Here is a 571,398-nt window from a genome sequence, read left to right as displayed (position 1 = left end):
CGCTCATAACTCCTTAAATATTGACATTTCGGGGTTTTTAGCATCGTTTTGATTGCAGATATTTAAAGAGGAAAAATAGCTATTTTAAAACGCTCATAACTCTTAAATATTGACATTTCGGGGTTTTTAGCATCGTTTTGATTGCAGTTTCTTCTATAGCCTGCTTTAGAACGTTTCATAACTCCTTAAATATTGACATTTCGGGGTTTTTTAGCATCGTTTTGATTGCATATTTAAAGAGTAAAAATAGCCTATTTTAAAACGCTCATAACTCCTTAAATATTGACATTTCGGGTTTTTAGCATCGTTTTGATTGCAGTTTCTTATACCTGCTTTAGAACGCTCATAACTCCTTAAATATGACATTCATTTCGGGGTTTTTAGCATCGTTTTGATTGCAGATATTTAAAGAGGAAAAATAGCCTATTTTAAAACGCTCATAACTCCTTAAATATTGACATTTCGGGGTTTTTAGCATCGTTTTGATTGCAGTTTCTTTATCCCTGCTTTAGAAGTTCATAACTCCTTAAATATTGACATTTCGGGTTTTTAGCATCGTTTTGATTGCAGATATTTAAAAGAGGAAAATAGCCTATTTTAAAACGCTCATAACTCCTTAAATATTGACATTTCGGGTTTTTAGCATCGTTTTGATTGCAGATCTTTAAAGAGGAAATAGCCTATTTTTAAAACGCTCATAACTCCTTAAATATTGACATTTCGGGGTTTTTAGCATCGTTTTGATTGCAGATATTTAAAGAGGAAAATAGCCTATTTTAAAACGCTCATAACTCCTTAAATATTGACATTTCGGGTTTTTAGCATCTTTTGATTGCAGTTTCTTTATAGCCTGCTTTAGAACGTTCATAACTCCTTAAATATTGACATTTCGGGGTTTTTAGCATCGTTTTGATTGCAGCTATTTAAAGAGGAAAAATAGCCTATTTTAAAACGCTCATAACTCCTTACATATTGACATTTCGGGGTTTTTAGCATCGTTTTGATTGCAGTTTCTTTATAGCCTGCTTTAGAACGCTCATAACTCCTTAAATATTGACATTTCGGAGTAGTTTTAGCATCGTTTTGATTGCAGATATTTAAAGAGAAAAATAGCCTATTTTAAAACGCTCATAACGCCTTAAATATTGACATTTCGGGGTTTTTTAGCATCGTTTGATTGCAGTTTCTTTATAGCTGCTTTAGAACGCTCATAACTCCTTAATATTGACATTTCGGGAGTTTTTAGCATCGTTTTGATTGCAGATATTTAAAGAGGAAAAATAGCCTATTTTAAAACGCTCATACTCCTTAATATTGACTTTCGGGGTTTTTAAGCATCGTTTTGAGTTGCAGATAGTAAGAGGAAAAATAGCCTATTTTAAAACGCTCATAACTCCTTAAATATTGACATTGCGGGGTTTTTAGCATCGTTTTGATTGCAGATATTTAAGAGGAAAAACTAGCCATTTAAAACGCTCATAACTCCTTAAATATTGACATTTCGGGGTTTTAGCATCGTTTTGATTGCAGATATTTAAAGAGGAAAAATAGCCTAGTTTAAAACGCTCATAACTCCTTAAATATTGACATTTCGGGGTTTTTAGCATCGTTTTGATTGCAATTCTTTAATAGCCTGCTTTAGAACGCTCATAACTCTTAATATTGACATTTCGGGTTTTTAGCATCGTTTGATTGCAGATATTAAAGAGGAAAATAGCCTATTTTAAAACGCTCATAACTCCTTAAATATTGACATTTCGGGGTTTTAGCATCGTTTGATTGCAGTTTGTCTATTAGACCTGCTTTAGAACGCTCATAACTCCTTAATATGACATTTCGGGTTTTTAGCATCGTTTTGATTGCAGATATTTAAAGAGGAAAAATAGCCTATTTTAAAACGCTCATAACTCCTTAAATATTGACATTCGGGGTTTTTAGCATCGTTTTGATTGCAGATATTTAAAGAGGGAAAAATAGCCTATTTAAACGCTCATAACTCCTTAAATATTGACATTTCGGGGTTTTAGCATCGTTTTGATTGCAGATATTTAAAGAGGAAAATAGCCTATTTAGAACGCTCATAACTCCTTAAATATTGACATTTCGGGGTTTTTAGCATCGTTTTGATTGCAGATATTTAAAGAGGAAAAATAGCCTATTTAAAACGCTCATAACTCCTTAAATATTGACATTTCGGGGTTTTTAGCATCGTTTTGATTGCAGATATTTAAAGAGGAAAATAGCCTATTTTAAAACGCTCATAACTCCTTAAATATTGACATTTCGGGGTTTTTAGCATCGTTTTGATTGCAGATATTTAAAGAGGAAAAATAGCCTATTTTAAAACGCTCATAACTCCTAAATATTGACATTTCGGGGTTTTTTTAGCATCGTTTTGATTGCAGATATTTAAAGAGGAAAAATAGCCTATTTTAAAACGCTCATAACTCCTTAAATATTGACATTTCGGGGTTTTTTAGCATCGTTTGATTGCAGATATTTAAAGAGGAAAACTAGCCTATTTTAAAACGCTCATACTCCTTAAATATTGACATTTCGGGGTTTTTAGCATCGTTTTGATTGCAGTTTCTTTATAGCCTGCTTTAGAACGTTCATAACTCCTAAATATTGACATTTCGGGGTTTTTAGCATCTGTTTTGATTGCAGATATTTAAAGAGGAAAAATAGCCCTATTTTAAAACGCTCATAACTCCTTAAATATTGACATTTCGGGGTTTTTAGCATCGTTTTGATTGCAGTTTCTTTATAGCTGCTTTAGAACGCTCATAACTCCTTAAATATTGACATTTCGGAGTTTTTAGCATCGTTTTGATTGCAGATATTTAAGAGGAAAAATAGCCTATTTTAAAACGCTCATATCTCCTTAAATATTGACATTTCGGGGTTTTTAGCATCGTTTTGATTGCAGATATTTAAAGAGGAAAAATAGCCTATTTTAAAACGCTCATAACTCCTTAAATATTGACATTTCGGGGTTTTTAGCATCGGTTTTGATTGCAGATATTTAAAGAGGAAAAATAGCCTATTTTTAAAAACGCTCATACTCCTTAAATATTGACATTTCGGGGTTTTAGCATCGTTTTGATTGCAGTTTCTTTATAGCCTGCTTTAGAACGCTCATAACTCCTTAAATATGACATTTCGGAGTTTTTAGCATCGTTTTGATTGCAGATATTTAAAGAGGAAAAATAGCCTATTTTAAAACGCTCATATCTCCTTAAATATTGACATTTCGGGGTTTTTAGCATCGTTTGATTGCAGATATTTAAAGAGGAAAAATAGCCTATTTTAACAACGCTCATAACTCCTTAATATTGACATTTCGGGGTTTTTAGCATCGTTTTGATTGCAGATATTTAAAGAGGAAAAATAGCCTATTTTAAAACGCTCATAACTCCTTAAATATTGACATTTCGGGGTTTTTAGCATCGTTTTGATTGCAGATATTTAAAGAGGAAAAATAGCCTATTTTAAAACGCTCATAACTCCTTAATATTGACATTTCGGGGTTTTTAGCATCGTTTTGATTGCAGTTTCTTTATAGCCTGCTTTAGAACGCTCATAACTCCTTAAATATTGACATTTCGGGGTGTTTAGCATCGTTTTGATTGCAGATATTTAAAGAGGAAAAATAGCCTATTTTAAAACGCTCATAACTCCTTAAATATTGACATTTCGGGGTTTTTAGCATCGTTTTGATTGCAGATATTTAAAGAGGAAAAATAGCCTATTTAAAACGCTCATAACTCCTTAAATATTGACATTTCGGGGTTTTTAGCATCGTTTTGATTGCAGATATTTAAAGAGGAAAATAGCCTATTTTGAAACGCTCATAACTCCTTAAATATTGACATTTCGGGGTTTTTAGCATCGTTTTGATTGCAGATATTTAAAGAGGAAAAATAGCCTATTTTAAAACGCTCATAACTCCTTAAATATTGACATTTCGGGGTTTTTAGCATCGTTTTGATTGCAGATATTTAAAGAGGAAAAATAGCCTATTTTAAACGCTCATAACTCCTTAAATATTGACATTTCGGGGTTTTAGCATCGTTTTGATTGCAGATATTTAAAGAGGGAAAAATAGCCTATTTTAAAACGCTCATAACTCCTTAAATATTGACATTTCGGGGTTTTTAGCATCGTTTTGATTGCAGATATTTAAAGAGGAAAATAGCCTATTTTGAAACGCTCATAACTCCTTAAATATTGACATTTCGGGGTTTTTAGCATCGTTTTGATTGCAGATATTTAAAGAGGAAAAATAGCCTATTTTAAAACGCTCATAACTCCTTAAATATTGACATTTCGGGGTTTTTAGCATCGTTTTGATTGCAGATATTTAAAGAGGAAAAATAGCCTATTTTAAAACGCTCATAACTCCTTAAATATTGACATTTCGGGGTTTTTAGCATCGTTTTGATTGCAGATATTTAAAGAGGAAAAATAGCCTATTTTGAAACGCTCATAACTCCTTAAATATTGACATTTCGGGGTTTTTAGCATCGTTTTGATTGCAGATATTTAAAGAGGAAAAATAGCCTATTTTAAAACGCTCATAACTCCTTAAATATTGACATTTCGGGGTTTTTAGCATCGTTTTGATTGCAGTTTCTTTATAGCCTGCTTTAGAACGCTCATAACTCCTTAAATATTGACATTTCGGGGTTTTTAGCATCGTTTTGATTGCAGATATTTAAAGAGGAAAAATAGCCTATTTTAAAACGCTCATAACTCCTTAATATTGACATTTCGGGGTTTTTAGCATCGTTTTGATTGCAGATATTTAAAGAGGAAAAATAGCCTATTTTAAAACGCTCATAACTCCTTAAATATTGACATTTCGGGGTTTTTAGCATCGTTTTGATTGCAGATATTTAAAGAGGAAAATAGCCTATTTTGAAACGCTCATAACTCCTTAAATATTGACATTTCGGGGTTTTTAGCATCGTTTTGATTGCAGATATTTAAAGAGGAAAAATAGCCTATTTTAAAACGCTCATAACTCCTTAAATATTGACATTTCGGGGTTTTTAGCATCGTTTTGATTGCAGATATTTAAAGAGGAAAAATAGCCTATTTTAAAACGCTCATAACTCCTTAAATATTGACATTTCGGGGTTTTTAGCATCGTTTTGATTGCAGATATTTAAAGAGGAAAATAGCCTATTTTAAAACGCTCATAACTCCTTAAATATTGACATTTCGGGGTTTTTAGCATCGTTTTGATTGCAGATATTTAAAGAGGAAAAATAGCCTATTTTAAAACGCTCATAACTCCTTAAATATTGACATTTCGGGGTTTTTAGCATCGTTTTGATTGCAGATATTTAAAGAGGAAAAATAGCCTATTTTAAAACGCTCATAACTCCTTAAATATTGACATTTCGGGGTTTTTAGCATCGTTTTGATTGCAGTTTCTTTATAGCCTGCTTTAGAACGTTCATAACTCCTTAAATATTGACATTTCGGGGTTTTTAGCATCGTTTTGATTGCAGATATTTAAAGAGGAAAAATAGCCTATTTTAAAACGCTCATAACTCCTTAAATATTGACATTTCGGGGTTTTTAGCATCGTTTTGATTGCAGTTTCTTTATAGCCTGCTTTAGAACGCTCATAACTCCTTAAATATTGACATTTCGGAGTTTTTAGCATCGTTTTGATTGCAGATATTTAAAGAGGAAAAATAGCCTATTTTAAAACGCTCATATCTCCTTAAATATTGACATTTCGGGGTTTTTAGCATCGTTTTGATTGCAGATATTTAAAGAGGAAAAATAGCCTATTTTAAAACGCTCATAACTCCTTAAATATTGACATTTCGGGGTTTTTAGCATCGTTTTGATTGCAGATATTTAAAGAGGAAAAATAGCCTATTTTAAAACGCTCATAACTCCTTAAATATTGACATTTCGGGGTTTTTAGCATCGTTTTGATTGCAGATATTTAAAGAGGAAAAATAGCCTATTTTAAAACGCTCATAACTCCTTAAATATTGACATTTCGGGGTTTTTAGCATCGTTTTGATTGCAGTTTCTTTATAGCCTGCTTTAGAACGCTCATAACTCCTTAAATATTGACATTTCGAGGTTTTTAGCATCGTTTTGATTGCAGATATTTAAAGAGGAAAAATAGCCTATTTTAAAACGCTCATAACTCCTTAAATATTGACATTTCGGGGTTTTTAGCATCGTTTTGATTGCAGATATTTAAAGAGGAAAAATAGCCTATTTTAAAACGCTCATAACTCCTTAAATATTGACATTTCGGGGTTTTTAGCATCGTTTTGATTGCAGATATTTAAAGAGGAAAATAGCCTATTTTGAAACGCTCATAACTCCTTAAATATTGACATTTCGGGGTTTTTAGCATCGTTTTGATTGCAGTTTCTTTATAGCCTGCTTTAGAACGCTCATAACTCCTTAAATATTGACATTTCGGGGTTTTTAGCATCGTTTTGATTGCAGATATTTAAAGAGGAAAAATAGCCTATTTTAAAACGCTCATAACTCCTTAAATATTGACATTTCGGGGTTTTTAGCATCGTTTTGATTGCAGTTTCTTTATAGCCTGCTTTAGAACGCTCATAACTCCTTAAATATTGACATTTCGGGGTTTTTAACATCGTTTTGATTGCAGATATTTAAAGAGGAAAAATAGCCTATTTTAAAACGCTCATAACTCCTTAAATATTGACATTTCGGGGTTTTTAGCATCGTTTTGATTGCAGTTTCTTTATAGCCTGCTTTAGAACGCTCATAACTCCTTAAATATTGACATTTCGGGGTTTTTAGCATCGTTTTGATTGCAGATATTTAAAGAGGAAAAATAGCCTATTTTAAAACGCTCATAACTCCTTAAATATTGACATTTCGGGGTTTTTAGCATCGTTTTGATTGCAGTTTCTTTATAGCCTGCTTTAGAACGCTCATAACTCCTTAAATATTGACATTTCGGGGTTTTTAGCATCGTTTTGATTGCAGATATTTAAAGAGGAAAAATAGCCTATTTTAAAACGCTCATAACTCCTTAAATATTGACATTTCGGGGTTTTTAGCATCGTTTTGATTGCAGTTTCTTTATAGCCTGCTTTAGAACGCTCATAACTCCTTAAATATTGACATTTCGGGGTTTTTAGCATCGTTTTGATTGCAGATATTTAAAGAGGAAAAATAGCCTATTTTAAAACGCTCATAACTCCTTAAATATTGACATTTCGGGGTTTTTAGCATCGTTTTGATTGCAGATATTTAAAGAGGAAAAATAGCCTATTTTAAAACGCTCATAACTCCTTAAATATTGACATTTCGGGGTTTTTAGCATCGTTTTGATTGCAGTTTCTTTATAGCCTGCTTTAGAACGCTCATAACTCCTTAAATATTGACATTTCGGGGTTTTTAGCATCGTTTTGATTGCAGATATTTAAAGAGGAAAAATAGCCTATTTTAAAACGCTCATAACTCCTTAAATATTGACATTTCGGGGTTTTTAGCATCGTTTTGATTGCAGATATTTAAAGAGGAAAAATAGCCTATTTTAAAACGCTCATAACTCCTTAAATATTGACATTTCGGGGTTTTTAGCATCGTTTTGATTGCAGATATTTAAAGAGGAAAAATAGCCTATTTTAAAACGCTCATAACTCCTTAAATATTGACATTTCGGGGTTTTTAGCATCGTTTTGATTGCAGATATTTGAAGAGGAAAAATAGCCTATTTTAAAACGCTCATAACTCCTTAAATATTGACATTTCGGGGTTTTTAGCATCGTTTTGATTGCAGATATTTAAAGAGGAAAAATAGCCTATTTTAAAACGCTCATAACTCCTTAAATATTGACATTTCGGGGTTTTTAGCATCGTTTTGATTGCAGTTTCTTTATAGCCTGCTTTAGAACGCTCATAACTCCTTAAATATTGACATTTCGGGGTTTTTAGCATCGTTTTGATTGCAGATATTTAAAGAGGAAAAATAGCCTATTTTAAAACGCTCATAACTCCTTAAATATTGACATTTCGGGGTTTTTAGCATCGTTTTGATTGCAGATATTTAAAGAGGAAAAATAGCCTATTTTAAAACGCTCATAACTCCTTAAATATTGACATTTCGGGGTTTTTAGCATCGTTTTGATTGCAGATATTTAAAGAGGAAAAATAGCCTATTTTAAAACGCTCATAACTCCTTAAATATTGACATTTCGGGGTTTTTAGCATCGTTTTGATTGCAGATATTTAAAGAGGAAAAATAGCCTATTTTAAAACGCTCATAACTCCTTAAATATTGACATTTCGGGGTTTTTAGCATCGTTTTGATTGCAGATATTTAAAGAGGAAAAATAGCCTATTTTAAAACGCTCATAACTCCTTAAATATTGACATTTCGGGGTTTTTAGCATCGTTTTGATTGCAGATATTTAAAGAGGAAAAATAGCCTATTTTAAAACGCTCATAACTCCTTAAATATTGACATTTCGGGGTTTTTAGCATCGTTTTGATTGCAGATATTTAAAGAGGAAAAATAGCCCATTTTAAAACGCTCATAAATCCTTAAATATTGACATTTCGGGGTTTTTAGCATCGTTTTGATTGCAGATATTTAAAGAGGAAAAATAGCCTATTTTAAAACGCTCATAACTCCTTAAATATTGACATTTCGGGGTTTTTAGCATCGTTTTGATTGCAGATATTTAAAGAGGAAAAATAGCCTATTTTAAAACGCTCATAACTCCTTAAATATTGACATTTCGGGGTTTTTAGCATCGTTTTGATTGCAGATATTTAAAGAGGAAAAATAGCCTATTTTAAAACGCTCATAACTCCTTAAATATTGACATTTCGGGGTTTTTAGCATCGTTTTGATTGCAGATATTTAAAGAGGAAAAATAGCCTATTTTAAAACGCTCATAACTCCTTAAATATTGACATTTCGGGGTTTTTAGCATCGTTTTGATTGCAGATATTTAAAGAGGAAAAATAGCCTATTTTAAAACGCTCATAACTCCTTAAATATTGACATTTCGGGGTTTTTAGCATCGTTTTGATTGCAGATATTTAAAGAGGAAAAATAGCCCATTTTAAAACGCTCATAACTCCTTAAATATTGACATTTCGGGGTTTTTAGCATCGTTTTGATTGCAGTTTCTTTATAGCCTGCTTTAGAACGCTCATAACTCCTTAAATATTGACATTTCGGGGTTTTTAGCATCGTTTTGATTGCAGATATTTAAAGAGTAAAAATAGCCTATTTTAAAACGCTCATAACTCCTTAAATATTGACATTTCGGGGTTTTTAGCATCGTTTTGATTGCAGATATTTAAAGAGGAAAAATAGCCTATTTTAAAACGCTCATAACTCCTTAAATATTGACATTTCGGGGTTTTTAGCATCGTTTTGATTGCAGATATTTAAAGAGGAAAAATAGCCTATTTTAAAACGCTCATAACTCCTTAAATATTGACATTTCGGGGTTTTTAGCATCGTTTTGATTGCAGATATTTAAAGAGTAAAAATAGCCTATTTTAAAACGCTCATAACTCCTTAAATATTGACATTTCGGGGTTTTTAGCATCGTTTTGATTGCAGATATTTAAAGAGGAAAAATAGCCTATTTTAAAACGCTCATAACTCCTTAAATATTGACATTTCGGGGTTTTTAGCATCGTTTTGATTGCAGTTTCTTTATAGCCTGCTTTAGAACGTTCATAACTCCTTAAATATTGACATTTCGGGGTTTTTAGCATCGTTTTGATTGCAGATATTTAAAGAGGAAAAATAGCCTATTTTAAAACGCTCATAACTCCTTAAATATTGACATTTCGGGGTTTTTAGCATCGTTTTGATTGCAGATATTTAAAGAGGAAAAATAGCCTATTTTAAAACGCTCATAACTCCTTAAATATTGACATTTCGGGGTTTTTAGCATCGTTTTGATTGCAGTTTCTTTATAGCCTGCTTTAGAACGCTCATAACTCCTTAAATATTGACATTTCGGGGTTTTTAGCATCGTTTTGATTGCAGATATTTAAAGAGGAAAAATAGCCTATTTTAAAACGCTCATAACTCCTTAAATATTGACATTTCGGGGTTTTTAGCATCGTTTTGATTGCAGATATTTAAAGAGGAAAAATAGCCTATTTTAAAACGCTCATAACTCCTTAAATATTGACATTTCGGGGTTTTTAGCATCGTTTTGATTGCAGATATTTAAAGAGGAAAAATAGCCTATTTTAAAACGCTCATAACTCCTTAAATATTGACATTTCGGGGTTTTTAGCATCGTTTTGATTGCAGATATTTAAAGAGGAAAAATAGCCTATTTTAAAACGCTCATAACTCCTTAAATATTGACATTTCGGGGTTTTTAGCATCGTTTTGATTGCAGATATTTAAAGAGGAAAAATAGCCTATTTTAAAACGCTCATAACTCCTTAAATATTGACATTTCGGGGTTTTTAGCATCGTTTTGATTGCAGATATTTAAAGAGGAAAAATAGCCTATTTTAAAACGCTCATAACTCCTTAAATATTGACATTTCGGGGTTTTTAGCATCGTTTTGATTGCAGATATTTAAAGAGGAAAAATAGCCTATTTTAAAACGCTCATAACTCCTTAAATATTGACATTTCGGGGTTTTTAGCATCGTTTTGATTGCAGATATTTAAAGAGTAAAAATAGCCTATTTTAAAACGCTCATAACTCCTTAAATATTGACATTTCGGGGTTTTTAGCATCGTTTTGATTGCAGATATTTAAAGAGGAAAAATAGCCTATTTTAAAACGCTCATAACTCCTTAAATATTGACATTTCGGGGTTTTTAGCATCGTTTTGATTGCAGATATTTAAAGAGGAAAAATAGCCTATTTTAAAACGCTCATAACTCCTTAAATATTGACATTTCGGGGTTTTTAGCATCGTTTTGATTGCAGTTTCTTTATAGCCTGCTTTAGAACGTTCATAACTCCTTAAATATTGACATTTCGGGGTTTTTAGCATCGTTTTGATTGCAGATATTTAAAGAGGAAAAATAGCCTATTTTAAAACGCTCATAACTCCTTAAATATTGACATTTCGGGGTTTTTAGCATCGTTTTGATTGCAGATATTTAAAGTGGAAAAATAGCCTATTTTAAAACGCTCATAACTCCTTAAATATTGACATTTCGGGGTTTTTAGCATCGTTTTGATTGCAGATATTTAAAGAGGAAAAATAGCCTATTTTAAAACGCTCATAACTCCTTAAATATTGACATTTCGGGGTTTTTAGCATCGTTTTGATTGCAGATATTTAAAGAGGAAAAATAGCCTATTTTAAAACGCTCATAACTCCTTAAATATTGACATTTCGGGGTTTTTAGCATCGTTTTGATTGCAGATATTTAAAGAGGAAAAATAGCCTATTTTAAAACGCTCATAACTCCTTAAATATTGACATTTCGGGGTTTTTAGCATCGTTTTGATTGCAGATATTTAAAGAGGAAAAATAGCCTATTTTAAAACGCTCATAACTCCTTAAATATTGACATTTCGGGGTTTTTAGCATCGTTTTGATTGCAGATATTTAAAGAGGAAAAATAGCCTATTTTAAAACGCTCATAACTCCTTAAATATTGACATTTCGGGGTTTTTAGCATCGTTTTGATTGCAGATATTTAAAGAGGAAAAATAGCCTATTTTAAAACGCTCATAACTCCTTAAATATTGACATTTCGGGGTTTTTAGCATCGTTTTGATTGCAGATATTTAAAGAGGAAAAATAGCCTATTTTAAAACGCTCATAACTCCTTAAATATTGACATTTCGGGGTTTTTAGCATCGTTTTGATTGCAGTTTCTTTATAGCCTGCTTTAGAACGCTCATAACTCCTTAAATATTGACATTTCGGGGTTTTTAGCATCGTTTTGATTGCAGATATTTAAAGAGGAAAAATAGCCTATTTTAAAACGCTCATAACTCCTTAAATATTGACATTTCGGGGTTTTTAGCATCGTTTTGATTGCAGATATTTAAAGAGGAAAAATAGCCTATTTTAAAACGCTCATAACTCCTTAAATATTGACATTTCGGGGTTTTTAGCATCGTTTTGATTGCAGATATTTAAAGAGGAAAAATAGCCTATTTTAAAACGCTCATAACTCCTTAAATATTGACATTTCGGGGTTTTTAGCATCGTTTTGATTGCAGATATTTAAAGAGGAAAAATAGCCTATTTTAAAACGCTCATAACTCCTTAAATATTGACATTTCGGGGTTTTTAGCATCGTTTTGATTGCAGTTTCTTTATAGCCTGCTTTAGAACGCTCATAACTCCTTAAATATTGACATTTCGGGGTTTTTAGCATCGTTTTGATTGCAGATATTTAAAGAGGAAAAATAGCCTATTTTAAAACGCTCATAACTCCTTAAATATTGACATTTCGGGGTTTTTAGCATCGTTTTGATTGCAGATATTTAAAGAGGAAAAATAGCCTATTTTAAAACGCTCATAACTCCTTAAATATTGACATTTCGGGGTTTTTAGCATCGTTTTGATTGCAGATATTTAAAGAGGAAAAATAGCCTATTTTAAAACGCTCATAACTCCTTAAATATTGACATTTCGGGGTTTTTAGCATCGTTTTGATTGCAGATATTTAAAGAGGAAAAATAGCCTATTTTAAAACGCTCATAACTCCTTAAATATTGACATTTCGGGGTTTTTAGCATCGTTTTGATTGCAGTTTCTTTATAGCCTGCTTTAGAACGCTCATAACTCCTTAAATATTGACATTTCGGGGTTTTTAGCATCGTTTTGATTGCAGATATTTAAAGAGGAAAAATAGCCTATTTTAAAACGCTCATAACTCCTTAAATATTGACATTTCGGGGTTTTTAGCATCGTTTTGATTGCAGTTTCTTTATAGCCTGCTTTAGAACGCTCATAACTCCTTAAATATTGACATTTCGGGGTTTTTAGCATCGTTTTGATTGCAGATATTTAAAGAGGAAAAATAGCCTATTTTAAAACGCTCATAACTCCTTAAATATTGACATTTCGGGGTTTTTAGCATCGTTTTGATTGCAGATATTTAAAGAGGAAAAATAGCCTATTTTAAAACGCTCATAACTCCTTAAATATTGACATTTCGGGGTTTTTAGCATCGTTTTGATTGCAGATATTTAAAGAGGAAAAATAGCCTATTTTAAAACGCTCATAACTCCTTAAATATTGACATTTCGGGGTTTTTAGCATCGTTTTGATTGCAGTTTCTTTATAGCCTGCTTTAGAACGCTCATAACTCCTTAAATATTGACATTTCGGGGTTTTTAGCATCGTTTTGATTGCAGATATTTAAAGAGGAAAAATAGCCTATTTTAAAACGCTCATAACTCCTTAAATATTGACATTTCGGGGTTTTTAGCATCGTTTTGATTGCAGATATTTAAAGAGGAAAAATAGCCTATTTTAAAACGCTCATAACTCCTTAAATATTGACATTTCGGGGTTTTTAGCATCGTTTTAATTGCAGTTTCTTTATATCCTGCTTTAGAACGCTCATAGCTCCTTAAATATTGACATTTCGGGGTTTTTAGCATCGTTTTGATTGCAGATATTTAAAGAGGAAAAATAGCCTATTTTAAAACGCTCATAACTCCTTAAATATTGACATTTCGGGGTTTTTAGCATCGTTTTGATTGCAGATATTTAAAGAGGAAAAATAGCCTATTTTAAAACGCTCATAACTCCTTAAATATTGACATTTCGGGGTTTTTAGCATCGTTTTGATTGCAGATATTTAAAGAGGAAAAATAGCCTATTTTAAAACGCTCATAACTCCTTAAATATTGACATTTCGGGGTTTTTAGCGTCGTTTTGATTGCAGTTTCTTTATAGCCTGCTTTAGAACGCTCATAACTCCTTAAATATTGACATTTCGGGGTTTTTAGCATCGTTTTGATTGCAGATATTTAAAAAGGAAAAATAGCCTATTTTAAAACGCTCATAACTCCTTAAATATTGACATTTCGGGGTTTTTAGCATCGTTTTGATTGCAGATATTTAAAGAGGAAAAATAGCCTATTTTAAAACGCTCATAACTCCTTAAATATTGACATTTCGGGGTTTTTAGCATCGTTTTGATTGCAGTTTCTTTATATCCTGCTTTAGAACGCTCATAGCTCCTTAAATATTGACATTTCGGGGTTTTTAGCATCGTTTTGATTGCAGATATTTAAAGAGGAAAAATAGCCTATTTTAAAACGCTCATAACTCCTTAAATATTGACATTTCGGGGCTTTTAGCATCGTTTTGATTGCAGTTTCTTTATAGCCTGCTTTAGAACGCTCATAACTCCTTAAATATTGACATTTCGGGGTTTTTAGCATCGTTTTGATTGCAGATATTTAAAGAGGAAAAATAGCCTATTTTAAAACGCTCATAACTCCTTAAATATTGACATTTCGGGGCTTTTAGCATCGTTTTGATTGCAGTTTCTTTATAGTCTGCTTTAGAACGCTCATAACTCCTTAAATATTGACATTTCGGGGTTTTTAGCATCGTTTTGATTGCAGATATTTAAAGAGGAAAAATAGCCTATTTTAAAACGCTCATAACTCCTTAAATATTGACATTTCGGGGTTTTTAGCATCGTTTTGATTGCAGATATTTAAAGAGGAAAAATAGCCTATTTTAAAACGCTCATAACTCCTTAAATATTGACATTTCGGGGCTTTTAGTATCGTTTTGATTGCAGTTTCTTTATAGCCTGCTTTAGAACGCTCATAACTCCTTAAATATTGACATTTCGGGGTTTTTAGCATCGTTTTGATTGCAGATATTTAAAGAGGAAAAATAGCCTATTTTAAAACGCTCATAACTCCTTAAATATTGACATTTCGGGGCTTTTAGCATCGTTTTGATTGCAGTTTCTTTATAGCCTGCTTTAGAACGCTCATAACTCCTTAAATATTGACATTTCGGGGTTTTTAGCATCGTTTTGATTGCAGATATTTAAAGAGGAAAAATAGCCTATTTTAAAACGCTCATAACTCCTTAAATATTGACATTTCGGGGTTTTTAGCATCGTTTTGATTGCCGATATTTAAAGAGAAAAAATAGCCTATTTTAAAACGCTCATAACTCCTTAAATATTGACATTTCGGGGTTTTTAGCATCGTTTTGATTGCAGATATACACGATCTTCTCAGCAGAGCTTGGGTTAATATAAATATTGTGATTTGTGTAATTTGAAGACAATCGGACACTTACATCACATTGTATAAGATTTATAATTATTCAAAATTTTTAACCTTTGTGGGGGTGACACTTGATGACCTGACCAAGAGCTGACGCAAATATTAGGATTTGTAAAGTTCGAGCAAAATCGGATTATTGCTTCTCTTTCTGTCAAAAAATATTTTTTGAAAATTTCGACCTTTTGTGGCGGAGGTACCAGTAGGATTGGACCGATACATTCCATCTTAACACTAGAACTTGGGTTGATAAAAGTATTGGGATGCTTAAATTTGAAGACAATCGACCTCATGTTATAAGAGTTGTAATTATTCAAAATTTTGACCCTTTGTGGGGGAGGTACTTGATGGAGTGAACCGATTTTTCGCACCTGACCTAGCACTGATGCAAATATTAGGATTTGCAAAGTTGGAGAAAAATCGGTTTATCGTTTCTCTATCTGTGCAGAAAATATATATATTTTTTTTTGAAAATTTCTATCTTTTGTTGGGAGGTACCAGAAGGAGTGGACCGATATATTCCATCTTAACTCCAGACCTTGGGATGATAAAAATATTGGGATGTGTGGAATTTGAAGACAACCGGACTCTTACATCACGTTTTATAAGTGTGGCAATTATTCAAAATTTTGACCCTTTGCGGGGGGAGGTACTTGATGAAGTGGACCGATATTGTCCATTTTTGCACCAGACCTAGCACGGATGAAAATATTCAGATTCGCAAAGTTGGAGCAAAATCGGATCATCCTTTCTCTTTCTGTGCAATATATTCGTTTCTTTGAAAATTTTGACATTTTATGTGGGAGGTACCAGAATGAGTGGATCGATATTGCATATCTTCGAAGTCGATCAAAGTTTGACAATAATATTAACAAGTACCAAGTTTGGATCAAATCGGATACTCCCTTGGAGAGTTATTGTGCGCAGCAGCCAGCCAGGCAGACGAACGGACGCTAGATCGACTCCAAATGTTCTGAAACGGATTTCCAAAGAGATCTAGGGTCTAAAACCGTAATTTCGACTAGGCACGTTTTGACCGTATCAAATAATATGTACCCTCTGTAGCCATGTGGCTGAGGGTATAAAAAATGTCAACAAATTGTATAGATTGGGTAAAAACATGATTCATGTTGGTCCAATGCTTTGTATAGTCTCTTAAGAAGGCTTAACTTCGATTAGAAATATTATTTACTTCTTAGTCATATTTTCCATTTAATTTCTCCAATATTTTTATAATTTGAAAATTTATTACGTGTAGCGTTTCTACATGATTGACAAAGAAACATTTTTTCCAAAAAGGCAATTATTCCAAGGAATCCTAATTTGAAATCTGAAAAAATTTATTTAGGTTACTTTGCGATCTCCTATAATTTACTGTTTTTTGCTGTATTTCTTTTTTTTCTCAGTACTATTTCCAAAATCTAATGCAAGAAAAAATCTTTTAATGTATTAAAGCCTTTAATTTAGAGAATTTCGAATTAGTACAGTGACAAATATTATACTCATATGCATTTTCCACCGAATTTATTTCTCATTCAATTCTAAAATCACAATATGCATTCGATTTTTATGACATATAGAATTTTTTTATTATATCCCCTATTTGTACATACTATCAATTCGTATTTTATCGATAATACTCTTTAAATTTCAGCTATTTTAACGGCTATTTATTTGTCTCTTGAATTGATTGGAGAATCATTTCATGTGAATCTCCCTTAATACTTCCCCTTTATTCTGTTACAAAAATTAAATGTCGATAACTAATCTCATATAACTGCATTGCCGACCTCTTGTGTTCACAATTCATTGTGAGTACTGCCCACCATGTTATCAATTCATGGTGATTACTACACAACACTTATTGTTAACAAGAAGAAGAATTTGTAAACAAACGATTTCACAGACCAACATCTTTGATAAAATGTAAGTTTTTCTTCGAAATATTGGAAATAAATGGTAAACTATTGTATCTACCCCTTTATTTTATTCTCAGGGCCGATTACTGGGTATCAAATGAACGGAAATACTGTGATTTCTGTAAATGTTGGATAAGTGACAATAAGGCGGTAAGTTGTGTTGATCAGCTGGGCAGGGAAAACCATCTAAGAACTCTTCAAGGGCTGTCCCCTAAACGTTTACATATTCTGCCAATTTAATAATGAAATAGGGCTCCTAACTTTGTTTGCTATGCTTTTTCTTTAGTTTTAATCGTTATTCTTTTTCCTTTTTTCCAGAGCATTTCTTTCCATGAAAATGGCAAGCGACATAAAATGAATGTGGCCAAGCGGATTACGGACATTAGCCGTAACAGCGAAAAGGCCGAACAGGAAAAACGAAAAATGGATTTAGAGATACGGAAAATGGAAGAGGCCGCCATGAAATCCTATGCCATGGACATACACAGTCGGGGTGATATGACAGCCAAATCCATTAATGCCGTTATGACAGCCGGCATTGGACCATCAACATCTGGTGGTGGTGGAGGTGATATGACACAGCCACCACCTCCCAGTAAGTATCGCCAACAAGATCCCCTTCGCCTTGCTGGTCCTGAAGACGAGGATGATCTTCCTCGTGTATCGGTGGCCAAAAAACCCGATCCAGCTGCTGTACCAAATGCATCCCTTTGGGTTGAGGGTAAAACCGATGAGGGTTATTCCTACTACTGGAATGTAAAAACCAATGAAAGTGTTTGGGTAGCACCCAAGGAAGGTTATCTCTCGTGGGAGGAATATCAACGTATCAATGATTTGGCCGTACAGCAGCAAGAGTTAAAACAAGCCGAAGAGGCCAAAAAGTTTCGTGAAAATGTCAATGAAGAGGTGGCACGTTATAATCGTGAACGGCTGAAAGTTTTTCAGAGTCACACAACGGCGGCTGAGAAAAAGGCCGAGGAGGAAGTTCGAGAGACCTTTAAGACGGAGGAAGAGGCCAAGGCCCCCGTCATGGGTGAATGGCAGACGGTGGAAACAAAGTATATCAAAATATTTTGTTAGATATTAAATTTTTAATGTTATGTTATTTTACAGACCCCCACCCGTGCCCATTAATTTGGAACTACCTCAAGTAAATAACTACTATGTTGCCCCAGTTGTTTCCGACATCCCCGCCGAGCCCCCTGTAAAACGCTTTAAAGAAAAAACCATAACAAGATTAGATCCTGAAGTTGCCAGCGGCACATCGACTTCATTCAAAAAACGCAAATTTGCTGCCAAGGGAAATGCCAGAAAACGTTTGGACGATGACTAAGCCTATAGCCCGTAGAATAATTTATAAGGTAATTTTTGTAAATTTATTATTCACAAAAAACCATTGTTTTATGGCTTAAGTAGGGGAAATTAACTATACGATTTTTATGATTTGACAATAAAGTTTATATGGATTATATGAAGAACCAAAATTGAAGTCCTCTAGTGTGTGCCCTGACTAATTCTTCTACTTCAAATTGTCCAAAAGTGCTTCACCGAAATGACGGTTTTAAACCCTAGACGCTTTTGGGCCAAATCCGTTTTAGGACATTTGGAGTCGATATAAGGATGTCGTCTGTCTGTCTGGATGATATACATGATAACTCTCGAAGGGAGTATCCGATTTAATCCAAACTTGCTACATCGTAATATTATTGTCAATCTTAGATCGAGTTCGGAGATGGACAATATTGGTCCACCAGAAGGAGCATCCCCAAAATTTTCAACATTTTCACAAAAATATCGTATAAAACAAGTAATGATCCTCCGAATTTGTATAAACTTTTCAAATCCAAATATGTGGATCAATGCCATGTCAGTTCCGAAAATCGACAATATTGGCCCACACCATCATGTAATTCCTCACAAAGTGGTGAACATTTTAATAATTATAATTTTCTTTTAAAATGTGATGTAAGTGTGGGATTGTCTACAAACACAAACATCACACCAAGGTCTGGTGTGAAATGACAGCTTTCGATCCACATCTGCTACTTCCCCACAAAGGGGTTAACATTTCGAATAACCATGAAGCTCATAAAACGCGAAATGAGCATGCGATTATTTTCAAACTCGGCACGTTAAAATATTTCTATCAATACAAGTTTAGGTGTGAACATGGAATATGTCGGACTACTACTTCTGTTACCACCTCACGAAGGGGTTGTACTTTTAAATAATTATATCTTTTAGAAAATGCGAAATAAGCATCCGATTCTCTTCAAACTTTCACACATCACAATAATGCTACTGACACAAGATCTTGTGTGAAGATGGAATAAGTCGGACCACTTCAACAAGTACCTCCCCCACAAAGGTCCAAAATTTTGAGTAATTTTAACTTTCAAAAAAATTTGAAATAAGCATCCGATTCTCTATAAATTTCACCTATTCCAAAATTTATGTCAACACACGATCTGACGTGAAGATGGAATATATCGGACTACTCCTTCTGATACCTTTCCCACAAACGGATCAAAAATTTGAATAACCAAAACGCTCATAAAATGCGAAATTAGCAGCCGATTATTTTCAAACTCGACACTTTTCTATATTTCTATCAACACAAGATCTTGTGGGAAAATGGTAGATTCCGGTCCACTCTTTCTGGTACCTCCCCCCACAAAGCGGTCAACATTTGAAATAACCATGATACTCAAAAATCCGAAATAAGCATCCGATTCTCTTCAAATTGTACACATCCCAATATTTCCACTAACACAAGATCTGGTGCGAAGATGGAATATGTCGGAACATTTTTTTCTGGTAACTCCCCCACGAGTTCAAATTTTTTTTGAATAACTACAACTCTCAAAAAATGTGAAATAAGCAGCCGATTATTTTCAAACTCGGCACGTCTCAATATTTCTTTCAACACAAGATCTGGTGTGAAAATGATAGATTCCGGGACTACTCCTTCTGGCACGTCCCCACAAAGCGGTCAACATTTTAAATAACAATGATACTCAAAAAGCCGAAATAAGCATTCGATTATCTTCAAATTTTACATATCCCAATATTTTTACTAACACAAGATCTGGTGCGAAGATGGAATATGTCGGAAAATTTTTTCTGGTAACTCCCACACAACGAGTTCAAATTTTTTAAATAACTACAACTCCCAAAAAATGCAAAATTAGCATTCGATTCTCTCCGAATTTCACACATCTCACTATTGCTACTAAAACAAGATCTGGTGTGAAGATGATAGATTCCAATCCACTTCTTCTGGTACCTCCTCTCAAAGGGTTTTACATTTTCGAATAATTATAATTTTCATGAAATTTGAAAAAAAGTGTCCCATTCTCTCTCTTCAATTTTCACTCAATCCATTATTTCTATCAACACAAGATCTGGTGTGAAGAAGGAATATGTCGGACCACTCCTTCTGGTAACTCCCCCTACGGGTCAACATTTTGGAAAATGCGAAATTAAATTCACCCCTTCCGGTACCTCCACCACAAAATGCCAAATAAATTGAATTAAACGAAAATTGTCCTTTTTAAGAATTCCTCTTCGAAAGGGTTTTGGAATATATTTTTATCTTCTTCCCTGTATATCGATACAGGGTGAGATGAAAAAACTGCAACCAACTTCAGACTGCTATCATTTCGAAGTTACTGGTCCAGAAGAAAAGTTATTCGTGATGGAATTCAAGCGTGATAGTGTGATTTCTTTATATTTGGCTGGAAAACCACAAGTGGCTATCGCTAGAGCACTCCAGCATTTAAATGTGAATAAATCTTTTGTGTCTCGTACCATCGCTCGTTACCGTGATACTGGTAGCTTAGCAAGGAAGTGGACGGAATAATACAGCAACATCAGCAGAAATAGTTCGCAAACTAAAGAAGCCACGTGATCGAAACCCGCGTCGCAGTGGCCGAAAAATGACTCGTTGGCTGAACATATCGCAATATTCCATTCGGCAAATACTGAAAAATGAGCTCGGGGTGGTTCTAATTATTTCTTTAAACATAAGTCCCTTATGAGTACATACGAACGCGAATAACCTAACATTTATATGTCGTGATGGATTTTAGTCGCCCAACGGTCTTTTAACATTTTTTTTTGATATTTAAATTTGATTCATGGTTTTACTAGGTTCATTGTTTTAATTCCAGCTTCTCAAAGTTACTACTTTATATCTCTTTATAACTTTATAATGCTTTTCCAAATGCTTAAGGTTACAACTTATTCGCCTTAGCTTGACGTATTTTAATTTTTCTGGGGCATTGTTCCACATTACCAGTTATAAAACTTGACCTCTTCCTCTCGAAAACATCGCAAATACAAGTCCACAAATTAAATTAAAAAAAAAACCCATCCATCGTGTAGAAGAATTCACATCAAAGAAAAGACATCAATCCATTTGAGAATAAACACACGAAACAACTCCCACACAGTCTACTCTCTGTAGCCGTTTTCTTTCTTGGTTTTCTCTTCAATTCACTATTTTATTTACTACACTGGCCTGTCCTGGCCTGGCCATTGAGAAGATGTGTTTTTTTTTTTTACTGTGCCAAGATTCTTTTGTGTGACGTGTGTCGTCCACTATGAGCAGAGACTTTGAGGAGGGGATGTGGCGAGTGGGGTTGGTTTTTTTTTTCTTCTAACGAAAAACATGAATGAATGTGGGTGATGTATGGTCATGAAAAAAAAAGGGAGCTGCCATATATTTTCTGAGGAACGAGGAAATCTACTTGGCTAAGACAACTTAGGATAAAAAATTGAATATTGATGTATGTGTGAAATTTGAAGAGAATCGGACTCTTCTTTCATATTTTTATACCCTTCACCATAGTATAGAGGGTATATTTAGTTTGTCATTCCGAAATATATATATATATATATATATATATATATATATATATATATATATATATATATATATATATATATATATATATATATATATATATATATATATATATATATATATATATATATATATATATATATATATATATATATATGTCCAGAGACAGTTTCGGGGACAGCAAAATAATTAGAATTTGAATGGATTTTATAATAGTACTTTCTTCAATATACAGGTCTAACTCGATTTCGATTCAACATTTTTAATTGCTAGGCTTGTGGGGCCCTTGATATATCTTGTGACATATTTGGGAACATTATATACGTTGTGGTAATTTTGAACCATTGTCCTTCAAACATTCACAACGTATAAGATCAAATGGGTTGCCACCAAATTGTTAAATTTATGTAGCATTGCGTCATTTTATTATCGGCGTTGATAGAAAACGAATCAGGCGCTGAGAAAATTAGACAAACAGCTGACAAACTGAACTAGTCTGGTTCTAGTTCACATCGTTCCTTTCTCGGAAATGAATTGAACTCGTTTGTTTTATCAAAACACAACACAACATTTTACAAACATTTATAAAATAAATTCAATTAAAACTAGTCCGCAGGTGTTGAAGCAAAATAAAATACCCTACAATGGCATTACCCAGGAAGCTGGTGAAATAATGATAACCTTTCCTTCCGTTATCACGCTGGTTTTAATCATGGCTTCAATGGAACCGAATCTACAAATTTTGCATTGAAACGTTGGATTGAATATGGCAAAAGAGCTTCAATATGTCACTGCCGCAAGGACATGGTGAAAATCTCAATGGAAACGTTTGTGAAACGTTTTCAGCCGATAATTGGTTGAGAGGTGTTGACTACGGTTGTCATCCAGAGTACCCGGACAAAATTTGTCCAGCGCCACCACCCACCATTAATGAATATACATATTTGAAGAGAAAATCCTCCGAATGTTCAGAAAGTTCACAGCAAAAACGTGGTTGTTCCCTAGCTTTGCGGGATGATGCGACAATTTCAAATACTTTGGAAATGGAAAACTCACTCGACGATGGTGGTATGCACTCGGAACACCATTTATTGAAAAAAGTCCCTACCTTAAAGCTGCATAAAATCAATGTAGATTCCAATGATTCACCACAAAGTACTGGTGGTGGTGGTGTTATATAAAAGTCCATTGACTATAATGCTACTGTGGCTGTACAAATTCAACTTATATGGAATGCGTTGCCATGTCCGACAGTTGGAAAAAATCTTCTCACTAATGGTTTTATAAAAAATACCAAACGTATGCGTTTTCAAACTAAAACCATACTCTTGAGTCTTTATTATACCCTTCACCACACTGTGGTACAGGGTATTATGTCTTTGTGCATATGTTTGTAACAGGCAAAAATAATCGAGATAGACCCATGGTTCCTTTTGAGAATATGCATAGAATCACTTTCTGAGTCGATTTATGCATGTCCGTCCGTCTGTCTGTCCATGTTAAATTGTAAACAAAGTACAGGTCGCATTTATGATCCGAATTGGATGAAATTTGGCATAAGTCACTTATTTGGCCCAAGGACGAACCCTATTGAAATTGGGAAAAATCGGTTCAGATTTAGATATAGCTCCCATATATATATTTAACCGATTTAATGTAAACGGTCCCTATATATCTTTCGATTTGCACGAAATTTGGTACAGCCTAATCATTTAGGTCTAGAATGATGTCTGCCAAGTTTCGTGAAAATCGGTCCAGATTTAGATATAGCTCCCATATAGTTTCGTCCGATTTCATGTAAATGGTGTACCAAAATCCCTATATATACTTCGATTTGCACGAAATTTGGCATAACGTACTGAAGTGAGCCTAGAGTGGTGTCTGCCAAGTTTTGAGAAAATCGGTTCAGATTTAGATATACCTCCCATATATAGTTTCGTCCGATTTCATGTAAATGGTGCCCCAAAGTCCCTATATATCTTTCGATTTGCACGAAATTTGGCACAACGTACTGAATTGAGCCTAGAGTGATGTCTGCCAAGTTTTGAGAAAATCGGTTCAGATTTAGCTATACCTCCCATATATAGTTTCGTCCGATTTCATGTAAATGGTGCCCCAAAGTCCCTATATATCTTTCGATTTGCACGAAATTTGGCATATCGTTCTGAATTAAGCCTAGAGTGATGTCTGCCAAGTTTCGAGAAAATCGGTCCAGATTTAGAGATAGCTTCCATATATAGTTTCGTCCGATTTCATGTAAATGGTGCCCCAAAGTCCCTATATATCATTCGATTTGCACAAAATTTGGCATAACGTACTGAATTGAGCCTAGAGTGATGTCTGCCTTGTTTCATGAAAATCGGTCCAGATTTAGATATAGTTCCCTTTTATTATATATTGATTTTAAGTAATTGATGCACCAAGGAACCAATAGGCTGATAGGAACAAAACGTTCTGAAATTAGTATAACCTAACCTGTGACAAATTTGTTTGAAATCGCTTAATATTTGGATAGAGCTTCCATATATATATTTTCGACCGATTTCAAGTAAATTGACATCAAATTTTGCACAACGTACAAAATTGAGCATAGAATTACGTAGTTGCGTTTTGTAGAAGTACAGACATAGCCCAACGGATGACCTATTTATATTTGTTTGAAGTCGATTTACATACTTTATGGATAGATCTAGGTAGAGTCACATTTAGATAAATATCACATATTTTATTTCATCCAATTTCATGTTAATAGTCCTGTTTAATATACCCATAGTGGTGAAGGGTATCATAAAGTCGGACCCGTCCGACTTTACTACTTTCCTTACTGGTTTTTTGTTATATATTTGTGTGAATTAATTAATGTTCTTTAGTTTTTGTATAAATCGGAGAACTTTATTTTGATATATTATTAAAATAAATGTTGAGAAATAATCAAAAAATTTGTTTGCAAATTCACAAGTTTTTCTCTTGTGTATGAATACAGAAAAACATCCCCTATTTATTATACCCTTCACCACACTGTGGTACAGGGTATTATGTCTTTGTGCATATGTTTGTAACAGACAAAAGGAAAGGAGATAGACACATGGTTCCTTTTGAGGATAGGCATGGATCACTTTCTGAGTCGATTTATGCATGTCCGTCCGTCCTTCTGTAGATGTTAAATTGTAAACAAAGTACAGGTCGCATTTATGATCCGATTTGGATGATATTTGGCACAAGTCACTTATTTGGTCCAAAAACAAACCCTATTGAAATTGGGAAAAATCGGTCCAGATTTAGATATAGCTCCCATATATAGTTTCGTCCGATTTCATGTAAATGGTGTACCAAAATCCCTATATATCCTTCGATTTGCACGAAATTTGGCATAACGTACTGAAGTGAGCCTAGAGTGATGTCTGCCAAGTTTTGAGAAAATCGGTCCAGATTTAGATATAGGTCCCATATATAGTTTCGTCCGATTTAAGGTAAATGGTGCACCAAAGTCCCTATATATCATTCCATTTGCACGAAATTTATATATAGTATATAGTAGGCATATAGTACTGAATTAGGTCCAGAATGATGTGTGCTAAGTTTCGTGAAAATCGGTTCAGATTTAGATAAATCTCCCATATATAGTTTCGTCCGATTCTATGTAAATGGGGCACCAAAGTTCCTATATACCTTTCGATTTGCATGAAATTTGGCACAGCGCACTGAATTAAGACTAGAATGATGTACGCTAAGTTTCGTGAAAATCGGTTCAGATTTAGATATAGCTCCAATATATATTTTCGTCCGATTTAAGGTAAATGGGGCACCAAAGTCCCTATATATCTTTCGATTTGCACGAAATTTGGCATAGGCTACTGAATTGGGTCCAGAATGATGTGTGCTAAGTTTCGTGAAAATAGGTTAAGATTTAGATATAGCTCCAATATATATTTTCGTCAGATTTAATGTGAATTGTGCACTAAAGAACCATAGCTAGGCTGATTGGCTACTGAAATTAATATAAATTAATCTCTAGATATAGCATAGCTTCCATAGCTTCATTGATATTACATTTTAAACAGTGAAGCATACCAAATAGCGTGCGTAAAGTTTGCTTCAAGTTAGTCGGTTTACTTGATGTTAGTCGGTTTACTTACAGATAAAGATCGTCATATCTCGACTAGCTGAGTCGATCTAGACATGTGTGGCCGTCCGTCCGTCTGTCCATTATAATTTGTAAACACGATAAAGGCCACAGTTATGGACCAATCTTCACGAAATTTTGCATGTAGGATGGGTTCTTCTGGCCAATGAAGATCCCTATGGTTTTTGGTAAAGATCAGTTGATATTAAGGGGATGAAATGGACCAAACACTTTATTTTTGTCGGTTTTCTGGTCGCTTCACAAAACATTGCGAATTTTTACACGGAGAATGGGATCGGGGCAAAGAATAAACATGCCAGTTTTGATAAAGATCGGTCAATATTTAGCGGGTCAAATAGACCCTGACTTTTGTGTGAAAAATGACAAAATTTGTGTTCTTTTGCGATTAGAGTGGTTGACCTTTAAATTTATACCAATTATATTATCGTATGTACTCGGATGCGGGTGTTACACTTAATTATTAACAGGTGCTTAGGTATTCAAATATTATTTAGTAAACCATTACCACACTGGAGGGCGGAAATATAGGGGTGATCGCTTTGAAATGCTCCATGAGGTTGCAGTTATGGTCAAGGACAACGCCTTTAATTTTCGGTGATGATCAGATAATAATTTTGGGCTGAAGTGGACCAAAAACTTATTTTTTTGTGTTTTTACGAGTCGATTTGTAGGCCACAGGCCGAATAGCACAACACAACCCACGGTGAAGGGAATCTGGACAAGCACTTGGAAGGGCTGTACTGAATATTTGTTTACCTCTAGTCGGCCAAGAGGGTGCAAATATTGCGAAATATTGCTCAAGCTCAGAATATAGAACTACAGGAATTCAAATTTTCGTTGAAGTTGTGTAGGGTATCATATGGTCGGCCCCGTTCGACTATACTGCTCGGCTCACTGGTTTTTAATCTATTTTTTTTTTTACTTATGGCTAAAATATCCTCCGTCACTTCAAAATTTTTATTTCCGCCTCAAAAAAAATCTTCCCAAAAAAATAAAAACACAAAATTATTAAGTTTATGGCAATAAATAAATTAATTATACAACAACAAAAAAAAATATATAAAATGTTTTATTATTATTAATTGGGTACTAATAAACCGATTGGATTATTAGGATTCGAGAAATGCGTTTAAGAATCACTATTGCCGTCACTTAATGCTGACTCAATTAATCGGCTATATCTTCAAGAGTAGATCGGAATAACAAAAAAATATGACACCGAGAATGGGGGGCTTTGGTGCACCTTTTACATAAAATCTGACAAAACTATATATGAGAGCTATATAAAATCTGAATCGATTTTCTCGAAACTTAGCACATATCATTCTGGACCTAATTCACTACCCGGTGCCAAATTTCGTGCAAATCGAAATATATGAAGGGACTTTGATTTTCTTTTCGCGGTCTTCAAAGTCTCTTTATAGTATCCAGATTTTTATTAAGTTGATTGAAATAAGTAGTGAATATATTTTCATTTATAATTTTGTTTTTTAATTTTTTGGTTGAACATTACAACAACATTTTTGACATTTATTTGTCCAACAGCTGGGCCGATGCGGCTATCTTATTAAATATACCTTGGTCAAGTCTTTACGTTTCTATGTCTTTGATGTTTGCAAATGGCAAATCAAAATTAAAAATGTTCCAACTGCTACAAAGGAGGACGAAGAAAAACTTGCCAATAACGAAGGTACTTGAAGTGAAGTCAAAGACATACAATCGTAAAGACTTGACAAGACGCATTTTCCAATATTAGTGTCAAATTTGTGGCTACACATTTTAATGGAAAATGCACTTTTTGATGTTCTCTCACCAAAAAATACTTAACAAAATACATGGCATTGTCACCTCATTCCCTCGCAAAGGTCTGGAGATTTGGGTTAAACGTGAACCCATACCCGGTGAATCACCAAAAATGTTTGGCCGTCATTTTCAAGCTGATGATAAGTTGGCGAAGGTCTCGATGCTTGCAAGGATTACTTCCGTGATGATTTAATTAAGGCTGATTGGGCTCTAATGGTTGAACTGAAGTAACTTTTCCAAATTTTATAAATTGTTTATAAATTTTTAATTTGTTTGCAATATGTTTATTTCCTGCTGATGTGGATGCCTGAAAATTATGATACGTATTCAAATAATGACCCATGAATACCAAAAGAACAATGCTTTCAGGGTATGTCAGGGTATTATAGTTTTGTGCAGCCCCAAGAGTTTGTAACGCCGCGACGTGTTGGTCCTAGACCCACCGTTAAGTATACCGATCGTCATATCTCGACTAGCTGAGTCGATCTAGACATGTGTGGCCGTCCGTCCGTCCGTCCGTCTGTCCATTATAATTTGTAAACACGATAAAGGCCACAGTTATGGACCAATCTTCACGAAATTTTGCATGTAGGATGGGTTCTTCTGGCCAATGAAGATCCCTATGGTTTTTGGTAAAGATCAGTTGATATTAAGGGGATGAAATGGACCAAACACTTTATTTTTGTCGGTTTTCTGGTCGCTTCACAAAACATTGCGAATTTTTACACGGAGAATGGGATCGGGGCAAAGAATAAACATGCCAGTTTTGATAAAGATCGGTCAATATTTAGCGGGTCAAATAGACCCTGACTTTTGTGTGAAAAATGACAAAATTTGTGTTCTATTGCGATTAGAGTGGTTGACCTTTAAATTTATACCAATTATATTATCGTATGTACTCGGATGCGGGAGTTACACTTAATTATTAACAGGTGCTTAGGTATTCAAATATTATTTAGTAAACCATTACCACACTGGAGGGCGGAAATATAGGGGTGATCGCTTTGAAATGCTCCATGAGGTTGCAGTTATGGTCAAGGACAACGCCTTTAATTTTCGGTGATGATCAGATAATAATTTTGGGCTGAAGTGGACCAAAAACTTATTTTTTTGTGTTTTTACGAGTCGATTTGTAGGCCACAGGCCGAATAGCACAACACAACCCACGGTGAAGGGAATCTAGACAAGCACTTAGAAGGGCTGTACTGAATATTTGTTTACCTCTAGTCGGCCAAGAGGGTGCAAATATTGCGAAATATTGCTCAAGCTCAGAATATAGAACTACAGGAATTCAAATTTTCGTTGAAGTTGTGTAGGGTATCATATGGTCGGCCCCGTTCGACTATACTGCTCGGCTCACTTGTTTTTAATCTATTTTTTTTTTTACTTATGGCTAAAATATCCTCCGTCACTTCAAAATTTTTATTTCCGCCTCAAAAAAAATCTTCCCAAAAAAATAAAAACACAAAATTATTAAGTTTATGGCAATAAATAAATTAATTATACAACAACAAAAAAATATAAAAAATGTTTTATTATTATTAATTGGGTACTAAAAAACCGATTGGATTATTAGGATTCGAGAAATGCGTTTAAGAATCACTATTGCCGTCACTTGATGCTGACTCAATTAATCGGCTATATCTTCAAGAGTAGATCGGAATAACAAAAAATATGACACCGAGAATGGGGGCCTTTGGTGCACCTTTTACATAAAATCTGACAAAACTATATATGAGAGCTATATAAAATCTGAATCGATTTTCTCGAAACTTAGCACATATCATTCTGGACCTAATTCACTACCCGGTGCCAAATTTCGTTCAAATCGAAATATATGAAGGGACTTTGATTTTCTTTTCGCGGTCTTCAAAGTCTCTTTATAGTATCCAGAGTTTTATTAAGTTGATTGAAATAAGTAGTGAATATATTTTCATTTATAATTTTGTTTTTTAATTTTTTGGTTCAACATTACAACAACATTTTTGACATTTATAAACCGATTGGATTATTAGGATTCGAGAAATGCGTTTAAGAATCACTATTGCCGTCACTTGATGCTGACTCAATTAATCGGCTATATCTTCAAGAGTAGATCGGAATAACAAAAAATATGACACCGAGAATGGGGGGCTTTGGTGCACCTTTTACATAAAATCTGACAAAACTATATATGAGAGCTATATAAAATCTGAATCGATTTTCTCGAAACTTAGCACATATCATTCTGGACCTAATTCACTACCCGGTGCCAAATTTCGTGCAAATCGAAATATATGAAGGGACTTTGATTTTCTTTTCGCGGTCTTCAAAGTCTCTTTATAGTATCCAGATTTTTATTAAGTTGATTGAAATAAGTAGTGAATATATATTCCCTTCTTACGTTTATAAATTGAAAGGCTTTTTCGCGGTTTTTCACTATTTACATTGTGTTTTCGTTGCATCGGGGGTTCACAATAATCACACAACACCACGTGTGTATACAAAGTTCAATAAGTTGTCGTTTTTAAACGACATTTAATACACATTCATATAAAATTCCATAAGTACCCACCTCAACCACCCAACAGAAATAATATAATCGATTTCATTTCCATTGCTTTCCCTTACTATATACTTCATATAATCCATTGAAAAGCTTATTTCCCCAATTTCAGGATACCAGTCTTATCGGTTCAACCAAATACAAACAGTATCAAATTTAGTACACAGTAGTACGAACCCAACCCACTTAACCCAAACATACACCCCACAGTGATCCTAAATCCAAGTTTCAGGATTCCAACTCTATTGGTTCACCCACGATTCAAATTGTACCAAATTTAGTACATAGTTGTACCAATTTGCAAAACTTCTTACATGCCCAAATCCTACACCCCCACAGTCATCCTTAATACAAGTTTCAGGATTCCAACTTTATCGGTTGACCCACAATTCAAATTGTACTAAATTTAGCACACAGTAGTACGAATTTCCAAAACATCCTACTTAACCAAACCAACACCGCCACAGTGATCCTTAATCCATGTTTCAGGATTCAAACTCTATCGGTTCACCCACAATTCCAATTGTACCACATTTAGTGCACAGTAGTACAAATTTCTAAAACTTCCCACATATCTTAATCTTACACACCCACAGTGATCCTGAATCCAAGTTTCAGGATTCCCTCTATCGGTTCACCCACAATTTAAATTGTACCAAATTAAGTACACATTAGTACAAATTTCTAAAATTTCCTACATATCTCAATCTTACACCTCCTCCTTAGTAGCCAAAAGTATTAATTTCTTAAACCGAATCCTGAACCTAATCCTACACCTCTGCAATGATCCTGACTCCAATTTTCATTGTTCCCGCTTTATCGGTTCACCCAAATCTAAATTGTACCAATTATAGTCCGATTTAGTACTTTTCGTACACATAAGTAAACAATTCCAAAATTACGTACAAATCTCAATCCGACGGTAATGTTAATTTCAAATTTCAGGATTCCAGCTCGATTTGTTCCTCCGAAAAAAATTTGTACCAAATATATTACTTTTCGTACCCATGAGTCACTCTTTCAAAAACAATCTCTTTAAATAGACCCTACATCTCAACCCTAATTCGCATTTCAAATTTTTAGCTCAATTCATTCACATGCTACGAAATTGTACCAAATTTAGAACTTTTCGCATACTTATAGTTCGAATGTCCAAAAAACTCTTTGCTATATATATTTTACACTCCATCAGTGACCCTCATTTAAAATTTAAGAGTTCTACCTTTACCGGTTCGCCAAATACAAATGTTATCTTATTTAGTACTTTTTGTACCATTCTAGTACGAATTTCCGAATTCATTACATATATCATATATAGCATATACCTGTTACTTCGTTAGCGAATGTGGGAATAATTTAAACATATATTAACATATTATGTTATTTTCACAAAATACTGCATATGTCAGAAAAACAAATAAATCTGCACATTAATATCTACCATAAAATGAATTTGAGTACCATTTAGTACTCCGCAACCATCCAACAAAACTTCCTGCATACCCCGATCCTACACCCCCACAATGATTCCAAATTTGAGAATTTCAAATCTATTGGTTCACCCACAATTCAAATTGTACCAAATTTACTACACAATAGTACCAATTTCCAAAATTTCCTACATACCCCAATCCTACACCTCCACAGTGACCCAAAATCCATGTTTCTGATTCCAACTCTATAGGTTCACCCACAATTCAAATTGTACCAAATTTAGTACACAGTAGTACCAATTTCCAAACCTTCCTACATACCCCAATCCTAAACCCCCACGGTGTTCCTAAATCAAAATTTCAGGATTCCAACTCTGTTCTGTTCACCCACCATTCAAATTGTACAAAATGTAGAACACAGTAGTACCAATTTCCAAAACTTCCTACATACTCCAATCCTACACTCCACAGTGATCTTAAATCCAAGTTTCAGGATTCCAGCTATATCGGTTCACCCACAATTCAAATTGTACCAAATTTAGTACACAGTAGTACCAATTTCCAAAACTTTCTACATACCCCAATCCTACACCTCCACAGTGAAACAAAATCCAGGTTTCTGATTCCAAATCTATATGTTCACCCACAATTCAAATTGTACCAAATTTAGAACACAGTAGTACCAACTTCTAAACCTTCCTACATACCCCAATAATACACCTCCACAGTGTTCCTAAATCAAAATTTCAGGATTCCAACTCTATCTGTTCACCCACAAATCAAATTGTACTAAATTTAGTACATAGTAGTACCAATTTCCAAACCTTCCTACATACCCCAATCCTACACCTCAAAATTTCAACATTCCAACTCTATCGCTTCACTCTCAATTTAAATTGTACCAAATTTGGTACACTTAGTACAAAATTCTAAAACTTCTTACATACCCAACCCCACAGTGATCCCAAATTCAAGTTTCAGAATTTCAACTCTATCGGTTCACTCATAATTCAAATTGTACCAAATTTAGTACACATTAATACAAATTTCTAAATCTTTTACATATCTCAAGCTTACACCTCAACAGTGATCCTGACACCAAATTTAATGATTCTAGCTCTATTAGTTCACCTAAAAATCAAATTGTACCAAATATAGTACCATTTAGTGCTCATAAGTATTAATTTCTTTAAGTTATTGTAAATAAGTAAGTATTTTTTGGGTACTGTATTTAGTTATTATAAGTTTTCGGTCGGTTTTATATTACCATGAAGTGAATTAAGAAATGACAAATTAAATGAAATGAGTACACGAAAACGGCTAAAGATGTATTTTATAAAAAAATATATATAAGTACTATAATAATAACATAAGCCAAAATAAATTAATAATGAATATTTTTATTCATAAAAAAACACGTTTTCAATACTTATTAAAGAATAGGCTTTAAATTTAAATTAATCGTCAATAAAAATTTTACAGCATTCATAGAATTAATAAAACATGATAAAAATATTTTGAAATAAAATTATTGTAATTGTGTGTGCGTGTGTGTGAACATATCCCATACATGGGCAAGAGTATTTCATATGCATGAAAAGCTTATATCACTAAAAAAAGTAAGAAAACACTGGGTCCGTGGAATGTTGTGGCGGTGACTGTGTGTTGAAAGTGGGGAAATCTGAAAAACAAGCTGTTAGAAACAGATTATAAATTAATACTAAAACTTGTTACCAAATTGTTTAATTTCCTCGAACGGCAACTTTTTTTCGCTGGTTGTCTATCCATGTTTTTAATTGAGCCGGTGTTCTTTTACATAGGCAGATATTTTTTTCTATAGCTGCTGCACATTGCTTTATGGAAGGCAACTTCTCCAAGGCCAAAATATCTCCAAATGTTTCTTTAACGGAATCAATTTCAGCACTGCTCCACCTCTTGCGTATTGTCCGTCCGAAAGGGGATGCTAAAATATTGAAAATATTGTTATTTGTGTAGTACTAAGTTGGTTAAAATACAGCTAAGTAATCAAAAATATTAAGAATTATAGTTTCTACAATTTTTACTTACTACTACGTCTCTTCGGTTTTACCATATCTGTTTCTGAATCTTCAGAGTTTTCCTCCAAACCTTCATATTGCATACTCCCTTCGTTATCAGAAACTATATTTCTATTAGAATTACTAGTTTCGATACTATTTTGCAAATTGCACCCAGCAGCCGATAATAAAATTTTTGACACGCTTGTAATTTCGGCTACTGGCACCGGTACCCTATATATGCTTTTGTGGATGTCTTTGTGGTGGCCTAAAAAGTTAGCAAGTCTATCAACCGTCGATTCTTGCACGTTCAGCAATGAGGTATATGTTGCTATGTGTTTTCGCAGTTTTGTGCCTCTAAGTGTATCGGGAATCAATGCTCCACACTCTGATGCAAATTTTCTCAGCAAAGGACATGCTCTGCAGTAACTTTTTGCTAAGCTGGACTTACCAGGCGCACTAAATATATATGGATTTGTCTTGGAAATGCCAGCCTTTTCTCTGAATTTAAGAATAATGTTAATGGACTTAATACACAGTGGGTCGAGCAAAACGCTCACGGTTCTTCCTAACTTTCCCCGTAACGTGATTCGAACGAATTGTTTGGCGAAATTAATGGATTGTTTAGAGATATTTTCCAACATGCCAGCTTCTACACAATCAGTTATTTGTTCCTTTTTATTAAAGTTTTCAATTGTTAACCTTTCAATTTCCCCAGCTCTTCGTCGATTGAATACTTGGATAAATATTAATGTAGATTCCAAAAGTTTTTTCCAGGAAATGAAATTGTAGTTTAAGCATAATTCGGCGAAGGAATCAAGCATTATAGTTCTTAAATAATCATACAAAATTTTGATATCGTTTTTACTTGGCAAGTCATTAGTTTTTGTCCTTTTCCGATTTTCGAGATCTTCCAGAGCTTTTTTGTTGATTTGTACGGGTGTTTCCTCTACCCAAAGAGAAATAAAATTGTCTAAGTTACATTTAGAATCTTCATTTTGACATTTAATAAATTCATTTCGTTGTATCCGTGCGCATTTTTTTATTAAAGATGACAAGGATGTGGCAACAGCTGGCGTTGCGAATCCTTTATCAAAGGTCCACTTTGCTGTTTTTCGAAGTGCCTCAATAGCATTATCGAACAAATATGGTTTGAATATATCTTTCAATTCGGATATCTCCGGCACAATTTTCATAAATTCTATTTTAAATCTACCCAAAAGGCGCATGTTTGCTCGGATTTGATCATGGTGGTGACTTTGAGAAAGTTTTTCGGATAATCTGTTACCATATCGGATAATTAATTCGTCGAAACGTATTGCTTTGGTTATGTTATCATTTCGGAGAACAGGAAATATCGTTGTTTTCATTGCAGGACTCGCAACATGGTGTATATATTGAGTTAATTTTCGCCCTTCAATAAAATTTGATCTGGAGTTGTGTTTTTGAACACATTTCCTACTGTGTTGTCGTGATGCAAATTTTGTATAAAATCCTTTACATTTTGGACAGCATATATAGTCGTCGGCTTTTCGGTTTGTTTTTTGTTGTTGTCGTCTAGATACAATTAAAATACCAGTGTTCTGATCACTGCATGTATTGTGTATGAAATCTCCTTGTTTTCGAATGTCTTCAATTAATTTTAAACGTTCTTTGCTCAATTTGGGAAGTGCCATTGCTTGTTTAACTAGATTTTCGTTTTTATGTTTTAAGAATAAATGTCGAGCAATTTTGCACTGCAATGTTTTGCAATACATGCAAAAATGTCTTTTTAGTTTTGATTTTGAAAACGGAACTCTTAACGAATCTATCTGAATTGGAGCGGTGTTAACTTCTACAATGGAACTTGTATTTACTGTTGTATTTTGTAAAGATGAATCCGGTAGGTATTCTGACACAGATTTGTCATTATATGGCATAGAGGAATCAAAACTTTCTGTAGCCAACGTACTTCTATTACCTGATGATTTAATAGCAGTAGAATTTTTTAGTCGTTGGGTTTTAAGCACTGCATTTTTAAAAGAAACAGATTCGCCACTTGATGAAGTTTCATCCCACGTTGACTCTGAAGTGTCCGACAATATATGATCACTTTGTTTGGAATGATTTTCAGATGAAGGAATTTCAATACCAGTCACTTTCGTTATAACAGGCTCCGATTCGTCTAGTAGTGTGTCATTTTTGTTACTTTTAGAGGGATTATAATCTTTCGAGTTCATCGTGCTTTTTTGTAAGACTGTAGAGTTCTTAAGATGCCCTTGTTTTTTTGCCAAACTTACGTCAAAAGCATTTAAAGAACATTCACTACCAGAATTATATATTATTTCGTGATTTCTTACATATGATGAATAATTTGAATCTTCTCCCGATGTTTCGTGATGGTTTTTATTTTGTAGTTCCATTGAATTGTCATTTATAATTTCTGGTTCTGAACTCTTCTGGACATTTGTTGTAGAATTTGGTATACATTTATTTACTTCATATGTAGGCTTTTGGTCTACATGTTTTGAGTGACTTTGTCTTCTTTTCATTCGCTTTAATTCCAGAAGTTTCTTTTTGTCATCTATAGAAAAACTTTTTTTTATTTTTGCTCGTATATAATTTGTTTACATCAGATATTCAAATACTTTAAATGTTTAAGATCGTCAATAACAACAAAAGGGTTATGCGCTAGTATGCAATTAAAAAATTATTTTCAAAGTAGTGTTTTCTTCATAACAAATTTATATTATGAAATGTGGAAAATTATATATAAATTTATAAATGTTTTATCATTTTTCTGTATATTAATGACAATCTCAGACACCTTGTATTTATATTTTTGAAGTAATCATATGTGTATGTAAAACATGTGTAGTGTAAATTAAATTCCAAAACGATAACGTCATGGTACTTCCAAATATAGTAAAATGATTAGTTGTGAATTAAAATTATCATCATTGTGTCGAATATGTCTACGCTAAATAACTGTTTGGGAAGCAATATATGTTTTTGTTCAATAGTGTATATGTCTTATTTTTTAAAAGTAATATACAAAATCCATATATTGATTGACGGACTCACCATAAGATGCAATTAGTTTTGCAGAATAAAAACCACCTCTATATTTCACAACACAATCACTGCCTTGGAGTTGTGTTATAGTTTTTGAGTTAATAACAAAATAATCATCAGTGTCGTAAGCAACCAAGCTAAAAGTTTTTAGGCTGTAAACAATGAAAATGTTAATAAAACTACGCAACAACAGTTACATCATGGGTAGGCATAGATATGGGTTATATAACATATTCCAAGTAAGGTTTTATAATCAGGTGGTTCTTGTTTGATTATTTTATTTAGAATAAGAAGGTAAATAAAAACTACTTCTTTTTCTTTTCAAATATCTCTTATATGTATTAAACAAGAGAAGAACTACACATATTTGGAATCTATATATGAACCAATTTGATCTAAACTTATTGCATATCTATACCAATTCGTGCAAATTTATAACTAAATCGAATATAATTTATTTTAACTGAAAAATTGTGCAGGTTCTTGTAAAAATATATATACTAACTTACCTTTGTAACATTTCATTATTTATGGACGATGACATATTTTGTATAGAATCCCTTACAGTTTCCATCGCTTGTGATGAATAAGTATTCTTTTGTTTTGGCTGTGTTTCTTGCCTTTTGGCTTCGTCTTCTTTTATATTCTTTAAATTAGAAAGTTCTTCCTTGTTGTCTAGGAAATGAAACTGTCAATATAACTTTAAATACACCTCTTACATTAATTTACCGCTTTTTGCTATTATCGTTCCCAGATAGGATCCGCCTTTGTATTTAAAAATATATCCGTCCCCGTCAAATGGTTTGGTTTTTTTTGTGTCTACGACACAAAACTCGCCATAATTATATGACACTAATGAAAACATACTATATAAAAACAAAAAATAAAAATATAATCGAAAAGCGATAATAATGCTGTTAATATTGATGTGAGAACCAAACTAAAATATTTTCAAAAAATTTATGTTTTAGGTTGATTTTCGGCTTCTCCTGATGCTTGAAAACATATTCTTTAAAAATTTTCGCCTTCTGTCGATGCTTGAAAATTTTTTTAAAGAATCCACGTCTTGTGTTGTTTTTTGAAAATTATTTTAAAAAAACCTACGCCTTGTGTTGGTTTTATATATTTTATAATATATTTTTAAAACAATCCATCCTTTGTATTGGTTCTTGAAAAGTAGTTTTAATAAATCCAAGCCTTCTCCTTGTCCTTAAAAAATATTTAATAAATCCATTGACTTGGATTTTTTTTAAGAATATTTGTTCAAGCATCAACAAAATAGATGTTTTTTTTGAGAATATTTGTTCAAGCATCAACAAAAGTCGTGCATTTCTTTAGGAATATTTTTACAAGATTTTTTCACAAATATTTTTACGTATTCCTTGAAAAATCTTCTTAAAAAAATATACGCATCAAACAATATTGAAAAAAATCCTTTTTTTTAATAAAAAAATCAAGCGTGAACTTTTTTTTAAAAATTTAAGAAGCAAAAATATTTTCAAAGACGTGGATTTATTAAATAATATGTTCAAGAGCGTGGATTTATTAAATAATATTTTCAAGGACGTGGATTTATTAAAAATGGTTTTCAAGGGCGTGGATTTATTAAAAACTATTTTCAAGGACGTGGATTTATTAAAAATTATTTTCAAGGACTAACTGAAGGCGAGGGTTTATATAAGAATATTTTTCAAGGCCAACTGAAGGCGAGGATTTATTACACAACATTTGTCGAAGGATTCTTATAAATATTTTTAATTCTTGAAATCTTTAAAAAATTCTAGCATCAAAAAATAGTTTTTAAAAAATTCTTAAAAAATCTACGTTGATGCTTGAAAAATATTTTTTCACAAATATTTTTACGTATTCCTTGAAAAATCTTCTTAAAAAAATATACGTATCAAAAAATATTTAAAAAAATCTTTTTTTAAATAAAACCAGTAAGGAAAGGACGAAAGTCGGACGGGCCTGACTATATGATACCCTACACCACTCTGTGTATATGCAGGAGGTGCTATTGGAACAACATAAACTCAAATAAAAACATAAACTAAAAACAAACTAAACTTAATGCAATTTGGACTAAATTCAGTAGCCTGTGCAAAATGTCGTTGCAATCTGACACACATTGGGTTTTCGTGCACTATATAGATGAAATCGGCCGAAAATAGATATGAGAGCTATATCTAAATCTGAACCGATGTCAACAAAACTTAACATATGTTAAAATATACTCAATTTGGTACGTTGAGCAAAATTTTGTCGCAATTGGATAAATATTGGGGGTGTGGTGCACCATTTAGATGAAATCGGGCGAAAATATATATGGGAGCTATATCCAAATTTGAACCGATTTTAACAACTTTTAACATACGTTATTCAAGGCTCAATCTAGTGGGTTATACAAAATTTCCTCGCAATCGGACAAATTTTTTGGATATTTTGGACCATCCGATAAATATTGGGTATGTGGTGCACCATTTAGTTAAAATCGGCCGAAAATATATATGGGAGCTATATCTAATATGCTTTAATATTATCCGGATGCAATTCAAGTTATTTTTGTAATTTAATAGAAATATTAAATGTGTTTTTGTTTGTTTAAGAATTCTTTTACACACAGATATTTTATCTACAACTTTATGTAAACACAGGCTGTTACTATCAATTGTGTGATCTCTTTGAAATTGAATAGAGCGGGGGATTACTCTCTTGGTTTGTCAGACACATAGCCCATTTAACAGGTCATGTAAGGCCCATTTATAAGGTCAAACAGTAAGACCAGATGATTTCATCAGTGCTGTCAAAATGCGTTCTATTTTAAATTAATCGTTTGAAAGCGTAAACAACGAATTTTACATTACGGGGGTATTTCAATCAAAATGGAAGAAAATATTCGCTTCTTACATGATCTGTTATATGAGCCTTGAGGTCATGTAAGAAGAGAATATTTTGGTCTATATTTTTTCAACTTAGGCGTGGATTTATTAATTTATTTTTTCATCATATACGTGTTTTTTTTAATGTTTTTTCAACGTAGGCGTCTAAAGAGTGAACCATTATGATAATTTTTGATAGTGATAATTGCGGCCCAACAAGAAACCAAAAACAAATTCGGTTGAACAAACTTCCAAAAATACCGAAAATTTGGGGCTACCGCTATATGCAGCTTTACCAAATCGTGGACCCAAAAAAACCTTTTTCAATACCAAACATCCCAGGAGTAGTATATATGTTCTTTCTTTAATCTTGCGAGCGATATCGTGATTTTAACAGACGGAATATATACCTTATGGGGTCTTTGGAGAATATTTGAAGGTGTTGCAAACAGAATGACAAATTTACAAAGTTATACAAATATAATATATATGTCTGTTCCAGAACCTGAAAGAATGTAAAATGTTTTACTACGATAAGAATTTTTCCTTTATGACATCAAAAATAGTAAAACATAGTACATTCTTGCAGTACGGGAAGAGGCCAATAATATAAAATATTTTACTCACCTTGTATAAAGAACAAAATACCAATGGTACGCCGATAGTTGATGCTTGACTTGATTAAATTCAAAGAAAAATTTTCAAAGGTCCGCTAATTTGTCTGCGAAGTTAAAAATCCAATTTTATGGATGTGCCAGACATGTAATCTTTCTAATCTTGTTAGAATTTGTCAGGTTTTCTAGTGAGGATAAATCTCGTCCTATCAAAAAGAAAATTGATTAAATCACAAAAAGCAACGACAAAAATTGTGTATTTTTTTATTTTATGGCTGCTTTAAATGTATGTCTCCTCTTTGTAGGCTTGTAACTTTGCAAATATATATATACATATGCAAAGTTATAAATTGACATAATTTTTACAAAACAATTTGTTTGTTTACCACCAGCCGTCAAAATGTCGTCAACATTTTCAATACAAAATATAATATAAAATATAAAACGTTTACTTACCTTGTAAAAAGAAAAAAAAATGCTAATAGCACAAAATAGAAAGGTACGCCGTTGATGCTTGAATTGTATCGTTGCTGCTTGAATTCAAAATGATTGTTGATGCAGGTCAATTGATTTTATTAACCGGTAGCCATTTACGATTGTGACTACTTTCGACTAATAACCTGTAATCATTTACACATTAAAGCTTCATAATATGAAGCACTGTATCGATTTATCTTGTTGGAATTGTTCAAGTTTTCTAGTGAGGATAAATCACCCCCTCTATCGAAAAGAATATTTACAAAATCACAAAACGCAACGATAAAAATTATGTAAATTTATTTCTTATATTTGCAAAGAAGATATATAAATTAACATTACTTATTATAAAACAATTTGTATATTTACCACCAGTCCAAAAAATTTAATAGTACGTTTACATTGTACCGGATTCCGTAACCAAGTGGGTTTAAATTGTTATATGCCAAATAAATCCCCATAATGTAGGTTAAAACCATGGCATAATTATAGAAGGTAGTTTCATTAAAGATATCGGTATTGGCAGCGCTTTTTAAATTTGGAAATCATCTATCATTTTCAAATAAATTAAAAAATATTACCATAAACTTTTGTGCACGACCAGTGGCATATTTTTAATATATTTGAAACATAATATTGTCTAACAGTTCCGCGTACTTTTTCTTGGATAAACCATTTTAAAATTACAAATACTTATGCTTATTACATATATACATATGTATATTATTATATAATGATCATGAAATTCAAAATTTGTAACAAAAATACTTCTTGCCACTGAGCACATGTTGTGCGTACATTTCGAAGAAGAATATTTCCATTTACATTTTGAAAGCAGAATGTTGTCAAAGTCAAATTTATGAAAAAATTGTATTCGTATGTTGGCAAAGGATTACCTTGTAAGTGCCGATTAATATACAAAATATGAACCGTTTATATGCCTTGTAAAGTCGAATGCCACACTAAAGTGATTTCATGAAACAAATTACACGAAATTATGAGTTCTTAGATCGAGTTCCTCAGCTGAACATTTTTTTTAAATTAATGTAGTGCTGAACTCGATGTAAGGTCGCCTACTTTATCATGAAATTACTTTAGAGGGCATTTACATTGTTCTGGATTTAGAAAATTCAGTGGGTTTTAAAAAAGTTCTAATGTACATTCTGTTTTAGTGTGACAAAAAGAAAAAAATAGCCAATATATTTATTAGCTAAACCATTGCAGCATTTATACCCAACGTGTTTAATGATTAATCGTCATTTAATCATCATTTGGATAGTCATATCGATAATGTCATTTATTAAATCACAAAAAGCAACGACAAAAATTATATTTTGTTTTTCATTTTATGGCTGCAGCGAGGAATTTATGTAAATTTACGCTACAAGCCTACAAAGAAAAAAATGCACATATTTTTTTACAAAACAATTTTTTCGTTTACATCCAATCCATAAGAAATCGTCATTTAAAATCAAACAAGTAAAAACGCCGTTAAGTTCAGCCGAGCCGAACTTATTAACTCGCCACCATGATCTGGACATTAAAAGTACATGTAATCGATCGGTACTTTTATATATATCGTTGGTTGTGCCATGGTAATTTTTTGATAGGACGATTTGACACACGGCGAGAACGAAGTTACAGCCAATTTGCATAAAAAACGGGGCCATAATCCTCAAAATACCGGTACCGCTATATTGGGGCTGTCGTAAATTTTTATATGATATTTTTTGTGGGAAGATTTGCAACCCTATCTAAATTCAAAATACCGAATTACAATCAATTCGATTGAAAGTCAATTCGGGCTATCTTATAAAGTAGATGAACATTTATAATTCTCGCTTCAAAGACTTACCAAAAATCTTCAAACGTTTTTAATTTTGATTTGCCATTTGCAAACATCAAAGACATAGAAACGTAAAGACTTGACAAAATGCATTTTGGAAAAATAGTTTATCGAAACATATGTAGGGGGCTTCTGGCATAACAGAGGCATGTAAATAATAAAAACGCGAATAAGAGGGAAAAGGTGCCCCCTACATATGTTTCGATAAACTATTTTTCCAAAATGCATTTTGTCAAGTCTTTACGTTTCTATGTCTTTGATGTTTGCAAATGGCAAATCAAAATTAAAAACGTTCCAACTGCTACAAAGGAGGAAGAAGAAAAACTTGACAATAACGAAGGTACTTAAAGTGAAGTGACGATTAGGGTGTGGCAGTGAATCAAAGGAGCTTAAGCAAACAAATGAACCCTTCGAAAATGCTTGGGCCATGAAAATACCAGCCTTCAAGCCAGTGGATAATCCAAATGGACTGGTGGAGGAGAGTTAATTTGCCACACTATTCCCGAAATATCGTGAGAGGTATTTGAAACAAGTCTGGCCATTGGTACAACAAGCTGTTGCTGAATATTATCTGAAAGCTGAACTGGATTTAATTGAAGGCAGTATGGTGGTGAAGACAACACGTAAAACCTGGGATCCCTACATTGTCATCAAGGCACGTGATATGATTAAGCTAATGGCTCATAGTGTACCCTTTGAACAGGCCAAACGTGTGCTACTGGACGAGATTGGTAGAAAGAAAAATTCTTCAAAAGACATCAACGTTTAATTGGTCCCAGTGGTGCCACTTCGAAATCCATTGAACTTTTAACTGATTGTTATGTTTTGGTTCAAGGTAACACGGTCTCGACATTGGGTCCCTATAAGGGTCTACAACAGGTTCGTGATATTGTCATCGATACCATGAACAATGTGCATCCCATTTACAACACCAAGGCAATCATGATCAAACGGGAACTTATAAAATATCCAAAATTGGCCAATGAGGATTGGTCGCGTTTCCTGCCCAAATTCTAGAACAAGAATATCAGCAAACGTAAACAAACCAAGGTTAAGAAACAAAAGAAGGAATACACACCATTCCCACCGGCACAACCCGAAAGCAAAATCGATAAACAATTCTTCGGCTTCGGCTGAATATTTCCTTAGCAAAGAACAGAAACAACAACGCAAGCAAGAGGAGGAGAGTAATGCCAAACGATCTGAGGCTGCGAAGAAACAAGAAGAGAAACGTCAAAAATAGTTTATCCCGCCTACAGAAGATTCACCGTCGTCAGCGGCAAAGAAACGTTCCGCCGATGGGCATGATAATAAGTTGGAAGTTAAGGCGCTTAAAGCCAAGTTGGCCAACGCTAATAAGAAAATGAAAAAGGCGTAGTATAATTAAGCTTTTCAAAAGGATTTCTTTGTAATCGTAGTATTTAAGTTTTATACCTTTCTTATTACATGTACTTTAGTGGAAAATAAATAATAGAGATTTTTTACTGTTTGTGTAAAGAATTGTGATTGAGGTGAATTTTATTTGAAGAAGGATAGTAGATAGAAATTGGAAATATTGTAATTTTTGTAAAAATTGGCTTCGTATATGGAATGATTGATTATTTTTATACCCTTCACCACACTGTGGTACAGGGTATTGTCTTTGTGCATATGTTTGTAACAGGCAAAAGGAAACGAGATAGACACATGGTTCCTTTTGAGAATATGCATAGAATCACGTCTAAGTCGATTTATGCATGTCCGTCCGTCTGTCTGTCCATGTTAAATTGTAAACAAAGTACAGGTCGCATTTATTATTCGAATTGTATGAAATTTGGCACAGCTCAGTCATTTGGCCCAAGGACGAACCCTATTGAAATTGGGAAAAATCGGTTCAGATTTAGAAATAGCTCCCATATATGGCACAACGTACTTAATTAAGCCTATGAGGTGTGCGAAATTTCGTGAAAATAGGTTCAGATTTAGATATAGCTCCTATATATATATATATTCGTCCGATTTAAGGTAAATGGTGCACCAAAGTTCCTAAATATCTTTCGATTTGCACGAAATTTGGCACATCGTACTGAATTCAGCCTAGAATGATGTGTGCTATGTTTCGTGAAAAGCGGTTCAGATTTAGATATAGCCCCCATATATATTTTCATCCGTACTGAATTGAGTCTAGATGTGTGCTAAGGAATTGAGTCTAGAATGATGTGTGCTAGTGTGCTAAAAAAATCGGTTCAGATTTAGATAAAGCCCCCACGTATATTTTTGTCCTATTAACACGAAAATTTGTACACCTCATTCTAGGCTTAATTCAGTACATTGTGCCAAATTTCGTGCAAAGTACAGGGCAAAATTATGATCCGATTGATATGCAATTTGGTAAAGCTCATTTATTTGACCCAAGAACTAGGGTTCGTTCGTTGAAATTGGAGAAAATCAGTTCAGATATAACACTCATATACATTTTCGAACGATATGGTATAAATGGTAAACCCAACCAACATCCAAAGTTTGTTCGATTAAAATTTATTTAAATCGGAACTGATTTCAACCGATTTCAACAAAGCTATATTAAATGGTTTGGTATGTATATGACCATTTATATTAGAACAAATTTAAAACATGTGGTTCAATTGTGTAGCTGTGTACATTTTCGTTTCAATCACAAAAAAACTAGGTATCTGGTACACCATTTAGATGAAATCAGTCTAAAATGTATGTAAGAGTTGTATAATACAGGTGTTGGGCAAATCCTCCTTCAAAATTATAGATATTGGTCCACTTTTTGTGGTAAGAGGTATTATGTCTTTTTGCATATGTTTGTAACAAGCAAAAGTTAACAAGATAATGTTTAGTTACTTTTAAGAATATACATAGAATACGTTTGTCTTCTGTCCGTCCTTGTTAAATTGTAAAAAAAGTACAGGTCTAATTTATGATTCGATTGAGATTAAATTTGGTAAAGCTTATTTGTTTGACCCCGGAACTAGGAAATTGGACAAAATCAGTTCCGATCTAGATATACCACTCATACACATTTTTGTCCGATTTGATATAAATGGTAAACCCAACTTCCAAAGCTAGTTCGATTCATTATAGGCTCAATTTTATACGTTGTGAACAATTTCGACTTAATCCGACAAACATTGGGCCTTAGTGCACCATTTAGGAGAAATCGACCGAAGATATATATGGGAGGTATATCAAAATTGGAAACGATTTCAACAAAACTTAACACATGTCATTATATGCTGAATTTGATACGTTGTGCAAAATTTCGTCGCAATCGGGAAAAATTTGCGTTAATTAGTGCATCATTTAGGAGAAATTGGCCGAAAATATATATGGGAGCTATATCAAAATCTAAACCGATTTCAACAAAACTAAACACACGTCATTATAGGCTCAATTTGGTATGTTGTGCAAAAATTCGTAACCGGAGAAAGATTGGGCCTTTAGTGCACCATTTAGGGAAATCGGACGAAAATATATAGGGGAGCTATATTTAAATCTGAACCTATTTCCACCAATTTCAATAGGGTTCGTCCTTGGACCAAATAAATGAGCTGTGCCAAATTTCATCTCATTCAGATCATAAATGCGACCTGCATTTGGTTTACAATAATACATGGACAGAGGGACATGCGTAAATCGACTCATAAAGAGATTCTTATTCGAGTGACTTACGACTAAACAGTTCCGATGTTTTGAAAAATATTTCATTTATTTTTGCTTTGATTCATTGCCTATATATAAGGTCTACCGGGAGGCGAATTCATGCCTTAGTTTTCCTGTGCTGTCAAGCGTTTACATCGCGAAAAATCAACCATAACAAGGTAAAAATACAAAATATCTTTCGGAATATCACAATAGTATTATTGTGCACGTATACTTTTGTTGGAATAAATATATTTTTCGTATATTTATTCTTCGAAAAATTAATTTTGACATTCAATGAAGACTACAGCTGGCCTTACCGGCAAACCATATAAACAAACCTTGACCAATATACATCACATATATCGGCAATCTATGCAATTTCATGTCAAACTTAGGGACTTTGATGTTTATTTACTACTTTTTAACATAATGTAAACATGTATGGCAAAGCTCGTTTGTATTGTTTGATAACGGCGCTAGTTTGTTTGATAACGGCGTTAGCATCGTTTGAGAACGGTGTTAGTGGCCTCGGAAAATTTTCCGAAACACGGCAACTCTGCCCAACATAAAATATTTAATTTTATAAAAAAATTGATATTACCGATGTATATAAAGGTATTTCTTTTACATAAGGAATAATATTAAGCAGATATTCCTAAAAAGCAATCAAACTCAATTTGTATATAAAATGTCCCCAAAAGTTGAATGTCCCCAAAACTTCCGCTAGATCTATAATTTATCGGGGACTGTCCCCAAAAAACTAAAATGTCCCTAAAAATATCATTGTATCGAAAACATGTCCCCAGAACTATCGCTGGACATATATATATATATGTATATATATATATATATATATATATATATATATATATATATATATATATATCAGCCTGTATCTTCCGACTGATAGATTTTTTGATTGATTCATACAATTTTTCTCAAATGTATATTACATCTGCAGGACTTTTGCTATTGAAAATGGGCCATTTAGGTCCACGATATTCGGTATTTTGATGATTTTAGCGACATTATTCCGGAATTGTTTCAAAGTTGATATTTGAAGTTCGAAATGGATACTACAGTCTAAGACAGAAAATTGTCTGTGCAGGTCCATGTATTCGTACAGGCCCCATATAACGCTACCTTCCGATATTCGGTGCTTTTTGTTGATTTTAGCGACATTATTCACCGAATTTGTTTCAATTTTGGTATTGGATTTTCGCAATGGATACTACAGCCTAAGACAGAAAATTGTCTGTGCAGGTCCACGTCTTCGTAAAGCCTCCATATAAAGGTACCTCCCTGCAGGCTCCTTGCAAAAATATTCTTGAAATATTCCATGCCGATAACCTTCAGGGTCCCTAAAAAATCCAAGTTGAAAGATAACCTTGAAGGTCATTGAAAAAAATTCTCAAAATTACTCCTTGAGAAAATATGCTGAAAAAAATCTACTCTGATATCTTTAAGACGTCTTAAAAAATATTCCCCAATATTCGTAAGAATCTATGTTAAAGGTCCGTGAAAAAATATTCCTAGAAAATTCAAGTTTATATCCTTACCATATCGTTGGCTTTGATGGTTCTTGACAAAATATTCCTAAAAAAAGTGTAGAGAGGAGGAGGGAAAGGAGGTTGGTGGGGGTTGAGGAGGAGAAGAGGGGGCAAGAGCAGGAGAAGATGGGCAAGAGCAGGAAAAATGGGGAAGAGCAGAAGAAGAGGTGGTATTGGATTTTCGCAATGGATACTACAGCCTAAGACAGAAAATTGTCTGTGCAGGTCCACGTCTTCGTAAAGCCTCCATATAAAGGTACCTCCCTGCAGGCTCCTTGCAAAAATATTCTTGAAATATTCCATGCCGATAACCTTCAGGGTCCCTAAAAAATCCAAGTTGAAAGATAACCTTGAAGGTCATTGAAAAAAATTCTCAAAATTACTCCTTGAGAAAATATGCTGAAAAAAATCTACTCTGATATCTTTAAGACGTCTTAAAAAATATTCCCCAATATTCGTAAGAATCTATGTTAAAGGTCCGTGAAAAAATATTCCTAGAAAATTCAAGTTTATATCCTTACCATATCGTTGGCTTTGATGGTTCTTGACAAAATATTCCTAAAAAAAGTGTAGAGAGGAGGAGGGGAAGGAGGTTGGTGGGGGTTGAGGAGGAGAAGAGGGGGCAAGAGCAGGAGAAGATGGGCAAGAGCAGGAAAAATGGGGAAGAGCAGAAGAAGAGGTGGAAGAGCAGGAGAAGATGGTTAAGAGCAGGAAAAAATGGCGAAGAGCAGGAGAAGATGGGGAAGAACAGATGTTATTTGAAACGGAGTTGGATGATTATTTCACAAATTATATGAGATATAATTATTCAAAAGTTTGACCCTTTGTGAGGGAGGTGCCAGACAGGGTAGGCCGAATAGTGAAAATATTGGAATGTGTAAAATTTAAAGGTAATCGGATGCACATTTGTAAGTGTTTTGGTTATTCAAAATTTTGACCCTTTATTAGGAAGGTACCAGAAGGACTGGGCCGATATATTCCAACTTCACACCAGGTCTTGTGTTAGTAGAATTATTGGGATGTGCCCAGTTTGGAAATAATCGGGTGCTGATTTCGCGTTCATAGTTATTCAAAATTATGACCATTTATGGGGGAGGTACCAGAAGCGGTGGGTCTATATTTATCAGCTTTACACCAGGTCTTGCGTTAGTAGAAATATTGGGATGTGTCAAGTTTGAAAATAATCGGGTGCTGATTTCGCGTTTTCATAGTTATTCAAAATTTTGACCCTATGTGGGGGACCGAACCGAAGGAGTGGACCGATATATTCCATTTTCACACCTTATTATATGTTGATAGATATATTTGGATTTGTGTAATTAGAAGATAATCGGATTGTTAGCTCGTATTTTATAAGGGTAATAATTATTCAAAATTTCGACCCTTTGTGCGGTGTGGGAGATCAATGATGGGCTGAGTCGATATTGTCCATTTTGGCACCTGACATAGCCCGGAGACAAGTATGATCCGTTCTTGTTGCATACGGAAAATTATTTTCTGTGCAAATGTTGACCTTTTGGTGAGGGAGGGGCCGGCCAGTAAGAGTGTGTCTCCGGATACCAATCCGTTGGACTATTGCGTCTGCTGGAGTATTTTGGAAAGCAAGGTTGGCACTTAAAAATACCAAATTGTCGATCACATCAAGTAAGCGCTTCGCTGGGAATGGGCCAAAATACCGCAGAGCAATATTCGGGCAGTGTGTGACGGTTTCATTGGCCGTTTGAAGGCCATAATTCTAAACTTATTTTAAAATTTGAAGCTATTTCGGACATTTTTGGTTTCATTCAATAAATTTAAAAAAAAAAAAAAAAACAAGTTAAAAAGCAGTAAGTTCGGCCGGGCCGAACTTTTAATACCCTCCATTAATTGCAACGAATTTGGAAATTTTTAAAAAATAAAATCCTTAAAAAATTCTGTTAAAATTTTAAAAATACCGAATATAGCCGTTATATTGGGGTCTATGGAGGAGCTGTGCGAAGACCTGGACCAGCATAGACAATTTTCTGTCACAGGCTGTAGCATCCATTACGAACTTCAAATACCACATCTCAAACAATTTCGGTGGGTATTGTACCTAAAATCGTCAAAATACCGAATATAGGGAGGTACCGTTATATGGGGGCTATATGAAGACGTGGACCTGCACAGACAATTTTCTGTCTTAGGCTGTAGTATCCATTTTGAACTTCAAATACCAAATTTGAAACAATTCCCGTGAACAATGTCGCTAAAATCATCAAAATACCGGATATCGAGAGGTATCGTTAAATGGGAGCTATACGAAAACGTGGAGCTACATGGCCCATTTACGAACTTAACCTGCCTACTGGAAAAATAAACATGTGTGCAAAATTTTAGCCATCTATCTTAATTCATTCGAAAGATAGATGATTACAACAGACAGACGGACAGATAGACAGACAGACAGACGGACATCGCTAAATCGACTTAGAATTTTACGCTGATCAAGAATATATATACTTTGTTGGGTCTGACATGAGTATTTCGAGGAGTTACAAACGGAATGACAAAGTTAATATACCCTCCATAGTATGGTGGAGGGTATAATAAAAATTATGGCGTTTGACTTTGTTGCAGTTTTTTAACTCGCCCTGTATATACCCTCTGTATGTGTAGTCTTGAAGGTCCTCCAAAAATATTCCTTAAAAAATCCACGCCTGTTGGTCTTTAAAAAACTACATCGTCTTTTTACGAATGGATAGATGATATTCGGATATTTACCTAAATATATACTCAGCCTTTATTTTTTGAATATTTCGTAGGAAACTCGCCCTCTGTACCCATATACCCTCTGTGGGTGTAGTCTTGAAGGTCCTCAAAAAATATTTCTTAAAAAATCCACACCTGTTGGTCTTAAAAAAGCCATATATTCTTAAAAAAACTACATCGTCTTTTTACGAATGGACAGATGATATCCGGATATTTACCTACATGTATACCCAGCCTTTATTTTTGGATATTTGGTAAGAAACTCGCCACGTTGTGTGTTATTCTCGATAGTTTATGATGGCACAACAATATTTGCAAAATTATTGGGAAAATCCAACGCCTATGTGTAGGTATGGTAGGTATTTACCCGGGTCAACGATTCGTCTCTATAAATTGGTGCTCCCATTTCAAGCGACGTACATTTTTTGGTCGTTGGCCATCGCGTCGCTACGTTTCGCATTTAAGAATGAACGGCAACAGCACAAATACCTAACATCATACTGCAAACATGTTGCGGCTCGTCGCGTGGGTTCGTTTGCAACGACAACGCTGGTTGTGGCCGAATTCGAGCAGGAAATTAATGTTTATAGAGTTTCCTTTAGAACAGTTTTGTGCAGACAGCAGCGATGGTGATAACGGGATAAACAGAAAATCCAACATTCGTGCGTGGAAGAAAAATCAATTCTCCTGCGGTCGGTCGTGATTTCTATTGTTGTTATTATTATTATTATTGTTGTTGTTATTCTTGTGTTGTGTTTTTTTCTCTTCCTTCCATGTCTATGAATTTTCGGTCAATTCTTAGTTTTTTTAAAAAAAAAGAAAGAAAAGAAAAAAGAAAAATAATTATAAATATTTTTACTTTAATTTGAAAAAAAAAACATCCTGAAAATCCCGAAAAGAGAAAAATTGAAAAAAATATCAAATCAAAAGGACAACAAAAGAAAAGCAAAGAAAAAAAGTCGTTTTACCTATACAGGAATTTCGGTTTGTGTCCCAGAAATCCGAGAAGGAGAAACTTCTCTTTGTTGGCATTATTCGTTTATCCATCCACATCCATTCATTCCATCAGTCGCGTCGGTGGTGCTGGTGGTGGCAGTGCGTGAAACAATCCAATTCCAAAACGTATTTGGCTGGTGGTGGTTCTCCAAAACAAAAAATCCAATAAGAAAAGCAAGCAATTCTTGTGCGACGGAACGAGAGAGAGCGGAGCAATCTCCTGGCGGGGTGGTGTAAAGAGTGTAAACGAGCAAGCCAACCAACAAACATAATCCCCCCACCCCCAAGCCAAAGTTATGCTTCATTCCTCTTCAAGCAATGCCCAAAAATAGTTTCAAATAAAAACCAGCAAAAAAACCCCAACCGAATTTAAATGCGGTTTCGTTGACCGGCTTTTATAATTTCCGGTTAAATATCTTTTTTTTCCATGTAAGTGTGACATTGTTTTATTACATTTTTAGTAATGTTTTTATATTTTTTTATGTTGTAGTTATGTAGTGTTTGAAATAAGTGAGAAACAAAAAGAACGTATCATCGTCTGCTGTTTGTTACCAGTTTTTTTGCTTCTTCGTCTCATCCATTCAAGTTGCAGAATTGGTGTGAAATCAATCAGTTCCGCTTTGCAACTTTTTTCATGTTGTACATACATTGTATGTACAGTGGAACCCTTCTACAATTACTCGGAAGGTTCAAAATTAAGGGATATTAGAAAATATCCATTAATTTTGAACATCCAGAGTGTTGGGATATGCCAGCACGTGATTCATCCAGAACCTTAAAATATGTGCGTCTGAGACCCCATTAAGATATTCTTGATCAGCATAGAATTATAAGTTGATTTAGTTGAAATGGAAAATACACTACTTTATGTAGAGCTATTAAATTTGTCATCAAATTTGTCGACACCTTGCGACTTTAGATATTTCCAACCCTGTGTGGAAAAAATCTAAGCTAAAAAAAAAATAAATAAGTAGATCTTAGATTTTCGCATGTTTTTATCATTTATCAGATTGAACCTACATTTTGTATTTATTGATTGATTTTTATATCCCAGGTCTCTTTGGACCAAATTTAGAGTCTATCTAGCGATGTCGGTCCGTCTGTCTGTCTGATGCGATTTGGTCTAAACATGGTACATCATAATATTATTATCAAACTTATATCGAATTCGGAAATGGACAATGTCGGTCCACTCCTTGCACAACCCCCCCCCCCCCCCCCCCAAAAAAAAAAACGTCGAAATTTAAAAAAAATAAAATTAAAAAGTATCAATCGGTTTTGCCGACAGATGTATACCCTCAGCCAATGTTCGATTACTTAAATATATTTTGACTTCTGTTATGATTATTCAAATTGTTGACCCTCTATGGCGTAGGTTCCGAAGAATCGGCCAATATTGTATTTCGACGTGCCAGGTTAGGACTACATTGGTTACTTTCTTTTCTTTATATGAGATAAGTTAAAAAATATTAAAATGTGCGGGAGTTACAAGAAGTCTTCCATTTGATACCCTCCACCATACATAGGAGGGTATGGTGGAGGGCATGGAGGGTATATATAACTCTGTCCGTCCGTCTATCCGTCTTTTGTAATTACGCTAGAGCCAAAACGAATTAAAATAGAAAGCTAAAATTTTGCGCAGTTCAGTCTTTTGTCTGCCGGCAGGTCAAGTTCGAAGATGGGCTATATCAATAAACGATATCATATAGCCCCGGTATAAGTGAATTGTCTGTAAATCCACAAAAGGAGTTCTTTCTAAATACTTTACCTCATGGAAGAGAATTGTCTATATAGGTCCATCGTATAGCCTCCATACAATGGTACCACCCGATATTCGGTATTTCGATGATTTTAGGGACATTATTCACTAAAATTGTTTAAAATGTCTTATTTGAAGTTCCTAATAGATACTACACATACATACTACCTATGACCAAAAATTGCGTACGCAAGTCCACGTCTTCGTATTGCCCCCATATAATGATACCTCCCGATATTCGATATTTTGATGATTTTTACGAAATTACCAACCGGAATTGTTTCAAATTTCTTAGTTGAAGTTCGTAATGGGCACTATAAAGTATGACAAAAAAGTGTCTGTGTAGGTCCACGTCCTCCCGATATTCGATATTTTGATGATTTTAGCGACATTTCTAACCAGAATTGCTTCCAATTTTGTATTCAAAGTTCTGTAACTGGGTACTACAACCTATAACATACGATGGCGTAAGATACCTCCCGACATTCGGTATAATGATGCTTTTAGCGGTATTATTCACCAGAATTATTTCAAAATTCGTAAACGAAATTCGTATGAAAGAACACGTCTTCGTATAGCCCCCATATAATGATACCTCTCGATATTCGATATTTTGATGATTTTAACGAAATTATCAACCGGAATTGTTTTAAATTTCTTAGTTGAAGTTCGTAATGGGCACTATAAAGTATGACAAAAAAGTGTCTGTGTAGGTCCACGTCTTGCTATCATTTGAAAAACATTTTTCTACGGATTTTTTTGACATTTTTCAAGTTCCTTCAAAATGGTGGAGGGTATTAAAAGTTCGGCCAGGTCAGGCGAATTTAGCTAGTTATTTACTTGTTATTATTTATCTGATTGAAGCCACATTTTATATTTATCAATCGATTTTTATATCCTCATCCATATGGCTAAAAAGAGGTATATATCATTTGATACGGTCAAAACTTGCCTTATCGAAATAACGGTTTAAGACTCTAGCTCTCTTTGGGCCAGATCCGTTTCAGGACATTTGAAATCGATCTAGCGATGTCCGTCCGTCTGTCTGGCTGATGCGCACGATAACTCTCAAAGAGAGTATCCGATTTGGTCCAAACTTGCTACATCGTAATGTTATTAGCGATTGCCTTCAAATTACACACATTCCATTATTTTTACTAACACAAGATCTGATGTGATGGTGGGATATATCGGTCAACTCCTTCTGGTACCTTCCCCATAAAGAGTCAAAATTTTGAATATCCATGAAATTAAGAAAACTCGAAAATAAATTCCGATTCTATTCAGATTTGTCACATCTCAATATTTCCATCAACAAAAGATATGTTATAAATGTGCTAGAGATCAGACCATTCCTTCTGGTACCTCCCCCACAAAGGGTCAAAGTTTTGAATAACCAAAACGATTATTAAATCCAAAATAAGTATCGGGTTCTTTTCATTTTTCACACATCCCATTATTTCTACTCACACAAGATCCGATGTGAAGATGGGATAAATCAGTGTGCTACTTCTGGTACCTCCCCCACAAAGGGTCAACATTTTAAATATTCATGAATCTTATACAACGCGAAATTAACATCCGATTCCATTCAGACTTGGTGCATTTCAATATTTCCATCAACACATGATCTGTTATAAACATGGTAGAGATAGGGTCATTTCTTCTGGTACCTCCCCAACATAGAGTTAAAGGATTTGAAAAATAAAACACTTAAAGAGAAAGAAAGCAAAATAAACATCCAACTCTCTTCAAATTTCACCCATCCAAATATTTTTAGGATCTGTTGTGAAGATGATATATTGCTGCCAACCCCTTCTCGAACATGGAATACTTCGGTCCGCTATATCTCTTACCTCACGCATATTTTTACATTTTCCAAGAATTTGCACATATATCAAAGTATAGGACGTAGTCGATATAGTCCAAATTTGTCACGTTGTCTTAGGTCAGATACGAATAGGCCAACTGCTTCGGTCAACAATTTGAATAATCTGTCGGCTAAATCGTCTGATACTACTTTACTTGTTATTTTTAAACCTTCTTATGATAGCCAATAACTCCATATTGTACCTGTAAGCAAGTGTCCACTGTTAAATGCTCACGCATCACGTGTGTATACACGCACAACTTGTTTGTGGGAGTTTGTACCTGAATCAAACCGCCAACCCAAACAACCGCCCAACAAATTTGCTGATACTGACCATGGTTGCCGTTCTTTAAGGAAATTCAAAATGCTATTAAGGGGTTTAATTTATATGTTGTATTAAATAATACAATTTTAACCAGTAAAGAAGAATCGGGCGGGCCGACTTTATGATACTTTTATGATATGATCTCGTTCTCGTTCTCTCGTTTTCCTAGTTACCCATATAACGTTTTTATGTGGAATTTGTGAGAATAAAATTCTACTGCCTATTATAATAGTTACAATTGAAAGTCAAAAGGAATTAATATATAGAAGGTATATTCTCCTCTGAATCGATTTTTACTAAATTTGCGGAGGCATTCATGTCTGAACTGATATTCATTAAAATCCATCCTATTTGAGTTGGTAATACACTTTTTAGGCTCGATAAACGTTAATTCCGATGAAGATATGTATGGGAGCTATATCCAAAATTTAAATCGGTCAGTGTAAAATTTAGCAGAGGTAAACTTAATATCTGATATATATTGCACTTTTTAGGCACAATAAACGTTAAACTGGATGAAGATATATAAGTGGGAGCTATATCCAAATCTGAACCGATCTCAGTGAAATTTAACAGATGTATTTCTATGCTCTATGTGATTGCTGGTACCAAATATCATTGTTGTAGAGAGAGCATTATGTGGATGATAGGGACTTAAATACAAAGTCGGATGAAAAAGATATATCGGACCTATATCTCAACCGATTTTCACCAAATCTTTAATTCGTTCGTATGTGCCAAAATCTATTCAATTCGGGATTATATTAACCATTTGGTGCACAATAAACTTAAATTCTGATATAGATACATATGGGAGCTATATCCAAATCTGAATCGATATCGGTTAAATTTGGCAAAGGTATTTCTGAGCTGTATTTGATATATTTTCCCTAATAACGTTGTTACGGGGTGCATATTACGTCTGTGGAAGACAAAAATAACTAATCGAATGAACAATATATATGGCAGCTATAGCTATATCTGAACCGATTTTTATCTCCTTTGTCACGCTTGTTTCAAGGCTCGATTTGGTCGGTTCTGCAAGATTCCAAGATTCTAATTTGGACTTATATAACACATTTGGTGCACAATAAAAGGCAAAGATACATATGGGACGGAAATATATATTGGAGATATATCTAAAATTCTGACCGATTATCTCCAATTTCAATAGGGTTCGTCCTTGAGTTAAACAAATGATTTGTGTAGTATCTATTACGAACTTCAAATACTAAATTTGAAACAAATTCGGTAAATAATGTCATTAAAATCATAAAAATACCGAATATCGGGAGGTACGGTTAGATGTTGGTTATACGAAGACGTGGACCTGCACAGAAAATTTTCTGTCATAGGCTGTAGCATCCATTACGAACTTCAAATACCTAATTTGAAACAATTCCGGCTAATAATGCCGCTAAAATCAACAAAGTACCGAATATCGGGATGTACCGTTATATGGGGGCTATACGAAGACGTGAACCTGCACATACAATTTTCTGTCATAGGCTGTGGTATCCATTACGAACTTCAAATACCAAATTTGAAACAATTCCGGTAAATAATGTCGCTAAAATCGTCAAAAAAAAACGTATATCGGAAGGTACGGTTATATAAGGGCTATACGAAGACGTGGACCTGTACAGACAATTTTCTGTCATAGGCTGTAGCATCCATTACGAACTTCAAATACCAAATTTGAAACATTTCCAGTGGATAATGTCGCTAAAATCGCCAAAATACCGAAAAAAGGAGGTACGATTAAATGGGGGCTATACCGAAACGTGGACCTTCATGACCCATTTTCAATACCAAAAGTCCTGCAGACATAATACACATTTGAGTAAAATTTTATTAACCTAATTCGTTTCGTTCGGAAGCTAGAGTGATTTCCACAGGCGGATAGATGGACGGACATTCGGACATCGCTAAATCGACATAGAATTTTCAAGAATATATACTTTGTGGGGTCTAAAATGTAAATTTCAAGGTGTTACAAACAGAATGACAAACTTAATATACCCTCCATACTATGGTGGAGGATATAAAAAATACTCATCAGACATTGCTCAAACTTAGCAAATCCAGTGTTTGTTTAGGTGCGAAAGTGGACAATATTGGTCTAATCCTTCTAGAACCTTGCAAATCATTAATATAGTCCTTAGACTCAAAGGTCAATCTAAAGAAAATATTGAATACTAAATTTTCTCTAATTTGTTTTTATAAATTCACCTCAATATGTGGGAATTTGCCTCAAGCCTCATTTCGAAACAAAATTAATTTTTCTACCAATTTTTTTTTAAAGTGGGGAAAATCCCCAATTTTAGGCAAACAACCATTAATTTGGTAACCTTGTTTTTGCAAGCATACCTAGCATTCGCACTCTTCTTTTTCTCCCAATCTCCAACATTCAAACAATTCATTCAAAATGATACGAAGACTGTGCGTGCGTAAGAAGTTGTAAACAAACGTGTGTGCGTGCAACTTCAGACAAATTTGCCACCCAAGCCCAAATATCCCCCCCCCACACACACACACACCCACACACAAATTCCAACAACTTTGGACAAACAATGAAATTGCTTGGTTCGAATTGAATTTGACACAGAGTTTGAATTGATTTGATTTGTTGTGTTGTTTATTGTTGTTGTTGCTGTTGCTGGCATGACAGTTGTCGAAAAATACCAATTATCGGAGAATCAACTAAACAAATATAATTAAAAGAGGGAAAACAACAAATTTCGAAATGCGTTAACGTTAACTTGCAGGACGACAGGGTGGGGTAGGATAAACTAATCATTTGGTTTGCAGAAGGAAGGAGGAAAAGCTTTAATTGGTTAGGCCGAACATTTTTGGGACATTAAGGGTCTAACAAAAATCTCAATTTGAATTTTTATTATTGGTAGGATTATACCATGGGGGTACAGCTCACGATAGGTAAAAAGACAGTTGTTACGAAAATTAAATAGAACTGATTAATTAAAATTAAAATAAATAGAATAATTAATTAAAATTAAAAATAAAAGTATTTTTTTAACTAAAACACAATATTATCAAAAATATTGTCATAGCTGGTCCATACAAAAAGATTCTCAATAATACCAAATTGTTGTTATGATCAAATCGGCCGTATCAAAATTCCAAACATTTGGCAATTGCGTTATATGTGGGTCTATAAATATATTGAACATTTTCTGAGACCAGCTAATGCTCCTTCAAAGGAACCAAATGTAACATTTCAGCTGATTTGGTTGAAAATTCGGGTCAACACCTTCAAAATACGTTATCTCCCCGTTATACCAAAAAGGTAGCGACTTGTTTAATTGCCGACTGAGGAAGCCATTCTACCAGGATCTTTTTGGTCCTTGAGCTAATATTCTGAAAATTCTGGAAGCGATATTCTTAAAAATGCGACTTAGGTTATGTTGGTCCTTGAAAAAATCAGCATTGGTTCCGGAAAAATATATATTTAGTCTGTTGGTCCTGGAAAATCTATTTCATTTAATTTTGATTTAATATGTGATTGATCCATTACAAAATCTTGCCATATTGATACTTGAACAAACACTCTGAAAAATTCTTCAAGGTATATTGAAAAAATTAACATTGTTTCCTGAAAAATATTTAAAAAAAAACAAAATTGTATGAAAATAATTCCTGACTATTCCTTTAAAAACCACATTGGTCCAAAGTATCTGCGATATTTGAAATTCCCCGATTATTGAAAAACTAGATTTTAAAAAAAATACGTTGGGCATTGCGGGCACTCTTGATTATTGGAAAGATTCACGTTGATTTTTAAACAATATTCCTAAAAAAAACAAGATTATATAGTCCTTGGAACATACTCTTAAAAATCAAAGTTATTTAGACTGTTGGTTCTCGAAAATAGAATAGAAAATATAAAGTATCGTAAAAAATTATTTGATACTTGAAAAAATCTTAAAAATGATGCCCTGATAATTAAAAAAAAATATTCTAAAGAAAAAAATTCACTATTGATCCCTGCAAAATATTCCAACAGGTCCAAGTGATTCTAAAAATTCCAGAGCTCATAAAAAATATTCGAAAAACATTATCCTAAAAAATTGAATATTAAAATTTCAGTCTGATTCCCAATATAAGCCTATATATGTTCACTCTGATCTCCAATATAAGCCTATAGGGTAAGTGTACCAGTAGTCGGCACTTTTAGGATTTTCGCGTTTTTAATCGCTCACCATTCTGAGTGGAACTTTTCAATTATTACAAAGTTAATTTATTCAGATTCGAAATTTTGTATAGTTTTTGCAATAATAAATAAAGTTTTAATAACTTTTTATTAAATTTCATAAATTTGTAGTTTTATTAAAACAATGCCTTTTTGCCAGTAGTCGGCACCACTTGTCAATGGTCGGTATGGCATGTTCCAACAGTCAGCATACCGATTGTTTTGTGAGAATAATTAATAATAATAATAAATTGATTCATTAAAATATAATATTTTTGTTTAGATAAACTGATTCGACGTCTTTATTGTACTTTTCTTAAGAATATGGATTGTTGAGGACCTTCACAGACAAAAATTTAATTTTTATTAGAACAAATCATCTATTCTTTGCGAAATTGTACACAAAGATAGCTGACAATATACTTGAAGTAAACAAAATACATTTAGTTATAATAGTTTCATTTATTTGGGCTTAAACATAAAAAGTGCCGACTACTGGGACATGCCGAACTTAGGCACACTTACCCTATATGTCAATATAAGCCTTGTTTGCCCTTCAAAAAGAAATATTCAATAAAAACTCCACTTTGACGGTCCTTTAAAAAAAAAAATCTATTTATGTCTAGAGATCCTTAGACGATCCTCAACAAAATATTCTAAAACAAGCTAAAAAATATCGGTTCTGCAGTCAGACTAATACTCCCAGCCGCTGTTCGATTATTTAAATATAAATTACAAGAAAATCGAACATTTATATCCAATTTATGGGAAATCATAAATTCCATATTCATCACAGGTTTCTGGTTGAGAGAAATATTTAGATATAGCAAGTTATGACAGATAAAAGTATTGAAAATTGTAACCCTTTGTGTGTGAGGTACCAGAAGAGGTTCGCAGATATACATCATCATCACAACAGATCTTGTATTATCAAGAATGTTTGTATGTGTGAAATTTGAGGAGAGTTTGACGCTTATTTCGCTTTCTTAAAGCGTTTTGTTTTTCAAAATTTTTCAGGTAGCAAAAGAAATGCTCCGATCTCTACTATCTTTATAAGAGATCTTATGTTGTTGGAAATATTGAGATGTAAAAAGTCTCAGAAGTCTCGGAATCGGAATCGCTGAAAATTTCAAATTCAAAATTTGAAGGAGTTGACCGATACATTCCATCTTAACATCAGATCTTGAGTTTAAAAAATATTGGGATGTGTAAAATTTTAAGACAATCGAATTCTTACATCACATTTTATAAGAGTTATAATTATTCAAAATGTTGACCCTTTGTGGGGGAAGCACTTGATGAAATGGAACATTATTATCAATTTTAGCACCTGACCGAGAGCTGAGGCAAATATTAGGATTTGCAAAGTTGTAGCAAAATCGGATGTTCTGTTCTCTTTCTGTGCAGAAAAAAAATATTTTTTTTGAAAATTTCGAACTTGTGTGGGGGAGGTACTAAAAGGAGTGGACCGATATTGACCATCTCCGAAGCGCATCAGCCAGACAGACAGACAGACAGACGGTCAACGCTAGGTCGACTCCAAATGTCCTGAAACGGATTTGGTCCAAACAGACCTAGGGTCTAAAACCGTTATGTCGACTAGACACGTTTTAACCATATCAAATGATAGCCATATGACTGAGGGTATAAAAATTTCGTTCTATATACTACCTTTCTTTTAGTATTTAAAAAAATCCGCATTAACAGTCCTTGAAAAAATAATTTTTAATAAAATACACGTTACTAGTCCTTAAAAAAAATAATTTAAAAAAAAATCCATGTTGATAGTCCTTGAAAAAATATTATTTAAGATCCACGTCCTTGAAAAAATATTTTTGAAAAAAATTCAGCTTGATAGTCCTTGAAATAATATTTAAAAAAAAATCCATGTTAATAGTCCCTTGAAAAATTGTTTTTTTTATAAAAATCTACGTTGATAGTCCTTTGAAAAAAATCCACGCTAATAGTCCTTGAAAAAATAATTTTTAATAAAATACACGTTACTAGTCCTTAAAAAAATAATTTTAAAAAAATCCATGGTGATAGTCCTTGAAAAAATATTTTTAAGATCCAGGTCCTTTCTTTAAAAATCCACTTTGATAGTCCTTTAAAAATATTCTTTAAAAACAATGTTGATAGTCCTTTAAAAATATTCTTTAAAAACAATGTTGATAGTCCTTTAAAAATATTTTTTAAAATCAATGTTGATAGTCCTTGAAATAATATTTAAAAAAAATCCATGTTAATAGTCCTTTGAAAAAAATTATAAAAATCTACGTTAATAGTCCTTTGAAAAAATATTTCTTTAAAAATCCACGTTGATAGTCCTTTGAAAAAATATTTTTAAAAAATCCACGTTGATAGTCCTTCAAAAAATATTTTTAAAAAATCAACGTTGATAGTCCTTCAATTTTTTTTTTTTTAAATCCACGTTGATAGTCCTTCATCAAAAATTTTTTTAAAAAACCCATATTGATAGTCCTTCAAAAAAATATTTTTTTTTTAAATCCACGTTGATATTCCTTCGAAAAAATATTTTTAAAAAACCAACTTTAATAGTCCTTCAAAAAAATATTTTTAAAAAATCCACGTTGATAGTCCTTCAAAAAATATTTTTAAAAAAAAAAAATCCAAAAAAAATTTAAAAAATCCACGTTGATAGTCCTTCAAAAAATATTTAAAAAAGATATAAATATTATTGAAAAATAACGTTTTTTTCCATTGTCCCACGATTTCCCTTGAAAAATAAAGGATACAGAATGTGGTCTTTTAAAATATTATCTAAAAATAAATCAGAGATTTTCGTCCTTGAAAATGTCGCCTTTGAGAAATATTCTTAGAATCCTGGATTAATGTTCCTTTAACAAAAGTATTTAAAAATCAATTTAAAAATATTCTGTAAAAAATCCACGGTTATGATCCTTGAAATTCACAATTGTTTGTCCTCGAAAAATATTCTTAAAAAATGCAGTTTTATTCTGTCGGTCCTTGAAAATATATTTGTATAAAGTCTAAGATTTTAGTTCATTTGCTCTTAGGAAAAACGTTCCCAATGAGTCCATAATTATTGGGCCGTTGGTCCTTAGAAAATATTTTTTAAACAATTCAAAGATTTTTGGTCTGTTGGTCCTTTAAAAAAATTAATCCACCTTGATTGCTCTGTTGGTCTTAAATTCATATATTTTTTCAAAATTCCACATAGACTGCTCTGTTGCTACTTAAGAAAATCTTCCCTCAAAACCAAAAATTATTGATCTATTAGTCCTTAAAAAATCGGTGATTATTGGTCTCTCAGTTTCCTTAAATATTCCAATTTTGTCAGGTTGGTCCTTAAAAATATTATTTACAACAATTTCAATAATTTCTTCTTAGTCCATAAAAATAATACTCTTTAAAAAATCTATGTTGGTTCTCATGGCCCTTGGAAAATATTCTTAAACATTCACGACTAAGATACAGCATTGGTCTCTAAAAAATATTCCTTGAAACCCGTCTTATTTCTTATAAAAACTCTCCAAATATCCACGAGTATTATCTTGCTAGTCCCTTTAAATTATTTTTAAGACCAATTTACAACTATCACTTTGCGATAATTTTTTCAACGTCTATAAATAACCAAGAAAGGACATTTACACCTTGCGTGTAATGTATCCTTTCCACGAAAATACATGTCTCTATATTTATCCTCAACTAATCCAAATCAAAAGAAAAACCAACTTTTCCAGCTGTCTTTGTGGGTAATTCAAGTCTATTTTTATATGCATTTCAAAGAAAGAAGAAACGAATACGAATATCCAACCGTCTGCTCTAAACAAATTACATAAATAAATACCCGCTACATGCCTCAATGAATCAAAGAAAGAAAAAAGCGCAAAACAAAAGCAGCAACAACAATAACAACAACACGAAAAAGTATAATCCTACGATAATATGGATTTTTGACTGGTCAGGTTTTTGCTGTTTATAGGTTTTGTGTGTTTTTTCGATTTTTTTTCGTTCATTCTCCATAATTCTCAATTTGATTTTGTATTTTTGTTTAATCGTGTGTGTCCATATTGCTGCCTGCATGCATACAACAAGTCCTCTGCACAAACATATAAACATACGTACGTACGTTCAGAAATCTGTAGGTATGTGAGTCCGTTTACCGGTCTGTTTTCTTGTTTGTCTATTGTTTGTTTTCACATGTCGAGATTTGAGCAATGAGTATCCACGAAAATCTTCTCCACCACCCTCTCCATACATCAGCCAGCCGGGCCCCTCTTGGCGAAAGGTCTTTAAATGTGAATTGCAATGCCTTCGTCGTTGGCTGGTTGGCTGGCTAGCGTGTTGGCTTGGCTACTTGCCGACTGGCCCATCTTGGCCGGGTCGCCGCCAATTTTTTGTCATCAACATTTTCGCTGTTTGTCCGCAATTATTAACATCCACATAGCCATTAACCAGAATTAATATTTCATCACGATCGATTGTGGGCCATGGAGTGGGGCCTTTATGCAAATAATTTAAATAAAGTATACGCCCGCCCTAGTCCTTGGAAAATAGCACTGACTGTTTGCGTCAGGTGTATACCCTGAGCCAATATTCGTTTTTTTAAGTTTACTTTTGACATGCGTTATGATTTTTCAAACTGCTGACCTTTTATGGGGAGGGTTCCCAGAGAGTGGACCCTGACCTATGTCAGATATTTTTATTACAACATGTCAGTTTTGGACTATATCCACAATTTCCTTCACATTTTTCGAAAATATTGAAATTTGCGTGAGGTACCAGAAAAGTGGACCGAAGTGTTCTACTTCATCTGATACTGATAAATATTTTGGAATGTACCAAATTTAAAGTACATTGAACATTTATTTCCCATTTTATGTCAATTATTGTTATTCACATTTTCAATCTTTTATGGGGGAGGTACCAGAAGGAGTGGACCAATAAATACTATAGTAATATCAAATCTCTTGTTAAGAGAAATATTTCGATATACCAATTTTGGAAAGAATCGCTAATCTGTTTCTCAAGTTATGAAAGATATAAATATTTAAAATGTTGACCCTTTGTGGCCTTTGTGGGGGGCGATACCACAAGGGGTGGGTGGATATTTATCATCTTCACACCAGATCTTCTTTTAATAAAACCATTGCGATGTATGAAATTTGAAGAGAATCGGGGCTTATTTCGCATTTTAGGAGCGTTTGGGTTATTCAAATTATTGACACCTTGTGGGGGAGGTACCAGAAAGAATTGGCCCATATCTATCATCTTCATATCAGTTATTTTATAAAAAAAAATATTGGGATAGACACAATTTCAAGAGAATCGGATGCTTATTTCGCATTTTATGAGAAATGAAATGTTAAGAGAATTCGATGCTCAATTCCCATTTTATAATTGTTTGGGTTATTCAAAATTTTGAGTCTCTGTCGGGGAGGTACCAGAGGGAGTGGACCGATATATCCAACCATTACACCAGATTTTGTGTTAATAAAAATATTGAAACGTGTGAAATTTGATTCTAATCTCACTCTTATTTTTCATTTTATAAGAGTTATAATTATTCCAATTTTTGACAATTGTGGGGGAGGTAATTGATGGAGTTGGTCGATATATTCCATCTTCACACCAGACTTAGTACTGACAAAAATTTTGGAATTTGCAAAGTTTGCACAAAATCGGACGATGCTTTCATGTTCTAAAAGTAAAAATATTTTCTGTGAAAATGTTCGCAGTAGCCAGCCAGATAGACAGACGGAAGGGACACCCCCATCACATCGACTCCAAATGTCCTGAAACGAATTTTGTCCAAAGATACCTAGGGTGTAAAGCCGTTATTTCAATGAGGCACGATTTGATCGTATCAAAAGCCATATGACTGAAGGTATGAAAATACACTGATAGTCCTTGAAAAAATTAATTTAAAATATCCATCTATTCATGGTCTTAATGATCCTTTGGAAAATATTCTTAAAAAATCCGAATTTATGGCCTTGATTATCCTTGAAGAAAAAATTATATAAAAAATCCATGTTTATAGCTACGATAGTCTTTAAAGTTTATAGCTTGAATAAAGTAATTAAAAAAAATCATTTTTATAGCTTAAAAAAATTATTTAAAAAACTCACGATGCTATGAATGGCCCTTTAAAAATTATTCTTAAAAAATCCAAGTTTGTAGCTTTTATGTTTCTGTGAAAAATTAATTTAAAAAAATCCTCGTTTATAGCTTGGATGGTCCTTTGAAAAATATTCTTAAATTCGCGTTTATAGCGTGGATGGTCCTTTGAAAAATATTCTTAAATCCGCGTTTATAGCGTGGATGGTCCTTTGAAAAATATTCTTTCTTGGCTGCTCATTGAAAAAAATTAATTTAAAAAATCCAAGTTTTTAGCTTGGTTGGACCTTGAAAAAAAAATAAAAAAAACGATTAACTCAAAAAATCCACGTTTGTAGCTTGGATGGTCCTTTTAAAAATATTCTTAAAAAATACCCGTTTATAGGTTCTATGGTCCTTGAAAAAAATTATTTAATAAATCTACGTTTTAGCCTTGATGGTCCTTGAAAAATATTTTTAAAAAATCCACATTTATAGCTTGGATGGCCCCTTGAAAAATATACTTAAAAAATCCAAGTTTTATCGATAGTCCTTTGAAAAATTTCCTTAAAAATCTAAGTTTATAGCCTTTATAGTCATTTGAAAGATTAATTAAAAAAATCCACGTTTTTAGCTTGGATGATCCTTTTAAAAATATTCTTAAAAAATCCCCGTTTTTAGCTTCTATGGTCCTTGAAAAAAAAATTATTTAAAAATCCACGTTTTAGCCTTGATGGTCCTTGCAAAAAAATCTTTAAAAAATACACGTTTTAGCCTTGATGGTCCTTGCAAAATATTCTTAAAAAAATCACGTTTATAGCTCGTATGGTCCTTTGAAAAATATTCTTAAAAAATGCACGTTTATAGCATGGATGGTCCTTGAAAAAAAATATTTAAAAAATCCACGTTTATAGCTTGGATGGTCCTTCGAACAATATTCTTAAAAAATCCATGTTTATGGCCTTGATGCCCCTTAAAAAAATAATTTGAAATATCTACGTTTATATCTTGGATGGTCCTTTGGCTGCTCGTTGAAAAAATTAATTTAAAAAATCCAAGTATTTAGGTTGGTTGGTCCTTGAAAAAAATTATTTAAAAATCCACGTTTTTAGCTTGGATGGTCCTTTGAAAAATATTATTAAAAATCCACGTTTATGGCCTTGATGGTCCATTGAAAAATATTCTTAAAAAATCCACGATGGATGGTCCTTGAAAAAATTGTTTAAAAAATTCACGTTTTTAGCTTGGATAGTCCTATGAAAAATATTCTTATAAAACCCATGTTTATAGCATTGATGTTCCTTTGAAAAATATTCTTAACAAATCCACGTTTATAGCCTTGATGGTCTTTGAAAAAAATTGTTAAAAAATCCACGTTTTTAGCTTGGATGGTCCTTGAAAAAAATTGTTTAAAAATCCAAGTTTATAGCATTGATGTTCCTTTGAAAAATATTCTTAAAAAATCCAAGTTTATAGCTTTGATGGTCCTTCGAAAAAAATTTGTATGTATGGTCCTACGAAAAATAGTCTTAAAAAATCCAAGTTTATAGCTTGGATGGTCGTTGAAAAATGAATTTAAAAAGTCTACGTTTATAGTTTGGAATGTCCTTTGAAAATTTTTCTTAAAAAAATCCGATTATTATAGCTGGATGGTTCTGTTAAAATTATTTTGAAAAATCCACTTTTTTAGCTTGGATGGTCCTTTGAAAAATATTTATAGCTTGGATCGTCCTTAAAAAAATTAAAAAAAAAAAATAATAATATAAAATATTTTTAAAATCCAAGTTTTTAGCTTGGATGGTCCTTAAACCAATTAATTTAAAAAATCCCCGTTTATAGCTTGGATTGTCCTTGAAAAAAATAATTCAAATAATCCTCCTTCGTAGCCTTGATGATCCTTGAAAAAATATCGCCCCTCAAAAAATCCAATTGTATTTTCATGTGAATTACATAATTCCCCGAAACATGTTTACGCCAACACGCTTAAGTCTGTTCCGTTGCATCATTTGGGATTTGGAGACAAGGCTAACCTTGAAATCCACGCAAAAGCCTTCAAATTACAAACAACAATAATAAACTGTAAAATAGAATATTTGCATATTTTCGCTGCGGGCCCCCCTAGGGAGAGGCCTTAACGTTCGCTCGCTACACAGGGTTATAGTTTCCACAGAACTGTCGACGTCCGTCCGTACGTCCGTCCATTCGATGTCGTTGCTTCTTGTGTGTTTTGACTTACGTATGTACATACATATGTATGTCCACTTCACGTGTGTACTGTTTTGAATGCGTATGTACAAACAGATGTATGTGATGATACACATACATATGGACACATAGTTGAATATAAATGTAGTTATGTTTGAAATGAAAATCATATAAATTAAGATATTGTGGTGACCAAACATTTATTGCCACACATAGTTTAGGTGACGATAACAATTTGTGAGTTTAAATTGGAAGTGGATCTGAAGTAAAAGAACTAGGAGTTATAGGTCTTTTATATAAAGCCAAAAATTTTGAAAGTCTATTCCAAAGAATAATCCGAGTTATAAAATTGGATTTTTATGAATATTTTCCAAAGGACCATCCCATCTATAAACCTGGATTTTTGAACGATATTTCCCAAAGGATAAATCGTCCTTTAAATGGGATTTTTTTCAAAATACTTTCCAGAGGACTAATAGACCTTTAAACGTTGATTTTTAAGGATATTATCCAAAGGATCCACAAACCTTCAAAAATTACTTGTTAAAGGATATTTTTTTAAAGGACTACTGAACCTTTAAATGTGGATTTTTGAGAATATTTTTCAAAGAATCATCAGATTTTTGAACTTGGATTTTTAATAAATTTTTAGGAACATTTTCCAAAGGATTTTCTAAAGACCTTCAAATGTGGTTTTTTTTAGAATATTTTTCAAAAGATCTTTAGACCTTCAAACGTGGATTTTTTAAGAATCAGCAGACATTTTGGTTCTTTTTTTTGTAAAGACTCCCAAATCTATTATCGTTGATTTATTTTTCGAGAACTTTTCGTAAATTTATAAAACCGAATTTTTAGGGAGAGGAATTTTTTCCAAAGCACAAATTGATTTTATGTTGATTTTTTAGCATGTTTTCCAAAGGATCATCAGACCTTTAAGCGTAGTTTTCTAAAGGATATTTTCTAAAGCACCAATAGATCTTTAATCTTGGATTTTGAAGGATATTTTCCAAAGTACCAATAGACCTTAAAACGTCAATTTTTTAAGAAAAATTTCCAAAGGATTATCTGACCGTCAACTATGGAATTTTAAAGGAAAATTTTCAAAGGACCAATGAACCTTTTAATGTGGATTTTTAAGAATATTTTCTAAAGGATTATCAGACCTCCAAACGTAGATTTTTAAAGAATATTTTCAAAGGCACCCATTGACTTGTTAAGTCGATTTTTTTAAGAATATTTTTCTAAGGGATCAGCTAACCTTCAAACGTGGATTTTTAAAGAATATTTTCAAAGGCACCCATGGACTGGTTAAGTGGATTTTTTAAGAATATTTTCAAAGGCACCCATGGACTTGTTAAGTCGATTTTTTAAGAATATTTTTCTAAGGGATCAGCTAACCTTCAAACGTGGATTTTTAAAGAATATTTTCAAAGGCACCCATGGACTGGTTAAGTGGATTTTTTAAGAATATTTTCAAAGGCACCCATGGACTTGTTAAGTCGATTTTTTTAAGAATATTTTTCTAAGGGATCAGCTAACCTTCAAACGTGGATTTTTAAAGAATATTTTCAAAGGCACCCATGGAACGTGGATTTTTAAAGAATATTTTCAAAGGCACCCATGGAACGTGGATTTTTAAAGAATATTTTCAAAGGCACCCATGGACTGGTTAAGTGGATTTTTTAAGAATATTTTCAAAGGCACCCATGGACTTGTTAAGTCGATTTTTTTAAGAATATTTTTCTAAGGGATCAGCTAACCTTCAAACGTGGATTTTTAAAGAATATTTTCAAAGGCACCCATGGACTGGTTAAGTGGATTTTTAAAGAATATTTTCAAAGGCACCCATGGATTGGTTAAGTGGATTTTTTAAGAATAATTTCCAAGGGATCAGCTGACCTTCAAACGTGGATTTTTAAAGAATATTTTCAAAGGCACCCATGGACTGGTTAAGTGGATTTTTTAAGAATATTTTCAAAGGCACCCATGAACTTGTTAAGTCGATTTTTTTAAGAATATTTTTCTAAGGGATCAGCTAACCTTCAAACGTGGATTTTTAAAGAATATTTTCAAAGGCACCCATGAACTTGTTAAGTCGATTTTTTTAAGAATATTTTTCTAAGGGATCAGCTAACCTTCAAACGTGGATTTTTAAAGAATATTTTCAAAGGCACCCATGGACTGGTTAAGTGGATTTTTTAAGAATATTTTCCAAGGGAAAACGTTTACTTTTAAATAAAAATTTTCAAAGGATAAAGCGGTCTTAAAATCGTCTTATACAGAAAAAAGCCCTTCAATAAATCTTCTCAGATACATATTGCCTTCTAAGGGCCTTATTATATAAGAATCCATCCATAAGGTTTCCAAAACGTGTACCCCTTCTAAAAATCCTTCAAACGTGGATTTTTTCACTGAATTTATGAATCCATCCATAAGGTTTCCAAACCTTGTACCCCTTCTAAAAATCCTTCAAACGTGGATTTTTAAAGAATATTTTCAAAGGCACCCATGGAGTGGTTAAGTGGATTTTTTTAGAATATTTTCCAAGGGATCAGCTGACCTCCAAACGTGGATTGTTTTTTTAAGAATATTTTCTAAGGCACCCATGGGCTTGTTAAATGGATTTTTTTAAGAATATTTTCAAAGGCACCCATGGACTGGTTAAGTGGATTTTTTAAGAATATTTTCCAAGGGAAAACGTTTACTTTAAATAAAATTTTTCACAGGACCAAGTGGCCTAAAAATCTTCTTATACACGCAAAAGTCCTTCAAGAAATCATCTCAGAAACATATTGCCTTCTGAGGTCATTATTATATAAGAAGCCATCCATAAGAGTTCCAAAACTTGTACCCCTTCTAAAAATATTTCATACCCATACCAAGTCCACCACAGACCTTCACTGAATTTATGAAAATTAATTACGCACAACTGTTGCCAAAACCAACAGCAACAGCAACAACAATTATGATTAGCAATTTTCTGATAATTGCAGTGTCAGGTGTATTCACCCCTTAGTAGCCACCCTCTCTTTATCTCCCCCTGCGCTTTCTGTCATGCCAAAAAGGTTTCTATTTAAAATCTGGCAACCATTTCGTTTCGTTCTCCGTCCACATTTGTTGGCAACGTTTTCAAAAATGTCTAATTATACAAATCATCAATGCTGCGGTTGTTGTTATTTTTGTTGTTTCTTTTTTTTTACTAATTTGCAACAGTTGCTGTTGTTGTACTATATTAATTTATGTGGTGTTTTCTGTGTGTGTATATTTGTTTTTTTTTTACATTTTTTTGAGGCAGCAACTGCAAGTATGCAGTTGCCGCTTGCAATTAACGTTGCAACATGGCTGCATATTTTTTTTGTCATTTTTCTACGCCTTATCGTGATTTTCTTTTTCGTCGTGTCCCTTCTTCTATGGGGGGAAATCACGAATGTCAAGTGGTTTTATTGAAGTTTTTTGTGGTACGAAACTTCTTACAGTGGGGAGCATATTTTAAGATTTTGAAGGATCGCCAAAGCTATCAATGTGAATTGTTTAAATTATTTTTTTTTTTGATCCATCAGGACTTTTAATGTGGATTTTTTAGAATTTTTTCTAAAGGATTATCAGACCTCCAAACGTGGATTTTAAAGAATATTTTAAAAGGCACCCATGGACTTGTTAAGTGGATTTTTTTTAAGAATATTTTCAAAGGCACCCATGTTTTTTCAAGAACATCAAGACACTCATCTTGGTTCTCTTTTGATTTTTTCCGAGGACCTACCATCTAGATCAAGATTTTTTTAGATTTAAATGTGGATTTTTCTAAAAATTTGTCCAAAAATAAGTTATGCCAAAAAAAATTGATTTCAAAAAAAGAAAAAAAAAATCAAGGAACATCCTCGACCAAACGTAGGTTTTTGAGAATTTTAGGAATAAATATGCATTATGTAGGAATGTTTTCAACAAAAAAAAAACATTTTTTGAAAATAGTTTATGATGCTTATATAGGAGTTTTAGATATATTTTAAAGACAATCATAAGTTGTGTTTTAATATTTTTTTCCAAATTTTAATTTTTCAGAATATATAGGTCTTCAGCGATTTTTATACGCTCAGCCATATATCTTCAAAGGGAACATATCACTTGATGCGTCCAAAAAGTACCTCATCGAATTAACGGTTTTAGACCAAATCCGTTTCAGGATATTTGGTTTTGGGGAACATTCGATCTATTTTAATTTTGATACATCACATTATTATTATCAAGCTTAGATCTAGTTTGGAGATGGGCAATATCGGTCCACTCCTTCAGGTACCTCCGCCACAAAATATCAAAATTCCATTTTTGCGCAAACTTTGAAAATCCCAAAATTTTTATCACTGCTAAGGTAGGTGCGAAAATGGACAATGTCAATATTCATGGACCGTCAAGGCCAGTATGTTGGATATTTTTATGGACCTTCCAAGGCGTGTTTTTTTTAAAGTGTATTTTCCAAAAGACAATCAATTGGATTTTTTTTAATATTTTTCCAGAGGACCAAAGGCCATAAACGAGGATTTTTTAGGAATATTTTCAAGGTGCAATCAAGGCTATAATCGTGGATTTTTGTATCCTTAAAATGTGCCACATCGAAATAGCAGTTCTAGACCCGTGTCTTTTTGGACCAACTCCGTTTCAGGACATTTGGTGTCGATCTAGCGATGTCCGTCTCATAAGTCTCGAAGGGAGTATCCGATGTGGTCCAAACTTGGTACATCCTAATATTATTATCTAACTTAGATCGAGTTTGGAGATGGGCAATATTGGTCCATTCCTTTTGGTACCTTCCGCGTAAAAGGTTTCAAAAAAATTATATATTTTTCTTGCACAGAAATGGAAAGGATAATCCGTTTTTGCTCCAACTTTGCAAATCCTAATATTTGCGTCAGTGCTAGGTTAGGTGCGAAAATGGACAATATCGGAACACTCCATCAAGAACCTCCTACACAAAGGGTCAAAATTTTGAATAATTACAACCTTTATAAAATGTTATGTAAGAGTCCGATTGTCTTCAAATTTCACACATCCAAGGTCTGGTGCTAAGATGAAATATATCGGTCCACTCCATCAGGTACCTCCCCCACAAAAGGTCGAAATTTTCAAAAATATATTTTTCTTTTCACAGAAAGAGAAAGGATAATCCGATTGTACTCCAACGTTGCAAATCCTAGTATTTGCATCAGTGCTAGGTCAGGTGCGAAAATGGACAATATCGGTAGACTCCATCAAGTAACTCCTCCACAAAGGGCCAAAATAGTGAATAGTTACACCTCCTATATATTGTTATTGTAAATTGTCTTTAAATTTCACACATCCCAATATTTATATTAGCACAAGGTCTGGTGTTAAGATGGAATATATCGGTCCCCTCCTTCTGGTACCTCCTCCACAAAGGGTCGAAATTTTGAATATCCGTGAAGCTCATAAAACGCGAAATTAACAATCGATTCCATTTAATCTTGACACATCTGAATATTTACTATCAACACAGGATCTGTTATAAAGATGGTAGAGATCGGATAATTCCTTCTGGTACCTCCTCCACAAAGAGTAAAAGTTTTGAATAACCAAAACGTTTATAAAATCCGAAATAAGCATCAGATTCTCTCTATATTTCACACATACAAACATTTTTGCTAACACAAGATCTGCTGTGAAGACTCAGAATTTTGAATATCCATGAAGTTCATAAAACTCGAAATTAACATCCGATTCCATTCCAGACTTGGTACATCTCAATATTTCCATCAATATAAGATCTGTTATAAAGATGGAAGAGATTGGATTGCTTAAGAAGGTCTTCCATGGATAGAAGAGCTTCTAGCCATAGAAGATCTGCAGAACGTCTTATATCCATAGAAGAGCTGCAGAAGGTCTTCTATCCATAGAAGAGCTGCAGAAGGTCTTCTATCCATAGAAGAGCTGCAGAAGGTCTTCTATCCATAGAAGAGCTGCAGAAGGTCTTCTATTCATAGAAAAGCTGCAGAAGGTCTTCTATTCATAGAAGAGCTGCAGAAGGTCTTCTATTCATAGAAGAACTGCAGAAGGTCTTATATCCATAGAAGAGCTGCAGAAGGTCTTCTATTCATAGAAGAGCTGCAGAAGGTCTTCTATTAATAGAAAAGCTGCAGAAGGTCTTCTATTCATAGAAGAGCTGCAGAAGGTCTTCTATTCATAGAAGAGCTGCAGAAGGTCTTCTGTCCATGGAAGAACTGCAGAAGGTCTTACATCTATAAGAAGATGGGATATATCGGTCCTCTTCTTCTGTTACTTCCCCCACAAAGACTCTGAATTTTGAATATCCATGATATGATAATATGGAATTTATGATTTCTCATAAAATTAAATATAAATGTTCGGTTGTCTTGTAATTTGGCCGGTACCAATATTTTTCTCTGTATTAAATGAAGTATGAAAATCGATTACTTCGGTCGACTATATCTGGTACCTCTCGCACATTTTGAAATTATTACATATTTCATATAATAAGATGGAGGTAACCAATATAGTCCGAACCTGGCACGTTGCAATATTTATATCATCTTTATTTTGGTCCGATAGAAAATGAACAATATTAGCCCATTCCTTCGGAATATTCTCCATAAAGGGTCAATAATTTGAAAAATCCTACAGAATTCAAAATATATTTTAATAATCGAAAATTGGCTAAGGGTATGCATCTGTCTGCAAAATCGACTGTCACTTGTTTTAGGATTTAGGATAACTTGTTTTAGGATTTAGGATAAAAATCATGAAAACTGGTTTCCAGTAGCCTGGTCAGCCGAAACATTTGTATATTCAAGTGTTTTGCGTGCGATGTCCCCCCACATACCCTCCATAATTCTGTTGTCGCATAGACTAGTACCCACTGCACCAAGTAATCAGCAACGACAACAACGACAACCTCTGGCAACCCGCAATGACGACAACGACGACAAAGTCATCATCAGCCATCCTCAGCTCGCCAACTACTGCAATGTCTGGCCATCACCATCCCCCCAACACCACCACCACTGCCAACTACAACAAAATAACATATTGGCGGCAAAACGACCAATTTTAGTTTCAAGTTGCTGCAGTGCACCATTCGATCGTCCTCCCCTTTGAGTTGTGTCCTGCTCTTTTTTTTTTGGCTGCCTTCTTAATGTATTCTTTATTTGTTGAAGTTGTTGGCGCGTTTTTGTGATTTTGAAGTGTGGTTTTGTGTCTCCTTTTTCTTGTTGTTGTTGTTGTAATTTACTTTTAAAACAAAAAAAGTGACTTTAAATGTTGGAATGACTTGGTGCCATTAACTGGGCTTCATGGGCCAAAAGTGGTGGTTGTTGGTTATGAATGCAATCCTACCATAGACCCCCCTCTTTCTTTATCCGTTTTGTGAGAACAGGCAATGCGTAAAATCTGTTAATTCCTTTCGTCTGCTCAAGAGGCAGCCATAGGTGCAGCAGAGAATAAATAAATAAAATTCTTGACCGCACTCATTAAAAAGGTATTCATTTGTGGCGGGCAATTTTTGGTGAATGAAAAAATATAGAAAAAACCCAAGGCGGGAAAACCTAAATTCCCAGGAAAAATAGTCTAAACATTGAATGCATAAATATTTTGGCATTTAAATTTCCACAAGAGGCCAAAATCGTTTATCCATTGAGAACATGAAAAAATATCTACAAAAACAGATGATGAATTTCTGGGAATCGAACAGAATGAACTCAAAAATATTTTTCTTGAAAAACCCTAATTGTTTTTTTTTTTTTTTTTTGTTAAAGTTAAATTATTAATAAAATACCAATACCCAATTTCGAGTTTTGTTTGTAAAACAAATGACCTTCTTTCATTGCTTACTTCCAATGAATCAGAAACAAATTATTTTCGCCAGACATTCCGAATATTTTTTTGTAGCGAAGTGTAAAAGAAATCGGTATGTAGGTGAAAATCATATTGAACACAGCATGATAGGTCTGTCTGGCCATGCCCAACAATAGTTCCATTTCTCGTAAATGACGTGTCATAATCCATAACATCGGCTTCTGCTACGGCAGACATCACCTGCCATTAAGAGGCGACTGACAGATAATAGACGAATAGACAGCCACCAAACAGCAGAACATTAAAAATCATTAAAATAACAAATCTGTCATTTATAAAAAAAAATATTGAAAATAAGTAATAGAATCCGTGTTGCCATATTGGAATTCCCGAAAGCGGAGAGTGGCCGAATGGCTTTAGAGGAGATCTTCAAAAGATCTACAGATTGATGAGCTTTAGAAGGTCTTCTATCTATAGAAAAGGTTTAGGAAGAGCAGAAGGTCTTCTATCCATAGAAGAGCTTCAAAAGGTCTTCTATCCATAGAAGAGCTGCAGAACGTCTTCTATCCATAGAAGAGCTGCAGAACGTCTTCTATCCATAGAAGAGCTGCAGAAGGTCTTCTATCCATAGAAGAGCTGCAGAACGTCTTCTATCCATAGAAGAGCTGCAGAAGGTCTTCTATGCATAGAAGAGCTGCAGAACGTCTTCTATCCATAGAAGAGCTGCAGAAGGTCTTCTATCCGTAGAAGAGTTGCAGAAGGTCTTCTATCCATAGAAGAGCTGCAGAAGGTCTTCTATCCGTAGAAGGTCTTCTGTCCATGGAAGAGCTGCAGAAGGTCTTACATCTATAGAAGAGCTGCAGAAGGTCTTCTAACTATAGAAGTGCTGCGTATAATAGCTTCATAAGGTCTTCTATCAATAGAAGAGCTGCAGAAGGTCTTCCATCCATAGAAGAGCTGCAGAAGGTCTTCTATCCATAGAAGAGCTTCAGAAAGTCTTCTATCCATAAAAGAGCTGCAGAAGGTCTTCTATCCATAGGAGAGCTTCAGAAGGTCTTCTAGCCATAGAGGAGCTTCAGAAGGTCTTCTAGCCACAGAAGAGCTGCAGAAGGTCTTCTAGCCATAGAAGAGCTTCAGAAGGTCTTCTATCTATAGGAGAGCTTCAGAAGGTCTTCTATCTATAGGAGAGCTTCAGAAGGTCTTCTATCTATAGGAGAGCTTCAGAAGGTCTTCTATCTATAGGAGTGCTTCAGAAGGTCTTCTATCTATAGGAGAGCTTCAGAAGGCCTTCCATCTATAGGAGAGCTTCAGGAGGTCTTCTATCTATATGAGAGCTTCAGAAGGTCTTCTATCCATAGAAGAGCTTGAGAAGGTCTTCTATCCGTAGAAGAGCTTCAGAAGGTCTTCTATCCATAGAAGAGCTTCAAAGGGTCTTCTATCCATAGAAGATCTTCAGAGGGTCTTCTATCCATAGAAGAGCTTCAGAGGGTCTTCTACGGATAGAAGAGCTTTAGGGGGTCTTCTACGGATAGAAGAGCTTTATGAGGTCTTCTACGAATAGAAAAGCTTTAGAAGGTCTTCTACGGATAGAGAGCTTCAGAAGGTCTTCTACGGATAAAAGAGCTTCAGAAGGTCTTCTATCCATAGAAGAGATGCAGAAGGTTTTCTATCCATAGAAGAGCTGCAGAAGGTCTTCTATCCATAGAAGAGCTGCAGAAGGTCTTCTATCCATACAAGAGCTGCAGAAGGTCTTCTATCCATAGAGGAGCTGCAGAAGGTCTTCTATCCATAGAAGAGCTGCAGAAGGTCTTCTATCCATAGAAGAGCTGCAGAAGGTCTTCTATCCATAGAAGAGCTGCAGAAGGTCTTCTATCCATAGAAGAGCTGCAGAAGGTCTTCTATCCATAGAAGAGCTGCAGAAGGTCTTCTATCCATAGAAGAGCTTCCACAGGCCTTCTATCCATAGAAGAGCTTTAGAAGGTCCTCTACCTGGAGAAGAGCTTCAGAAGGCATTCTATCTAGAGAGAGCTTCAGAAGGTCTTCTACGGATATAAGAGCCTCAGAAGGTTTTCTGCAGATAGTAGAGTTTTGGAGGTTTTTCTTAAGATAGATAGAGTTTTAGAAGTTTTTCTTGCGATAAAAGAGCTTAAAAGGCCGTCTGTGTTTAGAAATGCGTGTCGTGTCTTAGGAAGTCCTCTGCTCTACTTTCTTCAGTGTATCTTCAGGAGGTTTTCTATCTCTGAAAGATCTTTAGAATGTCTCCTTCCAAATTTCAGTGGCAGACGGTATTTTGGGTCTGGAGGAGTTACAAATTTTAGAAAGATTTTTGGATTTTGAAGAGCTTTTGATGCTGGTCTCTCTATACAGACCTTTAAAGACATATGTCGATAGAAAAGCTTCTAAGGTTGTTTCCTAAATCGAAATCAAATCCTCTGATGTAGTGCAAGAAGTTCAATCGACATAAATCGATTAAAGTGTGCCCTTGTATCGGCCAATAAATGGTAAATGTTTACTGTAACCCCCCACACCTCCCCCTCCTTTGTACCCCCACAACCATGTTGCATGTCTTTCAACCATAAATAAATTTGTACTCCGTCATGAAATATTGTGTCAATTGGCAATCAAAATATTTTCCATTTTTTACTGTTCCCATTTCCCTTTCTCTCTCTCTCTCTCTCCCTCTCTCTTTCCAAAAAAAGAAACTTTCTTTGCCATTTTCACTTTGCAATTATGCCTGTCTGTGATTTGACATTTGCGTTTATTGCCATTTCTAATCGAATTGCACGCAAGTACACCTCTAGCTGCTGGGACTCTGACTCTGTGGCTCGACATGACTTTTGACACGTTTGTTGCATAGTAATTATTTTTGACATGGCTGTGGGTGTTACGGCGCACGAAATTGTTTATTTTTTTCAAGAGAGAGCGGGAAAATTACATTTTTATAGGAATTTAGAAAAAAGAAAACTATATTTATCCCTAAGCCATCAACTTGAAGTGATTCCGTACCGCAAATGGTATTTGATGAGTAAATCACAATTATGATAATATTGTTTGGAACAACATATATATTTATTGGGGTATTGCAGTGCTTGGTACTTGCGAATTTTTCGAATTTAATTTCAAAAGGAAACATTATATTCCATTATTGCATGTAATTATACCCTCCACCATAGTATGGAGGGTATATTAAGTTTTTCATTCCGTTTGTAACACCTCGAAATATACATTTTAGACCCCACAAAGTATGTATATTCTTGACCAGCATAAAATTCTATGTCGATTTAGCAATGTCCGTCCGTCTGTGGAAATCACTCTAGTTTCCGCACGAAATGAAGTAGGTTGATAAAATTTTACTCAAATGTGTATTACGTCTGCAGAACTTTTGGTATTGAAAATGGGCCATGTAGGTCCACGGCTTCGTATAGCCCCCATATAACGGTACCTCCCGATATTTCGTATTTTGCTGATTTTAGCGACATTATTTACCGGAATTGTTTCAAATTTTGTATTTGAAGTTCGTAATGGATACTACATCCTAAGACAGAAAATGAGCCATGTACGTCGACGTCTTCGTATAGCCCCCATATAACGTACCTCCCGATATGCGGTATTTTGATGATTGTAGCGACATTATACACCGGAATTGTTTCAAATTTGGTATTTGAAGTTCGTAACAGATGCTACAGCAAAAAAAAAAAAAAAAAAAACAGAAAATGGGCCATGTAGGTCCACGTCTTCGTATAGCCCCCATATAACGGTACCCCCCGATATTCGGTATTTTGATGATTTTAGCGACATTATTCGCCGGAATTGTTTCAAATTTGGTATTTGAAGTTCGTAATGGATACTACATCCCAAGACAGAAAATGAGCCATACGTCCACGTCTTCGTATAGTCCCTATATAACGGTACCTCCGATATTTGGTATTTTGATGATTTTGGAGACATTATTTTCCGGAACTATTTCAAATTAAGTATTTGAAGTTCGTAATGAATACTACTGCCTATGACAGAAAATTGTCTGTGCAGGTCCACGTCTTCGTATAGCCCCCATATAACGGTACCTCCCGATATTCGGTATTTTAATGATTTTAGCTACATTATTTACCGGAATTATTTCAAATTTTGTATTTGAAGTTCGTAATGAATATTACAGCCTCAGCCAGAAAATTGTCTGTGCAGGTCCACGTTTTATAACCCTCATGGTACCTCCTTATATTCGGTATTTTGATGATTTTAGCTACATTATAAACAGATTTTTTTTTCAAGTTTCGCATTTGAATATTTTAATAGCTTGTGACAAAAGTTGTCAATGCAGGTCCACGTCGTCGTATAGACCCCAATATACGGCTACATTCGGTATTTTTAAGATTTTAACAGAATTTTTAACGGATTTTATTTTTTTGAAAATTGCAAAATTTGTACCAAATGGTGGAGGGTATCCAAAGTTCGCCCGGCCGAACTTACAGCGTTTTTACCTGTTTTTATTTTACAGAGAACCTGCATAAATTCACACAATGGGAGATCGCTATCGAATTCTCCATGAATGTATAACATTTTTTTTTTGAAAATAAAAACTTATTATCATTTACAAGAGAAGAGATTCCTTTGAACCATTTTTAAAATTCTTTTCAATTTTGCTCATTATTTAGTATTTTATCCAACTTTTTTTGAAAAAAAAAATATGCCTACAAGTTTAATGTACATACATTCGATAAACAAAAATAGAAGAAAAATAATTATAGTCAACAATTGATTTATTGCTTGGATTGACAGCCTTATAAACATTTCACGAAACAAATCAAATGAAAAATGATTGAAAATTATTTTGATTTTTTTAATCTATTATTAAAAATGGTTTTTATACCCTACAACACTATGTGTTGGGGGTATTATAAGTTTGATTGGGCCAAAAATTATGTAACACCACGAAATATTGATTTCCCACATAGGAAAGTATATATGGATCTTCCTATCTCGCCGAGCTGAGTCGATCTAGCTATGTATGTCCGTCCGTCCGTCTGTCCGTCTGTCCATGTTAATTTGTAATCACTCTACAGGTCGCAATTATGGCCCGATCTTCACGAAATTTAGAATGGAGGTGGGGCTAGGGTCAGAATAGAACCCTATTTCTTTTGGAGATGATCGCCAAATGTTTAGGTGTTGAAATGGACCAAATACTGAAAAAATGTCGGATTTTGCAGTAGCTATACAGGTCGCAATTATAGACCAATCGACGCGGAATTTCGCATGTAGCTAGAGTTTAGGGCGGGGAAGAAGCCTACCAATTTGGGTGGTCATCGGATAATATTTAGCGGGTAAAATAGACCATATCTTTTGTGTTGAAAAAATTCAAAATTTTTCATTAAACCGCGAATATTTTAAATCCCGTCGAAACCACAAAGCCATGACAAGGTTACTTCTGACCTTTACATTGATGTTAACATATAAAAAATCGGATATATAGCAAAATATGTGCGATATATATGTCTATCAAAGAAGATATGCTTGAAAGATCTCTTATATGTCGAGAACGGCTGAACTAATTTCGACAGTTCTCATTAATTCAGAATGGCCTCTTGTTAGGAAAGAAAAAACGTATAAAAAATCCCTTAAAAATATGTCTCTAAAGATCAAAATATTGGATTTGTAACATTTTCTCATATTTTTTCAATTTTGTCATATTTTTGGCATATTTTCATTTTGAATTAAACATTTGGTAGTATTTCTATAGCTAACAAAACTAAGTAGTTAGGAAATCAGGATATCATATACAGATCGCATTTTTGGCCCGATCCTTACGAAATTTTGCATGGGGATAAGATGAGCGTCAGAATAGATGCCTACTCTTTTTGGAGATGATCGTTATATATTTAGGGGTTGAAATGGACCAAAAAACTGCAAAATTGTCAGCAGGTCGTAATATCGCCCGATCCTCACGCACATTTGAATGGGGATTACCGCACATTGCAAAAGCCAAGCAGTATCGGATGGCCATCCAAAAATATTCAATGTGTGAAATAGTTTACCAACTTTTGTAGACTAAATACAAAAATGTCCATTCCAGCGAATTTTTGGAGAATTCACAAATGCAGGAAAGACGCACTTCTGACTATTTCGTTAACGCTGATTTCGTTGAAGAATATAGTCAAATGTCTGTATCTCATATAGATGCGTTTCAGTCAAAAACCAATAATAAATGTTAATCTTTTGCCACTTCTGAGAGATTATAGGTCTTTGGGAAATATTGGTTCCAGATCTAGGAAGACCATTTAAGTGCAACATCTACCAATAAATTGGAAATGAGCAAATTAGTTTAAGTTGCTATTATTCGAAAATTAGAGAACGAAACCTGATGGTTTTCTTTTATTATTTGTCAGAATATCTTTTGGAATTCTTTCGAGTATCTTGCCTATATAAACTGTATCGTTTATTATAGTGTTGTAGGGTATTCAACGGTCGGCCCCGCTCGACTGTAGCCTTTGCTTACTTGTTAAATATCGATTGGAATAAATGGGAAAATTTAAAACATGCAGGTGCTAGATGGGAGCAATAAAAATTAAGGGAAAATATAGTTTTACAATTACCATTTTTAATATGCAACTAATTACAATAATTAAATATTTAAATTCTTCAGGGCATTGAAAATTATATTAACAAGTTAAAATGTATTAGTGGGTTTTGCCATCAGATGTATGCCCTCATCCTATGTCAGTTCATTTAAATTATTTTGATTTACATTATGATTATTCAAAAAGTTGACCCTCTCCTCCATGATCTCCTATCATTATCAACTCTGAAATAAACATTAAAACGAGCTCGCTTTGATTTGATTTTTGACTCGATTTGATAAAAAATATTGGGATGTGCAAAATTTAAAGAAATTCGAACATTTTATTTCCAACTTTACAGGATTAATTATTGTAAATTACAAAATGTAACCTCTTGTGGGGGAGGTACGAGAAGGAGTTTCGCAAGTTATGAGAGATATGAGTATTGAAGACTATGACCGTTTGTGGGTGAGGCACCAGAAGGGGTAGGCCAATATCTGTCATCATCTTCAGGCCAGATCGTGTGTTAATAAAAATATTGGAATGTGTGAAATTTGGGGAGAATTTAAAGCTTACTCCGCATTTTATGAACGTTTTGGTTATTCAAAATGGTAACTCCTATGTAAGACAGGTACCTGAAGATGTGGGACCATCTTCCCACCAGATCTTGTGCAAACAAAAATATTGGGATGTGTGAAATTTGAAGAGAATTGGATGACTATTTCGTATTTTATGCAATATATAATTATTCAAAATTTTGACCCGTTGTGGGGGAGGTAGTGGTCGATATCTTGCATTTTATAAGAAATATAAATTTTGACCCGTTGTGGGGGAGGTACCAGAAGGATTAGGCCGATATCATTTTCACGTCAAATAATGTTTTAATAAAAATATTGCAATATGGGAAATTTGAATAGAATCCGAAGCTTATTCTGCATTGAATATTATTATTATAAAAATTTTGACCTCTTTGTGAGGCAGGCACCAGAAAAAGAGGGCCCATATCTACCATCTTTACAACAGATCTTATGCTAGTAAAATTATTAGCAAGTGCGAAATTTGAGAATCGGATGCTTATTTCGGATTTTAAGAGGGGCATAGTTAATCAACATTTTGACCCGTTGTGGGGTAGTTACCCGAATGTTGGCATGTGTGAAATTTTAAGACAATCTGATGCTATTTTCGCATTTTGTGAAAGATATAATTATTCAAAATTTGACCCCTTTGTGGAGGAGGTACATGTTGGTGTGAACTGATATTGTCCATTTTCGTAGCACTGGCAAAAATATTTGGATTTACAAAGATTATACAAAATTGGATGATACTGTCTTGTTCTATGAGGTAAATTATTTTCTACGAAAATTTTGACCTTTTGTGAGGTAGATACCCGAAGTAGTGGACCGACATTGTCCATCTTCGAAGTCAATCAAAGTTTGATAATATTACGGTGTTGCAAGTTTGGATGGAATCGGATACTCCCTTCGAGAGTTATCGTGCGCACCTGCCAGCAGACAGAGAGACAGACGGACGGACGGACATCCCTAAATCGACTGCAAATGTCCTGAAACGGATTTGGTCCAAAGAGACCCAGGGTCTAAAACCAATATTTCTATGAAGCACATTTTGGCCGTATCAAATGATATATACCATTTTAGTCTAAGGGCTTAGAGTATAAACACTAAATTACCCCCCGACTGAACGCAGATCACATTCAATTTTCATAAAATTCTCAAAAAATATTGACTTGCCGGCGAGATTTTAAATCAATCAATATAGGGGTCTGAAATTTATTCTGAGAAATAAAGACGTATTTTATTAACCTATTCGTCAAGTTTGTGTAGCCCATATATTTAGTATAGACCTTTTGTTCACTAAGCGGAAGAAAGGTTTAATTTAGAAACAAGTGACAAAACAGTTAAATTCGGCCTGGTCGAGCTTCGTAACTCTCCACAATTTGGCAAGTAGAAAAACGTGGACCTATATGAACAAAATTGTGCCACATGAGGTTGAATCCATTACAATTTTTATGTTATTCCGTTAGAAAATCTGGCTAAAATCGTCAAAACTCGGAATGTCGAGTGATACCTTTATATTGGGGCCATAGGAAAACTTGGACCTATATGAGGAAAATTGTGACATATGAGGTAGAACCCATTACAAATTTCTAATACCAAATTTCATTGCGCGAGAAAATGTGGCTAAAATCGTCAAAATTCTGAATATCGGGAGGTACAATTATATGGGGGCTATTGGAAAAATTGAATTTATACAGCCAAAGATCCCATTACAAACACTTAATACCGAATTTTAAATTATTTCGTTAGAAAGTGTGGCTAAAATCGTCGAAGTACGGAATATGGAGGTAAAAATTGCTGGCTATACGAAAACGTTGACCGATATGGCTCATCTTCGAACATGACCTGATTGCAGACAAAGGACAAATGTGTGCAAAATTTTAGTTTCCTATCACATGACGTTTTGAGTCTGGCATGATTATAATAGACGGTCGGACGGACATATCTGAATCGATTTAGAATTTTACATTGATCGAGAACATATATACTCTCTTGGGTCTTAAATTGTTATTTCGATGAGCTACAAACGGATGGACAAACTTAATATACCCTCCATACTATGTATATGAAGGGTATAAAAATTGTATTGACCTCATGCTCTCTATAAACAGAAAATCTATGAGTTCACAATGAGTCTATTTCCTAAATTAATTCCTAAACTACAAAATTTTACAACACCTACCCGCCCACATATCCGATCATAAAGTTTACTTTTCCTTCTTAGCCGTTTGCCACAAACTTAGCGGTCGATCTTTGGAAAGTGAAAAACTACAACAGCAAAAACGTCGAGTTATTTATAGCCCACAAATAGACATGAGGAATAGAAAATAAAAACAGGTGTGCCTTCCTTGAGGACCGTAAACGAAAGTAATTAGCGACAAATTCACAAGTTGCTCATTATTTTTGGACAATGGCAGAGGAGCAGCAGTAGCAACAATAACAACAACGGCGGTGTGTGTGAATTGCGTTGACATTCCTTGTTGTATGCAACACACACACGAAATGTTTGTGGCTGGATATTCAGAGGTTGGGCAGTTTCTGACAGCGGGGGGTGTAGAGGGAGGGGAGGTGATGGATTTTAGTTGTTTTTTTTTTTTTGTCGGTGGCAGCAATGAGTAATTATTGTTTTGGTTTTATTTTTAGCTGAAGCATATGTAGTCGTGGTATGAGAAAGAATGACTTGTGGTTGGGGTTGTAACGGGACAGGGAGTGGTTGATTAACAGTGGTTGGAGAACCTTTAGATAAGTTTCTAAAGGACTAATGCACACATATAAAGGAAACAATATTAAGTTCGGCGGGGCGAATTTTGAGTTTCCTCCAACATCTTAAAATAAAATAAAGTGGGCCGAATCGTTATATGGGGGCCATATCAAAGCGGGGACAATTTTTTACAACAAGAATTGTTATTGTTATTGCAATTCTTAAGAATCAAATGCGAAACACCGTAAAAATGTGGCTAGGATCATCGGTTGTTGTTTGGTGGCTTTTTGAAATCTTGAACCTATAGAAGCCATTACGAACTACAAATTCCAATTTTTAGAGAAATCCGTGGAAAATTGTGACTAAAACCGTCAATAAACCGAATATCCGGAGATACTTTTGTGACAAATTTAATATGCCCTCCTTTCCATGGTGGAGTGTATAAAAACTTTTATAGAAAAAAACCTTCCGAAGGTATCCGTATTGTGAGTTTTGGTATAAGGATCACTGTGAGGGCGAAATGTTTAAATAAGGAGCTGGGTTTGAAAATTCGGACTATATAGTACCCGAAAAATACTAAATTTGGCATATCGTGTGCTCCCACTCTAATTTTTCAAATTGGAGTGACTCAGCAGTGCTCCTACACAAAACAAAAGAGTGAGAAAATGAGCAAATCTGAGCTCTGGATAAAATACCTCCTAAATGGTCTTTTATAGACTGCAGAGCTGGTACGAGTCTTACAAAAGGTCTTTGTACAGATCTTCTGTTTAAAAAAAAACGTACTATCTTCTATGGAAAGAGAATGGTCTTTTATGGAGAAGATTTTTCTAAAAAAAAAAGACGTCCTAAGGACCGGCCACCCAAGTGTCTTCAAATCTTATAGAAAGTTCAAAGTGTCTTCTGTATAACGAAAATCTTTGGAGGGATTTTTTATAGAAGGGAGACCATTGGGGAATGTTCAAGACCTCCAAGGGTTTTCTATAGATAGAAGTCCTTCTGAGGCTCTTCTATAAATGGAACACCACCTAGGGGTCTTTCATAGAAGAAAGGTGTGTTGTGTAACCGAAAAAGCTTTAAAGGTTCTTCTGATCCCTCTTAAAATCTTCTTTAGATGGAAGTCTTTCGAACAGTCTTTTACAGAGAAAATCTGCCAAGGTTTATCTATAGATACATCCTCCATATGGCATTCTAGAAATACAAGGCTACTTAGGGTCTTGTAAAGACAAAAATTCACTAAGTGTCTCTTGTACGATGTATAAGATTTCCTAAAGGTCTTGTATTGACAGAAGCTTTTCGAGGGGTATTGTTTAGGCTTCTATGGAGAGAACATCTCCTAAGAGTATTCTATATATTCAGGAACTTCTCACGGTTTGTTGTAAGTATAAGGCATCTCAGAGTCTTTCCTAGAGATTCCTAGAGATTTTCAAAGATAGACATCCTCCTGAGGGTCGTATATAGCTAGAAGTCCTTCTATGGGTCTTTCATGGATGGGAAAACCTCTTTAGACCTTTTCTTCTTTATATACAACCTAGAGATTTTCAAAAATAGAATTCCTCCTGAGGGTCGTGTATAGCTAAAATACCTTCTATGGATCTGTAATGGATGGGTAATCTCTTCAGAGTCTACTAAAGATAGAAAACCTCCTATGAATCACCGAAAGATAGAATACCTCCTCAGGACTTCTTCTGTTACAAGTTTTTCAATGGGCCTTCTTAAGATACAATATCTTCTAGGGTCTACAAGGTTAAAAGACTTTTAAAGACTTTTTAAAAAAATTAAAAGACTTTTTTTAAATACGTATTATATATCTTCCCAAAGTCTGATATTCATAGGAGACCTCTTAGGTATCTTATAACAGAATGCTTCGTCTAAGCCCTCCATTTGACTTTTGGCCCCACTGTCGCACAATTTGCCTATTTCTCCCGAATTGTTGCCCATTTGGCTGACCATTTAATGAAATAGCATTTTCCATGTGCTTGGAAAATAATCATTGAGGTTGGTTGCGAACAAAAATACGCACAGGCATACGCACCCCTTTCCGATATCGGCACCCGCACACACCCACCTCCATGCCGGGTAAAATTTGCTAAAAATTGGCATTGATTCTTGACACGCGAACAAAATTTTTAATTATTTTCAAACAACCACAAGCGAACAGTAACCAAAACCATCAGCATAGCCATCGCATTCGCTTGTATAAACAATAACAACAACAATGTAAGCGAACCGATGAGGAGGTGGAGAAAAAATTACCCATATACCAACAACAACAATTGGGAAAAAATTTGGAATCCAGCGAATTATCAATGAAAACAATTTTTTTTTTTTTTGTGAAACCACAAAATGATAATTTTTCAATGACGGGGGTGATGAATTCTTTTTTTTTTTTTTTGGTCAGAAAAAGCCCGATATTTTTTGCTGTTGTTGTACATTAGCTGATAATGCGAGACAACAAAAACAATGGCATTAGTCGAATTTGTATTTGGCGCAAGCCAAAAACAAATGCGATAAGAAATATCAACAGCCATCGTCTTTTGTTTGAATTAGAATTGTGATGAACATCGCTGCTGCTTATCACCCGCCTAGACCGGCGGCTGGTCGTCATCATGATCTTCTCAAATGTCGTAGCCATACAACATCTTTTGCAAATTTATTATTTTCCTCGAGAGTGGGATTTGATTACTTTTTCTTATCTAAATATTTTGTTTTTCTCATAATTTTTGATCTATGTATACAGCCTCTTTCAACAGAAGAAACAAAACATATATCTTCCAGGCGAAATAGAATTTATGGCGCGTTCCCAAATTTTGGTCTGGCGAAATTTTATGATTCATTATCTCGGTGAGATATTAATTTGCACAAAAAAAATAAATAAAAAATCAAAATTATCTAATGTGAGGAATTATGGTTAGAATTTTCAACCTTGGTAATGAGGTGTCAGATTAATGTTGGGTAAACAGAGGAACATTTATTTCTGCCACTGAAAGCACCAGGTGAATTACCCGATGTAAAAACGTTTGCAAGTCCAAAATAGCCAACACCTCTAACAGGGCTTCTATCTATAGAAAACATTTCCAGATTATCTTCAATAGCATTATTTCAAAGGCCTTCCTTGGAAAAAAAGCCTTTAGAGATCTTCCATAGTTAGAACACTTTTTAAAAAGTCGTCTATGAAAGGAAGGGCTCTTCGAGGTCTTCTATGAAAGAAATTAGAAGGTATCGCTTGGTTTTCGGGGTATATATAACACCAAAATGTTTAACCAAGAAAATCCTCATATTGTTAGCAGTAAAGGGAAAACTTGGCCCCTTTAATTTGGTTACCTTGCACATAAGTTTGGCCGGGCCGAACTTTTAATACCGTCCACCATTTGGAAGGGACTTTAACATTAAAAAATCGTAGAAAAATACCCGTTGAAAAAAATATGTTATATGGGGGCTATACGAAGACGACGACCTGCATAAGTATTTTTTGTCATAGGCTATAGTACCGATTCCGAACTTTAAATACGAAATTTAAAAAGAATTTCCGGAGAATAATGTCGCTAATACCATAAAAATACCCAATAAAGGCAAGTACTGTTATATGTGGGCTATACGAAGTCGTGGACCTGCATTGAGAATTTTCTGCCTTAGGTTATAGTATCAATTACGAACTTCAGATACGAAATTTGAAGCAATTCCGGTAAAAAATACAGGGTAAGAAAAAAACTGCAACAAAGTCAAACGCCATAATTTTTACATATTTTCCTTAAATTTTATTGAATGAAAGCAAAAAATGTAGGAAATAGCATCAAATTAAGAATAAGTTTAGATTTGTTCGAATTGGTCACCTTTGCCACGAATTAAGGACTTCAAGCGGCCAATGAAACCGTCACACGCTGCCCGAATGTTGCTCGGCGGTATTTTGGCCCATTCCCGGCGTAGCGCTTACTTGAGGTGATCGACACTTTGGTATTTTTTAGTGCCAACCTTGCTTTCCAATGATCCTACGGATTGTTACCCGGAGATTTTGGTGATTTTTTTAAATTTTTTTGAATGGAAGCAAAAAATGTCAGAAATAGCATCAAATTTTAGAATAAGTTTAGATTGGTTTGAATTGGTCACCTTTGCCAGGAATTAAGACCTTTAAACGGCCAATGAAACTGTCACACGCTGCCCGAATGTTGCTCGGCCGTATTTTGGCCCATTCCCGGCGAAAAGCTTGCTTGAGGTGATCGACACTTTGGTATTTTTTAGTTCCAACCTTGCTTTCCAAAATACTAAAGACACAATAGTCCTACGGATTGGTATCCGGAGATTTTGGTTATTTTTTTTTTTTTTAAATTTTATTGAATGAAAGCAAAAAAATGTCGGAAATAGCATCAAATTTTAGAATAAGTTAAGATTTGTTTGAATTGATCACCTTTGGGACGAATTATGGCCTTCAAACGGCCAATGAAACCCTCACACGCTGCGCGAAGTTTGCTCGGCGGTATTTTGGCCTATTCCCGGCGAAACGCTTGCTTGAGGTGATCGACTTTTTGGTATTTTTTAGTTCCAATCTTGCTTTCCAAAATACTCAAGACACAATAGTCTAACGGATTGGTATCCGGAGCTTTTGATGGCCATTGTGCGCTGGAAACGAAGCGAGGAACCTGATTTTATAACCATTCATGGGTGGCGCGTGCTGAGTGCGATGGTGCTAAGACCTGTTGGAATGTCCAAGGTCTGCGGCCAAAATGTTTGCGTGCCCAAGGCTTTAATACACCCTCCAGACTATTTTCGCTTTTATATTCGGCATTTATTCTGATCGATTAATACGAGCGGAGAGCGACCATCAGCTGTTATGGCGGCCCACACCATCACCATGGCCGTCGATTGAGTTCTGGTGGCCAACCGAAGGTGCACACTTTCAGCTGACCTCTTTGGCAAGTAAACACGATCATTCTGTTTGTTTACAAACTGCTGGACAACGAATGTTTTGTCATCGGAGAAACTCAAATTCGCAGATCACCATTTTGGCCAAGCGACGCAACTCTTTAGCTTTTTTGAGTCTATTTACTTTCTGTTGCGGTATAAGTTCTTGCACTTTTTGGAATTTCAATGGCTTTACCCCGAGCTCATTTTTCACTATTGGCCGAATGGAATATTGCGATATGTTCAGCTCACGAGCCATTTTTCGTCCACTACGACGCGGGTTTCGGTCATGTCGCTTCTTTACTTTTCGAACCATTTCTGCTTATGTTCCTGTTTTCTTCCGTCCACTTTCTTGACGTTGGGCTATGCTACCAGTATCACGGTAAAGAGCAATGGTACGAGACACAAAAGATTAATTCACATTCAAATGCTGGAGTGCTCTAACGATAGCCAATTGTGGGTTTCCAGCCAAATATAAAGAAATCACACAGCAAGCCTGAATTCCAATACGAATAACTTTTTTTCTGGAAAATTCTCACCAAAATCCGTTTGTTCGCTTGTAAACAATATAATGAGCTGTCACTGGAAAAATTTTAACAGCTGTCGGACGTGTGGCTTATAATTGTCAGCAGTCTGAAGTTGGTTGCAGTTTTTTCATCTCACCCTGTATTACATTTGTTGGAACCAGAGATATTGAGCTTTGACCCCGAAGGATAAAAAATTCTACTTGGCGCAGCGGGTGTTGGACATACCCAGAGGAGAATATCTCAAGCTTCGGCCTAAGGCCGGCTCTTAAAACAGCATCAAAATAAGAAAAATTTTGGATCGCGAAGCCGGACATACCCAGAAGCGAAAATCTAAAGTCCCAGCCGAAACGGTTTACAATTTAGAAAAAATGAACAGAATCGAGCTGTCCGATATTACATATCTCTGGAACCGGGAAAGATAATAGCACATATCGTAGCATTTTGGAAAGGTTATAGTGCCAACTATAATCTGGCATATTGTGACTTTTGGGGGATTTTAGAAAAAGATCGATATTTTAGGTATAGCTCCCGATTTTTTCCCGAATTTTCATTAGCTTTCAAATCATCCGGATCTAACCCGGGTCTTGAACTCGGATTTTTGGTTCATATATCCGACCCTCCAAGAACATACTTTCCCGGAATCAGGGAACAAATAACTACCTCTGGAATAAATGTTTGCACTTTTTCCGAAATCGCTGCAATTTTCCAATTTTTCCGCACTGGATATTGGACAGACTGTGGATTTAAGATCACGATTCTAAGTGGATTCAAGATCACTCGGATTGTAGATCAGTCCCTAAAAAGCGTTTTAGATTCTTTGGCCAACGTTTCTAGGTCTTTTTTATAGCCTTGACCACAAATAAAGGAACCCCAATATTTCGAGATAAACCATTAATAATAATCCTCGTAGCTATTATTATTACTATTTATTGCACAGGTAAATAGAAGGTCTTCTATAGAATAGAAGACCCCGCATTTGTATAGAATACCTCATAGAATCCCTTCTCCTCTCCAATAATTTATGACAACTACAGATGTTTTAGCATAAATGATTCGAAACTAAAATACCATAATTTATCTTTTTTAATTCCCCTCAAGATACTCAAAATATATCTTTAGAAAAATATAAACATTGCTTCTATGTTGTTGTTGTTGTTATGATTCTGGCCGGCATATCTTCTCAAACACGCACGTTCGCACCCAGTTAGTAATTTTTTTTTTAATATATTTTTAGCACTTGGCTTTTTATCTTTATGCAGTAAATACGTCAGATTGTGGACAGACAGACGGACAGACAGATTGTGGCCAAAAGACAAGTAGACACTCGGACGGACGGACAGGCAAACACCACATTATGATCGGAATAAATGTTCATAACTAAGAGCGAATGTGCTAAAAAAACAGTCTGCAGAACAGTTTTTTTATTATATTTTTTTTTGTTCCATTTAAGAATGCCCGGCACTGGGTTTGGTCATCATCCATTGGAATCGAAAACCAAAGTAGACCAAATGGCAAGGAGGCCAAGGAAAAATTGTCTTACTAAACTATTTATGCAGATATGCACAAGGAATGAGGTTTTTGTTCTCAATACCGACTGTGTGATGGGCTACACTATGTAATCCTGGAGACCAATCTCTTTCAATTCAGTCTTAGATGGAAGACCTTCTTTAGGTATTCTATAAATAAAAATACATTTTTGTGGTCTCCGAAAATGGAGGACCTCTTAATGGTATTTATTTGTATGGAAAAATTTTGGAATGTATGAACTTTATACCCCATTGTAGGGTGCTATAAACTGACCTTGATATGAGGGACTGGAAATATTCTTTCCGAGAAAATCACATTTTTCTATTTTTTCTAAACACAGCATGAAATTGAAACTAAAAGTAAGGGTGACGGGAAGAATAATAATTGTTTACCTCACAAACAGCTCACAGCTCTGGCTGGCTGACTGTCTGTTGTGGTCCCGTTCCCATTCCCATTCTTATTGTAGTTGGCAATATGGACATGTAGCATAATTTGCTTCAATGCAATCAAATTAGTTCTGTTAACAATTTTTAATGCGTTAATTATAATTGGATTTATTAAATGTTTCCAAGATGAAATGGTGTGTGCAATTGCTGGAATACAATTGGAGAAGGAGGAGAGGAAAAAATAGCAAAATTTCGCAAAAAAAAAGGGAAAAGATCTTTTGCTAAAATGTCATCTAGTCTTCTACAAAATTTGCAGAATTTTCTTTATTCTTTTAAGGAGATCTTTTTATAAAATATTTTCATTGTTCTTTTCTTTAAAATCCCTTCAAATCATCTTCTTATGAAAGAAACAAAGGGCTTCTTTCCATAGAAATAGAAGTTCATGGAAATGTCTTCATGGAAGCGAAGACCTGTCGATGTAAGTCCTTTGGGAGACCTTCTTAGATGCCGTCTAAGAAAGGAAAAACCCTTAGGGGTTTCAACGGGAAATCAGACGTCTAAATGGTTTTCTATACACAAAAGTCCTCATATATCTTCGAAGAAAATAAGACATTTTAAGTTTATTTTTTGAAGAGCTTTAAAAATGGAACCATCAAGGGCTTCCTATATAAAGAATACGTCCAAAGATCGAAATGGCTATATTTCAATAGAAGAATGACTTCTCTCTCAAAATTGCTCGTACCATCGCTCGATGCCGTGATACTGGTAGCGTAGCCCGACATCAAGAAGATGGACGGAAGAAAACAGCAACATCAGCAGAAATGGTTCGAAAAGTAAAGAAGTGACTTGATCGCAACCCGCGTCGCAGTGGCCGATAAATGGCCCGTGAGCTGAACATATCGCAATATTCCATTCCGCAAATATTGAAAAATGATCTCGGGGTAGAGCCATTGAAATTCCAAAAAGTGCAAGAACTTACACCGCAACAGAAAGAAAATAGACTCAAAAGAGCTAAAGCGTTGCTTCGCTTGGCCGAAAGTGGTGAACTGCCGAATTTAGTTATCTCCAATGAGAAAACATTCGTTGTCCAGCAGTTTGTAAACAAACAAAATGATCGTGTTTTTGTCTTGCCAAAGAGGTCAGCTGAAAATGTGCACCTTCGGCTGATCACCAGAAGAACTCAAGCACCGGTCATGGTGATGGTGTGGGCCGCCATAACAGATAACAAAAATAATAAAATAAATGCTGAATATTATCGCGAAAATATCTTGGACACACAAACATTTTGGCCGCAGACCTTGGACATTCCAACAGGACTCAGCACGCTCTACCTAAGAATGGTTACAAAATGAGGTTCCTCGCTTCATTTCCAGTACACAATGGCCAACAAAATCTCCGGATACCAATCCGTTGGACTTTTGTGTCTGGAGTATTTTGGTAGGGAAGGTTCGCATTAAAAAATACCAAAGTGTCGATCACCTCAAGCAAACACTTCACCGGGAATGGGCCAAAATACCGCAGAGCAAAATTAGGGCAGAGTGTGACAGTTTCATTGGCCGTTTGAAGGCCATAATTCGTCCCAATCCGAACAAATTTAAACTTATTCTAAAATTTGATGCTATTGCCGACCTATTTTGCTTTCATTTAATAGAATTAAAAAAAAAAAAAAAAAACAAGTAAAAAAGCTGTAAGTTCGGCCGGATCGAACTTTGAATACCCCCAACCATTAGGATAGAATTTGTCAATTGTCAAAAACAATACAATTCGTTAAAAATTCCTTTAAAATCTTAAAAATACCTAATGTGGCTGTTATTTTTAGGGTCTGTATACATCTGGACCTGCAAACATTTGTCATAAGCCATTACAATATTCAAATGCGAAACTTTAAAAAAAATCGGTAATAATGTAGCTTAAATTCATCAAAACAACGAATATGGGGGGGTACCGTTATATGGGGGCTATACGAAGACGTGGACCTGCTAAGACAATCTCCTGTCATAGGCTGTAGTACCCATTACGAACTTCAAATACCAAATTTGAAACAATTATGGCGTTTGACTTTGTTGCAGTTTTCTTATCTCACCCTGACGCTTTTTGAGCAATTGAGCTCTATTTTGAGCGATTCTGCTCCCACTCTCTTTTTTCAAAAAGGAGTGACTGGGGAGTGCTACCACACAAAAGAAAAAAGTGAAGAGTGGACTCCGTAAAAAAACTCTTACTCTTTGAGCAATCTTGCTCGCGAGCAAGTTTCGCTCCCAAGTGAAAATGAGTAAATCTGTACTCTTATTTATATTCTATCGAATTGTAGAAAAAGAAATTTGGGTTCGCAAGGCTGTTATGTAGCCGTAATAATACCACCCATATCAAGAGCTTGAAATATTGAATTATAGCTGATTTATTTATAATATCCGATATACCCCATTTAGAACGGCGAATATATTAAAGAACAGTGTTTTGAGTTTTTATATATTTTCTTGTAAAACACTTCAATGGATTTCAGATGGAGTAATTTTAGGTACGAAGTTCCGTGTACCCTCTTTGCTTCAATATATTGCGGTGAGGAGGCCAAACAAATTCTAGCCCCAGAAAATAGATAATTTTTTCCCATGTCTATTCCATTTTAATTCGTTGCAGGAAGAAAATACTTAGCCTCTCCTACCTTTATGAAATTTAATTGTGAGAATTCCTTTACATTCTACAACGTGTATTCAAATGAAAATTTCAAAATGTCAATTAAATTCAATTATAAAATTATTTATTTATAACGACCCTTGTTCGTTTTTCCACCTACGTCATTTCGCCAGTTGGTGAGAATTTTCTTGCAATCGCACACAACGCGTTTCAATCAATGTCCTCACGGCACAATTATGAAATCCTTGAACGGAAATGGCCGACATAGTACATTTTCATAATTTCGTTGTAAATAAAAATATTAATAATTAAAATTAATAACAAAATTGTCACTTATTTTAAATTATTTTTGTAATAAATGTCCCATTGCATATTTTGTTGTGGGAGGAGGGAGGAAGGAGGGGGAAACATTCTCGCTGCTGTTCTTCTGAAATTTTAATGAGCGACACAACATGTCTCGAATGAGCATCGACCGTTGTCGTCGTCGTCATTGCTGCTGGTGGCTGTCGCCGTGCCGTGCCGTCATTTCCTTTCTGCCCACCAACAATGCCAATGAACTTATATAAGCGATGATAAGTGTTTTCATATTTTTTTTGTTATTTCGTTATATTATAAAGAAATTTTGAATATTATATTCAAATTGCATGCTCATTTATTTTGTTTTATTTTTTGCATAGTTGCCCAAGACCAAGGAAATGACAACAACAACAACCACGGACTACATAGTCGTCCCACATAAAGACATACATAAGTATCTGATTAAATATAGCATCACTTATTTACGCCAAATTTAAGGCAACGCTCGTCCGCTGTTGCAATTCGTGTGGCCTGTAATGATGCAGGGTGAGGGATGCGATTGAGATTAAAAATTTTGTTTTTAATTTATATATTTAAAAAACAACTAAGGCGATTGACTTGCTAAATGATCAACGTCCACGAAAAGCGGATTAAACTGGAATTTTGAAAATGGGCTTGAAGGTCAATTTTGGTGTAAAGAAGTCATATAGAATTGGATTTTTGGAAAATCGTATTTCAAGGGTATTAAACGTGTTGAAAGAAAGAACACGGCAGAAGGGGTACTAAATGGGACAAAATGGTACAGCTTTGTTGATTACGAACGATAACAACTAGAACTTAGAAAATTTGGTATGAGAGGGGAAAGTTGATGCCAGCGGGTGAGATATGATGGAAATTTTAGAAATTTGTACCTAAAGGATACGAAAATTTGGCATAAGGGGTGGTATTTGGTATAGGCATGTGGGATATGATAAAATTTTTAGAAATTCGTACCTAAAGGATACGAAAAGTACTGAGAGGTACAAAATGGTACACCATTCTTATTGAGCTAAAACAAGAATTAAAACCTGAAAAATTAGCATGCAATCAATTTTGGTACTAAGTTGTGAAATATTTCAGGATTTTCAAAAATTCGTACCTAAAATGTACGAAAAACAGTAAAAGATACAACATACATTGAACGATATACGGGGGATAAAGCATTACAAATTTGCAAAAAATCGCTCTTGGATTAGTGCATTACGATTGGGCCAAGTTTTTAGAAATTCGTACTTTAAAGATATGAAAATTACTGAAATTTATACAATCGTTATTGACTGATTCGTAAGCCGTAGAGTTTCAAAACATGTAGGTAACTTTGGGTGCGAGGCGGTGTTGCTTTTCCAAAGTGGGAATAAATACTTTTAGTTTCAGCAAGAATATGATATTGGTAAGCGGGTTCGTCGAACAAGGCTTACGCGAAGATATATTGGATAATACATCTAATTTATTTGGATAATGCGGAAAATATATTTAAATTATTTGAATAAAGTGGATTAGTTTTGCTACATTATTGGGTTTACATGGATAATGTGTAAACGTTTTTAGATAATTTGGAAATTTATCCGCATTTGGAGAGCGTGGATAAGTAATTTATAACAGTAGGATATTACAAATATTATTTGGACAAGGTGAATAAGTTTTCTACAGCATTTGGATAACGTGGATAAGTTATTTAGAACATTTGGATAACGTGGATGATTTATTTACAACATTAGGATAACATGGATAAGTTATCTACAACATTCGGATAACGTTTATAAGTTATCTACAACTTTTGGACATCGGCGATAAGTTATGTACAACATTTGGATAAGGTAGATAAGTTATCTACAACATTCAGTAAACGTGGATAAATTATCTTCAACTTTTGGATAACGTGGATAAATTATTAACAACATCTGGATAACGAGGATATATTATTTACAGCATTCGGATAACATGGATAAGTTATCTCTAACATTCGGATAACATGGATAATTTTTCTACAACTTTCGGATAACGAGGATATGTTATGTACAAGATTTGTGTAACATGGATTAGTTAATTACAACATTTAGATAACGTAGATAAGTTATCTACATTTTTCGGTAGCATGAATAAGTAATTAACAACATTTTGATAACGTGGATAAATTATTTACAAAATGAAAAAAATGTGGATAAGTTAAATACAACTTTTGGATAATGTGGATTAATTATCTACGAGATTTGAATAGCATGGATAAGTTATATACAGGATTTGGATAAAGAGGATATGTAATCCACAAGAGTGTGGACAAGATTTGAATAACGTAGATAATTTATCTATAAGATTAAGAAACCGTGGATATTTTATTTACAACATTTTGATAACGTGGATAACGTGGATAAGTTATTTACAACATATGGTTAACTTGGATAAGTTATCTACAAAGTTTGGGTAACGTGGGTAAATTATATGCAACATTCGGATAACGTGGATAAGTTATTCATAACATTTGGATAACGTTGATAAGTTATCTACGACATTTGGATAACGTGGATAATTTATCTTCAAGATTTAGATGCCATGGATAATTTATCTTCAAGATTTAGATGCCGTGGATGAGTTATCAACAACATCTGGATAACTTGGATAATTTATCTACAACATTTTAATAACTTTAAAAAAATGTCTGCATATTTTGGATAATGTGGATATGTTATTTGCAGCACTCGGATAATGTGGATAAGTTATTTGCAACATTTGGATAACATATATATTTACAGGGTGAGATGAAAAAACTGCAACCAACTTCAGACTGCTGTCATTTCTAAACCATTCGTCCGACTTTGTTTACAGGCGTAGAAAAGCATTTTGGTGAGAATTTTCTAGAAAAAAGGGTTATTCGTTATGGAATTCAAGCGTGATAGTGTGATTTTTTTATATTTGACTGGAAAACCACAAGTGGCTATCGTTAGAGCACTCCAGCATTTAAATGTGAATAGATCTTTTGTGGCTCGTATCATGATGATGGACGGAAGAAAAGAGCAACATCAGCAGAAATGGTTCGAAAAGTAAAGAAGCGACTTGATCGAAACCCGAGTCGCAGTGGCCGAAAATGGCTCGTGAGCTGATCATATCGCAACATTCCATTCGGAAAATATTGAAAAATGAGTTCGGGGTAAAGCCATTGAAATTCCGAAAGGTGCAAGAACTTACACCGCAACAGAAAGAAGATAGACTCAAAAGAGCTAAAGAGTTGTTTCGCTTGGCCGAAAGTGGTGAAGAAAACATTCGTTGTCCAGCAGTTTGTAAACAAACAAAATGATCGTGTTTTCTTGCCACAGAGGTCAGCTGAAAATGTGCACCCTCGGTTGGCCACCAGAACTTAAGCGCTGGCCATGGTGATGGTGTGGGCCGCCATAAAAGCCGATGGTCGCTCTCCGCTCGTATTAATCGACCGTGGCATCAGAATAAATGCCGAATATTATCACGAAAATATTCTGGAGGGTGTTTTAAAGACCTTGGACATCCCAACAGGACTCAGCACCATCGCACTCAGCACGCGCCCCCAAGAATGGTTACAAAATGAGGTTGCTCGCTTCATTTCCAGCGCACAATGGCCACCAAAATCTCCGGATACCAATCCGTTGGACTATTGTGTCTGGAGTATTTTGGAAAGCAAGATTGGCACTAAAAAATATCAACGTGTCTATCACCCCAAGCAAGTGCTTCGCCGGAAATGGGCCAAAATACCGCAGAGCAACATTCGGGCAGCGTTTGACGGTTTTATTGGCCGCTTGAAGGCCATAATTCGTGTCAAAGGTTACCAATTCGAACTTATCAAAACTTATTCTAAAATTTGATGCTATTTCCTATTCCATGCTATTCCATTCCTATTTGATGCTATTTCCGTTCTATAAATTTCTACTTCAGGTGGCTTAAATAACCGAGACCAGTTAATCAGAAAATGATGTATTATTTGAAGTAACATTCGTACTGAAAACCTACATTACTTATCTATATAACCATCCTCTCACCCTTTTTATTTATTTTCAAACAATTTTTCATATTTTTTAAAAAAGAATGATCATTGATTTTTTGTTCTGCTTCCATTGCCATTTTTTGGCTGATTGCATGCCGATGATGATGAAAAAGTTGGCAATAGATTTTTACAAGTTTTACAACATTTTTTTTTATTTGAAGGCAACTGCAGACAGCAGTTGCACATGCAATTTTTGTACATAAGTATACAGATAGAGTTAGATGTATATATACATATACATATATACAAATATATATTTTCGGTTTTTATACACATTTGTTTTGTTGTTCTCTTCTATTGATGGTGTTTCCACTTCTTCTGGCTTTTTGTGTTTTAGCTTTTAACGAAAGAAATATCAAAAGATTTATTGTTGGTAGCAATGCAACAAAATGTTGCCAAACATAACTCTTCTTCTTCCAACTCTTCATCATCATCATCTTCGTCGTCTTGTTCCTTTGGCTGTTTCTGGCTGTTTGTTCTTTTGGTTTGACGTTGGCTTTGGCGCTGTTCGAAATTTGTGAAAATTTGTCTTTGGGCCAAAGATGTCATTGGACGTCATGTCGGTCGGTCGGTCGGTCAGTCAGTTCCTCCGACTATTTGCCACATTGTACTTTTTGGCTTGTTGTCGTTTTGCTGCTGTTGTGGCATTTACAAAGAGGCACACTACGCCTGCCAATGTTTTTGTTTGTGGCACAAGCAGTTGCAACTGCTGCCTTTGTTCTTGCTTGTATAATTGCAGTTCATGTTGTTGTTGTTGCTATTGTTGCTCTTTCTATTCATACTACCAATACAACTAAGTACTGCTGCCTCTGTTGGTTGCAGTGATTTTATTTGGGGCCACTTGGCGTCCACATCAAGAATTTGCAGGGCCTTAAAATTTAATTTGATGTCAATTCGCCAGAGTGCCGTGAGAGAGAAAGAGAGAGGGGAGAGAGGGGGACACATTCATTTTTAAGTGAAATTTTTCATTAATTAATCGTGAATGATGTGTTTTAAGAGTGGGGTAATTGTGGCGTTTACATTTCTATGTTGGTCATTCATTTTAGTTCGTCGATGCAGGATTAAGTAATCTTTTGTAAAGACATGAGGTTAAAATGTTGAGAGGGAAAATCTGATTTTGGGTCAACCCAGCGGAGGAAATACATTTTTAGTGTTATCCGAATAAAGTATGTTATCCAGAAAACGTAAATAAGTTATCCATATTATCCAATAATAAACTTTAATATGTTATCCGTATTATCCAAATAACGCAAAATTAATTAGACGATATCCTGTTAACGTAAGTAACGTAGATAAGTTATCCAAACTATTTGGATAACGCGAATTTGTTATCCGCGATATATAAGTAACATATCCACCTTATGAGGATAGCGTAAAGAAATTATCCTCGTTATCCAGATAAAAAAAAATATAAATTATCTTTATGTTATATTATTTATCCATCTATCCAGATGAGGTTTATAATCTCACTTCATTATTCAGTTATCGTGACAAGTTATCCATTTGATCCGGATAAGTTATACGCGTTGCGCAGATAACGTAAATAATTTATCCACATTATCCATATGTTGTAAATAAGTTATCCATATTTTTCAGATAACATAAATAAGTTATTCTCGATATCCAGGTCCGCATAATACACATAACATAATTTAGTTATTCAGATAACGTAAATAATTTATCCATTTTACCCAGATTAGACTAATAAGTTATCCTCCTTGTCTTAATCAATTATCCTTTTTATCCAAATGATGTAGTCCTTATCGAAATGAACTAAATATGTTATCCAAATGATGAAACTGCATTATCCACATTATCTACTTGATCTATATAGAGTGACTGCATTATCCACTTTACCCAAATGAAGTAACTGCATTATCTACGTTGTCCAAGTGAAGTAAATAGGCTATCTACCTTATCCAAATGATGTCTATAGACTATCCACGTTATCCAATTGGAGTAACTGTATTATCCTTGTTATTCAATTGAAGTAAATAAGTTATCCACGTTATCCAAATAAAGTAGATAGGTTATCCACATTATTCAAACGAATTAAATAGGTTATCCACATTATCTAAATGACGAAAATACATTGTCCACGTTATCCAAATAAATTAAATTTGTTATCCACATTATCCAAATGACGCAAATCGGTTATCCATGCTATCCAAATGAAGTAAATGCATTATCTACATTATTTAAATGAACTTAATAGGATATCCAGGTTATCTAAATGCAGTAAATAGGTTATCTACTTTATCCAAGTGACGAAAATGCTTTATCCACGTTATCCAAATTCTGTAAATAGGATACTCACTTTATCCATATGTAGTAAATAGGATATTCACGTTATCCTAATGCAGTAAATTCATTATCTACTTTATCCAAATGAAGAAAAGAGTTTATCCACGTTATCCGAACAAAGAAAATAGGTTATCCACGTGAAGTAAATAAATTATTCACGTTTTTTAAACAAAGAAAATAGGTTATCCACGTTATCCAAATGAAGTAATTAGCTTATCCGCGTTATCCGAATGAAACAAATAGATTATCCGTGTTATCTAAATGAAGTAAATAGGTTATCCACGTTATCCAAATGAAGTAATTAGCTTATCCGCGTTATCCGAATGAAACAAATAGATTATCCGTGTTATCTAAATGAAGTAAATAGGTTATCCACGTTATCCAAATAATGTAGTTAGGTTATCCAGGTTATCCAATCTAACCAAATGAGGTAAATAGATTACCCACGTTATCTTAACAAAGTTAATAAGTTATCCACGTTATCCAAATGAAGTAAATAGGTTATCCACATTATCCAAATGTAGTAAATAGGTTATCCACGTTATCCAAATGTAGTAAATAGATTATCCACGTTATCCAAGTGATATAAATACATTATTCAAGTTATCCAAGTGAATTAAATATGTAATCCACTTTATTTAGGTGAAGTAAATTGGTTACCCACGATATCCAAATGAAGTAAATAGGTTATCCGTATTATCCGAATGATCTAGAAAGCTTATTCACGTTATGCAAATGATGTATCTTGGTTGTCCTCGTTATCCAAAAGTTGGTAATTAGCTTATCCACGTTATGCAAATGCAGTAAATTATCTACGTTATCCAAATGAATGAAATATTTCATCCTTTATCCGTTATCCAAATTAAGTAAATAGGTTATACAGGTTATCAAAAAAAAAAATGGGTTATCTACATTATCCAAATTAGGTAGTAACGTTATACACGTCATTCAAATGCATTAAATATGCTATCCACGTTATCCAAATTATGTAAATCGGTTATTCACGCTATTCAAATGACGAAAATACATTATCCAAATGGGTTCTCCATGCCATTCGAATGGTGCAAATAATTTGAAAAAGCTTATCTACATTATCCAAATAATGTAACTAACTTATCCTCGTTATCCGAAAGAGCTAAATACGCTATCCACATTATCCAAATGGTCTTAAAAGCTTATCCACGTTAATCAAATGTGTGATACTTAGCGTATCCTCTTTATCCGAATTAGCTAAATAAATTATCCGTTTTATACAAATGGACTTAAAAGTTTATCCACGATATCGGAATGTACAGTGATAGCAAATTCTAGTTATCCAAATTAAGCAGGACCAGGATTGAGCATTTTTTTGATGAATATTTTTTCAGAGACCAACTAACCAGCAATTTTGGATTCATTAAAAAATATTTGTTTAAGAATCAACAGACCGCAAAACGAGGCTTTTTAAAGAATATTTTTTCAAGGACCAACAGACGCGGCTTTTTAAAGAAAATATTTTTTAAAGGACCTCGATTATGGAATATCTAAAGAAGATTTTTTTCAAGGACCAATAGACCAAAAGTCTTGGATTTTTTTTTAAAATATTTTTACAAGGACTAGCCCTTGAGGATTTTTTAAAGAACCAATAATCGCTGATTTTTTAAAGATTTTTTTTCACGTACGAGACAACCTATGCTCTTGGATTTTTTAAAGATCTTTTGGTTTTGGTTTAAGGACGAAAAGAAAATAATCGAAGATTTTTACAGAAAATGTTTTCAAGTACCAACAGACCAATAATTTTGTTATTTGTTTGGATTTGTTAAGAAAATTTTTCAAGGATTTGACGAGCAATATTCTTGGATTTATTTTAAGAATATTTTCAAGGACTAGACTTCTTATATTCTTGAAATTTTTTTAAGAATAATTCTGGATTTTTTTAGGATCTTCTTCAAGGACTATTTGGCCTATATTCGTGGATTTTCCAAAGAATATTTTTCAAGGGCTAGAGGTCGTACATTCCTGGAGTTTTTTGGGAATATTTTTGGATTTTTTAAGGATTTTTTTTCAGGGACTATTTGGCCTATATTCGTGGATTTTCCAAAGAATATTTTTCAAGGACTAGACATCTTATATTCTTGGAGTTTTTTTAGGAATATTTTTGGATTTTTAAGGATTTTTTTCTATTTGACCTATATTCGTGGATTTTTCAAAGAATATTTTTTAAGGACCAGAGGTCTTATATTCTTGGAGTTTTTATGCATATTTTTGGATATTTTTAAGGATTTTTAAGGACTATTTGACCTATATTCGTGGATTTTCCAAAGAATATTTTTCAAGAACTAGAGGTCTTATATTCTTGGAGTTTTTATGCATATTTTTGGATTTTTTAATAATTTTTTTCAAGGATTATTTGGCCTATATTCGTGGATTTTTCAAGGACTAGACGTCTTATATTCTTGTAGTTTTTTTGCGAATATTTTTGGATTTTGTAAAGATTTTTTTCAAGGACTATTTGACCTATTTTCGTGGATTTTTCAAGGAATATTTTTTCAAGAACCATCAGAGCAACAAACTAGGATTGTTGATGATATTTTTTTTGGATATTTTTAAGAATATTTCTTCAAGGAATAGTAAGTCAATATTCGTGAATTTTCCAAAGAGTATCAGGAACCATCAGATTATCAAACTTGGATTTTTCAAGGTCTAGAGGACTAATATTCTTGGATATTTTAAGAATATTTGTAATTTTTTTAAAGATCTTTAAAGAATATTTTTTCAGGGACTGTTAGGCCAATGTTCGTGTATTTTCCAAAGAGAATATTTTTTCAAGAACCATCAGAATTACAAACGTGGATTTTCAAAGAATACTTTTTCAAAGATAATATTTTTTAAGAATATTTTGAAGAACTACACTACCTATATTTTTGAATTTTTAAGACTATTTTTGGATTTTGAAACTAGTAGGCCAATATTCAAGGACACTGCAAAAATTCCTTTTTCAAGGTTATCTACGTCAAACGCTGTAATATGGAACAAAAATTTGTCAATGATGATATCCTCCAAAATACCATAAGTTACTCTTTTAATTTTAAAAATATTAAAAAACTATTATTTTTAATGTTTATTAAATCGATTAACTAACTAAAATGTTTCCATTTCTGTCTCTTTCCAGGTTGGTACAAATAATTTTTCACCCAAATTCTTCAATTTGTTACATTCGGACCACAATCACTACTTAATTCCACCCCAACTATCAATGGACCTTAAAGAGTATTGCTGAGCTCTCACTCACTCTCCCCCTCTCTCTTACTCTCTACTCTGAAAAAAAAAACGCCATATCAAAAACCTCAAATCTAAGAAACAAATCAAAAGAATCTCTAGAAACAAAACCCCAAAAACAATGTCAACATCAGCAGTACAAAATTCTGGTGTGGCGTTGGACAATAGTACAAAGCAACAAGCAAGACATCAGCAGCAGCAGGCACAGCAACAACAACAACCACAACAGTCCCAGTCCCAACTATCATCCATATCAATAATGTGGGATTATGACATTGATAATACCCTAAATTCAATTAAAGAGAATTGTCAAACGAAAATTTACAAAACCAAAGAACAGCCGCTGATACCGCCATCGCCATCGCCAACCCCTTCGCCCTCACCGCCGCCACCATTAGCAAGGCAAGAACGTAACGTACAAGAAGAGGTGGCAAAGACCACAACCCAGACCATGGCCGCCCATGCCGTAGATAACACTAGTCGCAATAGTACAATAATTATGAATTCCAATTCTAGTCAAAATTTACAACCGCTAACGGTAAAATGTGATGATGTGATCAAAGCCGTATTACCTCTAACACCGCCAGCCACACCGGTCACCCAAAACACTGCCCGCAAACGTTGGAAGATTCTGGCCAAGGTGTTGCGCAAGGATTCCGAGGAGACGGTTTCGTCGTCGGGCGAAGAATGCGCTGCGGAACAGAATGCCTCGGTGCGACGCTTCAAGTCCTTCGATTTGTTGCGCCAGGATAGCTTTGAAGATCATAGTACCTTAAATTATCTGGGAAAGGCGGAAAATTGGTATAAATACAAGGTGATATTGGACACGGGGAGCAGTGGTACAGCTCAGCAGGAGTATACTGTGAATATCCATCACATGGATCGCCATTTAACGGCCACGGATCTAATGGGTTTCAATAATACGGGCAATATTTGCGTTTGGCCCTCCGAGGAGGCCTTGACGGCTTTTGTGTTGTCCGATCTGGAGTCGTATAATGGAAAATGGATATTGGAATTGGGCGGCGGTTTCACTTGCCTATCCGGACTTATGCTATCGAAATATGCCAAACCCTATGCGGTCCATTTGACCGATGGCAATGAGGTGTCGGTGGAAAATGTCAAGAAGACTGTTTGCCTCAATGAGATGTCATGCTACACCAAATGTTCGGTCCTCAAATGGGAGGAGAGGGGAAGTCGTTCGCCTTCGGAGGCAGGAAAATTTGATGTGATACTCTCAGCCGACTGTCTGTTCTTTGATGAGGCCCGCAGTGCCTTGGTGGACACCATATGGTATTATCTCTCCCAGCATGGTGAGGCCTTGGTTATGGCCCCGAGACGTGGCAAAACCATGTCACTATTCATTGAAGAGTCTGTCAAACATGGTTTTATGGTATCCATAACTCAGCGCTACAATGAGACCATATGGAAGCGTCATTTGGAGCTGATGAACTCGACGCTGTATGATGCTGATCTCCATTATCCGGTGTTGCTGCGCCTGCGCAAACCTCCCATGGAGAGAAATGGCAATGCTGCCAATATGTCACTGGCTGTGCCCATGGATGTGTGCAAAGAGGACGATGATAATGAAGATTCTTAGGTGCTTTAACCTCCCTGCGAATCTAGGCCCGACCAGTTTCCCCTACTCCGACTTGGCAGTCACATGTTATAGCTTTATTTATCCCCCTCTTTGGTAGAAGCTGCAAACCAACACCAAGAAAAAATTTGTTTAATAACTTCAACAATTCCATTTTTATTAATTCCACTCTTAAATATTTTTTTTTTTAATTTATGCGGATGATACTCTGGAGGCATCATCTGAAAATGTGTATTACCTTTTTTACAATCAAAATTAGTTGCTTAGATTTTAATTTTTTTTTCAAATTTTGTTTTCTTTTTTTTAAGTTAGGAAGTATGTGGTGGAGATGTGTGGGGGGTAGGTTGTTTGGAGGGAATGTAAAATTTAGGTATACTGAGCAAAATCAGCTGTTAGAGATATTCTATCCTTAAGAGACCTGTTGAAGGTTTTCTATTTACTCTGAACCTAAACCCAAATAATGGAGGCAAGATCCTCCCTTTTCCTGATTTTTTTTTTGCAAATATTCGGAATTAAAATTCATTGGAACCCGTAGATTTTAGGTATATAGTGTCGGAGGCAATATTTCAGATAACAATGCAAGGATTATTTTGATGGAACATTTTAACCCTCATGCGAGTCATTACATGGGTCTTTTTGGTCCTTTTTACGAGAAATGATTGAAAACTCCCTTTAAACCGGATCGTAGCAGGACAAAATATTCTACAAAATTATTTCTCATACAATTCTACTATAGGCTCTAGAGTATGTCAAAAGTCTAAATCAAACCTAAACGCCAGAAATTCGGAAATATTAAATACCATGTTTTAGGGAGAAAGCCCCACTTTATGTGAGTTTATGCAAAATTCTCCTACAAAACATCATTTTAGAAGAGGGACTTTAAAGAGAAAAATATTCTCCATCCAATTTCACTATAAGTCAAAGAAAAGCAATCTCTATTTCCACGATATAACAAGAAAACATAGGCTTTCTTGTTGCCAAAAGAAAAAAAAACGAATAAAATTTCTATTTTGAAATCCATTTCCCCTCGAAGTGCTATTAAAGTTCCTTTTAGGCCGAAAGTGTCAAAGGGAGTAATATTTTAGACAAAATTTCACTACAGAATAACTAAAGATAAACTATATATCTAGGCTTAATAGATTTTAAGAAAATTACATCCGAAATTTACAAATAAATTTGGCTTAAATTCGAACTCCATACAAGTTTATTGGAAAATTCCCATTTTTTTCTCAAATTTCACTATAAGTCTCCTCCAAAGAAAAGAAATCTCAATTTTTATTGTATATCAAAAAAAAAAAAAAAAAAAAAAAAAAACAAAAACAAAATTAAAGTTGACCCTAGAATGGTTACAAAATGAGGTTCCTCGCTTTATTCCCAACGCACAATGGCCACCAAAATCATACTTTCTTTGACACTTTCGCCCTAAAACAAAATGTTATGTTATTTTCAGGGAGGGGACTTTTGTTGGTGTTGTCTTCCATTACGTAGAAACCTGATAAAGGTTTTCTACCTATAGCAGATCTATTAAAGATATTCTATACTTAGGAGTCCTTTTGAAGGTATTTCATCTATAAGAGACCACTGGCGATTTTCTATCCTGTCAGTGGTCTTCTATATGCCTTATTTGAGATGTCTTACAACTAGACCTTGAAGGTCTTATTTCCACATGAGACGTACTTGTAGAAGACCTGTTAAAGGGCTTCTTTCCACTGGAGACATGTTGAAGATCTTCTATCCATAGGAGGCCTGCTAAAGGTATATCCGACCTGTTGAAGATCTTCTTTTTATAGCAGACTTCTCAGAAGATCCGTGGGAGACCTCCTAAGGTCTTCTAACACAAAGAACACCTTCCATCTCGTAGAAACCTGATAAAGGTTTTCTACCTATAGCAGATCTATTAAAGATCTTCTATCCTTAGGAGTCCTTTTGAAGGTATTTTATCTATGGGAGACCACTGGTGATTTTCTATCCTGTCAGTGGTCTTCTATATGCCTTGTTGGAGATGTATTACAACTAGACTTTGAAGGTGTTCTTTCCACAGGAGACATATTTGTAGAAGACCTGTTAAAGAGCTTCTTTTCATTGGAGATATGTTGAAGATCTTCTATCCATAGGATGTCTGCTAAAGTCGTGCTGAAGATCTTCTTTTTATAGCAGACTTCTTAGAAGATCCATTGGAGACCTGTTAAAGGTCTTCTAACACAAAGGACACCTTCCATCTCATAGAAACCTGATAAAGGTTTTCTATCTATAGTAGATCTATTAAAGATTTTCTATACTTAGGAGTCCTTTTGAAGGTATTTTATCTATAGGAGACCACTGACGATTTTCTATCCTGTCAGTGGTCTTCTATAAACCTTATTGGAGATGTCTTACAACTAGATCTTGATTTGGTTCTTGTCCCCCTCTACCCCCCTCCACTGCCTGTCACCATGATGACCCTAGAAAACCCCCCATGATAAAAGTATAACAGCTTTAGATTCATCTGTATTGAAGACATTTTTTTCCAATAAAAATTTATATTGTTACTTAATATTTAATACTTAATTAATAATTCATTTAAGAACTGTTTTTTTTATTTCATTATATATTTTTCTGATTTCCGAATTATCGTACTCCTAAGCATTCTTGTAAATGTATATAAACCGCGAAACAAAAGAAACATGATAATAAGAAAAGACTAAAACAAATTTATTATTATACTTTAGTTCTATTCAATGATAATTAAATAATACAAACTAAAAACAACTAAATTAAAAATAGAAACAACAATTCGAACCAAACAATCAATCAATATCTTATTAAATTTATCTGAAAAAAAAAATCAACTCAATTAGATGACAGCTAGAAAATCGAAAATTAGTAGAGCAGAGAATAAAAACGCCATAACAAACTTAAGAGACACATTCAGCGGATAAATACGACTACATAGTACATAATTAAATATAAACCACTAAAAATAATTATATATTTAGAAATTTAAATGAAAAAAAAAAAAAAAAAAAAAAAAAAAAAAAAAAAACACAACAGCAACAGCAACAACAACTATTCTAATGACATACTCTTATGTACAATTTACTCAAAATTAAAAAAATAAATAATGAAGCGTACAACTGCAGAAATGTGAATGGGTATTTTTTTTTTAATTTGAAAAGATTTACTTTTTTATATTTCATTGTAGGGTAAGTATAAGAGGGAGGGTTGAGTGAGAGAAGAGCTACTATAGAAGGTCTCACAAAGTTATGGCATCTATTAAAGACATAATTTAGAATTCTCTAATATAGCCTTAAATATCCTTGAAAAAATATTTTTAAATAAATTCACGTTGATGGCCTTAAATATCCTTGAAAAAATATTCTTTAAAAAATCCACGTTGATAGTCTTAAATATCTTTAAAAAATCCATGTTTATAGCCTTAAGTATCTTTGGAAAAATATTCTTTAAAAAATCCACGTTGATATCCTTAAATATCCTTGAAAAAATATTCTTTAAAAAATTCACGTTGATAGCCTGAAATATCCTTGAACAAATATTCTTTAAAAAATTCACGTTGATAGCCTTAAATATCCTTGAAAAAATAAACTTTAAAAATCCACGTTGATAGCCTTAAATATCCTTGAAAAAAATATTATTTAAATTCTTTAAAAAATCCACGTTGATAGCCTTAAATATCCTTGAAAAAATATTAAAAAAAATTCACGTTGATAACCTTAAATATCCTTGAGAAAAAATTGTTTTAAAAAATCCACGTTGATAGCCTTAAATATCCTTGAGAAAAAAATTCTTTAAAAAATCCACGTTGATAGCCTTAAATATCCTTGAGAAAAAAATTCTTTAAAAAATCCACGTTGATAGCCTTAAATATTATTGAAAAAATATTCCTTCAAAAATTCACGTTGATAGCATCAAAAATCCTTAAGAAAATATTCTTTAAAAAATCCACATTGATAGCATCAAAAATCCTTAAGAAAATATTCTTTAAAAAATCCACATTGATAGCATCAAAAATCCTTATGAAAATATTCTTTAAAAAATCCACATTGATAGCCTTAAATATCCTTGAAAAAATATTCTTTAAAAAATCCACGTTGATAGCCTTAAATATCCTTGAAAAAAATATTCTTTAAAAAATCCACGTTGATAGCCTTCAATATCCTTGAAAAAATAAACTTTAAAAATCCACGTTGATGGCCTTAAATATCCTTAAAAAAAATATTATTTAAATTCTTTAAAAAATCCACGTTGATAGCCTTAAATATCCTTGAAAAAATATTATTTAAAAAAATTCACGTTGATAACCTTAAATATCCTTGAAAAAATAAACTTTAAAAATCCACGTTGATGGCCTTAAATATCCTTGAAAAAAAATAGTATTTAAATTCCTTAAAAAATCCACGTTGATAGCTTTAAATATCCTTGAAAGAATATTCTTTAAAAAATCCACGTCGATGGCCTTAAGTAACCTAAAAAAAATAATCTTAAAAAAATCCACGTTGATAGCCTTAAGTAACGTAGAAAAATCAATCTTTAAAAAATCCACGTTGATAGCCTTAAATAACGTAGAAAAATCAATCTTTAAAAAATCCACGTTGATAGCCTTAAATATCCTCGAAAAAATAATCTTTAAAAAATCCACGTTGATAGCCTTAAATATCCTTGAAAAAATATTCTTTAAAAAATCCACGTTTATAGCCTTAAATATCTTTGGAAAAAATATTCTTTAAAACATCCACGTTTATAGCCTTAAATATCTTTGGAAAAATGTTCTTTAAAAAATCCACGTTTATAGCCTTTGAAAAAATATTCTTTAAAGAATCCAAGTTGATAGCTTTAAATATCCTTGAGAAAATATTTCTTAAAAAATCCACGTTGATAGCCTTAAATATCCTTTAATAAATATTCTTTAAAAAATCCACGTTGATAGCCTTAAATATCCTTGAAAAAATATTCTTAAAAAAATTCGCGTTGATAGCCTTAAATATCCTTGAAAAAATATTCCTTCAAAAATTCACGTTGATAGCTTTAAATATCCTTGAAAAAATATTCTTTAAAAAATCCACGTTGATAGCCTTAAATATCCTTGAAAAAATATTCTTTAAAAAATCCACATTGATAGCCTTAAAATTTTTTTAAAAAATCCACCTTGATAGCCTTAAATATCCTTGAAAAAATATTTTTAAATAAATTCTTGTTGATAGCCTAAAATATCCTTGAAAAAAATATTCCTTCAAAAATCCACGTTGATGGCCTAAAATATCCTTGAAAAAATATTCTTTAAAAAATCCACATTGATAGCCTTAAATATTCTTTAAAAAATCCACGTTGATAGCCTTAAATATCCTTGAAAAAATATTTTTAAATAAATTCTTGTTGATAGCCTAAAATATCCTTGAAAAAAAAATTCCTTCAAAAATCCACATTGATGGCCTAAAATATCCTTGAAAAAAATATGCCTTCAAAAATCCGCATTGAATGCCATAAATCCTTGAAATAAAAATTCTTTAGAAAATCCAAGTTGATAGCCTGAAACATGCTTAAAAAATACTCCTTAAAAATCCACGTTGATAGCCTTAAATATCCTTGAAAAAATATTCTTTAAAATATCCACGTTGATAGCCTTAAACATCCTTGAAAAAATATTCTTTAAAAAATCCACATTGATAGCCTTAAATATTCTTTAAAAAATCCACGTTGATAGCCTTAAATATCCTTGAAAAAATATTTTTAAATAAATTCTTGTTGATAGCCTAAAATATCCTTGAAAAAAAAAAATCCTTCAAAAATCCACGTTGATGGCCTAAAATATCCTTGAAAAAAATATGCCTTCAAAAATCCACATTGAATGCCATAAATCCTTGAAATAAAAATTCTTTAGAAAATCCAAGTTGATAGCCTGAAATATGCTTAAAAAATACTCCTTAAAAATCCACGTTGATAGCCTTAAATATCCTTGAAAAAATATTCTTTAAAAAATCCACGTTGATAGCCTTAAATATCCTTGAAAAAATATTCTTTAAAAAATCCACGTTGATTGCCATAAATATCCTTGAAAAAAAAAACTATTTAAAAATCCACGTAGATAGCCTGAAATATTCTTTAACAATTTCACGTGGATAGCCTTAAATATCCTTGAAAAAATATTCTTTAAAAAATCCACGTTGATAGCCTGAAATATCCTTGAAAAACTATTCTTTAAAAAATTCAAGTTGATAGCCTTTAAAATCCTTGAAAAAATATTCTTTAAAAAATCCACGTTGATATAAATATCCTTAAAAAAAACATTTTTTTTTTGCTTGCAAAAGTATTTCTTAAAAAATACAAGTTGATAGCCTTAAATATCCTTGAAAAAAATATTCTTTAAAAAATCCACGTTGATAGCCTTCAATATCCTTGAAAAAATAAACTTTAAAAATCCACGTTGATGGCCTTAAATATCCTTAAAAAAAATATTATTTAAATTCTTTAAAAAATCCACGTTGATAGCCTTAAATATCCTTGAAAAAATATTATTTAAAAAAATTCACGTTGATAACCTTAAATATCCTTGAAAAAATAAACTTTAAAAATCCACGTTGATGGCCTTAAATATCCTTGAAAAAAAATAGTATTTAAATTCCTTAAAAAATCCACGTTGATAGCTTTAAATATCCTTGAAAGAATATTCTTTAAAAAATCCACGTCGATGGCCTTAAGTAACCTAAAAAAAATAATCTTAAAAAAATCCACGTTGATAGCCTTAAGTAACGTAGAAAAATCAATCTTTAAAAAATCCACGTTGATAGCCTTAAATAACGTAGAAAAATCAATCTTTAAAAAATCCACGTTGATAGCCTTAAATATCCTCGAAAAAATAATCTTTAAAAAATCCACGTTGATAGCCTTAAATATCCTTGAAAAAATATTCTTTAAAAAATCCACGTTTATAGCCTTAAATATCTTTGGAAAAAATATTCTTTAAAACATCCACGTTTATAGCCTTAAATATCTTTGGAAAAATGTTCTTTAAAAAATCCACGTTTATAGCCTTTGAAAAAATATTCTTTAAAGAATCCAAGTTGATAGCTTTAAATATCCTTGAGAAAATATTTCTTAAAAAATCCACGTTGATAGCCTTAAATATCCTTTAATAAATATTCTTTAAAAAATCCACGTTGATAGCCTTAAATATCCTTGAAAAAATATTCTTAAAAAAATTCGCGTTGATAGCCTTAAATATCCTTGAAAAAATATTCCTTCAAAAATTCACGTTGATAGCTTTAAATATCCTTGAAAAAATATTCTTTAAAAAATCCACGTTGATAGCCTTAAATATCCTTGAAAAAATATTCTTTAAAAAATCCACATTGATAGCCTTAAAATTTTTTTAAAAAATCCACCTTGATAGCCTTAAATATCCTTGAAAAAATATTTTTAAATAAATTCTTGTTGATAGCCTAAAATATCCTTGAAAAAAATATTCCTTCAAAAATCCACGTTGATGGCCTAAAATATCCTTGAAAAAATATTCTTTAAAAAATCCACATTGATAGCCTTAAATATTCTTTAAAAAATCCACGTTGATAGCCTTAAATATCCTTGAAAAAATATTTTTAAATAAATTCTTGTTGATAGCCTAAAATATCCTTGAAAAAAAAAATTCCTTCAAAAATCCACATTGATGGCCTAAAATATCCTTGAAAAAAATATGCCTTCAAAAATCCGCATTGAATGCCATAAATCCTTGAAATAAAAATTCTTTAGAAAATCCAAGTTGATAGCCTGAAATATGCTTAAAAAATACTCCTTAAAAATCCACGTTGATAGCCTTAAATATCCTTGAAAAAATATTCTTTAAAATATCCACGTTGATAGCCTTAAACATCCTTGAAAAAATATTCTTTAAAAAATCCACATTGATAGCCTTAAATATTCTTTAAAAAATCCACGTTGATAGCCTTAAATATCCTTGAAAAAATATTTTTAAATAAATTCTTGTTGATAGCCTAAAATATCCTTGAAAAAAAAAAATCCTTCAAAAATCCACGTTGATGGCCTAAAATATCCTTGAAAAAAATATGCCTTCAAAAATCCACATTGAATGCCATAAATCCTTGAAATAAAAATTCTTTAGAAAATCCAAGTTGATAGCCTGAAATATGCTTAAAAAATACTCCTTAAAAATCCACGTTGATAGCCTTAAATATCCTTGAAAAAATATTCTTTAAAAAATCCACGTTGATAGCCTTAAATATCCTTGAAAAAATATTCTTTAAAAAATCCACGTTGATTGCCATAAATATCCTTGAAAAAAAAAACTATTTAAAAATCCACGTAGATAGCCTGAAATATTCTTTAACAATTTCACGTGGATAGCCTTAAATATCCTTGAAAAAATATTCTTTAAAAAATCCACGTTGATAGCCTGAAATATCCTTGAAAAACTATTCTTTAAAAAATTCAAGTTGATAGCCTTTAAAATCCTTGAAAAAATATTCTTTAAAAAATCCACGTTGATATAAATATCCTTAAAAAAAACATTTTTTTTTTGCTTGCAAAAGTATTTCTTAAAAAATACAAGTTGATAGCCTTAAGTATCCTTAAAAAAATATTCTTTGTTGATGGACAAAATATCTATAATTTATAGAAAAAATATTCACTTTCCTTGGAAGTCTATAATTGTGTTCGTACACGTCTTTTTTTTTTTTTGAAAAGTGGCATGTGCCACAGTTGCCAACCATTCCGAACACTTGTAAAGCCCTCTTTCCCAAGAACAGTTACTTGTAATTTTGAATTTATTTAAGAACGTTATCAATAAATACATTCCCATCCAAAACACATTCATACCTATATATGTCACTCTAAATATACATGACAAATACCACGTCAATGTATAAATTGTATCCGTTCAGTTTTTTTTATTCAGCGTTTCTCTTTATGCAACATTTTTTTTACATTTCATTTTTCCTCCTTTTTGTTGTCAGCAGGCGAGGCTCGTGCCTGAGAGTGTGTGTGACATTTTCGACATATGTTGTCAAGAACAAATCCCAATTATGTCAGATAATACAATACACTTATACATATCTACATACACACTTACTTATATAAAAAAATTATACTTCAAAGCGATTACGAAAAACAAAGTCCAAGGCGACACACCCTCATCACCCCAAAAAAAAAAAAACAGAACCAAAAATAACAACGAAAAACACTAGAATGAAAACATTCATGCAAACGCTCAGACAATTACATGCAACTGCTCACAAAAGACAAATTGTCCTAATGCAAACCCCCGCTCACACATACACACACATATGAATATGGTATTTTAAGAATTTTTCACATACTGTGACTACATTCATACATACATACAAATATGTATAATACAAGCTCACTTATAAACAAATAAGTGCTTAAGAATAAATCAGCAAGTCACCCACTTAAAGTTATTTTCAGGGCTTCAATATTAGAGTGTCTTGAGAAAATATTCTTAAGAAATCCTTTAAAATATTCTTTAAAAATCCACGTTAATAGCCTTAAAGGTCCTTGAAAATATATTCTTTAAAAAATCCATGTAATTCGCCTTAAATATCCTTAAAAAAATTATTGTAAAAAATCTACTTTAATAACCTTAAAGGTCCTTGAACGATATTCATTGTCAGCCATTGGGTCCTTGAAAAATATTCTTTAAAAATCCACGATTATTGGTCATTGGGTCCTTGAAAAATATTCTTTAAAAATCCACGATTATTGGTCATTGGGTCCTTGAAAAATATTCTTTAAAAAATCCACGTTTATTAGTCATTGGGTCCTTGAAAAGTATTCTTTAAAAAATCCACGCTTGTTGGTCTAAGGGTCCTGGAAATATATTCTTAAAAAAATCCACGAGTATTGGTCTAAGGGTCCTTGAAAAGTATTCTTAAAAAATCCACGATTATTGGTCTAAGGGTCCTTGAAATATATTCTTAAAAAAATCCACGAGTATTGGTCTAAGGGTCCTTGAAAAGTATTCTTAAAAAATCCACGATTATTGGTCATTGGGTCTTTGAAAATGTATTCTTTAAAAAATCCGCTATTATTGGTCATTGGGTCCTTGAAAAATATTCTTTAAAAAATCCACGATTATTGGTCATTGGGTCCTTGAAAAATATTCTTTAAAAAATCCGTGATTATTGGTCATTGGGTCCTTGAAAAATATTCTTTAAAAAATCCATGATTATTGGTCATTGGGTCCTTGAAAAATATTCTTTAAAAAATCCACGATTATTGGTCTGATGGTCTTTGGAAAAATATTCTTTAAAAAATCCACGATTATTGGTCATTGGGTCGTTGAAAAATATTCTTTAAAAAATGCACGATTATTGATCAATGGGTCCTTGAAAAATATTCTTTAAAAAATCCACGATTATTGGTCATTGGGTCCTTGAAAAATATTCTTTAAAAAATCCACGTTTATTGGTCTGATGGTCCTTTGAAAAATATTCTTTAAAAAATCCACGTTTATTGGTCTAAAGGACCTTGAAAAAATATTCTTTAAAAATTAATAGCCTTATAGGTCCTTGAAAACTATTCTTTAAAAACCCAAGATTATTGGTCATTGGGTCCTTGAAAAATATTCTCTAAAAAATCCACGATTATTGGTCATTGGGTCCTTGAAAAATATTTTTATAAAAATCAACATTTATTGGTCAGTTGGTCCTTGACAAATCTTCAAGGACCTTAAACAGGAAGCACCCTATTATCCATAAATTTTCCAATTGGCAAGGAACCAGACACATGCATGAGTGTTTTATTATTTGGGGTGAAAATGTCACTTGTCATGTCAGTTGTAGTTCAATTCGGTTCAGTGTTCGGTAGTCAGAATTAGCATTCTTATTTGATTTGTATGCAGTAAAAGGCAATATGTCACGGTATTGGAAAATAAATAAATCGACACTAAGACTAAGGAAGTCGAATTGTTATTTTATTATTTATATGGGGTTTATATAAATAACTTTTTTGTCATTTTTATATCTCGGGCGGGAGACTACTTACATTTTATTTGCCTCAAATGAATTTCCCATTTCCTTGATTTAAAAAAATGACTACTTCTCCTCATCTTGGGCTGGGGCAATAAAAAATTATTTATTCTCGTGCCAAGTGACCTTTTGGAAGCAACAGCATGCTTTGCGGAATTTTCCCACGAGACAAGCTTGACATTTTCGCTTCGGTTTTACTTGGCGACCCTCCATATCTTTTCATTTTCAAGGTTTTTTTTATAGGAATTATGTTTGTGTGTTGAAACGTTCGTCAAGATTTCTTGGAAATCGTTGCGATTATTCATAAAAATAATAAAATTCCCAATTTGATGCCCTCCTATATCTCAACAATTTTACAAAACCTACAACCGACAACGTTTATTTTTCAATAAATAATATTTTGTTTGGAAATTATTTTCTGCCACACATAAACAATTTGTAAGTTTTGTTGCTACAGGAATATTGCAACAACATTTTGTTTCTGAAATTGTTTTTATTTTTACTTTGCGTATCTTCTGTTCCCAACTATTTGATCTGATTTGATTACTTTTTTTTTGTTCTCAAAAATGTTTCACAAAACCGTTTCGGTTACGTTCTCAATTACCTACCTCTGCGTCCACCTCCAGGCAGATGGATTTTCGTTATAGCCCGACCAACTGATGGATGAATCGCACGGCCCACATCAACGATGAGTTGGTGATGTGTGTTCTTGGCCAATTGTTTATTGTTTTATTCGAAAACGTAATGTAAACACGTAAACTTTACGTAAATAGAGTGGTGGGAAATATAAAATAACAATTTCATGCCAGGCGGACAGCCAGCCAGCGAACCATTCAGCTAGCCTGTTTGTCGGCAAGCGAGCAAGCATTCAGGTATTATTTACGCGTTTTTGACTTTTATTGACTTGTGGCAATACTGCTGCAGTTGTAATTATTTCAAACGGTTCTAATTGGAAATCATAAGAAATTCTCACAGCATCTAATTGGAAATCAAAGAAATTCAAATAAAATAAAATGAAAATAGTCAGGGATGGATTTAAAAAAAAAAACATTGTTTTCAAGGAGCCAGTGTTTTACATTAATGAAAAATTTTCAAGGACAATCAGATCAATAAACGTGGATTTGTTAAAGAATATTTTTTCAAGGACCATCAGACCAATAAACGTGGATTTTTTAAAGAAAATTTTTTAAACGACCATCAGACCAATAAACGTGGATTTTTTAAAGAATATTTTTTGGGAACCCAACAACCAATAATCGTGGATTTTTTAAAGAATATTTTTTGAGAACCCAGCAGCCAATAATCGTGGATTTTTTAAAGAATATTTTTTGAGAACCCAGCAGCCAATAATCGTGGATTTTTTAAACAATATTTTTTGAGAACCCAACAACGTGGGGATTTTTTAAAGAATATTTTTTGAGAACCCAACAACGTGGGGATTTTTTAAAGAATATTTTTCCAAGGACCATCAGACCAATAAACGTGGATTTTTTAAAGAATATTTTTCCAAGGAACATCCCAACAATAAACGTGGATTTTTTAAAGAATATTTTTCCAAGGAACATCCCAACAATAAACGTGAATTTTTTAAAGAATATTTTTCCAAGGACCATCCCAACAATAAACGTGGATTTTTTAAAGAATATTTTTGAAGAACCCTCAGACCAATAAACGTGGATTTTTTAAAGAATATTTTTGAAGAACCCTCAGACCAATAAACGTGGATTTTTTAAAGAATATTTTTGAAGAACCCTCAGACCAATAAACGTGGATTTTTTAAAGAATATTTTTGAAGAACCCTCAGACCAATAAACGTGGATTTTTTAAAGAATATTTTTGAAGAACCCTCAGACCAATAAACGTGGATTTTTTAAAGAATATTTTTGAAGAACCCTCAGACCAATAAACGTGGATTTTTTAAAGAATATTTTTGAAGAACCCTCAGACCAATAAACGTGGATTTTTTAAAGAATATTTTTGAAGAACCCTCAGACCAATAAACGTGGATTTTTTAAAGAATATTTTTGAAGAACCCTCAGACCAATAAACGTGGATTTTTTAAAGAATATTTTTGAAGAACCCTCAGACCAATAAACGTGGATTTTTTAAAGAATATTTTTGAAGAACCCTCAGACCAATAAACGTGGATTTTTTAAAGAATATTTTTGAAGAACCCTCAGACCAATAAACGTGGATTTTTTAAAGAATATTTTTGAAGAACCCTCAGACCAATAAACGTGGATTTTTTAAAGAATATTTTTGAAGAACCCTCAGACCAATAAACGTGGATTTTTTAAAGAATATTTTTGAAGAACCCTCAGACCAATAAACGTGGATTTTTTAAAGAATATTTTTGAAGAACCCTCAGACCAATAAACGTGGATTTTTTAAAGAATATTTTTGAAGAACCCTCAGACCAATAAACGTGGATTTTTTAAAGAATATTTTTGAAGAACCCTCAGACCAATAAACGTGGATTTTTTAAAGAATATTTTTGAAGAACCCTCAGACCAATAAACGTGGATTTTTTAAAGAATATTTTTGAAGAACCCTCAGACCAATAAACGTGGATTTTTTAAAGAATAGTTTTGAAGAACCCTCAGACCAATAAACGTGGATTTTTTAAAGAATAGTTTTGAAGAACCCTCAGACCAATAAACGTGGATTTTTTAAAGAATATTTTTGAAGAACCCTCAGACCAATAAACGTGGATTTTTTAAAGAATATTTTTCTAAGAACCTACAGCGTTTTGTTTTTCAAATCTTGAACGCTATATACTAGAATAAATGGTCTGATCCCCACCATCTTTATAACAAATATTCTGTTGATGGAAATATTGATATGTGCCAAGGCTGAATGAAATCGGATGTTAATTTCGCCTTTTATGAGCTTCATGGGCATTCATAATTTTTGACCCTTTGTAGAGGAGGTACCAGAAGGAGTGGAGCGATAGATTCCATATTTACAGGAGATCTTGTGTCAGTAGAAATAATGGGATATGTGAAATATGAAGAGAACCGGATGCTTATTTCGAATTTTATAATCGTTTTGGTTATTCAAAACTTTGATCCTTTGGGAGGAGGTACCAGAAGAAGTGGTCCGATCTTTACCATTTTTATAACAGATCTTGTGTTGATGGAAATATTGAGATGTACTAAGTCCGAATGGAATCGGATGTTAATTTGGCCTTTTATGAGGATATTCAAAATTTAGACCTTTTGTGGGAGGTGCCAGAAGGAGAGGACCGATATTTCCCATCTTAATACCAGACCTTGGGTTAATATGAATATTGGGATGTGTGAATTTGGAAGGCAATCGGACTCTTATATCACATTTTATAAGAGTTTTAATTATTCAAAATGTTGACCCTTTGTGGGGGAGGTACTTGATGGAGTGGACCGATTTTGTCCGATTTTGCACCTGATCTATCACTGATGCAAATATTAGGATTCGCAAAGTTGCAAAAAATATCGGATTATCATTTCTCTTTCTGTGCAAAAAATATATTTTTTGAAAATTTCGACCTTTTGTGGGGGAGGTACAAGAAGGAGTGGACTGATATTGCCCATCTCCGAACAAAAATATTACGATGTACCAAGTTTGGACTAAATCGGATATCATGCGCACCAGCCAGACAGACAGCCGGACATCGTTAGATCGACCCCAAATATCCTGAAACGGATTTGGTCCAAAGATACCTAGGGTCTAAAACAGGTATTTCGATGAAGCACGTTTTGGCCGTATCAAATGATATATTCCCTCTGAAGCCATATGGCCGAGGGTATAAAAAAATCATCCTTAAGAGACTTTATAATCCTTAAAAATTGCCAGAAGATCAAATATAAATTTTAAATATTCCTCTAAAAAATTTATAAAAAAAATTAAGTAGATCATTAAAACCATATTTTTTAAATGTTTATTCCCCTTTAGTCCTTCGGTTTTTCGAATTCTTCTAACCTTCCCTCTGTATCCCTCCATATCTATAAATGAAATCTTTGATGAGCTTCTACACATTGTTCTTCACCACTTTGCCTGTCCTTTGATGAAATTAATGATAAATTGTTAGTTGTCATTTGGAGAGCTTGTTTTTATTCATTTCAGTTCGGTTCAAATCCTTGCGCTGTGTGAAGAATAAAAATTACTGCTCTCGGCACGCATTAGCACACATACAGACGCACATACATACTAATACTTATACCCACAACGGCTACAGCTTAACAAGTTGAACGAACTAAAGTGTTACCAACAAATAAATTCAAACTAAGAAATGAAAAATGTGTTGGCGTTAATACAGCTGCTGGTGATGATACCTCAACTACGATCCCCGCACAATGGGACGAATTTGGGGAAATTGTGCATCAGAAAAATACTTTAGGGGAAAAAATCTTATAACAAAATGTAAGTGGAATTGACTTTATTTTGAGACATTAAATATTGAAAAAGATTTCCCCACTTTTTTTCTTTTTTCCAATATTTTTACTATCACACAACCCACTGTGCCCATGGCCGTTTAAAAAGATGTCACAAAAGTGTGATTTTTCTTAGCTAAACGTGATAAGAGTTGAACATGTGACATCCTTAATTTCTGTTCCAACTTAATAAATCTCTTTCAGCCAAGTTGCAAAGATGCCAGATAACTGTGTAAAAAGGTTCGTTCAGTTCTTCTTCTTCTTTGAAATAGTTTTTGTTTTGCGTTTCTTGTGTGTCTGAAGAACTCTTAAGCGATTACAATCTTGTCTTGATAATCTTAAAGAAAATTTTACAAGAAATTAAATAAAAGATTTTCAATGTCAGAAGAAATTTTCCATGTCCTTAGAGAGGGGAAAACTAAGTTGAACTCTGAAAATATTTTCTGACAAAAAAAAAAAAAAAAAAAAAAAAATACAAAATATTGTCAACTAAAAAAAATCAATTTTTTGAATTTTGTCAGAGGGGATGGGAATCAAAGCAATTTTTAATTCCATTATCTATTGCCATTCAATCTATTATTATGTTGAAATTTCTCTTGATTTAAATTCAATCTTATCAATTGGTTTATGACCAAAATCCATTGGCATTTCCATTACTCATTCATGTCGGACAACAAAACGCTCAACAACGAAATTGTTGATAAGAAGTAGAGAATTCAGTAGATAATATCAACAAGCATTTTAAAGCATAAAAAAAGTATTTTTGATATTTTCCTCGAAATAGAAGGGGGGAAATCCAAAGCATTCAAAGGGAAAGGCAAAATAAAAAAAATTAAATAAATTTCTTAGTTTTTTAAAATTCGCTCATCTTGAAAAAACTGTTTATAAAATAAAACTTTAACAAGTAAAAAAGTAGTTACGCACACCCTCCACCAGTCGGAAAAAACTTGAAAAATTTCGAAAAATACTTCTCAAATGAGAACCTTTATATGGGAGCTATACGAAGATGTGGTGCTTCATAAGAAATTTTTTGTTATCGGCTGTAATCACGATTCCGAATTTAAAGTACGAATTTTGAAACAATTGATTAATGTCGCTAATATTATTAAAATATCGAATAAAGGGAGGTACCGTTCTATGTGGGCTATACAAAGACGTGAACCTGCATAGACATTTTCGTTCATAGGTTTATTATTAGATTATGAACTTCAAATACGAAATTTTAAACAATTCCGGTGAATAATGTCATTAAAAAAATAGAAAAGAATATCTGGGGTGCTATACTAACTATGGGTGCTATACTAAAACATAGACCTATGTAGGCAATCCTCTTTCAGCGGGTAAAGTACTCACAGGGAACTCCTTGAGTGGATTTTCAGACAGTTCTTTTGAAAAATTTGGCTACAATTATCATAACACCGAATATCGGGAGGAACCGTTGTATATGGGATATACGATATCGTGGGCCTGAATAAACTCCCTTGCGGATTTTAAGACAATTCCATTAAAAATGTGGCTAACATTAATGGGGGGAGTGGGTACCATTGTATGGATGGGGGCTATACGATATTGTGGACCTATGCATGGTGAGATGAAAAAAACGGGAAACAATTTCAGACTGCTGTCAATTCTAAGCCACTCGTCCGACAGCTGTTAAAATTATTCCGGTGATAGCTCATTATATTGTTTACAAGCGTACAAATGCATGTTGGTGAGAATTTTCTAGAAAAAAAGTTATTCGTGATGGAGGAATTCAAGCGTGATTTCTTTATATTTGGCTGGAAAACCACAAATGGCTATCGTTAGAGCACTCCAGTAGTTAAATGTGAATAAATCTTTTGTGCCTCGTACCATCGCTCGTAGCACGACGTCAAGGAAGTGGACGGAAGAAAACAGCAACATCAGCAGAAATGGTTCGAAAAGTAAAGAAGCGACTTGATCGAAACCCGCGTCGCAGTGGCCGAAAAATGGCTCGTGAGCTGAACATATCGCAATATTCCATTCGGCAAATACTGAAAAATGAGCTCGGGGTTAAACCATTGAAATTCCAAAAAGTGCAAGAACTTACACCGCAACAGAAAGAAAATAGACTCAAAAGAGTTAAAGAGTTGCTTCGCTTGGCCGAAAGTGGGGAACTGCCGAAGTTGGATTTCTCCGATGAGAAAACATTCGTTGTCCAGCAGTTTGTAAACTAACAAAATGATCGTGTTTACTTACCAAAGAGGTCAGCTGAATATGTACAACTTCGGTTGGCCATCAGAACTCAAGCGCCCGCCATAGTGATGGTTTGGGACGCCATATTAGCCGATGGTCGTTCTCCGCTAGTATTAATCGATCGTAGCATCAGAAGAAATGCCAAATATTTACGTGAAAATATTCTGGAGGGTGTATTAAAGCCTTGGACACACAAACATTTTGGCCGCAGACCTTGGACATTCCAACAGGACTCAGCACCATCGCACTCAGCACGCGCCACGCAAGAATGGTTACAAAATTAGGTTCTTCGCTTCATTTCCAGCGCACAAAGGCCACCAAAATCTCCGGATACCAATCCTTTGGACTAATGGCCTGGAGTCTTTTGGAAAGCAAAGTTGGCACTGAAAAATACCAAAGTGTCGGTCACCTCAAGCAAGCGCTTCGCCGCGAATGTGCCAAAATACCGCAGAGCAACATTCGGGCAGGGTGTGATGGTTTCATTGGCTGTCTGAAGGCCATAACTCGCGCCAAAGGTGACCAATTCGAACAAATCTAAAATTTGATGCTAATTCCGACATGTTTTGCTTTCATTCAAGTATGGCGTTTGACTTTATTGCAGTTAATACCTCACCCTGTGTGATAAAATCCTATTTTTTCAATAAAATCGGGAAAAATCCAGCAGAATATGAAAGCAGAGCTAAAAAAAGAAGACACTTGTCTCCATTTTTTTTTAAGTTTACTACGCAAAGAAATCTAAATATAGGGGGTAAGTACCCCCCTATTTTTGACATTTTCGGATTATGATTCCCAGGAATCCGTGCAATTTAGGTGTACAGTGTATTCGGCAATATTGCAGATAGAAATACGAGAATTATTTTAGAAGTACGAAAACTCCCTTTATAAGGGATTGTAGAGAGTTAAAATATTCTATTAAATTATGGGCCGATATTTATCACATTTACACCAGATTTTGCTTTAGTAAAAATATTGGGATGTATGAAAATTGATTATATCGCTTTTTATGACAGTTTTATTTTTTCTAAATGTTGACCCATTGTGGGAAGTTGCCACAAGGAGTGGTCTCTTCGCAACAGATCTTAAAATAGTATAAACATTGGGATGTGTGGAAATTGAAAAGATAATTTTTTTTGTATTTTTTTATATACCCTCTGTAGCCATATGGCTGAGGGTAAAAAAATATCCTTTAAAAAAATGTTTATAAGTCCGATGTTCTTTTACAAAAATTCTTTTAAAAATCGTCGATTCAAAAATATTTTTCAAAATCCCAAGTTGAAAACATTTAGAAAAAAAAAAACATTTTATAAAATATCCACGACTACTGGTTCCAGTAAGCATATTTTCTAAAAATCCACAATTATTGTTCATAGGAAATATTTTTTTTCTTTTTTTGAAGTATCACGATTTTGGTCCTTAAAAAAAACTCTTTAAAAATTTCACTATTATTGGTCATTGAAAAAATATTCTTTCAAATAATCCATAATAACTGGTCCTCGAAAAAAATATTCGTTAAAAAATGCAGATTATTTTTGTATCACAAACATTAAAATACTTTACAAAAAATTCTTGAAAATATTTTTAATAATTAGCGATTTTCGCCTCAAAAAAATATTTACAAAAAATTACGACTTTTGACAAATGAATGATATTAATTGATATTTAAATTCATTGCTTCAATTGCTATAAAAAGTAATTTTTTAAAAGTCCACCATCATTGCCTTTAAAAAAATACTTTTCAAAAAAATCAACTAATAAAAAGTCTTTAAGAATATTTGTAGTAAAAAAAATCCAGATTGCTGCCTTGAAAATAGGTAAGAATCATTAAAATTGGCCCATTTGTCCCTGAAGAAAATGTTGGTAAAAAACGTCCACGTTGGTTCAAATAAAATATATTTTTGAGAAATCTCAGACTTGTTGGTCCTAAAGAAAAATTCCTTAAAAAAAATTTTTTTTCTAAAAATCCACAATTATTGTTCATAGGAAATATTTTTTTTTCTTTTTTTTTGAAGTATCACGATTTTGGTCCTTAAAAAAAAACTCTTTAAAAATTTCACTATTATTGGTCATTGAAAAAATATTCTTTCAAATAATCCATAATAACTGGTCCTCGAAAAAAATATTCGTTAAAAAATGCAGATTATTTTTTGTGTATCCCAAACATTAAAATACTTGACAAAAAATTATTGAAAATATTTTTAATAATTAGCGATTTTCGCCTCAAAAAAATATTTACAAAAAATTACGACTTTGATGATTTTTAAATTCACGATTTCTCCTTTTTTTAAATCCAGAATTTTTCCTATGAAAAAAAAAATTTTTGAAAGTCAACTATCATTGCCTTTAAAAAAAAATACGATATCTATATCCCAAAAAAATCAACTACTAACAACTCTTAAAGAATACTTTTAAAAAATCCAGATTGTTGCCTTGAAAAAATAGGTAAGAATCTTTAATATTGGCCCACTGGTACCTGAAAAAAATGTTGTATAAAAAGTCCACGTTGGTTCAAATAAAATATATTTTGAGAAATCTCAGACTTCTTGGTCCTAAAGAAATTTCCTTAAAAAATCCACGATTTTTTTTTGGTTTTTAAAAAATGTTATTTAAAAATTCCACAACCATACGTCAGTTTGTATTGAAAAAGTATTCTTTGAAAATCAAAGATTTTTGGTCCTTACAAAAATATTCCTTAAAAATCTCGGATTTTTAGACTGTTGGTCCGTGAAAAATTTTTAAACATGGTCCTTAAAAAAACTTGTATTTACTCTTAGGGAAATCTACGACCATTGATCAGTAGTGGAATTCGCTAACTCATTTTTTAAGTTACCAACCAAAATCGGTTAAATTAAATAATTTGTCGGTAAATTAGCGGCGAAATGTAAGTAGTCGCCAGGACATACCGATATATACCAATGTTATCAACTTTTACTTATTTTTTGTATCAACATCTTGAGTTTTAAGGCTACCGATTTTTGTTGATATCCCAAAAAATGAGTTAGAGATTCTCACAACTGATGTCCCTTGAATCTTAAAAATCCATGAATATTAGCCTTTTGGTCATCAAAAATATTCTTAAATATTTGAGATTTTTGGACTGTAGATCTTCAAAAAAATATTCTTTAAAAAATCTTGGATTATTGGTCATTTGGTCTTTGGAAAATACTTTTTAAAACCAGTAAAGAAAGCCTTAAAGTCGGGCGGGGCCGACTTTATGATACCCTACACCCCTTTGCATATTTAGTAGAGCTTCACATAACAGTTAAAAATTTTTGTGGGATAATTAAACCATACATGCTGTGATTATAATTATAATTTAAGTTCTTAGGACATAATTTGCCGAAGAATTTATATATTTTCAATTGGGGCTTGTATTGCTATATTGGAGCTATATCCAAATCTGAACCGATCTCGATAAAATTTAGCAAATGTATTTCTGAGCTGTATTTGATATATTTTCCCAAATATTGTTGTTACAGAGTGCATATTACGGCTGCGGAGGACAAAAATAACAAATCAGCCTAATCAGGCCTAATTTGGTTGTATGTGCAAAATTCCATACTATTCGGGCTGATATTACACGTTTGGTGCACAATAAAAGGCAAATCGGACGAAGATATTTATGGGAGCTATATCTATATTTTGACCGATTATCTCCAATTTCAACAGGGTTCGTCCGTGGCCCAAACAAATGAGTTGTGCAAAATTTCATGTGGATAGGGCAATAAATGCAAACTGTACTTTGTTTACAAAAATGCATGGACGGACGGACGGACAAGCATAAATCGACTCAGAATGTGGTTCTATGCATATCATCAAAAGGAACTATGGGTCTATCTCGTTTCCTTTTGCCTGTTACAAACAAATGCACAAAGACATAATACCCTGACCACCTTGTGGTGTAGGGTATAAAATCCATGAATACTGTTGATCCTTAAAAATATTTATACCCTTAAAAGGTAATTTTAAAAATTTTCAAAAAATTCCATGTTAAGGTGGCTGTGAAATCACAAGGCCAACCTCCTCCTTGAAAATCCTTAAACTTTATTAAGCGAAAATATTCATATTTATATGCTTTCCTACTTCCTGCTGTTTGTGCTTGTGTTTGGCTGGTCCCTGTGGGCAATTTAAAAATTTCCACAATTTATTCAAGACATTTAGTTTCCGTATTTTTTCCTTTTGCTTTGCCCCCATCCTTTCTTCCTTTTTTTCCGTTCTACCATCTGATTAAATGTAATAAAGAAAATCTTGACACTGTTTTTAAGCGCATTATCAAGCCAAGCAAGCAAGCAACCCCCACCTACACACCAACCACTTGCCTTCTATCTTTCACAGCCACCCACTTTGGCAAATATTTCCTTCCGCCCTTTTCGTACGTTAGTTAGTTAGTCGGTTAGACTTTTTTTCTTCATCTTCTCCTTCAGATCGGTTCCTTGTTGTTGGCATAAATTATTGTCAGAAGGGTGGTGGTGGTGACGACGACGACGACGACAACGACTGGCGTTTGTCGAGCCTCTCAAACAAATTTATGTTAATGATACTCATCATCGCCCAACAATTGCTGAACTTGCTTGCCTTGTTGGCGAGTAAATGAGTCCGGTGCGAGAGTGTGTGTGTGTGTGACTTTTGCATGAGTGTGTGTTTCATTAACTAAACTCACTGCCGTAAATTTGTTTACTTGCCTGCTGTTCGTTTTTTTTTTTCTCTTTTCTTATTTTTTGTTGTTGGCTTTTTTGTTTACTAACAACAAAGAAGACACGACCAACGTCTTGGCTTGACACATCGAACATGAATGAAAGCAAAATGATAAGCTTTGAACGTGTTTGATTTATGTATCTGCTGGCAACATGTTTGACGTCATGCTTTGGTCTGGTGGAACATGTTGGGCCAACTAACTTTTGGTATGATGTTAATTTTAGTGTGATGTTGCAAAAGGTCTGACGACCGTTTTACACCATTTCATGTTGCAACAAAATATAAAACAAATTAAAAAGCGTCAGTCGGTTTTCCCGACAGATGTATACCTAACGTGACCATACGTCCCGCTTTGGACGGGACAGTCCCGCATTGAGGTTATCTGTCCCGCTGTCCCCAGCGAGAGCAAAAATGTCCCGCTTTCGAAAATACTGGATATTGATATTGATGAAAAATACATGAGTTATTTTTCCCCGTGAACATATAATTTATTTGCATAGTTTTTTTCAAGCAACATTAACATTAAAATTAACTCGAAAGATTTTGTAATGCTAATGCTGGAGTTAATGTCGACGTCGTCGACGGCGTCAAATGTCAAAAAAATTGAATCGTATGAAATTTTATGAGAGCAGTTAATCTTAACGCCGTAAGAAATTCGACGCCGAAAAAGTTCAATCTGTTTCAACTTTTTCGGCGTCGTCGACGCCGTTGACATTAACTCCAGCATAACAAGGGAAATCACCAAATTAAAAATGCTTATAAAAACAGAAAAAGTTTCTGTCACTCTGTCAGTACCCTAAGCATAGACGCTCTAAATTGTTCTGGTATCTTTTCATCGCGGAGTCGGAGAAGGCGAGCAAAGTCAAACAATTTATTTTCAATGTTAGTGATTGTAACATTACAATAATGCCTAAACGCAAGTGTACTTTTAACATTTCTTTGCAAAATAAGTATCCATTTATAAAACAAAGAAGTGGTGAATCAGACGTTACGTGTGAAAAATGTCGTACTGATTTTAGTGTTGGACATGGTGGTGCCAGTGATATTGAGAAGCATTTAAAATCGGAAAAACACAAGCTTTCTGATCAAGCTGCCGCTTCAAGCTCGTCAATGCTTTCTTTTTTAAAAAGAACAAATTTGGCGACTTCCAAAGACTTGGATATAGCTGCAGCGGAGGGTGCGTGGGCGTACCACACAGTGCAAGAAAACCACAGTTTTCGTTCGAATGACTGTGCTTCAAATCTAATACAAACATGTTTTGAGCAAAAATTTAGATGTGCCCGTACAAAATCACAAGCTATAGTTGTAAATGTGCTGGCACCTATGGCGATGGACGAATTGAAAGAACACCTTCACGAAGCCCACTGCTTCCAATCATGGCTCAATAAAATTATTCCCTGTTTTAGTTCGCTATTTTGTACCATACGAAGGCGTGAGAGTCAGGATTTTAGAGTTTCAAAAGCAGCCAGGCGAATCATCTGATATAATTGTGGATTATTTGAAAGAAGTATTATCTTGCAATGATTTGAATAAGAAAATTGTGGCATTTTGTGCAGACAATACAAACTGCAATTTCGGAGGAAAGAATAGAAAAGGGATAAATAATGTTTACGCGAAATTGAACCTATCCGTCGGAAGGCAGCTCATTGGGATTGGGTGTGGAGCCCATATAATTCATAATGCTATCAAAACAGCCGCAGATTGTCTCCCTGTTGACTTCGAATGCATCATTGTGAAAATTTATTCATTCTTCTACATCTACAGCATTCGGGTAGAAGTTCTGAAAGAGTTCTGTGATTCCACCGACACAGAGTATCAGAAACTGTTGGGCTACAGTAAAACAAGGTGGCTTGCGCCGGCATTAAAGGCGCTTGAGAGAATTTTAAAAATGTTTCAGCCTTTGAAAACCTATTTTCTGAGCATAGATAAATGCCCTACTATTTTAAAAACGTTTTTCGAAAATCCCAGCTCTGAATTGTGGTTATATTTTTTGCACGCACAGACAGCGATTTTTCATCAAGCCGTGTTGAAAATCGAGGGACAAAACGTGTCCGCAATAGAGTCTGCGAATGAAATTAATCGTCTCCGAGATAACTTAGAACTTAAAGAGAATTCGATTTTCCTTCCTCATTCCGTCCGCAATCTACTGGTAAAATTACAAAAAACTGACGTTGCTGTTGATGAGCAGAATGTGAAAACTGCGGCAGCGGATTTTTATAAGACAAGTAAAGAATACTTGGAACAGTGGTGCCAGTTCAATGCACAACTAGCAGTATTTGAATGGTCAAATTTGAGAAAAGTCCCTACTTGGGAAGACGTACAGAATGTGACGGATTTGCTGATCACACAAAGATTTCTTAGCAGTAGCCAAGATACGGAGGTGTTCGATGAGTTTTTGCTTATTTCCAGTTACGTCACAGTTGAAAAAATCAAAAGCTGGAACGATGAGAATGTTGCTACTGAAGACCGTTGGGTGGAGCTGTTTAAACACTTCCGTGCTAATAATCTCAACTGCTCAAACTTTCGCACAATTATTGAGTATGTTTTATGTATGCCTGGAAGTAACGCACCTGTCGAAAGAGTTTTTTCCCTAATGAATAAAATATGGACAAGTGAAAAGACGCAGTTAAGTGTGACAGTTTTAAAAGCTATTTTAATTACTAAGACTAACATCAACAAACAATGTAATCAGCTCCATTCCTACTTGAAAACTAGACCCGATATTTTAAAACTAATTTGCTCTGCTGACAAATATAAAACAAATACTTAGACATAAGATTAATTTCATAAATTAGATTTATACGTATTCTCTCCGTTTTTGAATAAAATTTGTTTTTAAATGCATAATTTTTTTTACAAAATTCCGCAGACGTCCCGCTCAGACGAAAAATATAAATGGTCACATTATGTATACCCGCAGCCAATGTTTGATTATTTAAATATAATTTGACTTCTGTTATGATTATTCAAATTGTTGACCCTCCATGGAGTAGGTTTCGAAGGAATGGACCAATATTGTCCATTTCGTATCGGACCTAAAAAAATGTGATATAAATATTGTGACGTGCCAGGTTTGGACTATTATGGTTACTTCCTTGGGGGTTACTTCCGTGGGGCAAGTAGCAAAAGAAATGGTCCGATCTCTACCATCTTTATAACAGATCTTGTGTTGGTGGAAATATGTGCCAAGTCTGAAAGGAATCGAGTGTTAATTTCGCGTTTTATGGATTCCATGGATATTCAAAATTTTGACCCTTTGTGGGGGAGGTACCAGAAGGAAAGGACCGATATATCCCATCTCCACAACAGATCTTGTGTTACCAAAAATGTTTGTATGTGTAAAATATAAAGAGAACCTGATGCTTATTCCGGTTTTTATAAACGTTTTGGTTTTTCAAAACGTTGACCCTTCGTTGGGCAGATAGCAAAAGAAATGGTCCGATATCATCTACCACCTTTATAACAGATCTTGTTTTGATGGAAATATTCAGATGTGTCAAGTCTAAATCAAATCGGATGTTAATTTCGCGTTTTATTAGCTTTATGAATATTCCATATTTCGACCTTTTGTGGGGGGGGGGGGGTTTTGTACCAGAAATTTAAATAAAAAAATTTATAAAAATATTGGGTTGTGTGAAAAGACAATCGGAAACTTACATCGATTTATAAGAGTTAAAATTAAAACAAAAATACAAATTTTTACCCTTTGTGGGGGAGGCACTTGATGGAGTAAACCGATATTATTCATTTTTACACCTGACCTAGAATTGACACAAATATTTGCAAAGTAGGAGCAAAATCGGATTTTTGCTTCTCTTTCTGTGCAGAAAATATTTAATTTAATTTCATTTTTTTTTTTTTTTTTTTTTTGAAAATTTCGAAGATTTTTGGAGGTGGACCGATATTGTCCATTTTCGCACCTGACCTAGCAGTGACGCAAATATTAGGATTTGCAAAGTTGGAGCAAAATCGGATTATCGTTTCTTTTCTGTGCAGAAAATATTTTTTGTTTTTGAAAATTTTGACTTTTTGTGGGGGAGGTACCAGAAAGAGTGGACCGATATACTCCATCTTAACACCAGACCTTAGGCTAATAAAATTATTTAAATGCGTGAAGTTTGAAGACAAATGGACTCTTACATCACATTTTATAAGAGTTGTAATTATTCAAAATTTTAACCCTTTGTGAGGGCGGTACTTGATGGAGTGGACCGATATTATCCATTTTGGCGCCTGACCTAGAAATGACGGAAGTATTGGGATAAAAATATTAGGATGTGAGAAATTTGAAGACAATCGGACTATAAACTCACACTTTATAAGACTTGTAATTGTTCAAAATTTTGCCCCTTTTTGGGGGAGGTACTTGATTGTGCGGACCAATATTATCTATTTTTGCACCTTACCTAGAACTGACTGAAATATTCGGATTATCGTTCCTCTTTCTGTGCAGAAAATATATTTTTGAAAATTTCGACCTTTTGTGGTGTAGGTACCAGAAGGAGTGGACCGATATTGTCCATCTCCGAACTCGATCTAAGTTTGATAATAATATTACGATGTACTAAGTTTGGACCAAATCGGATACTCCCTTCGAAAGTTATCGAGCTCACCAGGCAGACAGACGGACATCGCAAGATCGACTCCAAATGTTCTGAAACGGATTTGGTCCAAAGAGACTACGGTTTAAAACCGTTATTTCGACTAGCCACGTTTTGACCGTATCAAATTATCTAGCAGAGGGTATAAGAATCTAGGATTATTGGTCCTTAAAAAGTATGATTTAAAAAATCGTTATTTGATTTTATTATAAGAAAATTTTTGCCGCTGAAATTTACTTTGATTATCTTTGTGATTTTTAAATTTAAAGTTTTCTTCAAAACTATGTCCCAAAAATTAATAAAATAAATATTATTATTTTTTTTCTTTGCAGACTGAAATTAGTACCTGGAACATTCGACCCTTGCCTTTTGTCCTATAATAAAATATGGAATATTCCCAATAAAATTTAAAATTTGCTTTGTGATTAAACATAACAAATAAAAAAAAAAACTTAAAATCCTTTTAATATTTTGTTTGCTTTATATTGGAAATTGAATGTCGGGTAAGTATTAAAAATACCCACACATAAATTGCCACAATATTTGAAAATAGTAGTTAAAAGTCCTTTAATCAGAGACATATTTAGAACTCTTCATTAAATTATCTGAATTTTGCCTTCAAAACAATTGAATTATTCATTTGACGCATTTCAATTTATATTTCCTCCCAACGACATATACGCCTGAAACTATGCTTTGAAATTTGTTTATTTGAAAATAAAATTTAAAATTGTAATATTGGGGCAACACTGGCATTGACATGGTTTTAGCGCCATCTATTGAATCACATGATCGAAATTGGCGAAAATGTTTTCTGAATTGCAATTTTTTACGATTTTATTACAGTGGAACCATGTTATAATGACCAATTTTTTTTCTATGATTAACAGTAAAGCTCATGCAGATGAGCGATTTTGGGGATTGACAAGCATTATATACAACTGCTGAATGGGTATAAAAGGAAACAAACATACATACAAACACTAAAATGTTGTTCTTTGTCCATTTTACTCAAAGACATCAACTGACGATGTAATCCATGAATTATGAACACTTTCGACAACAAAATATCATTGTCCGCCAGTTGATGTTTAGATCAATATCCCTGGTTGGAGAAAAGGATAAACTGAAAATTTTAATGATAAAATGTGATATAGGATTAAATCGAAGTGAAGGGAAAGATTATATTTCCTCCATAACCAATGAACATGTCACACAGAAGCTAAACTAACTACCATTTTCGCCGTTAAAATTCAATTTTTAAAGTGTTGAACTTCGTTTAACGTAAAAAAAAATTAAATTTTAAAATATAAAAAAATGGGGGGAATTTATGACATTTAAGGAGGTTCCACTGTAATAAACATCAAGATTTTTGCATTTTGAAAAAAAATTCCCACAAATAAGATCATGTGTTTCAATAGATGGCGCTATAATCATGTCTTTGCCAGTGTTACCCAGTCCCAATATAAAACCCTATATTTAGGTGCAAATTTAAAGCATAATTTTAGGCGCAAAATACAATGACGAGCTGATACCAAAGAAAACGTTATGAAAATGGATTTCAACAAGATTATTAATGGCTTTCAAAGTTTTTATGAAATATGACATTGTTTTTTATAATTTATAACAATTATTGTTAAGTGATTTTTAATACTTACTCTAGATAAGCACAACGAAAATAAGAAGACAAATACAAGATTCCATGAAGTTTTATTTATTTTTTAAAAAATAATATTCCTTTTTAATACAAAATTTTGTTATTGTTTATTTAACTATTGTACACTTTTGTGAATAGATTAAATCACATTTTAAAAAAATAGGTCCACTTTAACAATAGTGTGCCTTTTTTCGTACCTTCTGCTTTTTCGGTATTTCGAAGATTTTTCTTAATAAATCAGCTGTAATTTTGTGTTTCGGATCCTTTGTAAGTAGATTTCTATCCAAAAAGTACTCGATATAGGTTTAGCCCCCCATTCAATAGAACTTCCAAATCTAAAGTTGAAAATAAAAAAAAAAAAATCAAAATGAATAATTACTTGAATAGATGATTCAAAAATATATTAAAAAAAAATTCAATTCCGAAATAAGAAATATTTTTAATGAAATCTACTAGAAATCTATTAGAAATATTTTAAAAAGTTCACGATTAGAATTTCGACTATTAAAAATATTTCAAAAAAGTCTATGTATGAGATTTTTTTCAGTTCTATGTTTAAAAAAAAAATTGTAGTTGAAAATATTTTTAAAACAATCTTTAATTAAAAATATATTTTTAGAATCCATATACTTTCAAAATATCTACAATTAGAAATATGTTGAAAAACATAAGGTTTTAAATATTTGCAAGAAAAATACTCCATTAAAAATAGTTTCAAAGAATCGGCACTTAAAATATATTTAAAAAATCCATAATTAAAAATATTTTTGAAATTGTGAACAATTAAAAAAATGTTTTTTTTTTTCAAAATTTTATATATAAAAACATTTTTATTGAAAATATTTTTAAAAAACCCACGTGTAGAACTGTTTAAAAAAATATGCAATAAATTCTAATAATCCAAAATTAGAAATATTTGCAAGTAATCTACTATAAGAAATATTTAAAAAAAACTCTACGATTAGAAATATTTTCAAACAATTCATGATTAAAATATTTTTAAAATAAAAGTCCACGATTAAAAAACTTCTGAAAACGCATAAAAAAAACACAGAAATACACACATATATTTCAAAACATTAAAAATTCAATTTTTTCAAAAAAAAAAAAAATGAACAACTAGAAAAATTTAAAAAAATCATGGAAAAAAATATTGTTTAAGAAATCAAAAAAAAAAAAAAAAAGTTAAAAAACCCTTCATTTAAATTAAAAAAAAAATAATAATATGCGTTTAATATTACTTTCAAAAATTCACGGTAAATACTATTTTCAAGAAATCCACTATAAGAAATATTTAAAAAAACTTACGATTGAAAAACGTCCAAAAACTCCAAAAATGAAAATAATTTTTAAAAATCCGAAAAATTCAAATTCGAACATTTTCAAAAAAAAAAAAAAATCAACGATTAAAAAAACTTAAAAAAAGTCAGGGTGAGAAATGTTGTTTAAAAAATCAATATTGTTTAAAAAAATAGTTAAAAAACCTATTTAAAAATCCTTAATTAAAAAAATAATAAAACGCATTTAATATCATTTTCAAAAATTCATGGTTAAAAGATATCAAAAAACCGCTTATAGTTAAAAAAATAATACCTAAAAATATTTACCCCCCTGGTAAACTTTACCATCGTTCTACACTAATAAACAAACGTTGTTTTTATAAAAACAACAATAAAGGGATTAAGCCTGACCATTTTGCAACAACAAAATACTATGGTATCCCGAACAAACAAGCCAACACTGTTCTATTTTTAAATATACTAATTAAAAATATTATTAAAAATTCAAACTTCAAAAAATACCTCCATTAAATAAATACCTTATTAGCAGTATATAAAAAATATTGGCCCCAATTTTCAACGCTCTTGGCCCCAATCAACTGGCCATCTCAAAATAAAGTGCTCAATATAGGTGTAGCTGCCATTTAATTAAATTTCGAAATTTTAGTGATTTTGAGGACATCTTCACCCAACCGAACTTAACGTCGTTTTTACAAGTTTCAAAACTGATGGGGTTTTGAAAAATAAAAGTTCTACAACTTGTACACTTCCTTTCTTCTGCTTTTTGCAAGTATTCCATGGCATGTTTGTCTAGAAAGAAAAATAAAACAAAGACCTAAAATGGTAAAGACTGGACAAAATGCATTATGGAAAAATAGTTACTGTGAAAAATATATAGGGGCGCTGCTCACAACAGGGACATGTTGGCAGAAAAATCATATTTACAGAGCAATTTTAAGAATAACATTTTCTGTAAACCAAAAATTTGGACTAAAAATTGCATTCATTGACGTTTTCAATTGATTGGAAATTGCATTTGCTGTTAAATTCCTTTAACATTGGTGAGTATGTTGTTATGATATCGTAACAACAGAGGTATTTACACCTGGTGACAATATTTTGACTCTGTCTTGTCCCATCTTTATACTTCTATGTCTTTGAATAAGACCAGTAAAGAAAGACTTAAAGTCGGACGGGGCCGACTTTATGATACCCTACACCACTTTGCTAATTTAGTAGAGCTAAGCATAACAATCAAAAGTTTTTATGGGAGAATTCAATCATACACGCTATGATTATAATTACAATTTAAAATTCAAAGGACTAAATATCGGATAAAAATATATATGGGAGCTATATCCCAATCGGAACAGATCTCGATAAAATTTGGCAAATATATTTATGAGCCGTATTTGATATATTTCCCTGAATATCGTTGTTACGGAGTGCATATTACGGCTGTGGGTAACAAATATAACAAATCGGATGAACAGTATATATGGGAGCTATAGCTATATCTGAACTGATCATTACCAAATTTGGCATACTACCTTCTAGGCTAAATTCGGTCGTATGTGCCAAATTCCATCCCATTTGGGCAAATATTAGACGTTTGGTGCACAATAAATGGTAAATCGGACGAAGTTATATATGGGAGCTATATCCAAATCTGAACCGATCTCCATAAAATTTGGCAAATATATTTCTGAGCTGTATTTGATATATTTCCCCAAATATTGTTGTTAAAGAGTGTATATTACGGCTGCGGAGGACAAATATAACAAATCGGATAAACACTATATATGGGAGCTATAGCTATATCTGAACCGATCTCGATCAAATTTGGCTTACTTATTTTCAGGCCTAATTTGGTTGTATATGCAAAATTCCATACTATTCGGGCTGATATTACACATTTGGTGCACAATAAAAGGCAAATCGGACGAAGATATATATGGGAGCTATATCTAAATTTTTACCGATTATCTCCAATTTCAATTGGGTTCGTTCTTGGGCCAAACAAATGTTGTTTGGAAAATTTCATCTCAACCGGATAATAAATGCGACCTGCATTTTGTTCACAAGAATACATAGACAGACGGACGGACAGACGAACGGACAGACGGACTGACATGCATAAATCAACTCAGAAAGTGATTCTATGGAGATCCTCTAAAGTAACTATGGTTCTATCTCGCTTCCTTCTCCATGTTACAAACAAATGCACAAAGACATAATACCCTTACCACTATGTGGTGTAGTGTATAAAAATTCAAATTTCAAAAAATGCCTCCATTAAATAAAGACCTTATTAGTAGTATATCAAAAATATTGGCCCCAATTTTCAACACTCTTGGCTCCTATCAACTGGCCATGTCAAAATAAAGTGCCCAATATAGGTTTAGCTGCCATTTAATTAAATTTCGAAATTTTAATGATTTTGAGGACATCTTCACCCAACCGAACTTAACGTCGTTTTTACAAGTTTCAAAACTGATGGGGTTTTGAAAAATAAAAGTTCTACAACTTGTGTAGATGGAAAAATAAAAAAATATATTAAAATTATTTAAAATATATAAGTACTTCCACTGCTTTAAATTACTGCAGACCCCTTATTCCTAGGAATAAAAATTATATTTAGAGAGTTTAAACGAGAAACCTCGCGACACCAGGAATGTGCACCACAACCTTAAAAATCCCCAACCCACTAGTATGCTAGATGGATCTTTCGTTGAGAACAAAAATTCACTTTCCACCTTCTAATGCAATGGATCACCTGACGACCTCTAACTGCTCTCGCTCGCTCTCTCCCCTGCGTAGAAACCCATCATTATTTAATTTCTTTTGGTGAAAACGTTTTAAAATCTATTCTAAAATCTAAATGAATTGAAATGAAACTTGGGTTAAAGACAATTAAATTTTATGATAACATCTGGGTTTTATTTGTTTTGTTATTCTGTTTTTTTTTTTTTGTTCACATAAAATTTTTGGGTCAAACTGTTTAAGACGCCAAGATTTGAAGCCAAAAACGAAGAAAGTTCATCGGCATGTTAGGTTTTAGATAAAACACAAAACAAAGATTAATTTCAAAATATTTTTGGTTTTGCATTTGAAAGGAATAGAAGTTTTGAAAAATTAAGCTGTAGAATGAAAATAACAGAACACGAAATACCAATGTTAAAATTAGACAGTAACGAAAGCTTTCACTCAATGTTAATGATGGAGTGAAAGAAACAAGAAAATACTATGACATTGTTATACCCTGATGACAGCAGATGGAAGAATAGTTTTGTAAAAAATAATAATATTTCATAATAATTTGACACGGCTAAAACGTGCCTCATCGAAATAACGATTTTAGACTCTAGGTCTCTTTGGACCAGATCCAAGTATCCGATTTGGTCCACTTGGTACATCGTAATATTATTATCAAACTTAGGTCGGGTTCGGAGATGGGCAATATCGGTCCACTTCTTCTGGCACCTCCCCTACAAAAGATTAAAATTTTTACAAAAAATAAAAACTTTTTGTTGTTGCAAAAAAAAAAAAAAACAATTTATTACATAATACAAGAAAGGATTATCCAATTTGTCAATCCTAATATTAGTATCAGTGCTAGCTAGGTCAGGGGCGAAACAATAACGAAATTTTGAATAATTATAACTCTTATAAAATGTAAAATACTAAAAATGTAAAATACTACTGGTACCTCCCTATGGAAACTCGTACTAAAAGCGTACGAAAAATACTAAAATGTACTTAAAGCAAGTTAAAAAGTATCAGTCGATTCTGCCGACAGACGTATACCCTCAGCCAATGTTCGATTATTTGAATATATTTTGCTATGTAAGTGATGACAGAAAATTGTGACTCTTTGTGGTCGAGGTACCAAAGGGGTTCGCAGATATAAATCATCTTCACAACAGATCTTGTGTTAGCAAAAATGTTTGTCTGTGTGAAATTTAAAGAAAGTTGAATGTTACTTGGCTTGAACCCTATGTGGCAGACAAAAAAGTTTGCCTGTGTGAAATTTAAAGAGAGTTTAATGTTTATTTGGGAGGTACCAGAAGAAATGGCCCAATCTTGTGTTGATATAACATATCTTGTGTTGATGGAAATATTGAGATGTGCCACTTCTGAATGGAATCGGATGTCAATTTCGCGATTTATGGGGGAGGTACCAGAAGTAGAGTACCGATTCATTCCATCTTCACAACATATCTTGTGTTAGTAGAAATAATGGAATTTGTGAAATATAAATAGAACTTTATACATATTTTGGATTTTATAAACGTTTTTGTTATTCAAAACTTTGATCCTTTGTGGGGGAGGTACCAGAAGGAATATTCTGATCTCTACCGCCTTTATAAAAGATCCTGTATTGATAGAATTATCCAGATGTGCCAAGTCTAAATGGAATCGGATGTTAATTTTGCGTTTTATGAGCTGGGTGGATTTTGATCCTTTGTGGGGGAGGTACCAGAAGAAGTCGACCATATATCTCATCTTCATACCAGACCTTAATAAAAATATTGTGATGTGTGTAATTTTAAGAAAATCGGACAATTACATCACATTTTATAAGAGTTATAATTATTCAAAATATTGAGCCCTTTGTGGGGAGGTACTTGATGGAGTGGACAGATATTATGCATTTTCGCACCTGACCTAGCACTGATGCAAATATTAATATTTGCAAAGTTGGAGCACAACCGGATAATCCTTTCTCTTTCTACACTGAAATTATTTTCTTTGAAAATGTTGAAATTTCGTGAGGGAGGTACCAGAAAGAGTGGACCGATGTTGCCCATCTCCGAACTCGATCTAAGTTTGACAATAATATTACCATGTACCAAGTTTGAATCAAATCGAATACTCCCTTTGATAGTTATACTGCGCACCAGCCAGACAGACAGACAGACGGATGGATAGACATCGCTAGAACCACTCCAAATGTCCTGAAACGGATTTGGTCCAAAGAGACCTATATATGACGATATATACAAATGATATATACCCTCTCTAACCATATTGCTGAGGGTATAATTTAATAACATGTGTTGGACAAACGGAATGAGTTAGAATTCTGAAATTTAAATTGAGAGTATCTGATGGAGTGCAGGATAGATAAATGGTTTCAAGTTTCCAAAAACCCACATTCATATCTCAATATCAGATACAAACACGGACCTGAATATAAAGTTTCGGAATTTCAGCTCTATCCCTTTACCCATTGCCAAATTTAGTACTACCTAGTGTTTTTCGTACAATTATGATACACATCTTCAAAACCACTCCCATATCTCAATTCTAAATACCAATAGAGACCTCAAATCAAATTTGAGGATTCCAGCCGTATCCCATCACCCATCACTAAATTTAGTAATATTTAGTACTTTTCGTATGAATATACGACGCATTTCTAAACTACCGCCAAATCTCAAACACACATGCCATCAGTAATTCCAATATCTAATTTCAGAATTTTATCTCCATCCCATCAATCACAGCTGTTAAAATTATTCCAGTGACAGTTTATTATATTGTTTACAGGCGTACAAAAGCATTTTGATGAGTTACCGTGATACTGGTAGCGTAGCCCGACGTCAAGGAAGTGGACGGAAGAAAGCAGTAACATCAGCAAAAATGGTTCGAAAAGTAAAGAAGCTACTTGATCGAAACGCGCGTCGCAGTGTCCGAAAAATGGCTTGTAAGCTGAACATATCGCAATATTCCATTCGGCAAATATTGAAAAATTAGATCGGGGTAAAGCCATTAAAATTACAAAAAATGCAAGAACTTACACCGCAACAGAAAGAAAATAAACTCAAAAGAGCTAAAGAGTTGCTTGGCTCGGCCGAAAGTGGTGAACTGCCGAATTTGGGTTTCTCCGATTAAAAAACATTCGTTGTCCAGCAGTTTGTAAACAAACAAAATGATCGTGTTTACTTGCCAAAGAGGTCAGCTGAAAATGTGTACCTTCGGTTGGCCACCAGAACTCAAGCGCCGGCCATGATGATGGTGTGGGCCGCCATTACAACCAGTCGCTCTCCGCTCGTATTAATCGACCGTGGTATCAGAATAAATGCCGAATATTATCGCGAAAATATCCTGGAGGGTGTATTAAAGCCTTGGGCACATAAACATTTTGGCCGCAGACTTTGGACATTCCACAGGACTCAGCACCATTGCACTCAGCACGCCCCACCCGAGAATGGTTACAAAATGAGGTTCCTCGCTTCATTTATAGCGCACAATGGCCACCAAAATCTCCGGATACCAATCCGTTGGACTATTGTGTCTGGAGTATTTTGGAAAGCAAGGTTGGCACTAAAAAATACCAAAGTGTCAATCACCTCAAGCAAGCGCTTCGCTGGGAATGGGCCAAAATACCGCAGAGCAATATTCGGGCTGCGTGTGACGGTTAAATTGGCCGTTTGAGACCACAATTCGTACCGGTTCTCAGTCAGTCAGTCTTTTATATATAAAGATTTGTTTGCATTTAACTTCTTCCAGTGTAAAGAGTTACCGATCATGCTATCTCACTCAAATGTAATAATTTTCACTCAATGTTAGAGAAAAGCTTTCTCACCTTCTCACTCCGTCTGTAAAACAACAGCTGAAAATAGTTTGACTTGTGTTTTGTGGCAAGAGATAACTTGGCTTGGTTGCAGTAACTTTAACCGGCCAATAACATAGCAGCCTTGGCATTGACTTTGGCTTCTTTCGTTGTTGGCTACAGCTGTTCAGTTCAGCTCTTGTTGGGCCAAGACCAATGCAAACACCAAAGACCAAACATCAGTTGTTGAAGGTTTTCGCTAAGACGAGGTTGTGTTTGACGGGTAAAAGGAAAAACGAAAAATTGTAAACAGTCGTGTGGTAGATGGGATTCTCGCTCTCCCTCCCCAGAAAAAAGTATCTAAAAGAACAAAGAAAATAGAAACAATTTGTAACGCTTGAAAAATCGAAAAGAATTAAAAAGGGAATAAAGAACACATGGTGTGATGGAAAAGAAATAATAAAGGGAAAATTACAAAAATTGGAAATAAAAATTAAAAAATACAACTTTTTTGAAAATCGTGTTCGTTGCTTAAGTCTTTTGTTTTTCTCGATGAACGAAAATTAAATAACAGCGGATGACAAAAGTTCGAAGCTGCAAGCTGTGTTAGTAAACGCTTATATGTTTTGTAAACCCAGCAAATTACTTGATTGATACTAAGATAAATATTGAAAAAAAGTCCATTAACTGGTCCCTACAGCTCTCCATGCCAATCATCATCAGAGGGAATTTAAAAAATTATTTAGTTTCTTTTTTTTTTTTTTTTGAAATTAAAAAAAATAATTAATAAAAACCTATCCTCAACCTAATCACATGCGTGTTTAATGCCATTTTCTATGTGTTTGTGTGCATAATTTAATTTTTATTATTAAATAATTACTTGCAAAAATAAAAGAGAATAAAATCGTGTAAATCTGAAAGAAGAAGTTGAAAAAAAAAAATCATAAAATGAGAGTGAATCCGATGTATGGTCATCACAATAACTGCCACCACAACAACAACAATAGTAGAAGTAATCATAATTGCATTTACAATGCAAAAAATCAGACCTCATCATCATCAGCAACGTCTTGGTCGTCTTCCAGACGAACCCCTTGGTGCGTTTTTATTGCCACATTGTTGTTGGTCTTCATTGCCAACCATCATCAGGTTGGGGCAGACGCATCACCGCCTAATGGTGCTGGTGGCAGCATGAAAGGATTACGCATGCGCTCACCGAAAATTGCCCACATCCATGTTCTGCAGGCAGTAGCCGAAAGTTTACCAAAGAATGAAAATCAGCAGAAGGAGACGGAGGAGGAGAAGAATAATAATAATGACAACAGAACCCCAATGGGTAAATATGGTAAGTGGAATTTAATGTCGTGAAATAATGTCATTAGTATGAGGTGTTTTAGGGACAGATAGTCTGTGAAGGACAGATAAAGTGGAAGGGCCACAAAAAATCTGTGTTTGAGATGATTTAAAATATTTGTGTCGCAATTTTTATACCCTTCCCCATAGCATGGGGGTATATTAAGTTTGTCATTCCGTTTGTAACACCTTTAAATATACATTTTAGACCCCTTGATCAGCATAAAATTCGATGTCGATTTTGCGATGTCCGTCCGTGTGTCCGTCTGTGGAAATCACTCTGGCTTCCGAACGAATTGAAATAGATTGATAAAATTTCACTCAAATGTATGTTATGTCTGTTGGACTTTTGGTATTGAAAATGGGCCATGTAGGTCCACGTTTTGATATAGCCCCCATATAACGGTACCCCCCGATATTCGGTATTTTGATGATTTTAGCGACATTATTCACCGGAATTGTTTCAAATTTGGTATTTGAAGTTCAAAATGGATACTACAGCCTAAGACAGAAAATTGTCTGTGCAGGTCCACGTCTTCGTATAGTCCCCCATATAATGGTACCTCCCGATATTCGGTATTTTGATTCAAATTCAAATTTTCAAATTTCGGAATTGTTTCAAATTTGGTATTTGAAGTTCGTAATGGATACTACAGCCTAAGACAGAAAATTGTTTGTGCATCTCCACGTCTTCGTATAGCCCCCATATAACGGTACCTCCCGATATTCGGTATTTTGATGATTTTAGCGACATTATTCACTGATTTTTATACCCTACACCACAAGGTGGTCAGGGTATTATGTCTTTGTGCATTTGTTTGTAACAAGCAAAAGGAAACGAGATAGACCCATAGTTCCTTTTGATGATCTGCATAGAATTACATTCTGAGTCGATTTATGAATGTCCGTCCGTCTGTCCGTCTGTCCATGTATTTTTGTAAACAAAGTACAGGTCGCATTTATTGCCCGATCCATATGAAATTTTGCACAGATAATTTGTTTGGCCCAAGGACGAAATCTATTAAAATTACAGATAATCGGTCAAAATTTTGATATAGCTCCTATATATATCTTCGTCCGATTTATCTTTTATTGTGCACCAAACGTGTAATATCAGACTGAATTGTATGGAATTTTGCATATACACCCAAATTAGGTCTGAAAATAAGTATGCCAAATTTGATCGAAATCGGTTCAGATATAGCTATAGCTCCCATATATATTGCTCATCCGATTTGTTATTTTTGTCCTCCGCAGCCGTAATATACACTCTACAACAACAATATTTGGGGAAATATATCAAATACAGCTCAGAAATACATTTGCCAAATTTTATCAAGATCGTTTCAGATATAGCTCCCATATATAACTTCGTCCGATTTACCTTTGATTGTGCACCAAACGTCTAATATTTTTCTGAATGGGATGGAATTTGGCACTTACGACTGAATTGAGTCTAGAAGCTAGTATGTCAAATTTGGTGAAGATCGGTTCAGATATAGCTATAGCTTCCATATATATTGTTCATCCGATTTGTTATATTTGTTACCCACAACCGTAATATGCACTCTGTAACAACCATATTCAGGAAATATATCGAATACAGCTCTGAAATATCTTTGCCAAATTTTATCGAGATCAGTTCAGATTTGGATAGTTACCTATGCTGGTCCATGTCGTTGTTTAGACCCTAATGTAACAGCTAAAATCGGTATTTTTAAGATTTTAACAGAATTTTTAACGGTTTTTATTGTTTTTGAGAATTGCCAAATTAGTTCCAAATGGTGGAGGGTATTTAAAGTTCGGCCGGCCGCATTTACAGCTTTTTTATTTGTTTTGTTTTGATTTTTGATTGATTTTGATTGATACAAATAGAAGAACAGCAACTAGGAATTAAAAGGAAATATACCTTTGGACGACCCTATAGTGTTTCAAAATCGGCAGAAATCTTCTAAAAATTTGAAATAAGGCACATGCAGAACCACATAAAAATTTACAAATGTCAAAGAATTTTGAGCCAACCTTCCAAATTTAGTTTTTTCGGACGTTGATGCACCAAATAGAAGTTTAAGGTTGATTGGAACTGCGTTAATATACCTAAATTCTAATTTCTAATGATTATATCCATATTTCTGTTGAAATAAAAAAGCGATAATTTTTTTAAACTACGAATATATTTTTCAATTTTCCAATACACTTTGGACTCAATTGCTAAATATCGTGTATTGCCTGGAAAGGCCTCGAAAATGTGCTAATATAATATATTTTTCAATTTTCCAATACACTTTGGACTCAATTGCTAAATATCGTGTATTGCCTGGAAAGGCCTCGAAAATGTGCTAATCTTTAACTGCATGAATACTTGCTTCCTTAACTAAATTGCGATATTCTGATTTTTAAAAGAATTTCTGTAATCTTGAGTTCTTCTCTCTTTTTTTTGATATTTGAAAATAGCCACAAATTAAAGAAAAATTGGTGGACATATTGAGAACTAAAGCAGTTGGGGATAAATTGAAATAAGTTTAATTTGTTTCTTTTTTATTTAAATTAAAAAATAAAAAAGAATCAAGTGCAAGTTTCCGCAAAAAAAAAAAAAATAAATTTTTACAAGTATTATTAGACCAAGTGCTTGTATATTTTCGGATTTTTTAAATATTTTGTATGGATTAAATATTGTGACATTTTGATATTTAAAAGTGGATTCGAAAGAATAACACACATCTTTGCATGTCCTCCGAATTTAATTTGAAAAATATTTATGGAATAGATACAACTCTTTCAAGATCCCATTCGAAACGTCATATGGAAATAGGCCCTAAAACTCGTTGATTTTTTCTAAATCAATAAAAAACTAATACCAAAATTCTTGGATTTTTAAGCTGACTCGTTTAGGATGATTGACTTTTATTTTCTTTTCCAAGGATAGCAGGGCCAAAGATCTTGTATTTTTTAAAAATTAGTTTTTTATACCTTCCGCTATATGACTAGAGATGCTATATATCATTTACTACCACCAAAGCGTGTCCCATCGAAATAATGGTTTTAGGCCCTAGGTTTCGTTGGACCAAATCCATTTCAGGACATTTGGAGTCGATCTAGCTATGTCCGTCCGTCCATCTGTCCGTCTGGCTAGTGCGCACGATAATTCTCAAAGGGAATATCCGATTTTGTCCAAACTTGGTACATCGTAATATTTTTGTCAAACTTAGATTGAGTTCGGAGATGGACAACTTCGGTCCACTCCTTCTGGTACCTCCCCCACAAAAGGTCGAAATTTTCAAAAAATATATTTTTTGCACAGTGAGAGAAAGGATAATCCGATTTTGCTCCAACTTTGCATATCCTAATATTTGCGTCAGTGCTAGGCCAGGTGTCAAAATTTTGAATAATTACAACTCTCCGATTGTCGTCAAATATCACATATCCCAATATTTATATTAATCCAAGGTCTGGTGTTAAGATGGAATATGTTGTATCACTCCTTCTGGTACGTCCTCCACAAATGGTCGAAATTAAAAAAAAAAATTATATTTTCAGCACAGAAAGAGAAACGATAATCCGATCTTGCTCCAAATTTGCAAATCCTAATATTTGCGTCAGCTCTAGGTCAGGGGTGCAAATGGACTATATCGGTCCACTCTATCAAATAACTCCACCACAAAGGGTCAACATTTTGAATAATCACAACTCTTATAAAATTTGATGTAAGAGTCCGATTGTCTTCATATTTCACACATCCTAACATTTTTATGTACCAAGATCTGGTATTAAGACGGAATATATCGGTCCACTACTTCTGGTACCTCCCCCACAAAAGGTCAAAATTTTGAATATCCATGAAGCTCATAAAACGGGAAATTAACATCCGATTTCATTCAGACTTGGCACATTTGAATATTTCTATCAACACAAGATCTGTTATAAAAACGTTACAGATAGGACCATTCCTTCTGGTACCTCCCCAAAAAGGGTCAAATTTTCAATAACCAAAACAATTATAAAATCTGAAATAAGCATCCGGTTTTCTTCATATTTCGAACATACCATTATTTCTACTAACACAAGATCTACTGTGAAGATTGGATGTATCGGTCTACTCCTTCTGGTATCTCCCCCCAAAGGGTCAAAATTTTGAATATCATTGAAGCTCATTAAACGTGAAATTAACAGCCGATTCCATTCAGACTTTGTACATCTCAATATTTCCATCAACACAAGATCTGTTGTAAAGTTGCTAGAGATTGGATCAACCTTTCCGGTACCTCCCCCACAATGGCTCAAAGTGTCGATTACCAATGAAGCTCATAAAACGCGAAATTAACTTCGGATTCCATTCAGACTTGGCACACTTCAATGTATCTATTAACACAAGATCTGTTATTTAGATGGTAGGTATCGTACCATTCCTTTTAGTACCTCCCCCATAAAGTGTTAAAGTTTTGAATAACTAAAAGGATCATAAATTCCGAAATAAGCATCCGGTTCTCTTCATATTTTACACATCTCATTATTTCTACAAACATAAGATCTGTTGTGAAGATGGTATATATCTTTGAAAATAGCTTTTCAAATCGGTCGAGCTAAATTATGGATACCAAAACGTCCTTATTTTCCGAAAACGAACATTGGAGGCTCTTAATGTGGTAAAAATAAATAAAAATTGTCATGATTGGTATAGTCTCTAAATATTCAGATGAGGATATCGTGCTGAGAATTATGGCAATATTTTGTCTGTAATTATGCAGTTGATATTCTAAGTTGTTTGTTAATGATGATGGACGGTTGGGATACAACAGTAGGACCTAAAATATTAGTTTGAATCGCTTCAGAATAAAATGTATATCCCTAAAATGTATCCTAAATGATGTAGGATATTGTAGAATGTTCAACCCGGGCTATACTAATAGTCATTTATCCATTGATTTGTAACATATCCCAAATGTTTACAAAAAGAAACAAGATGGAGTTCTAAATTTTATGTATCACTAGTGAAGTAGGTATTAGAGTTCAAAAATTGAACTTATTAGCTCCAAAAAAACGATACCTATACCTTGACCCATATGAACCATTTTGAATTTTAATATCTCTCTAAAATATGGCGTACTTTTAGCGAAAATTATTTTTGACGTTTCCCTTCGACAGACCTGGACCTGAACAGACAATTTTCTGTCATAGGCTGTAGTATCCATTACGAACTTTAAACACAAAATTTGAAATAATTCCGGTAAATAATGTCGCTAAAATCATCAAAATACCGAATATCGGGGGTTTCATTATATGGGGCTATACGAACACGTGGACCTACATGGCCCATTTACAATACTAAAAGTCCTGCAGACATAATATACATTTGAGTACAATTTTATCAACTTACTTCATTTCGTTCGGAAGCTAGAGTGATTTCCACAGACGGACTGACATTGATAAATAGACATAGAATTTTATGCTGATCGATTTCAAATATATATACTTTGTGGATGTTACGAACGGAATGACAAACTTAATATACCCTCCATACTATGGTGGAGGGTATAAAAAATAAACATTTCAGTAGATATATGTCAACCCCTTCGTCAGGCTCGTAGATGTATATCTCACCTCAGGATTTACCACCTCTAAATTGGCAGCTTATACTTTATTAGTGCGTTTGATTTTATGCAGCTTTTTCACAATCGTTTTGTCTAATTTCAACTGAATCGGACCTCCGACTACATAAGTTTTGTATTAAAAATTAATAAAACAAAATACTTCTTAACCGGCAAATAAAGTTTCACCACTACAATTTGCAATTGCAAAAAAGCGAAACGTTATTTTTGAAAACATTATTTTTTTGCAAAACTTTGAAAACCATGATTTACATGTTCCTTCAACGCAAAGCCTCCACTCTACTCAGCTATTTAGTAATTGATTTCATATAACATAATATTTTCGAATTTTTAATTAGTTTTGGTATTTTTTTTTCTGCGCCTTTGGTGCGATCATTCACACTTGGCCGGCGTCCTCAGTCAATGTGAAAATGTACAGCTAGCCAGGCATGAATTGATTTCAAATTATAAAGCAATTGAACGCTGGTAATTTCAGTTTTCATTAACATTCGTTTACAATTTACTTGAAGCTTCTGCTGTTTTCAGAATCTTTTTTGAAAACTACTTTCGTCGATTAATGCCTTGGTTTTTGCCAATAAAACGAATGGCTCTAATAAGTTAGTCTTTTTTCGGGTGATTTTCTACACCTTGGCAATAAATGACAAATGACTGCTCGTTCAAAAAAAAAAAAAAAAAAAAACCGTCGATGGTGATGGCGTTGTTGCTGATGATTATGGCTGAAAACTATTTCAACAAAACACAATTCAATAATGGCAAAGAAACCAAAAAAAAAAAAAAGAAATGTTAAGGAGAATGAGTTGAAGCTTTCCACTGCTGTTGATTTGTGGCAGATGATAAAAAATAGTGGCCAAAAATTTCACTTTTTTTCGATTTTTGTGGTTAGAAATAAAGTTTTGTTTTCTGTTTATTTAGAAAGGGTGTTGATTTGTCTTTTTGTGGTTCAAAGTTGAACACTATAGGAGTTAAAACAAATAAATATTTGATTGGAAATATAGCACATCATTCGACTATTTTGAGAAAGGTGATTTAGTAGTACTCTGAAATCGTTAATTTTTTGTTTTTATTGACTTAAAATAGGTTAAATTCAAAATCTAAAATCATAAAATATTAGTTAAATAGAGTCAGAATCAAAAAATAAATACTTCTTTTCTTCATGTGCTCATAAAGAAATTTGATGAAAAATATTTTTGTCTTTGACGTCATCCTTCCAAATTGATGTTTTGCAGGTGATTTTGGCATAAACTCACAAAAAGTTCGGCTTTAAACCTAAAATGTGTTTTTAATTTCTGGTGTTCATGTAAGATTTAGCCTTTCGACGTCTTCTAGGGTCTATAATAGAATCTTATGACAAATAATTTTACAGAATAGTTTGACTTACTACCATCTCGTTTAAAGTTAGTTTTAAACGATTATTTTGGAAAAAATGAATAAAAAATACCTCTTTTGGCCACTCATTCGGGGAATTTTAAACCAATTAATCCTCATATCACAGGGTGAGATAAAAAACTGCAATAAAGTCACACGCCATATTTTTAAATTTTACTAAATGAAAGCAAAAATGTCGGAAAAAGAATCAAATTTTAGAATAAGTTTAGATTTGTTCGAATTGGTCCCCTTTGGCACGAATTATCAAACGGCCAATGAAACCGTCACACGCTGCCCGAATGTTGCTCTGAGGTATTTTGGACCATTCCCGGCGAAGCGCTTCCTTGAAGTGATCGACACTTTGGGTTTTGTTAGTGCCAACTTTGCTTTCCAAACTACTCCAGACACAATAGTCCTACGGATTGGTATCCGGAGATTTTTGTGGCCATTGTGCGCTGGAAATGAAGCTACGAACCTCATTTTGTAACCATTCTTGGATGGCGAGTGCGATTGTGCTGAGTTCTGTTGGAATGTCCGAGGTCTGCGGCCAAAATGTTTGCGTGTCCAAGGCTTTAATACACCCTCCAGAATATTTTCGCGATAATATTCGGCATTTATTCTAATGCCACGGTCACGGATGCCACGGATTAATACGAGCGGAAATCGACCATCGGCTGTTATGGCGGCCCACACCATCACCATGGTCGGCGCGGTTGAGCTCTGGTGGCCAACCGAAGATGCACATTTTCAGCTGACCTCTTTGGCAAGTAAAAACGATCATTACAAACTGCTGGACAACGAATGTTTTCTCATCGGAGAAAACCAAATTTGGCAGTTCATCACTTTCGGCCAAGCGAAGCAACTCTTTAGCTCTTTTGAGTCAATTTTCTTTCTGTAGCGGTGTAAGTTCTTGCACTTTTTGGAATTTCAATGGCTTCACCCAGAGCTCATTTTTCATGATTTGCCGAATCGAATATTACGATAAGTTCATCTCACGAACCATTTTTCAGCCACTTCGACGCGGGTTTCGATCAAGTCGCTGCTTCACTTTTTATAACTTCCACCATTCGCAAAAAACTAAAAAATTTAAAAAAAAATTCGTCGAAAAATACAGCTTAAATTAAAACCTTTAACGCCTATACGACGACGTGTTGTTGGATAAGTTATTTTTTGTCATAAGCTGTAGGAACTATTCTGAACTATAAATACGAAATTTGACGCAATTCGGGTGAATAATGTCGCTAATATCATCAAAATACCGAATAAAGGGGGCTATACTAAGACGTGGATCTGCATAGACAATTTTTCGTCATAGGTTGTAGTACCCTTTACGAATTTCAAATAGGAAATTTGTTGCAATTCCGGTGAATAATATCGTGAAAATCCTGGAAATACCGAATATCTCGGGGGTATATCCAGGGGGTAAAGTACTCAGAGGGAACTCTTTGTGTGGATTTTAAACCAATTCCGTTGAAAATGTTGCTAAAATTATCAAAATAATGATTTTCTCAGGGTAGCGTTACATGGGTGCTAAAACGTAGACCTATACAGACAATTCTCTTTCAGGGTATAAAGTACTCACTAGGAACTCCTTTCGTAGAATTGCAGACAATGACATTGGAATATATGACTAAAATCATCAAAATACCGAATGTCGGGAGTTAAAGTTATATGGGGGTTATATAGAAAATTCTCTTCCAGACGGTAAAGTATTCAGAGGGAATTCCTTGTGTAGAATTTCAGACAATGCCATAGAAAAATGTGACCGTTGTATACGATATCGTGGACCTATATAGACAATTCTCTTTCAGGGGGTAAAGTTCTCAGAGGGAAGTCCTTGTGTAGAATTTCAGACAATTCTATTAAAAATGTGGCTAAAATCATACAAATACCGAATATCAGGGGACACAATTGATATACGATATAGTGGACCCTTATAGAACATTTTTTTTTTCGGGGGTAAAGTACTCACAGAGAACTCCTTGTGTAGAATTTCAAACAATTCTATTGAAAAATATGGCGAAAATCATCCAAATACCGAATATCGGGAGGGGCACAATTGATGGGGGCTATACGATAAAGTGGACCTATATAGAAAATTATTTTTCAGGGGGTAAAGTACTCACAGAGAACTTCTTGTGTAGAATTTCAGACAATTCCATTGAAAATGTGGCTAAAATCATCAAAATGTCGATATCGTGGGCCGATATAGCCCATCTTCGAACTTGACCTGCCGCCTGCAGACAAAAGACAGATCGGTGCCAAATTTTAGCTTCCTATCTTTATTTGTTTTGACTCTAGCGTGATTACAAAAGACGGATGGATGGACATGACTAAATCGTCTTAGAATTTTACGATGATCAAGAATTTATATACCCTGTAGGGTCTAAAATTATTATTTCGATGAATGACGAACTTAATATACCCTCCATACTAAGCATGGTGGAGGGTATAAAAATTGAAAGAGGAGGGAACATAAGTTACCGAAGTTACCTTTCAAAACGTTGATGCAGCTTACTTCTGATTTCAGTTCTATTTTCTTAATCTTTTGGGGTTTTCCGGAAATTATCCTGGTCCTTTGTTGTAAAATGAATTGGATCTCCAATTTACATTTAGGTGAAGATGAAAAATGTAAAATTAGGTGAAGATAATCTCAAAAGGTTTTGGCGAATGATGAAACTTTTTTTCTGTGATAAAGGTAAAATTTCCAAACCACCGTATTCAAAGTTAACACTTAACACTAGAAATATTAGAATTTTAATATTTGGAAAATATTCCATTACCCATAAAAACTTCTTCCTTGATTCTAAACATTTTTCAATATTAGGACTATCGCAGCCTAAAGTCCCATTGTCTTAGTTTCCAAAAGATCGGCGACATTATACACATGCATTCAATTTTTTTATTAATTTAAAATTAAAAAAAAAAATCTAAATAAAATTACAAAATTTCCAAAACAAGAAAACAATAAAGTAAGTAATGAAATTTGAAAACATTATTACAAGAATATAAAATATTTAAAACATTATATCATTTTCCAAAAAAAAAAAAAAAAAAAAAACGCACACCTGGCCCTTTCTTGCCAGTTTGTTTTTGAAAACTTGTCGGTTTTTCTTTTTATTTCTTTGTTTATTTGCCCTATAGCCTAGGGCGGCGCAAGCCACTCTAAAGAGCTTATGACGCATTAAACTTTATGTTTTGGATTTTATGACGCACTTTTTTTTGGTTTGACTTAAGCTAAGTGAAGAGCGTTGTTCAAATAAAACAAGAAAACTAAAATTTAAGTGTATATTCGACCTATGATCTTTCCATAGACTAGTTAGAGTGCATTTTATTTTCTAACTTTCTTTGGATGACAAAATTGAAAACATTTTTTATTAAAAAAATATTTTGTAATATGAATTTTTGTTGGATAAAATATTCCGACCATTAAAAAATTTCAAAGCCAAAAAAAATATTTTTTTGAGTACTGATATAAGGGATAAAGGTTCAAAATTGTATCATTTGGGCAAAAAAAAAAAAAAAAAAAAAACAAAATATAAAATATCAGTCGGTTTTGCCGACAGATGCACCCCCTCAGCCAATATTCGACTATTTAAGGTGGAGAGGTGGTACCAGAGATACCAGATCAAACTGTCACACCTCTACCATCCTTATGACAGATCTTGGGTTGATTCAAAAATTGAATTGTGCCAAATTTAAATGACAATCGCGTTTTATTAGCTCTATGGATATTCGAAATTTTAACCCTTTGGTACCAGAAGGAGTGGACCCATATATCCCATCTTCATAGCAGATCTTGTGTTAGTAGAAATAGTGGGATGTGTGAAGTATGAAGGGAGCTGAATGCTTATTTGGCTTATTTCTGATCGTTTTGGTCATTCAAAACTTTAACCCTTTGTGGTGGAGGTACCAGAAGGAATGGTACGATATATTTCATTTTTTTGCCAGATCTTGTGTTGGTAGAAATATTGAGATGTGCGAACTTTGAAAACATTCGGCCTATTATTTTAAATTTTATAAGAGTCATAATTATTCAAAATGTTGACCCTTTGTGTGGGAGGTACATGATGGGCTGATATTGTCCATTTTCGTAACTGGCACTGATACAAATATTGAGATTTGCAAAATTTGAAGAATATTAGATGATCCCTTTGTGTTTTATATGATAAATTATTTTCTTTGAAAATTTTGACCTTTTGTGGGGGAGGTACCAGAAGGAGTGGACCGATAGTGCCCATCTCTGAATTCGATCTAAGTATGACAATAATATTTCGATGTACCAAGTTTGGATCCAATCATATACACTTTTCGAGAGCCAGACAGACAGACATATGGACGAACGAAAAGTACACGCATAGATCTATTTCAAATGTCCTCAAACGGATTTGGAGCAAAGGGACTCAGGGTCTTTATTTCGTTGGGGCACGTTTTTGGCCGTATCAAATGATATATACTCTCTGTAGCCATATGGCTGAGAGTAGAATTAAATTTATTTCGATTGGAATATACGTTCATAGATGAGTCTACCGACGAGGTAAGGAAAGCGAATCGTGGTACCCGGTTCCAAATTATAAGTTCTTACATATTATCTAAATATTTCTAAATATTTTGACTTGAAGAATATAAGTTGTCTATATTTTGTCAGTCTGCTACCTGGACATTTTTTGAAAGGCTTTTCTGATTACGTCGATAGGTGGGCCCGTATAATCCATTTTTATACCCTCCACCTTACATAGCATGAATGGTATATTAAGTTCGCCATTCCGTTTGTAACTCATCAAAATAATAATTTTACACCTAACAAAGTAAGCGTAAAATTCTAAGACGTCCGGCCGTCCGCCTGGTCGTCTGTTGTAATCACGCTAGAGTCAAAACGAATTGAGATAGAAAGCTAAAATTTTGCGCAGACGAGTCTTTTATTTTTGCAAGCAGGTCAAATTCGAAGATGCGCTATATCTGTCCACGATATATTATGGCTTCCAATATGGAAGCGTACCCCCGATATTCGGTATTTTAATATTTGTAGCTACATTTTCAATGGAATTGTATGGAAATCTACACTAGGAGTTTCTTTTAAGTAATTTGCCCCCTAAAAGAGAATTCTCCATATAGGTCCACGATATCGTACATCTCTCATATAACGATACCTCCCGATATTCGGCATTTTAATGATTGTAGACAGATTATTTAACGAAATTGTCTGAAATTCTACACAAGGAATTCTTTGTGAGTACTTTACTACCTGGAAGAGAATTGTCGATATAGGTCCAAGATATCGTATGGCCACATATAACGGTACCCCTCGATATGCGGTATTTTGATGATTTTAGGCACATTTTTTCAATGGAATTGTCTGAAATTTTATACAAGGAGTTCTCTGTGAGTACTTTAGCCCGTGAAAGAGATTTGTATATATAGGTCCACGATATCGTATATCCCTCATATGAAGGTGCCTCCCGATATTCAGTATTTTGATGATTTTAGTCTGTCGGAAATTCTACACAAGGTGTTCTTTGTGGGTACTTTACGCCCTGAAAGAGAATTTTCTATATAGGTCCACGATATCGAATAGCCCCATACAATGGTTCCCCCTTCCCCCCATATTCGGTATTTTGATAATTTTAGCCACATTTTTCAATAATAGTTTAAAACCACACATGGAGTTCCCTTGAGTACTTTACCCCTGGAAGAGAATTGTCTATATAGATCTACGTTTTGGTATAGCACCCATATAAAACTACCCCAAGATATTCGATATTTCCTGGATTTTCGCGACATTATTCACCGGAATTGGGTCGAATTTCGTATTGTAAATTCTTAATGGGTACTACAACCTATGACGGAAAATTGTCTATTCAGGTCCATGTCTTCGTATAGCCCGCATATAACTGTTTCCATTAATGTGGTATTTTTCGACGAATTTTTTTTTTTATTTTTCAAGATCCTTCAAAATGATGGAGGGTAATAATAGTTAGGCCCGGCCGAATTTAGCTATTTTTTTATCTGTTTGAAATGTCTTGAGTTGCTTCTTTGAGAATTTACAAAAAATTACAAATTTCTCCATATTATTGTGGAACCATAATAACGTAACCTCTCACTAAAGAAATTCTAAAGCAAATCAACATAAATATTGAAAGTCATACCAAAGAGGAAATCCCCATCAAAGAAAAAAAAAAACGTATTCAAACATAGACAACCACCTACCGAACAAGGTTCACGGTTAGGCTCCAATTCAAAACGCAACAAACAAAGAAGAAGAAAGTGGGCTCACATAAAAAAAAAAAACTAACGAACAAATGGAAAAAAATTAAATATTCTTAAGAATGAATAGTGAAAAGCCCTCCAATTATGGTTGGGTAGAATGCATGATTAATGGGCCGCTTTTAACTTTCTATAATTATATTTAAATTAATACGCAGTCGAACAACGGTTGCCACACTTCCCATCTTCAGAAACCAAAAAAATCAAAAAAACAATAACGACTGCCTGTCATTCCATGGCTAAGGCGGCTGCTACTAAGCCTTGCTTACACCAACAAACCTTACTTAATTAAGAAGCTTTGTTTGATTTTTTTCGACTTCTTCTTCTACTAAAGTTTTTGTACAATTTCCACTTCTGTTATTTTTTGAAAAAAAAAAAACAAAAGAAAATTATTATTTTTTTAAGAATATTTTAAATGGAAGTTCCCTTGTCGGACAGACAAATCAAATAAAAATTTGCCGCATTATACAGTGACTGACACAGACAGTTGTCATTGAGCTGGCTATGCTTCCGACTGAGTGTGTGTGTGTGAGTGCCTGTGCCCAGAACAAACAATGGTCGATTAATTTCGGCATTTCACCACTTGTGGGCCACCATCGCCAACAGCCGCCACCACCACCACCACCACTGCTGCATTAGGCAATTGTCCGTAAAAATTTAATATGTAATTGTCTATTGTTCTCGACCACGAAAGCGATCTAATCCAACAAAAAAACGACAACAAAAGCTCGTTGATGTTAGTTGAGAGTGAAAGTTTCAAGTTTTTTTCCCCAGTTGTTTGGACAATTTTTCTGTAGTAGCTTCTTCGGAACAGTGTTTCGAAATCGAGAAAAGAAACATAATTTTTTATTTACTGCATCCTGAGATTAGACCTTGATTAATTACACTGTGCAATAAAATTGGATTTTTTCGAAAATTACAGGAAAAGTCCAGCAGAATATGAGAGTAGAGATAACAAGTAAAAAAGCTGTAAGTTTGACCGGGTCGAACTTTGGGAACGAATTTGGCAATTTTCAAAAAATAAAATCCTTTAAAAATTCTTTTAAAATCCTAAAAATACATAGTATTAGGGTCTATACGATGACGTTGGTCTGCATAGGCAACGTTTGTCATAAGCCATTACAATATGCCATTACAAATGCGAAACATGAAAATTGAATAATGGTGCTAAAATCATCAATATAGGGAGGTACTATTATATGGGGGCTATACCAAAATGTGGACCTGTACAGACACTTTTCTGTCATAGGCTGTAGTATCCACTATGAACTTCAAATACCAAATTTTGAATAATTCCGCTGAATAATGTCGCTAAAATCATCAAAATACAGTATATCGGGAGGTACCTTTATATGAGGGCTATACGAAGACGTGAGCCTGCACATACAATTTTCTGTCATAGGCTGTAGTATCCATTACGAACTTCAAATACCAAATTTGAAATAATTCCTGTGAATAATGTCGCTTAAATCATCAAAATACCGAATATCGGGAGGTACAGTTATATGGGGGCTATACGAAGACGTGGGCTTACATGGGCCATTTTCAATACCAAAAGTCCTGCAGACGTAGCATACATTTGAGCAAAATTTTATCAATCTACTCCAATTCGTTCGAAAGCTAGAGCGATTTCCTCAGACGGACATCGCAAAATCGACATAGAATTTTATGCTGATCAAGAATATATATACTTTGTGGGGTCTAAAATGTATATTTCGAGGGGTTACAAACGGAATGACAAACTTAATATACCCTCCATACTATGTATGGTGCAGGGTATAAAAATAGAAGCACATGTACCGGCCTTTGGAAATTTTACATCGCAAATAGAGGAGGAAAGTTTCGTCCTTTCTGATTGAGGGTTCTTGGAATCTTTGCATTTTAGATATAAAGTGTCTCTGAGTAGAATCAAACCCCAAACAAAACGGCTGAAGCTAGAATATGGAAATTTTGCCCGAGGGTCTGTCTTAGTGCGTTGGGGGGTGGTGAGGCTGGATTTTGGAAATTCATACTAAAACGGTACGACAAGTACTAAAAAATGTATAGTTTTTATATTGGGCAATCGGAATGAACCAGAAATTCAAATTTGGAATGAGAGTCACTGATGGAGATCAGGAAGATGTACCAAATTGTTTTTTTTTTTTGTAAATTCGAACTTTAAGGTTACGAAAAGTTCTAAAATCAAGATTGGAAAGTAAGTTTAATATACGAAGATGTTTTTGGACATCTGTAATAAGCGTTCGAACTGTACTAAAAGGTACCATATTTGGAACACTTAGGTTTAGGGTGAATGGATGAAGCTGGAATTTTGAATTTTTGTATTGAGGTGCCTGTGGTTGTGGGTTTGTGATAAGGAGATGGTTTTGGAATTGTGTACTACAAGTACGAAATAGTACTATATTTGGTACAATTTTGTAATAGATGAACAGATAGTGCTTGACATCTGAAATTTGGTATTAGCTGTTCATGTGTAGTCTGGTCATGTTGAGGAGGTTTCGGAAATGTGTACTATAATTGTACGAAAAGTACTGAATGGTACCAAATTTGGTCTTGGGATACGATAGGACTTGAATCCTCAAGTTTGACATTGAGGTCTCTGTTGGTATCTAGAATTGAGATATGGAACTGGCTTTGGAAATGTATAATATAAATGTACGAAAAGTACAAAGTAAAGTCAATATCAATTTTCAGGATTCCAGCTCTTACCCTTTTTCCCAATATCGAATTTAGTACTATAAATTCGGTATTGGGAAAAGGGTAAGAGCTGGAATCCTGAAAATTGATATTGACGTTTTTAGAAATTGGTTTAGGAAATTTGTACTATAATTGTACGAAAAGTACTAAATGGTACTATATTTAGTATTGAGTGAAGGCATAAAACTGAGATCCTGAAATTTAATAAAGATATCACTGTTGGTGTCTGTGGTTAAGATATGGAGGTAGGTTTGGAAATGTGTACTATAATTGTTCGGAAAGTACTTAATAGTACTAAATTTGGTATTGATCTGGAATCCCAAAATTTTATATTGTCAGAGGTTGAGATCTGGTGGTGTTTTTGCAAGTAATTGTTCGAAAAATTCTAAATGGTACTAATTTTGAATATGAGTACTAAATGTTATTAAGAGTAAGAGATCTCACTGTTGGTGTCTGTGGTTAACAAATAGAGATGTTTTTAGAAATATGTACTATAATTGTTCGAAAGGTACGAAATGGTGCTAAATTTGGTAAAAGAGATAACATTCTGAAATTTGATATTTGGATTACAAATGGTATCTGTGTTTGAGATTTGGTGGCGGTTTGGAAATGCGCCCCATATTTGTACGAAAGGCACTCAATTGGGTATTTGGTGGAAGGGATAGGGCTGGAATCCTCAAATTTGATGTTAAGGTCTACATTGGAATCTAGAATTGAGCTGTGGAGGTGATTTTGGAAATGTGTACGATAATTGTTCGAAAAGTAAAAAAAGATCCTAATTTTGGATCAATGTTGTTGCCGAGGATCGAGAGATGTTGATTGTTTTGGATATGTGCTTTAAATTTTACTAAATTTGGTATTGGGTGAAGGGATAGTGATACAATTCTGAAGTATGATATTGAGGTCACTGTTGGTTTCTAGAGTTTCATAACTTCAAAATGAAAGATTTTGAAGACTTTTATATAGTCCTGACTCTGACCCAATATTTTGTAAAGTATTTCTACATTGAATATAGAGCTTTGAAATTTTATAGATAGATTTGAATTCCCTCAAGAATAATCATTTTCCAAAAATCGTAGATTTTCTCTTTCCACCCACTGTTTGCTTCTGTTTTTTTTTTATATCGCTAGTAGAAAACTTCAAAAAAACTGTGTTTGTTTAGTCCAACCAAGCGCAGCAATCATCATCCTCACTGCCAGTTATTGAAAAAAGATAAACAATAGACCATATCTATTGGACCACAAGGTAACAGCAGCACCAACAACAACGAACAATACGAAGAGGAGCATATCAAAAGATGCGGTATGCCAGTCATTTCTTACAAAAAAGGCAACATAAAAACTGATGCCGGGCAAAAAAATTGCAACAAACCGCAACATTGTGGAACTTGGTGACAGTAAAGACCATTTCTAGAGAGAAGAAGAAGCAAAATGTGTACAGTGCTCATTTTATTCCCCTGAAGGATGATGAGAATAATCATTTTCACTGGGTTTAAAAGGCAGAGGAAAGGGATTTTCCTAAAATGAAATCCAATTTTATATACATATCAAGTTATGATATGTCATAGGAAATAAGCACAGACTGGCACCAAGAGCTGAAAAATATTTTTGAAAGCGCAGTTGCCGGTAATTTTTACTTGTCATGACAAAGGTGTGTTATTTTGCTGTTTGTGTTTTTTTTAGAAACATCTAATTACTCTTTTGCTTACTAGTAATGCATAGTGTATGCAGTTGTCATTACTGGTAATGGTGAATGGGACATATATGACTACCAAATTTTTCCTGGGTCCATAGTTAATTGAGACAATTTTTTTATTTTATTTGGTTTAGGATTGTCCTTATTTTTAGAAGCATTTGCCAGAAGATTTTTTTAGACTTCTTAATCTCCGATACCTTACTAGTAATCCACAAAGACTCCTTTATATAGACTTCTTAGTTGTCTGTCAGTCTGTATGGAAACTCCTAACAAATCCTCTATATCCACTAATTACCAGTTATCTATACCGACTCCATATCAGTCGTCTATAGTTACTCCTTACCAGTCGTCTATACCTACTCCTTACCAGTCGTCTATAGTTACTCCTTACCAGTCGTCTATAGTTACTCCTTACCAGTCGTCTATAGTTACTCCTTACCAGTCGTCTATGGCGACTTTTTACCAGTCGCCTATGGCGACTCCTTACCATTCGTCTATTGCGACTCCTTACCATTCGTCTATTGCGACTCCTTTCCAGTCGTCTATAGCGACTCTTACCAGCCGTCTAAGCGACTCCTTACCACTCGTCTATAGGGATTCCTTACCACTCGTCTATAGCGACTCCTTACCACTCGTCTATAGCGGCTCCTTACCAGTCGTCTATTACGACTCCTTACCAGTCGTTTATAGCGACACCTTACCACTCGTCTATAGCGACCCCTTACCAGTGGTCTATAGCGACTCCTTACCAGTCGTCAATAGCGACCCCTTACCAGTGGTCTATAGCGACTCCTTACCAGTCGTCTATAGCGACTCCTTACCAGTCGTCTATAGCGACTCCTTACCAGTCGTCTATAGCGACTCCTTACCAGTCGTCTATAGGGATTCCTTACCACTCGTCTATAGCGACTCCTTACCACTCGTCTATAGCGGCTCCTTACCAGTCGTCTATTACGACTCCTTACCAGTCGTCTATAGCGACACCTTACCACTCGTCTATAGCGACCCCTTACCAGTGGTCTATAGCGACTCCTTACCAGTCGTCAATAGCGACCCCTTACCAGTGGTCTATAGCGACTCCTTACCAGTCGTCTATAGCGACTCCTTACCAGTCGTCTATACCGACTCCTTACCAGTCGTCTATACCGACTCCTTACAAGTCGTCTATACCGACTCCTTACCAGTCGTCTATAGCGACTCCTTACCAGTCGTCTATACCGACTCCTTACCAGTCGTCTATACCGACTCCTTACAAGTCGTCTATACCGACTCCTTACCAGTCGTCTATACCGACTCCTTACAAGTCGTCTATACCGACTCCTTACCAGTCGTCTATACCGACTCCTTACAAGTCGTCTATACCGACTCCTTACCAGTCGTCTATAGCGACTCCTTACCAGTCGTCTATACCGACTCCTTACCAGTCGTCTATACCGACTCCTTACCAGTGGTCTATAGCGACTCCTTACCAGTCGTCTATAGCGACTCCTTACCAGTCGTCTATACCGACTCCTTACCAGTCGTCTATACCGACTCCTTACAAGTCGTCTATACCGACTCCTTACCAGTCGTCTATAGCGACTCCTTACCAGTGGTCTATAGCGACTCCTTACCAGTCGTCTATAGCGACTCCTTACCAGTCGTCTATACCGACTCCTTACCAGTCGTCTATACCGACTCCTTACAAGTCGTCTATACCGACTCCTTACCAGTGGTCTATAGCGACTCCTTACCAGTCGTCTATAGCGACTCCTTACCAGTCGTCTATAGCGACTCCTTACAAGTCGTCTATACCGACTCCTTACCAGTCGTCTATAGCGACTCCTTACCAGTGGTCTATAGTGACTCCTTACCAGTCGTCTATAGCGACTCCTTACCAGTCGTCTATAGCGACTCCTTACCAGTCGTCTATAGCGACTCCTTACCAGTCGTCTATAGCGACTCCTTACCAGTCGTCTATACCGACTCCTTACAAGTCGTCTATACCGACTCCTTACCAGTGGTCTATAGCGACTCCTTACCAGTCGTCTATAGCGACTCCTTACCAGTCGTCTATAGCGACTCCTTACCAGTCGTCAATAGCGACCCCTTACCAGTGGTCTATAGCGACTCCTTACCAGTCGTCTATAGCGACTCCTTACCAGTCGTCTATAGCGACTCCTTACCAGTCGTCTATACCGACTCCTTACCAGTCGTCTATACCGACTCCTTACAAGTCGTCTATACCGACTCCTTACCAGTCGTCTATAGCGACTCCTTACCAGTCGTCTATACCGACTCCTTACCAGTCGTCTATACCGACTCCTTACAAGTCGTCTATACCGACTCCTTACCAGTCGTCTATACCGACTCCTTACAAGTCGTCTATACCGACTCCTTACCAGTCGTCTATACCGACTCCTTACAAGTCGTCTATACCGACTCCTTACCAGTCGTCTATAGCGACTCCTTACCAGTCGTCTATACCGACTCCTTACCAGTCGTCTATACCGACTCCTTACCAGTGGTCTATAGCGACTCCTTACCAGTCGTCTATAGCGACTCCTTACCAGTCGTCTATACCGACTCCTTACCAGTCGTCTATACCGACTCCTTACAAGTCGTCTATACCGACTCCTTACCAGTCGTCTATAGCGACTCCTTACCAGTGGTCTATAGCGACTCCTTACCAGTCGTCTATAGCGACTCCTTACCAGTCGTCTATACCGACTCCTTACCAGTCGTCTATACCGACTCCTTACAAGTCGTCTATACCGACTCCTTACCAGTGGTCTATAGCGACTCCTTACCAGTCGTCTATAGCGACTCCTTACCAGTCGTCTATAGCGACTCCTTACCAGTCGTCTATAGCGACTCCTTACAAGTCGTCTATACCGACTCCTTACCAGTCGTCTATAGCGACTCCTTACCAGTGGTCTATAGTGACTCCTTACCAGTCGTCTATAGCGACTCCTTACCAGTCGTCTATAGCGACTCCTTACCAGTCGTCTATAGCGACTCCTTACCAGTCGTCTATAGCGACTCCTTACCAGTCGTCTATACCGACTCCTTACCAGTCGTCTATACCGACTCCTTACCAGTCGTCTATACCGACTCCTTACCAGTCGTCTATATCGACTCCTTACCAGTGGTCTATAGCGACTCCTTACCAGTCGTCTATAGCGACTCCTTACCAGTCGTCTATAGCGACTCCTTACCAGTCGTCTATACCGACTCCTTACCAGTCGTCTATACCGACTCCTTACAAGTCGTCTATACCGACTCCTTACCAGTGGTCTATAGCGACTCCTTACCAGTCGTCTATAGCGACTCCTTACCAGTCGTCTATAGCGACTCCTTACCAGTCGTCTATAGCGACTCCTTACCAGTCGTCTATAGCGACTCCTTACCAGTCGTCTATACCGACTCCTTACCAGTCGTCTATACCGACTCCTTACCAGTGGTCTATAGCGACTCCTTACCAGTCGTCTATAGCGACTCCTTACCAGTCGTCTATACCGACTCCTTACCAGTCGTCTATAGCGACTCCTTACCAGTCGTCTATAGCGACTCCTTACAAGTCGTCTATACCGACTCCTTACCAGTCGTCTATATCGACTCCTTACCAGTGGTCTATAGCGACTCCTTACCAGTCGTCTATAGCGACTCCTTACCAGTCGTCTATAGCGACTCCTTACAAGTCGTCTATACCGACTCCTTACCAGTCGTCTATAGCGACTCCTTACCAGTGGTCTATAGCGACTCCTTACCAGTCGTCTATAGCGACTCCTTACCAGTCGTCTATAGCGACTCCTTACCAGTCGTCTATAGCGACTCCTTACCAGTCGTCTATAGCGACTCCTTACCAGTCGTCTATACCGACTCCTTACCAGTCGTCTATACCGACTCCTTACCAGTCGTCTATACCGACTCCTTACCAGTCGTCTATATCGACTCCTTACCAGTGGTCTATAGCGACTCCTTACCAGTCGTCTATAGCGACTCCTTACCAGTCGTCTATACCGACTCCTTACCAGTGGTCTATAGCGACTCCTTACCAGTCGTCTATAGCGACTCCTTACCAGTCGTATATACCGACTCCTTACCAGTCGTCTATACCGACTCCTTACAAGTCGTCTATACCGACTCCTTACCAGTGGTCTATAGCGACTCCTTACCAGTCGTCTATAGCGACTCCTTACGAGTCGTCTATAGCGACTCCTTACCAGTCGTCTATAGCGACTCCTTACAAGTCGTCTATACCGACTCCTTACCAGTCGTCTATAGCGACTCCTTACCAGTGGTCTATAGCGACTCCTTACCAGTCGTCTATAGCGACTCCTTACCAGTCGTCTATAGCGACTCCTTACCAGTCGTCTATACCGACTCCTTACCAGTCGTCTATACCGACTCCTTACCAGTCGTCTATACCGACTCCTTACCAGTCGTCTATATCGACTCCTTACCAGTGGTCTATAGCGACTCCTTACCAGTCGTCTATAGCGACTCCTTACCAGTCGTCTATAGCGACTCCTTACCAGTCGTCTATACCGACTCCTTACCAGTCGTCTATACCGACTCCTTACAAGTCGTCTATACCGACTCCTTACCAGTGGTCTATAGCGACTCCTTACCAGTCGTCTATAGCGACTCCTTACCAGTCGTCTATAGCGACTCCTTACCAGTCGTCTATAGCGACTCCTTACAAGTCGTCTATACCGACTCCTTACCAGTCGTCTATAGCGACTCCTTACCAGTGGTCTATAGCGACTCCTTACCAGTCGTCTATAGCGACTCCTTACCAGTCGTCTATAGCGACTCCTTACCAGTCGTCTATACCGACTCCTTACCAGTCGTCTATACCGACTCCTTACCAGTCGTCTATACCGACTCCTTACCAGTCGTCTATATCGACTCCTTACCAGTGGTCTATAGCGACTCCTTACCAGTCGTCTATAGCGACTCCTTACCAGTCGTCTATAGCGACTCCTTACCAGTCGTCTATAGCGACTCCTTACCAGTCGTCTATAGCGACTCCTTACCAGTCGTCTATAGCGACTCCTTACCAGTCGTCTATACCGACTCCTTACCAGTCGTCTATACCGACTCCTTACAAGTCGTCTATACCGACTCCTTACCAGTGGTCTATAGTGACTCCTTACCAGTCGTCTATAGCGACTCCTTACCAGTCGTCTATAGCGACTCCTTACCAGTCGTCTATAGCGACTCCTTACCAGTCGTCTATAGCGACTCCTTACAAGTCGTCTATACCGACTCCTTACCAGTGGTCTATAGCGACTCCTTACCAGTCGTCTATAGCGACTCCTTACCAGTCGTCTATAGCGACTCCTTACCAGTCGTCTATAGCGACTCCTTACCAGTCGTCTATAGCGACTCCTTACCAGTCGTCTATACCGACTCCTTACCAGTCGTCTATACCGACTCCTTACCAGTGGTCTATAGCGACTCCTTACCAGTCGTCTATACCGACTCCTTACCAGTCGTCTATAGCGACTCCTTACCAGTCGTCTATACCGACTCCTTACAAGTCGTCTATACCGACGCCTTACCAGTGGTCTATAGCGACTCCTTACCAGTCGTCTATAGCGACTCCTTACCAGTCGTCTATAGCGACTCCTTACAAGTCGTCTATACCGACTCCTTACCAGTCGTCTATAGCGACTCCTTACCAGTGGTCTATAGCGACTCCTTACCAGTCGTCTATAGCGACTCCTTACAAGTCGTCTATACCGACTCCTTACCAGTCGTCTATAGCGACTCCTTACCAGTGGTCTATAGCGACTCCTTACCAGTCGTCTATACCGACTCCTTACCAGTCGTCTATATCGACTCCTTACCAGTGGTCTATAGCGACTCCTTACCAGTCGTCTATAGCGACTCCTTACCAGTCGTCTATAGCGACTCCTTACCAGTCGTCTATACCGACTCCTTACCAGTGGTCTATAGCGACTCCTTACCAGTCGTCTATAGCGACTCCTTACCAGTCGTCTATACCGACTCCTTACCAGTCGTCTATACCGACTCCTTACAAGTCGTCTATACCGACTCCTTACCAGTGGTCTATAGCGACTCCTTACCAGTCGTCTATAGCGACTCCTTACCAGTCGTCTATAGCGACTCCTTACAAGTCGTCTATACCGACTCCTTACCAGTCGTCTATAGCGACTCCTTACCAGTGGTCTATAGCGACTCCTTACCAGTCGTCTATAGCGACTCCTTACCAGTCGTCTATAGCGACTCCTTACCAGTCGTCTATAGCGACTCCTTACCAGTCGTCTATAGCGACTCCTTACCAGTCGTCTATAGCGACTCCTTACCAGTCGTCTATACCGACTCCTTACCAGTCGTCTATACCGACTCCTTACCAGTCGTCTATACCGACTCCTTACCAGTCGTCTATATCGACTCCTTACCAGTGGTCTATAGCGACTCCTTACCAGTCGTCTATAGCGACTCCTTACCAGTCGTCTATACCGACTCCTTACCAGTGGTCTATAGCGACTCCTTACCAGTCGTCTATAGCGACTCCTTACCAGTCGTCTATACCGACTCCTTACCAGTCGTCTATACCGACTCCTTACAAGTCGTCTATACCGACTCCTTACCAGTGGTCTATAGCGACTCCTTACCAGTCGTCTATAGCGACTCCTTACCAGTCGTCTATAGCGACTCCTTACCAGTCGTCTATAGCGACTCCTTACAAGTCGTCTATACCGACTCCTTACCAGTCGTCTATAGCGACTCCTTACCAGTGGTCTATAGCGACTCCTTACCAGTCGTCTATAGCGACTCCTTACCAGTCGTCTATAGCGACTCCTTACCAGTCGTCTATACCGACTCCTTACCAGTCGTCTATACCGACTCCTTACCAGTCGTCTATACCGACTCCTTACCAGTCGTCTATATCGACTCCTTACCAGTCGCCTATACCGACTCCTTACCAGTCGCCTATACCGACTCCTTACACGTTGTCTATACCGACCCCTTACCAGTCGTCTATACCGACTCCTTACAAGTCGTCTTTAATGGATCTTCACCGTTCGTCCTTAACGACTCCTTACAAGCCGCTTATACCGACTCCTTACCATTCGTCGCTACGGACTCCTTACAAGTTGTCTTCACCGACTCCTTACCACTCGTCTATACCCACTCCTTACCATTCACCGACTCCTTAGCATTCACCTACATCGACTCCTTTCCAATCGTCTATACCGACTCCTTACGGGTTGTCTATGCTGACTCCTTACCAGTCGTCTATACCGACTCCTTACTAGACGTCTATACCGACTCCTTACTAGTCATCTACACTGACACCTTACCAGACGTCCATACCGACTCCTTACAATTCACCTACACCGTCTCCTTGCCAGTCGTCTATGCCGACTCCTTAAAAGACGTCTATACCGTCTCCTTGCCAGTCGTCTATACCGACTCCTTACTAGACGTCTATACGGACTTCTTACTAGTCATATACACTGACACCTTACCAGTCGTCTATACCGACTCCTTACCATTCACCTACACCGACTCCTTTCCAGTCGCCTATACCGACACCTTAAAAGTCGTCTATACCATCTCCTTGTCAGTCGTCTTTAACGACTCCTTACAAGCCGTCTATACCGACTTCTACCAGTGGTCTTTATCGTATCCTTTCCATTCGTCTATACCGATTCCTTCCCAGTCCTTTACAGCTCGTTTGTAGAGACTCCAAAGTTTTCTCCTCCAAATCAAGCCCATTATAAAACAATCAAACTTTTTTATTAACCACAATTCATTGGAAATTAACTTCGAAATTTATGAAAATTATGCAATCACTTTAATGTTCTGCCCACCCTCCAGCTCTCCTCCTCGGCATAAATTGTTACATTGTAAAGAATTTTGGTATTTTTTTTCGTGTCCTCGACTTGCATGGCTTTTTGTATGAAGTTGTATGGGAGGATGTACTCGTATGCTCCTCAGACAAACGTTCGTTCGCATATCCAGTATGTAGTACATAAATATTGTCTGACCATAGCTGATGACATGAAACTTCTCTGCACAGCAACATCATACATATGTGTGTGGACGCTGGGTAGAAAGAGTGAATAACATATTTGGATGTTTAAGGTAAATTAAAGTTTGTTAAAGTCATTGTCTGGCAATGGAGGTAAAAAAGAAGGTAACATGTTGAATGTGGACACTAGGACGTGGAACTAATTTAAGGGGGGTAAGGGGACAATACAGACGTCCAGTAAGCAGTCGGCAACTGGTTAGCAGTCGCTATAGACGACTGGTAAAGAGTCGATATAGGCGACTGGTAAGGAGTCGCTATAGCCGACTCGTAACGAGTCGGTATAGACGATTGGTAAGGAGTCGGCATACACGACTTGTAAGAAGTCAGTGTAGACGACTGGTAAAGAGTCGATATGCACGGCTGGTAAGAAGTCGGTATACACGACTTGTATAGTCGGTGTAGACGACTGGTAAGGAGTCTCTAAAGACAACAGGTATGGTGGCGAAAAAAAAACGACTGGTCTGGAGTCGAAATGAACATTTGGTAATAAATTTTGAATAGACGACTGCTAAGAAATACAATTATGCGACTGATAAAAAGTCGGAAGATATGACTTTCATTTCTATCTTGCCGAATCGAGCCGATTTAGCCATGTCGCAATCAGGGCCAGATTTTATGAAATTTTTAAGTCTGAAAAACATTTTTGATAAGGATTCAAAATATATGTCTAGTAAGAAGTCTGAGTAGCTGACTGGTAAACAATCGGGAAGACCGCTGGTAAAAACTGAAAACCTGACTTGTAAAGAGTCTGAAAGGATATTTGGTAAGAAATTTAATCAGGTGACCAGTAACGACTTTCATAGACGACCGGTAAGGAGTTCTTAGACAATTGAAAATGATTCCAAATGAAGACTAGAAAGGAGTTTCTATGAACAAACCAGACTTTAGTAACATAATTAGTAACAAGGAGCAAGTGCCATTTCCACCGCACGCCAGTAATGTTTCGCGGCAATTTCAATTGCACAAAATCATGCCTTCCTACAATTCCTACACATGAACACACAGATGTACATATGTGTGTGGAATATATTTTTTTGTGCCTGCAAATTCCTTTTAGAATTCTTGTCACGATTTGTGTTTAAATGTTACGGATGAATTGAAGCCAGAATTAAAATCCCTATGCCAAGGTATGGAAGAGGGAATTGTCTTCTTTCTTTGGTGGGATCCATACATAGTTGTCAATTCAAATTGGCATCACACGAAGGTAAAATGCAGCGCTCCATTCTCGCATGCAGACGTACACACATACATCCATGCATGCGGTAACGATCAATGCTCGTGTCCATTGCCAATTGACTTGAGATGGATATATGGGAATTATTTGGCGCCCAACATGTATGGAGGAGGGCTAAGAACAGTATGCAACTTAAAGGCAAGTCGTGTACACTTAGGCTTGACCTCATTTTGGAGGAAAAGAATTTCGCGGAAAAAAAGTTCTGCTCAGCGTAGAATATTTATTTTCGAAATAATGAAGGATCAGCTGATTACTGCGGCTACTGCTGTTTTGAGAAAAAATTATGAACTATTGTAGCGGGTTTTCTCCTAAAGCAGTAATATTTCCGACAATACTTGGTTTGCGAAAGAAATTAGTTGACTAAGTTGTTGCCTGTCATGTTGTTGTTGTTATTTCATTTTTTTTTCGCTGCAGTCTTTTGCCAGTTACAAGACTGTCTTTTTTGGCTGAAATGTTGGAAATGTTGTCATATTTTAGTCAAACATGTTAAGTAGTTGGTTGCCGGTAGTACGACACAAAACGAAGAAGATGAGGAAGATGTTCTGAGTCACAAGAGTACACACACACACAAATCTTCATGAATATTCATGTCTATGCCTGCGAAATGAAGATAGTAACAGAAAACTAAAATCTGCAATAAAAAACGAGCTAAAAGAAGAAAATGCAAAAAGTCAGCAGTGGTTGGCGGTTATTGCCTACATTTCGGTATCGACGATGGGAACACAGAAGGGTGGACCGGAAAGTGTGGTGGCAGAAATTGCAGGATAAAAGTCAGATTGTCGGTATAAATGACGGGAAAGGAGTAAGGGTAAGGTAAGGAGTCGGTATAGACAACTGGTAAGGAGTCGCCATAGGCGACTGGTAAGGAGTCGCCATAGGCGACTGGTAAGGAGTCGCTATAGACGTCTGGTAAGGAGTCGCTATAGACGACTGGTAGGCAGTCGCTTTCGACGACTGGTAAGGAGTCGCTATAGACTACTGGTAAGGAGTCGCTATAGACGATGGGTAAGCAGTCGGTATAGACGACTGGTAAGGAGTCGCTATAGACGACTGGTAAGGCGTAGCTTTAGACGATGGGTAAGCAGTCGGTATAGGCGACTGGTTAGAAAATTGTAAAGGAGTATATTTTTCTAAAGTACGTTCCAACCTAATACTTGTCCTACACAAAACATGTACATGCCAAATTAAACATCGTTGGTTTTTGACATTTTGGCAACTTCAACTACTATCAGCATCACCACCACCACAAGCCTGTACATCTTTGTTTTACAATTCACAGTCAGTAAAACTTGTCGTGGCATTCTTACAACAACAAAAAAATAGGATTTCTAGCCAAGAAAAAACCAAAAGAACCCCAAGTCAGTGAAGCCGACATTCTTTTGCTAAGCCTTTTTTTATCTGAGCTTTTGTCTTGGGCGCTGATATCAAACAACAATTGCAACAAGAATGTCATTTCACATGTCATTCGAAAATGAATTTGTCGTGGAGGCGCTCGTCCATGTGAGCTGGCGAGCGAGTGAGTATGTGTTGGTGTGCAAATGAGCGAATATTATGACAGTCATTATTCATTTCCTTGCAACGATTTTTTCTTCTTCTCTTCGTTTTTTTTGTTTAGCTTAAGTTTACCTTAAGTCATTAAAAAATGGTGTCATTTGTCTATGCAGCAACAGCAGTTTGACAGTCATATGTCAGTTCATCTGACTGACTGCCAGTCTCCCTCTCTCTCTCTCTCCGACAATTTCAAATGCCATTTTATTATGCATTTTATTTATATTTATGTGTATGTGAAGGCAGCAGGCAGTTGATTAAGGTTCATTATATATCATTTTTATTCTGGTAATCATTACATGATGACAATAATGATGTTCCCAGAGGATAATGATGATAATCATCATCATCATCTGTTGTCGTCGTCATCGTCGTCGTTGTTATTTTTGTGAAAATCGTTGGCATGCATTCTTTGAAAAATTGTGAATGCATGTCAGTGCCACCATCATCAACGTCATCATGCCATGCCATCCATCCGAAGATGGCCATATTTTATGAAATTTTTATTGTTACGCTTAAATAAGCTGTAATATATTTATTTCTTTTTTTTTGTTTCTTCAAAGAAATTTATCTTTGACATATTAACCGCATAAATTACATGAAGAGGAAGAGATGATGGACTGATGGAGGCAGACAGAGATTGAGATGTTGGATATGTTAATAGTTCTTCATAAATTTGAATTTGTAATTGTTATTTTTTTAAGGAAAAAAATAAGAAAACATATTTTATTAACATAAATCGTTACTTTGGTTAATTTATTAGAGCTCCAAACATCACTAATGGGAAATTTGAAAGATTTTTTTCGAGAGGAAGTCAAAACTATAAGAGTTGGCTTATTTAATTTTTTTAGACACAAACATTAGTTTAGTTAGACTATTTTTTAAAGAATTGTGAATTAATTAAATGTAGCTCACAATTACACTTGTGACAAGAATATTTTTTTAATAATATCAGGCAAAATGCAGTAGATAATCAAAGTAGGTCTAAAAAAGAAGACATGTGTATCGGCGTTTTAAAAGTTTTCATCGGAAAGTAACAAAAATAGAGGAGGTAAATTTCCTCCTCTTGCACACATTTGCAAATTTTCAGATAAATATCTCGAAATCCGTGCATTTCTATTTACCATCTATACAAGACTACATACGAGGATCACACAGACCTCGATTCTACATACGAGGATTTTTTGAAAAAAAATCAAGGACCATATAAGCTATAAATGTATATTTAAAAAAAAATCAAGGGCCATCCTAGCTATAAATGTGGACTTTTGAAATATTTCTTTTCAAGGACCATGAGACCAATAAACTTGGATTTTTATTTTTTTTTTTTTTTTCAAAGACCATCCAAGCCATAAATGTATATTTTTTAAATTAATTTTCAAGGCCCATCTAAGCTATAGACGTGAAATTATTAATTCATATTTATTCACGTATTATCCGAGCTACAAACGATTTTTTAAATATTTTTTTTCAAGGACCGTCAGACCAATAAACTTGGATTTTTTAAATATATTTTCTTCAGGGACCGTCTACGCTATAAACCTGGATCTTTAAAATATTTGGATTTTGTTGGAAAATACGTGGATTTTTAAAAAAAAATAATTTTTTTCAAGAACCATCAGACCAATAAACGTGGATTTTTTAAAGAATATTTTTCCAAGGACCATCAGACCAATAAACGTTTTTTTTTTTTAAATAATATTTTTCCAAGGACCATCAGACCAATAAACGTGGATTTTTTATATAATTTTTTTCAAGGACCATCCAAGCTGTAAACGTCCAAGCTATAAACTTGGATTTTTTAAATAATTTTTTTCAAGGACCATCCAAGCTGTAAACGTGGATTTTTTAAAGAATATTTTTCCAAGGACCATCAGACCAATAAAAGTGGATTTTTTAACTAATTTTTTTCAAGGACCATCCAAGCTGTAAACGTGAATTTCTAAAATAATATTTTCCAAGGACAATCCAAGCTATAAACGTGGATTTTTAAATAATTTTTTTCAAGCATCATCCAAGCTATAAACTTGGATTTTTTATATAACTTTTTTCAAAGGACATCCATGCTATAAACTTTTTTAATAATTTTTTTTTTTTCAAGGACCATCCAAGCTATGAACGTGGATTTTTTAACTGATTTTTTTTCAAGGACCTATAAACGTGGGTTTTTTAAATGATTTTTTTCAAGGACCTATAAACTTGGGTTTTTTAAATAATTTATTTAAGGACCATCCAAGCTATAAACTTGGATTTTTTAAATATTTTTTTCCAGGACCATCCAAGCTAAAAACCTGAATTTTTTAAATAATTTTTTCAAGAACCATTCAAGCTATAAACGTGCATATTTTAAATAATTTTTTTCCAAAACCATTCAAGCTATAAACGTGGATTTTTTAAATAATTTTTTTCAAGGACCATTCAAGCTATAAACCTGAATTTTTTAAATAATTTTCTTCAAGGACCGTCAAACTATTAACTTGGATTTTTTAAATAATTTTTTTTTCCAGGACCATCCAAGCTATAAACGTGGATTTTTAAAATACATTTTTTTTTTCAAAACCATCCAGGCTATAAACATGGAATTTTTAAATATATTTTTCCAGGAACATCCAAGCTATAAACGTGGATTTTTTAAATATTTTTTGTTTCAAGAACCATTGAAGCTATAAAATTGGATCTTTCAAGGGTCATGTGAGCTATAGACATGGATTTTCTAAATATTTTTTAAAGACCTTTCATAACAATAAACGTGTTTTTTTAATAATTTTTTTCGAGAAATATCCAATTATTTTAAAACATTTGTTTCAAGGTTCTTCTAAGCTATAAATTATTTTTTTTTAAACGTTTGGTAATATTTTAATATTTTATATTTCTTTCGTAAGGAATATTGGAAAATGTTTACCTTATACCAAAAGATCTTCAAAATCGTTCATTTTGAACTTTACCGAAGGCGATATTTATCAAAACCATTGCACAATGGACCAACATTTGTTCGATATTTTTGTTCGATATTATCTCAACGTCTCCCTATGTAAAACCTAGAAACCAACAATAAATATCAGAATTTCAGCTCTAATACTAAATTTAGTACTTTTCGTACAATAAAATTACAAATTTCCAAAATCACCTCTATCTTTCAATTTCAGATACCAACAGTGACCTCAAATTTCGGGATTTTTGTTCTATCTCTTCTTTTTGAACAATTATAGTAAACATTTCCAAAAACACTTCCATACCTCAATTCCAGATACCAAGAGATACTTAATGTCAAAGTGGAGCCCTATTCCTTCACTTAATGCCGACATTGCTACCATTTAGCACTTTTCGTACAAAATTTCCAAAACCACCTCCATTTCTTAACCACAGACACCAACAGGTACATCTATATCAAATTTTAGCTCTAATCCTTCAATGCCAAATTTAGTACTATTTTATACTTTTGAGTAGAATTTTAGTACACATTTCCAAAACCACCTGCATATCTCAATTCTAGATGCCAACAGAGACCTTAATGTCAAATTCCAAGATTTCAGCTCTATTCCTTCATCCGTAAAAAAATTTAGTACTATTTAGTACTTTTCGTACAATTATACAACACATTTCCAAATCAGCGCCAAATCTAAATATCAAATTTCAGAATTTTAACGCTATCCGTTCAACCAAGATCAAGTTTAGTACCATTTAGTACTTTTCGTAAAATTATAGTACATATTAGCGAAACTACCTCCAGATTACACAAAAAAATTCTAATACCAAATTTCAAATTTTAAGCAATATTTGTTCACACAATACCAAATTGCACCAAATATAGTACTATTTAGCACTTTTCGTGCAAGTGTAAACCACATTTTTATCACAAACCTACCACCAATAGAAACCCCAATACAAAATTTCAAAATTCTGGCTTCTTCCGTTCACCCTAAAACAATTTGGTACCATTAGGTACATTTCGTACTCTAAATATATATTTCCACAGCAATCTCATATATCAAACTTACATTCCAGGCTAATGATTGTCATACCAAGTTTCAAGTTATTAGCTCTACCCGCCCTCTTAATACCAAATTATATCATTTTAGAAGTTTAGTAACCTTAGGGCTCAAATCAAACCCTTTGGTACATCTGTCCTGTATTCCATCTGTGACTCTTATTTAAAATTTCAGAATTCCAGCTCATTCCGTATGTTCAATAAAAAGTATTTAAGGCAAAAAAGTGGATTTATAAATAATTTTTTTAAAGGACCATCAACACTATAAATGTGATTTTTTAAGTATTTTTTTCAAGCTGTTTTAAAGCAATAAACACAGATTTTTTATATAAATAAAAATACAAAGCTTAAACGTAAATTTTTAAATAATTTTTTTCAAGCACCATACAAATGGATGGATTTTGACGTGGACTAAAAACAATTTTTTCCAAAGACCGTCCAAGTTATAAACTTGGATTTTTTTTAATAAACTATTGAAATAAGTTATCGACAAAAATATAAAGCTGTTCTTTTTTATTTTATTTATTTTTTTTTTTTGGACCAAAAGAAAATGTCAGTCAACCATTTACCCATAATCAAGTCCCACAAAATAAATATGTCATGTCAAGATGGGTATCATTCTTCCAGTCAAATTCACACACGCACTCAGTCAGACTTACACACGAACATTGACACATGCAGGTGAATTAAATTGTCCACTTCACTGTCATTACAAATTACTAGACTGAGTAATGGCAGGGTGGGATGTATTACACTGTCAAGTTAGATTTGGTCTTTCCTATTAAGTCATTTCGTTACCACAAGAAAAACAACAACATTAATAGCGGTTAATAATAGTACCAACAACAACTATAATTTTATTCTATAGGTTTGATGCCCTTTAAGCGGTACTTTAATACCACCCACCGGAAGGCATTTGCCTGCTGAATACGTGAGCCATAAAACGAATGTTGTCGTTGGTGTTGTTGTGAGACAAAAATAGGCTGCCTAGGGTCTAATGTAGATGTAGATGGTATGTGACGGTTATAAAATATGCAGACCATTGCGGGCCATGTAATGATGTGATACGGAGTAATAAATGTCGCCGTGGTTCGATTGATTGATTGAAGACAATTCGTTTTTATTGACAATTGAAAAAATGGAATGAAATTGACATTCATTCATGACATGCACGTGTTTTGTGGGTTTTAGATTGAAATTGTAATACAAGTTGATAGCATTGATAGTCCAGTCAAAAGATTCTTAAGAAATTCACATTGAATTTCAAACAAAAGTTTTTAAGAGCCTATCATGGTCCTTAGAAAAATTGATATTTAAAATCCTCGATTATAACCATGATCGTCTTGAAAAATATTAAAAAAAGTTAATAGCTACGATTATTGGTTCACAAATCCATATTCCAAACCTAATGGTTCTTGAAAAACTATTGTCCTTGAAAAAAATTATTTAAAAAATCCATGTTTATAGCTAGGATGGTCCTTAAAAAAAATTATTTAAAAAATCCATGTTTATAGCTAGGATGGTCCTTGAAAAAAATTATTTAAAAAATCCATGTTTATAGCTAGGATGGTCCTTGAAAAAAATTATTTAAAAAATCCATGTTTATAGCTAGGATGGTCCTTGAAAAAATTATTTAAAAAATCCATGTTTATAGCTAGGATGGTCCTTGAAAAAAATTATTTAAAAAATCCATGTTTATAGCTAGGATGGTCCTTGAAAAAAATTATTTAAAAAATCCATGTTTATAGCTAGGATGGTCCTTGAAAAAAATTATTTAAAAAATCCATGTTTATAGCTAGGATGGTCCTTGAAAAAAATTATTTAAAAAATCCATGTTTATAGCTAGGATGGTCCTTGAAAAAAATTATTTAAAAAATCCATGTTTATAGCTAGGATGGTCCTTGAAAAAAATTATTTAAAAAATCCATGTTTATAGCTAGGATGGTCCTTGAAAAAAATTATTTAAAAAATCCATGTTTATAGCTAGGATGGTCCTTGAAAAAAATTATTTAAAAATCCATGTTTATAGCTAGGATGGTCCTTGAAAAAAATTATTTAAAAAATCCATGTTTATAGCTAGGATGGTCCTTGAAAAAATTATTTAAAAAATCCACGTTTATAGCTTGGATGGTCCTTGAAAAAAATTATTTAAAAAATCCACGTTTATAGCTTGGATGGTCCTTGAAAAAAATTATTTAAAAAATCCACGTTTATAGCTTGGATGGTCCTTGAAAAAAATTATTTAAAAAATCCACATTTATAGCTTGGATGGTCCTTGAAAAAAATTATTTAAAAAACCAAATTTACAGTTTGGATGGTCTTTGAAAAAAATTATTTAAAAAATCCACGTTTATAGCTTGGATGGTCCTTGAAAAAAATTATTTAAAAAATCCACGTTTATAGCTTGGATGGTCCTTGAAAAAAATTATTTAAAAAATCCACGTTTATAGCTTGGATGGTCCTTGAAAAAAATTATTTAAAAAATCCACGTTTATAGCTTGGATGGTCCTTGAAAAAAATTATTTAAAAAATCCACGTTTATAGCTTGGATGGTCCTTGAAAAAAATTATTTAAAAAATCCACGTTTATAGCTTGGATGGTCCTTGAAAAAAATTATTTAAAAAATCCACGTTTATAGCTTGGATGGTCCTTGAAAAAAATTATTTAAAAAATCCACGTTTATAGCTTGGATGGTCCTTGAAAAAAATTATTTAAAAAATCCACGTTTATAGCTTGGATGGTCCTTGAAAAAAATTATTTAAAAAATCCACGTTTATAGCTTGGATGGTCCTTGAAAAAAATTATTTAAAAAATCCACGTTTATAGCTTGGATGGTCCTTGAAAAAAATTATTTAAAAAATCCACGTTTATAGCTTGGATGGTCCTTGAAAAAATTATTTAAAAAATCCACGTTTATAGCTTGGATGGTCCTTGAAAAAAATTATTTAAAAAATCCACGTTTATAGCTTGGATGGTCCTTGAAAAAAATTATTTAAAAAATCCACGTTTATAGCTTGGATGGTCCTTGAAAAAAATTATTTAAAAAATCCACGTTTATAGCTTGGATGGTCCTTGAAAAAAATTATTTAAAAAATCCACGTTTATAGCTTGGATGGTCCTTGAAAAAAATTATTTAAAAAATCCACGTTTATAGCTTGGATGGTCCTTGAAAAAAATTATTTAAAAAATCCACGTTTATAGCTTGGATGGTCCTTGAAAAAAATTATTTAAAAAATCCACGTTTATAGCTTGGATGGTCCTTGAAAAAAATTATTTAAAAAATCCACGTTTATAGCTTGGATGGTCCTTGAAAAAAATTATTTAAAAAATCCACGTTTATAGCTTGGATGGTCCTTGAAAAAAATTATTTAAAAAATCCACGTTTATAGCTTGGATGGTCCTTGAAAAAAATTATTTAAAAAATCCACGTTTATAGCTTGGATGGTCCTTGAAAAAAATTATTTAAAAAATCCACGTTTATAGCTTGGATGGTCCTTGAAAAAAATTATTTAAAAAATCCACGTTTATAGCTTGGATGGTCCTTGAAAAAAATTATTTAAAAAATCCACGTTTATAGCTTGGATGGTCCTTGAAAAAAATTATTTAAAAAATCCACGTTTATAGCTTGGATGGTCCTTGAAAAAAATTATTTAAAAAATCCACGTTTATAGCTTGGATGGTCCTTGAAAAAAATTATTTAAAAAATCCACGTTTATAGCTTGGATGGTCCTTGAAAAAAATTATTTAAAAAATCCACGTTTATAGCTTGGATGGTCCTTGAAAAAAATTATTTAAAAAATCCACGTTTATAGCTTGGATGGTCCTTGAAAAAAATTATTTAAAAAATCCACGTTTATAGCTTGGATGGTCCTTGAAAAAAATTATTTAAAAAATCCACGTTTATAGCTTGGATGGTCCTTGAAAAAAATTATTTAAAAAATCCACGTTTATAGCTTGGATGGTCCTTGAAAAAAATTATTTAAAAAATCCACGTTTATAGCTTGGATGGTCCTTGAAAAAAATTATTTAAAAAATCCACGTTTATAGCTTGGATGGTCCTTGAAAAAAATTATTTAAAAAATCCACGTTTATAGCTTGGATGGTCCTTGAAAAAAATTATTTAAAAAATCCACGTTTATAGCTTGGATGGTCCTTGAAAAAAATTATTTAAAAAATCCACGTTTATAGCTTGGATGGTCCTTGAAAAAAATTATTTAAAAAATCCACGTTTATAGCTTGGATGGTCCTTGAAAAAAATTATTTAAAAAATCCACGTTTATAGCTTGGATGGTCCTTGAAAAAAATTATTTAAAAAATCCACGTTTATAGCTTGGATGGTCCTTGAAAAAAATTATTTAAAAAATCCACGTTTATAGCTTGGATGGTCCTTGAAAAAAATTATTTAAAAAATCCACGTTTATAGCTTGGATGGTCCTTGAAAAAAATTATTTAAAAAATCCACGTTTATAGCTTGGATGGTCCTTGAAAAAAATTATTTAAAAAATCCACGTTTATAGCTTGGATGGTCCTTGAAAAAAATTATTTAAAAAATCCACGTTTATAGCTTGGATGGTCCTTGAAAAAAATTATTTAAAAAATCCACGTTTATAGCTTGGATGGTCCTTGAAAAAAATTATTTAAAAAATCCACGTTTATAGCTTGGATGGTCCTTGAAAAAAATTATTTAAAAAATCCACGTTTATAGCTTGGATGGTCCTTGAAAAAAATTATTTAAAAAATCCACGTTTATAGCTTGGATGGTCCTTGAAAAAAATTATTTAAAAAATCCACGTTTATAGCTTGGATGGTCCTTGAAAAAAATTATTTAAAAAATCCACGTTTATAGCTTGGATGGTCCTTGAAAAAAATTATTTAAAAAATCCACGTTTATAGCTTGGATGGTCCTTGAAAAAAATTATTTAAAAAATCCACGTTTATAGCTTGGATGGTCCTTGAAAAAAATTATTTAAAAAATCCACGTTTATAGCTTGGATGGTCCTTGAAAAAAATTATTTAAAAAATCCACGTTTATAGCTTGGATGGTCCTTGAAAAAAATTATTTAAAAAATCCACGTTTATAGCTTGGATGGTCCTTGAAAAAAATTATTTAAAAAATCCACGTTTATAGCTTGGATGGTCCTTGAAAAAAATTATTTAAAAAATCCACGTTTATCGCTTGGATGGTCCTTGAAAAAAATTATTTAAAAAATCCACGTTTATAGCTTGGATGGTCCTTGAAAAAAATTATTTAAAAAATCCACGTTTATAGCTTGGATGGTCCTTGAAAAAAATTATTTAAAAAATCCACGTTTATAGCTTGGATGGTCCTTGAAAAAAATTATTTAAAAAATCCACGTTTATAGCTTGGATGGTCCTTGAAAAAAATTATTTAAAAAATCCACGTTTATAGCTTGGATGGTCCTTGAAAAAAATTATTTAAAAAATCCACGTTTATAGCTTGGATGGTCCTTGAAAAAAATTATTTAAAAAATCCACGTTTATAGCTTGGATGGTCCTTGAAAAAAATTATTTAAAAAATCCACGTTTATAGCTTGGATGGTCCTTGAAAAAAATTATTTAAAAAATCCACGTTTATAGCTGCGATAGTCCTTGAAAAAAATTATTTAAAAAATCCAAGTTTATTGGTCTGATGGTCCTTGAAAAACGTTATTAAAAATTTATGGCTTAGATAGTCCTGGAAAAAAATATTTAAACAATTTTAGATTGTTTTAGATTCCTTGTCTTCCTCCACTGCTTAAACTTAGTCTCCATTTGCCCTCCCCTCCAAGATTGAAAACTTAACCTTTATCCTAAATAAACTTTATTTGTATTTGCCCCCCGAAAAAAGTTTTAATTTACTTTGAGAAAAGGTTAATTCCAAACATTTCAATTCGCCAGCCATTCTTTGCAGCAATAGTTCTATTCAACTAAGGATTTCCTTGATAAGTTTACGGTCCACTTGAACGGAACTCTCATGATATGCTCCACTTGTAAATCTAATACCTATGTGTGTCTCTTTTTCTTGCCGATCTCACACACACACACACACCCATAACCATCTAAATGTGTGAATATTTTAAATGAAAACCTACCATGACCAATCTGGCATTTATTCGCATCCATATCGGCTGCCTCTACCTTGGCATTGGACTCTTTGTTTTGGATGGGGTTTTTCATTTTCTTTTCCTTCTTTTTCTCCTTTTGCTGTTCGAAACGGTTACACCTGTCACTGCCAATGTTCGTTTAGTTGTCCATGTCTACTTTTTTTTGTTGGCTTTGTGGCCCCAACAAATTGAGACATTCTGCCTGTCAGAAGAGCTACCAACAACGCCAAGCAAACGGTTAGGAGCAGCAATGCGTTTGTCTTCCGTTGTTCTGTTACTTCGTCGCCGTTGTCGTCTTCTTCTATCGAACGAAGAAATCTTTGAAACAAGTCGATACAGTTGTTTTTCCATCATCGTCGTCGTCGTCGTCACCATCATCAGAGTTTCCTCACACGTTCGCCACGGTGTGTATGTGATTACAATGATTTTCTGACATAACATTTAGACGGTTTTTTTTTTGTCGTTGTTAAATATAATACAATGGGACTTAAGATATTAAAGGGGGTAAGGTTGAAAAATTGTAGGATCTTAAGAAAATTATTAGGCAAGGGTATATAGCCGTTGATTTTTAAAAACTTAAAAAATTATCGGTATCTTCACTAAAAACCAAATTTAGTAATATTTAGTACTTGTCGTACAATTATAGTACACATTTCCCAAACCACTTCCAAATCTCAAGTCCAGATACCACAAGAGACTCATTATCAAATTTAAGCATTTCAGACCTATTACTTTACCCCATACCAAAGTGAGTGTCATTTAGTACTTTTCGTACAAATATAGGACACATCTCGAAATCGCCGCCAAATCTTAAACACAGATACCCTCAGTAATCCATATATCAAATATCAGAATTTTATCTATACCCCTTAACCCAATACCAAATTTTGTACCATTTAGTACTTTTTCTACAATTTTGGCATACATTTCCAAAATTACCTCCACATGTCCAAGCCGCTCATGAAGAGTGACCCTAATATAAAATTTCAGATTTCAGGCACTATCTGTTCTCCTAATACCAAATTGTACCAAATATAGTACTATTTAGTAATTTTCGTGAACAAGTAGTATCCATTTCCAAAACCAACTTTAATTCTCAATCTTATACACTAACAGTGTACCCCAATGCCAAATTTCAGATTTCAAGCAATATCAGTACCATTTCGTACCTTTCGTACGCTTGTTGAAAGGAATTTCCAACTCCATCTTTTAATCCTAACACTACCCGCCAGTAGTGACCCCAATACCAACATTACAAGTTACCAGCTTCTTTCGTTCCCCTAATACGGATTTGTACTACATTTAGTACCATTTAGTACAGTTCTTACACATAGTAGACATTTCCAAAACCACCTCTTTACATTAACCCAATATCCAAAAATGGATTCTCCTAAGAAATTTAAGGATTTTACCACCATCAGTTCACATAATTTCAGAGGGTGCCAAATGTAGTGCATTTTAGTACTTTTGGTACATGTATTATAAGAATTTCGAAAAATTCTTTAGCCTGGGTATCCTACACAACATCAAAGACTTTCACTCCAAATTTAAGATTTCCAGCTTTATTCCATCCCCAAATATCACAGTCCATACTTTTTAGTACTTTTCGTACTATTAAGTACGTATTTCCAAAATTTAGACTTCCGACTCAATCCTTTACCCCAATAACAAATTTAGTACAATTTAGAACTTTTTAGTACGTGTTTCTTAAATCAACTCCACATCGCAACCCTACACACTAACAGCGATCCTAATGCCAAATGTCAGATTTCAAGCAGTATCCCAAATTTAGTACTATTTTGTACCTTTTTGTACGTATTTCCAAAACTATCTCCACATCTCAATTCTACACACTAATGCCAAATTTTAGATTTCAAGCAGTATCCGTCCACGCAATACCAAATTTAGTACCATTTAGTACATTACGTAAGCTTTTGGAACGCATTTTCAAGCCCAACGCTGTATCTTAACCCTATCCACCAGCAAAGACCCCAATACCAAAATTTTAAATTTCACAATTTTAGATGTATCCCTTCACAAAATACCAAAATGTACGAAATTTAGTGCTTTTTAGTACTAAAGTACACTTCTCGTTCGAATTTTTAAAAAATAACCTAGCCTTATCCTATCCCTACTCTCCCCAACATTGATTCACATACAAAATTTCAAGACCCCAATAATATACACCCAAATTCTAGAACTCCCTCCATGCCTCAATCATATAATATCCTACGGAAATTTTATTTCCAAAATTCAGGATTCCACCGCTATCGGTTCGCCATAATACAAATTGTACCATATTTAGTATCATTTAGTACAGATAAGTACGAGTTTCCACAACTTCCTACATAACCCAATTCTACACTTCGACAGCAATTTTAATTTCAAATTTTAGGTTTCCAGCTCCATCGGTTCGGTCAAAATCAAAATTGTACCAAATTTAGTACCACTTAGTACACTTAAGTAGACATTTTCATAACTACCTACATCTTACAGTCCAGTAGAAATATTTTTTTAGGATTCAAATTCTCCCGGTTCACTTGAAATTTAAATTGTACCAAACAGTACACATACATACAAATTTCAGTATCTACCTACGTCGTACAATCCAATATTTCTTATTTCCAAATTTCAGGCATCTAACTCTACCGGTGCTCCCAAATTTTAAATTGTACCAAATTAAGTACCATTTAGTACATAAAAGTACGAATTTTCAAAACTTCATATACTCCCACAGTAATCCTAATTCAAAATTTCAGGATTCCATTTCTTTCGGTTCGCCTAAGTACAAATTGTATAAAATTTAGTACCATGTAGTACACATAAGTACGAATTTCTGAAACATATCCTACATAGCCTCAAATAACTTCACATCAACAGTAATCTTATTTCCAAATTTCAGGATACCAGCTCTATTGGTTCACCTTAAATCCAAATTGTACTATTTAGTACACACAAGTACAAATTTCCATAACTACAATCCAATAGAAATCTTATTTCCAAATTTGAAGCTTTCATCTCTACCGGTTCTCTCAAGATTTAAATTGTACCAAATTTACTACACAGAAGTACGTATTTCCAAAAGTACCCACATACCTCAGTCCTACACAGCAAAAGTAATCTTATTTACAAAATTCAGGATTCCAACTCTATTCGTTCTCCCAAATTTAAATTGTACCTAATTTAGTACTGATTAGTACACATAAGTACGAATTTCAAAAAAAAAAAAACCGACATAGCTCAGTCCTACTCAATTCCAAATGTCAGCATTCCAGCTGTATTGCTTAACCCAAAATCCAAACTGTATCAAATTTAGTACCATTTAGTACTTTTTGTGCACTTAAGTACAAATTTTGAAAACTACCTCCATATTCCAATTCTACACTCCGCCAGTAATGTTAATTTCCAATTTATTCAACCTATATTCGAATTCCAAATGTCATGTTTTTAGCTCTAATCGTTTATTTGATACGAAATGTTACAAAAAATGTCACATTCGTACACTTTTAGTGCGAGTTTCCAAAAACCCTTTGGTACATCCATCATACACTCCATAATTGACCCCTCATTATAAATTTAAAACTTCTAGCTCTTCGTCAAATTTTAAGGGTACTATATTTAGTACCTTTCAGTACTATTCGTATACCAGAGTATCCCCTTCTAAAAATACCTCCTTACATCGACCCTACTCCTCAACCTTGATTCCCATTCCAAATTTTAAGTTTTTCACATGACAGAAAATGGTACGAAATGTAGTACATTTTAGTACATTTCGTACACTTGTGGTGCAAATTTCCAAAAACCCCTTTGGTCCACCTATCATACATTCCATCAGTGATCCTCATTTTAAATTTAAAGCTTCTAGCTCTTCGTCAACTTAAAAGGGTACCATATTTAGTACCGTTTAGTACTATTTGTATACAAAACTATCCATTTCCAGAATTACCTCCTTACATCGACTCTACTCCTTGCATTCTACCTTGATTCCCATTCCAAATTTCAAGTTTTTAAGTCTAACCGTTCACATGTTACGAAATGGTACCAAATGTAGTACATTTTAGTACTTTTTGTACACTTATAGTACGAATTTCCAAAAACCCTTTGGCACATCCATCATACACTCCATCAGTGATCCTCATTATAAATGTAAGTGTTCTAGCACTTCGTCAAATTTAAAGGGTGCCATATTTAGTACCGTTTAGTACTATTCGTATACAAGAGTACCCACTTCCAAAACTACCTCCTAACATCGACTCTACTCCTCAACCTTGATTCCCATTCCAACGTTTTTAGCTCAAACCGTTCACATGATACGAAATGGTACCAAATATAGTACCTTTTTGTACTTTTCATACACTTATAGTGCGAATTTCATTATAAATTGAAGAGTTCTAGCTCTACTGGTTCGTCAAATCAAAGGGTACCACATTTAGTACCTTTTAATACTTATCCGTATGCATGAGTACCCAAAACTAACTGCTTGCATCGGCCCTACTCCTCAACCCATATTCCTATTCAAAATGTTAAGTTTTTAGCTCTAACCGTTCGCATGATAAAAATTGTACCAAATTTAGTACCATTTAGTACTTATACAAGAATGCCCACTTCTAAATCGACCTCCTTACTACTCCTCAACCTTGATTCCCATTCCGAATATCGAAATTTAGCTGTAATTGTTCCTATGATACATAATGGTACAAAATGTAGTACGCTTGAGTAATTTTTGGAGTACACTTACAGCGCGATTTTCCAAGAATCCTCTGGCACATCCATCGAAGACCCTCATTATTGATTTATGAGTTCTAGCTCTACTGGTTCGTCAAATACAAAGGGTACCATATTTAGTAGTACTTTTTCCAAACCTTATCTGGCACCTATTATTTAGTAAATTTTAGTATTTTTCCAATCCTTATCTGACATCTTCGGACCAAGAGTGGCACTAATTATTTTTCAAGATTTCAAGATTCCAGCTTCAGCCGTTTCGTCTGGACGTTGATGAATTGTTAAATCAGTCAATTGGTTTAGATAAACGAACATTGGCTGAGGCTATACAACTATCGGCGGTACCAACTAATACTTCTTAACTTTTTCTAGACCCATTTGATCCATACCCCCTCTAATATACCTCTACTTGAAGTGTTCTAGGCAAATAGTAAAATAAAATTGTTTTTTCCCCACATAATCGGTAAAGAAAAATGTCGTAAACACTCGTGTAATTGGAAGCGAACTCACACACGGACTCCATACCCATACCAGATGATTGACATGTACAACGTGATTCATATTCACTTTCCATCATTCTTGGCTTGGATGTCAGCTATCCCCATTCACCCATCCATCCATCCATTCAGCCAGCCAGCCAACCATCTGTCCAAAGTCCCCATTCATGTGACGTCCAAACATTTATGGGACGACCATTTATATAATTGTCACTTTGTGTTAAAGAGATGTGCCTCCAAATGTCTATTACATGCGTGTGCAAATGGAGAATGTTGTGTGTGAATGGATAAAAGAGGGGGGAGGGGGTCCCCGGCTTTTAATGATGGGTGACATGACAGAAATAATCACTTTTAATGACGTATTGTAAAGTGTAACTTCAAATGTTTGGGTTTCCATGAACTTGCAGTGGTTACATCACTGCAGTGGGTAGGTAACTGAAACTAATTTTTGTCGGCGTTTTTTATTGTCACCAACAACAACAATAAAAACAACAAAAAGACAACAAAAAATACCAAACCATGTATTATTTATCACCTTAATCTCGCACACGCACCTTCTTTGCAACTCACCTTAGCAATTCGTTTTTTTTTCTTCCTCCTTTTGATGGGTAACTGAATAATAATGTCGGATGCGTGTGAGTGTGTGTGCGTTTGTACGTCAGTGCGTATAACCAGAACTATGTACCGTTTAATACCGCTTTTCATACCAACCGGTCAGCCAAAGGGGCAACTGAAAATTTCCACCAGAAACCAGCCAGCCAACCATCAACCAAAGTAGCGGTGAAAAGCAACGTCTCACTCAAAAGCCGGTCAAAGGAAGTAAGCCAATGTAAACAACAACAAAAACAAGATGTTTTCGACAATGTAGCCGCAGACTGACGTTCGACACACTGACGAGAGTCGTCCAACAATTTATCAACAAACTTTAGATGAGAACTTGTATTCAAATTGATTCAGATATTCATAAACATATCAGGAGGTATTGAGGTTAGTTTTGTACAATTGCTGCAAAGTGTTATGAAGCTGTTGGAGAAACGGGGTTGCCATTTTAAGAACATTGTTCTAAATGGGAAGCCCAAAACAAGGGAGCTTTTTTAAGGTCTTTAGAGAATTTATTAGCAAGGTCCTTCATAGACAAAAAAAACCTTCCAAAGGAATTAAATAAAAGTACGACCTTTGATAAAGTTCTTTGGAGAGAATATCTTTAAAAGGTATTCTATAGAGAGCGGATATTTGAAAGGAATATTGCTATTAAAAAAAGTTGAAAGGAAAAAGAAGACCTTCTCAAGGTATTTTATAGGCAGAAGACATTTTAATAAGTCTTCTATAAATATAACACCGATCAATGGACTTCTGTAGGCACGAGGTCTTCTCTGTATTAATAGAAGAGTAAAGTAATTGACTGATGGACTTACTGACTTAAAGATTCATCAACGGCCAGACGAAACGTCTGAAGCTAGAATCTTGAAAATTTTTAGAAATCCGTACTATAATGGTATACCCTCTACCCTTTATATTTGACGAAGAGATAGAACCCTTCAATTTGGAATGAGTGTCGCTAAGGGAGTGTATGATGGATGTATCAAAGGGTTTTTGAAAATTCGCACTATAAATGTACGAAAAGTACTAAATTGTACTAAATTTGGTAAAATTTCGTATCAAATAAAATTTAGGATGGAAATCAAGGTTGAGGAGTACGGTCGATGTAAAAAGGTAGTTTTGGAAGTGGGTACGAATAAGGACTAAACGGTACTAAATTTAGTACATTTTGAATTTGGAGGAACGGATGGAGCTGAAATACTGAAATTTGAAATTAACATTACTAATGGAGCGAAGGAATGGGATATGGAGGTAGCTTTTGAAATGTGTACTTATGTGTACGAAAAACACTAAATCTAACTAAATTTTGTACAGTCTCGATTTGGGTGAACCGATAGAGCTGGATTGTTTAAATATGGAAATAAGACTACTATGACATTGTAGGACTTAGGCAAGGTACCATTTTAAATTTTGGCGTTGGAAACCTGAAATTTGGAAATAAGATTTCAGTTGGATGTAGGTAGTTATGGAAATTCGTACTTATGTGTACTAAATTTGATACAATTTTTATTTCGGGTGAACCAATGGATCTAGAATCCTGAAATTTGATGTCGGAGTGTAGGATTAGGGTATGTTGGAAGTTTTGGAACTTCGTACCTATGTTTACCAAAACGAACTAAATTTGGTACAATTTGGATTTAGGTGAACCGACAGAGAAATTATTTAAAAAAATCCACGTTTATAGCTAGGATGGTCCTTGAAAAAAAATATTTAAAAAAATCCATGTTTATAGCTTGGATAATCCTTGAAAAAATTATTAAAAAAATCATGTTTATAGCTTGGATGATCCTCGAAAAAAATTATTAAAAAATCCATGTTTATAGCTTGGATTATCCTTGAAAAAAAAAATATTTTATTTAAATTAAATTATTATAACTTCGATGATCCTTAAAAAAATTATTTAAAAAATCCACGTTTATAGCTTCGATGATCCTAGAAAAAATTATTTAAAAAATCCAGGTTTATAGCTTCGATGATCCTAGAAAAAATAATTTAAAAAACCACGTTTATAGCTTGGATGGTCCTTGAAAAAAAAAAAATATTTGAAAAATCCACGTTTATAGCATGAATGGTCCTTAAAAAAAATATTTAAAAAGTCCACGTCTATAGCTTGGATGGTCCTTTGAAAAAATTATTATTAAAAACTCCGCGTTTATAGCTTGGATAGTCCTTGAAACAAATTATAGCTTGGATGGTCCTTGAAAAAAATTATTTAAAAAATCCACGTTTATAGCTTGGATGATCCTTGAAAAAAAAATATTTAAAAAATCCACGTATATAGCTTGGATGGTCTTTGAAAAAAAAATTTTAAAAAGTCCACGTCTATAGCTTGGATGGTCCTTTGAAAAAATTATTATTAAAAACTCCGCGTTTATAGCTTGGATAGTCCTTGAAACAAATTATAGCTTGGATGGTCCTTGAAAAAAATTATTTAAAAAATCCACGTTTATAGCTTGAATGGTCCTTGAAAAAAATTATTATTAAAAAATCCGCGTTTATAGCTTGGATAGTCCTTGAAACAAATTATAGCTTGGATGGTCCTTGAAAAAAATTATTTAAAAAATCTACGTTTATAGCTTGAATGGTCCTTGAAAAAAATTATTTAAAAAATCTACGTTTATAGCTTGAATGGTCCTTGAAAAAAATTATTTAAAAAATCCACGTTTATAGCTTGAATGGTCCTTGAAAAAATTATTATTAAAAAATCCGCGTTTATAGCTTGGATAGTCCTTGAAAAAAAAATATTTAAAAAATCCACGTTTATAGCTTGGATGGTCCTTGAAAAAAATTATTATTAAAAAATCCGCGTTTATAGCTTGGATAGTCCTTGAAAAAAAAAATATTTAAAAAAATCCACGTTTATAGCTTAGATGGTCCTTGAAAAAAAATTATTAAAATACTTCACGTTTATTGCTTGGATGGTCCTTGAAACAAAATTATTCAAAACAACCACGTTTATAGCTTGGATGGTCCTTGAACAAAAAATCATTAAAAAAATCCAGGTTTACAGCTTGGATTGTCCTTGAAAAAAATTATTTAAAAAATCCACGTATATAGCTTGGATGGTCCTTGAAAAAAAATATTTAAAAAATCCACGTATATAGCTTGGATGGTCCTTGAAAAAAATTATTTAAAAAATCCACGTTTATTGGTCTGATGGTCCTTGAAAAAATTGTTATTAAAAAATCCAAATTTATGGCTTGGATGGTCTTTGAAAAAAATTATTTAAAAAAAATCCAAATTTATAGCTTGGATGGTCCTTGAAAAAAAATTATTTAAAAAATCTACGTTTATAGCTTGGATGGTCCTTGAAAAAAAATATTTAAAAAAATCCATGTTTATAGCTTGGATAATCCTTGAAAAAATTATTAAAAAAATCATGTTTATAGCTTGGATGATCCTCGAAAAAAATTATTAAAAAATCCATGTTTATAGCTTGGATTATCCTTGAAAAAAAAAATATTTTATTTAAATTAAATTATTATAACTTCGATGATCCTTAAAAAAATTATTTAAAAAATCCACGTTTATAGCTTCGATGATCCTAGAAAAAATTATTTAAAAAATCCAGGTTTATAGCTTCGATGATCCTAGAAAAAATAATTTAAAAAACCACGTTTATAGCTTGAATGGTCCTTGAAAAAAAAATATTTGAAAAATCCACGTTTATAGCATGAATGGTCCTTAAAAAAAATATTTAAAAAGTCCACGTCTATAGCTTGGATGGTCCTTTGAAAAAATTATTATTAAAAACTCCGCGTTTATAGCTTGGATAGTCCTTGAAACAAATTATAGCTTGGATGGTCCTTGAAAAAAATTATTTAAAAAATCCACGTTTATAGCTTGGATGATCCTTGAAAAAAAAATATTTAAAAAATCCACGTATATAGCTTGGATGGTCCTTGAAAAAAAAATTTTAAAAAGTCCAGGTCTATAGCTTGGATGGTCCTTTGAAAAAATTATTATTAAAAACTCCGCGTTTATAGCTTGGGTAGTCCTTGAAACAAATTATAGCTTGGATGGTCCTTGAAAAAAATTATTTAAAAAATCCACGTTTATAGCTTGAATGGTCCTTGAAAAAAATTATTATTAAAAAATCCGCGTTTATAGCTTGGATAGTCCTTGAAACAAATTATAGCTTGGATGGTCCTTGAAAAAAATTATTTAAAAAATCTACGTTTATAGCTTGAATGGTCCTTGAAAAAAATTATTTAAAAAATCCACGTTTATAGCTTGAATGGTCCTTGAAAAAATTATTATTAAAAAATCCGCGTTTATAGCTTGGATAGTCCTTGAAAAAAAAATATTAAAAAAATCCACGTTTATAGCTTGGATGGTCCTTGAAAAAAATTATTATTAAAAAATCCGCGTTTATAGCTTGGATAGTCCTTGAAAAAAAAAATATTTAAAATATCCACGTTTATAGCTTGGATGGTCTTTGAAGAAAAATTATTTAAAAAATCCACGTTTATAGCTTGGATGATCCTTGAAGAAAAATTATTTAAAAAATCCACGTTTATAGCTTGGACGATCCTTGAAAAAAAAATCATTTAAAAAATCAACGTTTATAGCTTGGATGATCCTTGAAAAAAAAATATTTAAAAAATCCAGGTATATAGCTTGGATGATCCTTGAAAAAAAATTATTTAAAAAATCCACGTTTATAGCTTGGATGGTCCTTGAAAAAAATTATTTAAAAAATCCACGTATATAGCTTGGATGGTCCTTGAAAAAATTTATTTAAAAAATCCACGGTTATAGCTTAGATGGTCCTTGAAAATAATTATTTAAAAAATCCACGTATATAGCTTGGATGGTCCTTGAAAAAAAATATTTAAAAAATCCACGTATATAGCTTGGATGGTCCCTGAAAAAAAATTATTAAAATACTTCACGTTTATTGCTTGGATGGTCCTTGAAACAAAATTATTCAAAACAACCACGTTTATAGCTTGGATGGTCCTTGAAAAAAATTATTTAAAAAATCCACGTATATAGCTTGGATGGTCCTTGAAAAAAAATATTTAAAAAATCCACGTATATAGCTTGGATGGTCCTTGAAAAAAATTATTTAAAAAATCCACGTTTATTGGTCTGATGGTCCTTGAAAAAATTGTTATTAAAAAATCCAAATTTATGGCTTGGATGGTCTTTGAAAAAAATTATTTAAAAAAAATCCAAATTTATAGCTTGGATGGTCCTTGAAAAAAAATTATTTAAAAAATCCACGTTTATAGCTTGGATGGTCCTTGAAAAAAAATATTTAAAAAAATCCATGTTTATAGCTTGGATAATCCTTGAAAAAATTATTAAAAAAATCATGTTTATAGCTTGGATGATCCTCGAAAAAAATTATTAAAAAATCCATGTTTATAGCTTGGATTATCCTTGAAAAAAAAAATATTTTATTTAAATTAAATTATTATAACTTCGATGATCCTTAAAAAAATTATTTAAAAAATCCACGTTTATAGCTTCGATGATCCTAGAAAAAATTATTTAAAAAATCCAGGTTTATAGCTTCGATGATCCTAGAAAAAATTATTTAAAAAATCCAGGTTTATAGCTTCGATGATCCTAGAAAAAATAATTTAAAAAACCACGTTTATAGCTTGGATGGTCCTTGAAAAAAAAATTTTTTTGAAAAATCCACGTTTATAGCATGAATGGTCCTTAAAAAAAATATTTAAAAAGTCCACGTCTATAGCTTGGATGGTCCTTTGAAAAAATTATTATTAAAAACTCCGCGTTTATAGCTTGGATAGTCCTTGAAACAAATTATAGCTTGGATGGTCCTTGAAAAAAATTATTTAAAAAATCCACGTTTATAGCTTGGATGATCCTTGAAAAAAAAATATTTAAAAAATCCACGCATATAGCTTGGATGGTCCTTGAAAAAAAAATTTTAAAAAGTCCACGTCTATAGCTTGGATGGTCCTTTGAAAAAATTATTATTAAAAACTCCGCGTTTATAGCTTGGGTAGTCCTTGAAACAAATTATAGCTTGGATGGTCCTTGAAAAAAATTATTTAAAAAATCCACGTTTATAGCTTGAATGGTCCTTGAAAAAAATTATTATTAAAAAATCCGCGTTTATAGCTTGGATAGTCCTTGAAACAAATTATAGCTTGGATGGTCCTTGAAAAAAATTATTTAAAAAATCTACGTTTATAGCTTGAATGGTCCTTGAAAAAAATTATTTAAAAAATCTACGTTTATAGCTTGAATGGTCCTTGAAAAAAATTATTTAAAAAATCCACGTTTATAGCTTGAATGGTCCTTGAAAAAATTATTATTAAAAAATCCGCGTTTATAGCTTGGATAGTCCTTGAAAAAAAAATATTTAAAAAATCCACGTTTATAGCTTGGATGGTCCTTGAAAAAAATTATTATTAAAAAATCCGCGTTTATAGCTTGGATAGTCCTTGAAAAAAAAAAAATATTTAAAATATCCACGTTTATAGCTTGGATGGTCTTTGAAGAAAAATTATTTAAAAAATCCACGTTTATAGCTTGGATGATCCTTGAAGAAAAATTATTTAATAAATCCACGTTTATAGCTTGGACGATCCTTGAAAAAAAAATTATTTAAAAAATCCACGTTTATAGCTTGGATGGTCCTTGAAAAAAATTATTTAAAAAATCCACGTATATAGCTTGGATGGTCCTTGAAAAAATTTATTTAAAAAATCCACGGTTATAGCTTAGATGGTCCTTGAAAATAATTATTTAAAAAATCCACGTATATAGCTTGGATGGTCCTTGAAAAAATTTATTTAAAAAATCCACGGTTATAGCTTAGATGGTCCTTGAAAATAATTATTTAAAAAATCCACGTTTATAGCTTAGATGGTCCTTGAAAAAAATTATTTAAAAAATCCACGTTTATAGCTTGGATGGTCCTTGAAAAAAATTATTTAAAAAATCCACGTTTATAGCTTGGATGGTCCTTGAAAAAAATTATTTAAAAAATCCACGTTTATAGCTTGGATGGTCCTTGAAAAAAATTATTTAAAAAATCCAGGTTTATAGCTTGGATGGTCCTTGAAAAAAATTATTTAAAAAATCCACGTTTATAGCTTGGATGGTCCTTGAAAAAAATTATTTAAAAAATCCACGTTTATAGCTTGGATGGTCCTTGAAAAAAATTATTTAAAAAATCCACGTTTATAGCTTGGATGGTCCTTGAAAAAAATTATTTAAAAAATCCACGTTTATAGCTTGGATGGTCCTTGAAAAAAATTATTTAAAAAATCCACGTTTATAGCATGGATGATCCATGAAAAAAAATTATTTAAAAAATCCTCGTTTATAGCTTTGATGGTCCTTGAAAATAATTATTTAAAAAGTCCACGTTTATAGCTTGGATGGTCCTTGAAAAAATTTGTTAAAAAAATCCAGGTTTATAGCTTGGATGGTCCTGAAAAAAATTATTTAAAAAATCCACGTTTAAAGCTTGTATGGTCCTTGAAAAAAATTATTTAGAAAATCCACGTTTATAGCTTGGATGGTCCTTGAAAAAAATTATTTAGAAAATCCACGTTTATAACTTGGATGGTCCTTGAAAAAAATGATTTAAAAAATCCACGTTTATAGCTTGGATGGTCCTTGAAAAAAAATTATTAAAAAAAATCCACGTCTAGTGGTCCTTGAAAAAAATTATTAAAAAAAATCCACGTCTAATGGTCCTTGAAAAATATTATTTAAAAAATCCACGTTTATAGCTTGGATGGTCCTTTGAAATAATTATTTAAAAAATCCACGTTTATAGCTTGGATGATCCTTGAAAAAATTATTTAAAAAATCCACGTTTATAGCTTGGATGGTCCTTAAAAAAAATTATTTAAAAAATCCACGTTTATAGCTTGGATGGTCCTTGAAAAAAAATTATTTAAAAAAATCCACGTTTATAGCTTGGATGGTCCTTGAAAAAAATTATTTAAAAACTCCACGTTAATAGCTTGGATGGTCCTTGAAAAAAAATTATTAAAAAAATCCACGTCTAATGGTCCTTGAAAAAAATTATTTAAAAAATCCATTAGTATAGCTTGGATGGTCTTTGGAAAAAATTATTTAAAAAATCCAAATTTATATCTTGGATGATCCTTGAAAAAAAAAAAAATATTTAAAAAATCCAAATTTTTAGCTTGGATGGTCCTTGAAAACAAAATATTTAAAAAAAAACACGTTTATAGCTTGGATGATCCTTGGAAAAAATAATTTAAAAAATCCACGTTTTTAGCCTAGATGATCCTTGAAAAAAAAATTATTTAAAAAATCCACGTTTTTAGCCTAGATGATCCTTGAAAAAAAAAATATTTAAAAAATCCACGTTTTTAGCCTAGATGATCCTTGAAAAAAAATTATTTAAAAAATCCACGTTTATAGCTTGGATGATCCTTGAAGAAATATTATTTAAAAAATCCAGGTTTATAGCTTGGATGGGACTTGAAGAAAATTATTTTAAAAATCCACGTTTATAGCTTGGATAGTGCTTGAAAAAAATTATTTAAAAAATCCAAGTTTATAGCTTGGATGGTTCTTGAAAAAAAATTATTTAAAAAATCCACGTTTATAGCTTGTATGGTCTTTGAAAAAAAAATATTAAAAAAAATACGTTTATAGCTTGTATGGTCTTTGAAAAAAAGTATTTACAAAATCCACGTTTATAGCTTGGATGGTCCTTCAAAAAAATATTTAAAAAATCCACGTTTATAGCTTGGATGGTCCTTGAAAAAAATATTTTAAAAATACACGTTAATTGGTCTAATGGTCCTTGAAAAAAAAATATTTAAAAAATCCAAGTTTGTTGGTCTGATGGTCCTTGAAAAAAAATTATTTAAAAAATCCAAGTTTATAGCTTGGATGATTCTTGAAAACAATTATTTAAAAATCCAGGTTTTTAGCTTGGATGGTTCTTAAAAAAAAATATTTAAAAAATCCACGTTTATAGCTTGTATGATCCTTGAAAAAATTATTTAAAATATTAAAGGTAATAGGTTAGATGGTCTTTGCAAAAAAAAAATTTTAAAAAGTCTATTAAAATGACCTTGATGCTTCTTAAATCTTTTTCTTTAATCCGTACTTATAGCTGGGATGGTCTTGAAACAAATAATTAAAAAATCCACGTTTATAGCTTGGATGGTCTCTAAAAAATTATTTAAAAAATTCAATTTTATATCCTGGATATTCTTTGCAAGATCCTCCATTTAGGGATCCATTACTATTATAATAATAATTATCATGTCTACTTGGCAACCCTAGTTCTTGTAACATCTCAACGCAATTAGTTCACATTATCACACATAAATAAATAGCTGTGTGTTAATAAACAGCTAAGCAGAGAACAACAACAATAACAAACACAACAATAACAGTTAAAAAATCATGTTTATTAACTAGCCTGGAAATTAAAATTGGCATTCAACGTTGGCATTGTTGTAGTTGTTACGGTGTTGCAAGTATTCTTTGTTGTTGTTGTTCAGACATTCGTTCAAAGGTTGTTTGGTTAATCTTTTGCTGTTCTTGTTTTGTTTTTTTATGGCAAATTCCGTTTTCCATAAATCTCTGTAAGTTTTTCCCGGTTTTGCATACATATTTACATAGCAACAGTGTAGTAGATATGTATGTTGGTGTGATTGTAGAAAATTTTGAAAAATTAGGTTTTTATGTTCTATCGACCGATTGATAATCATTAACATATCGTCCAACACAACAAGTTTGCCACCACGCCACACCATGCCATGCCAGCCAAGCTTTCTTGTTGAACACCAGAATTTCTTGTTCTGGGATGGGAAAAATGGAGAAAAAAAGAAAAACAACCAACAAAAAGGAAAACTTAACATGTTTCCTTTTTCCATCGTCATCTTCTCATTTGTTTATTTGTTTTTTTTTTTCGTTTTTTTCGAGAGAGATATTCTTGTTGATTTATTGTCCATTGCCTTAAACGTATGTGCGGGGGCTAGTGTGTGGGATTTCAACAGGATGTTGTCTTTAAAGGCACAGTGATTTAAGAATATTTTTTCTAGGACAATAAGGATAACAAATATGACATTTTCACGAACATTTTTTTAATTGTAGAGTTTGTGTGGTTTGTAGAGTTTTTTCGAAATTTTCTCAAGGCAGTCAGGCCCATAAATTTGGGATTAAAATGATTATTTAAACTATTTGCTTGGATTTTCAAGGACAAGGGCTTCCAAGGTTAGTTTCTTCAAGCACAACCAGGGATATAAATCTTGGCTTTTTGAGAATAGTTTTAATGTGGATTATGGACGGATATTTACTGAGGGATCATCAAAGATCACCGTCAAGGTTGTCAATGGGGTATTTTTATAAATATGTTATTGGATCTATCTCAGAGCCCCAAACATTGACATTTTATTACAAAATTGTCATGGACTAACAGAATATTTTTTTCAAATGACAGTCAGGTGTTCGAATTGGATATTTAATATATTTTATATTTAAAGCTATTAACGTGATTGTTAAAAAAACCATCAACCAGTCAAGCTATTAACTTGGATTTTTTGAAAAATATATTAAAAATATATTCATTTTTAATTTTTATTTATTTTTTTTTTTTGAACCTGAACTGACTAGAAGGGTTTTCAACGACCATCAAATTATGAGTTTTTTTTTTAACATTTAAGGTTTTAGATCGGAGTTTTTATTATTATTCTTCAGGTATGTTCTAAGCTATAAAAACAGATTTGTTTAGAACAATTTGTTAAATTTTATATTTAACTGACAAGTGTCCGCTACTTGATCAGCGAAAAGTCAACCTTAAAATATTGGATTATTTCCAACAGTTCGTGTTAAGCCTTTTTAGTACTCAAAATGTAAAATTTTTTAGATATATAGTACTCATTAATAGTACTCATTTTTAGACCTTCAAGTTTTTATATATTATTCAAGTTTTTTTCTTTTTCGGAGATAAAAATAAGACACTAAAAGTTTTCAAAGTCTTTAATTTTAAAGTTCACCGAGGAAGATATTGAAAAAACCATTGTAATATGAACCCACATCCAATTTTTCGGTCGAAAAAATTTCCAAACGTCTCAATATGTAAACCCAAGACAATGTCCTCAATATCGGTTCCATCCTCCGCCAATACCATATTTAGTTACATTAGTAGGCATATCCAAAAAAAATCTACATCTTTCAATCCTAGACTCCAGTGATCCAAACTAATACCATTCAGTACTTTTCGAACAATTATGGAACGCACATTCAAAACCACATCCTTATGTCCATCCAAGACACAAACAGTGACCTCGATACCAAATTTCAGAAATCCATTTCTATCCCAACAGGCAATGACACATTTTGTGGCATTTTGCACTTTTCGTACGTTCATAGTACGCATTTTTTTACAACAATCTCCTTCTCTTAACTGCAGACAACAACGGCGACATCTATATTAAATTTGAGGACTCGGTTTTATCCCTTCACCTAATACCAAGTTTAGTAGCATTTAGTTCGTTTTATATTTTTAACGTGCGCATTTTTAAAACAATTTCCATACCCCAACCTCAGATACCTACAGTTCTCCAAAGATAATCTTTCAGAATTTTATTTCTATCCCTTCAACCAAACCCACATTTAGTACTATCTAATAATTTTCGCACAATTATAGTACTCAATTCCAAATACACCTTCATATCTTAATCCCAGATACCAACAGAGACCTCAATATCAAATTTCAGGACTCCAGCACTTTGCCTTCAGCAAAATATTCAATTTAGTACTACTTAATACTTTTCGAACGATTATTGCACACAGTTCCAAAATACCTTCATATCTTAACCACAGACAACAACAATGACATCTATGTCAAATTTCAGAATTTCACTTATCTTCGTTCACCCAATACCAAATTTAGTACTATTTAGTACTTTTCGTGCAATTATGTACTAACATTTCCAAAACAGCGTACGTATCTCAATCCCAAATACCAATAAATTAAGATCAAATTTCAGGATTTCAGCCTTATTCCTTTACCCAATACTAACTTTAGTACCATTTAGAACACATGAACAGTGACCCTATACCTACATTTCAAACTGCAAGCAATATCTGTTCACCCAATGCCAAATTGTACCAAATGCTGTACCATTTAGTACTTTTCGTGCACCTGTAGTACACATTTCCAAAACCTCTTTTATTAAAATCCCAGCTTCATCCGTTCACCCTAAACCAAACTACTCCACTTTTAGTACTATTTGGCACAGTTCGCACACTTAGTACACATTTTCAAGGGACCTTCACATATGGAACTTACTTTCCATAATTGATTCTCACACGAAATCTCAAGTTTTTAACTCTATCCGTTCACACAATATCAAATTGTACCATTTCAGAACTTTCCGTAACCCTAAAGTTTGAATTTCCCAAAACCCTTTGGTATATTCATCCCACACTTCTTCAGTGACCCTTCTTGCAAATTTCCGAATTCTAGTTCACCCCGTTTGCCTAATAAAATAAAAAAAGTATTAAATTTTAGTACTTTTCGTACGCTTTTAGTACGAAATTTTCAAACGCCCAGCCCTGTTACATGCCAGAGTCCAATTGTCTTCAAATTACATGACAATATTTGTTTAAATCAAATGTCTGCTGTGTAGATGGAATATATCGGTCCACTCTTTCTGTATATTTATGAAGCTCATAAAACACGAAATTTACATCCGATTCTATTCAGACTTGGTACATCTCAAGATAATTTATAAAGATGGTAGATATTGGACCATTCCTTCCGGTAACGCCCTCACAAAAGCGCCAAAGTTTTGATTAACCAAAACGATTGTAAAATAGGAAATAAGCATCCGGCTCTCTTTAAATTACACGCAGCACAAGATATTTGTTATCCCAAGGTCCAGTGTGAATTTGGAATATATCGGTCCACTTCCTCTGGTTAAAATTTTGATTATCAGTTCATAAAACGCGAAATTAACATACTATTCCCTTCAGATTTGGTACAACTCAATATTTCCATCAACACAAGATCTGTTAGAAAGATGGTACAGATCGTACCATTTCTTCTGATACCTCCCCACATAGGGTTTAACATTTTTGAAAACCAAACGCTCAAAGAAAGCGAGGTAAGCATCGAACTCTCTTTAAATTTCACGCATCCAAATATGATATATATCTGCCAACACCTTCTGGTACCTCATCCACAAAGGGTCGCAATTTGCAATACCGTTTCTTTACAGCTTGCTATTTCTAAATGTTTCTCATAACCAGAAATCTGATACTAATATGTATTTTATCGAAATTTATGTTTTCGCATAAAATTGGGTATAAATGTCCGATTTGCTTAAAATTTTGCACATACCAATATTTTTACCTGTATTAGATGAAGTATGAAAATGGAATATTTCGGTCCGCTATATATGTATTACATTAAACATATTTCCACATTTTCAAAAAATAAAGTATAGGAAGTAGTCGATATAGCCCAAATCTGGTACGTTGTAATATGTGTATCAGTCTTAAGTCTGATACGAATTGGTTAATATTGGCCAACTGCTTCGGAGCCTCCCCCCCATAAAGGGTCAACAGTTTGAGTAATCGTAACTCAAGTCTGGGGGTAAAAATCTCTTGGCAAAACCGACTGATACTATTTTACTTGTTAAATTAATTTTTTAGGCGACTACCAAGGCTGTGAAGTTGAATTTATAAGAATATCAGGGCTAAAATTTGTTTTTTTTTTTTCAGGATACTTTAGAATTTTTTTTAGATATCCAGGGTCACATCGGTATATAATGCCAAGAAGCTTAACTGTCTTTAACATGGATTTTTTAAAACTATCTCTTTTAAAAACAAGAGTTACCTTCTTAAGAGTATTTGTACTAAATTTCCAGAATCAGGTCTTAGATCCTTAAAATAATCCTTAAAAGATCGTTAGAGTATAGACCACCAGTGCCAAGATCGTGAATCTTTGTGACCAGGCTCCAAACAATGTTTTTAAGATTTTTTTTTGGAGCCATTAGTGTTGCAGTCTTAAATATGTTTTTCATTTCACCACAAGGATAACCCATGTAGAGTTTGTAAGATTTTTTCAAGGCTCTTGAGTGTCACAAATGGGAATTTTTTGTTAAATAATATATTCTATAAATAGGTCTTCAATTTTATATTCAAATACAAATCTAACTGATCCCATTGCCTTAATGGGTCTAACTTTCACCAAAAAAATCAAAAAGGAGATGGGGTCAAATGGACACACCCCAGTGCTTATTGTCGCTACTTCTGGGCCTTTTCTTGATAACTTAATAGATTTCGATGCAAATGAAAATGCCGAAAAAAAATTGAAACCCTGCCTCAACAAAGGCACAATTTCCATAAATTGCTAGGAGAGCGGGGAGAGCGAAGAATTTTTCATATTTCTTGGCTTGTGGCAACTTGTTATATTTCTGCCTTACTTAGTTGCGGCGGGATGGAGTCTTATCGCATATTTGTGGAGTGGAGTTTCACCTCAACAACATGACCATCAGCGATGGATGAGTGAAGGAATGACTGTCGGCCAGACTGCGGGAATAACTAACATTTTGTTGTTTTGCATGGCAACATATTTTCATAAATATTCTGCCATTTTTTCGGCTGGGGGGGCAAAATCGTCATCATTCGTCGATCTTGAATTCTATTCAGTTTTGTTTCGGTTTTTTTTTTTTTTTTGTTTTTAGGCGGCATTGCAGCAATGCAATCTATGCCATTGACATAATTTCTCCTTGGTTTCTAACATACGTCACTTTATAAATGTAGCTCTGTGTGTGTGTGTGTGTGTGTGTGTTGCATACATGCCCAGTTGCAACATCCAGTGGCAAGAACAACTGAACTTTTGTTGCCACTCGTGGCTGCGGCCGCAATATGAGTATAAAAAGTGAGTCAAGACCTTCACGTTTTTGCCATGGCGTTGATGTTCTTGTTGTTGTTGTTGCTGCTTGTAAAGTGTTGTTCTACTGCGGTGCAGAGAGATACTGCTTGCCACTTGCAACACGTTCTTATTCTAATATAAATCTCCGATTACAATTGCTACTACTTTGGCCGTTTGGCCTCCTCCTCCTTCCACGTTTTGTTTTCTTATGGATTTCCTTGCGAAGCATGGGAGGATATGTGGGGAGAGAGAGTGGAGAGGAGACCTCATAGCACCATGACTGTCAGTTGTTGTTGCTTCTGTGCGCTGTGGCAAAATAAAAACGTCATGATTTTCACTTGAAATCCTATTAAAACGCGCAAAGTTCTATTCTGTTTTTTTTTTTGTCTTTTCTTGACAAAGTCAAATGGTGTGGTGCCGTCCGACCAAGTGGACCAACACCAAATGGACTTCATTGTTTTTGAAAGCGATCTAACACTCCATGGCTTATGGCAACCCAGAGAACATTTTTTTTTTTTTTTTTTGATTGGATTTAAATTTTATTAAGGAATTGATGAGAATCGAAGGCGTGGTATTTCAGGAAGATTGGGTAGATACCAGGGTTTTCCACATTTTTTAAATGTTCGGATTAATATTCCATGAAATCCTATCTTTTAAGGTATATAGTGCCTTCGACAATATAACTGATACGAACACAAGGATTATTTCGATCGAGTAATTTTTACCTTGAAGCGAGTGGCCAATAGGGCCCATTTTACCCCATTTTATACCCTCAGCCATATGGCTGGAGACGGTATATATGTCATTTGATACGGCCAGAACGTGTCTCATTGAAATAATGGTTTTAGACCCTGGGTCTCTTTGGACCAAATCCGTTTCAGGACCTTTGGAGTCGATCTAGAGATGTTCTTACGTCCGTCTGTCGGTCTGGCTGTCTGGCTGGTATGATAACTCTCGAATGAAGTATCCGATTTGGTCCAAACTTGGAATATAGTAATATTATGGTCAAACTTACATCGAGTTCGGAGATGGACAATGTCGGTACACTCCTTCTGGTACCTCTCCCACAAAAGGTCGACTTTTTCACAAAAAAAAAACAAATACCGCACAGAAAGAGAAAGTATAATCCGATTTCACTCCAACTTTGCAAACCCTAATATTTGTATCAGTGCTAGGTCAGGTGCGAAGATGGACAATATCGGTTCTCTCCATCAAGTACCTCCGCCACAAACATTTCCAACAAATATAACGCTTATAAAATATTCAATAACAGTCCGATTATCTTCAAATTTCACATATCGCAATAGTTTTGTTAACAAACGATCTGGTGTAAAGATGGTAGATATCGGATCACACCTTCTGGCAGTACCCACCCCACAAAGGCTCAAAATTTTGAATAATTATAACATTTATAAAATTTGAACTAAGGGTCCGATTACCTTCAGCTTTCGCACATTTCAATATAGGGTGAGATGAAAAAAACTGCAACCAACTTCAGACCACAGTCATTTCTAAGCCACTCATCCGACAGCTGTTAAAATTATTCCAGTGACAGCCCATTATATTGTTTACAAACGTACAAAAGCATTTTGGTGAGAATTTTCCAGAAAAAAAGTTATTCGCGATGGAATTTAAGCGTGATAATGTGATTTCTTTATATTTGGCTGCAAAACCACATCTGGCTATCGTTAGAGCCCTCCAGCATTTAAATGTGAATAAATCTTTTGTGTCTCGTACCATCGCTCGTTACCGTGTTACTGGTAGCGCAGCCCGACATCAAGGAAGTGGACGGAAGATAACAGCAACATCAGCAGAAATGGTTCGAAAAGTAAAAGAAGCGACTTGATCGAAACCCGCATCGCAGTGGCCGAAAAATGTCTCTTTAGCTGAACATATCGCAATATTCCATTCGGCAAATAGTGGAAAATATGCTCGGGGTAAAGCCATTGAAATTCCAAAAAGTGCAAAAAATTACACCGCAACAGAAAGAAAATAGACTCAAAAGAGCTAAAGAGTTGCTTCGCTTGGCCGAAAGTGGTGAACTGCCGAGTTTGGTTTTTTTCGAAGAGACAAAAATAATTATCAAAGAGGTCAGCAGAATATGTCGACCTTCGGTTGGCCAACAGAAATCAAGCGCCGGCCATGGTGACAGCCGATGATCCCTCTCCGCTCGTATTTATCGACCGCATCGCATCAGGATAACTGCCAAATATGATCGCGAAAATATTCTGGAGGGTGTATTAAAGCCTTGAGCACACAAACATTTTGGCCGCAGACCTTGGACATTCCAACAGGACTCAGCACCATTGCACTCAGCACGCGCCACTCAAGAATGGTTACCAAATGAGGTTCCTCGCTTCATTTCCAGCGCACAATCGCCACCAAAATTTCCGGATACCAATCCGTTGGACTATTGTGTCTGCACCATTTTGGAAAGCAAGGTTGGCACTGAAAAAGACCAAAGTGTCAGCGCTTCGCCGGGAATGGACCAAAATACGGCAGACCAACATTCGGGCAGCGTGTGACGGTTTCATTGGCCGTCTGAAGGCCATAATTCATGCCAAAGTTGGCCACCAGAACTTCGGTATCCACTAAAACTCAAGGAGCGGCCATGTTGTTGGTGTGGGCCGCCATAACAGTCGATAGTCGCTCTCCGCTCGTATTAATCGAACGTGGCATCAGAATCAATGACGAATATTATCGCGAAAATATTCTGGAGGTTGAATTAAAGCTTCGGGCACGCAAACATTTTGGCCGCAGACCTGGGACATTTCAACAGGACTCAGCAGCATCGCGCTCAGCACGCACCACCCAAGAATGCTTAAAAATAAGGTTCCTCGCTTCATTTCCAGCGCACAATGGCCACCAAAATCTCCAGACACCAAGCAGTTGGACTATTATGTCTGGAGTATTTTGGAAAGCAAGGTTGGCACTATAAAAATACAAAAATGTCGATTACCTCAAGCAAGCGCTTCGCCGGAAATGGGCCACAACACCGCAGAGCAACATTTGGGCAGGGTGTAACGGTTTCATTGGCCGTTTGAAGACCATAATTCGTGCCAAAGGTGACTAATTCGAACAAATCTAAACTTATTCTAAAATTAAATAAAATTTAAAAAAAAATATCGAGATGTACCAAATCTGGAATGGTATGAGCTTCATGGATATTTAAAATTTTGACCCGTTGTGGGGGAGGTACCATAAGGAGTAGACCGATATATCCCATCTTTACAGCAGAACTTGTGTTGTTATAAATAATGATGTGTGTGGATTTTGAAGAGCGTTGGATGCTTGTTTCGCTTTCTTTGAGCGTTTGGTTTTCAAAATCTTGAACCCTTTGTGGGGGGAAGTACCAGAAGCAATAGTCCGATCTCTGTCATCTTTAGCTCGTGTTGATAGAAATATTGAGATGTGCCAAGTCTGAATAGAATCAGGTGTACATTTCGTGTCTTATGAGTGTAAAAAAGCGCCTAAGTTCGGTCAGGCCGAAATATTAATACCCTCCACCACTTGAAACAAAATTCAAAAATTAAAAAAAAAAACAATTCTAAAAACTACCATTTAGACCTGTCGTAGTACCCATTACGAACTCCAAATACGAAATTTAAAACAAAACGGTAAATAATCTCGCTAAAATCGTTAAAATACCGAATATGAGGTGTGTCGTTATAAGGGGGTTATGAGAAAACCGCTGACCGACACACCTACTGGCAAAATACACATGTGTGCAAAATATTAGCCTTCTATCTCCATTCGTTCCAAATATAGCGTAATTCAACAGACATACGGGCAGGCAGATACACAGACAGACGGAGATCGACTTAGAATTTTACGCTGATCACAAAAAAAAATATATATATATGCTTCATTGGGTCGGACATGAGTATTTCGAGGAGATACAAACAGAATGACAAAGTTAATATACCCTGCAAAGTATGGAGAGAGTATAATATTGTCAAGATCCTCGCATCCTCCTACAATAATGTTATGGAGAAGAATTCCGCAGAAAGTCAACCACACTCACATTTACCTGCAATAAATTAAAAATTGAAATAGTCCTCAACTTTCGTTGGCCACATAGTTTGCTGGGTATTTTTTTTTTGGCCCCTTGCCTGCCCATCAAGGATTTACAGTAGTCGGCAGAAGAAAAAAAAATCCAAAAACTAATCACATAAATCATTCATTTGAAGTAGCTGCCTTTGGAGGGGTTTCATACCTAGAGTCGCCGCTGCCCATCAGCTAAAAGTCATCAACAATGTTCTCTTGAGCAGCAGTGGCAGCGACAAACAATTATGGCTTTGCAAAAGTGCAAAAAAAACGAATGGTCCTCTTTTAGAACTTGACCATAGCAAGGCATATTGAGGATTTCTTTGAAATGAAAGAAATCTGTAGATTATTTATATTTCCACCTGCTTTGCATGGAAGGAAGTTAAGTGCCAGGCGTCTTAGATCGGACTGCAGTGTCAACGAGTTGGTTGTTAATGAAAATATTGTTCGGGCTACTGGAAATTATCTAAGGGGTTAAAAAGAGATAAAAAGTAAAGGGTATACATTTATAGAAATTTTTTTGGAAAGGTCTTTCCTGTCATATGCCTTTCAAAAGGTATTCAATAGACCTAAATAACACTGAGGGACAACATTTATTTTTTTGTAACATTACATCAAACGCACAAGATATTATGAAAATAGAGCTAAAAATATAAGACACAAGGGAGAATTTATCAAAAAAAGGGCGAGAAAGTTCAGCTTTTTTATACCCTCCACCATAGTAGGGAGAGTGTATTAGATTGGTCATTCCGTTTGTAACACCTCGAAATATACATTTTAGAACCCACAAAGTATATATATTCTTGATCAGCATAAAATTCCATGTCGGTTTAACGATGACCATCCGTTTATCTGTCTGTCTGTCCGTCACTCCGTATGTGGAAATCGCACTAGTTTCCGAAAGAATTAAAGAAGGTTGATAACATTTTACTCAAATGTGTGTTTCGTCTGTAGGACTTCTGGTATTAAAAATGGGTTATATAGACCCACGTTTAGATATAGCCCCCATATGATTTTAGTGACATTATTTACCGGAATTGTTTCAAATTTCCTAAAGGGTACTACAGCCTGTGAAAATGTAACTTTACATATGATTCTAACATTTTGTGTATCCTAGCCTTAAGATAGATTCGAATCTATGTAGCAAATACTCCCCAAACAAAAGCCCTGGGTTTCAAAGACCTTCTGACCCAAAATTATGTATTTTTTTATGGATGTTGCGACCAAAAATTATGGTCAGGATCCTCTGGATATTTATGGAAATATTGTGCGGAATTTTAAGGACCATTTTCGACCAGGACATTCTGACCAGAATAGTCGATTTATGGGTGTTGCGATCAAAAATTATGGTCAGGATCCTCTGGATATTTATGGAAATATTGTGTGGATATTTAAGGACCTTTTTCGGTTAGGACATCTAGACAAGAATAGTCGATTTAAGGGTGTAGCGATCAAAAATATGGTCAGGATCTTCTTGATATTTATGAAAATATTGTGTTGATTTTTAAGGACCTTTTCTTCGAAAAGGACATCCTGACCAGAATATTCAATTTATGGATGTTGCGACCAAAAATTATGGTCAGGATCCTCTGGATATTTATGGAAATATTGTGTGGATTTTTAAGGACCTTTTTCGGTTAGGACATCCAGACCAGAATAGTCGATTTATGGGTGTTGCGACCAAAAATTATGGTGAGGATCCTCCGGATATTTATGAAAATATTGCGTTGATTTTTAAGGACCTTTTCTTCGAAAAGGACATCCTGACCAGAATAGTCGATTTTTAAAAACAAAACCTTCTGACTAAATATTGAAGATATCTAAAGTGATTTTCTTCAGGTCGTTCCCACCAAGGTTTTAATTACATTTTTGCCATGAAATTCAGACCAAAAATCGTGGTTTTTGAAGAATATTTTCCAGCGTCTTCTGGCCCAAAAATAATGATTTTTTAAGAATTTTTTTTTAAGATCAGAAAAAACTTTCCAGACTCCCTGGGTATATCTGAAAAAAAAAATATTTTTAAGCGCCTTCTGGCTCAAGATTTTTTTAAGAATTTTTTTTTTAAGATTTAAAAAAAAAAAACTCCGGTCTCCCTGGGTATATCTGAAAAAAAATGGTCGGAAAAAACATTGTCTATTCAGGTCGAAAACAGAAAATTGTCTATTTAGGTCGAGGTCTTCGTTAAGCACCTAAATATCGGTACATTCCTATATTCTGTATTTTGATGATTTCAGCGATGTTATCCTCCCGAATTTTTTCAAAATTCGTATTTGACTTCGTAATGGGTACTACAGCCATTGAAAGCAAATTGCCTAACTCCCTATATTCGGTATTTTTATACCCTCCACCATACTATGGAGGGTATATTAATTTTGTCATTCCGTTTGTAACTCCTCGAAATACTCATGTCAGACTCAGCAAAGTAGATATATTCTTGATCCGCGTAAAATTCTAAGACGATTTAGCGTCTGTCTGTGTGTCTCTCAGCCTGTCTGTCTGTTATAATCACGCTACCTTTCGAAAGATTTGAGATAGAAGGCTAGGCAGGTTAAGTTCGTAAATGGCCCATATAGATCCACATTTTCATATAGCCCCCCATATAACGGTATATTTTTTTACTGGAATTATTTCAAATTTCGTATTTAATGTTCGTACATTAAATACGAAACAAAAAATGACGCACGCTGGTCCACCTCTTCGTACAGGCCCCATTTATCAATAGCTTCCATTATTTGATATTTTAATGATTTTACCGAAATTATTAAGCGGATTTTTTTTTCAAATTTGGTATTTAAAGTTCGCTTTTGACAAAAAATTGCGTTTGCAGGTCCATGTCTTGGTATAGCCCCCCATACAATGGTATTTGGTTGATTTTGCCGAAATTATTAACCGGAATTGTTTCACATTTCGTAGTTGAAATTCTTAATGGGTACTACAAAGTATAACAAACCAGGAAAAAAAGACTTTAAGTCGGGCGGGCCCGACTTTATGATACCCTACACCACTTTGCTAATTTAGCAGAGCTCCGCATAACAATTAAAAGTTTTTATGGGAGGATTGAATTCTCCTATGATTATAATTATAATTTAAGGTTCAAAGGACTAAATATGCCGAAACATTTGTATCTTTTAAATTCGGACTTGTGTGGCCCATTTGATATATATGGGAGCTATATCCAAATCTGAACCGATCCTGATAAAATTTGGCAAAGATATTTCTGAGCTGTATTTCATATATTTCCCTGAATATTGTTGTTACTGAGAGCATATTATGGCTGCGGAGCACAAAAATAACAAATCGGATGAACAATATATATGGGAGCTATGGCTATATCTGAACCGATTTCCATCAAATTCGGCATACTTATTTTCAGGCTTATATAACACGTTTGGTGCACAATAAAATGCAAATCGGACGAAGATATATATGGGAGCTATATCTAAACTTTGACCGATTATCTCCAATTTCAATAGGGTTTGACCTTGGGCCAAACAAATGATTTCATCTGGATCGGCTAATAAATGCGAACTGTACTTTGTTTACAAAAATACATGGACAGACGGGCGGACGGACATGCATAAATCGACTCAGAATGTGATTCTATGCAGATCATCAAAAGGAACTATGGGTCTATCTCGTTTCCTTTTGCACAAAGACGTAATAACCTGACCACCTTGTGGTGTAGGGTATAAAAAGGGTCTGTTTAGGTCCACGTCATCGTATAGCCCACATATAACGTTACCTCCCAATATACGGCATTTTAATTATTTTAGACCCCTTTTTTACCAGAATTGTTTCAAATTTTGCATTCGACCTACTACAACCTACAGGGTGAGATAAAAAACCGGCAACAAAATCAAGCGCCATAATTTTTAATTTATATTTTTTATTTTAATTGAATGAAATCAAAAAATGTCGGAAATAGCATCAAATTTTAGAATAAGTTTAGATTTGTTCGAATTGGTCATCTATGGCACGAATTATGGCCTTCAAACGGCCAATGAAATCGTCACACGCTGCTCGAATGTTGCTCTGCGGTATTTTGGCCCATTCCCGGCGAAGCGCTTGCTTGAGGTGATCGACACTTTGGTGTTTTTTTTATTGGCAACCTTGCTTTCCAAAATACTCCAGACACAATAGTCCAACGGATTGGTATCCGGATATTTTGGTGGCCATTGTGCGCTGGAAATTAAGTGAGGAACCTCATTAACCATTCTTGGGTGGCGCGTGCTGAGTGCGATGGTGCTGAGTCCTGTTGGAATTTCCAAGGTCTGCGGCCAAAATGTTTGCGTGCCCAAGACTATATTCGCGATAATATTCGACTTTTATTCTGATGCCACGGTCGATTAATACGAGTGGAGAGCGACTATCGACTGTTATGGCGGCCCACACCATCACCATGGCCGGCGCTTGAGTTCTGGTGGTCACGGACCGAAGGTGCAGATTTTCAGCTGACCTCTTTGGCAAGTAAACACGATCATTTTGTTTGTTTACAAACAGCTGGACAAAGAATGTTTTCTCATCGGAGAAAACCAAATTCGGCAGTTCACCACTTTCGACCAAGCGAAGTAACTCTTTAGCTCTTTTGAGTCTATTTTTTTTCTGTTGCGGTGTAAGCTCTTGCACTTTTTCTAATTTCAATGGCTTTACCCCGAGCTAAGTTTTCAATATTTGCCGAATGGAATATTGCGATATGTTCAGCTCACAAGCCATTTTTCGGCCACTGCCACTCGGATTTCGATCAAGTCGTTTCTTTACTTTTCGAAACATTTCTGCTGATGTTGCTGTTTTCCTGCGTCCACTTCCTTGACGTCGGGCTACCAGGCTACCGGTAACACGGTAACGAGCGATGGTACGAGACACAAAAGATTTATACACATTTAAATGCTGGAGTGCCCTACCTATGGCCACTTGTGGTTTTCCAGCCAAAAATAAAGAAATTATACTATCACGCTTGAATTCCTCCATCACGAATATCTTTTTTTCTGGAAAATTCTCACCAAAATGCGTTTGTACGCTTGTAAACAATATAATGAGCTGCCATTGGAATAATTTTAACAGCTGTCGGACGGGTGGCTTTAAAATGACAGCAGTCTGAAATTGGTTGCATTTTTTTCATCTCACCCTGTATACCTTATTTACAATAGTGGAAAACAAGTTACTAATTATTTCATTGAATTTTTCTTCTTTTCCAGAAATCCGTAGCGTATCCGGTGAGCCCAACTATAAATCCGTCAATCTGACCTGGGAAGTGGAGTTTGTGCCCTCGCCGAATGACATTGTCACGAACAGCAGTAATGAGATCGAACCACCAATGGCATTTCAATTGTTCTTCTGTGAATTGCAGTCATTTGGACCACATCGATGCCGCTCAAAAGTGGTGAATGCCACCAAGTCGGCCTATGACAATAATGAGGACAATGATTTGGAGGTGGTGGACAAAATGTAGGATCTCCAGAAGAAAATTGTCCAAATTTCTTTTTCATTCCAAAATTTTGTTATTTTTCTTCCTTAGACGCCAAATCCGCCAATATGTGGCCCAGGTGGATAATCTGCGCATGGCCACCAAATATAGTTTCCATATACGTTCCGTACCCAAGCATAGGCAGCTGAAAAAGGTCACTGGGCGTTCGGAGATTTTCGACAATGAAATTGAGGGTAGTGACTTTTTGAGCTCAGCGAATTTGGGTGGACCCACTATTGTGATACCCACAAAAGGATGTAAGTTCCGTCGGGGGGAGAGGGAAGATATGGGGGTAGAATTTTCTAATTTTTTTCTTTATAAAATTGTGTAGTTTCGGCCCAGGCCACTAGGTGCTTGCCAAATGCCTCCGAAATTGAGGTTGAAACGGGTCCCAACTTTGGTGGCAAAATTGTGGTGGATGGTGGCAACTGTGGCGTCAAGGGTAACCCAAATGATGTCAAGGATAAATATGTCATGCGCATCGATCACAAGGCCTGTGGCAGCATGGTCAAGCCGGAAACAAATACCGTGGAAACGTTCATAACTGTCCAGGAGAATTTGGGAATTTTTACACACAGCACCAGGAGGTAATAATAGAGGGGCACGAGGGGTGGGGTGGGGACCTTCCCAAATTCTAAATTCTTAACTCCAAACGAATTTCTTTTTGTCTTCTTCCAATTTCTCCAGATTCGTTGTGGTCTGCAGCTATCAATCCGGCATGCAAACAGTGCGTGCCAGTTTCTCAGTACCTGGCAGAGGTGGCGCCGTGGCCGCTGCCCATGAATCCATAGAGGAGGAGGAACGTATGGGTCGTGGCCTTAAACCTTTTCGCTTTGTCGACAAATCCGAATTAATTCTGAAAGAGAATGATGTGGATACAGAAGAAGCGGCAACACAGTCATCCGAAGAAACTGAGGCTTTGGTTCAAGAAATGGACAATCCCACAGTGGACAGTGGTTTGAATCAAACTGAGGTAACGGTGGCCACAACAAATCATGAAGCGGAGGTTGCCGGCAAAAATCATCATCAAGAAGATGAAGCAAACGAAGAAGAGGATGCCACAAATGCTGTGGCAATATTGGAAAATATCATACCTGGTGTTAATGAAGATCACATAAGAGGCAATGAGCCACAGCAGCAACAACAACAAGAAACATCAAGTGTACCGGCTGGGGAAGATGATGTGGAGATCAGTGATGGGGAGAAGTTATCGCAGGAAAGCGACGATGCCAACAAAGAAAATATTGAAAATGAACATTTTTCCGCAAAATTCGCTAAATTAATATTGGAGCGCAATGACCGTGACCATGAGCTGGCCGAGGGCAGAAGCTATGATGGAGCTGCGTCCAAGCTGAGTGATACGCCCACAGGAAGAGGTGAGCATTATTTTTTGGAATATTTATTAGAGCGACAAAAAAATAATTACGGGGGGGTGGGAAAGAAGACAGGTCAGCGTTTTGAAAATTTGCACCGAAAAGTAACTAAAATAGAGGGGCAAGTCCCCCCTCCCTCCTCCACACTTTTAAGATTAAGATTCCTCGGAATCTGTGCATTTTAGATTTAGATACAAATATGGGAATATTTTGATCGAAAACTTTAACCCTCCAACGACCCATAAAGAGACTTTTATGGTCCTTCTTTTAAAAAATTACAAAAAAAAACAGTAAAGAAAGTCTTAAAGTCGGGCGGGCCGAAATTTAAAGTTCAAAGGACTAAATATGCCGAAGCATTTGTATCTTTTAAATTCGGACTTGTATTGCCCATTTGGTGCAGAATTAATTTGAAATCGGATAAAAATATATATGGGAACTATATCCAAATCTGAACCGATCTCGTTAAAATGTATCAAAGATATTTCTGAGCTGTATTTGATGTATTTCCCTGAAGTTACGGAGTGCATATTACGGCTGTGGGTAACAAATATAACAAATCGGATGAACAGTATATATGGGAGCTATAGCTATATCTGAACCGATCTTCACCAAATTTGACATACTAGCTTCTAGACTCAATTCGGTCGTAAGTGCCAAATTTCATCCCATTTGGACAAATATTAGAGGTTTGGTGCACAATAAAAGGTAAATCGGACGAAGTTATATATGGGAGCTATATCGAAATCTGAACCGATCTCGATAAAATTTAGCAAATGTAATTCTGAGCTGCATTTTATATATTTCCCCAAATATTGTTATTACAGAGTGCATATTACGGCTGCGGAGGACAAAAATAACAAATAGGATGAACAATATATATGGGAGCTATAGCTATATCTGAACCGATTTCGATCAAATTTGGCATAATTATTTTCAGGCCTAATTTGGTTGTATGTGCAAAATTCCATGCTATTCGGGCTGATATTACACGTTTGGTGCACAATAAAAGGCAAATCGGACGAAGATATAAATGTTGACCGATTATCTCCAATTTCAATAGGGTTCGTCCTTGGGCAAAACAAATGATTTGTGCAAAATTTCATCTGGATCGGGTAATAAATGCGAACTGTACTTTGTTTACAAAAATACATGGACAGACGAACACAGACAGACGGACGGACATGCATAAATCGACTCAGCATGTGATTCAATGCAGATCATCAAAAGGAACTATGGGTCTATCTCGTTTCCTTTTGCCTGTTACAAACAAATGCACAAAGACATAATACCCTGACCACCTTGTGGTATAGGGTATAAAAACTTAGTTTAAATGGGATTGTAACAAGTCAAAATATTCGTCCTGGAAGACGTTAAAAGTCTTAATCTTACCTAAGCACCAGAAATTTATACATAAGAAAAACACATTTTAGGGTTAAAACCGCACATTTTGTGAGTTCGAGCAAAAGTCTCCAATAAAGCATAATTTTAAATTGGATGACGTCAAAGACAAAAATATTCTTCTTCTACCCAAAGAAAAGAGATCTCTATTTCCGGTGAATTAAAAAAAATATCCGCATCAATGTGCCCAAAAAACCAAAAAAAAAAATAATCCGTATTTATACTCTCAGCCATATGGCTTCAAATGGTATACAGGGAGAGATGAAAAAACTGCAACCAACTTCAGACTGCTGTCATTTCTAAGCCACTCGTCCGACAGCTATTAAAATTATTCCAATGACAGCTCATTATATTGTTTACAAGGGTACAAAAGCATTTTGGTGAGAATTTTCCAGAAAAAAAGTTATTCGCGATGGAATTCAAGCGGGACAGTGTGATTTCTTTATATTTGGCTGAAAAACGTTAGATCACTCCAGCATTTAAATGTAAATAAATCTTTTGAGTCTCGTGCCATCGCTCGTTACCGTGATAGCGTAGCCTGACGTCAAAGAAGTGGACGGAAGAACATAGCAACATCAGTTGAAATGGTTCGAAAAGTAACGAAGGGACTTGATTGAAACCCGAGTCGCAGTGGCCGTAAAAATGGCTCGTGAACTGAACATATCGCAATATCCCATTCGGCAAATATTGAAAAATGAGCTCGGGGTAAAGCCATTGAAATTCCAAAAAGTGCAAGAACTTCCACCGCAACAGGAAGAAAATAGAATCAAAAGAGCTAAAGAGTTGCCTCGCTTGGCCGAAAGTGGTGAACTGCTGAATTAGGTTTTATCCGATGAGGAAACATTCGTTGCCCAGCAGTTTGTAAACAAACAAAACAATCGTGTTTACTTGCCAAAGTGGTCAACTGAAAATGTGCACCTTTGGTTGGCCACCAGAACTCAAGCGCCGCCGGCCATGATGATGGTGTGGGCCGCCATAACAGCCAAAGGTCGCTCTCTGCTCGTATTAATCGACCGTGGCATCAAAATAAATGATGAAAACTATCGCGAAAAAATTCTGGAGGGTGTATTATAGCCTTGGACACGCATACATTTTGTCCGCAGACCTTGGACATTTCAACTCAGCACGTGCCACCCAAGAATGTTTGCAAATTGAGGTTCCTCGCTTCATTTCCAGCGCACAATGGCCACCAAAATCTCCGGATACCAATCCGTTGGACTATTGTGTCTGGAGTATTTTGGAAAGCAAAGTTGCCACCAAAAAATACCAAAGTGTCGATCACCTCAAGCAAACGCTTCGGCCAGAACTGGGCCAAAATACCCTAGAGCAACATTCGGACAGCGTGTGACGGTTTCATTGGCTGTTTGAAGGCAATAATTCGTGCCGAGGCTGACCAATTCGAACAAATCTAAACTTAGATTTAATGCTATTTCCGACCTTTTTTGTTTCTTTTAATAAATATAAAAAAAAGAAATGTAAAAATTATGGCATTTGACTTTGTTGCAATTCTTTTTTATCTCACCCTGTATATTCTTTGTTGGGTCTAAAATTTATTTTTCGAGGTCTTACAAACGGAATGACAAACTTAATATACCCTCCATACTGTGGTAAAGGGTATTATAACATGATAGGGTAATATAAATATCTGAGCAAAATTTCAAAGCGACAGAATGCTTCCCTGAATTAATCTCGGTTTTTTAGAATCTCACCCCACTGCCCGACGTTGTCCCAACTGATGGAATATCAAAATAACAATGTATATATTATTTATCGTAACATTAATACTTTTTGCTACCTTTTGCTATTATCGAACCCTTTCAGATATCTTCTGTAAGGCCGTGTGCCGCTATAAGACACCTATGGAGACATTAGCCTTTTTCTACCCTCTGGAGGGTATATTAACTTTGTAATTCCGTTTGTAACACCTCAAAATATTCATGTCAGACACAACAAAATATATATATTCTTGATCAGCGTAAAATTCTAAGTCGATAGGCCATGTAGGTCCACGTTTTCACATAGCCCCCATATAACGGTACCTCCCGATATTTGGTATATTGGTGATTTTAGCGACATTATTCACCGGAATTGTTTAAAATTTGGTATTTGAAGTTCGAAATGGATGCTACAGCCTAAGACAGAAAATTGTCTGTGCAGGTCCACGTCTTCGTATAGCCCCCATATAACGGTACCCCTCGATATTCAGTATTTTGATGATTTTAGCGACATTATTTACCGCAATTGTTTCAAATTTGATATTTGAAGTTCGTAATGGATACTATAGCCTATGACAGAAAATTTTCCGTGCAGGTCTACGTCTTCCTATAGCCCCCATATAATTCTACCGACCGATATTCGGTATTTTGGTGATTATAGTGACATTATTCACTGGAATTGTTTCAAATTTTGTATTTGAAGTTCGTAATGGATATTACAGCATAAGACAAAAAATGGGCCATGTAGGTCCACGTCTTTGTATAGCTCCCGTATAACGGTACCTCCGATATTCGGTATTTTGATGATTTTAGCGACATTATTTACCAGAATTGTTTCAAATTTGGTATTCGAAGTTCGTAATGAATACTACAGCATAAGACAGAAAATTGTCTGTGCAGGTCCACGTCTTCATATAACCCCCATATAACGGTACCTCCCAAAATTCGGTATTTTGACTATTTTAGCGTCATTATTCACCGGAGTGGTTTATAATTACATATTTAAAATTCGTAATGGGAACTACAGTCTGTGACAGAAAATTGTGTATGCAGGTCCAAGTCTTCGTATAGGCCCCATATATCAGTACCTTCCTATATTCGGTATTTTGACGATTTTAGGTACAATCCTCATCGAAATTGTTTGAGATGTCGTATTTGAAGTTCGTAATGGATGCTACAGCCTGTAACAGAAAATTGTATATGCAGGTCCAGGTCTTCGTATAGCTCCGATATAAGGGTACCTCCCTATATACGATATTTTGATGCTTTCAGCTACATTATTCACCGTTTATTTCAAGTTTTCGAATTTGAATATGGTAATGGCTTATGACTAACAAAGCCTATGTAGGTCCACGTCGTGTAGACAACCCCACCCCACCCCCCCCCCCCCCCTTATAAAGGCTATATTCGGCCCGGCCGAACTTACAACATTTTTACTTGTTTTTTTTTTTAATCCCTAATTTTTTTTAATTCTTAATTCCTTTACAGCCTTTGGTACCATGTTGGAACTGATCTCCAGCAACATGGGTAGCGTTTTGCTAACTGTTATGGTATCTGTGATATTAATTGGCGTTTGCGTGTACATTCTCTATCGTGAGACCAGTAAGCCGGCCGCCCATATGTCGGCCCCCACAATAACGCCGCCAGCATCGGCAGTCTTGCCGCGGCATCAACATTTGAAGGAACTGCATCACCATCATCGTCACCAGCAGCACACACTGCCGCGTACATTAACAAGTAAACATGAGGATCTAATGGCCTAGAATGGAGGTGAAAAAATAATAAGGGAGGCCTTTCACACCATCTACCGCCACAAATAAAAAAGAACGTGGATCGTAAAGGCTCCCGCTCCCAAAAAAAAAAAAAAACCACCCGCAATAAATCCCCCTTTTTAAAAAAAAATAATACCCTCCATCATCTGCCCTCCTCCACACCAGATAAAGGTTAAAGAACTATGCTTTATTGTCTTGCTGGAATATGTTGAAGTGGCTATTTTTTTGTGGCAACTTTTCGTGGGTTGCCATTTGGTGACAGCAAAAAGGCAATCAAAGACTTCAATGCTCTTCTATACTCTTGGCAAAGAGAGAGAGAGAGAGAGAGAGCAAAAACCAACGTATTTCTTATCAAGTCGACAGAGCATAGTTTTGCAAACAACGTGATGCTTTGTAACATTTCTTTTTTACATATTTACATATACATACACACAGTTTTATACAAATACTGGTGTATTACATACATACATATATACTCTTAGAATAGCAGAGATTAATTAAAAGAAAAAAAAGAAAATAAAATAAAACCTTAGCATGTCACTGAAGTAACTTCATTTGACAATCCCTCTCCACCTCTGGGGCATGCAAAGAATGAAACTCCCCCTTTTATGTCGTCTACCTTTTTTGTAAGTTCGTATTTAATTTAATTAATTAATTAGTTGTAATCGATAAGCACTTCTCTTGAATGATATTTTATTATAAGACTATATCTTAGCTGTAGGAACACATACACATACATACACCTTTTTTTACGTATTTAATGTATAATATACAGATATATATTTTGAGAGTAATTTTAAATAAAAAAAATTAAATGAAAAATTAATTATTCAAAAATTATTTTGAATTTGCATTGATGCAACAACAAGGACAAGAAGGGTAATGTAAAGATATTGAACTTTTTGCACAGTGGGGTAAGTTACATAAATCTTTATTTATAACAGAGTAATGAAATAACTGATTGAGAATCAACGTCCAGGCGAAAAGGCTGAAGTTGGAATAGAACAAGTTAGAAAATATCAGTCGGTTTTGCCGACAGATGTATACCCTCAGCCAATGTTCAAGTATGACACCCTCAGCCATATGGCTACAGAGGGTATATATCATTTGATATGGCCAAAACGTGCCTAGTCGAAATAACGGTTTTAGACCCTAGGTCTCTTTGGACCAAATCCGTTTCAGAACATTTGGAGTCGATCTAGCGATGTCCGTCCGTCCGCACGATAACTCTCGAAGGGAGTATCCGATTTGATCCAAATTGGCTACAACGTAATATTTTTGTCAAACTTAGATCGAGTTCGGAGATAGGCAATATCGGTCCACTCCTTCTGGTACCTCCCCCACAAAAAGTCGAAATTTTCAAAAAATATATTTTTTGCACAGGAAGAGAAAGGATAATCCGAATTTGCTCCAACTTTGCAAATCCTAATATTTGCGTCAGTGCTAGTGCAGGTGTGGAAATGGACAATATCGGTCCACTCCATCAGGTACCTCCCCCACAAATGGTCAAAATTTTGAATAATTACAACTCTCATAAAATGTTATGTAAGAGTCCGATTATCTTCAAATTTCACACATCCCAATATTTATATTAACCCAAGGTCTGGTGTTAAGATGAACAAGATCGGCCCACTCCTTCTGGTACCTCCCCCACAAAAGGTCGAAATGTTCAAAAAATATATTCTTTGCACAGAAAGAGAAAGGATGATCCGAATTTGTTCCGACTTTGCGAATCCTAATATTTGCGTCAGTGCTAGGACAGGTGTGAAAATGGACAATATCGGTCCACTCCATCAAGTACCTCCCCCACAAAATATTGAAATTTTGAGTACCCAGAAGCTCATAAATCGCCAAATTAACATCCGATTCCATTTAGACTTGGCACATCTGTCGAAATATTTATATCATATTTTGGGTCCGATAGGAAATGGGCAATATTGGCCCATTCCTTCGGGATCAGCTCCATAGAGGTTCAAACATTTGAATAACCTTAACACTAGTCAAAATATATTTAGATAATCGAACGTAGGCTGAGGGTATATCTCTGGCGGCAATACCGACTGATACTTTTTAACTTGTTTAAATATATTTTGACTTCCATATTCAAATTGTTGACCCTCTATGGAGTAGGTTTGGAAGGAATGGGCCAAAATTGTTCATCCTTATTTATTTTTCAAGATCTTGAACCCTAGGTACCAGAAGGAATGGTCCGATCTCTACCATTTTTATAACAGATCTTGTGTTGATGGAAATATTGAGATGTACCAAGTCTGAATGGAATCGGATGTTAATTTCGCTTTTTATGAGCTTCATTGATGTTCAAAATCTTGAGCCTTTGTGGGGGAGGTACCAGAAGGACTGGGCCGATAAATCGCATCTACACAACAGATATTGTGTAAGTAGATTTAATGAGATCTTTGAAATATGAAGAGAACCGGATGCATATTTCGGATTTTATAATCGTTTTGGTTATTCAAAACTTTGACACTTTTGTGGGGGAGGTACCAGAAGAATGGTTCGACCGCTATCGTTTTTATAACAGAACCTCTGTTGATAGAAATATTATGATGTGGGAAATCTAAATGAAATCGGATGTTATTTTCTCGTTGTATGAGCTTCATGGATATTCAAAATGTTGACCCCTTTGTGGGGGAGGTACCAGAAGGAGTGAACCGATATTGTCCAACTTAACACAAGACCATGAGTTAATATAAATATTGGGATGTGTGGAATTTGAAGACAATCGGACTCTTACATTACATTTTATGAGAGTTGTAATTATTCAAAATTTTGACCATTTGTGGGGGAGGTACTTGATGGAGTGGACCGATACTGTCTATTTTCGCACCAGACCTAGCACTGATGCATATATTAGGATTTGCAAAGTTGGAGCAAAATCGGATTATCCTTTCTCTTTCTGTGCAGAAAATATAGTTGTTTTGAAAATTTCGACCATTTTGTGGGGGAAGTACCAGAAGGAGTGGACCGATATATTCCATCTTAACACCAAATCTTGGGTTAACATAAATATTGGGATGTGTGAAATTTGAAGACAATCGGACTCTTACATCACATTTTATGAGAGTTGTAACTATTCAAAATTTTGACCATTTGTGGGGGAGGTACTTGATGTAGTGGACCGATATTGTCCATTTTCACATCTGACCTAGTACTGACGCAAATATTAAGATTTGCAAAGTTGGAGCAAAATCGGATTATCGTTTCTCTTTCTGTGCAAAAAATATATTTATTTCGAAAATTTCGACCATTTGGGGGGGAGGTACCAGAAGAAGTGGACCGATGTATTCTATCTTAACACCAGACATTGGGTTAATATAAATGTTTTACATCACATTTTATGAGAGTTGTAGTTATTCATGGAGTGGGCCGATACTGTCCATTTTCGCACCAGACCTAGCACTGACGCATATATTAGGATTTGCAAAGTTGGAGCAAAATCGGATAATCCTTTCTCTGTGGGAGAATTACCAGAAGGAGTGGACGGATAGTGCCCATCTCCGAACTCGATCTAAGTTTAATAATAATATTGCAATGTACCAACTTTGTATCAAATCGGATACTCCCTTCGAGAGTTATCGTGCGCACCAGGCTGCCAGACAGACAGACGGAGATCGACTCCAAATGTCCTGAAGCGGATTTGGTTCAAAGAAACCTAGGATCTAAAACTGATATTTCGAATAGGCACGTTTTGGCCGTATCAAATGATATATACCCTCTGTAGCCATATGGCTATAATGAAATTTTGGGTGAGAGAAACTCTTGGTCCAAAGGTGTCAGATAAAATAGGGGTTTCGGAAATTCGTTCTAGAACGGTACGAAATGTACTGAATATAGTGCACCATTTCGTAAAATCAACATCCAGTCAAAACGGCTGAAGTTAGAATCTAATGAAATTTTAGGTGAGGGACACTCTTGGTCCAAAGGTGTCAGATAAGACTGGGTTTTCGGAAATTCGTACTGAGTCCTGTCGTGCTGAGTCCTGTTGGAATGCCCAAGGTCTGCGGCCAAAATGTTTGTGTGCCCAAAGCTTTAATACACCCTTCGGAATAGTTTCGCGATAATATTCGGCATTTATTCTGATGCCACGGTCGATTAATACGAGCGGAGAGCAACCATCGGCTGTTATGTCGGCCCACACCATCACCATGGACGGCGCTTGAGTTCTGGTGGCCAACCGAAGGTGCACATTTTCAGCTGACCTCTTTGGCAAGTAAACACGATCATTTTGTTTGTTTACAACAAACTTTTAAACAATATAATGTTTATAATGTTTTAATATACTGTCACTGGAATAATTTTAACAGCTGTCGGTCGCAGTTTTTTCATCTCGCCCTGTATATAAAAACCTAAAAGTCTGAAAATTTAGTTTAAAAAATGGTCAAACTGAACAAATTGGGCATTTTGAGTACAAAAAGCCCTAACAAGAACTGTTGGAGCTAATTTAAAATTTTAAGGAGGGGTTTAGAAGTAGGAGGAAGTGGTAGACTTATGTTGGTGTCTAAAAAAACTGCAAAAACCAGTTTCTATCTCATTAATGAACAAAAATTCATTAACCATACCTCTAAAAAATGGCGCCCAATGTGGGTCAGTTTATGTCATGGACATGTCAAACATCAACTTTTTCCATGCAAATACCAGCTTCTTTCCTTCAAATCCCATTGATAAAAATTTACTAACCACAACCCGAATGAATGGCTCCCAACGACATATGTGTCTGGCCAATATGTGCCTTATCGAAATAACCGGTTTTAGACCCTAGGTCTCTTTGGACCAAACCCGTTTTAGGACAATTGGAGTCGATCTAGCCATGTCTGTCCGTCAGTATGTCTGGCTAGCTGTTGCGCACGATAACTCTGGAAAGGGGTATCCAATTTAATCCAAACTTGGCACTCTTGGAGATCAGCAATATCGGTCCACTCCTTCTGATATCTCTCCCACAAAAGGTCGAACTTTTCAAAGAAAATATTTTATGCACTGAAAGAGGTTTTTGCTTTAACTTCATAAGTCCCAATAACTGCATCAGTGCTAGAAAATGAACAATGTCGGTCCACTCCATCAGTATCTCGCCCTCAAAGGCTCAAAATTTTGAAAAATTGTAACTCTTATTCAATGTGATTTAAAAGTCCGATTGCCTTCAAATTAAACACATCACTCCTTCTCGTACCTCTCACACAAGTGGTCAAAAATTTGAATACCCATATAGTTCATCAAATGCGAAATAAACATCTGATTCCATTGGGACTTGGTACATCTCAAAATTTCCATAAGATAAAGATAGTCGACTATATCTGGTAGATCACGCATATTTTAAGATTCTCTAAAAATGTTCATATATCTCATATAAAGTGAAGGAAGTAACAAATATAGTCCCCACCTGGCACTTCGCATTATTTATATTATATATATATACATATTTGTGGACAATATTGGCCTATTCCTTCGGAGCCTACTCCACAAAGGGTTAACAATTTAAATAATCATAACAAAAGTCAAAATATATTTAAATAATCAAATATTGCCTGAGGGTATACATCTGTCGGCAAAACCGACTAAAGTATTAGCTTAACTTGTTTTTAGCTCTACTCTTATAATCTACTCGATTTTCCTGTTATTAATGAAATCATTGAATTTTTTCGCACTGTGTAATTAATTATTTAATGCTTAGCTGTGCTTGCTCATGGTTCTTATCCTGTTTTTATTTTATCGGAGGCAGTTCTCAGGCCCTTTTCGGGGAATAAATTAAAGATTATGCACGCGGAAAGCTCAAGTAAGTTCCCATAGTTAATGGGAGACCTAAACCCCCAGACTTATTTGTCTCATATTTTTTTTTACAAAATTCTCATCTTTTATAACAATAAATAATTGTAATAAAAACGGTTAACTTGCCACAACATAACCGTATTTTACGAATTTTAACGAAGCTAATTTTTTAACTTTGATTTATGGTAATTAAAATATTAATCAGATAATAGGCGAAGCCACAATCCCCCCAGAGTTCATTTGCCACACACACACGGGAAAATAAGGGGGGGGGGGGGGAGGGCAGAATTAGGGAATAAGATGCCACACCATCAGCAGCGGCAAGAATGCCAATGCAAAACGTGACTCCAACACCACCACCAACATTACCTCAAAATACCAACAACAACAATATCGTGGTTTAGAAGTTGATGAGTATTTTTTCATGTTCGGTTGGTTGGTTGGTTGGTGGGTCGGTTGTGCAAGAAAAAGTGGAACAATTTTTTCACGAAGCCCTTTTCTTGGTCTCTCACTTTGCCTTCCCCTCCTCTTCTGCTTAACTATCATAGAGAGTGTTGTTGCTGTTGTTGTTGCCAGTTTGTGTGGCAACACCAACAACAGCAAAAACAACAAGAACTCCACCAAAATGTGACTACTTCCCGATATAAGTGGGTTATCTGGTCGTTTGGCTGTTGTGTGCGCTTCCAGAGTCATGGCCACCAACCACCAAAAACAAAAAAAAAAAAGAAAAAGATATGATGGCAATTGAAACAAAAACAACAACCAATGTTGCAAAATTGTTTTCGGCCTCAAACTGGCAACAGCAACAACAACATCAATGGCTACATAACCAAACCACTTGGTTGTATTACAAAATGTTATTTCAAAATAAATACGAAAATATTAAATTAAATTGTTGGCCATAACGAAAAAAAAAAAAACAAAAATAGCTTCAACCTTTTCGATCAACTGTGAAAGGTGGTGGTGGTGGTGGTTGTGGCAGTGATGCTGGTGGTGCCGTTGCCGGTAGGTGGCAGCAGGCTGTAACTGCCGGTGAAAGATGTAATTCACTTGATTAGAAACGCTTTCCAGCTTAATGACACCAAATGATAACAATTTGATATTTTTTGTTGTTGTTCTTGTTGTTGGCGAGCATTTTGTTAATAGTTGGGTGCTGTTAGCTATTCAACGAGGGAAAGGTGAGATGACCAATATTTTAGAGAGGCCACTCAATATGATATGTGTTGTGCAAACAGTTATTTTAAATGGAATACAATTCTGAAATTGCCCCCCATCAAAGCCCAGATGAAACACCTAAAGGTAAAATTAAGTTTTTTTTTTTTTTTAAATCGTACCAAGAGTACTAAAAGGTACAGGAAATGTTATAATTGCAATTAGAATTTTAAAATTCGATTAAAGTTTTTATACCCTACCCATGTCCGTCCGTCTGTCTGTCCGTCCGTCTGTCCATGTATTTTTGTAAACAAAGTACAGGTCGCATTTATTATCCGATTGAGATGAAATTTTGCACAAATCATTTGCTTGGCCCAAGGACGAACCCTATTGGAGATAATCGGTCAAAATTTAGGCATAGCTCCCATATACAGAGTTGCCCATATTCGACGGATCCATGTTTTTTTTTTAAAAATCAAAGAAAAAAATAAAAATTTTGCGGTTGGCAATGTCAATCAATTTTTGAATATGATATCTCTCAAATGGCCGCCTCTGGCGTTGATGACGTATTTTTTTGCTGCATTTTCCATCGTTTTTGCCAACATTTCGGCCGGAATAGCGGCTATTTGTTCACGAATGTTGTCCTTGAGCTCTTCAACGGTCCTTGGCTTGTTAACGTAAACTTTTGACTTCAAATATCCCCACAAGAAGAAGTCAGGCGGCGTCAAATCGGGCGAACGCGGTGGCTAGTCCAAATCACCACTTTTCGACATCAAACGGCCCGGAAACAAATTATTCAGAAAATCGATTGTTATGCGACTTGTGTGCGGTGGAGCGCCGTCTTGTTGAAACCAGAACAGCCTCATCCGCTTTCGACGAATAATTGGCATCACAAAATTGGTCATCATGTCGCGATAACGCTCCTGATTGATGGTAACAGCATGGCCATTTTCATTTTGGAAGAAAAACGGCCCAATGACCGTTTTCGCACTAATGCCGCACCAAACTGTGACTTTTTCGTCATGAAGAGGCACTTGTTGAATCTCCTGAGAATTTTCAGTGGCGTAAAAACGGCATTTGTGCTTATTTACGGTCCCATTCAATGTGAAATAGGCATCATCGGACATGATAATTTTGTTCAAAAATTTCAGAGGGCTCGCGTGGCGTGTATTGGTTCATGGTAAAAATCTGCTTGGACTGACGCTTCAAACGCGGTATGTCTTTATGTGACATCTCTGTCAAAAGTTATGGCGTTGCCAGATGGGTCCGTCGAATATGGGCAACCCTGTATATCTTCGTCCGATTTGCCCTATATTGTGCACCAAACGTGTAATATCAGACCAAATAGTATGGAATTTTGAAGGTACGACCAAATTAAGCCTAGAAAAAAAGTGTGCCAAATTTGATTGAAATCGGTTTAGATATAGCTATAGCTCCGATATATATATTGTTCATTCGATTTGTTATTTTTGTCCTCCAGAGCCGTAATATGCACTCTGTAATAACGATATTTGGGGAAACATATCAAATACAACTTAGAAATACCCTTGCTAAATTTTATCGAGATCGGTTAATATTTGAATGTAGCTCCCATCTTCTTCGTCCGATTTGCCTTTTATTGTGCACCAAACGTGTACTATTAGCCCAAATGAAGTGGAATTTGGCACATACGACCAAATTGAGTCTAAAAACCAGTATGTCAAATTTGGTGGAATTTTGGTCGGTTCGGCGAAAGATATCAAATACAGTTCAGAAATACTTTTGCCAAATTTTATCGAGATCGGTTCAGGTTTAGATGTAGCTTTCATATACATCTATCTGATTTCAAGTTAATTGTGCACCAAATGGATAATACAAGCCCGAATTGAAAAGGTGCAAATGTCTCGGTGGTCTTTTTTTGGTCATTTTTTGAAAATCTGGTTAAAAACTACCTTTAAACAGAATCTTAATAACTCAAAAAATTCTGCAGAATTACTAAAGGAGACTAGCAGATGTCCGTCTCTTCGTCAGCAAAAAGGTCCATCATCAAATTTTAGAATCGTTCCAACAGTTCGTGTCAGGCCTTTTTATACCCTCCACCATAGTATGGAGGGTATATTAAGTTTGTCATTCCGTTTGTAACATCACGAAATATACATTTTAGACCCCACAAAGTATATATATTCTTGATCAGCATAAAATTATATGTCGATTTGGCAATGTCCGTCCGTCTATTCGTCTTTCCGTCTATGGAAATTACTCTAGCTTCCGAACGAAATGAAATAGATTGATAAAATATCACTCAAGTGTGTATTATGTCTGCGGGACTTTTGGTATTGAAAATGGGCCATGTAGCTCCACGTCTTCGTATAGCCGCCATATAATGGTACCTCCCGATATTCGGTATTTTGATGATTTTAGCGACATTATTCATCGGAATTGTTTCAAATTTGGTATTCGAAGTTCGTAATGGATACTACATCCTAAGACAGAAAATGAGTCATGTAGCTCCACGTCTTCGTATAGCCCCCATATAATGGTACCTCCCGATATTCCGTATTTTGATGATTTTAGCGACATTATTCATCGGAATTGTTTCAAATTTGGTATTTGAAGTTCGTAATTAATACTACAGCCTATGACAGAAAATTGTCTGTGCAGATCCACGTCTTCGAATAGCCCCCATATAAGGGTACCCCCGATTTTCTGTATTTTGATGATTTTAAAGACATTATTTACCGGAACTATTTCAAATTTGGTATTTAAAGTTCGTAATGGATACTACATCCTAAGACAGAAAATGAGCCATGTAGGGTTATGTCTTCGAATATCTCCCATTTAAGGGTACGCCCCGATATTCGGTATTTTGATGATTTTAGCGACATTAAAGTTCGTATAGGATACTACAGACAGAAAATTGTCTGTGCGGGTCGAAGTCTTCGTAAAGCCCCCATATAACGGAACCTCCGATATTCGGTATTTTGATGATTTTAGCTACATTCGGTATTTTTATGATTTTAACAGAATTTTTAACGGATTTATTTATTTTTTTTTTTTTTTAATTGCCAAATTTGCACCAAAGGGTGGAGTATATTCAAAGTACGACCCGGGCGAACTTACAGATTTTTTACTTGTTAGCACTCAAAATGTACAATTTGTTCAGTTTGACAACATGTTTTGAACAAGAAAAATCCTACATCGTTCTAAATTGTAAGACTTTCAAGGTTTCATAATTTATTCAAGTTTATTGTTTTTCGGAAAGAATAATAGGAAAATGTTTAGCTTTTGCACCAAAAATGGTTCAAAATCAGTCATTTGGAAGTTTACCGAGGAGGATATTAGTAAAACCATTGCACAATGGACCCACATCCAATTTTTCTGTCCAAACCAATTTCAACGTCTTCATATGTAAACCCTAGAAATCAACAGTAAATACCAAATTTGAGAACTTCACCTCTATTCAATACCGAATTTTATAACATTTGGTACGCATATCCAAAATGATATACATCTCTCCATCGTAGATACCAACAGTGATCCAAAATTAGTACCACTTAGTACTTTTGGAACAATTATAGTACGCATTTCCATGCACACTTAAAAATCTCCACCAAGATACCAACAGACCTCAGTGTCAATTTTCGGGATTTTATCGCTATTCCAATACCCAATTTAGTACCACTTAGTATTTTTCGATCGATTAAGTACACATTTCCCCCAAACAACCTCCATACCACAATTCTAGATACCAACAGAGACCTCATGATAAAGTTTGAGGATTGAAGCCCTATACTTTCAAAATTTAGTTCAATTTTGTAACTCTCGAACAACTATACCAACTAACAACCACAACCACCCTTAAATCTCAACCAACAGTCTTAAATCAAATATAAGAATTTTATCGCTATCCCATCACTAAGGGAAGTACTGTTAAGTATTTTTCGTACAATTATAATACACATTCCAAAAAAAATCTCCATATCTCATTTCTAGATGCCAACAGAGATCTCAATATCAAATTTCGGGATTTTAGCTCTATATTTTATTTCCCAATACCAAATTTAGTACCATTTAGTACATTACCATCGATTATAGTACACATTTCCAAACCTACATTCATATCTTAAGCAAAGACACCAAACGTGACATTTCGGCACAATTTCTTTACCATGTACCAGAACTGTCCCTTCTCCCAGTATCCAATTTAAGACCCCTTCGTACAATATTCAAAAGTGACCCCCTTCGGAATTCCAGCACTATTCTCTGACCCAATACCAAATTTAGTACCATTTATAACAACTTTAGTACACATTTCCAAAACCACTTCCCTATCTCAATTCCACATACCAACATCTATATTAAATTTCAAGATTTCAACTATATCACTTCACCCAATACCTTAGATTTATTTAATACTTTTCGTACAATAATAGTACACATTTCTAAATCCACCCCCAAATCTCAACATTAGATACCACCCAATACCTTAATATCAAATTTGAGGATTCCAGCCTTATGCTTAACCCAATGCCAAATTTAGTACAATGCAGTACCTTTCGTACAATTATAGTACACATTTTCGAAACTTCGTCCATATAAACAGACTACAAATAAACAGCGACCCTAATACAAAATTTCAAATTTCAAGAACTATTTGTTCACCTAATAATAAATCATACAAAATTTAGTACCATTTAGTACTTTTCATGCATATAGAGCACATTTTCAAAATTACCTCCTCATATCAACCCCCTTTCCAAGAATTAATTCTCATAGGAAATTTCAAGACTTTACCAATATCCGTTCTCATAATTCCAAATGGTACCAAATTAAGTGCATTTTAGTACTTTTGGTACACGTATTGTTAGAATTTCGAAAAAAAAAACTTTATTTTGTCTATGCTACACAACAACAAAGACTATCACTCCAAATGTCAGATTTCCAGCTCTATTCCTTCCCCAAATACCAAAGTTAATAGTATTTTGTACATTTCGTATTTTTTAGTTGGTATTTCCAAATTCTCCGCCACGTATCAACCAAACCGCGAGTACTATTCGTACCCTTATAGTACTGATTTCCTAAACCCAGCCCTATCTCTCATTCAAGATTCTTCATCTGGGTATTGATTCTCAGTCAGTCACTCAGCTATTTCACAACTCGTTTATATATTTAAGAATATTGCATCGTTTAGTACTTTTTGTACTCCTAAAGCAAGAATTTCGAGTTGCGCCCTATCTCTACACAAAGAATGGTCTTTTACAAAATTTTCACCATTTTAACAAACGTTATTCTGACATTTTGTTCCTTTTAGTACTTTTTGTAATCTAACAGTACAAATTTGCCAAATTCACTCCTTATTTCACCCTTCTGCACCAAGCACGACATCGTACTTTTCGCACCTTTAAAGACAACTTAAAATTCCGAAAAAATGTGGCAAAAATCATCAAAATACCGAATATCGGGAGGTACCGTTATATGGAGACTATACCAAAACGTGCACCTATACATGCAATGTTTCGCCACCGGGGCTAGAACTTTACCAAAACGTGGACCGATATATCTCATTTTCAATACCAACCATCCTAGACACAAATTGCTCTGCTAAATGTTCAAATAACTCAACGTCAAATAATGTGGGCTGTATCGTGATTTCAACAGACAGACAGACAGACGGACACTCATATAATCGACTTAGAATTTTATGCTGATTATGAATATAATCTTATGGGGTCTATGACGAATTTTTAAAACTGTTACAAACGAAATGACGAAATGACCCTCCTTTCCAAGGTGGAGGGTATAATAACTTCAGATTTAGAATTTTTCGAAATTCCTAAAAATTTCTCGGTCGACCTTATAGAACTTATAGCTAAAAGGCCCACTGAACAGAAAATCAAAATGAAGCCGGTTTAAAACCAGGCTCTAATGAAAGGCTACAGGAAGTACTTTCAGAACATGTGGAGTTTATGACAAAAATAATTTCAGACTTAGCAATTTTTTGAATTATGGAACCCTGAAGAAGTTGCAGGTCACACTATTCTATTGAAACTAAAAACCAGTAAAGAAAGTCTTAAAGTCGGACGGGGCCGTCTTTATGATACCCTACACCACTTTGCTAATTTAGTAGAGCTAAGCATAACAATTAAAAATTTGTAGAATTCAATCATACACGATATGATTATAATTATAATTTAAAGTTCAAAGGACTAAATATCGGATAAAAATATATATGGGAGCTATATCCAAATCGGACCCGATCTCGATAAAATTTGGCAAATATATTTATGAGCTGTAATTGATATATTTCCCTGAATATCGTTGTTACGGAGTGCATATTACGGCTGTAGGTAACAAATATAACAAATCGGATGAACAGTATATATGGGAGCTATAGCTATATCTGAACCAATCTTCACCAAATTTGACATACTAGCTTCTAAACTCAATTCGATCGTAAGTGCCAAATTTCATCCCATTTAGGCAAATATTAGACGTTTGGTGCACAATAAAAGGTAAATCGGACGAAGTTATATATGGGAGCTATATACAAATCTGAACCGATCTCGATAAAATTTAGCAAAGGTATTTCTGAGCTGCATTTGATGTATTTCCCCACATATTGTTGTTACAGAGTGCATATTACGGCTGCGGAGGACAAAAATAACAAATCGGATGAACAATATATATATATCGGAGCTATAGCTATATCCGAACCGATTTCGATCAAATTTGGCATACTTATTTTTAGGCCAAATCTGGTTGTATGTACAAAATTCCATGCTATTCGGGCTGATACTACACGTTTGGTGCACAATAAAAGGCAAATCAGACGAAGATATATATGGCAGCTATATCAAAATTTTAACCGATTATCTCCAATTTCACTAGGGTTTGTCCTTGGGCCAAACAAATGATTTGTGCAAAATTTCATCTGGATCGGTTAATAAATGCGAACTGTACTTTGTTCACAAGAATACATGGACAGACGGACGGACATGCATAAATCGACTCAGAATGTGATTCTATGCAGATCATCAAAAGGAACTATGGATCTATCTCGTTTCCTTTTGCTTGTTACAAACAAATGCACAAAGACATAATACCCTGACCACCTTGTGGAATAGGGTATAAAAATAATAGACAGAAACAAGTAAAATAATATTAAGTGCGGCCGGGCCGGACTTTTAATACCCTCCACCTTAGAGTAAAGGAAATATTAGAGCCTATTATGACCCACAAATACCAATTTTTTGACATATTCATGGGAAAATGTACCAAAAATCATCAAAATACCGAATATGGGACTATACAAAAACGTGGACCTATACATGCAATGTTTCGCCACCGGAGCTGGAACCCATTATGACCTACAAATAGCAATTTTCAGAGAAATCCGTGAAAAAATGTGGCAAAAATCATCAAAATACCGAATATCGGGAGGTACCGTTATTTGGGAGCTATACAAAATCGTAGACCCATACATGCAATGTTTCGCCACCGGAGCTAGAACCCATTATGACATACGAATATCAATTTTCAGACATATCCGTAAAAAAATGTATCAAAAAACAATAAAATAACGAATATTGGGAGGTATCGTTATATGGGGACTATACCGAAACGTGGACTATATATCTCATTTTCAATACCAACCATCCTAGACACAATACAAATTGATCTGCTAAATTTTAAAACTTTACATCAAATCATGTGGACTGTATCGTGATTTCAACAGATAGACAGACAGACGGACACTTATATAATCGACTTAGAATTTTATGCTGATTATGAATATATATACTTTATGGGGTCTACGACGAATATTTAGGGATGTCACAAACGGAATGACGGAATGACCCTCCTTTCCAAGATGGAGGGTATAATAACTTCAGATTTAGAATTTTTCGAAATTCCTAAAAAATTCTCGGCCGACTTTAGAGAACTTATAGCTAAAAGGCACACTGAACAGAAAATCAAAATGAAGCTGCTTTAAAATCAGGCTCAAATGAAAGGTCACCAGGAGTACTTTCAGAATATGTGGAGATTATGACAAAAATAATTTCAGACTTAGCAATTTTTTGAATTATGGAACCCTGAATAAGTTGCAGGTCAAACTCTATTGAAACTAAAAAAGAAGCGGAGTTAAGACCAAATTTTATGATAATTTATATTATTATAAAATACCTCATATTTACCTCCCGATCACTCTCTCTTTCTCCGTCTCTTTATTGACCTTCTCTAAAGTCGATTGAAATTCGGAGGGTTTATATCTTTATAAACTTATATTAACCTTCAGGAACCATTTTTCCAGCCGTCTCTTGAATTTAATTTGATCAGAAATATTTATACTTCTTGAAGTATCAGACAAATATTTCAACTTGTTGCAAACTCAATGACAAACTCAAAATATATTCTCCAGACTATGAAAGAACCGCTATCTTGCCCTTCACTTGAAACTGGATCATCGATATGGATGATATAATTATTAATTTTTAATGTCGGGCACAAAAGTCAATGGATTCCAATTTGCTGAACCGTTTCTTTCTCTTTCCATCTGTCATGGCTATCACTGCACCTCATTTTCTCAAACCATTACTTCACTACAAATCAGACTTCCCTGGGGAAAACATGGCAACAGGGAGATAGAAAAGCAAAGAAAAAAGTTTTTATTCTATGACTACTACCCACCTTTTGTGCATCTAGTCTCACCAACCTTCATCCATCAACCTATATTTAAGTGCAATAAATTGTGGCAATTTTAATGGCCATATTGTTGTTGGAGCTACAACTTCAGCCGGAAGGTGCCAAAAACATAATTAATAAAGACAAAAGAATGATGGTAACAGAATAGTTGAAATATTATGAGAAATTAATTTAATTATGGATGTGAGAGAAGAGCTGGCGGGGCGAGGTAGGAAATAACTCTGGGAATTTTTAAAATTTTCCAAAAGACACCAAATGTGTTGCAATGTTGTTGGTGATACGCTACAATAGACAATTGGACAATTTGCAAAAGACATCATATTGAAACGGAATTCTCAAGGTTTAATGTGTAACTTAATACGATTACGATTTAATAATCTACACATATTCATACATTAAATTTTTATCCAAATTTGAAAATCAGAGACACTTTTTCTCTGAAAAAAATATTTACTTATATGGTAGTGTGTCAATATTTGGTTACTACCTACCCATTGCCAATTTGTCATGGTTGTTATTGCTGTTGTTACAAATGTATTTCGTCTGTTGGCTGTTGATAACAACAACGTTTTCCTGTAAACAGTAGCACAAACACAACAATCAGTTCAAGTTGAAGTTCAAAACAAAAGACTTAAGAAGCAAACTTGTTTTGACCATACCTTGGATTTGCCTTTTTTCTCGCACCAAGCGAATGGGGGGACATTAAGAACGAGGAAGAAGAGTAACAAAAATGACAATTGTAATTGAGTATTGGTCAGGCATACTTGTATAGAGCACCCTACACTGTATGAATAATTTCTTAACAAAATTTTAGCAAAAAATATTCGATATATCAATTTATCAACAAAAGCCTCTGGATAATGGAGAACATTTAAACAAGAACAAATTTGAATGTAAGAAAATCTTCAATCGCAGTGTCAAATTAATACAATTTACAGAAACTCTACTAATAATCCATAAAATGTTTGATACGCTTTTGAGAAACTTTGTTAACATCTTCTAATTACAAATCTAAAAAAAAATTAAGATTTCAAATAATAATCAAATCTTCCTACCCAAAAAAAACTCAGATTTTGAGAGATAACTTTTAAAAAGTATTCCGAACAAAGATGTTTAATTTTAAAATACATTTTTTAGGGAACTCTCAGCCAAAAATTGTGGAATTTTTATGCCCTCAGCCATATGGCTACAGAGGGTATATATCATTTGATACGGCCAAAACGTGCCTAGACGAAATAACGGTTTTAGACCTTAGGTCTCTTTGGACCAAATCCGTTTCAGAACATTTGGATTCGATCTAACGACGTCCGTCTGTCTGGCTGGCTGGTGCGCACGATAACTCTCGAAGGGAGTATCCGATTTGGTCCAAATTAGCTACATCGTAATATTTTTGTCAAACTTAAATCGAGTTCGGAGATAGGCAAAAGGTCGAAATTTTCAAAAAATATATTTTTTGCACAGAAAGAGAAAGGATAATCCGAATTTGCTCCAACTTTGCAAATCATAATATTTGCGTCAGTGCTAGGTCAGGTGTAAAAATGGACAATATCGGTCCACTCCATCAAGTACCTCCCCCACAAAGGGATAAATTTTGAATAATTATAACTCTTATAAAATGTGTTATAAGAGTCCAATTCTCTTCAAATTACACATATCACAATATTTAATAAAAATATTTTTTAATATTTTTATTAAGCAAAGGTCTGGTAGGAAGATGTAATATAATGGTCTACTCTCTCTCCCACAAATGGTCAAAATTTTGAATAATTACAATCCAATATTTGTATTAACCCATGGTCTGGTGTGAAGGGGGAATACATCGGTCCACTCCTTCTGATACCTCCCCCAAAAAATATTTAAATTTTTAGTACCCATGAAGCTCATAAAATGCCAAATTAACATCCGATTCCATTTAGACTTGGCACATCTGTTGAAATATTTATATCATATTTTGGGTCCGATAGGAAATGGGCAATATTGGCCCATTCCTTCGGGACCTGCTCCATAGAGGGTCAGACGTTTGAATAATCTTAACACTAGTCAAAATATATTTAAACAACCGAACATAGGCTAAGGGAGATATATCTCTGGCGGCAATACCGACTGATGCTTTTTAACTTGTTCGTGAAACATTTTTTAAGGTCCTGTTGAGAAAAAAAGCATATTCTTCCTAAGAGGAAACTTTTGAAGAACCTCCGAACCAAAAATCGAATTTTTTTGAGATTTTTTCAAGGAACTCCCAAAAAAGTCTAGAATGGATTTTTATGTTAAATACCTTCGAGTACCTCCTGATCAGTAAATGAAGATTTTACGAAAAAAAATTTCTAATGCTACCTACCAATTAAGATTAAAAAATTAACCTCGTAATCTCAACACAAAATCGTGAGTTATTACAAAATTTTACACAAATTATAGTTTCTAAGATTTTTTTAAGGATTAGGAGAACAATTGCGGGGTTTCTATGAAAACCATAGTGTTTTTGAAGAATACGTTTCACAAAAATTACCAAAGTTAGTGGAATTTTAAAATATATTTTTATACCCTCCATCTTGAAAAGGAGGGTAATTAAATTTGTCACTCCGTTTGTAACATCCATAAATATTCGTCGTAGAACCCCCAAAGTATATATATTAATAATTAGCATAAAATTCTAAGTCGATTTAACGATGTCCGTCTGCTTGTCTCTCCGTCTGCCTGTTGAAATCACGATATAGCCCACATTATTTGACGTAGAACTTGAAAATTTGGCAGAACAATTTATGTTGTGTCTAGGATGGTTGGTATTGAAAATGAGATATGTCGGACAATGTTTTGTAGATAACAGTACCTCCCGTTATTCGATATTTTGATGATTTTCGCTACATTTTTCATGGATTTGTCTACAAATTGGTATTTGTAGGTCATAGTGGGTTCTAGCTCCGGTAGCGCAACATTGTATGTATATAACGGCACCTCCCGATATTCGGTATTTCAATGGTTTTTGCCATATTTTTCCACGCAATGGGTTCTAGCTCAGGTGGCGGAATATAGTACATAAAGCTCCAAGTTTTCATATAGCTCCCAAATAATGGTACCTACCGATATTCCGTATATTGACGCTTTCACCCACATTTTCTCACGGATTTGTCTAAAAATTGGTATTTCTAGTTCAAAATGGGTTCTAGCTCCGGTGGCAAACATTAAATATTTAGGTCCACGTCTTCGTATAGCCGCGATATAATGGTACCTCCCTATATATTCGGTATTTTGATGATTTTAGCGACATTATTCACCGGAATTGTTTCAAATTTCGTATTTGAAATTCCTAATAAGTACTGCAGCCTGTGAAAGATAATTGTCTATGCAAAGTCCAGGTCTTCGTATAGCCCCGAAACAACGGTAGCTCCCTATAATCGGTATTTTGATGATTTTATCTACATTATTAACCGATTTTTTCGCATTTGAATATTGTAATGGCTTATAACAAAAGTTGCCTTCGTATAGGCCCAAATATAACGGCCATATTCGGTATTTTTAAGATATTAAGAGAATTTTTAAAGGATTTTATTTTTTGAAAACTTCAAAATTTTTTCCAAATGGTGTAGGATATTCAAAGCTCGACCCGGACTTACTGTATTTTTACTTGTTAAAGTCATATATCTGTCAACATTTTATAGGCCTTATGTGTATAACTATCAGCAAAAAGACTGAAGTTATTTAAAGTACCTCTCCATTTTTGGTATTTTTAAGCATACAGGGTGAGGTAAAAAAAAACTGCAACAAAGTCAAACGCCATATTTTTACATTTTTTTATTTTATTTTATTCAATGAAAGCAAAAAAATCGGAAACAGCATCAAATTTTAAAATAAGTTCAGATTTGTTCGAATTGATCACCTTTGGCACGAATTATGGCCTTCAAACGGCCAATGAAACCCTCGCACGCTGCCCGAATGTTGCTCCGCGGTATTTTGGCCCATTCCCGGCGAAGCGCTTCCATGAGTACTTGGTATTTTTTAGTGCCAACCTTGCTTTCCAAAATACTCCAGACACAACGGATTGGTAACAAGAGATTTTGGTGGCCATTGTGCGCTGGAAATGAAGCGAGGAACTTCATTTTTAAATATTCTTGGGAACCGCGTGCTGAGTGCGATGGTGCTGAGTCCTGATGGAATGTTCAAGGTCTACGGCCAAAATATTTGCGTGCCCAAGGCTTTATTAGGCCCTCCAGAATATTTTCGCGATAATATTCGGTATTTATTCCGATGCGACGGTCTATTAATACGAGCGGAGAGCGACCACTGGCTGTCCACACCATCACCAGGGCGCTTGAGTTTTGGTGGCCAACCGAAGGTGCACATTTTCAGCTGACCTCATTGGCAAGTAAACACGATCATTTTGTTTGTTTACAAATTGCTGGACAACGAATGTTTTCTCATCGGAAAAAAACCAAATTCAAATTCGGCAGTTCGTTACTTTCGGCCAAGCGAAGCAACTCTTTAGCTTTTGTGTCATTCTGTTGCGGTGTAAGTTCTTGCACTTTTTGGAATTTCAAAGGCTTTACCCCGAGCTCATTTTTCAATATTTGCCAATTGGAATATTGCGATATGTTCAGTTCACAAGCCTTTTTTCAGCCACTGCGACGCGGGTTTCGATCAGGTCGCTTCTTTACTTGTCGAATCATTTCTGCTGATGTTGCTGCTTTCTTCCGTCTACTTCCTTGACATCGGGCTACGCCACCATTATCATGGTAACGAGCGATGGTACGAGACACAATAACATTTATTCACATTTAAATGCTGGAGTGCTCTAACGATAGCCACTTGTGGTTTTCCAGCCAAATATAAAGAAATCACGCTATCACACTTGAATTCCTCCATCACGAATAGATTTTTTCTGGAAAATTCTCACCAAAATGCTTTTGTAGGCTTGTAAATAATATAATAAGCTGTCACTGGAATAATTTTAACAGCTGTCGGACGAATGGCTTTGAAATGACAGCAGTCTGAAGTTGGTTGTAGTTTTTTCATCTCACCCTGTATATAGCGGACCTGATTTATTTCCGGTTTATATGTCGATTATGTTTAAAGTTTCCTCTTAAAAGACTTAAATTTACCCTTCAATTTGCTTTAAAACTTTCAAATTTTTTGCAACATTTATTATTGCTGCTTTTATAACCTTATCAAAATACGGAGATTATATTAAGGCATAATCTCATCATTACAAAAATACTACAATAATAATTTAAAAATATAAATTTTCCGTCAATTACAAGCTAAAATAAACTATTTCTGCCATAACCGATGTCATTGTTGCGGTTTAGGCAAAGTTCAAACAAAAGACTTAGGAAACAAGCGTATCTCAGGCATTTGTTTTGATTTCTTTGTTTTGTGCCAAAGTAAAAAAATGAAAGCGAAACAAATGTTTGATATTTTTTCCAAAAAAAAATTATTATCTCTATTTTTAAAATAAAGGCTTTTAAATTTTGAAAAAAAAAAAGAAATAATGATTCAAAATTAATTTCAGTACAAAATTATTTTCGTCATCGTTCCAAACCTTTGCCTCAAAACAACAATACCATCTCTGTTTACTAAACTCGCAATCCAACGACAGGTGAAGAACCAACCGAACACCGGGCTTTTGTGCTGGACATCATCTTGATATGCCCGGTGTAAACGAAAATTGACCGGCGGAGAACATGGCTTTGAGTTGATCTGGCTTCAAGCAGCATAGCATTCACTCACATTCACATTAAATAGCTTGGTGTCCCTCGTGTGAGTTTTTTCCCCATTATCATGTTAGTGATTCTTGGACATTCGTGTATGGAAACGAAAAAGAAACAAAAAAATACCAAAACAAAACCTGACGGAAGCCCAGGACAGTTGGGCATCATTGGAATGAAATCAAAGCACTTTATCCGCTGCCAATTCCAACAAAAAGGGCCATACCAGACATTTTCAGAAGAACACCATCGAGGAATGATGACGAGGAAAATATCTTGGAATTGATAGCATCATAAGAGGAGCAGTAAAATGTTCTTTGCTGCTGCTGAAATTCATCATTCTGTCATGGCTGGCCCAAGGCCAGTGTGACTGGAACGAACACTCGTCCATTGTTGATCTGATTTGAAAATGACTCCCAACCAACCAAACATGCAATGCAATTTGTTCACATCAATGCCGAACGAACATTTAATCAGCGATAATCCAACTTGTAAATGTACACCAAGTTTTGTTTGATCACGAAAGGGAGATACAAAACGATTCTTAAAGAGGGTATTGTTAAAATGTGTGTACATGTGTGAAAATTTCCTTCAAATTATTTAATAAGGTAGAATAGGGAAAATTTTACAAGTAAGTCGCTTTAGGCTCACAAAAATTAGAGAAGATGCGATTTTTGGAACTTCGATCCTTAAAGGTAGGAATTGTTCCGAAAATGGCACAAAACGTTGTACCAAAGGCATTAAGGGGTCATTAAGAATTTAGGATACAATCGAATAGAAACAGAATCGATAGAAACATTTTGGATAAGGCTCGCCGTACGAAATAGGATACCAAAGGCTTTGAATGATAAGTGAGTAACTGAGAGACGATGGCCTCAGTGAACATTTACTGGGTAGTATATGGCCTCAGTAGACATCCACTGGGGTGTAGATGGCCTCAGTAGACATCTACTGGAGATTAGATGGCCTCAGTGGACATCTACTGGGGAGTAGATGGCCTCAGTGCACATCTACGGTAGAATAGATGGCCTCAATGGACATCTACAGTAGAGTAGATGGCCTCAGTGGATATCTACACTAGAGTAGATGGCCTCAGTGGACATCTACTGGAGAGTAGATAAACCCAGTGGACATCTACAGTAGAGTAGATGGCCTCAGCGGACATCTCCGATAGAGTAGATGGCCTCAGTGGACATCTACGGAAGAGTGGATGGCTTCCGTGGACATCTACGGAAGAGTGGATGGCTTCCGTGGTCATCTACGGAAGAGTGGATGGCTTCCGTGGACATCTACAATAGAGTAGATGGTCTCAGTGGACATATACAATAGAGTAGATGATCTCAGTGGACATCTACGGCCTCAGTGGACATGTACGGTAGCGTAGATGGCATCAGTGGACATCTACGGTAGAGTAGATGGTCTCAGTGGACATCTACGGCCTCAGTGGACATCTACGATAAAGTATATGACTTCAATAAACATCTACGGTAAAGTAGATGACCTCAGTGGACGTCTACGGTGGAGTAGAAGACCTCTGTGGACATCTACGGTAGAGTAGATGACCTCAGTGGACATCCACGGTAGAGTATACGACCTCAGTGGACATCTACTGTAGAGTAGATGACCTCAGTGGACATCTAATGTAGATAAGATGACCTCAGTGGACATCTACGGTAGAGTAGATGACCTCAGTGGATATCTACGGTAGAGAAGATGATCTCAGTGGGCATCTACGCTAGAGTAGATGACCTCAGTGGACATCTACGGTAGAATAGATGACCTCAGTGGATATCTACGGTAGAATAGATGACCTCAGTGGATATCTACGGTAGAGTAGATGACCTCAGTGGACATCTACGGTAGAGAAGATGATCTCAATGGACATCTACGGTAAAGAAGATGATCTCAATGGGCATCTACGTTAGAGTGGATAACCTAAAAACCTCAATGGACATCTATGTTAGAATAGATGACCTCAGTGGATATCTACGGTGAAGTAGAAGACCTCTGTAGACATCTACGGTAGAGTAGATGACCTCAGTGGACATCCACGGTAGAGTATACGACCTCAGTGGACATCTACGTTAGAGTAGATGACCTCAGTGGACATCTACGTTAGAATAGATGACCTCAGTGGATATCTACGGTGCAGTAGATGACTTGAGCGGAATAGATTGCCCCCTCAGTTTTTTTTCAGTTGCAATTAAAAAAGTGAAATTTCTCATACACCCATCACATAAAAAATCTAGTCAACAATTATTCAAGAATCTAAAGAAATCGCATCTTATCATTACATTCCGTTCATTTCAATTTCTACCAACAACAAATTGCACATCATCATTTCGAGTCTAATAATATCCTTAGCATAATTTCCAGCAGAAACCCACCTTATTTTCATGATCTTTAACTTTCCCCGCCAACCAAAGATTCGAAATAAAAGCAAAACTAATTTTCCCCCAACTCGAATGGTCCATGTCAATTAGAAGACGAATCAGAAGAAGAGCAAACGGCAGTGAAGACTTCTTAAAGGTATTATCTCCATTGATCGCCTATCATTAACTTTCACATGATGACGATGATGAAGAAGTCTTTTCTAGTTTTTTTTTTAGAAATTTGTTCTTTTCAATTTCATATTTTGTCTCGCTGTGGATACGAAATGAAGACCGTATCGGCCTCCAGCCTCTAACTCTCATTCACGTTTTGGAGTGTCATCTTGTTGTTCTTGCAACATCAACGACAACAACAAGAACATCGACAACAAGAAAAATATGGATCTGAGCTTTTGGGGTTTCATGTGGCAGCAGCAGTGGTAGCGGCAGCAACAACAAACTAGTTTACATGCATGTCATTAATTTAAAACCGACCACGACCACGAAATTCTACGACAAGAATAATATCTAAAGTTTCTGGTAGACCAACAGGCCAACCGGCAGACTGACGATAAGTCAGTCGAAACTAAGTCAAGACAAAAATAAAGAAATTCTTTTCAGTTTTTTTTTTTTTCAGAAAAATTGAAAACACATCATTACCATTTGCCACTGAATGTGTTTTCTTATGACTTGGAAATTCTTTGATGCAGCATGATGCGTAAATGTCGAAAAAATAAGTTGTTCCGATTCCATTTCTAGGTGAGGTGGTGACACAGTAAGTGGAATGCTAGAAATGTTGCTGGAGTAGACGTTATCTACTCATAGTAGAGGAGTACTACTCTACAGTAGATGTCCACTGAGGCCATCTACTCTACAGTAGATGTCCACTGAGGCCATCTACTCTACAGTAGATGTCCACTGAGGCCATCTACTCTACAGTAGATGTCCACTGAGGCCATCTACTCTACAGTAGATGTCCACTGAGGCCATCTACTCTACAGTAGATGTCCACTGAGGCCATCTACTCTACCGTAGATGTCCACTGAGGCCATCTACTCTACCGTAGATGTCCACTGAGGCCATCTACTCTACCGTAGATGTCCACTGAGGCCATCTACTCTACCGTAGATGTCCACTGAGTCCATCTACTCTACCGTAGATGTCCACTGAGGCCATCTACTCTACAGTAGATGTCCACTGAGGCCATCTACTCGACAGTAGATGTCCACAGAGGCCATCTACTCTACAGTAGATGTCCACTGAGGCCATCTACTCTACAGTAGATGTCCACTGAGGCCATCTACTCTACAGTAGATGTCCACTGAGGCCATCTACTCTACAGTAGATGTCCACTGAGGCCATCTACTCTACAGTAGATGTCCACTGAGGCCATCTACTCTACAGTAGATGTCCACTGAGGCCATCTACTCTACAGTAGATGTCCACTGAGGCCATCTACTCTACAGTAGATGTCCGCTGAGGCCATCTACTCTACAGTAGATGTCCACTGAGGGCATCTACTCTACAGTAGATGTCCACTAAGGCCATCTACTCTACCGTAGATGTCCACTAAGACCATCTTTTCTATAGTAGATGTCCACTGAGGTCATCTACTCTACAGTAGATGTCCACTGAGGAAATCTACTCCACAGTAGATGTCCCCTGAGGCCATCTACTGTAGAGTAGATGTCCACTGAGGCCATCTACTTTGCAGTAGATGTCCATTGAGGCCATCTACTCTGCAGTAGATGTCCACTAAGGCATTCTACTCTGCAGTAGGTGTCCCCTGCGGCCATCTACTCTGCAGTTGGTGTCCCCTGAGGCCATCTACTCTGCCGAGATGTCCATTGAGGCCATCTACTCTGCAGTAGGTGTCCCCTGAGGCCATCAACTCTGCAGTAGATGTCCACTGAGGCCTCCACGGAGGAAGCCATAAACTCTACGGTATATGTTCACCGGGGAACTACTCTACGGAACATGTCCACTGAGGCCATCTACTTTACGGTAGATGTCCACTTAGGCCACACTATCCTTATCAACACCACTGTACATTGTTGTTTTTGTAATTTTCTTTTTTTTTTTTTTTTTCTTGTTCTAAATAAAATCGCAATAAAATGGAAAACTAGAATATGGCCTGGATCAATACACATGTCCATCGGCGCCTAATAACCAGTGTAAAATTTTCTCCTCCGGCCATGGAGGAGGAAGATTCAAACTACATATCCAGTACTACCGGCTACCGGATGGACCACCACAAAACCAGAAGTTCAGCCATACATATGCTTGCATGCTAATTCAGCGAATGATGTGTTTATGAAAGTTGGCCGATCGTTTTCATTTGGAGCCGTCACTCAGCTTGGCCGCTCTCTGCAGGTAATCAGGCGACAGCTGTTGAAATTCAATTGAACATTGATTTGTAGTCGTTTTTCGCTGCGGGGGAAAAAACTAAAAAACCAACACCCGCTAAACATGCAGCCGAACCACCAACGCATGCCAAACACTTTGAAACTGGTCCATCAGCCGGATGATACGGATTGCCGGGAGTCGCGTTGGAGCTTTTTTATGACACCATTTTATGTTAGATGAGTTCGGCGTGAATGACACACGATTAGTGTCGTTTTATGTAATGTTCGGCCACAAATTATTTTGGGGTGACACAAAGACGTTTATTGACCCTAATATGAAGACGATAACAACAGCAACAACAACCACGATTGTGACCAAATATACGGTTGTTGAATAAAGTAATTTATTTTCTTGGCCATTTTTTTCATTTAAACGAATTAACAACAATTTTAGCAGTTATTTACCTCATTATGAGAAAAATAAAACAACAACAAATTAGTGAGCGGCAGAGGTACGAGAAACACCGTAAAAAGACACAGTGGGGGAAATAATTGTGAGAAGGCAATTGAAGACTAACAGAAAGGGGTTTTAATTAAAGAAGAACTCTTAAAGAAGATCTTACGATATCTTTTCTTTGACATCTTTTCATCTATGTCATCTACTCTACTATAGATTACCTCCAATGTCATCTACTCTATCGTAGATAACCTCCGATGTCATCTAATCTACCGTAGATGACCTGCGATGTCATCCACTCTACCGTCGATGACCTCCGATGTCATCTACTCTACCGAAGATGACCTCCTATGTCATCTACTCTACCGAAGATGACCTCCTATGTCATCTACTCTACCGTAGATGACCTCCGATGTCACCAACTCTATGGTAGATGACCCCCGATGTCATCAACTCTACGGCATATGACTTCCGATGTCACCAACTCTATGGTAGATGACCTCCGAAATCATATACTCTACCGTAGATGACCTCCGATGTCATCTACTCTACCGTAGATGACCTCCGATGTCACCTACTCTACAGTACATGACCTCCGATGTCATCTATTCCACCGTAAATGACCTCCGATGTCATCTACTCCACCGTAGTTGACCTCCGATGACATCTACTCCACCGTAAATGTCATCCGAAATCACCTACTCTACCGTAGATGACCTCCAGTGTCATCTACTCAACTGTCGATGACCTCCAGTGTCATCTACTCTACCGTAGATGTCATCGGATAACATCTACTCTACCGTAGATGACCTCCGATATCATCTACTCTACCGTAGATGTCCTCCGATGTCATCTACTCTAACGTAGATGTCCTCCGATGTCATCTACTCTAACGTAAATGACCTTCGATATCATCTACTCTAATATAGATGACCTCCGATGACATCTACTCAATTGTCGATGACCTCCGATGTTATCAACTCTACCGATGATGCCTTCCGATGTCATCTACTCTATCGTAGATGACCTCCATTGCCATACTCTACCGTAGATGACCTCCGATGTCATCTACTCTATGGTAGATGACCTCCGAAATCACCTACTCTACCGCAGATGACCTCCGATGTCATCTACTCAACCGTAGATGACCTCCGATGTCATCTACTCAACCGTAGATGACCTGCGATGTCATCTACTCAACCGTAGATGACCTCTGATGTTATCTTCTCTACTGTAGATAACCTCAGATATCATCTAAACTACAATAGATAAATTTCGATGCCATCTACTTCTATTTAGAGATGGGTATTAAAAAGTGGCCACTCTAAGCAGGGTATAGAAGGCCTTTAGGAAATTATCTTCCCATACTGCAATATAACCCACATTCGAATAATTATTCCACCTCCACCTTACAGAGTTCTTCATAGTTGTCAAGAAGAAGCGCCGTTAGGTGTTACGACAAAATCAGAAACTCCCACATTTCGCAGTTATTTGGCATTGTTGTTCTTCTTATTTCCCCCCAACAACAATAACAACAACCACAAATTATGTAAAAGCCTAAACGAACATTTGTCAGTTTAAGCCAAACTTGCCTAATTCCATTGTGTTCGCATGCTCTGATTAGAGACATTAACAGCCTGTTCCACGATGTCGAAAGAACACGTTCGCACAACTTTTACACGACAAACAGCTGATTTCCGTTCCACTAAAATCCATCAGAACGAAAATTTGCACGAAAATCAAAGCGAACGAAAACGTAAGCGTTTCAGTGTAATTTTGCGTTCCACTATCTTTTTTCTTTCGTACGCATGCGAACACAAATGTCAAAATCAGTCACTTGTGTGTTTGCTGTCGAATGATAAAAATTAAGGAAAATTGTTTTAACATAAACATTCCTTGATTGAAAATGGAAAGAAAAATGTAAGTAAAAATAATAAATGCAATTTAATCTGTGAACAACAAATATATATTTTTTTATTTTCTCAATTCCAGCACGAAAAAACTACACAGCTGCGGGCACTAGTTGAGTATATGGGGGAGAATCCAAAGTTCGCCAGAGGAGTGCCAATTTTTGGAAGCAGCAGGCAATCCCATGAAGACCACTGGAAGACACAAACCTAGAAAAAATCATTTTTTTATTATTTTAAAAATGTAAAAATACAATCATACTTACTGGTTGTTAGGTACTTCAAATAAATTCGAAGCATATCTTAAATGCCTCCGTGGCACAATTTGAACCTCCTCCTCATCATCCATAAAAAATAGGGCTACAGAAATATTCATTTTTTTTTTCTTTTTTAAGAACACAAATAATCTGAACACAAATAATCTGAACACAATCACTAGAAATTATATTTTGTTTGTTTATTTACAATTTGTTTGTTTACAACAGAACTGTCAGTTGAGACAGAGCCACTGCTGCTTTTTCGCGTTTATATTAGACATTTGGCGCTTTTTTTTTGCCTTATTTCGCGATTAATTTTGCCAAAAAATATTTTGCAACACTGAATCACGTAAGGCTATGCGAAAGAAAGAACGAAAATTAGTGGAACGCATTCTTATGCGAAAGTGAGTGAGTAGCCTTCGTTCGCACAAATTTTCTTTCGAGATCGTGGAACAGGCTGTAAGTGCTTAGAATTTCTTTTTTCTTCTTCTTCTTCTTCAAATATGGAGTGAGTAATGTTGGGTGATCACGGGGATGATGAAACTTCATCATCTGGCATTAGAAGACATTTGTTGGTCGCCTAATCAAAGAACCACCATCTGAACTACATCTCCGGCGGTGTTTAATAATGGTAACTGTTATTCTCGAGTTGCCTTGTCTCTTTTCAGGTAATTCCCTTGATTTACTAACTCTGTCTACATTGGCAGTGGCTGCCACAGCAAGACGACAAGGCCTGAGGAGAAAAATAGTTATACGTGTGAAGTTTTCCAGATCTAAATGACAAAGAAAACAAGCGATAAAATGATGTGTCTACATGACGATGGCTACACAAACATACGAACATACATTCTAAGAGATTTCGTTGATGGGGGTTTTCTGCATTTTAATACCCTACACTCGGACTTTCAAGGTTTTATATATTATTTCACTTTTTCCTTTTTCGGTAGGAATAATAGAAAAATGTTTACCTTACGCATTTCCAAAACCACATACTTCCCTCAGCTGTAGACACCAACAGTGAGATCCATATCAAACTTCAGGAGTTCAGCTCTTCCATAGAAGACCTACAGGAGGTCTTCTTCCAAGGTATCTGCAGGCGGTCTTCTTCCATAAAAGACCTGCTGGAGGTCTTCTACCATAGAATACCTGCTGGAGGTCTTCTTCCAAAGAAGACCAGGGGATCGTTCTTCTATATAAATCCTGCAGGACGTCGCTCTTCTATAGGAGACCTGTAGGAGGTCTTCTTCCATAGAAGACCTGAAGGAGGTCTTCTTTCATAGAAGACCTGAATGAGGTCTTCTATGAAGACCTCCAGAATGTCACTCTTTTATGGAAGACCGGCAGCAAATCGTTCTTCTATAGATTTGCCTGCAGGAGGGCTTCTTCCATTGAAGACCTGCTGGAGGTCTTTTCCATAGAAGATTTTTCAGAATATATCAAGAACGACCAACAGTCCCAAAAGGCGTGGATTTTTAAGAATATTTCTAGAAGAAGATCAACAGTCCCAAAAGGCGTGGATTTTTAAGAATATTTCTAGAAGGACCTACAGTCCCCAAAAGGTATGGATTTTTGAGAACATTTTTAAAAGGACCTACAGTCCCAAAAGGCGTGGATTTTTAAGAACATCTTTAAAAGGACCTACAGTCCCAAAAGGCGTGGATTTTTAAGAATATTTCTAGAAGGATCTACAGTCCCAAAAGGCATGGATTTTTGAGAACATTTTTAAAAGGATCTACAGTCCCAAAAGGCGTGGATTTTTAAGAACATCTTTAAAAGGACCTACAGTCCCAAAAGGCGTGGATTTTTAAGAATATTTCTAGAAGGATCTACAGTCCCAAAAGGCATGGATTTTTAAGAATATTTCTAGAAGGATCTACAGTCCCAAAAGGCATGGATTTCAAAGAATATTTCTAGAAGGACGAACAGTCTTAAAAGGCGTGGTTCCCAAAAGGCGTGGATTTTTTAAGATTATTTCCAACGGTCCCAAAAGTCGTGGATTTTTAAGATTATTTCCAACGGTCCCAAACGGCGTGGATTTTTAAGATTATTTCCAACGGTCCCAAAAGGCGTGGATTTTTAAAAATATTTCCCCCAAAAGCCGAGGATTTTTAAGAAAATTCCTAGAAAGAACCAACAGTCCCAAAAAGCATGAATTTTTAAGAAAATTTTCTAGAAGAATATTTCTAGAAGAAGATCAACAGTCCTAAAAGACGTGTATTTTTAAGAACATTTCGAGAAGGACCAACAGTCCTAAAAGGCATGGATTTTAATGAATATTTCTAGAAGGACTAAAGGTCCTAAATAGATTTTTGTATTGAAAAAAAATATATAGTCCAGGGTACGTATTCGTACTGCCGCAACGTATACGCCGCACTAAATTAAATTGCGAAATAATCCTACAATTTCTATAGCGGAAAAAAGAATTTGTAGAGAATATTTAAATACATTGATGGACTGTCACTGCCAAAAGGGCCCCAAAAGGTAGATTTTTAATAAATTCTCTAGAAGGACTTTTAGTCCTCTTGTCTGGCATGGCATCCAATATTCTCTAAAATAAACATTTTTCTCTGGACATTCACCCAATTTCACCGCAAATAGCATTTAGTTCTTTTCGTACAACCTGCAGAAGGCTTTCTTCCATAGAAGACCTGCAGGAGGTCTTTTTCCATGGAAGATCTGGTCTGAGGAGGTTCTCTTCCATACAAGATCTGGTCCATACAAGAGGTCTTCTTCCATAGCAGAAGATTTTTAAGAATATTTCTAGAATCCCAAAAGAGCTGGTGAACTGACGAATTTGGTTTTCTCCGATGAGAAAACATTCGTTGTCCAGCAGTTTGTAAACAAGCAGAATGATCGTGTTTACTCGCCAAAGAGGTCAGCTGAAAATTTGCACCTTCCGTTTACCACTAGAACTCAAGCACCGACCTTGGTGATGGTGTGGTCCGCCATAACAGCCGATGGTCGCTCTCCGCTCGTATTAATCGACCGTGGTATCAGAATAAATACCGAATATCATCACGAAAATATTCTGGAAGGTGCATTAAAGCCTTGGACACGCAAACATTTTGGCTGCAGACCTTGGATTTTTAAAGAATATTTGCGCTATCTTTAATTTTAATACTACCTTTAGGTATAGATGTGTAGGGTAAAGCTAAGTCCACAGCTCCACTTGCCTTCAAACTCAACTTGTTTGTTGTCAAATAACTGTGCACGAACAGACAGACGACGCTGGCGCTGAAGATGATCAAATAGCTTATTTTACTGCAATTTTTTGTCGTTTTCCTTGTCTTTGGTAGGTTGATAGGAACGTAGGTTGATGTCAGATACTTACAGCAAAGATTGAGCGTGGCGCGCATGCTCTGTAAGCAGCGTAACTTTAAATTAAGTCAAAAACTGTGCTATTTTGTATTTTTTTAGCTCTTGTTTTGTTATTTTCTTTGGGATTTTCTTCAAGACATTGTTTTTATATTCCAATTGAGAAAATCATCGCTGACAACGACAACAACAACGGTGATGGCGAGTTTGTTCTTGGAGTCCCTGGAGTTTTGTTGTCACGAAGGCAAATGTTGTTGTTGTTCTTTTTACGTTTGGTGTTTTGAGTAAATTTTGATGTTAGTTATCGCATGGTTTGATTTTATAATTCATACCTTGTCGTTTACAGTTCTTTCTTTTACGGACGGACATCTGAGTGACTGTGTCTGTCTGTCGATCTTCACTATTTTACATTTTATCTGTCCTTTGGTTCTTTTCTTGTGTTTTGCATCCGGTATTTTGTCTTGCCTTGCCAAAAGGTATCATTAAGTAATGTATGGATGAATAATATTGCATATATATTTTCCTCTTTTTGTATCAGCTATGAATGGCTCGTTGGGAAAGGAAATGGAAATTGAAATGCTAATTTTAAAAATTTCCCAGAAATTATAGTCAATTAATTATTAGTTATGAGTTTTTAAATAGAAGAAATGAATTAATGTTAGCACCATCTGGAGGTGGATTTGTTGAAGAATATTTTTTTTCAAGCACCACCTGGAGATGAGTTTTTGAAAATGTAATTTTTGGAACACCATCTGAGAGTAGACTATTTAATATTGTTTTTAAAACACTAACTGGTCTTAGATTGTTTTTGAAAAAATATTTTTTCAAACTTGAACTGAAGAGAGATTCTTTAGAGAAAATTATCTCAACCACCATCTGGAGGTGGCTTTCCACATAATATCTTTTAAAAAATATTGTTGAAGCACTTTTGGATTTTTATTTATTTTTTTTTTTATTATTTGTTTATTTATTTTTATTTATTTATTTTTTATGTATTAATTTATATTTATATTTCATCTGCTAGGATTTTCCAACATTTTTTCAAATACAGTAACATTTGGATTTTTTAAGACAGCACCACTGCGTGAATTTTTTATCGAATGTATTGTAAAGAATATTTTTTCAAGCTTCATCTGGAATAATTTCCCAATGGCCATACGGACGACGAGTTTTTAAATAAAATAATCTCTATGGAATGGTTTTTCAATCCACATATTGTCTTTAATTTTGTAAAGAATATTTTGCTAGCTGCATCTGGACGTGACATTTTTAATATAATTTTAAAGAATACAATTTTAAGCACAATCCATACTTACTATTTAAAAATAATATTTTTTCCAATCACTTTTTTAGCATATTTTTTCAAGCTCCATTAGGCATGGGTTTATTTAAAATTTTTTTTTCGAGCACCATTTGGACTTTTGGATTTTTTTAAAGGAATATTTTATTTCAAGCACCACCTAGACGTGGATTTTTAAATAATATTTTATTGAAAACTACCTGGACTTGGATTTTTAATGGAATCCTCTTTCAAGCACCAACTACCTAGTATTTTTAAAGAATATTTTTTCGAACACGACCTGAATGTGGATTTTCAAAGAAATTTTTAAAAATATATTTTTTCAAACACGACCTCAATGTGGATTTTTCAAAGAAATTTTTGAAAATATATTTTTTGAAGCACCATATGGACGAAGATCTTTTAAGGAATATTGTTTTCAAGCACCACAAAGATGTAGATTTTTAAAATCAGCTTTTAGGCAAGGAATTTTGAAAGATATATTTTTTCAAGCACCATCTAGACGAGGATTTCTTAAAGCAATATTTTTAAAAGCACCCTCTGAACGATAATAATACTACTTTTCGAGCACTACCTGAACGTGTATTTTCCAGAGGAATTGTTTTCAAGCACCACATGAGCATGGGATTTCTAAGAATATTTTGTCGAGCAACATCTGTACGTGTTTAAAGGAATATTTTTTCAAGCACCATCTGGACGAGATTTTTCTAAAGGAATATTTTTGAAAACACCATTTTAAACACCCATAGACTTGGATTTTTTAAATATTTTTTCAAGGACCATCAACGCTATAGACGTGGAATTTTCAAATAGTTTTTTTTCAAGGACCATCCGAACTATAATCGTGGATTTTGTAAATAATTTTTAAGGACCATGTGGATCGATGTATAGACGTGGATTTTTTAAGTAATTTTTTAAGGTTAACTAAGCTATAGACGTGGATTTTTTAAATATATTTTCAGGGTCATCTAAGCTATAGAAGTGGATTTTTTAAGTATTTTTTAAGGTTATCTAAGCTATAGACGTGGATTTGAAATCGTTTTTTTTAAGGACCATCCAAGCTATAAACGTGGATTTTTTTCTTGGACCATTTTAGCTATAAACGTGGATTTTTTAAATAAATTTTTTTCTAGTACCATTCTAGCTATAGACGTGGATTTTTTAAATATTTTTTTTTTTTTTTTCAAGAAACATCTAAGCTATAAACGTGGATTTTTTTCTTGTGCCATTTTAGCTATAAACGTGGATTTTTTTAAATAATTTTTTTTCTAGTACCATTTTACTATAGACATGGAATTTTTTTCAAGAAACATTTAAGCTATAAACGGAGATTTCTTAAATATTTTTTTCAGGGTCATCTAAGCTATAGACGTGGATTTTTTAAATACTTTTTTTCTAGGACCATCCAAGCTATAATCGTGGATTTTTTAAATAATTTTTTTCAGGACCATCCAAGCTATAAACGTGGATTTTTTAAATAATTTTTTTCTTGGACCATTTTAGCTATAGACGTGGATTTTTTAAATATTTTTTTTTTCAAGAAACATCTAAGCTATAAAGGTGGATTTTTTAAATATGTTTTTCAGGGTCATCTAAGCTATAGTCGTGGATTTTTTAAATATTTTGTTCTAGGACCATTTTAGCTATAGACGTAGATTTTTTAAACAATTTTTTTCAAGGACCATCCAAGCTATAAACGTAAATTTTTAAATATTTTTTTCACATTTTAAAAATATATTCTCCATTCTGTTCAACTCCCCCACTTTCGAACCACTGTTCCACATACCAAACCATGACAATCCGAAACAAAATTAAAAATAAGATTTAATTTAATCAGCTTGCTTGTCGTTCACCCACTTTAAAATACTCATTCGTTCGGTTCGGTTCGTTCATTCATTCTTTGCTCCAGCTCCGAATACTCCACATTTGTCAATGTCTCTGTTTTTGGATAATTATGTTGTGCTCCAGATATAAAAAGTCATTTGGAAGAATCTATTGCCATCTCAAGACCAGCACAGTGTGGATCAAGCCAACCAGCTCGCCAGCGAACCGACGAACCATTCATTCGACACAATTAGCCGGCGACGTTGCGACGTTAAACAAACAGAGAAAATGAGCTTCAAATTTTGTGTCAAAGAAATTTGCGTTCTTCCAAAATCCAAAATGCTTCTTGGCCTGCATCTGGTGGTGGTGGTGATGTTGGTGACTCCACGAATTGGCTGATCTGTTCCGGAGATGTTGTTACAATTATGTCTCGCTGATCTCACAAGTTATTTGTTTAAAGACACAAAATTAAAGCTGACAAGAACAACAATAACAACAACCACCATCATTCCTCTGCTCTTCAAAATAATTAATTTGTCATTAAGAAAACTCCAAAACGGCACAGGCACATGGAGCTGAGCACTCAACCTAAACTTTGTAAAGGGAAATTTTTATTGTCTCGAGTAGTGTGGACATGAACGACATGGTCGTGGCGGAAAAAAGGAAAAGTGTGTCAATTACTTTTCTTTATTAAAATGAAACTTGAAGAGCAAACAAATTGTGGAGAAACAAAACTAAAATAGGTTGAGGTTTTCAATTTGTCGGCCATATCAGCATATCATTGCTGTTGTTGGTTTTTCCTTTTCTTCTCTCTCCTCTTCATGGCATCTGGTGTGTGTGTGTGTGGTTGGCGGTTGACTGACTGACTCCATGGCGTTTTGATTTTCTTAGGTCTTCCTTGGCATTTCGCTTTTTTCTGTTTTTGTTTTTGCTGCCATCCAATCCATGTATGGTTTCTAATTACAATTTGGCATCTAAGCTTACATTAACCGCAATATTGTCACTTTTCTTGAATTGTTCCGAAGCAGCAGCTGCACAGAAGAATGTGCGAAACCAATGGCAATACGAGTAGAAGTCGATCGATGAAAATACTAATGCTGATGAATTTGACAGGAAAAGCTAGAAAGCTATGTAAAGAATGTTAACCGCAATCGGGCAGAGGAATTATTGATGTCATCAATTTAATTCTCGTAAATAGCACATTTGAAAAAAAAAAATATTCTTAAAAAAATCTTTAAAAATAAAATATTTAAAAAAATTGAAAATATCTTCCATCATCTGCCACTAAAAAATATTTGTCCATAAGTCCCAATAGTCCTTGCAAATTATCCTCAAATAATTTCTTACGCTAGAACCCTCTTCCAGATGGAGATTCATCGTCGTGTATTTGTTGGAGAAATTTTTTTTCAAGCAACGCCACGGCATGGAAATTGTAAAGAATATTTTTTTAAGCATGAACAGGTTCTATATTTTTTGAAAGAATATTCATTTTAATCACCATCTGGATGTGGATTATTTATAGAATATTTTTCAGCCCCCTCCTGGATCTTTTATAATATATATTTTCTAAAGGAAATGTTCAAAACCTGGATTTTTTTGATGAAAAATTCTTACCAAAAAAATTATATTTTCTAAAAATTTTCTACAAAATATAAATTTCCCCAGCTTCACCTAAACGTGAATCTTTAAAGAATATTATTTTCAAGTGCCACCTGGACGTAAATTTTTTAAAAGGAATATATTTTTAATTGCCATCTAGATGCAGATTTTTAAGGATCCTTTTTTAAGCATCACCTAAGCTTGAATGTTTTAAGGAATATTTATTCAAGCACCATATAGAAATGGATTTTTTCAAAGAATATTTTTTTCAAACACCACCTGCTGGGCCTCAATTCTTGTTCTATGAAATTTTATAAAGGAAATATTTTTCATTTCATATTTTCATAGAACAAGAATCCAGACACTGGACGTGGTAAATGATGATAAATTATTTTCAAGCTCCATTTGGACTTGATTAAAATATATTCGTCCATAAGTCCTAATAGTCCTTGCGAATTATCCTTAAATAATTTCTTATGTTAGAAACTCGCTTCCAGATGGAGATTCACCATCTGCATCGTCGTGTATTTGTTGGAGAAAATTTTGTCAAGCAATGTCACGGCATGGCAATTTTAAAGAATATTTTTTTTAAGCACGAAGAGGATTTTTTGAAAGAATATTCATTTCAAGCACCATCTGGACATGGATTTTTTATAGAATATTTTTTCAACCCCCTCCTGGATATTGATCTTTTTATAGAATATTTTCTAGCACCATCTGGGCGTGTAAATTTTTTCAAGCCCACTCTGGACAAGATTGTTTATAGGAAATGTTTAAAACCTGAATTTTTTTAATGAAAAATTCTTAACAAAAAAATTTATATTTTCTAAAAAATGCAAGTCCCATTTTCTACAAAATATAAATTTCCCCAGCTTCACTTAAACGTGGCTTTTCATAGAATATAATTTTCAAGTACCACCTGGATGTCAATTTTTTTAAAGGAATATATTTTTAATTGCTATCTAGATGCAGATTTTCTAAGGATCCTTTTTCAAGTTTCACCTAAGCTTGAATGTTTTAAGGAATATTTATTCAAGCTCCATATAGAAATGGTTTTTTTAAAGAATATTTGTTCAAACTCAACCTGGACGTGGATTTTTTTAATGATTTTTAACCTCCATTTGGACGTGAAATTTTTTAAAGTCTATATTTTTTAACAATACATAAGCGCGGATTTTGTATATACAAAACAAATCACTTTCAAATTGTACTTAAAATATTCCATAAAGAAATGTCCAGATGGTGCTAAAAAAATAATTCTTAAATGAATTCATATCTAGATGGTGCTTCAGAGAAATCCTTTAAAACATCCACGTCCATATGGTGCTCCTTCTGGATGTTGATCTTTTCATACAACATTTTTTTAGCACCATCTGGGCATGAATATTTTTTCAAGCACACTCTGCACAAGATTATTTTAGGAAGTATTTAAAACCTGGATTTTTTTTATGAAAAACTTGTTAAGGCATTATCTGGAACTGAATTTTTAAAGAATATATTTCATGCAACATTTAGACGAGGAGTTTTATTAAATTAGTTTTTACCAACTTTTGAACTCATATTTTTTAAGGAATTTAAATTTTCCCAAGCTCCACCTAAACGTGGAACTATAAAGAATATTATTTTCAAGTATCACCTGGACGTCAATTTTTTTAATGAACATATTCATGTACTTGATGTAGTGGGCCAATATTATTAAAAAAAAATTATCAGTAGTTACAAAGTTTGCCCAAAATTGGACGATCCTTTCATATTCAACAAGGTAAGAAATTTTCTATGAACATTTTAAACTTTTGTGGGGAAGGTACCAGAAGAAGTGGGCCGTTATTGCCCAACTCCGAACTCGATCTAAATTTGAAAATAATATTTCCATGTAGCAAGTTTGCACCGAATCGGATACTCCCTTCGAGAGTTATCGTGCTCATCAACCATACAGTCATATCGACTTGAAATGTCCTAAAACGGATTGGCGCGTGCTGAGTGCGATGGTGCTGAGTCCTGTTGGAATGTCCAAGGTCTTCTTCCAAAATGTTTGCGTGCCCAAGGCTTTAATGCACCCTCCAGAATATTTTCGCGACAATATTCGGCATCGGCATTTATTCTGATGCTACGGTCGATTAATACGAGCGGAGAGCGACTTTAGGCTGTTATGGCGACCCACAACATCACCATGGCCGGCGCTTGAGTTCTGGTGGCCAACCGAAGGTGCACATTTTCAGCTGAAAAAAATATTTTTAAAAATCCACGTTTATAGTTCGGATGGTCCTTAAAGAAATTATTTAAAAAAATCCACGTTTATAGTTCGGATGGTCCTTAAAAAATTATTTAAAAAATCCACATCTATAGCTAGGATGGTCCTTGAAAAAATTGTTTAAAAATTAATGTTTATAGCTTGGATGGTCCATGTCAATTGGTCTGATGGTCCTTAAAAAAAAAAATATTTAAAAAATCCAAGATTTTAGCTTGGATGGTCCCTGAAAAAATTATGTAAAAAATCCATGTCAATTGGTCTGATGGTCCTTAAAAAAAAATATTTAAAAAATCCACGTTTATAGCTTGGATGGTCCTTGAAAAAAATATTTAAAAAATCCACGTTCATAGCTTGGATGGTCCTTAAAAAAATTATTTGAAAAATCCATGTATATAGCTTGGATAGTCTTTGAAAATTTTTTTTTTTGAAAATCCACATTTATTGATTGGAAGGTCCTTGAAAAAAATATTTAAAAAATCCATATTTATAGTTTGGAAGGTCGATGAAAAAAGTTTTTTTTTTTAAATCTACGTTTATAGGTTGGATGGTCCTTGAAAAAAAAATATTTAAAAAATCCACGTTTATAGCTTGGAGGGTCATTGAAAAAAATTATTTAAAAATCCATATTTATAGGCTGGAATGTCCTTGAAAAAAGTTTTTTTTTTAAATCCACGTTAATGGCTTGGATTGTCTTTGAAAAAAATTATTTTAAAAATCCACGTTTATAGTTGGATGGTCCTTGAAAAAAGTTTTTTTTAAAAATTCAAGTTTATAGCTTGGATGGTCCTTGAAAACAAATATTTAAAAAATACCAGTTTATAGCTTGGATGGTCCTTAAAAAAATATATATTTAAAAAATACACGTTTATAGCTTGGATGGTCCTTAAAAAATATATATTTAAAAAATCCACGTTTAAAGCTTGGATGATCCTTGAAAAAAAATATTTAAAAAATCCACGTTTATAGCATGGATGGTCCTTAAAAAAATAATTTAAAAAGTACACGTTTATAGCTTGGATGGTCCTTGAAAAAAAAATATTTAAAAAATTCAAGTTTATAGCTTGGATGGTCCTTGAAAAAAAATCCAAGTTTATAGCTTGGATGGTCCTTGAAAAAAATATTTAAAAAATTCAAGTTTATAGTTTGGATTATCCTTGAAAAAAATATTTAAAAATCCATGTTTTTAGCTTGGATGGTCCTTGAAAAAAATATTTAAAAAATTCAAGTTTATAGTTTGGATTATCCTTGAAAAAAATATTTAAAAATCCACGTTTTTAGCTTGCATGGTCCTTGAAAAAAATATTTAAAAAATTCAAGTTTATAGTTTGGATTATCCTTGAAAAAAATATTTAAAAATCCACGTTTTTAGCTTGGATGGTCCTTGAAAAAAATATTTAAAAAATTCAAGTTTATAGTTTGGATTATCCTTGAAAAAAATATTTAAAAAATCCACGTTTATAGCTTGGATGGTCCTTGAAAAAAATTATTAAAAAATCCACGTTTATAGCTTGGATGGTCTTTGAAAAATATTACTTAAAAAATCCACGTTTATAGCTTAGATGGTCCTTGAAACAAGTTATTTAAAAAATCCACGTTTATAGCTTAGATGGTCCTTGAAACAAGTTATTTAAAAAATCCACGTTTATAGCTTGAATGGTCCTTGAAAAAAATTATTTTAAAAATCCACGTTTGTAGCTTGAATGGTCCTTGAAACAAGTTATTTAAAAAATCCACGTTTATAGCTTGGATGGTCCTTGAAAAAATAATTTAGAAAATCCACGTTTATAGCTTGGATGGTCCTTGAAAAAATATTTAAAAAATCCACGTTTAGAGCTTGGATGGGCCTTGAAAAAATATTTAAAAAACCCACGTTTATAGCTTGGATGGTCCTTGAAAACTATTATTTAAAAAAGCCACTTTTGTAGCATGGATGGTCCTTGAAAAAAATTATTTAAAAAATCCAAGTTTATAGCTTGGGTAGTCCTTGAAAAAAAATTTTGAAAATCCACGTTTATTGGTTGGAAGGTCTTTGAAAAAAAAAAATATTTAAAAAATCCATGTTTATTGGTCTGATGGTCCTTAAAAAAAAATTTTAAAGAATCCACGTTTATTGGTCTGATGGTCCTTGAAAAAAAAATTATTTAAAAAATCCACGTTTATTGGTCTGATGGTCCTTGAAAAAAATTATTTAAAAAATTCACGTTTATTGGTCTGATGGTCCTTGAAAAAAAATTATTTAAAAAATCCACGTTTATTGGTCTGATGGTCCTTGAAAAAAAAAATTATTTAAAAAATCCACGTTTTTAGCTTGAATGGTCAAAAAAATCCACTTTTAAGCCTTGAATAGATATTCTTTTGTTTGCTGTTTTATGAAATACAAATGTACTAAAAAAGCTCTTTTCGGCCCTCAGGTGTACTATTGCCCATTCGTTTCAATCTAACCTTACTACCGAACACAACATCATAACTATTTTTATGTACTTTACAGTTACCATTATCATGGCTAAAACATAACCCAACTATTTTTAGTTATTATTTTAAATGTTCATCACCTCAAGTCAATCCAAATATTCTTGACGAAAACATTTCAAATATTCTCTCTCTCTCCCTGCGCTGAATATAGATATTAGCTTAATCACCTTTTGTATTCCTGGGTGTATTATCTTGTTATTCGGTTTTGATTTTGGGCAATTCCTTGGGCTTAATGTTCCATTCGAATAGACCAATTACCTCAAACCGTTGCTTAAGTATCCAAAGTTGCAGGGTATTCCCAAATAATCAACCATTGAACAGACAAGAAAATTATTTGGTACAATTCTAATAAAGAGCACAAGAATTCTTCTTTTTACTTAAACTCCACTCTTAGTTATTGACAACCAACTAAAACAATTCTGAACTCCTCCAACAATCCGTCTTCTTCTTCTTCTCCTTTTCACGCCTTGGGTATTCGATTTAGACGCTATTTTTCAAAAAACTAGTCATTTAAAGTTGTTTGAAAAGAGAAATCTCTATCATTAACCCGTTATGGCCGCAAGGACCAGTTAAAGCTTTGTGGTGGCCAAGAACATCAACAGCAGCAGTCGACTAGAATAAATGAAATATTTTATTCTGTGTTGCAAAGTGGGCAAGTGTAACGAGAATTTTTGAAATGTATTCCTGTATTCATGTTGTGGGCATTTTTTCTGCAGTAAAGACAAAAAGACATGCACAAGCATGTGTTTTAACCTGTTGTATGATAATTTGATATCTGTTTTGGGCAATGTGTGGGAAGAAGACTGACACTGAAGAATTTTTTGCTGTTAAGTGAAGGATATATGCAAAGCATGTAAATGAAGGCCCCATCGCTTGTATTTCGCCCAAAAGTAGGCACTAATACGTAAAATTGAAGGAAGTATATTAAACGAAGGTGGTTCTGGTGATCCTTGATAAAAATAATTTGGAAAAGTCAACGTTATGGCTCTAAAAGAAATGAAAAACAAATATTGGTAAACAGACTTTGGCCTATTAAAAATATTCTTGAATAAATTTTTTACAAACTCCATGAGAAATATTCATAAAAATAAAAGATTTTTGCTCTGGCGGTTCTAGAAAAAATATTTTTTGTAAAAAACATATTCTTAAAAAAAGCTAAGATTTTGGGTTCGGTTGTTCATGAAAAATATCTTTTTTAATATCTTCTTAAAAATGTCATTGAAAAATTGTATTTTAAATGAAAGTCCATAGATTGCTTGAAAGAATGTTTCTTAAATTAGTAAAAAACAGCTTAGTTCGGCCGGGCCGAACTTTAAATAACCTCCACCATTTGTAAGGAACTTGAAAAACTTAAAAAAAAAATCCGAAAACTACCACTTAAACGAAAACCGTTGTATGTATATCGGGAAGTGATGACGTGGACCTGCATACGACATTTTTTGCCATACCTTGTAGTACCCATTAAGATCATTCAATACGAAATTTGAAACCATTCCGGTGAATAATGTCGCTGAAATCATCAAAATACCGACTATCGCGAAGTATCGTTATATGGGGGCCATACGAAGACGTGGACCTGCATAGAAAAATGTTTGTAATAGGCTGTAGTACCCATTACGAACTTAAAATACGACAAGTTTGGACTTTATCGAGTACTGGATTCGACTTTATTTTTTTCGTAATGTTTAAACATTTGTGGGGAAGAGGGGATTGATATACTAAATTGTCACACCAGACAAAAAATTTTGTATTGAGCTAAGTTTAATGGAAATCAGACTTTAATTTCACATTTTACAAAAAAAAATATATTTAAAAATTTGAAATTCCGTTGGTGGAGTTACGACAAGAATTGAACCGACACTGAATATTATGATGCATGGTAAAGAGTGATTTGTTAAGAGCTTGATAACTTTTTTTTTTTTAAAAACGCATAAAATTTGCAAAATCTCATCGGTTCTTTATTTGAAACGTTAGATTGGTCCATGACATTTACTTTTTGAAGATAATTTCATTTAAATGTTGACCTCGGCTGCGTCTTAGGTGGTCCATTCGGAAAGTCCAATTTTGGGCAACTTTTTCGAGCATTTCGGCCGGAATAGCCCGAATTTCTTCGGAAATGTTGTCTTCCAAAGCTGGAATAGTTGCTGGCTTATTTCTGTAGACTTTAGACTTGACGTAGCCCCACAAAAAATAGTCTAAAGGCGTCAAATCGCATGATCTTGGTGGCCAACTTACCGGTCCATTTCTTGAGATGAATTGTTCTCCGAAGTTTTCCCTCAAAATGGCCATAGAATCGCAAGCTGTGTGGCATGTAGCGCCATCTTGTTGAAACCACATGTCAACCAAGTTCAGTTCTTCCATTTTTGGCAACAAAAAGTTTGTTAGCATCGAACGATAGCGATCGCCATTCACCGTAACGTTGCGTCCAACGGCATCTTTGAAAAAATACGGTCCAATGAATCCACCAGCGTACAAACCACACCAAACAATGCATTTTTCGGGATGCATGGGCAGTTCTTGAACGGCTTCTGGTTGCTCTTCACTCCAAATGCGGCAATTTTGCTTATTTACGTAGCCATTCAACCAGAAATGAGCCTCATCGCTGAACAAAATTTGTCGATAAAAAAGCGGATTTTCTGCCAACTTTTCTAGGGCCCATTCACTGAAAATTCGACGTTGTGGCAGATCGTTCGGCTTCAGTTCTTGCACGAGCTGTATTTTATACGGTTTTACACCAAGATCTTTGCGTAAAATCTTCCATGTGGTCGAATAACACAAACCCAATTGCTGCGAACGGCGACGAATCGACATTTCACGGTCTTCAGCAACACTCTCAGAAACAGACGCAATATTCTCTTCTGTACGCACTGTACGCATTCGTGTGGTTGGTTTAATGTCCAATAAAGTAAACTGAGTGCGAAACTTGGTCACAATCGCATTAATTGTTTGCTCACTTGGTCGATTATGTAGACCATAAATCGGACGTAAAGCGCGAAACACATTTCGAACCGAACACTGATTTTGGTAATAAAATTCAATGATTTGCAAGCGTTGCTCGTTAGTAAGTCTATTCATGATGAAATGTCAAAGCATACTGAGCATCTTTCTCTTTGACACCATGTCTGAAATCCCACGTGATCTGACAAATACTAATGCATGAAAATCCTAACCTCAAAAAAATCACCCTTTACAATAAAGCTTCTAACTGATTACAATTTTTTCTAAGTGTGCCCGACTTCTGTCATTTTTGTGTATGTATTTGTTGTTTTAAAAAATTAAAACAAAATATTTTATAAAATCAATGATTTGAAGAAACTTAAAATGCAGATTTGCCATTGAATTGAAAGATTGAACACTTAGGATAATATTTTTTAAGATAACATCCAGGCACTTCATTCATCCTTCACTCATTTTAGAAATGAACAAAAAATATCAAATAAATGAAAACAACTTGTTGACTATAAATTTGGATAATTCTGACAGGAAGCGGGCATAGCCTCAGGGCTGTATTTCTGTAGTTCTACGAAGCTGTTCCACCTCTATATTGTACCATGATTATGATGTACCAAGTTTGGACGAAATCAAATACTACCTTCGGGAGTTATCGTGCTCAGTCAGACAGGAAGTTGAACTGACGGACGCCACGGCATTGACCTGTGAGCGAATTTCGTCCAAAAAGACCCCGTTATTTCGATGAGCCAAATTTTGGCCGCATCAATGCTGTCGTTATAAAAATCCGCGATTATGACAATGGTGGTGGTTCATTAATCAAATCTGATGGTTCGTGCGAAAAATCCTCTCTGCTGGCTGAAAAAAAAATCCGCATCGGGGGCTCTGATGGTCTATAGTTAATATTTGTCAAAAATCCACGATTGGTTCTGGTGCTCCATAAAAAAACATTCTTAAATATTCACCATTGTGCCTCTGGTACTGATCGTTAATGCGTGCACAATTTACAACTTTTTAACTTTATTAATTTTTCTGTGAGGCGATAAATCAATTTGTCACATAGTTATTAAATTTCTTTTAATTTATATAGAGTAAATATATATTTACGTATTGTAAATTTCCCTCCCTGTTACATATTATAAAGAATTGTAACTTACCTTAAAATTCCAATACTGGCATCCCTTATAGTGTAATTGTCACATTTGCCACAATCCATCAACATATCGATCAGCAACAACGAAACACCTCCAACATTGACGTTTATTTATGCGACGCAGTGAGAGACACAGTTGTATTAAACAATTGCAACAAAAACAACTGAGAGAAGAGTCATTTAGCACACACACGCACATGCAAGAAAAAACTAATTTGCGAAAACTGTTATTGACAAATTTATTGTTTGTCAAATTATATTGCAATGGACTTTTAATTGATTGATTAAATCACATTTAATTTGAAAGTTAACATTGGTTTGCACTTTATTAAACGGAACTCCCGACTATACGAAACGCGAGCACGCACAAATTGCAATTTGCAATAACCCGACTGCTGATATCAATGCATGGTAGAAGAATATAGGTAGACGCGTCGACACAGCTGCTGGGACAATGAACTGTCAAACCAATTTTGGAACTGAAAATGTTGAATGAAAAATTATTTAAATCTGCAAAAATTGTTGAAAAAGGCGAATTATAATAGCCTCCGAATGACGTAGTATAGGAAAACATATAAAAATCTACTTATATTTAAAAAAACATTTAAATTTTTTTGACATATCAACGCTTCCAAGCGTTGATGCATCTACCTGTATTCTTCTGCCATGTATCAATGAAAACACAAACAGAACTGAAGAAAAACAAAGGATAGAGTTGCCATAGTGCAACTAATTTGATCGTTGGTATTGATTAATTTAAAGGTGGTTTAGATCAGTAAATGATAAGTTATTGCAATTTTTGCTGGAACTGCTATAAGATTAGAGGCGAATTGGTAGTCCCGCTCATCTGTCGCATTTTGTGCCAATCTTTAACAAATTCTCCTTAGAATCTAAATAGTTCTTTAGAGTTAAAACGTGTGCAAACATATCTGTGTAACGCTTTTAAGCGCATTAGAACATCCAATGGTAGAAGAATACAGGTAGTCGCATCGACACAGCTGCTGGGATAAGGAACTGCAAATAACCTTCTCCGATTGGTGTCGTATAAGAAAACTTATAAAACTTTCATATTTTTGAAAAAATATTTTACAAATGTGTGTATCTATCTGTATTCTTCCACCATGGAACATCCCATTGGTGTAAACATCACCCGAGTTTTAGACCCGAGAATTCTAAACAAAAATTGTAGTAATCCTGTTTTTGTTCACTCACTCATTCTTATTTATAATTATAGATGAGGGCCTCCTAAGAGATAAAGTAAAGCTATGAGCTAATTGAAGTAGTTTCGAGCTTAAGGGTCGATCAGACGATATATGCCTTATTTGCGAAATCGGTAATGGCATCCATTTTTATACCCTCAGCTATATAGAAACAGAGGGCATACATCATTTGATACACAAAAACGGGTTTCTTCGTCTCTTTGGGCCAAATCCGTTTTAATAGATTTGGAATCGATCAACGATGTCCGTCCGTCTGTCTTTTTGACAGACTTTCTGGTGCACACGCTAACTATCGCAGGGAGTATCCGTTGTAAACCAAAGTGGGTACATCGTACTATTATTATCAAACTTAAATCAAGTTCGAAGATGGGCAATATCGGTCCACTCCATTAAGTACCTCCCCCACAAAGGGTCAAAATCTTGAATAATTATAACTCTGAGAAAATGTGATGTAATGGTCCGATTGTCTTCAAATTATACATATCACAATATTTTTATTAACCTAAGGTCTGGCGTGAAGGTGGAATATATCGGTCCACTCTATCAAGTACCTCCCTCACAAAGCGTCAACATTTTGAAAATCCATGAAACTTATAACACGCGAAATTAACATCCGATTCCATTCAGACTTGGCACATCTCAATATTTCTATCTACACAAGGTTATTTATAAAGATGGTAGAGATCGGATAATTCATTCTGGTACCTCCCCCACAAAGGGTCAAAATTTTGTATATCCAAAACGACTATAAAATCCGATTTAAGCATCCCATCCTCTTCATATTTCACACATTCCATTATTTCTACTAACGCAAAATCTGCTGTGAAGATGGGACATATCGGTCCACTCCTTCTGGTACCTTTGCCGCAAAGAGTCAAAATTTTGAATATCCATGAAGCTCATAAACGAGGAAATTAACAAATTGTTGGAATGTATGTTTGATATATGAAAGTGGTATTGGAAATGTGTACTAAGTGGGCGAACTGTACCAAATGGTACTAATTTTGGAATAGTTTGATTTAGGGTGAACGAATGAAGTTGGAATTTTAAAATTTTGCATTGGGGGCCTGTTGGTTGTAGGTTTGTTATAAAGAGGTGGTTTTGAAAATGCCTACTAGAAGTGCACGTAAAGTACTAAATAGTACTATATTTGGTACAATTTGGTATTGGGTAAACAGATAGTGTTTGAAATTTTTTTTTTGGGTCGCTGTTCGGGTGTAACCTTGACATATGAAGGTTGTTTTGGAAATATGTATTATAATTGTATGAATAGTACTGAATGGTACTATATTTGATATTGGGTAGTAAATTCTGAAAATTGATATTTAGATTACTGATGGTGTCTGTGTTTGAGATTTGACGGTATTTTGAAAGTACGTTCTGTAGTTGTACGAAAAGTACTAAAATTGATAATGGGCGAAATTTTATGTAGTTGTCACTGTTGGTGACTGTGGTTAAGATATGCAAGTGGTTTTGAAAATTACTCAAAAAGTACTAATTGGTACTAATTACTCGAAAAGTACTAATTGGTACTAAATTTAATATTGGGTGAAGCAATAGAGCGGAAATGATGAAATTTGATAAAGATGTCACTTTTGGTGTTTTTGGTTAAGATATGGGGATGAGTTTGAATATTGTTCAAAAAGTACTAAATGGCACTAAATTGGGTATTGAGTGAAGTAATAGAGCTGAAATCCCGAAATTTGTTATAGATGTCACTGTTGAAATTTGTATTTAAGGTATGGAGGTGGTTTTGGAAATGTGTATTAAAATTGTAAGAAGAGTACTAAATGGTACTAAATTTAGTTTTGGGTGAAGGGATAGAGCTAGAATCCTAAAATTTGATATTGAGGTCTCTGTTGATATCAGGTTTTGGAAATGTGTACCATTATTGTATGAAAATTAATAATTAATACAAAATTTGGTATTGGGTGAAAGAAAAGAGCTGAAATCCTAAACTTTGATATAGATGTTACTGTTGGTGAGTTTAGTTAAGATATAGAGATGACTTTGGAAATTTATACTATAATTGTTCGAAAAGTACTAAATGGTACTTAATTAGGTATTGAATGAAGGGATAGAGCTGAAATCCCGAAATTTGATAAAGATGTGACTGTTGGAGTTTAAGATATGGAGGTGGTTTTGGAAATGTTTATTAAAATTGTAAGAAAAGTACTAAATGGTACTAAATTTGGTATTGGGTGAAGGGATAGAGTTAGAATCCTAAAATTTGATATTGAGGTCTCTGTTGATATCTGGAATTGAAATATGGCTGTGGTTTTGGAAATGTGTACCATTATTGTATGAAAATTAATAATTAATACAAAATTTGGTATTGGGTGAAAGAAAAGAGCTGAAATCCTAAACTTTGATATAGATGTTACTGTTGGTGAGTTTAGTTAAGATATAGAGATGACTTTGGAAATTTATACTATAATTGTTCGAAAAGTACTAAATGGTACTAAATTTGGAAATTTGTACTATTATTGTTCGAAAAGTACTAAATGGTACTAAATTTGGTATTAGGTGAAGGGATAGAGCTGAAATCTTGAAATTTGATATTGAGGTCTCTATTGGTATCTGGTGTTGAAATTCGCAGGTGTTTTTGCCAATGCGTACTAAATTGTACTAAACGGTACTATAATTGGCAATTATAGAAATTACAGAACTGAAATTTTATATTAAGGTCACTGTTGATGTTTGAGGTTGAGTTATGGGGATTGTTTTGAAAACGTATTCAAAAAATACTAAATGGTTCTAAATTTCGATCACTGTTAGTGTCCAGGATAGAGAGAAGTGAATTGTTTTGGATATGCGTATTAAATTTGGTATTGTTACTAACACTTTTTTTGGACTTATAACCATAATGTAAATATTACGACCAATCTTATTTTGAACCTTGTAATCATGGTCTTGGCAGTCAAAACACCCATTTCAAGCAGCAAAAAACGCTCACAATTATTTTAAAAAATTTTTTCTTCTATTTGATTTCACTTAAGTACCTTTGGTGGTAAATTGAAACCTGCACCCTTAGACATACGTAATACCGGAATCGGTGACATTTTTTGTCAAGATAATGCAATTCGTATCCTTTTTATAACCTCCATACTATGGTGAAGGGTATATCATTTCGTTTGTAACACCCCGAAATATACATTTTAGACCCCACAAAGAGTATACATTCTTGATCAGCATAAAATTCTATGTCGATTTAGCGATGTCCGTCCGTCTGTGGAAATCACTCTAGCTTCCGAACGAATTGAAGTAGATTGATAAAATTTTACTCAAATGTATGTTATGTCTGCAGGACCTTTGGTATTGAAAATGGGCCATGTAGGTCCACGTTTTGGTATAGCACCCATATAACGGTACTTCCCGATATTCGGAAATTGGTGATAATTTTCGCAACATTATTCACCGAAATTCTTTCAAATTTGATATTTGAAGTTCGTAGTGGATACTAAAGCCTAAGACAGAAAATTGTCTGTGCCGGTCCACGTCTTCGTATAGCCCCCATATAACGGTACCTTCCGTTGTTACCGATTTTTTTTTTAAAGTTTCGCATTTGAATATTGTAATGGCTTGTGACAAATGTTACCTATGTAAGTCCATGTCGTCGTATAGACCCTAATATAACAGCTACAGTCGGCATTTTTAAGATTTTAACAGAATTTTTAATGGATTTTATTGATTTTGAGAATTGCCAAATTCGTTCCAAATGGTGGAGGGTATTCAAAGTTCGGCCCGACCGAACTTACAGTTTTTTTACTTGTTTTTAATTTTCATGCATATTCTTAATAATTTTAATATTTTCAGAATTTTTATAGCAAATGATTTGCTATGTTTTGCCTCCCAATGCAATCATAAAATTTGACAACTACCTCTTTCCAAAATATGACTTTTTATCAGAGTCGAATACTACTTTCTCACAAGAATAACAGGAACTTGTATCTTGTCAAATATAGTTTTCAGTTACATTATATATTTGAAAGCAAAAAAAATTAATCCCCCCATTTTGACATAATCTTCCAATGTCCGTCATTTTGTCAAAACTGGATCTCAAGCAGACTAATCATTTATTATCATTTTAATTATTAATTTTGTGGATTTATGGCGGATAAATTACTGCATCTCATCAACTAAACAAGATCACTTGTGGCTCATAAATCAGTCAATGGCCTGTTGATAGAAATGAAACAACTTTCTATTTTTCTTTTTTTTTGATTAATTAAAATAAAAAACTAGATGCTCATTAAAATTACCGCACCTGTAACAGGCACTACTCAGGTCATTAGTCTGTTGACTTTTGGTTACATGTTTGACCTTTTTTTTGGCTTCAAGTTCCTAATAAGGTAACTTCTGTGGGATGCCAGCACCACCACTGTTTTCAGGCAATTGCAACGTCATGACAGATGACTCTTGAAGTTCAACGAGAATTGTCAAGATTTCAATATCCAATGCAGGTTTCAAGCTCATGTAGGTTATTGTTGTTGTTGGTTTTGCTAATGATCTTTTGATGATTTAGTTATTTTTTTGTTTTGTTTTATTTTTACTTTTTAGTTTGGTTTGCCGGTTTTGTTTTTCACCACTTTTACTTGTAGATGGATGATGCTAAGGTTTAGATTTACATCTTTAGGTCTTCAGAGATCTTTCTTTGGCTTGGCATATCTGGCTTGCTTGCCTGCAATCGCTTTTGCTGCTTTGGCCCAAGTAATTAAGGTCGTTTGGTTGTAATTAAACATTTGATACCTTAAGGGAGTACCACAGCATTTCAGCTAGACAGCCAACCTACTCACTCGCCAACCAACCGAACCTGTCTGCAAGCCTAGATTTTATGCCAAGCCATAAAGTCAAATGGATTCTTATATGACTTCATTTGAGGGGATACCCTACAGCATGGTCTAATGGGTTTTGCCAGAGAAGTTTGGAATTTGATTTTTTAGAATATTTTTTCAAGGACCATTCAAGCTATAATCGTGGATTTTTTAAATAATTTTTTTCAAGGACCATCAGACCAATAAACGTGGATTTTTTAAATAATTTTTTTCAAGGACCTTCCAATCAACTAACGTGGATTTTTAAATAATTTTTTTCAAGGACCTTCCAATCAACTAACGTGGATTTTTTAAATAATTTTTTTCAAGGACCTCCCAACCAACTAACGTGGATTTTTTAAATAATTTTTTTCAAGGACCTTTCAATCAATTTGTGGGACTTTTGAAATATTTTTTTCAAGGACCTTCCAATCAATTAACGTGGATTTTTTAAATGATACTGTTCAAGGACCATTCATGCTATAAACGTGGATTTTTTAAACAATTTTTTTTTTCAAGGACCATCCAAGTTATAAATGTGGATTTTTCAAATATTTTTTTTCAAGGACCATCAGACCAATAAACGTGGATTTTTTAAATAATTTTTTTCAAGGATTATTTAAGCTATAAACGTGGATTTTTTAAATAATTTTTTTCAAGGACTATCTAAGCTATAAACGTGGATTTTGTAAATAATTTTTTCAAGGACCATCCAAGCTATAAACGTGGATTTTTTAAATAATTTTTTCAAGGACCATCCAAGCTATAAACGTGGATTTTTTAAATAATTTTTTTCAAGGACCATCCAAGCTACAAACGTGGATTTTTTAAATATTTTTTTTTTTCAAGGAACATCCAAGCTATAAACGTGGATTTTTTAAATAATTTTTTTCCAAGGAACATCTAAGCTATAAACGTGGATTTTTTAAATAATTTTTTTCAAGGACCATCCAATCAAATATCGTGGATTTTTTTAAATAATTTTTTTTCAAGGACCTTCCAATCAAATATCGTGGATTTTTTTAAATAATTTTTTTTCAAGGACCTTCCTCGTGGATTTTTAAATAATTTTTTTCGTGGATTTTTAAAAATTTTTTTTTCAAGGACCTTCCTCGTGGATTTTTAAATAATTTTTTTCAAGGACCTTCCAATCAAATTTCGTGGATTTTTTTTAAATAATTTTTTTTTTCAAGGACCTTCCTCGTGGATTTTTAAATAATTTTTTTCAAGGACCATCCAATCAAATATCGTGGATTGTTTTTAAATAATTTTTTTTTTCAAGGACTTTCCTCGTGGATTTTTAAATAAGTTTTTTTTCAAGGACCTTCCAATCAAATATCGTGGATTTGTTTTAAATAATTTTTTTTCAAGGACCTTCCAATAAATTATCGTGGATTTCATAAATATTTTTTTTTCAAGGACCTTCCAATAAATTATCGTGGATTTTTTGAATTTTTTTTTTCAAGGACCTTCCAATCATTTATCGTGGATTTTTTGATTTTTTTTTTTCAAGGACCTTCCAATCAATTATCTTGGACTTTTTAAATAATTTTTTTCAAGGACCTTCCAATCAATTAACGTGGATTTTTTAAATAATTTTTTTTCAAGGACCTTCCAATCAATTAACGTGGATTTTTTAAATAATTTTTTTTCAAGGACCTTCCAATCAATTAACGTGGATTTTTTAAATAATTTTTTTCAAGGACCTTCTAATCAGTTAACGTGGATTTTTTAAATAATTTTTTTCAAGGACCTTCTAATCAGTTAACGTGGACTTTTTAAATAATTTTTTTCAAGGACCATCCAAGCTATAAACGTGGATTTTTTAAATAATTTTTTTTCAAGGACCATCCAAGCTATAGACGTGGATTTTTTAAATAATTTTTTTTCAAGGACCATCCAAGCTATAGACGTGGATTTTTTAAATATTTTTTTTTTCAAGGACCATCCAAGCTATAGACGTGGATTTTCTAAATAATTTTTTTTCAAGGACCATCCAAGCTATAGACGTGGATTTTTTAAATAATTTTTTTTCAAGGACCATCCAAGCTATAGACGTGGATTTTTTAAATAATTTTTTTTCAAGGACCATCCAAGCTATAGACATGGATTTTTTAAATAATTTTTTTCAAGGACCATCCAAGCTATAGACGTGGATTTTTTAAATAATTTTTTTCGAGGACCATCAGACGAATAAACTTGGATTTTTTTAAATAAATTTTTCAAGGACCATCAGACCAATAAACGTGGATTTTTAACTAATTTCCAAGCTATAAACGTGGATTTTTAAAATAATTTCCAAACTATAAACGTGGATTTTTTAAATAAGTTTTTAAGGACCTTCCAATTATCGTGGATTTTTTAAATATTTTTTTTCAAGGACCTTCCAATCAATTATCGCGGATTAAAAAAAATCAAGGACTTTCCTATAAATTAAAGGGTTTTTTTATACAATTTTTTTCAAGGACAATCAAATATCGTATCTTTAAAAGTGAGTTTTTAAAGTAACTTTTTTTGGAGACAAAAACGTGGTCTATTAGTTTTAAAAATGAAGGGTATCACATATTCGTTTCAGCCCTTCTTACTTCTCTTTCATTTCTTAGTTCTCTACGCAGCAATTTGTTGCACCCATTTGTAGTTTTGCCAAACAACAAATGGCCAGAATAATAAAAGTAAAATTTATTTAAGCCATTCTTTACTTCCTAACAATGATGACTCTGACGACGTTGTCGACGATGCTGATGAACAACAATAACAAATGCCTCTCATTTGCATGTGGAGAAATTGTTAGTCTAATTTTATTTAGGAACTCAACCATAACATGTTCTGGCCCTGTCATATCGCCACCTCAGCGCACCATTCATTCATTTGGTCGCTCGTTTCTTTCCATTGTGTACCACCATTAATGATTTTAATGGCCTGTGGAGATGTTCTCTTCCTATTCATCATCACCATCCTCAGCTTTCGCAGTTGAGGCCATTAAAACTATATATGATAATGGTAGGGAAAAGAATTGGCCATGGCTAATTGGTAGTGTTCTGAAATTAAAATAAATCACACATTCGTCTTTTCTTCTTCTCAGGTTAATGATATATTTGCATGGAAATTACAATAACAAAAGGAAACACAACAATAACAATAAAAGAGAAATTGAGTTAAAATTTTCGTTGTTGATGGTGGGAACATTTGGGGGGTAATTGAAATGTAAAATTTTCTTTAAGCAATAGATGCAAATTTGATGTAGGATCAAAGCAGTTCTTAATGCGGATTTTTAAATAATTTTATTTTAAGGATCTTCAAGCCCATTAAAGAAGAGCTGTTTCAACGACCATTAAAGCTTTAAATTTGTATTTGTCAAATATTTTTTTTCAATAAGCATTAGGGCAATATACCTGTATTTTTAACAATTTGTTCAAAGACTATCAACACGGATATTTCAAAAATATTTCAAGGACCATCCACTTAGATTTTAAGGACCATGTACCTAATTTTTTTTTTTTTTTTTTTTTTTTTGAATATTATTTTTAGAGCAATCAATGTATTTAAAGAAATATATATATATATATATATATATATATATATATATATATATATATATATATATATATCTATATATATAAATTTTCACGTATATAAGGTATCACCAAGAAATTTTTAAAAATATTGTTTCAGGATTTTTTATTACTTCTTTTCAAGAATTATATGGTGTACCCTTGTGGATTTTTTAAAAATATGTTTTCAAAGCCTAGATGGTTTCTCAAAATGGATTTTTTAAGAATAAATTTTTAATGAATAGGTGATTTTTTTAAGGTCTAGCTGAGGTCCCTATGTTTATTTTTTTAAAAATATCTTTTCAAAGCCTAGAGGGATTATCAAAATGGATCAATGGAAGAACAATTTTTCTAAGACTGGATTTTATAAGAATATTTTTTTCAAGGACTTATATATTTTTTTTAAGGACTAGATATGGTCCCAATGCGTTTTTTTAAATTTTAATAAGTTTACAAAGACTAGATGGGTTCTCAAAGTGGATTTTTTAATAATTGTTTTTAAGGAATATATGCTTTAAGAGTATTTTTTAAGGACTTGATTTTTTCAGTTTTTTTTCAAGGAGCAAATTATGTCCTCATGTGGATTTTTTTAAATATGCTTTCAAAACCTAGATTGGTTTTCAAAATGAATTTTTTAACAACAATTTTTCAAAGACTAGATGGCTTCTAATATTATTTTTTTAATATATTTAGGAGTTTTTAAGAATAGTTTGGTCTCCAAAGATGACGCATCATGGTGGATTTTTTCGAATATATTTCAATGGCAAAATATTTTTTAATAAAAATATTTTCTCACTGGCCAAAAGGCATGGATTTTTTATTTTTTTTTAATTTAATTTTAATTGTAATTTTTTTAATTTAATTTTAATTTTTTTAAGGATCCTATAAACGTGGATTTCTAAAAAATAATTTTTCAAGGGTCGATGATCAATCGATAGATTTCTCAAAAAAAATATTTCCCCAAGAATCGATCATCAATCGTGGATTTTCTAAAAAATTCTTTTTCAAGGGTCGATTATCAATCGTAAATTTCTTAAAAAATATTTTCCCAAGAATCGATAATAAATTGTGGATTTAAAAAAAAATCAAGGATCATCAATTTTGAATTGTTTAAAAATATATATATTTTTTTAATTTATTTAAACAAAAATATTAAAATTTGAAAAAAAAGTATTTTTTTCAAGGATCGATCATCAACTTTGGATTTTTAAAAACTATTTTTTTTAAAAACTGGGTCATTACGTGGATTCTTATTTTTTATATATTTTGTTAAGGATCGAAAGACAATCGTGCATTCTTAAAAAAATATTTTTTAAATAGCTCTAAACGTTAAAAAATTAAAAATATATATTTTTGACTAAAGACTAGATCTCTACGTGAATTTTTAAAAAATATGTTTTCAAATATCAATTTTTTTTAAATTATTTATTTTTTCGAAAACTAGATCCCTAGGAGAATTTTTAAAAAATATTTTTCAAAAATTGATCAAATTTCGGGTTTTTTTAATTTTTTTTTTTTTTTTTCAAAAAGTAGATCCCAACATTAAGTTCTTATTTTTTTTTAATAATTTTTTTCAGGTACCTATAAACGAGGATATTTTATAAATATTTTTTCAACGATCGATCATCAATTGTGGATTTAAAAAAAATGTGTACAAGTGCACGAAAAGTATTAAATAGTACTATATTTGTTACAATTTGGTATATGGTTGATAGTGCTTGAAATCTGAAATTTGTTACTAGGGTCTCTATTCATGTTTAGCCTGGACGTATGGAATCCTAAAAGTTGATACAGATGTAACCGTTGGTATATGATAGTATTTTTCGATGTACTTGCTTGGTACTAATTTTGGATCACTGTTGTCATGGATGGAGAGACGAAGATTGTTTTGGATATGCATACTAAATGTTACTAGATTTCGTATTTGGTCAGGGGATAGAGCTGACATTCTGAAATTTGATATTGAGGTCTCTGTTGGTTTCTAGCCTTTACAAATGGAAATATTTTTGGACAGAAAAATTAGATGTGAGCCCTTTGCGCAAAGGTTTTACGAATATCCTCCTCGATAAACTTGAATAATATATAAAACCTTGAAAGTCTGAAAATTAAAAATGTCAAACTGAACAATTTGTGCATTTTGGGTACTAAAAAGACCTAACACGAACTGTTGGAACGAATCTAAAATGTAAACTTTTTGCTAACGAAGCAGCTGGCATTTGCTAGTTTGATGTACAATTTCATATATCCATGGTTCCGCATAAAAGGCTTATAAGCGAAACGTAGAGATATTCAATTTTATATCAAATATTTCTAAGAGGGAGAAAAATAAGACCTTCATGTCTCTCAAAGTGAGGTGTTTAAGGTTTTTCAAAAGAATTTATAGATCACTTTTTTAAATATTTTTAATAGCAGTCAACCTGGATTGTTTTTCAAATACCATATAGGCTATTAACAGTAAAATATTTGTTGCTCTCACCTGTTAATAACACATAAAACCAATTACAAAAAATACTCTTGTTGAATTATTGTCAATTTTCTTTTTTTCATATATATTTATTTAATATAATTGTTTTTATTTTTCTTCTTTTTTAATTATAAATTATTTGGACTATACATTTAGGCTAAATACTAAAAACTAATAATAGGATTTAAGATACACATTCGGTAAGTTGTTATTTACTAAATTGTTCTTATAATCGTTTTGTTCAGTTTTGGTTTTTTGGTATAAAGTATTTTGTTTTTTACTTTTTTCTAAAAGTCTATGAAGAAAATGTTTACGTGGCTTAAGAGTACAAAAAGTGTTTGTATTTTAATAATAATAAAAAGATTTCTAAATGTTATTTTAATTTTTTCAATAAAAGTTATTTTAATTTTTTCAATAAAAATTAATTTAATTTTTTTCATTTTCTTTTTATTGAGTTATTAAATTTTTCGTTAATTTGCTGATTTGTGCAAAAAGTACAACCTAATAAAATATTTATAAATACAAATTATTTGATTTCCGTTTTCTTTGTCTCTTATAGCAATAAACAAAAGAAACTAAGTACTAAATCTAAGATATGAAGCTCGTTGTTTGTTTGCTAAGATTTTGTTATCGATTGGTTGGTTTTTAAATGATTATATAAATATAGAAAAATAGATTTTGTTAGCCCTGCATTTACAAAAAAAAAAAAAATTAAACACATAGAAGCAGGTATTGTTTCGTATATATAAATAAAATATAATTAAATTGTTTTTTTTTTTTTTTACTATACATTTGCAGTACGCATTCAGAAAGCTTACAAAAATACAAAATATAGAGCATTTCTAATAAATAAAATATGTTTTTTTTTCATATTTGATTAATAATGCCTTTTAAATATTTGGGAAAAAACAAATACAAGAAATCGGGTAAGTGTTTCAACGGGTAAGTGGGAACGTCTTCTGGCAATATTTTATATTTCCAAGGGTGCTCTGGAAGCCGGATCTGTTTCAAAAATACTTTGAAAAAAAATGTGTGAAAATGATACGCAATTTTATACCAGTGATAAATAATCTGTATTTCGCAAGGTTGGTTGAATAGTTAGAAGAAAGGCACCGACTGATTTTTATAACCTAATTGGTTCGCTATTTTATTTGAAAGAAAAAAAAAAAGGAATCCATGTCCGACAACCTGGAGGAAATGGGTCGAATAATATGTATAACCCATATTGTTGTAGCAGAGGATATACTTCGTACCAGAGAATTGTTGAGTCCGTCCTAAAAATATTGTTTTTTGTTAAGAAGTCAGGGCCATATTTTCCCCCAAGAATAAAAAATGACAAACCTCCAAAGAAACATATTTCTAATTTTGTAGAAACTTTACTGACACGTTCAACGTATTGCACAATGGGACGCTATCCATTATGAAGAAAGTGGACGAAAATCTTAACTTGTGTGTAACACAAAAATTATTACAAGGAAACCCAAGCAGATTATGAAAGTAGAACTAAAAATATAAGACGCGTGTATCGACGTTTTGAAAGTTCACACAAGGATATAGCTAAAATAGGTAGGGGAAGATAAACCCCTTTGAACATTTTTGAAAATATTCGAAACGAGATTTCTTGGAACCCATTTCTTCTAGGTATATAGAAAATATAGGTATCGCTTATAAAAATACCTATCGATTTTTTAGACCCGGATCTTTTATCAACACTCTTACCTTTCCAAAATGATAAAATTTGTGCTATTACCTTTTCTGTGTCCAGAGATATTCTCTTCTGGATATATTCAACCGTCTACGCGAACTAAATTTTTCTAAATTTAACAGTAGCCGGCCTTCGGTGGATAGCATAGCAAACACCCTTATATAGGGACTATACCAATAAGTGGCCCGACATGCCTCTTTTTTTTTTTTTTTTTTGTTAAATTATCTTGAAGTAATTCAAAGCTCTCTATAGGTTTTCAAAGCTCTATATTAAATGTTGCAAAACATATCTCAAAATATTTGGCTCCCTTTGTATGTGATCAATGCTATATGAAGGCCTCGGAAAAGTATGTTCTAACAAGCGGTAACTCTTTGGGGTTTTGGTCAAAACCAAAGTGTCATAAATTCTGACTGCTATAACATCCAATTTAAATTTTCCACCAACCACTATGGAAATTGTGAGAAAACTTTCAGCGAATTGGAAAAAGTTTCAAATTTGTCGAAAATGGAAAAGGGTTTTTATAAACCAAAGTTCATGATATTTTTAATAGTAATGTGTAAGTATACAAGTTTCGTTTGTTCAGACACTCACAATGAAATTGGGTGCAGAACATTTCTTCCTTTGACACTATCTCAAAAAAGTAAAGTATTAAGGGAGATTTGGACTTAGATTGTAAATTTTTCAAAGTAGCAGATGAAAACTAGAAACAATATTTTCACATTAAATGTATACATTTCGAAGGTAATCTCCTTAAAAACTAGTATACTTAGACGTATGGTTTATTCTGAGATTTTTAGTGAAATTTTGTGTAGAATATTTCTTCTTTTGACACTTTCTGCCTAAAACGAAGTTTTATGTTATTATTAGACATCAACTTAAAAATGCCAAGAAAAGAATGATAAAACACGAGAAAACTTTTTCGCTATTTTTGGCAAATTTGATGCAAATATTTTCTTGACATAAAATGGACAGACAGATTTTTTCTCTTTGGCGACTTATAGTAAAATTTGATAAAGGATAATTGTGTCTTTGACGTCATCCTTCTTAAATGAAGCTTTGTAGGAGAATTTTGTATAAACTCAAATATAGTACGACTCAACTCGAAAAAAAGGCCGATCAAAAAAATTACGTTTTTTTGCCAAATTTCACGCAAATATTTTGTGATAAAAAATGGAAATAGAGATTTCATCTCTGTGGTGACCTATAGGGAAATTTGATGAAGAATATTTTTGTCTTCGGCGTCATCCTCCTAAAACAATGTTTTGTAGGAGAATTTTGCATAAATCCACAAGAAGTACGGCCTTAACCTAAAAATTTGTTTTTCATATTTATGAATCTTTGGCGTTTGGATACGATATATACTTTTCATGTAATCGGGGACCTATGGTAGAATGTTTGATCAATAATTAAACATATAAATAAAACATTTTGACATTTTTAATCATATTTTGAAAAAAGCACCAAAATCACACCGTTGATGACTCGGGTTAAAATTGGAAACCAGCAATATTGCCAAAGACATTATACACCAAAAATGCAAGGATCCCAAGGAATCTTAATCAGAAAATTAAAAAAAATAGGGAAGAGAGGGAACTTTTTCCCTCGATTTAGGTAAGTTTGTCCTTCTATTTAGGTAACTTAATCACGTTAAAAAAAAAACACAAAAACGCCACCTTTGATGACTCGCATGAGGGTTAAAATTGGGAAATAAATATTCCTCGTATGGTTATCTGAAATATTGCCAAAGACATTATACACCAAAAATTCAAGGATTCCAAGGAATCTTGATCCGAAAATTTCAAAAAATGTGAAATGGGTGGAGCTTTTTCCCTCTATTTAGGAAACTTTGCGATGTAAAATTTAAAAACGCCAATACACGCCATACATTTTTCCTGTAATTTTTGAAAATATATAGTTCTGTTGCCCAATGCAATCTTCCATCATTGACCTCTTGAAAAGGTGTAACACATTATGCAAGGTTTCTTGAAATTCCAGACCAATTTATAAAATATTCGACATTCCAGACACATTTTGGAACCCATAGAAAAATCTACTTCAATATTTATCTAAAAAACAAAGAAATTGAATTAAAATATTCCAAATTAAAAATAATTACATTGACATCCCCTTGGAAACACTTACCCAAATTTTGTATTTTCGATTGATTTCTTTCGTTTTGTTCTTTGTTTCTTTGAGAATAAATAAATAATTTATTTAAATAATTTGTTTTGTTTCGTTTGTGTTTTCTTTTTTCTTCCTCTGCTTTGTTTACCAAAAAGCGATCGATTTTTCTCCATCAAAAAAAAATACATTTGAAAGAAAAATAAAAATCGATCTTCTTACTTCCATAGTCAACATTTCGGTGTATTGCTCGATGATGTACTGCCCGTTTCCAAGTGTTGCATCAACAGCTGTTGCAAATTGACACGCAATGCCACCTCATCGTTGATGACCTGTTTGATTTGTGTCATATCCTGTTGCAGTTGACGTATGGCTGTCCATAGTTGACGTAATGTCGGTGTCATATCTTCATTTTCCAAACCTGTAGTTGGGGTTTTGTTGTCGTTGTTGTTATTTTTTAGGGTTATTGTGTTTTTCCAATTTCCACCAATTAGTTTATTTTTTTTTGATTATTAGTTGGTTAAATTTTAGGATTGTTGTAAGATTTGATTGGTAGTGGTGGTGTTGTTGTTTGTTTTTCCAATTTTAGTTGTTATTTTATTGTTGTGGTGGTGGTAGTAGTAGTATTTGGTGCAAAAGAATTGGAAAAAAGAGAGAAAAAATAAATCATAAACAACAATGAGGAAAATAGGTGTATTATGGGTGGGGAAGAGGGTCATATATAAGGATTTATTTTTATTTTTTCTAAAGCCTTTTTAATTATATACAGTAGAATCTCGATAATATATAATGATTATTATTTTCTTCTACAAATCATCGAGATTCTGCTGTATAAAACTCTAAACTACTTTTTAAAGCCATACTAAAATATGGTTATATATTTCTCTTTAGAAGACATATCTTTTAGAAGACATAATTTTGAATAAATAATGTTGGTTATAACCACGTCCCACTGTTATATACGATTGTAATGTAAGAACATAACCAAAACACATAATACATGTAACAAAACAGTATTAAAAACGTTTTTATTTTACTAATGATTCTTTGTGTGACAATGTAGCTCTGAAGCAATTTGCACAAAAACCAAAGCATACTTTCAGGCACATGACATTAAAATGGGAACATTGATCTACAGTGGTTATTGTATTACAAAATGTATTGCGTTACGTTAAATAATCTACAAATAAAACAGTTTGTGATTCGATCTCCCTCTAAAAATATTGAAATTCAGAATAATCTAGCGAAAACTGGTTTTTCTTTTATTTTTTAATATTTTACATGGGACCATCGAGTATGTATATATAATAATGATCATTATCGCCACGTCTTTCTGCATTTTGAAGGTCCTAGCCCCATTATCCAACCAAAGTGTCTGTAATTTTAAATTTTTGCATCGGATTCGGTAGAAAATTTTCCTACAAAACAATGAAATGGATGTATCAGATACAATCGGATGGTTCAAAATTTAAAGAAAATCTAACATTTTTCTCCAATTTTATGCGAATAATTTTTAATCACATTTTTAACCAGAATTGAGTAAGCCGACCAATTACATATTCATATCAGGTCTCTGGTTGAGAGAGATATTTTCATATACCAAGTTTAAAAAGAATCGCTGACTTGTTTTGCAAATTATGAGAGATAAAGTATTAAAATTGTGACCCTTTTGGGGGAGGTACCGAAGGGGCGGGATAATTTCCATCTTCTTCACGCCAGATCTTGTGTAAGTAAAAATATTGCGTTGGGGAAATATGAGGAGAATCTGAAGCTTATTTCGAGTTTTATAACCGTTTTATTATTCCAAATTTGGACACCTTTGTTGGGGGAGGTACCAGAAGGAATTGGCCGATATATGTCATCTTCACAGCAGATCTTGTGTAAGTAGAACTATTGGAATGTGTGAAGTTTAGAATAAATTAGATACTTAATTCGCATTTTAAGAGAGATATAAGTATTCAAAGTTTTGACCCGTTGTGGGGGCGGTAAGAGAATGAGTTGTCCAATAAATTCCTTGTGTTGATATAAATATTGAGATGTACTGGGTTTAATAAGAATCTGATGCTCATTTGCCGTTTTTTTTTGCGATTCATGGTTATTCAAAAATTTTACCCTATGTGGGGGGAGGTACCAAAATGAGTGGTGCGTTCTATATTTCCTTCATACCAGATCTGTGTTGGAAGAAGGCAATCCGACTCTTATTTCACATTTTATAAAAGATATAATTATTCGAAGTTTTGACCCTTTGTGGGGGAGGTACTTGATGGAGTGGGCCGATATCGTCCATTTGCGCACCTCATCCAGCAATGGTAATAATATTAGGATTGGAGGAAAGTTTGCAAAAATTGGATGATCCTTTCTTGCTCTATGGGGTAAATTATTTCTGTGAAAATTTCGACCATTTGTGGGGGAGTTACCGGAAGAAGTGGGCTGATATAGTCGCTCTCCGAATTTAATATAAGTTTGATAATAATATTACGATGTACTAAGTTTGGACCAAATCGGATAATCCATTCGAGAACTATTGTTCCCAAGCCAGACAGGAGGACAGACCCCCCCTCCACTTTAAATGTCCTCAACCGATTTCGTCCAAAGAGACCCATAGTCAATTTTCGCACCAGACCTAACACTGACAAAAATATTAAGATTTGCAAAGATGATCCCATCTTATTATTCAATGTAAATTATTGGGCCAATATTGTCCATCTGCGGACTTGATTTGAGTTTAATAATAACATATAGATGTACCAAGTTTGGACCTGATCGAATACTCCCTTCGAAAGTGATCAGATTTTTTTAGAGAAGCTTAATAACGAGTAATAATGTAATCATAGTCAAAGGCATCCGATTTAAGGAAGTTAGAAAATGTTAGGTACATTTTAGATTTGGTGTTGTTGGTGGGTATCTGGGTATATATCCTTGCAAAATAATGTTAATATGGGCCCACAACTTGATACAGCTCCCATAATTCTATGAAGGATTTTTAACATATTGCATAACATTTTCATATTAACATCTCATATGAAGGTACATCCATATTTCTCAAAGATTCCCCCTCTTAAATAAAACATGTAAGAAACATTAAGTTCGGCCGTGACGAATTTTTAATACCCTCCATCATTGGGTAAAAAAAACATTTTTATAAAAAAGTATCTGAATTCATGTTCCGCTGCAAATACTTATAAGATCGTTTGGATAATGCTGTTAAATTTTTCAAAAGTGGGTGAGGCTGTTATATGGGGAGCATACCAAAAAGGGGAACCTCTATAGAGAATTTTATACTTCAAGGATTGTCATTTACCAAATCTTCTTAAATACCAAATTTGAACCAATTTCATGGGTAAATGTGATAAGGATTATCAAAATACCGAATATCGAGAGGTACCGTTATATGGGAGCTATACGAAAAAGTTGAACCTATATATACTATGTTCCGCCACCGGAGCTAGAATTAATCACAAATTACAAATACCCATTTTTTAGACAAATCCGTGAAAAAATGTGGCAAAAATTATCAAAATACCGAAATCGAAACCGTTATATGGGGGATATACAAAAACGTGGACCTACACATACAAAGTTTCGCCACCGGAGCGAAAAAATATGGCGAAAATCATCAAAATGCCGAATATCGGGAGGTACAGTTATATGGCGGCTATACCAAAATGTGGACCCCTATATCTCATTTTCAATACCAACCATCCTTGAAACAATACAAATTGTTTGAAACTCTACATCAAAAAAATGGACTGTATCGTGATATCAACAGACAGACGGACATTTTTGAAATTGTTTTATGCTGATCATGAATATATAGACGGAATGACAAAATTAATATACCCTCATTTTCAAGGTGGAGGGTATAAAAATCGTGTTGTACAAGTGGTGTAGGGTATCATATGGTAAGCCCCGTCCAGTTATAGCGCTTCCCCTTCTTGGTTTAAGAAATAATAGCTAGTAGGAATTTGGAATAATTAAATCGAATAGAATTTAAACTTCTTAAAAAACTCTTTGGACATATAACACTTCATAAAATGCTGCTACTACTTTTTACAATCCATAAAAATAAAAGAATAGTAAATATAATGATTTCATAAATGCAGTATTGGAATTTACCAACTTTCAACAAAAGTCAACACTATCTATTAATTAAGTCAATCATTGTAAAAATTATTAATACTAAATTGCAAAACTGTAAACCGGCCAAATTTAAATTTTGACCCAAAAAAAATGCTTTTGAATCTCTCGGCGACCTGCTCACTGGGGACCATAAAAGCACCTTGAGACAAGAATATATGTATGTACTCGTATTTTTCCGCTATTTTCTTAGATTGTATCTTTTTCTGGCAAGAGGCCATTTCGAGAATTGTGAGAATTGTCAAAATCGGCCCAGCGGCTCTAATATCTAAGATTAATTTCTTTAACATATATATTGTACCTAATTTGCTATACATCCCATATTTTGCATATCAGTGTCAATATGTATAATGGTCAGAAGTGACCTCTTCGTGCGTTTCTGGTTTCGCCAGGATAAAAGATATTCGCGGTTAATTGAAAATTTTCGTATTTTCTTACATACAAGTTAGGACCCATTTCACACACTAAATATTGTCCGATGATCATCCAAATTGGACAGAAGCCTACCCAGCCCTAACCTCTAACTCCATGCTAAAGTCGATTGATCTATAAGTGTGGCCTGCAGCGCAACTGCAAAATTAGGAAAATGTTCTGTATTTGGTTCATTTCAATCCCTAAAAATGTTGGGCGATTATCTCCTAAAAAAGGCTTCTACTCTGATCCCAACTCCACCAACATTTTGTGAGGATCGGGTTATAAATGCGACCTGTAGCTTGATTACAAATTAACATGGACAGACGGGCGGAAGTACATACATAGCTAGATCGACGCAGCTCGGCGAGGTAGGAAGTTTCCAATGTCGGGGACCAATAATTTGAGGTGTAACATGATTTTTGGCCCCATCAAACTTATAATACCCCCAACACATACTGAATTTTGATTGAGGAAAAATTATTCTGAATCACTGGGCGGCCTATGCTCACCAGAGGACCATAAATACAGCTAGAAACAAGAATATATGTATATATGTATAACCAGTCCTAAGTTTACTTGAGATTACATACACCCACAAAAACACACAGTCATGTGAGTTAACCCATGTCGTTCCGAGATTTAATTTTTGGTATTATTTTATTATTATTATTATTATTATTATTATTATTATTATTATTATTATTATTATTATTATTATTATTATTATTATTATTATTATTATTATTATTATTATTATTATTATTATTATTATTATTATTATTATTATTATTATTATTATTATTATTATTATTATTATATTATTATTATTATTATTATTATTATTATTATTATTATTATTATTATTATTATTATTATATTATTATTATTATTATTATTATTATTATTATTATTATTATTATTATTATTATTATTGTTATTATTATTATTATTATTATTATTATTATTATTATTGTTATTATTATTATTATTATTATTATTATTATTATTATTGTTATTATTATTATTATTATTATTATTATTATTATTATTTATTTATTTATTTATTATTATTTTTTTTTTTTTTGAAAAATGTTTACATTTGTAGGGTAATTTGGCCTCGCCTATGTCAAAAATTTACTCAGAAAAATTTTCCGAGTTTTCGTTTTTCCAGAAGCCAATGTTCGAAATTTCGAGCTGTAAAGTTTAGACATATGTAAAGTCATGCTTTTTATACCCTCCTCCATAGTATGGAGGGTATATAAAGTTTGTCATACCGTTTGTAACACCTCGAAATATGCATTTTAGACCCCACAAAGTGTATACATTCTTGATCAGCATAAATTTCTATGTCGATTTAGCGATGTCCGTCCGTCTGTGGAAATCGCTCTAGCTTCCGAACGAAATGAAGTTGGTTGATAAAATTTTACTCAAATGTATACTATGTCTGCATGACTTTTGGTATTGAAAATGGGCCATGTAGGTCCACATTTTGGTATATCCCCCATAAAATGGTACCTCCCTATTTTCGTTACTTTGGTGATTTAGGCACCATTATTCTTCGGAAGTGTTTGAAATTTGGTATTTGAAGTTCGTAACGGATACAATAGCCTACGACAGAAAATTGCCCAAGCAGGTCCACGCCTTTGTATAGCCGACAAATAAAGGCACCTCCCGATATACGGTACTTTGATGAAGTTCGTAATGGATATTATAGCCTATGACAGAAAATTGTCTATGCAGGTCCACGTTTTGGTATAGCTCCCATATAATGGGGCCATATTCGGTATTTTGATGATTTTAGCTACTTTATTCACCGATTTTTTTTCAAGTTTCGTATTTGAATTTTGTAATGGCTTATGATAAAAGTTGCCTATGCAGGACCACGTCGGCATATAGAGACTAATATAACGGCTACATTGGGTATTTTTAAGATTTTAACGGAATTTTTAACGAATTTTATTGATTGTCGAAGTCGTTGTGGAGAGTATTTAAAGTTCGGGTATTTATTTAGTGTAAATTCCTCATCATTACTTTTTCCATTTATTTATCTTTTTTTTTTGTTATTTTTTAAAATTAATTGAAAAAGTTTCCAAAATATGGAGTTCAGAAATGTATTTTTAGGTGAAACCTACTACCTACACAAACATTTTTTTTTAAATTTACCCTTTTCATACATTTTTTTTATTTTGAAAAAGGGTGTTTTTATTGTTCGAAAAATCACACAGAGGAGCGAAATGGGTTAAACCAAGTATAGACCTTATTTTATAACTACCGAGTGGTATTATTGAAATTTGTATAAGGACTCAAATGAATTAATATTAATTAACTCACATAACTAATATAACTATGCTATGAGTGTATAACAGTTAAATATAACAGTTAGGTACAACACTAAGTAAATGTTATTTAAATGAATGAAAGCCTCTAACAACTACTAAGGCCAGCAGAAGCTTTTGAGATTTAGAGATTATAACCAATTAATGTGAATGACAATTTCTTTGTGACTTAGATTTTTTTTGTTAATGTAAATGACATTTTTCGAATGTTTTGTGTGTTGGAATCAAATCAAAGAAAATCAATTAAGAAAATTGTGTTGTTTTGTTTGTTTGTTATTATTTTTTATTTGTCATTTTTTTCTTTTTATTTTTTTTTTTATTTTTTAGACTATAAATACAAATACAAAAAAGCTGGACAAACTTATAGTTTGTATTTTTTTTTTACTTTTTAATGGCATCTTTTCTTAAAACTAATTTTGATTGTTTATTATTTTTTTATTTTTTTGATTTTTATTTTTTTTTTAATTCTTGTTGATATTCTTTGGCAAAATGTTAGTATGAATTGTGTCGATTTCTTTTTCAGTGCATAGATGTGTAGTTGGTGTATTTTATTGTGTTTTTAAGGAAGTGGTGGATGAGAGGGGCTGATAATGACAGTGTTTTGAAAATTTTTCTTTTTTTTGAAAATGGTTTCGTTTATTTTCTTCTTTTGCGTAGAAAACCTTCTATAGGTATTCAAAACATAATGATCCATTAAGGGTACTAAACAAGAAGACCCTCTAAAGGAATACAAACCATAGATAAAGGACTTTTACAAGATCGCTCTGAAATTTGGAAGATCTGCAGAATTTATTCTTTTTATACAAAAAGATACATAATCTGTCTAAAAGGTCTTCTTGCAAGGGATACAAAGTCGACTTCTACAATTTTTGATGCTTGTCTTAAAAAAAAAAAAAAACTGAATTTTCCCAATGACCAAAAGTCGATTTTCGTCTTTTACTATTCATATCAAAATCGGACTAATCGGACTTTGCTCGGGGACATACAAAAACAGGACATTTTTCAGAGATGTATTGGAGTAAAATTTTATTAACTTACTTTACTTCGTTCAAAAAATAGAGTGATTTTTACCGACAGATAGAGGGACGGACATGGCAAACTCAATGTACCCTCCATTATTTTAGTGGATCTTAGAATTAAAAATTGATTACAAGAAGTCGACTTTGAGATTTTTACCCCAGATAAAAGTCGACCTTTCAGCCTTTTTACACCCTCCACCATACATAGTATGGAGGGTACATTAAATTTGTCATTTCATTTGTAATTCATCGAAATAATAATTTTAGACCCAACAAAGTAGCTTTGTCAGGACGAGGAGGAAGCTGAGACAGTGGAGCACTTACTCTGCCACTGCCCAACTTATATCGGAATGAGACAGATGTTACTGGGTGAGCAAATTCTGTCCGACACTAGAGTCACAACGAATAAAGATAGGAAGCTAACATTTTTCATTGATCAGTCTTTTGTCTGCAGGCAGTTCAAGTTGGAAGATGGGCTATATCGGTCCCCGATAGCCCAGTACTGGTATTTTGATGATTTTAGTCACATTTTTCAATGGAATTGTCTTAAAATCCACAAAAGAAATTCCTTGTGACTACTTTGCCTTTGAAGAGAATTGTATAGATAGGTCCACGGTATCGAATAGCCCCCTTATAACGGTTTCTCCCAACATTCGGTATTTTGATGATTTTTACCCACACTTTTCAATGGCATAGTCTGAAATTCTACACAGGGAGTTCCTTCTAAGTACTCTAGAAATACCTATAGAAACGTCTATATAGGTCCACGTCTTTGTATAGCCCACATATAACGGAACCTCTCTTTATTCGGTATTTTGATGATTTTAGCGATATTATTCACTGGAATTGTTTCAAATTTCGTATTTGAAGTTCGAATTTGTTACTACAGCCTATGACAAAAAATTACTTATGCAAGCCCCCACATAAAGGTCTTCATTTGAGCGGTTAAAAGTCGATTAACCGAATTTGTGATTTTATTCCAGTTTTGACGAAATTTCTGTGTTCCTATCAATATTTGGAATTTTTAGTCCAACTTTTAGTCTTTCCAAAACCAAAAATTCGATTTGACTAAATTCGAATTACTTTCAACTCCCAAAGTAAAATGTTTTCAGGTGGTATTTCGTTTATAGAGAACCATCGATTAGTCGAAACTCGACTTTGTATTTTTTTGCCACAGACAAAAATCGATTTCGAATTTTAGACTCTCAATGCCCAATTTATGTTTCCCTATATCTGGGATATTTGGTGTTCTCTCTATAGAGTACCATAGATTACTTGAAACTCGACTTTGTGATTTCAGTAGAATTCGACTCCAATTTTCGACTCCAAATTCGATTTGACGAAATTCGACTTGTGGATCTTTGTATGTGGACGACTTTTAGACTTTATTTTATTGTAGCAAAATAGTCAGGCTTAATCGCATTATTGTTGTTTTTATAAAAACAACGTTTGTTTATTAGTGGGAAAATATGAAGGGGTAAGGAAGGGAATACCTAGGTTTCGGAAAGAGCCATCAATCCTCATTTTAAAAATAACTCCTATGACAAAAAAAAACATTTTTTAAAAAAGTGACGATTTCCTCGTTGTTTTTATAAAAATAACAATAATGGAATTAAGCGTGACTATTTTGCAACAACAAAATATTTCGATTTCGAAAATATTCGATGATATTTTATTTTAAATATGACTTTCAAACTTCTCAATAATAACATTAGATTCGACGAAATTCGACGGAAGTCGACTTATGTATCCTATATCTGAAATATTTTCCGAATGTCTTTCCTCTAAAGAGAAACAATTTTTACCACAAAAAATCGATTTCGAATTACGTATCTCTATATCTAGATGTTTCCCTATGGTAACCAAAATCGACTTTATGAATTTTGCTACAGGGAAATTCGACTCCAATTTTTCGAATTTTTAATATCAAAATTCGACTTACATATCCCTATGCATGGTACTTCGTTTATAATGTATCATCATAGGGTATCTAAATTAAAATTTTGAGCATCTTGTTGTGTAGGTTTTTCGTAGGTCTTAGGTATGCAGACCCATAGAAGGTGAATTCCTATTTTTCCCTCTTTTATTATTGTTCTGTCAAACGCTTTACTTGGTATGGCAAATTAATACGTTATATCATAATGAAACTTAATGCAAGTGTGTGTGTGTGTGTTTTTTTTTTTTGGTGTACGACTGACTGTCTGGTGAAGGTGTACAAATTATAATTCTACTCTACAAAATTCCATACAAATTCGTGTTATAACCTATTTAAAAAAATATTTTTTTACTCACTCTGATTTTGCATCTACAATCATTCTTTTTAATAAATTATTATATTGTATTTGTATTGTATTATATTGTAAAAAAATTAAATTAATTCCCTAATTCAAAGTTTTTTTTTTTTTTTTTTCATTTTGATATTGAGGACTCACAATGAACCTAGTTCTTCTATTAGTAGTTGTAGTCATAGTCTCTAGTGTTACGTTACCTGTTTTAATTTATTTGGAAATCTAAACACATTTAGAATATCTTTTTTGTAGACAAAAACACATACCCAACGCTATATTATTTAGACCCTAACATATATCTAGTTCAAACACTCTATTTAATGTGTTAAATAAGTAGTTTGTATTAATTTCTGTAAAATGTAGGAAGTGTAGATTGTATTTTTTTGTAATTTTAAAGGAAGTAATGTGAGTTTTGGCTTTTATTATCTGTGTATTTTTTTATAATAAATAAAAATGAAAGAATCTTTTTTTATAAAATTTAAAAAAAAAAATAATCAAAAAATATGAAAATATATTTTTTTATACAATGAATTCGAATATTTCCACTTTATTCCATTGCAGACAAAACTTGAAAGCATTTCTCCAACAAGAAAGTAATCAAATAAATGTAGACTAACACTCAAAAGGACGAGATCATGCTACGATTCAAATGGAATTGCTTCAAAAAAAAAAAAATAACATCCTCCGCCATTAGGTAAAAAACATTTTTAAATAAAAGTATCTGGATTCACGTTTCACATCAATCTGCAAATTCACAGTGAAATCGGTTGAAGAATGCAGTTAATGTTTCAAAATACAATAAAAGGGTCGTAACCATTTACTGCTGGGTTTGTTATCTATTAAATACCAAATTAAAAAAACGCAGGAAAAAGTGGCTAGTATCACTAAAATAGCGAATATGGGTGGCTACTGTTATGTGAAATTCTTGGACCAATATGGACAATGTTTTGACACCGTTCTGTCTCAATATTTGTCCTTCAAATACGGGTTGAAATCAAAAAGTCAAAATACTATTTGTTCTCATCATTATATACTATATCGACTTCGTCTTCGTCTTTCTTTCGACTTTCGAATGGAGGTCTGCTAAAGAGAATTTCGATAAAAAGTTTCAATTTTTTTATTTCTATAAAAATATTAATTAATATTCGAACTACCAAAAAAGGCATTCCAAGCCAAATTGAAATATATAATAAAAAATATATTTTTTAATTTTTTTTATTGCACACACAGGGTGAGATGAAAAAAACTGCAACAAATGTCAGACTGCTGTCATTTCTAAGCCACTCGTCCGACAGCTGTTAAAATTATTCCAGTGACAGCTCATTATATTATTTACAAGCGGACAAAAGCATTCTGGTGAGAATTTTCCAGAAAAAAAGTAATTCGTGATGGAGGAATTGAAGCGTGATAGTGTGATTTTTTAAATTGAAATATTGAAAAATGAGCTCGAGGTAAAGCCATTGAAATTCAAACAAGTAAAAAAGTTGTAAGTTCGGCCGGGCCGAACTTTGAATACCCTCCACCATTTGGTACAAATTTGGCACTTAAAAAAAATCCATTAAAAATTCTGTTAAAATCTTAAAAATACCGATTGTAGCCGTATATTAGGGTCTATACGACGACGTGGACCTGAATAGGCAACTTTTGTCATAAGCTATTATAATATTCAAATGCTTAACTTGAAAATAAATCTGTTTATAATGTAGCTAAAATAAATAAAATAGCGAATATAGGGAGGTACAATACGTGGACCTGCACAGATAATTTTCAGGCATAGGCTGTAGTATCCATTACGAACTTCAAATACAAAATTTGAAATAATTCAGGTAAATAATGTCGCTTAATCATCCAAATACCGAATATCGAGAGGTACCGTTATATGGGGGCTATACGAAGACGAGGACCTACATTGCTCATTTTTCGAGGTGTTACAAACGGAATGACAAACTTTATGTCCCCTCCATACTATGGTGGAGGGCATAAAAAGTGCAAGAACTTACACCGCAACAGAAAAAATAGACTCAAAAGAACTAAAGAGTTGCTTCGCTTGGCCGAAAGTGGTGAACTGGCGATGAAAAAACATTCGTTGTCCAGCAGTTTGTAAAAAACAAGGTCAGCTGAAAATGTGCACCTTCGGTTGGCCACAAGAACTCAAGCGCCGGCCATGGTGATGGTGTGGGCCGCCATAACAGCCAGACAGATGGTCGCTCTCCGCTCGTATTAATCGACCGTGGCATCAGAATAAATCCCGGATATTATCGCGGAAATATTCTTGAGGGTGTATTAAAGCCTTGGGCACACCAACAGGATTCAGCACCATCGCACTCAGCTCGCGCCACCCAAGAATGGTTACAAAATGAGGTTTCTCGCTTCATTTCCAGCGCGCAATGGCCATCAAAATCTCCGGATACCAATCTGTTGGACTGTTGTGTCTGGAGTATTTTGGAAAGCTAGGTTGGCACTAAAAAAATACCAAAGTGTCGATCACTTCAAGCAAGCGCTTCGCCGGGAATGGGCCAAAATACTGCAGAGCAACATTTGGGCAACGTGTGACGTTTTCATTGGCCGTTTGAAGGCCAAAATTCGTGCCAAAGTTGACCAATTTGAACAAATCTAAACTTATTCTAAAATTCGATGCCATTTTCGACATTTTTGCTTTCATTCAATAAAATTTAAAAAAAATGTAAAAATTATGGCGTTTGACTTTGTTAGAGTTTTTTTTTATTTCACCCTGTATGTTAGCCGATTTCAATCAAATTTGGCACACTTATTTATAGGCTTAATTTGGTTGTATGTACCAAATTCCATCAAATTTGGCCTAATATTACACGTTTGGTGCACAATATAAAAACAAATCGGACGAAGACATATATAGCTAACTTTTGACCGATTATCTCCAATTTCAATAGGGTTCGTCCTTGGGTCAAACAAATTAGTTGTGCAAAATTTCATCTGGATCGGTCAATAAATACGACCTGTACTTTGTTTTCAAAAATACATGGACAGACGGACGGACAGATATGCAGAAATCGACTCCGAATGTGATTCTGTGCAGATCATCAAAAGGAACTATGGGTCCAACTCGCATCCTTCTCTATGTTACCAACAAATGCACAAAGACATAATACCCCGACCACAGTGTGGTGCAGGGTATAAATAGAATTGAAAATTAAAAAAAAAACGATTCTTAGCTTTTTAGACAAAATTTTTTAACCTGATTTCGATATATATGCATCCTGGACATAACTAATGCAGACTGGAAAATTGGTAGTAATATCACCTTCATAAGTCAACTTGATAAGTCTCAAAATCCAATTTTTACAGTGTTAAAAGTCGAATTTTAGTTATCGTTTTCAAGTTCGACATGTTAGAAGTTAGGTCATTTTCATACGAGTCAAATAATTTTCCAAAGATCGTAAGAGATTCGTAAGAGTTATAATTGAACAAAATTGGAGGAAAAAAAATTAAAAAATCGGCTACGCATTTTAAGTCTGACACCTGTCCACATTCGAAGTTTTCTTCCCGCAGGGAAATAAAAGTGGAAATCTCTGTTCGTTTGATACATTCTATTTTATTAACAATAACAACAAAAAAATTGTATTTAATTGATATAACAAAATGAAAATTATTTATGTAAATGATTAGATGACATGTACTGTAAATTACAACAAAAATAAATTAGTTTATTTTGTTGTTGTTGTTTTTTTTTTTTTTTGTTTTGGGTTTCGGGTGTTTGTTTGGTTAGTTTTTTAAAACTAGGTTTCAGTATCAAAAAATTAATTAAAATTAAATAACAGCTATGAAACACAATATCTGTTCGGTACTTGATTTTAAGTTCTGCCTCTGATTGTATCAGCGTTTTAACAGCTTGTTTTTGTTGTTGTTGTATTTTGTATAATATTTTTTTTTTAAAGTTAGGATCTTGTTTTGTTTTTGTTTTTCTCAAAACAATTATTAACTACAAAAATTATGAATGATAAATGGGAGAGAGGATGGCGATGATAATGGATGACAAAAATGGCTGAGGGATGGGGGTGTGTGACCTGGGGTGCAGGAATGAGGATCATTGTGGGAGACGGGATGGTTTGTGGACACATGCTATTGTTTGGATGCTTAGTATGGCTAATTATGGCGATGAGTGTGTCAGTCATCTCATTCATGTTTGATGATTTTCACGAGGGATGGTGAACCAGTGGTGGGCGACAATCAGTAATTGTTGATTTTCCGCCACTGTTTCATAACAAAATTACCACAACACCAATTGCCAGATTGGCTCTGAGATGAGTCACCATCTCCGTTTCCCGTACATGGGCCAGTTGAGGATATCCCTGCTGCTGCTCCGCCGCCTCCACCGCCGGCTGCTGTTGAATGGTGGCCATTTCTCATGAGCAAAGCCTCGGTGCAACCTTTGTGTGTCAGGCTATGGCAATCATTAGCGGCGGCATCATCACTTTCCCCTCCATCGACAACATCATCATTTGGCAGCTGGGGTGTACTGCGTCTCAGCGAAGTCGATTTGAGGCCATAGCCCATCATATAACCCCCACCATAGCCGGCATAGCGGTGTGAGGTCCCAGCCGTTTCAAAAGAACGATTCAGCCGGCGATCATAGAGACCTGGATGGTTTTGTAGACCCTTATTGATACTCGATGAGGATTGGCGATCTTCGGAACGATTCCTCACCGGAGGTGGCTGTCTTTGGGGTGATTGATAGTTGGACTTGACAATCTTGGGGGAGCCTTTGTTTTTACGCGGCAGCAAGGGGGTCATAAAAATGTTGTCATAACCCGAGCCGAAACCACTTTTCAGGCGATTCAATGACTTGCGTGTGGCTCTTTCTTCGGACAAGGCCCGATAGTCCAGGCCCATGGAGGATGGACCACTGCCACCACCACCACTACCACCTGGTATGGCAGATCCAGAGCCCGTCGAACCAGAATTAGAGAAGGAATAACGATAACCTCCTCCGCCACTTTGGGGACCAGTCACCCCACCTCCTCCACCTCCTCCGCCTCCCACTCCCACTGCTGCTCCCACATTCAAAGACGATATCGAGGAGGAGTATAAATTGAAATTATTTGGACTAGCCTCACGCCAGATAAACGAAGAATTCAAACTGCTCGTGGAGGAGTTTTGACGATGCGTAACATTACCAGCCGATCCTGGGAACTGTACACCGGTATTACACAGAAACGGTAAATGTGGATTGGAAGTTGAAAAATGTTTGCTGGTCTTCAGTTTGCCACCGCGAATGGGCAAACAAGGAGTCCATGGTTGCAGGGCTAAATTTTGGAATATATGATATTGTTGGATTCGTTGTAGGCATTGAACATAGTTTTGATTTTCAATATTTTTTATTTGTTTTGCAAATCATCACATATGATCACCACAGGAAGAGAAGAAGAAGAGATAAAGAGAGAAACAATGGTAGAAATAAAAAAAGATCATGATTTTGCGAGAAAAGAACGAAAACTAAACAATGAGAACATCAACAACAAAAAATCACACACACACACACTAAAAACGAGAAATTAACACACAAGAACAACAACAATGATATATGTATGTGAAAGGCTAATATTCGGGTGGTGATTGTGGGTGGTTGGCTGGCTGGCTGGGTGGGTGTTTGCTTTGCAAAACGAAAACGTAAACAAAAACGAAAATGATAAACGATAACAGCAATTGGCATTCAAACATTTGAGAGCATAAAAGAAAGAACATAAGGTAGATGGTATGAAAAGCAAAAGAAGATAAAAGGGATTTGTTGTATATGGAAGATCGTTCGTAAGCTTAAAGCTATGGCAGTGGCGTTGGGGTGGCCTAATAAACGATGTGAATTAAATATTGGCGGGGATTATAAGGAAAAATTCCTAGACTTTTAATATTAATTTAACAACTGATATTCTACTCCAGTCTTTTTAGGGCTGCAGCTTAATTAACCCTGAGGTTAAAAAATACAAGCCGGTTTGCCGACAATTAAAAGGTGATATGAAAAAACTGCAACCAATTTTAGACTGCTGTCACTTCTAAGCCACTCATCCGACAGCTGTTAAAATGTATCAAGTGACAGCTCATTATATTTTTTACAAGCGTACAAAAGCATTTTTTGTGAGAATTTTCCAGAAAAAAATTATTCGTGATGGAATTGAAGCGTGATAGTGTGATTTCTTTATATTTGGCTGGAAAACCACAAGTGGCTATCGTTAGAGCACTCCAGCATTCAAATCTGAATAAATCTTTTGCGTGTCGTACCAACGCTCGTTACCGTAACGGAAAAAATAGCAACATCAGCAGAAATGGTTCGAAAAGCAAAAAAAGCGACTTATCGAAACCCGCGTCGCATTGGCCGAAGAATGGCTCGTGAGCTGAAGATATCGCAATATTTCATTCGAAAAATATTGAAAAATAAGCTCGGGGTAAAGCCATTGAAATTCGAAAAAGTGCAAGAACTTACACCGCAACAGAAAGAAAATAAACTCAAAAGAGCTAAAGAGTTGCTTCGCGTGGACGAAAGTGAACTACCGAATTTGGTTTTCTCCGATGATCGTGTTTACTTGCAAAGAGGTCAGCTGAAAATGTGCACCTTCGGTTGGCCTCCAGAACTCAAGCGCCGCCCATGGTGATAGTGTAGGCCGCCATAACAGCCGATAGTCGCTCGTATTAATCGACCTTGGCATCAGAATAAATGCCGAATATTATCGCGAAAATATTCTGGAGGGTGTATAAATGCCTTGGGAATACAAAAATTTTGGCCGCAGACCTTGGACATTCCAACAGGACTCAACACGCGCCACCCAAGAATGGTTACAAAATGAGGTTGCTCGCTTCATTTCCAGCGCACAATGACCACCAAAATCTCCGGATATCAATCCGTTGGACTATTGTGTCTGGAGTATTATGGAAAGCAAGGTTGGCACTAAAAAATATCAAAGTGTCGATCACCTCAAGCAGGCGCTTCGCCGGGAATGGGCCTAAATACCGCAGATCAATATTCGGGCAGCGTGTGACGGTTTCATTGGCCGTTGGAAATTTTAAAATTTGATGCTATTTCCGACATTTTTTGCTTTTATTCAATAAAATTAAAAAAAAAATGTAAAAATTATGGCGTTTGACTTTGTTGCAATTTTTTTACCTCACCCTAAATATGAGGATATTAAGACACTCAGTTACACCTTCTATCAACTCCTAGCTTAAAAAAGATCAACAATTTAAAACCGCTGCAACATAGAATAGGGCGAGGTTTCTGAGAGGTAAGGAGACAATCTAAAAAATCTATTTTAAAATCTACGACATAGGACTGAGCTGCTTAGTCTAGAAAATTCAACTTAAATTTAAATATTTTGGGATGATGGACATTTATTTTATTTTAACAATTATTTTCTGAGGCTTTTAACTTTGAGCCAAACATAATCCAGAAAATTTAATTTAAAATTCCACGATTATAGATTTAAGCTAGCCTATATAATCCTTTCTTTAATCCTAATATAGGCCTTAACATTGTTCGGGTGCTCTGCTTAGCCTGGAGATTTAATTTGGAGATTTCTATAATAGACATTCAATTATTAAACAATTTAATCAAAATACAGACTATTACATGACTGAAATTAGATTTCACGACTTGAAAATTTTATTAATACAAAATTTTTGGTAAAGAAATTTAGTTAAAAATCCGCAATAATAAATAAAAAAATGTATTATTTAAACAAGGATTTTTAATATAAAGGCTCGAACATGGCTGAGAAAATTCAATTCACGATTATAGAGCCGAACATAGTCCTAAAAATTGAATTCCACGATTTTATATTTGAGCAGACCTTTATATTTCATTTCAAAAATTCAAAAACATTGTTTTGTGAATAGATTAGAAAACTCAAGTTAAGAGTCCAAGTTCAAAGGCCCTAACATAGCTAATAAAAATTTATTTCAAAAAATCATTAGAAATTTTATTTGAAAATGTTTTAATTAGCAGCTGTAGAATACCTTAGAATATTCAATTTTCAAGGACTGTTAAGCGGAGATTACAATAGAAAATCCATTTACAAAAAATTTAATATTATAGAGTTGTGCATAGAATGGAAATTATCAAATAAAATCCACGATTTTAGATCTGAATATAGACCAGAAATTTCATGTTAGAAATCCACAAGTATAGGCATGAGGGAAATTTAGAAAAAAAAAAACTATAAAATATGATTCTAAAAATGCTTTATAAGCAGCTCTAGTGTAGCTCTACTAAAATGACAACGATTTCCTTGAAGAGTAACAAATTAATTTTAAAAATGGATGGCTATTGGCCTTCAGCCTTTTGTCTAGAAAATTCAATTAAAATTCCACATAGGCCAGAAATTACATTTCAAAAATCCACATGAACTTAGTACAGAATATTCAAGCATTAACAAATCAAGGGAAATAGGAGCATACAAACTGATACCAATGTCTTATAGTTCTTTACGACTTAAGCTTACTCAAGAAAAACTTCAATTAGATCTCTCATCTACAGAGATTCGGCACTTCTATGGACAGAAGATTAAAGAATATTATCATTTCTGAGTTACATATGTATAAAAGAACCAACCACTTCTTGCTGTTATCATTGTAAAAACATTGTAAAAAACTAACACCGAAATGTGTGTGTGTTCGAATTGAAGCAAATAAGTCTAAAAAGTAACCAAATGAAATGATAATCAATGGGACCAAACCAAACAATTTGGGGTTAAACCGAAATAAAAAAATGGGCGTCAAACCAAAAACAAAACCTTAATTCAGCTAAAGTGATCCATTTTGGGATTGTTTTGGTAAAGGTGAGCTTATAAATAGCATTTTAAATAAATCTAGATGTACAGTTACAAAATCTTACACTCTAAGAAAATTAAAAAAAAAATACAAATAAATAAACCTAAACCTTAAAAATGTAGTTAGCGCGGATATACAATAGCTGGTGTTCCATTTTAATTAAAGGTGGAATTATAATAATATATGTGTTAAAATTATCGATGGATATGGTCTTATACGTATTGTTTTTAAATTTATTATTTAAATAAAACATATTATGAAACACAACCCAAAAACATAATTATAAATTAAACTTAACAAGTAAACCATTAACAAAATACAGTCAGTCCCATAAAATTGACAAACGATTTATTCGACTTATGCATATTTAAGAAGACATCTAGCAGAAATTTCACCTATAGAAATCTGGTACAAATACTTCTATTTACAGACGATTATTGAAGGAAATCCTCTCTTTATTAGAGGTCATATGTGTAAGGGGATGTCATCCATGCCCCGTCTGTACATAGAAGTACTTGTACCGGATTTCTTTAGATAAAGGATCCACTGTATGTTTTTTTCTCAATTTTAATAAGATATTTTAAAGTCCTTCCCTCTATAAACGAGTCCAATAGATATCGTCTGAGACTGACTATACGCAAATTAATACAAAAATATGAATACACATGTGTTTATTGGTGTCATGTGGGACTATGTCTTAAGTTATGCAGCAAATTATGAAGTGTTTATTTTTTTCAAGTGGATTCTGGAAAAAGCGATGTTTTTTTTATTAAAAACTATACCAAATAACTATGCATCCCCAACAAGTGAACCAAACAAAAAAGAAATAACGACAAGCTCCTAAAAGTATGCAATCTGTTTTTTTTCGCATATGTACCTTAAAACCAGTTTTAATAAAAAGCATTGATGTAATAATGGTGTTTATATTAAAAAAAGTTAAATAAAATACATTTATGATTAAACAACACGTATAAAAAAAGAAGCATTTGTTTTTTTTTTTTGGTGAAAAGCCATTTAACTTTGCTCGAGGATAATGTTTTGTTTTATGTCATTTCATAAATGGATAAATGCAACATAATGTTATGGCCATGGTTGGGATGTGTGTGGTTTTGGGGGGGGCAGGAAATAATGGTTGACTGCTAATTTCTAAACTTACCCGAATGTATGGTGTTGCGCGCTGTATTCTGATAGGCCGCACAATAGGCCTCAAATACACGCAAAACTAAGGCATCCTCTTCAAAAGTTGGTTGATTTTTGCGACCATTACAATAATTGGATAGATTGGCACCGATACTGCCACCACCGCTACCGCTGCCGCCACCACTACTGCTACCGCCGGTTGTGCTGGTGTTCAAAATACTTGGACGTAGTGGTGGTGCAGGGCGCATGTTCGTTATGTTCCAATTAGCTGTAGGGAAGAGGAGGAAAGACATTAGTATAGAAAACAAAACAGAAAAAATAAAATTGGACTGTGGGCAGTCAAATAATGGAAGATTTAAAGGGAATTTTAAGAAGTTTTTCTAATTCTAAAAAGAATGAAATCATGCACCTAGGTCTCCTCCTAAAAATCCTCTGGCATAGCCCATTAAATGCAATTTTAAAGTGCACAATTATTCCCCTAGAAAATTCAAAATCCACGATTCTTCTATGGGTTAAAACTATGAAACTTTAATTTTAGAAAATTTAATGTAAGAATCAATGATTCTTTCCCTGGACAGAGCCATGGAGATTTCTGTAAAAAGACCTTGGGTCTTCTACCAGAATACCTTGGAGTCTTCTATATGAAGAAATTAGATCTTCTATAAGAAGCCCTTAGAGTCTTCTGTAAGATCTTTGCGTCTTCTATAAATAGACCTTGTAGTCTTCATAGGTAGACCTTGAGTTGTTCTATAAGAAGTGCTTGGGGTTTACTATATGAAGATCTTAGGGTCTACTATAAGAAGACCCTAGGATCTACTATAAAAAAACCTTAGGATCTTATAAAAGACTTTGTGGCCCTCTGTAAGAACACTTTGGGGTCTTCTAAAAAGAATATATTAAGGTCTTCTATAAGGAGACCTTGTGGTGTTCTATAAAAAGATCATGTAGTCTTTTATATGAAGACTTTAGGGTCTACGATAAGACCTTAGGCTCATATGTAAAAAGACTTTATGGCCCTCAAGACCTTGGGGTATTCTAAAAAGAAGATATTGATATTGAAATATCTTGAAGACATTGGATTCCTCTAAAAAGACGACCTTGTGGACTTCTAAAAAGAAGACCTTCTGGTCTTCTGAAAAGAGGACCTAGGTGTCTTCTAAAAAGAAGGCCTAGGATTCTTCTAGAAAGAAGACCTAGGAGTCAGAAGTCATTGGTGTCTACTGAAAGAATATATTAGGGTCTTCATTAAGAAGACCTTGTGGTCTCTATAAGAAGACATTGGGGTCGTCTATCTTTACATATAGCCTATTAACTTCCATATTAAATTCCGCGTTTATACCATTGGGCAAAGCCTGAGAATTCAATTTAAAGATTAGCGATTATTCACCAGAACATTGAATAAAAAATTTAATTTGAAAATACACGCTCGTAGACCTAGGAAACAATTAACTGTGCACCTTGGAATATACTAGAAATTTAAAAAAAAAATCCACAATTAATCCTGGACATAGCCTACCAAATTCCATTTAAAAATTAGTGATTATTGCCTTGGACACGAACAATTCAATTTAGAAACGCACAATATGCCTAGGCCTACACAATAAAATTCAATTTTAAAATCCATTCGAAATCGAAAATTCAATTGGAAAAGCCTACGGCATAGCTTAGAAAATTCAATTTAAAAATCCTCGCTTATAGGCCTGAAAAAAATCACGTTTTTAGGACTGGACATATCCTAGAAAATTCAATTGAAAACGCGTCAGTTGTAGGTTTGAAAAAATCCACGTTTGTAGGTCTGGACATATCATAGAAAATACAATTGAAAAAGCCACGTGTGTGGGTCTGAAAAAATCTACGTTTATAGGTCTGAAAAAATCCTCGCTTGTAGGTCAGAAAAAATCCACGTTTGTAGGTCAGAAAAAATTTACGTTTGTAGGTCTGAAAAATTCACGTTTGTAGGTCTGAAAAATTCCACGTTTATAAGCCTGGAAGTTCTAGGATTCTTCCAGGCCTATAAACGTGGAATTCAATTTAAAAATCCGCGATTATTTCCCTTATTATTCAATGTAAAATGGTCGGGAGATATCCTAGAAAACTCAATTGAAAAAAACACGTTCAATTTAAAATCCGCGATTATTTCCCTGAGCGTAGCCTAGAAAATTTAATTTAATAATCCACGTTTTTAGACCTGGACATATCCTAGAAAATTCAATTTAAACATTCACGTTTATAGGCCTGGACATAGTCTGAAAAATCCACGTTTGTACGTTTGGACATATTCTAGAAAATTCAATTTAAAAATCCATATTTGTAAGCCTGAACATAGTCTAGAAATTTGACTTTAATCATCTACGACTAATCCTCAGCGTATAGCCAAAAAAAATTCAATTTAAAAATCCAAGATTATATCCTACGACAAAATACCTGGATCTAACGTACTGGGCTGTGAGCTATGCTATAGGTAGCCTCTAAAATCAATTTAAAAATCCTCACTTGTAGACAAACGGATAGTCAAACAAAAATTCAATTTATGAAGCTGTGGGCAGCCAAAAAATCAATTCGAAAATCCTCAATTATAGAGCTGTGGCTGCCTAAAAAGTCGATTAAAAATTACTAACAAATAAAGCTGTAGGCTGTCTACAAAATTCAATTTAAAAATTCTCATTTAAAGTGCTATGAGAAGCCTGGAGAATTAAGTTTAAAAATCCTCGTTTATAGATCTGTGGGTAACCATGAAAACTCATTTTAAAAATCTTCACTTAGGAGTTTTTGACGGCCCAGAAAACACAATATTCCTCATTTTTAGGACCGTGGAAACCTATGAAATTCCATTTTAAAATCCGAGACTTTAGTCCAGAAAATGCAATCCCCAAATCCTTGAGCTCAGCCTCAAAAACCACCTCTAAATGTCCCACTCAAGATAAGTCTTCTCAAAGTCCCGCTACCATGCCCATACCGATGCAATGCAATTCCCATTTTGTTTACCTTTTGTGTTTCCGGTCCTTACGTTTCCCACCACCGCTGCTGCTGCCATGGTGTTTGCCCCCGTATGATGTACCGGCATTTGTGTCTTCGAAATACTGTTCGATGTCTGGACTAAATTTGATTTGTGGTTTGGCACTGCCACTGGATGACTTGGTAGACTTGGTGGTTGTTGTTGTTGATGATGATGCATTTGATGAGGTGGTGGATGCTGAGTGTGTGTGTATTGATTGTAGCTGAGATGATGATTGAACGATAGGCTCCGTTTGTGTTGTGACGTTGCTGCAGCCTGTTGCTGCTGCTGGTGCTGTTGATTGTTCTCCAGCAATCTGTTGGCTGGTGTTGCTGTATTGTTCGTTGGTTGTTGTGCTGCTGATTGTCCGATGTTGTTGATCGTTTGCTGTTGCTGCTGTTGTTGATTTATTCGTTGACTGAGCAGGCCGAGATTTGAGGGTGGTGACATCTGGAAAAATTAAGAAGTAATTAATAATTTATTTCAAATATTACAAAAAATTAATTGAAAAAAAGAGTTGTGGTTAGTATCGCATTTCAAAACAATGTAAGTGCGGAACTGAGTAATAGTAATTGAGTTTCAAAATGCAGACAAAAAAGAACTGCTTGTATTAGTTGTTCAATACAAACTAGTAACATTCCTGAAATTAGTTGAGTTTATTTTCATTTATTTGTTTAAACGACACGACATCATGAGTGGTTGCTTTGCTGATTTGAGTTTTATTTTTGGTTTTTGTCCTGGTGCAGATATGGCCTTAAAACAAAAGCGCAAGCAAAGATAAGCTAATATATTTTTGTATATACACTGATGTGGTAATGAGGTTTGTGGTGAAATCATGTTCTGAAATTCGTTTTCTAAATGTTTCTCGTTTTTTTTTTTCAGAAACGCTGGGTGAAAAAAATAATGAAAAATTTACAAGAAATAAAAAAAAATATGAAAATAACTTAAATTTTTACGACAATCGAAGAAATTTATTACGAACTATTTTATAATTTTACGATCAATATTTATACGTAAAAATAAATTAAAATATTGAGTTTCAGAATAGTTCATAATATTTTTCTCCAATTGTTTTGATTCAAATTTCTTTGATTTCATTACAAAAAAGTAGCAAGCATTGTGATTGGTGGTCATGAATTTGGTGCTCAATGGAATGAATCAATATTGTTTGTAGGAGATTTACATGTTCTGGCCGATGATGTTTTTTTTAATGATAGAAAGCAAACAAAATCGATTAAAAAACGACAAAAACTAAAAGTTAAAATTATTACTGATATTACTTTTCATTCTTCAACATGAAAAAAAGAACAAGATTAGAATTAACGAGCTCATAAATTTCATTTTTTTCTTTGCGATAGATTTTCATGGTTCTCTGGAGGTTGCGAAACTTCAATAATTTCGGGGTAATAATATTCAATGAAAATAGTCTAAAAAAATCATTTTAAAAAATTATCATTTGTAGGGCTAGGGTAGCTCAGAAAATTCAACTTAATAACCCACGATTGTGCGCCTGAATTTAGCCTAAAACATTCGAGTCCAGAAAAATAAACCAAGAAAAATCAACTGAAAAAATTACGTTTGTAGACCTGTCCTGGCCTAGACCTGAATATGTTTGGAAGACCTGAATATGTTTGTAGACCTGAATATGGCGTGGAAAATTCTATTTAAAATTCCATGTTTGTTGGTCTGGACAGGTCAGAAAATTCAATTTAAGAATCCGCGATTGTACGTGTGGATATAGCCTTAAATATTCGAATGAAAAATCATTGATTAAAGATCTGGACATAGTCCAGAAAAATGAACTGAAAACCCACGTTTGCAGACCTGGACATGGCATAAAAAAATCAATTTAAAAATCTATGTTTGCAGACCAGGACATAGCTTGGAAAATTCAATTTAAAAACTGATGTTTGTAGATCTGGACAAAGACTGGGAAATTGAATTCAAAAATGATCGTTTGAAGGACATGGCCTGGAAAATTCAATTTAAAAATCTATGTTTGTAGACCTGGATATGGCCTGAAAAATTCAATTTAAAAACCCATGTTTGTAGACCTGGCCATGGCCTGAAAAATTCATTAAAAATCCACGTTGGTAGACCAGAACATAGACTGAAAAAATCTATTTGAAAATTCTCGTTTGTTGGCCTGGACATAGTCTAAATAATTCAATTTAAAAATTCCTCGTTGATAGGCTTGGATATAGCCAAGAAATTTCAATTTAAAAATCCACGTTTGTAGACCTGTCCCTACCCCAGGAAATGTAATTTAAAAATCCACGTTCGTAGATCAGTCCCTAGCCCAGAAAATTTAATTTAAAAATCCACGTTCGTAGATCTGTCCCTAGCACAGAAAATTTTATTTTAAAATTCTTCGTTAGTAGGCTTGGAAATTTTTTGAAATCCCCATTTGTAGGCCTGTCCCTAGAACAGAAAATTTAATTTAAAAATCCACGTTTGTAGATCAGTCCCTAGAACAGAAAATTTAATTTAAAAATCTACGTTTGTAGATCTGTCCCTAGAACAGAAAATTTAATTTTAAAATCCACGTTTGTAGATCAAGACATGGCCTGAAAAAATCAATTTAAAAATCTACGTTTGTAGATCTGTCCCTAGAACAGAAAATTTAATTTTAAAATCCACGTTTGTAAATCAAGACATGGCCTGAAAAAATCAATTTAAAAATCCACGTTTGTAGATCAAGACATGGCCTGAAAAAATCAATTTAAAAATCCACGTTTGTAGATCAAGACATGGCCTGAAAAAATCAATTTAAAAATCCACGTTTGTAGATCAAGACATGGCCTGAAAAAATCAATTTAAAAATCCACGTTTGTAGATCAAGACATGGCCTGAAAAAATCAATTTAAAAATCCACGTTTGTAGATCAAGACATGGCCTGAAAAAATCAATTTAAAAATCCACGTTTGTAGATCAAGACATGGCCTGAAAAAATCAATTTAAAAATCCACGTTTGTAGATCAAGACATGGCCTGAAAAAATCAATTTAAAAATCCACGTTTGTAGATCAAGACAAGGCCTGAAAAAATCAATTTAAAAATCCACGTTTGTAGATCAAGACATGGCCTGAAAAAATCAATTTAAAAATCCACGTTTGTAGACCTGGACATAGGCTAGAAAATTCATTTTAAAAATCCACGTTTTGTAGACATGGACATGGGCTAGAAAATTCATTTTAAAAATCCACGTTTGTAGACCTGGACATGGGCTAGAAATTTCATTTTAAAAATCCACGTTTGTAGGCCTGGAAATGGCCTGGAAAATTCATTTCAAAAATCTACGTTTGTAGACCTGGGCATGGTCTGGAACATTAATTTCAAAAATCCACGTTTGTAGGCCTGGAAATTTCATTTCGAAAATCCACGTTTGTAGGCCTGGAAATGGCCTGGAAAATTAATTTAAAAAATCCACGTTTGTAGAACTAGACATGGCCTGGATATGGGCTAGAAAACTAATTTCAAATATCCACGTTTGTATGGCTGGACATGGACTAAAAAACTAATTTCGAAAATCCATATTTTTAGACCTGAACATGACCTAGAAAATATAATTTAAAAATTCACGTTTGAAGGCCTGAATATGACATGAAAAATTAGATTTAAATATCCACATTGGTAGATCTGGGCATATCCTGAAAATTCTATTTAAAAATCCACGTCTGTAAACCAGAGCATAGACTAGAAAATTCAATTTTAAAATATAAGTATTAACCCTTGATCATGGTGTCGAAAATCTCTTTGAAAATCTACCACAGAATTCCATAGACAGAGACTAGAAAATTCAATTTCAAATTCAGGATTCTGCCCACAAAAAAGGGTAAATATTGCTTCAAAAATCTATTTTCAACCACGAGATTATAGAGAGAACAGAGAGAGAGATTTTGTCAAGGATTTTCAACATAAAAGTCCACGATTATGCCCCCGGGAAAAAATTAGAATATTCCGTACAAAATCTCGAACCTGATCATGGCCTAGAAAATTAATTTAGAAATTTATGCCGACCAAAGTGTAGACTAGAAAATTCAATTTAAAAATGCACGGTTGTAGACTTGAACATGAGCTAGAAAATTAAAATTAGGCCAGGGAATTCAATTTCAGAACCCGAGATTTAGGGTATAAGCAAAACCTTACAAAATCCAATGTTAGATGAGTTCAGACTATCTTCGGGCTATACTTCTTCTTAAGCGCCTTATAAGATGTCCCCTTCACCCCCTGCAGAAAACCATGAAATCTTTTTCATAAAAAAATCTCTAATTAGTCAAAAAAATTTAAATCCAAAAAAAGAATGCCGCCAAAAAATGGTGGTAAACAAAGAAAACGTAATAAAATCGATATTAGAAAAAAAGAATAATTATTAAAAAATTAGAAGAAGAAAAGAAATCAACGAATTTACAAAACAGAACGTGCAGCACAAACGCTCATATCACAACAGCAACAACTACACATTTGGCAGCATGGCACACAAATGCGTAGCCGCCGCTGCCGCAGCTACAGCAGCAGCAAATGGATATATTTGGGCTTAAAAATGCTTGCCTTCTGCCAATGGCGGCCGTGTAGCAAAAGTTGCGGAGCTCGTCATATCATCTTCATCCTTTGTCGAACTTAACGATTCCATGCGAGCCAAATAATTACCACTGCAGATGGGACAATCGATGGATGAGCCGGCACTACTCAGTTGGCCAGAGTGGCTGGAAGCAACTCGGGTATTGTTGCCCTTTGAGTTGCGCATGGGGGTGGAGCTATTGCTGCTGCCGTTGTTGTTATTGGTATTGTTGCAAAGGGGACATTCGGCTGATGTTGTTATTGTTGTGGTAGTGATGGTGGCAATTTGTGGATTTCTTGATGATGACGAAGAGGTTGCCGATGTTCCCGTAGAACTACAAATGCTAACGCAATCCTGACACAGGGCACAATAGGCGGCACCCTCACTAAAGCCACTGGCTGCACCCAAAGAACACTGGCAACTGGAACACCGTGAACAATGGGAGTCCAAACTGACCTCATGGGAGGGTGGCAGCCTTTTATTGTAGACTTTGGCAATACTTTTGACAATTTCATTGGGTAAGGTCTCCTTTTTCCACCAGTGGGCATACATGCCGGAACGAAATACTCCCGCCGTTTCGGTTTGATTTTCCCCAGCCTCTTCATTGGCATTGGGTGTGGCGGCGGCCGCCGCTGTCGCTGATTCATGGGGACTCTGGGAGGTAAATATGAAGCCATTCGAAGTGGAAGCTTGGTTGTAGGATGGGGCTGTAGAGCTAATAAAAATACTTTTACTATTCCTTTGGAATTCTAGAGAAGTCATTGCAGCAGCAGATTGTTGTGGTGGCATTTGTTGTGAGTTTTGTCCCACTTCCTCCGCCTCCTCCTCCTGCTGCTGGGAATTGTCTAAAAACTTTTCACGAAATGTGCCACAGACATCAAATCGTGTGAGATCATTGTTGTTGGAGAGTAATTTCAAATTACCATCTACATCGTAGAAGGGTTCATAGGCCCCACCCTCTGTGGTGGGAGGATCTGGGGAATTTATGGTACAGCTGCCTGCCATGCCGGAATCACTGGATCTTGGGCTGGGACATTGTGAGCTTTCACAGCATTTACATTTGGGTGTGGTGGCGGTGCTACTGTTACTCTCCTTGTTGTTATCCCCAGGAAAGGGGAAGTGTCTGCGGACATTGCTGTCGTTGTTGTTCCTGTCGGGTGGTACTTGATTTGCCACAGTGCTGTTAGCCTCACCTCCACCACACTCTTGTTCCTGGGCCAGGGGCACATAGTGGTAGCTAATGCATCGTTTTACAGAATTCCGTTTTGGCCTCCCACTCTCCTCATTGCTGCTGCGTTTGGGTTCAAAACAAAGTTCCGTTTGAGATACGTGAAAATTTTTCGCATTAAACATGGCCGGTGGGGCAATGACATCATTTTGTTGAGGTTGCTGGGCATCATTAAAATTGTATAACAATTCTGCCTGTAATTTATCGGGAGCCTCCCTACACATGGCCGGCAAATCCAAGGTACTGGCATGTACCTCCCCATCCACTGTATCACTACCATGATTTGTCTCCACAGCATCGGCACTTTGATTTTGCATATCATTGCGATCCTGCCAGGAGGGCACATAAACTTCGGTTTTGGAACTGCGATTAAAACGATTACCCACAAAAATATTCGGCATGCTGTGGCGCTCCGTGGGCGAGGTGGCCAAATGTGAGACAGATGAGTTTTTAATTTTCGTTTCATCACCGAGATCGGCTAAATTTTCACAGGCAATATAGGCTCCTTTCAGGCGACCACCATATACCGAGGATTTCTCTGAGGTCTCCGACGTTTGTTGTTGCAACAGTTGCGGCTTTAGATGCTGGGACTGAGAATGCGTTAAGACTGGTATTTCCTTGGCCTGCGTTGACCCCCCACCCATGGTCAAATGGGCCTTGGAGGTATGTATAATAATACTTTGTTCGGAAGACTTGCGAGCTATGGCCCGCATTGTTTTGGAACCTATAACTAGAGATTCTTTTTTTAAAGCTGGCGAAAACTGATTGCCATCATCTGAGGATGAATCAAAATTAATGAGATTTATGGAGGAGCAATGTCTAGGGGCCTTGCCGCTGGCGGGAGGTGTTGCTGCTCCCGGACCATGGTCTATAAAGGTACCAGTCGACGACACAATGGAATCGTTGCGGGAAAAACGTACAAATTCAAAATCATTGGCACTAACAATGCCACCACTACCATCTCTACCACCACCATCGCCACCACTTTCCGAATCTGTGGGCAATGAAAAGGCATCCTGTCTCTCCAATGTTCCCGTTCTTCCATCCGCCAGATCTTCGCCTGGCGTCAGAGATCTTATCAACTTTTTGCATGTCTTATGTTTCCTCTTTCTCAGCGGTATGGAATCCATGTTAATACTCTGTCTGGACTGGGGATATAATAGCATTTTTATGATGACCGCCTTCAATTGGCCAGCCTGTACCAGCTTGGCAAAATGATCACTGAGATTGGTATAGGGCGCCGTGGGTGGATAATTACTGGGTGGCAGGGTGACACGCATTTGTGGTGAATTATAATAGGCACACAATGAAAATCGAGTACAATAGCCCCGAGCATCCAAATTATAAATAGAAGCAGACGATGAGGTCTATGGGTAAACAAATTGAGCGCGCGTAATGTGAACAACAAAACAGTTTTGGTCGTTTTTTTTGTGGTTTATAAAGAAAAAGGGTTTGAGTTGAATTTGAATTTAGGTTATTTTTAAAGAAGTTTCTTTTTTTTCAAAACATTGGGGGAGCTTAGGAGCAGGGTTTTATAAAAAAAAGTAAAATTGGTTTAGTAAAAAGTTTCGGTCAAATAAAATCTATTTTGGGAAATAAAATGAATATCCTTAGCTACACCAATGTATCGCTGGCTCTCCTTTCATACTTACATGGCTTGGTGGAGTTGAAATATGGCCGCCACCGCCGCCGCCACCACCTCCTCCGCCTATACTTAAATTACTATGCTGGCGTTTAATGCCAATGGGCAGACTGGCATTGGTTGAGGTTAACAGTTCGACCCATTTATTGGCTTCATTGGGTCCCTGGCAGACTGCAATAATTCTCTCAATTAAAGGACTATTGATTTCAAAGGCATTCTTAAAGGTATCTGAATCTTCCAGGCGATTGACAACAATACCCGTCAGGGGTAATTTACCCTAAAAGAAAACTAAAATTAAACAAATTTCTTCCGTGTGAAATGTATCTCTTCCATACCTCATAAATAAAAGCACTCATTCGTTGGCTAACACTCAATATGAGTAAAGTTTGTGGAAATAATACAAAATAACGATCACGATGATCCAAACCCACGGCCACACTGCCCATGTGTATAATCTCACCCAGTGAACTTAGTTCTTGGCCTTGCCAACCGCGCACAGGCCCGGTCAGAACTTGTAATTCAAGTTCCTTTTGTCTCCGCGTGGCCGAACAGGTGGCCTGTAAAGGATAATACAAAAATATAAATTAATTTAGTTCTGATTCTTATAAAAGGTGGGGTGGGAACTTACCGCAATATCCTTATAAACCGCCACACTGCGTTGTGTATCTCCCCGATCGGGGTGACTACTTTCCATATGGCGTTCCAATTCTTGCAACATGGCTGAGTATTTATCCAGTCGTCGGAATGGTTTCGAGAGGCCCGTGGTAAGCACTAAAAGTCCTGGTTTAGCTGCTCCCTGCTGCTCCATGTATTTTTCCAAATCATCTCTGGGAGAAAAAAGAAAGAAAATAAAAATTTAAAATCGATTTAAGAAGAGATAGTTTGAAAATATTCGGAAACCGTATAAAAAGGTAAAAAAAGTCGTTGCGGAATCATAACTGAATGCTAAATGGCACTTCTCCATACTTGGGAAAATGAAACGCCCAATAAATATATGGGGCTGCAGTAAATGCAAATAAATTGTGGCGGACAACTCAGTTATCTAAGGAGAGGGTTTCGAGCCACAAATAGCGAGACAAGATTATTGACCCCCATGCTTACATACCCGAGCCCATCAGTCTTCTAAAGGTTTTCAGTCCGAGTTCCAACTGTATCCTTGTTGATGTCTGGGTACCTCAACTAGTAACAGAGATAGTTGCCAACACTTTACCAAGATCTAAATTCTATGCTATGCTAATCTTCGTTGTTAACACCACTGTCCAATGACCCTATGATGAATAACAAACTTACTTAAAACTGGGAGATTGAACCAGGTCCTTCCAAAAATCCTGAGCTATGCAAAGAAATGTGACTAAAAAACGGTAATTCCAGATAGGGAAGGTCTCTCTGAGCAAATCTCTGCTCACTTTGAAACTTTATCAGGAGTACTTTGCCCCTCTGATAACTGTCATCTAGGACTTAGACAGCTGAGGAGACCTTAAGTCAAAATGCTCAGTATTTTTCATGTGTTATTGTAGCAGATCTGTGTAGGTACAGAATTGATCTAGGTGACAGTTCTTGACTGAGTAAAGCTCGGGATATTAAGTTAAACCGGCGACCTTTTTTCCTGACGCAAAGGAATCACACGAGTAATTATTATGGACTTGAGAAAGTTGTCATGATGATGCGATGGGCGCTTAGCTTTTACAGAAAGTATATCTACTGGGATACTTCCAATGTAATGAAGAGTCCGTGTAAACCTGAAGGCTGTTTGTAAATTCGGATACAAAAACCTGCGCATCGGCAAATTTTTTCAACTGTTATGAAAAGTCTGATTGATCCGGAAGGCAGTCGGTAAAATCAGAAAAATTACCCGCATAGCGGTTGACTTCAAGAAAAGACTTGTCGACGTGTAGAACATTCTCCGATTCCCATAGGGACTGTAAAAACTTTTTACGAAATGTAACATAGAAATCAAACCGCTTGTAGGAAGTTTATCCGTAAATTGGAAGAGAATACCCCACACTGCGGCTGACCTCAAAGGAAGCCAAATCAAGATGAGGTCTGCAGACGATCGCCAAACTTTTGCAGGAAGTTTGTAATGGGAAGGTTAGTTGTAATTGAAAGACAGGTTAATCCTGAAGGAAGCAAGTAAATTCGGAAAGAATTACCCCCGTAGAGGCCGACATCGATAAGAAAAACTATGAACAAAATGCGGGTGGTGGCAAAAACATGCTAAGATTCCGTTTGTACCTCCAAAAACGTGTCCAAGGAGGTCGATATAAAGAGAAGCTATAAACAGACGGTATACTTTTGCCGAAAGCTTACCGAATTGGATCCTTTGGAAGCCGCTGGCAAAAAGACATTTTGATTGTTACACCCATCCCCTTCGAGCGTCTAGCTTTGGGAAGGAGACTCGCCTGCCTGTAATCTACCTGGAAGGACTTGCCCAACTGAGAAGACTGCCCCTTACAATGAAAACTAAAAGATGGTGGCAAAAAAGCTAGCTCATATTCTGTTTCAAATTCCGAAGACGTTGATAATAATGATGAAGTATAGGTATATCGTAAAAAGTGGACGATGCAGCACAAGGAAATTTAGAAGGCTAAACGTCCCGATTTCACAATTTGTGCTTCAATGTCCAGTTTTAGTAAGTCTGCTATTTTTGCGCCTAATACAAATTGACATGTTTATACCATCGTGAACGTTGTTAAGCCAAAAATATTTGTCTAGACTGCCGATGTTCTTTGGATGCAATGGATGGGGTGAGCTCCGGGTGGCATTCATACTACTTTCGCCTGGAAGGGGGATTTCTGTCCACCATATAATGTTTAGGATGACTCACACGGTGACACCCAAGCACGTACTGCCACGAAAGTATATGGTTATGCTTCGTCTCCTCATGTAAATGGTCCACTGGAGGCATGAATGGAGTTCTAGGAGATCTGAATGCTCGTATTCGTAGACCACAGTGCGTCATCAATCTTGAAATGGCGATGTTAAACAAACCTTACCCTTGCTGTCGTCAAACAGTTAACTTTTTTTGGATAGGTTTCGAAATAAAAGTCGGATTGTAATATTATCCCTCAGTAGCGAGACCACCCTCCCTCACCACTTTACACGCATCGAATGGTTTGGTATTCCTTATAACATCTGCAGTGTCAACACTGAAAACTGTGACATGCCATTTCCGGCAATCGTTTCGGATTGCACCAAAACGTGAACCTATATATACTTCGTTCCTCCACCGGAGCTAGAACCCATTGCGAGCTACAAATACAATTTTTAGACAAATCCGTGAAAAAAAAATATGGCAAAAATCATCAAAATACCGAATATCGGGAGTTACCGTTATATGCGATACAAAAACGTGGACCTATACATACAATGTTTCGCCACCGGAGCTAGAGCCCATTATGACCTACAAATACCAATTTTAGACAAATCCATTAAGGTCTGAATACTCGTATTCGTAGATCACACTGTGCCATATATCTTGAGATGGAGATGTAAACAAACCTTATCCTTGGTGTCGTCAATTTCTTCTAAGGATTGGTTTCGAAAAAAAATTGGATTGTAATATTTTCCCCCAGTAGCGGGACCAGCCTCACCACTAATGGGTTTGTATTCCTTATCACATCTGCAGTTTCAACACTGAAAAACTGTGACATGCCATTTCCGGCAATCGTTTCGGATTGCACCATTGATAATCAAAAATATTATTTAGAACCTGAACATATGAGGGCTAAGGAAATTTCCTGTTGGAATCAATGGGTAGGGCTATGATGAGGTGATCTGACCCAAGTGGTATGACATGTAGCAATATAATTCTATGCGTTAGTTTCGAACTTTGATGGTCAATGGCAATTAAGTCCGGTAGTCGATTTGTGATTATAACAGGGTGGTGGTCTGACCCAAGCCATGTGACGCATTGACATATTGTGCTAAGTGGTAAGTTTGCCTACACATTTTAAAAAAATCTAATTTCCCTATTAAATTTGTTCCCCATAAAAAATCAAGCCTATATAACCCGTCCTCACGTTGTTTGACGTAAGGCAGTGTATTAAAAATAATTACTAAATTCTCTTCAAAATACAAATGTCAATATAGTAGACAATTTTATCAAATATATAAATTTTTTTATCTGATACAACAGAGCAGGAAAAAAATTGCAAAATCGATTTCAATTTGCTTTTCTTATCGCAAAAATGAAATAAACATTTTTTGTATTGAAAAACTGCAAATCATTTTTTTTGTTAAAAACGACGGCGACGACAACAACAAAATTAATTATTACTTATTCTACAAGGTTTAGAAACACACACAATCGCACTCACTTGTATTTATCTAATATAACAATAGCTTTGGGATGCGCAGCACAGTAGGCCTGATGAACTTGTTTCATCAGTGGTGCCTTATTTAGAAATAGTTTGCCCACACGATCATTGCACTCTTCCATTTGTGTCAGCAGCTCTTCATGGGTCTTGACGACCTCAACGAAATTGCACATTAATTGAGCGTATTCATCGGCATTCAAACTGCAAAAGAATAGGGGGGGGGGAGAGAAAAAGAAAGAAGGAGGTCATTATTAATTAATGGCAACATTAGTTATTAATGCAAAACAACAAGCAAATGAGGGTGTGCCTCTGTGTGTGTGTGCTACTTACATTTGTGTTTGCTGTAGGGGTTCCAAAAAGTTCTCCAACAAACCCTGCACCTCCGCCACATGGGCCCGTTCCGAATCGAGCAGATCTTTTAGGACTACAGAGCGATATTCTTGTATTTCCTCGGGTGGCCGTATCGAATCTGTAATGGGCAACGGCGCCTTGTATTCCATAACATAATTGCTGGGAAACCAGCCAGTCTTATCGTTGAGTGTTCCCTCCCACCAGCCACCCTCTTCACGCTGGGTCACGGTGATTAGATCACCTTTTTTAAAACACAATTCATCATTGTTGCCCCCCTTGAAGGAGTACTCAGCCTGGACGATTAGTGGTTGTTCCATGATTTTTTTTTTTAGATTGCTGTTTTGCCGAACATACAAAATGTGTGTGTGTGTGGATGTGTGAGTTTGTGAAAATTTCCTCCTAGGGGCCAGCTATTTTTCTTGATTGCTGCTATAAATCACAGTTCAACTGCAAAGATGGAATGTGAGAAAAAATAGATTAATAATTATTTCTGTTATTGCTTGCAAAAAATAGAAAAAAATCTAAATACGTATTTTTTTCTTATCCAGAATCGCTTTCCATCTAAATAGACACTGACATGGAACTCTATCAATATTTTGAAACAGACAAGAAATTCTTAAATTGTTAGGTTGGACATGGGGCTCGTAATTCATCCCTAGAAAGACACTTATATATGTTCGAGATGGAAAATTCCCAGCAATGGTTTTAATGTATCTGATTGCCCGGACTATGTACAAAGAAGTTCGATATGCTTGAAAATTACAAGGCAGAATATTTATTTTATTTATTCCTGGAAACGAGACATAAATTTGATTTTATGGTAGAAAAAGTAAAATAGTATCAGTCGGTTTTACCGACAGATGTATACCCCAGCCCAGTTATGCTTATTCAAACTGTTGACTCTTCATGACGAAGGTTCTGAAGCAGTTGGCCAATATTGACCAATTCATATCTGACCTAAGACTGATATAAAAATTACAATGTGCCAGATTTGGACTATATCGACTACTTCCGATATAGCAGAACATATATAGCGGACCGAAGTGATCCATTTTCATATCTATATCCTATTTATGGTTAAGAGATATAGCAAGTTGTAAGAATTGGTAGATGTATATCATCTTCACAACAGATCTTGCCTTAGCAAAAAATATTTGGGTTTGTGAAATTTAAAAAAAGTTGGATGCCTATTTCGCTTTCTTTGAGCGTTTTGTTTTTCAAACATTTTAAACCCTATGTGGGGGAGGTACCAGAATATATTGGAATCGGATATTGATTTCGCGTTTTATCGGCTTCATGGATATTCAAAATTTTGACATTATGTGGGGAGGTACCAGAAGGAGTGAACCGATATATCCCATTTTCACACCAGACCTAGAGTTAATAAAAATATTGTGATGTGTGTAATTTGAAAAGAACCAGATGCTTATTTCAGATTTTATGATTGTTTTGGTTATTGAAAACTTCAGCCCTTTGTGGGGGAGGTACCAGAAGAAATTGTCCAAATCTGAATGGAATCGGATATTAATTTCGCGTTTGATCAGCTTCACGGATATTCAAAATTTTGACCTTTTGTGGGTGAGGTACCAGAAGGAGTGGACCGATATATCGCATTTTCACACCAGACCTGAAGATAATAAAAATATTGCGATGCGTGTAATTTGAAGAGAAACAGGAGCTTATTTCAGATTTTATGATCGTTTTGGTTATTCAAAACTTCAACCCTTTGTGGGGAAGGTACCAGAAGAAATTGTTCGATATGTACCATCTTTATAACAGATCAGGTGCTGATGGAAATTTTGAAATGTACTAAGTCTGAATGGATTTTCAAAATTTTGACCTTTTGTGGTTGAGGTACAGAAGGAGTGGACCGATATATCGCATTTTCACACCAGACCTATAGTTTATAAAAATATTGTGATGTGTGTAATTTGAATAGAACCAGATGTTTATTTCAGATTTTATGATCGTTTTGGTTATTCAAAATTCGAACCTTTGTGGGGGAGGTACCAGATGAAATGGTCAGATCTCTTCCATCTTTATAACTAATTTTGAGTTGATGGAAATATTGAGATGTGCCAAGTCTGAATGGAATCGGATATTAATTTTACGTTTTATCAGCTTCATGGACATTCAAAATTGTGACCCTTTGTGGGGGAAGTACCAGAAGAAATTGTCCGATCTCTACCATCTTTACATCACATATTATAAGAGTTTTAATTAAACAAAATTTGTACTCTTTGTGGGGGAGGTACTTGATGGAGTGGACCGACATAGCATTGATGCAAATAGTAGGATTCGCAAAGTTGGAGCAAAGTCGGATTATCCTTTCTCTTTATGTTCTGTAAGTTATTTTCTTTGAAAATGTTGACATTTTGTGTGGGAAGCACCAGAAGGAGTGGACGGATGTTGCCCATCTCCGAACTCAATCTAAGTTTGACAATAAGATTATGATGTGCCAACTTTGGATCAAATCGAATACTCCCTTCGAGTGTTATCGTGTGAGCCAGCCAGACAGGCGGACGGACGAATATTGTTCGCCTCTAAATTTCCTGAAACGGATATGGTCCAAAGAGACCTAGAATCTAAAACCATTATTTCGGTAAGGCAGGTTTTGACCGTATGAAATGTTATATTCCCTCTCTAGCCATATGACTGAGGGTATAAACATATAGTTATGGTCTATTTTATTCGCTAAATATTGTCCGATGACCAAATATAATGTTAGGCTTCTGCCCAGCCCTTAACTCCAGCCCCATGCTATAATCCTCGTCGATTTGTCTATAATTGCGACCTGTAGAGCAGCTTCAAAATCAGGAAATTTTTGTGTTTTTGGTCCATTGCAAATATTTTGTGATAATCTACAAATACAATAGCGTTCTAATCTAACCTTAACCCCACCTCCATTCTCAATTTCGCGGGGATAGGTCCATAATTGCGACCTGTAGCGTGATTACAATTTAACATGGGAAAACGGACATACGGACGGACATACATAGCTAGAACGACTGAGTTCGGCGAAATAGGAAGATCCATATACAGTTTCCTATGACGGGGACCAATATTTCGATGTTTTACATAATTTTTGGTTCAAAGGTTCAACTTATAATACCCCCAACACATAGTGTTGCAGGGTATGATAATACATTATTTTAGCATGAATTAAAAACCCTTCAAAAAATTACGTACGGGTCTCAATACCCAAGCCTCTAATGTCTAATAATATGTTTCTCCTCTCTGCATTAAACATTTTCAAAAGTGACCAATTCGCAGCGGTCATATATAACAAATATGTATGTTCGTTTGCACAGCCAACTTTATCAGACTTGAGGAATTTGCGCTAAATGTTCGTTCTTTGTTCTAATGCGAAAAATATTTCCAGATCTATAGATGTTGGAGGAAAATAGAAAAAAAAAAAAAAAAAAAACAAAAAACAAATGGCACACATTGTCCACCCAGATACTCTTGGAAACATCTGAATAATGTGAAACACATTCCAACCAATTCATTCATTGAATGGCAAGAATGAAAACGAATTAAGATGAGATGAAAAAACAAAACACAAAATAAAATGCTTTCAAATATTTCATCCATCCAATGGCCAGTCAAACACAAGGTCGACCTGGCATGCCAAGAGGAGGAAAAAAACGTTTAACACAGTATTAACAATATCATTGAAATATATACATATTTCGGTAAAACAAAAAAAAGTATTTAAAAAAAATTATATATGGAGGGAAATTATCTACACTCGGCAATGGCGGTTGTCTGGTACTCTACAGGGCGAGATAAAAAACTGCCATAATTTTTACATTTTTTTAAATTTTATTCAATGAAAGCGAAAAATGTCGGAAATAGCATCAAATTTTAGAATAAGTTTAGATTTGTTCGAATTGGTCAGCCTTGGCACGAAGTGTGGCCTTCAAACGGCCAATAAAACCGTCACACGCTACACGAATGTTGCTCTGCGGTATTTTAGCCCTTTCCCGGTGAAGCACTTGCTTGCGCTCGGTGATCGACACTTTGGTATTTTTTATTGCCAACCTTGCTTTTCAATTACTCCAGAACAATAATCCAACGGATTGGTATCCGGAGATTTTGGTGGCCATTGTGTGCTGGAAACGAAACGAGGAACCTCATTTTGTAACCATTCTTGGGTGGTGCGTGCTAAGTGCGATGGTGCTGAGTCCTGTTGGAATGTCCAAAACGTTTGCGTGCCCAAGGCTCTAATACACCCTTCAGAATATTTTCGCGATAATATTCGGCATTTATTCTGATGTCACGGTCGATTAATACGAGCGGAGAGCGACCATTGCCTGTTATGGCGGCCCACACCATCCCCATGGCTGGTGACCAACCGACGGTGTACATTTTCAGCTGACCTCTTTGGCAAGAAAACACGATCATTTTATTTGTTTACAAACTGCTGGACAACGAATGTTTTGTCATCGGAGACGGAGAAAACCAAATTCGGCAGTTCACCACTTTCGGCCAAGCGAAGCAACTCTTTAACTCTTTTGAGTCTAATTTCTTTCTGTTGCGGTGTAAGTTCTTGTAATTGTTGGAATCTCAATGGCTTTATCCGAGCTCATTTTTCAACGTTTGCCGAATGGAATATTGCGATATGTTCAGCTCATGAGCCATTTTTCGACCACTGCGATGCGGGTGTCGATAAGTCGCTTCTTTACTTTTCGAACCATTTCTGCTGATGTTGCTGTTTTCTTCCGTCCACTTCCTTGACGTCGGGCTACTCACCAGTATCACGGTAACGAGCGATGATACGAGACACAAAAGATTTATTCACATTTAAATACTGGAGTGCTCTAACGATATCCACTTGTGGAGTTCCAACCAAATATAAAGAAATCACACTATCACGCTTCAATTCCATCACGAATAACTTTTTTTCTGGAAAATTGTCACCAAAATTCTTTTTAACGCTTGTAAACAATATAATGAGTTGTCACAGAAATAATTTTAACAACTGTCGAACGAGTGGCTTATAAATTACAGCAGTCTGAAGTTGGTTGCAGTTTTTTCATCGCACCCAGTATATGCTGTATATATTTATTTATTTTATTATTATTATTATTTATTTTTTTTTTTAAGTCAACTTATTTCATCTACCTTATGCTTGATGTAGGGTATCAAAACTAATTGATTTGAACATAAAAAAATAGACAAAAATTCGAAAATTACTTTACGACTTTCAAATAATTTTTTTTTTCATTTATGATTTTATGATCAAACATAGTTTTATGTGTTTTTACAACAGATTTTTTCTCCAAAATGTAGGTCGCATATTTTGGAATTTTTTTTTTACAATATTTAATTTTTTTTAACACATTTTTTTGCAATCTCTAGAAAATAAAAAAACAATCCATAGTTTGTCCAACATTGTTTATCTTTTCTGTTGGCAGTAAATTATGAGTTTATTTTGATCTCGACACGACGACACAAAAACATATTCTGTCGTCACATGTTTTCTTCAATTTTATGTTCTATAAACAAAATCGACATAGTGGTATAGCTAATAAACACGCGCTTCCTATTTAAATATGATTTAATGGCGAAAATTTAAAATATTTGTTGGAGAAAATTAACATAATCGAAATTTTGTTTACATGATCCATCTGCTGGAGCATAGGATGGAAAAAAATTGTTTCCCAACATAGAAAAAATGGAATAACGAGTTCTACACTCAAAAATTTCAAACTTAGTAAAAGAAGACTTTAATTAAAACAAGTAAAAAAAATTAATACCTCCTACCTTTGGGTAAAGAAAACAATTTTATATAAAAGGATCTGAATTTAAACGCGTTTCATTTCTAACTACAAATAACAGTACGACTGTTTGAATGCAGTTAAACTTTTGAAAAAAAAAAAAACATAAAGATGAGGCTGTAGTATGGGGGCTATACTAAAACGGAACCTTTATAGACAATTTTACACTTCAAGGATTGACATTTATCAAATCTTCTTAAATTGAAACAACAAGTTCGTAGGTAAACGTATATATGTGCGCTAAAGGAAAATGTGGACCTAAATAGTCAATGTTCTGCCACCGCAGCTAGAACCCATTACGAACCACAAATACTTAGACAAAATTGTAGAAAAATGTGGCGAAACAGTTATATGAGGGCTATACCAAAACGTGGACCTATATATGCTATGTTCCGCCACCGGAGCCAGAACCCATTACGAACAACAAATACCAATTTTTAGACAAATCCATGAAAAAATATAGGGAGGTACCGTTATATGGGGGTCATGCAAAACCGTGGACCTATACATACAATTTTTTACCATAGGAGCTAGAACCCATTATGACCTAACGATACCAATTTTTAGACAAATCCGTGAAGAAATGTGGCAAAAGTCATCAAAATACTGAATATCGGGAGGTATCCTAGACATAATACAAATTGTTCTGCCAAATTTTGAAGCTCTACGTCAAATAATGTGGAAACCTATAATTTGGTAATAAATATGTTTTGCTGGTCGAGCCGAAATTTTGTCAGCTGACAGGTTAAGCCTGTACCGCCTGATATTCGGTGTTTTGACGATTTAAGCCACATTTTCAAACGGATCTGTTTTAAATTAGTTATTTAAAATTCGTAATGGTTCTATAGAATATCATGAATACAGGGCCACATTTTCTTTTAGCGACCGTATAATAATATGCCGCTATTTAAAATACCTCAAGTTTCTCCACGTTCACTACAGGGTGAAGTAAAGAAGCGACTTGATCGAAACCCGCGTCGCAGTGGCCGAAAAATGGATCGTGAGCTGAACATATCACAATATTCCATTCGGCAAATATTGAAAAATGAGGTCGGGGTAAGGCCATTGAAATTCCAAAAAGTGCAAGAACTTACACCGCCCCAGAAAGAAAATTGGCTCAAAAGAGCTAAAGAGTTGCTTCGCTTGGCCGAAAGTGGTGAACTGCCGAATTTGGTTTTCTCCGTCTCCGATGAGAAAACATTCGTTGTCCAGCAGTTTGTAAACAAACAAAATGATCGTATTTACTTGCCTAAGAGTTCAGCTGAAAATGTGCACCTTCGGTTGACCACCAGAACTCAAGCGCCGTCCATGGTGATGGTGTGGGCCGCCATAACAGCCGATGGTCAGAATGGCATCAGAATAAATGCCGAATATTATGGCGAAAATATTCTTGAGGTTGTATTTATTTAGCTTGGGCACGCAAACATTTAGGCCGCAGACCTTTGGACATTCCAACAGGACTCAGCACCATCGCACTCAGCACGCTCCACTCAAGAATGGTTACAAAATGAGGTTCCTCGCTTCGTTTCCAGCGCACAATGGACACCAAAATCTCCGGATACCAATCCGTTGGACTATTATGTCTGGAGTATTTTGGAAAGAAAGGTTGGCACAAAAAATACCAAAGTGTCGATCACCGCAAGCAAGCGCTCCGTCGGGAATGGGCCAAAATACCACAGAGCAACATTCGGGCAGCGTGTGACGGTTTCATTGGCCGTTTGAAGGAAATAATTCGTGGCAAAGGTTTTCTAAAATTTTCTGCTATTTCCGACATATTTTGCTTTCATTCAATAAAATTTAAAAAAAAAATATTAAAAATTATGTCGTTTGAATTTGTTGCAGTTTATTCATCTCACCCTGTATATTAGTGGTATTTAATAGTAATTAAGTGTTTCATTAATTTTTTCGCTAATAGTTTTTTTTTATAATTTTAATTTCTCTTCGCCCACATTTTAAAGGGTCAATTTTTCGATAATAGGATATTAGAAATATATCAATCGGATGGATGCAAAAAATTAAACTATTCGGGGTCAAAGATCAATTTTTTGATTAATTATCTTTAATGTCGTAATTTTAAGAATTTTGATCCTTAAATTCTTAAAAAATATCCTTCTAATTTTTTCTTAAAAAAATATTCTTCTTCATAGAGAATCATCAACAATTTTTTCGATATATCGGCTTAAAATGTTAACCTTTGGACTGAAACTGGATTCAATATCTTCTCTATGACATAATAATGCAGAGGTACAATGTTTTGTTAAGAGCTCCTTATATGTTTAACCTTCAACCGCTTCATAATCTTTTTCAAACAGAAACCAATTTCCTTATTTCCTTTCAGTTTTTGTCTGAGAAAAATGAAAAAAAAAATATTAAAATCACAAAAGAGAAACTATGCAAACATATGTTTACACATTCATTTTTGCGCCTAATATATTTTCTATGTAAAAAGAAAACTATTAAAAATAAAACTATGAAATCAAAAGAAATTTTCAAGTTCAAGTCTAAAAACAAAAGCAGCAGCAGCAAAAAAACGAAGAGCATACCTTGAAATTCTAAAGAATTTATTTTTTTCGTTTGTCGTGTTGGTCGGGTTAAAAGATGTTCTTAGACAAATGAACGGCGATGCTGAGGTGATGATGATAAACGCCTAAGAGAATTTCAGCAATGGCATGAATGTTGGCCTCGTCGTTGTCGTTTGCACGCCTAGAAACACGACCATTCTTCCAAAAAAACACAAAAAGACAGCAACAACAAAAAACGCACTAACGAGTTCAAGTTGAAGAATAAAATTGCCTCACAACATCCCCAGATGTTGAGTTGAGAGATGATGCCGGTTGTGGCGAAGATGATGCGGCGGCTGTTGATAAAATTCCGAAAATGAAAATTTTTTTTCGTTGACACAATGCACGTCAGTGCAACGAAAAGAAAAACACACCGAAAGATAAAAACAATGTGCGCTCAGAAGAAGAAAAAAATCCAATTTGTTTTGAGTATATATCCGGTTTGGGGCGACAATGTCGTCGTCCCAATCGTTGTCGTCTTGAGGCGTAAGAAAAAAATCCACACTGAAATCACTGCGCCAAAAAAAAAACGTTTTGTTGCATCGGAAATTTGCGTTTATTTTTGTTTTTGTTGTTGCATGATTTTTCCCGTTCCGAGAAATTTATTTACAATTTTACAAAATTATACGAAAAGCAATTAGGACACAGCACTCATTCCGTCATGCTGATGGGTAGGCAGGCAGGCAGATTATAGAAATGACGACGATAATTATGAGGAAATTTAAATGTTGTTATGTTTGAAGGCATTTCCGAATGGCCTATGAAAAACTATGCCAAACAATAATCATCAATGCATGCAGCAAACAATTTTGTTTTTTTTTTTGTGGGGATCTCAGAAAACTATAAACATATTTATTTTTATATATTTTTTTGCACAATATTTATTTATATTACATTTATTTTTATTTTTCTGCAATGATAGCGACACACACCGTTTTTTGTTTTCTTCAATTTTCTGATTATTTCTGAGGAAATAATTATTTTTCATTTTATTTTTATTTCAAGGACATGACCACAGCGTATGTAGCTTTTTTTGCATTAATTATTATAGATTTTTTTAAATGTGTTATAAATTCACTGTTGTTGTTTTTTTTTTCGTAACACTTTCCGAGACCCGACGATCAAAACCGATCCGATCAAATCTTCCTGTTTTCCCAACGGAAATATGTATTCTTGCCGAAATAACTAAAAATTATAATCATATTCTGTTTTATTCCATTCCGTTTCCGAATTCAATCACATCACGCTCGCGTTCTCGGGGACAACTAAAACGGAGAGCAACAATTTTCATTCACTGAAGCTCCCATTTGAAAATATTTTTCTTGAAATAAAAAGAAAAATCAAAAAACAAACAACAACAGAGCGAACACTCAGAGAGATATACCACATCAACAACATTCAATAAAAAATTGCAAAAACAACGTGTACTGAGAGAAAATTTTTTTATTTTTATAAAAAAAAATAACTCCGAAAGACAGCTTTCATAGAAATTCTAATAAAAAGGCTTGAAGCATTTTTATAATTTCAGAAAACTTAAAGAAACTTGAAAAGATATTTGAAAAGATATAGACTTGAAAAACACTCCAAGTCAAATAAATACTTGAAAAGCTGTTCCAGGAATACATTATGTTAAAAGCTTCAAACACTCATCTAGTAAAAGCAATAGTTTTAAAAGCTCTCGCAATGATTGAAAGACTGAAAAGCTTTTCTTATTACAGATGAGTCTAAAAAGGCAACGTGACAAAATCGTCTATTGATTGGAAAACCAAAGAAAGACCTAAAGTCTGAGAGGAGCTTGAGGTCTTCTAGTGATAGAAGTGCTTTGGAAGGTTTTCTGGACACATATTTAAAGAAGAACCTCTGAAGGCTTTGTAGTCAAAGAGCAGCTAAAGAAAGTCTTCTACTTATGGAAAAGCTTCAGGAGGTCTTCTGGTTATAGAAGAGCTTCAGAATGACTTCTGTTCATAGAGGAGCTTTTGAAGTTCTTCTGGTGATGAAAGAGCTTTAAAATGTCTTATGATCATAGAAGAGTTTCAGTGGCTTTTCTAGTCATAGAAGAGCCTCTGGTCATGGAAGAGCTTCAGTGTCTCTTCTGGTCATAGGAGAGCTTCAGTGGCTTTTATGGTAATAGGAGATCTTTAGTGGCTCTTCTGGTCATAGAAGAGCTTCAGAAGTCATAGAAGAGCTTCAGCAGCTCTTTTGTTCATAGAAGAGCTTCAGCGACTCTTCTAGTCATGGAAGAGCTTCAATGACTCTTCTAGTTATAGAAGATCTGCAGCGGCTCTTTTAGTCATGGAAGAGCTTCAGAAGGTCTTCTGTCTATAGAAGAGCTTCCGGAGGTCTTCTGTTTATAGGAGAGATTCCGGAGGTCTTCTATTTATAGAAGAGATTCCGGAGGTCTTCTATTCATCGAAGAGCTTTCGGAGGTCTTCTAGTCACAAAACGGTCATAGAAAAGCTTCAGAGGGCCTCCTAGTCATGGAAGAGCTTCAATGGGTCTTCAAGTCATAGGAAGGCTTCAGAAGGTATTCTAGATGAGCCTTAGAAGGTCTTCTGGTCATAGAAGAGCATCAGTGTCTCCTCTTAGTGGCTCTTCAAGCCATCGAAGAGCTTCAGTGTCTCTTCTGGTCATAGAAGAGCTTCAGTGGCTCTTCTGGTCATAGAGGAACTTCATTGGCAGCTTCCGAAGGTTTTCAAGTCATAGAAGAGCTTTAGAAGTATTTCTTGCCATTGAATAACTTCTGAAAGCTTCTGCAATTTTTGTAGCATTGGAGGATCTTCAGAAGGTATTTTATTTACATAAGGGCTTCAGAAGGTTTTCTAGTAATAAATAAAATAAAAGAACTTTAAAATGTATTCTATTTGAATAAAAGCTTCATAAGATCTTCTATTGAAAGGAGAGCTTTAAAAGATCTTCTAGTCTGATGAAAGCTTCAGAAAATGTTCTTCGTCTGGTCTAAAGAAGGCTAAAGAAAAGCTTTTAGTCCTAGAATGGAGAAGAGGGATTTCTGGTCATAAAGCTTTATAAGATCAACGTCTGAAAGCTTTCTATGAATGAAAAAGCTTTAAACGTCTTCTGTTTTAGAAGAGCTTTAAAGGTATTATTTTTATAGAAAAACTTTTTGGGGCCTCTTTTAATAGAATAGCTTTAAAGGTCCTCTTCTTATAGAAAAGCTTTAAAGGTTTGATTTTCATAGAAGAGCTTTAAAAGTTTGCTTTTATAGAAAGTGTTTCTGTCTATTAAAGTCTGCCGAAGGCCTTGTATGTGTAAAACACTCGTTGTCGTCTATAAACTTGATGACCGATGAAATGTCTTGTAACCTATAAAAGTTCGTGTATCTAAAAAAAGGATGTCTGGTCATAAAAACTTTATATGGTCAACGACTGAAAGCTTTCTATCTATGAAATAGCTTTAAAGGTCTTCTTTTTATAGAAAAGCTTTAAAGACCCTCTTTTTATAGATAAGCTTTAAATGCCTTTTTTAGAGAAGAGTTTTAAAGGTCCTCTCTTTATAGGAGAGCTTTAAGGGTCCTTTTTTACAGAAAAAGTTTAAAGGTCTGTTTGTTAAAGTCTTCTTTTTATTGAAAATATTTTTGTCTATTAAAGTCTGCTGAAAGCCTTGTATGTACGGAACACATGTTGTCATCTCTAAATTTGAAGACTCAGGAAAGGTCTTCTAACCTATAGAAGTTCGAATATTTAAAAAAAAGCCTGTCTATATAAGTCATTTTCAAAGTTTTCCCGATTCCCCCAAAATGTTCACTAGAAAAATTTAGGCATATAACTCATATTTAAGCTGTGATTTGGTTACTTAATTTGTTGGAATTTTTATGCATCTCTTTGTTGTTGGTTCGTCACCATATTTTTATTTTTCAATTGAGTATCGTTGTATGTGCTTGTTGTTTTTTCCTGCTGCCTGTTTTTTGTTCCTCAGCTTTAAAAATTTTTCACACGCTGAATAGAATTTTTGTCGAAATATCTCATTTTTTTTGTTGCTTTCGTTTGTTCTGGGCCTGGCAGATGTCCAAAATGAATATTTTCTTTTGGTTTTTCCTGTGTGACGGAGCCATGAAAGACATCTTTCGGCAAACAAACAATTCAATGGTCGAAGAGAACGACAAGCCAACAACCTATCCGTCATGCCGCTAGTCAGTCAGTCAGACAGCCAGCCACCTAGTGCAGGAGATAAAAAATGGCGAGTGACTAAAAATGTGTTACTCTTTTTGTCTGTTTGCTGTTGTTGTTGTTGTTGCTGTTGGTAAATTCATTTGTTTTCATTCAACACACAATAATAATAATAATAATCGTAATAATTATAATGAGCGATACGCTGCTGCCTACGGCTGCCATGCAAGCAGAGAGTCACCCAACCAGCCAGTCATCCATCCTCTGCTTGGTTGCTGTTTCTATTCGAATGTGAATATGTTTTTTTTGCCTTCGTGCTTTTGTTGTTGGGGTTTTTATTATTATTTTTATGGGAATTTTTCTAGTTGTTGTTTTTTTTTTTTCGCTCATATTTTTGGGAAGTGTGTTTTGTTATGAATATCTGTGAAAATATGTACGAGTCGTCTATTTTCTGACTATTGACACTAATAGAATTTAAATGTATGCAAAAATAAATTTTTAAAAATATTGAAATGGATATTTCCTCCCAGATTTTGTGTGTCTGTGGCATTTGGAGTATGAAGGCTGTGAACTGAATTTTTTGGTGGCAATATGCTTGTGGCAAGTCTTAAATTTCAAATGCTTTGGAATTTGAGAAATGAGGTGAAGCAAATAATCGCCACACATTTTATACAGCATGGCGTATACGTACTAAAACACCGCATAACAATCATACGCAACATGGAACAAAGTTTGGTATTCAGTAACAGCTCATTTCGAACGTCAATTTACTGGCGAGAGCAAGTTTTTGCCAATTATTAACATCCCTCCTTTTCCCCCGCAAAGTACCCCATTATAGCATATAATTATCGCCATCTGTTCTAAATGCAATTTTGTCTGTTTGATTGACAAATAGAAGTAAAAAAAACGACGACGACAAACAAAAAATTCTGTGAAAATTTTTCAATTGAAATACAAAGAAATTTTAATGCAAATAAGTATCACATCCCGCTTCTCTTCGGTTTTTATATCGTTATTTTTTGTGCATTAAATTTTGTTTGTTTTCTCAGTCGAATGTCTGTTTAGAGATGTGTGCCGATTCAACACCACTCTTTTTGCCGTGCTAATTAAAAAGAATTGCGGTTTATAAACAAAACATTGACAAAATGTGTTGAAATATAATGGGTTACGCCCGGAGAAAAATGTTCGTTGAAATTTCATCAGGGACTATTCTGGGGGTTCTCGTAATAGAAGAGCTTGAAAAGCCCAATAAATATATGGATAGAGTGGCTTAAAGAGGCCTCCGATGGAAATACTAACATTCAGAGGTATTCTAACTAAAGAAGGTCCCTTCCACAAAAAAGGACTCCCTATTAGTATTTTATGGAAGGAAGAACATATAGAACTTACTGTAAGTTTTCTATGGGGAGAAGATTAGTTAAAAAGTTTCCATGGGAAAATGAGCTTCAACATTTTCCTATGGATAAAAGGTATTTCCAAGATATTCTATGGATGAAAGATCTTCAACAGCCTTTGTTTTAGTATATCTATATTCATTAGCTAGCTATTTCCTTACCAGAAGACATTCAAAAATTTTTCTACGACTAGAAGATCCTTTCGAAGTTTTCCTACAATTAGGAGACTCTGCATTGACTAAAAGAACTTCTGAACCTCAGAAATGACTAGGAGAACGTTTAAAGCTATTCTATAACTAGAAAACTTTTTGAAACTCTGCTATGGCCAGAACATTTTTTGAGGCTCTTCTATGACTAAATAACCATATAAAGCTCTCTTAGGGATAGAACATCATCTAAAACTTTTATATTGCAAGAAGATCTTATGCAAGTCTTCTTTGACAAATGGGTCTTCTGATGCTTCTCTAGATAAAACTACTTTTGGAATCCTTTGAAAAAAATCAACCAAAACTTTTCTTTGACTTGAAGATCTTCTTAAGGTTTTTTTATGGCAAAAAGACCTACGAAGACTAGAAGACCTTCTGAAGCTCTCCTATGTCTAGAAGAACTTCTGAAGCTCTACCATGACCAGAAGACCTTCTGAAACTCTTCTATGGCTAGAAAACCGTCTGAAGCTCTTTTATGGCTAGAAGACTTTTAGAAGCTCTTCCACGACTAGAAGACCACCGAAAAATAGAAGGCCTTCTAAAGCTCTTCTATGATTAGATGACCTTCTGAAGCTCTTCTATGGCTAGAAGACCTTCTGAAGCTCTTTTGTGACTAGAAGACCTTCTGAAGCTCTTCTATGGCTAGAGGACCTTCTGAAGCTCTTCTATGGCTAGAAGACCTACTGAAGCTCTTCTATGGCTAGAAGACCTACTGAAGCTCTTCTATGGCTAGAAGACCTACTGAAGCTCTTCTATGGCTAGAAGACCTACTGAAGCTCTTCTATGGCTAGAAGACCTTCTGAAGCTCTTCTATGGCTAGAAGACCTTCTGAAGCTCTTCTATGGCTAGAAGACCTACTGAAGCTCTTCTATGGCTAGAAGACCTACTGAAGCTCTTCTATGGCTAGAAGACCTACTGAAGTTCTTCTATGGCTAGAAGACCTTCTGAAGCTCTTCTATGGCTAGAAGACCTTCTGAAACTCTTCTATGGCTAGAAGACCTTATAAAGCTCTTCTATGGCTAGAAGAACTCCTGAAGCTCTTCTATGGCTAGAAGACCTCCTGAAGCTCTTCTATGACTAGAAGACCTTCTGAAGCTTTTCTATGGCTAGAAGACCTCCTGAAGCTCTTCTATGACTAGAAGACCTTCTGAAGCTCTTCTATGGCTAGAAGACCTCCTGAAGCTCTTCTATGACTAGAAGACCTCCTGAAGCTCTTCTATGACTAGAAGACCTCCTGAAGCTCTTCTATGACTAGAAGACCTTCTGAAGCTCTTCTATGGCTAGAAGACCTTCTGAAACTCTTCTATGGCTAGAAGACCTTCTGAAGCTCTGCTATGGCTATAAGACCTCCTCAAGCTCTTCTATGGCTAGAAGATCTTCTTAAGCTCTTCTATGGCCAAAAGATCTTCTGCAGCTCTTCTATGGCTAAAAGCCCTTTTGAAGCTCTTCTATGGCTAGAAGACTTCCTCAAGCTCTTCTATGGCTAGAAGAACTTCTCAAGCTCTTTTATGGCTGGAAAACCTGCTGAAGCTCTTCTATGGCTAGAAGACCTTCTAAAGCTCTTCTATGGCTAGAAGACCTTCTGCAGCTCTTCTATGGCTAGAAGACCTTGAAAAGCTCTTCTTCTATGGCATCAATATAAGTAACTATTGCCAAGAGATTTTCTATAGGACTCATACAGGACTTCCATGGCCAGAAGGCATTTTCTAGGTTTTCTTAGGCTATAAAATCCTCTGGAGCTGTTCTATGGATAGGAGATCTTCTGTATGTCTTCTGTGCCTATAAATTCTTTTATCTGTCTATTATTGCCAGGTAGCCTACAATATATCGGCTGAAGTCATCAAAACACTTCAAATCAGCCGAACATGCTATTTGGATCTGAAGTCACAAATTTGACCAGAATTGAACCTTTGTCGTTGGGAGAAGTTATACATGTGCAGAATCCAAAATTCCAAATTACTTTTAAGTCGATTAAAAATTTCGACGGGTATATTAAAAATGTCGAAAATTAGAGTTACTCCCATATGGGGGTCCTTCATATGCAAATTTAGAGTTTTTGTGCATTCCGGCCTCGACTGAAATTTAATTGGTTTTACAAAAATATTCCCCAGATTTTTCCAATAATATTGCCAAAGATACTGAAATATCTTTAAAAATGTAAAAATGTGTGGAGCTTCCCCGAACTACCTTGGTTACCTCTTAAAATGTTTAGCCCGAATTTCATAGTCCTTCCGATTTTTTTTTTTTTATTTTAATAATGTGATTAAAAACATCCCAGTGTGCATCCAAGCAAAAATTCTTGCAAAGAATATTTTCAATATTGGTCCAAATTGCAGTATAGAGCCCATAAAAACGGTAGCGTCGGTTTTTTCATATTTTAATGATTTTAACCACATTTTCTAAATTTTAACCAATATTTTGAAAATTTTACTTTTGAAATGTTGAAGCATATTAAAAATTCGAGCCATCTGACAGTTACGAAATTTTTGTTGATAGGTTTCCGATGCATATTTCAAGTTATCATATTTCGATTAATCTCTGACTAAACTTAAAAATATGATTTTCTACATTAAAAATGGAAATACATATATTCAAAATATAAAAAGGAATTTTTGTGTCTACTAGGGGTAGGGGAGTGGACGAGCATTTTATTGACAGCAATCTGTGATTTTAGTAACAACTGTGCCACATATGCCAAATTTCAATCGTTTTTTTTTTTTTTTTTGCTTTTTGTTCTTATGTATTTTTATTTGGTTTATTTCTTTGATTTGTTTGTTTGTTTTATTTGATTTGCAAATTTCACATATCTGAATTGTAGTGTGGCGCAGCCATGACGTCTGCCTTTAATTTTGAAAAAATGTTAGCATATCGTACTCACTCAATTATAAATTCAGTTGTAAACGTGAGTTTTGTTTGTTGTTGGTTTTGGCATATTTTTGTTGTTATAGTAGATCGTATAATTAGAATTATACAACATAAATTATTTTTGCCTTGCTCTATTAAAATAGTTTCATGTTTTTTTCTTTTTTGGGGGAGAACATAAATTTTGCCCTTTGTTAATAACATTTTTATTTAGGGGTTAGATAAGTGTTCAAATCGCCTCGTGAAGGTGTGAATTATTCGGCAAACTTGGAAAATTTTATGGAAGAGAAAATATTTTTTCAAGAAAGAGATATTTTTTGACGAGATATTTTTTAACGACCTGCTCCAAAAAATTCAATTAAATTACCTGTAAGCAGATCCCTTTCTTTAGCAAAATAGAAAGTAAAACAATTAAAGGGTATCAGTCGGTTTTGCCGACAGATTGATACCCCCAGCGTTTATCCGTTTATTCGAATATATTTTGACATGTTTTTTTATTATTCAAAATGTTGACATTGTATAGGAGAGCTACCACTGGGGTAGAACAATATTGTCCATTTCGATTATGATCTTAGTCTGATATAATCATTGGAGGTGACAGCTTTGGATAATGTGAAAATGCTTTTTGAGAATTCTGAACTACTTTGCGAAGGGTCAGCATAACCCATATTAATGATTTTTGAAGTTCGCCGTTGATTTATTTCGCATGTATAAGGGTTATAATAATTCATAACGTTAAAGAGTGGAAAAGGTACCTGGGGGTGGCCCCATAAATTTCATATACAGATCAGATCTTTTTCAAAATTTTGACCTTTGTGGAGGAGGTACCAGAAGGAATGAATAGCTATATCTTATTTTCACATGCTATCTTGTAACGATTAAAATATTGGGATGTGCGAAATTTAAAAGAAATCTGATGCATATTTCGCATTTTATGATCGTTTTAGATATTCCAAATTTTGAACCTTTGGGGGAAAGGTATTCAAAGGAGTGGTAAGATATATCCCATCTCGCATCAGACCTCGTTTTGGTAGAAATATTGGGATATGGAAAGTTTGAAAATAATCTGATGCTTATTTCGCATTTTTCGCGTTTTGGTTATTCAAAATGTTGACACTTTGTGGGATAGGTACCAGAGGCCACATCATCATCCATGTCTTCATCCGGAATGTTCTTAAATATCAAATGTGAAACAATTTCGTGGGTAAATGTGACTAGGATTATCAAAATACCGAGTATCGGTGGGTATCGTAATATATGCGCTATAGGAAAACGTGGACCTAAATTTTCTATGTTCTGCCACCGGATCCATTATGAACTACAAATACCAATTTTTAGGCAAATCCTTGAAAAATATGGCAATATAACCAAAACACTATTCTGAGGTACCGTTATATGGAGGTCTAAAACGTGGATCTAAATATTTAATGTTCTGCTACCGGAGCTAGAACCCATTATGACCTACAAATTCCATGTTTTAGACAAATCCGTTCAAAGATGTGGCAAAAATCATCGAAATATCGAATATCGGGAGGTACCGTTATATGGGGTCTATAACAAAACGTGGACCCATATATACTATGTTTCGCCACCGGAGCTAGAACCCATTATGATCTACAAATACCTATTTTTATATAAATCCGTGGAAAAATGTGGCAGAAATCATCAAAATACCGACTATCGGGAGGTATCGCTCTCATTTCTCATTTTCAATGCCAACCATCCTAGGCACAATACAAATTGTTCTGCCAAATTTTGAATATCTACGTCAAATAATGTGGGCTGTATCGTGATTTCAAAGACATACAGACGGTTTCCGTAAATCGACTATGTTGATTATGAATAACTATACTTTATGAGGTCTAGGACGAACATTTAGAGCTGTTACAAACGGAATGGTGGAAGGTATAAAAAATTTCTTTTGTTATTTCCCCTTGTAGTCAGGAATTATATCTCGAAATTAATAAACCTTTGGTCCTTCCTAAATTGATTCCATTTTAATATAAGATTCTTGATGAGGATTTTGTAGGAATAACCCACACCCCCACCAGGAAATCTGCTACCTCCTTTGCTGTAGTAGCCTACCGCACATATTTACTTCCACGCAACTTGTGTAAATTTCAAACTGAATGTAAATCGAACTTTTATCTCAAATCTATGTCATACAGTTCCAGATAGAACGTGAATTAATCAATTTAAATCAAACATATACCTTTCCAAATTTTTTTCTAAGGTTGACTCATGCCAAAGATATCTATAGAAAAGATTAAATGTCATCTGAAATATTTAAAAGCTTTTCAGTGCCAAAAATTATTATGCAAAAATGAAAAAAAAAAAAAAAAAGAATTGAAATAAAAATGGCAGACGACAGACAAAAGCAAAGAACCGGCGACACCTATCACCACGGCGCACACAGTATGGAATATGTCCAAAGCACAAAACACTGTACAGTTAGTATTTTAATGACCGCGCAACAGTTGTCCACAAAGTCTTAGGGAACTTTGTTTGTTAATCTTAGAATACGCAAACATATATTGATACTAATGAGAGAGAATGTCGTGCGAATCGTTCGACATGGACTTTGTATATTCTCTATTGTGAATAATGTTGAAAAACATGACAAATAAGAGAGTTGCAGTTGTTTTGCCGACAGATATGAGCCTTCAAGTAATGGCCAGTTTTTACGTATGTGACCAAAAGGTATGGTTCGAATTTTTATTCCCTCAACCGTATGGCTACAGCGACTGAGAAGTGACCAAATGAAATAAAAACTAGTAAAAAAAAGTATCTGTGGGTTTTGCCGACAGAGTTATGATTATTCACACTGTTGACACTTTATGGGGGGAGGTTCCGAAGCAGTTGGCCAATATTGTCCAATTCGTATCTGACCTAAAACTGAAAAAAATATTACAATGTGCCAGAATTGGACTATATCGACTACATCCTATACTTTATATGAGATATGTGCAAAATTTTTGGAAAATATGGAAATATGCGTGAGGTAATAGATATAACGGACCGAAGAATTCCATTCCATATGAATACTTTATCTAATACATATAAAAATATTAGTATGTGCAAAATTTAAAGAAAATCGAACATTTACAAATCATAAATTCCGAATAATTACATATTCACATCAGATTTCAGGTTAAAATAAATATTTAGATATCGCAAGTTGTATAGAGTCGCAGATTCCGCAAGTTATGATAGATATAAATATTGGAAATTGTGACCTTTTGTGGGTGAGATACCAGAAGGGGTTGGCAGATATCTATCATCCACAGAACAGATTTGGCGTTAGCAAATATGTTTGGATGTATGAAATTAGAAGAGAGTTGGAAGCTTATTTCGCATTTTATTTTTCAAAATTTTGAAACCTTAGTGGGGGAAGTACCAGAAAGAGTACGCCGATATATCCAATTTTAACAGAAGATCTTGTAGTAGTAAATATAATAGCAGAACCGGATGCTTATTTCGGATTTTATAATCGTTTTGGTTATTCAAAATTTTGACCCCTTGTGGGGGAGCTACCAGAACAAATGGTCCGATTTATAACAGATCTTATATTAATGGAAATATTGAGATTAATCTTAATTTTGTCTTTTATGAACTTCATGGGTATTCAACATTTTGACCCTTTGTGTGGAGGCACTGCAGATCAAGTGTAAGTAAAAATAGTGACATGTGTGGAATTTTTAGAAAACCGGATGGTTATTTAGGTTTTTTTGATATTTTAGGTTATTCATAATGTTGACCCTATGTGGGGGAGTACCAGAATAAATGGTCCAAACTCTACCATATTTATATCAGATCTTATGTTGATAGAAATATTGAGATGTGCCAAGTCTGAATGGAATCGGATGTTAATTTCAAGTTTTATAAGCTTCATGGATATTTAAAATATTAAACCTTTGAAAGGGAGATACCAGAATGAGGGACCGATATATTCCATCTACACCGCAGATCATGTGTTAGTAGAAATAATGGGATGTGTGAAATATGAAGAGAACCGGATGCTTTTTTTGGATTCTATAAACGTTTTGGTTATTCAAAATTGTGACCTTTTATGGGAGAGGTTCCAAAAGAAGTGGTCTGTTCCCAACCTTCTTTATAATATATCTTGTGTTGATGGAAATATTGAGATGTACCAAATCTAAATGGAATCGAATATTAGTTTTACGTTTTATGAGCTTCATTGATATTCAAAATGTTGACCCTTTGTTGTGGGGTACCAGAAGGAGTGTACCGATATATTCCATTTTCAAAGCATATCATGTGCTAGTAAAAATAATGGAATGTGTGAAATATGAAGAGAAGCGGATGCTTATTTCGAATTTTATGATTTTTTTGGTTATTCAAATCTTTGACCCTTTGTGGGGGAGGTACCAGAAGAAGTGGTCCGAACTCTACCATCGTTATAACAGATCTTGTCTAGATTAAAATATTGAGATGTACCAAGTCTGAAAGGAATCGGATGTTAATTTTGCGATTTATGGGCTTCATGGATATTCAACATTTTGACCCTTTGTGGGTGCCAGAAGGAGTGGACCAATATATTCCATCTTCATACCAGACGTTAGGTTAATAGTAATATTGTGATGTGTATAACAATCGGACCCTTACATCACAATTTTATAAGAGTTATAATTATTCAAAATTTTGACACTTTGTGGGTGAGGTACTTGATGGAGTGGCCATTTTCGCACCTAACCTAGCATTGATGCAAATATTAGGATTTGCAAAGTTAGAGCAAAATCGGATTATCCTTTGTCTTTCTCTGCTGTAAAATATATATTTTTTTGTTTGTTTTCTCTTTCGAGACGAGCTTAATGATCTGAAATTTGCAGTGAAAAGGAAAGCCAGATAGACACTATCACACACTCACCACTATGCGACGCGTTTCGCCGTTGGTTAAGCGGCTCATCAGGCATATTTGGTGTGGATGATGGCTTACAAGGGCCGTTCTCTGGAAAGTAGTATATATTTCGAACTTATTGCAAATTAGCATATGCGAATTATACACTAGAAACTCTCCAGGTTCGACTCAAGTTCTATTGGCAGATCTTTTTCACAGCAAAGTTTTGTTTTTGTAGTGATGGATTTTTTGTCCACAACAACTACATTGCTTCCAATGCATACACTTGTTTTAGTGCTGCTTTAGGAAGACGGGTTAATGGCTCTGAACGTAGAGACGGCAACTTCTATATATTTTTTTTTTTTTTTGAAAATGTTGACCTTTGTGAGGAAGGTACCAGAAAGAGTGCACCGATATTGAACCATATCCGAACTCGATCTAAGTTCGACGATGATATTACGATGCATCAAGTTTGGGCCAAATCGGATACTCCGTTCGAGAGGAATCGTGCGCAACAGCCAGACGAACGGACGGACAGACATCGCTAGATCGATTCCAAATGTCCTAAAACGATTTTGGTCCAAAGAGACCTAGGGTCTAAAATCGATATTTCGATTAGGCACGTTTTTGGCCGTATCAAATGATGTATACCCTCGGTAGCCATATGGCTGAGGGTATAAAAGTGTGCGAAAAATATTAATTTGGGGTTGGCCCAGTCTCCCCCTCACAGCCCACTTTCAATTCCATGAATTGTAATCCAGTTGAATATCCATTTTCAGAAAACTTGGATATTTTCAACATCAATGTAGAGTTATGCATTTTTCCCTAACATATTTCTATTTATGTTTTATGCCAAAATAAGCGCCCTTGATGTTAAACTAAAAATTGAAATTAGTTTGCAACACCATTACATAGTGTAACCTAATACTGTTCATGTGAAAAATCGTGACCTCCCTCAATTCTTGGACTACAGTGCTGAAGTGTCGTTGAAAAAAGTTCTTTTATGCTGCTGCTGCTGCTTCGTGTCTATGAATAATTCAAATATTATTTGTCACAGCTCCCTTACATTCAATCGACAAACAAATTTAAGGGGTTGATATACGAACGGTGAAGAGAAGATAAAGTGAATACACTGGCAAAAAAAAGAATATCAAAATTCTTAAAGAATTGAATGACTAATCGGACGGCATGAATAATGCAGTTACTGTTATCGTTGTAAATTACGGCAATAAACTGGAGGAAAAGTGTCAGAACTTAAAATTAAGATACTGAAGTTTGATCGGAATTTCTATAATGACCAGGAAGAAAATACAGCATGGATATGAAGTACATCTACATTAGAATATCCAATAAGGTGATTACTGGCTTAAGAATAAAGACATAGAGAACAATCTCTTGTCATTTTAAGTCTAAATAAAATTCACCTTCAAACTTTTTGAAAATAGGAATCAGAAGTTCTTATACGTCCAGTAGAGACCACCGACTGCAAAAAGCATGTTCGATTTTACGATTAAGGACGACCGAAGTTTTTCTCAGCCCAGGACTGCCAACTCAGCCAATTATATTAAAACCAAAGTGCTCATACTTCAACAACCATAAACAAAAGCCTTTGCAACGTCTCATTTTTAACTTAAAAGCTACATACACATTTCCATACATACAATATTTTTGTCAAAGAATTTTTTTTTTGGAAATTTTCCTAAGATGCAACTACTTTCGATGCTTACTTCCTTTTTTGTAACAATCTTCTTTCACATGCTGAGTTACTCTTAAGAAGCAGCACCCCACATCTTGGCTATTAAAAGTCAGTATTTTTTGTATGTTTTTCCCCCCACTATCAACAGATGTCAACAGTTTGCATAGCTTAAGCGAATATCTTGGTTGGTTTAAGTGTGTATGTGTGTGTGTGCACAAGTACTTTCTTTGTTTGTTTGACAGCTTTTCTATTTTTTTTATGTTCTTGTATTTGCCTTTCATGTCATCTCTATTTGTTTGTCGCATTCAATTTTTAGAGGAACAAAAAGTAATATAAATTTTTTATATTTTTCTTCCTACCAAAAAGTACAAAAAAGTCAGCAGGAGAAGCTGAAGTAATTGCAAGTGAATGCTATGGAAGCAACTAACTGACTGCATGACTGGGGGTATTAAGGGCCAATATTTGAAGACAGAATGCTTCAGACACAGTATCCATATGAACATACATATGTATGCACTTTAATCGATATCAAACTTAAGACGGTAGGGAGCTTTAACCGAAGACAGGTCCAGGACCTATTCTCCGGAATCATTTGATATATAAAAGAAAATTTGTTGCTTGGCGACGTGCCGATGAAGGGCTTAGAAAAAAGTAAACTTTGTTTAAACATTTTCATAGATAGAATTTGAAACCAATAAGAGCTCAAACTTCCAGATTTTTACTGCTCGAGGTTGAAATCTCCAAAATACTAGAATATTTTTTCAACATTATACGGCGATATCTTAAAATGAATACTCATATTTTGTTTGGAGAATATCCACTGCTCAATAAGGCTTCAAAATTTGTAATTATAAGCGCTTTGGTTGGAAATTGTGTATTGGACCTACATCATATCTGAAGTCAGTGTGTACTCTACAAATAGATACAAGTTGCTGTCATTTAACCATATATGGAACAATACAAACATACATTTAAAATAATATACCTGCCATTATTGATAAGTTTATGGCAAATGGTCAAATTGTTACCTTTTTTGTAACAAAAAAAATATTGTGGGTGGAGCTTTGTACTTTTATGCTCAAATAAGAGATATTTTGCGAAGCTATCACTCTTGAATAGTTTAAAATTCACGCAACCATTTTTGAAGTAGACAAAAAGAAAGTAAAAAAGTCGGTTATGCCGACCGATGTATACCCTCAGCGCATATTTGTTGACAAGCGTTATTGTTATTTAAAATGTTGGTCCCTTATGGGGGAGGTTCCGAAAGAGTGAGTCAATAGTGCCCATTTTGTATCTGACCTAAATCAAATAAAAATATAACATATTACAAAGTTATATCTTCTTCGGGTGGTGAAGTACCAGAAAACTGGGCCAAAAAATTAACATCAGATCCCTGGTTGAAAGAAATATTTAAATATAACAAGTTTAAACAGAATCATTGACTTCTTTCACAAGTTATGAAAGACATAAGTACCGGACATGATATCGGGTGAGCCGATATCTATGATCTTCATATCAGATCATGCTTTAGTAGAAATGTTGGAATGTGTAAGATTTGAAGAGAATTGAATGCTTATTTCGCATTTTATGAGTTTTGTTATTATTCAAATTGTTGACCCTTTGTGGGGAAGGTACCGGAAGCAGTGGACCGATATATCCCATCTTCATACCAGAACTTGGGAAAATAAAAATATTATTATGTGTGTGATTTGAAGAAAAACCGATGTTTATTTCGGGTTTGATATCGTTTTGGTTATTCAAATTTTTGACCCTTTGTGGGGGAGGTATCAGAAGGAATGGTCCGATATCTACCATCTTTAAAATAGATCTTGTGCTGATGGAAATACTGTTATGTGCCAAGTTTGAATGAAATCATGAAGCTCATTTCGTGTTTTATGAGCTTAATAGATAGTCAAAATGTTGACCCTTTGTGATTGAGGTACCACAAGGAGTGGACCGATATATTCCATCTTCACACCAGACTTTGAAATAATAAAAATATTGTGATGTGTGTAATTTGAAGACGATCGGACTCTTACATCACATTTTATTTGAGTTATAATTATTCAAAATTTTGACCATTTATGGGAGAGGTACTTGATGGAGTGGACCGATATTGTCCATTTTCGCACCTGACCTAGAACTGATGCCAATATTAGAATTTGCAAGGTTGGAGCAAAAATGGAATATCCTTTCCCTTTCTGTGCAGTAAATAATTTTCTGTGAAAATGTTGACATTTTGTAGAGGAGGTACAATAAGGAGGGAACCAATATTGTCCGTCTCCGAACCCGATTTAGGTTTGATAATAATATTACGATGTTCCAAGTTTGGGCAGAATAGAATACTCCCTTCGAGCATTATGGTGCGCACCAGCCAGCCAGTAAGACAGACGGACGGCCATCTCTAGATCGACTCCAAATGCCCTGAAACGGATTTGGCCAAAAGCGACCTAAGGTTTAAATCCGTTATTTAGATGGTCACATTTTACCCGTATCAAATGATATATACCCTATATAGCCATATGGCTGAGGGTAAAAATGAGCTCAGTGCAAAACATAATCCGTAATTTCATTCCATGTTTAAAGCGTTTACCAGGCTCATTTCTACCTCGCTGGCTATAACATCAGGTTGGCTATAACAACAGGTTGTGTTGCCAACGATATGTTGTGTTTCAACACCTTATGATAATACGCCAGCTTCGACTCTAAACTTCGAAGATGGAATTCGTGAGGCTATCGTGGACAGAGAGCAACCACTTTTCATGACCTGAATATAAAAGCCATGAAAAAGACATAGACCTGTTAGTGCGATTATATTGGCCATTTAGTTGACACTAATTTTTCGTTATTAACGGCATTCCTTCCTCTAAACATACGATCATTTTTTCTAAAAAAATATCCGTTTGTCTATTTTGTCCTCACCCTTACATAGCCTTAATTGAAGGTACAGACTTTAACCTGACAATGTCCAATCTTTACGCAAAAAGATGACTATAGGGCTCAAGAAAGCAAGAATAATGATCTGGTACTTATCAAGTTTGTCTCGATGGTCCCTAAATTTTTTGGTTACTTTGGATTTAATATGGAAGAACATAAAAACACCTTAGACAAAGCCCAGTGGTCGAGATGTGTTGAACAACAAAAACGTTTGTGGTATCAATCTAAAGGTTAGATGATCTATTTTATTACATCCTTTCTTTGAAATATTCTATATCCAAGCAAGGATATTCGCAAAATACCATCCGCTCATAGATTCCCCTATACTGATAACACCAATCTTGTACAAAATTTGGATACGATCAAAATTGCGAACTGTAGCGTAATGACTCAAATTAGACTGCTTCGTAAATATGCAACAAACATGTCTAAATGTGTAACAGTTATCTGCGATATTTAATTATAAATATTATTTATAATGCACTTATTTCAAAAATAACTTACCTTTAAGTACTCTCCAATTGTCACTGGTTTCACTTGCCAACAGACTGCTTCGGATTACAAGTGTTTCTTTTTGTTGGAAACAGACGCGACGCACCCACTATCGCCAACTCAATAATTATTTTCTTGTATATTTTTATGTTAAAATCAAAATTGAGTTTCCGCCGTTTCTTAAGTTAAATAGAACAACAAAAACAATTCAATCTTCTGTATCGATTAAAATGTTTCATACACTTCAAAAATCAAGTTGTTTTTAGTTTCCTTTCCGATGCTGCTGCTGCAGAGTGTTGTAGGTTTGTGTGTATGTATGTCTGTAGGTATTATGGCAAATCAATCAACAAATGCTGTTTTGTTATTGTTTTTCTCTCTTCGTCATTTGGTGTGTTTCTGTTTTTTTTGTGGGGGGAGAGATATAAATAATGTTGTGTTGCTGTTGTCGTTGTTGTTTTTGCTCGCTGTGTTGTTAGATTTATATTATTCTTTTTCAATAAATATATGTGAATGGCAATATAATAAATTTTGATTTTCTTTTTCACGATTTTTTTCTTTAAGAAAGATTTTTATGCAATAACATTTGGCATTTCTTCGGCGGCATCTATTTGGGAGGCAACTGTGGAAGCAAATCTAGAAGAATTTCATTCTGAGCGATGAGTAATTATTATTGCTAGGCTATATGTACATAGATGGTTTGATTTCACTACTAACATCATCGTTTCGGCACTTTATAAAGCAAACATTTTGTTTTTCCACCGCGTAACTTGTTTAGTTTGGAACACTCACTTTGTCGCTACACTTTAATTTTGATCTCAAATAACATTTAAAACTATTTTTAGATCGATTTTTTAACAGAGGAAGAAAAAATATAAATCGTACAAAAAGAAAAACTCTGAAATATCTGACAGCTGTCATCTGCAATGGGCCGAGTGATGCCCATTAACTTTACAAGTGAGTAATGATTATCAAGTAATCACATGATAGGACATAGCAAAACAATGTGGCAATGTTAGTTTAACGGAAAAAGGAGAAATGTAAAGAAAAAGAATTCATTCATTTGAGTTTTGCCGCATTTATATTAAAAAAAGATTTTCAATAGATAGGACATTTTCTACATAACTTTTGTGTATACAAAACATTCTATTACCTTTGGCGCAATTTTCATTGATAAGAATACATAAAAAATCTTGTAAAGGCCTTCAGTACTTCATGTATCCATTTGAGCAAATAAGTGTTTTACCCTTTGGTTGGACTAAATCAACGATTATTCCAAAAAGGCATTTGATTAGAGAACACCTAAGAGTCTATTATAGCTTGGGATAAGACCTTGATTTGTATGGAAGACCGATAAGTTATAGCAATAGTGTTACATGGAAAAAGAGGTTCTTTTGACATGAAGAAAATTTAGAAAAAAATATAAACGTCTTTTATAGATGGGAAGCCTTCTACACAACGTTCTACGATATTGAAGAGAAACGTAGAAAAAATTTAATTTTGACGCGTTTAAAATTTATGGCGGACTGCAATCTTTGGTCTGCATTTTGCGAAGTTTAACCAAAAATTGCCTTTAATAATTCAATTACAGGGTGAGATAAAAATTGCAACAAAGTCAAACGCCATAATTTGTAATTTTTTTTAAATTTTTTTGAAAGATGGGAAATAGAATCAAATTTTAGGATAAGTTTAGATTTGTTCGCATTTGTCACCTTTGGCACGAATTATGGCTTCAAACCGCCTATGAAACCGTCACACGCTGCCCGAATGTTGCTCTGCGGTATTTCGGCCCATTCCCGGCGAAGCGCTTGCTTGAGGTGATCGATACTTTGGTATTTTTTAGTGCCAACCTTGCTTTCCAAAATAATCAAGACACAATAGTCCAATGGATTGGAATCTGGAGATTTTGGTGGTCATTGTGCGCTGGAAATGAAGCGAGGAACCTCATTTTGAAGCCATTCTTGGGTGTCGCGTGCTGAGTGCGATGGTGCGTAGTCCTGTTGGAATGTTCAAGGCCTGCGGCCAAAATGTTTGCGTGCTCAAGGCTTTTATACACCCTCCAAAATATTTTCGCGATAATATTCGGCATTTATGGCGGCCCATACCATCACCATGTTCGGCGCTTAAGGTCTGGTGGCCAACCGAAGGTGCACATTTTCATTCGATCATTTTGTTTGTGTGTCGTTTACAAACTGCTGGACAGCGAATGTTTTCTCATCGGAGAAAACCAAATACGGCAGTTCACCACTTTCTGCCAAGCGAAGCAGTTCTTTAGCTCTTTTGAGTCTATTTTCTTTCTATTGTGGTGTAAGTTCTTGCACTTTTTGGAATTTTAATGGCTTACCCCGAGCTCATTTTTCAATATTGCCGAATGGAATATTGCGGTATGTTCAGCTCACGAGTCATTCTTCGGCCACTGCGACGCGGGTTTCGATCAAGTCACTTCTTTACTTTTCGAACCATTTCTTCTGATGTTGCTGTTTTTTTCCGTCCACTTCCTTGACGTCGGGCTACTCTACCAGAATCACGGTAACGAGCGATGGTACGAGACACAAAAAATGTATTCACATTTAAATGCTGGAGTGGTCTAATGATAACCACTTGTGGTTTTCCAGCCAAATATAAAGAAATCACACTTTCACGCTTGAATTCCATCACGAATAACTTTTTTCTGGAAAATTCTCACCAAAAATGATTTGGTACGCTTGTAAACAATATAATGAGCTGCCAATGGAATAATTTTAATAGCTGTCGGAAATGGCAACAGTCTGAAGTTGGTTGCAGTTTTTCATCTCACCTTGTACCTTTCTAGCACTTTAAATTTCTCTAATTTAGCATTTCGAATCCAAAAACTGGAAAAACGTCATTGTATAATTTCATGTTTATATTTACAAAAAAGGATTTATAAAACAAAATATGATTTATAAATAACTATAAAATACATTTTATTATTACACTTGTAATAATATAACAATAAAAAACTATTTATTTCGGTCAAAATGCTTCATCTTGCTGTCCATTCAATGGTGTTGGCAATGGTATACCAGCATCTTGCATGTCCTTCATTATTTTCTTATTAATAATATTTTTAATATTCGCATTGACATCGGGCAACAGACCGCCACATCTGGCTGCATGTTCAATACGTTGAACTACATCGATTTCCCGTCTTGATGAAATCAGATTTGTTACCGTACAACGTTCCATATTTCCAACACGACCAATACGTCCACTGCGATGTATATAATCAGAAATATGGAGGGGAAAATCAAAATTTATAACATTTCGGGCACGTGTCGTGTCTAAACCACGACTACCAACATCCGTCGTAGAGAGAACATCACATTCGGCATTTTGGAATTGTTCAAAACGTCCCATGCGAATTTTCATTAACATATCACCGTTGAGATTTAGACAATTAACACCACTATTATTAAGGAATATTGAGACATAATCGCAGGTGGGAGTTTTGTTGGAGAATATTATAATGGGCCTTCGCAGAGCTACCTCTTTCTTGACAATACTCAAGAGATGGGCAGGTCTGTCCGCCTTGTTGACACGTAAAAATTTCTGCTCCACATGAGGCATTAGTTTGTGCAAATTTTCGCTGCTAACCTCTTCAATTGTTTGCACATCTATCACACGATGTAACAGTTCGCTGATATTTGTTGGCATTGTTGCGGAAGCCAAAACCAATTGGGTACCCACTTCAGTATCAGTTTGGGAACGGTTTTTATGAAACTAGAAAAGAAAAAACACATCACTTTTAGTATACTCATTAAGAACTAGAATAGTAAACTTACTGGAAATCTTTTCATAAAATGCACCAATTTATCGGAGAAACTATCGTCGAGTAATGTGTCCGCCTCATCCAAAACAACATGACGCACATGATCCATACGATAAATACCGGTTGTAACCAATTTACTCAAGGCACCCACAGAAGCCACCACAATATCAACATCATCAAACTCCGGATTCATCATTAGTCTCTTTGTATTGCCACCTAAAATGGTTTTTACTCGCACATCCATATCTGTGCATAGGTCTTTAGCCACATTACCAATCTGGGCAGCCAATTCTCGGCCAGGGGTTAAAATTATACAAAGTGGAGAATTCATTTTCCGTTGATTCGCTGCAGATTGCTTACGTTCGGCTATTCTTTGTATAATAGGTGTTAGGTAGCACAGCGTTTTCCCACATCCCGTCTCCGCGGCTATCAATGTATGATGATAATCGTAGATTTTAGGCCATCCTTGGCATTGTATGGAGGTCAACTGTTTAATATCTAATTCTTGTTTTAAATTTTCCAACAATTGATCCGCCATAGGCAACTGTGTTGTGGTCAGAAATGCATGTAGGTCTTGCATTTCTTTGGATTTCTCTTCTTCCGTAACTGTGGCATTTATGGTAAACCAATCACCTTTAGATTTCTTGTGCAACCATCCGGATGAAGCCAAGGGTATTGTCCCAAACTTACACTGGCCATCTTGAGGAACATACAAGTTGAAGTTCGGTCGTTTACATTGTATAATCGCTTGTCGTGTTTCCTTGCTTTTGCTCTTGGGCCGTGCATTCACAGCGGCATTTGTGGCAGCATACCGTTGAAGACAGGGTTTCTGTAGTGTTCTTGAGAATATTGTCAACATTTTTAATTCAACAATTCATTAATTAATAATAACTTAATTTTTTAATAGAAATGTGTTGAAACGAGGCTCCACCGGCGCAACGAAGCTCCGAGAAAAACAAATGTGAAGATTATTTAGATATGGCATCTCTGAAACGAAAAGTGGTATGAAGAATCAAAACAGAAGGAGCAATTAGGGCTCCTTAGATTAAAAACCATGCAATATGGCATCTGTAAAACGGAAGACGACATGGCAAAATATGAAATAGAGATATGGAATCAAAACAAAAGGACCGACGACGTTAGAGTTCTATAGATCGATAACTAGTGTTGATAACATATTCTGAATAGACGATAAGAAGAAGAATTTTACAGTTCTTTTCCGATTTCAAAGTTGAACTAATGACGGGAAAGTTGCTAAGTTGAAATACATCTTCAATATACATGTTTTATTAATTATTTTATTACTATAATGTCTAAATTTTTAATTCAACAGAGTCTTCACCGGCAACCTTAAGAAACAAAACGTGGAAATAATTTATCAATTATCCTTATCGAATATAAATAAAAACAAGTTCTATTCCAGATCTTGCAATAACCAACCCGTTTTCTAAATTGTTTGACATCATAAGTCCGAATTTATAATAGGCAAATTTCTGGCGCCAATTCTTTTTTTAACTTGTTTCTTGGATTTGCTCTGTTCCAGAACCTGCAAGAATCTACTCGTTTTGCAATTTTTCTCTATACCATAAAGGGAACATCGGTTATCATAGTACAAAGTTTAACATTCTTGCAGTTCTGGAACAGACCAATTTATGTCTTTTCTGTCATTTTAAATTATATTTTTGTATGCAAATAAAAACACAAAAAGGAATTGTCAGAATATTTGAGTACGAACATTTTTTTAAGGTTTTTTGTATTCTCACCTTCACTTTTGAGTGGAAACAAATCCAACAGGAAGGCAGCTAAATTTCGAAAACATGGAATAACTGAAAAATGAATGAAATGTCCAGATTTTCTTTCAGAAGCTGTTTCATTATTTATTTAAAAATTGTTTAAATTCTCCTTATAATGATTTTCGCCTGTTCATAGATGTATTTTTCATATTTAGTCAACACTATCTAATTATTATATTATGGTTCCAATTAGTTAGCATTTAGTTTGTTCCAGAAAATTTTTACTACCATAAACAATTTTCCCTTTATGACATGGAAAAAATTGCAAATCATGAAGATTCTAGCAGTTTCAGGAACAGAGCAATTATTAAATACAATTTTTAGGAATATTTGTTGTTGTTCTGAGGCTGCTGCGGAAGCCTTAAAGGCTAAAACGTTTCAAAGCCTTAATCGTAATTCGGCGTGAAAATATAATACTGCTACATTATGCTAGGAACACAATTGGAGCGAACGACGAATTTTTTCGCGGCGTATGTTCGTCGTCAAAAATAAAACACATATGTGTATATGGAAGTGCACACAATCACGGCACCGGCGAAAATTTCGTCGGTCGCCGCGAACTCAATTAGCTTTATTTCTATTTCATACGCCGGCGACCGGCGAACAAAACAGTACACGGTGGCCATACTTGTACGAATTTTATGTGTTTTAGTAAATAAAGTTACTTTTTACTTTAACATTTGTTATGGTCACTCTACTATCTGTTACTCGTATAAAAAAAAAAAACATAATTAATTTGTTTATTTATTTGTGTACTTGCGCCTGAGTGAAGATGGATATCAGTGAATTTATAATAGAGAAGATGGACATAAGTGAAATTATAATAGAGAACGTAAAGAATTATGTGTTCTTGTATAATTCATTGTAGTCAACAAATGAGCAAAAAGTAAACAACTTCATCAGCTGTTTTATAATTTCGTCGGTATTGTGTTCCATACGACGAATTTTCGCGGCTCATTTTGTCGCCGCGTAGGGCGAAATTCGTCGTTCGCTCCAATTGTGTTCCTAGCATTAGGTGGTTAGGTATAAAAATCAACAGCGTTACGATATAAGATTTAGTCTGCCATAATTAGTTTGGAGTGGCTCGAATAAAAAATATGCTCTATTCCAGAACCTGCAAGAATCTACTATTTTTGAATTTTTTTTTTTCGATACCATAAAAGGAAAATCGTTCGTCAAGGAAAAAAGTTTTACATTCTTGCAGTTCTGGAACAGACCATTATTAATGTATGCAATTTTCTTGTAACGATATAAATTTTTGTATGGCAAGTCTGGTGTATGCCGGGAATTATGTAGGACCGTAATATTGTATACACACGGTTATATTTCAATAGAAGCTGAAGGAAATAATCAAAGGAGAATGATGTTCGTACTCAGGTTACAAAATGTGTACCACACTTGAGTATTTTTTAAGACTATCGATATTGTTCGATGACATTTACTATAAATCGATATTAGCACATACACATATCGATATAATTGAGTGCGTCGTCAATTGTTTGTCAGCACTACTGCGTTGGCTTCTTTTCTTTTTCTAGCGTGTTTTGTCTGACACACACGTGTTTTACCGCTCTGATTGTCCTGCATACGTAAAAAAATATTCAATTTTACACCGATTTTATTCAATAAATATCACCAAAATGGCTGAAGTTACCGAACAACAACCCGAGAAAGTTGAAGAAGTTGCAAAGGAAACTCCTGCAGCAGAAACCACCGAAACACCGGCCGATAATGGTTCCACTGACGCCACCGCTGCCGCCGCCGCTGCAACTGAGGAAAGTTCTTCGGATTTGGAAAAGAAAATCATGAGACAAGTTGAATATTATTTTGGTGATGCCAATTTGAATCGCGATAAATTTTTGCAAGATCAAATTGCCAAGGACACAGACGGTTGGGTGCCAATTTCCGTGTTGTTGACTTTCAAGCGTTTGGCTTCCTTGAGTTCCGATGCCAACGTTATTGCTGAAGCTTGTGCCAAGTCAGACGAGGGTTTGGTTGAGGTCAGTGAAGACAAGAGCAAAATCAGACGCCATCCTGAAAGACCATTGCCCGAACATAATGAAGAGAGACGCAAGGACATAATGTCACGTACAGCATATGCCAAGGGTTTCCCATTGGACTCGACAATGGATTTACTTTTGGACTACTTTGCCGCCTTCGAAAAGGTTGTACACATCAACATGCGCAAGTATTTGGATAAGCCCACCAAAACCTACAAGTTCAAGGGTAGTGTGTTTGTCACATTCGAAAAGAAGGAACAGGCTGAGGAGTTCATTGAAAAGGCACAGGTATGTAGATGACATGTGGGTGGTAACTGTACTTAGTATGGATATTAATGGTTTGATTTATTGTTTACAGCCCAAATACAAGGATACCCAATTGATTGTCAAATGGCAAGAAAAATACATTGAGGAAAAACGTGAGGAACAAAAGGCCAAAACCAACAAAAAGAAAGAGAAGAAGGAAAAGGAAGAAGAATCCAAGATTAATTTGCCCAAGCGTTCTGTGTTCTTCTTCGAAGGTGCCAAAGATGATCTTTCACGTGAAGCTATCAAGGAAGCCATACAAAAGGTGTCCAGTGATTGGGAAATTGCCTATGTTGAATACAACAAGGGTGATAAGTCTGGTCATGTTAGATTCCATGAAGAAGATTCTGCTGTTAAATTCCTAGAGAAATTGGAAGATAAGAAGGTACAGTAACAAGAAATGTGGGATTTCACAATAAATATTATAATTTCTATTTTTTTTCTTTTACAGTTGAAAATCAATGATGATCTTACCCTTGAAGTACGCACCCTCAGCGAAGAAGAAGAAACTGCCTTCCTCGAAAAGGCCGTTGAAAACATGAAGAATCGTCGCAATCATTTCAACCAAAAGAAAGGTGGTTTCAATCGCAAACGTCGTGGTGGCCACAATGATCGCAATGATGAAAAGAAAGCCAAGGCCAGCGATGAATAAATGTGCAAATGCAACACATGCCAAAGGGCGGCAGCAGTGGTGGCGATGTTTATATTTATTTTCCTCCCTTTAGTTAGATCTTATTTACATATATATATATATTATATACAAACAACACATACCCATAGATATATAACAAACCATTATTACATTAAGTAATATACCTATATAGTTTGTTGTTTTCAACTTCTCTCCAGTTCTCTTTTGAACTCTCTTAAATCATATGTAACTATAAAATTATGTTGTATGAATTTTGGCTCATGCTAAGAAAGAATGATTTAAAGTTGTATAAAACGATTATATCTATAACAAACGCGATTGACTGTTTTACGTTTTCAAAAGAAAACAAATATTTTTTTTTATCTAAAGATTATGATTATCAACAAAGAACTTTTTCATGTATTTTTTAAAAAAATGAGAAAGATTATAATTAACTTACAAATATAAAAAACAACTACTACTAAAAAAATTATTTGCTTGTTTTTAAAAAAAGGTGTATCGGTAAGTAGTCCCCCGGCCCCAATGCATTTCTTTGTTTGGTTTTAACACGCAAAGGGAAACAATTCAGGACCGTAAAGATCTGCGCTTGATGATCTTCTTAAAGTCATGCAGAAGATTTGCTAGCTTCGTCCATATGATAGGCAGGTTTAATATCTCAAGCCAGAGGCGAACGTTATATAAATTGGTTAAAATCTATACACATGGATTAAATTGGTTCGGATGTAGACATACATACATTATGTTCTATCCAATTTTCACACCAGTGTATAGGAGTATAAAAGTATTTCTTACAAACACCTAATGAGTTGCATTTTTACCCACAATCAGATACACTTTTCAGTAGAGATGAGGAAATGTATTGCCAAATTTAAGTCACAGTTATTCGTATATCTTAAAAAATATTTTCAATAAATCTTCCATGAAAAGCGCGTCCCATTTCAATCAGAAAAAGTCAATCCTCGCAAACATTTTTTTTTAATTTTCAATTGTGGTTTTAACCGATTTATTTATTCCTTTTTCTTTCAAGATTATTATATTGCTTACTTATATATTTTTTTTGTTACATCTATTATTTATATGTATATTATTATATAATATTTACTCACATTTTTGTATTCAACAATTCATATTCATTTTCAGTTTTTTGTTATTTGTTTTAGGTTATGTATAACATTATTTTTTTATTTCGAATTAAGGTTAGTTTAAATGTTTGATTTATATTGTTTATCATGTTGTTAACTTAAAATATTTTGTGTTTTTTCGTTATTTATATAACATTAATTGTAAATATAACAACAAACATACATATATGTGTGTCTGTAGTTTTTCGAAATTCGAGAGGTGGTTTGAAAACATAAATTTTAATAAATGCATAATTTACAGAATAAACGCAACGAATCTTTTAATTGTGAACTAATTAGAGGCAATTTACAGAAATTAAGCTAAAACTCTCGTTAAAAAGGGGCAAAAAATGAATTTTTAAAAAAGTGAGGTTATCATTGGAAATTAAAAAAAATCTACATGATTTCAAAGAATCAGAATCCAAAAAAATATTTTTATTGATACTTATGACTTCAAAATAGATTAAATGTATTTTTGTAAAATACTGATTTTTGAAAAATGCTTTAAAAAATGTTTTTTTTAAAATTCATGTTTCTTGCCAAGAATTCCTTGAAAAAACATTTAAAAAAAGTTAAAAAAATAAAAATTTTAATGAATGGGAATAGGAAAGAGGAAAAATATTTAAAAAAATACACGGCTTTGGGTCAAGAGAAACATTTTTAAATATCCAACAAAAATATTAAAAAAATCCTCGGATTAAAGCAAAAAAAAAAAAAAAAAAACCAAATGTCAAATATCCTCGCTATAGGCCAAGAAAATTTTTTGTTTTAAAAATATTTTTAAAAAATCCCGCTTAATCCAAAAAAAAAGAAAAATATTTAAAAACTTCCAAAAAATATTTACATTATATCTAAGGTGAAATATTTTAAAAAATCCAGTTTTGGGGCAAGAGACAAAAAAAAACAATGCTTCAGACTTGAATTAAAAAACAGATATTTTAAAAAAAACTCAACTTAGGCTTTGAAAAAATATTTTTTTTTAAAAACCAACGTCTCTCGTCAGGGAAGGCTTTGAAAAATTATTTTAAAAAAATCCACATCTAAGGCTTTCCATGTTTCTGGCCAAGGTAGGCTTTGAAAAAAATCACTTTTCTGGCCGAAAATATTAAAAATCAGGTTTCAGGCGTTGAAAAAATAGTTTTTTTTTTTTTTTAAATCAACCGCCGCTTCTGGCTCAGTTGCACCTTGAAAAAATATATTTTTTTAAACCACGTTTAGCCTCGGATCTTAAAACAAAAAAATAATTTTAAAAATCTACGTTTCAGCTTGGTTTAACTTTAAAAAAATATTTGTAAAAAATCCATTTTTCTAAAAAAAAAAAACATATTTAAAGAAAAATTAACGATTCTGCTGAATTGGGCCTTGAAAAAATATTAAAAAGGTCTCCGGTTACAAATGTGTGTCTTCAGAAAATATTAATTTATTTAAAAGCTTGCATTCTTAGCACAGATTTACCGTAAAAAATAAAAAAAAATAATTTAACCAAATAAGTAAAAAAAAAAAATAATTAAAAAAACTATATTTATTTTGATTGAATGAGTCTTGGATATAACCAAGTAGGCCTTAAAAATATCCTCTATTGTACCGTAGAAGGCACATGTAGGCTTTAATAAATACAATTGTTAAATTCCACGATGGCTAATACATGTCTTGAAGAAACGTTTCAACGAAATATTAAGCTCGCCTATAAAGGTAGCCTTCAGAACGACGATGAGGATAGCCCTCGAATGCCTATAATGGAAGCCCTCAGATCGGCCAAAAGTAAAACCTGAGGCTATAAAATCCTATAATGAAAGCCTTCAGACAGCCATCAGCTCGCCTATAAAAATTGCTTTCAGAACGACGATACGGAACCCCTCAGTCCCTCTATAAAGATAGTCTGTAGAACGTTGGTAAAGGAAGCTCTCTGGTAGCCTTTAGCTTGGCTTTATTACAGCCATAAGCTCGCCTATAATGACAGTCTTGAGCTCGCATATAAGGGTTAATGGCTTTGAAAAGATTTTTTTAAATCCTCATTTCTGGGCCAGAAATTTAAAACTCGATATATTTTTAAAATATCCACATTTTAGGTTTTGAAAAAATATTTTTTAAAAAAACCACATCTTATTTTCTTAATTCCGTTTTTTTTTTCATTTTTGACCAAGGTAAGCTTTAAAAAAAATTAAAATAAAACACGATTCTGGTTCATTGAACGTGGAAAAATGTTTTTGAAAAATCTACTTTAGCGAGCCTTCAGCTCGCCTATAAAGATAGACTTCATCTCGCATATAAAGATAGACTTCAGCTCGCCTATAAGAATAGGTTTCGGCTCGCCTATAAAGATAGACTTCAGGTCGTCTATAAAGGTAGACTTCAGGTCGTCTATAAAGGTAGACTTCAGGTCGGCTATAAAGATAGACTTCAGGTCGTCTATAAAGGTAGACTTCAGGTCGTCTATAAAGATAGACTTCAGGTCGTCTATAAAGGTAGACTTCAGGTCGACTATAAAGATAGCCTTCAGCTCGCCCATAAGATATTCTTCAGCTCGCCTATAAAAATATCCTTCAGCTCGCCTATAAAGATAGCATTCAGCTCGCCTTAATGATAGTCTTCTGCTCGCCCTGAACATAGATTTCAGCTCGCCAAAAAGGTACACGTCTATAAGGATTTCAGGCTTTGAAAAGATTTTTTAAAAAAATCCTCATTTCTTGCTAAGAAATTAGAGAAACCTTTCAAAAAAAGGTTTGAAAAATATTTTTAAAGAATCGACGTTTCTGACCTAGGTAGGTTTTGAAAATTGAATATTGAACCTGGAAAAATGTTTATAAAAAATCCGCTTCAGTGAGCCTTCTCTATAAAGATAGCTTTCAGCTCGTCTATAAAGATAATCATCAGCTTGCTTTACTGACAGCCTTTAGCTCGCCCCTGAACATAGATTTCAGCTCGCCAAAAAGGTGCACTTCAGCTCGTCAATAAAGAAAGCCCTTAAGGTCGCACAAAGATTTCAGACTAATAAAATAGCTTTTAGGTAGCATTTAAAGAGAGCCTTCAGCTTGGCTAGAACGAAAGCCTTCCGCCTGCAAATAAAAATGGCCTCCAAGTCTCACTTACTAGATTATCTTCGGCTTAATTAGGAAGAATCATTTCATCTCTCCTATAGAAACTAATTTTTGCTCGTTTATGAATACTTTTTCAAATCCATTATTTTTGTTTGCGCACTGAACATGTTTTTGTCCCATTGTAAAACAAATAAAAAAGTGTATAATTTATTGTTTTTAATTTTATTATTTTTTTCAAATTTCTTTGTTTGTTTTTTCTTTAAACTACACAAAACGAAAACATTAGGAATGTTTATAAAAGAAAAATTAAATGAGAGTTTCTATTATTAATTGTAGTTTTACTTAAAAAAAAGGATTAATAAAGAAACCTAAAAATATATGTATATTATTGTTATGCCCAAGAAAAAAAACTATGTATAAGACTTATAAATTAAATGAAAGTTTAATGAAATAAATTAAAACGAGAGAGAGGATAGTAAAACAAAACAAAAAAGATTGAATTCGAAAAGTCAGCACTTAAACGGCCAACTTATTCACTGGGTATTTTAAATGTTGTTGTTGTTATTTTATGTATATGAAGGGGGGGGGGGGAGGTGTAGAGATGAAGAGTGGGCGGTTTGGGATGAGTATGAGAGTCTTATAAATAGAAGTTTGTTATATTTTGTTTTCTTCTGTTTCTTGTGTTTTGCTCAACAATGCCTAATGTTTTTTGTTATTGTTGTAATGATAATAGTTGTAATAGTACATATATGTATATAGAATAAATATAGCCTAACTTTAAGTATAAAAACTTAAATTAATTAAATTAGATCAAGTTTTAAGGTTTGTTTGTTCTTTTTTTTGTTGATAATAAGAAATCGAAAAACAATCATTTGCAATAAAAAAATATAAGAACATAAACAAAATTGATTTCTTCATACAAAACATGTTAGGGTTTGCTAATTTTAGTTAGTCCTTATGATTTCAAACAAAAAAAAATGTAACAAAAATTTAAGGGAAAAAATAAATGTTGGGTATATTTTCACTTAACCCGAATACGAAAACAAATAAATCAATATTTCTTGGGTGGGGGAGTAAAGTATACAATATTTTGTGTGGGTTAGATTAGTTTTCATGGAGTTTGGGACACAATGCCCCAAAATTGCCACAATATTTTTTTAAACACAAATAGTTTTTTTTTCTTTTCGTAAACAAAAATGTGCGTTAAAGCGTTAATTCAAGTCAAATTTTGTTTTTAGGACACTGCACACATAGGAAACAAAATCAAGCAACATAAATACAAATTGGATTTTTTTCCATTGATATGAATGAATTCGAAAATCTCAATACAAATACAAAACCAAAAATTATGGAAACAATTAAAGCGATAAGATTGAAATCTTTTTAGTCATTTGATTTAAATGTTTTCGTTTTATAACTTTTTTCAATTCTTCTTTGTTTTCTTCGTTTTTGGGATTCAAATATTTAACAATGTACTTTTGGTAAACAAAAGAAAAAAGTTAACATATTTTGTTTTTGTTTTCAAACACTAAAGTACATTACAATAACATTACATTGTTGTTGTTGTTGCTGTTCTTGTTACAGATGTTTCATTAAATACATTTAACATTTAAAATAAAAATAACTCAAGACCTTGGAAAACATAGAAAAACAAATTCACTTAGTTTACACTGAGGTTCCCAATGGGAAATCATTTTGTTTTTTTCGTTTCTACTCCTTTGTAAAGCTAACTCCGTTATTTGTTAACTTTTCTATTCAGCCAGCCAGCCCATAGTCCAAAAAAGTTTAAGTTCAAAACTTTTGCTTTGCTTAACCATATCTCTTTTTTCATCTTATGCTATGGCTTAATATTCTATTTTCCAGCTTCTTGTTTTTTCTCTTGCTGTCCTAATGCTTAGTTTCATCTCTTCACTTCCACACCGGAGACAGATCCAATGTTAGATTTTTTATAGCTCGATTACGAGCTGAAGAGCGTTTCTGTTTGGCTGACCGTGAAATTTCCATAACCAAACCGCGACAGTCATTGCACACGGGCACCAATTCACCGCGCACATTGTCCTTTTGATCTTGGCTCAGCTGGGTGCCGGACGATGAAAGGGTATAGGCCCGAGAGAATTTACTTCTGAAAGGCAAAGAAAAAAAAAATAAATCAATTAATAAACAAACAAATAAATAAATAATATTAATAGAAGTTATTAAAATAATAAAAACAATTGAAGGACAATAATTCAGTTTCGTCCATAAAACTCCATTTTCCGCTTCAATTAGAAATTTTAATTGAAATGTCATTATGGTACTCCACATCGACTTTCTATCAATTGTCTACATAGCTTTTCCCCGGGTCTTTGATGTTCACACATTTTAGAACGTCAGTAAAATCCCATTTTTTGGACTTTCACAGAGTCGGGACTTTCTCTATCTTCTGGGGCACTTTTTTGATCCTAAATAAAACTACTTTTTGTCAATTTTAAAGAGTTCATTAAGGTTGTCTCTCTTTCGTATAAAACTACTCTTTGAAGCTTTAATAAGACTCTCTTTTGGCGACCTATAAAAAAAGACTTTAGGAAGCCTATAGAGGCTATCCTATGACAATTTTGGTGGTTTAACAATATTCTAAACCGCTCATATAAAACTTATCGTTGACGCATTATTAGCATCTTCTTAGGTGGTTTAAAAAATATTTCAAACCGGTCTCTTTGACGTATTAATAAGTCCCTTCTCTGATGGGCTATTAAAAAGACTTCAGTAGGCCTATAGAAACTATTCTATGACAATTTCTGGTGGTCTAAAAATATTCCAAACCATTAGTATTTGACGCTTTATCAACACTCTTTTCTGGCGGCCTACAAAAAAAAAGACTTCAGATCACATATAGAGACTATTCCACGACAATTTTGGTGGTTTAAAAATATTCTAAATCGGTCGTATGAAACTTTGGTGTTTTTTAATGTGGTTTAAAAAATATTCCAAATCGGTCGTATAAAACTTTACTTTGAAACTTGAATAAGACTCTTCTCTAACAGCCTATCAAAAAGACATAACATCGCCTATGACTACTTTGGTGGTCTACAAATACTCTAAACCGGTCGTATAAAAGTAATAGTAACAAAAAAGGATCTATCTAGTTCGACAATCTAGATTGCCTTTATATCGCTCATAACGTCTACCTTTAGATTTTCTACATAGTCTGCTTTCAGGTAGTATGTAAAGGTTATATGCTGTTAGTTTGAGATAACTGTCTTCAGTTGGTCTGAAAATGTCTTCAGGTCGTCTGTGAATACTGCCTTCAGATTTCCTATAAAAATTTGCTCAGCGGGCTTATAAAAACTGCCTTCAGGTGGAAGATTGCCCCCAAGTAGTCTTTAGGCATTGGCCAGACTAGCCGTTGATCTAAAAGCCTTCTTCAGCTGGACTCTAAAGGCTGCTTAAACTGGTCTCTAAAGACTGCTCTTTTTGATTTATAAAAGAAACTGTCACGTTTATGAATATTGCCTTCAGTAGGGATATAAAGAAGCTCTTAAAGACACAAAGACAGCTTTCAATTTGTTCCGAAACACAGTATTCATCTGTTCTAAAAAGGGTGTCTTCAACTGTCATATTTGCTTCAAGATGACATGTCGTTGTCTTAGAGATCTCCACTGATAATTAAAGCTCTTATTTTCGCCCATAATATCAATATATTCTTATCCAAATACTGAAGACTGTTCGCCTTCCTTCAACTGTCCTATTTGCTTAAAGATGATATGTCACAGCCTTTAATATTCCCACTGATAGTTTTTAAAGCTCTTATTTTTCGCCCTTGATATCAATTTATTCCTATCCAAATACCGAGTACTGTTCGTCATTATATACTCCCTCCTGGGCGTCTACAAAAAATCATGTTCGACAGTTTATAGTCTTTATTGTGGTAGCTTACATGATCCCCTTCTTTTAAGCCATCAATAATGAATTTATTCTGGCTGCCAGAAATTAAATTTTCTGGTGGTATATATAGACTTGGGGACACTAAGAAATATATCCTTTGGACCCTCATCAAAAATCAGGGATTTGAACATAATATCACACTCCTTCCTGGTCATCTATAGAAAATCCTATCTGTGATAGCTCTCAGAGGTCCCTATCTGGTCATCTTTAAGACTTATTTTAGACCAGCAATAAGACTTTATTCTAGCTATTAGAAAATTATATTTTCCAATGGTATAAATAGACTTTGCGATATTTAGAAATATATATTCTTTGGACCCTCCAAAAATATAAGATTCATAGGTTTGATAACATGTCCACACTCCTTCCTGTTTATCAATAAAAAATCATTTTTAATTACAATCTCCATTGTGATAGGTTTTAGAAGCCCCCATCTGGTCATCATCGAGTCTCCCTTTATACCAGCAATAATGTCTTTCTTTTGTTTTATTTTCCGATGGTATAAACAGACTTCGGGACGTTGAAGAAATATATCCTTTACACTCTCTAAAAATATAAATTCCGAGGATTGAGATGTGTTCATACTTGTTCCTGGTCATCTACAAAAAGTCATTTTTACAATCTCCATTGTAATAGCTTTCAGAGGCTCCCATCTGCTCATCTTTGAGGTTCCCTTAGGCCAGCAATAACGACTTTATTATGGCTGCCAAAAATGTATATTTTCTGGGAATTTCTAGGAATTTTTTCCTTGGACCCTCTAACAATAAATGAGAAGCCCATCTGGTCATCTAAGATATTCCCTTTTGGTTATCTTGTGGCCTACAGGACGCTTAGACAAATTTTTCTTGAGTCCTTCAAAAAGTCTCCCTTTGATGTCCCTTTTGACTTCCTATAAGACGCCCTTCTTCATGTCAGTGAGTACATCCTTCTGTCTTCGTTCCTTTAAATCTTTTGTAATATCCTTAACTACACTAAATTTCTTTCATCCATTCCACTTACTTCCGATCCAATGTACTGCTATTCGAATGCGGTCTCGATGCTGGACTATGTACTGGCAAACTACGTGGTCCTTCCATGCTACGTGACATTATGCTAAAGTGACGATTGTTGGTGGCTTGATTCTCTTTACCACTGCAACCGCTGCTGTTATACTGAATACCATTGGCTATGGCCATGGAGGCATAATGATGCTGGGGATGATATGATTGCTGGTGTTGATACGGGTGCTGCTGATGATGGTAGTGGGTGCCAGCCGTATATGATGTGGTCATGGTGGAAGATGTATCGTGTATAGCCTCGACTGCATGACCTGCAGCAGCAGCAGCAACAACGTCAACACCGGAGCCACCGCCGGCCATGATGCCAGGGGTGCTCATGTTGGATCTTTGGTGTTTGGGGGATGATGGTGCACTGCCCACCGAGTTGCGGGCCTGGGAGGGAGAGAGAGATTTTCATTAATAATGTTCATAAGATGTTTAGAATATAAAAACTTACCTTACGCTGAGCCTCTGAACCCATTAGCTTCTCAATTAGGGACTTTGGAAATTGTTCATCCAAAATATTGCCCGTTGACGAGGAATGGGCATAGCGAGCATGATGCGATGGTGAGGGTGTGCTCGAACCAGCGGGACTTGCTAACAATGAGGGTGAGATTAGCACAAGTGGAACATTGCGAAAATGTTCCGAAGGGATGCGCATCTAAAAAGAGGGAAGAAAATTACAAATTTATTTAATATTTTAGGTTAAGGGATGTGTGGGGCACTAACTTTGGTATAACATTTGGAACACACGGTACGCTGGCATATCTTACACTGAATACCCCAGGGTCCGAATATTGAGAATCGTGTACGCAGACAGAGAAAGCAAATTTTTCGCTTTTCGACATCCTCCTTGACCCGTATACCAACGGGAAGGCCCTCCAATTCGGCCTTCGTCATAACCGAACGAATGTGGACAATCTCCTCCAGGGTCAGTGAGAGGCGATCGTCACCACGTTCATTCCAGGTTTTTTCATCCATAAAGGATTTGTTCCACGGGCCTAACGAGGATGACGAACGACTATCGCTGCGATTATTCTGCTCATCCTCTTCCTCCTCCGGCACATGGTTGGGGCTTTGGGGTCTCTTTAGCTGCTGCTGCTGTTGTTGTTGGCTTTCTTGCTGTTGATTGTAGTCATTGTGTAGCTAAAAGTGGAGGGGAATGTGGCATTAAGACATTTTGGAATATTTTGGGTGTTTGACTGGCTCACCTGTTTGGCTGCGCTCACACTATCACCGGCTCCAACAGTTGTGTTATGTACATCGGATTGCCTTGATCCAGGCCTTGATGTGGGCATTGAATGTGTCTCATCCAAATTGCTTTGGCATCCCACAATGGTATGTCTCCGCTGAGATGCCCGCCTCGATTCACACTGGGTGGCCAGATCATAGGCTATAATGGGACGAAAAAAAAAAAATTTTGAAATTTTACTGAAGGAGTCTTGATTATTTTTTGTTTTCAAATTTTTGTGTTTTGGAATTGTGGTGCTTTATGTAGGTTTAGTATTGGAAATGTTGTTATTGCAATTATGTTTGAAAGCTTCAATTTGAGTGCAGATTATCAGATGCTGTTATGGCGAATTGCGGGCTTCATTTCTTTTGAGACTTTTTTTACCGAAACCCAACCCTGTGGGTTTTGACAAATCATTTTGGTGACTCTGTCCTTCGTAAAGTCCTCTTATTCTACATCCACAAAGGTCCTCCCTCTGTCGCCCATAAAGTCTTTTCCCTTGCCAGTAAATATTCCATTCTTGACTCTAAGACTTCGATCAGTTTTAATTTTTTGGACACTAATCCACTTTTCTATCGACCTTTAAAGTCTATATCCTGATCGTCAAAAGAAACCCGAATCTAAAGGTCAATAAAGACTTCTCACTCAGACTTCTCCCAATGATTCAGGTCGTCAGTAAAGATACCATCCCCCAGGTCCCCCAAGTCCACCATAAATTTTCTTCTCCATTTTTCTAAATAACCCAATTTCTTTGATGTTTATCTTCTACTCTCGCCTCCCGTCTGTCTCTCTCTCTCTCTCAAAACCTATAACTTCTCTTCAACCCACCATTCCGAGGTACCAGACATCTGAAATTTTAAACAAAGCCATGAAGCCACAAAATAATGTTTTTTTTTTTTTAAAAAAGAACATGCATGGAATTGAGGTTATGTTCGAAGCAAGAAAATAAGCGATATGTTATCCTTTGTTAGCCTTTCATTAGTATGCAGAATATGTTCAAATATTTACAAGGTTCAGTTTTAAAAATGGAAATAAATACAAATAAAATTTGGAAAAACACAAGAGAAAAATGAAACAAAGAACACAATGACCAATGAAAAGCGAGCCAGGCGAGCAAACAAATTAAGCAAGGCGACGATGACCTAAAATGACCACCCGAAAATTTTTTTTTTTTTTTTTTTGGAAATGAAAATAGAAAAATGCACAAAGGACCATGTATACATATACATATATACAAATGTGTGAGTATGTGTGTGTGTGTGAAAAATTGATTTGATATGTTTTTCGTTTTCAGGCAGAAAATGAAAGCTCCAAAGAAAGGAAAAAACTATGAAAAGGAGTGTGGTTAGGTGTAAGTGATTTCTTTATATATGGCACAAATATGTTATTGTGTGTGTGTAAGTGTGATTGGGAGAGTGTGAAAGGTAAATAGACAGACACATGGGGGAGGGGGGTTGGTGGTCAAGCAGGCATATGAACAGTTTTTTGTTGACTGAGTTTTATCTGAAGAAAACCTATGACAACACAACGAACGATAGCTACAGCGACTGTTGATGTGACAGTGAAGTTGCTTTTAATATGTATGAATGGAGTTTTGAAAACGTACATATGTATATGGGTAATTTCAAATCACAAAACATCAAATCTGACAAACCAAGCGAAGATATTTTGATCGCCAATTAAAAAAACTTCCATATTCCATTCAAAAACAATGAAGACGACATTCAATACCTTTAGAGAGATTAAATTTGCACGTTCGGAAAAAAATACTTTCACCTCGTCAAGAGACTTTTTTCACCATATTCGGAAAGACTTTTTCAGACCATCTAGAAACACTACCTTTTACTCTGTTTTAAAAGTAAATTACAGTTTGTCTTAAAGCCTCATATACTGCCGGTCTTAAAAGCTCTAAAAATATTCAACTCGTCTTAAAGCTGGAACCTAATATTTTTTTATAAAGACTCCTCCCAGTTCGCATATAGGAATATTGTGATAATATCATTTGATCTTCTATGAGACAAGCTCATCTGGTCTTTCGTGAGAAAATATCATCTTGTTTTTTTGTGAGAGAATACCATATATTCTGCTCTTCTACGAGAGAAGACCCCCTGGTCTTTTATGGGAGAAGGCCAATTGGTCTTCTTTGAGAAAAGGCCATCTGCTCTTCTATGAGAGAAGACCATCTGTTCTTCTATGAGAGAAGACCATCTGCTCTTCTATGAGAGAAGACCATCTGCTCTTCTATGAGAGAAGACCATCTGCTTTTCTATAAGAGAAGGCCACATGGTCTTCTATGAGAGAAGACCACATGGTCTTCTATGAGAGAAGACCACAGGTCTTCTATGAGAGAAGACCACATAGTCTTCTATGAGAGAAGACCACATGGTCTTCTATGAGAAAACACAATCTGGTCTACTATGAGAAAACCAAATCTGGTCTTCTATGAGAAAGTAGAACCAGGTCTTCTATGAGAAAAGATCAACTAGTCTTCTCTGAGAAAAGACCTCCTGGTCTCCTATGAGAGAAAATCAACTGGTCTTCTTTGAGAGAACACTACTTGGTCTTTCATGAGAGAAGACCACCAGGTCTTCTACGAGAGAAGACCACCAGGTCTTCTATGAGAGAAGACAACAACTCCTCTGTAAAGACTAACCTCAGCTTATCTATACATACTCCTCACAGCTTGTCTATAGAGACTTAATTCAGCTCGTCTATAAGGACTCCTGCCAACTCGTCTACAAAGACCCGTTTTAGCTTAGATCGTTTATAGAGACTCATCTCAAATCGTCTATTAATACTCCTTTCGGCACGTATATAAAGACTCCCCTCAGATTGTCCATGAAGTCTCCATCAATTCGTTTATAAAGACTCCCCTCAGCATGTCCCCTTAGTTCGTCTACAAAAGCTCCACTTCTCAGCCAGTCTACAGAGACTCCCTCCAGCTCGCCTAGATAGACTCGCTTCAATTCGTCAGAAAGACTTCCAACCGTTAGATTCCAGCTCCCATCGGTTAACCAAGAGTGCCAGCTTTAAGCTTGAAAAAAGCTTCCTTCAGCTCCCATAAAAGACCCACTACAGAGACTCTCTCCAGCTCGCCTAGATAGACTCTCTTTAATTCGTCAGAGAGACTTTCAACCTCTAACTTAAGAAGTCAGCCTCAAGCTTCCATCAGTTGGCCAAGAGTGTAACTTATAGCTTGTTGAAAAAAAAAAACGTCCTTCAGCTCGCATAAAAGACCCCCTACAGAGACTCCCTTCACTTCGCCTAGATAGACTCTCTATAATTCGTCAGAGAGACTTCCAACCGCTAGCCTAGGAAATTAGCCTCCAGCTCCCATCAGTTGGCCAAGAGTGTCAGATTTTAGCTTATCGAAAAAAAAATTCTAAAGCTCGCATAAAAGCTCAAGCCTCCGCTTGTCCCCTCAGTTCGTCTATAAAAGCTCCACATCTCAGTCTGTCTACAGAGACTCCCTTAAGCTCGCCTAGAGAGACTCTCTTCAATTCGTCAGAGAGACTTCCAACTGTTAGCTTCCAGCTCCCATCAGTTGGCCTAGAATGTCAGCTTTAAGCTTGTCGAAAAAAACTTCCTTCAGCTCTAATAATAGACTCCTTTTCTTTAATTTTTCAGAGAGACTTGCAACCGCTAGCCTAGGAAATTAGCCTCCAGCTCTCATGAGTTGGCCAAGAGTGTCAGCTTTTAGCTTGTCGCAAAAAAACTTCCTTCAGCTCGCATAAAAGACCCTCTACAGAGTCTGCCTTCAGCTCGCCTAGATAGACTCTCTATAATTCGTCAGAGAGACTTCCAACCGCTAGCCTGAGAAGTCAGCCTTCAGCTCCCATCAGTCGGCCAAGAGTGTAAGCTTATAGCTTGTCGAAAGAAAAACTTCCTTGAGCTCGCATTAAAGACCCCGTATAGAGACAAACTTCAGCTCGCCTAGATAAACTCTCTATAATTCGTGAGAGAGACTTCCAACCGGTAGCCTAGGAAGTGAGTCTTCAGCTCCCAGCACTCCTAAAGAGATTATCTTTAGCTCACCTAGAAAGTCAGTCTTAAGCTCGCCCGGAGGTAATTCGTTTGTTCAGCAAGAGAAACACCCAGCTGCTGGCCCAGAATGTCAGCTGTGTTTTCAACTAGCCTATAGAGACAGACTACAGAGACCCGGTTTATAAAGACTTCGTTTTTTGAGATCTTATAAAAAGATAATGTCTCAGTCCGTCTTTAAAACGGACTCTCTTTTTCAACTTGACTAGAAAACTACCCTCTCTCTGTGTTTCTCTCTCTATAAAAGGAATCTTTGTTTTAGCTCTTCAGCCTGTTTAGAAATTGGAATTTACTCTATGACCTCGGTGGCGTATGACTGCTGTCATTAATCATACACCATGACTATAACTCCTTGATTTTTTAGTAAATAAATTTCAACGAAAATCCTACGTTTTGAAGATAAAATAACTCTTGGAATTTGCTCTTCAGCTGCTTTAAAATTAGAATTTCTAAAAAGATAATGCCTCAGTCCGTCTTAAAACGGACTCTCTTCTTTGGCTTGGCCACAAAACTCTTTGTACTCTTTAACTCTATGACCTCGGTGGCGTATGACTGCTGTCATTAATCATACACCACTATGACTCCATGATTTTTTTATTAACGACTTTTCACCGAAAACTCTACGTTTTGAAGATGTTTTTTTTGAAATTACCCATATAAAATCTATGTACAAGAAATGCAACCTTAGAATAAATACTGATATGCATAGAAATAGTGAGAAGAGAAAATAAAGAAATATTATTTGTTTTTCAATATTTACATTCCAAGGCGTTGTCAAAGAATTTATGATATTCATCCTCTGTATAGGGATCTTCAACATCATTATCATCATCATCATTGTCGACGACATCTTCTGGTTTTGCTAGACAATGTTAACCCAGAAATTCACAGATTGCCATATCATCACCACACATCACACAAGTAGGGAATTGAGTAGTTTTGTTTTTCAAATATTTTTTTTTTGGGTCATAGTTAAAATTGAGAAGTTTGAAAAAGGACACACACACATGTTTTTAGCCAAATAATTATCTGAATTTTATTGATTTTTAATTTTTGCAAAAACTAAAATGGGAAATTTACAAATGAGAAACAATTTTTTTTGGGAAAACTAATAGCAAACTACAACTAATAATTATTATTTTTTGTTTATATATGTAATAACTAATTACAACCGCTAGGAGTAGCAGAATTTGGTAATTTCGAGTAAGGAATAGTTTTTTTATTGTTTGAAAGGAAACCATTTTAAATTGAGTTTTTTTGTTAGTTTTTTCTTCTTTCCATTTCAGGTCAATAAGGCTGAAAGGTATTGCTAAATTATGTGTACGTGTGTATACGTGTGGAAGTGTGTGTGTGAGAGAGTTTGATTATAGAAGTCTAGTGTAAAAGTGTTTCCGGTGACCAATAAATTACGGTAACTACACGGCGAGCAATTGTTTCACAACATCAAATAAAACAACAAAACAAATCACATTTAAATCTAAACGACTAGTCTTAAAATATTTTCTTTCTTTTTTCAAGTTTTGTTCAAAAGCTTTCTTTGTTTTTTTTTTTGGTTTTTCAGTTTTTCTTTTTTTAAATAACTAAAGAATTAGTTTAGGCTTCAAAATAATAATATTAGGAATTGTAGTAGTAGTGGTAGTAGTAGGAATCTAAGTTGGCTTTAAACGAAATTAAAAAACACTACCCAAAAAAAGCAATAACCACAATTAATTATTAAATACCTTGAAAAGAAAAAAATAAGAATTAAATTAAATTAATAATTGCATAAAAATAACAACAACAAAAATATATATAAATACAAATAATATAAAATTAATTTTGAAAATGCAAACGCCAGTTAAAAGAGGGAAAGGCAACCATTTAATAAAAAAATATACAACATTAATGTTTGGCTTAAACAACAACATATTATTTGTATAAGAATTATAACAAGGACAAGCAACAGTGTACAAGAGGTTGGTATGATAATTCTGGTAAATTGTTTATACATATAAAAAATAAAAGAATTATTATTTTTCTTGAGTAATTTTATGAAATTGTGTTTTTAAGATTTTTTCAAGAGATATTATGCCACCAAATGCGGAGTTTTTAAATATTTTTTTAAGGGTTATCTAGGGCTAAATTTGGGTTTGGAACATTAAATTTCACAGACTATGTATATAGTGGACTATAATGTGGATTCTTTAAAAAAAATGTTGTCAAGGACTTTCAGACCTACAAACGTGGATTTTTTAAACAAATTTTCTCAAGGACTATCAGGCCTATTAACGTAGGTTTTTAAACAAACTTTCTCAAAGACTATCAGACCTATGAACGTGGATTTTTGAACAAATTTTCTCAAGGACTATCAGACCTATAAACGTGGATTTTTAAAACAAATTATCACAAGGACTATCAGACCTATAAGCGTGGATTTTTTAAACAAATTATCACAAGGAATATAAGACCTTTGAAAGTGGATTTAAAAAAAAAAAAAATTCAAGGACTATAAGACCTACAAACGTGAATTTTTTAAACAAATTTTCTCAAGAACTTTCAGACCTACAACTTGGATTTTTTAAATAAATTTTCTCAAGGACTATCACACCTATGAATGTGGACTTTTTGAACAAATTGTCTCAAGGACCATCAGACTTATAAACGTAAATTTTTTAAACAATTTTTTTCAAGGACTTTGAGACCTCCAAACTTGGAATTTTTAAACAAATTTTCTCAAGGACTAACAGAGCTATAAACGTGGTTTTTAAACAAAATTTCTCAAGGACTATCAGACCTATAAATTTTCTCAAGGACTATCAGACCTATAAACGTGGATTTTAAAAAAAATTTTCTCAAGGACTATCAGACCTATAAACGTGGATTTTTAAACAAATTTTCTCAAGGACTATCAGACCTATAAACGTGGATTTTTAAACAAATTTTCTCTAGGATTTTTTAAAGAATATTTTTCCAAAGACCATCAGTCTTATAAACTTGGATTTTTTAAACAAATTTTCTCAAAGATACACAGAGCTCTAATCGTGGATTTTTTAAATAAGTTTTCTCAAGGACTATTAGACCTATAAAGTTGGATTTTTTAAACAAATTTTATCAAAAATACACACAATTATATTACAATGTACCAAGTTTGGATCAAATCGGATACTCCCTTTGAGAGTGCGTACCAGCCAGATAGACGGACGGACGGAATCGCTAGGTCGACTCCAAATGTCCCAAATCGAATTTGGTGCAAAGAGACCTAGGGTCTAAAATCGTTATTTCATTGAGGCATGTTTTGGCCGTATCAAAAGATATATAACCTCTCCACCCATATTTCTTTAAGTCATTCAATCAAAAATACTCTCTCTCTCTCTCTATTTTAAAAAAAATATTCTCTTTCAGCTTTTTAACAGAAAGAGACAACATCTCAACATAATTTATTTTAATTTAGATCATTTTTCATTTTCTAAAGTCTTCAGAAATGACCTATTGATAAAAATACATGCCTTTCAGATTTTTGTCTCTGAAAGAACTCCCTTTTACCAAAATTATCACACCACCCAGATACACTTCCACTTATACTTCCAAATATTTGTTCATTTGTTTTTGTTTCTTTTTTGTTTTGTTTTTGGGGATTACTTACTTGTACGACGCGTAACACGTGTTGTCAGCGTTGTGGGCACTTGTGTTGTGGTCGTATTACTACTGTTGTTGTTGCTGTTGTTCTTGCTATTATTGGTTGTTGCTGCCATTGCCGCACCTTTAGCTGTCAGTACTGAGCCTGAGGCGTTGGTGGCATCGCTCATCATATAGCCTCCAATTGGATAGGGTGGCATTTTCGGTTGTGAGCATACGCCTATGCTATGATTGAGCTGCTGCTGCTGTTGATGTCCTCCGCCGACCATTGTCGATGACGACGATGTTGTCGAGGCCAACGAGGTCTCGTCGAAACATGGATCGTCGTCCTGCAAAGAGGAGAAAAGAACAAAGAAAAACAAATAAAATACCAAAATAATGAAATGTAAATTTTTATGAACGGAAATATTGGAGAGTGGAAAGTCATAAAGACAGATGGGAAAAAAATGGGAAATAAAATGGTTGAAAACAAACGAGATAATCATGCTGAAAGAAATAAATTGAGTTTAAAATGGGTACCAGACACAGAATCGATGGCGATAGACTTCCTTTGTGATTATTATTCTCTTCAAGATAATATATGTACATGAAATTTCGCATTTAAAAAGTCCAAATTTTACCATCCCAATTAGATATAACCTTTATTATATTCGAAACTTTGGGGAATTTATTATCCAAATTTGATCTCTTTAAAATGTCGGTCATAAACAATTATAAATTTAGCTCTTATATTTCCAATTTAATGTCCTTCATCTAAATGATATACGATGTTCCGAAATTTAGGTACGAAAGATACCTCAAGTATTTGTTATATACGAAATTTTGGACATGAAAAATCCTAATCTCTTCGGATTCCCAATTTTATATACCCTCATATACCTGGAATTTGAATTCTCAGAAATGTTGGTTATAAAAGATCACAAATTTAAACCTTTAGATTTGCAACTTAATATTCCTCATGGAATAGTCTTCGAACTTTTGGAAATGAAAAATTCGAATTTAATATTTTTGGAATCCTAATTTCATATACAATAATTTATAAAAATTTCGGATAAAAACTAACATTTTTATTTCGGATAATAATATTTTAAATTTCAATAAAAAAACAAATTGTAAATGGTGACTTCCTCAGACACCATACTTCAGCTACTTCCTCAAAATTTCGAAGAAAAAAAAATATTGGAGCTGGAGCCCAGTTGCCTAATTACCATTATGTGTATCTTATATTCGAAGTTTCGGCTATGAAATTCAACTAAGACCTCTTCAGATTACTAATACAATAAATATTCAGGGTGAGATAAAAAAAAACTGCAACAAAGTCAAATGCCATAATTTTTACATTGTTTTAAATTTTATTGAATGATACCGAAAAATATCGGAAATAGCATCAAATTTTAGAATTAGCTTAGATTTGTTCGAATTGGTCACCTTTGGCACGAATTATGGCCTTCAAACGGCCAATGAAACCGTCACACGCTGCCCGAATGATGCTCTGCGGTATTTTGGCCCACTCCCGGCGAAGCGCTTGCTTGTCCTGATCGACACTTTGGTATTTTTTAGTGCCAACCTTGCTTTCCAAAATACTCCAGACACAGTAGTCCAACGGATTGGTATACGGAGATTTTGGTGGCCATTGTGCGCTGGAAATGTAGCGAGGAACCTCATTTAGTAAACATTCTTGGGTGGCGCGTGCTGAGTCCAAGGTCCAAAGTCCAAGGTCTGCGGCCAAAATGTTTGCGTTCCAAAGGCTTTAATACACCCTCCAGAATAATTTTGCGATAATATTCGGCACACACTATTACCATGGCCGACGCTTGAGTTCTGCTGGCCAACCGAAGGTGCACATTTTCAGCTGAACTCTTTGGCAAGCAAACACGATCATTTAGCTTGTTTACAAACTGCTGGACAACGAATGTTTTCTCATCAGAGAAAACCAAATTCGGCAGTTCACCACTTTAGGCCAAGCTCTTTTGAGTCTATTTTCTTTCTGTTACGGTGTAAGCTCTTGCACTTTTTGGAATTCCAATGGCTTTATCCCGAGCTTATTTTTCAATATTTGCCGAATGGAATTCTGCGATATGTTCAGCTCACGAGTAATTTTTCGGCCATTACGACACGGGTTTTCGATCAAGTAGCTTCTTTACTTTTCGAAACATTTCTGCTGATGTTGCTGTTTTCTTCCGTCCACTTCCTTGACGTCGTCGGGCTTTGCTATCAGTATCACGGTAACGAGCGATGACACGAAACACAAAAGATTCAATCAGATTTAAATGCTGGAGTGCTCTAACGATAGCCACTTGTGGTTTCCAGCCAAATATAAAGAAATCACACTATCCCACTTGAATTCCGCCATCACGAATAACTTTTTTTCTGGAAAAATCTGACCAAAATGCTTTTGTACGCTTGTAAACAATATGGTGAGCTGTCACTGCAATAATTTTAACAGCTGTCGGACGAGTGGCTTAGAAATGACAGCAGTCTGAAATTGGTTGCAGTTTTTTCATCTCACCCTGTATATATTATATTCGAAATTTCAAATATGAAAATATCCAAATTAGAGCTCCCCAAATTCCCGATTTGATTAACATAAGCATGTGTATGAAAAATCCGAAAATCCCAATTTAATATACTCTCATATATGAAATATTCAAAATTTAGAAGTATAAAAATCGAAATTTGACCAGTTCAAATTCAAATTTGATGTATTCGAATTTTCTGTTATGGAAAATATTCAAAATTTTCTACAAAGTTAGTTGCCGTATCCAAATAAATCTCAATTTCGAATACAAATTTTCGAAATTTCGAACATAAAAAATTGACATTTAGCCTCTTTAAATTCCAAATTAAATGTTTTCGAAATCTTCGGCAATGAAAAATATTCAAAATTTTCTGCAAAGTTAGTAGCTATGTCCAAGTAAATCTCAATTTCGAATATAAAATTTCGATTATAAAAATTCGACATTTGGCCTATTTAAATTCCAAATTTGATGTATTCGAAATCTTCGGTAATGAAAAATATTTGAAATTTCCTGCAAAGTAAGTTATCTTCTGAAAGTAAATCCCAATTTGTTTATTTTACGTGAGGACTGTTCAAACATATGGCCAAATACGTGACTGTACCCAGTCACTGGCTAGCGAGGTGGGATGTTTTTTTTTTTTTTTTTTTTGGGATGCCTACTTATTATTCCAAAGAATTGAGATTTACCATTCATGGTGGTCTATTCCACAAATGTCAATTATCAGTAACTGTTATCTACGTCGTCTGCGTGGCTTATTGGGGTCTTTTTCAGCTTTCAGCTTAACCCAGAACTGTCAATGACGTCAATTGGCCATCAAACAGAAGGATGTTGTTGATCAACGCACACACCCGCACAAAAATAGAACAGCAATCATTGATGGAAAATTACCATTGCATCCCTATGGGGATGGAGGATAATCATTTAATTACACAAACTGATGATGGGGAGAAGAAGAAATTTGCCACAGCAGTCTGTTTAAAATTCTAAGATAATATGGGTTTAAAATGGACTTCTAACCCTCTCCCCTCCTCCAATCCCCTTTTTGCAATTATAGGAAGTGCTTGTTTTTTACTTTCCATGTTGACTCTTCTTTTTCCAACATCCCACCTCACCCACATTTACATATCATGACCCTAATTTGCCCACTAACCCCTCTTGGTGCAGCAAAACGGTCACTACCACCTTTGTCACCTTTTGCAATCACAGTTAAAAATGCGTTGGACATGCAATAATTTGATATCCAGCTAAAAGGTGGGGCGGGTGGAGTTTTAAAACCGCAACAACAAAACACAGGTTAATGTCGTTGTTTTTTTTGTCGTGTAATTTAATTATTTTTGTAATTCAATATGGCTGGGAGAGCGATATGTTGGAATTAAGTAGTTATAGCATGTGGTCAGATATAGTGGATAATTAATTATGACAATGGAGGGTAAGGGATGGGGGAAGAGGTGATTGTTCGAGAGGGTCATGAACTTTTAAAGAGGGATTTTAAAATAAAATTTAATGGAGGAATATCAGCGGTCCGGCTGGGGATGGTTTTAAGGTAATAATGAAGATTTGAACAAGAATTACCGAAGTATTCTATTTGAAATTTTTAGGGAACAAATCTAGGATTTAATTGCTAATTTTTAAGATTAAAGGATTTTTTATACCCTCAGCCATATTGCTAGTGACGGTATATATCATTTGATACGGCCAAAACGTGCCTTATCGAAATACCACTTTTAGACCCTAGGTCTCTTTGGACCAAATCCGTTTCAGGACATTTCGAGTCGATCTAGCGATGTCCGTCCGTCTGGCTGTTGCGCACGATAACTCTCGAAAGGAGTATCCGAATTGGTTAAAACTTGGTACATCGTAATATTATTATCAAGCTTAGTTTGAGTTCAGAGATGTGCAATATAGGTTCAGTCCTTCTGGTACCTCCCCCACAAAATGTCAAAAATTTCAAAAAAAAAAAATATTTTACTGCACAGAGAGAGAAAGGAAAATCCGATTTTACTCCAACCTTGCACATCCTAGTATTTGCATCAGTTCTAGGTCAGGTGCAAAAATGGACAATATCGATCTACTCCATCAAGCACCTCCCCGACAATTATTTTGAATAATTCTCACCCTTATAAAATGTGATGTAAGTTTCCGATTGTCCTCAAATTACACAGATCACAATATTTTTTTTAACCCAAGGTTGGGTGTGAAGATGAAAGATATTGGTCCACTCCTTCGTGTACCTCGCCCACAAAGGGTCAAAATTGTGAATATCTATGAAGCGAAATTAACATCCGATTCCACCCAGACTTGGCCCATCTCAATATATTTCCATCAATACAAGATCTGTTACAAATATGGTAGAGATCGGACCATTTCTTCTGGTACGTCCCCCACAAAGGGTGAAAATTCGGAATAATCGAAATGATTATTAAATCCGAAATAAGCATCCGTTTATCTCCATATTGCACACATCCCATTATTTCTACTAACAAAAGATCTGTTGTGAAGATGGAATATATCGGTCCACTCCTTTTGGTACCCCCCAAAGGGTCAACATTTAGAATCCTATGAAGCTCCTAAAACGCGAAATTAAAACGCGATTCCATTCAGACTTGCCACATCTCAATATTTCTTTCAACACAAGATCTGTTACAATGATGGTAGAGATCGGATAATTTCTTCTGGTACCTTCCTCACATAGGGTCAAAATTTTGAATAGCCAAAACGATCATAAAATCTAAAATAAGCATCATATTTCACACATGCAAGAGGTTTTCCATTCATACATGCAAAAGGTATTCTGGTAATAATAACCAAGTTATAAGAGATCTTTAAAAGGTCTTCTGGCTATAGAAGAGCTATAAAAGTTGTTCTAGCTGTAGAAGGGCTTCAACAGGTTTTCTGGCTGCAAAAGGTATTCTGGTAATAATAAACCAGATTTTAGGAGACCTGCCTATAAAAGAGGTGTAACATGAATTCTGCCTACAGGAGTGCTGTGACAGGCCTTCTGGCTGTAGAATAGGTGCAGCTTGTCTTCTGGCTTTAGAAAGGCAGTACCAGGTCTTCTGCCTATAAAAGAGCCGTAGCAGATCTTCTGGCTATAGAAGAGCTATAGCAGGTCTTCTGACTATTGAAAAGCTGTATCAGAACTTCTGGCTATAGAAAAGCTGTAGCAGGACTTCTGGCTATAGAAATACTGTAGCTATAGAAGAGCTGTAGCAGGTCTTCCGGCTATAGAAGAGCTGAAGCAGGTCTTCCAGCTATAGAAGAGCTGTAGCAGGTCTTCCAGCTATAGAAGAGCTGTAGCAGGTCTTCCGGCTATAGAAAGGCTGTGGCAGATCTTCCGGCTATAGAAAGGCTGTGGCAGGTCTTCCGGCTATAGAAGAGCTGTGGCAGGTCTTCCGGCTATAGAAGAGCTGTGGCAGGTCTTCCGGCTATAGAAGAGCTGTGGCAGGTCCTCCGGCTATAGAAGAGCTGTGGCAGGTCTTCCGGCTATAGAAGAGCCGTAACAGGTCTTCCGGCTATAGAATAGCTGTAGCAGGTCTTCTGCCTATAAAAGAGCCGTATCAGGTCTTCTGGCTATAGAAGAGCTGTTTAATAACTATTTATCAATCTTTCCAACGAAGATTTTTTCAAAGACGACGATTCGAACTTTAAGGAGATTTTTTTAAAGATTGGATGTTTTTCTAAATTAAAAAAAAAATCATTTCTAAAAAAAAAATATTTAAAATTTTGTTGACAATATTGGTTGGGACCTTGGACCTGGGAGGTACGTTTATATGGAGATTATACCCAAATATATATCCCTATGCTGAGATTTTTCTGTAAGATGGTTCTCTATCCCATAAGTAGCCCAAAAACAATTTTTTGGTTGATAAATGTGGTCAAGACCCTCAAAATAGGTAAAAACACCTTTATATGGGCGCTACTCCGAAACATTGACCTGCAATGAAAAATTTTCTCCGAAGAGGATTTCTCCCTTTTGGAAAGCAAAATGCCAAATCAATCGGAAAATGTGGCCAAGACCTCGGAAATAGCTAAAATCAGGGGATACCTTCACAAGGAGGGTTGTACCAAAACGTGGACCTACATTGATATTATTTTGCAAAGCCGTTTTCTTTTTACAAAGAGCTTAAATTACCAAAATTCGTGTTAAAAATATGTCTAAAATGAAAAAATATTTGAAATCGACATATACACTTGAATGGGGGCTATATTAATACGTGGACTCACATGACCCATATTTCGTACAAATAAATCTACATGTAAACCATAGACCTGCTTGAAATTCAAAAGGTCTATCTTAAATTTTACGAATTAGAGAGCAAAATATTTGAGGCCCTTCGTGTATGGTTAAGGGCTTTATGTATATAATGAACTCTAAAAATTTGGTCTGGGAACCCAAAACTCTTTGGGCATTTTAATCTACTAATCGAATGCTGTCATCTCAAAATGGAATTCCCCACGATCTATCCGGTTTGGCTTTTGCATAGTGTTATGTAACTCCTTTTTAAGGCATTTTTATACCCTACAACACTATGTGTTGGGGGTATTATAAGTTTGATTGGGCCAAAAATTATGTAACACCACGAAATATTGGTTTCCCACATAGGAAAGTATATATGGATCTTCCTAGCTCGCCGAGCTGAGTCGATCTAGCTATGTATGTCCGTCCGTCCGTCTGTCCGTCTGTCCGTCTGTCCGTCTGTCCATGTTAATTTGTAATCACTCTACAGGTCGCAATTATGGCCCGATCTTCACGAAATTTAGAATGGAGGTGGGGTTAAGGTCAGAATAGAACCCTATTTCTTTTGGAGATGATCGCATAATATTTAGGGGTCGAAATGGACCAAAAACTGAAAAATTTCTTGATTTTGCAGTTGCTCTGCTGGTCGCAATTATGGACCAATCGACGCGTAAATTAGCATGGGGCTAGAGCTACGGGCTGGGCAGAAGCCTTCCAATTTTGATGGTCATCGGGTAATATTTAGTGGGTGAAAAAGACTATACATTTGTGTTAAATAAAAGTCAAATTTCCATTAAACCGCGAATATTTTTAGTCCCGGCGATATCATAAATAGGCGAACAGGTCAATTGTGACAGTTACGTAGATACCGATAGTAAATATATCGGATATATATAGCGAAATATACACAATATGTATATACAAAGGGAAGGAATGTTAGATAGAATGCTTATATCTCAAGAATGGCTGGACCGATTTTGACAAAGTTTGCCAATTCAGAGTAGTGTAGTATTTTGTGACATTTTTTTTATCGCATGCGATTTTTTCCATTTGACTTATAATATTAAGGTATACATTTTGTAATATTTTTCCACCTTACAACACAGGTCTTGGAAATATTATATACAGATTGCAATTATCGTCCGATCCTCACGAAAAGGGTAGGGTTAGGCTTAGAAGGGCTAGGCCTATTGTTTTCAATGATGTCCGCAATATATTTAGGGGTTGAAATGGACCAACAACTAAAATGTTCCTGATTTTTCAGCCGTTATAAAGGTCACAAATAGAAACTAATGGACACGAAATCTAGCATAAAGTTAGAGTTTAAGACAGCGGGTAGAATGAACCACTACTTTTGTCTGAAAAATACCAACATTACTTACAGGTGATAGCCGAAATACACAAAATGCGAATGCCTTTTTTTTGCTGATTTCGTTGACGAATATAGCCAAATATCCTAGACAAGCAAATCATATAGATGAGTCTAAATTAAGAAATACAGTGGGACCTCTTGCTTTTGGAGATGATCGCACAATATTCAAAAACAGGGAAAATTTCCTAATCACACAATTGAAGCCAATCGACACGCCTGAGAAGAATGTTAGGGACGGTGAAGAAGTCTAGCATTATGTATGGCCATTGGATTATATTTATCTATAAAATGGACCACTACAACTAACAGCACGACGAAGTTCGTAAATATTGGTTAAATGTCCCTGGCCAAAATGCTAGTAATATCTGAGCAGTGCTCCGTGACATAATTTCAAAAGCGAAATCTGCCAAAATGGATTTGAACATAAGGGGGCTTCTAACATATTATAGTGTTGTAGGGTATCACATGGTCGGCCCCGCACGACTATAGCCTTTGCTTACTTGTTTTCTAATATTTTAACTTTATTTGAATTTTTAAGGGCTTAATAAAATTGAACCGAATTTCCTGAAGAAATCTTGATTTTTTTTAAAGCTAAAAAAGAGTATTACTTTTCGTGGCTGAATAAATAAAAACTCCTACATCTAATAAATTTGCATCTGCACCACAAATGAAATCGAAATTCCAGACATTCTTCATTTTTTCCTCTCATTTCACTTTCGATTGCATCAACATCTAACCAAACCACACATTTATTTGTCTAGTTATTGTTGCCACCGCAACATATTATCCGCAATGTTGCCCAGAAACGCAACGAAGATGCAACAAAGATTCCCAATGATTCGATGATGATTTCAAGACTCCCTCCCTTTCTCCATCAAATAATAATAAAAAAATATGGATATGTGATCGACATCATCCATTTCACAGGTCCCATTCATTATTATTATTATTGTTGTTGTTATGATGTCAACACAAATGTCATTATACGATACTGATTTTCATTTTCATTTCATATTTGTAACATTCATACATACCTCAATCAATGAGAAATCCACTTTGATTATACGCTGCTTGCTACGCGGTGTTGCATGGATTTCGTTGGGCTCCTGCAGCTGCTTCAATGAGTCGCGCAGTTTATACTGTTGCGGCTGCTGGTGCTGCTGGGATGAGGCTGAAGCTGGTGTCGATGTGGCCGACGATGTTGCTGTGGTAGAAGTAGGAAGCACTGGAATGAAATCAAAATACCAAAGAGTCAGTCAGAAGATGGGACAATGCAACAAATTAATGTTGGGATGGATGGGGAGATGGATGGATGGCTGCATAAACAATGTAATCAGAGGCACCAGCAAATGAAGACAATTCGAAAGGGAATGTGTATTAAGTATTAAAATAAAGTATTATATCACCCAACTGACATCTTTTCAATGCATCTATCTGGAAGACATTGCGCAAAGTTGCAGATTGATGAGATGCAGTTGGGGGTAACGTTGTTATTACACTCGAGGAAAAATGTAGGGATGTATAAATTAAATTATACTCAAAAAGATTTCAGATTTTTTTTCGATTTTTAATCTATTTTTTCAGATGGTCCTTTGAAAAAATATTCTTTAAAAATCTAAATTTTTCAAAAGATAATAATGCATTTTTTAAGATTTTTTTCAAAGGTTTATTAGACGTGAATTTTTTTAAGATTTTTTTTTTTCAAAGGATCAGATGTGGAATTTTTTTATGAATTTTTTTCAAAGGATCATCTGACGTGGATTTTTTTAAAGAATATTTTTTCAAAGGTTCAACAGACGTGGATTTTTTTAAAGAATATTTTTTCAAAGGTTCATCAGACATAGATTTTTTAAAGAATATTTTTTCAAAGGTTCAACAGACGTGGATTTTTTTAAAGAATATTTTTTCAAAGGTTCAACAGACTTGAATTTTTTTAAGGAATGTTTTTCAAAGGTTCAACAGACGTGGATTTTTTTAAAGAATATTTTTTCAAAGGTTTATCAGACATAGATTTTTTAAAGAATATTTTTTCAAAGGTTCATCAGACGTGGATTTTTTAAAGAATATTTTTTCAAAGGTTCTTCAGACGTAGATTTTTTTAAAGAATATTTTTTCAAAGGTTTATCAGACGTGGATTCTTTTAAAAAATATTTTTTCAAAGGTTCATCAGACGTGGAATTTTTTAAAGAATATTTTTTCAAAGGTTAATCAGACGTGGATTTTTTAAAGCATATTTTTTCAAAGGATTATTAGACGTAGATTTTTTAAGATTTTTTTTTCAAAGGATTTTTTTAAGAATTTTTTTAAAGACGTGGATTTTTTTAATTTTTTTCAAGGGTTCATCAGACGTGAATTTTTTTAAAGAATATATTTTTCAAAGGTTCATCAGACGTAAATTTTTTTAAAGAATATTTTTTCAAAGGTTCATCAGACGTGGATTTTTTAAAGATTTTTTTCAAAGCATCATCAGGGGTGGATTTTTTTAAGAATTTTTTTTCAAAGGATCATCAGACGTGGATTTTTTTAAAGAAAATTTTTTCAAATAATCATCAGACATGGATTTTTTAAAGAAAATTTTTTCAAATAATCATCAGACATGGATTTTTTAAAGAATAATTATTTTGAAAGGATCATCAGACGTGGATTTTTTAAAGAATATTTTTTCAAATGTTCATCATAAGTGGATTTTTTAAGAATATTTTTTCAAAGGTTCATCAGACGTGGATTTTTTAAGAATTTTTTTCAAAGGATTATCAGACGTGGATTTTTTTAAAGAATATTTTTCAAAGGTTCATCAGACGTGGATTTTTTTGAAGAATATTTTTCAAAGGTTCATCAGACGTGGATTTTTTTAAAGAATTTTTTTCGTTTTTCAAAGATTCATCAGACGTGGATTTTTTTTGTTTTTCAAAGATTCATCAGACGTGGATTTTTTTTAAAGAATTTTTTTGTTTTTCAAAGATTCATCAGACGTGGATTTTTTTTAAAGAATTTTTTTGTTTTTCAAAGATTCATCAGACATGGATTTTTTTAAAGAATTTTTTTGTTTTTCAAAGATTCATCAGACGTGGATTTTTTAAAGAATTTTTTTGTTTTTCAAAGATTCATCAGACGTGGATTTTTTAAGAATTTTTTTTTAAAGGGAGCTACCAGAATGTGGTGTCCGATATATTCCGTCTTCACAGCAGATTTTAAGTTGTTAGAAATATTGATATAAATTTGAGGAAATTAGGTGATGCTTTCTTGTTATATGAATTGTTTTCTGTAAAAATATAAATCTTTTTTTATGGGAGCGGATCTATATTGTCCATCCCCGATCTCGATCTAAGTTTGATAATAAAATTACAATGTACCCAGTTTGGACCACATCGAATATTCCCTTCGAGAATTATCTTAAGCACCAGCCATCCAGACAGACAGAGGAACAGAGGGACACCCCTACATCGACTCTAAATGTCCTGAAACGGATTTGGTCCGAAGATACCTAGGGTCTAAAAACATTATTTAGTTGAGCCACGTTTTAGTCGAATCAAATGATATAGGCCCCCTGTAGGTTATAAAAATATTTAAAAAAAAACTTGAAATCTGCAAGAGTCCTTAAAATAGTCCTTGCAAGACTATTCTTAAAAAAATTCGAAAAAAAAAACTTAGTTGATATCTTTAAAAAAAAAATTAAAAAACCAAGTTTATGACTTGGTTAGACCTTGAAAAATAAAACTTAAAAAAATTATTACTTAGTTGAAACTTGCAAAAATATTTTGAAAAAAAAAATCTACCTTTGTGATCTGATAGCCTTTAAAAACAATATTCCGAAATCCGCTTTGAGAGCATGTGGTACTGCTTAGCAAATCAAAACCAAGTTTCTATATCGATACTTGAAAAAATACTCCTAAAAATCCCACTTGTTGGACTTCCATATTCTTTAAAAAATATCTAAAAAATCTTAGTTAAGTGGTTTCTGTAACCCTTGAAAACATATTCTCTAAATGTCCTCGTCCTTGGAGCTGAATATATTATTATTTTATTATATATTATTACACATTATATTTATGAATGCATTTTTCTTCGAGTGTAAAAATAGTCATAGCATTTTCTTAAATTAACAACTGACATAGTTTTATAGCCCAAAATTGAATGGCTATGGGAATTAATTACTTGAATATGAAAATTTTTACAGAAATTGTAACACTTGTGCGGTGTGTCATAATACCACTTAGGTGGTTGGTAGGTAGGCAGGTAATACACCTTATGCGAGTACATATTTGACGTTGTCATAATTTCCATTAAAAATTCTAGCTAATCCATATAGAGTGTGTGTGCGTGCGTGTGTGTCAGGTCCCATTAGTTCCTCTTCTTTGGCATAACACATTTTTTGACCTATAGCTGCAGCAACAGCAACAAACTCACATAAACGTCTAACGTTCTTGTTGTGTAAACGAAACAAGTTCCAGTTCAGCTGGGAAAACATGGCTCTCACACCGCCACTGTCTGAAACATCGTCAAATGTTTGTTTTGCTTTTCAGGCAGGTTGGAAACTGGCTTTTCTTCTTCTTCTTCGCCTTCAAACGAAACCTAGCGGCTCGGCTAAAAACTTTACCTTAATGGCCGTCTATAGCTGGCTAAATATGCCCGCCATTGCCGTCACCTCAGAAGTTGGTTGGCTCAACACGAAATGCCGTTCTTTTTGAGCGAAACAAAAAAGAATTCTCAATTGCAGAACAATTTAATTAAAATGAGGTTAAAGTATTCTAGAAGTATTCTTTAGTTTTTTCAAGTGTTTGATGTTTGGACTTTTTGTGTGTGTATGAAACAACAACTTTGGCGGCCAAACAAAGAGAGCAGAGGAGAGAGAGAGAGGGTACAGATATATATATGGAGAAGACCAAAGGCTGTTTAAAGAAATACAGCCTTAGGCAATTGTGTCTTTTGATTAAACAGCCTTGGGGTAGTTGTGATTTAAAGATCGCCCCCGTTATCCTTGCTGTGGATAAAGGGTGAAGATTTTTCACAAAATTAAACATGGAGGAAATGTGAGATGTGGGGAAATTATAAAATATCAACGTTGATACGTTTGATGGTTCTTGAAAAATCCTGGAAAAATTGGATAAAAATCCATGTCTATGTTTTTTAGTCCTTGAAAATCGGCATTTAAGGCTCTGCAGCAAATATTTAAAAACACATTTGGTTGTATGGCCTTGTTGGTCTTTGAAAATGTACTCAATTTTGTGGTTGTGACGTAAGTGTGGTTCTCATTCACTTGTGAATGTTCGACATTTCACCAAAATTCTCCGGAATGAAATCATGACATTGGTAGCGATCAGCAAATATTGCAAAGCTGTCAGTTTCGTTTTGATAAACATTGCTGTCTGTAATAGCGAGTAACATGAAGTTAAGCCAACGGGTGAATGCTCAAAATTTAAGCTATCTGTTGTGATGATCCTTGAAAAAGTTCTTATAAAATCCAATTTTGGCGTACTTAAGAAAATATTAAAAAAAAAAAATAAATAAATTTTGGAATCTCTAAAGGATCCTTGAAAAAAATATATTCCTAAAAATATAAACGTTGGAGTCTATAAAGGTCCTTGAACAATATTTAAAAAAAATACACATCGAAGTCTCTGAAGATCCTAGTAAAATATAGTCATATTCAAGTTAGAGGCCCCGAAGGTCTTTGAAAGGGTATTCTTTAAAAATCCATGTTGGAGATCCGAGAATTTAAACAAAATTCGTATAAAATACGCATTCCTGAAGATCCTCGAAAAATATAATCAAATTAAAATTGGAGGTCCAGTAGGTCTTTGAAAGATATTAAAAAAATATGTTGTAGATCATGAGGTCCAAAAAATATTTTCAATGAGTCCAAGTTGGAGACCTAAAGGTCTTTGAAAAGTGTTTTCAAAAAATCCGCGGTGGAGTTCATGAAGGTCCTTGAAAAAGAATCTCCAAAAAATCCAAGTTATGTCTTTGAAGGTCCTAGAAAAAATATTAATTTGTAGAGTCGGGAGTGCTCCCACACAAAACACTCCCTCTCTTCGAGCAAACCTACTTGCGTGCAAGTTTCGCTCCCGAGTGAGAAAGACAAAATCTGTGGCAAAACGTGCCTCATGGAAATAATGCTTTTTGACTCCAGATCTCTTTGGATAAAATCCAAAGTCGCTATATATCTTTGGACATTTGGAGTCGATTTAATATACCCTTCATATTATAGATGGTAGAGGGATTACAAAATTCAAAGAAATATTTCAAGTTCAAGGCTTTGTTTAAACTGGAAATATGTTTTGAACATTTTCAAAATTTTCTGAAAATTTCAAAATAAATTTAATTAAATTAAAGTATTTAAGTATTAAATATTACAAAAAATAAATATTAAAAAATATTATAAAATCTCTGTTGGTAAATAATTTATAAATTTTTCAAAAAAAAAATCCTAAAAATATTAACAACAAAATAAAATATATTTTTAAAATCTCGGTTGGTGAAATATTTTTTAATATTAAAAAAAATTAAAAAAGGTTATTTTTTATAAATCAATTTTTTTAATAATATTAAAAAATATTAAAAAATCTCTGTTGTAAAATAATTTATAAATTTTTCAAAAAAAAAAAAAAAATCCTAAAAATATTTAAAACAAAATCAAATATATTTTTAAAATCTCGGTTGGTGAAATATTTTTTAATATTAGAAAAATAATTAGAAAAGGTTATTTTTATCAAATCAATTTTTTTAATCCTCGTTTGAATCTCTACTAGTCTTTAGAAATATTTTTAAAATCCCCGTTTGACTGGTCCTTGAAAAAATATTTTAACAATATGGCCCTTGAAAAAATATATTTTTTCTAAAAAAAATAATTCCTTAAAAATTTTTTTAGAAGACCATCATCAAAGTCCTTTCTAAAAAATTATTTTTATGAAATACACGTTGATGAGGGTCCTTGAAACATATTATTAATTTTTTTTATAAAATCCACGTCTATAATCTTGGTGATACATGAAAAATATATTAAAAAAATGGTAAAAATATTTTACACCATGTTTTGTAGACTAAAAGATATTTTAAAAAAATCCATATTTATGATGGTTTTAAAAAAACAAGTTTAAAAAATCCTCGTTGAAGATGGACCATAAAAAATATATATTTTCTAATAACTGACGTAGATAATGGTCTTAGAAAAATGTTTTTTTAAATATAAATTTCTTAGCAAAAATATTTTTAAAATAGGATATCATAAAGGTATTTGAAAAAAACATTTTTAAAAATATTAAAATAAAATATAAATATTAAAATAAAATATAAATATTTTTAAAAAAATCCTTGATAGACCTTCAAAAATGGCCCTTAAGAAATGTTTGTAAAAACTCACGCTGATGATACTCCTTGAAACAATATATTTTTTTTAAAGAAATCCACTTAAATTTAATTTACATAAACCATCTTTTTCTACCCACTGCCCCACAAATACATACAACTATTTGTACCCCTGACATTTTGTCATGTCTGCGTTGTAGTTGTTGCTGTTGTAATTAGAAATTAAGTCTATAATTTTATTTCTTTTGCAAATCAACGGCAAATTGAATTTCCATTTATATTTCCACGCCTCACTTTCATTTTTGACCCCCTCCTCCCCATCTCCACCTTCTTGAGGCCAGCTGGAAAGGAAAACGAATAGTTTATGCAGTTCCATGCTATTTGAGACACCCACCCACGTGTCGCCGTCACCCCCACCACCACGGAAATATGGAAATTTCATTTCGAAACAAAGAAGACGACGACGACGACGAAGAAGCAGCCGCGGCAACTGAAACAAGAAACAGTTGATTTCAATTCATTTTGCATTCATTCATAGCTTTGATGCTACTCAAGCATAAATGTATTTTTTGTCAGCGAGAGTACCTTTTAATAGAAAAAAGAAACGAAAACTATCATGTCTTTTAGGTTAGGGTTGACCGAGAGCGATTATCATCACTTTAACTTGAGGGAAGGGGTTGGTCAGCCGAGTGGTTGGTTTGTTTATATAAAAAAAAATTGGTGGTAGTTTGGAGGAGAACCTAGACTGAATTGTGGTCTCATAATTTAGAGGCTGTTTTATAATTTAAATATATATATTTTTCAACTGGCATATATAATTGAATTGGAGAACATTTTTTGGAGAAAAAACGAAATTCCGTATTTTTATATAGTGCCACCCAAGAGCTCTTAGAACCAATTTTCAAAATATGCTTAATGTTTGGAAATCAGCTTGAAAAACTATTTGCAGATTTTTCTATAGTTTAATGCAGAATAGCTCGCAAGAGAAACAATAAAAATCAGAACATTATTTTCACTGAATGAGGCTAAACTAAAGGAGTTCCATTGTATACAATCTTCACACCTTTTTTATATCTATTCACCGTTTTAATACCCACCCTTCTCCTCGTGGACCATTATCCTTTTACACTTACTTCATATTTTTCCATAAATATTCATATATCTTCTTATTTTGTAATTTTGTATATAAAAGTGAAAAGCATAATCATGGTCAAATGAAGCCTTGCTTGGAATAATAATAATATTCGTAATGAGCACGATTCCCTATTCCACCTCAGCATCCCAAGCAAAAAAGAAACGTATCCACAACGCAAACATAAGGTCAGGGAAATAGATGGTGTCTGTAAACACCCACAACAACAACAACACTTCTTATGCAAAGTATCCTTGATAAGAATGCCAGCAAGGATAAACATACATAGGTCCTATTTACGAATATATGCGTATATACATACATATATACATTTATATATATTTATATATAAACAATGTATATAATTAAACGCATTCATGTAAGGAGGGAGGGCACAGTAACTCGAAAAAAAAATGAAAAAATAAAATTCTTCTATGAGAGAAGACATTGAGGTTTTCTATGAGAGAAGACATCGAAATCTTCTAAGAGAAGACAGAAGACATCGATATCTTCTGTAAGAAGACCTCTAGGTTTTCTATAAAAGAAGACTCTAGGTCTTTTCTAAGAAGGAACTCTATGTCTTCTGCAAGAACTTCATGTCTTCTATGAGAGAAAACCTCCAGATCTTCTATGAGAGAAGACCTCCAGGTCTTCTATGAGAGAAGACCTCCAGGTCTTCTATAAGAGAAGACCTCCAGGTCTTCTATAAGAGAAGACCTCCAGGTCTTCTATAAAAAAGACCTCTAGGTCTTCTATAAAAGAAGACCAACAGGTCTTCTGTGAAGGGAGGATCTCCAGGTCTTATACGAGAGAAGACCAGTACGTCTTCTATAAGAGAAGGCCAGAGAAGACCTACAGGTATTCTATTAGGAAAGACTCCAAGGTCTTCTATAAAGAAGATCTTAGGGTTTTTATAAAGAAGACCTACAGGTCTTCCATAAAGAAGAGCTCCAAATCTTCTATAATAAATTCCTCAAGGTCTTTTATGGAGAATACCTCCAGATGCTCTATGAGAGGCGACCTTCAGGTCTTCTACGAGGGAAGACCTCCAGGTCTTCTACGAGGGAAGACCTCCAGGTCTTTTATGAGAGAAGACCTCCAGGTCTTTTATGAGAGAAGACCTCCAGGTCTTTTATGAGAGAAGACCTCCAGGTCTTCTATTAGAGAAGACCTCCAGGTCTTCTATGAGAGAAGACCTCCAGGACTTCTATGAGAGAAGACCTCCAGGACTTCTATGAGAGAAGACCTCCAGGTCTTCTATGAGAGAAGACCTCCAGGTCTTCTATGAGAGAAGACCTCCAGGTTTTCTATAAGAGAAGACCTCCAGGTCTTCTACGAGAGAAGACCTCCAGGTCTTCTACGAGAGAAGACCTCCAGGCCTTCTACTAGAGAAGACCTCCAGGTCTTCTACGAGAGAAGACCTCCAGGTTTTCTACGAGAGAAGACCTCCAGGTTTTCTACGAGAGAAGACCTCCAGGTTTTCTACGAGAGAAGACCTCCAGGTCTTCTACGAGAGAAGACCTCCAGGTCTTCTACGAGAGAAGACCTCCAGGTCTTCTATGAGAGAAGACCTCCAGGTCTTCTATGAGAGAAGACCTCCAGGTCTTCTATGAGAGAAGACCTCCAGGTCTTCTATGAGAGAAGACCTCCAGGTCTTCTATGAGAGAAGACCTCCAGGTCTTCTATGAGAGAAGACCTCCAGGTCTTCTATGAGAGAAGACCTCCAGGTCTTCTATGAGAGAAGACCTCCAGGTCTTCTATGAGAGAAGACCTCCAGGTCTTCTATGAGAGAATACCTCAAGGTCTTCTATGAGAGAAGACTCCCAGGTCTTCTATGAGAGAAGACTTCCAGGTCTTCTATGAGAGAAGACTTCCAGGTCTTCTATGAGAGAAGACCTCCAGATTTTCTATGAGATATCGTATCACTATCTCTAGGTCTTCTATAAAGAAGACCTCTAGGCATTATATTAAGACGACCATTTGGTCTTCTATGGAGAGGACCATTTGATCTTCTACGGAGAAGGCCATTTGGTCTTCAATTGAGGAGACCATTTGGCCTTCCATAGAGGAGACCATTTGGTCTTCCATGGAATAGACTATTTGGACTTCTATGGATAAGTCCATTTGGTTTTCTAAGGAGAAGACCAGTTGGTCTTTTATGATGAATCCTATGAGAGAAGATAAAAAGACCAGAGTTAATCTCCAGGTCTTATTTAAGGGAAAATCCTCCAGGTCTTCTATGAAAGCAAACTTCCTAATCCTGAATGAAAAAAACTCCGGCTTCCGCACCATTTAGGGGAAAAGGCCTTTACTTTTTAAAGACTAAATTTTCAGGGATATATTTTCAAGGATTATCGAACTTCATGGTTTCAAAGAACCTATACTGCGAAGAAAAATTTCGCGTTTATTTTAATGCAGTAGACGAGGAACTTTAGGTCATTTTTCATGGAAAAAAGTTCAGGGTCTTTATGTATATAAGACATTCAGGTCTCCTATGAATAAGAATTTCAGTTGATCTGGAAAGAAAGACAAGTCGTTATGGACTTCCCTAACTTCTTGACCTCTGTAAAAAAATGACCTGATCTTCTTTAAAGAATACCATCTGATCTTGTAGTGATAAAACTGATGTCCTACGAAGAAGATCCTCTGTCGTTCTACAAAGAAAGAAATCCTTGTTTTCCATTCAGACTATAATTTAAAGGAATTACGATCATTGCTTGAAGATTTTCTTGTTTACCCATAACAGACACAATTCCGAAAATCCCTATTTTAAGGCAGAAGGTGACACTTTCTTTTCCCGCTCCAAAACATAGAAGGCCACTGTGCGTCCAGTGGCGCTGGTGATAAGGCTTTGATATTTACCTGAACGCGGTTTTGGCGTAGGTGGCACATGTTGATGGTGCTGATGCTGATGTTGGTGATGATGGTGACGATTGGCATTATTAGAACGGGGTCTTGGTGCTGCCCTGGGTGTGGGCAGCGGTTCTTCAGCTTCGGCTTGAGAACAGAACAGTGAGGCATCACTGGCCTCATCCACGACATCGGAGGAAGCACGTGTTGTTGGGGTGGTTTTTGATGAAGCTGCTGCTGCTGATGATGTTGATGACTTCAACGTACTGTTATTCGAGGATGTGACCGAGGAGGAGGTGGAGGAATTCACTTTATAACCGGTGGTTGTTGTCATTTTTGAAATGGAATTTTTAGCTGTTGTTGTTGTTGCTTTTCTTTGTGCATTTGACACTTGAGGATGCATTGAATTGGAGTTGGAAATTCAAAAAGAATTCTTTGTTTGTTTTTAATATCAAAGGAGTAAGATTGTAGACTGATGTTGTTTTTGCTGTTGTGTATTTGTTGTTATTGCATTAGTCATGCCAACCAAGAAGCTAGACAGCTAGCCTTCCAAAGACTAGACTAGACTTGTTTGTCACCGATTTTGTTATTATCCTTGTGCCGCTTTTTTGTTGTTATTTTGCAATTTGCATTGAAACAAAAGAACAACAACAGTTCTCTCTCACTCTCCCGCTCACGTTCACGTTCTCTCTTTCACTATTACAAATTCAAAATTTCACTTTCATGCCGTTCCCGTAACGTTAGCCTTCTTCCGTTTTATATTCTTCGGCCTATTTGACACATGACATTTGTTACAGATTTTTTTTTCGACTTTTCATTCACTTTTCTTGGCTATCATCGATCCAATCAATTGAAAATCATGGAAAACTTCAAAAGGAATTCTCAAGAAGTTGGGAAACCAATAACACTTTTCTTTTCTCAAAGAGCACCGTGCGTATTTTTTTCGCTTTTGGAAGACCGAATTTTCATTCACTTCTATTTCTTCATTGGCATGGAAAATCTTTTCCCTTCTTTTTTTCACAAAAATTGCAACAACTTCTTTTGTTCACCGCAAGGCTGAAACTATTTCTTGTTTTTTTTTTCTTCAACTTTACTTTACGTCTTGACAATTCTCCGTACACCAAACAACTGATTCGATGATGACGACGACCGACAAAGAGTCAGTTTGTTGTCTTGGCTACCACCACCATACACACGATTCTACCCCGAGTTTTGTCATTCCATGGCGTTCCTCTGTGGCATGGAGTGCGCAAGTGCTTGCCCTCAAAGTTACAGTTATTGTTGTTTGTTACATGTGTCAAATGCACAAAGGGAAACATAGAGAGAGAGAGAGAGCGGAGAGAATTCTCTTTGTAAACCAGCTTTAAGCTTTTCGCAATAAAATAGCACAGTTAAGCTCTTTTGGCTACAAAAATGGAACAGCATTGACAAATACAATGACAGAACACCTTGTAATGCCACTTTGGGATATTTCGACCAAAAAAGTTGGTAGGAAATAATTATATTTTTAGGAGAAGAAAAATGGTATGTATTAAAGAGCAGGAGGACGTCGTCTTTTCTAGAAATTCAGGAGGACGTCTTTTTTGTTAAAGAGCAGGAGGACACCTTATTTCATAGTAGAAGAGAGGAAAGTATTCTTCCTCTATAAAAAAAAATATATTTTTCAATAGAAGAGCAGTCGATGACAGAACACCACGTGATGCCATTTTGGGATTTTTCGACTAAAAAAGTTGGTAGGAAATAATTATATTTTTGGGAGAAGACAAAAGGTTTCTATTAAAGAGCAGGAGGACGTCGTCTTTTGTAGGAATACAGGAGGACGCCTTCTTCTATAGAAGGGCAGGAGGACACCTTATTTGATAGAAGAGCAAAATGTTATCTTCATTTGTTGAAGAGAGGAGAGTATTCTTCCTCTGTTAAAGAGAAAATTATATTTTTCAATAGAAGAGCAGTAGATGACAGAACCCCTTGTGATGGCATTTTGGGATATTTTGACCAAAAAAGTTGGTAGGAAAAAATAAATATATTTTTAGGAGAAGAAAAAGGTTTCTATTAAAGAGCAGAAGGACGCCTTCTTTTGTAGAATATCAGGAGGACGTCTTCTTCTGTAGAAGGGCAGGAGGACACCTTATTTCATAGAAGAGCAAAATGTTATCTTCCTTTGTAGAAGAGGGGAAAGTACTCTTCCTCTATAAAAGAGAAAATTGTATTTTTCAATAGAAGAGCAGTAGATGTTTTTCTATAGAAAAGCAAGAAGATGACTTTTTCTACAGAAAAGCAGGAAGTTTTCTTCATAAAAGATCATATATTTTTTTCTGAAAAAGACCATACGAAGAAAAACATCAGGTCTCCTATGAACATAACCTTCTTCTTCATTGAAGGAATAGAAGTATCTTCTCACAGAAGAACACAGGGTCTCCCCATGGAAGACCAAAGTTTATTGTCATAGAAGACCAAAGTTCCTCTCCACGTCCAAAGCATCTTCTCTTAGAGAAAAAGAGGGTAACTCATAGAAGACCTCACACCTGTTAGGATTCTAGAGATTCTTCTCTTGGAAGGCCAGAGGGTCTTCTTATTAGAAGTCCCGCCTTTTTTTAATAGAAGAACAGTAGGTGTTTTTCTACAGAAAAGAGGAGAACTTCTTTTATAGAAAAGCACGAGTTTTTTCGTAAAAGACCAAGAAGTCTTCTTCACGGGGAAGACCAATTAGACCAATAGAAGACAAGAGGGCATTCTCGTAGAATTCCAAATAATCCTCTAATGGAGGATATCTCATAGAAGACCAGAGATTCTTCTCGTGGAAGACCACAAAGTCTTCTTATTAGAAGTTCGGATGTTCTCCTTCAGAGAAGTCCTGACGGTCCCCATCAGAGAAGTCTAGCTGGTCCTAAGACATAATGGCCTTTTTAATGAAGATCTAATGGTCTTCTTATAAAAGAAAAAAAGGGTCTTCTCCTAGACCCCCGAATCGTTTTTTTGAGGAAGACCAGAAGGTCTTCTTTTGGAAGGCCTTATTCTAGGGCCTTGTTCTAGAAGATCTAGGGCTCTTCTTAAAAACCACAGGGGTTTCTCCTAGAAGGCCAAGGGACTTCTCATGGAAGACAAAAGGGCCTTCTTCTAGAAGACCAAAGGGTCGTCTCTTAGAAAATAAAAGCATCTTCTCGTAGAAGACCAAAGGGCCTTCTCTTCAAAGACCAAAGGCAAAAGAGTCTTCTCATAGACGGCCATAGAAGGGTCCAATGGGTATTCTATGAGAAGAAAGGTCTTCTCCTAAAAGACCAAAGGATCTTCTCGTAAAAGGCCAAAGGATCTTCTTCTTAAAGACTAAAGGGTCTTTTCCTGGAAGGATCAGGATCTTCCCCTAGAAAAGGGCAGGATCTTCTCCTAGAAGACCAAAGGATTTCATAGAAGACAAAAGGGGTTTCTGAAATATGACCAAAAGGGTTTTCTCTTAGAAAACCACAGGATCCTCTCCTAGAAGACCAAAAGATCTTCCCCTAGAAGACCAACGGGTCTTCTTATAGAAGGCCAACGGGTCTACTTCTAGCAGACCAAAGGGTATTCTCTTAAAAGACCAAAGGGTCTTTTCATAGAAGGCCAAAGGGTCTTCTCTAAGAAGACCAAAAGGTTTTCTCCTCATAGAAGCCTCAGGTCGTCTCCTAAAAGACCAAAAGGTCTTCTCGAAGAAGGCCAAAGGGTTTTATTTTAGGAATACCAAGGGCTCTTCTCATAGAACACCAAATGGTCTTCTCATAGAACACCAACAGAATTTTTCAAGTAGACCAAAGGATTTTCTTCTAGAATACCGAAGGGTTTTTTCATAAAAGACCAAGGGTCTTCTTTTTGGGAACCGTGGGGTCTTCTCCTAAAAGTCCAAAGTATCTTCTCCTGGAAGAACCAAAATTTTCTCCAAGAAGAACAAAAGATCTTCATTTAGAAGAACAATGGGGTTTCTCCTAGAAGACCAAAAGGTCTTCTCCGAGAAGGCCAAAGGGTCCTCTTCGAGAAGGCCAAAGGGTCTTCTAAAATAAGATCAAAGGGTCTTCTCATAGAAGACCAGAAGGTCATAAACTTCTAAGATCTAAAGGTTGCATTTATTGGCGACCAGCACATAAAAAGTTGACCAAATTTCACATTCCGACCAATTTCTATTCCCAAAATCTCCCTCAAGACGGCAATGCTTTCCATTCCAGTCATTAACACATTAGTTCCTCCGTTTTGAATATCCTTTTATGTTCGTTCTTTTTTTTTTCACAATTCTATGCGTGTGTGTGTTTTTGCATTTGTGTGCATTTTAACCTTAATTGTGTAAATGCAAGAAATGAAAACAATGCTTTTTGTTGCGCCATCCTGCAGGAGGAGGTGTGGGCGAGGGAGTAGCTTTACACACGGAAAATGGGAAATGTACGAACACATGCACAAGACGCGTGCAACTCATTTACGTTACGTTCGTCATCTTCTTCTGCACATAATCCTTAAGTCTGCACTTAAGCACTTGTATCGAGAAGAAGAAGTCCTTTAAAGTTCGTTTTAACCGATATCTCGGCGCTGTTGCATGGATGGATTGATGGTTGGATGGATGGTGTTTGACGAAGAAAGATTTTTGTCTATTGTTTTACTTTCAATATTCAATCTGAAGGATATGTGATGTGTATATGGGCTAAGGAAACTCATCGTGATCCTTGTAAGAAAGAATATTTGAAAGAACAGGAATATAGGTGACTTGGAGTACTTGATGTGTTAAAGAACAAAAATAATAATAAAAAAAATGAGGAAATCCATTTTATGTAGGTTACCATGGGTTTATGAAGGAAATTTGAAAGGACATCTTCGTATTGTTTTATTACGGCAAATGGCGGAATGGGCAAATAATGTCATTTATGAAAAGAAAAATTGCTAAAGGAACACATTTTCCAAACGAAAAATTCACAAAAGAGAAATTCTGAATTGAGTCAATGCCTAGCCCTTCACATAATCAGGTCCACTAAAATTTTTATTTTACCTCAAAATATTAGAAGGTTTTTTGCCGACAGCTACATATCCTCAGCCTATCGTTGTTATCATGCTTGAGTGTACCTTAGGAAATATATATTTTTTTGAAAAAGTAAAATGAATGTCGACGTTTCCACTCCGATTTTTTGGGGACTAACTGAAAATCGTATTTTTATGTGTGACTGAAATTTTTTAGGAATAATACGTAAAAAATTTCAGAAGCAATACATTTTTCCGAGTTTAGAGATTGAAAATTCTCAAAAAGTAATGTTCTAATTTTTTACCTGATTTTAAATTTTTTTGAATTAATTATAATTTTTTATAACTGATAACTCCTGCAAATTTATCGTATTTAGGTGGATATCACGAAAATGAAGACAGATATCGGACAACTAGCCAAAAGTTTAAAAATAGCTCACCGACAAACCTTAGAAATCATCTATATTTCAAAATGTCAAAAAATAGAGTATGGAACACTTAAGCATGGCAACAATGAGGTAATGCAGCTGTCGGCAAAATCTTGACAGAGGTACCAGAGAGAAAGGGTGTCCGTATTGTCTATTTTCTCACGTGTCCTCAGTGTAATGCAAATATTGCAATTAACGAATTTTGGACGAAATCTTGGACTCCGTCAGCCATATGGCTAGAGTGGGTATATACCATTTGATACGGCCAAAATGTGCCTCATCAAAATAACTGTTTTAGACCATAGGTCTCTTTGGACTAAATCCGTTTCAGGGCATTGGGGGTCGATCAAACGATGTCTGTCCGTCCGTCTGTCTGTCTGTTTGGTTAGCTGGTGCGTACGATAACTCTCGAGGGGAGTACATTGTAATATTATTGTCAAACTTAGATCGAGTTCGGTGATGGGGCAATATCGGTCCACCCCTTTTGATGCCTTTCCCGCAAAAAATCGGAATTTTCAAAACAAAAAAAAAAAAAAATAAATAAAAATAAATAAATAAATAAATAAATAAAAAGAGAAAAGATAACCCGATTTTGCTGCTACTTTGGAAATATTTGCATCAGTGCTATGTCAGGTGCGAAAATGGACAATATCGGTCCACTCTTTCTGGTACCTCCCCTCCAAAGGTTCCAAAATTTTGAATAATTATAACTCTTATAAAATGTGATGTAAGAGTCCGATTGTCTTCAAGCTACACACATCACAATATTTTTATTAACCCAAGGCCTGGGGGAAGATGGAATATATCGGTCCATTCCTTCTGGTACCTCATCTGATTCCATTCAGATTTGGTATATCCCCCACAAAGGGTCAAATTTTTGAATAACCAAAACTATTATAAAATCCGAAAAAAGCATCAGCTCTCTTCATATTTCATACATCACATTATTTCAACTAACACAATATTTGCTGTGTAGATGTGATACGTCGGTTAACTTCTTCTGGTACCACCCCCACAAAGGGTCAAAGTTTTAAATAACCAAAACGATTATAAAATCAGTAATAGGCATCCGGCTCTCTTCATATTTTACACATCACATTATTTCTACTAACACAAGATCTGTTGTGAAGATGGAATATATCGGTCCACTCCTTCTGGTACCTCTTCCACAAAGGTTACAATTTTTGAATAACCATAAAACGCAAAATTAACATCCGAATACATTCTGACTTCGTACATTTCAATATTTCTATTAACACAAACTATACTATAAAGATGGTAGAGATCGGAATATTTCTTCTGGTACCTCCCGCACATAGGGTTCAAGATTGTAAAAAATAAAACGCTCAAAGACAGCGAAATGAGCATCCAACGCTCTTCAAATTTAACACACACACACAATCATTTTTGCTAACACAAGTCCTGTTGTAAAGATTAAAAATATATTTCCGAACCCCTTCTGGTACCTCAGCCACAAATGTTCAAAATTGTCAATGCTCTTACCTATAACAATCTGCGAAACAAGTCAGCGATTCTTTACAACTTGCTATATCCAAATATTTCTCTCAACCAGAAACCTGAATATTTAGATGAAGTATGAAAGTGGAATACTTCGGTTGAGTATATTTGGCACCTCGCGCAAACTCTTAACATTTTCTAAAAATTATCACATATCGCATATAAAGTGAAGGAAGAAACCATTATAGTCCAAAATTGGTACACTTGTATCATATTTATATTGGTTCGATATGAAGTGGAAAATATTGGCCCATGCCTTCGGAACCCACTCAATAGAGGGTCAACAATTTCAATAATCATAACAGAATCAAAATATATTTAAATAATCGAACATTGGCTGAGGGTATACATCTGTCGGCAAAAGCGACTGATATTTTCTAATTTGTTTTCCATTACCTCTTAACTAAGCGAAACCATTTTTTTATTGGCTGTTATAGTTATTTTCGAATTTTTCCATCTGAGTTGATTCAAATCGAATGAATTCTCAGGGCATTTTGACCACTGTGCAAAATTTGTTATACATATAACACTTTGAAACCGACAATGGTCTTTAATATCTTAAGGTGTATTATGCTGTGGTTTGTGTCTGAACTAGGAGGTGGATTTGGTGTTAGATGAAACTGTGACAAGTGTTGCCAATCACATATTAAACTAATGAATGTTGATATTGTAGACAAATACCAGTTGATGAATTCACCAAATTTGTAGTATAACAGTTATGGTGAAGTTGAGTATGAGAAACAAAAATATCGATTATTATAATACATAAATAAAATTGAGTTCGAAATAGAAAAATAATCGATAATGTTAAAAATTATAAAAATTGAAAGTGTTATAAAAATATAAGTTTTTACGATGACTATTGAATATCTTTCTACACTTTTATGGCCTACATCACAAGGTGGTCAGGGTATTATACGAGATAGACCCAGAGTTCTTTTTAATGATCTGCATAAAATCACATTCTAGGTCGATTTATGTCGTCCTTCTGTCCATGTATTTTTGTAAGGAAAGGTCGCATTTATTGCCCGATTTAGATGAAATTTTGACCCAAGGACGAACCCTTTTGAAATTGGAGATAATCGGTCAAAATTTAGATATAGCTCCCATATATATCTTCATCCGATTTGCCTTTTATTGTGCACCCAACGTGTAATATTAGACCAAATAGAATGGAATTCAGTACTTACGACCAAATTGAGTCTAGAAAAACGTATGTCAAATTTGGTGGAAATCGGTTCAGATATAGCTATAGCTCCCATATATATTGTTATCCGATTATTGTTCATCCGAAAAGTAAAGAAGCGACATGATCGAAACCCGCGCCGCAGTGGCCGAAAAATGGCTCGTGGGCTCAACATGTCGTAATTTTCCATTCGACAAATAGTGAAAAAGAGCTCGGGGTAAAGCCATTGAAATTCCAAAAAGTGCAAGAACTTACATCGCAACAGAAAGAAAATAGACTCAAAAGAGCTAAAGAGTTGCATCGCTTGGCCGAAAGTTGTGGTCTGCCGAATTTTGTTTTCTCCGATGAGAAAACATTCGTTGTCCAGCAGTTTGTAAATAAACACAACGATCGTGTTTATTTGCCAAAGAGGTCAGCTGAAAATGTGCACCTTCGGTTGGCCACCAGAACCCAAGTGCCGGCCATGGTGATGGTGTGGGCGGCCATTACATCCGATGGTCGCTTTCCGCTCGTATTAATCGAATAAATGCCGAATATTATCGCGAAAATATTTTGGAGGGTGTATTAAAGCCTTAGGCACGCAAACTTTTTGCCGCAGACCTTGGACATTCCAACAGGACTCCCACCCAAGAATGGTTATAAAATGAGGTTCCCTGCTTCATTTCCAGCGCACAATGGCCGCCAAAATCTCCGGATACCAATCCGTTGGAGTATTTTGGAAAGCAAGGTTGGCACTAAAAAAATACCAAAGTGTCGATCACCTCTAGTAAGCGCTTCGCCGGGAATGGGCCAAAATACCGCACAGCAACATTCGGGCAGCGTGTGACGGCTTCATTGGCCGTTTGAAGTCCATAATTCGTGCCAAAGGTGACCAATTCGAACAAATCTAAAATTATTCTAAAATTTGATGCTATTTCCGACATTTTTTGATTTCATTCAAAAAATTAAAAAAAAAAATGTAAAAATTATGTCATTTGACTTTGCTGTATTTTTTTTAATCTCACCCTGTATTCTCAAAAGAAATATCACGAATTTTGGTTAATAAAAAGCCATGTTTTTATTTTCGACGAATTTAGCACTTTTTCTGGAAATGTTACTCTGTGCAGCGGTCAATCTAGGTGTTGTGGGAAATTCCAATTGGTTTTGATTTGTAAATCAAAACTCCAAAAGGGTTTTGGATTCCCTGACCAAACTTTTTTAAGGTTTTTTATATATTGCCCTAACCATCCAAAAAGGACCTTAATATGTTGATCTATATTTCGCAACATTAGGAATGTAGAGCTATGAAATTTCATAGAGAGCTTCGGATTACTTTAAGAATCATTGGTTAAAAAAGTGGGTCATGTCGGTCCACTTTTTAGTATAGCCCCCAGATAAGGGAAAACCCCGATTTTAAGCAGTTTTTATACTTTGGAGGATATGGAGGGTATATAAAGTTTTTCATTCCGTTTGAAACACCACGAAATATACATTTCAGACCCCACAAGGTATATACATTCTTGATCAGCATATGTCGATTTAGCGATGTCCGTCCGACTGTCAGTCTATCTATCCGTCTGTGGAAATCACTCTAGCTTCCGAACGAAATGAAGTAGATTGATAACATTTTACTCAAATGTATATTATGTCTGCAGGACTTTTGATATTGAAAATGGACCATGTAGGTCCACGCCATCGTATAGCCCCCATATAACGGTACATCCCGATATTCGGTATTTTGATGATTTTAGCCACATTATTCATCGGAATTATTTCAAATTTGATATTTGAAGTTTGTAATGAACACTGCAGCCTAAGGCAGAAAATTTTCTGTGCATGTCCACGTCTTCGTATAGCATCCATGTAACGGTACCTCCGAATATTCGGTATTTTGATGATTTTAGCAACATTATTCACCGGAATTGTTTCAGATTTGGTATTTGAAGTTCGTAATTGATACTGCAGCCTATGACAGGAGATTGTCTGTGCAGGTCCACGTCTTCGTATAGCCCCCATATAACGGTACCTCCCTATATTCGGCATTTTGATGATTTTAGCGACATTATTCACCGGAATTGTTTCAAATTTGGTATTTGAAGTTCGTAATGAATAATACAGCCTAAGACAGAAAATTTTTTGTGTATGTCCACGTCTTCGTATAGCCCCCATATAACGGTACCTCCCAATATTCGGTATTTTGATGATTTCAGCGACATTATTCACCGAAATTGTTTCAAATTTGGTATTTGAAGTTCGTAATGGATACTACAGCCTATGACAGAAAATTGTCTGTGCAGGTCCACGTCTTCGTATAGCCCCCATATAACGGTACCTCCCTATATTCGGCATTTTGATAATTTTAGCGACATTATTCATCGGAATTATTTCAAATTTGGTATTTGAAGTTCGTAATGGATACTTCAGCCTAAGGCAGAAAATTGTCTGTGCAGGTCCACATTTTGGTATAGCCCCATATAATAGTACCTCCCTGCATTGATGATTTTAGCTACATTATTTACCGATTTTTTTGTTCAAGTTTCGTATTTGAATATTGTAATGGCTTATGACAAAAGTTGCCTATGCAGGTCCCCGTCGTCGTAGACCCTAATATGACGGCTACATTTGGTATTTTTAATATATTAACAGAATTTTTAAAGGATTTTATTTTTTTGAAAATTGCCAAACTCGTTCCAAATGGTGGAGAGTATTCAAAGTTCGGCCTGGCTGAACTTACAGCTTTTTTATTTGTTTTTTTTTTTTGTCCGGTTTGGTCATATTTTTCCATTTATCCGCATCATATGTGTAATTATTGGCAATAATACAGTTATCTTACGCCTAAATTCAAAATATTTTTTTTTATTGTAAATTAACATGTGATTTCTCTCCAAACAACATTTTTTGAATTACGATACTTCATCTGCATTGCCTGCCTGTCTTCCTTCCTTCCGAAAGCAATTCCAAACAGAGGAAAAAAGGAAATTTTCGTATTTGAAAATTTCACTCCCACCAAAAATTAAAACAACAACAGCCAGCAACAGCAACAACAAGTAACGCATTCAACAAGGTGGAAAATACAACAGTTGTTATGTTAGCTATGTTTATATGGTTGTTGTTGCAGCTGTTGCTTGCTACAAGGTTGCAAAGTTGCTGTTCACCGGATCTTGCCGTCGTCGTCGTCATCGTGGCACAAGGTGTGAAAATTCCAATGGAAATCTTTGGTATTTATTTCTTTTTGGGAAAAACAATGCTGCTGCTTATCGCCAATTGACATCAGTTGGCTTAAACAACAAGTCAGGCCGCCAGCCATCTATCCACCACTGACTGTGGGGAACCTTTTCACTCTAACGTCCCTGGGTTTTTTTCTCTGCACATTGAGGAGTTGTTATTGTTGCTGCTGCTATTTTTTGTTAATTGCATTTAAAAACAATGCACCTTGAAAATGTAAAGTTTTTTTTTGTAAATTACAAAATAAAATTGAACTTTATTTTTGCAAATGTTGTTTGTGGTATTTTGGCTTTGCTTGAAATGTCTTCCGTGAGATTGTTAAAATGATGTCATTTATACGCCATATTTTGAATATTACATGGGGGAAAATTGAAAAATGAAAATTTAAGGAAATTTTAAACCAAGGGAGAAAAAGTTGAAGAAAAAAAATTGAAAATTTAAATTTAAGGCAATTTTTAACCAGGTGACGAGGGAGACGAGGTTAAAATGAAGGGGTTGGAATTAGTTTTTTTTTTTTCTTAATAAGACTCTTTAAAGTAATTTTTTTTAATATTCAAGAAGGCAGGTCTCATACATTTTTTTGCCATTTATAAAATGTATTTTTATACCCTGCACCATACTATGGTGAAATAATGATCTTAGACCCAACGTCTTCGTATAGACGTGTATAAAATTTTCAAATTCATTCTAAATGGTGGAGGGTATTCAAAGTTCAGACCGGTCGAACTTACTACTTTTTTACTTGTTTTTAAGTGTGTTTTATTGTATTTTCCACATGAGCTATGTATTTATATATGTATATGTGTGCTAAAGTATATATATGTGTTATTAATATGTATGTATATTAAAATCTAGTGGGTGAGTTATTTGAAAACCAATAAGTGGCGTGTTTAGTTTCTAAGAACATTTTTTAAGGTTAAACCTTTTCTTTCTCTAGGGGAACGAGATGCGTGCAGTTTGTATTTAAATTGAAATTTCAAGGATATAAATGAAATATTAATAAGTTTCAAGTAAAAACGCCATAATTATTTAAAATCGAATTTAAAATGGAATTTGTGAAATTTGTATGGAAAACTCGGAGATATTTAAAATTGGAATAGAAATGAGTTTTATGATTTTAACTTTGTATATGAGAGCTTAAAAATTGGGTAAAACTGAGGAAAGTGTCTATATCCAGAAAATTACTGTCTTAATTTTGCCAAAAAAAATCCTTTTTCATTGAGGTTTTTTTTGGTTTTTTTTTTGGTTTTTTTTTTCGAAACTTAAATTTTTGTTTTAGACAGAAAGTATCAGAATAAGAAATGTTCTACACAAAATTTCACTATAAGTTTCAGAATATATCATACGTCTAAGTAGAATAGTTTTTAAAAAAACTAAAACTTTTTTGTAACAAATTTTTACCACCCAACACCAAAATTCTTTTGTACAAAACCTGCATAAGACCAATAATTAGTTATGCATTTCCAATTTGGTTCAATATATCACCGACGATAATGAAGGAACTTGAGATGCTGGAGAGAAAAATTTTAAGGTTGTGTATAGGGAAAAATTTTAGCAGTAGAAATAAAAGATATTCAAATAACTATATTTATTCCAAATCAAAGTTAAAGCGTTTTTCCACCTACGCTTTTGATATTTTGGATAAGTTTAATTTAAGATTGGAATTTCATGATAATGCTCATATGATAGAGGCAATTAATAGTCAGAGAAACTTTGGGTTGTCAAACACACAATATCTCTCTCCTTTGGGGTTTTCAAATGAGGATCAGGCAGGCATTACCTGCTTTTATGAAAAGGCGCTCGCCGGGACTCATCGTGGGTAGCTATTGCGTACCTTTTTATTATTTTTTTTATTATTATTGTTGTTATTTTATTGTTTTGTTATTTTTTTTGTTCTTTTTCATATGTTTTTATTTTTAGATGTAAGTTTTAAGTTTTAAACCCTAGATTTAAGATTTTCTCTTTTATGTAAAAGTCCCGGGAGCAAGGGCGTCCATTAACACACACCAGATGTTCACATTTTATTGCCTTTTTATTAAATGAAGCATGATGCTGTACAACTTTTCTTGACATTAGGATAATACATTATAGTCTTAAGGATTCCTTTATATTGTTTTTTTAATTGTAATCTTATTGATAAAAAAAGACTCAATAAAATATAACTTAACTTAACTTAACTTAGAATAGTTTTTAAGGAATTAATATTCAAAAATGTTTTATATTTTGTGTTTACATTTTTGCTGTTAATTTTATAAATGTCCAACCTTAGTAAAAATCTCCCATAAAACATTATTTTTTGGACAAAGGGTAAAAGGAGGAAATATTCTGGATGGATTTTCACGATAAGTCATCAAAGAAAATAAATCTATATTATCACTCTATATCCAGAAATACTTGTTTTAATTTGGTCAAAAAAAAAAAAAAAAAAAAACAAGCAAAAATTCAGCTAAGTTCGCCTGGGCCGAACTTTTAATACCCTCCACCATTTCGAAGGAAATTGAAAAATTTCAAAAAAATTTTCAAAACTACCACTTAAATGAAAACCGTTGTATAGGGACTATACAAAGACGTGGACCTGAATACGAAATTGTTTGTTATAGGCTGAAGGCCATAATTCGTGTCGAACTTCAAATACGAAATTTGTTAAAATTACGGTGAATAATGTCGCAAAAATCATGCAAACACGGAGTATCAGGAGGTAACGTCATATGGAGGCTATACGAAGATGTTGACCTGCATACGAATTTTTTGGCATAAGTTTCTTTCAATACGAAATTTGAAACAATTCCTGTGATGATAATGTTGCTGACATCGTCAAAATACCGACTATCGGAGGGTACCATTATATGGGGGCTATACGAAAACGTGAACCTCCATATAAAAATTGTTGTCATAGCTGTACTACCCGTTACAAACTTTAAATACGAAATTCGAAGTAATAAGAAGAAAATACCGAATATCGGGAGGTAACGTTATATGGGGGCTATACAAAGATCTGAACCGGCATACAAAAATTTTTGCCATAGGCTGTAGTATCCATTGGTATCTTCCAGTACGAAATTTGAAACGATTTCGGTGAATAATGTTGCTGAAATCATCAAAATGCCGAATATCGGAAGGTACTGTTATATGGGTGCTATACGAAAACGTGGACCTGCATACAAAAATTGTAGTCATATGATTTAGTACCCATTAAGAACTTCAAATACGAAATTCGAAGTAATTCCGGTAAATAATGTCGTTAAAATCATGAAATTACCGAATATCGGAAGGTAACGTTATATGGGGGCTATATGAAAACGTGGACTAACATAGCCCATTTACGAACTTAACCTGCCTACTGGTAAACTATGCATGTATGCAAAATTTTAGCCTTCTATCTCAATTCGTTCGAAAGATAGCGTGATTACAACAGACGAACAGACAGACCTACATCGTTAAATCGTCTCAGAATTTTACGCTGATCCAGAATATATATATATATATTGTAGGGTCTATTAGGAATATTTCGAGGAGTTGACAAAGTTAATATAACCTCCATAGAAAGGTGGAGGGTATAAAAACAAGTTAAAAAGTATCAGTTGGTTCTTCCGACAGACGTATACCCTCAGCCAATGTTCGATTATTTAAATATATTTTGACTTCTGATATGATTATACAAACTCTTGACCCTCTATGGAGTGGTCTCTAAAGGAATGGGCCAAAATTGTCTATTTCATGTCGGGCATAAATAAATACGATATAAATATTGCGACGTGCCAGGGTTCCAGAAGGAGTGGACCGATATTGCCCATTTACGAATTCAATCTAAGTTTGACAAAAATATTAAGATGTACGAAGTTTGGACCAAATCGGATACTCCCAACGAGAGTTATCGTGCACACCAGCCAGACAGACAGACGGACGGACGTACGGACATCGCTAGATCGACTCCAAATGTTCTGAAACGGATTTGGTCCTAGGGTCTAAAACCGTTATTTCGACTAGGCACATTTTGAGCGTATCAAATGATATATACCCTTTCTAGCCATGTGGCTGAGGGTATAAAATTTTTTTCATTCTCGCTACCATTTGGGTGAAACTTCAAGTAAATTCATTCGTATTTGGTTTCGAGATAAAATCGCCAGAGCTGAGCTCTAGATATTGAAAAATATAAATAAAAAATCGACACTTTATGGAGGAGATATCTTCAGATGGGATGTAAGTTTTAGAAAAATATGTATTTTTGGCTGTGTCTACGATTTGGATGCATACCAGCCCGCTATATCTTACAAAAGGTTACATCAAACCAAAACGATATTTTTCCTTACAAAATCAAAAATATATCCAATTTTATTACAGAGCCCAATACGTTTTATTTAAAAAAAATCGAGGAATTTTGAAATGTTCACACGAGAATATAATATTTCATATCGAAAAGGGGATTCCCTCCAGAAGTTGCAAAATTGAAAATTTTTGATCATTGCCTTCATTTTGCCTCTATAATCAGAATATTGGAACATATATAAAATTCAATAATCGAAAAAAAAATATTTTCCAAATATTTCAAAAAACTCTTAATATGTACTTACATCGATCTTTAAGGCGGGGTAATGTTGGCGATGGTATGTGTTTTAATTTCCGACCCTTGCGTATTGAATCCATTAGCTGTTCACGCGGCGATGGTGTTCGCTTGATGGGCGGTGGGAGTTGACGTTCCGATGCCTATGGAAATAACAAAAAAAAAGTTAATAAATAATTATAATTAAAATTTAAAATTATTAACAAAATTGCAATGGTGCATTGAAAAAAACCCGTTGGGGGGTAATGAGGCCAACTTTTTTCAAAGTTTATGGTAATGAAATATTTTTACGGTTTCACCCTTGCCTTAAATGGTGGAAACCATGAAGGTTTCAATTGAAGTTTTTATTTATTTTTTTTTTAAATATTTCAAAATTTACCTAATGTGCTTTGTATACGGCAGATTTATTTCAAAGACATAAGACCCACAACCTTTTTATGTATGACGACTATATTTACAACATTTTTGGTATATTATTGATATTTAGTAAAAATATTTCAATGTGCAGAATTTGGATAAATTATTTTATAAAAATATGGAGTCCGACCCAGAGATTCTAAACATATTATTGTGTTAAAAAAGTAAAAGGGATTGTATTGATATTTTTTTTCCAAATTTTTATTAAAGACCTGTATGTCGAACAACGTGAATGCGAGAGAACAACATCTATTCTATCTGTGCTTCTAATATCCTCAGTCATATGGCTAGAGGAGGTATACAGGGTGAGATAAAGACAAAGACTGCAACAAAGTCAAACGTCATAATTTTTACATTCTTCTTTAAATTTTATTAATTGAAAGCAAAAAATTTCAGAAGCATCACATTTTAGAATAACTTTAGATTTCAGTCACACGCTGCCCGAATGTTGTTCTGCGCTATTTTGGCTCATTCCCGGCAAAGCGATTGCTTGAGATGATCGACACTTTGGTATTTTTTAGTGCCAACCTTGCTTTCCAAAATACTCCAGAAACAATAGTCCAACGGATTGGTATCCGGAGTCAAAAGCCATAATTTTTACAATTTTTTGTTAATTTTATCAGTGAAAGCAAAAAATTTGGGAAATAGCATCAAATTTTAGAATAAGTTTAGATTTGTTCGAATTGGTCATCTTTGACACGAGTTATGGCCTTCAAACAGCCAATGAAACCGTCACACGCTACACGAATGTTGCTCTGCGGTATTTTGGCCCATTCCCGGAGAAGTGCTTGCTTGAGGTGATCGACACTTTGCTTTTTTTTAGCTTTCCAAAATACTCCAGCCATTGTGCACTGGAAATGAAGCGAAGAACCTCATTTTGTAACCATTCTTGGGTGGCGCGTGCTGAGTGCGATGGTGCTTAGTCCTGTTGAGTCCAAGGTCTGCGGTCAAAATGTTAGCGTGCCCAAGGCTTTAATACACCCTCCAGAATATTCACGCGATAATATTCGGCATTTATTCTGATGCCACGGCCGATTAATACGAGCGGAGAGCGACCATCGGCTGTTATGGCGGCCCACACTATCACCAAGGCCGGCGCTTGAGTTCTGGTGGCCAACCGAAGGTGCACATTTTCAGCTGACCTCTTTGGCAAGTAAAAACGATAATTTTGTTTGTTTACAAACTTCTGGACAACGAATGTTCTCTCATCGGAGACGGAGAAAACCAAATTCGGCAGTTCACCACTTTCGGCCAAGCGAAGCAACTCTTTAGCTCTTTTGAGTCTATTTTCTTTCTGTTGCGGTATAAGTTCTTGCACTTTTTGGAATTTCAATGGCTTTACCCCGAGCTAATTATTCAATATTTGCCGAATGGAATGTTGAGATATCTTCAGATCACGAGCCATTTTTCGGCCACTGCGACCGCTTTAGGACAAGCAAAGCAACTCTTTAGCTCTTTTGAGTCTATTTTCTTTCTGTTGCGGTGTAAGTCCTTGCACTTTTTGGAATTCCAATGGCTTTACCCCGAGCTCATTTTTCAATATTTGCCGTATGGAATACTGAGGTATGTTCAGCTCACGGTCGCTACGACTCGGGTTTCGACTTCTTTACTTTTCGAACCATTTCTGCTGATGTTGCTGTTTTCTTCCGTCCATTTCCTTGACGTCGCGCTACGATACCAGTAACACGGTAACGAGCGATGGTACGAGACACAAAAGATTTTTTCACATTTAAATACTGGAGTGCTCTACCGACAGCCACTTGTGGTTTCCCAGCCAAATATAAAGAAATCACACTATTACCCTTGAATTCCATCACGAATAACTTTTTTTCTGGAAAATTCTCACCAAAATGCTTTTGTACGTTTGTAAACAATATAATGAGCTGTCACTGGAATAATTTAAACAGCTGTCGGTCGAGTGGCTTAGAAATGACAGCAGTCTAAAGTAGGTTGCAGTTTTTTCATCTCACCCTGTATATCGATTTACTTCTTCTTGTATCTCCCCCACAAAGGTTGAAAATTTGGAATTTCCATGAAGCTCAAACATGGCACATCTCAATATTTCCATCAATACAAGTTCTGTTACAAAGATGATAGAGTTAATCGAACAGTGGCTGAGGGTATACATCTGTCGATTTTTAACTTGTTTTTTAATTTTTGATTTTTATTCTAATTTTTAATTTTTTACAGGTCCTTAATAAATATTTCCCAAAAAAAAAAAATATTAATACAACAATCACTTCACTTTATCTCAATATCTCTAGATCCGACCTACAGACAAGTTTTGTAAAAAAATAAAAAAAATATATATTAAAATAAAAATAATATGGATTTAATCCAAAACTTAGATTGAAATTGAAATTTTTTTACTAAATATAGATCATGTTTCAAAATTTTGTTAAAGTTTCTTTGACATATTTTCATCGGTTCAAATATTTAGATTCACAGTGTCTCCACCCCCACACTCATATAAGAGAGTTGAGATTTTTATCTCCAACAGATGGCAGTTTCATTTATTGTTTAATTAAATAAAAGTTGGCAAATAAAATTAAATTGCCCATTTTTTACGCTGTTGTTGTTTGTTCAACTAACCTTCTTTAGAGGCGGTCGTGACCGAATAAAATCCAATATCAGAGCATGAGCATCTTTTTTCACGCGTGGAGGAATATCACCATTAACCATCACTTTGCGCAACTGATATTTTCTGGAAATATAAAAATTTCAAAAAAAGAGAACGAAAATTAAAATAAATAAAAAAAATAAAATCGGGGGTATATTGAGTGTAAAAAATATAGGAAAAATATTTTTAAAAACATTTATAAAAATTTGAAAACTAAAAAAATTGAAAAATATTAGAAAAAATTAAAAACAAATTATCTATTTATTGCCAAATGCTTATTTATAACATAAATGGATCCACAAAATAAAATAATAAAATAAAACTAAGGCTCAGAGAGTTTTCTGAAAAAATGTATACTTAAAATAAATTATTTTATTTTATAAAAATATTTTCTGGAAATTTAAAAATTACAAAAACAGATACAAAAAAATTTTACTTTTAAAAATCGGGGGCAAATTGAGTAAAAAACCAGTAAAGAAAGTCCTAAAGTCGGGCGGGGCCGACTTTATGATACCCTACACCACTTTGCTAATTTAGTTGAGCTCCACATAACAATTAAAAATTTTTATGGGAGAATTCAATCATACACCCTATGATTATAATTATAATTTAAAGTTCAAAGGACTAAATATGCCGAAGCATTTGTATCTTTTAAATTCGGACTTGTAATGCACATTTGGTGCACAATTAATTTGAAATCGGATAAAGATATATATGGGAGCTATATCCAAATCAGAACCGATCTCCATAAAATTTTGCAAAGATATTTCTGAGCTGTATTTGATAATATTTCCCTGAATATCTTTGTTACGGAGTGCATATTACGGCTGTGGGTAACAAATATAACAAATCGGATGAACAATATATATGGGAGCTATAGCTATATCTGAACCGATCTTCACCAAATTTGACATACTAGCTTCTAGACTAAATTCGGTTCTAAGTGCCAAATTCCATGTCATTTGGAAAAATATTAGACGTTTGGTGCACAATATAAGGTAAATCGGACGAAGTTATATATGTGAGCTATATCCAAATCTGAACCGATCTTGATAAAATTTGGCACATGTATTTCTGAGCTGAATTTGAAATATTTTCCCAAATATTGTTGTTACAGAGTACATATTACGGCTGCGGAGGACAAAAATAACAAATCGGATGAACAATATATATGGGAGCTATGGCTATATCTGAACCGATTTCGATCAAATTTGGTATACTTATTTTCAGGTTCAATCTGATCGTACGTGCAAAATTCCATACTATTCGGACTGATATTACACGTTTGGTGCACAATAAAAGGCAAATCGGGGGAAGACATATGTGGGAGCTATATCCAAATCTGAACCGATCTCGATAAAATTTGGCACATGTATTTCTGGGCTGTATTTGATATATTTCCCCAAATATTGTTGTTACAGAGTGCATATTACGGCTGCGGAGGACAAAAATAACAAATCGGATGAACAATATATATGGGAGCTATAGCTATATCTGAACCGATTTCGAATTCAAATTTGGCATACTTATTTTCAGGCCTAATTTGGTTGTATGTGCAAAATTCCATACTATTCGGGCTGATATTACACGTTTGGTGCACAATAAAAGGCAAATCGGACGAAAATATATATGGGAGCTATATCTAAATTTTTACCCATTATCTCCAATTTCAATAGGGTTCGTCCTTGGGACAAACAAATGTTGTTTGGACAATTTTATCTCAATCGGATAATAAATGCTACCTGCATTTTGTTCACAAGAATACATGGACAGACGGACGGACGGACGGACTGACATGCATAAATCGACTCAGAATGTGATTCTATGGAGATCCTCAAAAGTAACTATGGGTCTATCTCGTTTCCTTCTCCATGTTACAAAAAATGCACAAAGACATTATACCCTGACCACCTTGTGGTGTAGGGTATAAAAATAAAATGTCTGCATAGTCTTTTTTCTCAGACAGCCTTCCAAAAAATGTGTAAAAATTGGCCCTTATTTTAAAATAATTTTATTTTATTTATTAAAAAAATAATAAAAATAAATTAATAAAAAAACAGCTACCAACCTGGAACGTATATCCTCCATTAGAATTTCATACGGTGTCAATTCATATTCGATGGGTGCTCTCTCATAGTTGGCCTTCTTCAGGCGGACGCCACGTCTCAGCTCATCAATGACCTGGACCCAAAAGCGGGCCTGTAAAAAAAAAGAAAAAATAAATAAAATAAATATAAGAATAATTTAATTCAAATACAAATATTAAAAAAAAAAAACAACATATAAAGGTGCCAAAAGAAAAGAAAATTGTCATAACTAAACATCGCACAAACATGCATTAAATTAGAATTAATTTTATTTTTTTTTTTTTTTTAAAAATTTGCTAATTTTTTTGTTGAAAAAATAAATTTGAATCCATTTTCCATTAACTTATTCTTTTTTTTTTCCAAAAAAATTTGCTAATTTTTTGCTGAAAAAAAAAATTTGAATCCATTTTTTAAATAAAATTTTTCATGCTATCTTTTTTTTTTGTCGAACAAGCAAAACCTACTTGTATGGCCCTCCATATTTGCAGCTCTTGCTATAGCAATTTTGTTCATTTTTTAATATAATTTTTTTAAAAATAAAAAAATTAATCAAAAAATTAATAAAAAAAAGGAAATACTGGTCAAAATTAACGGAATAAATTCAAATACACAGAATTTTAAAATAGAAATAATTATGTCCGGTTTTTTGATTTAATTATAAATTTCCTCAGCTTAAAATAAGAACCACAATTATTTTATGAGAAGACCCACTGATCTTCATTAAGAAGTCCGACTGGTCTCCTTTGAGAAGATTTTTTGGTCTCCTTTGAGAATACCATCTTTTGTTCTTCTATGAGAAGACCTTCTGCTGGTCTTCCATGAGAAGACCTTCTGCTGGTCTTCCATGAAAAGACCCTCTGCTGGTCTTATATGAGAAGACCTTCTGATGGTCTTCTATGAGAAGACCATCATCTAGTCTTCTATGAGAAGACCTTCTGCTGGTCTTCTATGAGAAGACCTTCTGCTGGTCTTCTATGAGAAGACCTTCTGCTGGTCTTCTATGAGAAGACCATCTTCCGGTCTTCAAGGAGAAGACCTTCTCCAGGTCTTCTATGAGAAGACCTTCTCCAGGTCTTCTATGAGAAGACCTTTTCCAGGTCTTCTATGAGAAGATCTCTGCTGGTCTTCAGTAAGATGACCTTCTTCTGGTCTTCAGTAAGAAGACTTTCTTCTGGCCTTCTTTAGGAAGACCTTCCTCATGTCTTCTATGAGAAGACCTTCTTCAGGTCTTCTAAAAGAAGACCTTCTACAGGTCTTCTATGAGAAGACCTTCTTCAGGTCTTCTATGAGAAGACCTTCTTCAGGTCTTCTATGAGAAGACCTTCTTCAGGTCTTCGATGAGAAGACCTTCTGCTGGTCTTCAGTAAGAAGACTTTCTTCTGGCCTTCTTTAGGAAGACCTTCCTCATGTCTTCTATGAGAAGACCTTCTTCAGGTCTTCTAAAAGAAGACCTCCTTCAGGTCCTCTAAAAGAAGACCTTCTTCAGGTCTTCTATGAGAAGACCTTCTGCTGATCTTCTATGAGAAGTCCTTCTGGTCTTCTATGAGAAGACCCCCTGGTCCTCTATGAGAAGACCCCCTGGTCTTCTATGAGAAGACCCCCTGGTCTTCTATGAGAAGACCCCCTGGTCTTCTATGAGAAGACCCCCTGGTCTTCTATGAGAAGACACCCTGGTCTTCTATGAGAAGACCCTCTGGTCTGCTATGAGAAGACTCTCTGGTCTTCTATGAGAAGACCCTCTGGTCTGCTATGAGAAGACTCTCTGGTCTTCTATGAGAAGACCCACTGGTCTTCTATGAGAAGACCCACTGGTCTTCTATGAGAAGACCTTCTGGTCTTCTATGAGAAGACCTTCTGGTCTTCTATGAGAAGACCCACTGGTCTTCTATGAGAAGACCTTCTGGTCTTCTATGAGAAGACCTTCTGGTCTTCTATGAGAAGACCTTCTGGTCTTCTATGAGAAGACCTTCTGGTCTTCTATGAGAAGACCTTCTGGTCTTCTATGAGAAGACCTTCTGGTCTTCTATAAGAAGACCACCTTTTGGTCTTCTATGAGAAGACCTTCTGGTCTTCTATGAGAAGACCTTCTGGTCTTCTATGAGAAGACCTTCTGGTCTTCTATGAGAAGACCTTCTGGTCTTCTATGAGAAGACCTTCTGGTCTTCTATAAGAAGACCTTCTGGTCTTCTATGAGAAGACCTTTTCGTCTTCTATTAGAAGATCTTCTGGTCTTCTTTGAGAAGACCTTCTGGTCTTCTATAAGAAGACCAGCCGGTATGAGAAGACCTGTCGATCTCCTAGACCTTCTGGTCTTCTTTGAGAAGACCTTCTGGCTTTCTTTGAGAAGACCTTCTGGCTTTCTTTGAGAAGCGCTTCTGGTCTTCATTGAGAAGACCTTGAGGTCCCCTATACTAAGACCTTGAGGTCATCTAGACCTAAAGAAAGCCCTTCTGGTCTTTTATAGAGAGACCTTGATGCCTTTTATTCTTCTATAAGAGTACCTTTTTGAAAAGAACATCTCCTTTTCTTTGAGACACTTTTTCCTTTTAAGAAACCGCTTTGGCTTTTTGATATCAGAACTTCTGGCCTTCTGGTCTTCTTACAAACGTCTCTCTTGTTTTCTATGAATAAGACCTTTTTGTCTTCAGTAAGAGGACCCTAAACGCTTCAACGATAAGATCTTCCACACCACCTAATTACTATTGTCTCACAAAGACGTAATAATACTTGTAGCTTTCTCTTTGTCAACTTATATTTCAAGCCGCCCAAAGTGATAATATTTCTATAATTAAATGTTCAATACGAATTGATTATAGGTCTATTGTTCCGCCGATTGTAGTAAACTATAAAATAAATCATCACAATAAAAACGTTGGTAAACTAAAACACTAGAATCGATTCTATTTACAGTTGTTGTTATTGTTGTTCGTATTCAAGAACAATAAAAAGTACAAGTTTTTTTTTTTGAAAATTAAGTACCCCTCCATGTTATCAGTATTACAGCAACTACTTCAATAAATTGCGTTCAATATCAAATGAAAAAATAGAAGAATTGTCATTCGAAAATTATAAATCTAATTACGTGAAATCAGTGTGTTCGATTGAGCGAATTTTGAAAAAGGGTGAGAGAATTTTTCGTAAAGAAACCAAGACAAAGAGATAGAACCAGAAATTGATTTCCTAACGCTTACCACCACTGCTTTTCGGCGATGACGTCTTTGTTTTTTGTTAATAGGCTTTAGAGATATGATAAAGGTCTGATGGTACTTTTTGTGGATTTTTAAAATTTTGATAAAAATACAATTCAAATAATTTTTGTGTGTCATTCGCATTTGCATTCAAGGTTGACTGAGTGAAGAGATAATATTTTTTCGGAGACAGTTGGAGAAAAAAAGCCGAATTTTTTAAAAATATTAATTTTTGCCAAAGAATACCCCCGGGGGGTTTTTAGAATAACTTTTCAAGAAAGATTAGAGAGAAGAAGATTTTTAAGAATATTTATACAAGCGCCACCACAGCCCTGAGAATGAAATTTTTTTGGAGAGTATTTTTTAAGGTACAAACATTGTTATTAACTTGGATTTGTTTAAGATTCTTTGTCAAGGACCATCAAAGTCCTTTTTTGAGATTTTGAGACTGGATAAAAATATTTCTTCAGGGATCATCAGCGCCACAAATGTGTATTTGTATAATTTTGTAAGGGTAAAAATACTATTCGTCACATTGGGTATTTAAGAGTAGTTTTCCAGCCGTATATTTTTTTAACGTTTCGCCACACGACCTAGGACCCATTATGACCTACAAATAGCAATTTTCAGACAATCTAATGAAAAAAATGTGGCAAAAATCCTCATAATACCGAATATCGGGAGATACCGCTATATGGGGGCTATATCAAAGCGTGGACCTATACATGCAATGTTTCGCCACCGAAGCTAGAACCTATTATGATCAACAAATACCAATTTTTAGGCAAATCCATGAAAAAATGTGACAAAAACCATCAAAATACCGAATATCGGGAGGCACCGTTATATGAGGGCTATACCAAAGCGTGGACCTATACATACAATGTTTCGCCACACGAACTAGGACCCATTATGACCTACAAATACTAATTTTCAGAGAAATCCGTGAAAAAGTGTGGCAAAAATCATCAAAATACCGAATATCGGTAGGTACCGTTAAATAGGGGGGCTATACCAAAGCGTGGACCGATATATCTCATTTTCAATACCAACCATCCTAGACACAATACAAATTATTCTGCTAAATCAGACGGACGGACAGACAGACAGACCCTAAATGTAAAGTTTCAGTTGATTTGGTTGGAAATTGTGGCAGAAACCTTAAATGTACCGAGAATCGGGCGGAATCGTTATAAGTGGGCAATACCAATTGGTGGACCGGTAACGTATATTTTTGTAAAGAAATAACAGACCCACCAAGAACCCTAAATGTAAAGTTCAGCTGATTTGGCTGCAAATTGCTGCAGAAGCATTCAAAATACCGAAAATCGGGCGGTATTCTTATATGGAAGCTATACCAATTAGTGGACCTCTAGCGAATAGTTTTTGCAGAGAGAGAGAGAACAGACCCACCGAGAACCCCAATTGTCAAGTTAAACTACTTTGGTTGGAAACTGTGGCAAAAAACTTCAAAATACCGAAAATCGGACGAAATGTTTACATGGAGGCTATACCAATTAGTGGACCTAAATTTAATACTTTTTTTCAAGGAAAGAACAGGCCTGCCAATAACCCTAAACGTAAAGTTTCAGTTGATTTGGTTGGAAATTGTGGCAGAAACTTTAAATGTACCGAAAATCGGGCGGAATGGTTACATGGGGGCTATATCAATTAGTGGACCTAAATTTAATATTTTTTGCAAGAAAAGAACAGACTCACCGAGAGCCCTAATTGTCAAGTTTCAGCTTATATGGCCGGAAATTGTAGCAGAAACCTTCAAAATACCGAAAATCGGGCGGAATCGTTATATGGTGATTATACCAATTAGTGTACCTTTAACGAATATTTTTTGCAGAGAGAGAGAACAGACCTACCAAGGACCCTAAATGTAAAGTTTCGCCTAATTTGGTTGGAAATTGTGGCAGAAACCTTCAAAATACCGAAAATCGGGCGGTATCGTTATATGGGGGCTATACGGATTAGTGGGCACAAATTTAATATTTTTTGCAAGGAGACAACAGACCTACCAATAACCCTAAACGTAAAGTTTCAGTTGATTTTGTTCGAAATTATGGCAGAAACTTTGAATGTACCGAAAATCGGGCGGTATCGTTATATGGTGGCTATACCAATTAGTGGACCGCTAGCGAATATTTTTTGTAAAGAAATAACAGACCCACCAAGAACCCTAAATGTAAAGTTTCAGCTGATTTGACTGGAAATTGCTGCAGAAACCTTTAAAATATCGAAAATCGGGTGGTATAGTTATATGGGGGCTATACGGATTAGTGATCTAAATTTAATATCTTTTGCCAGAAAAAAACAGACCTACCAATAACACTAACGTAAAGTTTCAGTTGATTTGGTTGGAAATTGTGGCAGAAACTTTAAATGTACCGAAAATCGGGCGGTATCGTTATAAGGGGGCTTTACCAATTAGTGGACCTGTAACGAATATTTTTTGTAAAGAAACACCAGACCCACCAATAACCCTAAATGTAAAGTTTCAGCTGATTTGGCTGCAGATTGCTGCATAAGCCTTTAAAATACCGAAAATCGGGCGGTATCGTTATATGGGAGCTTTACCAATTAGTGGGCCTGTAACGTATTTTTTTTTGTTAAAAAATAACAGACCCACCAATAACCCTTAACGTAAAGTTTCAGTTGATTTGGTTGGAAATTGTGGCAGAAACTTTAAATGTACCGAAAATCGGGCGGTATCGTTGTAAGGGGGCCATACCAATTAGTGGACCTGTTACGATTATTTTTTGTAAAGAAATAACAAACCCACCAAGAACCCTAAATGTAAAGTTTCACCTAATTTAACTGGAAATTGCTGCAGAAGCCTTTAAAATGCCGAAAATCGGGCGGTATTGTTATATGGGGGCTTTACCAATTAGTAGACCTCTAGCGAATATTTTTTGCAGAAAGAGAGAACAGACCCACCTACTATAATTGTTCTAAAAGTACTAAATGTTACTAAATGCGGCATTAGGTGAAGGCATAGGGATGGAATCCTCAAATTTGATATAGAGGTCTCTGTTGGGATATGCTGTTGGGATCTGGTGGTGGTTTTGCAAATGCTTACAATAATTGTACGAAAAGTACTAAATTGTACTAAATTTGGTAAATTTTGTATTGGATGAAGAAACAGAGCTAAAATCCTCACAGTTCTGCACAGAAAAATTGGATGTGGAATGGTTTTACGAATATCCTCCTTGGTTACCTCCAAAATGAAAGATTTTCAAGACTTTTTGTTTAAAAAGCTAAAAATTTTCCAATTATTCTTTCCGAAAAAGGAAAAACTTGAATAATATATAGAACCTCGAAAATCTGCAAAATTTAGTATGATGCATGAAGGCTTAACTTGAACTGTTTAAGGTGGACTTTTCGTTGAAGAAGTAGGGGATCCTTGCTTCTTTAAAATAAATCTGTATTTCAGCCTAAGAAGCAAATAAAAACTAAGCCCTTAAATAATTTCGATCCCCATCCGCTTATTATGCGTACAACTTGCCATAAGGAAAACTTGTTGTAAAACAATAGAAATTAGCAACAAAAAATAATAACAACAAAAACAATACCTGTCCATTTGTGTGAGTGTGTGTGGCATAGACATGCGCCACATTCAATTACATCATATCCTGTCTCTCTAACATAACCTCTCTGTTCAACAAAGGTGCTGATGTTTCAAAATAACCCCAACAACAGCAACAAAACAAACAATTTGCCCAAAATATCAACGCTGCTGTACCACCATCACCACAAGCGATCATACCTTTTGGGCTTACTTCATGCCAAACGTTATTTTTGGGTACTTGATGTGGCCATTCATGGCCTGTAACAATCCAATCATTCGACCAACCTCCGACCCAAGCAACCATCCGTCCATCCATCCATATGTGTTGAAATTGTTTCAAATTTGCATTTTATGTTGAAATCATGTTAGAAATTCACCTAAACGAAAAAACTGAACGCAAATGGTTTCCTGATTGTTGCGGGATGTTGGCCATGCATGAACGACAAACAAAAAACTGAACGTCAGTGTCGATTGGGTCCATCGTCTATTTTGGAGAGAATTTTTTGTGAGGCAGGGGTGGGCAAAAAACACTGGCCCTTTTTGGTGGTTTTTGTTTTCCAGCCATACTAGAGTTGGTGTTCACATATATTGAGGCTCTGTTGGCTCTGGGAGAAATATATATTTGAGTAGATCTAAAATGGAGTTTGAATAAATTTTTAAAAATATTTTTCTAGAACCATGGATTTTATCAAAACAAAAAAAAAAAAAACTTTGAACCTTAAATAGGTGACTCTTTGGTGATTTTTTAAAAAATATCTCTCCAGGACCATCCAGGCTATCAAAGTGGATCGTATCTGAAAACTTTTCTTAGAATTTTTACAGCCTTAAAAAGGTAATTCTATGGTGATTTTTTTTTCATTGAAATCCGCCTCTTTCTTCCTTGACAATACGTCACATTTTTAAACGTTCTCCCTTGCCTTATATCCCAAGCAGAACCATTTACATTCCAACGATACATATCTGCCAACTGCTTCCTATTCTATTGCGTATTGTTTCATTCCAATTTGTATCTTCGGTGTTTTGGAATTTTTATTTACCCACTGCGGATGCAGTTTATCTTCATCATTGACTTTAACATCATCATTAATGGCCGATGATGATAATGACGATCATTTATCAAATGATGATCATCATTTCAATCATTAGCGCGGTTGAATGGCAAATGAATAGAGTTGGCCGTAACCAAAGTAGTTTGTTTCAAATCAGTTCTGGTTTGTTGCCACAGCTCTGGCACTAAGATGTGTCTGTTAAGCTACCATGGAATGAGAGGGTGCAATAAGTTGAGTGAGACGTTTGTAAAACGTGGAGATAAAATAAACTGTCGTAGATAAAATAAATGGTCGAAGAGGCCAAAAAGGATATACATATCCTTGATCAGAAAAGAATTATACGACGATTTTGCGAAGTCCGTCTGACTGTCTGTTAAAATCTCAATATAGTCCTCATTATTGATTTGAGAGCTTTGAAATTTGGCACAAACATTTATATTATACGCAGGTTAATTGGAATTGAAAATTGGGTGTATTGGTCAAAAATATTTTTTAAAAAATCCAAGTTTGTCAGATACCTCGAAAAATATTTTTTACAAAATCCACGTTTGTCAGATAACTCGAAAAATATTTTTACAAAATCCACGTTTGTCAGATACCTCGAAAAATATTTTTTTAAAAAATCCAAGTTTGCTATTGGACCACAAAAATATTTTTTACAAAATCCACGTTTGTCAGATACCTCGAAAAATATTTTTTACAAAATCCACGTTTGTCCGATTCCTCGAAAACTATTTTTTACAAAATCCACGTTTGTCAGATACCTCGAAAAATATTTTTTACAAAATCCACGTTTGTCAGATACCTCGAAAAATATTTTTAAAAAAATCCAAGTTTGCTATTGGACCACAAAAATATTTTTTACAAAATCCATGTTTGTCAGATACCTCGAAAAATATTTTTTACAAAATCCACGTTTGCTACGCGATGGGAGCCAAAATTATTTTTTTAAAAAATCCACGATTGCTACGGGATGGGAGCCAAAATTATTTTTTTAAAAAATCCACGATTGCTACGGGATGGGAGCCAAAATTATTTTTTAAAAAAAATCCACGATTGCTATGGGAGCTTAAAATTACTTTTTTAAAAAATCTATGTTTGCTATGAGAGCTCAAAAATAATTTTTAAAAAAATCCACGTTGGCTATGAGAGCTCAAAATATTTTTTAAAGAATCCCCGTTTGTCAGATGCCTCGAAAAATATTTTTTAAAAAATCCACATTTGTCAGATGCTTCGAAAAGTGGTGAACTTCCGAATTTGGTTCTCTCTCTCTCCTATGAAAAAACATACAGCCTTCTTATAACGGCACCGTCCGATTTTCGGTATTTTGAAATATTCTGTCATAATTTCCAACCAAATCAGCTGAAACTTGATAATTGGGGTTCTCGGTGGGTCTGCTACCTCCTGGCAAAAAATGTTCAATTTAGGTCCACTAATTGGTATAGCCTCCATATAACAGTACCGCCCGATTTTCGGTATTTTGAAGGTTTCTGCCACAGTTTTCAACCAAATTAGATGAAAAATGAATTGGGGTCTGTTCTCTCTCTCTGCAAAAAATATCCGCTAGAGGTCCACTAAATGATATAACCCCCATATAGGGGGGTACTTCTTGATTTTCGGTAGTTTTGAGGATTCTGCCACAGTTTTCAACCAACTTTGATAAACATAGGGTATATAAAGCCCTTTTTGCTTTTTTGTAAAAAGATAAGAACTCAAAACACTAACATTTAATGACAAACATGGCCAACACGTAAAAAATACTCAAAATTGGAGTTATCCCTACTTCAAGACTATTCCAAAAAGGGGGCCGTGGAAGTGGTAAGAGAATGAAACACGTTCCATCTATTTTGGTTACTTGTCGATGTAACCCTTCAAAATTATTGCAAAAAATATAATTTTGTCACACAGTGTAATCGTATAAAACCTACGATCGCAATATGAGCCTAAAAGTATGCAACGATTAGCTTTAGTTTTGCATTTTGAGCTTTTAGTCAAGTGATTGTTAATCGATCGATTGATTGGTCGATTTCGACTTTTCAACACCAAAAGTCGAAAATCAAGTTGCCTATATCCTGCCTACCCCCATGATGTAGGGTATAACAAAATTTGGCTTTGCCTGCCTGACTTATTTTTCCGCTTAAAATTCAAAAACTTTGCTGTTTGTTTCAATTCCTGCTGCCTGCCAAATGCTTGGCCTCAAAGGCGTTGCCATGTAATAACGGCAATTGTTGCTGGCTGCAGCAACAACATGCCGCATGCCACCATTCCACAATGCAACCAAACCAAACCAATCCAACCGACCATCCAAGCAGCACTCGATTTGTGTGTTTGCTGATGCGTTTAACGATCGCTGTTTTGTTTTTCTCTTCTCCTCTGTGGATTTTTTGCGCTATGCTCGTTTAAAATGTTGCAAAAGATTTAACGGCAATTGTTGATGTTACTGTTTTTGTTATTATTTTTTGTTTGTGTCTTTTTTTTTCTCCAACTCTTGTTGCCTTCGCCATTAGCACTTGAGTGTGAATTGAAATTGTTTTTGTTGTTTTAAACAATTTTATTATTTATGTATGTCAAAGCTGTAGCTCCAGCAGCTCTGCCACAACAATATGATTTGGGTCTACCACCAAGCCTTTCTTATTTCCCATTTAAATGATATTCTTCTTCTGCTTCGCCTTCTTCTTCTCTACTTTTCCTATTTATTTTCTAACCAGCTTAGCTTGAGCTGCTCCTTTTGCGTTACAATTCCCCATACGGAAGCTGTTGTTATTATTGTAATGTGTCAGGCCGGCCGACTGGATGGCTGGCTGGCAGACTGGCTGTTTCCATTGAATATTTTACAAGAAGTCCGATCACTTTTTTTATTGAATTTTAAATGGTCGAATGTGGCCATGCGTCCGTCCGTCCAAGCTATGAATAAAGGAAAAACGATTGCTAGATTTCAAAAAAAAAAAAAAAAAAAATATATATATACAGTAGTGGCCACGAATTTAAGACACGACATCTAGTGACTTTTGTTATGATAATTTTGACAACCCTGTTATATGAAATAACATTTTCTAATTTTTTCTGTGCACCCTGTGATGTTAAGAAAAAGTACCGTTATTTGGTGTTGTTATTTTTAACATATTGTTGCTTTTTTTGTTATATTATTGTAAAAACGTGCTTTTGAAGCTGGCCACGAATTTAAAACATCTAGAAGTTTTTGTTTTTTAATTAATTGTTTAGAGTTTTTTGAAGGTAATTGGTAAATTAAGAATGTTTTTAGTAATTTTATGTTGTAATAGATCAACATATTTAGTTAGAAATGGCAAAAGGTACTTGGAGTTCGGAGTCCGATCGAAAACTAATCCATCAAATGAAAACTGATGGGAAAACAATTCAGGAGATTTCTAATATATTGAAATGTTCAAGATCTAAAATTTACAACGCCCTGGAACATATAAAGCAACATGGTACAACGAAAAATGTCAAACAGCGCCCTTGAGCCCGAAAAACTACACCCAGGGAGGATAGCTTAATATATAAAGTAGTTGTTAAAGAACCTTTCACAAGTTCTGGTAAAATAAAAAAAAGAAATATCATCGGATTATTGCATCAATATATCGTCCAGAACAATACGAAGACGTCTGAATGAGAAAAACTTACATGGGTGTATAGCACAACGTAAACCACTTGTGTCAAAAAAAGAATATTAAATCTCGTCTAGCTTTTTCAAGGGAACATCTTAAAAAACCGATGACGTTTTGGAAAAATGTACTTTGGACCGACGAGTCGAAGTTTTGCAGATTTGGTTCTGATGGAAAACAATACGTATGGCGTCCTCCAAACCTACAGCATCATCCAAAGTATACCCTTAAAACGGTTAAGTATGGAGGTGGGAATGTTATGGTGTGGGCAGCATTTTCTTGGCATGGCGTGGGACCCATTCACAAGATTAACACTAAAATGGATCAGTACATTTACAAAAACATATTGACAAGCATAATGATGCCATTCGCTGAAGAAAACATGCCTCTAATGTGGAGATTTATGCACGATAATGACCCTAAGCACACTTCACGCCTAGTGAAGAGTTGCTTAGGTGACAACAATATCAAAGTTCTAAAGTGGCCAGCTCAATCTCCAGACCTCAATCCAATTGAGAACTTGTGGAATGATGTTGAGAGACATGTACGTGCAGTAAAACCAAAAAATTTGAATGATTTATGGGAAGAAATCCAAAAGGCTTGGTACGAGATTCCAAAGGAACGTTGTATGGCATTAGTTGAAAGTTTACCAAGGAGATGTGCAGCTGTGATCCAAAATAAAGGGTTCCCAACTAAATACTAAAGTTTCTTTACTAAGTTGAGTTTTTATTTTAATTTTTAATTTTAATTTTTCTTTTATTTTGCCTATGTCCTAAATTCGTGGCCAGGCTAAACTTGTATTAAGCTGTATAAAATGTAAATAACAATTTCTATCGAAATGGAGGTAACAAACCATTGCGAAATTTATTTCATTACATTACAAGGATCTTAAAAAAAAGTAACATGGACCTATTTTTTTAATAAGATTTAAAAATTGTCTTATATATGTAAATGAAATGTCATGTTTTAAATTTGTGGCCACCACTGTATATTGGAAAGTTGGCTCTCGGAGATTTAATTCCGCGAATAAAATGTCGTGGTTAAAAAAATAATCAGATCCTCTGAGCTGAAGTTTGAATTACAGATTTTCAATGAGGCTGGATCTTTTCTAGAAAGAGGGTCTCCAGTCGGTAAGGAGACCCTCTATATGGAGAAGATCTCTTGACACAATAGTGGTTCTCCTATAATCACAAGGCAAGGACCTTTTGTTGTAAAAGAAGACCAAGAGATTTTTTGTTGATAGAAAACAAAGAAGCCTTCTAATACAGGGTTAGATGAAAAAACTGCAGTCAACTTCAGACAGCTGTCATTTCTAAGCCATTCGTCCGACAGCTGTTAAAATTATTCCAGTGACAGCTCATTATCTTGTTTACAAGCGTTCTAAAGCATTTTGGTGAGAATTTTCCAGAAAAAGAGTTATTCGTGATGGAGGAATTCAAGCGTGATAGTGCGATTTCTTTATATTTGGCTGGAAAACCACAAGTGGCTATCCTTAGAGCATTTAAAGGTGAATAAATCTTTTGTATCTTGTACCATTGCTCTTTACTGTGTTACTGGTAGCGTAGCCCGACGTCAAGGAAGTGGATGGAAGAAAACAGCAACATCGGCAGAAATGGTTTGAAAAGTAATGAAGCGACTTGATCGAAACCCGCGTCGCAGTGGCCGAAAAATGCCTCGTGAGCTGAACATATCGCAATATTCCATTCGGCAAATATTGAAAAATGAGCTCGGCGTAAAGTCATTGAAATTCCCAAAAGTCCTAGAACTTACACCGCAACAGAAAATAGATTCAAAAGAGCCAAAGAGTTGCTTCGCTTGGCCGAAAGTGGTGAACTGCCGAATTTGGTTTTCTCCGATGAGAAAACATTCGTTGTCCAGCCGTTTGTAAATGAATAAAATGATCGTTTTTACTTGCCAAAGAGGTCAGCTGAAAATCTGCACCTTCGGTTGGCCACCAGAACTCAAGTGTCGGCCATGGTGATGGCGTGGGCCGCCATAACAGCCGATGGTAGCTCTCAGCTCGTATTAATTGACCGTGGAATCAGAATAAATGCCGAATATTATCTCGAAAATATTCTGGAGGGTGTATTAAAGCCCTCAAACATTTTGGCCGCAGACCTTGGACATTCCAGAACTCAGCACGCGCCACCCAAGAATGGTTATAAGAGGAGGTTCCTTGCTTCATTTCCAGCGCACAATGACCACCAAAATCTCCGGATACCAATCCGTTGGACTATTGTGTCTGGAGTATTTTGGAAAGCAAGGTTGGCACTAAAAAATACCAAAGTGTCGATCACCTCAAGCAAGAGCTTCGCCGGGAATGGGCCAAAATACCGCAGAGCAACATTCGGGCATCGTGTGACTGTTTCATTGGCCGTTTGAAGGGCATAATTCGTGGCAAAGGTGACTAATTCGAACAAATCCAAACTTATTCTAAAATTTGATGTTATTTCCGATTTTTTTTGTTTTCTTTCAAAAAAAAAGAATTAAAAAAGGATGTAAAAAATTATGGCGTTTGACTTTGTTTCAGTTTTTTATCTCACCCTGTATTAGATAAAATTTTAAATTTTTTCAAATATGGTATACCAAAAGTACTAAAAAAGTACGAAAATTTGTGTCATTTTTAAAAAGGGAAAAAGTGAGATGGAGAGACGTGGTAATGGTGAGAGGAAGAGAAGATGATTGTCAAAATCGTTCAACAGGAAGTTGAACTGAATTCCACTTTGTTTTCCAAGTCCAAATGTGCTAGGAATGTTACAAAATTCCTCAATTCAAAAAAAATATTATTTTTCCATAAACAAATTAATTATCCCTCCCCCTGTTGGAATTCGCAACAAATAATAGACGATTAGTGGCACGTCATTTCCTCTCATTCTCTTCCTCTCTCGGATAGTAGCAGTACTTGGCGGAAATTATTATCATCATTCGAATTATAACTGAGTGAGTGAGTGAAAATGTAATTTGCTTTTCATTGCCACTAAATTGGTTATAGAAATTGAAATGCCTATTATCTGAGCATTAAAATGAAAAAGTGAAATACAAAACAATTTCACTTTTTTTATCCATTTGCCTGTCGGTTAGTAGAAAACTTTTTAATGTAAAATTAACAACAAAAAAAGCATGTTGTTTGAATAGCAATAAACTTAATTCCGCTAATCGCGCACAGCCAACTACTTATCGTTAAGCAAATTAAGTGATTTGAAATCATTTATCTTTTTCTATGAATTACATTTCTTTCGATTATCTATGTAAATAAACAATAATAATAAACAAGGATGTAAGGTGAGCTTGATGGTAAAAAATAAGGCGGGATATTTGGAAAACCTTCCTCAAGCGTACGAAAAGTGCTAAAGAGGTACAATATTGTCATTGAGAGATCAGATAAAGCTAAAACTATGAAATTTTGCATGAGGTTCACATCTGGTGTAAGGTAGGATTTTTGGAAATTCGTACTTTATAGATACGATAAGTACTAAAATGAACATCCATGTTACTCCAATGTAGGAAGGAATGACATTTAGCATTAGGTTCAAAAATGGTAGGATTTTGTGGAAATTTGTACCGACCGGGGACCAAAAGGCACATGATCCTTTAGAGTATCTAAAACTCTAAACCCTTGGGATAAGAAATTGTGAGGCAACGACAAAGTTGTCCTATAAAACTAGAACTCTAAATTTTAGGCACTAATTTGAAAAGTTTACAAAAATTGCAAAAATATCCATTAAATTATTTCTTATTTATATATCCGCTCTAAATGTCATATATTCAGATTTTTGTTGTTCGTCAACTCGTAGTGTAATTCAATTAAGAAAAATTTTCTCTTTGACATCATGATGCTTAAATAATTTTTTGATGGAATTTTGGCGATTTTTTATTGATAAAATTAATGTTACAAACTTCTGATGTTCACGGACTTATTGTGTAATAGAGTGAATAAATTTTTTTCCTTTAACATCATTGGGCTAAATTGAAGTTTTGCGGGAATCCTGGAATCAATTTCGAAAATATACCAATTTAAAAAAAAAATAAATAAATAAATTCATATACCTAACATAAATCTAGTATTTCAAGAACAAATTTTAAATATGAAGATTTCAGGCATTTGGTGACTTTTAGTAAAATTCAGTATAGAATATTTTTCTCTTCGACATCACAACCCTAAAATTAAATTTTCGAGGAGTTTCGGGCTCTAATTTTAAAAATATTTGCAAATGACCAAAAATATCAATAACCATTTTGTGTTAATATCCTCCAATTTAGGCCCTTAATTTTACTGATAAATATTATAACTACAGATTTCTGTTGTTCTATGAATTATATTCAAATTTAATGAAGAATATTTTTCTCTTTGGTATCTTAACCCAAAAATTAAGATTTGGGGGAATTTGAGTTCAATTGGAAAAATTGCACTAAAAATCGGTGGAATGATTTCAGATACAGACTTATTCTTTTCGGTGACTTATACTCAAATTCAATTAAGAATAATTTTCTCTTAGGCATCTTGGCCGAAAAACTAAGTTTTGGGGGGAATTTGGACACTAATTTAGAAAGTATATCAAAACTGCTAAAAAATTCTTTGAATAATTTCTTGTTTATATATCCAATTTTAAACTGATCTTCGGCCGATAAATACAGCACATACATGCTTCTTCTTTTCGGTGACTTATACTAAAATTCAATTTAGAATAATTTTCTTTTTGATATTTTAGCTCTAAAATGAAATTTTCCGCAATTTTGACACCAATACAGAAAATATACCAAAATGACCCAAATTAGAGATAATAATTTCTTATTGATATTCTCCAATTTAAGTTCACTCATAAATATTATATTTACAGATTTGTGTTGTTGAATGACTTATAATGAAATTAAGTTTAAAATAATTTTCTCTTTGACATCTTAACCCTAGAATTAAGTTTTGAGGCAATTTTGACACTAATTAAGATAGTATATCAAAACTGCCCAAAAATTCTTTGAATGATTTCTTGTTGATGTATCCAATTTTAAACTGATATTCTAGTGATAAATACTGCATATACATACTTCTACTTTTCGGTGACTTATACTAAAATTCAATTGAGAATAATTTTTTCTTTGACGCCTTAGCCCAAAAATGAAGTCTTGGGGGAATTTGAGATTAATTTGGAAAGTGCTCTAAAATGACCCAAAAATTCTTTGAATGCTTTTTTGTTTATATATATCCGATTTTAAACTGGGTTTCTACCGATAACTATTACACATTCAGACTTCTTCTTTTCGGTGACTTATACTAAAATTTAATAAAGAATATTTTTCTCTTTGACATCTTAGCCAAAAAATTAAGTTTTGGGGGAATTTGAGATCAATTTGGAAAGTGTACCAAAATTACCCAAAAATTCTTTGAATGTTTTTCTTGTGAATATATCCAAATTAAACCGATATTCTCCCGATATATATGTTATATATACAGATTTCTGCTGTTTGGTGACTTACACTAAAATTTTATGTAGAACAATTTCCTTTTTGATATTTTAGCTCTAAAATTAAGTTTTCGGCAAATTTTGACACCAATACAGAAAATATACCAAAATGACCCAAATTAGAGATGATAATTTCTTATTGATATTCTCCAATTTAAACCCATAATTTTACTAATAAATATTATATATACAGATTTTTGTTGTTCGATGACTTATAGTGAAATTAGGTACAGAATAATTTTCTCTTTGACATCTTAGCCCTAAAATTACGTTTTGGCGGAATTTGAGTTCAATTTGAAAAGTATACCAACATTGCCAAATAATTCGTTGTACGCTTTTTTGTTAATATATCCAAATCCAAACCGATATTCGAGTGATAAATAACATAATTACAGTTTTTATTTGTTTGATGACTCATAGTGGGTTTCATATTCCGTCATTTTCGGGGATTTTGGTACCGATTTGAAAAATATACCAAATTGAATAAAACATCGATAATAATTTAATTTTGAAGACCGCAAGTTTAAGCCGATTTACTGATAAATATTATATATACCGATTTCTTTTGTTCGATGACTAACAAGTGAGGAAAATTTGAGTGAGGAAAATTTTCTCCCTTAACACCACAGTAATAAAATTAAGATTTGAAAGTTTTCTGGCACAAATTTGGAAAATATTGAAAATTGTCCAAAAATATTGACATGTGTAGATTTTTTTCATCCTTTCATCATTTTTTTTAATAAGCAATTGACTAGTTCTCAATAAAATTGTTTTGAATTCATTTTCCATATTATCCACCTAATTCATAACCGGTTGATGGGTTTTAATTCCTTGTTCGACAATTGTGTAACAAGAGTTATCAAAATTTTTAATTTTTTTTTGGCAACAAAAATGAATTTCAAATTTACGACAATATTTTTTTTGTTTGTTTTGATATTTTTCTTTTTTGCAAATTATGTAAAATGCAACAAAGCGCATAATCACCCCGCTGACAAACAAGCCAGGCGAGTGAAGCCAGAGAGCCAACGAGCCAACCAAATTGCCCAAGTGATTGCTCCAAAATGCACCGCACAAAATACGCTGAAGATTAAGATTAACCCATTAGGCAGTTCTATCCATGGAAGATTTTTAAAGAGCCTAAGGGCTCTTATATCCGTATTTAAAGTCCAGATAGGTTTTCTATTCATTCTATCCATAGAAAGACTTGAAGATGCCTTTTAATTCACAGAAGGTCTTCTATTCGAAAAAAAAATTAGAGGACATTTTTTTAGAGAGTATTGCCTAAGAGGATCTAGAGAAGTTATACTAAAACCATTCCACACAAGACGTCTTAACGACCCTCACTTATATTTTTAAGGGGTCTACAAAAAGGGCTCCAAAATGAAAGGATTTTTGGGAGTCTTCTTAAGGGGCCTTTTACCATTTGTGACCCCCTAAAGGGTTAAGTCAGAAACCTGTCACGAAAAATCACTGGCATATGAGCTATTATTTTGTTTTGGTTGCCATATCGCCTTTTTTTTAAAGCTCATAACAGAAAATCATAAAAAATGATTTGAAATGCATTCAGGCTTTGTTGAGTGAGTTCGTGTGTATGTTTTCTGTTTTTGAAATCACAATGACACATTTTTTGGAGCGCCGGTGCGCCGTCGCATTAAATCCAAGTCGGTGAGTGGCTGTCAAGCACATTATACAGAAATTGTAATTTTTTTCTTTGCTCCCCAAATGCTGAGCGTTGACAAATAATCCGCACATTATAATTCTGTATTGGATTTTGGAGTTTGTGTTGTGTGTGTGCAACACTTTACGCAATCGCAAAAAACAAAGAGGCAAACACCAAAATGACTGACAGCCAGATAGACAGATTTTTTTTACTGCAAGCCATATTTTTGTAATTTTTCTCTTCGAGATAATCCCATGACAAAACCGTTCGATTTCAAAGGAGATCAAAATTTTGGAAAAAGAGTGGGACATATTTCACATGTCATCTCTGTAATATGGAGACAGGGGTTTTGAAATTGAGGTGTGAAGGGCCGAAATGGCCCAAAGAATCGTTGAATGATTTATTGTAAATATATCTAAATTTAAACCGATATTCTACCAATATGTATTATATATACCGATATCTGCTATTCCGTGACTTATACTTACTTAATATAGAATAATTTCCTCTTTGACATCATAACCCAAAAATGACGATTTGGGGCAATTTGGGCCTTATTTTGGAGAGTATACCAAAAATGACAAAAAAAAACTATTTCAATGATTTCTTGTTTATATATCCAAATCTACACCGATATTCTACGGATAAATATTATACATACAGATTTCATTTGTTCGGTAACTTACAGTGAAATTACATAAGGAAAACATTTCTCTTTGATAACTCAAGCCTAAAATGAAGTTTTCGGGTTGTTTTGGCACCAAATTGAAAACTATACCAAATCTACCTAAAAATCGACCATTTCTTTTTGAAGTCCCCAAATTTTACGATATTTTACTGGTACATATTATATATACCGATTTTTGTTGGTCAGTGACATATAGTGAAATTGAGAGTAGAATATTTTTTCCCTTAATAACGTCAAGCTAAAATCAAGATTTGAGGGTTTTCAGGCACCTACTTTGAATATGTGTCAAATTGACCAAAAAACCCAATAGACTCGAATTGTATCTAATATTTTATTAATAAATTTTAAGAATACAGCTTTCGGCCCTTCGGCGACTTATATTGAAATAGTACATAGAATATTGTTTTCTTTGTTACCTTAACCCTACTGTTAAGTTTTCGCGGAATTTCGGACACTTATTTGGAAAATGTACAAAAATGACCGACAAATTCTTTGAATAATTTCCTTTTTATATATCCACATTTAAACTCATATTCTTCTGTTAATTATTTTATTTTTAGATTTATGTTGTTTCTTATACTAAAGTTTAATGTAAAATAATTTCCCCTTTGGCATCTTAACTCAAAAATGCAGATTTGGGGCCATTTGGGCATTAATTTGGAAATTTCACCAAAAATGCCCGAAAAAACTATATCAATGATTTCTCGTTTATATATCCAAATCTACATCGATATTCTACCAATAAATATTATTTATACAGATTTCATTTGTTCGGTAACTTATAGTGAAATTCCATAAAGAAAACATTTTTTTTGGAATCTCAATCCAAAAATGAAGTTTTCAGGGAGTTTAGACACCAAATTTAAAAATATACCAAAACGACCTATAAATCGATAATTTATTTTTTATGTCCCCAAACTAAAGGCGATATTTCACTAAAACCTTACTGAGTGCTCGAATTGTATCTTATATTTTATTAATAAATTTTAAGAATACAGCTTTCGGCCCTTCGGCGACTTATAGTGAAATTGTCTATAGAGTAATGTTTTCTTTGGAAACTTAACTGTAAAATTAAGTGTTCGGGGAGTTTTGGACACTTATTTGGAAAATACACTAAAATGATCGAACAATTCTTTGAATAATTTTTTGTTTTTATAATTAAATTTAAACCGATATATATTATATATACAGATATCTACTGTTCCGTGACTTATACTAAAATTTTATGTAGAATAATTTCCTCTTTGGAATCTTAGCCCTAAAATTAAGTTTTGGGGCACTTTGGGCATTAATTTGGAAAATATACCGAATTTGCCCAAAAAAACGTTCAATGATTTATTGTTTTTTTATAGTTAAATTTAAACCGATTTTCTACAGATCAATATTGCAAATACATGGTTCTGCTGTTCCGTGACTTATATTAAAATTTAATGTAGAAAAATTTTTTCTTTGACATCTTAGCCCTAAAATTAAGTTTTGAGGGAATTTCGATATTTATTTGGAAACATACTAAAATTACCGCAAATTCTTTAAATAATTTTCTGTTTATATTTCCAAATTTAAAGCTATTTATATTGTACCAATAAAGTATTACATATAAAGGATTCTGTTTTTACGTGAGCAACACTGGAATTTAATGTAGAACATTTTCCTCTTTGGTATCTTAGCTCTAAAACAAAGTTTTGGGCCAATTTGGGTATTAATTTGGAAAATATACCAAATTTGCCCAAATAATCGTTGAATGATTTATTATTCATATATAAAAATTAAAACCGACATTCTACCGATAATTACTGCAAATAACGGATTCTGTTGTTTCGTGACTTATACTAAAATTTAATGTAGAAAATTTTTCTCTTTGAAATCTTAGCCCTAAAATGAAGTTTTGGGGGATTTTCGGACACTTATTTGGAAAACATACTTAAATGACCGCAAATTCTTTGAATAATTTTCTTTTCATATATCCAAATTTAAGCCGATGTTTTACCAATAAAATATTACTAATACAGGTTTTTGTTGTTCCGTGACATACTAAAATTTAATGTATAATAATATTCTCTTTGGCATCTTAACCCAAAAATTACGTTTTTGGGCCATTTTGGGCATTCATTTGGAAAATATACCAAATTTCTCCAAATAATCGTTGAATGATTTATAATTCATATATAAAATTTTAAACCGAAATTCTACCGATAATTACTGCATATAAAGGATTCAGCTGTTCCGTGACTTATACTAAAATTTAATGCAGAATAATTTCCTCTTTGAAATCTTAGGCCAAAAATGAAGTTTTGGGGGAGTTTCGGACGCTTATTTGGAACACATACTTAAATGACCGCAAATTCTTAGAATAATTTTCTGTTTATTTATCCGAATATAAACCGACATTCTATCAATAAACTAATACATATTCATGAATCTGTTGTTTGGCGACTTATACTAAAATTAAATGTAGAATATTTTCCTCTTTGGCATCTTAACCCTAAAACAAAGTTTTGGACCAATTTGGGCATTAATTTGGAAAATATACCAAATTTGCCCAAATAATCGTTGAATGATTTATTATTCATATATCAAAATTTAAACCTACTTTCTACCGATATATGTAGCAAATACAGATTTCTGCTGTTCCGTGACTTATACTAAAATGTAACGCAGAATAATTTCCTCTTTGGAATCTTAGCCCAAAAATTAAGTTTTGGGGGAATTTCAGACGCTTATTTGGAAAACATACTTAAATGACCGCAAATTCTTATAATAATTTTCTGTTTATGTATCCAAATGTATTATTCGGCGACTTATACTAAAATTCAATGTAGAATAATTTCTTCTTTAGAATTTTAGCCCTAAAATTAAGTTTTCGGGCAATTTGGACATTCATTTGGAAAGTATACCAAAAATGACAAAAATATTCTTTGAATAAATTTTGTGTATATATATCCCAATATTAATCCATGTTCTACCGACAAATGTAACATAAAATCTGCCATTCGGTGGCCTATACTCAAATTAAATTTAGAATATTTTTCTCTTTGGGGTCTTTGCTCTACACTGAAGTTTCCGGGGTAGTTTGTCAGTAAATAAGAAAATACACAAAAATTAATCAAAAAATCGATGACGATTTCTTGGCCACATCCCCGTAATTAAGACGATTTTCTACAGATAAATATTATATATACCGATTTCCTTTATTAAGAGAGTTATAGTGAAATTTGATGAGGAATACTTTGGTCTTTGACGCCATCCTTCTAAAATAATGCTTTGTTGGAGATTTTTGCACAAATTAACACAAAGTACGACTTTAAATGAATTCATAGTATTTAGGTAAGATTAAGTCTCTTGGCGTCTTTTGGGGTCTATTAGGACTTTCTTGCGGATTTTATAAACATAATTTTGTCGAAGTGCCATCTCTTGATTTTTTTTCTATATTTTTAAAAAATACCATCACCTGTTTAATCTCGGATTGCTTTTGCGCCTTATATCATTTTGCCAAAAAATTACAAACTTTTAATCATAATTACCCCTTTTTTCATGGCTAATAAATCATCGGCAATACACGCAATAAAATTCGAATCAGACCGACACGTGTGGTCTCATAAAAATCACTGCCTTTAAATTTACAACACAAAATTTTTGTGGGACAAAACAAAAAAAAAAACAAAAATTATTTATTTAATCAGAAAACACGCAAGCCAATACTTCTGCTGCCCGTAGAATATAGAATGGCAATAATAACAATGAAAAAACAAAATTAAACGACCAAATAAATGACTTACAATAATATCAACAACAAAATAAAAGAAAAGGAAATTCAAAAGGCCACAACATCAAAGAAAAACTGCTTCCCAAAAAAAAAAAAAAATGTAAAAAATATGGGCCAAAACAAGGAGTGCCAATTTTGTGATAATCATTACAACAAACACACAGACAGTGGCCATATCAAACCAATAACAATTATTGGCCACGGACTTACAGCGGTGTGAATTAAATTTGTGTGTGGTTTTTAAGAAAATTCCTATCATAAAAATTGGATTCCTTATGGAGATTTCAGGCCCTTCCCCCCTGGCCCCATAATAAATTAGGTTTGAATCTTCGTAAATCATATTGGGTATGTCTGGAATAACTGATGAAGAAGACTACGACGACGATGACGGTGATGGATAAGACAGGCTTTTCGTTTTGATTTATGATTTACTTATGGGAGACACACACATACATACACGGTTGTATGTGTGTGTGTCTTCAGTCAAAATATTATAAATTGTTTAATAATATATACATATATATTTTTAAATTTCGTTTTGTAGACGATTTGAGTTTTAAGCCTGTTTGTAATTTAAAAAATAAGACGGTGTCGACTACTTACCCAATCGTTGAAATCAAATTTGGCCAACTCCTGCTGTGACGTCTGGTTATCCGCTTTTAAATGTAAATTATCAGCACCTGCATAAGTGAACAAGAGAATTTATGTTAATTTCGAATAATTAATATGGGAAACAGCTAAATGATTAAGATGAAGATAACAAATGAGAGAAACAAGATTTATGGATTATGGGTAATATATTAGGCCGTATGTGAGATTCCGAGAATTATGGTTAAATGTGGATTAATTAAAAGCGAATTGAGAAATATGAAGTTTAAAAGATTTAATTCAATTTTCAATAGATTGTTTTTCTCAAAATTAGGAAGCTTCAAGGCTACTTTGCAGCTAAAACTCAAAATTGCCCGCTAACCCCGTCAACACCTTAAAATCCTTGGAGTCATGGCTCTAAACTGAAGTTTTTGGAACAGTTTGGCAGTAATTAAAAAAATAAGCAAAAATTGACCAAAACATCGTTGATGATTTATTCTTCCACATTCCCGTAATTAAGGAGATTTCTTGCAGATATATATTATATATTCAGATTTCCATTGCTCCGAGACTTCAATTCAATAAAGCCCACTTACTCGTCACCACCTTAAAATTTTCAGATTCGTTTCAACAGTTCGGGTTAGGCCTTTTTATACCCTCCAGCATACATAGTATGGAGGGTATATTAAGTTCGTCATTCCGTATGTAACTCATCGACATAATAATTTTAGACCTTACAAAGTATATAAAGGGTGATGATGTTGAAAAAACTGCAACCAACTTCAGGCTGCTGTTATTTATAAGCCACTCGTCCGACAGCTGTTAAAATGATTCCCGTGATAGCTCATTATATTGTTTACAAGCGTACAAAAGCCGTTTTTGTGAGAATTTTCCAGAAAAAAAGTTACTCGTGATGGAGGAATTCAAGCGTGATAGTGTGATTTCTTTATATTTGGCTGGAAAACAACAAGTGGCTATTGTTAGAGCACTCCAGCATTTAAATGTGAATAAATCTTTTGTGTCTCGTACCATCGCTCGTTACCGTGATACTGGTAGCGTAGCCCTACGATGTCAAGGAAGTGGACGGAAGAAAACAGCAACATCAGCAGAAATGGTTCGAAAAGTAAAGAAGCGACTTGATCGAAACCCGCGTCGCAGTGGCCGAAAAATGGTGGTGAACTGCCGAATTTAGTTTTCTCCGATGAGAAAACATTCATTGTTCAGCAGTTTGTAAAGGAACAAAATGATCGTGTTTACTTGCCAAAGAGGTCAGCTGAAAATGTGCACCTTCGGTTGGCCAACAGAACCCAAGCGCCGGCCATGGTGATGGTGTGGGCCACCATAACAGCCGATGGTCGCTCTCCGCTTCTATTAATCGACCGTGGCATCATATAACTCCCGAATGTTATCGCGAAAATATTCTGGCGGGTGTATTAAAGCCTTGGGCACGCAAACATTTTGGCCGCAGACCGTGGACATTCCAACAGGACTCAGCACCATCGCACTCAGCACGGTTAAAAAATGAGGTTCCTCGTTTCATTTCCAGCGCACAATGGCCACCAAAATCTCCGAATTCTAATCCGTTGGACTATTGTCTAGCAAGCGCTTCGCCGGGAATGAGCCAAAATACCGCAGAGCAACATTTGGGAAGCGTGTGATGGTTTCATTGACCTTTTAAAGGCCTTAATTCGTGCCAAAGGTGACCAATTCGAACAAATCTGAACTTATTCTAAAATTTGATGTTATTTCCGACATTTTTTGCTTTCATTCAATAAAACTTAAAAAAAAATAAAATATCATGGCGTTTGACTTTGTTGCAGTTTTTTTATATAACCCTGTATATACTTCTTGATCAGCGTAAAATTCTAAGACGATTTAGCCCTGACCGTCCGTCAGTCTGTTGTAATCAAGCTAGAGTCAAAACGAATAAAGATAGGAAGTTAAAATGTTGCACAGATCTGTCTTTGTCTGCAGGCAGGTCAAGTTCGAATATGGTATATATCGGCGCACGATATCGCATAGCCCCATATAACGGTAACTCCGATATTCGATATTTTTTTGACTGTAGCCAAATTTCCTCTGAGTACTTTACCGCCTGGAAGAGTATTGTTTATATGGGTCCACAATACCGTATATCCCCCATATAACGGTACCCCCGGTATTCGGTATTTTGATGATTGTAGCCACAATTTTTAATGGTATTATCTGAAAATCCTCAAAAAGAGTTCGTTTCGAGCACTTTCACGGTATCGTATATCCCTCATTAAACGGTACCTCCCGATTTTTCAATGGAATTGTCTATAAATCCATACTAGAAGTTCTTTCTAAGCACTTTACTCCCTGGAAGAGAAATGTCTATATAGGTCCACGATATCGTATATTAAACGGTACCCTCCGATATTCGATATTTTGATGATTTTCGCCACATTTTTCCACGGACTTTTTTAAAAATAACGGTACCTCCCTATATTCGGTAAATTGTTAAATTTTACCAATTCTTCAAAAAAAAAAAAAGAAAAAAAAAAAACAAAATTCATTGAATTTATGAACTGAATTCCTAAATTAAACCTTAAATACATTCATGCCGGCAAACACATTAGAAAAACCGATATTTACCACTTGTTCCTGGAATATCCGAAATTTCCAGGTTTTGCTTTTCAAAAAAAAGTTCATCGAATTTATGAACTATGTTCCTAAGTTGTTTCTGAAAATCAATTAAACGCCACAAAACATTAACGAAAAAATTCTTAACTTCTTAATTCTCAGATAAGCTCATCAAATATGTTAAATTAAAAGAGTTACCACATCATCCAATAACGAAGTTCATAGAATTTATGAACAAAATTCCTATATTGATTCCTACATTCATTCAAACCCGTGAAAACATTAAATTGGTTACGAAATTCATTTAAACACCCGAAAGCTTTATCTTATGTAAGTTTTCATACATTAGCTCTACAAATATTTCGTATTCTTTTTTCTAAAAACGAAGTTCATTGAATTTATGAACAAAATTCCTATATTGATTCCTACATTCATTCAAACCCGTAAAAAAATTAAATTGGTTTCGAAGTTCATTCCAAGACTCGAAAACATTCGAAGTTTTCATATTTTAGCTCTAAAAATATTTTTCTTTAAATACAAATCACTTTTTCGAAAAAAAAAGTTCATTGAATGTATGAACGAAATTCCTAAATTGATTCCTACATTCATTCAAACCCGTAAAAACACTATCGAACTTCAATTTCAAATATAGGCTTTATTTGTAGTGCTATTGAAATATATATTTGATCACGCAAAAACGAAAATCATTGAATTTATGAACGAGGTTCCTAAATTTATGAACAAAATTTTTAAATTTATGAACTACCTTCAAACGCAATTTCCAAACCCATACTCACCACTATTCAAAACTTGTTGCAGGAATATTCGCAATTCTAGGGTTTCGGTTACTAAAGCTCGACACACCGCTTTGTAGTGTTCTTCAGGTACAGTTGGTTTTATGTGGTTTCTGCAGGCCTGGAAAGAAGAGAGAAAAAAATCCAAATGAGAAAGAGGAAAAATAGAAAAACAGGAAACAATAGTAAATCTCAAAAAAAGAAGAGGGGTGGGGGGCAGAAATTCTAGATCATTATTCTTGCATGAAATCTACGTCTTTAGCTGCTGACTGTCAGCAGGTGTATCAGCATTACCAAAGAACCTTAACCAAGACAAATTGAAGGTAATGAGAAGATGGCTGAGTGACTGACTAACTGGCTGGGTGGTTGCTTGGTTGGATTGGTGATTGAGGTGGAGGAGATGACGCTACATGGCGATGCAAATGGAGATGGTGCAGTGGCAAATGACAATACAAATAGTTTATGGTAATTTAACACTTATTAAGTAATTTTTGTAAAACATTTATGTGGAAAATGGAGGAGGAGAAGAAGAAGAAGTAGAAAAAATGACAAAAACAACAACGTGGCATGTTGCTATTATTTTTTTTTATTTTTTCTTCTCTGAAAATACAAGGAAATATGATTTAAATAAAGAAAACCCCCAACAAGCCATGCAATTGGATGATGATCACCAGCCATCATTATAATTATTGTTGTTTTTGTTGTAGCTGTCGTATGTAGGTAGCTAAGGTAGCGGAACATTCCCTGTGTTTGCCGGTTTCAAGATCCAATTGCAAGCCCAGCCAAACTAAACCAAAGTGTTGACAAGTCTCAATTGCAATGGAGGTTGGTTGCCAAGTTGTTTGGAAGTCGGACGATCGCTCGGTCGGTCGGGAGGTTGGTCGGTCGCTCGGTTCATAAGTTTTGTTTAGCGACATTAGTGGTGGTCACACAGATCCACTGGATCATCATCATTATGAATGGTTGGCTGGATGGATGGATAAGCTACTTGGATGATCCCCCCCCTTGGCTGTTGTTTGTTTTACCTAAGGCGATAATAATATTTTTGTTGTTGTTCTTGCTGCTGTTGTTGCCGTCGTTATTGCATCAAGCGTATCATTGCTAGCTGCCTCCTCTTCCTCTTCAAATCTTGTGTGAGAAACCACAGAAAAATATTAGAAAAATGTCAGCTGCATTATAGAAATATCACTTAGGTGTGAAAATGAAAACAAGCTGAGCGCTAGATGTATCTTATAGATTTACACTTTTCTTGAGTTGGGAAAATAACCAAGAACAACAACAACAACATTGACATCGACATGGAAGAAATTTAAACTGTTTTGACAGCAGCTAAGATGGGTTATTTAATGGTGAGGGTTATCTTTCCTTGAATTAGTAGCAAAGTGGGTAAATTAATGACACGGTGGTTGAGACATTTTGAATGGATTGATAAGGGACAACTTCTTAGGAGAAGAAGGAGGCCTACATATGTACCAATTTTTTTTAAAGAAAACAAGTAAAAAGCATCTAAGGCCCAGCCGAACTTTTGATAACCTCCATCATTTGGAAAATTTCCAAAAATACCGTATAAAGGCAAACCGTTTTGACATAGGCTTTAGTACCCATTAAGTTCTACAAGTACAAAATTTTACAAAAATAAAAAAAAACCGAATAAAGGGAGGTAATGCCGTGGACCGACATGACCCATTTACGAACTTCACCTGCCTACTGGAAAAAACACACATGTGCTAAATTTTAGCCTCCTATCTCAATTCGTTCGAAAGAAAAGAAAGCTAATATACCCTCTATAGAACGGCGGAGAGCATAAAAAAGGATATTTTTCAGGGACTATCAGAGCAGAGAACGGCGATTTTATAGAAAAGGCTAAAAGGCTGTTTTATAAGAATAGAATACAGTCCACCCGTTTTGAAATACGATTAGATGAATATGAAATATAAGATGGCGAAAGGACTTCGGGGGTGTTCGAGCATTCGAAATAGAGTTGTTCAGATCGGGAATTTGATGTTTCCGAGGACTCGTAACCAAGAAGGTGAACGATTTGTGGACAATCGGGAACTATGATGTAGCGATATCGGGTTTTTTTCACGATTAGTATTCGGGTGGTTGATGTGAAGAGTGATTAGCGGACGATTCGAAGGTGACTCGTGGGTGACCTCGGAATTTTGAGAAGTGAGGAAGGCCAGGAAAAATTATGCTTGCGTTGTGGTGAAGCTGTCGTTCGGGATGATGATGATTCGAAGGTAATCGGGAACTTTGACGTATGGTTGTCGCTTGTCTACAGGTCGAATGTTATCTAGCCTTGGAGGTCCTTAACAATCCCGGAAAAGAATTTCTTAAAAAAACTCACTTCTTTTGGACTTGAGGGTTCTTAAAAAATATTCTTAAAAATCCACTTTTTTTAGACTTGAAAGTCCTTGAAAAAATATTCTTAAAAATCTACATTTTCTAGCCTTGAAGGTCCTTGAAAAAATATTCTAAAAAAACCCACACTTAAATATTCTAAAAAAATACACCTTTTCTAGGCTTGAAGGTCGTTGATGATACTGGAAAAAATATTCTTGGATGTCCTTGAAAAAATATTCTTAAAAACACGTTTCGGAGGACCTTTATTTATCCTTTAAAAAATATTCATAAACATCCACGTTTTCTAGCCTTGAAGGTCCTTGATGATTCTTGAAAAATAGTCATAAAAATCCACGTGTCATAGTCTTGAAGGTCCTTGTTGATACTTGAAAAGATTTTCTTAAAAATCCACGTTTTCTAGTCCTGAAGGTCCTCGATGGCCCTTAAAAACCCACGTTTTCTGGTCTTGATGATCCTCAATGATTCTTAACAAAATATTCTTAAAAATCCACGTTTTCTAGCCTTGGAGGTCCTCGATGATCCTTTAAGAAGTATTCTTAAAAATCAACGTTTTCTAGTCTTGAAGGTGCTTAACGATCCTTGAAAAAATATTCTTAAAAAAATAGACGTTTTCTAGCTTTGATGATCTTAAAAATTTTTCTTAAAAATTTAAGTTCTCAAGCCTTGGAGATCCTTTTTTTAAATCCATCAGAAGTGGCCCTTAACAATATTCTTAAAAATCCAAGTTTTCTAGCCTTAGAGATCCTTTTTCCCTTTTTAAATTCATAATTTTTTTCTTAAAAATCCAAGATTTCTAACCTTGGATATCCTTCTTCGTTTTTTAAATCCATCAGAAGTGGTCCTTAAAAAATTTTCATAAAAATCCAAGTTTTATAGCCTTGGAGATCCTTTTTTTAAATCCATCAGAAGTGGTCCTTAAAAGTTTTCTTAAAAATCCAAGTTTTCCAGCCTTGGAAATCCTTTTTTTTAGTCCTTGGAAAAAATTCTTTAAAGATAGAACGCTTGTTAGTTCTTGGAGAAAATATTCTTTAAAAAATCCACGCCTGATGGAACTTGAAAAAATTATTCTTTAAAAACCCCAGGACTGTTAGTCCTTGGAAAAAAAATATTCTTTAAAAAAATCCTCGACTGTTAGTCTTTGGAAAAACATTCTTTAAAAAATCCACGTCTGCTAGTCCTTTGAAAAAATATTCGTTTAAAAAATCCACGCCTGTTAGTCTTTGAAAAAAAAAATCTTTTAAATAATCCTCGCCTGTTAGTCTTTGGGAAAAATATTCTTTAAAAATCCAGGCCTGTTAGTCCATAACAAAATATTCTTTAAAATAAACCTCGCCTGTTAGTCCTTGAAAAAAGTCCTTGAAAAAAATATTCTGTTATTCCTTGAGAAAAATATTCTTTAAAATAATCCTCGCCCGTTAGTCTTTGAAAAAATATTCTTTAAAATAATCCTCGCCCGTTAGTCTTTGAAAAAATAGTTTTTAAAAATTCCACGCCTGTTAGTCCTTGGAAAAAAAATGTTTTAAAAAATCCAGGCCTGTTAGTCCTTGGAAAAAATATTCTTTAAAAAAATCCACGCCAGTTAGTCTTTGGAAAAACATTCTTTAAAAAATCCACGTCTGCTAGTCCTTTGAAAAAATATTCGTTTAAAAATTCACGCCTGTTAGTCCTTGGAAAAAATATTCTTCAAAAAATCCACGTCTGCTAGTCCTTTGAAAAAATATTCGTTTAAAAATCCACGCCTGTTAGTCCTTGGAAAAAATATTCTTTAAAAAATCCACGCCTCTTAGTCGTTGGAAAAAATATTCTTTAAAAAATCCAGGCCTGTTAGTCCTTGAAAAAAATATTCCTTAAAATAATCATCTCCTTTAAGTGCTTTGAAAAAATACTGGGTTTTTTTCAAGTTCCTTCCAACTGGTGGAGGGTATTTATTAAGTATTCCATTTTCCATAAATGTGAGAGAGGTACGAAAAATCATGCACCTGTTGATCTGTTTCCAAAAAAAAAAACTTTCTCAGTGGCTAAGGAAATGTTAGTGTTTTCAATGGAGGTTCTTGTAAATATTTAGTGATCGTCATGCCATGAAATTTTTCTCATCTTTGAACCCATATATTAGACTAAATACAGCTTCCCAAAAATTTCTTCCCATGACTATATAAACAATACCTCTAATATGTATCCAAATACCCCCCCACATAAAATTTCTCAAATCACAGGCTTTTCGTTACAGGCCCTCAATTAGCATTGAAAATTGTAATGTATGTTCTCTAATGACCACCACCCCACTGCTCTGTTGACAAAATCTGAATGGCAGAGAGCTCTCTCGAAGCTTGTGTATTTTGAAAAATACAATTATTTAATAAAATGTGTAATTTTTCAATTTTGAGTTTACAATTTTCAGACGTTTGATGATGATTAGTTAACACAAAGACAAAAAACAACAGAAGATAAAGAGGAAAACCCCAAAGACGTTCCAATGCACTTCACATAAGCACAACAGGGTACAACCATCCTCTCTGTGGGTTTCAAGACATCACCAGCATTAAATCGACCACATCGCCCATCTCAAGTCGGCCAATATTAATATATCAAATTATCTCCCAACTCATCTACCCACTGAACTGATCGTATTTGCTTTACTTTTTCACACTCTACATCCAAATTCGTCAAACACTTGAGAGTGCGGATAAATACCAAAAGATACATGGATCGATGGATAGATGTGTGTAAATATGTTACGCATGATTGTGTCTGTGTGCGGCTTAACCACACATAGGGAAGTGATTTAATAATACACCAACACCGACTGATGCAACAACATTAATGAGACCAGATACCATGTTGTTGTAATATCTGTTTTGTAATACTAGCCAAGTTTTTCATCGTTTTCATTATGAACGTCAAGAACGTCATTTTTGTGTGTCGGTCGTATGTGTGTGTGTGTTTGATTTTCATTTTGCCATGACTTTGGTATGAAATTTCTTCCGTTCGGAAGTATGGATTCGAATACCACAAAATGTAGTTTAATATGTAATCGAAGTGAGGCGAATAAATTACAGAGAGAATTACAAGTACAAGAGAGGAATGTTGTAACCAACCAAGAGAGGAACATGTGTATTTAATAAAAAAAATGACCACCAGGCGTGGAGTTTTTAAAGAATATTTTTCCAAGGACTAACAGGGGTGGATTTTTTTGAGAATATTTTTTCCAAGGGCTAACAGACCTGGGTTTTTAAAGAATGTTTTTCCAAGGACTAACAGGCGTGGATTTTTTAAAAGAATATTATTTCCAAGGACTAAGAGGCGTGGATTTTTTTAAATAATATTTTTTCTCAAGGACTAACAGGTGTGGATTTTTTAAAGAATATTTTTTCCAAGGACTAACAGGCGTGGATTTTTTAAAAGTATAGTTTTCCCAAGGACTAACAGGCGTGGATTTTTTCAAAGAATATTTTTTCCAAGGACTAAAAAGTGTGGATTTTTTAAAAAATATTTTTCCAGGTACTAAAGGCGTGGATTTTTTAAAGAATATTTTTCCCAAGGACTAACAGGCGTGGATTTTTTTAAAGAATATTTTTCCCAAGGACTAACAGGCGTGGATTTTTTTAAAGAATATTTTTTGCAAGAACTAATAGGCGTGGATTTTTTAAAGAAGAATACTTTTTCCAAAGACCGTCAGACGTGGATTTTTTAAAATATTTTTTTTTCAAGGACTAACGGGCGTGGATTTTTTAAGGAATATTTTTTCTAAGGACTAACAGACGTTGATATTTTTAAAGAATATTTTTTCCAAGGACTAACAGGCGTGGATTTTTTAAAGAATATTTTTTCCAAGGACTAACAGGCGTGGATTTTTTAAAGAATATTTTTTCCAAGGACTAACAGGCGTGGATTTTTTAAAGAATATTTTTTCCAAGGACTAACAGGCGTGGATTTTTTAAAGAATATTTTTTCCAAGGACTAACAGGCGTGGATTTTTTAAAGAATATTTTTTCCAAGGACTAACAGGCGTGGATTTTTTAAAGAATATTTTTTCCAAGGACTAACAGGCGTGGATTTTTTAAAGAATATTTTTCCCAAGGACTAACAGGCGTGGATTGTTTAAAGAATATTTTTTCCAAGGACTAACAGGCGTGGATTTTTTAAAGAATATTTTTCCCAAGGACTAACAGGCGTGGATTGTTTAAAGAATATTTTTTCCAAGAATATATTTTTTTTAAAGAATATTTTTTCCAAGAATATATTTTTTTTAAAGAATATTTTTTCCAAGGACTGAAAGGCGTGGATTTTTAAAAGAATATTTTTTCCAACGACTAACAGACGTGGATTTTTTAAAGAATATTTTTCCCAAGGACTAACAGGCGTGGATTGTTTAAAGAATATTTTTTCCAAGAATATATTTTTTTTAAAGAATATTTTTTCCAAGGACTGAAAGGCGTGGATTTTTAAAAGAATATTTTTTCCAACGACTAACAGACGTGGATTTTTTAAAGAATATTTTTCCCAAGGACTAACAGGCGTGGATTGTTTAAAGAATATTTTTTCCAACGACTAACAGACGTCGATTTTTTAAAGAATATTTTTCCCAAGGACTAACAGGCGTGGATTGTTTAAAGAATATTTTTTCCAAGGACTAACAGGGGTGGATTTTTTAAAAGAATATTTTTTCCAAGGACTAACAGGCGTGGATTTTTTAAAGAATATTTTTTCCAAGGACTGAAAGGCGTGGATTTTTTAAAAGAATATTTTTTCCAAGGAATAACAGGCGTGGATTTTTTTAAAAGAATATTTTTTCCAAGGACTAACATTCATGGATTTTTTAAAAGAATATTTTTTCCAAGGACTAACAGGCGTGGATTTTTAAAAGAATATTTTTTCCAAGGACTAATAGGCGTGGATTTTTAAATGAATATTTTTTCCAAGGACTAAAAGGCGTGGATTTTTTAAAGAATATTTTTTCCAAGGACTAATAGCCGTGGATTTTTTAAAGAATATTTTTTTCCAAGGACTAACAGGGGTGGATTTTTTAAAGAATATTTTTTTCCAAGGACTAACAGGCGTGGATTTTTTTAAAGAATATTTTTTCGAAGGACTAAAATGCGTGGATTTTTTTTAGAATATTTTTTCCAAGGACTAAAAGGGGTGAATTTTCTTAAGAATATTTTTTCCAAGGACTAACAGGCGTGGATTTTTTAAAGAATATTCTTTCCAAGGACAGGCGTGGATTTAAAAAAAATATATATTTTTTCCAAGGACTAACAGGCGTGAATTTTTAAGGAATATGTTTTTCAAGGACTAATAGGCATGGATTTTTTAAAGAATATTTTTCAAAAGACTAACAGGCGTGGATTTTTTAAAAAAAATATTTTTTCCAAGGACTAACAGCCGTGAATTTTTAAGGAATATTTTTTCCAAGGACTAATAGGCATGGATTTTTTAAAGAATATTTTTTTCCAAGGACTTGGATGTTTAAGGAATATTTTTTCCAAGGACTAATAGGATTTTTAAGGAATATTTTTTCCAAGGACTTGGATGTTTAAGGAATATTTTTTCCAAGGACTAATAGGATTTTGAAAGAATATTTTTTTCCAAGGACGTGGATTTTTAAGCAATATTTTTTTCCAAGGATGTGGATTTTTAAGGAATATTTTTACCAAGGACGTGGATTTTTAAGGAATATTTTTTCCAAGGACGTGGATTTTTAAGGAATATTTTTTCCAAGGACGTGGATTTTTAAGGAATATTTTTTCCAAGGACGTGTGTTTTTAAGGAATATTTTTTCCAAGGGCGTGGATTTTTAAGGAATATTTTTTCCAAGGACGTGGATTTTTAAGGAATATTTTTTCCAAGGACGCGGATTTTTAAGGAATATTTTTTCCAAGGACGTGGATTTTTAAGGAATATTTTTTCCAAGGACTAATAGGCATGGATTTTTTAAAGAATATTCTTTTCCAAGGACTTGGATGTTTAAGGAATATTTTTTCCATGGACTAATAGGATTTTTAAGGAATATTTTTTCCAAGGACGTGGATTTTTAAGGAATATTTTTTCCAAGGACTAATAGGCATGGATTTTTTTAAAGAATATTTTTTTCCAAGGACGTGGATTTTTAAGGAATATTTTTTTCCAAGGATGTGGATTTTTAAGGAATATTTTTACCAAGGACGTGGATTTTTAAGGAATATTTTTTCCAAGGACGTGGATTTTTAAGGAATATTTTTTCCAAGGACGTGGATTTTTAAGGAATATTTTTTCCAAGGACGTGTGTTTTTAAGGAATATTTTTTCCAAGGGCGTGGATTTTTAAGGAATATTTTTTCCAAGGACGTGGATTTTTAAGGAATATTTTTTCCAAGGACGCGGATTTTTAAGGAATATTTTTTCCAAGGACGTGGATTTTTAAGGAATATTTTTTCCAAGGACGTGGATTTTTAAGGAATATTTTTTCCAAGGACGTGGATTTTTAAGGAATATTTTTTCAAAGGACTAATAGGCCTGGATTTTTTTAAAGAATATTTTTTTCCAAGGACGTGGATTTTTAAGGAATATTTTTTCCAAGGACTAATAGGAATGGATTTTTTTAAAGAATATTTTTTTCCAAGGACGTGGATTTTTAAGGAATATTTTTTTCTAAGGATCATCCGACCGAGAATACGTTCATGGCTAGAATACCCGATTTTTAAGATTTTTTTATCTGACCTAGAAGCACGTTCAAGGCTATAATACGCTATTTGAAGATTTTAAACGACGTTTAAGGCTATAATGCGCGATTTGAAGATTTTTTCAAGCACTTTCAAGGTTAGACGACGTTTTTTTTTTAAGAATATTTTTTAAGGCTCTATCAAGTTTGAAGGTGGATAATATTCAAGGATATTGTGCAATGAACTTTATGGCTAGGAGACAAGGACTTTTAGAGCTTTTTTCAATTATCTTCAAGACTAGATAGTCTGTGTTTTTAAAGAATATTTTTTCAAGGACCTCCAAGCCTAGAAATGCTGAATTTTTTGGAATATTTTTTCAAAGATCATCAAGGACCTCAAAGGCTAGAAAATCTGGATTTTTAAGAATATTTTTCAAGCATCATCAAGGATCTCTAAGGCTAGAAAACTTGGATTTTTAAGTATATTTCTTCAAGGACCTTAAGGATTAGAAGACGTGGATTTTTAAAAAACGTTTTTCAGGGATAATGAAGGACCTTTAGGACTAGAAATAGTGGATTTTAAAGAATATTCTTTTAAGGATATTTTTCATGGATCTTCATGGCTAGAAGACATTGATTTTTAGGACTATTTTTTAAGTATCTGCAAGGCTAGATAATCTGGAATTTTTGACGAATATTTTTTCCAGGACCCTCGAGGCTAGATAGAGTAATTTTTAAGATCATTTTTTCAAAGGATCTTAAAGGCCACAATACGTGAATTTTTGAGAATATGTTTTTTCAAGGATCTTCAAGGCTAGAAAATCTTGATTTTTAAGAATATTTTGTCATTACTATTTTTAGGTCCTTTGAAGTTAAAAAATGCGAATTTTTAAGGTATACTTTATCAACGACTTTTAAAGCCATAAGCCTGCATTGTTTGAGAATATTTTCAAGGACCTTCGAGGCTAAAATTGACGTTTTTTAAGCATATTTTTTAAGGACCTCCAATGTATACTATTAAAAATATTTTCAAGGATTTTCATAGTCCTTTGGTCCATGAGTCGTTCACCCTCTTGCCTACGAGATATCGTAAACGTGGAATTCCTTATCATCAATTGAACAACTCTACTTCGAATTCCAGAGCAACTCCGAAGTCTATTCGCCATCCCATATATAAACTGATCTGATTTATGACTCCAGGGAAGGGGGAAATCTATTTCCATTTCATAAAGTTTAGAAGGACTTTATAAAGAGCTTGGTCATAGCTGAGCCGACGAGAAGACCACGTTATACATGGCTAGTTTTTTAAGAGGTTCTTCAAATCTATAAATGTGAATTTTTTAAATCCATTTTTAAAGATCCTTCAAAGGCAGCAACGTAGACTTTTAAGAATGTTTTTTTCAAGGACCTTCATTGCTACCAAACATGGTTTTTTATAAACTTTTTTCAAGGATTTTTGCAGTGGCTAAAAAACATACATTTTTAGGGAAATTTTTTCAAAGATCATCTGTCCTAAAAACAGAAATTTTTGGAAGTATTTATTTTAAAAATTTGAATTTTTGAAATATTTTTGAATTTATTCTAATTGTTTATATGCCTTAAGGGCTTCCAACTTGCAACCTTCATACATGTATTCTAAACATATCGCAGATGAATGACATTTGCGGTCATTCATCGCTTTGCTGTGGCTTTGGTTTTTTTTCGTTTCTAAACTTGGAAACTGACATTCAAATCAACATTGAAAAAATTGCACATAACTGACGGTGATGATGAGGCGCAATAACCGCTCCAAAGGTGGCGACCGAACGACGCGTGTCATTTAAATTAACACCTCAAACAATAGATGAAACAAACATCGAATGTCATCCAACCAACCAACCAACCATCCATCAAATGGCAAGGTAACAAGTATATGATTTCCCCTTTAAGGGGCAAGGGGCAAGGGGAAGGAATTTGTTTGTTAGAAGTTGTTTTTGCAAAAAGAAAAGTGAGTCTTGTAATCGATAAGCCGCCAAATAAAAGTGTTTGAAATACTTTGAGGTTTCTAATATTGTTTTGTAAAAATATTATTTCAATTTTTTTCTCTCTTTTAACTGACAGCCAATATCAACAATTCTGCGGCTTCTATCCCCCTCTAAACGATACATTTAGAATCTTTTGATCTTTTCGATACCGCTGATCTATTTGAAACTTACCTCTAAGACATAATCGAATTCTTTGGTTTCATCGTGTTCATCATCCCAACGCTTGTAGCCCTCGTCAATGCCTTCATCGATGCAGTCATCGATACAATCGTCGTCTTCTTCGGTTTCTGTAACGAAAAAAAAGATAGGGAATTTGATAATTCCGTTTTGTTTTTCGGTATTGCTTTTTTTTTTTTTTTTTTTTTTTTTTTTTTTTGTCAGCATCAAATGCCCGATTGACGTTATGGTAATAATTTTGCCATTGTCAGTGTCATGGGGTTTATTGTCAGTTATTTTTTTTTTCATTTTTTTTTCTAGAACAAAAAAAAAAAAAACAAAATTGTCATCGTTTTTCCAATTAAGCCATAAATAAATTAATTACAACGCCAGTATGGGGGATAATTCCATGGAATTAGGCGAAAATTTTTCTAATTGAAAATTATGTAAATAAAATGCGCAATTCATTTGGAAAATTCGCATGGAAGAACCTCAGATCACTTTAGATAAATCATTGAACAAATTAAATTGAAGAGTAAAAAATTAAAAAAGAAATTTGAATATCAAGAATAATTAGTTTCCTTTTATATCGAAGATAAGGACGCTGCAGTAGACCACAGGAGTCTTATGGAGGACAACAGGAGCCAAAAGCTTATGAATTGGAGGAGAAGGTTTTCTCATATTTATCGGACTAAACGAGTGTTCTTAGAAGATAGTATAGAAAATCTCATATTTTCGAATAGGATAAGATTCCATTTACAAATCATTTACAGAAGTTTGACTTTTCTTGAATAGGAAACCAAGCATCATCTTATGGAAAAACATATCTATAGGCCTTTTCATTCCCAAATCTTCAGAAATTTTTGTTAGTTTTTCCAAGGGCTAACAGGAGTGAATTTTTTAAATAATATTTTTTTTTAAGGACTAAAGGCGTGTATTTTTTAAATAATATTTTTTTAAGGACGTGGATTTTTTAAATAATATTTTTTTCAAGGACTAAAGGCGTGTATTTTTTAAATAATATTTTTTTCAAGGACTAAAGGCGTGGATTTTTTAATAATATTTTTTTCAAGGACTAAAGGCGTAGATTTTTTAAATAATATTTTTTTCAAGGACTAAAGGCATAGATTTTTTAAATACTATCTTTTTTCAAGGACTAAAGGCATAGATTTTTTAAATAATATTTTTTTCAAGGACTAAAGGCATAGATTTTTTAAATAATATATTTTTTCAAGGACTAAAGGCATAGATTTTTTAAATAATATTTTTTTTCAAGGACTTAAGGCGTGGATTTTTTAAAAAATATTTTTTTCAAGAACTAAAGGCGTGGATTTTTTAAATAATATTTTTTTCAAGGACTAAAGGCGTGGATTTTTTAAATAATATTTTTTTCAAGGACTTAAGGCGTGGATTTTTTAAATAATATTTTTTTCAAGGACTAAAGGCGTGGATTTTTTAAATAATATTTTTTTCAAGGACTAAAGGCGTGGATTTTTTAAATAATATTTTTTTCAAGGACTAAAGGCGTGGATTTTTTAAATAAATTTTTTTCAAGGACTAAAGGCGTGGATTTTTTAAATAAATTTTTTTCAAGGACTTAAGGCGTGGATTTTTTAAATAATATTTTTTTCAAGGACTAAAGGCGTGGATTTTTTAAATAATATTTTTTTCAAGGACTAAAGGCGTGGATTTTTTAAATAATCTTTTTTTTTCAAGGACTAAATAGTGTGGATTTTTTAAATATTTTTTTCAAGGACTAAAAGGCATGCATTTTTTAAATAATATTTTTTTTTCAAAAGGCGTGGATTTTTTTAATAATAATTTTTTCAAGGACTAAAAGGCATTGATTTTTTAAATAATATTTTTTTCAATGACTAAAAGGCTTGGATTTTTTAAATCATATTTTTTTCAAGGACTGAAAGGCATGGATTATTTAAATAATAGTTTTTTCTAGGACTAAAAGGCGTGATTTTTAAAAGATTTTTTTCAAGGGCTAAAAGCCTGGATTTTTTAAAAAAATATTTTTTTTTCAAGGACTAAATAGTGTGGACTTTTTAAATATTTTTTTCAAGGACTATTTAAATTAAAAAAATTTAAATAATATTTTTTTTCAAAAGGCGTGGATTTTTTAAATAATAGTTTTTTTAAGGACTAAATAGTGTGCACTTTTTAAATATTTTTTTCAATGACTAAAAGGCTTGGATTTTTTAAATCATATTTTTTTAAGGACTGAAAGGCATGGATTTTTTAAATAATAGTTTTTTCTAGGACTAAAAGGCGTGATATTAAAAAAAATTTTTTTCAAGGTCTAAAAGGCGTGATGTTTAAAGAATATTTTTTGCAAGGACTATAAGGCTTGGATTTTTTAAAGGATATTTTTTTCAAAGACTAAAAAGCGAGGATTTTTTTAAGTCTTGACAACGCGATTTTGTTAAATATTTGCAATAAACGTAGAGTTTTGGAAGAATTTTTTTCAAAGATTATCAGTTATAAAACAGGAAGAAGAAAAAAACACGTATTCGAGAAGAGAAGAAGGTGGTAAGGAGGTAAAACTACATTGTCTTCTGGTGGAGAAGCTCTGAAGGTTAATATGCCACGTCTTCTGTCGATGAAGACCAGGAGGTAAAAAGACAACGACTTCTGACGGGGAAAGAGTAGAAAGAAGAGCAGGAGGCGTATATGTCATGTCTCCTGTTAAATATTAATTATTGCTCTTTTGGCACAGAAAAGCAGGGAGCAAAAAGCCACAGTTTTTCTGGAGGAGAGGACCAAAAGTATAAAAAACCAACTATTGGTGGAAAAGACCACCAAATAAAGATTCAACGCCTTCTTCAGCCAAACTATCAGAAGGCAAAAAGAAAAGGATCTAAAGAAGCTCTAGCATGGAAGACCGGAAAGTGAAAAGGCCACGCCCTCTGGAGAAGATAACCAAAATGTAAACATTTAACTCCATCTGGGAGAGAATACCAGGAGGTACAAAAATCACGTCTTCTGTGAAAGATGACCATGAAATAAAAAGTTCAGGTCTTCAGTTGTAGAAGAGCATGAGGTAAAATGACCATGTCTTCCTGTGAAGAAGGTTAGATAGGCTACGTTTTGTTGTATACGATGTAAAAGGGTTTTGCCGCAAGAAGGCCGTTTTTCTTGTGGTGCTTCTGATGAAAAAGATTATGACTTATTATGCAGAGGACATCTTCTTCTTGGGCGGAAGACAGAACGCATTCTGAAGAAAAGAAGAACTTTTCTTTTTATGCAAGAGACTGGATAGTTTTTCCCGGTATGATATCAGAAGGTGCTTTTTTGTAGGGGGTCCATCAATTTTTCATCACGGAAGGAATATGTATTTCTATTGAAAAACAAAAGTTAAGATTGCAGTTATTTTGGATGAGCGAGTGGTTTTTTTCAATAGAAGATGAGGAAGTGGCCTTCATTCTCAATAGAAAAGCAGGTGGTGATTTTAAACAGAAGACTTGAAATTTTTCTTTAATAAAAGAGTACATTGTCTTCCTCTATATAAAAGTCTAAAGTATTTCTATATAATAGAAGAATAGGTGTTTTCTTTTTTCAATAGAAGAGCCGGTGGTCTTCTTCTCCAATAAAAGAGTCGGTAGTTTTTTTCTCACCAAAGATCACAAAAGTATCTTCCATAGAAGACCAGAAGCGTTCCTTTAGGAGAAACCCAAAAGTTCTTCAGCAGAAGATCACAAGTTCGTCCAATTAGTCGTCCTTTGTAGAAGACAAGACAAGTTTGTCTTTTTCTATGGAAGTCCTGATGGTCTACTTGTGAAGAAAGACTAGTCCGTCTTCTCCTATAGAAGACCCGTCGGTCTTTTCCTATAGAAGACCAGTTGGTATTCTTCTATAGAGAATCAGTTGGTCTTCTTCTATAGAAGACCAGTTGGTCTTCTCCTATAGAGAATCAGTTGGTCTTCTTCTATAGAAGGATATAGGTGGTCTTCTATAGAAGTCTAGTCCGTCTTCTTCTATAGAAGTCTAGTCGGTCTTCTTCTATAAAAGACTAGTCGGTCTTCTTCTATAGAAGACTAGTAGGTCTTCTCCTATAGAAGACTAGTAGGTCTTCTTCTATAGAAGACTAGTAGGTCTTCCCCTGCAGAAGACCAATTGTTATCCTTCTATAGAAGACCAGTCGGTCTTCTTCCATATAAGACCAGTTGGTCTTCTTCCATATAAGACCAGTTGGTCTACATATAGACTCCTATAGAAGGACACCAACTGGTCTCCTATCGAAGGACACCAACTGGTATCCTATCGAAGGACACCAACTGGTCTCCTATAGAAGGAGACCAATTTGGTCTACGCTACTTTTATGGACTGCTTACCATCTTCTGTCATGTGGGTAATGAGTTCTTCCAACTCCTGGGACATTTGACACTGTTCATCTTCATGTAAATTATAATCCAGGGCATTGTAGACGACGACGGCCACATTTCGTAGAACCTGAAAATATAGAGAAAATATATAAAAAAATTAGTTATAAGAAAATTATGAAAAATGTATTTATCGACTTAACGATGTCCGTCTGTCTATCTGTTGAAATCACGATACAGCCCACATTATTTGACGTAGAGATTCAAAATTTGACAGAAGAATTTTTATTGTGTCTGGGAGGGTTGGTATTTGGTATAGCTGTATAATTTTCTCGCAGACAATAATTAGCTAACGACTTTCGTGCAGAAAATATAAAGCACTTTACATTCAAACTGACCCCAAGTGAATACTTAATTCGGTCACTGTATCTGATATTCTTTGTTCTTAAAATGACATACCATGATCGCCATAAAATAACTATTGGTGCTAGTGTCTTTTGTGCGGCATTTTATAAGGGGCCTTGAAATAACTGTTATGGAAAACCCAATTGATGAGGCTTAAGTTTATGGAGCTAAAAGCAATACAAGTCTTTGCGGATTTACTAACTAAATGTCTTTTTTATGGATTGTTTAATTGATTATAGTTCTCGGAGGCCTATATTTTTTATTACTCTCAGTTCCGCTCTCTTTCAATGAATTTTAATTTTTTTTCTGAAATATAATTATTTGAAATGATTTAAACTCAATTCAGAATAAATGGTAGCTTCCTCTGCAATAATTTTAAGAATTCCGAATGATTTTTTTAAATCATCAAAACAAACTAATTCCTAGGAAATCCATTGGAGCTACTACCCGTCTAGACAAGAAGCCAAGCCAGAAATACGATTTTTTTCCAAGAAATTTTTCAAAATGTTACTTTGGTATTGCAAATTTATTCATCTGTTGTTTTCTGGGTGGCGATCTATTTTTTCTATATTCGCATTTTAAATTTAATAAACGCCAGCAGCAGTCATAATCCACCCCATTCTTATCATTGTCAGCAGCAGCAGCAACACCGGCAGACCCTCAACTGCATTCGAACAAGGAAATTCTGGGCAAATATTTGCACAAATGGGGGGAGGGGGGAAACTATAATGGAATAAAATGGAATTCTTCTTCGGCGTTGTCTTCTTCTTTTCGCTCTGTTGTCTATCTATTCGCATTGTTATATTTTGCCACTGGCTGTGCGAAGGGCATTCCATTCACATTTGGGTGTTATGCACGACGCAGGAAAATAATGGATTTAGAACATGCCATATTCCCATTCATTCATTTATTTATGCAGGGCACATCACCGGCAACGTCACCACACACTATCGTAGTCCTCCACCACCCCCTGGGGAATTGTTAATGATAGTTGTTGCACTACCCGAGAAGAAGAAGCTACCTTAATGCTCCATAGGTTTCCATTGTTTGCAAGAAATGTTCGGAACACCTTCCCCCCCACCACCACCAGCAACTGTGAATGCATTTGGTAATCATGAGATTTCTTTTATTGTTTCCATTCGAAAAGTTTCCCTTAGATTAATTTAAGTAATTCACATTAAGAGGTTCATTTCCCAGAATTTTCCTATTGAGTATTTCCTCTTCAGCTATTTTTTTAATTTTGGCGTTTCGGTCGTCTAATAATGACTAATTTTTTGTTGGCGTTTGTCCGCAACTAAGTCACTTATAATTATCACAGGAAATTCTAATAACAAACAAATAACAATTACGAGTGGGGGTGACCAGTATGCCATCTATATTTTGAAATTCAGTAATTTATTTGGGCGCCATTTTGACATTTTATGGAACTGAGAATAATTCAGAATTTAACATAAATTTATGGACTTTTCTAGATTGATCGATATTCTTGAAGCCTAAAAGTATGCAACATTTGCATTAAAAATATATTGTAATTATTAACATTTGGGGTACAGATGGCGCTGTTGTGAAAAGTGGTTTGAACTTTAAAAATAACTAAAACTAAACTAAAGTTTTAAGATTTCAGATGTGGTGTGAATAATTCAATCTCAACACCTACACCTGCCCAAAAGTATGCAACATTTGCATAAAAAGTTATTTATTGATTAAAAAAAAAACAATTGAATTACAGATGGTGTTGTGGTGAAAAAGTGGTTTGAAACTTAAAAATACATAAACATAATTCGGAAAATCTGTGTAAATGATGCATATATATAAAAGGCGGCGCAAAAAGTAATTCTCCAATCTGAAAATTCTATAAATTTTACGATTGGCCCCTTAAGTTAGTTCGGTTTGCCATATTTGTAGTAAACACATTCGAAATACACGTTAATAAACCATATTATGCTACACTGCTCCAGAATGTGGAATATTGATGACTATTTATTTGACCAAAAATCGGTCGGTGACTTAGGCAGAACGTGAATTTGGCCGTCCTAGGCCTACTGGTGAAACACTGCGACATTTAGCCGCTCGCCTCGAAGAGACTGGCACAACAAAAGATACTGTCAGGCGTGGCAGGCCCCGTTTTTTATCCGTTCTGCAGAGTATATAGCTACTGTAGTCGAGGATGTCATGGAAGCGCCGTCGACATCGACCAGACGACGTGTCACGCAAATGGGTATCAGTCGAGGTTCGAGAATTTTGGTACAAGATTTGAATATTTAACTGCATAAAGTCCAGATGGTGCATCAGCTGTTAGCTGCTGACCGCCAACAACATCTAACATACGCTCAAGCCATCCTTAATCTCCTCTAAGAAGAAGATGATTTTTCATCAAAAATAATCATGAGTGATGAGGCCGATTTCCATCTTAGCGGGTACGTAAATAAATAAAATTTACGCTTCTGGGGCACGGAAAATCCGCGTGTAACCCACGAAGAGTCATTACACCTGCTCAATGTCACAGTATGGTGTACTGTTTTCGCTGGAGGAGTCATCGGACCTTTTTCTTCGAAGACGGCACGGGCCAAATGGTTTCTGTGAATGGTGAGCGCTGCAAAGCAATGATCAACGACTTCTTTTTGCCGCAACTTGAGTGGTTGGGATAGGAAAACATGTGGTTCCAACAGGACGGTGCAATGGCACACACTGCACAATTTGCTGTTGGCAAGTTGTCGAGTCGCATTACCAAATACGTTATAGCTATTTGGGTCCGAATGATGGGGAAGCTTGTTCGATTTCTACTGCGATTTAAGCATGTCATATAACCCATGTCCTGGCACGGATCATTTTGCGTTGGCGTCTTCTGTGTCCCTTGTCTGGATTACAACGACTATATCATCTTCTTACTAGAAATGTGTTCTCAGGCATATCTATCTTATTTAAGAATTCCATCGTAGCATATTCCAAAGGTCGGGATATAAGATGGTGCCCTATGTAGTTCCTAATGTTATGGGTAGGTATTTCCCTCGTGTCCTCGCTCGTCTTATGTTTGAGTACTCTTCTACGCAGATAACTCCCTAAACGTTTTCATTAGGTATTCTAGGATTTCAAAATTCCTATTCAGCCATGGGTATAAGATCTGTCCCCCTTAAGCGATTTAGAGCATTATTCACATTAAGTGTTTCTAATATAACTACCGACTTGCTGTAACTAATTGATTTTCCAGCTCTGAAATCATATGGCCTCTCAGATAACCCACTTCTTCAGCGTATAGCTTCTTCTATTCTTGTTTTTAAGAGTTTCTCAAGAAACGTTAGGTGCGTCGTTATTGGGTCCAAATTTCTATTTCAAAAAATAAGACGGGCAAAACATACCTTTATAGAATATAGAATTTTTGGAGGTATCGTTGATTCTATGTTGCTGAAGGATAAGTAAAAAATATCCAGCATCAAATGGGAGTCAAAAATCTCTCATTGTGAATCTCATTTAATAATTAATTGTCTGACCTTTTATTACTGAAACCAAATTGATCAGGGCGCTCCCAAATTGAAAATTGACGACAACTACTGGCTACAATGTTTTGTCCACTGTGGGAACTAAATTTGTAACCTATTCCCAATTCAAACAAATTGGAAGATTTACTTTAGAGAATGCAAAGCATTCCTCCAAGTTGTAAGGCTGAATTCCGAGGCATTTACATGCAGTCATTTATTTTAATTTTCAGTACCAACCAAAAAAATTAAAGCTGTGCCCAAAAATATTGCAAACAAACAATTTAGCAAAACAACAAAAAAAAACTTATTAGATGTTGTAGCTAGGGTTTTTTTTTGAAATTTGAACGATATTTTCATCTAAGCAGCAAGTCAAATTAACCTCATTCCCAGGCTATTGTTAAGCTGGCAGGCAGGCAGGCAGGCAGGCCTCACTAGCAAGCGGGCACAGACAGACAACATAACAACAATACCAGCAATGCAGTCAACAACAATTTCTACATAAAATATAAAACAAAACATGAACAACAACACAAAATGTCATAGAAATGTTATTTATAAAACTCAAAAAAAAAAAAGAGAAAAAAGCGAATTCAAAAAAACCTATGCGGAGCCCGACCAACTTCACCTCACTTTAGCAAAAACTCCGTCAGCAAAACAAGTAGACAAAGAGACACAACACTACTAGGCTTTACACCAGCCAGGCAACCCAAGCTGGCAGATAACTTCGCCGAATGTTTCTTTGCCTGGTTTTTGGTTTCATTTTTGTTTCCATCATCCAGTTAAACTTCAATTCCAAAACAATCCACCAAAAAAAAAAAAAAAAATGACAAAAAAACTAACGTCAAATGTCGCCGCCGCCATCACCGCCAGCCGGGGGAGACCGACAGACAATGCTCATGTTATAGTTTTTCTTCGCAAAACAAAAAACACACAATCGTGTAAAAATAAACCAAGCCATAAATGACGGCGACACCGACGTCAGCTTCAACGGCGGCCAACGATATGCAAAATGTCAAAACTAAAAAATATGTCTTTAAAATGCCTTTAACAACAACTATGCCAAAAAAACATGGTCTAAGACGTTGTCGTCAGAGACTTCGTCATCGCTGCTACCCCAAGTCACCGCTACACCAGCATTCATTCATCCATTCCCAGCCATTGCACCGAATTCATAGGCTTTGACAAGTAAAAAAATAATAAAAATAAAGGAGTCTATTTCAAATGTCACTTGAAGTTGTAGCAAATAACATATGGAGTCATATTAGAGGAGAAAATAAGTACAAGCACGGGATCTGGAGAAGGTAATTTTGGTATAGAACGAATAATTTCCACTTTCTACAGAAGAAAACCAGTAAAGAAAGTCTTAAAGTCGGGCGGGGCCGACTTTATGATGCCCTACACCACTTTGCTAATTTAGTAGAGCTCCGCATAACAATTAAAAATTTTTATGGGAGGAGGAGGATAATTTAAAGTTCAAAGGACTAAATATGCCGAAGCATTTGTATCTTTTAAATTCGGACTTGTATTGCCCATTTGGTGCACAATTAGTTTGAAATCGGATAAAAATATATATGGGAGCTATATCCAAATCGGAACCGATCTCGATAAAATTTAGCATATGTATTTCTGAGCTGTATTTGATATATTTCCTTGAATATCGTTGTTACGGAGTGCATATTACGGCAGCGGAGGACAAAAATAACAAATCGGATGAACAATATATATGGGAGCTATAGCTATATCTGAACCGATTTCGATCAAATTTAGCAAACTTATTTTCAGGTCCAATCGGATTGATATTACAAGTTTGGTGCACAATAAAAGGCAAATCGGACGAAGATATATATGGGAGCTATATCTAAATTGTTACCGATTATCTCCAATTTCAATAGGGTTCGTCCTTGGGTCAAACAAATGATTTGTGCAAAATTTCATCTGGATAGGACAATAAATGCGAACTTTGTTCACAAAAATACATGGACAGACGGACGGACGGACATGCATAAATCGACTCAGAATGTGATTCTATGCAGATCATCAAAAGGAACTATGTGTCTATCTCGTTTCCTTTTGCATGTTACAAACAAATGCACAAAGACATAATATCCTGACCACCTTGTGGTGTAGGGTATAAATAATTAGTTTTGACAGCTCATAGATATTTCTCAATTTGTTCTCCAAAAGGAACTAGAGGTCGTTCATACAGATCCTTTGTTTTATTTAATTCACTCGTTCAAAAGATTAAATACCCCAATCTTTTCTTCTTGTTCCTTTTATTCCATTTGCTTCATTTCTTTTAGGTAAAATGAACTGTTCTAATGCGACATATGAAAATAAAATAAATGAAACGAAGGATATGAATGAACGACCTAGTTCCACACTTTCACAAAGCTAAGTAAGTTCCTTTAGATATAAAAAAGTTTTTTTTTTGAAATTGTGAAAAAAAAATATTTTAAACGTCAGAATTATGGAGTTTAGCAAGACTATAATGCCATTGAGAGAAAAAACCATTGGGCAATTTGGAAGAGAAAAAGGAAAATTAAGAAGCCAGAACCTTTAAAAGATGGAACAACTGACCCTCCTGCAAGAGATTACAATGCTATATCTGCGGCATTCAGGGAAATAAACAGTCTAATTCAAAACCCTTATTATTTGTATGATATCTGATGAGATGTATAAAAAGGTAATGGACAAGGAATTGTGAACCATTAAATCAACAATTTAAAGCAACTTTTCAAGATCTGCACAGATTTTTTTTTTGTTCGAATGGGTAGAAGATCTGAACGTTTCTATACACATTTCAAACCTTAAAAGTATGTGGACAGAAATTATTGCCGGATTCCGGATAGGATTCTGCATGTGCTACAATATCGTTCAAAATGTTAAATCGGGTTTTTTGATCTTAACTCGAGACGGTGACAAGTCTTTAGACGAAATTATTAGTGTAGTATTGTCTCTATGAACGAAATTTAAAGAAGTCTTCAACTACCAGCATGTAAGTGAAAAAAAGAAAAGTATTTGCCATTTTTGTAAGAAAAAAGGACACTGGATATAGGAATATCGCAAGTGGATTGCAGACGGCAAGCACTCGACTTCGAACCCAATTTTGGATTATACAAATGTAGCACTACATTCAACAATAAACGAATTTAATAAGACATATATGAGTTTGCAATGGTGGTTCGATAAAAGTGCAAACAAGGATAAGTATTTTTTAAAACACGAGGAATTTGAACAGCCCAATTCTATACATTCCGAAAGTGAAGAATATGTGCAAAGCAATTGGGCATGACAAGGAAATAATTGCAACTCTTAACGACAGTATGGTATGTGCCATATAATATCTCGAAGCTTTTGTATCGATTTTAGCTGTTCACGACATAATTCCGAATAGTAAATTTCCATAAATAACAAAATAGTGTAAAATGTACGTTAATGCAGAACTTGTGGTACATGGCCAACGAGAAATCAATGGTAGAGTACACAAGCTTAATATCTCTTCAAAATCACACACACAGAATATATCTTTGACATCTTGGCAAAAATCTTGAATTTAACACAAAACAAAAGACATCAGATCACTACAAACTAAAATTACAAGATCTTTCGAACAAAAATGTTGGATTTTTTTTTTAAAAATTATTTTGAGAAATGTCATCGTGGCTATTTTAAGAATAATTGTTCAAAAATGTCCATGTGAATGTTCATTAATAAATACAGTCTTTCAAGACAAATAAGAGCATACTATACAGAATGTACTTTAAGGACTTTCTGAGAAAACTCTTGATTTTTAATTTTTTCTGGTAAAAATCAAGGGCTTTAGAAAAAAATCCAAGGAAATCACAACAAGATGTTCTGGACTTTTAGAAAGTATTTTTGAGTAGTTCTTCACCTGACTTTTTCTGAAACTAGTTTAATGACCTTAGCAAAACTTCTCATTCTGAATAAAAATATATCTTTCCCGACAATAAATCAGGGATTCAAAGCAATTTACAAAATCTTTTTGAACATACACCCTAGATTTTATTGAAGAATTTTAATTTCTAGAATTTCCTTTTAAAATCGTGGGTGATTCTTTTAGGGGGTTTCAAGATTTTTAAGGACAATAAATTTTCAAATTTGTCAGGAATGTTTTCAAGGATTTCCTGACAAAAAGTGTGTATTTTGTATATCAGTAAAATAGACAAGATTCTCTGGACAAAAATTATGAATGTTGAAGAAAATTTTGGGTTTTTGGAATAATATGCAAAAGTTTTAGGTATTTTAAGTACTCCAGAATCATAAAATATGGTTTTTTATAGAATACTTTTCAAAAACTACGTGAAAAAGATGTTTATGCATTTTTTTGAAGAATTATTTTCTAATACCCTTCCAAATATTGTGATTTTTTTCAGGGATTCCATAGTTAAATGCTCATTCGAGGTATTTCCGTAAAAATAGATTTTTTTTTTTAAGTTTATTTCTTAAGGATTTTTTTTTTTGAGGATTTTTTAAACAAATTTTGTTGAGGATATTCCATCATATATATAGGAATTTTTAAGGATTTTATTGTTTTAGAATTATTTTGCAAGAATTTCATGAGATTTTTCAAGGATTTTGAACAATTTTGGATCTTTAATTTTTGTCTAAGTCTTTAAAGCGACAAAATATGGATTTTATTGAAGAATAACTTCTTGTGTTCCCTGAAAAAGTCATAAAATTGCTTAGATGCTTTCAAGAACATCACAAAAAATTTTCCAATATCTATTCGTAAAAAAGTTCTGATTTTATTAAAGATAATTTTCGATGACTCGAGAAAAAAAATCTTGGATTAAAAAAATAAGGACATTCTGGAAATAATCATGATTTTTTCAAGGATTTAAAACTAAAAAAGGAAGAATTTTTTAAAAACTATTTTTAGTACTTCCTTCCACAAAAAAAAAATAAAATAAAAAAACTCCAGAAAGTCCTCAATTTTTTTTATCCACAAAATTTTGTCTCCAGGCCAAGGAAAACAATCTTCGGGAAAAAAGATTAATCATGAATTTTTATATTTTTTTTCCAGGATTAAAAGTAACAAAGTAAGGATTTTTTTGAAGAAAAAATTGCCAGGAACTTCTTGGGAAAAATCGTGGATTTTCTGAATTTTTTATCAAGAGTTCAGAACATTAAAAATCAAAAATTCAGAACATTTAAATAAAATTTGTTTTTTAAAGAATTTTCATTACAACATTTTTAAGGTCAACAAACAAGACTCGACAAAAAATCTTAGTGGTGCTGTTTTCAATGACCTTAGCCATTCACACCCGATCTTTGCAATAAAAATACAACGTGTATTCTAACAAAAATCGATAATTTTTAGAAGATTATTTGCCAATAATTTTGATAAGACATCCTAACAAAAATCATGGATTTTTAATTGTTTTCCAGGGACGTAAAAAATAGTGGATTTGGAGCATTTTTTGGAGAATCTTTTTTGCTGGTTCCAAATCTATAGAAGAAGCTTACATGGTATCCAGGGGTCAGCAGGTATTTTACATTAAAAATATCTTTAAAACGTATCTATTTAATAGCTTCTTTCTTTTGGGATCAAATAGGGTAACCCAAAGTCGCCTATCTAAATCTTTTCTATGGTTTTTTGTTTCTAATTTTAAATTATTTTAAATAAAACATGCATTCTCACACAAAATGTTTGCAATGGCATTATAATTACAAAACCAACATCAGCCACAACAAAAACCCAACAGATAATGATGCGCTCAGCATAATGCATTTTTTTTTTTCAAAATATTTGTTGGAGCCACAGTAAATGCGGCTATGAATGGAGATGCTAAAATGGCAGGCATTGCCACACTTTCGCTGCTGTCAGAAAATAGCGACAAAAACATACACTTGCCACAAAAAACTGATGTGTGGGCGCAGCTCTTCGCTTGGCGAATGAAGATAATCCCGCAACTCATTTCAAATTGCAACTCTGTAATCTGCATTTGTCAACCAACCAACCAACAACAGATGGCCATTGTTGTTGTTGCAGCGTCTACAAAAATGTGCAATTTTTAATGACTAACAAAAAGCAAACATGAAAAATGGAATGTGAGGAACAAACAAAGAAAAAAATTAAAATTTCAAAACATAAAATTATTAACATCTTCGATATGAATATGAAATCGTTCATTTACCCAAAGAAGATGGCATTTATGGCCTTCCATGGCTGCATAAAAATTCGTTACTTAGCCATGGTTTTAGAATGTCGCGATGCATGTCTAATATTTTTCTTATCGCCGCCGTCTCTCGCTCTCGTAACGGAACATTGTTGTATTGCCTCTAAGGCTGCTGTGTTTGGGATTAGCCAACATCGGCATTCCCCGATTTGGTGTCTGCTTCTTTATCTTTTAACACCATCATAAAGTTGCAACATTGTATGGAACAAAACAGCTTTTAAATATTCCAATCGGAATGGTCTTTTTTTCTCAGTTTTTTTTTTTGGAGTCTGGTCTAGTGGCCATTTAACGGTGGTCAAATAGGAATGTCCAGTTATTTTATGAGGTAGACATTTGTTGGCAGGGGAAAATGAGGAGAAACAGGGAATTAAGTATTTGGGTCAAATAAATATTTATGGCATTTAAAATGACTTGTAATGGTGTTGTGTTGATTTAGTACCGGGTTATGTGAGATAATTTAGCCAGAGGAGAGAGGTAGGGACGCATGTTTGGAAAATCGTACCAAATGGGTACAAAAAAGGGATTTAAAGGAGTTCTGAAATAACTGACTGACTAAGAATCAAAGCCCAAACCAGACGGCTGAAGCTAGAATCTTAAAATTTTGCGTGAGTGTCAGTTTTGGCGCGCAAGCGTGTGATGTGGCTGAGCTTTTGAAAAATCGAACTAAATGGGTACGGAAAGTACTAAATAAGTAGTGAAATAACTTATTGACTGACTGAAAATCAACGCCCCGACGAAACGGCTGAAGCTAGAATCTTGAAATTTTGGATATGGGTCGCTCTTGGTCCGAAGGGGTCACATAAGGTTGTTTTTTTGGAAATTCGTAATAGAACGAAAAAGTACGAAAAGTATAAAGAGGTACTAAATATGGTACCCTTTGTATTTTGCAGTGGAGCTAGAAATCTTAATTCTGGAATGAGGGTCCCTGATGCAGTGTATGACAAATTTACCGAAGGGTTATTGAAAACTCGCACCATAAGTGTACGAAAAGTACTAAAATGTACCACATTTGGTACTATTTCGTATCATGTAAACGGTTAGAGCTATAAACTTGAAATTTGGAATGGGAATCAAAGTTGAGGAGTGGTGTCAATGTTAGGAGATAGTTTTGGAATTGTGTACTAGTGTATACGAAGAGTACTAAACGGTACTAAATTTAGTACAATATTGATTTAGAGGAACGGATGGAGCTGGAATCTTGAATAACAAAAAGTAAAGTAATTGACTGACTTAACGATCCATCAACGCCCAGACGAAACGGCTGAGGCTAGAATCTTGAAATTTTGGATATCGGTCATTCTTGCTCCGAAAGGTTCACATAAGGTTGGGTTTTTCGAAATTCGTAGTAGAACGGTACGAAAAATATTAAAAGGTACTAAATATGGTGTCCTTTGTGCTTTGCAGTGGAGTTAGAAAACTTAAATTTGGAATGAGGGTCCCTGATGCAGTGTTTGATCGATGTACCAAAGGGTTATTTGAAACTCGCACCATAAGTGTACGAAAAGTACTAATATGTACAACATTTGGTACCATATCGTATCATGTGAACGGTTAGAGTTAAAAATTTGAAATTTGAAATGGGAATCAAAGTTGAGGAGTGAAGTCGATGTAGTTTTGGAATTGTGTACTCGTGTATAGAAATAGTACTAAACGGTACTAAATTTAGTACAATATGGATTTGGAGGAACGGATGGTGCTGGATTTCTGAAAATGTGAACTAAAATTACTGGCGGAGTGTTGGATTGGGATATGGAGGAAGTTTTCGAAATGTGCACGAAAAGTACTAAATGGTACAAAATTTGGTGCAATTTAAATTTTGGGAGTACCAATAGTGTTGAAATCCTGAAATTTGGAAATAAGATTACTATTACTTTTTAGGACTGAGGAATGTAGCTAGTTTCCGAAATTCGTACTTAAGCGTACTAAATGGTACACGATTTGGTGCAATATAAATTTTGGGAGAACTAATAGTGTTGAAATCCTGAAATTTGGAAATAAGATTACTATTGCATTGTAGGACGGAGGTATATATACGCGGTGAGATAAAAAAAACTACAACAAAGTCAAACTTCATAACTTTTAAATTTTTATAACCGCCACCATAGTATGGAGGGCATATTAAGTTTGTCATTCCGTTTGTAACACCTCGAAATATACGTTTTAGACCCCACAAAGTATATATATTCTTGATCAGGATAAAAATCTATGTCGATTTAACAATGCACGTCCGTCTGTGGAAAACACTCTAGCTTCCGAACGAAATGAAGTAAGTTGATAACAATTGACTCAAATGTGTATTATGTCTGCAAGACTTTTGGTATTGAAAATAAGCCATGTAGGTCCACGTCTTCGTATAGCCCCCTTTTAACGGTACCTCCCGATATTCGGTATTTTGATGATTTTAGCGACATTATTTACCGGAATTGTTTCAAAATTGGTATTTGAAGTTCATAATCGATACTACAGCCTATAACAGAAAATTGTCTGTGCAGGTCCACGTCTTCGTATAGGCCCCATATAACGTTACCCCCTGATATTCGGTATTTTGACGATTTTAGCGACATTATTTACCGGAATTGTTTCAAATTTCGCATTTGAAGTTCGTAATGGATACTACAGCCTAAGACAGAAAATGGGCCATGTAGGTCCACGTCTTCGTATAGCCTCCATATAACGGTACACCTTAATATTCGGTATTTTGATGATTTTAGCGACATTATTCTATGGAATTGTTTAAAATTTGATACTTGAAGCTCGTAATGGATACTACAGCCTATGCCAGAAAACTGTCTGTGCAGGCTTATGACAAAAATTGCGTATGCAGGTCCACGTCTTCGTATAGACCCTAATATGTATTTTTAAGATTTGAACAGAATTTTTAATGGATTTTAATTTTTTGAAAGTTTCCAAATTTGTACCAAATGGGAGAGGGTATTCGAAGTTCGGCCCAGTCGAACTTACAGCTTTTTTACTTGTTTTTTTTTTTAATTTTATTGAATGAAAGCAAAAATTTTGGAAATAGCATCAAATTTTAGAATAAGTTTAGATTTGTTCGAATTGGTCACCTTTGGCACGAATTATGGCCTTCAAACGGCCAATGAAATCGTCACACGCTGCCGAATGTTGCTCTGTGGTATTTTGGCCCGTACCCGGCGAAGCGCTTGCTTGAGGTGATCGACACCAACCTTGCTTTCCAAAATACTCCAGACACAATAGTCTAACGCCTTGGTATCCGGAGATTTTGGTGGCCATTTTGCGCTGGAAATGAAGAGAGGAACCTCATTTTGTAAAGTTCTTGGGTGGCGCGTGCTGAGAGCAATGGTCCAACAGGTTTCAGTTTGAATGTCCAATGTCTGCGGCCAAAATGTTTGCGTGCCCAAGGCTTTAATACACCATCCAGAATATTTTCGCGATAATATTCTGCATTTATTCTGATACCACAGTCGATTAGTACGAGCGTAGATAGACCATCGTCTGTTACGGCGGCCCAAACCATCACCATGGCCGGCGCTTTAGTTCTGGTGGCCAACCGAAGGTACACATTTTCAGCTGACCTCTTTGGCAAGTAAACACGATCATTTTGTTTGCCTTTGTTTACCAACTGCTGGACAACGAATGTTGCCTCATCGGAGAAAACCAAATTCGGCAGTTCAACACTTTCGGCCAAGCGAAGCAACTCTTTAGCTCTTTTGAGTCTATTCTCTTTCTGCTGCGGTATAAGTTCTTGCACTTTTTGGAATTTCAATGGCTTTAGCCCGAGCTCATTTTTCAATATTTGCCGAATGTAATATTGTGATATGTTCAGCTCATGAACCATAGCCATTTTTCGGCCACTGCTACGCGGGTTGCGATCAAGTCGCTTCTTTACTTTTCGAACCATTTCTGCTGATGTTTGCTGTTTTTTCCGTCCACATCCTTGACGTTGGGCTACGCTGCCAGTATCACGGTTACGAGCGCTGGTATGAGGCGCTAAAGAATTATTCACATTTAAATTCTGGAGTACTCTAACGATAGCCACTTGTGATTTTCCAGCCAATTATAAAGAAATCACGCTTGAATTCCTCCATCAGGAGTAACTTTTTTTCTGGTAAATTCTTACCGAAATGCTTTTGTACGCTTCTAAACAATATAATGAGCTGTCACCGGAACAATTTTAACAGCTGTCGGATGAGTGGCTTAGAAATGACATCAGTCTGAAGTTGGTTGCAGTTTTTTCATCTTACCCTGTAATTGTACGAAAAGTACTAAATCTTGTACTGGGTGCTGGAATAGAGCTGGAATCTCGAAATTTGTTATTGAAGTCTATGTTGGTATCTGGGATTGAGATATGGAGATGCGTTTCAGAAAGTTGTGAAAATTGTACGAAAAGTACTAAACAGTACTAAATTTGGCATTGGGTGAAGGAAATAGGGCATGGAATCCCGATATTTGATAATGAGGTCATTGTTGGTTCCCCAATTTCCCAAAGCAATTTACTTGTAAAATTTCCAAATTCTAGCTTTAGTCCTCTACAGATCTTCTATAATTAGGAGATTTCATTGTGGTCTTCAATTAACAAGGAGATCTACTACAGGAATTTCCTAAAAATAAGACCAAATAGAAAGCTTTGGTAGATAGAACGCCATCCAATCCCCAGAAGCATTTCCAAATTTTTGGTTATCTTTTCTTAAAGTTCTCCTAGAAATAAACCACCTTCTGGAGGAATTCCCTAGATTGAAGGTACTTTAGAGGTCTTTAGAGGTAGTTAAGACCTTCTTTATATATGAAGGTGTCTCCTTCATACATAAATAACTATTTAATGGCCTTCTGTCCCATCGTGGACTTTCGAAATTGCATGCTTCCTTATTTATCCTTGAAATATTACAATATATACTGAAAATTCCCTCCTAAGAGTGTGTGCTGACCTTTGCAGTAATTCCTGACAACAACTACAGCAAAAATAATAATAAAAAAAATAAATTTAAAAAATAAATCTTAGTTTAAATTCCATTCATCGATGATGAAATCATCCTCCACAACTCCATGAATGACCCACAAAACAAAAACCAGGCAATGAAATGCAGATTATCCGTCACAATGAACACAGAAGTAAAAAACAACTGATTACAAATAAAACAGGCTGCTGAAAATCCTTCCCCCCTGCCAGCGGATCAGCCAACGCCGGCGTGTTAATAATAATTCATCATCCAAAAATGCGGTGGAGGATTCGCGAACGGCGCGAACAAATCATTTGGAGATTATCTGATGACAGGCTCGGTGGCTGCTGCCACAGCCACTAGTTGGGGGGTTTTAGTTTCAGAGGCTGCCTCGTAGTCGAGCCACGCAATTCGTTGGAATCATACATTGCCACCATGGTTCTGGGTGCATGGATGGCTGATAATAATTTTCCTAGCCAATGGATTTGCAATAATGAATCAGAACAAAAACAACAAAAAAACTCCCCCTATTTTAGAAAAAATGAACAGTCATTTTAAATTACATCATTCCCACATGAACTGCAGGAGTAGCCCAGAAGAAACATGCAAGGGATTTGGATGTGGGGCATTTGGGGGTCATGGCATGTGCATGAGTTTTTTTTTATATTTTTTTGTGGGTGATTTATTTATATTCCATTGGCATTCGTATTGCAGAACTGAAACGTAATATAAGAAAATTTGCTGTGGCACCAACAAAAACACAAAAAAAAATTTGAAGGAGAAAAATGTAAGGAGGGGAATCTACTAATTATGGGGAATGGCAAGAGTGTAACAAACTAAAAAATGAGAGGTCTTTAATATGGGGAATATATTAAAGGAGCCTACAAACGGCCGAAGAAGACATCGGAGAGGAAGAAGACCCGGTATGAAACACCGGATCTGTAAGGAAGACCACCTACAGGTCTTCTGTATATAGAATACCTTCACGAGGCCTTTTATGAATATAAGACCCTAAAGAGGTCTATAATTGATAGAAGACACTTACAGACCTTAAATAAATGGAAGGCTCCGAAGGTGTATTTAACCTAAAGAACACTCTCAAGGGTCCTTCTTCTTACAGAATACACATACGGAGTCTTCGATCTATAGAAGACCCTCAGAGAAACTTCTACTAATAATAGAACCCTAAGTAGGTCTTTTCTATAAAGAAGATCTCTCCTGGATCTTAAAGAACCCCAAAAGGGTTTCTTTCTCAAGAGGCCTTCTGGGTCTTAAAGACAAACAGACCTCCTGTTTGTCGTTGTTGTTGTTGTTTTTGGTCTGAAAGATCCTCAAAAGGTCTTCTAGATCTACAAGTGCCTCGAGAGTTTTCCTATGTCCAGAAGAGCCTCAAAAGTCCTTCTTCTTACAGAATACACATACGGGGTATTCGATCTACAGAAGACCCTCAGGACAACTTCTACTAATAGTAGACCCTTAAGTAGGTCTTCTCTATAAAGAAGTCCCTCAAGAACTCTCCTAGGTCTGGGTCTTAAAGACAATCAGGAGGTCTTCTTGGTCTGAAAAGTTCTCAAAAGGTCATCTAGATCTAAAAGACCATCAAGTTATCAGCTACATGCGGAAGAAATGAAGAAGTCATCAATGTCTTGAAAGCCCTCAAGAGGATTTCTATGGACCCTTAAGGGGTCTTCTAGGTGTAGAGAACCCTCAAGGGGTCTTTTATGTAAAGAGAATTTCAAGAAGTCCTCTATGTAGAAGACCCTTTAGAAGACTATGAGTAGAAGAACCTCAAGTGGTCTTCTATGTATAAAAGACCCTCAAGAAGTCTTCTATGTATAGAGGACCCCGATGAGGTCTTAAATGTATAGAGGACCCTCAAGAGATCTTTTAGGTATAGAAGATCCTCCAGAGGTCTTCTATTTATATAAGACCCTCAAGTGGTCTTTTATGTGTAGAAGACCCTTAGGAGGTCTTCTGTGAGAAGAAAAACCTCAAGAGGTCTTTTATTTATAGAGGAGCCTCAAGAGGTCTTCTAGGTATATAGAACCCTTAAGAAGTCTTCTATGAGTAGAAGACCCTCAGGAGGTCTTCTAAGAGCAGAAGATCCTCAAGAGGTCTTCAATGTTTAGAAGATTCTCAAGAGGTCTTCCACGTATAGAGAACCCTCAAGAAGTCTTCTATGTATAGAGAACCTCAAGAGGTCCTCTATGTGTAGGAGACCCTTAGGAGGTCTTCTATGAGTAGAAGACCCCAAGGAGGTCTTCTATTTATAGAGGACCCTCAAGAGGCCTTCAATGAGTAAGAAGATCCTCAAGAGGTCTTCTATTTTATAGAAGTCTTCTATGAATAGAAGATTCTCAAGAGGTCCGCTATAATTATAGAAGACCCTCAAGAGGTCTGCTATATGTATAGAATACCCTCAAGAGATCTTCTCTATATCTAAGATCCTCAAGAGGTCTGATATTTTTAGAAGAGTCTAAGGATCTTTTCTAAGCATAGAAGACGCTCAACCGGTCCTCTGGTCTAAAAGACCCTGAAGAGATCTTATATGTAAATAATGTCCTCATGAGGTTTCTAGAACTAAAAGCCAGACCAGAAGTCTGCTATATATAAAATATCCTTAACAGGTCTTCTAGGTTTAAAAGATCGTAACGAGGTCTTCAAGAGGTTTTTCATGTCTAGAAGTTCTTCCAGAGGTAATCCAAGTCTAAAAGATCCTCAAGAGATGTATAGAATATCCTCAAGAGTTATTATTTGTATAAAAGTCCCTCTAAAGATCCTCAAGAGGTCCTCCAGGTCTAACATACCTAAGTGGAGCTCTAGATCTTCTAGGTATTTATAAAATACCCCCAAGAAATCTCTCATGTATGAAAGACCTTCCAGAGGTATACCTTCAGCAGTAGGTCTCCTAAATAAGGAAGACCCCCAATAGGTATTCTATTTTTAGAAGATCCTCAAGAGGTCCTCTAGGTCGTCTGTTTACAGTGTATTTGAAAAATCTTCCGCCCCTCGTATGTGTTTTTCAAAAAAAGTAATCCAACTCAAGGGTAATGATGTAATCTAACGGATGAATGGTTGGCTGACCATCAAATGCTGGGTGGAGAGATACGGCTAGACGGACAGACAAACATACATGTAATAAATATGAGGTAAGAGTTTTTTTCTTTTTTTTCTAGCATAGAAGCGAAATAACCGTTTAATGCTCAAAACGGTATAACTTTAAGAAAGCGATTTCCCCCACCCCTCTCTTTCCCAAAACCCCTTTCCTCTATGGGTTACGCTATTACCAAAGATTTTATTCTCTTTTCTAATAAATTGCATAGCTTGAAGCGAGAATGTATAAATTGTCCGATCAGTGAGTCAGGCAGTCAGTCATCAGTCCATCAAGTCAGTCAGTCAGCCATTTGGCACACAGTTATAATTCTGCAGTCTTATTACTCTGCCATTCTTTTTTTCACGTTCCTTCTGGAATAGTGGGATGTATTCTTTCGAATGTTCAATTTAGTGAGCAGCAATGATGTAAATTGCTGCACTCCTGCTTGCGTTCACATCGACGATGGCTCCCTCTTCCCTTCATTCATTTCTGTATTGTTGTTATGCCATTTGGTGGGAGTTGCTTTCAACCACACTTAACCTTTGCGCTTTATGTGGAAATTTATTTGTCGTGCTTTCTGGGATATCGTTTATTTTTCTTTTTTTTTTTCTAAACTAATGCACCCAAGAAATTCTCACAATTTAAGAAATATATAAAGGAGAAGAGGGAGGGGGGGAAGAAGTAGTAGAAGACTGAGTCAGGAAAATTACAACTTACATTGTTGTCTGATTTAAATGGAGGTCTTTAAAGGAAATTACATGATTGAATAGACGGCAATTGAATAAGAATTGAATTGAAGGTAGTGGAGGAGGAGGAGGAAGAGGAGGAATAAAGACCTTTTCGTGGAGTTTATTGCAAGTTAGATTACGGGAAAATATTATTGGGAGTAGAATTGATGTGTGTATAAAAATTCTGAAGAGGATCAATAGGTGAGAGACTCTTTGAGGATCCCTTGTCAATTTGAAAGGTATTTTCTCAATGCCACAGACACATCTCCAACTCTAGGCTTGAGCTCTTCATAATTCCTCAATAGCAATGGAACAGTATGAGGTGCGTTTTAGTACCATTCGAACACTTTTAGTACCCAAGATACTTATGGCCATTAAGTTCATCAAAGACAAGGATACAAATATTAAATATTCAGGGTGAGAGGAAAAAACTGCAACCAACTTCAGACTGGTGTCATTTCTAAGCCACTCGTCCGACAGCTTTTAAAATTATTCCAGTGACAGCTTGTTATATTGTTTACAAGCGTACGAAAGCATTTTGGTGAGAATTTTCCAGAAAAAAAAGTTATTCGTGATGGAGGAATTCAATCGTGATAGTGTGATTTCTTTATATTTGGCTGGAAAGACACAAGTGGCTATCGTTAGAGCACTCCAGCATTTAAACGTGAATAAATATTTTGTGTCTCGTACCATCGCTCGTTACCGGGATACTGGTAGCGTAGGCCGACATCAAGGAAGTGGACGAAAAAAACAGCAACATCAGCAGAAATATTTCGAAAAGTAAAGAAGCGACTTGATCGAAATCCGCGTCGCAGTGGCCGAAAAATGTCTCGTGAGCTGAACATATGGCAATATTCCATTCGGCAAATATTGAAAAATGAGCTCGGGGTAAAGCCATTGAAATTCTAAGAATTGCTGGAACTTACACCGCAACAGAAAGAAAATAGACTCAAAAGAGCTAATGAGTTGCTTCGCTTGGCCAAAAGTGGTGAACTGTCGAATTTGGTTTTCTCTGATGAGAAAACATTCGTTGTCCTGCAGTCTGTTAACAGATAAAATGGACGTGTTTACTTGCCAAAGAGGTCAGCTGAAAATGGGCACCTTCGGTTGGCCGCCAGAACTCAAGCGCCGGCCATGGTGATGGTGTGTGCCGCCGATGGACGCTCTCCGCTTGTATTAATCGACCGTGGCATCAGAATAAATGCCGAATATTATCGCAAAAATATTCTGGAGGGTTTATTAAAAACTTGGGCACGCAAATAGTTTGGCCGCAGACCTTGGACATTCCAACAGGACTCAGCACGCGCCACCACAAAAATGGTTACGAACTGAGGTTCTCGCTTCATTTCTAGCGCAAAATGACCACCAAAATCTCCGGATACCATTCCGTTGGGCTATTGTGTCTGAGGTATTTTGGAAAGCATGGATGGCACTAAAAAATAGCAAAGTGTCGATCACCTCAAGCAAGCGCTTCACTAGGAATGGTCCAAAATACCGCAGAGCAACATTCGGGCAGCGTGTTTCATTGGCCGTTTGAAGGCCTCAGCACCATCACACTCATCATGCGCCACCCAAGAATGGTTACAACATGGGGTTCATCGCTTCATATACAACGCACAATGGCCACCAAAATCTCCGGATACCAATCCGTTGGACTATTGTGTCTGGAGTATTTTGGAAAGCAAGGTTGGCACTAAAAATACCAAAGTGTCGATCACCTCAAGCAAGCGCTTCGCCGGGAATGGACCGAAACACCGCAGAGCAACATTCGGTTTCATTGGTCGTTTGAAGGCCATAATTCGTGCCAAAGGTCACCAATTTGAACAAATCTAAATTTATTCTAAAATTTGATGCTATCTCCGACATTTCTTGCTTTTATTCAATAACATTTAAAAAAATGTAAAAATTATGGCGTTTGACTTTGTTGTAGTTTTTTTGTCCCACCCTGTATACATTGAAATGCAGTTTTTTTCTATTTATAAATCAATGGTAGAAAATTCTGTACCTTTTAGGTACTTTTTGTACTCCTCTTATAGTACGAAATTTCTAAAACTCTTTTTTGACAATTTTTATTTTTTCAGTGCAGTCTATAAGTTATATGATCGCTCAATATTAATGGTACAATATTTAGTACCTTTTTGGTACTTTTTGTAACGTTACAGATCTAAATTTCCAGAAATCTTTTTTCAGAGTTTTATTTTTCAGTATAGACTTCTGTTTGAAATCGGAACTCAATAGTCGAACGCTTAATAGTAATGGTCCCATATTTAGTACATTTTTGGTATCATTGAAATAATATCTTCTTGCTTTTTTAGAGCATGGAAACTAGTTTTCTATTTTGTATCAGAGATAAGTCTGAACTTTTCTCCTGTTTTCTTGTTTTTCTCTCTTCTTTTTTTTGGGAAAACATTAAAGTGTCATTCATGCAGTGGAACATCTCTGCAAGTGTGAATTGTCATGTTGTGTGTTTGAACATCTCATAAACATAACAACAAAGTACAAGCTTGAGACAACATATGTATGTATATATGTACTCGTACATATGAACATGTTCACAGATGCTGGTTTTCGGATATGTGTGTTGGATCGAATGTAAACCATTAACATAATTTACGGTTACTTTGAATTAATCTAGCATAACAAGTGACATAAATTCCAAAAAAGAGAGTCACAACTTGGGGAACTACAAGAGAAGTGGAAAATATTTATATATAAAATATTTATATATAAAATAAAATAAGATGTAGATTTTTTAAAAATATATATTTTTCTAAAGGACCAACAGACGTGGATTTTTAAGGATTTTTTTCAAGGATCCAAGAAACGTGGATTTTTAAAAAAATATTTTTTTAAAGGACCAACAGACGTGGATTTTTTAAAAAATATTTTTCTAAAGGACCAACAGGCGCGGATTTTTAAAAAAATATTTTTCGAAAGCACCAACAGACGTAGATTTTTAAAGAATATTTTTCTAAAGGACCAACAGACGCGGATTTTTTTATATATTTTATTATACAGGACCAACAGAGAGGAATATGTTTTCAAGGGCGATGGAAACGCGAACTTTTTAAATAATATTTTTTAAGGATCATAGAAATTTTTTAAAGAATAATTTTTTAGGGACCATAGAAACGTGGATTTTTTAAAGAATATTTTTTCAAGGACCACCAAAACGTGTATTTTTTAAAGAATATTTTTTCAAGGACCACCAAAACGTGGATTTTTTAAAGAATATTTTTTCAAGGACCACCAAAACGTGGATTTTTTAAGGAATATTTTTTCAAGGACCATAGAAACGTGCAGTTTTTTAAATAATATTTTTTCAAGGACCACCGAAACGTGGATTTTTTAAAATAATATTTTTCTAAAGGACCACCAAAACGTGGATTTTTTAAAGAATATTTTTTCAAGGACCACCAAAACGCGGCTTTTTTAAAGAATATTTTTTCAAGGACCATCAAAACGTGGATTTTTTAAAGAATATTTTTTCAAGGACCATCAAAACGTGGATTTTTTAAAGAATATTTTTTCAAGGACCACCAAAACGCGGATTTTTTAAAGAATATTTTTTCAAGGACCACCAAAACGTGGATTTCTTTAAAGAATATTTTTTCAAGGACCAACGGACGTGGATTTCTTTAAAGAATATTTTTTCAAGGACCAACGGACGTGGATTTCTTTAAAGAATATTTTTTCAAGGACCAACGGACGTGGATTTTTAAAGAATATTTTTTAAGGACCATAAAAACGTGGATTTCTTTAAAGAATATTTTTTCAAGGACCAACGGACGTGGATTTTTAAGAAATATTTTTTCAAGGACCAACGGACGTGGATTTTTAAGGAATATTTTTTAAGGACCATAAAAACGTGGATTTTTTAAAGAATATTTTTTCAAGGACCAACGGACGTGGATTTCTTTAAAGAATATTTTTTCAAGGACCATGGAAGCGAGGATTTTTAAAGAATATTTTTAAGGACCATAAAAACGTGGATTTTTTAAAGAATATTTTTTCAAGGACAATAGGAACGTGGATTTTTTAAAGAATATTTTTTCAAGGACAATAGGACCTTGGATTTTTTAAAGAATATTTTTTCAAGGACCACCAAAAAGTGGATTTTTTAAAGAATATTTTTTCAAGGACAATAGGACCTTGGATTTTTTAAAGAATATTTTTTCAAGGACCACCAAAAAGTGGATTTTTTAAAGAATATTTTTTCAAGGACCACCAAAAAGTGGAGTTTTTAAAGAATATTTTTCATGGACCATAAAAAGTTGGATTTTTTAAAAAATATTTTTTCAAGGACCAACAGTTTAAGACCTTAGGAATATTTGGACGAAATCCGTTTCTGGATGATAACTCTCGAAAGGAGTATCCGACTTGGTTCAAACTTGGTACGTCGTAATACTTGGATTGAATAAATGGACGCACTCCATCAAGCACCCAAAAAGAGTAAACATTTTTAATAATTATCTAAATATAAACAAGTTAAAAAGCAGTAAGTTCGGCCGGGCCGAACTTTTAATACCCTCCACCATTTGCAACGAATTTGGAAATTTTTAAAAAATAAAATCCTTAAAAAATTCTGTTAAAATTTTAAAAATACCGAATATAGCCGTTATATTGGGGTCTATACGACGTGGACATACATAGGCATTGTTTGTCATAAGCCATTAAGAAAATTCGAAACTTGAAATAAACGGCGAATAATGTAGCTAAAATCATCAAAATATCGTATATAAGGAGGTGCCGTTAAATTGGATCTGTGCGAAGACCTGGACCAGCATAGACAATTTTCTGTCACAGGCTGTAGCATCTATTACGAACTTGAAATACCACATCTCAAACAACTTCAGTGGGTATTATACCTAAAATCGTCAAAATACCGAATATAGGGAGGTACTGATATATGGGGCCTATACGAAGACCTGGACCCGCACAGACAATTTTCTGTCACAGACTGTAGTTCCTATAACGAACTTTAAATACCAATTTTGAAACAATTCTGGTGAATAATGTCGCTAAAATCATGAAAATATCGAATATAGGGAGGTACCGTTATATGGGGGCTATATGAAAACGTGGACCTACATGGCCCATTTACGAACTTAACCTACCAACTGGAAAAATAAACATGTGTGCAAAATTTTAGCCATCTATCTCAATTCATTCGAAAGATAGCGTGATTACAACAGACAGACGGACAGACAGACAGACGGACATCGCTAAATCGACTTAGAATTTTACGCTGATCAAGAATATATATACTTTGTTGGGTCTGACATGAGTATTTCGAGGAGTTACAAACGGAGTGACAAAGTTAATATACCCTCCATAGTATGGTGGAGGGTATAAAAACGCCCAGAGAAACGGCGGAAGCTACAATCTTAACATTATGCACAAGGATCAGTCTTGGTCCGAAAATTCGTACAAAAAGGGCATGAAATGTACTAAAAATTAAATACCTTGTACTGGACGGAAAGAGCTAAGATTTTCAAATTTAGAATGAAAGTCACTAATGGGGTGCAGGATAGATATGCGAAAGGGGTTTTGGAAATTCGAACCTTAAGGTTACGAAATGTTCTAAAATGCTACTAAATTTTCAAAATGGTACCATTTGTTGTACTATGTAAATAGATAGAGGTAAAAACTTGAAACTTGGTATGGGAATCATCAGGCTTTAAAGCAACTTTGATATATGAAGCTGGTCTTGGAAATGCGTACTAAGTTTGCGATCTGTATTAAGTGGTACTAAATTTGGAGCAGTTTGTTTTATGGTGAATGGATGAAGGTAGAATTTAGAAAATTTGTAAAGGTATTGTTGGTGGTAGCTTTGTGATAAAGAGGTGATATTGGAAATGGGTACGAAAAGTACTAAATAGTACCATGTTAGGTACCATTATTGAGTTGACTGATAGTGTTTGCAGTTTGCCATTTGATATTGGGATCGCTGTTGATGGGTAGCCTGGACACTTGGAGGTGGTTTCGGAAACGTATACTATAATTGTACGGAAAGTACCAAATCGTACTATAATTGGTATTGGGCGAAGGGATAAATATAAAATTCTGAAACTTCATATTTGGACTACTGATGGAATCTATATTTGAGATTAACGGTTATTTGGAAATGCGTCCTCTATTTGTACGAAAATCACTAAATGGTACTAAATTTGGTCTTGACTGAAGAGATTGGGCTCTAATCCTCAAATTTTATATTGATGTCTGTGTTGCAATCTAGGATTCAGATATGAAGGTGGTGTTGGAATTGTGTATTATAATTTTTCGAAAAGTACTAAAAAGTACATAATTGGGTATTGGTGAAGGAATAGAGCCATTTTGCAAATGTGTACTATAATTGTACTTAAAGTACGAAAACTACTATATGGTACTAAATTTCGTATTGGGTGAAGGGTTAGAGATACAATTCTGAAATTTGATATTTAGATAACTATTCGTGTCTGAGGTGGAGATTTGAAAATGTAACCTCTATTCGTACGAAAATTACTAAATTGTACTAAATTTGGTCTTGGGTGAGGCGATAGGGCTAGAATCCTGTAATTTGATTTAAAGGCCACTGTTCGTGTCTGTGGTTAGGATATGCTGGTGGTTTTGGAAATGCGTACCGTAATAGCTCGAAAAGTACCAAATGCTAGTAAATTGGGTGTTGGGTGAAAGGATAGAGTTGCAATTCCGAAATTTTGATATTGACGTATCCGTTGGTATCTGGTATTAAGAATTTTACGAAAAGTACGGAAAGTACTAAATAGTAATAAATTTGGTATTGGGTGAAGGGATAGAGCTGCAACCATGACACCGATATCTGTGGTATCTAGGATTGAGATATGGAACAGTTTTGCAAATTCGTACTAAAATTATAAGAAAAGTGCTAAATGGTACTATATTTGGTATAGGGTGAAGGGATATGGCTGGAATTTAATATTGAGGTCTCTGGTGGTATCTAGAAGTAGACATGGAAATGGCTTTGAAAATCTGGTATCGGGAAGAGTTAGAGCTGAAATCTGAAATTTGGTATTGAGGTTACGGTTGGTTTCTAGGGTTAACATATGGAGACGTTGAAATAGTTTTTTTTTTTTTTAAATTGGAGATTTTGAGAATTTTTAATTTTAAAATTTAAACCTTTTTCCTTTTATTCTTTCCGAAAAAGGAAAAATCTTGAATAATATATAAAACCTTGGAAATCTGTAAATTTTGAACGAAGTGTTGAATAAATTGTGCATTTTCAGTACTTAGAAGGCCTAAAGTGAACTTTTGGAACGAATCTAAAATTTTATGTGTTTTTTTTTTGACGAAGTAGCGGGCACTTGGTAGTTTCAAATGAAACACAGGATCTGCTATAAAAAGGGGGAAACTTTCGCTGATATACGAGTTTTCTATTTTTACTCTCGACTGGATTTCCTCCGTATTTAAAAAAATCGGTTTTTGCCAGGTCCATGTTCTAATGTTTTTTCCGACTATTGGAGCTTTAGTTTACACTTGTTCATACATTTTTTATAACTTCCAAAACCATCAAAGCTCCGAACCACAAACCAAGCTAAGAAGAAAGTTTTGCCAAGTCTTCCACGATAAATGTTGTGCACAACGGTATTTCTGAAAAATAAAAATAATAATACAATTTCCAATACTAATTACCCCCAAAAAGAAGACGGCGCTTGATCTCAAAGCAAAGCTTACAAAAGATTAAGTACACAGCACACACTTGTCTTCCATGTTGAGATCCAATTCTTCCAAAGTTCTCACCCTCAACAATGGAGAGTTTAATATCATTTGTGGTATTGGCCTGAAGGCCAATTACCAACAACAGCAACTAAAACAACAACAGAATCAAAATAATGGCAAATCATTTAGCCAAGATGACTGGGCGAAAAAAAAAAAACAAAAAAATATAAAAAAGAAATAAGGCAGAAAAAGGTTCTCAAGCCGAAATTTGTGGCAAAATTTATAAAAATTTGTAGGCAGCAGTAGTTAAAGATTTTTGTTTTTGTAAAGTCCATCAACCTCAATATATTTTATTGTTCTCCTCGGCAATTGTTGGCCATCAGCCTGCCAGTCTGTCATTCAGCCGGATAGCCAGCCAACCACCCAGCCTGGCTAATAACAAATTTCAAGACAAACAAGTCAATTTTTTTTTGTTTATTTCTTTGGTTGGTTGGTCAGTGTCAGACATTTGGTCAATGGGTTCCATGGCCAGAACAGGCTAATGATTTTGCAAAATAGGAAGAAGAAGAAGCAAAAAAAAAAATAGTTGTTCGAGTAAAAAATAGGTAATTGGCCCAAGTACCGTAACTTAAACTATGGATGATGTATAGCCAGATGATGATGACGATGATGGCCATGGTAATGAAGACGATGATGATAATGAAGATGATCAACTTGTAGTCATAGACACTTTCAGAATGTTTATTAGACACCAGAGTTGCCATACGGCAGGCATTTCATTTGGACTATTCCAAACTAACCTCCAAATCTTAAACCCAGATACCAGCAGAGACCTTAATATCCAGTTTGAGAATTCCTGCCTTATCCCTTCACCCAATAACAAATCTAGTACCACTTAGTAGTTTTCGAACAACTATAGTACGCATTTGCAAAACTACATCCATATCTCAATTTCAGACACCCTCAAGGGCCTCAATATGAAATTTACGGATCTCAGCTATATTCCTTCACGCAATACCAAATTTAGTACCATTTATAACTTCAATAATTGTACACATCATCAAACCCACCTCCGAATTTCAACAGATACCTCCACATAAAATTGGAGGATTGCAGAATTGCATATCCCTTCACCCAATACGAAATTTAGTACTATTTAGTAGGTCTCGAATAATTAGTACACATTGCTATAACTCCCTCCATATTTTAATTCCAGATACCAACAGAGACCTCAATATCAAATTTCAGAATTTTATCTCTATCAGTTAACCCAATACCAAATATGGTGCCATTTCTTACTATTTTTACAATCATTGTACACATTTCCAAAACCACCTGAATCTCTCAATTCCAGTTTTCAAGGGGGACCTCAATATCACATTTCAGGATCTCAGCTCAATCCCTTCAACCAAAACAAAATAAAAATAGAACTTGAGTCGAACCTGGAGAGTTTCTAGTGTATAATTCGCATATGCTAATTTGCAATATGTTCGAAATATATACTACTTTCCAGAGAACGGCCCTTGTAAGCCATCATCCACACCAAATATGCCTGATGAGCCGCTTAACCAACGGCGAAACGCGTCGCATAGTGGTGAGTGTGTGATAGTGTCTATCTGGCTTTCCTTTTCACTGCAAATTTCAGATCATTAAGCTCGTCTCGAAAGAGAAAACAAACACATAAATTCAGTACCATTTAGTACTTTTTGAAATATTGTAGTACACATTTCCAAAAACACTCCCATATCTCAATCCTAGATACCAACAGAGACCTTAATATCAAATTTGAGGATTTCAGCCCTTTTCCTTCGCCCAATACCATATTTAGTACAATTTGGTACTTTTTGTACATTTTCAAAACCACCTCCATATCTCAATTCCAGATACCAACAAATACCTCAAAATCAAGATTCCAGCCCAATCCCTTTACCCAATATCATACTTGGTACCACTTAGTACTTTTCGTACATCAAGTATCAAATTTCCGAATTTTACCATATTCCTTCAACCATGACTAAATTTTGTGCAATTTAGTACATTTTGTACTTTTCGAACAATTATAGTACACATCTCTAAAATTATCTCCATATCTCTACTCCAGATACCAACAGAGATCTCAATATAAATTTTTAATATTCCAGCCCTATCCCTTTACCCAAAACCAAATTTAGTACCATATAGTACTTTTCGTACAAATATAGGACGCATTTCAAAATCACCGCCAAATTTCAATCCAATATACCAACGGAGACAATAAAGTCAATTTTGAGGAATCCAGTCCTTTCCATTACCAAGTACCATATTTGGTACTATTTAGTACTTTTGTTGCACTTTTAGTACACACCTACAAAACCATCTACATATCTTAATTCCAGATACCAACAGAGACCTCAATATCAAATGTGAGGATTCCAGCCATATCCCTTCATACAATAACAAATTTAGTATCATTTAGTACTTTTCGTAAGTTATGTGTACTATAACTTACTTCCGAAATAATCTCAATATTTCAATTCTAGATACCAACAGGGACCTCAATATTAAATTTGAGGATTCCAGCCCTATCCTTCCACTCAATACCAAATTTAGTACTATTTGGTACAATTATAGTACTAATGTAGGACGAATTTCCAAACCAATGCCAGATTTCAAGCATAGACACCTTCAGTAATCTAAATATCAAATTTCAGAATTTTATCGCTATCCCTTCACTAATTACCAAATGTAGGACCATTTAGTACTTTTCGTACAATTATAGCACAAATTTCCGAAATAACCTTCATATGTCCAGCCTACACGTAAACAGCGATCTAATACCAAATTTCAGATGTCAAGCACTATATGTTCATCCATTACCAAATTGTACCAAATATGGTACTATTTAGTACTTTTGTTGCACACATTTATGAAACCACCTCCATAACTCAATTTCAGATACCAATAGAGACCTTAACATAAAATTTAGGGATTGTAGCCTTATCTCTTCACCCGATACCAAATTTAGTACTATTTAGTACTTTATGAACAATTGTGGTACACATTTTGAAAAAAAACCCTCCTAACCTCAATTTCAGTTACCAACAGGAACCTCAATATCAAATTTCGGGATTTCAGCTCCATTCCTTCACCCAATACCACATTTAGTACCATTTAGTACTTTTGTACAAACATAGGACACATTTCCAAACCAATGCCAAATCTCAAACATAGGCACCTTCAGCAATCTAAATATCAAATTTCAGAATTTTATCCCAATACCAAATATAGTACCATTTAGTACTTTTCGTACAATTATAGCACACATTTCCGAAATAACCTTCATATGTCCAGCCTACACGTAAACAGCGATTCTAATACCAAATTTCAGATGTCAAACACTATATGCTCATCCATTATCAAATTGTACCTAATATGGTACTATTTAGTACTTTTGGTGCACACATTTTTGAAGCCACCTCCATATCTCAATTTTAGATACCAATAGACCCCTTAACATAAAATTTAGGGATTGTAGCCTTATCCCTTCACCCGATACTAAATTTAGTACTATTTAGTACTTTTCGAAAAATTATGGTACATACCTCCAGTTCTCAATCTCAAATACCAACAGGGACCTCAATATAAAAATTTCAGGATTCGAGCTCCATTCCTTCAGTCAATGCCAAATTTAGTACCATTTAGTATTTTTCGCACAAATATGGGACGCATTTCCAAACCAATGCCAGAACTCAAATCTCAATGCCAGACACCTTCAATAATCTAAATATTAAATTTCAGAATTTTATCGCAATCCCTTCACCCAATACAAAATTTAGTACCATTTAGTACATTTCCTGCTATTATAGTACACATTTCGGAAACCACCTCCATATGTCCAGGCTACACATGAACAGCGATCCTTATACCAAATTTCTGATGTCAAGCACCATATGTTCCAGCCCTATCCTTCCACTCAAGACCAAATTTAGTACTATTTAGTACTTTTCGAGTAATTATAGTACACTTTTTCAAACCTACCTCCAAATCTCAATCTCAAATACCAACGGGATTCGAGGTATATTCCTTTCAGGATTCGAGGTATATTCCTTCACTCAATGCCAAATTTAGTACCATTTAGTACTTTTCGTACAAATATGGGACGCAATTTAAAATCACCGCCAAAACTCAAATATAGGTACCAACAGTAATCTAAATATCAAAATTTCAAAATTGTATCTCCATACCTTCACCCAATACCAAATATAGTACTTTTCAGTACTTTTACAGAACACAGTACAATTATAAAACACATTTCGGAAACCACCTCCATATGTCTAGGCTACATATCAAGAGCAACGCTAATTCCAAATTGCAGATTTCAAGCACTATCTGTTCAACCAATACAACATTGTACCTCATATGGTACTATTTAGTACTTTTCGTACACTTGTAGTGCCCATTTCCGATACCACCTCTTTATCACAAATCTACCAACAGCAGGGACCCCAATACACAATTTCACAATTTCAGCTTCATCTGTTCACCATCAAACAAACTGTTACAAATTTAGTACCACTTAGTACAGTTCGCACACTTAGTACACATTTCTTAAACTGCCTTCTTATATCAAATTTACTTTCCAACTTTGGTTCTCATACCAAATTTCAAGTCTTTAGCTTAATCCGTGAACGGAATACCAAATGGTACCATTTTCGAAGTTAAGTGCCATTTAAGAACTTTTCGTAACCTTAAAGTTCGATTTTCCAAAAATCCTTTGGCACATCTATCCTGCAGTCCATCATTCCAATTTATCGGAATTCTAGCTCATTCCACTTGTGTCACTCCATCAGTAACTCTCATTCCAAATTTCTACTCATTCCGTTTGTCCAATACAAAGAGTTCAATTTTTAATACATTTTAGTACTTTTGGTGACCTTTCAGTATTTGAAAAACCCTGTCATATCCGTCCACGTATCAAGACTGGCACTCGTGCAAAATTTCAAGATTCTAGCTTTAGTCGTTTCGTCTGGGACTTGATTCTCAGTCAGCCAGGACTATTAGAGACACAAACGTTGATTTTTTTTGAAATATTTATGGAGGGCCACAGAGTCAAAATTTGGAATTCTATTCGAGAATATTATCCATTTACGTGGGTTTTTGAAAGAACATTTTTGATAGATTTTTTTTTAATATTTATTTTCGAAATTTTGAATTGAAGTTGGTGGTAACCCCCAAAAATTGTATAGCCTTCCAACCAGTTAGAAGCATACAAGCTTTGGAGTAACCTCCCTCCACCCCCTTCAAAGTATCTGCATAATATGGAGATCCAAACATTATGAAACGAATGGACGGACGATTTGTAGAACTTGCTGCATAACAGCTATTCATCCTCCGAACAACCGTCCATCCAACCACCCATCCCCAACATCGAGCCATCTCAGCCATCATCGTTGTGAAACAAGTATTATTCCGATGTAATGTTCTGTAATTTCCTCTTTGTCAGTCTATGTTCTTCGCTCTTCTCTCCCCTTCCCACCTCTTCTTCCTCTTGCGGTTCATGGAAAAAGGAAGTTTTTTTCTTATACTTCAGCGAATTCATTCAGTATCACATGCCATTTTCTTCTACCACTTTTTTCTAGTTCTCGTTCTTAAGTCTAGCATTCTGTGAAGTGAAACAAAAACAAGAAGACCTGAAATACTAGAAATACCAACAACAAGAAAAACAACAATTTGTGGCTGTTGTTGTTGAAGAACTACTAAAAACAAGACACGATTTTGGCCAAAAACGGTCATCACCAGCACCACCACCATCACAGCCAGAATCGGAGACAGGAACAGCACATGTTGTAGCATCAACGTCGTCATTGTCAAATAGAGAACTGCACTCGCCATGGAATGGAAGACACGAGGTTGGAGAACACCAAAGTTGCAATTCTTTTGAAAAAGAATTGCGACGCGCCATCGATTGTTTTTCTGCCAAGAAAAAGTTGTGAAAAACATGTTGCTGCATAACTTGTTGTCGTCATCGCTATCGTCGACGAAGTTGGAGTCGGAATCATTGTCGTCGACGGCGACAATGTTCCAAAGAGACCCGTGTTATGTTCTGGAATTCGTATTACATGACGAGAATGCCTTCTCTTTATTTGGACAAATGAATTGGCAAATGGAGGAAAAACATAGAAGGCAGGCAACCCATCCATCCATGTTCTGAAGTGAAAGGATATTCCCATGAGTTCTATAGAAGCCATCCGTTCTTTAGAAGACGTCTCAAATCTACAGAAGTCCTGTAGGCAATTTTTAATTTAATATTAAATTATCATAAATTCAACTTCATCTTTCCTTCCTCTACAAAACTGTTCAAATCTAGTACCATTTAGTACAGATCTCACATTTGATACACATTTCCAAAAGCACCTTCATATAACAAACTTACTTTCCATCATCATCTCCAGTGATTCTAGCTCATTCTGTTTGTCCAATTCAAAGAATTAAATTTATGGTCCATTTTAGTACTTTTCGTACCATATTAGTACGAATTTCCAAAAACCCTGTCTTATCACATGCCTATACACCAAGAATGACCAAAATTTGTTATTTTACAATACACGGTTACAATTCAAATTATTTTAAAAATCTACGTATGGCTCTGAAGGTCCTTGAAATAAAAAATTGAAAAAAAATCTAAGTTTTCTTTAAATTAATTAATTTAAGATCCTTGAAAAAATATTTTTTAAGAAATGTCCTTGGAAAAAATATTTTTTTTTAAATATCTACATCTATGGCTCTTAAGGTCCTTGAAAAAAATATTTTTTAAGGAAAGTCCTTGGAGAAAATTTTTTTTAAAAAAAAATCTACGTCTATGGCTCTGAAGGTCTTTGAAAAAAATATTTTCTAAAATATCCACCTCTGTGGCTACGAAGCACCTTCTATAAATTTATTTTAAGAATTCACGATTGTGGCTTTGATGGTCCTTGATTTTTTCAAATCCACGTTTTTTTTTGCTCTGAAAGACCTCAAAAAAGTTCTCAAAGAAATTATTTTAAAAATCCACGTTTTAGGCTCTGAAGGCCCTCAAAAAAGTTCTCAAAGAAATTATTTTAAAAATCCACGTTTTAGGCTCTGAAGGCCCTCAAAAAAGTTCTCTAAAAATTATTTTAAAAATCCACATTTTAGGCTCAGAAGGTCCTCTAAAAAGTTCCACGTTTTAGGCTCTGAAGGACCTCAACGAAATTCTCAAAAAAATACTTTAAAAATCCACGTTTTTGGCTCTGAAGGATCTCCAAAAAATTCTCAAAAAAAATATTTTAAAAGTCCACGTATTAGACTCTGAAGGACCTCCAAAAAATTCTCAAAAAAAAAAAAATTTACAAATCCACGTTTTTGGCTTTGAAGGACCTCAAAAAATTCTCAAAAAAAATATTTTAAAAGTCCACGTATTAGGCTCTGAAGGACCTCCAAAAAATTCTCAAAAAAAAAATATATTAAAAAATTCCACGTTTTTGGCTTTGAAGGACCCCAAAAAAGTTCTCAAAAAATTATTTTAAAAATCAACGTTTATGGCTCTAAAGAACCTTCAAAACTGTTCTCAAAAAATTGTTGTGACACTCCACGTTTATGGCTCTGAAAAAAAGTTCTCAAAAAATTATTATAAAAATCCCCGTTTATGACTCTGAATGTCTTTGGAAAAAAATTTTTTAAATATCCACGTTTCTAGTTGTGAAGGTCCTTGAAAACATTATTTTAAATATCCAAGTTTCTGGTTGGTCCTTGAAAAAATTATTTTAAATATCCAGGTTTATGGCTCTTAAGCCCTTGAAAAAATATTAAAAAATCCACGTTTTTTGGCTTTTAAAGTCCTTGAAAAAATTAGTAAAAAAGTCCACGTTTACGGCTCTGACAGCCTTTGAATAAAAATATTGAAAAACCACGTTTATTATTCTGAATGTCCTTGAAAAAATTCTTTTGAAATATTATTTTTAGAAAATCCGAGTGTGTCGAACCTTAAAAATAGTTTTTAAAAATATTCTTTAAAAAAATGAACGTCTGCAGGTCCTTTGAAAAACATTTTTTTAAATCCACGTCTGTTGATCCTTTAAAAATATATTTTGTTAAAAAATCCACTACTGTTGGTTTTTAAAAAATATTTTTTAAAAAATCCACGTCAGTTGGATATATGAAAAAATATTTTTAAAAAAATTACGTTTGTTGGTTCTTTTGAAGAATATTATTTTTAAAAAATCCACATAAGTTGGTCTTTTGAAAAAATATTAAAAGAAAAATCCACGTATCTTGATTCTTGAAAAAAAAAATTAATAAAAATCCACGTCTGCTGTTCCTTTGAAAAAATATTCTTTAAAAAAATCGACGTCTGTTGATCCTTTGAAAAAATATTCTTTAAAAAATCCACGTCTGTTTATCCTTTAAAAAAATAATCTTTAAAAAAAATCCACATCCTTTTGAAAAAATATTCTTTAAAAAAATCCACGTCTGTTGGTCCTTTGAAAAAATATTCTTTAAAAAAGTCCACGTCTGTTGGTCCTTTGAAAAAATATTTTTTTTAAAAATCAACGTCTGTTGTTTCTTTTAAAAGAAAAATATTTTTCAAAAAATCGAAGTTGTTGGTTGGTCCTTTAAAAAAATATTACTTACTACGTCTGTTGGTCTTTTAAAAAAATATATTTTAAAAAAGACCACGCCTGTTAGTCCTTTAAAAAATATTCTTTAAAAAAAAATACTTGAAAAAAAAATACTTTTAAAAAATCCTCGTTCTATGGTCCTTTGAAAAAATAATTTTTAAAAAATTCACGTTCTTTGGTCCTTTGAAAATATATTCTTTAAAAAATCCACGTCTGTATGTCCTTTAAAAAATTATAAACAAAATCCACGTCCTTTGAAAAAAAATATTTTTTTTTAAGTCCACGGTTGTTGGTCCTTTAGAAAAATATTTAATTAATTTAATTATTTTTAGTCCTTTAGAAAATTATTTTTTTTTAAATCCACGTTTGTCCTTTTTTTCAAGAAATTAACGTTTTTTTTGGTCCTTAAAAAAAATTATTTTTTCATCCACCTTTGTTGGTCTTTAATTTTTTTTTTTTTTTTTTTTTTTTTTGAAAAATATTTTTTTAAGTAATTACAATTTGCCTCGTTTAGCAGCCACAAATTACTGCTATAATTTCCAACACCGCTGTGTAAATGTCAGCCACATAACCGTCGTCTGTTATTAAACAATTTACCAGGTATATCATTGCCGCTTCCATGTGAATGGTTGGCTGGATGGCTGGTTGGTTGGTTGGATGTTCGCAGCGTATCATGGCCAGAGCATTGCAGCAGCTACTAAAGTGTCGGTCGGTAAAGTGCAAAGTATGAAATACAATGGTAGCTATAGAATTGTATGGTATGTATGTAGCTATTGTTGCTATTATATTTTATTTGGATTAACTGGTTTTAATCGATTTAGTTTTCTTCTAGTGCTGTTGTTGTGGTGCTCTGCGGTGGCACAGCAACTTTTACAAAAACATAAAAGAAGAGAAAAAAAACGGCTGAAACAGTGGCGTATATCCAATGTATCCAGTTGCTATTCTAGTTTCTTACAGAGGCTACAGTCACAAACATTACTTTTTTTTGCATTCAAAACCAAGTTACATGAATGGCTTGTTGTGGGCCCCCACCACCATCACCATCATCATCATCATCGTTCCATGAAATAGTGTTTGGTAGCACAGAGTCTCTCTTAACAATAACCCATCTTTTGCGCAGAAGCACAAGCATGAAGCTGCTGCTACCTCTGCTGCTGGAAAGATACTTGGAAACAAGTACCGTTGGTCTATTTGAAATGCTGGAATGAATCTAAACAAAAATGACTTTCAAAAGTAGCAGTAAGTAGTTGTAAAAAATAGTGTAATAAGAAACCGGGCAGAGAAGAGAATAGGTTTTTTTGGAAGAAAATGCCAAGCGATTTGCCATTTTGAAAATTTTATTTTGTATTATTTTAAATTTATTTTAAGAACCTTAATTATATTTTGTTTATTTGCATTTTAACAAATTTTGACATGGCATGTGGGAATTAAAGTCCACATATTTTTCTGAGTAGGATGCAGAGTGTTTGGGCGCAGAATTTTGAAGACTTGATTGCAATTGAAATATTTTCAGAATCATATATTTTAGCACCTGTCAAAATATCTTGAGTAAGAAATACAACGACAAATGGCAGTATTTGGTTCAAGGAGAACTTGGATGAAAAAAAAAAAGTTCAAAAATATGAGTCGGTTTTGCCAACAGCCAATGTTCGATGATTTAAATATATTTTGACTTCTATTATGATTCTTAAAATTGTTGATCCTCTATGGAGTAGGTTCCGAAGGAATGGGCTAATATTGTCCATTTCGTATCGGACCTAAACAAATATTATATAAATATTTCCCGTTTTATGAGCTTCGATGGAATTCAAAATTTTTACCCTTTTGTGGGGAAGGTACCAGAAGGAGTGCGCCGATATATCCCATCTTCACAGCAGATCTTGTGTTACTACAAATAATGGGATTTGTCACATATGAAGAGAACCAGATGCTTATTTCCGATTTTATAATCATTTTGGTTATTCAAAATTTTGACCCTTCGTGGGGAAGGTACCAGAAGGAATGGTCCAATCTCTACCATAGTTTGAAAAGTTCTTGTGTTGATGGAAATATTGAAATATACCAAATCTGAATGGAATCGGATATTAATTCCGCGTATTATGAGCTTCATGGATATTCAAAATTTTGACCCTTTTGTGGGGGAGGTACCATAAGGAGTGGAGCGATATATCCCATCTTTACAGTAGATATTGTGTTACTAGAAATAATGGGATGTGTGAAATATGAAGAGAACCGGCTGCTTATTTCAGATTTTATAATCGTTTTGGTTATTCAAAACTTTGACCCTTTGTGGGGAAGGTAGCAGAAGGAATGGTCCGATCTCTACCATATTTTGAAAAGTTCTTGTGTTGATGGAAATATTGAGATATACCAAATCTGAATGGAATCGGATATTAATTCCACGTATTATGAGCTTCATAGATATTCAAAATTTTGACCCTTTTGTGGGGGAGGTACCTGAAGGAGTATACTGATGTATCCCATCTTCACAGTAGATATTGTGTGACTAGAAATAATGAGATGTGTGAAATATGAAGAGAACCGGATTCTTATTTCGGATGTTATAATCGTTTTTCTTATTCCAAATTTTGACCCTTCGTGGGGAAGGTACCAGAAGGAATGGTCCGATCTCTACCATCTTTATAACAGATTTTGCATCGGTAAAAATATTGAAATCTGCCGCATCTGAATGGAATCGGATATTAATTCCGCGTATTATGAGCTTCATGGATATTCAAAATTTTGACCCTTTATGGGGGAGGTACCAGAAGGAATGGACTGATATATCCCATCTTTACAACAGATCTTATATAAGTAAAACTAACGGGATGAGATGAATATGAAGAGAATCGGATGTTTATTTCCGATTTCATAATCGTTTTGGTTATTCAAAACTTTGACCCTTTGTGGGGGAGGTACCAGAAGGAGTGGACCGATATGTCCCATCTCCACAGCAGATCTTGTGTTAGTAGAAATAATGGAATGTGTGAAAAATGTAAAGGACCGGTTGCTTATTTCGGATTTTATAATTGTTTTGGTTATTCAAAATTTTGACCCTTTGTGGGGAAGGTACCAGAAGGAATGTTTTGAAAAGTTCGTGCGCTGATGAAAATATTGAGATATACTAAATCTGAATGGAATCGGATATTAATTTCGCGTTTTATGAGCTTCACGGATTTTTGACGGAAATTTTGACCCTATGCAGGGAGGTACCAGAAGGAGTGGAGCGATATATCCCATCTTCACAGTAGATATTGTGTTACTAGAAATAATGGTATGTGTGAAATATGAAGAGAACCGGGTGCTTATTTCAGATTTTATAATCGTTTCGGGTATTCAAAACTTTGACCCTTTGTGGGGGAGGTACCAGAAGGAATGTTTCAATCTCTACCGTCTTTATAACAGATCTTGTGTTGATGGAAATATTGAAATGTACCAACTCTGAATGGAAACGGATGTTCATTTCGCCGTTTATGAGCTTCGCGGATATTCAAAATTTTGACCCTTTTGTGGGGGAGGTACCAGAAGAACTGGACCGATATATCTCATCTTAATACCAGATTTTGGGTTAATATAAATATTGGGATGTGTGAAATTTGAAGACAATCGGACTCTTACATCACATTTTATAAGAGTTGTAATTATTCAAAATTTTGACCTTTTGACTTTTTGGGGAGGTACGTGATGGAGTGGATCAATATTGTCCATTTTCACACCTGACCTAGCACTGACGCAAATACTAGGATTTGCACAGTTGGAGCAAAATCGGATCATCCTTTCTCTTTCTGTGCAGAAAAATATTTTTTTGAAAATTTCGACCTTTTGTTGTGAAGGTTCCAGAAGGCGTCGGCCGATATAGTCCACCTCCTACTAGATCTAAGATTGATAATAATATTACGATATACCAAGTTTAGACCAAATCGGATACTCCCTTCGAGAGTTATTGTGAGAAGCGGACAGACAGACGGACGGACGAACATCGCTATATGGACTCCTAATATCCTGAGACGGTCGGATACTCCCTTCGAGAGTTATCGTCCTCTCCAGACAGACGGACAGGCGGACGGACATCTATTGATCGACTCCAAATATCCTGAAACGGTTTTGGTCCACAGATACCTAGGGGCTGGAGTTGTTATTTCAATAAGGCACGTTTTGGCCGTATCAAATGATACATGCCCTCTCTGGCCATATGACTAATAATACCTTTATGCGAGGGGTGTTTTTTGCATTCCAAAATTGTAAGATTTCCTTCAAAAAACAAAAAAAAAATGTTTAAAAAATTTTAAGATAACCCAGATATTCCACCAAAATTGTTTTTTTTTTTTCCTCTTATAGGTCCTAATTATTCAATATTCTCCTGCTTCTTTGTGTATATTCTCTGCCGTCACATGTTTACTCCCAAATTTTGACAGATCTAACCGCCTCTGATTGGGTAATTTTAAAATTCCCAATTTTTCCTCTTCATAACGTCGATTTTGTCACACAAAATATTTACTTTTGTTTAATTGGATTTTGTTTGAATATTTGCATTCGAAACAAATCAACAAAAATATTCTACCGACACACTGATCTTATTCTAACATTCTCAAACAGAATTTCTTTTGAAATGAAAATGTGGGAAGTAAGTCACACCGAGACGATATTTTGACACCGAAAAAAAAAATAAATAAATATGCCGCGCATGATGGGCGGTAGATAAATAAATGAAGTGTAAATAAATTACTGTAGCCTTTTATAGTGGGCCAAGGGGGGGCTAAGAGGGAAGCATGTCAACAAAAGCCGATGATGAAAAATTGACCAATATTTGTACTTTGTTTTCAAGTTGGTCTCAATGGTTAGATGTGTTTTTATGGCTTGGATAAATATTTTTTTAAGTAATTTACAGTTGAGACTTTGGAGTTAGAAGGGGGTTAGTTTGTATCTAAGCAAACTATAGTCAATAAAAATATTATCTTTTATTTATTTCTCAAATCGAATTTTATTTGAAATTAATTTATTCTCAGGCAATATTGAGATAGAGATTTTTAAAGAGGTTGATGAGTTGATTTCCAAGATTTCTGGAGGGTCCATTTGGTCAATAATAGGGATTTTTTAAATAATCCACGTCTGTTGATCCTTTATAAAAATATTTTTCAAAAAATCTACATCCGTTGGTCCTTTTGAAAAATATTTTTCAAAAAATCTACATCCGTTGGTCCTTTTGAAAAAATATTTTTTTAAAAAACCCACACCTGTTGGTCTTTTAATTTTTTTTTTTAAATTCACACCTGTTGATCTTTTAATTTTTTTTAATAATCCACACCTGTTTAGAAAAATTATTTTAAAAAAATCCACGTCTGTTCGTCTTTTAGAAAATTAATGTTTTAAAAATCCGCGTCTGTTGATCCTTTAGAAAATTAGTTTTTGTTTTTAAAAATCCACGTCTGTTGATCCTTTAGAAAGTTAAGTTTTTAAAAATCCACGTCTGTTGATCCTTTAGAAAATTATTTTTTGTTTTTAAAAATCCACGTATGTTGATCCTTTAGAAAAAAAATTTTCTAAAAAAATCCACACCAGTTGGTCCTATAGGAAAATATTTTCTAAAAAAAATCCATCCGTTGGTGCTTTAGAAAAATATATATTTTTTTAGTTAGTTCTTTAGAAAAACGTATTTTAAAAAATCCACATTTGTTGGTCCTTTAGATAAATATTTTCTAAAAAATCCACGTCAGTTGGCTTTTAGAAAAACATTGTTGGTCCTTTAGTAAAATATCTTTTAAAAATTTCACATTTGTTGGCCCTTTAGAAAAATATTTTTTAAAAAATCCACGTCCTTGAAGGTCCTTTAGAAAAATATTTCTTAAAAAATCCATGTCCTTTGGAATTTTTTTTTAAATCCATGTCCTTGAATGTCCTTTAGAATAATATTTTTTTATAAAATTCACGTCCTTGAAGGTCCTTTAGAAAAATTTAAAAAAAGAAAACTCCACCTCCGTTGGTTCTTCAGAAAAATATTTTTAAAGAATCCATGTCCTTTGGAATTTTTTTAAATCCACGTCCTTGAATGTCCTTTAGAAAAATATTTTTTTTATAAAATCCACGTCCTTGAAGGTCCTTTAGAAAAATTTATTAAAAAAAAACTCCACCTCCGTTGGTTCTTCAGAAAAACGTAGTTTAAAAAATCGACAAATATTTTTTATTTCTGTCCTTTAGAAAAAATCCACGCCGGTTGGTTGACATCTGTCGATCCTTTAGAAAAAATCCACGTCCTTAAGTTGTCTTAAACAATCCACGTCTGGTGATCCTTTAGAAAAATATTTTTTTTAAAAATTAAACATCTGTTGGTCCTCTAAAAGAATATTTTTTTTAAAAAATCCACATCTGTTGGTCCTTTAGAAAAATATTTTGTTAAAAAATCCACAAATTTTTTTGAATCCACATTGTTGGTTGTTTCGAAAAATATTTTTTAAAAGATCTATGTTTTTGGTCCGTTAGAAAAATTGTAAGAAATATTTTTAAGGTTCATCAGAGTAAAATAAATGAAAATTGTATATCATTTGATAAGTCCAAAACGTGAGTTTGAATGGCTAAATCGAATCATCTCCCATTTTGCGTCCCGCGAATTTTGTGAAAGGCGGATGAGTTTTGTGTGTCTGTGTGGCAAGAAATCCTTTCTGACCACAAAATGCCTTTCCAAGGCAAACACATGTGGCCAAGGTTCCGTAAATTATTATTATTATTATGTTTTTTCTAATTATAATAAAAATAATTTACTGTGTATTGTTGTTATCGAAAATGCATCTTCACATATTTGTGTCTATCCTCCTCGCTTTATGAGATTGTTCGTTTTTTCAGCCGCTTACATCCGAGTGATTTATGTAAGAAAAATCGGACCCCCTCTCTCACTCGTCTGTCATACAATTTTTGCATAATCATACCAAAAATTGTTATTTGATATATGCGTCAGATATCGTCGTCAACAGTCGACATAGTCAACCAGTCAATATCGAGAAAAAATAAAATAAAATAAAAAAATTCCTACAAAATGCAATAACCATAGTTCCGTATATGCGTGCGGTTTTTATGCATTTTTTGCATCCCATTCGTCACATGTTTCCAGGTATCTGATATGAATTATTGAATCGAATCGAGGGAGAAAAAAACATTAAATAACAGACAACAGCCATTCAGTCAGCTATTCAGACATCAATCAAAAATCAACCTGAGCTTGCATTCGGAGGTAACAGGAAAATCTGGCAAAAATTATGATATGCATCATGAAAAGAGTGTGTGCGTTCGCATAATGCAGCGATTGCATGAGAATGTGACCTGGAGAATAATAATAAAAATTAAAAATATTTTTTTGTGAAAAAAATTCGATTTAAAATTTTTATTTTTGATTTTTTTGTGATTGCTGGTATTGAGTAAGTGATTGGGTCAATTGTTTCCTTGAATTCCCAGATGGACATCTTTAGAGCCTTTCGAACCCAACTTAATTTGAATTTTAATCATAGCCATTTATATAATCCACATTCTCACTCCAGAAATTCCGTAATTCCCTTCCAAATTTCCATCCGGTATTTTACGCATGCGCAATACAGGCCAAGCCTAAATTTAGTTCAGTTTCCTCACCCTCAATGGCCATCAATGTCAAATTGACGACAATACATGTGACGTTATTACAATTAATAAACACCCTTCCTTAAATTGTCACAACAAAGCAGAGGAAGTCATTGGTCAATGATCCCAAAAAAACAACAAGAACAACCAGCGCCAAACTTTACCCCTACCGTCAATAGTTTAAAGTTTCAGTTGCCGCTGTTCTACTATTTTTTGTGGTTGCCAACGACATTTTAAATACTCTGTGGGAGTGCCTTCTAGCCATGAACCATTTAAAAACTTCCACCACCACTTAAAGTTCTCCCCCCCGCCTACACCAATAAATTTTGGGTTTAAATTTTCAATACTGTAAACAGATGTGGATGAATGGAGGTGGGATGGGAACGGATGATTGGTCATAATGTAAAATTAATGAACTATAATTGTTGGAAATTCGAAAAAAAATTGGACATTTTGTGACAAAAACATAATCTAGCCTTTATAATCCTTAAAAATATCCCTAGAATAACAAATGTTTAAAGCCTACAATTTTTTTAAAGTGGTTGAAGGAAATGTTTATATATTTTTTGAAGATCATAATAGACATTAAAAAAATCTTTAAGATTATAACAATGGATTTTTGAATATTTTTCATTATTTGAGATTTTTTCAAAATTCTTAAATAATTTTTAAAAAACTAAAAAAAAATTATAAAAAATTAAAAAAAAATGCCAATATCTGTTTGTTTAAATAAATACTTACTTCCATTATGACTGGACTGGGGGAGTTTTCCGAAAGGGTAGGACAATATAGTCCAATTCGTATAAGACAAATTGTTACAAATTTTATAATCGTGTTGATTATTCAAAACTTTGACCCTTTTGTGGGGGAGGTACTAGAAGAAATTTTCCGATCTCTACCATCTTTATAATAGATCTTGTGTTGATAGAAATATTGGGATAAACCAAGTCTGAATGGAGTCGCCTGTGAATTTCGCATACCAGAAGGTATGGGCATTTATAGCCCATTTCCGAAGGCGAACCAAATTTGTTAATAATATTACGATGTGTCGAGTTTACTTCCTTTGAGAGTTATCGTGCACAACAGCCTGACTAATAGACGTACGGAAGAATACAAATAGATCGACTGCAAGTGTCCTGAAACGGATATGGTTCATGGAGACTGGGGTCTTAATGAGGCAGGTTTTGGCCGCATCAAATGATATATACCCCTCTGTAGTCATGTGGCCAAGGTTATAAAAATCCTCGACAGAAACTTTACGATTTCTCCTTCAAAATATTATTCAAAATAAATAATTAGAGAACCTAAAAAAAGATCCGCAAATGATCCCAAAAAAAACTTTAAAAATCAACTCCAATAGCCTTGAGACCATAAAAAATATGAAGAAATCAAAGAATTGGAACCTGTGAGTCCTTCAAAATTGAAAAAAGTTTGAAAAAAGACGGGATATTATAAAAAAAATCTAAAAAATGTTTATAAGCCCTAAGTATTGCAAAAAAAATTCATGAGTAAAGCCTTCAAAAAGTTCCAAACAATTTAAATTACTGCCTTAAAAAAATTATAAAAAGAATCAAAGATTCTTAAAAAAACGAACTTAAAACTACTTACTCTAAAAAGACACGTACGGTCCCCCCGATGGTCCCACAAAAATTCTTAAAACATAAAGGCATTGGGACCACAAAAATATGAAGAAATCAAAGACTAGAGACCTGACAGCCCTTCAAAAAAAAAAAAAAATCTAAAAATACAAGATTACTTCGAAAAAAAAAAACTTCAATTTTTGTATACCCTCAAAGATCCGGTCTGAATAGCGGGGAAACTCTCATTCAGTCAGGCTGATTTCCTAAAAAAAACAATTCAGCAGATCTTCAAAGTCAGATTTCCTACAGAAAATAAATAATTAAATTAAAAAAAACTAACAAATACCGACAGTAAAAAATCTACGACTAATAACCTAATAATCTTTAAAATATTTGCAAAAATCCAAGATTTTAGCCTTCAATGTCTTCAAAAAAAAAAAATAAATAAAATAAAATAAAAATTTTTTGTCGCCCCAAAGCTCCAGGCTATATGGAAAATTTTCTATGAAATCTCATGGCCCAGATTTTCTATTTTTATAATTTAATGGAAACTTTTTCAATAGCTTAACTTTTGTTTTTATGGCACACATATTTGTGCACATCCACCAGGCCTGTGATTGGTTGTTTTGCCACTCTCTCTCTATGTCTCTGTATCTGTGGAAATTATAAAAAAATCAACGACTTACTTGTTATTCCCTTCGGAACTTAAAATTTCAAAACAAAAAAAAAAAAAAAACGTATTTTTATATAGGAGACGCTATAGTACCGATTTCGGACGAAATATTAAACAAATCCGGTGAATAATGTCTCTAATATCATCAAAATACCGAATAAAGGGAGGTACTGTTGTATAGGAGCCATACTAAGACGTGAACCTGCATAGAACATTTCCCGTCACAGGTGGTAGAACCCATTACGACCTACAAATACGAAATTTGACGCAATTCCGGTGAATCATGTTGCAAAAATCCTCGAAATACCGAATATCTTGGGGTAGCGTTATATGGGTGGTGGACCTACACATAAAATTCTCTTTCAGGGGATACAAAGAACTTCTTGTGTGGAATTTCAGACAATTCCATTGCATAAAATCATAATAATACCGAATATCGTAGATCGATATAGCCCATCTTCGAACTGCCTGCACACAAAAGACTGATCTGTGTAAAATTTTAGCTTCCTATCTAAATTCGTTTTGATTCTAGCGCCTTAGAATTTTACGCTGATCAAGAATATATATATTTTTGTTGGGTCTAAAATTATTATTTCGATGAGTTACAATCGGAATGGCGATCTTAATATACCCTCCATACTATGTATGGTGGGGGGTATAAAAACGTAAAAACGTTTATAGCCCAAAAACTCCAGGCGGCATTGAGGATTTCTTATGGATGCTCATGTTAAATTTCCAGAGTTTCTATTTTTATAACACCTTGGAAAATTGACGTTTTCCTATAGCTTTTTTTAACTCCATAAGGTTATCCTTAAAAAAAATTGAAAATTTAAGATTTTCGCCTTCAGGAGACCCAAAAAAAAAAAAATCTTATAAACTTGTATAGCCCCAAAGCTCCAGGCTGCAATGAAGATTTCCTATGGAAGCTCCTATTAAATTTTTCAGATTTTCTATTTTTATGATATCATGGAAAAGTGTATTTTCCAATAGTTTTACTTTTGTTTTTGTGGCACACATATTTTTTCCACCTCCATCAGGCCTTTCATTGGTGGTTTTGCCGCACTCTCTCCCTCTCTCTATGTCTCCCTGTCTGTCTATCACCCCGTCTCTGTATCAGTGGAATATAAATCACTTGATTCAAGGAAATCGGTAAAATCGAATTCAGACACTATCAGAGTGTATGCCATAGAGTAGATGAGTTGTGAGACTGGGGACATGTTGTGGCGATAGACAGACACAGAGACAAACCGATAGACAGACATCGTATCGTATTAATAACGCCAAACCAAAAACAATGTAAAGGTAACAGAAAATTTACAGACATACAGACACAACTACACAACTGGTGGTTTGTGGTTCAGTTAGAAGGGGGCGAGAGATTTTCAAACCCCGATATTTTGTTAAATATTCGTAATCAACAAATGTATTGAGAATTGTTTGGAACATGTGACACGATCATTAACATCAACAACATAATTATCATAAAACCAGTAAAGAAAGTCTTAAAGTCGGGCGGGGCCGACTTTATGATACCCTACACCACTTTGCTAATTTAGTAGAGCTCCACAAAACAATTAAAAGTTTTTATGGGAGAATTCAATCATACACGCTGTGATTATAATTATAATTTAAAGTTCAAAGGACTAAACATGCCGAAGCATTTGTATCTTTTAAATTCGGACTTGTATTGACCATTTGGTGCACAATTAATTTGAAATCGGATAAATATATATATGGGAGCTATATCCAAATCTGAACCGATCTCCAAATCTGAGCTGTATTTGATATATTTCCCTAAATATTGTTGTTGCAGAGTGCATATTACGGCGGCGGTGGACAAAAATAACAAATCGGATGAGCAATATATATGGGAGCTATAGCTATATCTGAACCGATTTCGATCAAATTTGGCATACATATTTTCAGGTCTAATTTGGTTGTATGTGCAAAATTACATACAATTCGGGTTGATATTACACGTTTGGTGCACAATAAAAGGCAAATCGGACGAAGATATATATGGGAGCTATATCTAAATTTTGACCGATTATCTCCAATTTCAATAGGGTTCGTCCTTGGGCCAAACAAATGATCTGTGCAAAATTTCATCTGGATCGGGCAATAAATGCGACCTGTACTTTGTTTACAAAAATACATGGACAGACGGACAGACGGACGGACGGACAGACGGACGGACGGACGGACATGCATAAATCGACTCAGAATGTGATTCTATGCAGATCATCAAAAGGAACTATGTGTCTACCTCGTTTCCTTCTTCCTGTTACAAACAAATGCACAAAGACATAATACCCTGACCACCTTGTGGTGTAGGGTATAAATATTGTGGGTTATATATTACGGACTGATGAATGAGCCACTGCTGCTTCCGATTGCAATGACAATGATGATGGGGGTGATGGTTTATAATTTGTAGCCATGCTTTGCCACCCCCTTCAACTAAAAGATTCACATTTGAATGGAAACCCAAAAAATGACAAATAAACAAAAAAAAAAAAAAAACTTAATTATATTTTGATTGTGGTGAATATTGCCCTTTTCCGCAGCGATTGAGCAGCATTTTTTTCCTATGAATCAAAGTTCTCTTCTACAGCTCCGTTGTAAAAATTTATTGTGTTACGCTCATTTGGCAAAAGGTATTTGACTCTATTTCCCCATCTTTTTTATTTTTGTAACTAGAATTTTGATGGACAAATGGGTTGGTACGAAATTTTCCCTGGCTACAACTTCATGCTAAACAAAAGAATTGAAAAAAGCACCAATGAAAAAAAAATTGAGTAAATTACATGTTGTTGCCATTCGTGCGTAAAACTTTTTCAATATTCTAAATTTTTTCCACAACTTAATAATCAGCTATTGATTTTATTCAGCCCGGCGTTGTAATGCCGCAATAAATTGTGTTTTGTGTTGAAAAAAATAAAAATAAAACTTCGAAAGGAAGTCATAACAAAAAAATCGTCAACTTACCTTTTTATGGGAGGCAATATGCTGGGCATGGTTGAAATCACCTGGAAAAAAAATAAGAAAAAAAATATTTATTAAAAAGAATTAAAAAAAAATATTGGGAAAAATCGAAAAAAATCTCATGGAGAGTCAGAAAGACATTTTCTCGAAAATAGCTTTGAAGGAAATCCACACTTTTCAGACATTGTAAAATATATTTATTGGTTAATCAGTGCCGTAAAAAATTCGCCCATCTCTAAGATATCGAAAAAAATAGTTATAGAAAAATTCAAGTCACTGAAATATTGGAAAAAAATATTTTCGAAAAAAATCGGATTTTGGACACATTACAAAAAGTTAAAAAGTATCAGTCGGTTTTGCCGAAGATGTATAACCTCAGACAATGTTCGATTAATTTAACATATTGAAGAAGTGGGCCAATACTGTCCATTTCGTATCGGACCTAAATAAATATGATATAAATATTGCGATATGCCAGGTTTGGACTATATGGACTACTCCTTCACTTTTTACGGAAAATTTGATAATTTAAAAAAAAGAACTGTGAACTGATTCATCCCACCTTCACAGCAGACCTTGTGTTAGTAGAAATCGTGGGATGTGTGAAATATGAAGATAACCGAATGCTTATTTCGGATTTTATGATCGTTTTTGTTATTCGAAAGTTTGACCCTTTGGGGGGAGGTACCAGAAGGAATGGTTCGATCTCTATCATCTTCATAACAGATCTTGTGTTGATGTAAATATTGAGATATGCCAAGTCTGAATGGAATCGGATGTTCATTTCGCGTTTAATGAGCTTCATGGAAAAAAATATTGGGACTTGCAGAGTTAGCACAAAATCGAATGGTCCTTTCGCTTTATGTGCAGTAAAATATTTTTTGGAAAATTTCGACGATTTGTAGGGAAGTTACCAGATTTCGCCCATCTCCGAACTCGATCTAAGTTTGACTATAATATTACGATGTACCAAGTTTGGAGATCGAATCCAATTGTCCTGAAATGGATTTGGTCCAAAAAACCCTAGGGTCTATAACCCTTATTTCGATGAGGTACGTTTTGGCCCTCTCTAGCCATATGGCTGAGTCTATAAAAATTTCCTTAAAATAATGTACTCAATGTGTCAGATACACCGGAAATTCTATTTTCCGAATTATCAAGATATATATAAAAGAGTTGTGTAATATCTGACTGACTGATAATCAACGCCCAGATGATACGGATGAAGCTAGAATCTTGAATGTTTGCACGAGGGCTGGTCTAGGTGTGTGAAAAGGCTGGGGTTTTGGAAATTCGTATTGAAAGGGTACAAAAGGCAATAAAATATACCAACAATTATTAATTTTTGAATGTGAGTCACAGATGGAGTGTATGATAGATGTACCAAAGGATTTTCGGAAATTCCAACCCTAAGGTTACGAAAAGTTCTAAAATGATATTAAACTTCTAAAATGGTACCATTTGATACTATGTAAACGGACAGAGCTAAAAACTTGGAATTTGATATGAGAATCAGTGTTGAAAATCATTTTGAAGATGAAAAAGGTGGTTTTGAAAATGTGCACCAAGTAGGCGAACTGTATTAAATGGTACTAAATTTGGAACAATTTGGTTTTGGGCGAAAATATGGTAATTTGAAATGTTGGTATTGGGGTCTCTGTTGGTGGTAGGTTTGTGACAAATAAATGATTTTTGGATATGTGTGCTACAAATTTACTACAAGTGCACGAAAGGTACTAAATCGTACTATATTTAGTACAATTTGGTATTAGGTTAACAGATAGCGCTTGAAATCTGAAATCTGACGGTGGCTTCGAAAATGTGTACTATACTTCTACTAAATGTACTATACTAAATGTACTATAGATATAGAGATAAAATTCGAAAATTTGATATTTAGATTACTTGTTGGAATCTGTGTTTTAGATTCGGTGGTTAGGGATGAAAGATGTCACTGTTGGTGTCTGTGGTTGAGAGAAGGAGCTGGTTTTGGATATGCGTACTATAATTGTACTAAATGGCACTAAACTTGCTGGTAAAGGAAATTGCAGAGCTGAAATTCTGAAATTTGATATTAAGGTCTCTGGTTCGGTAATGGGGTTGAGAAGAGGAGATTTTGTTTGTAAATACGTCTTAGATTTGGCTCTAGGCATTGATATAAAATTCTGAAATTTGATGGTTAGATTACTGATAGTATCCTTGTTGGGGTTTTGTCGGTGGTTTAAAAGTGTGTCCTATATTTGTACGAAAAGTACTAAATGGTACTAAATTGGGCATTGGGTGAAGAGATAGAGCTGAAATCTCGAAATTTAAAATTCAGGTCAATGTTGGTATTTGGAATTGAGATATGGAGGTGGTTTTGGAAATGCATACTATAATTGTACTAAAGGCTACTAGATTTGGCAATGGGCGGAAATTAGAGAGCTGACATTCTGAAATTTCATATAAGGTCATTGTTAGTATTTGAGGTTGAGATTTTAAGATGTTTTCGGAAATGTGTACTATAATTGTTCGAAAAGTACTAAGTGGTACTAAATTGGATATTGGGTGAAGGGATAGAGCGGTAATCTTGAAATTTGATGTGAATGTCACTGTTGGTGACGGCGGTTAATGTTCGAAAAATACCAAACGATACTGAATTTGGTAATGGGGGAAATTAAAGATCTGAAATCCTTTAATTTGATATAAAGGTCATTGTTGGTATCTGATTTTTTTGGAAATGTATCTTATATTTGTTGGAAAGATACTAAGTGGTACTAAATTGGTTATTGGGTGAGGGGATAGCGCTGGCATCCCGTAATTTGAAATTCAGCCCTCTATTGGTATCTGGTGGTTATTTTGGAAATGTGTACTGTAATTGTTCGAAATGTACTAAATTTGGTTTTAAAAAAAATTTGGAATTTGATATTTAGATTACTGATTTGGCGGTGGTTTGAAAATGTGTCCTATATTGGTAGGAAAAGTACTAATTTGTACTAAATTGGGTATTGAATGAGGAGATAGAGCTGGAATCCCGAAATTAGAAAATCAGGTCTATATGTACTATAATCGTCCGAAAAGTACTAAATAGTACCAAATTTGGTAGATCTAAATTCACTAGATCGAATTAAATGGATCGAATTAAAGTAGGGCAGTTCAATCAAATGTTTCCTTTAGAAAACTGAGGTGGAAAAAGTAAATGATTGTTCTATGAAAAAATTAAAAAAATACCGAAGAGTACTATTTCCATTTTTTAAGGTTGGCATATGGGAATTTTTTCTAAAGATAAAATCTTCATATTTACCTTTATGTTTTTTATAACTGATAATGTGTAATGTACTTGTAATTTTCATCTAAGGTCATAGTTAATAACTATTTTGCTACAATTTCTCAAGAAACCTCTTACAACTTCCTCTCTCATAGGCCAAATAGAAGTTGTAACATAACTGAGTAATGTTAATATACAAGGCCAACATCAAACATACATGTAAACATATTTAATCTTCTCTGGCCTAATTTGTCTTAATATTTCATGGAAATTTTTATCTCATCTTTGATATGCAAGACAAAAAATAAGACATTAAAATTTCTATAAAAGAAAAATATTTTCATTAGAAATTTTTTTCCGAAAAATTTTCTATGTCTCCTCAGGTGCTGTGGCCATAAATGACCCAAAATGCCATTTCACCAAAATAATACTTTCTTTTATGTCTCTTGATATACCAAATAATTATGAATGTTAATTACCCACCCAGGCAGGCAGTCATCTTCATCTTCTGAACTACTCCAGTTATTTGCCACCTCGAAATTCATGGATCTCTGGTTGCGCCCCGTTTTTTTATGGAGTTTGTGACGCTTTTATGAAAATATCATTCAAGCAATTTATCCGGCCACAACGCCTTTGACACTTTTATTAGTTTTCTACGTGGATATGAAAATTGTTAATTATAGTCATTAAAAACGGGGAGAGGAAGACAGAGGGAAAAATGTGATCAAAACATAGGTGAAGAAAACCCATGCCAAAGGTCGTCAGTGCAAGGGGCTTTAATTGTATAAAAAAGTACTAAATGATACTATATTTGGTATTGGGGAAAGAGCTGGAATCCCAAAATTTGATATTGATGTCACTGTTGTTATCTGAGGTTGAGATTTTGAGGTAATTTTGGAAAAGTGTAATATTTTCGTACAAAAAGTATGAAATGGTACTAAATTTAGCATTGGGTGGAGGAATAAAGCTGGAATCCCGAAATTTGATATAAATGTCACTTTTGGTATCTGGGGTTGAGATTTGGTGGTGGTTTTGAAAATGTGTACCATAAGTGTACGAAAAGTACTAAACGGTATACCTAATTTCGGTATTGAGTGAAGGGATAGAGATAAAATTCTGAAATACGATATGTTGATGGCTGATGGTATCTGTGTTTGGATGTGGAGGTGGTTTGTAAATGTGTCCTATCTTTGTACGAAAAGTACTAAATGGTACTAAATTTAGTATTTGGTGAAGGTATAGAGCTGAAATCCTCAAATTTTATATTGGTATATGGAATTGCAATATGGAGGTGGTTTCGAAAATGTGTGTACTACAAGTGCACTAAAAGTACTAAATAGTACTCAATTTGGTACAATTTGGTAAGGGATGAACATAAAGTGCTTAACATCTGTAATTTTGTATTATGGTCGCTGTTCATGTGTAGCCTAGACATATGAATGTGGTTTCGGAAATATGTAAAATAATTGTACGAAAAGTACTAAATGGTACTATATTTGGTGTAGGGTAATGGGATAGAGATAAAAATCTGAAATTTGATATTTTTACTACTCACAGTGTCTGTGTTTGAGATTTAGCGGTGGTTTGGAAATGCGTCCTATATTTGTACGAAAAGTACTAAATGGTACTAAATTTGGTATTGGGTGAAGGAATATGTCTGGAATCCTTATATTTGATATCTGAGGTCTCTGGTGGTATCTAGGATTGAGATATGGAGGTGATTTTGGAAATGTGTACTATAATTGTTCGAATAGTACTAAATGGTACTAAATTTGGTTTTGGGTGAAGGGATGGAGATAAAATACTAAAAAATGATATTTAGATTACTGATGCTATCTGTGTTCGAAATTTGACGGTGGGTCGGAAATTCGTACTATATTTGTACGAAAAGTACTAAATGGTACTAAATTTGGTATGGGATGAGGGGATAGGGCTAGAATACCGAAATTTAATATTGAGGTCTCTGTTGGTATCTGGAATTAGGATATGGAGGTGGTTTTGGAAATCTGTACTATAATTGTACGAAATGTACTGAATGGTACTATATTCGATATTGGGTGAAGACATAGAGCTGCTATCCTAAAATTTGATTTGGATGTCACTGTTGATGTCTGTGGTTAAGATGTTAAGGTGGTTTTGGCAACGTATACCACAATTGGTCGAAAAGTACTAAACAGTACTAAATCGGGTATTAAGTGAAATAATAGGGCTGGAATCTCAAAATTTGATATGAAGGTCTCTGTTGGTCTATAGAATTAAGATATGGAGGTGGTTTTGGAAATGAAGGACTCTGTTGGTATATAGAATTGAGATTGGCGGAGGTTTTGGAAATGAGTACTGAAATTGTTTGGAAAGTACCAAGTGGAACTAAATTTGAGTATTTGGTGAAGGGATAGAACTGGAATCCTAAAATTTGATATTAAGGTCTCTGTTGGTGTATGGAAATAAGTCCTATGTTTGCACGAAACGTAATAAATGTAGGTGGTTTGGAAATAAGTCCTATGTTTGCACGAAACGTAATAAATGTTACTAAATTAGGTATTGGTTAAAGGGAAGGAGATAGAATTCTGAAATTTTATATTTAGATTGCTGATAACATCTGTGTTTGAGATTTGCAGTGGTTTCCAAAGGTGCCCTGTCTTTGCGCGTAAAGACCCAAAGGGTACAAAATTTGGTATTGGTTGAAGGGATAAAGCTGGAATGTCGAAAATTGATATTGAGGTCCCTGTTGGTATCCGGTGGTGCAAATGCGCACTAAAATTGTCCAAAAAGTACTAATAGTAGTAAATTTGGATCACTGTTGGTCTCTAAAACCCATTGAAAATTTTGGGATTTTTGTCAGATGGCCTTTTCCCAGAGAAAAGTTTTAAAGTTTTCCTTTTGAAAAATTTCATTAAAAAAAACGAGTTCCCTTTTGAAAATATCAACGGCCATGACTAGTCCTCCAGGAATGTATTCCATATGGTCCCTTCCAAGTTGTGTATAAATTTGAATAATTTTTTATTCATTCAATTCTACAATTATTTAAAATCCGCCTCAAAACCAGATTCACTTTCAACGGAAAACCACATTTCAAGTTCATGGCTGATGGAGAGGGTCCACTCATTGTCTTTCCGTATTCAATTCCAAAATGACATCACATCCTTCTCCCGGTGTTTTGTTTTTTTTTTGCCCGCAAAATTTTTGCATAAATCATTTCCATATTATTTGAATTGGACAACCAAAAATCCAATTTATTTGACACATTGGTCAACGCCATTTGAATTTCAAATTCAAAATGTTTTTTTTTTGGTTTGGCAATTGGTAGACCCCCCCATGTCCGTTTCAAATTCATTAGAGTCATAAAATGACCGTTAAGTGTCAATTAATTAAAGAAATCCCCCAAAAGAGACACAAGACCAACTCCAACATTTCGACAATTAAAAGTTGAATGACATTTATTGGCAATGTTTTAATGGATCTAACGAAAACAAATTGCCAATTTAAGTAAATAATTCAATTATGAAGTCATCCGAGAGGCCAGCCAACAGATGGGTCCAATATTTGAAAAGACAACATTTTTTTTTTTGGTGACTTCATTATTATATTTTTTTTTGGGGTGGCATGAAATATGTTTTGTTGTATATTCAAGAGTTCATTTAAAATTAATTAAAAATACGTTATTATTTAAAATTCAGTTGGAGTGTTTTCTATGCTCTCTAAAATTAGGCGTAAATAATTTTGAGTTTCAAGGCCAACATTTTGAATTCCTCATGGCTGAATTGCAAATAGAAGACCATCGCCAATGAACTTATTCTATGGGAACATTTATATTTTTGTAAAAAACAAGTAAAATAGTATCAGTCAGTTTTGCCGAAGGATGTGTAGCCCAAGCCTTAAGTTAGGTTCCGAAGTAGTTGACGAATATTGACCAATTCGTATCTGGCCTAAGACTGATATACAGGGTGAGATGAAAAAAACTGCAACCAACTTCAGACTGCTGTCATTTCTAAGCCACTCGTCCGACAGCTGTTTAAATTATTCCAGTGACAACTCATTATATTTTTTACAAACGTACAAAGGCATTTTGGTGAGAATTTTCCAGAACGAAAGTTATTCGTGATGGAGGCATCCAAGCGTTATAGTGCGATTTCTTTATAATTGGCTGGAAAACCACAAGTGGCTATCGTTAGAGCACTTCAGTATTTAAATGTGAATAAATCTTTTGTGTCTCGTACCACCACTCGTTACCTGGTAGCGTGGCCCGACGTCAAGGAAGTGGACGGAAGAAAACAGCAACATCAGCAGAAATGGTTTGAAAAGTATAGAAGCGACTTGATCGAAACCCCCGTCGGAGTGGCCGAAAAATGGGTATGGCTCGTTAGCTGAACATTTCGCAATATTCCATTCGGCAAATATTGAAAGCTGAGCTCGGGATAAAGCCATTAAAATTCCAAAAAGTGTAAGAACTTACACCGCAACTTTCTTCCTGTTGCGGTGTAAGTTCTTGCAGTTTTTGGAATTTCAATGTCTTTACCCAAGCTCATTTTTCAATATTTGCCGAATGTAAGGAATATTGTGCCATTTTATCAAAAGAGCTAAAGAGTTGCTTCGCTTGGCCGAAAGTGGTGAAGTGCCGAATTTGGGTTTTCTCCGATGAGAAAACATTCGTTGTCCAGCAGTTTATAAATGTGTTTACTTGCCAAAGAGGTCAGCTGATATATTAACCTTAGGTTGGCCACCAGAACTCAAGCGCCGGCCATGGTGATGGTGTGGGCCGCCATAACAGCCAATCACTCTCCGCTCATATTTATCGACCGTGACATTAGAATATATGCCGAATATTATCGTGAAAATATTCTGGAGGGTGTATTAAAGCCTTGGGCACGCAAACATTTTGGCCGCAGACCTTGGACATTCCAACAGGACTCAGCACCATCGCACTCAGCACACGCCACTCAAGAATGGTTACAAAATAAGGTTCCTCGCTTCATTTCCAGCACACAATGGCCACCAAAATCTCCGGATACCAATCCGTTGGACTATTGTGTCTGGAGTAGTTTGAAAAGCAAGGTTGGCACTAAAAAATACCAAAGTGTCGATCACCTCAAGCAAGAGCTTCGCCGGGAATGGGCCAAAATACCGCAGAGCAACATTCGGGCATCGTGTGACTGTTTCATTGGCCGTTTGAAGGCCATAATTCGTGCCAAAGGTTGCCAATTCGAAAAAATCTAAACTTATTCTAAAATTTGATGCTATTTCCGATATTTTTTGCTTTCATTCAATGAAAAATTTAAAACAAAAAATCTAAAAATTATGGACTTTGACTTTGTTGCAGTTTTTTATACCCTACACCACAAGGTGGTCAGGGTATTATGTCTTTGTACATTTGTTTGTAACAGGCAAAAGCAAACGAGATAGACCCATAGTTCCTTTTGATGATCTGCATAGAATCACTTTCTGAGTTGATTTATGCATGTCAGTCCGTCTGTCCGTCCGTCCGTCCGTCTGTCCATGTATTCTTGTGAACAAAATGCAGGTCGCATTTATTATCCGATTGAGATGAAACTTTGCAAACAACATTTGTTTGGCCCAAGGACGAACCCTATTGAAATTGGAGATAATCGGTCAAAATTTGGATATAGCTCCCATATATATCTTCGTCCGATTTGCCTTTTATTGTGCACCAAACGTGTAATATCAGCCCGAATAGTACGAAATTTTGCACATACAACAAATTAGGCCTGAAAATAAGTATGCCAAATTTGATCGAAATCGTTTCAGATATAGCTATAGCTCCCATATATATTGTTCATCCGATTTGTTATTTTTGTCCTCCGCAGCCGTAATATGCACTCTCTAACAACAATATTTGGGGAAATATATCAAACACAGCTCAGAAATACATTTGCTAAATTTTATCGAGATCGGTTCAGATTTAGATATAGCTCCCATATATAACTTCGTCCGATTTACCTTTTATTGTGCACCAAACGTCTAATATTTTTCCAAATGGAATGGTATTTGGCACATGCGGCCGAATTGAGTCTAGAAGCTAGTTTGTCAAATTTGGTTAAGATCGGTTCAGATATAGCTATAGCTCCCATATATACTGTTCATCGGATTTGTTATATTTGTTACCCACAACCGTAATATGCACTCCGTAGCAACGATATTCAGGCAAATATATCAAATACAGCTCAGACATATCTTTGCCAAATTTTATCGAGATTGGTTCAGATTTGGATATAGTTCCCATATATATCTTTATCTGATTTCAAATTAATTTTGCACCAAGTCGGCAATACAAGTCCGAATTTAAAAGATACAAATGCTTTGGCATATTTAGTCCTTTGAACTATAAATTATAATTTTAATCATAGCGTGTATGATTGAATTTAAAAATTTTTAATTATTAAGTGGAACTCAACTAAATTAGAAAAGTGGTGTAGGGTATCATAAAATCGGCCCCGCCCGAATTTAGGACTTTCTTTACTGGTTTTTTATCTCGCCCTGTAAGCATCCAAATTCCTTTACGAAATATTTCAAAAACGAAATTATGAAACCTGGCATTAGGTTAATCATTAGGCTAAATATTTTCGGAACATTTGACATTTTCCAAAAAAAAAAAAAAAAAATCCAAAAATTCACCAAGAACAAATATAATTGTTAATAACAAAAATATGTATTTCCACATAAATAATTTGACATTCTCAATTATTTAAATAAAAATCTAAACCACAGGCAAACAGATGTGCAAGAAATTCAAAACCATGGCATACCACAATGTAATTTAGCTCCCTCTCCGCCAGCCATGTGTCGCCCACCCTCCTGCCACAACAAAAAAAAACCAAAGCATGCGGAACGTAAAACAAGTTCAAATACAAGCCAATAGCGATTTAAAAAAAAAACTATGTTTAGCTTTTGCACCAAAGCATATTAAAAAAATAGTCAGCAGCAACGACAACAACAGCAACAACAGCCAACTGCAAACTCTGATGGATAATTCGAATAGATAGCATTTATTATGGCCAGGTTAATTGTTTTAGCCACTGGCGTTTCGAAAAGTGTTTCGAGTTGCGTTTTGAGTTTTTTTTTGTTTTGAATTTGGAGTTGTAGTTTGAAGATCGCACCAGTTTTGAATTTTGTTGCCCATATCGTGATGGTGGAACTAATATTTGTTGTTCATTTCGTTTCGTATTGTTTGTCTGTCAGTCAGTCAGTCTGTCGTAATGAAATTGTACAATTCATTGCTATATAATTATGGCATAAAACTCACGCACACAGACAGACACATAGACAGCTACATATCTACGCCGAGAGTTATTGCAAACGTACACCCAATAATCGATAATAATAATCAAACGACTTTTTCGACTTGCCTGTCAAAGTTCGCTAAAAACAAATAACAATAATAATAATGGCTATGAAGGGGATTTTTCGAGAGAACTGTTTTTTTTTTTATTTTTTTTTTTTTTTTATTTTTTATTTTTTTTTTTTTTTTTTTTTGAGGAGATGAAAACATAGTTTCTTTCAATTTTCTGAGTTTTCTTCAAAGAAAATCAATCAATGATAACTTTTCTCTATAGAAAAGGTCATGCAACGGAGATGACTTTTCCCAATGGAAAAATTTATCGACGAAAGCTTTTCCCAAGAAAAAAGTTCATCGAAGATAACTTTTCCCAAAAGAGAAAAGTTCATCAATCGGAGATGACTTTTTTCTCTCTAGCAAAATTTATGGGAGGTGACTTATTCTCTATTGAAAAAAGCATCAATCGGAGAAGACTTTTCTCCATAGAAAAGTTCATCGATCGGAGATGACTTTTCTCCATAGAAAAGTTCATCGATCGGAGATGACTTTACTCCATAAAAAAGTTTATCCAAAGATCATGACTTTTCTCTATGTAGAAGAAAGTTCATCAAAGAGGACTTTTCTCTATAGAAAAGTTCATCCAACGGGGATGACTTTTCTCTTTGGAAAAGTTCATCCATCGATTATGACTTTTCTCTATAAAAAAGTTCATCCTTCGGAGAGGATGATACAAGGGCTTTAATACACCACCAGAATATTTTCGCGATAATATTCGGCATTTATTCTGATGCCATGGTTGATTAATACAAGCGGAGAGCGACCCTCGGCTATTATGGAGGCCCACACCATCACCATGGCCGACGCTTGAGTTCTGGAGGCCAACCGAAGATGCACATTTTCAGCTGACCTCTTTGGCAGGTAAACACGATAATTTTGCTTGTTTGCAAACTGCTAGACAGCGAATGTTTTCTCATCGGAGAAACCCAAATTCGGCAGTTCACCACTTTCGGCCAAGCGAAGCAACTCTTTCGCTCTTTTGAGTCTATTTTTTTTCTCTTTCTATTGCGGTGAAAGTTCTTGGACTTTTTGTTATTTCAATGACTTTATCCCGAGCTCATTTTTCAATATTTGCCGAATGGAATATTGTGATATGTTTAGCTCACGAACCATTTTTCGGCCACTGCGAAGCGGGTTTCGATCAAGTCGCTTCTTTACTTTTCGAACCATTTCTGCTGATGATGCTATTTTTTTTCGTCCACTTCCTTGACGTCGGGCCACGCTACCAGGTAACGAGTGGTGGTACGAGACACAAAAGATTTTTTTCACATTTAAATGCTGGAATGTTCTAACGATAGCCACTTGTGGTTTTCCAGCCAAATATAAAAAAAATCACACTATCACGCTTGAATTCCTCCATCACGAATAACTTTTTTTCTGGAAAATTCTCTACAAAATCCTTCTGTATGCTTGTAAACAATATAATGAGCTGTCACTGGAATAACTTTAACAGCTGTCGGACGAGTGGCCTAGAAATGACAGCAGTCTGAAGTTGGTTGCAGTTCCTTCATCTCTCCCTGTACTTCATAGTTCCAAAGAAATAGACTTCTGTTCTCTGGTACCTATATTGCCAATCTAATAGATTTATCATTAATTAATCCTGACCCTCATGTTACACTTCCAACTAGCCATGATTTCTGGTACCCAGCACCTGTCAAAAAATTATTACTTAACCAAACACAAAAAACAGACATAATTTTCTCTTTCTAATGATTAATGATGAGTTTTTTTTTTCTTTTTTTTTGGTTATAGAAATGTTTGATTTGGTGTTTTTTTTTTCGGTACCCCCTTCACCCCTCCTCTTCGAAATTTTTTGGTGAAATGTCAGTTACACCTTTGCAAACACCACACACCACCACTTTGAAGTTTCGCTTCGCTACTTGGGCTTTTCTTCAACTCCAGAGTTCATGGAAGAGGTTGAATTTTTATGGTGTCTTGTTTTTTGGTGGGTCAGGTGGGGTTGTAAATGTGAACCACATCTAGTTATGTTATTGTTATTACTTTTTGGTAGGTAATTTTGGGCCGATCTGTGTGTGTGTTTTCGTAGTTATTATGGGTTTGGTGTGCAAAACAGTTATGACTTTCTGCTTCACAAAGACCCCCCCCCCCCAAAAAAAAAAAGTTATGGAGAATGATATAAAAAATTATAATTTTATGGCCAGTAACTTGGAGGGTAGGTAAATAAAGAAAAAAAATTAAATAATAGACATAATCATTAAAACATTTACCTAAAATGTTCCGAGTTCATTCACCATATGAGTTTTGATTTTTTTTCGGATAGAAGAACTCTTCGGAGATGAATTTTCCTCTATAGAAAAGTTCGGAGATGACGTTTCCTCGATGGAAAAATTCACCGGAGATGAATTTTAATCTACAGGGTGAGATGAAAAATTTTTTGAAGTCTTGAATTTTTTTCGGATAGAAGAACTCGTCGGAGATGATTTTTCCTCTATAGAAAAGTTCGGAGATGACGTTTCCTCGATAGAAAAATTCATCGAAGATGATTTTTTCGCTACAGGGTGAGATAAAAAATTTTTTTTTAAAGTTTTGAATTTTTTTCGGATAAGAGAACTCATCGGAGATGACGTTTCCTCGAATGAAAAATTCAACGGAGATGACTTTCCCTCTTTTCAACGGAGATGAAAACCCCGTCCGATAGCTGTTAAAATTATTCCAGTGACAGCTTATCATATTGTTTACAAGCGTACAAAAGCATTTCGGTGAGAATTTTCCAGAAAAAGAGTTATTCGTGTTGGAGGAATTCAAGCGTGATATGTGATTTCTTTATATTTGGCTGGAAAACCACAAGTGGCTGTCGTTAGAGCACTCCGGCATTTAAATGTGAATAAATCTTTTGTGTCTCGTACGCTCATCGCTCGTTACCGTGATACTGGTAGCGTAGCCCGACGTCAAGGAAGTGGACGGAAGAAAATAGCAACATAAGCAGAAATGGTTCGAAAAGTAAAGCAGCGACTTGATCGAAACCCGCGTCGCAGTGACGCCGAAAAATGGTTCATGAGCTGAACATATCGCAATATTCTATTGGGCAAATATTGAAAAATGAGCTCGGGGTAAAGCCATTGAAATTCCACAAAACTGCAAGAACTTACACCGCAACAGAAAGAAATAGAATCAAAAGAGTTAAAGAGTTGCTTCGCTTGGCCGAAAGTGCTGAACTGCCGAATTTAATTTTCTCCGATGAGAAAACATTCGTTGTCCAGCAGTTAGACACACAAACAAAATGATCGTATTTACTTGCCAAAGAGGTCAGCTGAAAATGTGCACCTTCGGTTGGGCACCAGAACTCAAGCGCCGGCCATAGTGATGGTGTGGGCCGACATAACACCCGATGGTCGCTCTCCGCTCGTATTAATCGACCGGGCATCAAAATAAATGGCGAAAATATTCGAAAATATTCTGGAGTAAAGCCTTGGGCAGCTCTCTGCTCGTATTAATCGACCGTGGCATCAGAATAAATGTCGAATATTATCACGAAAATATTCTGGAGGGTGTATTAAAGCCTTGAGAACGCAAACATATTGGCCGCAGACCTTGGACATTCCAACAGGGCTGAGCACCATCGCACTTAGTACTCGCCACCCAAGAATGGTTACAAAATGAGGTTCTTCGCTTCATTTCCAGCGCACAATGGCCATCAAAATTTTCGGATACCAATCCGTTAGACTATTGTGTCCGGAGTATTTTGGAAAGCAAGGTTGGCACTAAAAAATACCACCTCGAGCATGCGCTTCGCCGGGAATGGGCCAAAATACCGCAGAGCAACATTCGGGCAGCGTGTGACAGTTTCATTGGCCGTTTGAGGGCCATAATTCGTGCCAAAGGTGACCAATTCGAACAAATCTAAAGTTATTCTAAAATTGATGCTGTCCGTCATTATTTGCTTTCATTCAATAAAATTTAAAAAAAAAAATGTAAAAATTATGGCGTTTGACTTTTTTGCAGTTTTTTTTTATCTCACCCTGTATAGGATAAGTTCATCGGAAATGCCTTTTTTCTCTATAGAAAAGTTTTTCTGAAATGACTTTTCCTCTATAGAAAAGTTCATCGGAGATTACTTTTCCTATAAAAAAGTTCTTTCATAGGAGGTTACCTCTATAGGAAATTCATCCATCGGAAATAACTATTATCGGTAGAAAAGTTCATCTGAGATAACTTTTCATGGAAAATGACTTTTCTCCATAGAAAACTTTATCCATCTGAGATGACTTTTCTCTATAGAAAAGTTCATCCGTCGGAGGTGACTTTTTCTATAAAAAAGGTTCATCTCTCGATGATGACTTTTCTCTATAGAAAACTTCATCCATTTATCAGAAATTAAATTTCTTATTCAAAAAAATTTCCGCCCTTGACCTTGCGAAAAAAAAAAATTGAAAAACTGTGGATTATTCGGTGAATATTTAGGTCAAACCAAATTACAGTGATAAAGTTATGGCCTCATCAAATGGTCAAACATTAAAGGGTGACCTTCTATTATTTTTCGCAGTAAACAAAAGAAAAATCCCATTTAGCACAACAATTAAGGTTAAAAACCGATGCAATTAAATATTTGCAGTACTTGAAAAAAAAATTTAAACAATCTTGTTTGCAAACAAACCAGAGAAGAGGAACTCAAATCAGCAAATTGACACTTGGCTTGAAATGTCCAAAAAAATGAAACTGAATCCTAATGACTGATGGCCAAATGTCGTGTTGACACCCCATTTTCAGAATAACCTTTGGCGTTTTTCAAAAGGGAAGTTAAACACAACAACGATAGATGGCGATAAAAATGGTTGCAACATTTTCATTTTCAAAAATCCCTACAAGAAACAAAAAAACTTCAACTCAATCAAAATGGTCACGATATTGAAGCAGCCTCTTTTTTTGCAACAATGTTATGAAAGAAATTTCATTTCATTCCGAAATGTGTAATAAACTGATTTCAAACCCATCTCAATGAACATGCAATCCAGTTTTTTCTCTGCATTTTAATCAAAATCTTTGAAAAAAAACATAGCCTGTGAAAAATTGATGAAAGCTTTTTTCTTTAAATTAAAAAGGAGGCTGCTGCTTTAAGTCACTCCGAAGAAAACGTTTTTCAACATCAACAGCGGAAATGAATATGAAATGCCAAATGAAAAATGCAATGTTTTGTCAGTCAACTATTTTAACCTCACACCACAGTTCATTCATTCAATGGTTCGACCTCCCAGTTTGAAGTTTCCTCGCGGGGTTTAATCTGTTATTTTATAATTTTTTTGTCTTTAGAGTTTATGCCATAACTGTGAAAAATCAAAAAAAAAAAAAAAACATAAAGAAAGAAATATAAAAATATTTCTCCGATTGATGAACTTTTCTATAGAGAAAAGTCATCATCGATGGATGAACTTTTCTATAGAGAAAAGTCATCATCGATGGATGAACTTTTCTAAAGAGAAAAGTCATCATCGATGGAGGAACTTTTCTAGAGAGAAAAGTCATCATCGATGGAGGAACTTTTCTATAGAGAAAGGTCATCATCAATGGATAAACTTTTCTATAGAGAACAGTCATTATCATCGATGCATAAACTGAAATTTTTCCGTAAAGAATTATTTAATATTTTCTATAGAAAATGTCGTTATCGATAATATTTTCTAAAAAAATATCGTTATCGATAATATTTAAAAAAAAAATATTTTCCGACGAAAATATTGCTATCGAAAATATTTTCTGTAGAAAATATTCTGTTATCGATAATATTTTTCTATAGAAAATATTCTGTAATCGATAATATTTTTCTATAGAAAATATTCTGTTATCGATAATATTTTTCTATAGAAAATATTCTGTTATCGATAATATTTTTCTATAGAAAATATTCTGTTATCGATAATATTTTTCTATAGAAAATATTCTGTTATCGATAATATTTTTCTATAGAAAATATTCTGTTATCGATAATATTTTTCTATAGAAAATATTCTGTTATCGATAATATTTTTCTATAGAAAAATATTTTGCTATCGATAATATTTTCTATAAAAAAATATTTTGCTATCGATAATATTTTCTATAAAAAAATATTTTGCTATCGATAATATTTTCTATAAAAAAATATTTTGCTATCGATAATATTTTCTATAGAAAATATTTTGTTAGCGATAATTTTTTCTATAGATAATATTTTGTTATCGATAATATTTTTCTATAGAAAATATTTTGTTATCGATAATTTTTTTCTATAGAAAATATTTTGTTATCGATAATTTTTTTCTATAGAAAATATTTTGTTATCGATAATATTTTTCTATAGAAAATATTTTGCTATCGATAATATTTTCTATAGAAAATATTTTGTTATCGATAATATTTTCGATAGAAAATATTTTGCTATCGATAATATTTTTTATAGAAAATAGTTTGCTATCTATAATATTTTCTATAGAAAATATTTTGTTATCGATAATATTTTCTTTCTTTCTATCGATAATATTTTCTTTCTAATGAAAATACTTTTATCGACAATATTTTCTAATGAAAATATCGTTATCGATAATAGTTTCTATAGAAAATGTTGTTATCGATAATGTATTCTGTGGAAAATATTTTGTTAGCGATAATATTTTCTATGGAAAATATAGTTATCGATAATATTTTCTATAGAAAATATTTTGTTATCGCTAATAGTTTCTATAGAAAATATTTTGTTATCGCTAATAGTTTCTATAGAAAATATTTTGTTATCGCTAATAGTTTCTATAGAAAATATTTTGTTATCGCTAATAGTTTCTATAGAAAATATTTTGTTATCGATATTTTCTATAGAAAATATTTTGTTATCGATAATATTTTCTATAGAATATATTTTGCTATCGATGATATTTTCTATAGAAAATATCGCTATCGATAATAGTTTCTATAGAAAATATCGCTATCGATAATAGTTTCTATAGAAAATATCGCTATCGATAATATTTTCTATAGAAAATATCGCTATCGATAATATTTTCTATAGAAAATATGTTGTTATCGATAATATTTTCTATAGAAAATATCTTGTTATCGATAATATTATCTATAGAAAATATCGTTATCGATAGTAGTATTTATAGAAAATACCGTTATCGATAGAATTTCCTATAGAAAATATCGTTATCGATAATATTTTCCATAGAAAATATTGTTATCGATAATATTTTCCACAGAAAATATTTGATTTCGATAATATTTTCCATAGAAAATACAGTTATCGATATTTTTTCTACAGAAAATATTGTTATCGATGGTATTTTCTATCGGTATCGATACAATTTTCTATAGAAAATATTGTTATCGATAATGTTTTCTATGTTATCGACAATATTTCCTAAAGGAAATGTTATTATCGACAATATTTTCTATAGGCCATTGTCATAGCCCTACCCACCCTAATGTCTGAAAGAAAAAAAAATAATAATAACAAATATGCTGAGAAAACATTTTATTCAAAATGTATTTGCAGTTGATAAGATGATTGTAAACCGATTTTTTATAATTGAAGACTTTGGTAGAGCTTATATTTGTTTTCGAAATAAAAACAACAACGCCAAGTAAACTAAACGCTAAATTACCTCAACATTCAGTCTATGGAGGTGATCAATAAAAAAACTGCACGATTTTATGGCAATTATTAAATTGTCTGCTTGTGTTGAGTGGCTATCCAGTTGGTTGGCCGGCCGATCATTGGTCACACCAGTCCGCATCAGCATCACCACGACCTTGTGAAGAGGTTATGGTCATTATGGGAAAATATTGTTTAAAATAAAACTATTGTTTATGTTTTTCGTTTTTGTGACAATTGTTGTGGACTAGTTTTGGTGGGGGGAGGAGGAACTTGAAATAGAGCCACACAAAGAATGGTTGCTGCATAGCAATGCTTTAATTGTGCAAAAAAATAAAACGAATGATTTCAATGTCATGGCACTCATGGGGCCACAGGTGGAATAGAATTCTATTGAATTTTAAGCTCGAAATAATAGCAAATTAAATGTAAACGGGGAGGAATGCTGAGAAATGGATTCCGTATTTTATAATAGATATTTCGAATATAGATATAAAAAATTTTAAAATTAAACAAAAAAAATGTTTCGGAAGATTTTTAAAGCAATTATTGATTATAAAACCCAAAAAAAACATACTTAAGCTATTTTGCAATTTAGCCAACATAACATTTTTGGCCAGCTTCTTGTGGATGTTACTACCAAAAATGTCGTTGTTTTACAATGCGGTAATGAGGCAACATAAATTCCCCCACCTCACCCACACCTTCTGGTATCATTGACCAGTTCAAGAGTCACGCGTTTTTTGAAAAATAAGAAAAAAACTCTTGGTTCCGTTTGTTTTGCTTCCTCGTGGGCCGACTTTCCATAAACAAACAGTTAATTGCTTTTTAATTATAAAAAAAAAATAAAATAAAATTATAAATTTATTTTTCGTTGAGGGAGTTATATTTTGTTGATGTTTTTTGGTTATTTGCCTTTATGCAACAACAACAAGAATTATTAAAAAAAAAAATAGATTATTTAATAAATTACAGTTGAAATGTAATTAGTATAACATTATTAAAAAGTTGTATTTGGAAATTTTGTCATTAGGTTGACCCATTTAAACACGGATGGTCATTTTGAATGGAAATTTTGAGCTATTACTTTTAATTTTGAAATTGACATAAACCTATAAAAATTTCTATGGGAAAATAATGAGCGAAAATTCATGCCATGACCTTTTCCATAGGAAATTTCATCAAAAAGAAAATCTTAAATGGCCCAGAAATATTGGGCCCTCTAAAGATTTCCTTATCACACCATTCATTTAATAAAAAAAAAATATTTCTTAACTCTCTCCCTCCCTCCACCTAAACACATTTCGCATTCACTTCTCCCCTCTAACAAAAAATCTTAATTAAGAAATGTTTTCTTTTTTTTCAGCGAATCAAGAAATAAGATACAAATAACTTCACAACTGAAACAATGTGAAAATATTATTAATTTTGGAATGTTTGTTTAGCCAGTCAAAAAAAAAAAAAAATACCGAAAAAAAAAACACCCAACGTCATCATTATCATCGCCATCAGACATCCATCCGATTTTGGCAGCAATTGAAAGCGAAATTAAGCAAAAGACAAGCACCAAAAATAACCCGGCAACTAACATGAAATAATTTTTCTGCTTTGCAGATAAACTTGGACTTGGAGCGAAACATTTTTTTTTGTTTTTGTTGGTGGCCGGTGATAAGAAGAAACGCCAAAACATTAAATGATAGTAGCTGTTGTATATTTATATGTATAAGTGTGTGTTTGAGTTTCTTTAAACAAATTTCATTAAGACACATGACGAAATACGGCTCATAATTTAATGATAACAACAAAAAAGCAAAGATAGGAAAACGAAAAAAAAACATTAATCACTCAGCGCTGGCTGGTGGTAGAATTTCACACAACAAATGGCAAAACTGTCAACAAATATTGTAGAGAGAAATTTGTCAAAAAATAAATATTTAGAAATTGTTTGAACGAGATTTTCACAAAAAAAAATAAAATTTTAAACAAATAATATCGATAATTTCTATAGAAAAAATCATGGATAACAATAATTTCTATGGAAAATATTGTCGATAACAGTAATTTCTATTGAAAATAATATCGATAACAATATTTTCGGTAAAAAATATTATCGATAAAAATATTTTCGGTAGAAAATATTATCGATAACAAGATTTTTTATAGAAAATAATATCAATAACAATATTTTCCTTAGAAAATAATATCGATAACTAGAATTGGTATAGAAAATATTACCTATAACAAGATTTTCTATTGAAAGTATAATCGATAACAATATTTTCCATAGAAAATCTTATCGATAACAAGGTTTTATATAGAAAATATTATCGATAACAAAATATTTTCTATAGAAAATATTGTCGATAACAAAATATTTTCTATAGAAAATATTGTCGATAACAAAATATTTTCTATAGAAAATATTGTCGATAACAAAATATTTTCTATAGAAAATATTGTCGATAACAAAATATTTTCTATAGAAAATATTGTCGATAACAAAATATTTTCTATAGAAAATATTGTCGATAACAAAATATTTTCTATAGAAAATATTGTCGATAACAAAATATTTTCTATAGAAAATATTGTCGATAACAAAATATTTTCTATAGAAAATATTGTCGATAACAAAGTATTTTCTATAGAAAATATTGTCGATAACAAAATAATTTCTATAGAAAATATTGTCGATAACAAAATATTTTCTATAGAAAATATTGTCGATAACAAAATATTTTCTATAGAAAATATGGTCGATAACAAAATATTTTCTATAGAAAATATTATCGATAACAAAGTATTTTCTATAGAAAATATTATCGATAACAAAATTTTCTATTACGATATTTTCTATAGAGAACATTATCGATAACGATATTTTCTATAGAAAATACTATCGATTACGATATTTTATATAGAAAATACCATCAATAACAATATTTCATATAAAAAATATTGTCGACAACAAGATTTGCTATAGAAAATATAACCGATAACAAGATTTTCTATGAAAAAAAACAATAACAAGATTTCCTATGGAAAATATTTTCGATAACAAAATATTTTCTGTAGAAAATATTTTCTATAGAATATATTATCGATAGCAAAATATTTTCTCTGGAAAATATTATCGATAAAAGAATTTTCTACAGAAAATACTATCGATAACAATATTTTCTATAGAAAATATTACAGATAACAAGATTCTCTATAGAAAATATTACCGATAAAAATATTTTCTGTAGAAAATATTATCGATAACAGAATTTTCTACTGACAATATTATCGATAACAAGATTTTCTATGTCAGATATTACCGATATCAAGAATTTCTATAGGAAACATTATCGATAACAAAACTTTCTGTAGAAAAAATGATCGATAACAGAGAAAATATTATCGATAGTAATATTTTCCAAGGGAAATAATATCGATAACAATATTTTCTATGGAAATTAATATCGATAACAATATTTTCAATAGAAAATCTTGTCGATAACAATGTTTGCTATAGGAAATATTGTCGATAACAATATTTTCTATGGGAAAAAACAATATTTTCTGTGGAAAATATTATCGATAACAATATTTTCTAGAGAAAATAATATCGATAACAATATTTTCGATAGGAAATATTGTCGATAACAATATTTTCGATACGAAATATTGTCGATAACAATATTTTCTATATTAAAAAATATATAATGAAAAATAGATTGTCTTGAAAATAGTGTCAATTTCGTTTAACATCGAAACATTTTCGATAACAATATTTTCTTTAGAAACTACTCTTGTGGCAATAGTTTGGAGCATTTGACATCCTTCTTGGCTGTATTTATCAGCAATTACTTGATCACGACTTTCTTAATTTTGCGAGATTTTTTTTTTTTTTTTGGTAAATTGGTTGCGAAAGGTCATGGGAGTGGCACTTAAACTTGTCATAATTTGGCATTCCCATAACTTTCTAAAGCCACGAAGCTTTTGCTAGCTAGTGCGAATTATAGCTTATTACTAACCTGTAACCATAAACATTTATTAAAAAGCTGCCAGTTAGTCAAGATTTTATGCTTTTCTATTGATGGCCCTTTGACGCCACCTCCGGCTCTGGACTGGGGGGCTTGGGTAATAAAAACGCCAAAGAAACAGAAATAAAATCCACAAGGGGTTAACTAGCACACAGCAACAGCAACAACAAGAATTTATTATTACAAGTAAGAAATTTTGCCCGACACCATAGAAAGTGCGAATAAAATGGTGGTGGCTGGGTCGCCCCAAAGAAGCAGAAGATGTGCTGTGGTGCAGCAAGCTTTTATACCGTGTGTGCGCTCTGAGCACTTGATGCACGTGATGTATGTTTGGGCATCCCACTATGCCCACCATTCCCTCCTACTCCTCCTCATCTGCAGTGAGTGATAGCTGCTAGCGAGCCACCACCAACCTGATGACAATATCCACCGAACCAAGTGACCAATTGATCGACCCAGTATCTGCCAGGCAAATTTGGTATTATGGCCTACAATGGTCCAACAACATCATAAATAAATCCCCACATCATGCATGCCTGTCCGACCGTACGTCTGTCCGAGAGACAAGTTTGTGAAAATTTCTTGGCGACAACCTAAACATATTGTGGGTCTCACTGGGCTGCCGTTGCAGCCTGTGCTGGCCAAGTGACTTGACTGCTTTCCGTTGAAATGTTTGTCTCGTGTCGTGTCTTGTCTTGAGCTCAACCAGATACGACGAGACATATAAAAAGTAAAAGTAACCACGCATTTTTCTCCGGTAACATTTTTCTTCGGCCTCCATCTTCCTCCGCTTGCAGCAGGCAGCCTGCCAGTCAGCCTCCCTCTTTAGGATTTTGTTTTTGTAAACACACAAAAAAGAAATTTCTTCTGCATCTTTTCATCGAACTACCACCGGCAACATTAAAAAATGCTTTAGTTTTTTTTTTTTTTTGTTTCCATGTTCGAAGTTGGGCAGGCTTTCAATTTCCTTAAACGCTTGTCCGTCGCTTGAGTCGGGCATATGAAGTTCTTAATCATGAGAAAGTGAAACAGGTTGCAGTTGGTGGTTATGGGCGAAAGAAAAAGTTCGTTGTGGAATTTGTTGCAAATTAAAACAACGATAACAACAAAAACACTAAAGATGGAATAATCTGGTGAGCAAAGGAATTCCAGTGCGAAAGCAAAAAACAGGTGGATGTAATGAAAGTAAAACGAAGGAGTAGGAAGTGAACGATATTCATAAGAAAAGTGAAAAGTGGAAAGTTAAGAAATATTGTTCCTACATTAATCGATAATAGTTTTCTTAAATATATAATATTCTGCAAAGGAGACATTGATATTGATAATAGAAAATATTCCTATCGATAATATTTTCCACAGAAAACATTGTTATCGATAATATTTTCCATAGAAAATATTATTATCGATAATATTTTCCATCTAAAAATTTGTTATCGATAATATTTTCCATAGAAAATATTGTTATCGATAATATTTTCTATGGAAAATATCGTTATCGATAATATTTTATATAGAAAATATCTTTATCGATAATATTATCTATAGAAAATATCGTTATCGATAATATTTTCTATAGAAATTATCGTTATCGATAATATTTTCTATGGAAAATATCGTTATCGATAATATTTTCTATAGAAAATATCATTATCGATAATATTTTCTATAGAAAATATCTTTATCGATAATATTTTCTATAGAAAATATCGTTATCGATCATATTTTCCATAGAGAATATTATTATCGATAATATTTTCCAATGAAAATATTGGTATCGACAAGAAAATATCGTTATCGATAATATTTTCCGTAGAAAATATTGTTATCGATAATATTTTCTATAGAAAAATATCGTTGTTGATAATATTTTCTATAGAAAATATCATTATCCATAATATTTCCTCCAGAAAATCTTGTTATCGATAATATTTCATCCAGAAAATCTTGTTATCGATAATATTTCCTCCAGGAAATCTTGTTATCGATATTATTTTCTATAGAAAATATCGTTATCGATAATATTTTCTATAGAAAATATCGTTATCGACAATATTTTCTACAGAAAATATCGTTATCGATAATTTTTTTTATTGAAAATGTCGTTATCGATAATATTTTCAATAGACAATATCGTTATCGATCATATTTTCCATAGAGAATATTGTTATCGATAATATTTTCAAAGCAAAATATTGTTATCGACAAGAAAATGTCGTTATCGATAAAATTTTCTATAGAATATATTGTTATCGATAACGACATTTTCTATAGATGATGGCGTTATCGATAATATTTTCTCATTTTCATAGAGAATATTGTTATCGATAACATTTTCCAAAGAAAATATTGTTATCGATAACATTTCAAATAGAAAATATCGTTATTGATAATAAAAATGTCCCTATCGAAAGTCTTGTCGATAACAATATTTCCTATAGCAAATCCTGTCGATAGCAATAGTTTCTATAGAAAATCCTATCGTTAATCCTGTCGATAACAATATTTTCTATAGAAAATCATGTCGATAACATTATTTTCTATAGTAAATGGTGCCGATAACAATATTTTCTATAGAAAAACTTGTCGATAACAATATTTTCTATAGAAAAACTTGTCGATAACAATATTTTCTATAGAAAAACTTGTCGATAACAATATTTTCTATAGAAAAACTTGTCGATAACAATATTTTCTATAGAAAAACTTGTCGATAACAATATTTTCTATAGAAAAACTTGTCGATAAAAATATTTTCTATAGAAAATCTTGCCGATAACAATATTTTCTATAGAAAATGTTGTCGATAACAATATTTTCTATAGAAAATGTTGTCGATAACAATATTTTCTATAGAAAATGTTGTCGATAACAATATTTTCTATAGAAAATATTGTCGATAACAATATTTTCTATAGAAAATCATGTCGATAAAAATATTTTCTATAGAAAATCTTGTCGATAAAAATATTTTCTATAGAAAATGTTGCCGATAACAATATTTTCTATAGAAAATGTTGCCGATAACAATATTTTCTATAGAAAATGTTGCCGATAACAATATTTTCTATAGAAAATGTTGCCGATAACAATATTTTCTATAGAAAATGTTGCCGATAACAATATTTTCTATTGAAAATGTTGCCGATAACAATATTTTCTATTGAAAATGTTGCCGATAACAATATTTTCTATAGAAAGTGTTGTCGATAACAATATTTTCTATAGAAAATGTTGTCGATAACAATATTTTCTATAGAAAATGTTGTCGATAACAATATTTTCTATAGAAAATATTGTCGATAACAATATTTTCTATAGAAAATATTGTCGATAACAATATTTATTATAGAAAATCTTTCCGATAACAACATTTTCTATAGAAAATCTTTCCGATAACAATATCTTGTCGATAACAATATTTTCTATAGAAAATCTTGTCGATAACAATATTTTCTATAGAAAATCTGTTCGATAATTATCTACAGAAAATCTGTTCTATAAGAAAATTTTCCATAGAAAATCTGTTCAAAACAAAATTTCTTATAGAAAATATTGTTGATAACAAAATTTTCTATAAAAAATCTTTTCGACAACAATATTTTCTATTGAAAATCTCATCGATAACTATATTTCCTATGGAAAATCTTGCCGGTAACAATATTTTCCATAGAAAATCCTGTCGATAACTATATTTTGTAAGGAAAATCTTGTCGATAACAATATTTTTATAAGGAAAATCTTGGCGACGACAATATTTTCCAGGGAAAATCTCGTCGATAACAATATTTTCTATAAAAAAATATATTGTCGATAACAATAATTTTGATATTAAATATTGCCGATAATATTATTTTCTATAGAAAATCTTGTGGATAACATTATTTTCTACAAACACCCTGCCGATAACAATATTTTCTATTCTCTATTTTGTATGGAGGATATATTTTCCATCATTGATTTTCCTTGCAGAAACTTTTTCTACTGATAATCGAATTTTGATTATTTTTAAAAATTAAGACATGAAATGAGAATGCACAAAAGAAATGTAGGAAATCAACACTACTATCATTATTTTTTGTTTTTTCTTTGCACCCGGTTCAATAACTTATCTTATCGGTTTCCAGAGCTGCTAGTTGTAGGAATAAATTAAAAACTCTATGCATATGAATCACACTCTCCTCGCGAAAAAACAAAGTAGGCTGCAAGAAAAGGGAACAAAAGTCAGCTGTGGGCTAATAAAACGAAACATGATTGTAAAATAATCGCACACATACATGCCCAGAAAACGAAAAGAAAAGAAGTAACAAAACAACAGAGGTAAATCCCAGAAGGAAAAGCGGGAATTAAATAATAGCTTCGAAACAAATGTGATATAATTTAAATAGCTGTACAGCCTTCGTTTGGTACGCATTGGGAATATGCAATTAGCCTACGATTGAGAGAGAGGTGCATGCCACAACAGTTTAGCAATGTAACGGTTACCCCCCTCTTCTTTTGAAAACTTTCAACAACTGCTTTGCAAGTTTTTTTTTCTTTTTGTTGCAAATTGGCATTTTCCATGAAGAGTTATGCGTAAATAAAGCGTTAGCAAACAATTAGCCAAAAGTTAAGTGAAGGAAAAACGGCAAAGCCAAACAAAAAAGGCAAAAACGAAGAAAAACGTACTGTTATTCAAAATACCGGCTTTTTTTAAATGAATTGCAGCATTGCAAAAGTGTGGTAGGTGGGTAGGTGCCTTCCTTTGAAGTGTTGATGGCGCTTTTCAACGTCGAGCGACAAGTATTGACGACGATGGCGTCAATAACTGACGCTACAATTGTGCAACTACTCCTAACTTTAGTGCTGCAATATTGTGGCGATAACAGTTCGTTTCTTCGTTTTGTTTTTCGAAAGCAATTGAAAAATAAATTATAAATAAATAGCACAATATCGGACAAGCCATATAGCTTGTTTGCAAAAGAAAGCCATAAAAAGTAACAGTAGCATAAATGTCGATTGGACTTCCCTCAGTGATAAGCATGCTCTGGGCAAATGAATGACCTCATTTGGGTAAAGATCGATCGAAAGAGAATAGCGTTTTGGGTGTGAATTACTCATTTGGTGGTACATGTTTCGATTCGTGCCCTACGTTGGGCGCCACTTTGATTTTTTAGTTATATTATAATCGACAAGATTTCCTTCCGAAAATATTGTTATCGCTAAGATTTCTGTAGAAAATGTCTTGTTATCGATAAGATTTTCTGCAGAAAAATGTATTGTTATCGACAATATATTTTTTATAGAAAATATTGTTATCGATAAAATTTTCTATAGAAAACGTATTGTTAACGACAAGGTTTTCTCTAGAAAATATCTTGTTATCGACAAGATTTTCTATAGAAAACATTGTTATCGGCAATAATTTTCTATAAAAACATTGTTATCGACAATATTTTCTGTACTAATCGATAGGATTTTCTTTTCAAAATATTGTTATCGACCACATTTATTTTCCTCAAAATACATTTAATAATTTCCGTGGACTTTTAAATTGGTTGCCACGTTGGGCGCCACTTTAACTTAATGTATTTAATCGATAAATATCGATAAATAATGTTCATTTTGGCAAAAATTACTTATTTAGCTGCAAATATTTAAATAATGATTAAAATATGTGTTTGCTCGGAGTTCCACGTAGGGAACTTTCATTTCTAAACAAAGAACGTTGGGCGCCAAATATATATATTTCTGATTATAATTATCTTTCAAAAACAAATTTCCAAATTCAAATTCGGAACATGAAATAAACGGTGAATAATGTAGCTAAAATCGTCAAAATATCGTATATAGGGAGGTACCGTTATATCGGAGCTGTGCGAAGACCTGGACCAGCATAGACAATTTCCTGTCATAGACTGTAGCATCCATTACGAACTTCAAATACGACATCTTAAACAATTTCGGTGAGTATTGTAACTAAACTCGTCAAAATACCGAATATAGGGAGGTACGGGTATATGGGGCTATACGAAGACGTTTAAAAAAGTCAGAAATTATCCTTAAAAAGCTCTATTTTTGTTGTTTTTTTTTTAAAAAACCGTATGTCACAGAAGGAAGTTGCTAAAAAAATCGGGATTTTTTTCAAACAAAATGTATGATTATTCGATAGGAAGTTCTTCGCTGTTAGGAGCTTCTTAAGTATTTGGGTCAGAGTACACTGACATTTTTTGTTTAGTAATTCACGATTTTAGGTAAGAAGATCCTGCAAATATTTTTTTTTAATTCTGGGTCAGGAGGTCCTTGATTATACAGGCTGAGATACAAAAAACTGATAACAAAGTCAAAAGCCATAATTTAACATTTTTTAAAATTAATTATTAAATTATTTTAAAATTTATTAAATGATCGAGACTTTGGTATTTTTTAGTGCAAAACTTGCTTTCCAAAACACTCCCGACCCAATAGTCCATCGGATTGGTATCCGGAGAGGTCTGCGGCCAAAATGTTTGGGTGCCCAAGGCCTTAATACACCCTCCAGAATATTTTCGCGATAATATTCAACATTTATTCCGTTGCCATGGTCGATTAATACGAGCGGAGAGCGACCATCGGCTGTTATGGCGGCCCACACCATCACCATCACTTTCGAACCATTTCTGCTGGTGTTGCTTTTTTCTTCCATCCACTTCCTTGACGTCGGGCTACGCTACCAGTATCACGGTAACGAGCGATGGTACGAGACACAAAAGATTTATTCACATTTAAATGCTGAAGTGCTCTAACGATATCCATTTGTTGTTTTCCAGCTAAATATAAAGAAATCACTCTATCACGATTGAATTCCTCCGTCAAAAATAACTTTTTTTCTGGAAAATTCTCTCCAAAATGCTTTTGTACGCTTGTAAACAATATAATGAGCTGTCACTGGAATAATTTTAACAGCTGTCGGACGAGTGGCTTAGAAATGACAGCAGTCTGAAGTTGGTTGCACTTTTTTCATCTCACCCTGTACACTGTGTTATGGTCGACCCATGGCTCCCTTATTTGTTTCCACATTGTGCGCCAGTTCAGCTTAAAGGTTTCTTATATACCCCAAAAATTACTAGAGGGTGGAAAGGCATAAACAATTTTCCATGTATCATTAACAGAAACCGATGAAACTGAAACTGCATGAAGAAGCTTTAGTACAACATCCACATTTTATCAAAATGATTTTTTCTTTTTTTTCGGGTCACACAACTCCACCTTGTGTATTTTGCGGTGCCTTTGCGGCTCATGTTTATTGTATTTATTATTTTGATTATTTTTTTTTTCTGTTTCAATTCTCTTCCAAGATAACTTGTTTTGATTTAAATTCCAATTTATTAATTTTTTTTTGCTTTGGCAATAAATAATGTAATGAAGTCAAATTTATATCATGACACAATATATATTTTTAAAACCCCGAGCGTTTTTGGTTATTGTCTGTGCAGTCGGTTCGTACACCTGATAAGATATTATATTGCAATTGGATAAAAATAAATGAAATTAAATAATCGATTCGAAGACAAATGAAAAGAAATAACAAAGAAAATTTGTTTTTATTTCAAATGCCAGGACAAATTAAAAATTATCAGGGATTTAGAGGAATATTAATATAAATATAAATATTTTTTGATATTATCGGTCTGCTCCAGAATTGCAAGAATGTAAAAGTTTTTACTACGATAAACGATTTTTCTTTTATAAAATCCCAAAAAAATGAAAAATAATAGATTCTTGAAACAGCAGAAATGGTTAGAAAAGTAAAGAAGCGACTTGATCGAAAACCGCGTCGCAGTGACCGAAAAATGGCTCGCGGGCTGAACATATCGGAACATTCCATTCGCCAAATATTGAAAAACGAGCTAGGGGAAAGCCATTGAAATTCAAAAAAGTGCAAGAACTTACACCGCAACTGAAAGAAAATAGACTCAAAAGAGCTAAAGAGTGGTTTGGTTGGCCGAAAGTGGTGAACTGCCGATTTTTGGTTTTCTCCGATGAGAAAAAATTTGTTGTCCAGCAGTTGAAAATGTGCACCTTTGGTTGGTCACCAGAACACAAGCGCCGGCCATATTGATGGTGTGGGCCGCCACACGGTCTAATTAATCAACCGTGGCATCAGAATAAATGCCGAATGCCGAGGTTCCTCGCTTCATTTCCAGCGCACAAAAAAATCTCCGGATACCAAACCGTTGGACTATTGTGTCTGGAGCAAGGTTGGCACTAAAAAATACGAAAGTGTCGGTCACCTCAAGCAAGCGCTTCGCCGGACATGGGCTAAAATACCGCAGAGCAACATTTTGGCAGCGTGTGACGGTTTCATTGGCTGTGTGAAGGCCATAATTCGTGTCAAAGGTGGCCAATTCGAACAAATTTGAACTTATTCTTAAATCTGATACTATTTCCGACATTTTTTGCTTTCATTCAATTAAATTTAAAAAAAATGTAAAAATTAAGATGTTTGACTTTGTTGCAGTTTTTTTATCTCACCCTGTATAGGTCAATAATTTTCGTATGACGCCCTTAAGTTTAGAAAAAAATTGTCGCGTTAAATAATCATTAGTATTTCTTTAATAGGAACATTGTTTACTACATTATGCACTTTGTCTCTTCCCCACGTGGGGCGCCATTTAGGTTATAAAACCAATCAGAGATTTTTTCCAACTTCTCAATAGAATCTTTCAATTTTAATTATTATTCTGCAGAAAAAAGGAAAAATGTTGTATTTCAATTGCAATAAAAAAATTTCTTTAATCTCCATGCGTTACATTGCTTCGGACATTTTCAAGAACACATCCTTGTAATTGAACTTGAACTTCAACCAGATGCAACATCATCATCTGTTTGATTAAATCAAATATTCTGAGGACATTTTACTAACATCCAATAGACCAATGTTATTCTCTCTCATATTCACCCATGTGCTCTCTCTCTCTTGTATTCACTGAACATACCCATTGTCATAACACTGACACATAACCTATGACAATACAAAAACAAGCTAAACCTCAGCAAACTATTCATCATCAACATCGTCACAGCGCATGTCCTTTGACCTTCAAAAATTTGAACGAAGGAACAAAACAAAAATAAAAACAAACCCAACACATCCTTACGCGCTATTTACGCACAACGCAGGGTCCATGGGTGAAAGAGAGAGAGCTAGAGAGCGCTCCAATTTCATGATGCACAAAATTCTGAACTACTGTTACAAATTATAATGGCGCTATGTCAGTTGAATGTGTATATATGCCTCTCTACACGCACACACAGAAAACATATGTTCTTGCCATGGTAGACCATTTACGTCAATGGTTAAGTTTTTGTGGCAGGGAGTTCAAAGGACAATGAGAAAATTGTCTATATTTAAGTTAACCAAAATAGGAAGTTTGGGTGGAAATTAGGAAGTTGGAGAATGTCTCAGTCCGTGAAGCCGAATGATTTTCTAAGAGAATAATGATATTCTTTTATAGAATGCCTCAGAAACTGAGGACGGAAAATTTTCTATAGAAAAAATGCCTCAAAAGAACAAAGGACAACTGGGGTCATCTACTCTACCGTAGATGACAAAAGAGGTAATCTAATCTACCGTAGATGACAACAAAGGTCATCTTCTCTGCCGTAGATGACAACAGATGTCATCTACTCTGCCGTAGATGACAACAGATGTCATCTACTCTGCCGTAGATGACAACAGAGGTCATCTACTCTACCGTAGATGGCAACAGAGGTCATCTACTCTACCGTAGATGACAACAGAGGTTATCAACTCTACCGTAGATGACAACTGGGATCATCTACTCTACCGTAGATGGCAACAGAGGTCATCTACTCTACCGTAGATGGCAACAGAGGTCATCTACTCTACCGTAGATGGCAACAGAGGTCATCTACTCTACCGTAGATGACAACAGAGGTCATCTACTCTACCGTAGATGACAACAGAGGTCATCTACTCTACCGTAGATGACAACGGAGGTCATCTACTCTACCGTAGATGGCAACAGAGGTCATCTACTCTACCGTAGATGAAAACTGGGGTCATCTACTCCCCCGTAGATGAAAACTGGGGTCATCAACTCTCCAGTGGATGACAACTGAGGTCATCTACTCTCCAATAGATGATATCTGGGTCATCTACTCTCCAATAGATGATATCTGGGTCTTGTACTTTCCCGTAGACGACAACAGGGGTCATGTAGTCTCCCGTAGATGGCAACTGGGGTCATATACTCTCCCATAGATGGCAACTGGGGTCATCTACTCTCTCGTAGATGAGAACTGGGGCCATCTACTCTCCGCTAGATTACAATTGAGGTCATCTAATCTAAGCAGATCCCTCCCGGATTTTTTTCAAAAAAATACCCCCAGTAACTGAGACTGAACATTTTCATCCAAGTCGATTTTTTTCTATGGAAAAAAATCCAAGTCTATTTTTCTCAAATCCATTACCAACCAGAAATCAACCTGTTCCATTGACGATCTACCTTACTTCCAATAACACCTGCTAGCCGGCTAATCAGAAGTGACCACACCGCCACCATATCGTAATGTGTGACTTTTAACTACTTCTTAAGTAATCGCCGCCTTCAGATCTTTTGCCGACCAGTTTAATACCAATCAGAATATTGCCGTTTGGTAGGCAGACAGGCTCTGGTGATCGGTTAGCTCATAAACTTTTCTAAAAAATGCATTAGCAGATGATGGGGTGTGTGAGAAGAAGACGACGAATAAGAAGAAATCGAAACGTGGAAACAGAATAAGCATCTTTACATAACTCTAACTGTTCAGATGGTGCTGGCCATGGCTGGATTCTATGGCTATGAATGGTCATTCATTACGACTTTCCGACACCTATGGCGATGTTGGTGAGAAAAATTTCTAAACGTATGTGTCTGTGTGGGGTTTTTGTGAGAAAATGCGTTCGTTTGTGATATGTTAATGTTTTGTTTTATTTTGATGCGATGCGATGCGGCCAACGCCATATGTCCAACCATTTATCCATCCAAGAAGTCTGTCTGTCCGTCCATCCCATTTGCTAACAATTCTCATTCATTCTTTCACTCATCTGCACTGCAGTTGTCCGTCATTCATTCCGTTCGGTCCATTCATAATAACTGTTGGCCATAAAACGTTCGTCTTAATGGCTTCTCATCGATGGATAAACTGGATGATGACGCGGATGATTAAAGCGACGAACAAAACGAAGAAACAAACCGGCAAGAACCCATTGATGATAGCCTCGTGAAACGGAAATGATTTTAACATAGAATCGAGGCGTTTCTCATGTTCGATCAATAGCTGATCATCGAATTGACGGGGGAATTGTGTGCGGTGGAAATGACTGTAATCTGTACGATCACCATTGATTGAGTTAAACATTAATTGTTGGTGGTGGTGGAAAATAACAGAACGGAGCTGAGCAATTTGTTGCCAATGTTAATCTCAGGCCAAGGTGGGAATTTAACTGTTCTAACATTTCCGGTATTCAATATTGATACATTTTTTTTATAATTTTGGAAAAATAAATAATTCCTGGAGATTGCAATTTTTCCATAAAAGACAGATAATAGACAATGACACTGAGGCCATATATTCTACAGTAGATGGCCACTGAGGTCATCTATTCTGCAAGGGAAGGCCACTAAGGGCATCTACTCTGCAGTAGATGGCCACTGAGGTCATCTACTCTGCAGTAGATGGCCACTGAGGTCATCTACTCTACAGTAGATGGCCATTGAAGTCATCTACTCTACCGTAGATGGCCACTGAAGTCATCTACTCTAACGTAGAGGGCCATTGAGGTCATCTACTCTAACGTAGATGGCCACTGAGGTCATCTACTCTACCGTAGATAGCCACTGAGATCATGTACTTTACAGTAGATGACCACTGAGGTCATCTACTCTACTGTAGATGGCCACCCAGGTCATCTACCCTACAGTAGATGGCTACTGAGGTCATCTACCCTACAGTAGATAGCTACTGAGGTCATCTACTCCACAGTTGATGGCCATTGAGGTCATCTACTCTACAGTTGATGGTAACTGAGGTCATCTACTCCACAGTTGATGGTAACTGAGGTCATCTACTCCACAGTTGATGGCTACTGAGGTCATCTACCCTACAGTAGATAGCTACTGAGGTCGTCTACTCCACAGTTGATGGCCACCCAGGTCATCTACCCTACAGTAGATGGCTACTGAGGTCATCTACCCTACAGTAGATAGCTACTGAGGTCATCTTCGCTACAGTTGGTGGCCAATCAGGTCATCTTCGCTATAGCAGATGGCCACTGAGGTCATCTACTCTAGAGTAGATGGCCACTGAGGTCATCTACTCTGGAGTAGTTGGCCACTGAGGTCATCTACTGTAGAGTTCATGGCCACTGAGGTCATCTACTCTACAGTAGATAGCCACTGAGGTCATTTACTCTACAGTAGATGGCCACTGAGGTCACCCACCCTACAGTAGATGGCCACTGAGGTCTTCTACTCCACAGTATATGGCTACTGAGGTCATCTATTCTGCAAGGGAAGGCCACTGAGGACATCTACTCTGCAGTAGATGGCCACTGAGGTCATCTACTCTACAGTAGATGGCCACTGAGGTCATCTACTCTGCAGTAGATGGCCACTGAGGTCACCTACTCCACAGTAGATGACCACTGAGGTCACCTACTCCACAGTAGATGGCCACTGAGGTCACCTACTCCTACATTTTGAACATCTACCATCCACAGACAACTGCTGGGACCAGCTACTATGTTGTAAATGATGGGTCAAAGTAATGACAGAAGAATAACAACGGCATTCCATTATTTTTGCTTGTTTCCCATCGGAGTGAAAGTGATCGGAGCGTGATGATTAAAGACCCATTAAAATGTTGATAATTTTTTTCTATTTTCATTGTCGAAGAAAAACGACCCCAACAAAAAATAAGAAAATTTTCCTTTCCACTCAATTTTTTTTAACAAATATTTCTTAACGTGGCCTTTGGGACTCTTCTCTGTGTGGGCATGCATTCGATGTCTTCTGTTTTGGCTTTTCGTTTTTTTCTTCTCTCCATCGAAATGATACAACGTTTCATTGGGTCTTTGGGTCAGTGATATTAAAACAAACAAACAAGCAAACAAAAACAAATAACATAAAACAACAACAAACATTGCCAGTGTCTACAACAACACATTGAGTGACTCGGGAGGTAAATGAATGACCTTAACTGTGAACATTTTTATTGCGGTTTAATGTTTCGAGCGTTGGCCAGTCTGTCTCTCTCTCTCTCTAAATGAAAATCTGCAATTTGCCGAGGGAATTGACAAACAAGCAACAAACATGTAACGTTTTATATCTCCGCCGTTGTTGTTGTTTCTGTTGCCGTTGTGAACATAATGTTTTTCATTTAAATTTACTTAGCTTTTTATTTGTTGTTTATTTTGTTGAGAGTGTTGTTGTTGCTATTCCTACAATTTGATCAAACATATTTGCCAAGTGCATGGCAGACATCAGATCCCCGTTGCATGTTTTCCCCTGTAGCTATTATTTGGTGTTGTAGTTGTATTTGTTGTGGTTTAGTTGTTTGTTTTCCACTGCCTCCAAATCAAATAAATTAGTTAAGCTTTAAACTTCAATTGACCCCATTACAGATAGCAAAGACATATGGACTGCGATTTTGTTTTGCAAAAGGTGGCTAAGCTGGAAAATATATATTTTTAATACTGCAATGTTAAGTAGGTGTCATCTACTGCACCGTAGACGAACACTGAAGTCATCTACTGCACCGTAGACGAACACTGAAGTCATCTACTCCTCCGTAGACGACCACTGAAGTCATCTACTCTACCACAGACGATCACTTAGGCCATCTACTCCACCGTAGACGACCACTGAGGTCATCTACTCTACAGTAGACGACCGCTGTGGTCATCTACTCCACCGTAGAAGACAACTGAGGTCTTCTCCACCGTAGAAGACCACTGAGGTCATCTACTCCACCATAGACGACCACTGAGATCATCTACTCCACCGAAGACGTCCACTGAGGTCATCTACTCCACCGTAGACGACCACTGAGGTCACTTACTCCACCGTAGACGACCACTGGGGTCATCTACTCCACCGTAAACGACCACTGAGCTCATCTACTCCACCGTAGACGACCACTGAGGTCATCTACTCCACCGTAGACGACCACTGAAGTTCTCTACTCTATAGTAGACGACCACTGGGTTCATCTACTGCACCGTAGACGACCACTTAGGTCATCTACTCCACCGTAAACGACCACTAAGCTCATCTACTCCACCGTAGACGACCACTGAGGTCATCTACTCCACCGTAGACGACCACTGAGGTCATCTACTCCACCGTAGACGACCACTGAAGTTCTCTACTCTATAGTAGACGACCACTGGGTTCATCTACTGCACCGTAGACGACCACTTAGGTCATCTACTCCTCCGTAGACGACGACTGAGGTCATCTACTCCACCGTAGACGACAACTGAGGTCATCTACTCCACCGTAAACGACCACTAAGCTCATCTACTCCACCGTAGACGACCACTGAGGTCATCTACTCCACCGTAGACGACCACTGAGGTCATCTACTCCACCGTAGACGACCACTGAAGTTCTCTACTCTATAGTAGACGACCACTGAGGTCATCTACTCCACCGTAAACCACCACTGAGCTCATCTACTCCACCGTAAATGACCACTGAGGTCATCTACTCCACCGTAGACGACCACTGAGGTCATCTAAGCGACCACTGAACTCATCTACTCCACCATAGACGACCACTGAGGTCATCTACTTCACCGTAGACGACCTCTAAGGTCATCTACTCCACAGTAGACGACCACTGAGGTTATCTACCCCACCGTAGAAGACCACGAGGTCATCTACTCCACCATAGACGACCACTGAAGTTCTCTACTCTATAGTAGACGACCACTGAGGTCATCTACTCCACCGTAAACCACCACTGAGCTCATCTACTCCACCGTAAATGACCACTGAGGTCATCTACTCCACCGTAGACGACCACTGAGGTCATCTAAGCGACCACTGAACTCATCTACTCCACCATAGACGACCACTGAGGTCATCTACTTCACTGTAGACGACCTCTAAGGTCATCTACTCCGCAGTAGACGACCACTGAGGTTATCTACCCCACCGTAGAAGACCACGAGGTCATCTACTCCACCATAGATCTCCACGGAGGTTATCTACTCTAACGTAGATGGCCACTGAGGTTATCTACTCTCCAGTAGACGACCACTAAGGTCATCTACTCTACAGTATATGGTCAGCAAAGTCATGCACCCTACACATGACCGCTGAAAAATGTTAACTCACAAAAATGCCGCATTTTAATGTTATTTAGGTACTGACCTTCATTCCTCTCATGATAATTAAAAAAACTCGCACCTCCATGGTTCCATGACTTCCCCAACCTCCGAAGTCAATTCAAAGACCTCAGATCTTTAAGTGGATAATAAAATGACTATCGATAAACCTTTAATGACTTGTTAAAAGCATGGAAATTTATTTCCAATTTTGAGAAGAGAATAACTGACACCTCTTTTAATTGTAAATCACTGCACTTAGACCCTTTTTGGGAAAATTTCCAAAAACATTAACAACAACAATGGCACAAAACAAAAGAACATTACCCACAAATAATTTACATCTGACAATGAAAACCATCGAAAATTGTTGTTAAGTGAGGAAAATCGAAATAGACAAAAATCTTCATGGTCTCCAAACAAAGAGAAGCCGCCGATAATTTGAAAGGTGCATAGAAACGAAACAAAAAAAATCCAAACAAATTTGGTCATAAGACTTGGGAATTGATGGAACAACAGAACAGAACAACAAAGCTGGGCGCTCAGTGCAAGTCAAACACTTGTTGCTGCAACCAAACAATGAAACGGATTCTTTTTCTTATTTTTGTTTTTGTTGTGAATTTTTTTTTTTCTAAAAGTGATCTATCACAAACCACAACACAATAACAAAAACAAAAACCCAACGACGATACCGAACAATTAATGACCATTTAGGCTTGGGTGAGTCTTACCAGACTTTCCCAAAAAAAAAGAAACAACAAAATAAATCGTATTGGCCAAAAAACAAAAGGCTTTCAAACCTGTGCGATGTTGCACTTTTGCCTGTCTTTCCCCAGAGAAATGCCATTCATAGGCAATGAAATCCACGAATACCATACCACAGCTTCACAAAATAAACTGGTCATAGATAGAGATCGCTAAAGGCAACCATGCAACCTGTGTGCTAGATTTGTATGCTGGTGGTGTAGAGTGGAGTAAGCATTTTAGGCAGAACATCCGCCTCATCAATTGTAGCCATTCGATTCCTATGGAAATCTGTTTAAATTTACTATTTCCATGAGGAGCCTTTTTCTAATAAATTGGCAACAGGTGGCATAAATAAAAATGGTGGGAGAAGGGCGAGCTAGACAAATATAAAAAAATAGTAGATGACTTTAATGGCCATCTACTGTAGAGGAGATGACCTCAGTAGTCATCTACTCTAAATAAATTAACCTCAGTGGCCATCTACTGAAGAGTAGATGACCTCAATAGCCATCTACAGTAGAGTAAATGCCCTCAATGACCATCTACAGTAGAGTAGATGACCTCAATGGCCATCTACGGTAAAGTAGATGACCTCAGTTTCCATCTACGGTAGAATAAATAACCTCAATGGCCGTCTACGGTAGAGTAGATGAACTCAATGGTCATCTACAGTAGAATAGATGATCTAATGACCATCTACGGTAAAGTAGATGCCCTCAGTGGTCATCTACGGTAAAGTAGATTACCTCAGTGGCCATCTACGGTAGAGTAGATGACCTCAATGGCCATCTACGGTAGAGTATATGACCTCAATGGCCATCTACGGTAGAGTAGATGACCTCAATGGCCATCTACGGTAGAGTAGATGACCTCAATGGCCATCTACGGTAGAGTAGATGACCTCAATGGCCATCTACGGTAGAGTAAATGACCCCAACGGCCATCTACGGTAGAGTAGATGACCCCAATGGCCATCTACGGCAGAGTAGATGACCTCAGTGGCCATCTACTCTAGAGTAGATGACCTCAATGGCCATCTACGGATGAATAGATGACCTCAATGGCCATCTACGGTAGAGTAGATGACCTCAATGGCCATCTACGGCAGAGTAGATGATCTCAATGGCCATCTACGGTAGAGTAGATGACCTCAATGGCCATCCATATAGAGTAGATGACCTCAATCACCATCTACTGTGGAGCTGATGACCTCAATTCCCATCTAATGTACAGTAGAGGACCTCCATCTTCTCCTTATTTATTAATTTTTTTTGTCAAATTCATTTATTCCATCCCAGAACATCTGCCCCTCATTTATTTCAATTTAGCCTCCCATTGAAAGGTATCACTTTCCTTTTTTGGAGACAAAAGTGGAATTCCAAAACAAAAAGCCATAATTTTTCATTAAAGAATTTTCACTTTTTCAAAACCTTCTGCTTATCTTCTTTCAATTTCAATTTCATGGAAGCTCTCAATCTGAATGAATATCAGAAAATTAAGAATATAAATTACCATACCAGTTACCAGTTATGTTTTCTCTCTGATAAATTGGGACAAGAGAACGAAACAAAATATGTGTCAGAATACAGTTTTTCCCCCTCGTCACTCCGCAGTATTCCCAAAAATTCGGGTGAAGAAGAATAAACAACACCTTTCCCTTTTGTTTCGAAATGATAAATGTTTTTGTAAATGTTGTCATTCGGCTTGCCCAGCTCTGAGGCAGGCAACTTGTATTGGCTGCTGTGGTAGCTTCTGCAACACCATGCCTTGGACCAAATTTTGTTTCGTTTTCGTTTAATCAGTTCGACTAAGAAATGATTTATGATATTTAACATAATTTGTTATTTATTTTTGTCGGGAAAGGTGATACCTCTCGAAAATTGGCCTCGTCTGCATATGGAGTTGAGGCTGTTGCTGCTGCTGCACTCTTGCTTTCATTGCATTGAGACTTTCATTTTCATTGTCTCCGGTTTGACCACAAAAAATTGATAACCCTCCATTCAAACCAGAAACAGGTTGGCTATTTGGGGTTTTCACTATGAAATTCGTATTAGAAAAGTATTTTGTTGTAAGGTGCGTAACCCCAACTGGACAGTTTAGATTTTCTTAACAAAAAAACTACAACCTGAACAAATTAACAATGCCCGAGTTTACAATCACACACACAAACACACTCACATCTGTGGGCAATTAAAATTTCTTAAAGATTTTTCTTTTACACGAAAATAAAAATAAAACCGGCAGAGAGCAACATCAACAATCCATCCGCTCAAAAGCCAAAGAAATTGTGGCACAGGTCTCATTATAAAAATTAAGTGGTAATTTATACATGAAATTAAAACCGGAAAAACATAAATTTCATCATATGATCCGTCGTTAAAGCAAACCAAAAAAAGCAGAGGGGATCAGGTCTGAAATAAATGCCAACATAGCCTAGCTATTTAGAAGAAAGAAAACGAACCAAAAAATAAAAAACCCCATTCATATCCGAATCTTTTTTTGAAAGTTATTATGCCAGAAGCTCGGTGTAAGCCATACCCGCCCAATGAAGAAATCAAAATATTTTCACCCTGTATTTTATTAAATTGCAGTCCATTAGCCGGTAATGCGATGCGAGTTGTTCGTATGATCCTCATAATGACCAACATGCAAGCGGCAACAACAACGACAGCAACAACAACAAATGAAATTGAGTTAATGTCTCACTTAACCACCGAACAAGAATTGAGATAATTTCCTGTTAATAAACAAAAGGAATAACAACAGGTCAGAGCGAGTCATAAACCTACACATACAGGGTGAGATAAAAAAAACTGCAACATAGTCAAACGCCATAATTTTTAAATTTTATTGAATTAAAGCAAAAAATGTCAGAAATAGCATCAAAATTTAGAATAAGTTTAGATTTGTTCGATTTGATCACCTTTAGAACCAATTATGGCCTTCAAAAGGCCAATAAATTCGCCACACGCTGCCCGAATGTTGCTCTGCAGTATTATGGCCCATTCCCGGCGAAGCGCTTACTTGAGGTGATCGTCACTTTGGTATTTTTTAGTGTCAACCTTGCTTTCCAATATACCCCAGACACAATAGTCGAACTGCTGATAATAGAGCAGGGAAATAAAAACCCACTAACGCCAAACATTTCACATAAAATCTTGTTGGGATAATTTTTTTTAATAAGTCCACAGATCCGATTTGTTCTCTTTTAATCTCAAGTGAAAAATACTCTGAAGTGTTGAAAGAGTATAAGTTTTACATGAAATGTGTTCTTAAGTCCCTTGAGTTTATGTGAGAGCTACCTCGCGAGTTCTTCTGTTTGAAAAAAGGAGTGGCAGTCGAAATGCTCCCAATAGGATATTTTTTTTACACCACGAGTGAAAAAATCAATTTAATATAAAAACAAGTTAGAAAGCAGTAAGTTCGGCCGGGCCGATCTTTAAATATCCTCCACCATTTGGATCGATTTTGACAATTTTCAAAAAATATAATTTATTAAAAATTCTGCTGAAATCTTAAAAATACCAAATATAACCGTTAAATTAGGCTCTATACGACGACGTGGACTTGCATAGGCCACTTTTGCCAAAAGTCAATACTAAAATGTGAAACTTGATAAAAATCTGTTTATATTCAGTTAGAGTTACCGTTCTATGGAGGCTATACGAAGACGTGGACCTGCACAGATAAATTTCTGTCCTAGGCTGTAGTACCCATTACGAACTTCAAATACGACATCTCAAACAATTCCGGTAAATAATGTCGCTAAAATCATCAAATTACCGAATATCGGGAGTTACCGCTATATGGAGGCTATACGAAGACGTGGACCTGCACAGACAAATTTCTGTCCTAGGCTATAGTACTTATTTCGAACTTCAAATGACAAATTTAAAACAATTCCGGTGAATTATGTCGATAAAATCATCAAAGTACCAAATATCGGGAGTTAGCGTTATATGGGGGCTATATGAATGCGTGGACCTGCATACGAAATTCTTAGGCATAGACTGTAGTATCCTTTACGAACTTCAAATACCAAATTTGAAACAATTCCGGTGAATAATGTCGCTAAAAATCATCAAAATACCGAACAGCGGGAAGTACCGTTATATGGAGGCTATACGAAGATGTGGGCCTGCACAGACAAATTTCTGTCCTAGGCTGTAGTACCCATTACGAACTTCAAATGTCAAATTTGAAACAAATCCGGTGAATAGTGTCGCTTAAATCATAAAAATATTGAATATCGGGATGTACCATTAGATGGGGGCTATACGAAGACGTGGGCCTGCATAGACAAATTTCTGTTCTAGGCTGTAGTACCAATTACGAACTTCAAATACCGAATTTCAAACAATTCCGATGAATAATGTCGCTTAAACCACAAAAATACCGAATATAGGGAGGTACCATTATGTGGGGGCTATACTAAAACGTGGACCTACACTCCAAAAGTTCTGCAGACATAATACACATTTGAGTAAAATTTTATCAAGCTACTTAACTTCATTCGGAAGCTAGAGTGATTTCCACAGACGGACGGAAATCACTAAATCGACATAGAATTTTTATTTCGGGGTGTTACAAACGGAATGACAAACATAATATACCCTCCATACTATGGTGGAGGGTATAATAAACTAAAAGAATACTCGATAAGAGCAGAATAAGAACGATCTCTGATGGATTTTACATTCTCTTGAGAATAGACAAAGCTCGCTCTTATTCGAGCGACATAGGAAATAAAATATTGTCGGTTTCTTTTTCTATCCGCGCTGGAGAGAGTTTCAGTATCTACCCAATTCGACAAAGCATTTTGTAGCTCTAGACACCTCTGTGCTCTGGTCACGGGTGTGATCGAAGAGTATGAGACCAAAGAGACCTAGATTCTAAAACCGTTATTTCGATGAGGCACGTTTTGGCCGTATAAAATGATATATCTCTCCTCTTCAGCCACATGGCTGAGGGGTACAATAAACTAAGAGAACACTCGGTATGAGTAGAATCTGAACGATTTCTAGCCTTTTCCTAATATTCTTTCCGAAAAAGGAAAAATCCCAATTCATATTGTTAAAGAGTAAAGAATTTGACTGACTTAACGATTCATCATCGCCCAGACAGAACGGCTAAAGCTAGTATCTTGAAAATTTAGGCGAGGGTCACTTTTGGTTACTGGGTTTTTGCAAATTCATACTAGAAAATAATTAAAAGCTACTAACCGATATTTTATTAGAGGAAACAGTAGAGCTAGAATGATAGATGTACCAAAGGGTTTTTTTGAAAATTCGCACTATAAGTGTAGAAAAAGTACTAAAATGTACAAGATTTGGTACTATTTCGTATTTATATATTTGGAATGGGAATCAAAGTTGAGAAGTAGAGTCGATGTAACTAGGAAGTTTTGGAAGTGTGTGCTCATGTACACGAAAAGTTCTAAACCGTACTAAAATTAGTACAATTTGTATTTGGAGGAACGGATGGAGTTGGAATTCTAAAATTTGAATTTACTGGCGGGGTCTATGATTGGGATATGGAAGAAATTTTTGAAATTAGTTTGAGAAGTTTATTTGAGAGTTTTAGAAACCTGAAAATTTGTATAAGGATCGCCGTTCATATGTAGCCTGGACATAGGCAGATGGTTTCGGAAATGTGCACTATAATCGTACGGATACTATTGAATGGTACTATATTAGGTATTGGGCGAAGGGATAGAACTGCAATCCCGAAATTTGACATTTAGATTTCTGATGGTATCTGTGTTTGAGATTTGGCAGTGGTTTGGTAATGTGTCCTATATTTGTACAATAAGTACTAAATAGTACTAAATTTGGAACAGTTTGGTTTTGGGTTAAGGATAAAGCTGAAATGTTGGTGGTATGGGTGTGATAAAGAGGTGGCTTTAAAAATGTATACTACAAGTGGACGACAAGTACTAAATAGTACTATATCTGGTACGGTATTGGGTATTGGTATTGGGTGAGCAGATAGTGCTTGAAATCTGAAATTTGGTATTAGGGTCACTGTTCAAGGATAGCCTGGACATATGACTGTGGTTTAGATGAAGGGGTAGAGATAAAATTCTGAAATTTGATGTTTAGAGTACTGATGGTGTCTGTGTTTGAGATTTGGCGGTGGCTTGGAAATGCGTTCTGTATTTGTACAATAAGTACTAAATGTTACTAAATTTGCGCCAGTTTGCTTTTGGGTGAAGGATAAAGCTGAAATGTTGAAATTTTGTACGGGGGTCCATCTTGTTAAAAAGGTGTACCAAAAATTGTACGAAAAGTACTAAATGGTACCATATTTGTTATTGGGCGAAGGGATTGATATAAAATTCTGAAGTTTGATATTTAGAGTACAGTGATGGTGTCTGTGTTTGAGATTTGGCTATGGTTTCGGAATGCGTACTATATTTGTACGAAAAGTACTAAATTTGGTATTGGGTGATGGGATAGAGATAAAATTCTGATATTTGACATTTAGATTACTGATGGCTCTGTATTTAAAATTTGACGATGATTTGGAAATGTGTCCTATATTTGTACGAAAGGTACTGAATGGTACTAAATGTGGAACAGTCCCTGTTGATGGTTGATTTGTGATAAATAGGTGGATTTGAGAAATACAAGTGCAAGAAAAGTACTAAATAGTACTATATTTCGTATTTAGTGAACTGATGGCACTTGAAATCTAAACAAATTTGATAAAAGTGTCGCAGTTCATGTGTATCCTAGATATATGGAGGTGGTTTTGGAAATGTGTACTATAATTGTACCAAATGGTGTATTTGGTACTGGGTGAAAAAGTAGAGATAAAATTCTGAAATTTCATGTTTAGATAACTGCTGGTATCTGTGTTTGAAATTTGGCTATGGTTTTAGAATGCGTCCTTTATTTTACGAAAAGTACAAAATGGTACTAAATTTGTTATTGAGTGAAGGAATAGAGCTGAAATTCTCACATTTGATATTGAGGGGTCTGTTAAGACCTGGCATTGAGATATGAAGGTGGTTTTCGGAAATGTGTTCTATAACTGTACAAAAAGTACAAAATAGTGCTAAATATGAAATTTTGAAAATCAGTCCATTTTTCCGATTTTTTTTTCTTAAATCTAACACTCACCACTCTGTTCGGCTTCCTGCTGATGCTGGCGTTGCTCTTGCAAAACCCTTTCACGTTTCTTGCGTTCCACCTCACTCCAGCTGCAGTGGACTCTGCCATCACGATGTAAGCTCATATTTTCCATAGACTCAGGTATTTCCAAGTCATTGAAAATGTGCCTCTGCCCGGTGGCGGCGACACGACGATATAAGGACATAAATTGATAGAGTAAAGCCCAGGCTTGCTCCTCCGACAGGGGGGCCTTAAAGGACTCCAAAATGTGTTTGATATTGACACAATCCTTGGGATTGCTGCAATTGTATATGGAGGGCGGGGGCAAGGGTGGGGCAACACCAGTGGGGTTGGTAACCGCACCACCACCACCGGTGGAGGATATTACAGTTTGTTCGTTATTCTTGGTTTTGAGTTCATTTTCATTGTTGCCAGATTGATGTTTGTTCGATTTGCTGGTCAGCAACAATTCCTCGTTGGCGCTGTCCGGAGAGGTGGAAAGGAAACCTTCTTCGGCATCAGATGTTTGCAGCAATTGTTGACATTTTTTGTTGTTGTTGTTGTTATTGTTTGCCAAAATTAATTTGGATTTGGTTTTGGATTTCATGTTTGGAGTGGTGGCATCCAAAATATCACTGCTGCTTGAGCATTCATTAGCGCCTGCGTCATTTGTCGTTGTCGCCAACAACATGTTGTTGCTGATTTCAGAGGGCGTTTGGGGTTCCGCTGTTGTGGTTGTTGCAGCTGGCATTTGTGTCTTGCCACCGCCTCCGCCTCCTCCTCCGCCCTCATCGACGGCACGTCCATTGCCACTGGCGGATTTATGCTGTTGTTGATGGGGTTTAATGTGATCGCTGAATTTCTCCTGGATTTCTGTGGTCATTTTGTTGTCTGGTAGTAGTCGTAGTAGTAGTGATACTAATGATTCTCCTGGGGGGTACGGGGACAATTACAACAATTACAAGACGATGACAACAGATTGATTTGCATTAATTACATTTAGAAGAATTTTTGGATTCCTTTTGCAGGTTTTTATTTTTGGAGATTGAAAGAATTTTGTTTCACAATTTAAGATTTTGTTTTCTTTTATTCTCTTCCGTTTTTTATTCTTCGAGAAGAGAGCCAAATGTGATTATCACACAACAAAACGACGACGATACGTACGTAAATCTGACGCGACAAACACAAAACACATTCACAAATAACAGAAAAAAATTGAATTTATTTTGGTTTTGATTTTTTGATTTTTTTAATTTTTTTGTTATTTTCAATATTTTTTATTCAAGTAGTAGTAGTTGTTGTTGTTTTTTTATATTCAATTCACTTAATATGAGTTTGACATCTGCAAAAGACAATAAAAAAATGAAATAGGAACACAAAAAAATAGGGGGTGGATTTTTATTTTTAAATTCACTTTGTTTTGAAAACGCCGTAGTTTTTTTTTTTTTTTGGTCCGCTTTAGGCTTTGCTGGTTTGTAATAGTTTGACACGCACTTTTATGAAGCACAACATGTTTATTTGATAAATTGGGAAAAAGAGGACAACAAGATAAGTAGTGGCCAGGGATGGGAGTTATTGATTACTGCTGTACTTTTTTGGTACTTGTAGGTCATAAATAGATCTTTTTTAAAATTTCACAATAGAATGCGTCATTTTAACTAGATGGAGCAAAAAACTTGAAATTTGGTTTTGAAAAAAAGTGTACTAAGAAGTACGAATTCTACTAAATGGTACTTAATTTGGTACTTAGTTTGGTTTAGGCTGAACGGCTGAGGCTGGAATTTTAAAATTTTATATCGTGGCCCCTGTGTATGGTTGGTTTGTGGTTTTGTACTACAAGTGCACGAAAAGTACTAAATAGTACTATATTTGGTACAATTTGGTATTGGGTGAACAGATAGTGCTTGAAATCTGAAATTTGGTTTCAGGGTCATGTGGTTCATGTTCATGTGTAGCCTGGACATATGGAGGTGGTTTCGAAAATGTGTACTATTGTTGTACAAAAAGTACTAAATAGTGCAAAATTTGGTACTGGGTGATGGGATAAGATACTATTCTGAAGTTTGATATTTAGATTTCTTAATGGTATCTGTGTCTAAGATTTGGCGGTGTTTTGGAAATGCATCCTTTGCTTGTACGAAAAGTACCAAATGGTATTAAATTTGGTATTGGATGAAGAGATAGGGCAGGAATGCTCAAATTTGATAATGAGGTCTCTGTAAGTATCTGGAATTGAGATATGAGGTGGTTTTGGAAATGTGTACTGTAATTGGACAAAAAGTACTAAATGGTACAAAATTTGGTATTGTAAATTTTGAAAATTTATATTTACGTTTCTTAATGGTATTTGTATCAGAGATTTAGCGGTGTTTTGGAAATGCATCCTTTATTTGTACGAAAAGTACTAAATGGTACTATATTTGGTACAATTTGGTATCGATTGGACAGATAGTGCTTGAATTCTTAAATTTGAAATTAGAGTCCCTGTTCATATGTAACCTGGGCATATGGAGGAGGTTTTGGAAATGTGTACTATTATTGTACAAAAAGTACTAAATGGTACTAAATTTTGTATTGGGTGAAGGGATAGGCTAAAATTCAAAAATTTGATATTTAGATTACTAATGGTATTTGGGTCCGAGATTTAGCGGTGGTTTGGAAATGCGTCCTACATTTGTACGAAAAGTACTAAATTTGGTATTGGGCGAAGGAATAGGGCTGAAATCCTCAAATTTGATATTGAGGTCTCTGTTGATATCTGGAATTGAGATATGGAGGTGGTTTTGGAAATGTGTACTGTTATTGTACGAAAAATACAATTTTATAAATGTGTACTGCAATTGTACGAAAAGTACTGAATGGTACTAAATTTGGCATTAGGTGAAGGGATAGGATTAGAATCCTTAAATTTGACATTGAGGTCTCTGTGGGTATCTGGAAATGAGATATGAAAATGATTTTGGTTGAAATTGGGGCGTCTTTTATTTGCACGAAAAGTACTAAATGGTACTAAATTTGGTATTGGGTGAAGGGATGGGGCTGGAATTCTAAAATTTGATATTGAGGTCTCTGTTGGTATCTGGAATTGAGATATTGAGGTGATTTTCGAAATGTGTACTGTAATTGTACGAAAAGTTTTAAATTTTAAATTGGGAATTTTGAGTACTAAAAAGGCCTAACACTGACTTCTGGGACGAATCTAAAATTTAAATGTTTTTTTTTCGCTGACGAAACAGCGGACAATTACTAATAAGATGTGAAATAAGAATGTGATTGTCTTCACATTTCGCACATCTCAATATTCCTACCAACAGAAGATCTATTGTGAAGATGGAATATATCGTCCCACTCTTTCTAGTACCTGCCCCACAAAGGTGTCAACATTTATTCAAAATTATGATCTTCATAAAATGCGAAAGATGTATCCGATTTTCTTCAAATTTCGCACATCGCAATATTTCTACTTACACAAGATCTGCTACGAAGATGGAATATATCGGACCACTCTTTCTGGTACCTGCCCCACAAAGAGGTTAAATTGTTGAATTATTTATACCCACATAAAATTCGAAATTAACATCTGATCCCTTTTTAACTTAGCACTTCGCAAAATTTATATCAACACAAGATCTTGCGCAAAGATGGTATATATCGGCTCCCTCCTTCTGGTACCTCCCCTACAAGAGGATCAAAATTTAGAATAACCAAAATTCTTATAAAATGGAGAATAAGCTTTCGATTCTATTCAAAACTTCACACATTATAGTATTTCTATCAGCGGATGAGCTGATGTGAAGATAAAATATATCAGACTACCCCTTTTGGGGTCAAAATTTTGAATAATTATAACTCTCATGAAATACGAAATTAGCACCCAATTCTTTTCACATTTCACACATCCCAATATTTTTTCCAATACAAGATCTGGTGTGAATATGAAATATATCGGACCACTCTTTCTGGTACCTCCCCCACAAAGGGGTCAAAATTTTGTATAATTATAACTCTCATAATATGCGAAATTAGCATCCGATCATTTTTAAATTTCGCACATCCCAATATTTTTATCGACGCAATATATGGTGTGAAAATTGATTACATCGGACTATTCCTTATGGTGCCTCCCCCGCAAAGGGGTCAACATTTCGAATGACCAAAATGTTCATTAAATGCAAATAAGCATCCGATTCCTTTCAAACTCGGCACATCCTAATAATTCTATTATTGCATGAGCTCGTGTGAAGATGGATTATATTGCTCCACTCCTTCTAGTACCTCCCCCACAGCGGGTCAAAATGTCAGAGTAATTATATATCTCATGAAATGCGAAATAAGTACCCGATTCTCTTCAACTTTTCCGCACCTCAATTTTTCTATTAACACAAGATTTAGTGTGAAGATGAAATACATCGGACTACTACTTCTGGTATCTCTCCCACAAAGCTGTCAACATAACCAAAATGCTCATAAAATGCGAAATAAGCATCCGATCCTTCTTGAATTTCGCAAATCCCAATATTTCTATCAACACAAAATCTGATGTGAAGATGGGACGAATCATACCACTTTGTCTGGTATTTTAAAATTTGGAAAAATTATATCTTTCATAAAATGCTAAATAAGCATCTGATTCTCTTCAAATTTCACACATCCAAATATTTTTGTAATAATAAAAGATCTTCGGAACCACCCCCCATATAAGGTCAACAGCTCAAATAACCAAATCACAAAAAACAAACAAACATTGGCTGTGGATATACCTCTGCCCATCCCTGGCTGCGGTGCATTTGAGGGTTTCTGTCACGCGAAATATTTTGAAGACTATTTTTGTTGTCGTTTTCTTATTGTGGCCTAATACAAATCCAGGGTTGCCAACTCGAAAAAGGAAAAAAATAGAATTAAGTTCGGTCAACCCGAACTATGCCAAAATTTAAAAAATATTCCCTTAATTTTGGTATAGCGTTACATGATGTAAATGCTGAATACTTTGCCTTTATGAGGAAGAACGAAGGCAGGATTCAAATGCGGCTCTGGCATCCCTCTATGATATTTCACAAAATATGCCATGATAAGGTTTCAAGCTGCTTATGTACCCACGTCTTAAGTTTTACTTGAGAAAATTTTAAAATTTCAATTTGAATTCGTAGTTTGACCTATGGTACAATTAGGAGGTGGAACAGCTTCGTAAAACTGCAGAAATACAGCCCTGAGGCTATGCCCGATTCCTGTCAGAATTATTCCAAATTATAGGCATTTATTTGATATTTTTTATTCATTTCTAAAACGAGTCAAATAGCGCGAAAGATGAATGGAATGCCTGGATGTTCTCTCAAAAATATGATCCTAAGGGAGCAAGTACATAAGAAGCTTGAAGTCATGGCTGGGCATATTTTGTGACATTTCATAAAGGAATTACAAAGCCGCATTAAAATCCTGCCGTCGTTTTCCCTTATAATTTGACATTAATATGCCTAGCCATGACTTCAAGCTTTTTATGTACCTGCTCCTAAAGTGTTCAATCTTTCAATTCCATGGCAAATCTGGTTAATATTATTAATGCGCACCCCACAATTTAAGTTTCTCCTAATCATTCGTTTTAAAAATATTTTGTTTTTATTTTTCAAAACAACAAATTCATACGCAAAATTGGCAGAGGTTGGGCTCACTTAGAAAAACATTTAATCAGCTGGGAGCTCTACCTTACCTTTTTATTGGTCCAATGGTTTGACCTATTGTGATAAATTTTGGTAAAAATTGTTTCTTTACATAATAGGAACTCAAAATGCCAGAATTTGGGGAAATAAAACGAAAAACATGGCCAAAACGTAAGTAAAAATACTGAAAAGTCGGAGTTATTCTTACATGGGGGTTATAACATAAAACTGGACCGATGTGACCGATTTTTTGTACCAATGATTCTGGATGTTTAATCAAAGATCTCTATCAAATGTCAAAGCTTTATTCTAATATATCTCATACATATAGGATTTCTTTCAGAAGTCCACTTGGAATTTTCCACAACCCGAACTGGCAATTGAATGAAAAAAAAATGAATTTTCTAAATCTAAATTTTATTTTTTTTTTTCTATTTGCAAATCTTAAAATAAGTACCTTGGCAACCCTGGTGTTCCATATTTTGACACATGATTCAATATATAATCATAACGGTAAATCTCTCACGTGTCCGCAAACTGAAATAATCCAAACGTACCTCAAAGCTTGTCATGAACGGCAAAGAGAAAGAAGAAAGAAAAAACACGAAACATATGTTTTGGACTGCGAAGAGGCAATGGGGAAGAGAGAACCCAAGAAACTATAAAAGTATATGGCCCCCAACAACAACAGCAACAACAATTGCAAATTGTTTGCCAAACGAAGAACCAAAACCAGGCAGGCGACGTTATTAAGAATAGATAAACATAAAAAAATAGAACTACACCGAGCTAAGTGTCTATTTAAATGGCATAAAACACTCATCAGTTTGCAATAATTATTGGGTGCAGCAGCGGCAACAGCAGAAGCCTACGCTACGCGCCACACGCATGCAGTCTGTCATTTAGTTGTTCAGTCAGTTAGTCAGTCAAACGGCAGTTGGTAGTGCATAATTGCTCACAATACCAGCCAACCATGGAAACGCAGAAGATACTCGCAGGTGGTTGGTAGGTAGATGCAGTGTCTTGGTAATTTCAGTGTTGTCACATGTGGCGTTTTTAAGATGCATTTTTGGCGTTTTTATACCCCAGATCATAAAACGGAGGTTGGATGTGTTAAATTCGTAATTCTGTTTGAAATACTTCAAAACATTCCACTGAAATCTCTTAATGTGTATTTATTTAAATTCTAATTTCAGTATTGTCACAGGCGACGATTTTGAGAAGTATTTTGGCGTTTTTATACCCCAGACCATAAAATGAAGGGTGACTGCATTAAATTCATTAATGTGTTTAAAATACTTCAAAATATTCCACTGAAATCTATTAAAATTTATATATTTAAGTTCTAATTTCAGTATTGTCACACGTGCGATTTTGAGAGGCATTTTGGCGTTTTTATACCCTAGACCGTAACATGGAGGGTGGCTACATTAAATTCGTTATTATTGCACTTTTATTGCAACAATTCGAAATATTCTCCTGAAATCCCTTTAATAGTAAATATACTTTAATTCTTATTTCAGTGTTGTCACATGTGCGTTTTTGTGAAATGGTATTTTGGCGATTTTATACGCTTTACCATAAAATTGAACTTCAATTCCAATTTTATTCCTAAAATCGGTTAAAAGTATATATTATTATTTCAGTGTTGTCACACGCCCGATTTTGAGAGGTATTTTGGCGTTTTTATTCCCTAGACGGTAACATGGAGGGTGACTACATTAAATTCATTATTCCTATTGCAACAATTCGAAATATTCTCCTGAAATCCCTTTAATAGTAAATATACCTAAATTCTTATTTCAGTGTTGTCAAACGTGCGATTTTATGAAATGGTATTTTGGCGATTTTTTTCGCTTTACCATAAAATTGAAATTTAACTTCAAAATATTCTACAAAAATCCATTAAGAGAATATGTTCTGTCATTTTAATTTCAGTGTTGTCATTCGCGTGATTTTTGGAGGCATTTTGACGTTTTAAGGCCCTTTTTTTCCATTTCACTTCGAAAAATTCATTTTAGACCCTATATATTATGGATCCGCAAAAAAAAACAATTTAAGACCATTGGCCCAGGCGCATAATTGGCGCATTTTTTCTTCGAAAATGAAGAAGGAGTGGTGCTTGCACGATGTATACTATCAGTCAAAGTTAATTATTTAAAAATATTTTGACTTCTGTTATGATTAATCAAATTATTGACCATCTATGGAGTAGGTTCCGAAGGATTGGCCCAATATTGTCCATTTCGTATCGGATCTAAATAAATATGATATAAATATTGCGACATGCCATGTTCGCACTATATCGTCTACTTAAGACATATAAAAGTATTAAAAACTGTGACCCTATGTGGGAGAGGTACCAGAAGGGGTTCGCTGATTTATATCATATTCACAACAGATCTTGTGTTAGCAAAAATGTTTGTATATGTGAAATTTGAAGAGAGTCGGATGCCTCCTTTCCTTTTAGTGTTTTGTCTTGAACCCTATGTGAGGGAAGTACCAAAAGAAATGGTCCCATAACAGATCTTGTGTTAATGGAAATATTGAGATGGACCAAACCTGAATGGAATCGGATGTAAAATTTCGCATTTTATAAGGTAATAGAAGTAGTGGACCTATATATGCAATTTCACAGTAGATCTTGTGTTAGTAGAAATAATGGGATTAGTGAAATATGAAAAGAACCGGATGTTTATTTCGGATTTTATAATCGTTGGTTATTCAAAACGTTTACCCTTTGTGGGGGAGGTACCAAAAGAACTGGCCTGATGTCTATCATCTTTATAACAGATCTTGTGTTGAAGGAAATTTTGAAATGTGTTAATTCTGAATGGAATCGGATGTAAAATTTCGCGCTTTATAAGCTTCGTTGATATTCAACATTTTGACCCTTTGCGGGAGAAGTACCAAAAGGAGTGGGCCGACATTTTCCATCTTCACAACAGATCTTGTGTTAGTAGAAATAATTGGGATAAGTGAAATAATGAAGAGAACCTTTTCGGATTTTAAAATCGTTTTGGTTATTCAAAATTTTGACCCTTTGTGAGGAAGATACCAGAAGAAATTATCCGATCTTAACCATCTTCATAACATATCTTGTTTTGATGGAAATATTGAGATGTACCAAGTCTGAATGGAATCGGATGAAAAATTTCGTGTTTTATGAGCTTCATGGATGTTCCAAATGTTGACCCTTTGTGGGGAAGGTACCAGAAGAAGTGGTCCAATATATCCCATCTTCACAGCAGATGTTGTGTTAGTAGAAATAATGGGATATGTAAAATATGAAGAGAACTGGAAGTTTATTTCAGATTTTATGCTCGTTTTGATTATTCAAAAAATGTGACCCTTTGTGAGGCAGGTACCAGAAGGAGTGGACCGATGTATTTCATCTTCACACCAGACTGGGGGTTAATAAAAATATTGTGATGTGTGTAGTTTGAAGACAATCGGGCTCTTATATGAAATTCTATAAGAGTTATAATTATTCAAAACATTGCCCTTTGTATGGGAGGTACTTGGTGGAGTGGACCGATATTCTCCATTTTCGCACCTGACCTAGCACTGATGAAAATACTAGGATTCGCAAAGTTGGAGCAAAATTGAATTATACTTTCTCTTTCTGGGCAATAAATAATTGTCTTTGAAAATTTTGACATTTTGTGTGAGAGGTACCAGAAAGAGCGGACCGATACATTCCATTTTCACACCAGACCTTGGGTTAATACAATTATTGGGATGTGTGTAATTTGAAGACAATCGGACTCTTATATGAAATTTTATAAGAGTTATAATTATTAACAATTTTGGTCCTCTGTGAGGGAAGTACGTGATGGAGTGGATCGATATTGTCCATTTTCGCAAAGTTGGAGTAAAATTGGGTTATCTTTACTTTTTCGTTTTTTTTTTTTTGTAAATTTTTTTGTGGTGGAGTTACCAGAATTTGTAGGCTGATATTTCCCATCTCCAAACTCGATCTAAGTTTGACAATATTATTACGATGTACCAAGTTTGGACCAAATCGGATATTTCCTTCGAGAGTTATAGTGCACCCCAGCCAGTCAGACGGAAGGACATCGCTAGATCGATTCCAAATATCCTGAAACGGATTTGGTCCTAGGGGCAAAAACTGTTATTGCGATGAGGCACGTTTTGACCTTATCAAATGTTATATACCCTCTTTAGTTATATGTCTGAGGGTATAAAAATTGCAAAATGAGGATATTGGTAAAATTTGGTATCAACATGGCGGCGCTAAAGGTGAGAATACATAATACGCTTTTTAGACTAGCTTAAGTCATGGGTTGGCTTCTTCGGAAAATAACAAAGGAGTTTTAGGTTGCTTTAGTTCGATTGCTCCTTTGTTATTTTTCGAAGAAGCCAGCTGATGACTTGAGCCAGTCTAAAAAGCGTTTTATGTATTCTCACCTTAAGTGCCACAAAGCCGAGGCTACACTCGATTTTCAAAAAAAAAAATATTATTACCGGGGATTACAAAATTGGTATACATTTTCCATGCCACAATTTTTTAATTTCAATTTTCTCAAATATTCAAATATTCTCAAACCACCCCAAAGAAGATATTCCAAAATTGTCTTCACATTTCCAATGTTCTTAATTGGCGTTTTTTTCCTGCAGAGCAATGACAACACTACGAATAATTATTGTTGTCATTCCCATACATGTCTGTCCGGCCGCCTGTCTCATCATCATCATCGTCATCATCTCTACCATGAAGCCACAACAAAACAAAACTGGTTCTAAGTTCTCATTGTAAAATAAATACAATTTTTTGTCGTTTTTGTAAAAAAAGTTGGTAAAGGCTTGGCACTGCTGCTTAGAACCCGTTTAGCAGCACCACTGACAACTGCCAACATTAAATGAACAGCAACAACAGGTAGGTACCCAATTGTTTTTGTTGTTGCTGGTGGTGGTGGTTTTCTTTTATTTGCATTAAATTTCAACATTACTGCTATATTTGTTTTTCTTATGGTTGAGTTTTTTTATTTTTGGGACAAAACGATTTTGTTTAAAAGCTTTTGTTGTGATGGAAACCATGTGCCCTTTGGGTACACAAACAATTGGCGTCGTTTTGTACCCATAAGAGAGTGGGGAGAACCCTAATTTTTGATATTCATCAAAGGGGATTGTTGAATGTAGCCATGGAAAAGTTCTCAGTTTTTATTAGTCCGTTTTATTAAATATAAAATCAATGTAGCCATCGGCCTATATATCTATTTACCTTTTACCCGATCTACAGAAGGCCTAAACGTCATTACCTGCACAACAATGCAGATATCTTAATATTATTTTTTTCTCGATTCAGATCAGTATATACTGAAGGAATCAAATATATCCTACATGTACCCTACCTGTCTATCCACATATCTATCTGTCAATCCAGTCACCGACGTAGCCGGAAACCATTTCGCGGCAAAAAATTATATTTTATACCCTCAGCCATATGGCTAGAGAGGGTATATATCATTTGATACAAAGCATGTATCATCGAAAATCCGTTTCACGACATTTGGAGTCGATCTAGCGATGTCCGTCCGTCTTTCAGGCTGGCTGTTGCTCGCAATAACTCTCGAAGGGAGTATCCGATTTGATTCAAACTTGATACATCGTAATATTATTATCAAACTTAGATCGAGTTCGGAGATGGGCAATATTGGTCTACTTCTTCTGGTACCTCCCCAACAAAATTTCGACTTGTAATAAAATATATTTTTTAGTGCACATAAGGGGAAAGGACAATCCAATTTTGCTCCAACTTTACATATCCTAATATTTGCATCAATGCCAGGTCTGGTGCACTCGGCCCACTCCATCAAGTACGCCCCCCCCCACAAAGTGTCAAAATTTGGAATAATTATAACTCTTATTAAATGTAATGCATGAATCCAATTGTCTTCAAATTACACATATCACAATATATTTATTAATCCAAGTTCTGGTGTAAAGATGGAATATATCGGTCCACTTCCATCTGGTACCTCCCTCACAAAGGGTCAAAATTTTTAATAACCATAAAGCTCGTAAAGCGCAAAATTAACATCCGATTCCATTCAGACATGGCACATCTCAATATTTCCATCAACACATGATATGTTTTAAAGATGGTAGAGATCGGACCATTTCTTTTGGCACCTCCCTCACAAAGGGTCAAAGTTTTGAATAACCAAAGCGATTATAAAATCCGAAATAAGCATCCGGTTCTCTTCATATTTCACACATTATATTATTTCTACTAACACAAAATCTGCTGTGAAGATGTTACATATCGGACCACTCCTACTGGTACATATCGGACTACTCCGCCACAAAGTATAAGTAAGAGTCCTATTATCTTCTAATTTCGCACAATTAAATTTTTCCACTAAGACAAGGCCTGGTATGAAAAACGGACCACTTCTTCTAGTACCTCCCCCACAAAGGGTAAAAATTTGGAACAGCTATTTAAGCAAATAAAACGCGAAATGAGCATCCGATTACTTTCAAACTCTGTACATTCCAATACTTCTATCAACACAAGATGTGTTGTGAAGATGGACAATTTCGGACTACTACTTCTGGTACCTCCCCCATAACGGGTCAAAATTTTAAATACCTTTAACTCTCATAAAACGTAAATTTTTCGAAATATCATAATTTAAAGAGAAGCAAATAGTCGATAAAAAAATCCATCATCACACTTATACGTTGTGGAAAATATTGGTCCACTCCTTCGGAACCACTCCTAGGAAGGTCCAATAGTTTGAGTATTCATAACGCAATTTAAAATATATTAAAATAACCAAACATTGGCTGAGGGTATGCAGCTGATTTCATTTAACTTGTTTATCGCGAAATTAGTAGTAAGCTTCTGGCCACTAAAAATTAATAAATAAATACTTTTATGATCATTTTTAGTTGTCAAAGTCAACAAATAAGTAGTTGTTTAATATTTAAAACCTTTACTGGCCAGAAAATAACTTCTGTTTAAATAATGCTTTGGTAAGCAGATTTGTAATGAGTATTTTTGGTGGGTAGCTTTCGTGGATCCAATGATACCACCAAACCAAGACGTACCAAAATCATATCGTCAATATCGGCCAAGGAGATGCGGGTCTAACCCGGATCTAGAAACTGGATTTTTACGATCGAATATTCGAGTACCCGGTTCTGTCCCTTAATCATGAAAAATATAACAATAAAAATATCAACCTTTAAAAAAAACGCAGAGTTTTTACTAAATTAGAGTTAAGCCTAAAAATGTCCAAAAACTCTTTTATTTTTTATACCCTCCACCAATGGAGGGCATATTAGCTTTGTCATTCCGTTTGTAACATCCCATAAAGTATATATATATTCATAATGAACATAAAATTCTAAGTCGATTTAACGATGTCCGTCCGTTTGTCTGTTGAAATCACGATGCAGCCCACATTATTTGGCGTAGACCTTTAAAATTTGGCAGAATAATTTGTATTGTGTCTAGGATAGTTGGTATTGAAAATGAGATATATCGGTCCACGTTTTGGCATAGCCGCCACACAACGGTACCTCCCGATATGGGGTATTTTGATGAGTTTCGCTACATTTTTTCCACGAATTTGTCTAAAATTTGGTACATGTGGGTCATAATGGGTTCTAATTTTACAGGCGAAACATTGCATGTATGGGTCCACGTTTTCGTATAGCCCACATATATCGGTACCTCCCGAAATTCGGTATTTTGATTACTTTTGCCATATTTTTCCACGGATTTGTCCAAAAATTGGTATTTGTTTGTCATAATGGGTTCTAGCTCGTGTGGCGAAACATTGAAGTTATAGGTCTACGTTGTTGTAACGGTACCTCCAGATATTCGGTATATTGATGATTTTTGCCACATTTTCCCACAAATTGGTCTAAAAGTTGGTATGGGTTCTAGCTCCTATGGCGAAGCATTATATCTATAGGTCCACGTTTGGTATAGGTTCCTGTTTTAGTATGGTCCCATATAACGGCCTCACTCACTTTTTTTTTGATAAATTTAACTGTATTATGCGAACAGTCTTACTGGTATATGTAATTTAAGGTGAAGAACTCTTGAATTGAGATACTTTAAAAAAAAATGTTTCCTTTAGCCTAAGGTGGAGAGCATAGAAAGTTCGGCCTGGTCGAACTTAATGTTTTATTACTTGTTTTTTTTTTTTTTTTTTTTTTTTTTAATTTGTTCGGTTTCTGAAACTTATCCAATATTTCTGGCAAATTTGTATTAATTTTTGGAGTCTGCTATGCACATTTGTCTAGGGGCAGTTTTGGCTCACTGTTTACAGAGAAACTTTTCAGTTGTAGTTTTTATTTTTTTCGATTAAAACAAAGTACCGAAAAAAGTACAACAGTATCAAATAGTACAGGTGTTGTCGGCATAATTTCCTTTTTTTTGGCATCCTCATGTTAGGGAATTACAACACTTTAAGCCTTGTGTTTAGGCATTTTTTTAAAAAAATAATATTTTTCTCATGAGTCGTTATCCATTTTTGCGTTTTTATCCTTTTCCTGTTTTTTTTTTTTTATTTTTCTTATTTGTTTTTTTTTTTTTTTTTTTTTTTTTGGTTTAGTTATGAATCACACCACAATGAAGTCACATGGATTATTTTTCGTATCCTAACGAAAAGAAAGCAACAACATGCTTTTAAGGGGTTGCAACAGCACACACACACACATGGTCACACACAAATACAAACACAAAAGACTCATATAAAATTTAGCTTCTTAAAAAAGCCGGATTTTCTTATAGTAGATATTGGCGTTTTTTCTTATTTGGTTTTTGGCAAAAAATCAATTTTTTCAGAGGGTTTCATGTTTAATATTCCCGTATTTTTGTCGATTTTTTTTAAAATTTCGTTCTTTGGCATTTTAAAAAAATACAATTTTTTATTTACAGGTTGTTGCACATTTTGTTTGTTTATTTTTCCATTATTTTTAATATTTTATTAGATATTATGTACTGCTCATTAAATTTATTATCGAAAACTCCGTATGAGGCCGGTGGGATTAACAACACATCAGTTATGTTTTATAAATTCTTTCTTGATTATGATATTTTTTGTTGTGTTGTATTATTTTTTTCTTAATTAATTTCACACCAAGCGTAGAGCAACAACAACAAAAAAAATAATTTTTGATTATACTACTTTTTTTTCTATTTTTTATTTTTTCAACAATTTTCATTAATAAAGAACAAAAACAAATCGAGCAACAACACTTTATCATTATCGTCACACACACACAGAGACACAAAAACTCATCATCGCTGAAAACCACCAACCATTCAAAACAAGCACTGACTGCTGCTGCTGCATTCAAAGACTTTGATGTTGTTGCTGTTGCTTTTTTCTCATAACGTCGACAACAACAATAAACGCGCGTTTCTTCATTTAACCGCTTTTCAAATGTTTACGTTTTGCTTGCAAAATGAAACTGAAGCAAAGAAAATTTTCAAATTTCCTCCAGTCCAGTGAGTGCTGTTGTTTCGGTAGGTTCGATGTTGGCCCTGTTGCTCCGACAACATAGCAGACAACAAACGCACACCAAATAATGCCGTTCATACAGAGGGAATTGCAGGTTTCCCTTATATTTTAATAGCATACAAGTTCGTTGCAACATGTTCGAATGGTTTCATTGTTGGAGAGGAAATGTAAAACCAAAATAGAGGAAATAGTTCTCTCACGCTCTCTCATTTAGTGGAATGGCTCTCATTGCTGCTGTTAACATTTGTAAACAATGCAAAGTTAACAGGAAATGGAAATGATTGCCGGTAGAAATGTGTTTATTTAATTGCAAGCAACATGCTCGAACAGTGTTACCGTTTCTCCAGCAATAGAATGACCAAAGCTAAATTGAATGGAGAAATTTAGAAAAATTACTAACATAAATCAATGTTCGGCACTTAAATGTTTTCCAACTATATTTATTTACAAAATTGCACTAGGATAAAAAATTATTTATAATTAATTATAAAGTACAAATATTAATTATAAAGTACAAAAAAAAAAATGAAAATATAACAAACATAAAAAAAAAAAATTTTAAGTTCTTAAAAATTTTCTAATTTTCATTAAAAATCATTTGACATTTTTTGAAAAAAAAATCTACGATTGTTTGTGCCCTCAATAATTTTCCAGAGGAATCCACAATAAGCTCTCCATAAAATTTAAAAGATCCACAAATTTTTATCAAAAAAAAAAAAAAAAAAAAAAAAAAAAAAAAGCCTAAGAAAATCCACGATATTTAGGAAATTTTATAACATTTTCTTAAAAAAAAATTACTATTTTAAAGCAGCAAAATTTTTAAATTTACACAATCCTCAGCCTGGGGAGGAAGTGAATATTTAAAAAAATCCACAATTTAAAAAAAATTTCATAACTTTTTCAAAGTCCATAAAAATCTACTAATTTTGATTAGAAACCCTCTTATATTTTTTGGAAGCAATATACGATTGTTTGTGCCTTCAATAATTTTCAGAAGAATCCACAGTGAACTCTCCATAAAATTTTTAAAATCCACAATTTTTTATCAAAAATAAAAATAGATTTACGAAGAAAATCCACGATGTTTAGGAAATTGTATTTCTTAAAGAATTCACTATTTTAAGCAGCATAATTTTAAATTTTCAGCCAGGGAAGTAAGTGAATTAAAAAAAACACCATTTTTTGCAAGTCCTTAAAAACCGGAAAAATTTTTCCTTTTAAAAATATATATTCTTTAATTCTGAAATATTCAAAAATTTCTTTAAAAATCTTTAATTATTCACGATTTTTAATCGGTTAAAAATTAAAATCCGTTAAAGATATTGGTAACTTTTGTCATAAACCATTACAATATTCAAATGCGAAAAGAATCGGTGTAGCTAAAATCATCAAAATGCCGAATATAGGGAGGTACCGTTATATGAGGGGTTATATCAAAACGTGGACCTGCAAAAACAATAATCAATCATAGGCTGTAGTATCCATTACGAACTTCACATACCAAATTCGAAACAATCCCGGTGAATAATGTAGCTAAAATCATCAAAATACCGAATATAGGGAGGTCCTATTATATGGGGACTATACAAAGGCGTGAATCTGCACGACAATTTTCTGTCATAGGCTGTAATATCCATTACGAACTTTAAATACCAAATACGAACCTATTCTGGTGAATAATGTAGCTAAAATCATCAAAATACCGAATATAGGGAGGTCCTATTATATGGGGGCTACACCAAAACGTGGACCTGCACAGACAATTTTCTATCATAGGCTGTAGTATCCATTACGAACTTCATATACCGAATTTGAAAGAATTCCGGTAAATAATGTCTCTAAAATCATAAAAATATCGAATATCGAGAGGTGCCGTTATATGGGGGCTATACGAAGGTGTGGATCTGCACGACAATTTTCTGTCATAGTCTGTAGTCATTACGAATTTCTAATTCCAAATTCGAAACAATTCCGCTGAATTATGTCGCTAAAATCATCAAAATACCGAACATAGGTAGGTGCCGTTATATGGGGGCTATACAAAGGCGTGGACCTGCACAGACAATTTTCTATCACAGGATGTAGTATCCATTACGAACTTTAAATACCAAATTCGAAACTATTCCGGCGAATAATGTCGCTTAAATCACCAAAATACCGAAAATAGGGAGGTACCATTATATGGGGGCTATATACCATACGTGGACCTACATGACCCATTTTCAATACCAAATGTCCTGCAGACATAATATGCATTTCAGTAAAATTTTATTAATCTACTTCGGAAGCTAGAGTGATTTCCACAGACGGACAGATGGACGAACATCGAAATCGACATAGAATTTTATGTTGATCACGAAGATATATACTTTGTGGGGTCTAAAGTGTATATTTCGAGGTGTTACAAACGGAATGACAAACTTAATATAGAGGGTATATACTATGGTGGAGGGTAAAAAATAGACCATATTTAGGACCTTCAAAAAAAAAATTCACTAATTTTGCTGGCTTTAAAAATCTTCTAATTTGGTTAAAATATTCTATAAAAAATATTTTTGATTTTTTGGTCCTTAAATAATGCTTAAAGAACCAAGCATTTTTGGTCAAAGGAACATTAAATAAAATTTCTTTCAAGAAATCCACAATTTTTAGTCAGTCGAAGAAAATCACGAAATTTTGCAAGAATTTTTATAAAAAAACGTTTAAAAATATTTTTTAAAAATTAATAATCTTCAGGTCCAAAAAAAAAAAAAAAAATAAAGGAATCCTCCATTTTTGGTCGGCAGGCCTATACATAAGAATTTTTAAGTCCCTAATACACTAGAGTTTGGATATGAAATCCAGTAAAAACAAGTAAGCAAAGGCTATAGTCGTGCGGGGCCGACCACGTGATACCCTACAACACTACTGTATGTTAGAAGCCCCCTTATATTCAGATCGATTTTGGAAGATTTCTCTTTTGAAATTATGTCACGGAGCACTGACCTAAGCAGGGACATTTGCCCAATAAGCACTCCGTCATGCTGTTAGTTGTTGTGGTCCATTTTCCATCAAAAACGCTAGAATCCTTCCCTGTCATTAACTCTCTTCTCAGGCGTGTCGATTGGCTTCATTTGTGTGATTAGGAAATTTTTTCTGTTTTTGGTTCATTTGAACCCCTAAATATTTTGCGATCATCTCCAAAAGCAAGAGGCCCCTCTGTATCTCTGAATTTAGACTCATCTATATGATTTCCTTTTCTATGATATTTGGCTGGATTCGTCAACGAAATCAGCATAAAAAAGCCAGAAGTTCGCTTCTTGTGTATTTCGGATATCGCCTGTAAGTAATGCTGGTATTTTTTCACACAAAAGTAGATGTCCATTCTACTCGCTGTCATAATCTCGAACTTCATGCGAGATTTCGTGTACTTTGGTTTCAATTTGTGACCTTTATAACGGCTGAAAATCAGGAACATTTTTAGTTGTTGATCCATTTCAACTCCCAAATATATTGCGGACATCTTTAAAACCAATAGATCTATCCCTTCTGAGCTTACCCTACCCTTGTGAAAATTTTCGTGAGGATCGGGCGGTATTTGCAATACTTATATACTGTGTTGTAAGGTGAAAAAAAAATATACAAAATAAAAGTCAAATTGAAAAAATCGCATGCGATAAAAAATATGAAAAATTAAAAATATGTCACAAAATACTACAAAATCTATATTAGCATCATTATTGGTATATTTTTTGCGATTTTTTTTTTTTTGATTTTATATTTTCATGTCAAGAGGGTATTCTGAATTGACAAAATTTGTCAAAATCGGTCCAGCCATTCTTGAGATATAAGCATTCTAACTAACATCCCCTTTCTTTGTATATACACATTGTATTTATTTCGCTATATATAACCGATATATTTACAATCGGCATCTACGTATCGGTCAGAATTGATCTGCTCGTCTATTTGTGATTTCGCCGGGATTAAAAATATTCGCGGTTTAATGGAAAATTTGACTTTTATTTAATACAAATGTTATGGTCTATTTCATCCACTAAATATTACCCGATGACCATCAAAATTGGAAGGCTTCTGCCCAGCACTAAGCTCAAGCCCCATGCTAACTTCCGCTTTGATTGGTCTATAATTGCGACCTGTTGAGCAACTGCAAAATTAGGAATTTTTTCAGTTTTTGGTCCATTTCAACCCCTAAATGTAATGCGATCATCTCCGATGTAAGTTCGGTCGGGGGGAGGGGGGAGATATGGGGGTAGAATTTTCTAATTTTTTTTTTTCTATAAAATTGTGTAGTTTCGGCCCAGGCCACTAGGTGCTTGCCAAATGCCTCTGAAATTGAGGTGGAAACAGGTCCCAACTTTGGTGGCAAAATTGTAGTGGATGGCGGCAATTGCGGCGTCAAGGGCAACCCAAATGATGTCAAGGATAAATATGTCATGCGCATCGATCACAAGGCCTGTGGCAGCATGGTCAAGCCGGAAACAAATACCGTGGAAACGTTCATAACTGTCCAGGAGAATTTGGGAATTTTCACACACAGCACCAGGAGGTAATAATAGAGAGAGGGCGACGAGGGGAGGGGGTAATATGGGACCTTCCCGAATTCTAAATTCTTAACTCCAACCGAATTTCTTTTTTTGTCTTTTCCCAATTTCTCCAGATTCGTTGTGGTCTGCAGCTATCAATCCGGCATGCAAACAGTGCGTGCCAGTTTCTCGGTACCTGGCAGAGGTGGCGCCGTGGCCGCTGCCCATGAATCCATTGAGGAGGAGGAACGTATGGGTCGTGGCCTTAAACCTTTTCGCTTTGTCGACAAATCCGAATTAATTCTCAAAGAGAATGACGTGGATACAGAAGAAGCGGCAACACAGTCATCCGAAGAAACTGAGGCTTTGGTTCAAGAAATGGACAATCCCACAGGGGCCAGTGGCTTGAATCAAACTGAGGTAACGGTGGCCACAACAAATCATGAAGCGGAGGTTGCCGGCAAAAATCATCATCAAGAAGATGAAGCAAACGAAGAAGAGGATGCCACAAATGCTGTGGCAATATTGGAAAATATCATACCTGGTGTTAATGAAGATCACATAAGAGGCAATGAGCCACAGCAGCAACAACAACAAGAAACATCAAGTGTACAGGCTGGGGAAGATGATGTGGAGATCAGTGGCGGGGAGAAGTTATCGGAGGAAAACGACGATGCCAACAAAGAAAATATTGAAAATGAACATTTTTCCGCAAATTTTGCTAAATTAATATTGGAGCGCAATGACCGTGACCATGAGGTGGCCGAGGGCAGAAGCTATGATGGAGCTGCGTCCAAGCTGAGTGATACGCCCACAGGAAGAGGTGAGCATTATTTTTGTAATATTTATTTGAGCGACAAAAAAAATAATTACGGGGGGTGGGAAAAAGACAGTTCAGCGTTTTGAAAATTTGCACCGAAAAGTAACTAAAATAGAGGGGCAAGTTCCCCCTCCTCCACACTTTTGAAAATTTTAGGATTAAGATTCCTCGGAATCTGTGCATTTTAGGTATATAGTGTCTTAAATAATATTGCAGATAAAATATGGGGACTATTTTGATCGAAAACTTTAACCCTCCAATGAGCCATAAAGGGACATTTTTGGTCATTCTTTAAAAAAAGATAAAAAACATAGTTTAAACGGGATAGTAACAAGTCAAAATATTTGGCATATATGCTAAAGGTCCTGGAAGACGTCAAAAATCTTAATCTTACATAAACACCTGAAATTCAAACACATTTTAGGGTTCAAACCGCACATTTTGTGAGTTCGAGCAAAAGTCTCCAAAAAAGCATAATTTTTAAATGCATGACGTCAAAGACAAAAATATTCTTCTTCTACTCAAAAAGAAATCGCTATTTTCGGGTTATAAAAAAAATATCCGCATCAATATGCCAAAAAAAAAATATTCCGTATTTATACTCTCAGCCATATGGCTTCGAATGGTATACAGGGAGAGATGAAAAAACTGCAACCCACTTCAGACTGCTGTCATTTCTAAGCGACTCGTCCGAAAGCTCTTAAAATTATTCCAGTGACAGCTGATTATATTGCTTACAAGCGTACAAAAGCATTTTGGTGAGAATTTTTCAGAAAAAAAGTTATTCGCGATGGAATTCAAGCGGGACAGTGTGATTTCTTTATATTTGGCTGGAAAACGTTAGATCACTCCAGCATTTAAATGTAAATAAATCTTTTGTGTCTCGTGCCATCGCTCGTTACCGTGATAGCGTAGCCTGACGTCAAAGAAGTGGACGGAAGAACATAGCAACATCAGTAGAAATGGTTCGAAAAGTAACGAAGGGACTTGATTGAAACCCGCGTCGCAGTGGCCGAAAAAATGGCTCGTGAACTGAACATATCGCAATATTCCATTCGGCAAATATTGAAAGCTGAGCTCGGGGTAAAGCCATTGAAATTCCAAAAAGTGCAAGAACTTATACCGCAACAGGAAGAAAATAGACTCAAAAGAGCTAAAGCGTTGCTTCGATTGGCCGAAAGTGGTGAACTGCCGAATTTGGTTTTCTTCGATGAGGAAACATTCGTTGTCCAGCAGTTTGTAAATGAAACACAAACAAAATCATCGTGTTTACTTGCCAAAGAGGTCAGCTGAAAATGTGCACCTTCGGTTGGCCACCAGAAATCAAGTCCCGGCCATGGTGATGGTGTGGGCCGCCATAACAGCCGATGGTCGCTCTCCGCTCGTATTAATTGACCGTGGAATCAGAATAAATGCCGAATATTATTGCGAAAATATTCTGGAGGGTGTATTAAAGCCTTGGGCACGCAAACATTGTGGCTGCAGACCTTGGACATTCCACCAGAACTCAGCAACTTTGCGCTTAACACGCGCCACCCAAGAATGGTTACAAAATGAGGTTCCTCGCTTCATTTCCAGCGCACAATGGCCACCGAAATCTTCGGATACCAATCCGTTGGACTATTGTGTCTGGAGTATTTTGGAAAGCAAGGTTGCCAATAAAAAAATACCAAAGTGTCGATCACCTCAAGCAAGCGCTCCACCAGGAATGGGTCAAAATACCGCAGAGCAACATTCGAGCAGCGTGTGACGGTTTCATTGGCCGTGTGAAGGCCATAATTCGTGCCAAAGGTGACCAATTCGAAACAATTCTAATCTTATTCTAAAATTTGATGCTATTTTCGTCACTTTTTGCATTCATTCAATAAAATTTTAAAAAAATGTAAAAATTATGGCGTTTGACTTTGGTGCAGTTTTTTTATCTCACCCTGTATGGGGGAATATACGTAGACCTGGACCTGCATAAGCAATTTTCAGTCACAAGATGTAGTACCCGTTACGAAGTGCAAATACAAAATTGAAAACAATTTCGGTGAATAATGTCGCAAAACTCATCAAAGTACCGAATTTAGGGAGGTACCGTTATATGGGAGCTATACGAGAACGTGGACCTGCATTTGAAATATCCTGTCACAGGCTGTAGTACCCTATAGGAACTTCAAATACGAAATTTTGCCGGTGAATATATAGCTCATTTTCCATAACAAAAGTCCTACTGTCCAAATACACATTTGAGTAAAATTTTAAAAACCTACTTCAATTTGTTTGGAAGCTAAAGGTATTTCCACAGACGGACAGACAGACAAATGAACTCACATGGCTGAATCGACATAGAATTTTATGCTGATCAAGAATATATACTTTGCAGGGTCTTAAAGGTATTTTTCGAGGTATTACAAACGGAATGACAAACTTAATATACCCTTCATACTGTATAGCATGATAGGATAATACAAATGTCTGAGCAAAATTTCAAAGCGACAGAATGCTTCCCTTAATTAATCTCCGTGTTTGAGGTTCTGATCCCACTGTGCGACGTTGTCCCAATCGATGGAATTTCCGAATTACAATTTATTTATTATTTATCGTAACATTAATACTATTTGCTACCTTTTGCTATTATAAAACCCTTTCAGATATCTTCTGTAAGTCCGTCTGCCACTATAAAAGTCCTATGGAGACATTAGCCTTTTTCTACCCTCCACCATACTATGGAGGGTATATTAACTTTGTCATTCCGTTTGTAACTCCTCGAAATACTCATGTCAGACCCAACAAAATATACATATTCTTGATCAGCGTAAAATTCTAAGTCGGTAGGCCATGTAGGTCCACCTTTTCATATAGCCCCCATATAACGGTACCTCCCGATATTTGGTATATTGATGATTTTAGCGACATTATTCACCGGAATTGTTTCAAATTTGGTATTTCAAGTTCGAAATGGATGCTACAGCCTAAGACAGAAAATTGTCTGTGCAGGTCTACATCTTCGTATAGCCCCCATATAACGGTACCTCCGGATATTCGGTATTTTGATGATTTTGGCGACATTATTTACCGCAATTGTTTCAAATTTGATATTTGAAGTTCGTAATGGATACTACAGCCTAAGACAGAAAATTGTGTATGCAGGTCCAGGTCTTCGTATAGGCCCCGTATATCAGTACCTTCTTCTGTTCTGTATTTTGACGATTTTAGGTACAATACTCACGGAAATTGTTTGAGATGTCGTATTTGAAGTTCGTAATGGATGCTACAGCCTGTAACAGAAAATTGTATGTGCAGGTCCAGGTCTTTGTATAGCTCAGATATAACGGTACCTCCCTATATACGATATTTTGATGATTTTAGCTACATTATTCACCGTTTATTTCAAGTTTTCGAATTTGAATATGGTAATGGCTTATGACTAACAAAGCCTATGTAGGTCCACGTCGTATAGACACCCCCCCCCCTTATAATGGCTATATTCGGTATTTTTAAAATTTTAACAGAATTTTTAACGAATTTCACTTTTTGAAAATTGCCAAATTTGTATCAAATGGTGGAGGGTATTCAAAATTCGGCCCGGCCGAACTTTTTTAGCATTTAGCATTTTAGCATTTTTACTTGTTTTTTTTAATCCCTAATTTTTTTTTAATTCTTAATTCCTTTACAGCCTTTGGTTCCATGTTGGAACTGATCTCCAGCAACATGGGTAGCGTTTTGCTAACTGTTATGGTATCTGTGATATTGATTGGCGTTTGCGTGTACATTCTCTATCGTGAGACCAGTAAGCCGGCCGCCCATATGTCGGCACCCACAATAACGCCGCCAGCATCGGCAATCTTGCAGCGGCATCAACATTTGAAGGAACTGCATCACCATCATCGTCACCAGCACCAGCAGCAGAAACACACACTGCCGCGTACATTAACAAGTAAACAGGAGGATCTAATGGCCTAGAATGGAGGAGAAGCAAATTAAGGGAAGCCTTTCACACCATCTCCCGCCACGAATAAAAAAGAAAGTGGAAAGAAAAGGTTCCCGCTCCAAAAAAAAAAAAAAAAAAAAAAAAAAAACATCCGCAATAAATCCCCCTTTTTAAAAAAAATAATACCCTCCATTATCTGCCCTCCTCCACCAGATAAAGGTTAAAGAACTATGCTTTATTGTCTTGCTGGAATATGTTGAAGTGGCTATTTTTTGTGGCAACTTTTTCGTGGGTTGCCATTTGGTGATAGGAAAAAGCAATCAAAGACTTCCATGCTCTTGGCAAAGAGAGAGAGAGAGAGAGAGAGAGAGAGCAAAAACCAACGTATTTCTTATCAAGTCGACAGAGCATAGTTTTGCAAACAACGTGATGCTTTGTAACATTTCTTTTTTACATATTTACATATACATACACACAGTTTTATACAAATACTCGTGT

At 34.6% G+C, this 571,398-nt stretch overlaps 9 protein-coding genes, 2 long non-coding RNA genes and 1 pseudogene across 25 annotated transcripts; 7 read left to right on the top strand and 5 right to left on the bottom strand.

The window, feature by feature from the left end:
• Nucleotides 1-17,076: 17,076 nt before the first annotated feature.
• Nucleotides 17,077-134,737, top strand: LOC101900098 (WW domain-binding protein 4). 2 transcript variants are annotated; one of them, XM_059123961.1, is made up of 5 exons: nt 17,077-17,177; nt 17,248-17,320; nt 17,489-18,228; nt 18,284-18,531; nt 134,607-134,737. In XM_059123961.1, the coding sequence occupies exons 1-4, from the start codon at nt 17,092-17,094 to the stop codon at nt 18,501-18,503; spliced, it is 1,119 nt and encodes a 372-aa protein (XP_058979944.1). In that variant the 5' UTR covers nt 17,077-17,091; the 3' UTR covers nt 18,504-18,531; nt 134,607-134,737. The 2 variants fall into 2 exon arrangements, with proteins under 2 accessions (XP_058979944.1, XP_011293445.2); XM_011295143.3 differs by lacking the exon at nt 134,607-134,737 and having other exon boundaries at nt 18,284-18,659.
• Nucleotides 33,343-41,349, bottom strand: LOC131803051 (uncharacterized). Of its 4 annotated transcripts, XM_059123959.1 has the most exons (8): nt 41,002-41,326; nt 40,559-40,751; nt 37,782-37,918; nt 37,562-37,727; nt 37,062-37,204; nt 36,338-36,561; nt 33,697-33,925; nt 33,343-33,643 (listed from the first exon to the last, which is right to left on the bottom strand). In XM_059123959.1, exons 3-7 carry the CDS (start codon nt 37,915-37,917, stop codon nt 33,818-33,820), a joined length of 777 nt encoding a protein of 258 aa, XP_058979942.1. In that variant the 5' UTR covers nt 37,918; nt 40,559-40,751; nt 41,002-41,326; the 3' UTR covers nt 33,343-33,643; nt 33,697-33,817. The 4 variants fall into 4 exon arrangements, 3 of the variants coding, with proteins under 3 accessions (XP_058979942.1, XP_058979943.1, XP_058979941.1); XR_009342461.1 differs by lacking the exon at nt 36,338-36,561 and having other exon boundaries at nt 41,002-41,266; XM_059123960.1 differs by lacking the exon at nt 40,559-40,751 and having other exon boundaries at nt 41,002-41,349.
• Nucleotides 43,227-44,374, top strand: LOC131803025 (KRR1 small subunit processome component homolog; annotated as a pseudogene).
• On the top strand, nt 51,640-110,137 carry LOC101900272 (calmodulin-lysine N-methyltransferase). Its single transcript, XM_020037555.2, has 2 exons — nt 51,640-52,224; nt 105,664-110,137. Exon 2 carries the CDS (start codon nt 105,892-105,894, stop codon nt 107,365-107,367), a length of 1,476 nt encoding a protein of 491 aa, XP_019893114.1. The 5' UTR covers nt 51,640-52,224; nt 105,664-105,891; the 3' UTR covers nt 107,368-110,137.
• A 9,079-nt stretch (nt 134,738-143,816) lies between the features above and the next one.
• LOC101900435 (uncharacterized) lies at nt 143,817-220,960 on the top strand. The gene is made up of 6 exons (XM_059123962.1): nt 143,817-145,115; nt 213,608-213,857; nt 213,928-214,133; nt 214,208-214,463; nt 214,564-215,252; nt 219,851-220,960. The coding sequence occupies exons 1-6, from the start codon at nt 144,719-144,721 to the stop codon at nt 220,123-220,125; spliced, it is 2,073 nt and encodes a 690-aa protein (XP_058979945.1). The 5' UTR covers nt 143,817-144,718; the 3' UTR covers nt 220,126-220,960.
• Nucleotides 220,961-248,246: 27,286 nt separating this feature from the next.
• On the top strand, nt 248,247-248,834 carry LOC131803040 (uncharacterized). The gene is made up of 2 exons (XR_009342455.1): nt 248,247-248,539; nt 248,612-248,834. It is a non-coding gene; the product is annotated as an uncharacterized LOC131803040 (long non-coding RNA).
• On the bottom strand, nt 248,563-249,199 carry LOC131803039 (uncharacterized). Its single transcript, XR_009342454.1, has 2 exons — nt 248,793-249,199; nt 248,563-248,736 (listed from the first exon to the last, which is right to left on the bottom strand). It is a non-coding gene; the product is annotated as an uncharacterized LOC131803039 (long non-coding RNA).
• Nucleotides 249,200-281,565: 32,366 nt separating this feature from the next.
• On the bottom strand, nt 281,566-344,582 carry LOC101894730 (rho guanine nucleotide exchange factor 7). 10 transcript variants are annotated; one of them, XM_059123926.1, is made up of 10 exons: nt 343,666-344,575; nt 316,720-317,187; nt 316,390-316,590; nt 312,702-312,900; nt 312,409-312,630; nt 312,084-312,350; nt 304,634-305,093; nt 301,665-301,916; nt 295,966-296,997; nt 281,566-281,942 (listed from the first exon to the last, which is right to left on the bottom strand). In XM_059123926.1, the coding sequence occupies exons 2-10, from the start codon at nt 317,055-317,057 to the stop codon at nt 281,752-281,754; spliced, it is 3,162 nt and encodes a 1,053-aa protein (XP_058979909.1). In that variant the 5' UTR covers nt 317,058-317,187; nt 343,666-344,575; the 3' UTR covers nt 281,566-281,751. The 10 variants fall into 10 exon arrangements, with proteins under 10 accessions (XP_058979909.1, XP_058979910.1, XP_058979911.1 ...); XM_059123927.1 differs by having other exon boundaries at nt 296,023-296,997; nt 343,666-344,574; XM_059123920.1 differs by lacking the exons at nt 281,566-281,942; nt 295,966-296,997 and adding an exon at nt 309,194-311,798 and having other exon boundaries at nt 301,778-301,916; nt 343,666-344,302; nt 344,368-344,582.
• Nucleotides 344,583-346,513: 1,931 nt separating this feature from the next.
• On the bottom strand, nt 346,514-348,411 carry LOC101891376 (probable ATP-dependent RNA helicase DDX28). Its single transcript, XM_005190801.4, has 2 exons — nt 347,454-348,411; nt 346,514-347,391 (listed from the first exon to the last, which is right to left on the bottom strand). Exons 1-2 carry the CDS (start codon nt 348,297-348,299, stop codon nt 346,645-346,647), a joined length of 1,593 nt encoding a protein of 530 aa, XP_005190858.2. The 5' UTR covers nt 348,300-348,411; the 3' UTR covers nt 346,514-346,644.
• Nucleotides 348,412-350,744: 2,333 nt separating this feature from the next.
• LOC101891033 (la protein homolog) lies at nt 350,745-352,504 on the top strand. Its single transcript, XM_005190799.4, has 3 exons — nt 350,745-351,521; nt 351,592-351,924; nt 351,991-352,504. The coding sequence occupies exons 1-3, from the start codon at nt 350,874-350,876 to the stop codon at nt 352,189-352,191; spliced, it is 1,182 nt and encodes a 393-aa protein (XP_005190856.2). The 5' UTR covers nt 350,745-350,873; the 3' UTR covers nt 352,192-352,504.
• A 5,560-nt stretch (nt 352,505-358,064) lies between these two features.
• LOC101888548 (protein spire) lies at nt 358,065-547,754 on the bottom strand. Of its 2 annotated transcripts, XM_059123917.1 has the most exons (17): nt 546,488-547,754; nt 501,061-501,101; nt 453,119-453,236; nt 448,794-448,909; nt 437,602-437,719; nt 434,216-434,292; nt 410,587-410,717; nt 408,491-408,602; nt 405,492-405,624; nt 379,361-379,551; nt 370,206-370,527; nt 367,344-367,445; nt 362,523-362,704; nt 362,041-362,457; nt 361,769-361,972; nt 361,274-361,704; nt 358,065-358,472 (listed from the first exon to the last, which is right to left on the bottom strand). In XM_059123917.1, exons 1-17 carry the CDS (start codon nt 547,359-547,361, stop codon nt 358,259-358,261), a joined length of 3,783 nt encoding a protein of 1,260 aa, XP_058979900.1. In that variant the 5' UTR covers nt 547,362-547,754; the 3' UTR covers nt 358,065-358,258. The 2 variants fall into 2 exon arrangements, with proteins under 2 accessions (XP_058979900.1, XP_058979901.1); XM_059123918.1 differs by lacking the exon at nt 367,344-367,445 and having other exon boundaries at nt 546,488-547,753.
• Nucleotides 547,755-561,909: 14,155 nt separating this feature from the next.
• On the top strand, nt 561,910-570,996 carry LOC131803024 (uncharacterized). Its single transcript, XM_059123915.1, has 4 exons — nt 561,910-561,925; nt 565,932-566,187; nt 566,299-566,987; nt 570,646-570,996. The coding sequence occupies exons 1-4, from the start codon at nt 561,910-561,912 to the stop codon at nt 570,930-570,932; spliced, it is 1,248 nt and encodes a 415-aa protein (XP_058979898.1). The 3' UTR covers nt 570,933-570,996.
• Nucleotides 570,997-571,398: the final 402 nt, after the last annotated feature.

This window comes from Musca domestica, unplaced genomic scaffold, assembly GCF_030504385.1.
Source record: "Musca domestica strain aabys unplaced genomic scaffold, Musca_domestica.polishedcontigs.V.1.1 26, whole genome shotgun sequence".
Classification (NCBI taxonomy): Eukaryota; Metazoa; Arthropoda; class Insecta; order Diptera; family Muscidae; genus Musca; species Musca domestica.
The sequence above is the reverse complement of the archived record's forward strand: the minus strand, read 5'-3'. Positions and strand labels throughout refer to the sequence as shown.

Excerpts from the sequence above, each read along its gene's own strand:
- LOC101900272 (XM_020037555.2), top strand. The coding sequence starts at position 105,892 with ATGTCAACATCAGCAGTACAAAATTCTGGTGTGGCGTTGGACAATAGT.
- LOC101888548 (XM_059123917.1), bottom strand. The coding sequence starts at position 547,361 with ATGACCACAGAAATCCAGGAGAAATTCAGCGATCACATTAAACCCCAT. Across the intron at positions 408,603-410,586 it reads ATGGAGGATATACGTTCCAG|AAAATATCAGTTGCGCAAAG; the intron begins GTTGGTAGCTGT and ends TTATATTTCCAG. Across the intron at positions 358,473-361,273 it reads AGCAGTACATTGGATCGGAA|AAGTAAATTCTCTCGGGCCT; the intron begins GTAAGTGGAATG and ends TTTGCCTTTCAG.
- LOC131803024 (XM_059123915.1), top strand. Across the intron at positions 566,188-566,298 it reads TTCACACACAGCACCAGGAG|ATTCGTTGTGGTCTGCAGCT; the intron begins GTAATAATAGAG and ends CAATTTCTCCAG. Across the intron at positions 566,988-570,645 it reads TGATACGCCCACAGGAAGAG|CCTTTGGTTCCATGTTGGAA; the intron begins GTGAGCATTATT and ends ATTCCTTTACAG.
- LOC101894730 (XM_059123920.1), bottom strand. The coding sequence starts at position 317,057 with ATGGAACAACCACTAATCGTCCAGGCTGAGTACTCCTTCAAGGGGGGC. Across the intron at positions 312,901-316,389 it reads GTTATATTAGATAAATACAA|AGATGATTTGGAAAAATACA; the intron begins GTGAGTGCGATT and ends TTTTTCTCCCAG. Across the intron at positions 312,351-312,408 it reads TGAGTGCTTTTATTTATGAG|GGTAAATTACCCCTGACGGG; the intron begins GTATGGAAGAGA and ends GTTTTCTTTTAG.
- LOC101891376 (XM_005190801.4), bottom strand. The coding sequence starts at position 348,299 with ATGTTGACAATATTCTCAAGAACACTACAGAAACCCTGTCTTCAACGG. Across the intron at positions 347,392-347,453 it reads ATTTTATGAAAAGATTTCCA|TTTCATAAAAACCGTTCCCA; the intron begins GTAAGTTTACTA and ends TTTCTTTTCTAG.
- LOC101900098 (XM_059123961.1), top strand. The coding sequence starts at position 17,092 with ATGGTGATTACTACACAACACTTATTGTTAACAAGAAGAAGAATTTGT. Across the intron at positions 17,178-17,247 it reads ACCAACATCTTTGATAAAAT|GGCCGATTACTGGGTATCAA; the intron begins GTAAGTTTTTCT and ends TTTTATTCTCAG. Across the intron at positions 18,229-18,283 it reads TGGCAGACGGTGGAAACAAA|ACCCCCACCCGTGCCCATTA; the intron begins GTATATCAAAAT and ends GTTATTTTACAG.
- LOC101900435 (XM_059123962.1), top strand. The coding sequence starts at position 144,719 with ATGAGAGTGAATCCGATGTATGGTCATCACAATAACTGCCACCACAAC. Across the intron at positions 145,116-213,607 it reads AACCCCAATGGGTAAATATG|AAATCCGTAGCGTATCCGGT; the intron begins GTAAGTGGAATT and ends CTTCTTTTCCAG. Across the intron at positions 214,134-214,207 it reads TGTGATACCCACAAAAGGAT|TTTCGGCCCAGGCCACTAGG; the intron begins GTAAGTTCCGTC and ends AAAATTGTGTAG.
- LOC131803051 (XM_059123958.1), bottom strand. The coding sequence starts at position 35,674 with ATGGCACTTCCCAAATTGAGCAAAGAACGTTTAAAATTAATTGAAGAC. Across the intron at positions 33,926-34,029 it reads AAAACCGAAGAGACGTAGTA|CATCCCCTTTCGGACGGACA; the intron begins GTAAGTAAAAAT and ends TCAATATTTTAG.
- LOC101891033 (XM_005190799.4), top strand. The coding sequence starts at position 350,874 with ATGGCTGAAGTTACCGAACAACAACCCGAGAAAGTTGAAGAAGTTGCA. Across the intron at positions 351,522-351,591 it reads AGTTCATTGAAAAGGCACAG|CCCAAATACAAGGATACCCA; the intron begins GTATGTAGATGA and ends TATTGTTTACAG. Across the intron at positions 351,925-351,990 it reads AGAAATTGGAAGATAAGAAG|TTGAAAATCAATGATGATCT; the intron begins GTACAGTAACAA and ends TTTCTTTTACAG.